General features: G+C 44.2%; 1 protein-coding gene across 3 annotated transcripts; it reads left to right on the forward strand.

Annotated features, from left to right (window-relative positions):
- Positions 1–126,741: 126,741 nt before the first annotated feature.
- SLC11A2 (solute carrier family 11 member 2) lies at positions 126,742–461,221 on the forward strand. 3 transcript variants are annotated; one of them, XM_069230910.1, is made up of 17 exons: positions 126,742–126,888; positions 181,239–181,322; positions 247,553–247,698; positions 250,391–250,516; positions 251,384–251,503; positions 272,172–272,278; positions 299,969–300,039; positions 321,871–321,938; positions 343,969–344,124; positions 378,823–378,981; positions 379,865–379,951; positions 384,635–384,754; positions 415,854–416,003; positions 423,808–423,881; positions 437,215–437,368; positions 438,908–438,961; positions 460,374–461,221. In XM_069230910.1, exons 1-17 carry the CDS (start codon positions 126,870–126,872, stop codon positions 460,452–460,454), a joined length of 1,776 nt encoding a protein of 591 aa, XP_069087011.1. In that variant the 5' UTR covers positions 126,742–126,869; the 3' UTR covers positions 460,455–461,221. The 3 variants fall into 3 exon arrangements, with proteins under 3 accessions (XP_069087011.1, XP_069087012.1, XP_069087013.1); XM_069230911.1 differs by having other exon boundaries at positions 438,908–439,061; positions 460,374–460,463; XM_069230912.1 differs by lacking the exons at positions 126,742–126,888; positions 181,239–181,322 and adding an exon at positions 230,818–231,031.
- The last annotated feature ends 115,495 nt before the right edge of the window (positions 461,222–576,716 follow it).

A 576,716-nucleotide genomic window follows, 5' to 3' on the forward strand; every position in this document is an offset into this window, starting at 1 on the left:
ACTTACATGATCCAATGTACACATAGCAAGTGTTATGTTAGTAACTGATGTGTTTATGGTGAGTTGTACCAACAACCAAACATCCTCCCCAACCCCACCCCTCCCACAAGGGGTCCAGAACCTCCCAGTGTACCCTCTAAGATTTTTTTATAACAACAACCATTGTTAATCAAACTTCTGAAAAAGCATTACTCGTGAGCGGAATTGAAGTTCATCCACATCCCAGTAATGCAAAATTTCTCAGTGCCCTCTTACTTGGGTGCGGTATATCTGTTCTGCCCCCAACTGACTGAATTCCCACTTAGCTGTCAAAAGATCTCCTTGTGTGAGCTTGCCATTCCAGTGGTCATTCAGTATTACTTGCCCAGGTTTGGTTTCTGCCCACCCTTCCTGTAGGTATACCTTGAATAGAATTTGGTTGCTGCGATAGGTGTACAGAAGATATGAACTTTGTCTTCCCGTTGTATGCGTGAATTTGGGCTCCGTTTTTAGATAAAATGTCAATTTCGACGACTGATGTTTTATATACCCCTTCCCTGTCACTTCAAACGACTGGCATCAATCACCGTTGACTAGATCAGCTGAACATTCTAAGAGGAGAGAAACGAGGGAAAAGTTCAGTAGGTGCTGGAACAGGATAAGCATTACAACAGAATGGACTTTGACGTATGTTTCAAAAACCTAGAACACCTCCCAGCAGAGGTGCTCGATGCAATTAACAACCTCCAGTATATCCATGCATGAAACTGCCCCTAATAGAAATAGTGGGTCATAGAGCTGCCATTAGAACTGGTGAGTGATCCTTGAAATCTGTTCAAAAACGGATGGATGGATTCCATGAACACTCATTTGCAAAAGTTGTGGATCCTTGAAAGATCCCCCTGCTGAGACAGTGGGAGCTGTGCAGAACAGCTACCAGCAAAGGCAACAGGTACCTAGGATTGCCACAGCAGAGCTGAGAATTACAAGGAGCAGAAAAGGCGGTGGATGTAGGGGATGTCTTCACACAGAGGTGGTGGTGGTACCCAGAGCTCTCTCCTGCATGGGAGTCGGCTGACAGAACAGCTTCCTAGCAAAAGTAATGCAGTCTGAAATGATTTCAGAATTGTGTGATCTCTGGGTATGCACAACAGAACTGTGGTGTTGTTATACCAGAGGTACATAAACCTATGCTGGTTCTACTCTTACGCATAGAGGGAATCTAACCATGGACGGTGGTGTGTTCTAGTAGCCCTGACTGCTACTATTTTCAAATCGTTTAAGGCACATAGTGGCAATTTTTTTTTTGCGCTACCTCCCTATTTCCTTATAGACGGCTTCCTGGAGTCTGGTTACCTTGGAGGGGAAAAAAAGCGTTTTTTTACAAAGTTATGAGTTGTGCCTGGGTGCATCTGTTTTCTCTAGCAGGATAGATGTAGTTTAGTCACACTTTAGTGTAAACTTGCGTCTTGTATAGATTGCTCCTACTTGCACGTTTGGACACTTAGTATTTATTGATAACCGGTAGACATCATGAGAGCAGGCCATGTCACGTCCCCAGTGTGAGCCAACTAAGGTGCAGTCTGTTCAGAAATGCTGAGACAAAGAGAATTCTTATGGGTCCATGACCTGGACTGGTGTGTTTCTGCTAATAGTGCATAGCCTATCAGTCAACAAACGCCCTGCCAAACTATGACCAACAGTTGTCCTTATCTAGAATTTCTCCTTTCCTTCTGCTTTTATAACCTCAAAGAGTAGAATTCCAATACCTGTCTTTCAGTCAGCTAGCTATGTAAGTTTAACTAAAAAAAAAATATGGTTTGTTGGTTTATTGTTTACTTGATTGATGGGGGGAAAACTAAAGACGACACTTTTATGGAGGCAATGGAAACAAATATTCTGCTTTATTGGTGCAGCTCCCCATAGCATACGTGTCATACTGCACTTTTGCACCACGAAAGAAAGAACAGATACATTTATTGTGGTAAAGAGCGAGTGGGCCTTGTTTATCTATGGTCGGGGGTTGGCGGTCCGGACTTACTCACCCTAGTGGTGGCCGAGGGCACATTGTTCTGCGCTGTGACGGAGAACACCCAACAGTTCACGCTAGAGAAGATACCAAAATTGTTAACACTTTGAAAATGGAGAGAATAATGTAAATAAAAATGTAAAAAACATAATTTTGCAACCAGTAAAGTAACTCGTGAGCATATTAAGTGGTTTGATTATCTCACACACGTTTATCATCAAATTATTCTGGGGCGAAATGACTTTGTAAAATGTTACACAATGTGAAGACTGCATTGCACATTAAAGACTTGCCTCCGTTTTTAAATCTCTCCTTCTAGTCTCTAATGGCACTGGAAGTAAATTAGAATACTGATCATTGCCAGCACAAGTTCCAGGGCAATGGTATATCTCTTGATCGACACTTCTTCCAGTAGATTCGTCGCGTTTTGAATATCCTTAAGTACCAAAGGGTACTCACATAGGCGGTCATTCTGACCGCCCGCCCGCCATGCGGTCACCGCCATTTGACAGCGGAGGCCATTCTGGCTTTCCCGCTGGGCTGGCGGGCGCCCGCCAAAGGAGCGCCCGCCAGCCCAGTGGAAAAGGCCCTGCAACATAGAAGCCGGCTCCGAATGGAGCCGGCGGTGTTGCAGGGGTGCGACGGGTGCAGTTGCACCCGTTGCGATTTTCACTGTCTGCTAAGCAGACAGTGAAAATCATGCTGGGGCCCTGTTAGGGGGCCCCTGCACTGCCCATGCCAGTGGCATGGGCAGTGCAGGGGCCCCCAGGGGCCCCACAACACCCGTTCATGCCATCCGGTTCCTGGCGGTAAAAACCGCCAGAAACAGGGTGGCGGGAAGGGGGTCGGAATCTAGCGCCGCCATGAAGATTCAGACCAGACAGGGGAAATCTGGCGGGAAACCGCCGGATCCCCTTTTCTGACCGTGGCTTTACCGCCGCGGTCAGAATGGGCAGGGAAGCACCGCCAGCCTGTTGGCGGTGCTTCTGTGGTCCTCCAGGGTTGGAATGACCCCCATAGTCTTTGCAGAGCAATAGCTCCTCTTTGCATCTAACTGGCGTTGTGTAGCTCCAGCTGTGATAACATGGACTTATAATGCACCACAGTGCGCACTCACATTTGGTTCTTTCTGCCAGTCTGTTCATTGCAGTTAAAAGGCAGATTGCAAGGAGTAGAGCCTAATATTTCTATTGTATTGCTGCATTTATATAGCGCTTACTACTTTTATGTAGGGCTCTGAAGCGCTTACCTACATGGGCAGCAAGCTACGCAATGTAGGGTGTGTGGTTGAGATGGCGTTGCCTTTGGCGCACTGCAGGTCTGAAATCTTGGCAGTCTAGGTTCTGTTAGACAAGCATGAACCCTACTCTTATTCCAATAGCCTGCCAATAGATACAAGCCAGAGACACAGAGTTACAGGAACCTTGTGAAGTTTGGAACCTGAACCGTGCCTGCCTGCACAAGGTGATTGACTCTCATCCAGCCCCTCCACCCTGCCAGAAGGCAAGCAGTAGCCTGGAGCTGGGATTCATGCTGTGCTAATGGAGTGGGAAGAAGCCTCCACTGGCCACTCGTGAGTACTGCACAGGGATGTATGGACTGTCCACGTGGAATGGGAATGGTACTTCAAAATGCAATAACTTTGTAGTGACTGATCCAATGCTTGTTGTTTGGTGCCTATTTTAATCATAACATACTTTCTGATTTTACTAAACAGGCCTGGGGCATTTCCTGAATGATTTATTGATTCAGGTGTTGTGCTGATACTGCTAGTCCATAACAAACATTCTCCAGTTTAACGTTCCATCTCAAATCTGCATTATTATGAGGTAGACAAAGCTGTCTTAGAAAATCAGTGTTTGCCTAACTATGGACTAGTTTTACACTGAGGCTGGAGATTTTGTCCCACCAAGCAACCGGTTTCCTGGACATCTTATACAGAGTTAAATGTCTTGTATCTGCTCTTTTTTTGCCCTTCATGTCATCAGGAGTCCTGGGGCTAGCACTGTAAAAATGTACTTGAAAAATAACAACCAATGAATTGTGTAGTGAAAACGTTTTTAGAAGATTGAGTAAGATGCACAGAAAGATAATTAGGAGCAGTACAAGCGTTTCACACACATAGAAATTCAAATAACTGGCTCCTGAAAAGAGAATCGGGGAGTTTGTTAAACTACAGCGTCAGAAAATGGGTGTAGAGAGGGTACAGGCTGTTGTCAACATCTGGATCCGTGAACTCCTTACAGAATGCACTTGAATGTGAGTACATTATGAGGCAACATGTTTAACTATTATAGTTAGGGGTACATCGTGTTTACGGGTTACTTATTTCTGCACGCCATGGTTAGACAGAGGAAGTAGCATTTATCCGAGCAATGTGTTTGGCCTCTTAGGCATGCTAGCTGATATGTTTCTCTAGTTGATAGCACTGCCCAAGTGTCAGTCAGTGCCATTGCGCCTTACGCTTCATTGTGTTTCAGTGTGATAAATGTTCTATTGTTGTGCATATTCTGAATTTGTCGCAAGAGGCCTCAATAGAGGAGTACCTCTTCTGATGTTTGGGTTACCTCCCAGCTCCATGATCTAGTTAGTCAACTGGATCTTAACTTGCAGTTAAATCAGTAAACATTATATGAAAGGATTTAGTTTCACACGGAACCTTAGCAATCATACCAATGAGGCACTACAGGACTGAAGCTTTTTGAGAGCAGGAATAACCTTTAGGCAGTATGGCGGTAAAAAAACATTCAGACGCTTCAAGACGCCCTCCTCCCATCCAGTGCTTAATTTGTAAATAGAAACGTGCCTGTGCCCAAAGCTCTTCGCTGAAACACACGGCTGCTGCATTTAAATGTGCGAGCATAGAATACTGAGGCAGCGTAATCCTAAAGCCATCTCGGGCTTCTTCAATCCATTTACAGCCACTCCCTGCCCCTTCAGCTCAGTCTAGAAACGTTCTCCTTTCTCCCTTTGTGACACTATTTCGTTTTTCTCCTTCTCCGTCTTTCCCATGTGTCTTTTGCTAGCAGTAAATGCCTGAAGCAGAGAAATAAGTGCCGGTCCACAAAAATAAGTGCCGATGCTCAGCATCGAAAACCACCGGCTCAAATTAAGCACTGTTTTCATCCACCCAGTCACAAAATTGTCCCGAGAAACGGCAAACATTATTACAGCAGGGTTTGAAGAGAAAAATGAAGATTAATTCTAATGCAGGCATGGCACTAACAACCCAAACCTGCCCGGAAGCTGACGAACAGGGACAACTGATGGTAAGCAGGATAAGCCTAGATACCCTGGGGGGAAGGGGTCAGGAGGGGAGATTCCAAAACATAAAGGAAAAGACATTCACATCAAGCGATTCCAACACTAAGCGATTATTGATCATGGTATTGTCAATGAATATGACTGAAATAAATAGTTTGCTCTACATAATTTGCATCCAATCAACTCCACAATTTACCCCTGCTATTTATGTTGGGTGGTGAAATCGGGTTCATATTCAAGAGTGTCCTGTGTACTCAGATTAAATCAAAGGAGTGGCTCACAAAATGAGCATCAGGGCTGTTGGCCATAACCTGGTTGAAGAACCATGAGCACAGGTGCACCAAATTACCCCTGAATTCTGTTTGATGCAAGAACAAAGGAGCAAAAACGTGCTCAATGAGTAGAGCAAAGCACATCAATAATAGCACTAAAGGTGCAACTGAAGATGGCAGGGGGTTCTGGGTGGCATGCTAGAAGGGCATCCAAAAAGTCATAGCCATATCAATTGGCCAGCCTATAAAGTGGTTGAAATGGGCCTATCAACCCACAACAAAGAATGGAAAATGGCGATTCTTAAAGGTTTACTGTATAAAGAATAGGGATTTTATTAAAGACAAGGAGGCTAGCATTATGCATTAACCCTTTATTCACTTCTTTTGAGCAGCAACCCATTAAAAGTATCCAATAAAACCTTAACAACATCATAATAGAAAAAAACAGAATGTTCAACTCCATATAAACTGTGTGTCCTCCATTTTTATCCTCTTTTGTTTGAAATCTTCTCCTCCAGAATCCACTTAAGTTGAAATTATCCCTTCTTAAGACTCTGCAAAAAAAAGGCCATGAATAAATAACTGTAAATCATAAATCTTTCTCTATTTACTCTTTCCCCCCTTTCCTTTTTTTAAAAACATAAAATACACAGAATTCACTATTCCACCACTCCTAGGGAAGGGAGGGTGGGATAATGCTAGCCTCCTTGTCTTTAATAAAATCCTGATTCTTTATACAGTAAACGCTTAAGAATCGCCGTTTTATGTGACGACAGGAGGCTTGCATTATGCATGTTTAAAGTCAAGCAAAACACATTTCGAAACATGATCTATAGAGTTAAAATAGAATTTTCTAAACGTGTCTGCTGAAAACCAATCAGCAGCCTTCATTATATGAGCCAAACTTCATCCCATCATACAAACCTTACTTGCCATAGCTCCTCTCACCGAATGAGCTGTGAACCTAGACATATCCACACCAGCCTCCTTCATAGCATCTTTCACCCATCTTGCAATAGTAGTGTTTGGTACCCCTTTAAAAGGCTTTACATAGGAAATCAAAAGTTGCTCAACCCCTGCTGCTCTTCTTTCCAACATCCTAGATTTATACTCTTTCAAAAAACGAACCACACAAATCTTTACATATTCATCAAATAATGGATAAAATATTGTACCAGACATCGTCTTTGTGCGCTTATACACTTCAAACAACACCCCAGTTGGCTGAAAAAATTTATGCAAGACTTCCAAAGCCCTCACATCTGAAACCCCTCTAAAAGATATCAGACATAGTAAAGTCCCTAACTTCCAAGAAAGCTCAGTTTCTTTCAAATACTTATTAGTTGGCCACCTCTGAAATAACTCGAGAACCAAATTTACATTCCAAAGGATATGGTATTTCAAAGTAGGTGAACGTTTGAAATGAATTCCTTTCATCACCCTACAAACCAAAGGACTCATACCAAGGGATACTCCCTGTATAAGAACATGACCTGCAGCTATAGCTGATCTATAGCAATTAACTGTTCTATGAGACATAACCTTATCAAACAGTTTTGCTAAAAAAATCGCTACTTGAACAACATCTGCCTCCACAGGATCCAAACTCCTTTGTAAGCACCAACAAGACCAAACTTTCCAAACACTCCTATATCTCTTTTTTGTCCCTGGTGCCCAGGATTCATCCAGTAAACCTGCAGCTGATTCCGAAAGGTCTGTGAATGCTCTTGAATGCCTGATAACCTCCAAACTAGGTTTAGAGAACCCAACACTACTAAGGGATGTTCTTCGTGGTCTGCACCTGACCACAGACCTTTTTAATGCCTTATTAAAATCTGACATTCCACTGCCATCTCCATCACCGTTGGAAACCAGAGCTGAGTTGTCCAAAAAGGAGTCACAAGGACTAATTGACACTGCTGATTTCTCACCTGCAACAACACCCATTGAATCATCAAAAAGGTGAAAAAGCATAACCCCTCATTCTGCTCCAATCCTGCATAAATGCATCCACTGCATAAGCACCCGGATCTGCTCTCCAACTGACATATTTTGGCAACTGAAAGGTTATCCTGGAAGCAAACAGATCTACCTCCAAAGGACCCAGAACCTGAGTCATTTCCTTGAAAAAATCCTCCCTTAATTTCCAATCGCTGAAGTCCCTCATCAACATTTTGTACACCTGGCCAATATTCTGCCCTTAAATTTATTTTGTGTTCCAAACAGAAACCCCACAACTCTTTCACCAATTCTGCCAAATTTCTGGAACGTGCTCCTCCCAATTTGTTCATGTATGTCACCACAGTGACATTGTCCATTTTCAAAAGTACAGATCTCCCCTTCAGGACCTCCTTGAAACTCTGCAAAGCAAACATTCCTGCCTGTAATTCTAAACAATGTATATGTTTCTCTTTTTCTAAAAATGTCCACATTCCACTTTTTTCAATCTCAGACAATGAGCACCCCATCTAATTTTGCTCGCATCTGTTTATAATATGAAATCTGGTTTTGGTCCAAAAATCACTCAACCATTTCATGCATCCAGATTCTCTTTCCACCAAATTAACTCCTCTTGTGCCTCTTGAGATATGGATACCCAATCTCCTTACCATAAACCTTTCCTTAAACCAGTCATCTTCAGATGTTGTAATGCTCTTTAATGTAATGGACCTGGAAAAATAGCCTGAACAGACGAAGACAGAAGCCCAGTCACGCGTGCCAAATCTCTCAAAGTCGCCTGTTGCTTCACCAAGGTCTGTACTTCTTGTTTTATCTTCTTCACTTTCCTTACTGGCAGCTGTAACTGACAGAACTCTGTATCCACTATGAAACCCAAAAATTCCATTCTCCTTATAGGGACCAACACAGATTTCTCCAGATTTATAATGAAACCTATATTTTCCAATAAATCCTTTAAAAGACACAAATGCTCCTTCAAGTCTCCTAATTCTTGATTTAAAATCAATATATCATCCAAATAAATTATCATTCTTACACCTCTTTCTCCAAGAAAGCCAACCACTGGTCTCAATACCTTCGTGAAACACCAAGGTGCCGAGGCTAAACCAAAGGGCAAACTTTTAAATTGAAATAACTGGTTCTTCCACCTGAACTGCAAAAACCTCTGACTGCATTGCGCTGTTGGGATTGTAAAGTAAGCATCTTTGAGATCCAACTTCACCATCTAATCTTGCTCTTGTAAAAGATCTCGTAAAAGATGAATTCCCTCCATTTTGAAATGATTGAAAGACACAAACTGATTCAAATTCCTCAGATTGATCACCGGTCTCCAACCCTTGTCTTTCTTTACCACTAAAAACAAAGTGCTTACGAAACCTTTCTCCTGCTCCTCCAACTTCACAATCACATTCTTTGACAACATCAGAGTTATTTCCACATGAACAATCTGTTGAAATTCCCTGTGAAACTCTAATTCTCTTGGTTCTATTTCCTGCACTGTTTCTCATTCGAACTCTATTACATAACCCTGTATCATTTGCAAAACCCACACATCCTGAGTGATTATTTCCCAATTTTCTTTGAAATACTTCAATCTTCCTCCTACACCTATAGGGATAGAAGTAGAAATATTCTTCATAGTCACCCTGACATTGTACATGTCCAAGGTTACTACCTCTTGCTCTTGTAACACAACCACATCCTCTCCCTCTCTGAGGATAGAACTGCGAACCTTCATGGTTCACTCTGAAGAAGCCTGATCCTTGATTTTGATATTGGGCTCTAAAATGCGCTCGGCTGGTAAGCTGGCCTCTCCTACCAGCCCTCCCATATAAATTACTGTTTGCAAAAACTCTTCATAGAGAAATGCGCCTTATCTAAACTAGTAAACGTGCATATATATTTTGACAATGCCTTGACCACGCCTTCACCAAATAAAAGGCCACGAGCCTCCTCAGAAGATTCTTTATTAGCCAAATCTGATAATTTGGGATTTATACGCATTAAGACCGTTTTCCTTCTCTCTGCCAAAAGTCCTGCATTTGCATTTCCAATAAAACAAATCGCTCTCTGACACCAACCTCATAACAGATGCACATCCACATTCTTCCCCTTCAAGTACGCATCCTCTACTGTGTCAAATATCCTACCCAAAGGACCCAGCACATCAAGCAATTTATCCTGAACCTGTTTCAAAGACTTTTCCAATCCCTTTCTTGTATCTCTACCCAACTTGAATAAACAACTTATCATCATCGGATCCAAATATGGGGCCTCATTCTGACTTTGGCGGGCGGCGGAGGCCGCCCGCCAAAGTACCGCCGTCAGAATACCGCTGCGCGGTCAAAAGACCGCTGCGGTAATTCTGAGTTTCCCGCTGGGCTGGCGGGCGACCACCAGAAGGCCGCCCGCCAGCCCAGCGGAAACCCCCTTCCATGAGGATGCCGGCTCCGAATGGAGCCGGCGGAGTGGAAGGGTTGCGACGGGTGCAGTTGCACCCGTCGCAATTTTCAGTGTCTGCTTGGCAGACACTGAAAATCTTGGTGGGGCCCTGTTAGGGGGCCCCTGCAGTGCCCATGCCTGTGGCATGGGCATTGCAGGGGCCCTCAGGGGCCCCGCGACACTCGTTACCGCCAGCCAGGTTCTGGCGGTCAAAACCGCCAGAGCCAGGCTGGCGGTAAGGGGGTCGGAATCCCCATGGCGGCGCTGCCTGCAGCGCCGCCATGGAGGATTCCCCAGGGCAGCGGGAAACCGGCGGGACACCGCCGGTTTTCCGTACCGCCGCGGTCAGAATGCCCATGGATGCACCGCCAGCCTGTTGGCGGTGCATCCGCGGTCGTTGGCCTGGCGGTAGTCTACCGCCAGGGTCAGAATGACCCCCTGGTGTTAAACACACCTTCTCATCAATGACGGGCCTGGAACACTCCGCCCTCATTGTGTTTCTTTCATCTCTCTCTAGAGGTTTACGTAATCTAGCTTTGATATAACTGGCACTATGGTCCAAAGGCCACCATTCTTTCCCTTGTGGATGCCTAATATCCTTTGGCTCATGTAACTTCTCATCTAATGGATCTATTAAGTCCTCGCTACTCTTAGTTCTAATATTACTTCCCAACTGATCCTCAAGATTATCTTTAAATTCCAGATCCAAAACATATTCGTCAGCTTCATCATCATTATCATATACCTCATTTAAATAATCTTTTTTTAGCGTCAAGCTGACGCTCCATTGTACCGCTTAGGGTACCTCTCTTTTTTGAGCCGCTTTAGACTCCAGGGTTGTTGTGCTTCTCTACTAAATGCTTTCTTCTAATTAAACATTTACCTCCTTGTCCTCTAAAACGATCCTCATCCTCAGATAAATAATAAAATTCTTCCTCTTCAATACCTTTCCTTTTTCCCAAAGCCTGCTTCACTGACTCCTGAACCACTGCCTTTAAATCCTCAGAAACTATTTTTCTAATGAAATCCTCTTGGGTACCTTCTTTAAACTTGTTAACTTCAGACATCCTTCCCAAATTAATAAAAAATATATTTTTTCTCTCAGAAAACAATGTAATAATGTTTGTATCACCTAAATAATAACCCTTGTGTGTATCGATAAACTTTTCCTCGTAATGAACCACCAATGGTGATTCGTTACCTTGGATACACACAACTACAGCACTCAGCTTAAAAAATAATCAGAATTGCTCATAACATGCCCAACCTCCTTTTGAAGCAAGGAAAAAACTGTTTCCTCAAATCAGATCTGACGCGCTGACATGTCAGCGCGTCCTACTGCAGAGGAAAAGAATGTCAAAACGTTCATTCTTCTAACCTCCCTGATCAGCCCTACACGTCTATTCAGAAAGCGTCACGCTGTCAAACAGGACACGAACAAAGACCTTGCCTCGCGCTCTCAGCGTGCTACAAGAAAAACAAGTAAAAGTAAGACAGCCACTTACCTTTTGAATATAAATCACTATATTAAACCGCCTAAAGACACAAAAAAGCGATATCATAACGAAATAAGTTCTACATAAACGACAACTAAATGTTGAAAAAAAACCTACCACTATTTTTTTTTATATTATTCTTAAAACCTGCTATTTTATTTTAACCAGGTTAAACTAATTCTACCCATAAATTGAGTAAAAACATCCATAAAATATAATCGCATATACTAACCAATAAAAAAACATAACTATCAGTTACATATACTTATCTGCTCAGAAGCAGCAAACAAAAGAGGATTAAAATGGAGGACACACAGTTTATATGGAGTTGAATATTCAGTTTTTTTCTATTATGATTTTGTTAAGGTTCTACTGGATACTTTTAATGGGTTGCTGCTCAGAAGAAGTGAATAAAATGGTTAATGCATAATGCTAGCCTCCTGTCTTGACATAACATTACAGAAGAAGGCACCATAGGGCAGACATGAATACTCCTCCTCCTACTCAATGCAGTGGAATTTCCCACCACCCCAACCAAAAAAAAGAAAGGGCATGATCAAGAAGAGACTAAGTTGCAGGAGAGGTGTGTTTCAGAATAAAGATATCCTTAACCGTTCACAGATTGGCTTGAGAGAGGGCATCCATTATCAAAGCAGGCTTTGGGATGCCAAAAGACAGGACCAGCCGGAAAGAAGAAGAATGAGTAACTTCCCAAAGCAGACATGCCACTCGCATTCCACGACTGCCTTGAAACTAACAACCTGATGGTTAGTGAGTTAAGTCTAGGATCCGTGGGTTGGGTGTGGGTAATCGAAAGATAATCAAAGGAAAAGGCACTCACAGTAAGTGGTCCTTAATGAAGGTGATGACTAGTATTTATAAATGTTGCATCCTCTTGATATTGTTATTGAATATGGATTAAAATGAATAACTGCCTGTGAGCGATTACCTGAATTGTTTGCTGTAATAAATCTACAACCACTCAACTTCACAACTTGGCACAGCTATTGTGCTACCTGGTGAAATGGAAGTCATAGCCAACAGTGTCCTGGGTGCTTGGGATATGGGTGCAGCACAGCAGCACAGAACTAGCTTCCGCTACGCACAGACACATACAAAATGTCAGCTGGTATGGTTCTGCAGGGACATTTAAACGTACAGTATTTGCTGCTGCCATTCAAAGCACTCAGATAACAGGTGATGTTTAAAAACAGAAGATGTTTGAATGTCCTGATTTGGAGTACTCTTCTCTGGAAGCCTAATGGGATATCGAGCAAGGTGGAATGGATGTATAGACCTATGTGACTCATTTGCGTAAGTTAGCAGCCGAAACAACCCGGACTGAAACAACTCAGATAATAGTTTTTGAGCAGGTTTTGAAAAAAAAATATTAAAGGTGAATTCATTTGTTCGCACCATCTTATTAATGGTGAATTAGTGTGTTCACAGCATCTTACTTGATTTTGTGAGTTTGTTTTAGTGCTGCTATTGAGCTTAGGTACAGAAGAGAAAAAGAGAAAGGAGGAAGTGCGAGGAGGTCATGTTAATTCCTCTCAAGCTTCTTGATTTCAGTTAACCCATTGCCTCATGAATACGCAATGCAAGTAGGAGCTGTGAGGGATCTTTTTATTGAAAGGCTGGGATGTTTCTGGATAGTGGTTAAACCATGATTCAGACCCATGTTACATGGTCTCAAAATATATCTAGGACTGTCCTCTCTAGAGAAAAATGCATTTGTACAATAGCTTTTTTATATTGAATCTACTATGAATAATGCTGAAAGACATTTGTTTATGCTACTGATGGTAATGATAAAAGGAAGGAAATGTTGCAAATGCTTCTGCACTTTTGGATGTGCAATGGTTATTGATCAAATTGACTATTAAACATAATATTCCTAAGAGAGTTAAAGGACTCATGAAGTGATTTGAACTTTTGATGGCTCACAATTGACGAGGACCAGTACAGGCAATTTGGATATCACACAGAAGGGATATTTTATTACATTATTGCATTTCCTAAATACAGGGTAAATATTAAAATTCATTGGTTGAAGAGGCATACTCCTTATGGTAGTTGGTACCTAAACAATATTTTTGTCATCACAGTTTTCTCTTGGTCACTGCTATGCCTCTGGAACATATTGGTTATCAACTGATGTGATAAAGGATTCCACATCAAATTTGTTGGCGGCTAATCTTTCTCCTGTACCTGTGGAGTACCATGATTTCCCCCCCCATTTTTCCAAGTATAAAGTTTGCTCACTGCCTTCTCATAGGACGTATGCTTGTCCCATACCTATTGAACCTGACACCTTCTTTATGTTTGGGGATATTTATTCCTTAATTGAGTAGGAGATACTAAAACATATTTATGGAGAAGTTACAGAATGTGTTTATTGGACCATCTTTGTCACCTGCTGGAGCACCTTTATGTTTGTACTCAAATAAGACCAAGATCCTCGACTTTGTATGATGCTTAAGTCAGATCACATTTAAAGGTAGACATAATTTGCCTCTTATGAAGGCTATTGTGGGGTTAGTCCGTGGATCACAAATTTATCCTAAACTTGATTTAAGAGGTACTTATCATCTGGTGAAACTAAAGGAAACCAATGAGGTTTGGCATACCATTTGAACATTATAACTATTGTGCAATGCAATTTTGGCTGTGCAGTGCTCCTGCCATTTTTCTAAAGCTTTTTGGATTCAACCTTCTCTGATGTCTTGAATCTATATGCATTGATCTATTTAAATGGCATACTCGTGTTTTGAAAGACCTGTGAAGAAAATCAAGAATATATGAGCTTGGTATTGTCAAGACTACACCACATAATTTGCCTTGCGGACACAAAAATTATGAATTTGAGAAGGACGAAAACCAGTACCTCTGGTTTATATGTTTTCACTATCACCTATAGTCCTTATTCAAAGAGTGTGTTGGTGGATGCTTTAACTCTCTGTTAACCTGAATCATCATTTACTTAAGACCATCCAGTAAATCTTCCTCATTGAGTTGCTGGTACAGTTTAGACTTTTTCATATACAATCAAGATGGCTCAATAAGAGATAGATCAGCAGTTAATGGAAGATCTTCTTTTAAAGACTCCCCTTATTTGATTAAATGAATTGTTTTTTAGTCAACAAGCTATTTTTGTACCAGCAATGCATTTGGAACTGGATGGATAACTCAGCCATTTCTGATTATGGAAGAGTAAACATTTTTATGGTTTTAGTTTGCTATCTTTTTATGGCCATTTGTTCATTCTGACATTCAGGAATGTGTCTTTCTTGCCTGTCCTTTTTGTTTCAGCCTAAATCTTCATGTTCTAAACTGGTCAGATAGTTACGGTTGTCACCAGTAGCTCTTGAAACTTGGCATACTATTTGTACAGATTTTATAACATATCTTCCACTATAGAAGGATATTGTGTGATAGTGGTTACTCTAGACACGTTTTAAAAAATGGCACACGTTTCTTCTTTGCTTGTATTGCCAATAACAGAGGAAATCATACTATTATTTCTAGTAGAGCAACTCAATATCTCTCATGTTTTTGTACAGCTTTGTGTACGCACTGGGAGTTCAGCAAGTTTTATTTTCTAGTTACCTTCCCCAGTCCAATGGTTAGACTAAGCAAACCAACCAAAGCTTGAAGCATTGTTTGTAGTGCTACTGCAATGCAACTCATGACAACTGGTTCTCCTATTTAACAGTCACACTATTATCTTGTGTAATGAAACTCACAGTGCAATCAAGTTTTCACCTTACTGCTGTCTCTATGTGTGTATATGGTATTTCTATAATGTGAATCTAATCAAAAGGGAGCGGAACACTGCATTGTCAAGGACAAGCTTAAAGCCAACAAGTAATAGGAGAGGAAACTGGTTTGTGGACAGTTAATACACTGTGATGTAGTGTTCTTTAAAAAGATGAGTCTTCAACTCCGTCCTGAATTGGAGCAGCGTTGGGGTGGTCATGATAGATATACATAGATTTTGTTCCAAATCCCGTGCATAGACGTTAAAGGCCTTTTGTCTATGTTTTTTTCTTTCTTATACTTCGTCTGCAGTCTGATAGTGTCCTGACTGTGTAGTTATAACAGCAAAGCTGGTCCCTACGGGGGAAGTGTATCTCTTGACTTCCACTGCAGTAGTCAAACAATACCCTCCTCATAGATAAGGTTTGTTATGTAGTTCATACATTTTATTTTAATCAGACAAACAAAACCCTTCTAGAAAATACTTTCTCAATTTCTAAATAAATGATATAGTTGCTCCTAATAGGTGACAGCACAGTGCAGGTGAATAAAGTGGGTAAAGTGCACCAGTGTTATTTACAAGGGAGTATATACATATGTGACTGATAGGGATCCTGTGAACTTATGTACAACTCTCATAATATGAGTGCCGGATATTCCACAATCAACTTAAAAACAGTCCATATTTAGTTCTGTTGATGTTTTGACCCAAAATGCAAGATTAATTAGAAACAGGTCATCATCAGGACAAGATGTTTGTATAGGAAGCACCTAGAATAAAAGAATCATGTATCAGTTCCTTGCATTGTGTTGTATGAACGTATTAATGTGAAGACCAAAGATCCCAGGGCCTACCAAAATAATATAGGCATGAATCTCAATATGTAGGGGTAACATCAAGCTTAAACCAAGTAAAGGCAAGCTGCGAAGACAAATGCAATGTATTATTCTATTATACAGTGGCACAAAATGCCAAACTGAACAAGTCTGGCCTATGGAGGCTTACCGGGTAATAAAATCCCGGTGAATAGAGGAGAACTTTACAAATTTCTAAGGTAAGTCAACTGTGTCTCCAAAGTTGCTGCCAAACACTGGAAAGAAAAGCAAACTATATAACCACTAGTTTGATATCATCTAGTGAGTATAGTGAGTAACCAAACTAGCATGATAAGAACTTACCCCTGTATAAGTTTCTTTGTCATGCAAGCCTATACCACTAATAATTCCTAATGGTGTGCCAATACCTGCAACAACCATAGTGAAATATTGAGTGTTGGCATTATGAACCAAACAAGAAATAATAAATAACAGTGTTTCCTTGAAACATACAGTAGGTGCCTAAGGTCACCCTGAAAACTCAGTGTGTCCTGGGAAGTTAATTGATCCTAATGTAGATATATATTATTTTTAGGTCGTTATTACACAATCAAACCAAGCATTTCCAGTATATTAGTTCTATTTCGTATATAGCAAAACAGCTTTATGACCTGTAAACAACCAGGGCAGACTTTTAAGCAAATATGCTACTAACCCAGTTCCAAGGTTGAATTCCTGTATAGGCCTTGTCATCAAAAAAGGGGCCAACAGCTCACCCTCAGTTACTAATCACCTATCCGAAGTTCAGTATAACTAAAACATAAAAGAAACCAAGGTAAAAGCCCACATTGCGTTATTTGAAACACAATATACTTGGCCGCGAGGGCTAATGACTCACCCTAGGCTTCTCAACACCCGTCAGAAAATGGGTATTACTATGATAAACGTAAGAGAAAATACAGGTTAATTACAGAGCTGAGCATCACATCGGTACTGCATTCGCCTGGGTGGCACCTTGATCTATGTGGAGCATCAGGAGGAGCGCATACTATTATACCTGTGCCAAGAATTTTGTCAAACTCTTACCAAAAGTTTGATGCATTCAAGAAACAAAGCAGAGCTGGTCGTCTGCATGTTCACGCTGCCGAGACATCTCTGGTGTCTCTGTGCTCGCCATCACTTGGTGGGGTGTTCTTTAAGTCACCACTTGACATGAAAGACAGTGGCAGGTTCCTGGAATCCAGAATGGAATGGAGAATGATGAACTTGGGCTTCTTCTTTAATCTCCAAATGAACACCATGACTTTCTGGACAGGGGTTTGGACAAGCCTTATAACCAGCATGTCTCAATATGGAGGACCATAGAACATTATTCAAGATTTCCAAACTAAGATGGAATTTGAGTCTGTTCCTGTGATGTCAGAACCTGTTTAATCATATTTAAGGGAGATAATCACGAGAGGAAGCTACCTTGCAGGACTTTAGTTATTTTTTCATTGCATTCTTCGTCCCGTATTATGATTTTTTCCCCAGATTTTTTCTATCAGTATATTAAACTTCAAAATGTCTTCATCTAGTTGGCTCTTATCTTATCTCCTTAGTTATGTCAGCAGGGGTTTGGTGCCTTTTTGAGTTCTTCAATACTGATCTCCACCTTCAATCAAGAGCTAGAAGATTGCCATGGGGGTTTCCCTTGTACTATTGTATTCTTCTCTGTGTAGGGTGACACTGTGACTACTCTTATGACCCTCCTTTTCTTCTGCAGTCATCATGGGTACTAAACAGACAACAAATTCCAGTCACTGATATCTGTTGTTACAAAAAAACAGTAAAATATATCCACCATTGTATATCTATGATTATGTAGCAATGTCATAACCCATTAACAATTAATGTGGTTACATATACATGAAACGATCTGCCTGTGGGGTTAAAATTCACCAAAGCCGTGTTCTTACCTAGTTATCTGTCTCGAAGGATTAATGCTCACAACATCTACATCTGAGTAGTGTACACAATTTAATTAGAATAATTTTTTATCATATGTAGTGAAAAACAACCAACAAATGTGCGAGTGTGCTGTTATTGACGGGCTTCAGCTGTCCAGAGCCCTTGTACATGGGTCTTCGTCTGGAGTGGCACATTACTATTGAAATTAATAGCCGAAAGAATCGTTCTTTGCTTCCAGCCGAATCAGTTTTTAGAGTTTTTGCTCCATTAGCCCTAATTTCCCCAACAAGTACTATTCCTTTAATTTTTGTTTCCTTTTCTTGACCACGCCTCCACCTCTATTGTCTTTTAGTAAGGTAGCTTTTGTACCAGCATAGCTGCCTATTTAATGATAACTGTCTATGCAGAAAGGAGCATTTTAAACTCTTATGTAAACATGTGAGAGCATTAGCTCTTTTATTTCTCCAAACTCTAGAATTGCTTACCTTTTAGTGGACTAGTTAATTGTACAGCTGGTATAATACATAGATCAGAAACCACCTTACACCCATCGAGGTCTCTGCCCATCAGCACATTATTCAGTAGCTATTTACTAAGATTTGTACTGCAAACTGCGTGCAAACACTTAAATAGTGTTGCCCAAAAATTAAAACTAGAGAAAATCTCCTTCCTTACACTTTATGGGGAGATTAAACACTGAGCTAGAAATCCTGATCAACATTGGGAGTGCCAAACAACTAATGATGGAATCAACCTTCGGATAAATTCTTAAATCTGATAAGGAGTCTTGTTTGTGGTTTTTGTACTGCAGATCACATTGTTGAACAAAGATACTGATTTCACACTGGCAGCAAGTCTTCCCCGCCATCATATAAGCAGAATAGACTCCTTTTTAAAAAGTAGTTAATGCTGTAGAAGTCTCACAGAGGGTGTTTGACACTAAGTATATGCACTACATAACCATGAAAATAAACAAATATGGATTTAGCCATCTTTTCACCAAAATAAAACTGGGCAATTTCCAAGCTCCTCTGATTAAGAAATACCTCTTCAAAAAATACACTAACACAGAGCCCAAAATACCTCTTAAAAAATTAAACTAACCCAGCAGTCAGGCGGCTCCAAGTGGCTTCTCCCCTATAATAGAGTTATTGCCCTCAGAATCACTCTTAAGCACCTCATTGAGGGACTTTATTTAGGGCGGGTTCGATCCCAGTATACATTTCATGCATTGGATGTTATGTGATTTGCCTACTAAACAACATAGGATCCTCCCTTCCTGCTCTGATTTCTGACCTGTAAGCCTTTTTGTTGACAGGTTTCAAAATCAGCTATAATCATCTACAGTAGAGGCTCGAGGGCCGTGGAAGGGGGCGGGACAGGGAGGCACGGAAGGGGGGAAGCGGGATGGAATAAACATTACATTTAATATATAAAAAAAACACTTACCTCCTCTGCTGTGCCTCTGTCCCTCGACGCTCCTCTGCCTCTCCAGGGACAGGCTTCCAGCCTACCCTGCGCCAATCCTGACGCTGCTCAGAGCACTGTCAGGATTGGCTGGGAGCGCCCAGCCAGGGTGCTCGCAGGCAGATTGGGAGCCTGTGCAGGCTCTCTCCAGCCCAGCAACTGTGTTGTAGGGCTGGAGAGAGCCTACAGCGCATGTGTGTTTGGCTGGCCCTAGACAGCCAGCCAAACACACATGCGCTGTGAAGGGGGAGTGCTTCCCCTCGGTGCACGTCACATCCGTGGCCCCGCCCCTTTGAAAGAAAACAATAATAAACATAGTTTATTGTCGTTTTCTTTAAAAGGTTTTGCAGCTGCTGCTGCTGGCAGGAGGGGGGAGCGGCGCTCCTCCGCCCAAACTGTGGAGCCGCCACTGATTCATCTGTAAGAAACTCATAGCCTAAACCTCTTTTAACCACCTGCAACATTAAAAGCTGCTATTGCAAAGATTTGCTGTACTTGGAATGTGCACAAACAACACAACCCACCTATTCAACTTAAAGCATGATGTATCAGCTTTCCATTTCTACTTGTATGATGACTTCCATAGGTGGGGTCAACTATAGTACCATGGTCCATTAAAATAGAGTACATTAAATTAACTTCCTTCCCCACTTCCTATATGCCTTAAAGACCCTTCCCATTCATATCCCACTGCAGACCATCAAACAAATGCAATCTCCTCTTTTTTCACTTCATGTGAACAAGCACACTCTTAAGGGTGCCCAGTTGTATTCTCTCCCAAGCTATCATGCAAGATAGGCTAGTGGTGTCTGATAGAGAGAAATAAGTTCTTACAGCTAATTTGAAAATTTTATTTGCCTGTGCAGTGACATCAGGAAATAATTGTGGAAGGATATATAGCAATTGAACTCAAGGAATCCTTCTGTCAATATGGATCATCCAAAGCATTTTCTAAATGAAGACACCCTCTTGAAAAAATATGTTTACGTGTTGTTGGGCTTCCATAATGTTTTTCAGCCCAAAGGACTGATCCGTTCCAACATGGCACACTGATGGTTTAAGCATGCTTATTCAGCTCTATGACAATGTATCCTCTGTTGTGAATACTATGATAGTTACCATCTTGAGTTATTCATTTTCTAACATTTGCTTAGATTTAAGCTTGAGTAGTATAATCAAGTGTGAGATTCCTTCTCCATGTAAACTGCTGATAAAATGTGGATACCTCCAGTGATGGCAGACATTTTGTGTTATTATACTTCTCTTCACCATAACGCTCTCCATTGTAGCCTCTCATTGTTCTCGAATATGCACATGATTAGGCACCTGCCATCAGTTCCCTTTGGATGTTCAAGGCCAACATGGCTCTGTCCTATAATGTAAGTATTTGGAGTTAAGCTTAAGTACATTAGAGAGCAAGTTCCTGTAAAAGACAGGGTTTTTGACCATTGCGTAGGAGAGTTCTTCTCCCAAGACATTATTGCCAGAGGTCACGCTGATTTGCTGATTCAGGATTCATACTTCGCTCTCAATGGGAGAGATACACTGGGGAAGCCAGCTGCAGAAACAGGAAGCAGCCATGCTGGGACTTCTGTCCTTGGCTGAAGCACAAGTCTTTTGTTCTGTGGCAGAACTCTGATACCAAACCGCTAGACTTGCTGTTTCAAAAGGTGTTTTATGCAAATCATTCCATGTACTGGACAGGCAGAAATAAGATATAGGCTCTCATCATGACATTGGCAGTAAATCCCGCTTATAGCCGTGGAGAAGGCTGCCAACATACCGCCGCAGAGGTAAACATCTGTTCAGCAAATTATGAAACACACACCAGCCCGACAGAATACTGCCATATACACAAATCCGCCAGCCCAAAGGTCAATCTAAAGTGGCGGTACCAACACCCATACCATTACCTCAACAAAACAACGCCCACCACATTATGACCCACGAATCACCACAGCAGACATTCAATGGTGGTAAACCATTGGCGGTGCACACCGGCGCTTTCAAAATGGACACCCAAATACTAAACTACACAACATTGGCCAATACCAAAAACACACACCTGACACTCATACACACACCACACACACACACACCCACAGCACTATAAAACACACAACCACATTATCCACAACCCTGTACGACTACAAATTATTGCCACCAGACTGACATCAAGACCACTGCGACAACTAGACACACACACCACATTCACCCATACATCCCTCACACCCCCCACTTCACACACCCAACCACAGGACCCAACACTCACATATTTACACACACCACACAACACCCATGTCTCCACAAAGGCAACCCCGTTTCACAGATGAGGAGTTGCGGGTCATGGTGGAGGAAATAGTCAGGGTAGAGCCACAGCTGTTTGGAGCACAGGTACAGCAAATGTCCATTGCCAGAAAGATGGAGCTATGGTGGAGAATTGTGGACAGGGTGAACGCCGTGGGACAGCATCCAAGAACAAGGGACAACATCAGAAAGAGGTGGAACGACCTACGGTGGAAGGTACGTTTCGTGGCAGCAAGGCACCAGCTCACCATCCAGAGGACTGACAGTGGACCCCCACCTCCTCCCCAACAGCTCACAGCATGGGAGGAGCAAGTCTTGACAATACTACATTCTGAGGGACTAACTGGATTTGCCAGAGGACTGGACACTGGTGAGTCAACATTTACTACTACATCCTCCATAACTGCATGCCATCACCCCCCCTCACCCTCACTCCCATCACTCCTCTCCACCCCACACAATGCACCTACACATATGACTAACCCCAATGCCAAGCCCTGCATGCTATACCAATGCATGGACAGCCCTCCCAGCACTTCATTAACACCCATCACAAAAGCATGCACAGCATAGGGAAACTAACAATCCCTCAATACATCACCATACACAAACAAAGGTGGCAGGGCAACAGCAACTATAGGGGGGAAGGTAGGGATGTACAATATGTCACAGACATGAAGCATAATATATCACTTACATCCCCACAGGTGCCCCAGCCAATCTCAGCGGAGAGGAGGTGCCAAGACAAACCAGTCCCCCAACAGAAGATGACACCAGTGATGACAGTAACTCTGGACTTCTGGATCTGGATGAACTACCTGGCCCATCAGGGACCACTGGTCAGTCGGTCACCCAAGCCCACTCCCAGTCAACCACAGAGCCTCCCCCATCAGTATCCAACACCACAGCACCCACCCAGTGTCCTCTCACCTCTGTCCCCAGGACATGTCAATCAGCAGTGTGCCCACCTGTAAAGGGACCCCAATCCACACCTTGCCCCCAAGACAATCAGGGACCTGGGGTCAGTGGCAGTGGGCACACCGTTTAGGGGACACAGGCACGGGGCAACAGGGACACTGGGAGGACTGCTGTGTGCCAGGGGGAGGTTAGGCCCAGGGAACCGACTCTTCAGGAGGCACTCACTAATGTCCTGGGGGCCTACCAACAATCCCAGGACACGATGGGCCAGATCCTTACCAACATGCAGGAGAAGAAGCGGCTGCAGAAGGAACACCATCAGGAGATCAGGGAGGACTTGCAGCCTCTCAACACCACCATGATCTCTATAACAGGGGTGCTGGCAGACATGGCCAACATCATGAGGGAATCGACAGCACACCAGCGGGCCCCTACCTCTAGCCAGTCTATTGACCAGCCCTCCACTTCCGCTGCAGCTAGTGGGCAGAAGGCCCCCCCACAGGACCCACCAGCCACAAGCACCCCTCCCCCTGCAGAAGGTGAACCATCCCGCAAACGTTCCCTGCGATCCAGACAGAAGCCAGAGACACTTGCCAAGACCATGTCCCATCCTGTCACCTTGTCCACTGTGAACTGCCCTTGCTTCCCTTCTGATGGCCCCTTGGACACTGGACCTGTACTACAAACAGACTGGAACAATACCCCGGACTTTCCTCTACCATCACCCCATTCCGTTGCAGTTTTCAGTCAATTATTTGCACAACAATAAACACCCTTGAACACAACTTGAGTGACACCGTTTTATGTGTTGAAAATGTGCATTTATGGGAACAATCACATCTAGTGCAAATGATCTGAACACTGTGATAGTATACAAATAATGACCTGTAGCTGTCTGCAGTAAACACATCAGGACACTGTTGTCATATCACCAACATCTGTAAAAGGACAAGCCATAGGTGACACCAAGTTGAGATGCAAAGGAAGTGAATGCCTTCATGCTACAGCCACACAGAAAACATCAATAGTCAGAGTAATGGTCAGTTCCACTGTCTCACCTGTGTGTCATTGGAAGTATTGTCATATAACTGATGTTCTATTGCCCTCATCCTCATCCTCTGCCTCCTCATCCTCACTGTCCTCAGGGTCCACTGCTGCCACAGGGTCATCTCCAGTCCCCGCCGCCTGCAGAAAAGGCACATGTTGTCTGAGGGCCAGGTTGTGCTACATGCAGCATGCCACTACTATCTGGCAAACCTTCTTGGGTGAGTAGCACAGGGATCCACCTGTCAGATGCAGGCATCTGAACCTGTCCTTCAGGAGGCCAAAGATCCTCTTGATTATTCTCCTGGTTCACCCATGTGCATCATTATAACGGTTCTCAGCCCCTGGCCTGGCATTTCTCACAGGGGTCAGGAGACACAATAGGTTTGGGTAGCCAGAGTTACCTGCCAGTATTGAGGGACAAAATTTAGCCTTACACAATGCTATGGGGATAACACTTGAAGGCATACACTGACACACAGTGGGTGGGGACTCTGGCTCACCTATTAGCCACACCCTGTGCCTCTGTAGTTGGGCCATCACATTTGGGATGCTGCTATTCCTCAGAACGAAGGCGTCATGCACTGACCCAGGATACCTAGCAGTGACATGGGAGATGTACTGGTCCACCAGGCACACCATGTGCCCAATGAGTGAGTGGAAACTCTTCCGATTCCTGAACACCTGTTCATTCTGGAAGGGGGGGATAAATTTAATATGTGTACCGTCAATCGCCCCAATAATATTGGGTATATGTCCCATTGCATAGAATCCCACTTTCGCAGTGGCTAAATCTTCCACCTGGGGGCAAGCAATGTAGCTGCACATGTGATTCACCAAGGCAGACAATACCCTTGCCAGCACGATTGAGAACATTGGCTGTGACATTCCTGGAAAGAACCAGTTGCCAGGAAATGGAGCACTGATAGAACCTGCACAAGAGGGGGGATCCCAGTGGGATGACGGATAGCTGATATCAGGACAGGCTCCAATCGGGCACTGTGATTGTGGCCCTGTCCGGTCTATAGGTGAGTATAATGTGCCTGTCCTCCAGAGTAGCCAAGTCCACAAGGGGTGTGTACACTGGGGCTTATCTCCTCCTCCTATTCATCCGCAGTGGTAGGTATCTAAGGGACACAAGAGTGAGTAGGCTGTCACAATTTGAACAATGGAACCACCACCTCAGTGTGCATACAGCATTAATGTGATCGGACAGTGGGAATGGCAATGTATGTGTAATTTTCGGCAATTTTGCAGTAATGGAAGATCTGTATGGAGTCCACTACTATGAAATGGCGACCGCCTGTCCTGTATCTAGGGACAGGTGGAAGCGAGGTAACTCCGCCGACGTTGGACGTCATGGCAGAAGGCAGTCTTGAACCACCGTGCAGTTCCTCATTGGCTAATATGGGGGCTCTATAGAGTACAGTGGCCAATGGGGATCAGCGTCGGCTGTGACGGTGTACACCGCCATGGATGTGACCGCCATTTTCTGTCTAGAACCTCACTTGATTCCTGATTTTCCACAGGACAACACCTACACTGCGTGTGCTACTCTGACATTTGTATGGAACCTACCATGGCCCGTGTGACCGGGGAAAGGGCCCCTGCCTTCACTTCAATGGAGTTGGAGCGCTTGGTGGATGGGGTCTTGCCACAGTATGGATAGCTGTATGGGCCTCCACAGGCGAGTACACCTTGGGCATGATGCGTGTGGGAGGCTTGTATGAAGATGTGTGTGCAGGCATCATGTCATATGTGGGGTGGTATGTCTGGTGGTAGTGTACATGGTGTGCGCTGGGCGATGTGTGTGCCAATGGAGTTGGAAACGCGATTTGTGGGCCATATGTGTGACAGGCTGGATTGTATGTGTAATGCTGTCCTCCTGTCTGTATTACCTCTGCAGGTCAGCGCCCATCAAAGGAAAGTATTGTGGCATGCCATCGTCAATGACGTGCAGACTCTGGGGGTCTACAGCAGGCGGAGCACCCATTGCAGGAAATGGTGGGAGGACCTGAGACACTGGGCATGGAAGACTGCAGAGGCCCAGCTGGGGGATGGCCTCCCAATGAGGAAGGGGTGCCCTTCGGAACCTGCCCCCCCCCCCGATGGCCCGCATACTGGCGGTGGCCTACCCAGAGCTGGATGGGCACTTGAGAGCATCACAGCAGCCACAAGGGGTGAGTACAGAGGGCATTATTACAATAATTGGTAGGTGGCATGGGATCCAGGTGGTGGGTGTGAGTTAGTGGGTGCCCTTATATGCCAGGACATACATTGCAGCGTGATCCAGCAAAAGGGTAATAGGTGTATGGCAAATGCAGATAACCTTGCTCGTTTGCATTCCATGTCAGTCAGGGCTTTGTGGGTCCCAGGCGGTGTGCAGTTGGTGGTGTTTGGCCCTAATATTGCTGTGGCATCTAGCCAATTCAATGCCAGTGCAATGCATAGTGCTCAATCTTGATCCCTGGGTGTGACAGTGCTGTTTATGCCAACTGTGGTGTTGGTGCTGTAATTGACCCAGTGCTCCCTTTCTCTCCCTCCCCTTTTTCTCCTTCTGTCATCCTGTCCATGTCTGCATTAGCATCATCTGGCGGAGGAGCAGGGGCACCGGCGACAGAGGGAGCTGCATCCCACAGGACCCAGGAGGTAGAGTCCACCGACACCGAGGGTGGGACGGAGGGTGAGGGGAGTACCACGGCGGAGACAGGAGGTGACAACACAGACTCTGATTGATCCTCTGATGGAAGCTCCCTGGTGGTGGCAAACACCTCTGGGACCACCCCAGCTCCAGGTACAGCTGCCATCCCCGTACCAGCACCACCCTCTCGGTAGCCCCTCAGTGAGTTGCCCGTGCTTGCTCACCCAGGAGGGTGGACATCTCCTTCGCCCCAGGCACCTAAGGCCCTGCCCCAGTGAGTCCTGCTGCCCTGAGTGAGGAGGCTATTGACCTCCTGAGATCCATCTCTGTAGGGCAGTCAACCATTGTGAATGCCATCCAGCGGCTGGCATCCCAGATGCAGCAATGCAATGCATTCCTGGAGGGCATCCACGGTGGATTGGCGGCCCAACAGAGATCAATTCAGGCTCTGGCCTCCTCTCTGATGGCAGCCATTGTCCCTGTTCCTACCGTCCCCCCTCCAACTACCACTTCCTAGTCCCAGTCTCCTGAACCCCAACCCATCACATGCACACATATAGACGAGCATGCACGACATCACACAAGAGTGGCACAGTCAAACACAAGCACCACACTTCAGTCCACAAGCACTCACACAAACAACAGACAGTTGCACACACATCCACATTCACTACCTCCACTCTCTCACCCCCTCCTCCTCTACCTCTCTCACAGTCATGTCCACACTCACACCTGCATGCACTGCTTCAACAGCAACCACCAGCATCACCACACCAAGCAGCACACACACTTCACTAGCATACACCTCCACAACATCCATCCACGCGTCCCCTGTGTCCTCTCCCACCCTGTCTGTCCCCCCCTCCTAAAGAACACAAACACAGGCACTCAGACACCTAACAGCCATCCACCTCACATCAGCACATTGCCCATACACCTGCAGCCAAGTCCAGCAGACATACACCTCCAACAACCACTCGTTCAACCTCCACTCCCATCCCTCCTCCCTCATCCAGCCCCACCATCCCTAAGAAGCTTTTACTTGCCCAACTTGATCTCTTCCCTCCCCCTCCCTCCCCGTCTTTCCCATAAGAGCAGGGTCCCAACGACCCAGCCCAGCACCTCAGCCAAACAGTCCACAGGGACAGTGGAGGCACTTCCTAGTCATGGAAGCAAGACAGTGAAGGAACCCACTCAACCAGCCAGGAAAGGGAAGGATCCCACTCCACCAGCCAGGAAAGGGAAGGATCCCACTCCACCAGCCAGGAGGGGTAAGGTTCCCACTCAAACACCAATGACAGAAAAGGTTCCCACTCAACCACCATTGACAGAAAAGGTTCCCACTCAACCACCAATGACAGAAGAGGTTCTCACTCAACCACCAATGACAGAAAAGGTTCCCACTCAACCACCAATGACAGACAAGAAGCCCTCACCTCCAGCTGGGACACAGAAGCCCTCACCTCCAGCAGAGGCTGCCCAGTAGACACCTCCCCCAGCTGGGACACAGCAGCCCTCACCTCCAGCAGAGGCTGCCCAGGAGACACCTCCCCCAGCAGAGACAATGGAGCCCTCACCTCCAGCAGAGGCTGCCCAGGAGACACCTCTACCAGCAGAGACAATGCAGCCCTCACTTCCAGCAGAGGGCATGTAGGCCACCCTCCGGGGACTGTTGTACAAGGAGCCCCCTCCAGAAGCAGTGGGCAAGTTCCCCACCTCGGAGACTGTAACCTTGCACTCCCCAGCATTGGGAAATGGCCATAGAGCCCCCTCCAGAAGCAGTCGGCAAGTTCCCCACCTCGGAGACTGTGACCTTGCACTCCCCGGCATTGGGAAATGGGCATGGAGCCCCCTCCAGAAGCAGTGGGCAAGTTCTCCACCTTAGAGACTGTGACCATGCACTCCCCGGCATTGGGAAATGGGCATGGAGCCCCCTCCAGAAGCAGTGGGCAAGCTCCCCACCTTGAAGACTGTGACCTTGCACTCCTCGGCATTGGGAAATGGGCATGGAGCCCCCTCCAGAAGCAGTGGGCAAGTTCCCAACTTCAGCTGAGGCACTCCCCACCCCTCTTCCCCCTGAATTGCCTGTCCACTTCCGAGATGTAGCCCCTGCACAGTTTTGTGCTGAGTTAGTCAGGATCAAGTTGGGGCTTGGACTGTGCCCTGTAGCCATGGGGCCTTATGTACTTTGGACTGGGCTTTGGCCCTTTCTGGACAATTGTTCAAGTATCTTTGTTCTAAAATTGGTTCATATGGTGGCTGTTGCCTTGACATTACAATTTCAGTACTGCCGACCTGTAGTTCTTGTATTATTATGCTGTGTGTCCTGTGCCATTGGTTTACGTCTGCAGCTGGTTGTGTGTATGGTGTGTGTGTGAATGGTGTGTGTCGTGCGTGTGTGTAAATCTCCTTTTCTTCCCTCCCTCCATTGTGCGCTAGGCAGCTGTACTCACCGTCGTCGTCTTCGTTGGTGTTCCAGTTGGAGCATGGCGTAGAAGAGCATCGGGAAGACATGTAGTTCTGGTTCCATGGCGGCGTTGATCTTTTCTGTGTCCCTGTTGGTGAGTCTTTGGTCTTCTGTGCAGTGTTTCCGCCAGGCTTTTGATGATGTTGGTACAGCCCCGGAAATTGTGGTGGTTTGCAGTGTCATAATATGGTGGGCAGTATCTTGTCTTTCGCCTGGCTGTTGATGGCTACCGCCGTGATCAGTGGTGTTAACGCCCTGGCGGATGGAGTGGTATATTGGCTGTCTGTTGGAGTTATCACCGCCATGGTCTTAATTTGGCGGTAATTAGCCCGTTGGCGGTATTACCAACACTTTAACAGTCACCGCCAATGTCCTAATGACCACCATTATGTTTTAGCCTACTAAATTAGTGTTTAGAGATAGCAATAGGGTTTAGGATGCTATTTAATATGTAAAAATGTTTTAAATGTTTCTGTAGGTCTCATTAATAACAACAGTTTAAGTGCAATTTTATTTTCATTCTGTATCATTATTCTACATTTTATCTGCACATGATTAAGGTGGTCATTACAACCCTGGCGGTCGGTGTTAAAGCGGCGGTAAGACTGCCAACAGGCCAGCGGAAAAAAAATGGAATTACGACCGTGGCGGAAACCGCCAACATAGACAGCCACTTTAACACTCCGACCGCCACGGCGGTACAAACAAACACTGCGGCGGTCACCGCCAACAGACAGGCGGAGGACAATGTACCGCCCACAGTATTACAACCCACCAATCCGCCACCTTTTCTGGGGCGGATTCACCGCGAACCAAAACACAGCGGAAACAGGACTTCGAAGGGAAAACGCTCACCTCTGCACACCCCACGAGGAACCAGGACACCATGGAACCAGAGCTCCAGATTTTTCCAGCCTTTATCTTCCTGCTCCTTTACTAGGAGCACGAACTCCGGCGGCGAAGACCACGGTGAGTACTGCACCTATGACACAGGGGAGGGGGGAGGGAAAAAACAGTCACACACACGTAATACGCAACACCCCCACCCCCACCCTCACCCATGACAACACACACACCAATACATATTGATACATCACAGTTACACCCCATAACCCCCGCTGGAAGAATGCAAGGACAAAAGGAAATGAGTCGAATGATTGTAATATATTAAAATTCAGTATTCAAAAAATATATATACACTATTAACAAATATATACACCAATAATATAAGTCCAAGGTATTCCACCATTAAAGTCTGTGGACCACTGGGCCCAAAATGCATGGGCGAGGCTCACACAAGATACCCGAACAAGACGGAGAGAACACTGCAGGGGCATCAGATAGAAATAAAACAGGCACCTCAGGGGGAAGGGAAAGGGTGGGCACCTCAGCCGGTTGAGTGCACGACGCCAAATCCACGAGGGGGCCCCATGCCCACTGTTCAATCCTGGGGAGTGCAAAGCCACAGTCTCTCAAGTCTCCACAGTGGGTGGGTTGCCCACTGTTCAATCCTGGGGAGTGCAAAGCCACAGTCTCTCAAGTCTCTCCAGTGGGTGGTTTGCCCACTGCTATATCCTGGGGAGTGCAAAGCCACAGTCTCTCAAGTCTCTACAGTGGGTGGTTTGCCCACTGTTCAATCCTGGGGAGTGCAAAGCCACAGTCTCTCAAGTCTCTACAGTGGGTGGTTTGCCCACTGCTATATCCTGGGGAGTGCAAAGCCACAGTCTCTCAAGTGGATAACAGTGGGTGGTTTGCCCACTGCTCTATCCTGGGGAGTGCAAAGCCACAGTCTCTCAAGTGGATGTCAATCTCCACTGGTTCTGGAGGGGGCTTTGTGCCCAGAGTGCTTCATCCTGCCAAGGACTGAGGTAGTGGATGTCAATCTCCACTGGTTCTGGAGGTGGCTGTGTGAGTGCTTCATCCTGCCAAGGACTGAGGTAGTGGATGTATCTCTCCACTGGTTCTGGAGGGGGCTTTGTGCCCAGAGTGCTTCATCCTGCCAAGGACTGAGGTAGTGGATGTCAATTTCCACTGGTTCTGGAGGGGGCTTTGTGCCCAGAGTGCTTCATCCTGCCAAGGACTGAGGTAGTGGATGTATCGCTCCACTGGTTCTGGAGGTGGCTGTGTGAGTGCTTCATCCTGCCAAGGACTGAGGTAGTGGATGTATCTCTCCACTGGTTCTGGAGGGGGCTTTGTGCCCAGAGTGCTTCATCCTGCCAAGGACTGAGGTAGTGGATGTCAATCTCCACTGGTTCTGGAGGGGGCTTTGTGCCCAGAGTGCTTCATCCTGCCAAGGACTGAGGTAGTGGATGTCAATTTCCACTGGTTCTGGAGCGGGCTTTGTGCCCAGAGTGCTTCATCCTGCCAAGGACTGAGGTAGTGGATGTATCGCTCCACTGGTTCTGGATGGGGATTTGTGCCCAGAGTGCTTCATCCTGCCAAGGACTGAGGTAGTGGATGTCAATCTCCACTGGTTCTGCAGGGGGCCTTGTGCCCAGAGTGCTTCACCCTGCTCGTGGCGGCCTCAGTAGCATCAGAGCTTTTTGCGCTCATGGGCCTGCGGTGCTTGTGGCGGCGGTGTCCTTTGCAGCGGTGCTTGTGGCGGTGGTGGCGGCAGTGACCTTTGCAGCGGTGCTTGTGGCGGCGGTGTCCTTTGCAGCAGTGCTTGTGGCGGCGGTGTCCTTGGCAGCGGTTCAGCTGCTGGTGGTCCTGCCTGTGGCAGTGGGGCTGCTGGTGGTCACCTCCTGGGCAGCAGGGCTGCTGCTGGCAGTCCTGTCTGGGGCAGTGGGGCTGCTGGCGGTCGCCTCTGGGGCAGTGGGGCTGCTGCTGGCGGTCCTGTCTGTGGCAGTGGGGCTGCTGTCGGTCGCCTCTTGGGCAGCAGGGTTGCTGCTGGCGGTCCTGTCTGTGGCAGTGGGGCTGCTGGCGGTCGCCTCCTGGGCAGCGGGGCTGCTGCTGGCGGTCGCCTCCTGGGCAGTGGGGCTGCTGCTGGCGGTCCTGTCTGTGGCAGTGGGGCTGCTGTCGGTCGCCTCTTGGGCAGCAGGGCTGCTGCTGGCGGTCCTGTCTGTGGCAGTGGGGCTGCTGGCGGTCGCCTCCTGGGCAGCGGGGCTGATGGCGGTCTTCTCCGCCGTGCTGATCTTCCCAGACTTGCCGGTTTTCTTGTGCCCCTTCCCCACCTTGGAAGGTGTCGCAGCTGACTCCACAATCCCAACTGTAGCCCTGGGAGCGGCTTTGGTGGCTGGTGTCTTCCCCCTCTCCCGCCGGGCACTGGCCAACTTTTGATGCTTGACAGGTGGGGGACTGTCCGTGCTGTGGCTCCTTGCCACACTGCCTGCCCTGCTGCCTGGTGCACCCCATAATCCAGTGACTACTGGGCTGAGGTTGGGTCCTGGAGAGTCGGGCCCTAGGAGACTGACGGGGTGGGGGAGGTGAGGTAAAGAGGTCAAGGTTGGACAGGAAAAGTTTCTTAGGAACACTGGGACGGGTAGATGGAGGGGTTTGGAAGTGGAGGAAGAGGTAGTGGTCGTAGGAGGTGTACGTTTGCTGACTTTGGGTGAAGGTGTATGGGCTGGAGGCTGTCGTGAGGTGGATGGCTGTTGGGTGGGTGTGTGGCTGCGTTTGTGTACCTTGAGAGGTGGCCTCACAGACACACTGGGAGAGGACACAGGGGATGTGTGAATGGTAGTGGGGGTGGTGAGTGCACGTGAGCGGGGTGTGGTGGTGGGTGTGCTGGTGATGGACGTAGTGGCTGAAGATGTAGTGCATGCAGGTGTGAGTGGAGACGAGACAGGGAGGGATGAGGGAGACGAGGAGGAGGGGGACACAGTGGAGGCAGTGGATGTTGGTATGTCTGCATGTGTGTGATGCTTGCGTGAGTGCCTGTGGGATGTGTGGTGCTTATGTTTGCCTGAGCTTCCTTTGTGTGTTGAGGTGTGTGCATGCTGGTCTGATGGTGTGCTTGGGATAGGCTGAGGTACAGGGGTGTGGGTCTGGGTGGAGGTAATTGGAGGGGGGAGGCTAGAGACAGGGACAATGGCTGCCATCAGTTCTGAGGCCAGAGTCTGAAAAGCTCGCTGAAGGGCTGCCTGACCAGAATGAATGCCCTCCAGGAATGCATTGGTTTGTTGCAACTGCCTCTCTACACCCTGGATGGCATTCAAAATGGTAGACTGTCCAACAGTGAGGGACCTGAGGAGGTCAATGGCCTCCCCACTGAGGGCAGCAGGGGTGACAGGGGCAGGGGCTGAGGTGCCTGGGCGAAGGTGATGCCCACCCTCCTGGGTAAGGGGGAACGGGGCAAAGGCTGAGGGGCTGCTGGGAGGGCGGTGCTGGAGGGGGGTGGGGTGGCAGCTGTACCTGTAGATGCGGGGGGCACAGATGGGCCCGCCACCGCAAGGGAGCTCCCATCAGAGGAGGAGTCTGTATCGCTGGTGTCAGCTCCTGTCCCCGTCATGGAGCTCCCCTCGCCCTCTGTCCCACTGGTGAATTCGGAGTCCGTAGTCTCGCCCTCCAGGGCCATGTGGGATGCAGCTCCCTCCTGCTCCGGTGCCACTGCTCCTCCGCCTGATGATGCTAATGCACACAAGTACAGGGAGACGACAAAAAGGGTGTGGGGAGACAGAAGAAAGACATGTTGAGTGCATGCAATACCGCTACCGTTGGCGGACACGACAGACACAGAAGCCCCCTGCACTACGCCGCGCACTTGGGGTCCACTATTCAATCCCTGGGACATGGCTTACAAGGCTATGGCCGATTTCTGCACACATGGATGTCACAGAAGCCTGACTAGGTGTAGTTGGCACTGTACCCAGGTGGGGTGGGGTGCCACAGGGTCTGCCTGAAAAAGGGGACTTAACAAGCAAACTCGCCCTGGCCTAGGGGAACCCACAGCCCACCTCCCCCACCCAGACACCTACAATGCTCACTGAATCAGCTGAATGAGAGTGTACTGACCCCCTTGTTGCTGCTGTGATGCCCTCAAGCGCCCATCCAACTCCGGGTACCCCACCGCCAGGATCCTGAACATCAGGGGGGTCATGGTGCGACGGGCACCCCTCCCACGTTGGGAGGCCATCCCCAGCTGGGCTTCCGCCGTCTTCTTGCTCCAGTGGCGAATGTCCTCCCATTTTTTCCGGCAGTGGGCGCTCCGTCTGTGGTAGACCCCCAGGGTCCGGACTTCCTTGGCGATGGCACGCCAAATATCCTTCTTCTGGTGGGCGCTGACCTACAGGAATTGTACAGGGGAAAAAGAGAAGTTATTACCAACTGCACCGTCACAGTCATTGGCCCACATCCCTACCTTTGCCATGTGGCACATGCACTCACCTTCGTTTCATGCACGGCTCATTCTACCTCCCCCCCCTTTCATCCACACCACTCCACACAGGCAATGCCCATACAGCATGCTCACAGTGTACTTACCTGTTTGTCTGGAGGACCATAGAGTAGCGTGTACTGGGGGAGGACCCCATCGACGAGTTTCTCCAACTCCTCCGTGGTGAAGGCAGGGGCCCTTTCCCCAGACGCACGAGCCATTGTCTCTTCCAGACTGAGGTCACAGCAGCACTTGCAGTGTAGGTCCTCTCCTGTCGAAGATCAGGTATCGAGTGATTGAACAGACAGAAAATGGCGGTCACGTCTGCAGCGGTGCGTACCGTCACCGCCGGCGTACATCATCATTGGCTCCTGGGACCCAAACGGTCCAATGTTAACCAATGCAAAATTGAGCCGCGGTCTTCGACCGCCTACAGCGACGGTGCACAACGCCAGCGCAGTTACCTCATATCCCATTGTCCCACTTTACAGGTCAGGCAGCCGCCATTTCAGGGGCCCACATGGCTTTATTTTTAACTGCATCACACATACCTAGGCCTTGGCTCAACACTCATACAGGCAAATTTCGGTTTATGAATAGTTTTGTGAGTAAGCTGTGTTTACGTACCTCAGAGTTGGTTGACTCTGTGCTCGCTGTTCTCCTCCATAGGCACCGTCCGCTGGGGCATGTGAGGAGATGGTGGCATCCTCCGGTGTACAGACTGCTGGTGGACCTGTCGACAATGGAGGAAAGACATGTGATCATCACCTACAGGCTTGATCGTGCCACAATCCTGGAACTGTGTGCCCAGTTGGAGCCAGACCTTATGTCAGCTATCCGCCATCCCACAGGAATCCCCCCTCAAGTGCAGGTGCTGTCAGTACTCCATTTCCTAGCAAGTGGGTCTTTTCAAACTACAGTGGCCATAGCATCAGGGATGTCCCAGCCTATGTTTTCCAACGTGTTGTCCAGAGTGTTGTCTGCCCTGCTGAAACACATGCGGAGCTACATCGTTTTCCCTCAGGTGGAGGATTTGCCTACAGTGAAAGGTGACTTCTATGCCCTAGGACATATCCCCAACATCATAGGTGCCATTGATGGGACACATGTGGCCTTGGTCCCCCCCGCAGGAGTGAACAGGTGTACAGAAACCAGAAGAGTTACCATTCGATGAATGTGCAGATGGTGTGTTTGGCAGACCAGTACATCTCCCATGTTAATGCCAAATTCCCTGGCTCAGTGCATGACGCTTACATCCTGCGGAATAGCAGCATCCCTTATGTGATGGGGCAACTCCAGAGGCACCGTGTGTGGCTATTAGGTGAGCACCTGGAACCAAATCAGTGGGAATAGTTGTCTGGGTCTGGGGATATCCCTAAGAGTTAGTGTGTGTTTAACAGTTGTCCCTCGACATTTGCAGGTGACTCTGGTTACCCCAACCTGTCATGGCTACTGACCCCAGTGAGGAATCCCAGGACAAGGGCAGAGGAACGCTACAATGAGGTCCATTGGCGAACTAGGAGGATTATAGAGCGGACCTTCGGCCTCCTGAAGGCCAGGTTCCGGTGCCTATATATGATAGGTGGTTCCCTATTCTACTCACCAAAGAAGGTGTGCCAGATCATCGTGGCCTGCTGTATGCTTCACAACTTGGCTTTGCGACGACAGGTGCCTTTTCTGCAGGAGGATGGTCCGCATGGAGGTGATGTGGCAGCTGTGGAGCCTGTGGACAGTGAAGACGAGGAAGCAGAAGAAGAGGACATGGACAACAGGAACTCTGTGATCCTGCAATACTTCCAGTGAGACACAGGTAAGAAGACAAACCTGCCTGCTACATGTACTTTAACACTACTACCTCTCTACTGTCTGTCCTTTTCACCCAGTGTATGGTCACTGAGTTTTCACTTTCCCTTACGATTTCACAGATGTGGGTCCTACTGTGTGACATCTGCTTTGTTTCCTCATGGACTAGAGCTGTGTGACATAGGTATTTTGACATTACATTTGAAAGAGCATTTTGTCACTGTAATTGCTAATACACTAATTCGAAATCACAGACAGACTCCAGATTGTTTTGTGCTTTAAGGGTGTTTATTTAAGTGCTCAATATTGGAGGGGGTTGTAAAATGGTGAGGGGTGATGGTGGAGGAATGTCCATGGCAGAGTCCAGTCTATTAGTCTAACAGGTGCATTGTCCAAAGGGGCATAGGAAGTGGAGCTGGGGCAGTTTGAGGATGGACAGGGTGACAAGGTGGGACAAAAGGATGACAATCAGGGTGGTCTCATTTCTTGGCGGGGGTCTTGGCATCGTTCTCTGTCTTTGTCCTGGATCTCAGGGACCGTTTGCGGGGTGGTTCTCCATCTGCAGGGGGTGGAGTACTGGTGTGGTGGTCCTGTGGCGGTGCCTCTTGTCCACTAGCGCCGGCAGAGGTGGTGGGCAGGTTATCGTCCAGGCTAGTGTCAGGGGCCCCTTGTTGTGCCACAGTGTCCCTGCTGGTGTTGAGGACTTCCTTCAGCACCCCTACGATGGTGCCCAGGGTGGAATTGATGGATCTGAGTTCCTCCCTGAAGCCCAAATACTGTTCCTCCTGCAGCCGCTGGGTCTCCTGAAACTTGGCCAGTACCGTTGCCATCGTCTCCTGGGAATGGTGGTAGGCACCCATGATGTTGGAGAGGGCCTCGTGGAGAGTGGGTTCCCTGGGCCTGTCCTCCCCTTGTCGCACAGCAGCCGTCCCAGTTCCCCTGTGTTCCTGGGCCTCTGTCCCTGAACCGTGTGCCCACTGCCACTGCCCCCAGGTCCCTGTTGTTGTTGGGTTGGTGGGTTAGCCTGGGTTCCCTGTAGTGGTGGACACACTGCTGATTGACGTGTCCTGGGGACAGAGGTATGGGCGGGGGGGTGCTGGTGTTTCCAGTGGGGGCAAGCTCTGTAGTGGCCTGTGCCATTGTGAGGGGAACCGACTGTCCCGAGGTCCCAGATGGGCCGGGCTGGTCATCTAGATCCAGTTGGACAAAGCTGCTGTCATCACTATGGGCCTCTTCTGTGGGTGGAGTGGACATATCTGGACCCTCCTGTCCGGTGACGTTGGGTAGGGGTCCTACAGGGGTGTAAAGGCATGATTATTGCATCTGTATGTGCCATGGTGTGCAATGGGTGGGTGACCGTGTACCCCAGTGCTTGCATTCCTGTGTAGGACCTTGTGTGATGATGGTTTAGGGGGGTGTATGGGTATGTGCAGTGGCCATGCATTGGTGATGGGTGTCCATGCTTTGGTGCTGCATGCAGGGCTTGGTGTTGGGATGGGTGGTTTGTGATATTGGGACATGTGTGAGGAGTAGGAGTGATGGGGGTGAGGACGAGGGTGGGGGTATGTGATGGCATGCAGGTAGGGTGGGGGATGTAATAGTAAAGATTAGACTTACCAGAGTCCATTCCTCCAGCTACTCCTGTTAGGCCCTCAGGATGCAGAATAGCCAAGACCTGCTCCTCCCATGTTGTTAGTTGTGGGGGAGGGGGTGGGGGTCCGCCGCCAGTCCTCTGTACCGCAAGGTGGTGTCTTGCGACCACGGAACGCACCTTCCCCCGTAGGTCGTTCCACCTCTTCCTGATGTCATCCCTATTTCTTGGGCGCTGTCCCACTGCGTTGACCCTGTCCACTATTCTTCGCCATAGCTCCATCTTCCTAGCTATGGAGGTGTGCTGCACCTGTGCTCCGAATAGCTGTGGCTCTACCCGGATGATTTCCTCCACCATGACCCTGAGCTCCTCCTCAGAAAACCTGGGGTGTCTTTGCCGTGCCATGGGGTGGTGTGGGTGATGTGTGGGTTGGTGTGTGTTGGGATGTGTGGGGTGATATTTAATGGTGTGTTGTGTGAGGTGCGTGGATGTTATGTGGGTGATGGTATTGAGTGCCTGTGGATGCTTGTTTTTAGATTGTGGTGTCTCTTTCTGGCCTTCTTTCTGAATTTTTGGTAGTAGGGGATTGTGGGTGATGTGGGTGTGTGTTTTATATTGTATTGGGTGTGTGGGAGTGGTGTGTGTATGTGTATCAGGTGTGTGTATTTGGAATTGTCCAATGTGGATGTGTTTTGTAAGAGTGTGTGTATTTTGAGCGGGGCGGTGTGTACCGCCAATGGAATACTGCGGTTGAAAGACCGCCGCGTGGATTCGTGGGTCGTGATAGCATGGGCGTATTCCTGTTGGCATGACGGTGGAGGTTTTGTTTTCGCCAGTTTATCACTGACCTTTGGTGTGGCGGACTTGTGTGGGTGTCTAAATTTTGGCGGTTTCCGAGCTGTGGGTCATAATGACCGTGGCGGAATTCCGCAGCCGCGGCGGTGTGTTGGCGGTCTTCTGCACGGCGGTAAGCGGCTTTTACCGCCAATGTTGTAATGACCCCCTAAGTCTTTTCAAATAAACATTTACAATTATGAGTCTTGATTTCTTAGTGCAACGTTTGAGTGTGTCATCTGCAAGATGTACTAGTTGCTGTGACTACCACTGTGTTTCTGAACTTGTTTAACTGGACTTCTGATAAGTAACTCCAAAGCACTGCCTGTGCAAAGAATAGCTTGGTGGATTTGTGCTAGTGCTGTGGTCCACTGGGCCTCTCTAACTCAGAGTGTGCACTGAACTGAGTACTTGCACTGTGGGTCTAAGGCCCTACCCCTGCCGTTCTGGAGGAAATCTCCAGAATTCGTATTACGTCTTCGTTGACATTGTTGCATGCAAACTAGTGTTTACTCTAAATGAGGCCAAAGAATTTTGTCCTATGAAAATATGCCACTGGATCACTCATCCATTAACCTGACAGATTGTACTACTAAATATCAAGGCTACGAATATTGTGATATCAGATTAACATGGATAATATATATATAGAAGTCTAATATATCAAAAGGTAAGTGCATATAAAGGAATTATAGATTTACTATTCCAAACTTCATTTCTATGTACCTGGAAGATATATCTATATATTCCCTACTGGCGTTCACCAGTAGGTAGTTATAGTTAGGACCCAGTTTTAATAGGAAAATAGTTTTTTGTTTCGCCGATAACTTTGGCACCGTTTTACAAATCTTCACCAAATTTTCAAAACTACTTTGCCACTCACTTAGCTGACTTTCTATAATTTTGGGGTGATTCGTCAAGTGGGGGACCATGAAAAGGGTGGGGGGGGGGGTAAAACATGTTTTCCTCATGCAGTTTCCGATAGGACTTTTAGACACAACGACAGCCCAAAGCGTTGGACGGAATTACACCAAATTTGGTAGAAAGCTAGCTGTTGGTCCTCAACGTGTGCTTTTTGTGATTTGGTGTGTCTCCATTCAGTAGTTTCGGAGATATTTAAAGTAAAAAAATATCGAACAGGTCTGATTGCCTTAAAAAAAGAAGTGTTGGCAGCCATTTTGGAAATCATACTCGGCCGAGTCCTCTGCAGGCTGGCTGAACTTGGCAGACAGTGCCTGGAAAACACATAGGGGTTCCTACACAGCGGCCACGGGGCAGAGGCTAGCTGGGCCACCAACCATGCTCTGCATCGTCCCTGGTGCGTCTCCCTTTTCCATCATTCAGATACATCTGTGTCTCTGTTGGACATATGTGAACAAAACAAGGGTTCACCAAATACACAGACAAACAAAGAGCACGTGTCAGCACACGTCAATCTGCTGATTTCTTACTCTGGATCTCTGTCCCCTTTAATTTATGTGTTCATAGATTTTTTTTTTCTCTCTCTCTGCCTTTCCCCTTTCGTCCTTCACCACCTCTTGGTAGCTTCATTCTGCCTCTTTTTTAGCCACGCTTCCATAATCTCTCCCTCCGTGTCTGATGTCTTCCTCTTTCTCTCTTCCATTTAGTCTCCTTTTTATCTTCACTTTCTGTGTTCTCTCTCAGCCCCTCCCTATCAGTATTATTGTGCCTAGTGCTCTGCATCCCCTCTCCTCCCTCATTACCTCTGAATTTTCTGTATCTTTTAATCTTCTTTATTTGGATTTTCTTTAGTTCCATCCACCACTTTACTTCATTCTCTCTTTCTACATCTGTCTACATTTTCTCCCTATTTATCTGAATTTGCTCTCTTTGCTATCCTTTTCCTTTTCCTCACCGCTCTCGACCCTTCGTTGCCTCCTGTATCGCCCCATCATCCACCCTTCTCTTCACCCCTACCCTTCTCCCTCCTCCAGTGCCTTACCACACTCGTCTCTCTAGTTTATCATTCTCCTCGCCCCACTTTGTCATTCTTTTCCCTTTGAAGCCCTTTCCTGTTTTCATTTGCTCGTTGTTCTTTTCCCTTTCTCTCCCATTGGTCTTCTTGCACTCCTGCCATTGTTTTCCCTTTCTCTTCCTTTGCCCCCCCCATAAGTCACTCCACCCCACCCTCTGTTTCTCGTCTCTATGTTTGCTCCTCCTGTATCAGGATTTGGCCTCTCCATTCCTTGTATTTCTCTCCCTTCCATCATTCTCAACCCTTCCTGTTTTTTTCCCTCCTCGCCCTCTCCTTTTCCTCCTCCCCTCCCCCCTTCTCTGCAAGCATGCCTTTCTCTGTCAACCCTGGACTACATGACCCAGTCCTCTGAAGCCAGCCCAGGGAGGTTCCCGGCTCTTGCTCAATGGTCCTTGCGCTTTCTCTCAAATACTCCATAAAAGGAGAAACTGCAGTTAGGTAGCAGTGCCAAACCTAGTCACCAGAAACAATCGATCGCAATTAATAAAATTTCTCTGGAAAAAAAATTGTAGTCACATTGCAAGATTTATCCTTATCATAGTGCTCTGCGTTGTTTACTTTTAAGTAGGCCTACTAGCCCTTTAGTTATATGCAGGGCCACTGGCAAAAAGGACTATGTGGCAGTGTTGACCAATTAATGTGGCATAAGGAGTCCAATTATAAATTTAAAATGCCAATAGCTCCAACTCAAGTAAATGTGAGACCTATTGCATTGGATTAGGCACAGGCAGATTAATTGACTCGCCCAGAATCACAGGATTTTGAGCCGGCACAGCGGCTTGAATATGGTTCCCCAGCTCCAAAGTGGGCAGCTCCGCCCATAACAACACACGACATTGCGGAGGATGGCACTGCAGTTTGCATACTAAATTACATTATAAGGAAGGACGGTTGCCTTTTTGTTTCAATTTCACTGTGAATGCTTGAAAGAAGACTCATAAATACGTTTTTGATACTGAAACTGCTAAGGTTCCCTCCTGGTGGGCGCATCTGTGTTGAAAGCACGCTTTATACCCTTAAACCACAAGCTATAAAAACCTACATATTATTAAGGTAATCCCTTCACTTTTTCAACCTCATGGGTGTCCAACTTTGCCCCAAAAGGCTAGTAGTCAAAAGCATAATTACATTCACTTAAAAACACATGCATATTAAGCTCATTTAAAAACAAACATATTCTGATTCTTACTTTATTTCACTATATTTTCTACTCACAGCAAAAAACGACTCCCTTTTGCTGCCAAAAGAAAACATTAATTGCTCTTTTACTCACACATACTGTCCAGTTCGTGCAATGACAGTAACTGCCTTCATGCTACTGTCCTTTACATTAAATGTTTTGGTTTGGGCCCCTTTGAGTACAAAGCATTTCTCTTCGTTTTCTTACACAAAGCTTTATTTGTCTGAAAAAATTCCTTGCCACTTTGTGTTATATTTTTGTGGAAGCACTCCTTAGGATGGCATGTGTTTCCAGGTCGTCTCTTTCATATGCTTCTCTGCCTAGCCTCCATGTGGCTCTCTCTTACCCGGTTGCTTTTGCCCCCCTCTGTGTTGTTGCTTGCCAACCTTCCTTCCACTGTCTATGTTGCTGCTTGCCCCCACCATCTGTCCATGTTGTTGCCACTCCCCACACATTGTCAGTGTTGTTGCTTGTTTTCTGTGTTATTATTCTGCTTGTTGTTGATCCATGGCGGATTCATGGCAACCGCCCAACCTAGTTTTAGAAACCAGGTAACAGGCAACATGTCCATATCCGCCATTTTGCAATATAGGAAGAAGGTACATGGAAGTGGTTTAGTTATATCCAGAGATCTTGGAATTATGTGGCAGGAAAAGACCTAATTATGAGGCAGGGTTGACCAATTTATCTGGCAAAAAAGTCCAGTTATAAATTTACAATGCCAGTAGCTTTAACTCAAGCAAATGCAAGATCCACTGCATTGCAAATTCTTGTTTATTTTTGCTGTGAAATCACGGAGGATCCGCAAATCCTGGGATTTTGTTTTTTTAAAAACAAGTGTGGTTTCCCCCTCTTGTATATAGCTGGCCCTCGGCAGAGCTAGGTCCTGGGGGCAAAAACAGTATTTATTATTGGGCAGATCGGAGTGCCGAGTGGGGACGCCGGACGGAGTGTAGTCGGCCTCCCACCCGGGAGGCGGGGCCTGGTGCTTCCCGGCTGCGGGGGCACGGACGGTGAGGAGACAAGGGGACAAGAGGCGCCCCGAGGAGGACTGATAGGGAGCCCGCTTCTCCTGTGCCCCCTGGGGGCCGTACGACTGCGGTGCCGGTGGTCGTTGCCCGGGTGCCCCCTGAATGATGGCGGGGGGGCCCCCTGCGCCCAGGACGGTTCAAGTTGGACACTGATCGCCCGTCGCGGGGTGTGGCGGCGAGGGTCCGCCCCGTGCTGATTGCTGTTATCACCCGAAATTTGAGACTGCGCACCATTGTTGCCCGGGGTGGGGGTCCCTCCTGGCTGCTGGGGACGGCGTGGCCTTGGGGGCCTGCCGCGGCTGCCCCTCCCGCGCAGGGCGACGCGGTCTTGGGGGGGGGCACCCCCCCACCCCTGGCCCGGTCCAAACCACCTTGTTTCCGACTGCGCCGCTGGTGAGGACGCTCGGCGGAGACGAGCTACACGGCGACATCGAGGATCCTGGGCGCACCTGCTTACTGTGGCCCAACGAGCTGGGGATGACTGGCATGGTGTCGGAGACTCCTCCTGGAGCGACCAGAACCTGAGAGCTTGACGGCAACAGATTGGGTGAACGGGCAGGCCAACAGCAGGCAGTATAATTACCTGCACAGCGCGCCGGCCTCGTTGAGACGCCCCCCTCTGCATATTCAATGCCCTCCAAGGGCAGACACAAGAACAAAGCCACGGAACCCATGACACTGATACCAATGGCGGACAACGAGCTGACCACACAGAGCCAGTCACAAACCAAGGTTCAGGACACCCTGGACAAGATACTGGGTGCCATTGAAGACACCAAATCCACTCTACAGCGTGACATTAATCAGGTGGCGATAGAGGTGGGGCTATTGAGAGCCGACCACCACAAATTGGCCGACAGAGTAAAGGAAGCAGAAGCAACACTAGAGGAAATTGTCCCAAAACAAGCAGAAATATCAGCGGAGGTGACCTCTCTGGCAGACAGAGTGGCGAAGCTCGAACGGCGAGCTGAGGACGCAGAGGGCAGAAACAGGAGAAACAATATTCGCGTGGTGGGTCTCCCTGAGGGGGTCGAGGGGACTAACATGGTGGAGTTTCTGGAGAAATGGCTAAGTACGGTTGTGGCACCAGGATGCCTGACCCCCTTTTATTCATTGGAACGTGCACACCGGGTGCCGGCTAGACCGCTTGCTCCTGGCAGACCGCCCCGGGCTGTAATTGCTAAACTCCTGCACTATAGAGACAGAGACATCCTCCTGCAGAAAGCCAGGGAATTGGGTCCGTTTAAAGTGGCCAATGGCGAAGCAACACTGTTCTCTGACTTCACCTTGGAGGTCCAAAACAAGCGTGCCTCCTTCCTGGCCGTTAAAAGAACTTTACGAGAAGAAGGGATACAGTACTCATTGCTCTATCCAGCAAGACTACGAGTGATTGTGGAGGGGAAGACCACTTTCCTCCAGACTCCGGAGGAGGCATGGGAGTGGCTTGAGAGCTCGGGGTCGGGCCCGGCGCGGCCTGCGTCGGGGGGCCGCGGTGGGGGAGGGTCCCGGCGGGCCCTGAGAGGGAGAAGGCCAGGGGGCGGCCGACGGCTAGCACCCACGCAGGCACAAAGGGAGACTGGAAAGAGAGAAGCCCTAAAAGCGGCAGCCAAGATGGGAGTGGAATCGTCTCCGCTGGCGGTCTCTGAAGAGGAATCAGAAGACATAGTGGTGTCCTCGCCCGAGGGCTCTGGGGGATCGACTAGTGCACCGGAGGTAACCCCACAAACGGCTGATGAACTGATCTAAACAGAACCCGCACCGGCGCTGAAAGGCGAGTCAAGATAAGCAGTACGGTGGCCCCTCCGGACCTGGCCGCCCCCCCGGACCTGTTTCTCGCCTGTCAACCCTGACCGGCGAGTATTGACTTGATGTGTTTGTGTGATTTGCAGAGTTGCAGGACTTATTGGGCAGCCTACAGTTTTGGAGGCGCCCTGGGGAAGGGGAGTTGGTTTTTTTTGTTATTAGTTATACCGGCTATATGTGCGATGTGGGCTGATCATAATGAAGGTGCAAGCTCCTGGGGGGCTTGGCCGGGGCCGGGGGCGTGTAGACTCCATGTACAATGGGTTCTAAGAATACGATGGGGGGCTACAACACTATGACCTGGAACGTTAGGGGGATGGGCACTCCGAGTAAGCGACATAGAATTCTTTCCTTTTTAAAAAGAAGAGGGGTGCATATAGCTATGCTACAGGAGACTCACCTCGCGCCCGGAGAGGGAGAGAAATTACGGAGGAGATGGAGGGGTCAGGTATTTGCCACAGAATATTCATCTTACGCAAGAGGAACCCTAATTTGGATTAGAGCGGGAGTTCCATTTGTGCTAGATTCCTCCAACATAGACAGGGAGGGAAGATTTGTCATTCTAGAAGGGAAACTACGGGGGCTCCAGTTGACCCTGAGTTGTATATACGCCCCCAAACAGGAACAAGCATTATTCATGACGGGCCTGTCTGGGCATCTCACTCGTCAATGCACGGGGGAAGTACTAATAGGAGGAGACTTTAACGCAGTGCTTGATACCGACCTAGATAGGTCTAACCCCCCACTGCAGGGAGCAACATCAATTAAAGCAGCAAAAAAACTAGCAGAGTGGCTGGACGCCTGGGGGCTGGTGAATGCTTGGCGGCTACAACACCCTGTTGCCAGGGATTACTCGTTTTACTCGGGCCTCCACCAGGTACATACTAGAATCGACAGAATAGTTTGCACAGCAGGGCTGGCCCGAAATATGACCCACGCGGAGTACCTTGCCCGCACAATATCTGATCATAATCCTCTATTGATGACATTGAATGTATCTCGGGACAGACCTCCTATACCGGCATGGAGAATGCTTCCGTTGGTCTTGGAGGACCAGGCGTACAGGGAGGGGTTACAAAGCTACTTAGAGGAACACATAGAGGATAACCGGGGATCTACTTCCTCCAGAGGCATAGAGTGGGAGACACTCAAGGTGGGGACGCGGGGTCATTGTCTGGGGCAGTCAGTGGGGATAAAACGTACACTTGAGAGAGAATTAAACGCACTGGAGAAGGTCATCCACGAGGGGGAGTTGAGACAGGGCCCCACAAGACAAGCGGATGAAGAGTACGAGAGTGCGCGTAGGGAGCACTCCCGAATAGAAGAGCGTCTTAGATGCCACAGTGTGCAAAGATACTTGGTATCCATGCAATCAGAGGAGGGGAGATCCGGTAGACTTTTGGCATGGCTAGTGCGCCCGAATGGTGATAGTGGTCCTATTGCAAGTGTATTGGACAGGGGTGGGGCACGCAGAATTAGCCCAGAATCCATTAACGACGCATTCAAAGATTATTATACGTACTTGTATAGGAAGCCCACAGACTTGGAGGTGGGGATCCTTGATGGTTTCCTAACTCGGATGTCTTTGCCGGCTTTGAGCCCGGAGGACGGGGCCGGCCTGGGGGGTCCAGTGACTGCAGAAGAGATAAACGAAGCAATCACGCAGCTGGCTCCTGGGAAGACCCCGGGCACAGATGGTCTTCCGATGGATTTTTATAAAAAGTATAAATCCTTATTAACCCCCAGACTGAAGGAAATGTATATGGAGGCGGTAAAGAATGGGGTGCTCCCTTCCACGCTCCGTGAGGCATTGGTTGTGCCGCTCCCAAAAACAAATATTAGTGATCCATCGGTAACAGAATTTAGACCACTATCAATGCTAAATAGCGACTTTAAGATCTTGAGTAAGATACTAGCTAATCGGTTACTGCCCCTTATGCCGACCCTGGTGCACCCTGACCAGAACGGTTTTATTCCCGGCCGCAGCACCTCCTTGAATCTTAGGCGGATTTTCTCTATAATGCATATGCCTGATGAGGCGAAGCCACCAGCCGGGACCTTGCTAGCTGTGGACTTTGAAAAGGCCTTCGACTCGATCAGATGGGATTACTTGAGGGCGACAATGTTAAAAATGGGCCTGGGTGGTGGCTGGGTTGCCTGGGTGGACCTGTTATATTCGTCCCCATTAGCAAGGGTCAAGACGGGTAGGACAGTCTCAGCTGCTTACCCAGTGTATCGGGGAACTAGACAGGGATGCCCCCTGTCTCCATTGTTGTTCGCTTTGGCGATGGAACCCTTAGCGGCGTGGGTGCGAGGTGAAGGAGCGGGCAGAGGGATTCGGTGGGGACCAGTGGATCACATTATCTCGCTATATGCAGACGACATTTTGTTATACCTCAGAGACGGGGCGAGTGGACTCCCCTGGGCCCTGAACGTACTTGAGGAATTTGGTTTAGTATCAGGATTAAGACTTAACCGTAATAAAACATACGTGTTCCCCCTGACGTCTGGATATGGTCGCCCCATAGCGTGCCCGGTGGACCTGAAATGGGCTCCGCGTACATTTAGATACTTGGGGATCCAGATCTACCATGGTATGGCTGACCTAAGAGAGGGTAACCTAGGTGGAGCGCTTCGTTCGCTGAGATCATCAGTAGCGTTCTGGCGCTCTTTAAAATTGTCAGTGATGGCTAGAGTGGCGCTATCCAAAATGATCATGCTCCCCCGACTGCTCTATTACTTTGCCAATTTACCGCTGTTAATACCCCGGGCATGGTTCCGTGATCTGAACACATTGCTTAGAGAACTAATTTGGGATAGTGGGCGAAGACGTACCACTCTCGTGACCACCTGCAGGCCTCCTCAAGCGGGAGGCCTGGGGGCACCTGACTTTGAGGCATATTACCTTGCATCCCAATTGCAGTGGATAGCCGGGTGGCTTACGGGTCGGGGCCAATTGGATTTATATACGGCCCAGGGAGTGATTGATACGGCGTGGATTGCGGCAAACATGGCAAACAGGAAGATAACTCTCCCTGGGAACAACATAATGATAAAAGTGGCAATGGGATGTTGGAAAAGATGCACGAAAAGAGTAGGGGTTGGTCACCCGTATTCTCCAGCTCTGCCGCTGGCAGTACTTGCTATAGAACCCAGGGGGAGGGGGCCGGGAAGTATGGGACTCAGTCACTGGCTAGCAGCGGGAATAGAAGTAGTGGGAGGACTTTTTAAAGAGGGAGTCTTGAGGGGATTTGTTGACTTGATGGAGGAGGGAGTTCCCGGGGGACAGTTTCTACTGTACGGGAGACTGGTACATACCCTTAGGGCTCACTGGTACACGGCAAATGCGGAACCTGACACATACGGGGTCTTGCACTCACTGATGACATTAGGTGAGGAAACACATCTCATCACCAAGATATATCGGGCCCAGGTTGAGGCAGCTTTAGACCCCCTACGTTCACTGAGAGGAAGCTGGGAGGGCACGGTTGGCCGAGAACTCACAGACTCAGAGTGGAAAAAGATACTGGCTTACCCCCGGATGGTGTCACGTAATACACGCTTAAGGTACCTTCAATATAATTACCTGCATAGAACATACCTCACACCTCACAGGCTGTTCCGAATATACGGTGGATCTCCAGCGACCTGCCCGAGGTGCGGGGGGGTGGGGCGAATTTCGACCACATGGTTTGGACTTGCCCGGTGATCCAGACTGGCTGGAAGGAAATGTTGACTACCTTAACTGAATTGCTTGAGATTGAGTTAAGACCCAGCCCCGAGATGTGCTTGCTGGGCCTCGGACCAATGGCACTCCGTGGAAAAGTGAAGGGGCGCTTTTTGGACCTCACCCTGGCACTATATAAGAGACTAATCTCGAGGGGCTGGAAAGCTGCGGGTTGTCCTTTACTGACTGCCTGGGAGAATGATACATTAACGTGGGCTAGAGCTGAATTACAGGTCCTAAAAGCAGAAGAAGCCAGGAGTATCCGCCGGGTTCCCATAGCTCCGGGGTGGGAGAACTTAGTGACGAATTGGGAGAGTATAATTAGGAGATTGGTGAACCCAGCAAGAGAAACCAGCGACTCCCAACCCACGCCGAGGTCGGAGCCAGGCGATTGTAGCACATAGATAGGCGCCCAGAACAAACCCGACCTCCACGTGGCTTTCATTAATTGTAGAGGCCTGAAGGCAGCTGGGCCGTGGACCCCCACCTCGCCATCGAACATGATAGGCAGTGTGCGTGCCCCTCCGTCTACACGGCGCGTCCCTGTGCCCTGGGCCGATATCACCCCCTGCTTAAAATTAAAATTAAAACAAAAAAAAAAAAAAAATGGATCTGGCATAGCACCTTCAGTTCAACAACTATAAAAATTATTTGCACATAGCCGCATGGTTGGCCCTGTGTGGCCTGTTCTTTTTTTTCCCCGCCTCTTCCTCCTTCCTCCCACACCCAATTGGGTGGCACCTAACCCTCTACATCATCATTCCAAGTTACAAGGAAGAAGGGGTTTAAACCTGTTGCTTGACTATTGCTTATGCAGAACAAAGACCTGTAACAAAGAAAAGTGATTGAATAAGTAAAAGAGTAACTGGTTGAATAAAGAGAAATAAAACGACTGTTAATAAAGATCGAGCAATAAGCGAAAAAGTACAAAATAAGAAGCAGATATAAAAGTGCATGTGAAATGAATAAATATGTAACGTTGTAATAGCAAAATGTTAATAAAAATATATTAAAAAAAAAAAAAAAAAAACAGTATTTATTATTGGGAGGGGGGCACACATGGCCCCCCTTCCAATGGCTGCTTTTAGCCCCGGGGACCGCTACCTTCTCTGGGCAGGCCAAAGAAACTAATTCTGGAGGGGGGCCGTGTGCACACGGCACCCCTCTCAAGACTGGTTATGGCCCCGGGGACCACCATCTTCCCGGGGCTAGGCCTATATTGTATTGTATTGTAATAGTATTTATATAGCGCTTACTACCCCTGATGAGGCTTCGAAGCTCTTTTTGGCGAGTAGCGTGCTACTCCGGAACCCAAAAGGAATTAGTGGTGGATTAGTATAAGGAAATATGAGTACAGTTTTAGTATTATTATGAGTTAATTTGAGCCACGGATTTGTGAGTTTGTTAGTTGGATTGACTGGAGTAATGGAGGGGTGGAGGAGGGAAGAATCCAGAAGTGTTAATTGGGAGTTTATGGTAATAGGATTTAGGCTTGGGATGAGTAAAGGGAGGATGGAGGAGGGAAGAGTCTGTGTAAAGGGTTAGGGAGATCATAGTAGCTGGGTAAGATAAATGAGGGAGAATTTAGTAGGGTTGTTTTGGAGATCATGGTAGTAAAGTGAGGTTTTGGGTGAGTTAGATGTGGAAGTGGAGGGAAGAGCTTAGATCTAGGAGGGGGCTGAGCAGACCCCCCTCTTTTGTACATTAGGGCCCTAGGGACCACCCACTCCACGGGGCCAGTGTTATGAATTTAAAGTGGGAGGCCAATAATGGCCTTCAGGACCACCCTGGGCTGGCCCCTATGTCCTGCGGTGCCCACCCTTGGGACATAGTAGTTTGCTGTTGCTTGGCGGGAGCTATGACAGCTCCCGCCAAGCAAGAGCAAACTGTGAGCCTGCTCACAGTGGGGGTGGAGGGCCAGGCAAACTGCTCCCGCCTGCTGAGAGTGGACTTTTCATCTGTTTTCAAACAGATGTCACAATTGCCCCTGCATGCAGGGAGCAGCATTTCCTGCTGCTCCCTGTGTACAGAAGCAATGGGATTGCGGGAAATTGAGAATCACCCTGTGGTCTAATGGACAGCTCTTTTGAAGCGCAATCTCTTCTGTGGTGTCTGTCACGAGAGGGATCTTTCCTGTCCTTTCCTGGTGAGAACAAAGTCCATCCTTCATCCCTTTAATTACAACCAGTATGCAAATGTGCAAAATGACCTTGAAGCTCCGCTTTTTGGCCTGCCCCATATACGTTAGTGGTTTTCAGCTTCATGGACAGCTTTTCAAAAGTCCCACCAAGTGTTCATGATGCAGAGGAATATGAGCACATCTCCACCAAACACAGAAGCACTTACTTCCTATCTTTAAGAGGACGTTTCCTTGTTTGGGAAAGATTCAACTCATGGTTGAATCCTCTATACAAGTATTCATGTTAGCACAGATTTCAGTAGGAAGACGCTTGAAGAACAGTCATATCGGCAAAATGACATGAGGCGTGGTCACTGGAGCCATTACCTCGTGGTCCTTTACATACGGTAGCATAGAATGTGCACTATACATTTACTCAACAAGGTAGTGCTTACTAAATAGCCAATAGAAAGTATTCTAGTTGGGTAGACATTTTGCGCAAAACTATGGACTCTTCTTGGGTATATAAGCAGGTGAGGATCCATTCTGGCACCAATGCTTATTTCACAGAAATTAAACCTCAACAGGAAGTATTTACAAATATAAACATAGCAGATGCGCCAGTTGAAGCTCTGCTTCTGTAAAGGACAAATCCTCCCAAAATCTTGAACTTATCCAAGGCAATGCAAGGGTGTTTTCTCTGCAGTTCCACATTGAAAAACGCTCTGAAATACTCGACGGAGGTGAATGCGTTCTTGCTCACCTCAATGTCTATAAAAGTGCACACTGGGTGCCCTGGGTGGGGGCTGTGCCTGGCCCAGGGTTGGGTGCCTATGTGGTGGGTGGTGGTTGGCTGCAGGGCCTGACCCCCAAGGGACAGATGGAGGGGTCTCTGAAGGACCATTATCACGAACAAATTGCCCAATTGTTTTTTTGGCCAGTAGGTGGATCCACCGCGGTGCTCAGCGCAGCTCCCCTCCTGTTTTCTACTATGCATTTGGCCCCAAGGAGGTGTGGTCCCCAGGGACTTGGGGGATCTGCAGGGTCCCCATTTTAGTATTTATTTAGCCTCAGGTAGGTGGGTCTGCGCGGCTCCCGTCATTTACTACACAAAGCCCCTGTGAAGTGGTGGTCACTGAGGCTAAAAGGAGCCCTTGGTGGAGGGCTCCGTTCGCCTCCCTCCCTTTTTTATATACATGGCCATGCCCTGGGGACCTGGCCCACTCAGGGGCTTTTATGAAAGCAAGCCTGAATTTTGTAAACACATTTTTGCTTCAAATTCACTGCAAAATTGCAGCAATTAAAAAAAAAAATGTGTTTTTTTCCTTGTAGCGGTACCTGGGGGTTCCCAGGACCAAGGCTAGGGGGTCGGGGTATTTATACCCTGGCCCCTTTTCTTTATTATTTTATCTTTTAGTTTGGGACTCAGCTGAGTCTGAGTACCAACATGACTGCCAACACTTACTGGTTGAACTGTTCGCAGCCAATCAGATCTCTGCACAAGATCAGGCATATTAGCAAATTATTTGCTCACCTAGATATACAAATTTGGATTTTCTTTAAAATCTCGAAAACTATGGAATGGATTTATACCAAATAACAAAAAGTGAACTTTCTGCACCAAGACCTACCTTTCTGCCAAAGCTGGTCTTTCTGACTGTCGTTGTCCAAAATCTCAATGGGAATTAACCTGGGAAATGCACTTTTGTGCCCCCCCTTTTTTCTCACCCCCCGCTTGACAGATCACCCTGAAACTTTCCATGCACAACAAGACCCTACTTCACACTTTTTTTGGAAACTTTCATGACGATACGTCAAACAGCACCAATGGAATAGCAAAGTCAAAAAAGCTTTTCCAATGGAAACTAGGCCGTAACTATAACTACCAACTGTATTTTTATATATATATATATACATATACACCTGGGTATACATACCTAGATACATATATATCGCCACAGCAACCTTCATCTGCAGGGGCACACAACCCTGTGGGCGGCTTCAGCGGATGGGGATGGAGCACCCCGGTGTACAAATCCCCAGAAAAGGAGGTGCCAAAGCCCAGTTTCAGATGACAACCAAGCATTTATTCAAAATGAAAAACAGCTGCATGCACATAATCTTCTTAGTCCTGATGCGTTTCGGCTATCATGCCTTGACTCAGGTGCTTACAACGTGCCACGTGGCAACTGCCTGCTGATTGGCTGCCCACACTTCAACGAGGATGTGTTGGCAGCCATCTTGAGCCGAGTCCCAAAAAAACGAATGAAAAAAACAAAAAGGGCCAGGGTAGGGACAGCCTGACCGCTTAGCTCTGGTGCTGGGGTCCCAAACAAAAATGAGGTGCCAAAGCCCAGTTCCAGATAACAACCAAGCACTTGTGCAACATGAAAAATTGCTGCACGCACATAATCCTCTTAGCTCTGATGCGCTTCGGCTAACATGCCTTGATCACAGGTGAGTGGTTTAAAATATACAAGTCTCAGTTGCTTATAAACCAGTTGCCACGTGACTCTATAGCCACATCCTACAACTCAAAAAATGCATCAATAATCAAATTCTTTGTACTGCAGTGCAATGTTAATCATGCTTAATAGCATCAGCCCACCACATTACTTGTTCAAGTGTATATGATTGCATAGGAGTACAGTAGTCATGTGCATTTAAGTGTACACTTTCAAGAGTCTTTAAAACCCTCACTTATCGATGCTGCTGCCATGAGGAGTCCGGATCTGCCAAGAATAGGTAAATACCTCCCTTGTTTCCCTTTCGCACCTCTGTATCAGTAAGTGTGAGGCTAAATCCATTGTCCCATACTGAGGCAAGCGGGTCTTGCCCCCAATCAAAGTTCCACACAGCAGCCTCCATCAGTGGGTGGCTCCACCACAGCCCCAGGGACCACCAGTCCCCAGGGCTTCAATAAAAGAATGAAGAGGGTCCTTTTAGGATCCGCAGGCCCCGGGGCCCACCACCCCTTGGGGCAATTGTGGTTGGAGGGGGGCTGCATGGCCCCTCTCGAGGAGCCATACATGGCCCTGGGGTGCGCCAACTCCCAGGGCCGGCTCCTGCCATGTCCCAGGGTGCCCACCCCCGGGACATAGCTGTTTGCTTTTCCTTGGTGGGAGCAGACAAGCAAAAGTAAACAAAGTCCGCTTTCTGCAAGAGAGAGCTGTTAAACAGCTCTTCCTTGCAGAAAGCAGAGTTTTCATCTGTCTTCCCTACGCGCAAATATGTGTGCAGGGAAGATAGATGAAAACATTGTTCTCACAAGCAGGGGAGCTGCTATTTAAAGCAGCTCTCTGCTTCTGGGAGCAATACCGCTCCCGCAGGACGTGGGAGCCGACTAGGACAGTGGGAGCCTTGAGGCTCCCCGTGGTCCTCTCACTATCTCTCTCTTCCATCCCATAATGGGATGGGAGTGAAAGAGAGAGAGAGTCATTGCAATGGTCTCTCCATGCAATTACTAAAAAGCACAGTAGGGAGTCACCTGTGGCATAATAGTTAAGGTCTCAGACCCTCACACTGAAAGTTGAGGGCTCTAGTACAGATGTGTTTGTGGTAATTTTTCTACTTGAATTTGTTTTCAACTTCAAAAGGTTAAGGTTCATAATGAAAGGTGATCTCAGTCGTTTTAATTGACAAATATATGTTCTTCTCAATTTGTCCAGAAATATCTCATTCTAAGTATATCATTCACCAAAGCCTTAAAAACTCTCTATCGCTCTCCCTCTCTCTCTCTCTCAATTTCTCTTTTTCGTTATTTCTATCCCACTCACACACCCACTCAGACCCTTATGCACCCACTCACAGACCCACACAGACTGGCGCACCCACTCTCAGACGAAATCAGACTCTTGTGCACCCTCTCACAGCCCCACTCAGACCCTCCCACACCCACTCACAGACCCACTCAGCCACTCACACACCTACTCACACTGTCACACACCCACTCACAGACCCACTGAAAGCCACACACCTACTCACAGACCCACACAGACACTGAAGCACTACCTAAGACACTGATGCACCCACTCTCACCCAGACACTCATGCACCTATTCACAGACCCCCTGAAACCCTCACGCACCCAATCACCGACCTAAACAGACTCTGATGCACCCACTAAGACACTGATGCACGTACTCTAACACCCAGACCGATACTCTCACAACCACTTTCACCCACAGATACACCCTCTCACACCTATCACACCTATTCTCACACTCAGAAAAACAGGCTGTAGCCACCTCCTGCGGTGCACAGCCAAAGAGCTGTGTGCAGGTTGGGGTTTGGCGCTTGAGGGGGTTGGCTGCAGGCCAGACCCTTTGGTCAACCTCCGCCGCCCATGGCCGAAGCCATGCGCAGTGGTAGTTGGATTACCTTATAGTAATGAAAATTACTTTACGTTAGAAAACCCATAGAAATTAACTGAAAAAACCATAGGTTACAGGGACGTTATATTTAAGAAATTGAATTTACAAAACATAGAAATTCATACAAAAAACATAGGGTGCAGGGATGTTATAGTTAGACTCACATCTTAAACGTACCAAACCATAGAAATTCACCTGTTATAATTGGAATTATCTCAAGTAACTATAACTTGTGCCCTAAGGTAACTATAACTCATTCCCTCGTTGTGCACTGCTAATTACGCCACTCAGGACATCTTTGATAACATCATTGATAATATCAATGTAATATTTGCAGTTTTGACAAAAAACTTGTGCACGCAGTTTGAGTTATGAATTTCTATGGTTTCGTATGTTTAAAATGTGAGCCTAACTATAACGTCCCTGTAACCTTTGGTTTTTTATATATATATGATTGTATATATATATATATATATATATATATATATATATATATAAGAAGAGGAAATACTTCTCGCACACTCAGGTCTCCAGGAAAAGCAGAATTCCTTTAATCACAAACACAACGCGTTTCGACTGACACAGCAGCCTTGGTCACGTGATAATTACCACCAATAGACATCAACTAAATACTAACATACCATGAACATAAAAATAAGACAAAAGTCACCAAATTCCAAGCAGACAATCCTTGTCATAGTACATATAAAGAGTAAAGGGTTATCCGACCTAAAGTATTTTTATGTACCACCTGTAATTATAATATGGCTATTTATATACACATATTAGATATTAAGGGGGTCATTCCAACTTCAGCGGGCGGCGGAGGCCGCCAGCCAAAGTTCCCCCGCCGAATGACCGCCCGCGGTCAAAAGACCGCGGCGGCCATTCTGGCTTTCCCGCTGGGCCGGCGGGCGACCGCCAAAAGGCCGCCCGCCGGCCCAGCGGGAAAGACCCAGCAACGATAAAGCCGGCTCCGAATGGAGCCGGCGGAGTTGCTGGGGTGCGACGGGTGCAGTGGCACCCGTCGCGATTTTCAGTGTCTGCAAAGCAGACACTGAAAATCTTTGTGGGGCACTGTTAGGCCACAAATCACAAATTAATGATAGGATTATCATTGATACCGGACTGTTCTTAGTTGAAAATCGTGATTGTGAGTGAGTAATTTATATTGATTGATTATTTCTCATTGGGGCCGAAAGTGATGATATTTTATCAGATATATTATGGTCCAATGTAACAAATATTTAGCAATATGATTCTCCTCTCTTTTGTTTTGATAGTATTTAATATCTAATATGTGTATACAAATAGCCGTATTATAATTGCAGGTGGTACATAAAAATACTTTAGGTCAGATAACCCTTTACTCTTTATATGTTCTATGACAAGGATTGTCTGCTTTGAATTTGGTGATTTTTGTCTTATTTTTTATGTTCATGGTATGTTAGTATTTAGTTGATGTCTATTGGTGGTAATTATCACGTGATCAAGGCTGCTGTGTCAGTCGAAACGCGTTGTGTTTGTGATTAAAGGAATTCTGCTTTTCCTGGAGACCTGAGTGTGCGAGAAGTATTTCCTCTTCTTATTTATTTATTTACCGGTCTGCTCGTGCCGGTTTTCGCACCACCCCTCATGGGCCGATGAAGTTCGGTATCGGGTTTTTGGAGGTGATATATATATATATATATATATATATATATATATATATATATATATATATATATATATCCAATACAAACAGTTGTCAAGCAATTGATTCATTGCACTCCAGGAGAGTTTGTTGCTTTTATCCAAAAAAGTGTAAAACAACACCACCAATGTGTTTCAACCTCTCGGTCTTGTTCACAGTTTGTAAAGAACACCTTCCCATGAGTCTCCATTTATAGTTTGTTTTCCTACTACCACCCAAGTGCATTATGGAACATGTGGTCTCAATAAAAATCTGATAATAACCAAAAAGTGTCAACAACCCAGGCCCATCTTTTTAAAACATCCAGTTTAACTTCATGTAAAAAAAATGCCAACAGACATTAATAATAATAGTTATCACATACAGAATAACAGAATATGTGTTTTCAATTGCTGTTAGGATGGTAGTTGTAATGCCTGTTGAGTGTGGAGGATATTGAATAATGGTTACATATAATACATTGTTGGGAGGTACTGTTATTCTAAAGATGATAATATTGACCCGATTTTAAGGAAGCTTTTCTTCCTTATATATGTTAATCTAATATATATAGCTTGTACAATTACCAGGATCCAATCTTGATTGTCATACATGTATCTCTCTACCTATATATATGTGGGAGCCTGTATGAACATGGTTGTATTAATATATTCCATATCTATACCTTTGACATTATTTCACAATCAGGTCTTTTTCCAACGAATTTTCCAATATCAGGATCTTTTCTTATAATATCCCAATACTCATTGGAAAAAGACATATGGTGACATACAAGAAGGTTTCATCCTTACAAGATCTTCTGGTAAACAGTCACTTCCAGCTACAAACTCAGACACCTGGCTTTACATGTTGTGGCAAATGTAAGGCCTGTGGGATAGGCGTGAATACAAGAGAATACCCAGACTGTAAGGGCAATCCAATAAGAATCACAAAGAGAATCACATGTAATACTACCCACGTAGTATATATAGGCCCTCATTCCAACCCTGGCGGTCTATGACCGCCAGGGTGGATGTCGTCGGAAGCACCGCCAACAGGCTGGTGGTGCTGCCGCGGTCGCCCAGTCGGGTCCGGCGGTTTCCCGCCGGATTAGCCCCAGCTGGGAGAATCCTCCATGGCGGCGCTGCAAGCAGCGCGGCCATGGGGATTCCGACCCCCTTCCCGCCAGCCTGTTTCTGGCGGTTTTCACCGCCAGAAACAGGATGGCGGGAATGGGTGTCGTGGGGCCCCTGGGGGCCCCTGCACTGCCCATGCCACTGGCATGGGCAGTGCAGGGGCCCCCTATCAGGGCCCCAGCATGATTTTCACTGTCTGCATAGCAGACAGTGAAAATCGCGACGGGTGCAACTGCACCCGTCGCACCCCTGCAACACCGCCGGCTCCATTCAGAGCCGGCTTCTGTGTTGCAAGGCCTTTCCCGCTGGGCCGGCGGGCGCTCCCTTGGCGGGCGCCCGCCGGCCCAGCGGGAAAGTCTGAATGGCCCTCGGTCTTTTGACCGCAGAGCGGTCATTTGGCGGCGTAAGTTTCGCCGCCCGCCAAACTTAGAATGACCCCCATAGTTGAATGTGACTGTGGGTTATGCTTCGTGGGGAGTACGATCTGTCCCTGAAAGAAAGGTATACTTGAGCACATTAGAGCTGTGCAGAGTAAAGATATAAATTATGCTATGGCAAAACACTTAAATACACCTAAAGATAAAAAATGGACAAATATGAAGTTCTTCTGCATCGTGACTGTTGAGCATAATGAGAAAGGAGAGGACCGGGAGCTCAGGTTGAGACGCTTGGAATCACGATTAATAATACAGCTTAAAACAAAGATCCCGAGGGGTCTCAGTGGTGACGAAGAACTCCATTATCATTTATGAGGAAAATATACTGGGATGTTGGTTGTTGTTATAAAAGTAACAATTACAATCTGAGGGGGTTTGTGGAGGAAAGAGATATAGAGGATGTTAACATGAATGGTGAGCAAGTACTGAGTGGTCATGAGAAATAGGTACAATGGAGATCTGATCGTGAAATAATGTCAAAGGTATAGATATGGAATATATTAATACAACCATGTTCATATAGGCTCTCACATATATATAGGTAGAGAAATACATGTATGCCAATCAAAATTGGATCCTGGTACTTGTACCAACTATATATATTAGATTGACATATATAAGGAAGAAAAGCTTCCTTAAAATCGGGTCAATATTATCATCTTTAGAATAACACTACCTCCCAACTATTCTCGAAATACTCAAGCTTTATTCGGACACATATAACCATCAGAGCATAAAAATCACAACAATCAAAAATGTATATACATAATAAATAAGTGAATAAAAAAAATTAAGAACAACAGTTACTAAAAGATGATTTTTTTTTTAAACGGATATGTATATACCATGCGGCTGCTAGGAACTTGCTAACCGCAAAATTAAAACAGGAGAAGTATCTCTCATCAACATCCTAAGTGCAACTTTACATTGTCTTAAACCCAGGTTCCTACAGACTGGACAAATCCATTTCCGCTGGGCCAAGGTATAGGCTGGGCAAATAAACATAAAATGTACTACAGATTCAAATACACAGTTACAGCTAGGGCATAGATCAAATATTGGTGATAGTCGCCAGTTACCGGGAAAATACTTTAACAGTAAACACCCATATCTAAAACGGGCATACAAACTTTTACATAATGAATCGGGGATTAGGTCCAGGTATGGTTCAAACTGAGGATACCATTTAAAATCAAGAAATTGTGTTGGCAATCGACCATGTGATGTGCATAGGAGATAGTTATTCCTAACGTAGGACCAGTAAACTGATTTCAAATGTTGTTTCTGAGCCCTCCCCAGATTAGGGGGATACTCCCAAAAGTCCCCAAGTCCCAAAGTATAAAACCACTTCGAAACATACTTACGCCAAGGAATAGAAACTGCATTAGGTCTGCCTAGAATATCTAGAAGGGAATCCCTGTAGACAGTGAGCTCTGGAGTAGTCCAAATACGTACCCAATAAAGTAAAGGTCTTAGAGCTATCACATCAGAAATGCGGGAAAACCCAAAGTCCAGAAAAACCGGAATCAATGGTGTACTGCGAGGGCATGCAAGAAGAGTTCTTACAAAATTATTTTCACCTGCAGACAGTTTACTAACATTAGAAGGACCCCACACTACAGTGCCATAGGTCGCTGCACCCTGAGCCTTTGCCAAATAAATCTTGATAGCCGGAGAAACAGCTTTCACAGTGGTGGTATTGTAAAAGTGCAGAATGGCACCTGACCTATGCTGGAGGAGTGAGACACTTTTACCAATCTGGTCCTCCCACTGCATGTTATTTGTAATTCTTACTCCCAAACATTCTATTGAGTGTACCTTACTTAAGGGAGCCCCGTCTAAGGTAATAGTGCATCTCCTATCAGAGCCCATGCTTAATATCATTAATTTAGTTTTGCTGGCATTAAGTTCCAAGCCATGGTCCGCACAAAAAGCACTAAACCTGTGAACCAGGATCTGAAGACCTATAGGGGTTTTAGAAATCAAAAGAGAGCCATCAGCAAATAATAAAATAGGATTTTTTTTGCGCATTCAGCGAGGGGGCATCATTTTGGCAGGAAGACACAGCATGCACCACCTCGTTGATAAACAAAATAAAAAGGGTAGGTGCAAGGAGACATCCCTGACGAACCCCCGCCAAATATCTATACGATCAGTTAGCTCTCCCTGGCTGCCCCATCTCACCTGGGCATAAGTATTCTCATGCAACCGTTGTATTAAGTGTACTATATTCTCAGGAATACCTATTTTATACAAAACCTCCCATAGCTTCCCTCTGGGGACCAAATCAAAAGCGGATCGAAGGTCCACAAAGGCAACATATGAAATTTGTTTTGCCAAAACAACGTATTTCCAAAATAGGAGGGACAACCTAAAAACCTGATCCATCTTAATAATTTTAGGACGAAAGCCAGCCTGAAGTGGAGATAATATCTGATTGACATGAACCCAATCCAAAAGCCTTTCCAGAATCTGCTTTGCAAAAATGTTTTGGAGGTTATCAATAAGGCTGATTGGTCTGTAATTAGGGGGCAAACCCACATCGCCCTTTTTGTGAATGGGACTTATTTCCACCCCTTGCTTCCTGCTGCTATAGCATTTGATAACATATTTATATACCAGGACCAGATAACTGGTTCGGATTTAAAAAGATCCCCGGTATCTTATCTGGCCTGGAACCTTAGCCGATTATAAAGAGTTAATGGCTGCTGTAGTTTCCATCATTGAAAAAACAATTCAATCTACAGAACCATCAATAGATATTCTAGGATCAGCGATCCCGTGGTGCAATTCATCCAGATACGTGAGGTGGAATCCTGTATCAGAGGTGGAGCATAAAGCTGAGAAAAATGATCCACCCATCTTTCAGGCTGAATATGCGTGCGGATGATGCCATTGCCCCCTCTGTATCTATTGGCCAGCAGCTTCCAGAAGGTCTCATTATCTTGAAGTTTAATGGCATCCAACGCATTCTGCCAGGTAGTATCTTTCCAACCTTTCTTTGCCAATTGCAGGGTTTTGTTGTACATAAGTCTAGCAGTTCTGATTGCCCCCTGTGAGTGAGTCTTAGCTGATTTTAAGGTTAGTTTGGCATTGGAACAATCCTTATTAAACCATTCCCTAGCTTTATTGTTGTCAAAGGGGTGCCTAATGGTAGTCTCCCTATAAAAAATATTCTGCAAAATCCTTACCATTTCTTCATGGATGCTCAAAATTGGAATGTCACTGACCTCATACTCCTCATAACCAGACAGACATTTTGAAAAAGACGAATACATTTTCTTAACCATATAAGGATTTGAAATTACTTTTGGCCAGCTAACGCAAGTATGCCTATGATTCAGGAGAGGTCCCGGAACCTCAGAAATCCAAGTATTCTGCACTCTCCTAAACACATTAATATGTAAGCTAAGGAGTAGAGGATTGTGATCGCTCTCCTAGCGAAGGACTACCTTCATATCTATAGAGAGGGATCAAAGCCTGACATCCACTAAAAAATAATCAATAACACTGGAAGACAACCCTAGCTTAAAAGTGGATGCAGTATTCAAATCAGAGCTAGTACGTCCATTGCATGCTCTGAGACCAAATCTAAAGCAAAGGGAAGCCAACTGTGAAGCGACACAAGAGCCAATACACTGGACATTCTCCTTCAATTGCGGGATACCCCAAAGTTCACCCTCCTCAGTCGTCAAATTGCGATTAAGACAATTGGGTTCAAATGTGCAGTTCATATCCCCTGCCACCACTAATTTAGTTAGCGAATGCAGGGTATCCATATATTCGGCTAGCTGGGCAAGTGTTTGAGACTCTGAGCCTCGGGGAACAGACCTTGCATACACATTGAATATAATCATTTTAAAATCAGGATTAAATGAGAGTTGGACACCCAATAGGTCGGGGGAATTAATGCGTAAAACTGAATGGTCACACTTTAAATTCTTATTTAACAGGATCATAAGACCCCCCTTAGCACGACCAAAACCCCCTGATGCAGGTTGGGCCACAGAAAAGTATTTCACGAACCCTTCCATGAATATCAGATCTTCAGCCCAAGTTTCTTGGAATAAACATATGTCCTGCTTATTAATAAAACTAGCCCACTCAGGATCTTCCAACTTTTTGCCTATCCCTGCCAAATTCCAGGACATAATAGAAAGTTCTGTGGAAGGGATCTGGACCCTAGGACTAGGATGCAGAACATTCTCAGAATTACCAATCCACTCTTCAGGACTAGCCCCAGAAACTGCACTAAGAGTTCCTAAAGGAGAAACATTAGGTAGTCATTCTACTTCTGATGGTAAATGGAGAGGATTCTCTAACGTGGTTAGAACACACCTTCTGCCAGAATCATGAACCTCACCTGCTGTGCCATCACATAAAATGGGAAAGCTTGTTACACTACCCAGAGGTGGATGAAGTTGGAGTTTTATACCGGACCGTCTGGGGTCCCTTAGATAACGGGTGCGTAAATCAAAATCAATAAGATTATCCACCAGCAAGTTATCTACAAGGAGAATAGAAATAAAATCAAACACTGATCCTGGTTGACTGTGTCTACCCACCTCAAGAATATCAGCCCGGATGACAGAAAGGCAGTTCCTCTGCATTCATAACCAGTACATTTCCTTATTTATAAGGGAATCCTGTGTTTCTCTGAAACAAGTAGATAACCTAGGCACCCCGCCACATAAATGAATCCACCTTTGCTCCTCCAGCCTCGACCCCCGTTCTTGTCGACAGAGCGATGCGCCCCAACTCTCGATATAAGCCCTCTTCAAATGACCTTAAGAAAACAGTAGGGGGTTTAGATGATCCAACATGCACTTGAGCTCCAATATCTCCCAGAGGACCCTTAGCAGAATCAGTGGTTTGGGTTATATGCCGCTTCCCTGATCCACAAGTATTCCTATCCTTGGGACCTGAATTATACATCCGGCCAGTTATTACTGGCACAGTAGGACAATTCTCTGTACTGTTTACCACCATACTACCAGGGCTAGCAGTAGAAGCCAAGCATATGGGGGGCTTGTCCGCTTGGGCACAAATTTCTATTACAGATGGAGCAATAGACGCCCTGTCTAGGGCAGGCATGAGTTCACCCCAGCTGGACCGCTGACAATTACACACTACCCTCTGTGCCTGTTCTCCCAAGAATTTATTCAGGACTAATAGCACCAAGTTCTTTAAATCGTCCAACTTCTGGGAGATAGAGGCCAAATCAAGTGCCCCACTTAATCGTGCTTGTCCGTCCTGAGACAGAGATGAATAAGATATAGGATTTCCTCCTTTGCGTTCTTCATGGAGTAAGTGCAAATCGCATTCAGATGATTCTCTGAATTTGGTCAGGCTGTCATAGCGATTAGAGCACAGAATGTCAGGTGAAACCAAAACCTCTGCGCTGAGGGAAGGAAGAGATGCTTTTTCCCCAATTGGAGGGCACTCAACGGGCTCAGCACACAGGGGGATACTCATCGTAGAGGGAGGTGTGGGTATCTGAACTGATGGTGCAATATGAAGTTCGGCCTCTGTGGTCAAATTGGGCATCTGTGGCCTTTTCCTGAAAATATCAGGAATCTTTTTAAATGAGATGGTGCCATGGCATATAGGAGGTGGAATAGAAGTGCTTCTCAAAATAGCTTCCACCTCTTCAAATAAGGTGTCTATTTCCTCAAGAGGATTACTACTATTGTTAGGCTGGCCACTCATTTTACTGTTCAACCGTATTTTAGATGTCTTAGTGCCGGAAGAAGGCACAGGTAAGTCCGATGCCTTCTGTTTCCCCATAGCTAATCGATCCAATGTAGAAACAGGAAAAAGAAACCAACAGCTACCTTACCAGGGGAGCTTGCTTCCCAGGGCTTAAAGAATAAGCCCAGCCCAGGCTCAGTCAGGCGATGACGGTCTTCGCCCTGGCACTCGCCAGGGCGCGTCCTGCGCTGCACGCGTCCAAACCCCTTAATGTGGTGCCAAGGGGTGCAGGGAATGCTGGGGGATGTGGTTCCCTCCACAGCCAGCAAGGGTCTCTCCTCACTGGTATCGCGTAGTGTGAAAACTATTATTATTAATGTCTGTTGCCATTTTTTTAACATTAAGTTAAACTGGGTGTTTTAAAAAGATGGGACTGGGTTGTTGATACTTTTTGGTTATTAGCAGATTTTTAGTGAGACCACATGTTCCATATTGCACTTAGGTGGTAGTAGGAAAACAAACTATAAATGGAGACTCATGGGAAGGTGTTCTTTACAAACTGTGAACAAGACCGAGAGGTTGAAACGAGTTAGTGGTGGTGTTTTACACTTTTTTGGATAAAAGCAATAAACTCTCCTGCAGTGCAACAAATCAATTGCTTGACAATTGTTTGTATTGGAGATTGTGGGAGGAATGGTCTTTTCCTCATGTGTGCACCTGTGAACCTGTGCGCCACAAGGTGGACTATTTGATGGAGTATATATATATAGATAAACTTTCAAGACAGCAGCTGAACCGACTGTTGTCCTAACTATAACTATGGGCCTGATTACAACTTTGGAGAAAGTGTTAAACCGTCCCAAATGTGACGGATATACCACCAGCCGTATTACGAGTTCAATAGGATATAATGGACTCGTAATACGGCTGGTGGTATATCCGTCACTTTTGGGACGGATTAACACCTTCCTCCAAAGTTGTAATCAGGCCCTATATCTCATGCCCCCACCGTACACTGTTTTTTAATGATTTTTTTTTACAACAAATTTTACAGTGATATTAATAATGATGTCATAGAAGATGTCATGAGTGCTGTAATATCGGGGGTAATTAGCAATGCATGGCGAAGGTGCGAGTTATAGTTACTTTAGGGCACTAGTTATAGTTACTTGAAATAACTGTAACTATAATAGCAGGTACATTTCTATGTTTTTGTATATTTAAAAGGTGTGCCTAACTTTAACATCCCTGCAACCTTTGTTTTTTTAAGTGAATATTTTTAAATTCTATTTCCTAACTATAATGTCCCTATCACCTTAGGTTTTTTCAGTGATTTTCTATGGTTTCTTTAACATAAAGTAATTTTAAATCCTAGATGTTAATCTAACCACTGCCACGCATTGCCTTTGTCATTTTTCATTGAATTTCTATGTTTTTTTTTTTATTGTAAAGTAATTTTAATTACTGTATGTTAATCCAATCACCGGCGCCCATGGCCTTTGGCTGTGCGCAGCGGGTTTGGCCGCAGGGCCTGGCCTGTGGGCATGTCTTGCGGCCAACCTCCTATAGGCCCTATCCCCACGTCATTTACAATGAGAAATGTTCTGACAAATAGAAAAATATATATATTTGACAAGTAAAAAGAGTGAGATCACCTTTCTGTACGTACCTTAAATTTTTGAAATTGAAAAGAATTTAAAGTTGAGAAATGGCAACCGACATACCTAGACTGGAACCTTCAACTTTTTGTGTGAGGGTCTGAGATTTTAACCACTAGGGCACAGATGACTCCTTAGTGCATAGTGTCCAGACATCTCTATGACATTCAAGCCAAAGATGATGATGGAGAAAAAGGCATAAATGATCCATCACAAGGAAGGTTTAACATTCAACACATGAGTAAATAAACTGAACACTGCCATGAGATAGCAGAATTTGAACCTTCAACCTACTGAGTGACCGTCCAAGAACTTTACCAGTAGGCCAGAGGTGATTCTGTTCTGCTGTGCATCAAATCAAACTATAACATTTCAACTAAACATCTTGCTAGTGTGTCGCTTTTAAGTTATTGTATGGAGAGACCATTGCAATAATAATCCCTCTCCCTCTTTCGTACAATTATGAGATGGAAGACAGAGAGAGAGAGAAAGTAACAGGACGCGGGGGAGCCTCAAGGCCTCCGTGGTACTAGCCATCTCCCTGTGTCCCTGCTTGCATGAGCAATGTCTTCATCTCTTTCCCTGTATGCATGTTTGACAGGGTGGGCACCTCGGGCGGTAGCAGGACCGGGCCCTGGGGGGGTGTCTGTCCCCAGGGGCATGTACGACTCCACAAGGGGAGGTGGTAGTCCTCCAGGGCAAAGGGTCCATGATGGACCCCTTCCTTTAAGTTATTTGAGCCTCAGGGAGGTGGTGGTCTCCGGGGCGTGGGAGGGCCACACACCCTCCCATACGTTATATTGGTTGCCCCGGGGAGGTGGTGGTGCCTGGGACATGGGGGGTTGTGTGGCCGATCCTATACATTATATTGATTTCCCTGGGGAGGTGGCGGTCCCCAGGGCTGCGGAGGGAGGGCCACATGCCCCCCCATATATTATATTCACTGCCCCGGGGAGGTGGCAGTCTCCAGGGTGTAGGGGGTGGGCTGCGTGGGTCCCCACACAGCTTTACATTGAACCACCCCAAGGAGGTGGCAGTACCAAGTGCACAGGGGTGCTGTGTGGCCCACGCATAGTATGATACTCTTGCCCCAGGGAGGACATAGTCCCCAGTGCTTTGATAAGTCCTAGGAGGGGGGCCCCGTGCCCCCTCCTGTATTTTATGAATTCCCCCAGGACCTGGCCCACCCGAGGGCTAAATGAAAAGGGGTTTAGGGTAACAGTACACTGTGCCTTTTTTCCTTTTTTTTTTTTTTTTTTTTTTTTTTTTTTTAGACTCGGCTGAAGCAAAGTCTCAAAACAGCTGCCAACACTTCCTGGTTGAAGTGTTGTCAGCCAGTGAGATCTCTGCACGTGATCAGCAGTATTCACGAATTCGTCGTGACCCTATATACACAAATTTGGATTTCCTTTAATTTCTCCTAAACTACTGAAAGGATTTACACCAAATAAAAAATAAAAGGCTCATCTGCGAACCAAAAGCTACCTTTCTGCCAAATTTGGTGTAATGCCGTCCAGCTATTCGGACTGCAGGCGTGTCTAAAGAGTCTATGGGTTTAACATGGGAAACACACTTTTTTGACCCCCTTTTTTCTCAGCCCCCCCCCCCCCGGCAGATCACCCTGAAACTTTCTGTGCACAACAAGATTCTAGAGGACACTTTTTTTGGGAACATTTTGTGAAGATTCAGTTTACAGTGCCAAAGATATAGGCAAGTCAAAAAACGCTTTTTCTATGGAAACTAGGTCCTAAATATAATTACCTATACTGGTGTGTGTGTGTGTGTGTGTGTGTATATATATATATATCTATATATCTATATATATATATATAGATATATAGATATATATATACATATATTCACTGAAAAAAACAAAGGTTACAGGGACGTTATAGTTAAGCTCTAAATTTACTCGTACAAAACTATAGAAATTCAGCAGGTATAGTTAGAGTTCTTTCAAGTAACTATAACTCGCGCCCTAAGGTAACTATAACTGACGCCCTTGCCATGCACAGTTTTCTTATCAATAATATTATTGCAAACGTTGCAGTGATATCAAAGATGGCATACAAAATCTCATCAATTACATAATATGGGGATTATTTCGTTGTGCATGGCAAAGGCGCAAGTTATAGTTACCTATAGGCGACCTTAAGGGTGACAAGGCCAATACTGTATCACTACAGCACCCTCAGAATGCACACTGTCTGCAAAGCAGACAGGACGCATTCCGAGGCTGCTGGGCAGGGGGGGGCTGCACTGCCCATGACATGGTCGTGGACAGTGCAGGGGTACCCCCCTGTGGCTTCCTGCACTGTGTTTCAGCCAGCCTTATCATGGCGAGGTCCCTGTCATGAAAAGGCTGGTGGAAACTGGACTCATGATGACTGCAGCGGCGCTAAAGTCAGCACTGCCTGGCTGACCACGAGTCTGACCACCGTCAGCCTGCTTTTTCCGTGTTCTTTGTGAAGTGCTCTAATACTTATTGATACTTCAGCCGTGTTGACAAAATATAAATACATAAATACCTGTGCACAATCTGCTATTACATGACATAGCCTGGAGCATAGTTGGGCATATGACAGCCATTACTATCTTATGTAGATGTACCTGACGGCATGATGGCAATGGCTGGCATGCCACAGATATCTGCCATCATGATGGCAAGCACAAGAATATATAAACTTACAGAAAATCAAAGAATGGTATTTCGTGAGACGGTGAATGTATTTTCTCCAAATTGGTAAGGTATTATTTGGGACTATTGCGTAGGAAATTACAGCCTGGGCCTTGTGGATAACATTAATGTTTTTGTTAAAAATTATGGCTGGGATTTGGGGAATGTGGTCCAGCGACAAACTGGGTTAATTTACTGAGACTGAATGCTTAAACTTTGTGACACTATATATTTTCTGTCCCACTCCAGTAAAAACTATCTGCCCTACTCCTATCCCAAGCATTCCGCTCCACTACAGTCTGCCACACTCCAATCTGCCCTTCTACAATCCAAAACAATGTGTCCTAATTCTATGTCAGGACCGGAGGCTCCGATTATGCTTTCTCTTTCTTTACTGACTTAAAACAGCAGCCAATAACAAACAAGTTCAACAAAAAACTAAACATCCCATGATGCTCTACTCAATGTCACATGGTCCAATCACCTATCGCGACCTCTGTCCATATAACACCTGACCCTCACTTCCTCTTTCTTTGCTGCTTTGCAGCAGATAAGTGCACTTTATATTTCTACTCTAAACTGTGTGTTTATTACCTTGTACTTGCTCATTTGGTTATTTTTAAAATAGCTTGGCGTCGCAATTCAGCGCGCCTCTCTGTTTATACAAGCGCACCTCCGCGCTATTGTTTTCGGCCTTTTGCCGAATTTACGGCCCAAAACTGGTGGAGTGGGAGGGGGAGCGATCTGCGTTTTCTCCACGCAGTCTTTCTTCCCGTTCTATGCCTTTTTGCACACGTGCGCGCGCGGCTCGTTCTTGAGCCGATCCTTTGTTCCTGCTGAACGATTGGCTCGTCGAGTTGCGACACGCGTGGGCAAGAGGTTATTTCTGCAAATAATTCCAGACCTACAGTGTAGATCTCATTGCTCCCTGACGCCCCGTTCTTAAATACAGATCGAGGGTTGTAAAATCGATATTAGGCTTCTGCCTAGAGTTCCCGCAGGCAGCTCCCTCCACGTTCTATAGAGGGCACACCCAGTTATTTGCCTGTTTTGGGGGTTTTGCACTCCCCCTTGTATCTGAAAGATTGAAATAATTTTCACTCAATATTGGGTGCAGTCAAACAGAATTTTCACTTTGGCCAAATACTTTCCAATTTAAAATGGCTCAGTGGAATGATCAGGACAGTGAATACTATACAGAGGAATTGGGTAACCAATTAGAAGTGGATTTAGTGGAAGCCCTTGATACCAGGGTCCAGCAATCTGTTAACGATGCTCTTGTTAGAGCTTTAGGTCCCTTTTCAGGGCAACTTTTTGATTATGCACGCTCGCAAGGATGGGTGCAAGGCCAACCCTCTCAACCGGAGGGAAAAAAGGCAAAAGGAAAAGCAAAAAATTTGGAAGAGCCTAACACTGATATTAGTGGCATACATGCAGACGCCTTTGATAAACTTCGTAAGAAGCACAGCGGGGAACATAACTACAGCTCAAAAAAGGATGTTTCCTTTTCCTCTTCTTCCTCAGATAATGATTCCTCTGCCGAGGATTCGGGTGATTCAGAACCTTCAGTACCTAGTAAAAAAGCTAAGAAAGTCGTTCCGCCTTCTCTGGTACTAGATTTCGATCCCTCTGAAATCATACACCCCAGAACCTCCAATTGGGTCCCTCTGCCCGAGGTGGCCCAGTATGTACAGACTAACATCAGGAAAAGCTTTGACAAAGAGGTTCGATCCCGTTTAAAAGCTGAATGTCCCAGACCAGATCTAAAAGGGAGAGTCTCTGACACTCCGGAAATTGACCCAACCATGGTCACATTCATGAAAAAGTTTGCCAAAGATCCCAAAAAAGGAATTGACAGATCGTGGCGTAACTGTCAAGATAAACTGCTGGACCTTTCCGGTCCCCTGACTAAGATTCTCGAAATGGCCTACGTGGCCAAAGAGTCAGGCTCCCCAGTAGACACAGACATCCTTATTGGCTGGGCTCAAAGAACAGTTTGTCAGTTGGGTAACACTAATTTCGCTATATCATCCGAACGTAGGAAGTCTATTTTGATGCGCATTGACTCTAAATTATCTGATCTAGCATCCTCTGAAGCGGGACCCGCAGCTGAAGGCCTTCTTTTTGGCTTGTCTTTTATTAAAGATCTAGCCAAGTTTTGTTCCACATTTTCATCTCTAGACAAGGCCCAGATGTCTCTTAAAAAAGTCTTTAAACAAGGCCTTTTTATCAGGGCCGGTCGTTACGGAGGACGCATGGCCGGCCGAGGATCATATAACAGTCCCCAGAACTATTACCCCAGAGGCAGAGGTGGTTGGTATGGTGTACTCGACAAAGTATACACACAGTTCCAAAATCAGAGAGAAAGATCGAGGGTTATAGTTGTAAAGCCAGGTTTCCAGAAACAAAAATGTGGAAGGAAAATAGGGGGGGAGCAATATGCTCGAAGCAAGAGCCCTCACTCACCATCCGGTGACATGCTTCATCATAGGGCTATGCTCCTCGTCAGGCCGGCACTGCAATGCCTGACGGGCCCCACAGAGGGGCTCTTTGCCAGAGATCTTTAGGCAGTTGGTGTAAAGCCGGTCAGATGATGAAAAAAGAGGATTGGTATGGAAAAGATTAAAAATGCCTAGGGGTAAAAAAACTATTTATTCAGATATTTAAACCCCTGGCATGGTTAAAAACATCGTTTAGGGATATGGTAAAATAATGTATACAATCCCTAGACTCAAAAATTTAAACAATTTTCACTAGAAGTTCAAGTAAAAAAAGGGGTAAAAAAAATCAGAGTACACAGAATCACCGTGATACTCAATCAAGGGGTCAACATGTTTCTCGCTATATTGAGTTGAAATTGATCTCATGCGATTCTTCAGGACCTATTTACGTACCTAATCCTTTATGAAAACTGCTTTGTGCATTAATTTATTCAAAACCTAAAAGGTAAAACAAAGGAAACCAACGTCAAAGGATAACCTATTTAGCAACCGTTATATTAATCACTGTACCTGATAGGTTGTTATATAACCTCGTGAGAACGCCATACAAGAACGATTGTGACTTGTGCCCAAATGTGCCTAAGTGAATACACACAAAAACATCTAAAGTGCTGATAGAAAAATTAAATATTTTGCTCGCCCTCCAAGTATTACTGGTGGGCCCCCTCAGGGAGGTAGCAGGCTCTAAATTCCATTATGAACTGAATATATGCATACACAAAGAGAGAAAGAGCAGTTTAAAAAACCGTATGATAATTGGTAGGATTATTATCTCATCATGGACATGTCACTACTTGCCTCTCACACAAAATATAGCTGGTGAATTGTTATCAAACCGCTAGAAAGAACACATGATAGAGAAAACGCACGATTGCAAAACCGAGGGTAGCTACAAATAATATTCAGTGAAGGGAAGTTCTTAGGTTACAGGGTACCCTCTAGTCGAAAAAACAAAAAACTACAAACTACAACAGCAGTGTCGGCCAGTCGCCAGATCATTCATAGCCGATATCCGTCATATCACTTAATTAGTGAAAACATAACATATATCAAGGGGTTCGGAGTTAGAAAGAATAGGTGAGACGCTTACAGCCTTGTCCCTATTGTGTGTATATTTCAACAAAGGTAGTCAGTAGATAGCCACACTGAGAGGAAAAGCCTGCTGGGCGGGGCGTATCAAATCAGGAACGCGTCCCGCCCGTGTCTGTGAAGGCGCGGAGCTCGCGTATACTGGCTAGCGCTCGAACCAAAATAATGAAGCTTCGTAAACAATTATGTACATGAAGCTCAAGACAGAGGCATGAAAGCGTGCATCAATAACGGCGATCGTAAAACGCCGAAACGGCACTTACTTGACATCGAACCACAAGCGTTGGTTCACCTGTGAGCCGTCTCGTTCCCCGGAATACAAAGTTGTGTTCGAATGGGGTTCGTTTTAAATGTCCGGAGATAATAAAGAGTGAAAGGGGACTGCAAGCCAAGACAGGTACAAAGACAAAAGAAGGACTAAAACCAAGTCAGCCATTTATAAGAGGGAATTGCCATAGGATCAAAATAAATAGGAAAAATGGAGATATCTCGGTATCACAGTTGATGCAAAAATTGCCAACTATAAAAGATAAAGTACGCTCATTGTGCGCACAACATGAATTCTGCAAAAGTTACAAATGTAAAAAATGTTTTTGTAGAAAAATCATATGGAAAGTGTTTCACATAATAATACAAAAGGTTAACAAGTGGTCTGTAGGGACCCGAGGTTCAGCGGGTAAGGCAGGCCCAAGGGATCTCATCGTTGAGCCCAATCTCATGAGTCCTCAGCCTAAAGACCCATTGTTGTTCTTTTTCAAAGAGTCTTCTTGTACACTCATTGTTGTCTTTAATAGTCTCCAATATTAACCATCTGATGTTATCTGCAGTATGTTGTTTTTCCAAATAGTGATTCGTTAGTTTTGTTGCAGACCTCTTACACCTGATAGTGCTTCGGTGCTCATTGATGCGTGTTTTCACCATTCTCGTTGTCATTCCTATATACCTCAAGTCACAAGGACAAGTGATCATATAGACGCAGTTCTTAGTGCGACAATTGGTGTGCGATTTCAGTTGCCATTTCCTAGGTTCACCGAGATCTACTTCATAGGTGCTTCTAGTCATTGAGCATACGTTACAAACCCCACATGGGTGATGGCCTTTGACTTTCAACCACTGATCTTGGTGGACGTCATATGTACAGGTCTGGTGTGGACCACCATATCTTTAATGTTGTAGGTCCTCTTAAAGGCAAACAAAGGACAGTCCAAGGACTCTCCTGCACTGTTGAGGATAGGCCACAGTCTCCGAATGATCTTCTTAATCTGATTACTCAAAGGCGTGTAGGTAGTCACACAAGTAAGTCTAGATTGTGGAGTGCGGATATTGTTAGCCAAAAGGGTCTCTCTTGGAATATTGCTGGCTCTTTTCTTCGCTTGTCTCACACATCTAGCAGGATAATTACGTGCACCCAGTATGCTGCAGAGAGTTTTAGCTTGGAGATGAAAGTCGTCTGAATCTGAACAATTCCGTCGTATCCTGAGGAATTGCCCAAAAGGAAGATTGTCCCTTAATGATTTTGGGTGGTGGCTATTGTAGAGTAATAAACTGTTTCTATCTGTGGGTTTATGGTATACAGAGGAATGCAAATAACCATCTCTGAGTGTTATCCGTAAATCAAGAAATGCCACCTCTTGATCCGAAATGTTAGCACTGAAACGGAGATTGGTATCAAGGGTGTTGACCCATTTTGTGAAATCTAATGCCAATTCATAACTACCCTTCCAAATAACTAGAATGTCGTCAATGTAGCGACGCCATAGTCTTATGTTGTTAAAAAATGGTTGCTCAGGAGTTAGAATGTAGCGTTGTTCAAATGCAAATATATACAGGCATGCCAGGCTTGGTGCGAAGGTACTTCCCATGGAAGTACCTTGTATCTGGTGGAAGAGACGTGTCTCGAACTGGAAAAAATTCTCTTTCAGTGCCACACTTGCGCATTGCATGATGAAACTGACTGGCGTATTGTAGGTCCACGTTTCTGCCAGTAGCAAGTCTTCTACTGCTGTTAAGGTTGCTTCTTGTGGAATATTAGTGTAAAGGGCTTCCACATCCAGGCATATCAATATATCTGTGGGGCCTGCATCGTTAACATCATTAAGTAGGATCAAGGTGTCTTTAGTATCTCTAAGGAAGGTAGACGTGTTACGAACCATTGGTTGTAAAAAGAAATCACAAAATTTAGATAAAGGTTCTAAAAGAGAGCCTATACCGGACACTATAGGGCGGCCAGGAGGTGGGGTGCCCTTGTGAATCTTGGGAAGACAGTAAAAGTAAGGTATTTTGGGATTTTTAGTGTCCAGGAACTCTGCTTCCTGTCGTGTGATCCATCCTGCTGTTTCTGCTTCCATTATCATCCCGCGGATCGTTCGTTGTAGGCGGGGAGTAGGGTCTGTCTGTATGTGTCTGTAGTGAGTGTCATCACTCAAAAGTCTAAGACATTCCTGTCTATAGAAGATAGTATCCATAACTACGATTGCACCCTCTTTATCTGCAGGTTTTATAGTGATTTCAGGGTTATGTGCTAGAGATTGAATAGCCATACGCTCCAAGTTGGACACATTTTGAAAGGTCCGGAGGGGTTCTAGTCGTTGAATCTCATGACGGACCGCCTTCTCGAAAGTCAGCACCTCTATTGGAATTGAGGTAACAGGAGGAGTAAAAGTAGAGGGGTTCCTTAAATCAGTGTCACCTCTAGAGACCTTAGGTGGTTGATCTTTAAAAAAGAAGTGCAGTCTAACCTTACGGAATAGTGCTGACATTTCACAATTCAGTCTAAATTGATCTTCTCTAGGGGTGGGAACAAAACCCAAACCTTTCTCTAAGACCATCATTTCCGTAGGGGTGAGGGTTGAGCAGGAAAGGTTGACCACTAGATTTTCTTTTGTGCTATCACACTCCGGCTCCTGGTCATCATCTGGGGCTCTTCTTGTGCCCAGTGCACATTTCTTCCTCTCCTTCTGTTTCTGCCTCTGCCTCTGCCCCGGCCTCTTCCTAAAAAAGGGTTAAAATTATATTGGGGTTGGGGCTGGAAAAAAGGCATAGTCATAGGTTGTGGATGCCAAGGAGGAATCTGCTGATATGGAAAGGGAGGATTGTAGTGCAGAGGTGGGGTGTAACGATTGCGGTTTATCCTCTGTCCCTCATCACTACTCCAACCATCAGAGCTCGAGCTGTAGTTAGGTACAGAGATCTTGCGTTGTGGAGCCTCTGAATCCTCTGAGGTCTCAGAATTAACCTCACAATGGTAATCGTCTTTTGTGTAGGGGTAAATCTTCTCTTTGCTGAAACGTTTAATATCTTTTTGAAGTTTGTTAATCTTCTGTCTGGTGAGATATTCCTTGGGCTAGTTAAGTTCCAGATTGATTTCTGCCAAGCGGGACTTGAACTGAGCGAGTTGAACTGTGGTTCTCATGGCTGCCTCGGTGTTGGAGATCTGTACCGTGATCGAGTCTGCTAGGCGTTTAGATGTATTGATGATCAAGATCAACCAATCACGAGTGCATTTCCATGATATCTGTGACCAGTCTATTCTGAATTGTAGGTCTTGTAAGAAAATCCTAGGAACATTGGTAACAATGAGACCGTTTGGTGAAATATTGGCCCTTAGGTATTCGGTCATGATAGTGCCGTGTAAGACGGTCTTAAGGAGCTCTTTCTTCAAGGCAGATAGTTTTGTCCAATCTTCTCTTGTGCCTCTAGAGGGACCGCTATTCTCGTCCCCTAGTATGGAAGGAGTCTGCAGGATCTCCTGCACCACACTATCATCAAAGCTGAGACCTTGTAGGTCAGACATATTTACAACCAGGTATAGTCAGCCAGGGTAGTCTTATATGAAAAGCCCCGTAGCCAAAAGGCTACTCTAAATCATCAATTTCAAAAAGGAGGGGCAGAACGGGAGATTTGGAGAAAAAATGAATAACTCCTGGTCCAGTGTGTATGTCTCCCAATTATATACTCAACAAAGTATACACACAGTTCCAAAATCAGAGAGAAAGATCGAGGGTTATAGTTGTAAAGCCAGGTTTCCAGAAACAAAAAGGTGGAAGGAAAAAAGGGGGGGAGCAATATGCTCGAAGCAAGAGCCCTCACTCACCATCCGGTGACATGCTTCATCATAGGGCTATGCTCCTCGTCAGGCCGGCACTGCAATGCCTGACGGGCCCCACAGAGGGGCTCTTTGCCGGAGATCTTTAGGCAGTTGCTGTAAAGCCGGTCAGATGATGAAAAAAGAGGATTGGTATGGAAAAGATTAAAAATGCCTAGGGGTAAAAAAACTATTTATTCAGATATTTAAACCCCTGGCATGGTTAAAAACATCGTTTAGGGATATGGTAAAATAATGTATACAATCCCTAGACTCAAAAATTTGAGATGTCAGATGATGAAAAAAGGTTGGTATGGTGAACAGGACTCCACCTTCTACCCCACTCGCCATAGAGGATGACGCCACCATTTCCGCAGAGGTCCTCGCAGAGGACAGCAAGGTGCCATTCAAGACACTAGTTTCTCAGGTGAGCATTATTCCTTTTTCTCAAGTCACTCTTGGGGGCAGAATGGCATTGTTTTTAAAAAATTGGAGAAAGATTACCGGAGACCCTTGGATTCTCCAATCAGTCACAGGTTTTCACCTAGAGTTTGTCACTACCTCCAAGCAGCTCAATCCTCCGCTTCAGATGTGTTTTTCCCTAGAAAATCAAGCTTTTATAGACAAAGAAGTCCAGGCCTTATTAGAAAAAGGCACAGTACAATTTTCCAACCCTCATCCTTACGGATTTATCAGCCCTATTTTTGTAGTAGACAAAAAAGGGGGAGGACACCGTCTAGTCTTGAATTTAAAGGACTTCAATCAGTGGATCCTATACCGACATTTCAAGATGGAAGGGATACACATGCTAAGAGATCTTCTGTTAGAAGGGGATTGGATGGTCCGACTCGACCTAAAAGATGCCTATCTGTCAATTCCAATTTTTCCCCCACACAGGAGGTTCCTTCAGTTTCTGTGGAAGGGGCAGTGTCTAGAGTTCCTTGCTCTCCCCTTCGGTCTGTCATCAGCACCTTGGTGCTTCACGAAGATAATGAGACCGGTGATGGAATGGTTAAGATCCAAGGGTGTCCGTTTGATCATTTATCTGAACGATATTCTCTTGATGGCTCAATCTCCCCAGACCCTTCTGTCTCATTTGAACTGGACCATCAGTCTTCTGCAAGATTTAGGTTTCCTTATCAATGGGCAGAAATCATTATTGAGTCCGACCCAAGTGATAGACTTCCTGGGTTTCGGATAGACTCTGTCTCATGTCAGCATCTTCTACCCTCTCAGAAGATTCTCAACATCAAGAGGGAATTGAGGTCTCTGCTGACCAGGTCGACAGTTTCCATAAGGAACATAGCCAGGGTAGTGGGGTTATTAGCCTCCTCCATTCAGGCAATTTTCCCTGCTCCCTTACATTACAGAGCTCTACAGAGACTCAAGATCAGACATCTCCAACAGGGTCTGAGTTACTCAGAACAGATCCCTTTGACTGTCGAGGTAAAATCAGAGATTCAATGGTGGCTCCAGCATATGGAGGCCTGGAATGGCAGAGCGATTTTCGGGTCTCACCCGGAAGTGGTGATCAAATCTGATGCCAGTCTTTGGGGTTGGGGAGCACGTTGCAATTCTCTAGTGACTGGAGGCAGATGGTCAGAATGGGAACAGACACTACACCTCAATTGCCTGGAACTTCTGGCGGGTTCCTTCGCAATAAAGAGTCTCTTCCCTCAGAAGACAGATTGTTGCATACTTCTACGGATGGACAATGTCTCGGCTGTGAGGTATGTCAACAAATTGGGGGGAACAAAATCCAGGATTCTGGCAGAGATTGCCAAGGAGTTTTGGCATTACTGTCTAACACAACGTTTAGTAGTCATTGCGGAGTATCTTCCGGGGGACCAGAACCTTGTTGCGGACTGAAACTCCAGGTATCTGACAGATTCCAGCGATTGGAAACTGGATCCAATGATTTTCTCCCAGATAATCAAAGAATGGGGAAGTTGCGAGGTAGACTTGTTTGCCTCCTGCCTCAATTTTCAGATTTCAAAATTCTTCAGTTGGCGTCCAGATCCCTGCGCAATGAAGACGGATGCATTTCTTCAAGACTGGTCTCAGTTTCGAGGTTATGCGTTCCCACCTTTCCTAATGATTGCCAGGGTGTTGTCTCAAGTCCAGAGACAGAAGACAGAAATTGTTTTAGTGACACCCTTCTGGAGAGCACAACCGTGGTTCCCAATAGTCTAAATTTAGCTTTTGCCTATCCTCTTCTCATTCCTCCTCGTCGGAATCTTCTTCTGAATCCGGAGGGCCTTCAACATCCAATGATCTCGTCAGGGAAACTGACTCTGTTGGCATGGTTGATTTCGTGTCAAGATGGAGTTCCTCAGGCCTTTCGCAACAAGCTGAGGACTTCATTAAACAGGCATGGGCAGGTAGTACACATAAAAGATACGACTCAGCCTGGCGTAGATGGAATAATTGGTGTGATGGAAGAGGTGCCAATCCGGTGGAAGCACATATTGAGTTAATCATTAACTTCTGGTTTAGCTTATCGGACGATTAATAATTTTAGATCAGCCATTTCAGTGGGACATGTCCCTATTGAAGGTAAACCTGTAGGAGAACACCCTCTAATTTGTAAATTACTGAGGGGCATTAGACTGTCTAAACCACCTCAGGCAAAATATACAGTATTATGGGATGTTAATGTGGTATTAAAATTCCTACATTCCTGGCCTACTAATAAGGATTTATCTCGCAAACAACTTTCAGCCAAATTAACCATGTTGTTATGACTCATTTGTTGTAAAAGAGTCTCAGATGTCAGAGCGTTAGACTTATCTGGCAGGGTATATTCGTGAAATGGGGTTACCTTCACTATAACCAGAAGGACTAAAACGAATTACAGGTCGGTTTCATATCCATTGTACCCTGACAATTCTAAGTTATGTGTAGTTCATTGTTTAAAAGAATATGAAAATCTCACAGAAGGTTTTAGACAGGATGTTAATGGACAATTATTAATTTCCTTGCAAAAAGCATTTAAACCAGTTACATCAGCTACCCTAGCTAGATGGATGAGATGGTTAATGAATGAAGCTGGTATAGATACCAATTTATTTGGAGCTCATTCTGCTAGAGGAGCTACGGCCTCCAAGTCTTATGCCTTGGGTTCTCGTATAGAGGACATTATGAGGGCTGCAGATTGGTCTTCAGAAAATATGTTTCGTAAATTTTATCACAAGCCTGTGTTGGATGTAGCATCTGTAGTAATGGGACAGCTTTAAACTAGCATAATCGGAGCCTCCGGTCCTGACATAGAATAAACAAATGTCTAGCTTACGCGTCAAGAATTTTCTATTCTATTAAGGACACGGAGGCAAGGATTATCCCACCCATAAGAACTGTTATTATTGAATAAAAATTGTTAACTGTTGAATTTGATGACTATTATTCCCTCCCATTTGTTACCAGTTATATGAATATTAATTTCATGGAAATTTGTTTATTTTGGGAGTATTACCTACCTGTTTTATTGTTATAGGCTCTGATCAGAAGAATTCCTGAGCTCCACAGCTTGTTGTAAGGCTTCATGCGTTCTTGTCCTGGGACTGTTTTCCCCATTCGAGTTGGAGTCTTCAAGCTCATGTTATTTGATAGAGGAGGATTTTCCCGATTCCTGAGTTACAACTGGATGTAAGAAGTTTCGTTTTCAATGTAAACTATATCTGCCTTGACCAAAGAAAGAGGAAGTGACATCGAGGGTCAGGTGTTATATGGACAGAGGTCACGATAGGTGATTGGACCATGTGACATTGAGTAGAGCATCATGGGATGTTTAGTTTTTTGTTGAACTTGTTTGTGATTGGCTGCTGTTTTAAGTCAGTAAAGAAAGAGAAAGCATAATCCTAGCCTCCGTGTCCTTGATAGAATTGAAAATTCTTGACGCGTAAGCTAGATTTTTTTTTATTCCTGTCTGCCCCACTACAATCCCAAACAATCTTCCCCCCTGGGGCATAGCTTCAAGCAGGGTCTGTGGGGTGTTACACCTCCCTAATAAATACATTTTCTGATAAATAGTTGGGTACAGATGCTGTTAGTCAGGTGATGAGATGTGTGCCAGATTTCACCAGGAATGTATGCATACATTCAGACTAAAACGCACATGTTCTCTCCCTCTCAGTTTTCAAAGTCATCAAAGATATCTATAATTGTACAAAATATTGTGCTTTCCCTCACTTAGTACCCCTATTAATCTGCATTCCTCTCTCTTTCTACTGCCCCTGAAGCTCATACTCCTCCACTCTTACTGACCAAGCTACGCCCCTGTCTGCACCACTCCAATCTGCCATAACAATCTGCCCCACTTCAATTAAAACAATCTGCCCCATTCCAGTCTGCCCAGGCCAAATTAAATCAATCTCCCTGTGACAGGTCCAGTAATAATGGAGGCTTTCAGGCTTATTATATGGGTTATTATGCTTTTATTTCTAATTATATATTTTTCCACACATTTGTTTTCCGTCTTTTCTTGTATTTTCTTTTGTACTCTATTGCTTGGAACTCTTCTGGTTCTTGATTCTGTATCTTCTTTCTTTTTTCTCAGGTCAGCATCTCATAGATCATCCGTGGAAGTTACAGGAGAGAAGAAGAAATAAATGGCCATTTAGAAGGTACGTTTTGTTCTCTTTTCTCTTTTTTCTCCTGTCCTTTTTTATATTTTCCTCTCTGTTGTCTCTTCTTGTTTCTCCTGTCCTCCCCTTTTCCTTTTCCTGCCCTGGTTTAAATATTATTCTTCCTTTCCTTTGGTTTTTCTTGCCCCAGATTATTCTATGGCTGGTTATCTCTCTCTCTGTCTTTATATTCTCGGTTGTCTTTTCTTGTTTTTTTTTTTATTTAGACACTTGTCCTTGTCTTTCCCCCTCTGTCCCCGTGCCGTTCTTCCCTTCCTATAATCTTCGCGGTCTTTCTTGCTTCAATGTGCCCGGTGCTCAGTGATTATTAAACAAAATAAGAAACCATTCGTGCTTTCCTGTGCTCAGCCCATTCCCTCCCCCCTTCTATTTTAATGTCTTGAGTATCCCTCCTCCCCGTATCCCGTTGAGGCCAAACCCCGTACCTGCATGGGCCACGTTCTTCCCAGAACGTGGTTGGCCTTTGCGTGTCTTCTCTCTCCGTCTCTGCTAGTGTCCTCTAGACTGCCGTCTTCTTGAGGAGCGTTCTTCCCAGCGGTCTCAGAAGATTCACCCGCGTCTGTTGTTTCCTTGCCGGCACACGCCACGTCCCTTGACATCCTCCTGCTCCTGCCATCTTCTTTATTTGTCCCTCGCGTACGCTGCCATCCCTTGAAATCCTCCTGCTCCTGCCGTCTTCTTCCTGATACCAGTACGCACAGGTTTTAAAACCCCTACCATTTCTGGGTCATCCTGTCAGCTTCCGCTCCAGTGTGGTTCCGCCTCAGCAGAGACAGCGGCTCTGCTTGCCAAGGTGCCCCCGGGGTACTTCCACTCTGGCTCCGGTCTCGGCGCACTGTCACACTCCCACACCCCAGTATGCCCCACTTCAATCCAAAACAATGTGCCCCACTGAATCTGCCCCACTCCAATCCCAAACAATCTGCCCCACTCCAGTCTGCCTCACTCCAATCTTCTCCACTCAATCCAAAACAATCTGCCCCACTCCAAACCAAAACAATCTGCTTCACTCCAATCTGCCCCACTCTAATCCAAAACAATCTGCTCCACCCCAATCTGCCCCATTTCAATCTGCCCCACTCCAATCTGTCCCACCCCAATCCAAACAATATGCCCCACTCCAGTCTGCTCCACTCCAATCCCAATCTGCTGCACTCCAATCCCAAACAATCTGCCTCACTCCAATCTGCCCCACGCCAATCCAAAACAATCTGCTCCACTCCAACCTAAAGCAATCTGCCCACTCCAATCTGCCCGCTCTAATCTATAAAAATCTGCCCCACTCCAGTCCAAAGCAATCTGCTCCACCCCAGTACAAAACAGTCTGTCACACTCCAATTTACCACACTCAATCCAAACAATCTGCCCACCCTAATCTTCCCCACTCCAATACAAACAATCTGCCCTGCTCGAATCCCAAAGAGTCTGCCACACTCCAATCTGTCCCACTTCAATCAGTCCCACTACAGTCTGCCCCACTTCAATCTGGCCCACTCCAGTCTAAAGCAATCTGCCCGACCAAAGTCCACCCCACTCCAATTCACCCCAATCCAATCTACCTCAATCCAAAGCAATTCACCTCACCCCAATCCAATCCACTCCACTCCAATCTGCCCCACTCTAGTTCAGGCACCCCACTCCAATCAAAACACTCTGGTCCACTCCAGTCTGCCCCCACTTCAATCTGCCTCACATCAATCTAAAACGATCTGCCCCACTCCAATCTAAAGCAATCTGCCCCACTCTGGTCCAAACAAAACAATATGCTCCAGTCCAATCCAGAAACATCTGCCCACTCCAACCTGCCCCACTCAGTCTGCCCCACTGCAATCCAAAACAATCTGCCCACTCCACTCTGCCCCACTCCAATCCAAACCAATCTACCACACTCCAACCTGCCCCACTGCAATCCAAAACAATCTGGCCCACCCCCAAGTTTACCCCACTCCAATCCAGAACAACCTGTCCCACTCTAATCCGCCAACTCCAATCAAAAACAATCTGGCCCACTCCAATCCCCCACACTCCATTCTCTCCCACTCCGGTCCACCCACCCCACTCCAATCCAATCTACCTCACCTCACCCCAATCCAGTCCACCCCACTCCATCCCATTTCACCCCACTCCACCACAACCCAGCCTACTCCAATCCACCCTACACAAACCTGATACAGCCCAATTCCATCTAATCCACTCCAGTCCAGGCCACCCCAATCCACCCAACTCCCGTCCAATCCACCCCACTCCAGTCCAATCCACCCCACTAAAACACAATACACTGCAATCCACCTGAATCCAATCCAAAACAATCTGGCCCACGCCAATCCAAAACAATCTGCCACACACCTATCTCAAAAATTCTGCCCTACTCCAATCCAATATAACAAGCCCTACTCCAATTTAAAACAATTCATCCCACTCAAATCTGCCCCAGTCCAATCCAAAACAATCTGCCCCACTCCAATCTGCCCCACTCTAATCTAAAACAATTTACCCCACTCCAATCTTCCCCACTGATATCCAAAGCAATCTGCCCCACTCCAATCTGCCCCACTCTAATCCAAAACATTCAGCTGCACTCCTGTCTGCCCACTCCAATCCAAGACAACCTTCCCCACTCCAATCTGCCCCACTTCAATTCATCCCACTCCAATCCAATCCACCTCACTCCATCCCATTGCACTGCTCTTCAATCCACTCCAATCCACCCCACACCAATCCAATCCAGCCTAATGCAATCTACTTCACTCCAATCTAATCTACTTCACATCAATTCAATCCACTCTACCTCCATCAACCCACCTCCACACTCCAACCCACTCCAGTCCAATACACCTCCTCCAACCAATCCGCCCCACTCAAATCCAGTGCGACCCAGTCCAATCCACTCCACTTCAATCCACCCCACACTGCCCCGCCCCACTCCAGTCCAATCCACTGCACTGTAGTCCACTGCACTCCAGTACACCCCACCCCACCAGTCTAATCCACCCCACTCAATCCAATTCATCCAATTCCAAACAAATTCACCCCACCTCAGTGCATCCTACTCCACTCAAATCCACACCAATCCATTTCACCCTACCCCAATCAATGCCATCCAACACAATCCATCCCACCCCACACCATTCCTCCCCACCCTAATCAAATCCGTTCCACCCCATTTCAATCCACCCCTCCAATCTAATCCACTCCAACCCACTCCACTTCACTCCAGTCCACAACACTCTACCCACATCTTCCCCAATCCACCTCACTCTACTACAATCTACCCCATCCCAGTTCAGTCCACCCCACTCCCTTTGAATCCATCCAGCCGACACCACTCCACTCTACCTCACTACAATCCAGTCCACTCTAATCAACCCCGCTCTATTCCAAATCACCCATACCAAGCCAATAAATCTAATTCACCCTACTCCAAACCACCCACTCCAATCCAAACCACCCCACCCATTTCAATCTAATCCACCCAACTTCAATCCAATTTAATCCACCCCACTCTAATTTACCCTACTCCAAACCACTTTATTCCAATCCAATACACCCCACCCCAAATCAATCCACCCCACCCTAATCCAATCCATCCCACCCCATTCCTATCACTCCAAATTCAATCCACCCACCCCAATACAATCTAATCTACCCCACTCCAGTCCTCCCCAATACAATCCACCTCAACTCATTTCAATCCTTCCCACTCCAGTCCACCCCATCCAGTTTACCCACTCCGCCCAGCCCACTCAACCCTATTCCACCTCACTCCACTCTACACCACTCTATTCTATGACACTGCACTCTATGACACTCTCTACCAGTGAACTCTACTTCCCTCTGCTCAACTCTACAACACTCTACTCCCCCCACTCAACTCTTCAACACTCTTCTCCAACAAATCCACTCTACCACACAACTACCCCACTCCACGACACTCCATGCCACTAACTTTTGCCCATGCTGAACAGCCGCCACACTGGTGAACAACATGGCAAAAACACATTACTAAGCCAACAGCCCTTCTGTAGACGAGACTATTGGTTTTGCCAATACTTGTTTTTATTAATATCACCGATGGCGTCGTATTTTATAATTCTTTCAAATAGGAATGTTTATGGTATATTAGAAGGCAATATTTTGGTAGACTTTTCTTTATAGTCTTTAATTTGCTGCTTTGACATCTTTGTTGAAGGCAGCAAGGAAGCTGTTAGAACTGGAACGAATGCAAACCTAACTAATAGAAGATGGTTACTATAACGGGCCGGTGTTGTCTTTTGTTCATTCTGGGTGAGTGATATGCCGACGAGACAAAGTAAACCAACTGACTGGTGCGCAATGAAGAAAGACCAGTGTATGCAGTTGACTGGAACCAATTCACTTGTGAGGAGACACAATTTAAGAACAATCAAACATTCTGTACCGGGATTTATTTATATTAGTTATGTGAAGTATTGGCTAATTTAACCGCTAATGTTCGGTATGAAAAAATAGCACAGCATGTATTATTTATAAACACATACCATGTAATCGTAATAGCGATCGTGTTATTTAGATCGCTTATAGCCATGTTACGTTGATGAATCTGCACGAACCATACCAGAAAAAGAAAAACTGCACCTTTACTCTTTAAACTTTTTTGTCGGAGCACTGAAGTTTGATCTCTAAAGGTTTGCTTTTTTAACAGATTGATTGCATGTCATAAAAGTTAAAGGGTGTGAGTAAGGTGGTAAAAGTTTAACTTCTGATTCAAATTTCTGAGGGACGTTTTGTGGGGCAAAAAATGTGAAATAATACAGGTGCACTCGAGACTTAATTTCAACAGCCCTGCCATTGCACACCCATAAATTCTTTTAGTTGGTGCAAATGCGTCGGTTTTGTGTAAAAACGAGAGACACAGTTGTATCAATGTCTGCACGAGTTGGCTTGCAGTCTTATTAGGCAATTATAAAGATCATTGGCCCCGGTTAGGTGCACAGACTGTTTTAAAATGGTTCTGATGGTGGAGATTGTCCGCATTCCACCACCGAGGCCTTGGAAAAAAGCAACAATCGCGAAAGCCCGTAGGAATGAGTACGGACATTTTAAGCAACTCCTTTACAATTTGGGCGTGAAGCTAAAGTGCTAACATGTTTACATAAACCAAGCAAAAATAAGGTTTGCTGTGGTTCTTATCATATATCAGAGCCCATTAACAGGAGATCAGATGGCAAGCCATGTCCTCTGGCCCCCCAGCGCTTGGATACTGATTGCAGGGTAGTGGTTCTGGGTATTGGGCACGACCTAAAGTCATTTCCACTCCCAACGCCCTTGGGCAATGCGCGTAGTCCTGCGGGTAAGAGTACTCTCCGGAGATGTGCCCTCTGCCAGATATTCGGTGGGCATCAGGCTGTGCCCTTTACACCCTGACCAAGCTGGTATACTAAGCACACATTTAGGCCATAGGCCATGGCCTGTGTGCAGCGCCGCAGGACTTGGCAATGGGCGTGGGTGTCAATGACAAGGGCACTTTACTTACCGTTAGGAGTCATAACTCAGAAAATAATTTGTAATAAATTGAAGACACATCGAAAAGATCTAGCAGCCCGCACGTACGATTATTTATGAATTATAGTGATGGTTTCCAGCTTTCGCCTACTTTTTGGGGACGTAATACAAAACTGCATTTGTATTGTTTGTGCACTTTATTGAATCTTGCATTAAAAAACGTTAATTGTGCGATAAAATACCCATCTTTCTCTGCTCGGATATAGATGCTACATTTTAAATAGAATATATTTTTAATGTGTGATCGAAATATTCTTTGTTAAATGAAAAATGTATGATATTCCTAGGAAAACCAGAATTTTATTACAAGACCGGAGGCTCATATTTTACAGTCTTTTCTTGCTTTTATTTAACAGCAGCCAAGCAAGATAAAAACATTTCCCAGAAAAAACAAACAACATGAATAGAACAGCCAATGAGATGTTGAGTTAACCCAATAATTATCTTGACTGAGAGCAATAAATCCTCTTTTCTTGCTTTTTGCAGTCAAGATAAGTACAAAAAATTAATCTTCCACTTATTGGTATATATGTTTATGGTGTATTTCATGCATTTGGTCACCTTTAATGTTTATTTTTTAATTCCTTTGGCCTCGCAAGCACGCACACCATTTCCTGGTTCGTTTAAATCGAGCATTCTTTTCCCTTAGCAATGCTCTTTATTCTATGCTCCTCACCTCAGCGCGCACTGTTGCCTCTTCACTCCCGCCTCAGAAGCGCTCCTTTTCTTGGCATTCGTTACTCCCTGCAGGTTCTGACCTTATCGTATTCCCTTTCTGTTTCAGCCCAGCTTACATTCTAGCTTTCCTTCATGCGACTCCTCCTATTGACACGCCTTCTCTATATTGCCTCACCCCCTTAAAGGTTCCTTTACCTTTAAGTCTGCTTTTCATTAACCCTTTCTAATCTAATTTAAACAATATTTAAAAAAATATATATTCTCCCTTGTGGTTTTAGTTTTTAGTGTTTTTTTTGTTGGATAAATACATTTATTATTTTCCCCATATTGTGCCATTATATCTGGGGAAAAGGAAGCTCAGGTTTTCAGAAATAATTTAACATCCTTTATTAAGCATTCAGTTCAACAACTGTTGCTTTTTCCATGTTGGATGTTACAAAAAGAATGAAAACATCCTCATCAAAATTATTTTCTTCCTCTAGGGATGTTCCCTCTAATAAGGGAAAGAAACTTGCAGCAACCCCTGCTCGGTCTTCCAAAGGTGTTTCAATACATTTTGGTCCTCCCACCGAGACGTTTCACTATTGGGGCTTCCCTCGTCCCCTCACCAAATTTTCTAATTAAGAGATACTGACGATGATGATGTCCTGACTGGCACTTATGATTTTGATGCATCTTCTGCTCAAGATACTTATTAGACCTTCAGAGAAAAGGCGTAAAATTTCTCCCATTCATGAAACTATGTTTGATCCTTCCCTTATCCATCATCGCAAATCCTCTGAATGGTTTCCCTCTCAGCATGTGGCCAATTATGTTTCTTTCCACCTTCACCACGCCCTTGATCCACCTAGACGCTTGGAATGGGAGAACAATTTTCTCTGCCGCCCCAGAGCTTGTCTTAGAATCTGATGCAAGTTGGGCAGTGGGGCGCAAGATGTGGAAAGTTCTCGACTGGAGGTACATGGTCTTGATAGGAGTTGTTCTTGTATATCAACAGTTTAGAGATTCTTGCAGGTTCCTTTGCCATCCAGTCCTTTACAAAAGACAAAGCAAAACACACCATTCTGCTACGTATGGAAAACTTTACTGCGGTCAGAAATATAAATCATCTTGAGGTACAAGATCCAAAATTCTAGTGGATCTCACCAAATATCTTTGTGAATATTGTCTTCAACGCAATCTTTCAGTCAGAGCAGTTTAGAGGACTGGTACTCCAGGCACCTTCACAATTTAAGCGATCGGCAGCTGCACCCTTCAGTGTCCAATTGCTTTTCTTCTATCTTTGGCAACATGTCAATAGATCTTTTTGCTTCTCAACTCAATACCCATCTTCCTTCCTATTTCAGTTGGAGACCAGACCCTCAGGCTCTAGTGACAGATGCTTTCCTTCAATCTTGGCCTCAGTCTCTTCTTTACGCCTTTTCCCCATTTCTATTAATTGCACGAGTCCTGGCTAATGCTCGCAGACAATTTGCATCTCTAGTTCTAAAAGCCCCTTTTTGGCAAGCTCAACCTTGATATCCAACTCTGTTGGAAATGGCCTCGGACTTCCCTGTCCAGTTTCCTCACTTTCCAGATCTACTTCTCAACCCTCAGGGTCTTTAACACAACATGGTTCAAGAAGGTTTACTCTATCTGATCGCTTGGAGGATAGACGGTCTTCCTGGAGAACCCCAGGAATTTCAGATGAAGCTTTCAAACTCGTTCAACAATCTTGGGCCCCGGGCACCTCAAAGCTTAACAAATCAGCTTGGTTGGCCTGGTATAGCTGGTGTATTAACAAAAATTCAGATCCCTTTTCAGCAGATGTAACACTGGATGTTAATTTCTTAGCCTTGTTAGCTTCTCTGGGGAAAGCCTACCGTCCAGTCAACACTTACATATATGCTATTTCAACTGAACACCACTGAGTGGATAAAAGACCCACGGGAGAACATCCCTTGGTTTTTCAATTGTTAAAGGGAGTAAGATATTTTAAACCTCCGGTTCTCAAATATAACTCAATATGGGATGTTAATGTGGTGTTAAAAATATTTATTTCATGGCAAGATAATGTTTCCCCTTCCCTCAAACATTTGTCTACGAAATTGACAATGCTATTGTTTTTAATTTCATTAAAACGTGTGTCAGATGTTAAAGTTTTAGATGTGTCTTCTTTTCAATTTTCAGCCCTTGGCATGTTCTTTCAGGTACATAAGTGCACCAAAACTAATTTATCAACAATTCAATATCCCTTTTTCCTTTTCCAAACAAAACTATGGCCCTCATTCTGACCTTGGCGGGCGGCGGAGGCCGCCCGCCAAAGTCCCGCCGTCAGGTTACCGTTCCGCGGTCGAAAGACCGCGGCGGTAATTCTGACATTCCCGCTGGGCTGGCGGGCGGCCGCCTTCAGGCCGCCCGCCAGCCCAGCGGGAAAGAGGCTTCCACGATGAAGCCGGCTCGGAATCGAGCCGGCAGAGTGAAAGCTGTGCGACGGGTGCAGTTGCACCCGTCGCGTATTTCACTGTCTGCGCAGCAGACAGTGAAATACATTTAGGGGCCCTCTTACGGGGGCCCCTGCAGTGCCCATGCCAGTGCACTGCAGGGGCCCCCAGGGGCCCCGCGACCCCCCCTACCGCCATCCGGTTCCCGGCGGGCGGACCGCCGGGAACTGGATGGCGGTAGGGGGGGTCGGAATCCCCTCGGCGGCGCAGCTAGCTGCGCCGCCTTGGAGGATTCCAATGGGCGGCGGTACACTGGCGGGTGACCGCCAGTGTTGCCGGTCCGACCGCGGCTTTACCGCCGCGGTCGGAATGCCCATTGGAGCACCGCCGGCCTGTCGGCGGTGCTCCCGCGGTCCTCCAACCCGGCGGTCATGGACCGCCAGGGTTGGAATGACCACCTATGTGTAGGAGATTGTCTCAAAACGTATGTTTCATGAACTGCACATTTGAGATCTCCCTCCTCCACTCAATTACTCATTTCTTTTCAGAAACCCCACAAATCTGTTTCTTCTCCCACTTTAGTTGCTGGGTTAAATGGATTATGTCCTTAGCTGGTATTGATACTGACATGTTTGGCGCCCTATTCAGCCAGAGGGGCCATGGCGTCTAGGGTTTTCTTGGCCAGTTCGAGTTTGCACGATATTCTTGAATCTGCAGATTGGTGAAATGTTAATAAGTTCAGAATTTTTTATTGCAAACCTATTTCTCATGTCACTTATTCTGTTATTGCAATGCGTTGAACATGCATAATATGAGCCTCTGGTTTTGAAATAAAATTGAGATTTTCCTACCCTTTGTGTCAGAAAGGCTAGATTTTATTAAAGACATGCAGGCGAGTATCATCCCACCGCTTTTAGAACCTTCCCTGGTTGTTTTTTCTGCAGTCCCTACACCTTCTTCCGCCTCTGCTAATTCCACCTAAATTGGATGGAATGTCCTTTTGGATACACAACCCTCTGAACACCTTCATGGAATTATTCTTCTGGATCACGAACAATTTCCTGATCTAATGTTGGATTGTTTTACAGACTTATTTACTATACTGGTTACCGTCTATTCAGTGTTATGGTTTCTTTCTATACCTGTTTGATTTACTTGCTTCAAAGAAAAGTGGATTTGTTGCTCTCAGTCAAGATATTTATTGGGTTTACTCAACGTCTCATTGGCTGTTCTATTGTGATGTTACAGTTGTAGTCATGTTGTTTAGTTTTTCTGGGAAATATAATTTTTATATTGTTTGGATGCTGTTAAATAAAAGCACGACAAGAGTGCATAATACTTGCCTTTGTGCCTTTAATGAAATCTAGCACTTCTGACACTAAAGCGAGGTAAATCTCCCCTGTCTGTGGGCCATTAAGTGTACCCTCTCTATTCTTCCCATTCTACTCAGACTCTACATGATCTCCAGCTTTACCCTTCTTCATACACGTAAAGTACCTCTACTGTCATTTACGTATGCCTTTAAGGGGAAAGAAAAAAGAAGAGAAACAAGCAAAGAAAGAAAGAAGAAAGACATAGAAACTAAAAGGGATTGATTGAGGAGGTAGGAATAGAAGGTGAATATACAGCAGAGGGGAAAAGAGGAAGAAGAGAAGGGGTGGAAGCAAGTGAAGAGGTGAAAGGAAGGAGCAGCAGGGGCAAAGGAGAGAGAGAAAGAACGGAAGATGATAGAGACATAAAACGGGAGGAATTGAGTGAGACTATAAAGTGATCATGGAGATAAGGAGGTAAGAGTGAGAGGAGAGGGAAAGGATGGAAATAGAAATGTGATGCAATATTATAGTTAGAACATGGGAGTAGAAAAAAGGAGGGGCGAGAAGGATAAAAACTGAGAGAAGAAATGGAAGAGCAATGGAAGGAGTGAGGAAAATCAATTGGCAAAAGAAAAGTTCAAGAATGGAAAACTTGATACGAGTAAAATGACTTGAAAGGAGGATGTAAAAACAGTAGCAGGGGAGGGAAGTGCAGTAAGAATTTTCCTTTTCCTGGGAAAGAAGTTGTGTTTGAAAAGCATAAGCAGCCAAGTGAAACTTGTTGATTATGACTAAAAGTACTCAAATTAACGTGGGCCCCCTTGGAAGGTGAGGCCCTGGGCCGGAGCCCACTTTGCCTATCTATGCCTTAATAAGTCTCTGTGGACCAGGCCAATTTACCGTTCGTTAAGAGAATGCCACCATGCCACTGTGTCAGCACCTTTTCAGAGGAATTCCTGTTCGCCTATTCGTCCCCGAGCTTGGAATATGCCCAGTCCAGCAGTTTTCTCAAGAGCCTCTTCCGATATCAAAAGCGTTCGGCTGGCTCCTTATGACAAGAGTACAGCGAGTTCTGTTTTTTCACCCCGCGTTTTTATCACTGGAATGCCACTTAAAATGTCACTTAATGAGTTGATAATTCTGATACAGAGTGCACTTGTTCCAGCCACTGTAAAACGAACTGTGTTTCGACAAATTAGTTCACCATTTACACCTCAGTTCCTGTCATTTTTACGGTGTATGTAGTCATAATAGTCGGAAAAAAGTGCTCACCATGTTTGCTGAATTCCGATTGGCTGTTCAAAGCTGCTGCGAGGAGTAACGGCCAAAGGCAGCCAATAAAGTTAAGCACGAAGTACCCTTATCTGATCCCTGAGGGTTCTAAATAGAGCTGAGGCCTTTGACTGGGCCCCGCACTGTAAGGCAGCAGCGACTCGGAGGCCCCCCCTCAAAGGAGAGCAACAGACATGAAATTCGGTGAGCAGTGCCCTCCTGCCTGTGAGCTAGGTAAGAACCTTGTATTGTATTGGTATATGAATAGTGCCTTCCTACCCCTTGAGATACTCAAAGCGCTTTGTAGGTGGCAGAGTGAGTAGCTACTCCGTTTGTGTGCTTCATATAGCATTTTGCACCCACGGGCAGTTCTTGTAGCGCGCCAGTTTGCTTCAGGATACTTGGCGCTCTTCAGAGTGCATGGTTGGAAGCATTTTGGTTGTAGCATGGCCTGTGTGGCGCGTTAGCTCGGATGCTTGAGGTCTGATACGTGGAATAAGCCTGGGGCAGTGAAATGTTGCTGCTCATATTCGTATGGTACGAGGCGAGAAAGGAGCAGGGACCCAGCATCCAACCGGGGCGTGGGGTTATAGTAGAGGGAGGCGCGCGCTGGCGTGAATGTAGTGATGGGAGTGCCAGAGCTGCAGCTGGGGTGAACAAGGCCTCCCGGCAGGACGTGGAGATTCCCCCGGGGGGTGGGGAGGGGGTGGTGCCGGGTCTTTAGAACAGTTTTGAGTGAGGGGTGCTGACTGTTGGTGTAAGCGCACTTTTTTAGGGAAAAATACATTCGGAACTGGACCAACGAGGGTAGTAATTTAGCCACCCCACCCTCTTTCCTTCTGGGGAACTTAACCATACATTTTGGGAAACACGGATCCCTGTGGTACACGTTGATGCTGGAGCGCTTATTCCTAAATATATCTGCAAAGTAGGATGTATGTGGTTCAGTTGTGGATTCTCATTTGTAGTGTGAACATGCGTCAACAAAATGGCTCCTGGCAGAACATAAACCACCAACCATCGGGCAGCCAGGTCTTAACTGTGCCTCACACTTTATGAGTGTCTGTTTTTAAGACAGATCTAATTATGGACTACATGCATTCCGCTAATACATCACATTTTTTAATAGTGGACAGATATACCTCTGCATTTCTGAAATCTTTTTATGTCCATGAGAAATTTGGTGTGCTCAGCAAGTATCCTGCATTTGCTGCACAGTGTTTAGCAGTGAAACAGTGAAACTGTGACCGTGTAAAATAATGGACCCTCAGCGCAAACTATGTCCATCACAAAACAGTTCAAAAACAAATATTGGGCTTGGTTTAAAAAAAAACACACAGAAGAATTATTGTCCTAGAGGAATATTGCCCTCTAAAACTCTGTGCATCCAGTGAACATAGAGCCCCAAAGGGGTACTTTGCCACAGCAACGACATTACTCTACAACATTTGGGAACATCTGATGCCCACAGGTTATTGGTGTGTAGACGATTAAAGTCATCATCAGAGCTATGTGCAGAAATACAGCACTTGCATCATAAATCTTAGCAGGTAATCCTTGCTACCTCAGAGATGTAGTAATACAGAGGCAGGAATAATAAGGGAAGATTACCATTTTCTAAAAGACCAAATTCTAAGCGAGTTACGATGAATGCATACATATTAGTAAAGGTGTATCTAGTTTTGTGGGCACACTATTGCCTGTTTAAACAAACCCTGAGCATGTAAATAATGTAAGAGACCATTTGTACCAGGGTATGTTGTATTAACATAGATATTTGGGGCCAGATTTACAAGGCTCTAGCGCCTCTTAGCGCCACACTAGCGTCATTTTTGTTATGCTAATGTGGGGTTAACGAGGCCATTCTCCTTCACCATATTAACAAAGTGGCAAAATGTTTGCATTGTACCACTTTGCGCCCCCTTGCGCTACATTATGCCTGCTCCAGGCATAATGTAGGCAAGTGGGGCGTTCGGGCGGTGGGAGGCCCATAAAAATGGCACAATGAAATTTACAGCATTTCACTGCACCATTTGTAACGCCTGCTCAGAGCAGGCGTTAAAAATGACATGTCTATTACTTTCAATGGGTCTCCCTTTACTTTGCAGGATTAGCACCATTATTATTGGTGCTAATCCTGCAAAGTACCACAGTAACGTCATAAATTATGATGCTATTGTCCTAACTTGCACCATGGTGCGCCATATTGTAAATACAGCGCTACCATGGTGTCATTAGGTGCCGGTACGGGATGCAAGAAAAGTGTCGCATCACAACTGATGCACCACTTTGTTGTAAATCTGGCCTTTGGTTTCTAGCTGTGGATGGAGGCACCTGGTGGGAAATGATGTAATTCTTGGTACCTTACTTCACCTCCAATTGTCTTAAATGGGAAAGATGCCTCATGTAAAAAGAGGTGAGCTGCCAACTATTGGTTCAGTTGCAGGTGTCCAGCCACCATCCCAACACACCTTATTTCTGTAATCTGCTTTTAATAAAACCCTCTACACACCACACCGTTCTGTGTAAAGCACTTCTTGGTTGAGATGCTCATGTTGCAATATAAATATTCTTTGCAAAGCTCTTTGCTTCTGCTTGGAACTAGGCTTGTGCAAGGTCAAATATCTAAAATCAATACATAGCACCCTAACAAGGCATGCACTGCAAAGAATGACAAAAGTCAAGAATAATTACACGTATTTGTGACGGTAGTAAACATTGTATATCGGTGCCACATTAGTGTTGCCCTTGATGTCACATAAACCATTGCTTTGTGGGTTTGTATTTGTGTCAGCTCATCTCAAGCAGGGGGCATTTACAAAATTAATGATGACCCACAGCAGCCTTAGCTTTCATTTAATGTTCACTGTTCTTTTTACTTTGCTTTGATTATAAGTTCCACAAGCATATATTTCTTTGATTTGTTGTATGCTGTATAATGTAGAATATTCTGTGTTAATAAATACGAATGGATTGAAACAAAAACACTCAGCATGTAGGTTGACAGTTATAAACAAAAATCTGAATGACAGTGGTATTAACAGAAGTACGCAAAAATAGTTGCCGCCTGTCTCAGTTTAAACAATTTGTGTTTAAACATGTGCCATTCTCTGCAGGAAAAAAACTACACTTTAATGGACCTATTTGTGGCCCATTCTGCTGCTAAACTTCCTGTAGTCTATCAGGTGATGCTTCAGCACCCTCCACACTCCTACTTCTAGCACCTCTGGGTGTGTCTTGACAACATGGGTTTTCACCTCCTTGAGAAAGTGAAGAAGTGATGGAGCAAGGTGACCGTACACTCGGATGCCATCCCATCACACCAAAACCACTTTTTTATGTACACTTCCAGATTGGAAAAAAGGTATAATGTTACAAGGTGTTTATAAAGCACAAAGTCCTGATATTTACATCGTCTTTTTTGTTGACAGCTGTCTCATTATCTCAGTATCATCTACCCATTATGTGTTTCTGTACAGTTTAGGCAACCTGTGGGGGGGTTAGGCGATTCAGTTCTTGTGACATTCCTCATCACTCATATGTCTGTCAGGCCTGGGGGCATGTGCTTAGTCTCAATATCCTTTATTAATGGGAACCAAATAGCCATTTTTCACTGACTAACAATTCAAGCAAAGACAGTATGAGCCTGTGGCACATATGTGTAGTTGTGATTGTATTGTCAGCGGGTAGCATGCTACTCTGAAACCCAAAAAGGGTTAATGGTGGATTAGCATAGAGAAATATGCAGTGGGGCTCCTCCGCTACGGGTGAGGAGCGTTGCCCCCCCGCCAGCAGCAACCACTGCAAATCCTTTCACAAAGAAAGGATAATAAACTTTGTTTATTATCCTTTCCTTGTTAAAGGGGTGGGGCATTGGGGGTGAAGAGCAGACAGGAGTGAACTGTGCACTCCCCTTAGAGCACATGTGTGTTTGGACAGCGGTCTCAGGTCGGCCTGCACAGGCTCCTAGTCTGCCTGGGAGCAACCTTGGTGGGTGCTCCCAGCCAATCCTGATGCTGCTTTGATCAGCGTCAGGGTTGGCCACAGGGTAGGCTGGAAGCCTGTGCCTGCAGTCGAAGGTGGATGAGCAGAGGAGTGGCGCGGGAGCGGAGGTAAGTTTTTAATTTTTAAAAAGTTTTTATTCATTCCCCCCCTCTCGAGCCGCCACACTCCCAGTAATCCCCACAAACCACGACTGAAAATATGAGTTCATTTGAGCGATGGACATACTAGTCTGTTAGTTGGATTGAATAGGATAATGGTGGGATGCAAAGTGTTATTTGGGAGATCATAGAATAAAATGAGGTGTAGATGAGCTAAAGGGGAGATGGAGGAGGGTAGAATCTAGAAAGAGATTAGGGAGTTCATAGAAGTAAAATGAGGTTTGGGATGAGTCAAAGGAAGGATACGTAAGAGAAGACTTTAGAAAGGGTTATTTGGGAGATCATAGTAGTAAATGAGGTTTGGTAGTGAACCAAGAAGGGATAGAGGAAGGAAGATTCTAGAAAGTGTTATTTTGGAGATCATAGTAGTAGAATGAGGTGTGGGATGAGTCAGAGAGTGGAGGTAGAGGATACATTGAGAGAGGTATAGAGTGAGACAGAGTAGTGCACTGAAAAGAGTCAAAGGTTTTTTATTCTATAGTATGAGTAAAGCAATAAATGTGTAGATACATAAATACATAGAAAGGGTATACATGTAAAAGGAAGATATATTGAGACATAAAGTTATATTTTATAAACTCAGACTTTCAAGTGTTGCTGCACTTGAAGCTAATTTATTTGTGTATTTTTTAACGTTTTTTAATATTTTATTTTAATTGTTTAATTTTCTCAATATATCAATAGTGAACAACTTGTAGATATAACAGTTATGACAAGATTTACATAGTGTGATAGATAAATAAAACAGAGACCTATAAGCACCTAATCAATTAATTTATATGAAAACTATGCAGTGACCTATATAAATGTTAGGCATAAAATAATATATATATATATATTTAACCATAAGTGATATATACATTAAGCAGACCTAAAGAATATTTGCATACTTTTACAAACCATATTTAGTATATGAATGTGTACAAAGAAATACACATGGCTATGCTGTACATTAGTGTTTGAGTACGGTGTGTGTGAAAGGAGCTTGGGGCACATGATCAGACAGTGTGAGGAGCTCAGGGGTTAAGGACTACTTCTTTGAGGGGTTTGGACATTTAGAGAGTTTAGGACATCCATACAGGTAGCGTACGAAGCACTGGGCAAATGGACATCCAATGTGAAGAACTTACGGTATGTGGATTCATATGGCAAGAACCCTTGCAGTAAAAGGACAGATGAGGTGAGGAGCCTGGGATAAATGGACATGCAATTTAAGGAGCATTGATAAAGGCTTTAAAGAGCTTTGAGCACAAAGACATCCAGTGTGAGTAATGTGTGGTACATGGACTGACATTGCAAGCACCCTTAAATATAAGGACAGATGGGGTGAGGAGCTTGGGATAAATGGATATACGCTTTAAGTAGCTGTAGGTACATAAAATCACAGAGAGCTTAGAACATCCATAGAGGCAGAGAGTGAATCTTTAGACACATGGACATTCAGTGTGAAGAACCTTTGGTGCATAGACTGATAATTCAAGCACCCTTGCATTACACCCTTGTGTTACAAGAACACATGGGAAGAGCAGGGTGGAATTCATGGAAATGCACTGTATTAAGCTTGGAACACATAGAGAGTGTGAGCAGCTTATTGAATATGGATAACTATACCACAAAGCTTAGGGCAAATAAGACAGTCTGGTGACCCTGGATCACACAGACCCAGGTGAGGGACCGCAGCGATACGAGTCATATCTCAGCCAGACATACAATTACTCACCCTTCATATGGCAAACTATACAAGAAGGACCAATGCAAGCCAATTTCTTGCATTAGAGAATATAACATTTTCCGGCCGTATTTATTATCATTCATAAACACAACAAATGTTTTGTTTTCCACAAAAATACAACAATAAGCATAGTACAGCATAGTGTTCGCATGGGCATAGCTAATACATAAAATCTCCTAGCGAATACTCCATAGCTAATACATGAAATTTCATATCAAATTAAGGAGTCATGATTGACCACCCCTCAGGCCCTTGTGGTGCTGACTGATTCGATTGACCTAATTGACTTGGACCCAGGACAACACCCTGATGGTCTTTCCATAAGTTGTCTTCTACAAGGCAAACTCACTTACCCCCTCAAGACAGAGGGAGCTAGGGCCAGCATAACAGCTGTGCCCTCAAACAACCATGCCAGAGCTACCCAATACAGGGATTCCCCTGGCACCCAGTGGAAGGTGGGCCTTGGCCAACTGGGGCATTCCTTGGTCCCTGTACCAGCCCACCAGCCCCCGCATCCCCAGGGCCGTGTAGTGGAGTACCCCGTCTGGCTATGGACAGTTGCGGTAGTGTGAGTCCCCAGCCTTCTAGTAGTGACCACAGTAACCCTGCCCCGGATTAAGCTAAATGCTTAAAAAATCCAATTCCATCCTGAATTTGAATTCCTCTACACATAGTATTGATGCCAAGGTTGTCTTTAGTGGCCAAACATGACTCTTCCTCCGCCACAGGCCTCTGGTTTCCCGACCATCCAGGCCTCCCCCAGATTCTGTTACTGAGCTCTGTGAGAACTGCTATGCAGCTGATGTCTTTACGGTCTTCATATCAGACCTTTTGCCCCCAGGCTAACCAATGACCCTTATTCCTGTGCAAGAACAACTGTTCCACCTTCAAAACGGCCTGACCCTCTTATTTGAGTCTGCCAAGGACAGGCCCTACCTAGGATGACCTGAGACCATGCAATGGTGGAGCTAGTACACTCTCTAGTTCACACATCAGGAATATCTTATGAACAGTTGCTAAAAAATAATTGCTACACCTGTGGAGGGTGATGACTGCCGGAGGCCATAGCACCCTTTGTGTGAACTCCTTGGCAAGCCGGCATATCTCATTCCAACAAGGACATCCTTTCACCTCCCAGTAGAAGAGAAGGTCTGCTTTTACGGCCTATCTGTGAAACCGGTTCTGGGCAGAAGTTGCCTTCGAATGTCACATGGCGGTGTGACCAAGGATCCATGCACTGGCTGTAGCCATGTGACATAATGATCAGATTTGAAAGGAGATAAGTATCATTAGTCATATAAAAACAGTGCAAGTCCATTGCAGTTACATCATGTTAGGTAGCATTAGGCCCGTCTGACTCAGGCTTTTTCACTCCCCTTTCCTGCCACAGGGTGAAGTTCTGTTCTCCCGGGAATGAGGGGAGGACCCTCTCCCCCTCCTAACGGAGGGTAAAATTAGTGAGTGTTAACAATGATTCTGGGCCAGTTGTCTCTAAGGAGTGGCTTGTGAGCAACTAGCCACTCTTCAGCCTACCAAATCTGAGAAGCGTATGTTTAAATGACACATGTGCACTTGTCCTCATGTGGTCAGTACCAAAATTCTTACAAAAATCCATAGCTTGGGATGATAGTCAGCAACATAAGTAGCTTTTAGTACAAGTGCGGCCGCCACCGGCAGCTGTATCTGCCGGCATTCGTGCATGACGGACCCCTGGGGTTAACTGATCGCCCCTCCTAGATTACTCTGCTGCACTTCTGCCATACCAGCGAATTTATAACACTGCAACTGCTAAACAATACCTGCCACATTGCAACTGTATTTGGCCGACACTTCGAAAAAAAAACAACAGGACCCGAAGTTAAGCAAGGGCTTTGCTGTGACACAGTGAAGTTGGAGAAATGTGGTGTGATCTTTCACCAACAAACACCTTCCCTGTAGTCCCGCTATCCTAATATATATGCCTGTGATATATATAAGAGACTCTTTTGTGTGCCTGTTGAGTACTCCGACCTGAAGTGACCATGCACTCGTTCAAGCTGAGCCTAGGAAGGTAATCATAATAAATATACTAGAGGGGAATTTAAATGCTGGATTCTCCGCCTATTAAAGGAGGTCCACAGTGAGCTGGTGGGACCGAAAAACTGATCCATGCCATAAGGATTCCGCCTTATCAACGCTAGAGCATTGAATTGTATTAAGCCAGTTCATTGAAATTGACATAGGCTTTGTTGAGCTATGGAGGAGCATATAATCATAAGAATGGATGCTCCTGTGACAGAGTCCTGGGGCCCTTGGAGGCTGCGGAAATCACTCCCCAAGGCTCCCCCCCGTTTCAGCAGTCATAATGGTTCTATTATTGACAGCTCTCTGCTCCTGGAAATAGTTAATGAACTGCCCACGAGTTTGAGTAGCAACCCTCCACACCAAAAAAAAAAAAACTGGAATGAGACATACCACTTCATCATAAGGCGCTCACTAACAAAACTCTCAAAAAGTTGAACTCACTCTTTGGCCTCTACGGTTTGAACTGCAGTTTGAACAATGGTTTATCAGTACGGGGACACATGGTACTAGATAGCATTTCTAACAAAAGCCACTTTCATTCTTTTGAACGCTTCATTTTGAGCCCTTTAAATATTAATCAGGAATAATCAACTGACGGAGTCCGTCAGAAGGCACCAGACATGACTGTCTCCACCCCAACGGGGCATCCAGGGCACACCATACTCTATAATGTCAAGGGGGGTTGGTGTGAGGATGCCAATGCCTAACACCAGTAGGCCAGGCATGTGCAGTGAGAGCAGACTTTTTAGTAGTCCAGATCACATGCGCATGAAGTCTGAACACCTTTATGACACACTGACAAGCCTGGTGAGAAATTCACATAGCCTCAGACTCATCTCTATAACACTCACTCATATCCTGTCATGAACACTCACCCACAGCCAGAACTCACCCAGACGTCCAGAAGCGATTTGAAAAGAGTTGTATGCTGCACGACTTAAGTATAGAGACACAACATATGTAAAAAAGGAATACTCATGGAGAATGCAAGACAAAGTTAAAATGTAATGTAAACTAGGACTGTATTGCAGCTATGAATTACTTCAAGGATTTCTGGAGTGTGTGTGGCTCAGATCTTGAAAGGAAGTCAAACAGACTTGATTTCCACAGAGGTATGCCCATGGTGAGTGCAAGCCCTGCTGAAAGTCAACAGGTGAGCGTACCTGCTCAGTGATCTACAAGAGAAAAGATGGCATCAATATAGATTAAACACAGACACACTCAAGGCAAGGGCATATACCGCCAGAAGGGAAACAATACGAGTAACAAACCCACATGCATGAAAAAAGTGCACACCCTGTGAGTGCAAGCATAGCACAGGGTGCACAGAACAAACCCTAAGCATGCCCTCTAGACATAGATGTCCACAACGAAGATGGGTCAAAACCAAAAACACATTTTTTTTTTTAATATGTTTATTGTTATTATGCCAACAATACCAGAAAAAAGAGGTTACAGTGTGTTCAAGTTTGCTTAATTACCCAATTATTTCCGTGTATCGGCATTTATCCCTCTTAGTTTCACGTGTTAACAGTACAGTTACCATTTGTCATGTGGGTGAGGGCTTTAGGAACATTATACACATAATAATCATTATGTAACTCGTAACATATGTAAAAAACAAAGAGAGTACAAAGAGAATGCAAAATCTTAAAGATGAGAAGGGAGAAAAAAGAGGCTGAGGTCAAGAAAGGTCAAAGTCAGTGTACGCGTGGGAAGGGAGGACGGGGGGAGAAAGAAGAGAATGGTGCACTCGCCGTGCTCGAGTAGACCCTTCGTCATCCTCCAAGCTGGGATGATATGTGTTCCTGGAGTGATTTCGGGTCCGGGCACGTAAGGGCGGTCCAGCAATCGTGCAGGCACGAGGGGCCCAGCCAACGAGGCGAGCGTGACTGTGGTCCGAGGTCCCTGTGCCCGGGTCGGAAACGATAGGGAGTGGATTTATGCCCTTCCATCCATGTGCTCTAATATATTGCGAGATGCGCTTGTGTCACATCGCGTCTGCCAGGATGTTACCTGTGATTCCTGCGGTTACAGTTCCTGCGTTCTGTGTGGTTACCACCCTGTATTTGTTATTGTGGTAATTGTGTCGTCATTTCAAGTATATACTATGATTATTAGTTGTTATCTGTTTGTGACATCTATTCAGGGGAGTAATTTATCGTCTTTGCCTTCTAGAAGTGTCACAAAGGAGCTCCATGTCTCTCCACCCTTGAACCGGATCCCCGTGTCCTGAAGTGATTGCAGTGTATGTTCTTCTGCCTTTGCCCAGCGTAACAACTCCGTTTGCCATTGGTGTATGCTAGGCGCGCTGGGTGCTTTCCAATGCATAGCTATCAGGCGTCTGTACATCACTAGTGCTAGTGCTATGCATCTGTATGTCTGCTTCCGTTTTTTAGATCTTGCCCCTATACCCATAAGGCATAGCTCGGAGTTAGGGGACAATGGGATACCAGTCCACTTGGACAGCAAGCTTATTATATTATTCCATGTGCGCTGAATTGGTGGACATTCCCATGTCATATGAAAAAAGGAAGCTTCTACGGCGCCGCACCTAGGGCAACTCTGTGGCATTTGGGGGAACATACGTGCTAGTCGGTCAGGTGACAAATATGCTTGATGTACATAATTGAATTGGATGTAGCGGAATCGGGGATTACGTGACACTTCATGAATCATTTTCATGGCCTGGTTCCATGCTTGTGGCTGGAGCGGCTCCGAGAGTACCTGATCCCACTTGTTTTTTGCTTGCTCCTGCCCGTGTTCAGTGTGCGTTGTCAGGATTTTTATATATTCTGGATACGTTTAATGGGATTGTTGCGCTATCTAACAAATCATGTAGTGTAGGGGCAGTTTTTGGTTCATTTTACCCACAATTCCAGGTTGAGCGAACTGTCGTAATGCACCATATGCTATGAAGCTTCCGTGCCCTAAGTTATGGGCATTGGCCAGTGCATCGTATGTTGAGAGGCGTCCTTCACTGTAGATATCGCCCGCTGTTTGTATGCCCTTCTCAGGCCATGTACACAGGCCTACCTTTCTTGCTATGTTTCCAATGTTTGGGATGGCCAGTAGTGGGATCTTGGGGGAGTATTGTGGTTTTTTGTCCCCAGCTAGTGCGAATCGTCCCCATATCCAGTGGGCGATATCTAGTAGGATGTTTTGTGTGTGCGTTGATCCTTCACGGTTCATCAAATATTGTAGTATACTAGTGTGATCTAGATCCGCGAGTATCATCTGCGTTTCTGCACTTGCGGGGTTTCCAAGCCATTTAAACACCCTTTGTAGCTGGGCAGAGGCATAATATGATTCAAATCTTGGTGCACCTAGCCCTCCCGCTGTTAGTGGTTGATATATTTTCGTTAGTGCCACACGACGGCGGCGGCCCTTAAAACCAAAAACAAATTAACACCAAGAACCGGTTAGCATCCAAGACCCCTCAGCACCACGCATTAATCAATGCATAGCACACCCTACAGCACCGCACCTAAATCAATAAACGGATGGCACAGCCCAGTGGCAGCCAGAGGACATGTTAAGTACAGACAAGAGACAGCGCATGAATGAATGCGCAGCACACCCCGTGCCATCAAGTGCCCGATGTGGAATACACACGACCGACAGCACATGAATCAATGCACGACACACTCTAGTGCCAGCAAGTGGGCCATGCTGAGTACACACAAACAGGCTAATAACTAAGACCCATCAGCAGAGCGCATGAATCCTTTCACGGCACACCCAAGTCCTGGCAAGGGTACCGCACTGTGTTCACACAACAAACAGGTTTGCTACCAAATCAAGCAAAATGCCTGACCTGAGCCAGCCCCAAAAGTGAAGTACGAGTTGAACAAAAGCTCGACACGAGCAGACGACATAGCCAAACAAATATCCAAGCTGAGCACGCCATAGACTAATCCTTGTTAGAAAAAACTCCAGTAGATGTCGGAGAGAGGTGGTAATTGCTAAATGCCCCTTTTCTGAATTGCAAGCCACAGAAATCTCCTTATGGTAAATTCACATAAAACACATACCTACCTACATACACTGACCATCAGCACTGAATTTTCAAAGAATTTAGGGAGGTGATACACTAATGGCAGGTGTGCTTAGAAGAGTGGATGTGTAAGTAGGGTTTAAGGGATTTTGTTTTTTAATATAATGACCCATTCCTGTACAATACCCCACATTTGGTAAAAGGAGGAATAGAGCGCACGGTAGACTGGCGATGACGAAACTGGAAGATGTGACACCTGGATTGGTTACTTTCAAGACCTACCAAAACCAGCCTTCCATTCGCCCTGTTAATTGTTGCATGACACGTGGGTGCCATCTAGTGGTGAAATAGACAAAACATAACCAACAGTCTCAGAACTCAGGCCCACAGAAAAGCAGCATATCAACCACACAAACTACAAAATACATAGCTTCATGGGTATCCTTCTAACCACTTAATTACTCTATCGCACTACCTCTCCAGCTGATCGCTGCACGTCCAGCTTAAGAACAGCGATTTCTCAGAGCAACACCTTTCCCAGTATAGGCGCTAAGGAAATAGCCATTAATTGAAACACTAGTCAAATCCCAACCAAACACTGCCGGGAAGGCTGAATAAAAAGTCATCTTAAGATCTGCTTTTGAAAGGATGAGCAAGACCCACAGCTTGATCACAAGCCATGCAGTAACATCGGTAGAGAGGCGAAGCATCCCATGTGTGTTCACTCTGCAAAGCCAAAAGTCTTTTCGGACGGGTAGCACCTCCAGGCAGAAAGGAGGCAAAAGGTCCTTCACCTATCGCCGTATCCGAAGCCCCGGGAGGCGGCCCTCCGAAAACCCAAGAGCAGATGAGGAAAAGAAGGAAGCACTTCGGTGCTCGAGCAGGCCCTCAGGAGTACCCAGGCAGCGATGTGTTATCCGGGGAACCTTGCCCGGTAGATAACCTGTCCTGCCGCCCCTGCCGACCGCCCAGGCGACCCCGCCACCGGCAGGTTGCTCCCCGTGGAAGAGAGAGATATTCAAAAGGTGGCCGCTGTTGGTCACTGCCCCTGATTGGTCCGATCCGGCCTCTGGTGCCTGCGACCTGGTGGCTTGGCCCCTTGTCCATTCGGAGCAGTATGAGGCACATCGACAGGTGATGTAAGGGATTTAGATAGAACAAATAGTATTGTGTTATTGGAACACACTGGAAGTCAGTGTAAGGAATAGTTTACAATGGCATGCAATATGTGGTACATAGACTTCATGATGATTTTGAACTACGTGGAAAGACGGTGTGAGCGATTAACTGTGAAAAGACAGGCCAACTGGTGATACTTTGACATACAGTGCAAGGATTTAGGGTAGTTGGCCCAAATGTGTGAGTATTTTGGGGTTCAAGAGCTGAAAGGTCTGGCACTTGCATGCCACTTTTAAGGTAAAAAAGTCATGAAAATCATTCAAATATGATATTTTTACTCTGCTGAAGTAAAACCTTAAAGCAACAAATACAAAATAAAAAGGTGTCAAAAGAATTGCTGCCTAGACTTTTCCTAAAAGATTTCTAAAGCAAACAGAGGCAGAGTTGCTATGTTGAAAAGGAATACAGAACATTTCGCACAAACTTAGTCATGTCGAACTTCAGAAACCCAAAACATGAACAAATTGCTGGTATTTTTCTTTGAGAGCGGTGGCAACCTTATTTGAACACTAGCCTCAGCCAGCAGTCAAGGCTAATTCCTGGGGATGATAAACAGACTGCAACGAGATACCGTATCACATAGTCACTGCACCCTCAATAAACCCAATACTCTAACAGATCCACATGTTCGCAGAAACTAGGAGGCAGATTTAAAGCAGGACCTTAGGGATGACACTCCAAAAATATGCTAAGCATCTCACAATCTCCACCACAAATGAAGATACTCTGATGACTCAGTGAGCACAAACTATAGCCATAAGGGCAAAGTGTCTATGAGCAGGCAAGGTCAGAAGTGGTCATGGAAATTTGCCCGACCAACACAAATCTGAGAAAATGGTCACACTGTAAAAATGTAGCCTCAGTCTGTACCTTTGACAGAGCTATCAAGTTTCTCAGCTCAGTGTGTGAGTAAATCATCCAGTCCAGGATTTTGCTTTGCTTTGCATTCTGGGACTTGTAGCCACTGGCAGCTCTCGCTGTGTAGTGCTTGCAAGACATGTTGCACTTATTCAAGAAATGGTGCCTGTTGCAGCGGTAATGCTTGTGATAAACTGGAGCTCCAGGCTGCCCTTGGTTTGCTTCTTTATCTGTGATTCTTTTCAGACAGGTTCAGCCTCTAGTGTGAGGGATTCATCACTGGAGCGGTGACAGCTCTCATTTGTCTTGGCAATTCTGTGCCCCTTTTTTATGATAATGTCTGCCCACAACTAATGAGATGGTGAGATCAGCACTTGAAAGGCTGTTTACAAGCCCTCTCTCACTATTTAACCTTTGACTGCCTCCTCGAAAAAAGGAAAACAATCACAAACTGAATTTTATTTCGCTTTTTACGGAGCTGACAAATAGCTCTGGTTTTCCGCAATATCATTAGCAACTACTAGATTCCTACCCGAGAGCATTTTACATTCTGGAGCGTGTAGTTCTTCTTTTAACATTATTGTCTGCAATAATCCACACATACAAAGTGATATTATCTAAAAAGCTAGGATTGGCCAGAGGCGTCACATGGTACGCAGCCTCATTCTTCCGTGCCTCACACACACTCTTCTCATCCTCCCATACAGGCCATCACACCCTCTTGAAGCGGGAGGCTCGATTTGTTAAGCTAAATCAGCTCTACTTAGCAGTCGCCCGCCTAAAGTTGTGTGCAACTCTGTAAATCCGTTGCGAAAAGAAATGAATCAATTTATTTTTTAATAGTTGTCTAATTCGTGTTTCCAAATGTTGACGTGTATGACTTCTTCGCTTATGCTTTTCATGTGCACCCCCTGTCTTTGGCTATCCTCCGGTATTCTGCGCTCTTCCGCCCTCTCACTTTCCTTTAGCTCACCACACACACAACCCCGGCCCCTCCTCACAACTTCCTTTCACATATCTTGCCTCGCCTTCTCCCAGCCTTCTAAGGCCCTCCATGCCTTCTTCTCAAAGCCTTCAAATGTCATTGTCTTTGTCCCACATGTTCTTTTACCAACTCACTCTCTCTTTTAGTTGTAACATGTTCTAACCGTAAACATCCTCTCACACACTCATAGCATTCTTTCGCGCACACCCCCTTCCCATCGCAAATCACTTGCTTAATCTTCTTACACCTCTTGTTTCCTCCTCTTGCACACCTCAACCTACCTCAACTCTGTCTTTTTTCTTGCAATCCCTCTTTCTCGCTTTTTGTTTGTCAGACACGTTCACTATTTCATTCTTTTAGGCACACACATACACACACACACACAGGGATGAGTTTCTTATATTTTCTATTACCATTGGAAATATTGAATGAGCATGTATCAGAAAGCTGTGTTGCATCCTAAGTGAATATATTCTGACCTGTCATTGCGGTTGCTTTTTGCATTCAGTACTGCACGCCTACAAAACTAAGTTGTCATCCGGCATCGGAAATCAATGCAGTTAAATTATTGCATAAACAGAGGTCTGCTGAACAACAATTTCAAGACGAACAATTTGCTGGATGAGAACACGGCCTGTCTCACAGATTACAGTCTTGTTGGACTAAGAGGGGCACCCAAAGTGCTTTTTGCATAGTGGTGGAAGGCTACTGCCTTCACGAGGAGCTACGAGTGCATTGATGGCAGCATACCTTGTAGTGATCAGTATGGGTGAACCTTTGTCACTAGAGTGAGGTCTACAGGCTCACTTGCCTTTTTAAAAGTTCCACTGCTGTAGGCTTAACTCACCCTTGGCCTCTACCAGGGTGATGTGATGCGCTGCGCAGCACAGGAGTGGCCACTGCACTGGATGTATGTGTGCCTGGAAAGGGTACAGGTCATGGATAGAGCAGTGCTGTGCAGTGCATACCTGGTGGGTTCATGTACTGGGTGTGTGTATACCAGAGAGGAATACAATACATGGGAGATGTAGTGCTGTGCAGTGCATGTGCAATTAAAGCATGTATGTGTGCTTGTAAGAAGTACAATACATGAAGGGTGAAGTGTTGTTCATTTCACGCCTGTTGAGTGTGTGTTCTAGCAGTGGGTTTGTTTGAATATAGCACACCATGGTACAATTCAGAAAGACTACAGTAATAAGCAGTGCATGCAGAGTGTGAGTGCTGATTGTATGTGTGTCTGGTGAACAACAAATTGAGGTAACAGTGCTGAATAGTGTGTGTGCTGTGTACATACACTGAGGGCAAGGGACACGCTGAAGAAGAGAGAGAGAGACTTCCCATGTATAGTTCAAAGGGTGGTCTTTGATTAAGTGAGAGATCACAATGAAATGGCCTGGACACATCTCAGGAACAAGATGAGGCTGATAAGAGAATCCAAAATAGTAGGGCTGGGAGCCTGGTATTAACCTTTTGATGCACATAACACTGTGGCTGACATCCAGGTGTGAACAGTGTTGTGGGACTTTCAGCTTTGGAGTCTCTCCTGCTACGACAGACAGCCTTCAAGTAGAAGAGGAAGAGTGTACAGTTTTAAAGAAGGAGAATCTCTACATAAAACTTCAAATACCCAAACCGTAACTCACATTTGGTGTCTGGAAATGGACTAGAAGAAGTTGAGACCCCAAACTTTGCTATCTGCCAGGCAGCCAGATGGGCTGTATGAGGAGGAGAAGCTCTGAAAGACTTCTGCCTGTGAACAGGACTGGGGCAGAGGCCTGGTAGTCTCCCTGCTGGATGAGAGGACATCACCCGTGACACCAAGTCACCTGCCCTGGGGCTTGGAACACTATCCCCTACCTGCTTGCCAAGACTGATGTGCCCTGTGAGGGAGAGGAGAGTGTTGGAGGAAGCGAGGTCCAGTGGAAGTCCTGCACGAGGGTTCCCTGAGCAAGGTGTGAGGCTGTTCATTGATCGGGTCATTGCCCTGTGCAGTATGGACTCTGCGACTCCTATATGCCAGGAGAGGGCTGCCTTGTTTTGAGCCAATGCCTGAAGTGCTGTGTGGAAAGAACCAAGTCTGCATTGCCATGCCATGGTGTCCCCGTATGTCAGAGGGGGTCAAAAATGAAACGATTTTGAGCCAGAACTGTGAGACTTGTGAGTGACAAAATTTGTGACCCTGTGTGCCAAGAGGGAATCGCATAGGGAGAGTCTGCTTCCAAATCGTAAGTACAGGAGCAACACCATAGGTCAGGAGGGTCTGCTGGTACCACTTTGGTCAAAGGTTCAGGTCATTGTCCAGACCAAAGGAATACTACTGTGACCAGAGGGTCGAGCCCACATGCTGTGATCTGCACCTGATGAATTCCCAGAGGACCACCAGGACGCCGCAGAGGACATTATACCTTTGATGGAGCTCCAGTCAGGAGCTGGAGGATCACACCAACATCTGCCTCCTCTGTCGGGGGAAGACTACTTACATTTGTCTCTGCTGAGCAGGAGCAGCTCCGATCACTGGAACAAACTGTCAGTGCTGCAGGACAGAGAGACCGCACTCCCTGGTGCTGCTGTGTACACCATAAGAAGTCTGACTTTGCCGTACGGGATCCAGACTTGTGAGCGTCCAAGGAGAGGGCATTCTCTGCACTTCTGAAGAGTGCCATACTGCCGGAGCGGGTAAAACTGGAACTGGGCCTTTGGGGCCCCAGTGGACTTGCTGCTAATGGTGCTGTGGCACCATAGACACTTTCAACTAATTCTTAAAAGAGTCAAAGGGAGAATTGTTGAGTACAGCCTAATTGCATTCCTTGGATGTGGCTACAAGTGAATGGGGAATAAGCCCAACAAATGAGGGTGGGACATTGATTTACCTGACAACTACTAGAGCTCAGCCCTCAAGGACAATTATGTTATCGCTTGTGAATGCCATACCTTTGCATGTGTTGATACTTCTTTTTTCAATAAAAGAAAGTATTAGACTGAACATTGATTTAATGTTCGTACTGTTTGCACGTTGAATAATAAGTCATGTTCACTGACCTGTATTTAAATTCCCCAAAGGGAGCCTTGACTGCTTGACTACAACTACCACTAAGAGTCAAGTGTTGAAGGAGTACTTGGCTCAGTTGCTCGGGATCCATAGTAGGACCACCCACAGGAACATCAGGAGTAAAAAGCCTCAACCACCATATTTGGACCCAGTACCCCCTGTTTGCTCCAGTTGAGGTGGCAGCAGGAGTACAGTGCTGGCATCTGGTGAGCATTCTACCTCCTGATGGGGGGCAGATTGAGGCCAAACCTCTAATCTCTCATGAAATGAGGGGCAGAAAGATTGTAATGCCCCCTTTTGGATAGTATACAAAAAAGTGATGGATGGAATGCTTGAATTTTTCAAAGCCACTGGTAATTATTCGGGCCTCTGGACCCAGTCATTTGCAAAACAGTCTTCACCCTGCTCCAGAGAAACAGTCCAGCCCAAACTGCCACACCAGGTCCAACCTCACATGGAACAGAAGCAGCCCCAAACCTGTTTCACTCTGATAGGGGCTTGTCAGTCGGATGCATCTTTCTTCCAGTAGCACAGTGAGCACAGGACCTTTTGAGTAGGGGTATGGCCTTATGGCTTGGTGGTCTTCCCCCACATCTTTTTTTTGTACAAATTTACCTAGTGTCTTGTGGGCTTTCTATCCCTCCAAGAGGCATATTGGGTCAAAACACCACCTAAGAATGTATCACTCCCTTTTGGGGTGGGGACATGGCTCTAGGCCAGAATAGCTACCCTTACCCATTTTTTATAAATAGGTCCTTGACTTATTGAATGCTTTCTAATCCCCTCACAACAACCCAGAGGTGAAGATTAGGGCACACACTAATTTGTTTCTTTTGTGTGGTTTTTAAATACTTTTCGTAGGGTCCAGTGAGCTTTCTGACCCACAGTCGGTCTGATTGGGGGAAACCCTCACAATCTGTCCCTCCCCCCCCCCCCCCCAAAAAAAAATCTTACTGTGATCACCTGGCACTTTGCAGGGTAAGAGAGGTATGTTTGTAAAGCTCAGTTTCACAGCGTCCCATACCTCCCTTGTTGAACAATTCCCTGTGAGCACAGAGAATAGGCTTGTTTTTATCCCCCTCTGTGCTCGCAGGGAAAGCAGCAAGCTCATTCCTGGGTCCTGGTCCTGCAAATTAAATAATCATGCCACTCATGCAGTCGCCTCATTTGCAGACCCCTTACACCTCCCCGGTCCCACTTTGACACAGGGTGGGTGTGACGGGATGTGGGGTTCACTGGAACAGCACACAACAGCTGCTGTTCTGTTGCCAGGTTCTTGGACGTGACTTCCAAACCCATAGCACCCTGTTGTGTGCACTATGAACATGGAGGTTATGTCCATACCGACCAGGTGGTTAATCACTCAAATGTCAGTTTAATTCCCTCAAAGGTTTAAACCACAAACCACTGTAAACCCCCTTCTTCATAGTCCTTCTCAGGCTGTGTTGTGCTTATTGGGTACAAAGCTTCCCTACCTGTTTAATAGATGTGAAGGCTTTTGTTTTCTTGTAGCAACCGTGACTCTCAAGTTTCCCAGGCTGATGCATAAGAGGTCACCAAGTGCAGCTTTTTTCTTTGTGATCCAGCCCTGGGCCCTATTTCTAAATCTGGGGTCCAATGAATTTTTCTTCTCTGTTCCAAAGGGTGAGGAGACAATGCATCAAATTATTCAAATTAATTACAGTGTAACTGTATGGTCACACATTCAATTCCAGAGACCAACTTATAGTTCAAAGGGCTTTATTTAGACTCAGCCTCAAACTTACATATATGAGCCTCAAAATAATAAATGTGCAGAATAACCAAAGGTGAATCAAAACATCGTACAATATGAAATTTAACTAACATGTAAAAGACTAATTCAATAGCGATAAAGCAGAAAATGAGGAAAAACATTTGAAGCATAGAGTTCGAATACAAGGTTTCCTGCCTAACCATTTGATCTAAAATACTAATTATGCTAATAATCTATAGATTCAGGAAAGTAGTCAGCCCGACAGAACTTCTGGAGACATTTCCATCAAGACAGGAATAGTGGCATGAAGCCACATAGAAACTAGAGTTCAAGAGAGGTATCAAAGTATGGTCTGCTCTCAGCAAAGGGCAGAGGGGCTCCGAAACTTACCGGTAACCAACCCACACCTAAATCTTGATTCTTCCAAGGGTAATCTTATAGGCATATACTTTTCCCAGTTCAAAAACATAGTCACAAATTATAATTTGGTAATTGACACTTTAGCCTTCTGAGGTTCTGGTGTCAACCTTGGTACACCCTTGCACTTTGGAATTTCACAAGTGTTACAACTTCCAGCCCAGGATACTCCTCACGTCCTCGATAAGGATTCCGCTGGGCTTTTATCATCATACCAAACAATGAGCTCCCTATTAACCCGGTCTCAGATCCTGACACCTGCAGCTTTAGAAAAACATTAAAAAAGCAAACTTTACATTGAAGGTTAGAACACAGAAAAATATATGGGCCTTCACTCTGGCTAGACTAATTAAGCACAAATGCACTTTCAGGTTAAATAAATTCTATATGTCTCTAATGTCAAATATATGATTATAAAGAATATTTCTAAAGCACTGTAACATAAATATTTTTTCAAAATGATGAAAACATATGGCATTCATGAAACATTGCACTCATCTGTGCACTTTGCTCATATATTTCACTGTTCAAATTAAAAAATGCCTTACATTGAGCAGAAAAACAGCCACCCCTTCATTTCATGTTTGAAGAAACGTATTGGCACAGCCAGGGCACACTCTCTCTTTTGCATTCTAGGATTTGTATTCCTGTGTACTGCAATATAAAAACAAGGCTACAATTCGAACAATATTAAGTAAAAACCAGTGCTGTCTCAGCTACTCCAGTATGGAGCTCAGAAATGTGAACTCTTCAGCCCTATATGAACTGCTAAGAGGGGATTGTCTTCAGTACGCTTTCACTTACAGCTTCACTGGGAGAACCTATAGCTCAGGAGGTGTCCTGAGCAACCCAGTTTCAGGAACATATTCATCTTTTGAGATGCTCATGGGGAAAGTGGGCATCTATGGCTAAATAGCCCTGAATGACTGAACGAAAACTATGCTAGGGCTCCGGCCTGGGAAAATGCCTTTGACGTTTATTTCTTCCATTCAGTATTCTCATATTGTCTGATTAGGAAACATATAGCATATGATTTGCCCAAAGTCAAACATTTTGACCAAGAAGAAGCCTTGAGACTGCAATGCAGTACTAATTACCATATTACATTTTTATGAAATTTAGTGACCATACATTAAAAATGAGTGTTATTTAAACTGTCTCTCCCCCAGGTAAAAAATATGAGAGCAGGGGGGTGAGTTCAATAGTGATATCCCAAGAGCACACATTTTGGCCAAATGTGGAGGTCTGCTGGGGTGGTTTATATCTTTTAAACAGGCTTTTTTTTTAGCAGAGGTAGTTATGAAATGAAACACCAAACTTTAAAGTGAAACTGTATTCATTTTAATACACACCATTGGGCTTTCAACATATATAAATTGTGAAAGAAAGAAATATTGTTTTGGACAAATGGCTCTGACATTCTTTGGTAAGCAGTATATTCTTGTTTTACATTTTCAGTGATAACATTATCACTGTATTGTTCTCAACTCTAATTTGCTTTCTTGATTAGTTGTAGGTTTGCCTTGGCTGCGCAACAGTCAACAGACCATAGATGTTCAACCTAAAAAAGGCTTTCAGGAGTACTGCGGGGAAGGGCATTAGCTTTACCCACATGTGGGTAGCCAGGAGTACATGTTTTGATTAATTCAAATCTGTGTGCATTCACAGAAAAAAAGTGCTTATCCTCCAAGAGCTGTAATTGTTTGCTTATCACATTGCAGAAACCAGAGTTCTTTATCAAATCAATCAATTGGAGCTTGACCTTTAGGTACAACATATGCTACTGCAAAGCTATGTCGCCTAGATAACTATAGAATTATGGTGTTTGTTCTTCTCAGGAAGCAGCACTGATAGGTGGAAGGCAGTGAGGAGGAATGTATTGATTGATTGCTGTTCCAGCCACCTCCCTGCTTCTTTTTCAGTCATCAACTTCAGAGATACCTTTATGTGGCACTCTTTGAGAGAATGGTGTTTAAGGTTTCACCTGCACATGGCTTGCACTGCGAATCTCTTCATTTAAAAAAAAATCTTAAAATAGGCTTAAAACTTGCCCATTACTTACCTTTACTTACCAGTGGCTGGCTTCCACGTGGCTCTCACATCACTTTGCTTACCATTCACTGGTTCCCATATAACTCTTGTTTCCTTGCTTACTATTGGTCAGCACCCACTCCTCGCCTCCATCTTCCACCTAAACTTTGAGTCAGAGTCTTTGTCCTGCCATGGAGGTGGAGCCTGGACCAAGTACTGCTACTGGTGGCCAGTTTCCTTCCACTGCAGGCTCCTACAGCGCAAGTACTCTTTATTTTATTTATTTAACTTTTTCTTCTCTCCGGACACTGATATCCACCCGCTCCTCCCCCGTACCTCTTCTGTGTCATTGCTTGCACACAGCCCCCATCCCATTGTTTCCCCAACCTCTCCTCCCACTCTCTGTTATTCTCCACCCCCAGCTTCTCTACACTGTTTTTTAATAATTGCACTTCAAGAGAAGACACCTCTGTTGCTCTCTTAAGGACACATGGAAAGATTTCCAAAGAAACAAACCTAATTTCAGAGTGCTCTTTAAAAGGAAAACACAAAACCTGTTAAATTCTGTGAACTTGATTTTTCCCCATCAAATTAATCATTAATGTGCACTTCCTCTAAACGGACATCCCCGTTTGTGCTCTTAAACATGTTACAAACATGTCACTCTTACAGTGAAGTGCTGCTTTGTGATTTTACCAGAATATTTGTGTTTGACCGATATACTACACAGTGTATTTCCCTAAAAGACTCAAATATTGGTTTGTAACTGCAGAAAGTGCCTCCCTATTTTGCCCCTTAAATTAGAAATGACACCACTTGTTTTCTATGCTGCTTAACAGCTGTTCCGATCTATGATCAACCCGCAAAACCCTTAAATGATAGACTTGGGGGGAGGGGGAAGATAAATAAGCAAGTACATTGCTTTCTAGGAAAAAGCTTCATTTTTATCAGAAATAAGATTTCTAAAACAAGCATTGGTAAAGCCAGTAGGTTCCACTTAAGCAAGATCCCTTGGCTTTTGTAATGTGTTTTTTACATGTTGCACAGCAGTGCAAGCTGGTATGCAACAAAGCTTAAAGTTTAAAAAAAAAGCGCTATGACACAACCAGCGTTGGTCACATCATATCGCTGTTTTTATGCCATGTTGCTCCCCAGCTCCACTCTGCTGTGCAACATGTAAAAACAGCGCCAATAGTTCTCTTATAGGTGAACCGTTTTGGCTTTGCTAATGCTTGTTTTCTTTCTATTCCAAGTTTTATGATTTATAGGCTGGAGAGACTTTTATAAGCTCCTCTGCTCCCAACAGTTAATTTAGTTATTAATTTAAAAGTACGACTTAATTTTAAAATAAAGTTTTACTAATATATTTAATTTACTCTGAAATTAATTATTTTATATATGAAATTAACAATTTAATATAGTGTAATTTAAAATGACCCTTCTCTGAATCATAAAAAACCCTTACGCCCCTTAAAGCTACCCATCCCTGAACCCTGAAACCCCTTCATAACATTAATGCTTTCTGTCCTTGAAACCTAAAAAACCCATGCCTGTGCCCAAACCCTGAAAACTCCTTACTACCCCTTAGTAGCACCCATCTCTGAACTCTAAAACCCTATTACTAATCCTTAACTCTACCATTCCTTGAGCCCTAAAAAAACATTACTCACCTAACCCCAAAAATGTTTTGCGACCATGTAATGCTGCTCTTTCCTGAACCCTAATTTATTTTACTACCACTTAACAATACCCATTCTGAACCCTACAAAACCTTTACAATCCCTTAACCCTACCCTTCCATGAACCCTAATATTGCTTGCTAATCATTAACTCTACCCTTCCATGACCTCTACAGACCCCTTAACTGTACCTTCTTTGAACCCTAATAATTATTTGCTACCCATACAAACTTCTTACTACTTCTCCAGCTCTTGAAGCTTCTTGTCCCAAACCCTACTAGACACTAACACCCCTTAACTACCCTTCCCTGAACCCTAGAAAACCCTAACTACCACCCTTTACAGCTACCCATCCCTGAAGCCTAAAAATCCCTTGATTCTCTTTAATGTTACCCTTATCTGAACCCCACAAAATGTCACTACTCCTTAAAGCTACGCATCCCTGAGACCTAAAGACCCTTACTATCCATTAACACTACTCATCCCTGAGTTCTAAAAAAATCTTGCCACCCCTTAATGCTACCCTACCCTGAACCCTAACAACCCCATACTATTCCTTAATGCTACCACTCCATGAACTATAAAAACCTCTTGCTACCCTTAATGCTACCCTTCTCTGCATCCCAAAAATCCATCACTACCCCTAATTGCTACCCATCCCTAATCCATAAGAAATACTTGCTCTCCTTTGACTTTACTCTTCCTTGAATCATAAGAACCCCGCGCCCTTAATGATAGCATTCCATGGACACTACAAACCTCTTAATGTTACCCTTCTCTGGACCCTTCAACCATTTTACCACCTCTAATGATACTTATTCCTGAATCTTAAAAACCCTTAGTATTCCTTAACAATACTCTTCGTGAAGAAAAAAATCTTATCTACCCTTCCACGAACCCTAAACAACCCATACTACACTTTAACCCTACCTTTCCCTGAACCATAAAAACTTGCTATCCCTTACTGCTATCTATCCCTGAACCATAAAAATCCCACACTGTTCCTTAATGCTCCCCCTTCCCGAACCTTAAAAGCCCCATGCTACCCATTAACACTGCCTGTCTCTGAACCATAAAACCCTTATAATCCCTTAATGCTACACATCTCTCCTCACAAAATCTACCCCTTAGCGCTGTCCATATGTGAACCCTAAAAACGTCTTAATACCCTTAATGATACCCTTCCATGAATCCTACCAACCTCTTAATGCTACCCTATCCTAAACCATAACTTTAACTACCCCTTAATGCAATCCTACATTGAACCCTAACTCCTTACTACCTCTTAACAATAATCATCCCTGAACCCTTTACTACCACTTAACGTTATCCCTCCCTAAACACTAAAACCCTTGCTCCTGCTTTTTGGACAGTTCCCTAGACCTTAAAAAGCCCTTACTACCCTTTAATAGTATCCTTCCCTGAACTCTAAAAAATGTGAAATACCCCTTAGCCCTACCATTCACTCAACTCTAAAAGCCCCATAGTGCCTTTTAATACTACACTTTGCTGAACGCTACACACTCTCACCCAGAGATTTTACCTGCTGAAAACAATGGTGAAAAACAGAGAAGAATTGGGAATCAAGGGCCATATGTACGAACACTTTTTCCCATAGGCACAGAATGGGTAAAAACCTTTGCTACATCTGGCCCCAAGTTACTGATTCACCTGGTAATTTCTCATTTCAAATGTGACCCTCAGAGTCCCACTTGTGATCCCTATTATTTCTATACCCACCTCCCTCCATGCAGGTATGAATAGCCCCAGTATCAGGAACTGAATGGAGGCATTACTGGGTGATATCACTGCCATCATATAAAGCCCTTAGTACCGGCGAATAAAACAGAAAAGCGTACTTTTTTAAGATTTAGGAGGACGTTTTTAGGGTATGAGTGGAAGCACTTTCCAGGCTTATTCTGCTGTTTATGTACAGTGGAGCTGTGCTAAATTGCCACTGGGAGAAATGAGCCCTGCCTGCCCCACTTATAGCCTTTTAACAGAATGTAGGATGTATTGCTGTTATAACATAATTCGGTAATACCATTACCACAGCCAATTAGCATGATATTACCGCACATTTAGAGATAAATGGCAAGCACTTTGTCTATTTATTTTCAAGGTGAGCGGGATGAAATTAGCACAAGCTTTTTGTATGTGCTCTGGTATTAAGGGGTATGAAATGCAGTACTTTTCTTTTAATGCAAAAATACCATTAAATGTACTGAAAATCACTGTCTGCAGATTCCACCAGATTTTACAGTGTCCTGTATATTCTAAATAACCCCAAGTAGTATGTCCTTGAATGACAAAAAATATACCGAATATTAGTGCATGACTATTCTAAATTTGTCATTATAATGACCTATTTGTGTAAGGTAAACTCTCCATTTTAGGTCTCGCCTGATACAGTGCATGTGCAGTCACTTGTAAGACATTTTGTTTACTTACAGGGGTGTAGAGCCCATCCATTGCCTACCACTGGTTGGTTTCATTGTCACTCTAATGTCTTTGCTTCTTTTTGGCCAGCGGGTGCAGGCGTCACTTCCTCTTCCTGTGCTTGTCCCTCCGCTGGAGCATGGCTCAAGTACTGCTTGCTTGTTCTGTGTCACTCCACTGCTTGGCTTTAGGAGCTATTTTTTCTAGTAGCTGTAGAACTCCATAGAAGTGCATCCATTTTCAAAACACCCATCCTCCCGTCTCACTCCACTTACAGTTTTTTTTTGTTTATATAGCACAAAATCAGCCTGAGGGCATTGAAGCACCAGATTATGAATGAATGAAAAAATGTGGTTATTTATACAGGGCACTGCTAATCCAACAGAGCATCCTGGTGCTTTCGTCACCAGAGTGAGGAGCAAGGATAGAACTGATATCTTAAAAAAGCTGACCAAATGGCTTATTTGACAAGGAGAAAGACAGATTTTAAGGTGTTTTCTGAAGATTTCCTCATTTTCAGCTAATCTCAAAGAGAGAGGGAACTGATTTCAGGCTATAGTTCCTAGCATGGTAAATATTCTCTAGTCTTAAACCTAAAATTGGAGATTCGGAGGAGACTAGTATTGTTTGATCTTAAAATCCTCTGAGTACTGTAGCGTATGAACTGGTCAGAAAGATATTTCGGACCTCTTTGACAAAAGGATCTGAAAACAATAGGGATTCAAATGAAATCCGTTTATGTACCGGTAACTAATGGAGAGTCCTAAGCAACTCGGGTATGGAACTTATGCAAGAGAGCTTGAGCACCAAACTCGCAGCCGCAGTTTATATCACTTGTAGCTTACTGATTAGATATTTTGAAATGTCTAAGTAAAGACTATTACAGTAATCCATCCTAGAAGTAATTGGAGCATTGGCTACCGTTTTCTAGCTTCCAAATGAAGAATTACAAAAAACCTTTTTGAATGATTTAATGAGAAAAAAGTAGACTCTCCAGAATTTCTGAAGGAAAGGATAACGCACTACCAAATGTAACCCATAAATTCCTGGCAACTGTCACTAGGGGGTGGACTTAAAAGATTGTCAAGCCACCAGTCCAGAGCAGAACACACATTATTCTTCCAAACAGAAGAATTTCTGATGTCTCCTTGTTGCTTGTCTGGTGATTACTTTCCATCCAACTAATGATTTGGGTAAAACAATTCATGTAGTTTTGTTCAAAACCAAAAGAATACTTATCCAGAGACAGGGTTCATTTGAGAATCGTCAGCATATGAACTGGTGGAAATTCTAAACGATTAATTGAGAGAAATCAAACATGTAAATGTTAAATAACGTTGGGTTCAGAGATGAGCCCTGCAGCACCCCATTCTTTAGTGATTTTTCACCAGAAGTGAAATGACCAATGGTAAGCACTTGTTTCCTATTTGCGAGGAAGGACTGGAACCAGGACCATGCCTGACCACAAATTCCAATATTGGCAAGATGCTGGAGCAGCACATCATGCAACATAGAGTTGAACGAGGCCAGCAAGTCAAGAAAAATAAGGACAACATTATAACCTTTTATCCAGTGGGATCTTTACTAATCCAGACATTTTAAAGAGGGACGATTCGGTAGAATGTCCCTGACTGCAAAGAATGTAGATGCCTAAACTTTTCTAAATAATCCTTCAATTGTACATTTATTAGGTGCTTAATTTATTTTTAAAAGAAAATTGCCTGGGCCCTTGCCAGGAGGCCACTGCAGCTTGCACAACTCATTGTTCCTGCCAGGGCTACCAATAACAGTACCACAACTACTAACCATTTCACTCCTGCAAGTGTGATAATTCAGACTATTCCAGGCCACTTGAGCTATAAGAATGACTTGGGGCAGGCAGAGGTCACATTCAGTGTGTATTGAATTAATAAACAAGTGTTATTGTGTTCCTCTCAAAAGTTGACAGACAGTGCCACCATGTGGCTGGCTGTCATAAGTGCCGGTGTTGACAATTAAGTGCTGTGCCGAGCACCGAAAACCACCAGCTTAAATTAAGCACTGTATTTACTAGATTTTTAAACATTTTTGCAGGTGCAAGGAAATAGGTTTGAAATCTGATAGAATACTGGGGTCTGCAGACCTCAATTTTGTATCTGCAGTTTCTTGATCAGAGGTTTGACCCTAGGCAATTTCCAAGTCTCCGACACTTAATTAAATTTATAAAACATAATTAAAATTAGATATTAATGAGGCATTTAAAGTAGAATTAATTAAAAAAAAAAATGTTAATGGCCTTCCTAGGAATTGCAGGAGGACAAATATTCATAGGAGAGCCAGATTTACAAAGCTGAGTGGCTTTACATTGCTGAGATAGATTGGTTGAAACTCAGTCATTATGGGATTAGAACTAGGAGGACTTGCAGCAGAAGAACCTTGTAACCCCACCGAATTAGCTTTACTAACCACAAACCTTGATTGGATCAGTTCAATCTTCTGTTCAGAAAATTCAGACAGACTGTCACACAGAGTTTAAGAAGGCTGAATTTTAATCATGGAGACTTCAGGGTGAACAAAACACTTTTCAATCTAAAATATCTTGTTTGAAGCATTATTTGCAGATTCAGTTTGTGAAGTGAAGAATTTTTTGTTGGCTTCCTTTATCAATTTATGATACATTTTTATAGCTAATTTGTAGCTAATCTTATCCTTTGAACAATAACGAGATCTCCACTTTTTTTCAAGCTGTTTACAAGCTAATCTCTCTGTGGCCAAAGAAGCCAAAAATATAATACAATACACTGTTCCAGGTAAGAAAAAGGGAAAGAATACTAGAGAGTCCTAATCAATAGGAGCAAGAGTCCTCACACAACGCATTTGGTGTCAAGAGAGACGCGAAACATGTCGACCGTATAGTGAGGAACGTCTGACAATTACGGACTTCCTCTACATTCTATCATTATTTTCAGTGAGTGTTTTGAGCATTAACTCTATTCCACTCCCTTGTTATTTTTTAATCTTGGCCATCACCCAACATCAAAGAATAAATGAATAGTTAGTGAGGGTCCTGAGCCAATTTTATTCTTGATCTTGGTTTTTCTCCTTTCTCCCCGGACCCAGAGTTGGTTCTGCGGCATCATCGACAAAAAGATCTCTGGCAAAGAGCCCCCCTTCGGGGGGAGCCCGTCAGACATTGCAGCGCCGGTCTGACCCGGAGCTGTCCGATGATGAAGCATGACACCAAATGCGGTGTGTGAGGACCCTTGCTCCTATTGATTAGGACTCCCTAGTATTCTTTCCCTTTTTCTTACCTGGAACAGTGTATTGTATTATATTATTAGATTCCCTGGAGGGTATACATTGGACCATTAAACCTCCGATCCCTCTCCCCTTTTGAAGTACAAAGAAGCCAAAAACCATGTTGCAGATGAGACAAAGTGTTTACGACAACTTAAACATAGTGGGGCTAAATCGTCTATGGCTTCATTGATCCAAACATTAAACAAATTCAGAATCTTCATCAACTTCCCTGTAAAAAGGGGCGGGTGGGACCTGCCGGACAACTACAGAAACTAGAACACAATTTTTTGTCCTACTGGCATGTATCCATGACCTCCATCCCCATTGGTCTACTAGCGATTCTATATGGCTCAACTGTTAGTTTAAAAGGAATGAGAATATCATCCAACCAAGCCTGAGTTTTAGGCAGGCCAGACTGTAAAAAAAGATGATTTGCAAATTTTAAATCCAGAGTGTGATCTGCCACATTGGTAGAGCCTACTACCTGCTGTGAAATATTAAATAATATGTTACACAAGGCTCAAACAACACTGCTCTTGTCATGCTGTTTGTGGTCTGAATTGACACCTAATTTCCACCCCAAAGCTCACTCCTGTTATATATAAGACTCAGCCTTTCATCTGTTTAATGACACTCTAGGACCAACTTGAACTGTGATATAAGATACCCATTCCCATGGTGACAGCATTCTTCTCCACACAATTTCCTCTCCACACAACCCCCCTTCAGACTTTGCGAAAACTCTCAGCGGCCCCCCAACAGACACACACTCACACACATAAGGCAGTGAGACGCCTGCTCACAATACATTAAAGATCCAGGGAATGTTTGGTATGAGGGGCTGGTAGCTCTGGGTGACCTTGGCCAGGACAATTAAAGCTACAAAAATGCATTTAGTCAAACATTGCTGGTGTCCCTTTCTCCAACCTCGGCCTGGTTCAGTGGTTTCCTTGTTTTCTTTCTCTTTAATTAAAAGTTTAAATTTTGCTTCCTAGGAATTAATGACCGCCACAAGGGACTTGTGGGAGTGTCGGCTGGGGGCAGAGGGGTGTGGAATACTTCAATGTCTGGGCAAAGCTCCCTGCTTTCTTCTCATAAAAACCGAGTATCAGGCCCCACCCTTAATTTTATCTGAATCTGCAGCAGGAAGTGTTGTCTTTGTGGTGTACTTTTAGAGAGTGTGTTGCAGAAATGCAAAGCAGGCTTCATAAAAATGGTGACCAAAGTGCTTTCACAAATGGTCAGCAAGCTGTAAATTGTGACCCACATTACCCAAAGTCAAATTAATTTTTCATTGTTTTTGCTGCTTCTCCCTTCTGGCGGATGTTCCGCTTGCCCCCTTCCTACATTCCTGTCCCGCATTGCGTTGCTTGTCCCGTTGTTGCTTGTGCCATTCCACCATTGTTATTGTTTGCATCATCATGTTGGTGCTTTCACCACTCTCATTCTCTCAAAGCCTATATTTCATCCCTACCCATCCTACTGTCTTTGTTCATGTTTTTAGCCATTTTGCACAGCAGTGCAGAAAGTTGTATTTTTTTTTTTTAAAAGAGCTTTATGAAGCTACCAGCGCTGGCTGTGTCTAGCACTTTTCTTATTGCTGACAGGAGGACAGGGTGGGAGGCATCTACTCCATATGTGTTGCACGCCTTCTCTCCAAGAAGTCTCCTACCCCCCATCCCAGAAACAATTTAGAAAAGCACTATGACGCAGCCATTGCTGGCTGAGTTTGTTGTAGAGCCATTTTAGTGATGCCTGTGGGAATGTTATTTTAGCAACTAGGCCGCTGCCTGTGGCCTTTAGTCTAGTAGCATTTCATTGTATTCTTTTAGAATCAGCCACATTCGTGGTAGTGTTTCATTTTCCTTTATCTTGTTGTCCTTTCACCTAAGAAAGCATTACATTTCTTAGCATGACATTCTTTCACTATGTGCTTTCTTCAAAGCTGCAGCGAGAAAGGGTTGTTGGCACAAGTGGTACTCTGCGTCTCTAACATTCACAGAAACACATGTATTTTTGTGTGCGGATAATTTCTCAGAACATCAGTTGTTTTATTATTAAAACATTTCCCCGTAGCATGCACGTTAGAGGGGGGTTCCAGCCAGATGACCTCGACTGCATGCTGTCTGACTTTGTTACAGCTGCTCGCTGAGGTCACTGGTTCCTTGGCCCACTTGGGGATGGTGTCTCTATAGATAACAGGCTTCTCTACTACTGTCGTACTCAGGTATGGGGGATGATGTCTTTACAGGGGGAATCCTGAAGGGTGGATTAGGGCTTATCCTGCTGGGCTCTAACATATCTTAAGTAGAAATTACACATATCGTGCATTGTGACAGTATGGTGGGACTTTTCCTGTGTTTCACTTTTCTTGTCACATTTTGCTTCTAGTAACTGTCATCATTCTAATTATTGCATTTCATGTTATTTTATCTAAGATGCAGCTGATTCAATAAATCTTATTGAACCATTTCCTGCCTCTGTCTTTGCATGTGTGAGACTAATGTAGCTGAGAGAAAAGGAGGAGATGTGATCCACCACAAAGTCACAATGTCACACGCCCGGTTGCCACAAATCATACCTGCTGTTGGGCAGAGATGAGGTGCTGCTAGCTGGCCGGAAACGGATTAAGTGACAGTTGTCATATGGTGTGGGATTGGCCTCAGTTCACCACAATTCAGGTGATGCTGCCATCCAAATCCAGCAGCTTCATTGGTACAATGAGAGCCAACATGACAAGTTAAATTGCTTCTTTTACAAAATGAAATACTTTCAGACATGTTGCACAGCAGCTGCGTGACGCTGATCTGCAGCATGGCTAAAAGATATTCAGTGGGGTAATGCAAAATGATGGGTCCTCGCTGCAGAATGTGATGAGGGTCAAAACCAATACACTCTATGCCACTGCACTCTATGCCAATCTACTCTGCACCACAGCACTCTATGCCACTGCACTCTGTACCACAGCACTCTTTGCCAAAGCACTCTACGCCACTCTACAATACACCACTGTATTCTACTACCCTCTAATCTGAAACATTGCAATCTCCTCCTCTGAACTCCATGCCACTCTACTCTGCACCACTGCACTCAATGCCACTAGACTCTGCCCCACTGCACTCTTTTCTGCACCACTCCACTCTAGGGCACTTCACTCTAGTTTGAACCCATCTACTCTGTGCCACTGCAATCTACGCAACTCCACTCTATGCTATGCCAGTCCTACCCTGCACCACTCCAGTGTACCCTGCACCACTCCAATCTGCTCTGCACAACTCTATGCTACTGCACTCTATATCACTAAGCTCTTCTCTGCAACACTCTACGCTTCACTACTATACTCCACTGTGCAGCAATCTACTCTATGCCACTGCACTCTTTGCCACTTTATTTTACTCTGCACCTCTGTACTCTACACCACTCTTTTCTACCCTGCATCACTCTACGTCACTGCACCCTACACCAATGCATTCTATGCCACTCTACTCTACCCCACTGCCCTTTATGATATTCTACTCTGCAACACTGCACTCTGCCACTGAACTATACTTCTCGCTACTCTGCACCAGTGCACTCTACTCTGCACTGCTCAACTTTATGCCGCTCTACTGCACTCTACACCAATGTTCTCTATGCCACTACACTCTATGTCACTCTACTCTGCATCACTGCACTCCACCACTGCACTCTACACCAGTCTACTCTACCTTGCACTACTCCACTCTACCATGCACTGCATCACTCTACGACACATCACTCTGAACCACTGCAATTTATGTTGTGCCACTCCACTCTGCGCCCCTCTACTCTTCACCACTCTGCGCTACTGTACTCTACTCTAAACCAGTGTACTCTACACCAATGCACTCTGCACCACTTTACTCAAAACCAATGCATTCTACACCACTTCGCTGTACACTAATCTACTTTGCACCTCTATACTCCATGCCACCTCACTCTAGACCACACAACTCCACTCTGACACTTCACTCTGGCATTACACTCTATGATACTAGACTCTAACACTATTCCATTAAACTCTAACTCTTTCTCCACTCTGTAACTCCCCACACAACTCCTTATACACCACTCCATTCCACCTTACTCCACTCTATGCCACTCCAAGCCACTCTATGCCACTTCAATCTACGATACTCTACTCCATTCAACTGCACAACCCTCTATGCCCCTTCACTATATAACAATGTACTATGCTCAACAACACTCTACCCAACTCTCTCTATGCCACTTCATGTTATTTTACTTCACTCTATGCCACTTCACTCTTCTTGATGCTTTTCCACTCTATGACACTCTACCACTCCACTCTACTACACTCTGACACTACTTCACTCTACTACTACTTTATGGCATTGGCGCTTGATTAGAGATTTAGATCTCCATTGATTGCCTTCATGACACTACGCCATACCAATCGATGACACATCATTCTTCTTTACGCCATTAACTATTAGCCATGCTGAATAGTAGTCTTACTAGTGTAAAACGTGGCTAAAACACATTGACAAAGACAATAGATCTTGCGTAGATGAGACCTATTGGCTTTGCCAATGCTTGTTTATGAGGTATGAACTTCGAGGTGACTTGTAATGTCCTTATGTACGCAGGGGGTATTTTACCCCATATAATACATGGTCACACCACCAGCTTTCCCACAAACCACTTAAATCCTTAGTGCAAAGCTTCTGTCATTGCAAGCTATGAAAATAGAGCAGAAGAAAGAAAAGCAGCATTCCATTTGTTGCTTTAAACAGATGCCCTAATTATGTTCTGTGACCTGATCTGCCTTTCACCTTGGCTGCTAGCTCTGGCAGAAGGCATTGTAATGTCAGAGTTTGACTGGAATACCCTTATTATAGTCATTTTCTGATGGCTTTTATTTATAATCAGTAAATGTATTTTCTTTTTATTCAGTGACTTGGTGCGTCACAAATAGCTGATTCTAAAGAAATTAGTGACTGCAGTTTATACAGGGGTTAATGAATCCTTGTTTATATAGCCTGTAACTCCAAGAGCAGCTTCAATTGAAATACTTCCAATTATACCTGATGTGGAGCTGAGCTGCCCAAGATCACACACAAGAAGTGTTATTAGAGCTATAGTTTCTGGGCAAGTTTACAACTGTTGTACCTAATCACTTTTGATATCTCCAGTGCGGTTCCATTTGGCATGAGTGAGGGGCATGATGTGTTTGGGACACAAAGGGTACGTCTTCCATTTTACACTCATACCTTTATTTGCTTGGTTCACTAAGATGCAAGGTTAATTAACATGCTGTTTTCACATTTGAGCTAGTTACTTTGTGAATGTAAATAACAATAAAAGATACTTTCACCCTCTTACAACGAGCCTTCCTTTCTCCCTTTTTCACTTCTAATATATACTATTGTGTACATTTATCGGAGCCTGCAGTTCGCAAACAAAGAGCGATTTGTATAATGGCGGTTGAAAAGTCCCCAAGGCTGCCCCTGTCTCCCCCAGAAACGTATTGTCTCCTACGCCCCTGCTCCTTTGGAAACATTTTAATGATTAGCCGGGTTGCTCTGTTTCAGTGTCCTTGTTATGCACGAGGACACGCACCTTTCAAAGATGGCCGCTACATGTACTTTTTACTCTACTTTTTATGCGAGCTTGCGTTTCAAGGACGTCTCTGCCAATCAATATGTAACATCCAATTAGCAGACCCGGGGGTGTGTCGGAAGGGCGTTGAGTCACATGTTCATTTACCACCGCAACCCTTCGGCAAAAGGGCTAAAAGCGGGTACTCTGCCTGACCTGAGGACTGTCGGAAACCATGACGACGGAGGACGATTGACAGATCCTCACTGCTCCCTACAAACCCCCCCATGGTCATCAGCAAGACAGGTACGAAAGGGCGGAACAGCAGCACGGTACTGCACGTATTGTGCAAGCATGTACTAGCACTTGTACTCTGTTGTATGCTCCGTTGCATGTGAGTTTGGCCTTTGCCCCCCGCCCATCCTTCTCAGAGTGTTGCACTCGCCAAAGAGCCACATTCAATGGTTCCAAATTATTTCTGAGAAGTAACTAAACTTTGGGATATCAGAGGAATCATTCTCAATCTAGTTTATTTCACTTCTGTGTGAAGCACACACAGATGTTCCTTTGGGAACACCGCCCCACCAGGATTGTGACATTCCTAAAATGTCTTTCATGACACTTCCAAAGCGTTTCATCAGTAGTGAAGTCTTTATATCATTTTTGCTGCCCCGCTCGCCGCCAAAACGCATCTCTCCTTTGTAACCTTCTCAAAGCCCAGTGCTTAATTTGTGTTTTCCGGTGCTTATTTTTGAGGGCAGGCACTCATTTTTCTGCCTCAAGCATTTACTGCGTGCAAAAGACACATATGGGAAAGACGGAGGAAGAGAAAAACAAAAGCGTCACAATGGGCGAAAGCCAAAAGCTGCAAGACCGAGCAGAAGGGACAGGGAGTGGCTGTAAACGGATTGGAGAGGCCAGAGAAGGCTTCAGTATTTAGTGCTCGCGCAATTAATTGCACGGGGGCGTGTTTAAGAGCAAGGCTTTGGGCAGCGGCACCTTTTTATTTACAAATGAAGCACTGACAAAGCCTCTCCTTTGTAACTTTCTGATGTCTACTTCGTGGCTTCCTTCATGCTATTTTGTTCCATCTAAATGAATGTTTTGTGAAGTCTCAATACTTAACCTGCAGGGTCTACTAAATTGTCTTCGTTGTGACCCATGAACAAATGCCTCGTTCGTTATCTGCGAATTTTTCTTTATTGGTGTGGCCTACCTCAAAATATGTCACTTTCCTTATCATGCACACCAAACCTCTTTTTGTGACCCCTCCACGTGCTTAGTTCTCCATCAAAATTATCATTTTATCCACGGCCTCACACTTCGGTCCTTTTATATCCTTCTGAATCTTGAGTGTGACACTTCATGTCTTTCTCTGTAAGGTGCCAAACAGATTTCTTTCATCTCTTCCAATACAGCCACGCAAAATGATTGTCAAAGCACCCTTATTCATAAATCATAACAATATACACTTTTTGCGATCTTCAAAACGGACTCTCCGACTTTTTCATACCAATATTATGTAACTTGCCAGAAACAGTTCCGCTCTGTTGCCGTGCATGAAAAATCGTCAGTTGTGACCCAGAATATCCTCCCCCCTGTTTCTTCCACTGTAACATTTTTTGCTCAGATGTATGTGAACCCAAGCCTCAAGCGACCACCTCTATTTGGTAACAAAACAGACTTGATTTAATCCCAAAGTCTTATTTGTTTGTATATGTTTTTGTTTCAGCAAGATTTGTGCTGCTCATTGTGAAAATGCTACTGTTGTATAGGGACTTTTTTTTACTGTTAAATGAGTATACGAGATGAAAGGAAATTTAGCCATCGAGTATACAGATGTAATTGGCTATAATTATCTCCGTGTACGGGTACCTGGACCTGCCGCTCTACATCCGCTGCAGTTATTAAAGTTGTGGTTAGGATTTTCTCAAGCGCAAATTGTATAATTCAAAAATCAAGTTCTGACGCCATTCTGTATAAGCTGTAAAGCCAGCTTGTATCAGGGGAAAGCAACTTCTCCGCAATAACCTATATTAAGTGCTTATAAGGCTTCCATCCAAAAACAGAAGCTTGCCTTTGCAGTCACATGCGTGTTGATACTCGATTTTTTGTGATGGTGCATGTTTGCTTACAGTAACTGATTTGTGAATATTTTACACAATTTAATCCCAGCGGATAGAAGCTAAATGATGTGCGGTGGTGCCCAGGTTTTGCTTTGAGTTATAAGAAAAGTTTGGAACATAGGAGCTCCCAGTACGCGTTTGGGAATTCCAGATAGAGTCCTGCATAGGCCAAGTCCTGTATCATTAAACAGTAACAAGCTACAAACAGCTTTTGGCAGCTGAATTCTGCATCATGATGTACATAAACTGCTCTCCAGTGCATCAATGCAGTTAGGACTAGCTCTTCCTCAATTGACACACATCTTACATTCTGTCAGTGCAATTTCCCTCCATCTTCTAAAGTTTCTCAGTGTAAGAGATGATGATTTAGTTACTGGTGGTCTTCATTAGACCATACTCCGTTGGCATTTCGGGCTGGACTGTTTCCAAGAGAAGTAGAGGTAAGACTGATTAACATATGGCTGGGTCGAAACAGAGATGGCATGAAAGACAATGGATTTGGCTCCAGCCCTGAGCGCTAGACAGTGACTGAGATCAATTCAAGCATTCCCTCTATCACCTTGTTTTTGCATTTGATACTCTGGTGCACCGGGTATGCCCACACATGGCTCCGGGGCTCACTGTGACACTGGAACCCAGCTATTCGTGACTGAAGAACCCTAATAAGGGCGAAACAGGTCATGGTTACTTGTGTTCCAGTTCAAGAAAGGCCTGGCAGTTCTGGCTGGAATGCTCTCATGGGGAGCAGGGTGAAGACTGAGTTGCGTATGGCTGGGTCCAAACTGAGGTGGAATGGATAGTTAAAAACAATGGATTAGAATGCAGTCTGTGCGATTGCCAGAAACTGGCATTATTTCAAGCATTTCCATCCATCACCATGTTTTTGTGTTTTGAATTCCCTACTGCTCGGCACAGTTCTTATTTATGAGGATGATCTGTCGTTGACTGTGTGTGTGTTGACTTTTAACTGCTTCAACCACATTTAACAAGCAAGAGGAAAACTCACACATAATTTATCCCATCCTGTGTTTTTTAAATAGGCCCAATAGCCTTAGAGGAAGCGTAAAAGAGGGGACCTACCTTTTAGTACACCCTTTGTCTTACAATGTGCGCATAACTCTTTTATCAAATTTTAAATACCACTACAAGGTGGGTATGGCAGGACGTAGGATCCTGACAAAGAAGAGTATGTGTTGTGGCAATTGCCTGGAAATAAGCCAGTCATAATCAATTCACTCCTCTTCCTCATATTAATCCTTCTGTATGAGGACATAGGAGTTCATTATAGGCAGCACATGGTAATGCAAAATGCTAAACTTGTGTTTAATTAATGAATCAAAAATTGTGCCAAACTGCTGTCATCAGCACTGTGCACCTACTTCTCAGTTGAGATCCTAGGAGTCTCAGCATGAAGACATTCTCACTTTCTACCCTCTGTCTCAGTTACATTTTCACTTCCTTTGCCTTTTGTATTGTGATCTATATGCCAACGTCACCAGGGACTGTAATACCAATAGGGTGCACTTTCCCTGTTTGCTCTACAGCACACTTTAAATGAGTGCCCCACGCGCTAAGAGGGAAAGTGTGCCCTCTTGTCATCCATTTACTGCCGTCTGGGCAGCCGTGAACCTGCCTGCCCTGGGGACAGCACATTCAAGTGAAATACAGAGCAGCTGTTTAAAAGTTGCTCTGTGTTTTACAGTGTTGCACTTTCAACAGGGGTCAGAAATTCCCATGCAGGGAAGTACACTGCACCCGCCTTCATGGGGATGTCCGAGGGGACTGGGAAACATCCTTTCACTCATCGAGAGTGCTGCCCTCAGGGTGCGTGCTGACAGCGCACCTCCAGATGGCATGTTTGCCTATGTGCCCATGTCAGTACTACGACGGAATGAGGAAATGGCACTGGCGGTACATATGCCAGTGAAATCACTATTACAAAAGGGGCTGCAGAAGCGTCTGCGGTCGCATTGGTAATGCCAAAGTACCTCAGGGGTGCACATGCCCACTGCACCCCAGGGGCTCTTTCTATAATACGGCCCCACATCCTTCTTTATATATATATATATATATATATATATATATATATATATATATATATACACACTCCCCTCCTACAAACCGATAACCCACATATCATGTAGATATCCACTACTTAAGCACCAGCTGCCTTTAACTAAGCTATCTAGTTCTTCACGGTTATTACACCCTGAGCCAGAAAACTGTGTAAAAATCAACACATCTGCGACCAAGGTAACATTCATAACCAACACAGCTACAATAGCCACATTTCAACTGAGACCCGAAAAATATCCTTACACACACCCAAGATACTGATTTCCTCACACATGTTTTTAGCAAGCTTGACTATTTTAAGTCTTCTTGGGGGAACACCTTCATATTTTTTACCCATTAGATGTTTTAAACTTTGCCGCACTAACACTTTAGAACTTTATCCAAGTATATCCTACCTTCAATTACTGTTGCAAAGCTGGCTGACTAAGAATAGAGCTGTCTATGAACCACTGATTCCGAACTGCAGGCTCATAAATGACCTCTCCCCAAATAACTTCTAGTTGGTTCTGTGCATATAAGTCCCAATTCACAATCTACACCATGTGTGTGGTTTCAAATTTTAGGTTGTCTACTTACATGGATCCTTGCTCTGGATCTGTCTGCTGAAATCTGATTTGTTCCCCCATTAACTATTTTTCCAACCAATGCCCATTGCTTGACAGTTGCATGATTCAGTGTGTTCTTGAAGCAATGCACCTAATGATGTGTACATTTGAATGTAGTTGTGCAAGCAAAGTATGCATGATTCAGTTTGAACTCCCCTTTAATGCTGTTGCAGCTTCACCTTCTTGCTCTTTGCTCAGTATTGGTTTTTGTGGCGTGTCTTTCGCCATGTGGGAAATGCTGCGCACCCCAGTGTGCCCATGATTGCGGTTGCTGCAGTCCAATGCACATCCATCCGTTCCTCATTTTTTTCAGATCCTGCTGGCTATATGTAACTGCATGAGGCTCTTCTACATCAGTACATTTTGGAGCCCCCACCAAAGCAGCCCACCCAAGCTAGTCTTACTATAGCCTTATAGCCTGCTGTAGCTGAGCTATACCTACCATTAAAGGCCCGCTCCAGCATTAAAGACCTGAGCCAAAGACGAGGGCCTTTAACCAGTGTGCCGTTAATGGCAGGTATAGCTCAGCTATGGTGGGCAGTAAGGCTATTAGAACTTTCCGAGGTCAGAATGTTCTAATGAATAAAACATGGCAGAATGTTCTAAGGCCTTACGGAGCCCAAGGGGCTTGAATTCCCCTCGGGCTCTGTGAGGCCTTTGCTCACAGCAGTTGCTGTGAAACACACATTTGAATGGGGACTTCTGGGTTTTTACCAGCCATTAGATGCCAGGAGCACTCCATTGTCTTCAGTGGAGCTCCCAACATTCCAATGTTCTACTACAGGTTTATAGCCCAAAGGTCCGCTCGAGTGTTAAAGGTCTGACTTTAACAAGGAAGCAGGCCTTAATGGCCCAGAATGTTCTAATTATGAAATCTGAGTTCTCACTTAGCCCAGGGGGATTGATATACCCTCGGGCTCTGTAAGGCCTTTGTTCACAGCAACTGCTGTGGAAGGCAAACATTAGAAGGTTGATGCTCTGGTCTTTTACCAGCCATTAGAAGCCCAGGACGCTTCATTGTCTTCAGTGGCGCACTCAACATTCCAATGTTCTAAGTAGGAATGAAATGCTGTTTCATAAATGATGTAACTTCATTTTGTTGAGCGTTGTTTTCATTAGTATGGTTGGGCGGACTTGGAGACCAGTTACGAGAACACGACTATGTGAATTGCTTCAGAGTGGCACAGATTCAGGAATCTGAGATAATGTCCCACCTTTGCATGTTAATAGAGCTGAGAAGAAAAAAAACTGTTAGATTTTGTTTTTGTTCGTTCAGCCTGTGCTTTGGGATTATGGTTTGCTTTTGCTTAAATACTTAATTGTAGGTTATTATGCAGTGCCCCCATCGAGTGCTTAAAATAATTCCTAGTAAGTACAGCAAAGTACTTCAGGAGGATTTACAGTGCTTCCTGCCTCCATTTGCACCTGGAAACGCCGGCTCCTTCCACTATAGGTACAAAGCCTTTGTCTGTGTACGTGATCATGTCACATAGAACACTGATGTGTGTTCAAACTCATGTGACTTTGTTTTATCTAGTCATTGGGCAGACAACATAGTCCAAAATGACAGGATACACACTGAAGTTTCCAGATGGACACATCCGAAAATTGCCAATCTAAATAGAGATCCTTTACATTGGTGGCGATAATGAGTCTGCTGTGCAGCTGGATTTATGTTCAAAACCCTCATTTCCCTCCAGGTACACATTTAACTTAATTTGACTGTTTTCCTACCTTTTTATTGCAAAGAGCTGTGCAAGAAGCAGCACCACACCCCCAATGCAGATGGTGTTTGTCTCTACAATTGTATCCTTCAGCGCGTGGCAAATAACGAATGACCTTGACCAAATTATAAAACTGACAACATCCTGTAATATGGTATAGATATGTTGTTAAACCTTTTGTATCTTTTTTTGCCACGTGGAATAAATATCCCGTGATCTGAGACCTTCCAATCAGCCCAATGTATTTCCAGAAAAACGGCGTGAAGCCCAGCTCTTGGGAATGACAACTCTGCTTCATTTGTACAGTGCAGTGAGGGATGAAACAGCCCTCCTCAGTTTTTATGTAATGTGCTGGAACTGCGGCTGAGATTTATTTTGTAATGTGCATGAGACTGTGGAAATCTCTGAGCCTGGTAATCTAGAGCTGTGCCCGGCATCGGATCAGACTCTTGCCCAAATAACCCTACTTTGAAAAGAATAACTTGCTCTATATTTTAAAAATTCAAATGAAAAATGTCCGTTGTTCTACTCTGTGGTCCCTTGACTCAGAGCAGCAAAGAGGTTTAAAAGAGTAAAAAAAAAAAATGTGTTGGTAGAGACCTCACCTTAGCATATGTACAGAACTAGTCACTGAAATGACACAGTAGTGGTGCTGCATCAAGTTTGAAGTTTGATTATTTGCACGATTAATTAAAATAATTGCAAGTCATACATTTTTTTGTGCAATAAGACAGATGGAAAATTAAAAAAAACAAATAACATTTATGATAAAATGTATCACAGCAGAAGTTGTCGACTGGGTCAGATAAAACGACCCCAAAAACATAATCTAACAAACAGTCACTAAAAAAAGAAGTATGCAGCCAACCTAAATCTATACTTGAAGTATTCAGATTCATTCTGTCATCTACAGCAAACGACTGCACGGGCTATGACTCATAAGTGATTGCATATTTGAAGCTGAACATTAATGCCTATAACATATATATATATATATATACACACACACACAAAGGGCTCAGTACTGAGTATCCTTACGAATGTTTGAATTATTGGATGGCTGCATCAAAATCACATTAAAAAAAACAACATCTCACCTCACAAGCAGAGTGCAAAAGAGAAGCGTGTGGCCAACCCAGATCTATAACTGACGAGCAAGTGCTTTTTGCCTTCATATTCCATCTATGTTGACATCTGCTGTGGCTCATAAATTACTGAAGTTTTATAGACGGCCATCAACACCAAAAAAAACAATCGGCATACAAAGGGTGCATGCAGCACTAGGCCTTAAAGAAAAATCATGAGTTTTGGATGGTTGCATCCATGCCGTACTACAAACCTACATCTCCCCTCACAAACAGTTTAAGGTGCAGATGCTAATTAATTTGAAAGCCTGAAGCTACAGGCCAGTGGATCAATTGTTAGAATTGAATGAGACCTATTATTTCATTTCAAGGGCTGCTGGGCAAATTAGCTGCAAGGGGAAACATCTGTAGCCTTTCAAGGACCATAAATAATTCAGTCACAATAAATACAAACATTTCTCTTTACAGTATTAAAAGTGTCAATGCAGCTCAGTGCGTTACATGTCAAGGTCAGACTATAATTTCCAGTGTCGAAAGTAACTGAGTAGTTAACCATAATGTCCAAACAGGCCTCTGTACACTGGTGTACTCGGCACTACACAAATACACATTCAGATGGATTCAAAATGAGTTAATATCATCAGGGGTTTCGGTGTGATGGCCTTCCTTACTTGGGTTGTCGTGGAAGATCAGTATTGAAACCACAGACTAAACAAGTGGTTTTCACTTCTTGAGCCTGTGATAGCAATGTTTGCTGAAATCCTATAGAGCTTTGAGTATAGAAACACCTACAATTGCATCTTTGGAGTTTAGCTAACCTGTGGAGACCCATGTTTTGGGATGTCTGTGTTTGCCCAGGTGGTATTGGTGAATTTGTGCATGAGGATATGCAAGAGTGTTTGTCTGCAGATAATAGATTCTGAAAATTAGTTTTGACCTGTACCGGTAAAACAAACCCAGGGAAGAATATCCTGAAGAGAGGAGTACAAAAGAGTGTTTACCGAGACATAGAAGATTTTAGGCACAGAAAAATGGATAGAAGAGCTAGGTGGAGGAAGAGTGAGAGCAGGACAAAAATAAATGACTGGAGAGGAACAGGAAACTGCTGTCACAGGTCATTTCATGGTAGGGAGGGTTAATTGAAAAATATCCGAATGCAGTATGGGGTCTTGTGCTACAGGAAGTGCAGTGGGGCAAACGAAAGAAGAGGGAGGTGGGGATGCTAAGGAAAGGAGACCGAAGTCTTGGACAGAGAGGCAAGGGTGGTTTATTTACAATGGATGGGATTTTTTTTACCTTGCTTTGTAATCACAGATGGGCGTCCAAAACGGCATTAGCATTTCAGTGGGAAGCTCACCGCTTTAACATAATTTCCAGAGGTGTTTTCTTTTTGAGCTTCGAGATTTTCCAAAGGTTAATTAGAGGTTGTTAAGCCAATGGGGAATCGGACAGAGTTTCGCTATACATTTATTTGGAGAAGTCACACAGCACAGGATCAATATAAATCTCCCTAATGAAGTTATGATGAGAGAATGAAGCACATAGTGCTAAGCTGATCGAGTGACTTTAAGATATTTTTCTTCAATAAAGTCTACGAATCACTTAGTGAGGAGAAGATCTGTCCTGGTTGTGGTTTTGGAATCTTACAAGAGCAATAGCTTTAATGGGAGTTATGATGTTAAAGTGGAATGATATGTAATAGTAGTGACACTTATGGTTTGCTTCCTGTGCATCATTCTTTGTCTAATTTGGTCATTTGGGAACTTGACCTATTGATACTTATGTACGCTCAGTTGAATCAGTACTGTTGCATTTGCGTTGCTATAAGCACTGTTGCCCGTTTTTGTGTTTCACATTTTCTACTTTCACTTACAAGCGATCCTCCTTACGTTAATTCAGCTTTTGATCTACATTCATGGTTATTAAACCGTGAACAACCCATTGAATTCGTTTTTTATCCTTTCCTTGGCCAGATTGCTGAGGCCTTCCTTTCTGCCGTATAGTGGATGGTAATATCCCTTCAGGAAGGACCGAAGATGCCCATTAGTGCCCTGTCCTTTCCCATACCCCATATATGTAGGGGGAATAGCAACTTGCCTGAAGAGAGAAGATCAGACAGAGCAGGCCCTACAGAACCAGCTAGGAATAGTGTCAGGGATCAAAGTAGACCGAGCAGGACAGGAAATAAGACCCCAGGAAGAACAGAGGTCATTCTGTAGGAGAGCCAGGCATGACGAAGAACATCCTGGCTGGGCAGGGAACAGGAGAGGGACTAGATGGCTGTCAAGCATAGACACCAAAGGAGTGGCGCAACAGAGTGCAGTGGCAAGAAGCAGCAGAAAAAGAAAATTGGGAGAAAGAAGAGAGAGAGTCAGATGACCTAGGGAACAACCCATTTGACCCACTTTTTCACTAAAGAAAAACCAGAACCTGGTAGACTGTGTATTTCAATTGGCTGTATTTATTAGTGTGGTTATTGTCTGGCTGTTGTACGCTTGCTGAGTGGTCTGCTCCTTTTTCCTCATTCATTGGTCTGCAACTTGGATAGCAGGCAGTAAACTGTGACCTCATAATGAGTATCTGGGGTTTGGGTTGAGCACTAGGTATTGTGGGAGTCAGTTTCTGATTGGCTACTGGATCATTATAGCATCACTTGACTCACTAGAAAGACTGACAGTTAATGCTCCCTTTCTCAACCATTGTGTTGCCTAACATAATATGTACTTCCAGTTGATGAAGGTTTCTGACTTTCATAGTGCTCTTACTAAATGAAGGTGCCATTTGCTAGTATTTGGCCAGAACATTGGGCGTCGACGGGACACTGGGATACATAAAGGTTGCTAGGTTTCCTCTTGTGAGTATTTAAGATTTAATTATAGAAGAGGTGCTCCTCATTCAGTTTTTGTGAAGTCTAACTTAGAGGCTTTGTTCCTGAAGTGTCTCTTTTTACTGCAGTATTTTGGACGTGGTTATATTTTTATTACATGGATGTAGTTTGGGGCTGCTCTCTGACAGATCAAAATACGTTAGAGAAACCAACATCTGTGGCATCTCAGTTGGTTTTACGCCATTGAAACTAAATCGGGAGAAGCATCAAGGTGGCGACTATGGTAAAGGTAAGACATTGTCCATTAAAATTAACTTTGCTACTATTGTATAAATTCAATGGGGGGAAAAATAGTGAGAAAAAAGGTTTTGTTCGATTTAAGTTTGTAGGAGAAATCTTAGTGTAAAGGAAGCAGCTATCATGGTGGAACTGTTCTGCAAGTTTACTTGTACCCTTTTTTTTTTCCTCTGCCTGTCTAGGGGTTTTGTAGAGAACAACAAATACCCAAGAGTTTGTCCCGCTGCTAAGGATCAGCACGAGTCAGGGGGGGGTGAATTAGAGCAGCTATGTTTTAAGGTGCTTTCTGATGGTAGTGGGGGTTGAAAATTGATTTTTGGGAAGATGGTCAGGGAATCCCAGTGCCTGATGGCAAGATTAGGAAAAGAGCAGCTGCCAGACCTGCAGCTCTTCATTAGAAGGATGGATAGAAACTTCATGTAAGTTGAACAAAAGGATATGGATTGAAGATACAGGGGTCCTGTGTTGTGGATTATATTGTGGCCCCGACTGAGCGAATGATGTAGACCAGAGGCATGTTAGAGATTTTGAAAAAGGTAGGGCTAAAGTGGGAGCCCTCAGGCACCCCATAAGGAAGAGGGATGGGCAAAGAGCACAGAGAAGGAAGGGGGACAGTTTGAATTCTGTCACTCAGGAAAGAGCAGAGCCTCATAATATATGCATACCTTTATTAGGCCTCTACTTAGGGTAGCGTGAAAAAACGTTTTGAATGTGGCCAAGAGGTCCAACACGACCAAAGGTACAGATTTTCAAATATTGAGCAGCATCCTAAGGATATCTATAACTGGCAGCAGTGCGATTTCATTGCTGTGTGCCTCATCGAAGCTGGACTTCAATACACTAGTTCTTCCCAGAAAAAAATCAGAAAGCTGCTTACTAACTAGTTTTTCTAAGACTTTGGATGACAGTGGCAAAAGTGAGATGGGTCAATTTTCTGGTGATCTTGGGATCTGCTGAGGGTTTTGTAAACAGGGGGCTAGCCCAGTACTTCCAGGATGCATGCATTGTACCAGTGCTTAGGGAAACATTGCAAAGGTCATTTAAAATAGTACTTGAGTAAGAAAATATTGGCTGGAGAAGGGTTGAGATGCAAACCAGACCAGTTGGTGGCAATTAAGAATGTCTAGAAGACAAAACTCCTCCAAACATTCACTTTGGGAGCTAGTCTCAGATTTTGGAAGGGAGTCAAGGAAAAAAACAAGATTGAATGGGCATTTGAGGGGCAAGGGTGAAGTAGACGGTGGCATTGGCATTTTTATTCAAGAAGAGACACAAGTTTGAAGCAAAGCTTATTGTTTGAAGGAATCACTTGAGTGCAAGCTTAGCGTCCGAGGTTATTCTTTATAATAGCAAAAATAGAGCAGCAGGAATTAGAGGGTGATTTTCATTCCTTCCATAATGTAGTTGATCCTGGTATTCCTAATTAGATACTGGTAAGTTTTTATGGCTGTTTTCAGGTCATAGCCTACCAGACAGCACAGCTGTCTGGCTTGCTTGCTAAAGACATCTTAGGGACATTAAAAAGAACTGAACAAAGGAATTTATTCCGCCTGTTGCATACCATTAGCCTTGTGGTCTGTAACTCACAGTTTCTGGTCTATTTGCTGGCTTTATTTTATTTAGGCTGTCGAGCTTGGGCTTGTCCTCGGGTTGACTAAACCTTGTTTACTGTATTCTTCCACAAACCTGCTTTCTGTAAACAGGCCTTTAAATCTTGTTTTTATCTTGTCACATGTGCTGTGCATTCAGAGCAACAGGTAAAATATCTCTTCCAGGGACCTTGGTGTTTATTTTACTTTCGCTGTCTTCAAAGTGAGAGAATTTATGTTACAATCCTGCTGAATATCCATGTAAGCAAAGAAGGGATGTTCTTTTTAGGTTGCAGCATGTCTGGTTTGCTAGACTTCTTGGTGACATTCAGAAAGCTGACCTAGGAATGCGTTCTGCCTGGTGCTTGCCATTGGCTTTTTGGTTTGTAACTTATATTTTCTGGCTCTTCGTTTACTGGCCTTATCTGTTTTAGACTGTCCAGCTTGAGTTTGTTCCTTCCAAGTACACCCTTTCTGTAAAGAGGCCTATAAATCTTGTTCTTGTCACGTTTGCTGTGCATTGAAAGACTGAGGTCAAATATCAGGTGCTGTCTGCCGAGAGTGATTAATTATTTACTTTTCTTTCTCAGACTTCAAAGTGAGAGGGTTTATGTGACAATCTTGCTGGATACTCGGCGTAGGAAAGGAACCACATTTAAATGAACTGTAAATATTTCAGAATGTATCAGAATTTGAAACAGATTTTTTTGTTATTTCTGAAGTGTATTGCATGATACTAGGTGATGCAATTTCCACAACCTTCGTCTGTGCACTGTATAGGTTTATTAGTAAGATTTTATGCTTGTGATAATGTAATGGGTATTTCAATTGAAAATGTGTTGTTAGTGTGCAACCCCTTCATGAATACTCCACTCTACACCACTCCACTTTACACTACTCCACACCACTGCACTCTGCACAACTCCACTCTACACCAATGCACTTTACTCTGTAATATTCAACTCTATTCCCCCTTCACTCTACGCCAATCCACTGTACGCCCCTCTAATCTACTCTGCACCACTGCACTCTATGCTGCTGCACTCCACACCACTTTCATCCTACACCATCAAACTCTTGCCACTCAACGCAAATGCAGTAGACCCTGCACCACTGCACTCTGCGACACTTTACTCTGAAACGATCTATGCTACACTACTGCTGTCTATGCCACTACTTCACACCACTACACTCTGTGCCACTGCACTCTACGTTACTCTACTCTTAATCACAGCACTCTATGCCACTTCACCCTAATCTGCATCACTTTACTCTACACTACTGCTCTCTACTTCACTCTACACCACTGCACTCTGACACTCTACTCTGTGCTCTCTGCCACTGAACTCTGCGCTGCACTGTTCCACTCCACTCTACTTCACAGCACTGTACTCTACTCTGCACCAGTCTAAGCTACTCTACTCTGCACCCCTCTATCCCATTGCACTCTATACCACTTAACTCTATTCTGCACTCTACACCACTGCACTTTATGCCACTTCACTCTCCTCTGTGTCACTGCCTTTTGCATCACTCTACTCTACACCACTGAACTCTACTGTGCACCACTCTAATCTGCATATTTAGATTTACGTGTGTCTAGTTGTAGGTCCTCAATATATATCGGGAAGAGGCTTGGTGTCACAATTACAGGGGGCTCTTGAGATGAAAAGAGAATTGACTGCATTGGAGATCTGTTTGTTAAACTGAAGGGTGCCCGTAGTAGTGTATTCAGTTAGTTCAGTAGATTGGCTTGCCTGAAGGTCAACGTCTGTTTTGTACAGAGTGCTTGTGATAGACTTGCTGGGCATATTAATTTGGTAATTGCAAGTGATATAGTTGGGGGGGGCGGTGCATCGTGGTCCGTCCACATAAGAGGAATGCAAGTAGAGACCGAGACACAAGAAGAATTTCTGGACAATTTTTTGAACTGGTACCAGCTATGTGGGTGGGTGTAGAAACTAGCTGAGACAGACCGTGGATATGGAAGATGGTATCGGTGTTAAGATTGGCATCACAATGAAAATTTAGATCTCTTAATAAAGGGAAGTTTCCATATTTCAGGATGAAAGGGACAAGAAAATTGGTTAGTTATCAGGCTAGGAGGGCGATAAAGCAGTGTGCCTTTAAAAGGAGTATGAAGGGTTAAGATTTAGTTTGAAAAGTAAGCATTCCGCATGAGGAAGGACGAGGGAGTCCATTAATGAGCGGGCAGAGAAGTCTTGAAAATGATGACTAGCCTACCACCAGGCTTGTCTCATCTGTCCCTGTGCAAAAAATAGGAACCTGGAGGCCACGGCGGATGCAAAATTTGTAGCCGAAGAGGTTTCAGCTTTAAGTCTTGGTCAGGAAAAAAGCATCTCGATCATAAGCAATGATGATAATTTAGAGATCCAAATGGTGACTAAGCTGAGAAGGGTTGTTTATAAGAAAACATGAAATGGCCTATGTAGGGACGGCAGTTGGTTTTCCAGGGAGCAACTCTGGTATGAGGTGGATTGACTGTTGAGTAGGACATAGACATTCTGCTGTCTCTGCATGAGTAAGGATCTTCAAGGACAGTGGTTCCCAACCTTTTTACTTCTGTGGACCCCCCACTTTATATTTACTGGAACCTGGGTACCCCCAGTGAATCATTATTGGAATCCGAGGACCCCCTCACAAATCTGAGCTGCCCCAGCTATGCAGGGGCATAGATGCGTTTGCTATCCTACCCATAGGGGTGTTTCCAAGTGACGTCCCGTAACACAGAAACAGTGCCCTAACGGACACTAAAACAGGAAGGGGAAATTAAAGATGATACCTGCAGCTCAGCTGCTCCTTGGTTGACCACTGAGCTCCATCAGTGGTGAACCTAGTTAGGAAAGTAAAACTAATTAAACACAAATAAATGAAGTGATAGTGGAGCATTGTCCATGAAGGCAGCAAGGTGGAGCCAGCCACCTCCCCTACTTGATAAAAGGAAAATGAAACACAGGACTGCTGATCCCATAAACCATTGTAAAGTTCTCTCGGAAGGAGGTACTGTGGGTTGATCCAATTAATATTTCTGATATTATTATTATTATTATTATTATTATTATTATTTTATATATATATATATATTGTTTTGCTATACCAGTCTCTCTAAAACAGTCGTCAGAAAATAACTGAATTCCACATATCCTATGTTTCTTCTGTAGATTGATTCGCATTGGGATATGAACAGTGTCTGTTTCTGTAGGTGAAATCTCCAGTGGAAACCTTTGTCTTACTGTGGATTCAAGTTCTTTCCTTGGAAGAGAGCAAGATGTCATTTTCATCACTGTAACTGGCAGTTCAATGAGCTGTATGCTCCTATTGCTTCAGACATGTAAACTTTTTTGATAGTGACTCCATGCCTACCGTAGGGAAATGCCTCCATTGGCATGGTTACCCCCTAACCTTTTGCCTTTTGTTGATGCCAGTTATGATTGAAAGTGTGCTGGGACCCTGCTAACCAGGCCCCAGCACCAATGTTCTTTCCCTAAACTGTACCTTTATTCCCACAATTGGCACAGCCCTGGCACACAGTTAAGTCCCTTGTAAATGGTACCCTGGGTACCAAGGGCCCTGTGGCCAGGGAAGGCCTCTAAGGGCTGCAGCATGTATTATGCCACCCTGGGGACCCCTCGCTCAGCACATGCACACTGCCTCACAGCTTGTGTGTGCTGGTGGGGAGAAAATGACTAAGTCGACTTGGCACTCCCCTCAGGGTGCCATGCCCACATCCCACTACCTGTGGCATAGGTAAGTCACACCTCTAGCAGGCCTTACAGCCCTAACTCAGGGTGTACTATACCACAGGTGAGGGCATAGTTGCATGAGCACTATGCCCCTGCAGTGTCTAAGCCAAATCTTAGACCTTGTAAGTGCAGGGTAGCCATAAAGAGTATATGGTCTGTGAGTTTGTCAATTACGAACTCCACAGTTCCATAATGGCTACACTGAAATCTGGGAAGTTTGGTATCAAATGTCTCAGCACAATATATACACACTGATGCCAGTGTGGGATATATTGTAAAATACACCCAGAGGGCATCTTTAGAGATGCCCCCTGAATACCAGTCCGACTCCTAGTGCTAAGCTAACCAGTTTCTGCCAGCCTGCCACAACTAGATGAGTTTCTGGCCACATGGGGTGAGTGCTTTTGTCACTCTGTGGCCAGGAACAAAGCCTATACTGGGTGGAGGTGCTTCTCACCTCCCCTTGCAGGAACTGTAACACCTGGCGGTGAGCCTCAAAGGCTCCTGCCTGTTACAGCACCCCAGGACATCCCAGCTAGTGGAGATGCCTGCCCCTCCGGACACAGCCCCCACTTTTGGTGGCAAGTCTGAAGAGATAATGAGAAAAACACGGAGTCGCCGCATACCAGTCCGGACAGCCCCTAAGGTGCTCTGAGCTGAGGTGACCCCTGCCTTTAGAAATCCTCCATCTTGAGTTTGGAGGATTTCCCCCAATAGGAATAGGGATGTGCCCCCCTCCCCTCTGGGACGAGGCTCAAGGAGGGTGCAGCCAACCTCCAGGACAGTAGCCATTGGCTACTGCCTCCCTGACCTAAACACACCCCTAAATTCAGTATTTAGGGGCGACCCTGAACCCAGGAAATCAGGTTCCTTCAACTTGAAGAAAGGACGGCTGCACAGCGATGCATCCAGCGGGACCAGCGACCTCTGAGGACTCAGTGGACTGCCCTGCACCTAAAGGACCAAGAAACTCCCCAGAACATCGGCACTGTTCAGAAACTGCAACAAACTTTTAACTTTGAAACAACTTTAAAGAGACTCTCACTTCTGCCAGAAGATTGAGTCTTCACACTCTGCACCCTACGCCCCCGGCTTGAGTCCAGGACAACCAATATCGCAGAGGGGACTCCCAGGCGACTCCAAAGACGTTGACACCCTCAGTCGACCTCCCTGCACCCCCACAGCGACGCCTGCATGGAGGATACAGAGGCTCCCCCTGACCGCGACTGCCTGGTAACAAAGGAACCCGACGCCTGGACCACGTACTGCGCCCGCAGCCCCCAGGACCGAGATGAACCACCTACCTGTGCAGGAGTGACCAGCAGGCAGCCCACATCCTAGCTCAGTCGGTGGCTGGCCCGAGAAGCCCCCCTGTGCCCTCCCTGCATCGCCAGAGAGACCCCCATGTCCCTCCATTGCTTTCTATAGCAAACCCGACGCCTACTTTGCCTATTGCACCCGGCTGCCCCTGTGCCGCTGGGGGTGTGTTTTTGTGGGCTTGTGTCCCCCCACCCCCCTTCCCCAGTGCTCTACAAAACCTCCCTTGTCTGCTCCCTGAGGACACAGGTACTTACCTGTAAGCAGACTAGGACCGGAGCACCCCTGTTCTTCATAGGTGCCTACATGTTTTGGGCCCTCCTTTGACCTCTGCACCTGACCGGCCCTGTGTTGCTGGTGCTGTGGCTTTGGGGTTACCGTGAACTCACAACGGTGGGCTGCTTATACCCAGGAGACTGACTGTGTAAGTGCTTTACTTACCTGCAAAAACACCCAAACTTAACACTTTTGCACAGTGTCCACTTTTAAAATTGCTTATTGCAATTTTAACCAAAACTGTGTGTACTACTGTTTTAAATCAAAGTTCTATACTTACCTGTGTGAAGTACCTTGCATTTTATGTACTTACCTCAAATCTTGAATCTTGTGGTTCTGAAATAAATTAAGAAAATATATTTTTCTATATAAAACCTATTGGCCTTTAGTAAAGTCTTTGAGTGTGTGTTCCTCATTTATTGCCTGTGTGTGTACAACAAATGCTTAACACTACCCTCTGATAAGCCTACTGCTCGACCACACTACCAAAAATAGAGCATTAGTATTATCTGATTTTGCCACTATCAACCTCTAAGGGGAACCCTTGGACTCTGTGCACACTATCTCTCACTTTCAGATAGTATATACAGAGCCAACTTCCTACACCTGTCAACCTCCATACCCTAATGTAGCAGGTACCTGTTTGCTTGATTCCTAAGCGGATGTCTCCTCTTTTTCTGCCTAGTTATTTGGTTTCCCCAATGCAGAAGTAGATGACAGCTTTGAGAAAAGTTCCTTGCCTTTAGTTATCATGTCAATTAGTCCAACAGCTTGCTTCTCTTACTAACACTTGCCCAGCTTCCCACATTTCCTTTGCAGACATTTTAACATTTCTGGTGGCTACCTGTAACTGGAGAGGATTGAGGCTCGTTGAGGACCTGAGAAGGCGCCCCGGACTCACTGTGAGATGGGTCCTTTGAACATTCTCTTAGCTTGTGTGTCTTTGTACGACTGAATTGCAGGCAATGGACGAAAAGTTAGCAATACATAGGACCTTATTCATCACTATTTATTACCTTCAGTTTATTTTTGAATTGCCAACAATATTTGCTCTTCTGAAACCACCTTTAAAGGCCATAGCCTTTAAGATATTTAATTCTAAGCTAGTAATTGTCTCAGTCTTTAGTTGGACACTACTTGGAGTCAATTCAACTATTTCCAAATTGCCAGAAAATAATAAACTGTCTACATGTAGGCGTCCTAAGTTTGGAGTGTAGGAGGCTGGCCTGGTTTGCAGTGAGTACCAAAGGTAGTTAGTTACACCTTATAACAGGTCCAGTTATGCCTTGTTAGTGAAATGTAGTCAGAGTCTAGAAGCCAGGCTGTCTAGAGGTAGCTGTGTGCAGAGCAGCCAAGGAACTAGGAGACATGCAAAGCTCTTGCAGTACCACTGTAGTCACACAGTACTTACACACATGAAAGACAATACTCAGTGTTACAAAAATAAAGGTACTTTATTTTAGTCACACAATGCCAAAAATACTTTATAGGCTATACTCCCTTAGGAGGTAAGTACATCACACAATATATACACTAGTAACCAGAAACAGGTAAGTACACTGTAGGAAAACAGTACAAATAGTAAAAAAATCACAATAGGTTGCAATGGGCCTAGGTGGAGCACAAACCATATACTAAAATAGTGGAATGCAAAGGTCGGTTTCCCACCTAGGCAAGTGTAGTGTGTAGAGGGGCACTGGGAGTGTAAGAAAACACCAAAGGTAAGTAAAATATCCCACCCTAGAGCCCAGAAAAGCAGGAGTAAAACAGACTAGAAGTCGTGATAGAAGATAATGCAAGAACCAGAAGAGACTGCAAGACAACAACAATGGATTCCTGGACCTGAAGACCTGTGGAAGAAGGGGACCAGGTCTAAGAAGGACTGAAGAGTTCAGTAAGGACAGGAGCCCCTGCTAACCCTGAGGAAGGTGCAAAAGTGGAACCCCCGATGAGAAGACAAAGTCAGTATTGCACCAAAAAAGACAGATGCAGGTTCCTGGTTGGTGCAGAAGATGTCCCATGCCAGATGCATGAATGCAGTCTAGTTTGTGTCGCTGGGTTCCACCAGCAAGCCTTGGTAAACGCATAGTTCACGGTTAGCGGAAAATGTTGCTGCCCGGGGCCAGGAGGGACCTGGTGGCCTCTACCCAAGAGGGGAAGACAGGGGGCTCTCAGCAACTCAGAGTCCTTAGAAGACCAGGCAGCGTGCACAGGAGTCCCACAGTACCGGGACAAAGGAGGTGCAAATGGAGGCCCACGCAGCGCCACACAACAGATTCCCATGCTGCGGGAGAACCACTCAGGAAGCTGTATGTCGCAGGATGGAGTGCTGGGGGCCTAAGCTGTGCTGTGCATAATGAACTTTGTTGAAGGTCGCACACAAGCCTTAGCAACCGCAGGTTCTGCTGTGCACGGACACGGAGTACTGTCTTACGTGGGGAGGCAAGCTCTTACCTCCACCAAAGTTGAACAGTGCGACTGTCGGAGTCACTTTAGTCCACCACCCATGTTGCTGGATCCACCCCCGTCATCTGGAGAGGGGGTCCAAGCCACCCGTCGTCACTGTAGAGAGGTGCCTGCTGAAGCAGGGAAGTAATTCTGTCACTCCACTGGAGATTTCTTCGGGTCTTCTGGTGCAGGCTCAAGAAAGGCAGTCCTTGGAGGATGCACGACCTGGAAACTGTTGTAGTTGCTGGGAGGAGTTGAAGATACAATGTTGCAGAAGTCGTCTTTGCTTCTTTGTTGCAGTTTGGTAGAGTTCCTGGAGCAGTTGATCCATTAGTAGAAGATGAAGTAAAGGATGCAGAGGATTCCTGCTGGAGTCTAGCAATCCGAATCTGAAGAAACACTCAGAAGGGAGAGACCCTAAATAACCCTGAGAGGGGGATTGGTCACCTAACCATGTAAGCACCTATCAGGAGGGGTCTGATGCCACCTGCTGGCACTGGCCACTCAGATGCTCCCAGAGTTCCCTGACCATCCTGAAAACAAGATGGCAGACATTGTGAGAACAAGATGGCAGAACCCAGGGACACTCTGGAGGAGCTCTGGGCACCACATTGGGGGGTGATGGACTGGGGAGTTGTCACTCCCCTTTCTTTGTCCAGTTTTGCACCAGAGCAGGGACTGGGGGGGTCCCTGAACTGGTGTAGACTGGATTATCCAAAGAGGGCACCATCTGTGCTCTTCAAAGCATTTCCAGAGGCTCTGGGAGGATACCCCTCCCATGCCTGTAACACCTGTTTCCAAAGGGAGAGGGTTTAACACCCTTCTCGTAAATTAAATGCTTTGTTCTGATGTCCTGGTATTGAACTGCTCAAGCCACAGGAGGGCAGACGCCCATCTGTGAGGTAGCTGCAGCTGGGGCTGCAGTGAAATCATCATGAGACTGGTATGGCAGTACTGGGGGACCATGGAGGAGCCCCCAGAGTGCATGGGATTGGGCAACCAATACTGGAATCAGTATTGGGGTACGATTCCCAATTGTTAGACACCTTACATGGCCATATTTGGAGTTGCCATTGTGAAGCAACATATAGTATTGTGCACTTTTATAATGGCACCCCCACACTCGTGTGGGAAAATGAGCCTGGACGATGTGGGGGCACCTCTGCTAGTGCAGGGTGTGCCCTCACACACACACACACACGGGTACTTTGCACCCAGCCTTCAGGGTTGAAAGACCTGACATATAGGTGACTTATAAGTGACCTGGTGTAGTGAAAATGTCTGTCAAATTGTGCATGCACAATTTCACACAGGCTGCAATGGAGGTCCTGAAGAAACCTTTGTATGGTCTCCTTATGGGTGGCAAAAGAAATGCTGCAGCCCATAAGGATTCCCTGGAACCCCAATGCCCTTGGTACCTATGCTAGGGACTTATAATGGGGTCCATTGCGCCAATTTGGAGTGAAATATGGAGTCACTGAACTGTTGTGACAATTTTAGAAAAAAAGAGCATGAACACTGGAGTTCTGATTAGCAGGACTCCAGTGACAATTTAGAAAACCGTGAAACACTGATAAGCAGCCCTTAAACCATAAGCGCTGGGGTCCTGGCTAGCAAGATCTCAGTTACACAGTCCAAAACACCCTGATATCAGGCAGAAATTGGGGGCAACATGCCAAAAAGAGGGTACTTTCCTACATGAAGGGAAAAAATAAGCCTTCGCCATTGGCCCTGGTAGAGCAGCAACACATATGGAAAAGAGCAACCTTTCTTTTCCCCGTTGTGAATGGGGACCTTAATTGATAGCTTCTCTGTTATTGACAGTTTCACTTGCATTCAGTTTTCGGAATGGAATGATAATTTAAAAAACTGTTTCCTACCGCATTCTTAACCTCTTTCAGATCTTCCCTGTATTCAGTGTCGGGTCCGTCCGAAAGTGAGCAAAATAGCAGAATAATGTTCCTATAATTTCCATAGACAGTAAGGCATCGTCCCGCAGTAAAAATCAGTAGACAGTAGTCTAGCAGCCCTCACGAAATCCAGCCTGTTCCATGGGAACACTGGAAGCCTTGGAGGAACAAATTTGGCTGAACATGCTGCCGCATCCATCAATAAAACCCGAGTACTTGCCACGCACACCTCTTCCCCACTAAATCCTTTAAACTTAAAATGTGAATTAATCTGAATAATACAAAGGTTTTACTGTTCTTTATAGGGTGCTGTCTGGTGTCCGTAAAAACAAGAGGCCTTTGTTACCCAACTCATCCATCTCACCATGAAAGCCTGAGCCGCCACCACTGCATGGATTTGAATTTGTGACACATACTGGAACTATTTTCTTGCCCCAGGTGAATGAGCCCAATAATGGGTTGGTGGGGGGGTTAAGTGGCTTGTATTTTATAATGAGCTCCTCCCTCATGAATGGGCCTCCACGGGCCAGTGCCGCCTCCTGTCGCGATAAAGGCCTCCCTCTGAGAAACATAGAGAGGCTTGTGTGCCGAGGAGGTGCCCGCACCCACCAGAACCAGCTCATGTTCATCTTGTTGGCCGAGATAGGGATGAAGCAACGGTATTCCCGCCCAAAAGGCGGTGTCCTGCACCTTGAGATAAGCAAGGTGGCCCTGGTGCCCGTCACACTGCTGATCATCGCCAGGCGTTTCACGTTCTTCGCTGCGGCTGCACAGTGAGTAGCGTGGTTGTTAATACTCGTGTGGTAGGACTTGTGTTGAAAGAATATTGAGGTATAATCCCGGGGCTGGAAGCAGCCTCCGTGCCCGTTGTCGTTGTTCAGATCTGCAGAGTCATGCACGTGTCCTTCCGAGGCTCGCGCAGTGTCGTGTGTCTCGGAGTTCAGTCGTCAGGTCTGAGGGCAGTCATGCGTTAACCTTGATTAACGTTAAAGAGTGCTCGTTTTGTGGTCGAAGTCCGTCCTGTTACGTTCTTTCGCTAGTTGTATCTTAACGCCTTTCTTTACAGAATATTGTGTGTGTGTTTTTGCACCGAGAGAGCCTTCTCGGTAGTGGTGAAAGTGGGTTTGGGTTGGTACTGTTGAAGCAGTGCTTTTTAAATGGAAATGTAGAAATGCGGGTATTCCCTTTTTTTTTATTACCAGTTTGCGCCTAAGAGGTGTCGGCGATCTCGCATTAGGATGTGTTGCATCACCACCGAGAAGTGCAGGTACTCGCTGCACCTTTCAAAGAAAGAAGTGCAGGTACTAGGTACTGGGCAGTACCGTCCTCTTTATAAGCTCTAGTCGAAAGGTGAGGGTTCTAAGCTCTGGGCACGATGCCATCCTCCTCCAAAGTACTGCTTTAAGATATGGAAGCCAGGTGTTTATACACATATAGCTTTTGCCCTTCACAAAGGCTTTGAACATTGGGAAGCCGTAGCCAACACGGACGCATGCAGTGGTGGCTGATGCAGTTTGAAATGTATGTGTAGCTTTATCATATTGTTCTGTAAGAGTAACTGATTTAATGCCATTCCCTGAGATTGGTCAGCAAATGGTTGTATAGTTTGTTAAAAGTTAAAAATGGAGCTACATTGTGCATCTTTCAGAGCAGTTTGCCAAAGAAAATGGCTGACGAGTCACAGGTTTTGTAGAAAGCTCTGAAGGGGATCTCGTGAGATATTCCCTTGGTTACGATCTGCGGAGCAATGTCATTCCTTACCTAGAGTCCAATACCCATGCCTTAAAAACTTTTTGAATGAAATTAGGAAAACATGCTCCTTTGAGTTCACTAAGAACCTAAAACTATAGATGTCACTGTCAGATCTCACATGGTTTAGGAAAGGGCCACACGAGTCGAACACCTAACTATCCTGCAAAACCAATCCATAACCTTCTTCACCATCACGGTGGTTTCAGCAACAGGTCACAAGTTCAACCTCGAAGCTACTCCCCATACTGAAAAACACTCCAAGGAAATAATTTCACTCCCCAAAAGTCAAACTCCGACCCGAGCGGGTTCACAGGCCCCCACACAAATCCTCAGCTGGTTGACGACGACAACAGATCCCCTCTCTCAACAGGGAGCGGAAAATACCAAGTAACAGATGAACATGCACTGTACAAAAAAGCTACAACACAGAAGTTAAAAAGTCGTGGGTTTCGCAGGCAGTTAAAATTGTCTGGGTGTGCGATTTACTTTCCGTTGCTCACCTAGCCATCCCACTAGACTATCAATTTAAAGTTAATATGATTGAGAATATACACGTAAGAAGTGTGGTGAAATGGAAATTAACGCTGATCTCACAATGTCATGCTTTTGATAGACGAGCTATTTCCTAGGCTTAACAGATCATACATTTGGACAACAGGGCTAGGTGACAACGTCCTTAGACCTCTCAGATAAGTTACACACACACACACACACACACACACACCCTCTCCCTCTCCCTCTCCCTCTCTCTCTCTCTCTCTCTCCCTCTCTCCCCCTCTCTCTCTCTCTCTCCCCCTCTCTCTCTCCCCCTCTCTCTCTCTCGCTCTCTCTCTCCCCCTCTCTCTCCCCCTCTCCCTCATAATAATGTGACAAAAATCTGTCGGGATAGTCCTTGGAATGCCTCTACCTGAGTCAGGAAAAATAGTGACAGCAGCAAGGATTTGATTCCCCAACATCAGCCTTAGCTGTCCCCGAGTCTCTCTGAATAGCCTCTCAAATATCTCATTGAAACATTAGTTGTGTAAATGCGTTAAGTGTGTTCCCCAGTGCCATCTTGTCATTTTCATAACAAAAAAACAATGTCACCCTAGGCACATATGTCACATATCCGATTTGTTGTTCTTCTAATATCAACCTTTACTGTACACAATTTTTTTCCTCCAGAAGGCAAATTACTTTCTCTTATTACACCAATTTTGCTCCTAAACCAGCCTTTCATTTTATTGAACAAAGTAATTTGTTGCCGGGTTTCAGTTTATTCACAGCTATAGTTAAAATAGTCTTCTTTTGACCAAAATACTGGTCTTTAATTTTAGTTTGCAAATGATGCCAGTCGTTGCCATTATGTTCTATGTATCCCCATGCCTGACATTGCCACCCTGTGCTCTGTTACCCGATCATGTGATACTCCTTTCCCTTATATACCGAGGTATCCATCTACATATACCAAGTACTATGCCTTGGAATCACACAACATTTGATAATAACTCTAATAATGCTCCTAGGTATCCCCATCACATTCTAGCCAATACCACGCTGTTCTTGGGCATATCCTGTATGCCAGTGGTGCCACTTGCTGGAAAACCCACATAACACACACTGAGGCAAACACACTGGTTTGTCCTTCTGTCAACATGTGTTTTTTGTCTGAAGGTAATTTCCATTTACTAAACTAGTAGTTTAAATTCAGAGAATCCTTTAGTTTATTGTATATAGTTGCAGATGGCAGAATTGACATAGCTCTGTTGCACATGCTCAAATAAGCTTTTTTGCGAAGCGTTCAGATTGGCATGTATTCAGAATCACATGTTGGTAAATGTTATTGGTTATCACCTGTGAATTAAGCTCCCAATAGGGTTGAAAGAGGCTGTGTTGGGAATTATATGGGTAGGCCAGCTCAATCATTTGCAAGTCACAACCAGCTGAGTAAAATTGATATGTGTAGAACCTTGTGTAGTAACATTGTCAAACTTGGTTTACTAGATAGGGCTGGACTGGCCAGAGTCCAAGGTGTCCTTGACTGTTTGGAGCTTCCATCACTGATGCCACTCCATTGCCCACCCATTCTACCTGGTAGGCTGCTGTGTCTTTTGAGTAGCTCATACAGGTTGCAGGAGCACTGCTCCAGTGGAGGCCCAGTTGGGACCTTGCATACTCCCTTGTATGACTGACAAGGGCCTTTCCACTAGTACCTAGTCTTGACTAATGATAGCCTCCCACTCTGACCTGTGTTGTTGCATATTGTTATACCCGCCAGCTCTTGGCATGGTACCCCCTGTCTTTTTTGCTTCTGACCTCCTGTTTTTGACTCTGTGATGCATTTCATTTTTGTTGACTTTAGCACTCTGGGTACATTACCACTGCTGACCAGTGCTAAAGTGCAAGTGCTTGCTGTGTAAATTGTATTGGTGATTGGTTTCTCTGATTTGCATATTTGATTTACTAGTAAGTCTCTAGTACAGTTCACTGTGTGTCTAGGGCCTGTATATCAAATGCTACCAGTGGGCCTGTAGCACTGATTGTACCACCCACATGAGTAGCCCTGTAAACATGTCTCAGACCTGCCACTGCAGTATCTGTGTGGGCAGTTTTAGACTGCCATTTCGACCATCTTCTTTTTTACTACATGAAAGTCACCCGTAAGGTAGGTCCATGGCAGCTCTATGGGCAGGGTGCAGTGTGTATTTAAAAGGTAGAACATGTACTGACTGGTGTGTGTTACATGTCCTGATAGTGAAATACTGCTAAATTCTTTGCGGTGGAAGAATTGACGTGGCTCCTGTAGGACTGATGCAGCACCTGTTCCACTGCGACTCCATCATCACAGCGCTACTGGATTTTCCATGCATCGTCCCTGTGCATCACTTTTTCATCATCCCGCCTCCCCCCAACAGCACACACAGACGCTGCAGTTACGAAACGAGGCTACATGACCGGAAACCGGCACATCGCCTCTCCTGTGAGAAGAGCACAGAAGCATCACCTTTCCTACCAGTAAGGAACTGATGCATCGTCTCCCCTTCTAGTAAGGAACCATCTCATCGCCTCCCCTGCCAGTAAGGAACCGATGCATCACCTCCAGCAAAGAACCGATGCATAGCTTTGCTTTTCCGGCGACTCATGTCCTCTGTGGCCCGCATTGTATTTGTTTTTGATGCATCCCAGGTACTATGGGTTAAAAGAAACCACCAATGATTCCTATGGATTAAGACTCATTTAAACGTTTATAAAGTGATATCTTTACTTGTGTATGTTGGATTTTTGTTATTTTGGTCTTGTTTTATTCAGATAAGTATTGGCTAGTTTTCTAAACTGGGGTGGAGTCCTTTTTGTAGTGTTTTCACTGTGTTACTGTGTGTGTGCATGTGTGTACAAATACTTTACACATTGCCTCTGAGATAAGCCTGACTGCTTGAGCCTAGCTCTAAAGGGGGTGAGCAGGGGTTATCTGAGCTGTTTGACTCCCTTACCGTGACCAGTGTGAGGGTCCTGACTGGGACAGGGTGCAAACCACTGACAACTAGAGACCCTATTACTAACATACATGAAGGCGGATGCAACATTGCCATCCTTTGTTGGTACCATGAGTAGAGGAGCAGGAATCTGGCTAGTGGAGTGTCACTGTTTAACTACTCTACTCTACAGCTTTTGACTCTACTCTGCAACACTTTACTCCAGTTTATGAAAATTTACTCCACTCTAAGACGCTTGACTCTGTAACATTCACGTTACTTGGCTCCACTGTACAACACTTTACTTCACTCTGTCACTTTACTCTGACAATCTACTTCATTCTACGCAACTCTCTCTATGCCACTCTGGCCCACTTTAACCCACTTTGCCTCTCCGCTCTGCGCTACTCTGCTTCACTTTATGCAACTCCCATGTACTCTGTTCCACTCTACCCAGCTCCCTCTATGCCACTGTACTCTACGCAGTTCCCGCTACACTACTCTACTGTCACTCTACTCCACTCTATGCCCCTCCTCTCTACAATACAGTATGCCACTTCAATCTACTACACTCTACACCACACCACTCCATTCTACTCTGCAACACTCAGTGCTACACCACTCTGACACTTTGCCCCCTCTATGACACTGCTCCACTTTACGCCCTTCAATGACACTCCATTCTATGACACTCGACTCTACTCTGTGACACTCCATTCTGTGATACTCTATTCCACTCTGTCACACCATACTACGCCACTCTACTCCCCTCTGTTCCGCCCTATTATACGCCACTCGACGACGCTCTACACCAGTCTGCTCTACACCACTAACTTTTAGCCACACTGAAAAGCAGTCACGCTGGTGTATAATTTGGCTAAAAACACATTGACAAAACCAATAGCTCTTGTATAGGCGAGACCTACTTGTTCTGTCAGTGCTTGCTGGGCTTGCAGTCCCCTGCCTCTTCCAGACCTGCAGAGATTCCAACCAGCTCCTTATTTCCACCCACCTCTTCCACTCACTTAGATATTTCAGTCCCTTTCTCGATCATGTCACCTTTGGGATGAATGGGAAAACATTCACTTGAAATTGGTATTTTTGATATACTAATTTCACAAAGTACCTTTCATTTTATTTCAAAAGAATTTACAAGCTTCATTAACCTCATAAGTATATATTATGTAATTAGTCCCTACATCTATACCACTACATTGGCTTTACTCCTTTTAACAACGCTAACAATAAATCATAATCATATTCTGAACATAAGTCTAACCTCAAGCATATGCGTAACCCACTTAGTTATGTTTGAACCTACCTTATTTGATATAATTATGTTTTCAGATGTCATGCTCTTTGTAGATGCATGCATCTTTAAAGTATCTAATATAATTGTAGGTCTTAGTATTGTATTCTGAGTGTTAGCATACTCAGAATACAGGATGAGTTAGTGTTGGGACCTTCCTAGCTTATAGGTAGCGTAGCTTCCTTTTACCTTCTACTTTTCCCCAGGCTTTTGCTAATTCATGGTCTTCTGAGATAGACTAAGACGCCTTTTGCCAAGTTTCATAAAAGGGGGTGGGGGTGGCGCAGATCTGCAACCCATAAAGAGTTCACCATTTCTCTTATTTCCAGTGTGGTTCCTATTTCTTTTCTGTACTTAAAATGGCCAATCAACGGTGTTCTGTAGAGCTCTATTAGAGTTGGTCCTCTGCCCAAGTGTTAATATGTAAAGTATATTAGGGAGAAAATTATATACAATTTGCAGTACTCACTGGTGCCTAAATTTTGTTTTGGACTTTAAAAATGATCTACACATATTGTTCCGTTTGGCAGCGCTTGTCCCAGTACCATTTGTGTAATGAAAATGAAGATATTGCTTGAGTTGTATTTATACAGGAAGGTGTTCTGTGAGACAGGTGGTTTCGGGAGGTTGGCCTAAAAACTCAAAATGTTTACCCATCTTTCTGCTCCTTTATATTTTATGTCCGCAACCTTTGCAAGGCATGCGTTGCATGTTGCTAATGTTTTAGGGTTGTCATCACAGAAAAGGCACCTGTTGACTTTGTGGCTTAATCAACCGTTCACACTTGTGGTGAAGGGAGAACCATCATCTCACACAAGAGGTAAAATCTTTGTCCTTCAGCATGACCCAGATGATGGATTCAAGACTGAACATGGAGACTAAGATAGGGACTCTTATCTCGATGGGTTGTTGATGTTAGAGCTATGGCTACACCTGGAAATAGGCCGTGAAGGAATTGTTGTCTTCTTTTGCAGCTTCCTTGGTATAGAAGGGACCTGGACCTATTTCTGTTAATGCACCATTAGGATGCTACTCACAGGTTCACAGATCAATAGGCCCATTTCAGCTTATTAGGCAGGTAAAATTACTTAACAGTTAGATTTTCTTTACAGTTTTACTCCTCTGTAAGGGCTATTGAGTAAAAATCTTGGCGTAACAAACTTCCTAGTAAGTAGGAGACCGCGCTAATTTTGAGTAAAGGGTGCACCTGTTTATATACTTACCGAATTAGACCATGCCTCTGCGGTCTAATGCTGAGATTTCCTTTAACAAACTAATGTATTCAGGACAATGTAGGCATTCTATTAATTTAAAAGAATTGCAGCTAATCATTGTGTTATAATGACCTGTGAAAGGAAAGCAATAATTGGAGCTATGGTGTCCATGATTGGATGAAGCCACTGGAGAACGGGGAGATAAGGCCATTGGGGGGCAACATGACACGACCACAGTGGGTAGAGAGACAAGCCCACAGGGACAGGGATCCGCCTCCACCTAGCATTGGAGTATGTGATTGACGAGGATACCGGGTCATGGATCTTTGAATTTTCTCCGGGCCTAAGCCCACTATTAGTTTGTAATCTTGGTAATTCTGGATTTGACTCTATAAAAAATCTCCCCAGGATACAGATAGCTATAGCTTTCTGTCCTTAAAGTCTGATACATTACATTAAGACGTTGCCTGATGGAACTATCCTGGACAAATATTGCCTTTTCTTATCTTGTTGCTTGTTTGCCTTTTGAGATAAAATTGCGAGCGCTGAGAAACAGGCTTCTGTTAAAATCCACCAGTTAGGGTTTTGAACTGTGTGGTCCTCTCAAGAAAGAAGTGTAAAGTTGGTGTTCATGGAAATATAAATAATTGTGATTGAATATTTTCAAAAATATGCTCTGTTGCATAGTTTTTTGTGTGTTTTTTTTCTTTTTAAATAAGATCTTGTTATTTGATACAAGGCTATTGCATGAAAAACACCGAATGTACATACCATTAGTGATTGTACAGGCATCAATAAAATACTTACAATATTACTCCGCAGGCGTGTGGCGCCCAACCTTCACCCTCGCCCCCCGCACTATCTACTACAGCAGTCGGGCTTAGCTCATCAGAAGTCAACCTGGTGTGATAGTTCGATGTGAGGGAGGTAGGACTCCACCCCCATGGACATCCCACTGTCCCAAAATGTTTATCCATTCTCGTGGGCAACCCCGGCTTTCATAAATCACCCTCCCTGCCAACATGCACTAGTCCATGTTGCGTTTCCAGTCTCTCAGCTGCAGTGCTTGTGTCAACCCCCCCCCCTCCCCACCCCCCCCCCCCCCAACAGCCTTTCTATGTTGCATTTGGCCACAGCCACTTCGAGGGTCATTCAGGTTTTCTCCATTCTCTTAAGGTCTGTTGCATCCCATATATTCAACGAACACCATTTCGCTGAGGTCTCCATCCCACTCCCACACACTTGGCTCATTCACACAACCACTGATGCTGCACCACCGGGAAGTCCCATTTTATATGTAAGGAGGGCCCCTCGTGGCCACAACTCCTAGGGCACCACCCTCTGTGGGAATGCAAGCCATTCATTGTCCTCAAAATCTCTTAAATCTCGCTCCCTTTGTGCCCTCAAGTGTTTCAGTGTGTCTGGTGAGTTGTTGATTAATTTCTAATAGGTAAGGCATGTTGCTTTCTATTGCAAATATTCCTCCAATAGCCTAATGTCTAAGGGACAGGATTCAGGAAGGCCTGTCGCTCTCGGAAGTGCTGTCTGAAGTGTGTGTCGCACTTGGAGATAGCAATAGCATTTGGTGGGCACTAGGTGAAGTTCCCCTTGTAAGTCAGCAAAGGTTAGTCGCTGACCCTGTGACCAAGGATTTCCCCTGCCCCCCCACCCCTTGGAAAGGCCAATAAGGTCCCATTAGGCGAACCCATGCTCTGTCCCTGATACCCCCAGTTTCTCTTTGTCCCAGAGGGGAGTAGCCTGTGTTGTCTCCCCACCCCCCCATGCCCCCCCAGTGCGCAAAGCGCTGTGTGCCAGTGGCTAACCATTCACTGCAGTTGGTCCCCTAAGGATATTCTGTTGGGGATTAGTGGAAATGGCTCTATGATACCCTCCTAGGTGCATGATAAGTCTATCCATGTGATAAGCTGATTCGTCTGGAGGAGAGTGTAGTTAGTAGTCATGAGTTGCGCTGCCCAATATTTTTGAATGTTGGGCAAGGCAATCCCCGTCATACCATCCTGTGGTCAATTTAGCAACTCCTATCCTCGCCCTACCACATTTCCAGAGCAAGGTTCTGAGTTTGCTTTCTATTGCTTTGAAATAAGTCATTGGGATGGGGGTAAGACGTGTTGTGTAGGGCATAAAGAAAGCAGGGCAGGACTATCATCTTGCAGTGTGCCACCCTGCCCAGGAGCGATAATGACAAGGATCTCCAATAATGAGCATCACTTTTTAGCCGTGCCAATAAGGAGAGTATATTTCTGGAGTAGCATCGAGCAGGATCAGTGGTGATGTGTGTGCCCAGATATCGGAAGTCATTGCTACCTATCTTAGTTTTGCATCCCCGAGGCAAATGAGATGCTTGTCCCTGAAGGATGTAAATCCTGGATTTCGTCCAATTTATGGTACTGCCAGAATATTGTCCAAACGGAGTCAAAATGTGAATGATTCCATCAAGGGTGGTGGAGGGTCTGCCATATAGATCAAAATGTTGTCATTGTAGAGTGATAGTCTGTCCTTCCACTGCTCTGTCCATCTCAGACCCCAGACCAGCGGATCCATTCTGATCCATGCTGCGAGGGGTTGTAATACAAGAACAAAAAGTAAGGGGAAAAACAGGCATCCCTGACAGGTGCCACACTGGAGGTCGAAGACCCAGGATGACTCATTAGCTGTGTTGCATTGTTAAGAACTGAAGGCCTAAAGCTTTGACATGTAGTGTATTTCACCCCACAAACTATTTAATTTTCTTTTCAGGAGGTTTAAACTTAAAACCGTGCAGGTTTAACTTGATTGTGTTGGTTCTTGTCCGGTCTTGCGGTTGACTCAGGGGAAGTAACATTTTAAGAGTGGTTGTTCATATTTGAGCTACTCCTAACAATCTAAAATCTTGTTTGTTTCATGTATAGTATTTAAGTCTTTCAAGCTTGGTTCTACCTCTTAGGGCCAAATGTAAAAACAAAAAATAACAAAACCTTGCGATTCTCAAAACCACTTGGCTTCAGACCACAAATTCCATTTTGTGATGTACAAAGCCCTTTATGTGAGTCGAAAATGTTTGTCCCACTCGTAAAATTGGTTCTGCAACTCATACCAAATAATTTTGGAAAGGTCATGGAAGCAACGTTCCTTCTAAATTGTGATATGTAGCCTGTGTATCAATGGTTATTGCACACCATTGACCAGTAACAGTCGCCTCAAAGGAGGAGGTAACTTACTCACAAAGTTATAAACAAATGGGGTCACTTTGGCAACCTGAGTGGTAGCCACAGGGGTAAAGTTTCCAAAATGTGATTAATATGTGTGTGTGTGTGTGTGTGTGTGTGTGTGTGTGTGTGTGTGTGTGTGTGTAAATTACTCCTTAGCCACAAGGATAAGGAGCCTCCGGGTTCTGCAGGAACTTCCAAAAATGTATTTTCATAGACATTAACACATGCAACGCATTTTGTCCAAATGGCCTTACTCCCGCTTTGTGCGCTAGGCCTTTTAGCTGATAGGTGTCGCATGTGTTGGTGCTTGTGAAAATAAGTCTTTGCAAGTTCCTGCAGAACCCTGAGTCCGCGTGTCCTTGTGGTTAAGGAGTAATTTTGGTGAAGTGAATTATCCGGTCAGCTCCTGATCTAATGCAGCACTGTCATGAGGAGGCAGCGTGAGTTAGTGCTACTGTTGTTATGGAGCTATATATAGTAGCTAGTGGTGGTTGCCACTAGGTAGTTATAGTTAGGTCTTAGTTACTATAGAAAAAGCATTTTTTTACTTGCCTATATTTTTTGCGCCGGTTGAATCTTCATGAAATTTTACAAAAAAATATGATGCTCATGTCAGCTGTTGTCTATAAAGTTTTTTTGTGGTGATCTGTCAGGCAGGGGTCAAGAAAAAGGTGGGGGTCCCAAAATGTGTTTTCACCATGTTAATTTCCATAGGGATTTTGAACAGGAATAGAGGTCGAACCTCTGGATGGAATTACACCATATGTGGCAGAAAGTTAGCTCTTGGTCCAGAAAGAGGCCTTTTTGTTATTTGGTGTAAATCTGTTCAGTAGTTTTTGACATATTAAAGAAAATTCTAATTTGTATACATAGGGACGCGGATCCTCCTTGGATTTGTGAATCTACACGCCAACAGCAATGTCCTGATTGGCTGGCTGCAACCTGAGAAGAAAGTTGTGCCTGTTTTTGTTTTCTTTTTTTTTCTTTTTTCTTTTTCTTCTTTTAGTGTGCACGGTCACTCCCAGGGGAGCCTCCTGGCCCTGGGCGGAGACTTTCATGACTTCATGCCACAGAAATGCCAAAATCCTGCAGATTACATCATAAGTGAATAGCAGCGAGCATCCGGAAAACCGAAGATCCATGTTTTAAGCTGCCTTCTGAATATTGCTTTGGATTCTAAGAATCCCAGGTGTTTAGGAAGGTTGGTTCCATGCCCTTGTTCCCAAAACTGAAACCTATTTTCTTCCAGAGTTTTGAGTCTGAACGGGGGGATCGTGAGTCATTTGGCATTACAGGACCTCCGAGAATGGATTGTTGTACGATGAATAACTGGTGATTCGATTTCTTTTTTTTTTTTTTTTTTTTTTGTCCTAGCACTCTACAGGCTCTGAACACCAATGGAAGAATTTAGAACAACACCCTTGTCTGTACTGGGAACCAGTGGAACATTCTAGGTGACGTTGATGCCAAAGAGCGACAAGGCAGTTTCAAAACCAATCTGTTAGCAGAGTGTTGGACCACCTGTAACTTCTGGATGGTTATCTTGGAGGAGCCGGCATACAGACTTTTCCAGTAATCCAATCTCTAGGTTATTAAAGCCACAGCAACTGATTTTCTGGCCACCAGTGGGAGAAGGTCCAAAAACTTTTTTCAGAGATTTAATGATGCCGAAACACGCTCTTGTCACTGTGATCGCTTGTGTCCGGAAGGACAAGGCCGTATCACATTTTAAACCAGGATTTCTAACATCCTTGTAGCTAGCCGGAGTTGTTGGAGTGGAGTGAGTCCACCATAGCATAGGCTCAAATGGATTAGACTTTCAGAGAAGCATAATCTGTCTCTTCAGTGTTAAACTTGAGGTGATTAGCTTGCATCCATCGAATAACCTCAGTCAGGCAGGTTTTGAAGTTGAGCTCTGGGCCAAGAAATTCTTTGTCCAGTGACGACATCAATTGTGTTAAGAGGTAATCTCAATGTAAAACAAGGCAATCAAAGTAATTAGGGGAGTCGTGTGGATATTATATAATGCTGGGCTAAGTGAGGAGCCCTGGGGAACCCCCGATTAACAAGCCTTTTGGGTGAGAAGAAAGGACCTGGCATCACTGTTTATCTGTGGTCAGAAAGGAAGGATTTAATCCAGGCTCAAGCGAAGTGAGAAATACTGCAATCCTTTACAGGTTGCAGCAGCATATCACGTGAAATGGTACTGAATGCCGTGGATAGGTCCAGTAGAATCAATACTGCATTTTTTTTCTTTCATCCAGTGTCATTTTTAACATATCTGCAATCCGCAGCGCTGTTTCTGTAGAAAATTTTAGACGAAAACCTGATTGTTTAGGATGTAAGGTATTGGCCTCTTCCAAAAATGTCATTAGTTGTGTATTAACCAGTTTTTCCATAATTTTGCTTATCAGGACTCGGTTCCCCGGTGAAAAGTATAGATAAAAAGTGATAGGAGTTATGGTAGATGTGCCCTGACCCCATGGGACTAATTGGAGGGGGCGGGTTGTCTGTGAGGGACCTCTCATGGGCAAGACATTGTCCAACTTTTCTTTTTATATTACCACGCACGGTGCCGTGGATCATCCCTGATTTGTGGATCCAGACCCCAATAAAAAAATATATTTTTTTAAAAAAAAACACCCAACACTCACTCCACATGCCCATGTACACATTCACGCAACCACTGACACATCCACAACCATACAGAAACTCACAGACCCACTCACAGACCCACAAAACCACTTGCACACCCACTCAATACCCATACAACCACACACGCACCTACTCACACAACCATGCAGCCATTTACACCTAGTCACAGGCCCTCAAACCCACTCACAGCCACCCACTCACTCACAATCCCACTCACACAGCCACTCACAGACCCTAAAAAACACTTGCACACTCACACAGCCACACAGCTTTCTCACACCCACTTACATACCCACACAAACACTCACAGACCCCCAAAACCACTCACACACCGACAAAGCCAGTCACACACACCCCCTCACACGACCAGGCTGCAGGGACGTTATAGTTAAGAAATAGGATTAAAAACCATAGACATGCACTGAAAAAAAACCAAAGGTTACAGGGGCATTGTAATTGGGAAATAAAATTTAAAAAAATCCTAGAAATTCACTGGAAAAAAACAAATGTTACAGGGACGTTCTAGTTAGGCTCAGATTTCACTTGTTCAAAATCATTGAAATTCAGCGACCTAAGGTAGCTACAGTTTATCTTCAATTTTCTATTGTCGTTATAAAAGTTGTCATGAGGGCTGTAATATTTGGGTTAATTAGCAGTGCATGGCGAGGGCGTGAGTTATAGTTACCTTAGGCCCGAATTATATTTACTTGAAATAACTAACTATAACTGCTGAATTTCATTGGTTTTGTACAAGTGAAATTTGACCCTAACTAGAACGACCCTGTAACCTTTGTATTTATCAGTGATATATACATTTTTAGTTTCTCTGCTGATGAGGGGATCAACCCCGAAACACGTGTCCAGAGATGTTTTTTCGATATAGGCCTGAATTTTGAAAAGACTGAAAGGAATTCGCTGTGAGTTGCTGAATTTCGATTTTCCCAAATTAACCTGGTGGGAGTGCGCTTTCGCTGAGAGGACGCTTTTGTTTAAAATAAATCACCGGCTGGTCCAGCCGGGAAAGCAGCACCACTGTGTTCTGAGCAGGTCGGTGTGACTAAAATGGATTGTCACACTTCGAGCAGCAGGTTGGAATATATGCAGCTAATTTGAAAACTCACGTCGAATTCGCCTACTAAGGAATTGTATTCTTTTCATGATTTTGTCTGGCTCCAGCAACCCACCCTGGGTGCAATTACAAATGCGCAGGACTACCGTAACCAGCATGCACTTGGGCTGGTACTTGAATATATTAATCAGGTGCTTGCAATTGAATTTGCTGAACGAGCCAGGTATGTGGTCTTTAAAAGGAATGAGAGTCTGGAACACATCCAGCAATGGCTGCACCTACGAGGGTGATATATTTTTTAGTTTCTCTGCTGATGAGGGGATCAACCCCGAAACACGTGTCCAGAGATGTTTTTTCGATTATAGGCCTGAATTTTGAAAAGACTGAAAGGAATTCGCTGTGAGTTGCTGAATTTCGATTTTCCCAAATTAACCTGGTGGGAGTGCGCTTTCGCTGAGAGGACGCTTTTGTTTAAAATGATATATAAATATATATATCTCCACACTCCCTCCTCACTGTAAAAAGAAGATAGGCACTGCATGTGCATTAAACAGTGTTTAATGTGCCTTTATGAAAACAGAATGCGTTTCAGCAACTGGTGTGTTTCTCAACCAGGTTACAGTGAGGGGAGATTGTGGATTTGAAGATGTTCAGGCGAGGCGTTGTGACAGGCACTGCCGAAAATCAGGTGCGGAACGACATCGCTGATACTTAAAGTGGGGATGTCCAAGGGTCTGTCTGTCTGATATATTCATCCTACTGGCGGTTGCCAGTAGGTAGTCATAGTTAGGACCTAGTTTTCATAGGAAAAGCGTTTTTTTTACTTGTTTACTTGGCTAAATCTTTGGCAGAGTTTGATGAATCTTCATGAAATTTTCCCCAAAAAGTGTCCCCTAGGGTCTTGTTGTGCATGGAAAGTTTCGGGGTGATCCTTCAAATGGGGGCTGAGAAAAAGGGGAGGAGGCGGGTTAAAAAAAAAAGTGCATTTCCCATTTTAATTCCCATAAAGATTTTAGACACAACTACAGCCAGAACCACTGGACGAAAATACACCAAAATTAGCAGAAGGCTAGCTCTTGGTCCTGAAAGCGTGCTTTTTGCTATTTGGTGTAAATCCGTTCAGTAGTTTTTGAGATATTTAAAGAAAACCAAATTTGAATATCTGGGTGGAGCCTAAACACAGATCTCGTAGTGAGATCTGATTGGCTGCCAGCACTTCAACCAAGAAGTGCTGGCAGCCATCTTGGGACCAATATACATGATAGCATCGAAAAGCATTGTAGTGAATGGAAGGTTTTGAGGGGTCACAAAAAGGAGAACATATAAAGGGTGATAACAGATTTCAGTTACAATATAAATCACTTGTTGATCGTGCCATAATAATTTTAGGAATTGTGGTGTGTTCTAAGGTCATTTAACACTGTGAAAAAGCCTTGTGCTGGGATTTCATGAAACATGTTTGAGAACTTTTTTCTCATAGTTTTCTTATAGGAGGTATGTAGGGTGTTCCAGAAGCTAAAATGAGAGCATGTTTTCTGTAAATTCACACTATCTTTCGCAGCCATGGGAGAATGAAGTCTGACATGCTCAGGATACGCACTTCCTGCAAGAGCAGCCTGTCTGTTGATTTCCTTTTTAGGTCCGACCTGGTGCCTCTCTGTTTGGCTTTTAACCATGCCTGTGTCACCGCCCATCACTTTCATTGCTTTGTGTGCTTGCCTTTTTAAAATTCCCTTGATGTAATTTGTGAAAGGCATGCCTAAGTCATGCCTTTTCGGTGTTCAGCTTTCCTCGAAGCACACCGGCCAATTACTGAAAACAAATGAGGCTCCATGTTTTCCGCATGGTTTCTGGACCCAGAGTTTGTGGATTTTTCCCGGAAGGAGACCAAGAAATTAGCCAAAATACAGCTAAAATTAAATTTTTTCAGAAAAATGGGAAAAATTACTGCAGAAGAAAGCAAGTGTTTTTTTCCCCTGAAAATGGCATCAAGAAAAGGTTCATGGTGCTAAAATCACCATCTTTCATCTTTCAGGAACAGGCAGACTTGAATCAGAAAACCACATTTTTCAATACAATTTTTGGCATTTTACTGAGACCTAACCCATTTTTTTTTTTTTTTTTTTTTAAATTTTTTTAAAAACTATTTTTGATGCTTTCAGCCTCCTTCCAGATAGTGCCCGAAATTGGTGTGAAACCAATGCTGGGTCCCAGACAGCTAAACATTTCTGAAAAGTAGACCAAATCCTGAATTCAGCAGGGGAACATTTGTGTAGATCTTTCAAGGTTTTCCTACAGAAACAGCTGAAATAAAAAATATTGAAATAGAGGTGAAAAAAGAGCCATTTCTGTCCACATTTTCTTCTATAACTTTTGACAGCTATAGTAGATTTTTTAAAAACAATATACTGTTACGTATGCTGGACTCTTCTGGTTGCGGGGATATATAGGGCTTGTAGGTTCATTAAGAACCCAAGGTACCCAGAGCCAATTAATGAGCTGCACCTTGCAATGGGTTTTCATTGTATACCGGTTATACAGCAATTAATTTGGTGAAATATAAATAGTGAAAAATAGGTATCAAGGAAGCCTTTGAATTTCCAAAATGGGCACACAATAAGGTGTTGAGAAGCGGTGGTTATTTGCACATCTCTGAATTCAGGGGTCCCCATACTAGCATGCGAATTGCAGGTAATTTCTCAAAGACTTCTTTTTTACACACTGTCTTACATTTGGAAGGAAGAATGTAGAGAGAGACAAGGGGCAATAACACTTGTTCTTTTATTCTGGGTTCCCCCAAGTCTCCTGATAAAAATGGTGCCTCACTTGTCTGGGTAGGCCTTGTGCCCCACGACAGGAAACTCAACATAGGTACACCACATTTTTACATTGAAATATGATGTGTTTTTTGGAAAGTGCCTAGTTGTGGATTTTGGCCTCTAGCACAGCCGGCACCTAGGGAAATGTAGGAAACCTATACATTTTTTTAAAAATAGACACCTAGGGGAATTCAGAATGGAGTGACTTGTGGGGCTCTCACCAGGTTCTGTTACCTAGAATCCTATGCAAACCTCAAAATTTGGCAAATTTGGGGGGGAAGGGGAATGGGAGGAAGGGTGGGGGGGCGCGCCACCCCCAGGAGTAAACAAATAATTGATAAAATATGCCCCTGGGTGTGGCCAGCCATTTTTCAGAAGAGCCGACCCCCTACTCAAGAACCCCCCCCCCCCCAAAGTGAAATCCCTTAGCACTTAGCACAACATGCACCGGTTGTCTTCAGGCACCAGCAGTGACCCTCAACGGCTTCAGTGCAACCACTCTGTTGGTTGTAAATCAAAACCAACACACTTTCCGAGAATCAACACAAGGGCACTGGAATTGAGATTGTTCCCTAAATCATAGCTCCTGCTCACTGCCACTGTAGAGTTGGGGGTAATTTCTAACTTTAGGAAACAAATTGCTAATGTTTCATTGACCCTTTTAGAATATTTCTCCTCTGTGGCTGCTTTGTGACCTTTTTGGGGGGACTCTTGTTAGCCAGCCAGCAACTCTGACGGTGGAAATTAGGATGCTAAATAGCAACAGTTTCAATTGTTTTGCTGTAGACAGAGGAAGAAGGTAAATGGAAGTGCTTTAGTTATGTGCAGAGCCGCTGGAATTTATGTGGCAAGAAAAGTCCTGTTTGAATTTACAGTGCCAATAGCTCTATCTCATGAAAATGTGAGACGCATTGCATTGCAAATGCTTGTTTTCTACTGCAGCCTCCAAGTGCTGCACACCTGAAGCCATTTTGATTAAATCAAACTGGTAAAACTTAAAACATTTAATTTAGAAAGGAACAAAATGAGGGCTTCATTTTGTGATAGAAAAATATGCTTAGTGATGTAGAAAGAAAAATTAGGACATGTTTTAAGTGAGTTCTCAAATATCTTTCTCTTGTATTTAATTAAAACATTCTGACATAAGGACTGAAACGTGCACTTTCAACACCAGCAGCAGACTGCCAGTTAACTCCCTTGTGATCAGCAGCTTACAGTGTTCTAATGAACAGCTTGAGTGCTAACATTCTGAATTTATGCCAAAAATGTGGCACATCTAACACCACCTTGATAGAATTGAAGTGGAAAAAGGGAAGCATTTTCTACTGGGGGTACTGCAGTAATTAAGGAAATCTGGGAACTTCATAACAAATAAGTCTCCCAAGATGGCCACCAGAGATAAGAGTCCAAATGTCATACACACATCACCCAAATGTAGCCCAAGTATAGCCAGTGATGGAAGTGTACAAAACACTTAGTTCAGTTATTTGCAGTTTCATATTGCGCAGACTTGACCCACAAGTATTGGAGTGCTTTACATGAGCATCAGTTACATTACTCAAGGACACATTCATTTTGGTTTTAGGCATGCAGAGATTGTGGTTTGCCCAGAATCACAGGATAGTGAGCTGACATTGAAACTCGAACTTGGTTCTCTAGTTGCAAAGTCTGCAGCTCTGGTCGCAACGCCAAATCCTCTCCCCTAAGTGCAACTTTTAATTAAGTGATCAACTGGATCAAAAAACCTAAAGATAGCAAATAGCTTAAAAGTGCTTTTTCACTATTTGAGAACTCAGAAAATATGTCCTAATTTTAGTTTTTTAAAGCACTAACCATCATGCTTTAGGTGTTATAGAATGTTAGTAATCGAGCTGTTTATTAGAATACTCTAGGGAGGCAGAGGTCAGGGGTACGGACTCAGATAAATGAGGACAGGGAGGAGGGTGCAAAAGCAAAAGTTGGCCATGCTGGGAAGGCGGGAGGGCATTGGCAGTACAATGGACCATGGAGGGCAAGGGAAAAGGGGCAGGGGCAACAAACCAACCATGCAAGACAGGCAAGGGAGGCTGTGGCAATATAACAGACCATTGAGGGCTTAAGGAAGAGGCAGTGGCAGTACAACCATACATGCCAACAGACCCAATTCAGGCAGGGGACTTACGATATTATTGAGCCCAAAACGGCTTGATTTTATCTGCCTCCTGCATACAATCTCCTCTTTTTTTCAATGTGAGTCAGTGAGGAAAATCAATTTCCCAGGTTTTTTACCTAGTTGTAAATGTTGGCAAGTATGGTACATTGGATCCCTGAGGGCAGGAGAAATGGGGTAGGGACATGGACTAGGATAACAGAAGGCAAGAGGGGGGATGGGAAGGGGCACCAAACTGACCTTACTGGGCAAGTGTCAGGGGTTGCAGCAGCACAATACACCACACAGGGCAAGCAGGACGGCAATGCAGCACAACAGACCATAGACAGGGGACAGGGCCATGCACATGGACAGCAGAGAGGAAAGAGTCCAGGGCAGCAAGCTGACCTTACCAGACAGACAGGACAGATAGTTGCAGGATAACTGACCATGATGGGCAGGAGGGAGGGGATGGTGGCAGCACATTGGACCATGCAGGGCAGGAGGGAGGGGGCTAGTGTATGGACTTGGACAACAGAGGGTAGGGAGGAGGTGGATGGGGGCAGCCAGCTAACTGTTCAGGGCAGGCGGGAAGGGTAGTGGCAGAACAACAGTTAAACAGTGCTGTAATGAGGAAGCAGGGCATGGACTTGGACAATGGATGGCAAGGAGGAGGGGGACAGTAATAGCAATCTTGGGTGGGGCAGCACAATGCCAGGCCAAGCCCTGCGTCCATCCCCACCTCCTTCCACCATGCATTGCGATGGGCATCTTTCTTAATGTTAAAACACTAGAAATTCACTGGAAAAAAATAATATTAAAGGGACGTTATAGTTAGGAAATAGATTTTTTTTTAAATACCTTAGAAATTCACAAAAAAACACAAAGGTTGCAGGGACACTATGGATGGGTTCAGATTCTACACGCTCAAAACCATAGAACTTGGGCTGTTAAAGTTATTTCAGGTAACTATAGCTTGTGCTGTACAGAAACTATAACTCGCACCCTCGCCTTGCACTGCTGATTACCCCAATTATTACATCACTCATGACATCTCCTTTGATATCATTGATAATTTCACTGTTACATTTGCAGTAAAATTATAGATGATAAAACTGTGCTTGGCGAGGGCACGAGCTATCACCTTCTCAGGTCAATAAAATAATAACCATTAATATTATTGCAGCCCTTCTATGTTTCGATGTTGGGTCCTGCAAACTACACACAAATGCCTAAAGAGGACATGCAAACACATTGAGCTTTCTTATCAGCATCACACTGAAAATTAATTATTGCATCATTTTCGTGCAAAGGAACCCTCCCTGCACATACATTTCACATGACCTGTTGTAAGTCGTTGACCTGAATTTGGCGACAATAAGATGGATTTGTAATGTACCATCTCTTGTGAAAAAAATACGCCTTCCCTGAGGTGACTTCCAACCAGCATAATGGGAACGGAATGTGTTTCTGTAATAGTGTTCTGAAGTGGTGTGCGATGCACAAAATGAACAAATGCCAGAAAGATGTGGACTTGCTACTGGAAATGTCTAACCATAGGAAATGCAGATAGCATTTCTTGAGAAATCCAACATTGGCCCAGATGTGCCTGATGCTTTTTGGAGATTTTTTTGCGAGCCTTAGTTCTGTGCAACAAGATAAATGCAGCAGTATTACTTAGTGACTAGTCTGAAAATATGACATAACCCTGTCTCCTGGGCCAGTTTTGGAAACTCATGGAATAATTTGTTTCAGTGCTGAATTACCAATATTGCCCCCTTGTATCTTTGTTGAATTAGGAGTTGTTCACAGTCATGACTTGAAGTGTGACAACCTATTTTAGTCCTTGAAAATCCAGGAATATTAACAAAACATAAGACGTATTGGATATGCAGATAGTCACCCACTGCTCCCCTCACTCTGTCTATCTCAAAACAGTGTCAGAGACTGGTCTGAAAAGGGCTCTCATTATTTCTTAAATCTTTATTATAGATTGAATAACATGGCCATGGTACACAGTACACAACATAGAAAGGATAATGAAGCCTGGCAATGCATATATACATGTGACCAGAACAGTCTAATAAGGTAACCCATAAAGATCAGCAAACGTCCAGGCTCAAATCCGGTATCCTGGACTAGAAGTGGTCAGGTAGAAGTGGCCAATTAAAGATATTTGGGTCTCATTATACTGGTGAAAGCGAGCCCAGTTATCGATCTTTATCATGGTAGTAGACTCACTTTAGATGGAAGATGTGGAGGCATGTGCATACCTGGATAATAACAATGTAGGGTTTTGTCCAGAAAAGGTGGATGGAGAATATAGGAACAGATGAGCATAGAAGAAAGAGAGAGTGAAAGGGGTGAGAGTTGTGCCATCTCATAAGTAGCCTACCAGGACTTTGAAATTAATAATATTCTGAATTGACAGAGTAATTTGTAGCAGGTTATTTATCGGTAGGTAAAAAACTAAAGGTGCCATATAGTTTCTTGGAGGTAAGAAGAGTGTATGTGTTTCGGTAGAATGTGTTCTCTGCTTCTAATGAAGCAAAGCCACGCACTCCATGTGTGGCAAGACTGGTTTGATGAGACTTTACACTCTGATAGAATTAGTTTTATGTAGCCTACACATCACATCTACAGTGCTTTTAATTACATGAGTAGTCCTTTAGTTTGATTAGTATGGATGATTGAAAAAAGCTGCATTTTGAGGGAGAGAGAATAGTAAGTCGGATTTATTTGGAAGCCAAATTGGTTTGTCAAGTGCATTGGGTGTGAAACACCAACCTCCCTGTTGCACCAGTACCTGGTATTTTTAGAAGTGAGATTCTTGTTAAGCCTAGCGGGGTCATTACGAGTTTGGTAGTCCAAACGGGGGGGGGGACGCCAACACCATGGCGGTGTAGTTTAGCGCTGCCATGGCTGATTACAAGCCCAACTGTTGTCATGTTATCAGGAACCATGTTCCCAGTGGGGACAAGGGGTCCTTTGGCCGTCCGACGCCACCGATGGTCATGAGGACCTAAGTTTGTTTTATGAAAGTCTTCTTTTTTTTTTCTTTTTTTCTCCACAGACATTTTATTGTATTGTAAGTCATTGATAGAGCACGTTACGGCGGTTGCATCAAATCGCTAATAAATACCAGTGAGTCATAAGAGCACAGGACAGTACGCGGTCCGACACCAAGGCCATTCCATCAAACCCCATCCTAATGGGAGAACAGCCAAGTTTTCAGTTTCTTTCTAAAGACAAAATATGTCTCTGTGTGCCTGATCACAAGGGGGAGTGAATTCCAGAGTCTGGCTGCCCCCACCGAGAATACTTTGTCCCCCCACCTAACCCTATGACAATGGGGTACCGAAATAAGCTGTCTGACTGAAGATCTGAGCAACCGAGCCGGCAGGTAGGGTTGTAGAACTGATCTAAGATAATCGCAACCCTCTTGGTGGTGGGCCTTTATAAGTTAAGCATAGGGACTTAAACTTAATCCGTTTTTCCACCGGAAGCCAGTGGAGTTGTTTGAGGCTGCTGCTAGCAGATGCCGAATGCGGTAGGTCTAAAATCAAATGGGCTGCCATGTTCTGGATAAGTTGAAGTGCGGATTTGCTAATATTCAACATTGCAATAGTCCAATCTAGACATTACCAACGCCAATACCACCACAATTTTCAGATTGTCCTTGAAGAAAGGGAAGGATTTTCTTAAGGGTCCGTAAAGCCCAATAGCAGCCTTTAACTGTCTGGTTAACTCAAATGAGAGACGACTATCAAATACAATGCCCAGATTTCTAGCCAAGTAGCACTGAACAGGGCACTCGCTGCAAGACTCCAGCCACCAGCAAGGACTCCATAACTTACTGTCTAATCCCCAAAAAAATTATTTCTGTCTTTTCCCCATTAAGTTTGAGCCAATTACTGCTCATCCAGCTATTGATCTCTCTCATACATTGCTGAAATCTATTGGCGGTCTCATCCCAGTTGCGAGAGACTGGAATAATCACCGGAGTATCATCTGCATATGACACGATTTTGAAAAACGGATATGCGCACTAAACTGGCCAATGATGCTACATAAAGATTAAATAGAGTGGGGCTAAGTGAAGGCCCCTGTGGGACACCACATGGTAATTGAAAGGGGGTAGCCCTATAATCCCCACAGGACACCTTGATAGATCTGTTGGTAAGGAAAGACTTGAGGATATTGAGTGCTCTGTATCTAACTTCTACCTGATGCAGTCACTGAATAAGGCGTTGCGGGGATATAGTATTGAAAGCCACGGAAAGATCGAGTAAGACAAGGATGGCGCCTTCCCCCGATCTACTCTTCTGCTAATAATATCCGCTGAAGAAATCAGCGCCGATTCCGTGCTATGAGCTTGTCATAACCCATGTTGAGACGGATGGAGTCCACCATTCGCTTGAAGAAAATCAGCCAGTTCTGTGTTCAGATGTCTTTCCAGGATCTTGGCCGTGGAGGGTAAGAGGGAGGTCGCAGATTTTTTAAATCATTAGATTCCTTGCCTGGCTTCTTAATTAACGGGATCACAATAGATTCTTTCCAAGCATCCGGAAAGCACCCTGCCCTCAAAATGTCTGCATATACTGGTTCCATGTAGAGATCAGGTCAGGTACTAACTTTAAGATCCGCGGGGGCAAGGATCATTCGGAGAACCAGATTTGACTGCAGCCAATAGTTCGGAGATCCTTTCAGCCGGTAAGGGAGGAAAGATATTCAACCTGGGAGTGGAGTCTGAGAGTAAAGAATCCTCCCACAAGCCCCCCCTCTCTTTCTGGGGTGGCTTGTGCAAAATTTGCCTGCAGTTGGATCATTTTATTCTTAAAATCCGCAACTTCTTGGAGGAACGTGTGGGAATTCTCTAGACCGGGAGGAGGGGATGGAAGGGTCAGAGTTTGGACCACTTTAAAAAGTTACCCTGGTACGCTCTGTGCTTCTCTGATAATACGGGAGAAGTATTCTATTTTTGCAGTTTTAATGGCTAGTTTGTATTTATCAAGGGAAGCCCTAAGTTTGCCTCTCTCCGTCATGGTTTTGTTAAACTGCCATCTACGTTCTTGACGGTGATAAACTCTCTGCAGATTTGTAAGTTCCTCTGAATACTAAGGAGCTGAAGAAGAGCGCCCCTATTTAGGTTCAAGTATGGCAAGAGGAGCCAATGTGTCAACGGCCGCTCTAATTCACGTTTCAAAAACCTCTGGTCTAGAGATACCCTGTACTTTCTCCTGTTCCCAACCTGACTTAAGCCCTGGCCAGGTTAGTCTCCTGCACCGTGTGCCATGGTCTACTAGATCTGGGTGCAAGGGGTGTTTTGATAGTTACTTCCGTACCAGCCCTGTTGTCTAGCCTAGTACCATTACCATGCCGAATGAAAATACCATCAAGCGTGTGCCCCGGGCGATGTGAAGGGGCCCAAATCAGAAATATCCCAATCCAGACTCGTCATCAGGCCCAAAAACTCACAAGTAACTGAGTCCGACTTATCTTCCAAATGGAGATTAAGGTCACCCAAGACAATTGCCTTGGGAGATAGGGCCATCGGTTCGATTATAGTGGGCCAAGCCAAAATGAAATCCTTCTTTGGGCCAGGAGGTCTATATATTAATAGGCCCTCAAAAAGGATGGTATACTGAAGGCGTAACTTAACAAAAGCTCCTTCACAAATAGCCTGGCTCGTGTAGAGCTCCTCCAATGAGCAGTAAAAATTGCTCCTAAAGATCACCGCAAGCCCACCTCTTCTCTTCTCCAGCCTATCTAGTCTGGAAAAAGAGTTACCTGGAGGGGAGGCCAACAAGAAATATGGGTTGGAGTCTTCTTTAGCCCAGGTTTCTGTGATGAAGAGGGAATCAAGATGAGCCGCTTCAATCAGTTCCCTAATTTCAAGTGTGTGCTTGCCCAGGGAGCGAGCATTAATTAATCCACAAATTATGTGTGGCTGAGTGATGCCTGCCTCATTATTGCTTTGAGATTTAATTTGTGTATTGGATATAGGGCAATGCTTGTCGGATGTTGTTTTGGTGTGCCAAGTGCTCCTCCCACAATTCCATTTGCTAAAATGGTCAAGATCAGCAGGCATACAGTGCCTGTGTGTAATCTCATGTTTAAGAGCTAAAACCTCCTGTGTAGAATATGTCTTGAGGAGGGTGGTGCAAGCCCCTTGGGCAGAGTAACTGACCCTAGGCCCCGTTCAGGCGTGAACGGGCGTTGACTGGCTTGACTTAGGTACACCTGCTGCGCGTCCGCATCCCCATCCACTTAAATGCGGAAATGGGAGCCCAACGGTCTAGCCTGCCCAAGAAAAGCTAGACCGCTGACTGATTGCTCCCTCCAAGTTGATATACCTTTCTCCATCGTCTTAAAGAAGGTCTGTGAGAATATGATGAATAGAAATCCAACAGCAAAATTGACAAAGGAAGTAAACAGCATCTTAAGTGTTTCGACTAAGCCTCACCAGGTTATAAATATAGGTGACTGTTCTGCTGGCATATCTTTGATATTTATTGTTTTGTTTTCATTGAGGAGTATGGTTCCTTTAAGATCTCTTCCAAACCGGATACCCAAATAGTTTAAGACATTGTTTTGCCGACTTAAACCTGCAGTGTGTACGAGGGAAGGGGAACAATAACTGATTAGAGGAAATGCTTCAGCCATCTTTTGTTGAGGTAATATCCATAAACAGCTGCATAAAATAAGCTCCCATCCATAATGCTCGGTCTGTCTCTTCTTTGATCAGCAACAAGCCGCTGCCGATGGGAAGATAATTCCTTTTTATTTGATTATTGTTAAAGTTCTTGGAGTGTTTCAATGATTAAAAGTTACGAGAGGAGATAGCAGACATCCCTGTCTAGTGCCTAATTTAAGATCAAAGGAATTGGACAATGTCTGAACAGTTTTTATTTTTTTATTTTTATATATATATCTTGAACCAAGTGAAAGAAAGAGATCACCGGACTGCTGCACAATGTCCCAGGGATCGTGTTCGGTTGGGAGAAAAGTATCCAAAAAAGAAGAATCTCTCAAATATAAATCCACAGTCAGCAATTTATAATGAAAAAATCATCAATAGTAGTAAAATTAGAGCAAATTCACCATCATGCTGTCCTGGCCAAATGTCTACACATTTCGGCAAACGCCTTCAACTGGACATTGGCTGACATTTTTGCACACATCTATTTAACCAATATAGTCCTTCTTTAATTTCAATGCCCCACTGCACATTTGCAACAGCGGCGGCCATCTTAAAACATGATTAATTGTTACTATGATACAATAAACAATATTATAAATGTCAATAAAGCTTCCTCGTATTGTGGCATGATGGAACGAGACTGTCTAATATATGTAATTCTATTATAAAAAGACTTTCTAATATCTAGTTTTCACAATCTAGATATTTATAAATATCCAAACAAAACCAATTAAATATATGGATAATGAGTTATGTTGGTAGTAAAGATATTTTTCAACATATCTTTCCACATCAATTCCAATTCAATTTATAACCAGAAGCAAAATAATAATGTTGCTTATAATCTAAATATAATAAATATCCAGATAAAATGGATTAAATAAATACATGTGTATAGGAGTCTAATGATCACAAAATGGAAACATTTCCAATATAGATATCTACAGCAATTCTAATAAAATTCCAACCAGGATAAAACATGTAAAATACATAGTATGTGCAAGAACATTAAATCCATTATGATCTAAATCATCACCATACTGACGATCTAAAATTACTAATATAAGAAGTGATGATATAAAAATTTGAATAGATACTGTAAGATCTCATAAACCATTTTGATAAATTAATTCTCAACCCATCATTAATAGTGGTTCATTAAAAAAATCAGACAAATACCTCATGTAAAGCTTCATAGGAATATGTGGAGAAATATATCAATCCATATATTAGTTTATCCACGAGGAAGCAATTCTATGACCCTATATCAATAAAGTAGTAAAATCGCTATTAGCAACAGTGCTCAGTGTCCTAACATACAACCCAACTAATCTACAAAGTGATAAAAAGAAAGTGCAAAAAATAAACAATTAAAACTCCTATTTGTAAATCCAAAATTCTGAAACTAAGTATACTGGTACTAACCAAAATATTACATCTAGAGCAGACATAATATTGCAACCGATTCTGAATACTTTCTATCTGCTGCTGTGTCTGAGAATTATTATGCTAGTAGGATAACTCCTAATTACAAAAACTAAGATGTTTAAAATTCGGAGAAGTTAAAAGATCAAAAACGTATATCATAGATGAACATAAAGCTCTGCATCCAAATTATGCTCCCATGGGTTTTCTGTGCCAAGTAGCAGAATTTATTTTAGATTCCATCTGCCGGAGCTCTAATGTTCTAGCTCCTCCTCTTTAATTGATTTTTAATACTTTTGACCCCATAGAATAACAATGAAATGCAGTCCCCGTCATGGACTTCCCGAAAATGCTTGGCTAAAGGATATGACCTATCCTGATTCTTTATAGCCATGAAATGTTGTAAAAATCTAACTTTGAGTTTGTGAATGGTGCTGCCAATATATTTTTTTTTATGGCAGCCACATTCAATAACATAAACAACATATTCAGTATCACAAGTTATGCAATCAGTTATCTTACAAACCTTGCCATCAAATGTTTGATAGTTATTCGTGTTCGGTACAAATTTACAAGATTTGCAACAACCGCATTTCCAAAAAGCCAAACTCTTTTTAGATAGCAGTGACCAATGTTCCCTCAAATTTTTTTCCACTGTGTGCGGCAGTGTGTGGTCTCTGTGCGCTGCAGCCAAGGATACGTGCGCCAAGAAATTGACCATTCACGTGCGCATAACTAGCCAAGATCTTTGGCATTAGCCTCTCCATACCACTAAAGAAAAAAAGGGAAATCCTTGCTCCATGCAATAGGGCATCAAGGCAGTTTTGTGACCTGGTTGCGCACCCCAAGGACATGACCTGTTAAGTGCCACCTACACCCCAGTTAGAGAAAACCGAGGAACATTACCCGCGGCCTTTAAACGCTGTTTTCATTGACTTCAATCCAGATTCAAATATGAGCATTTTCTACAATAGGAGAGCACGACTATCGCTCTAAAAGGCTTATTTGAGCTGAGAAATTGATAATGCATATAAACAACTATGAAGTATGACAATGATGGAAAAGTTGATAACCGCACATTTCCTACTGTTCTGAAGCATTTCCTAGCTCATTAACCATTAATTTTCAACATAAATATCACTTGCTCGCTTGTATGCTAAACTACGCCAAATGATGTTTAAAACACTCCCCGCGGCATTTAAACGCTGTTTTCATTCACTTCAATCCAGATTCAAATATGAGCATTATCTGCCTTAGGGGAGCACGTATATCGCTCTAAAAGGCTTATTTATTAACGTGCGCGCTTGCCGAAGGGGCCTGCACGATGGGGGAAGGAAAGGTGCGCGCTCGCGCCTTACAGGGAACATTGGCCGTGACGGATTGTCCTTGGAACTAAACCAACTCCTCGTTAAATGATCTCCCAGTGATGGTGTTTTGCGATATGTAATCTGAGGATGTTTCCCAATATCTTCTTTAATGTGAGGATCATGTCGTAAGACATGCCTGTTCTTCTGTATAATATTTTTAAGTTTTGTATGTTGAATTCAAAGAACAATCTGCGTGGTTGTCTATGTTCTTGAGAATTTTCTTCTGTGACTGCAGTTTTAAAGAGCAATTTGTCCCTAGACATATTAATTACTCTATTCTGAGCATCATCTAGAATCTTCAACGGATATCCTCTATTCAAAAACCTCTCAAACATAGTGGCAGTTTCTGTTTTAAAGGTGGTAGTATCTGAACCAATCCTGTGAGTCCGTAGGAATTGACTATAAGGAATGCTCCATTTCAAGGCTTTAGGGTGACCACTATTCCCATGTAATATAGAATTACAGGCAGTTGACTTGCGATAAATAAAATAAATATATATATATATAAAAAAATGTATGTGAATTTCTGTCTACAAAGAAAGTATGGCTAACAACAAAAACACCCACTTTTTAAAAACAAAATATTTTTACTTGCTCGAAAAGCAGCCTATATGGAGTAAACTTTACTTTTATTCCCAAAAGACATATTTTACATCCGAACATAGGGTATCAAATACTCCCACCTCTATTTGATATCCTCAGTCATTGACCAACGTACCCACGACCAACCATTGCCTGCATCAGAGGGATATGGCTTGTGAACTCTGAAGCCCCAAAAGCAGAAGTGGAATGGTTTGCTCTGGGTATCGAATCAGTGGAATTTGATCCTGAAGCACAGCAAAAGGCTGGAAGAGTTCTTCACCAGGGCCAGTAAACTTAGACCTATTGGTTAGGTCCTCGCAAAATCTTACTGAATTAAGGAAGGAAATGGAGAACAATATGGACTGGTAAGGATTTCTAAACTCTGTGTTCCCACTGTCCTTCCTTGAGCTCTTTAGTTTCTCTGCCAGATAAGTAGACCACCTACGGAAAACGTCTTGTGATGCAGCAAACCTTGAACAGTGTAGTGAAAGTGAATCAAGATGGGAATGATGGGTTTCAATTATTGGGTGCTAGTGATCAGTTGAACTGCTGAGTATGACTTAAACGAACAGCCTGTAATATGCCTCACAGATAAATCATGAATGCATTCCTACTGTTTACCCTGGATTAGACAATGGATTGAAAGTCTTAAGGTTGATGTTTACATTTTTTTCAGGAAACAGTTGTGAGAACCAGATTTGAAACATCACAGAGCTACAAAACTTGAAATTCAGGTTTTAGGCTTAAACAGAATCTTTGTGGTTTTGCATTAGACCAATTTATTGGTATTTATACAGCACAGAACTAGCTAGAAAACAATGGAACACTATACATTACTTTGAGAAGAAGCTACAGTATTGTGTACATCAAAATAGGATTAGCCAAATACATATAACATTTTTGAGCATAGGGAGGTTGAGATTCGCTCAAAATTGCATGATGATGAGTGAAGCACTGAGGCCTAGACTGAAATCTGGGTCCCCAGGAGCCAAAGTCTCAACTCCAGCCACTCTGATAAATCCGAAACGGGGAAGTGCAGAAGGAATCTGAAGAAATGCTTTGAGTTTAGTTTTAATAAGTAGAAATTATTCTGAATCTCCTCCATATTAGACAGCTCTCATGTAAAAGCCATGCTCCTACCAGATACGTACTTGAGCCAGTGACTGCTTGGGGCCCCACAAGCGGTGGCACTCATTTTTAGGGACCAGCACTTAATCTTTTACAAATTAGGCACTGGTTTCAGTAATGACTTTTCTGAGATGCAGTGAAGAGCGATCTTACTGGTGGTGGTTCAAGATGCTTGAGTCAGTCACTAAGTCTTCAAGCAGCTCCATGTAGTTCATTCTTAATGGGGTAGAGGGCCACTTTTGGCTCACTCCGCATGCCTTCCATATTAAACGGGCTCGAATAGGAAGAGACACTCTGGGCAAAGTGTTACTGCAAAGCGGAAAACATCCACTCCAGGAACGACTCATCTCTGTCATAATGGCAGATCAGATTTTAATAACTGCCGACGGTCCACCATGTCAAAGGACACCAAAATACCATCTGGGAGGTGGCCACCATCCATCCCAGTGTAAATTGTTCATCATCGTCCACTACTCGAACGGTAGCATTATCAGCATCATCAGTGTTGCATGGAAGACAGTACCCAGATCAGTTTATGAAAATGGTCAGAAATATATATAGACCGCTGGATAAATGCCTCTACCGAGGATTACCCAGTCTATGTAGGGGCCGAAAAATGGCTAAGTCGGAAGCACGTTTTGCAGATTGGCATTCTTTAGGAGGGACAAACTCTGACATCTGTGCCAACCACGGTTTTGTTTTTTAAACACCACAGGTGAGCTTCACGGATACTTTTTCTCACTGTAGCAGGGAAAAAGATGAAATATTGGCATGTCTTTCCTAGATTTCAAAAGTCTGATAAAATCGTGATGAAATGGTGTCTACACAGGAATATCATACAAAAAAAGTGAAAAACCTCTTGTTTTTTTTTCCCCTACAGTGCTGGCAAAAAAATAAAGGGAAGGGAAGTAGGTGAGCTGTGATAGCTCGCCTGAAGTCAAATTATGCACAATACGATCCTAGCCGTCCCATTCCTTTAGCTTTACTCCACTCCTGGCCGCTCTCAATCATATCTCTTCCTACGAATTGTTCATTTCAGTGGGTCTCCTTACCACTCCAACTCCAGATTTACCCTTAATCTCTCTGTGTTGGATGATTTGTGGGATGCAAATGGAATGGTACAGCTCGAAGACTTCCGGGCGGAGTATGCTGTGACCACAAGTACTTGCAACTGCAACATGCCTCACAATCGAGAATCCCAAGAGGAGAGGACACAAAGGAGATTTCCCCCATGAGTCCCGACTTTTAGATGGATATGTGACATCCAAAGCCATGTCCCTTATATATGCCACATTAATGAGGAATTCACAGGGAGAACTGTATAGACTATGGGCCTATTGGCAGAGAGAGATTGGCGAGTTGACTGATGACCGGAAGGTCGTCCAGCAGTTCCCGAGGGAGGTGGCCAAAAGGCAAACCTTCGACTTACCCAGTATAAAATCCTTCATTGAGTTTATTCTACCCAAATACTCTTACACAAAATAGGTAGACCCCCCCCATGAAGAATTACGTATTAGATGCTGTGGACAGAGAGGCACCTTCACGCACACAATGTGAGAGAGCGCCAAGCTTGCCTTATTTGGCAGCCGTATGCACATTGTTGCACAGCTCTTTTATAAACACTGCAGATGTTTTTAATGTTTGCTCGATCTGTGCGCGGTATGTTTTTTTCCTGTGATTCTAGAATGGATTTTTCTCTATGGTCCGTAGTCTGGCAAAATCATTTCGAGGGCACGACTGTTGTGTGGTTTATAACAAGTATATGTTGCCTTAAAATGTTTTTTTTTTCTTCTTTTCTAGTGGATGTGGCGTACTCTAAAGAGCGCGAGACTTCTCTGTCCACTTACACCATGGGGCCAGACAAGCAGTGGGAGCAGCTGGATGGTAAAACGAAGCAAACACGTTATTTTATTGTTAAAGCCGATAGTTCCAGGATAATTGCAGATTTGTCTTGAATGGAAAGCCATTTTGGCACATTGGCTGGGAACCTGTAGATTTATCTACCTCGTAAACAGGGGTGGGAATTAGGCTCGTCCATCACAATATGATAACTTTCTTGGTCTTTGTATTCTGTGTAATGCCAGGGTTTCTTTTCCTTTAATTGATTCAAAAGGGGTGTCGTTGGAGCTGTCATTTTGAACCTGGACATTTTTCCAAAGTGGGCGACACCAAATTTTAGCGACCTTACTACTTAGCTCTCTGCGTCCAAACTCTTTCTTCCCTCTGAAAAATATAATATTGTCTTTGCCTCTGTTCCCCTTCTTGCGAGCTCTCCGTACAAGTCTCATTTTCAAGGTTTCGTTTCTGAAATGCCCGTGGCCGGCGCTATGAAATGTCAGTACGCTGAATGCCAGCGCCTCTTGAATCCGCTGCCAAATGCTGCCTGTCCCTTTACACTCTTGTGTATTTATGCTTTCTAATTTTGTGTCGGTTTTTCTGTCTTTCTCCCGTTTGTGTGTGTCTGTCTATCTATCTATCTATCTATCTATCTATCTATCTATCTATCTATCTATCTATCTATCTATCTATCTATCTATCTATCTATCTATCTATCTATCTATCTATCTATCTATCTATCTATCTATCTATCTATCTATCTATCTATCTATCTATCTATCTATCTATCTATCTATCTATCTATCTATCTATCTATCTATCTATCACTGGCTATCGCCAGTAGGTAGCTCTAGTTCGGACCATGTTTCCAGAGGAAAAAAGCATTTTTGGACTTGCCTATATCGTTGGCACTGCTTGATGAATCCTCACAAAATATTCCACCAAAAAGTGTGCTGTGATTCTTGTTGCCAGGTTGGGAAGTTTTGGGGCGATCCGTCAAGCGGGGGCAGAGGAAAAAGGGGGCGGAGGTCAAAAAGTTTCTTTACCCAGGTTACGCCTTTTCATATTTGGTGTAAATCATTCAGAAGTTTATGAGAAATTAAAGAAAATCCGAATTTGTATATCTGAGGTCGCGAATAGAAGCGCTGTAATTGGCTGGACAAAACAGGAACAGAAAGTTGCGGCCGCCATTTTTAGGTCCCCGAACATGGTCCCCGGGGAAGCAAAACAAAATGAAAAGTAGCGTGAGGGGTCAGGTTGGAGGTACCCTGACCCAAGATTATGATGTAGGGATATTGAGGGTCAAGTTATCGGTTTGAAGAGATTTTTCTTCACCACGAGCGATCTTCACGAATAATGTGAATTTAATTGCGAATAAGTAAAAATGTAAAAAATGCACTCATTCATACACTAATTCATTCACTCACGCACCCGGCCACAGACCAACTCACTCACCTTCTCAAACCCTCAAGCACCCACTCACACACCCACCCACTCAGACTCCCACACCCACTTTCAGACCAACTCACACGCCCACTCCCAAACCCAGTCAGACCCTCAAGCGCCCACTCAGATACTAACACACACACTCACACACCCACTCAGATACTGACACACCCACTCACAGACCCACTGAGACTCTCAAGCACCCACTCACAGAACTACTCAGACCCTCACGCACCCACTTTCACACCCAGACACTTGCACACCCAGAGACTCCCTCTCACACTTATTCTCACATAAAGAGAGAGAGACTGTTCGGCTGCGCATGGTGCGGGGTTGGGTGGTTATGGAGGTTGGCTGCAGACCCTGTGGCCAACACTTGCCAAAGGCTGTGTGCGGCGTGGGTTTCAGGGATTATCAGGGATTGGGCGCAGGCCAGGCCCTGTGGCCAGTCCCTGCTGCGCATGGCTGAAGGCTGTGTGCAACATGGGGTTGGGTGGCTCATGCCCTAGGGTAACTGTAACTTGCTCCCTTGCGATGTCATGAGTGATGTAATATGTGACGTCATAAGCTGTGCATTGTTGGGTCGTTAGTTATTGTTAGCTCAGGTAGCTATAACTGTTAAATTTCTACGGTTTTGTATGAGTGAAATGTGAGCCTAACATCCCTGTAACCTTTGTTTTTTTACTTCAGGGAATTTCTAAGGTTTTAAAAAAATTCTATTTCCCAACTATAATGTCCCTGCAACCTTTGTTTTTTTGCCAGTGATTTAAAAAAAAAAGTTTTTTTTTAACCCCTCGGGTGCCCTGGACGAGGTGGTTACATCTGCTGCCATTGCGCTCAGGCGCCAGGGACGTAACCACCTCGTCCAAGTGTAGGCCTGAGGGAAGCGCGAGCAAGGGCAAGGCTTGCTCCCATGGGGCGGGGGGGGATTTATTTTAGGCCATATCTGCCTCCTTTCATTAGGCTGATCTGCCCCAAGGCAGGCAGAAACCACTAGACACCAGAGATCTTTATTTTTTTTTATGACAATTTCATGCAAGGGAACAAACCCCTTTGGCAAGGATTGTTCCCTTGGGGGGGCAAATGTTATTTGAGGCCATTTCTGTTCCCCTTGGGGACAGATCAGGCTATTTCTACTTGGCCGATCTGCCCCCGGGGGGGGGGGGGCAGAAACCACTTAGGCACAGGGGGCTGGGGGGGGGTTGTTTTGTTTAGGGGGCACCCCCTTGGGCAAGGGTCGCTCCCCATAGGGGCACGTTACTATTGGCCATTGGGGACAGATCAGCCTATTTTTGTAAGGCCCACCAGAGACCAGGGAAGTTTTTTTTTAGTTTTTTTTTTTTTCTTTTCTCAAAAAAAGGGGGTGGTGTATGGCCATACGACCACCCCAAATAAATGGGCAGATGGGGCAATTACCCCCAATCCACTACCAGGGGGTGGTGGCAGAAAGCCTACTAGATACCAGTTAATAAAAAAAATAGTGGGGTGGTGGCTACCAGCCAGTATGGGGGGCATGGTTATACCCCTCACCACAGCTGAGTGGGGTAACAGTCTTTCAGCTCTCCCCCACACACTAAATCATCTTATCCCACGGCAAGCAAGAGGACATTTGATTATTTTGGGTTTTGGTTTTACATTTGGGACATAAGAGCTTGTCTTACTCTCAAAATCGTCCCACTTGGAATGGTGAGGGCTGTACTTTTTGGACTGTGGGATGCTGCCATGTAGAAAAATCTACGAGACCTAGACACATCTGAAAAATAAACATCTGGATGAGTCCAGGGTGGTGTGCTTCACATGCACCCCGCATCATTTTCTTACCCACAATGCCCCGCAAAACTCCAACTTTGCTGGAAATTACACATTTTTCCCACATTTTTTAGATGGAACCTTCCTGAATCTGCAGGAATCCACAAAATTCCTACCACCCAGCATTGTCCCATCTATACCGATAAAAATTCTGCCCCCCTTGTCAGCCCAAAAACTTTTTTTCCCAAACTGCCCTTTTGGACCTGCTTTGGTTCCCCCTCTTTTTTGACCTGTTTTTGGCTCTTCCCTGTCACATACCACAAATGAGGTATCATTTTTACCAGGAGACTGAGGGGAACGTTTGGTGGTATGAAATGTGTGCCGCTGCGATGATCCCACACATAAATGCGGGAAAAATGTGATAAAAAAAATATATATATATTTTTTAGCTAAATTTGAGGTTTGCAGAGGATTCTGGGTTGGAAAACATTGGTGAATCCACACAAATCACACCTCCGTGGACTCCCTCAGGTGTTTAGTTTTCAGAAAAGTTTGGAGTTTGGTATGATTCCCTAGATGGCTGCTGGGCCCAGGACCAAAAATGCAGGTGCCCCTCCCCATACCCCCTCCCCTGCAAAAACAGATAGTTTTGTATTTGATAATTTTGATGTGTCCACATAGTGTTTTGGGGCATTTCCTGTCGTGGGCACTAGGCCTACCCACACAAGTGAGGTACCATTTTTATCGGAAGACTTGAGGGAATACAAGTGTTATTGCCCCTTGTCTTTGTCTCTTTCTCTATATTTTTTCCTTCCAAATGTAAGACCGTGTGTAAAAAAAGACATCTATTTGAGAAGTGCCCTGTAATTCACATGCTAGTATAGGGACCCCAGAATTCAGAGATGTGGAAATAACCACTACTTCTCGACACCTTATCTTATGCCCATTTTGGAAATACAAAGGTTTCCTTGATACCTATTTTTCACTCTTTATATTCCACCAAATGAATTGCTCTATACCCGGTATACAATGAAAACCCATTGCAAGGTGCAGCTCCTTTATTGGCTCTGGGTACCCAAGAGTTCTTGATGAAACTACAAGCCCTACATATATCCCCGCAACCAGAAGAGTCCAGCAAATGTAACAGTATATTGCTTTTGAAAATCTTACATTGCAGGAAAAAGTTACAGAGTAAAACGTGAAGAAAAATGGCTGTTTTGTTTCACCTCAATTTCAATACGTTTTTATTTTAGCTGTTACTTTCTGTAGGAAAACCTTGAAGGACAAATTACCCCTTGCTGAATTCAGAATTTTGTCTACTTTTCAGAAATATTTAGCTGTCTGGGATCCAGCATTGGTTTCACACTCATTTCTGTCACTAACTGGAAGGAGGCTAAAAGCACAAAAAATAGTAAAAATGGGGTATGTCCCAGTAAAATGCCAAAATTGTGTTGAAAAATTTGATTTTCCTATTCAAGTCTGCCTGTTCCTGAAATCTGGGAAGAGGGTGATTTTAGCACATCAAACTTTGTTGATGCCATTTTCAGGAAAAAACTACAAGCTTTCTTCTGAAGCCCTTTTCCCGTTGTTTTTTTTTTTCTTTAAAAAAAAAAAAAAAAAAAAAGGACCCCTGTATTTTGGCTAATTTCTTGGTCTCCTCCAGAGTAATCAACAAACTCTTGGTACCTCTAGAATCCCTAGGATGTTGGAAACAAAAGGATGCAAATTTGGCGGGGGTAGCTTCTGTGGACAAAAGGTTATGAGGGCCTAAGCGCGAACTGCCCTAAATAGCCAAAAAATGGCCTGGCACCTGAAGGGGGAAAGGTTTGGTAGCGAAGGGGTTAAAGTGTAATTTTACTAACTGTAACATCCCTGTAACCTTTGATAGTGGGTGTATGAGTGATTGAATAAGTTGGTGAGTTGGTGTTTGCGTGGCTATATGGCTGTGTGAGTGGCTGCGTGGGTGGTGCTATACATTTTGGGCATTTCTATAATTAGGGTATTTAAAAGGGAGAATCACTGGGTTCTCCTCTCTCCAGGAGACGAAGAAAAAGAAATCACATATTAGTCACCTCAGATCACATTGCACTTCAATAGATCAACCATGCAGTTGCAACCATTACATGTGTCACATACTTTTTTAACATGAAATACAAGACAAAACAAGCTTTGCTTTCGACATCCAGAAGAAGTTCTGATTGTTTGGGGTTTAGTGAACTGGAGTTTCCGTTGTTGCACTTGCTATGTTTATATTTGTAACATGGCTGACAGTGTTTCAGTGTGCTTACGTGTTTGTTACATTTCATTCCTTTTCAGGAACACTGTAGAAACCAGCAGTTATGCCTTGTGCCATTCTGCACACATACCGATTATAGCCTGTTTAGAAATAGATGTGCATGATCGCATTTGTTTACTTGGAAGTTAGGAGTTGCATCACACTGCTTAAGAAACACTTTTACCTTCTTTGTCGTTAATGACTCGTCTTGCATTAGTCTGTCCTTATGACACTGTGGCCTGTGTTGAGCAGCAGCATGGCTACTTTTAGTTGCCTATGTGCTTCTGCAAGGAGAGCGCCAGGTTTATCAATAATATATTTAGGCGTGTGGGGCAGACGACGGCTCCCCTGGTTGTGGAGGGACCTTGGAGAGCCCCGAACAGGTGATGTCGACGTTACTGCTCTTCATGAATCCATCAGTGACTCCAACACTGACACCTTTGCTGAGTGATTACAATTGTAAAATGGATCGGTCTGTCAATTTCTCATTAGTGTTCTGCTCACAGTATTATTTCCCGAAGATTTTACAACACGGCGCACAATGACAAAAATGCACATGCGTAAATCCAGGCGTGGCAGTTTTTTAAATACTTTTTTAAAAGACCTATTGTCGTACGTGCTGGCACATGTTTCAGGATTCGGTCTGGGCACATGACTACGGCCTCCCCTTTTTTTTTTTTCTCATTAGTAAAACACACATATATCGACAATTTTAAAGTTTACTTTAAGGAAAGAGGTTTACTAATACACTAATAAAACTACTATATTTACAGAGAAATACATTAAAAATATTATTTTATTGTATTTTCCGAAGTCACTATGGAGCCGCCTTGAGCTGCGTCGGTATCGCACATCCCATATGTGACATAGAAATAAAGGCATTTAATAAGTTAAACGCCTTTCTGTCATATTTGTAGGAAGTTTTCATCCCCTTTCATGCTGTTTTAGGGAGTGGCTGTGATTTTTTTTTTCTGTTCCGCATGAGTATTCTGACATAAATTACATGTCACTTTTCTGATATTAACTTTTTTTTTCACTAGTCGGCACTGAAAAAACTGCCAAACTATACTGTCTTTCTTTTTTGGCTGGAATTCCTCTTCTTCCTCAAAAGAAATCTCAATCTGTTTTCCATGTTCTTCTGGAGCACATGCCATCTTCATTAAGTGGAAAATAAAATGAAAAATACCACATAAAAACACAGAATACACAGTGGCTATAAACAAGTGTGAAAAATCACAGCCACTCCCTAAAACAGCATGAAAGGGGATGGAAACTTCCAGGCAGACTTTTGGCATGTCTGCTTCGTAGGGAGAAGGTGTCACCCCTTTTTAGTTCTTCGTAGTGGGTGGGGACAGCTCCTGTCCCAGCGGTGTGACATTTTACTGGCGCTGCAGAAATACTTTGGGACATTGTATGAAGGAGGACCGCAGGTTGATGAGGCTCAACTCAATTAGAGGGATTTCTGGCACGGGTGAAACTGCCTCGTCTGAATGGGGAAGAGGCTCAAGGCCTTAAGGGGGACATATTTCTGGAAGAGGTGACCGACTCCATAAAAGCGCTCGCCGCTTCCACAGCAGTGGGAGGCGACAGCTTTCTGACTGAGTTCTACAAGGCCTTCGTGACCACTTTGTGAGACAAACTGCTGGAGGTCTGGCGCGAGGCACGCCAGATAGGGGTCCTCCCGCAGACCATGAGGGAAGGGTTGATCTGCCTGATGCCGAAGCTACGGGGGAGGGCAATGGGGGGGGGGGGGATTTACTGGATCCTGCTGCATATAGGCCTCTCACCATGTTAAACATGCTCTGGTCTCTCTGGACCTTGAAAAGGCAATTGATATGGTTGAGTGGGCCTTCTTAAAGACGGTGCTGCGAGGTGTGGGGGCTTGGTCCCATTTTCTGCTCCTGGATTAGCCTCTTATACATGGACCCGTCGGTTCGCATTAAAGTGGTGGGAGACCTCGGATGCCTGGTGGGTGGGGAAAGGAATTAGACAGGGGTGCCCCCTATTGCCCTTGCTGTTTGTCTTGGCGATGGAGCCACTTGTACAGTTGCTGAGGGTGGAATTGGTGCCGTGGGGTATTGAAATGGGAGGTATGACCCATATCAACTCGCTCCGTGCTGATGACGTACAGGTCTACTTGCGGGCACCCGAGGCATTGATGCCTATTCTGGCACAGTTATTGGAAGACTTTGGCGAGGTTTCGGGTCCCTGAATTAACACACATAAGTCACTGCTTTTCCCTTTAAGAGACCGGGTGGGGAGACCAAGACTGCAACTGCTGAATGTGGGGCTTCGATGGGAAATGGACAGCTTTTGATATTTGGGGATCAGTGTAACACACAATGTAGATCACCATAGGCTACAAAATGTGGAAATGGTGTTGCAGGGACTAGAAAACTCTGTTAAATTCTGGAATAGTCTCCGGCTTTCAGTTATAGAGGGTGGCGCTAGCTAAGATAGTCTTCCTCCTCGTTGCCTCTATTTAGTCCAGAACTCCTTATTTCCCCTGGAAGAGTGTGTCTTTTGCAAATTGAACGGTATATTAATTGCATTGATTTGGGCGGGCAAACGTTGCCAGGTATCACTGGCAATCTTGCAGAGGGACATGGAGGAGGGGGGACTGGCAGTCCTGGATGTATACTTCTATTACAGCGTGGCGCACCTGCAGCATGCTGCTAGATGGCTGGCACCAACGGATAACTGGGAGAAGCTGGTAATTGATGGTACCTTTATATAGCCTGACCTCAGTACAATCCATGTGAAAATATTGTATGCGAAGTTGCTGATGTGCACTGTATGTATGTATGAGATTTATATTACATAACCAATAAAAACTGTTTGTAGCAGTGTGAATGTACCTTGTAATGTCTATTGGTATTTTACTGAGTGTTTAAATGAGTATATCATTGGATAAGTGATTGAATATGTGAGCAAGTGCATATACTAGTGACTATTTAAGTAAATGGGTGGTTGTATTAGTCTTTATGATGAGTGACTGGTTGTGCTGGTAGGTGTCTAATCTAATACAAGCGTGTGTCAGTAGACTATAGGTGTAAGTGTCTGTACTGACTTATTTACTCCCTGATAAACCAGTGACAACCTAAGTCTATCAGTGTTGTAAGGGTGATTGAATGAGTCCATAAGTACGTGTATGGATCAGTGACTGAGTGTATGAGTAGCATATGGGTGAGTAAATGAGTGCGTATATGGGTGACTAAGTTTGAGTGCTGTATGGATGGTTAAGTAAGTGCATGAGTGGTGTATGGGTGATTGAGTGTGTATGTGAGGTGGTGTATTGGTGCTTGAGTGCATGTATGGGGTACTGAGTGCATGAGTGCGTGTATGGGGGTGTGAATGCATGAGTGGTGTATAAGTGAGTGCATAAGTGGTGAGTGAGCGCATGAGTGGTGTATGGTTGTTCAAGTGAGTGCGCGAGTAGGGTGTGAGTGGGTCTGAGTGGGTTTGAGTGGTTTGTGTCTCAGTGGGTGCGTGAGTTGGTGAGTGAGTCTGTAAGTAGGTGTATGAATTTCTGTGTTTGTCAGAGTGCTTGGGTCTGTGTGGGATTGTGAGTGGGTGTGTGAGTCTGAGTGGGTCTGTGAGTGAGTGGTGGGTGTTAGCGTGTCTGCGAGCCTGAGTGGGCATCTCAGTGGGTGCATGAGTGAGTGCATCTGAGTGTGTGTTGGTGTGAGTGGGTGCGTGAGTTGCTGAGTGGGTCTCGGGTGTGTGAGTGTCAGAGGGTCTGTGAGTGGGTGTATGAGTATGTGGGTCTGAGTGGTTGTATGAGTATCTGTGATTGGTGGTGTGTTTCTGAGCGGGTGTCTGAATGGAAGCAGGAGTGTCTGAGTGGGTGCATGAGTTACTGAGTGTGCATTAGTGTGTGTGAATCTATATATATATATATATATATATATATATATATATATATATATATATATATATATATATATATATATATATATTTTTTTTTTTTTAATAGTCACCACTCCACGCAGGTGGTGGTGGTGTATGGATGACTAAGTGCATGAGTGCAACTATGTGCGAGTGAGTGGTGTATGAATGATTCACTGAGTGTATGAGTGTGTGTGTGTGTGTGTGTGTGCATGAGTCCTATATGGGCGATTGACTGGGTACATGAGTGCATCCATAGATGAGTGAGTGCATGAGTGGTATACAGGGCATTGACTAAGTGTATGAGTGCGTGTATGGGAGAGTGAGTGCATGACTGGTGTATGGTTGAGTGAATGCATAAGTGGTGTATGGAGGAGTGAGTTAGTGCATGAGTAGTGTATGGGTGGTTGACTGTGTGTGTATGGGTGGGTGAATGATTCAATGAGTGGTGTATATGTGATTGACTGAGCACTTGAGTACCTGCATGGCTGAGTATGTGTGCGAGTGGTGTATGGGTGACTGAGTGTATCAGTGTGTGTATGGATGACTGACTGAGGGCATGACTGCATGTGTGGGTGAGTGAGTTTACCAGTGGTGTACAGGTGATTGAATGACTGCATGAGTGTTGTATGGGTTAGTGAGTGAGGGCATGAGTGAGTGAATGTATAAATGGTGTATGTACGGCTGAGACAGTGCTTACATGGGAGAGTGACTGAGTATGTGTGTGTGAGGGCGTGTATGGGTGAGTGACAAGAAAACAAACTGGTGGCAACACATATCAAAGACTTTCTATGCATAAAGACTGTCTCCATAAGTATCTCAAAGAGATATTTAGCTGCCAGTAGTATCTTGACACATTTGACGACGTATCTCTCAAACACTGTTGAGAAACGAAAAAGAACATTATTATAAGTTAGTATTATGTTTAGAAGAGTGCTGAGATAAAAGTATACATTGCCTATACTGTAACAGTGACATTATGGTAAAGCATTTTATTTTCCCACTTTATGTTCTCAGCCTTTACTCTACTACATATAAATGGAGTACTGTATAGTGATCATTAAAAAATAATTTACATTTTAGAAAAAAATACATAACGCCACAGTATTTCACTACAAATAAGTGATGACGTGAATTGCACTCACTACAATTCGTAAATTATTTATTTAAGCTACACTAACCAAAAGACCATATGTTAAAAACATTTTGCTTATTATACTTGGCACAAAACTACGAACTGATATAATCCGTTCTTGAATTTTGCACATCTTTTTGTAGTCATCACCCCTGATAGGCCGTTGATAGGCCAAATGATGTCTTCAACAGTAGTGATCCACATAGACAGAAGACTGTATACCACTTTTTTTCTCAAATCCTCCTTAGAACTGTGGCTGAAGAAAAAATAGGATGGAATTTTAAAGTTTGAAAGGTAGGTTTTTTATTTTTTTATTTTTATTTCAGACTGCTGTCATTGCATTCCGTCCAACCAGTTTGCGTCTTTAAATATACAGTACAATGTCTAGGTGTTATATTAAGGCCTTTGTAGAAGATGATACCTAAAGTACATTATGTTCTCCCAGAGATTGATATTTGCCCAGCTTTGAAGTTTGTAATTTCGGTGTCCAATTTCAATCCATCAGCTCTCCATCATTGAAACATTACTATAATGTATTTACCACCTCTCTGTATAAGCAATATAGATAATACATTTGATTTGATATTTGGACAGGTCATATTTTGGTCACTTTTGTTTTATTGATTTATCATAAAACTCACTTTTTGAATCCTGCAGAGTTAATTAGAGAAATTGCTCAGAATGGAATTCGGTGGTAGGTGAAAAAGAGCAATCTTCACACTCATGGTAACTCAGTCTAAATATGTCATCAATATTTACCTATCCTTGTTCTAAAATTCCAAGGATCACCATAATAAATTCCGGTGCATCTTGTTGAGGGTTGAGAGTAAACACTACAGATCCAGTACATAGGTTTACTGGTTCTCAAATGCCTAAAGCAGAATGTATTGCAGTCCTATTACAAGGTAATCGTTGAAGGGAATGAGAGAGTGCTGTACACAATGTGTTCATTGTTTTTTCTTGCATTGCATTTACAACTTGTGGTAAGTGGAATAGTACTTTGAGAACAACATTATCATAGTAGTTTAAACCTGTCATAGGGTTGTTTTTATCAAGTACACAAGCACATTATTTTATCTATTTTAACTTAGGCCAGCAGCTTGTGCCCTTTTACCTAGATACATGGCATTTTATTCATTTTGTTATTTTAGAAAAAGCTTTGTTTTAGTGGAGCTGTTTTTATTCTTTTATCAGTTGCCTTTTTGTGCAGGCTTTTGTTATTCTTTTTCTTTCCTGACATATGCATTCTCTGCTTTCTCCAAGGCTGACTATGATAAGCTTATTAGTTATTGCCGACACAAAGCGTACATTATGTCCCAGCAACATACACAGAAATATGTGTTGTCAGGACAGTTTCTCAGAACTTCTGATGTTTTATTATATAACACCTCACCTTTACGTTAGAGGATCCAGGGATTCCTTTGGATCTGTATTTACGATGGCAGCACTACCCACCAGTGTCTTTCAGTATGACACATGTCACATACCGTTCTATGAAAGACAGTACAGACTCATCACTGTCTGCTCCAAATTTTGGTGCGTCGTTTATTCATAACAGCATGTGAATAGGAGAAGCACCTCTTCCTTGATACTCTAAGTGCCAAAAGAAATCAGTTACTTCTCTAAGAGGGGGGTGTTTTGTTGCAGATAAAAGCCAGCATAGCTTGGAGCCTGTGGTAATATCTACAAACAGCAGCATCTAATGAGCAAAGTTCTACAGCTGTCTTCAAATTGATGTCCTTTATGTTTGAATTTGCCTCGCTCAAAAATTCAAGCAGGTCATCCCACGCATACTCAGTGCAACTGTGTGTCAGAAACCAGGTAGGTGCACCCAGGTTTCTCAGCATACATTTGAGTCCACCATTACAACGATACCAATACTCAATGATGCCGTGTTAGAATATAACTTGATTAATTTAATGGCGTTCTAAGTTTTCATCATTTCTATGTACATTGTCAACAAGTTCTCTTGCAGAGAAATCTTTAAGATTACCTCCTGGCTTTAGAATGTGGTTTACAGCATACGAAAGACCAGACAAGTCACTCTCAAACTGAAGATAAAATATGAATGCAACCCACTGGAGAAATCTTGGATCCTCTGAATATAATCGTGTTGATCGGTATTCAGCTGCTGATATTTGGAAGGGCCAATCATCATAGCGACCACCTTCTCCAAAGAGAAACAGTTGGCGAAAACAGTGAGCCTCTAAAAAGTTTTCCCCACACACTCATAGAAGCTCCTTTGCTTGTTTTATTTAAAAGAGCTCAATAGAGTCACCAATGACTTATTTAGAATGTAAGGGATGGATGCTGTAGTGCTCTTACATTTCTTGCCTGTTTTACTTTATTACTCTTAACTGACTCTTGTCAGATTTCTTTTTCTTGGTTAGCACACCATTTACTAGAATGATAAGTGGCTCATCAATGCTTTTGTCTAACCCTAGAGTTTCAATATCCTGTTTAAAGTCTAATGGCAAATACACTACTCTTCATTTGAGGCCTTTCTGTTGAAGGTCATTTACCTGTTTTTGGTTCCAACTGTATAATAGCTTGAAATGGATGTAGAGAGTGAACAGGGATTGATTCATAATCATTTAAATCTCACAATTGTTCTGGAATAGTCACTAGTTCTAAGTTATGTACTGCTATAGCTGACATTTTGTTATCCTCTAACTTACCATAGCAGAACTTACATATAACTGGCTGCGTGGACAAGTCAAAGCGTCCCTCTACAAATAAATAAGCAGCAAATACTTGCCACTTATCTCTGTTTTCCTCTAGTTTTGGAGAATACATTTACATTGCAAGTTTGGCTTTTCTAGTGAGTGTGTCGACTTCAAATACAAACACAGTTTCATTTCTCAGAACACACTGTGACTTGCGCAAGTGGGAAAAATTATTTTGCCCATTTTAAAACTCATAAGGGGGGTCCCTCAGACACCCCTGAAATGACCCCATGGGGTCAGGATAATCCTACCCTGTCCCCTTCTGTTCTTTCTAAGCTTTATTTCTATCCCCTGGGACCGGGTACCGCTTCATGAAATGGTGGCCCACCCCAATTTTATGCACTGGTTGCGGCTACGCAATCACAGCACTGCTCCTGGGAAATGGTGCAGCAATACTCCGTGCAGGAATCGTGACAGATCTGTGTCTCTATACATACAAATTTGTTTTTCATTTAATAACTAGAAAACTACTGAACGTATTTGCACCAAATCACAAAAAGGGTGCGATTCGGACCAAGAGTTAGCTTTTTGAAAAATCGGTGTAAAGTCATCCAGCTGTTCGGGCTGTAGTCGTGTTCAAAGTTAACATGGGGGGGAACACATGTTTTTTGACCCCCTTCCCCCTTTTTTTTAACCCCCGCTTGACGGATCACCCCAAAACTTTCCAGGCAGCAGCTGACGTAAATGTAGATTTTATTTTATTTTTATTTTTTTGGGGACAATTTCGTGAAGATTCATCAACAGATAGAGGCAATACATGACCTGTTTTTCCTATGGAAACTAGGTCCTAACTATAACTAATTAGTGGCGAGTGCCAGTTGCCCCCACAGGTCAAATAAAGCACCATCCACATTCTTCTCTGTTCCCTCCCTTCTGTATGCCCCTTTTGCTTACCACTGGCATGTCTTGTTTTCTGTGTGTCTGGTGTCTTGTAACCCCTTACATTTCTCATTTTGTGTACTCCTGTATATGTGCCTCATTTCTTGTCAAGTCTCCTTGTGTATCTAGTCTCTGTGACTTTGCCCTTTTTCCATTTACTTCTTCCTCTGTATCAAATTTCCTTTCCATCTACCTACGTTGACCAGATTACTGATCTTTCTTTTGTAGTCTTCATCTTGATAGCAGATGAAGTGAGCCCCACCAATATAGTAAAGTCATTAATTTAAAGTCTAGGTTAGGAAATATGATGTCCTAGTGAAATGAAGTCATCTGGTCACTGTATGAGGAGCCCACTTTCCTATTCTTTTGTTTGCAGCCAGTGTCCTGTGGCGGCTTCTTCTCTGCTCACTTTTGTGTGCATTTTAATTTATCGAACTGCTTTTTTGGTGACTATTAAGGTACATTTCCATAAGTGTGCCATATGACGTGATTGTTGTTTTCCGTACCTGCTTCCCCTCTCTCCTACAATTTTACTAGCCTATTTAATGGCATGCATGGGGACCTGGCAGTGCCAAGATTGTACCTCTTAATTTTTGCAAGGCAAGCAAATGAGCAATCCCAGCAGTGTGGAATTCCTATAGCCCAATGACCAGGACATATTGTTTGGGGTCATGGACAACAAGTTTTCATGTTTTTGTTCTTGAGACCATGCAGCACAATCCTGGGTGTCACATTATGGATCAGGGAAGGGCATTTTGCGGAGGTTAAGATAATAATATTTATGTCCGTATGTTAATGATGTTCAAACTTGTATTCATGGTTCATTAATGCAAAGCCTTTATTACTTTAAGCAGTCCAAGGAAATGTTATAAGCTTGGACTGCACTGCTGACTGACGTGTCAGTATAAATATTTGTACACAACCCTCGAAAGTTGTTTCCTACTTGCATTTTTGCTTGCATGGCATAAGTAACAGGACCACATCTGGCATACATTAACAGCACTCCATGATGGAGGAATGAAGTCAGATACATTTCAATCATATTTGTTAAGAATACTGCCAGATACCATGTACTGGGATGCTCATCCTCCCTCTAAAACCATATATCTTGGGGGGGCTGAAGTATTCGACCAGGAATGCCAACAACAAAAAGATAAAACATCTGTACACCAAAAAAAAAAACAGTTGCAACAAGTGCAGTTGCATCGCAATCTGAACATCACAAAACAGAATAATACATAATGAACTCCCCAAAAACCGTGTGAGTGAGTGTCTGTCTGTCTCAGTTCATCCTACCTAAACAAACTTGTGTCTCCTGTGTGGCTCATGTATTTCCCACCAAGGACTGGAGCATCTCAGTCAGGGTCATGCAAGCATTTCTGCAGGGCAGGCCAGTGTGCGCTTCTATTTGCTCCCTGAGCTATCCAGGATATCAAGGACATCATGATTGGCCTGGGGCCTCACATATCCGTGCCCGCATGGGGTTAAAAACAGTGTCCTCAATGGAGGGTGATCATCTGCATTTACTTCAAACTTTTCTAGGTTAGTGTCCCAGCATCCCCGAGGATCTACTCCATCCCCTCATGCGTAGCAGTCTATGGACTGCCAGCACCCATCTATGCATGTCAGCACGCCAAAGCTGCATGCTGGGCATTGTGATCGACTTGCAACTCATACTAATGTATTGTTTAGCTAAAATCAAAACCAGGTTTTGAAAACTTAACAAGCCCTTAGTTTTTATTAGTGATGTGCCCGACATGAAGCATACATCGAACAGGTTAGAGTGGGAACAGACCGATCATCACGTCCTACACTGTTTGTGTAACTTTCACCCAGGAGATTTGTATCACCACGCATGACCACACAATGTGAAGATAATCTGAGTCTTCCGTCCCACACCTGGGCAAGTGCTGGTCGCACCTAGGAACATCCTACCAGTCTTCAGTGGAGTGAGATATGTGTGATGGAGATATTGGAACTGAATAAGGCGAAACCGCCCATTAAGTGTCCCCTACCTAACGGACTGGAATCACTGGATCCACGGTTTGTCTGACATGCCAGTTCCAAGTGAAAGTTTCCACCAATCTTGCAGCTTCACAATCTCCCCTGAGGGGGTCCTCTCTGCAGTGTGGAGTAGAGGTGTGTGACAGCCGTACTCACCTCCGGTCAGGGCAGTTTCTGTTGACACCCCTATGTGAGGTTGCTCCCGGTCAGTCCCCCACGTCTTCCGTACCACATCCCGAAGGGCTGAGTATGGCAAGAACTACTCCGGTCCCACCCCGTGTTCTAATGCTAAGGTATCAAAGGAGCAGGATTCCCTCCTCCGACATCATGTCTGTCCAGTACTCGATCCCTTCATCTTCCCAGTCTCGAACACGATATACTATCTTCAAGCCTCCGTATTCTGGTGTAGCCCAAATTGGGAGACGGGTCGTGGGGCACGCTCCGCTTACCTTGCAGGTATACTGTATCCAGACATATAAAGCTGTACGCAGTAATACACTGTCCGTGTCCTGGGAAGGACAGTGTCCAAGGGCATGTGCAGAAGGGGCCGCCCCGCTAGTTCATCTAAGTGTCCCGCACATTTAAGCGGTGGCACTCCAGCTAGCCATCGCATCCGCCACTGCATCAGGGTTGCAGCGTATTGCTCATAATTAGGGGCAGTGAGACCCCCTTCGTCCAAGGTGGCAAACAACTTAGAGCCACCCGTTGCGACCATCCCTCTAGATCAAGCTCATCAAAACTCTCTGTAAATCATTCGAGAGGTTTCTGTATAATCAACGATAGGACTGCAAAGAAATATAATAACCTGGGCAGTACCAACATTTTGGCGATGGCGATCCTAACCATGGGCGCCAGAGACGGCGCAGTCCACAAGGGAAATGAACGGCAGGCGGAGGTCATTACCTTCCCCAGGTTCTCCTCCAGAAAGGCCTGTGCTTCATAGTATACCTTAACTCCCAAATATTTCATGGAGTTATACCAAGCCATTTTGGTGCGTGGCAACATATCTCTTCGATCATCATCAGAGATGTGCGTCAGAGGAAATAAGCAGGACATATCCCATTAATATGAAGTCCCGACATTGACCCCAAGGTGTTTAACACCTGCATAATCCCCAGCAACACAGTATGATCTGCCCCTAAATAAATCAGTGCGTCATCTGCATATAGGGACACGATCTGGAGGTGTGCAGCACCACAAGACCCCACTGTGGTGCCTGGGCCCACAGCATGCATGCCAGTGGTCCCATCACCAGGGCAAACAACAAAGGTGACAGAGGGCAGCTCTTCAATGTGCCTCTAGAAACCAGAAATGTGTCTGATATCCTGTCCCCCCCGTGTGCACCCGAGCAACTGGATTAGTATACAACAACGCCACCCATCTGAGGAAAGGTGGACCAAAGTCCATGTGTGTTAAAAGCGCCATAAGATAAGACCATCCCAAGGTGTCAAGCGCCTTTTCAATATCCAGGAGGCAGCCCGACCCTCTGTTTCAGTGCGCCTCGCCCAATCCATGATGTGGAATAGTAGCCACAAAAAAATGAATGTGTGGCCAGGGATGAACCTTGTTGTCAAGGTTTAAGAAGGACCGAGGACGATAGGAAGTCACGTTCAGTGGGTCATGTCTGGGTTTGGGAAGGACAACAGTCACTGCTTCCCTCATGGAAGCTGTCAAAGTCCTGCTATCCACTGCCCTCTTATACACCTTTAGCAGTCGATAGGCCAACTGGGCACGGTAATGTGTGAAGAATTCAACCGGAAACCCATCAGTGCTTGGTACCTTCTTGCAGGCCATCTGTGCTGTCGCCTGTTTTACCTTCTCTAAAGTAACCGGGCTATCCGACTCCTGCACTCCTAGTTGTGGGGATGGCTACATGTGCCAATTATGCGGAGAACTCATCCAATCCCACCACTGTGGATTCCTCTGTAATAGTCCTCAAACACTCCATTAATCTCTACTTGAGTATTAACCACCTTTCCTGTCTGGAGTCGGAATGCAGCAATCTTGCATCTGGGGGAGTCTCCAAACGCAACAACCATGCTAATAATTGGCTGCTTAGTCCTCAGGTTCATGTTATTGCTGCTGATAGATCTTACGATCAAAGTTGGATAACCTCACAACTATCTGTTTTCCTTATGCAGGGCTGCAAGTCTACTGTGGTCTATCAGGCACTCTCTCTAGTCCTCCAAGGTGATCCTCTACATCATTCACTTCTGCATTCAAGCCCCCTCTGCACACCATATACTGTTCATGGGCAACCCCCATAAACCACTTTGAATGCATCCCATTTAACCATGGTAACCGAAGCTGTCCCTTCATTGTCTAGGAAGTAGTGGTCTATGGCTTCACAGATGTGGGAACTGAACCCTGCATCATATAAGGCAGTGGTGGGTATGCACCAAGTGAGAATCTTCTCCCTGGTCCTGCCCCACCCAAGTGAAATTAGCAGGGGATTGCGATCCAAGTTGGTATGTCCCAGGTATTCTTATTGTGTAAACTGTGACCAGTGGCAGTGGTGCTAAGACCATAGCCAGTCTGAGTGTAGTGCATGTACTGCCATCTAATTAAGTACTCCCTAGTAGCCGGATGTAAGGGGTGACAGAGTCCTCCCAGCCTTTCATGTGTTGCGAGACAGTAAAGGACTCCGGCTAAATCTAGGACCCCATTGTAGTGCCCACACCAAAATGTGTAATCCTCTGGGTTCACCAACATGGCAGGCACCAAAGTCATAAATAATGCCACCTGCTCTGTGGTTGGGGCGTATGCCACCACCAAAGTTAACCGCAACCTATCCAGTGCCCTGTCCACCGCTGAAAAGTGACCCTCTGGATCAGTCTTAGTAAGAGAAACTTTGAAGGGCATCTCAGGGGACAGTCACACCAGCACTCCCCTTGTGTAACTCCAGTACGTTGTACCATACACTGCCAGCGTCTACTCAGCCTAGTGAGTTCCAGGCTGTGAGGTACGTCCCCTGGAGGCACACAAAATGGACCTCGTACCTCCGTAAGTAAGCATTAATCCTGTACTGCTTAACATATGAGCCCATGCCTCTCATGTTCCATGTAGGGAGCCTATATTCTTGCTTTACCATGGGCAAATAAACTTACATCTGCAAATTGGCCCCAGGTGTTGAAGCAAAGGAGAGGCGCCAACACACACAACCACACATATGCATACCCAAACATAAACAGCACATCAAACTCCCTTCCACAGGCTGCAATTCAACAGTGCAGCATCCAATTAATCACAGCCTCCTTTGGAGCAGCCCATCGGAGACGGGGCGGTTTGCCACACCCATCACGCCCACAAGGTGCATCTCTGGCTAACCTCTGCAGTCACCATGATGGAGCGCGCTCCGTTAATCACAGCCTCCCTGGAGCAGCCCTTAGTGAGGCACCATTAAGGTTAACAATTGCACTAGAATGAAGTGTCTCCAGTCCCTGGGAAAGCCAAGATGATTGCGGCCCAGGACGAAGCTTGCATCTAAGCGACTGCCTCTGCCGCTATCTTTGCTATCTTCAGAAAATTGAACAGTATGATTAGATGCAGATATTTGCAGAGGCTTGAAATCAAGATTGAGGATTCTTTGCTTTCAAAATTAAAATGTTCACAAAAAATGCTACTTGGAAAAAAAGTTTTGTTAAATACTTTGAAATTTTAGGTACCATTTCTTTGAAGCCTTATTTAGTAAAATGTGTTGATGCATGCTAGTTCCAAAAAATATTTATAATGAAAAATCTGTAACTACTCTGATATGATTATTAGGAAACATTAAAATAAACAAGCTTTGGCAAAGCTAATAGGTCTAACATTGGTGGCCAGCCTTTTGGTTTTGACAATGTGTGCTTTGTTTTGACATGTTTTTGTAAAACTTTATTGTTATTGGAGCAGCTGGGCCCTCACCATTATAACTAACATTGGCAAAAATAGTTTTTGGTCCCAAAAAGCACATTATTGTCACTGTAGTTCCTGGCACTGAACAAAACTACTTTGTGTGTAGGTATCCTCCGTGTGAGAGCAGAATGCCGTCCCTCACAGTGAAGTCAGCCGATAGATATATTGATTAATGCCAAACCTGGCCTAGTTCTTAAAGAAAATCTCAAAAACTGCACCCATGGCATATGTCCTGGAATTAGTGCAGATTTGCGACTTCCATGAATTTACAGAAGTAGGCCAGGAAATTGTACTCCTAGAAAATACTTGTGAATTGCATTTTAGCACAAGCAAATATACACGTGTAGATTTGTTCATGCGAAAATCTGTTGAGCATGTACAAGTTCACTTTCCCTCCAACCACTTTTTTCAATACCAGGGAAAAGGTTTCCTTCTGTATTTGTCAGGATTAAATTTTCTACCTTTTGCAATATGGTAAAAGATTAGAGAAGTACTGGGGAAAACCCCTAAAAAATGCAAGTTAGTAGTTGAGTAGAACTCAAAAGGGCATTTCAACCCCAGAACTATTGCTTACTGCAACTCCAGCCCCGGTGTGTAGATCTGCAGATTGCTAGTATTAGAACCCTACTATATCATGAGCACTGCCATAATCAGAGAGGCTATTATCCGAGATGTCATAATGAGATTGCTGCCATAGTTTGTTGCCATACCACATGGCACCAAAGGGACAAGTGGATTTCCTTATAGGACAAGTAGATTTATGAAACAACCTGTTTCATGGCCAAGTAGATATTTTATTAAGTTCACCCCTGAATTCCCAGGTACACACACTTTATCACTGATTCCACTTGAACAAAGTTCCATGTGATTCCCATTGCAGGCCTTCAGGGAGGCGGGCACTGGGGAATTCTTTCTTGCCTCCAAAAAAGAGAGCTGCTATTATTTCCCTCACCTACAGTTATTGCCTGATTGGAACGAGTTAACTGAGAATCGCAGAATGGAAGATCAATAGTCACCAGAGGTCTTGGGCTGATCTGACTCTCAAAAGGGAAAAAACCTATTACGAGACAGGGAAGTAAGATTTTAGGAGGCAGGTCACACTTGTATGCAGGAAGTTTGGATTCTGACTTAACAAATCAGAAAGAAATGGCACAGGGCTGTGTTTTGCCAGACGTCCTGAAGAGGGATAAGGAAGCAGATGGGGATTGCAAAAGGACTCTGTCGCAATGAACAGGGCAGGGAAACGTTGCAAGTCAGTCACAAGAAGCAAGCGAGAATGCTTTTGTTTAAATAACAGATTATCTCATCCTTCATCCAGCAATAATTTAAAGTGAAAGGGCCTTGGGATGTGGCTAAACATGTTAACACCCCCACTTCACTCCATTCTAAGAAATTACTAAGCTTACCCTTGCAGGAGAAAGAAATGTTGTCAGGGTACCGTTTCCTTTATCTATGACTAACTCTGAGCTGCCTGACTAGCTTTTTTTTTTTTTTTTTTTTAAAGCTAGTACCCCTACTACTCCATCATCTTCCCTTCACTGTTCTTTATAGGGCAGGAAGTGTGCTGGAGCAGTCCTCAGTGGAGGATTCCCGATAAAAATGTCAGTCCTGTACCTTATACAAGATGAATCTCATATTTTGTCTTCTCTAATTCCACACATTAGAGACCTCTTCTGGGACCTTAGTCTTCGATAAATGAATTATTGTGAGAGTCGGTCATACAGCCATGTTAAGGCAGGTGCACTCAGACCCATCAGAATTCGGGACCAACAGTAATAATAGCTCTCTGGTGCCTGGAACATGGCCTGAGATAGTATACTTTCATGGTACAGGCTGGCAAATTAATCTCGCAACTTTGATTTACACAGTCAAGAGCGTCCGTGTTGCCATGACCATCACCATGGGTTCTCCTCCCCTGTACAGTTGAATAGAATGTGTTTACGCCTTTTAGAAGTGAGGATGGTAAGGGTTACAAACATAATCGGTGCTCTTAAAGTTAAGGAAGGCAGCATGAAATGAGCAATGTCAGTAGGCACAAGGGCTCAATAAAGGCAACAGGGTTAATTAGCAATCTGTGGTTGGTAGTGAGAGCACCACATGAAGCAGCATTGCCGGTGGCACAGGATACCAGGTGGTGGCCTGTGAGAGTACTAGCACAGAACGTACTGTTCCTGATAGAATGTAAGAGCTGGTACTCAGTGAGGGATTCAAGAATGTGGCCAGCCGACTTGCCACAGAGGTTTTAGAGCCACCAGATAGCTGTAGTTCTGAAGGTACTATGCATGGCCATGGCAGGGATTCACCTATCCTGGCAAGCAAGCAACTGTGAGGTAGTTGTTTAGGTATATAAGGCTTGAGGACTTTTCTGCTTTTGTAGGTATTCTGCCGCCACTACTTGCCAGGGCACAGGTGCTAGCGAGGCTGCAGGATAACAATCCCTGATATACGGTCAAGCCCACACTGGTTTATAGGGCCCATGCTGAGACCTCATGTTGAAGCATGATATCGATAGTGTGCGTGAGGGTCACAAAACGTCCACTAGGGATTTGGGAACCGATGTCAGTAGGAAGTAACATGGGTTTTTATCCAGAACTAAGGGTACTGGGTACTCGGTGGTTATGTAGTCTCAGCATTGTTCCAGTGCCCACTGAGAGCCTGTTCTTCTTTCCCTGCATGCTGACTCCTCCGCATAACACTGGCACTGCTCATTCCGAGGTGACCTTTGTGATTATCTCCACATCAAGGCATTCTGGGATGGGCCTTGTGATCATCTTGACCGCGGTGAATTCTGGGACGAGCTTTATTGTAATCATATACACAAAGCAGGAGTGCTTTAGCAGATTGCGAAGAGCCTTTACCTGCGCTGCATTTATTTGTTAAACATTGAGGCATTTTGAAGTTATTTCACTCGTCTTCAGGTGAGTCATTTTAGCTTTCTTCAGTTAATTTGTGGAAATAATTAGTATTGAAATAAATGGCATCAACTCATATGTTTAAATTGAACCAAGTTGTTTCTCGCAAATGCATGGAAAACCAAATGTTAAATGGCAATAGTGGTTTAGAACATTTCTAAACTATATTTTCACAATTGATGGAAAATACTTTTCTCCTGAAAGAAAAAAAACACTTTTATTTAGCAGGCTTGGAGACTTTGATGTTTGACAGTCTCCCTGAAATAGACCCACCAGCTGGGAAGTTTATTCCATGGGATGTTTATACAGAGGCTACTAAGCGTTTTGGGGGAAAAGGTTTATTGAGAAACTTAGCATAAAGTTAGAAAGACATAGCTTCTTTCGTAGGGAGCATTTTGCTGATGAAAGCATTGAGAAGTAAATTTCTAATTTGCGTACACTAACATCTAAGTGCAAGTTTGGTGAAAGCATTGATACCTTAGAGGCCAATTTGCCTTCATCTGTTTTTGCAAATAAATTAGAGAACATTTATTGGCTTGCAGGAATCCATCTCTCAATGAGGTTTTAGACAATGCTAAAACCATTGAATGTTCTTCTTTGTCTGCTTAAGCTATTTCTGGAGGTGAAACCAGTTAAGATGATGTGTGTCGTTTCAGATGGTGGAAAATATGGGGTCTGATAAATTGACACAATACTCCTATGCGGAGTTAGAAGCTTGTGTATTTTACAGGTCTAGATCACATATTGGAAATAATCCTAAGTGTCCTGCAGTAGGATCGAGGTGCAATAAATGCAAAAAATAGGCCTTTTTTTTAAAGATGTTTGTAAGTCATACAAAAGCAATTCCTCTATACGGCTTAATACGGTGGAAGAGTTGGAAAATGTGTTTGTCAACAACAACTTGGTGCTTACTGTTGAAAGTGAGTGTGGAGTTACTGACTATTTTTTAAGGTGCCATTAGTTACAGTTCACTTTGGTGAAATTGATTTGGAAATTATGGCAGTTTCTGGCTCTCCCATAGCTTCGTGGTTGACATTGAGATGTTGAGATACTTCCTCGACACCTTCAATTACATTAGGCGCACAGTTTTTACCAAAATTATGTAGCTCTCAAAAGACATGATATTGTAGGATGGTGTGATTTCGGCAGATTGGGAATAATTTTGAAACCTGGTAGTGAAAATCCTATTATATTGGGTCATAAATGCCTATTGCTACTGTCGAAATGTCAGACGACAACACCGGAAAAGACCTTGGGATCATTCTGAATATGTTTTCTGAAATTTTCAAACCTAATATTGGTTGTGCCAAGCGTGCTGAACACGAATTCAAGTTGAAATCGTGTGACATTCTTGTGAAACAAAGTCACGCCTGTAACACTCAGTGTTGCTAATGAGTTGAAACAGTTACTGAATGAGATATGCAAGGATGGCATTATTGAACCAACTGATTCATCGGAGTGGGTTGTGGCTGTGGTCTTAACTGAAAAGAAATCTGGTAGTTTACGCCTATGTGGTGACTTTTGTCCCCAAACAATAATATTATAGTAGACTGTCATCCTTTACCTAGTATCCAAGAAGTGTTGATGGCTGTGGGTGGATCTATGTGTTTTTCTATAATAGCTCTCAAATGGGCCTACTGTCAATTGTCATTGTCCAAATGCTCACAGGACTTGACTTCCTATGTTACACCCTTTGGCGCATTTAAACATCTGCTATTTATCCTTTGTATTGGCATTTGCTGCTGGGGTTTTTCAAAAGCTTATGGATACTTTATTTAAAGATGTTTAAGGGGTTCAAACATTCCAAGATGGTATTTTGCTAACAATGTTGAAGAACATAATCTTATTCTGGAAAATGTTCGTAGCATTCTTTGTCAGAGAGGTCTGACAGTTTCTAGGGAAAAGTATTCAGAGCCGAGCTCCAGAACGGACCCTGCATGAGCTGTCTCACCTTTCTGAAATGGGATAATTTTGGAAGATTGTTGAAAACATTTCTCTTTGGTTAGGTTCCTTTGTTTTAGAATAGTGTTTTTGGAGCCCTGGCACCCTGTTGCCTTAGAAACAAATAAATAATTAATTTCCCTGTCTTACATCTTTCACTGCTCTGTATAGACCAGAACACCAAACTCAATTAGGGACGTTCAGTAATCTTCTTTGTTAAATATATTAACATGTAACTTATTGATATACTGCTTCCTGATTAATTTTCGAAAAAAAGGAGAGAATGCCGTATGTAACTCTATAAAAATAAAGCTTGGCAGGAAGGAGTTTTTTTCAGTGGGATAATCACAGGTTACAATTCACTCTGAGCACATACACATCAATATATAATTTTGTTCGTGCAATAATCAGTTACTTTGTTGAGTCAGATAAACCTTAAATTAAATTTGTTTTTCAAGTGTTGACTCACTACACAGAACTTCGTAGGCTGGGTAATGTTTGTAAATAAAAAATATGAAGAAGGTAATGTCCTGTTTCACTGTCATCTGAGGCGGTGTGCTGGGTTAGAAAACTAGAAATACTAGATGCGACAATAGGCAGGTGCAATCTACCCTCTTTAGTCTTAGCAGTGTCCTGCATTTGCACAATCTCTGACCCACTATGGCCTCTGCCTTTTGATCCAAAGTAAAATGACTGCAAAAAGTGAACCGAGCCCCTTGGATTGTTGTAACCCCTTGGACTTTGAGCTCTTTATGGCACCTCACAGAAGACATTGCTGGCACGTAGTTACACCCAAGTTTTCTTCCCTAAAAATCCTGTGTCCGCTTCAACGTAACCTAAATCGAGCTTTAAAGCTTTACCCGTGCATCTGCCTTCCTGTAAACAAAATCGGGTTTTCGAGCATCTTTTCATTGGTCTGCCCCACTTCTGCCTCAGGTTCTGGAGCTATTGACACATAAAGATACATGACTGGCCTGGAGAGGCTATACCAAAGGACAATTGAATGCCCTTAGCATGCCCTCTCTTTCATCCTTAATATTTAAATTTTTATGATTTAAATCTATTATATTATTGAGTTTACAAGGTAAAAATATTACAAACGTTATGCTTTAGTTGGAGACCAAAAACCAACAGGGCAGCCTGGCGTTGTAGAGTGTTTGAGTGACAAAACAGCAAGAACAAACTGATCCCAAAGTCCCCCCCCCCCCCCTTCTCATAACTGCCCCCCACATACTCACTCTGTAGTGTACCCCAGTCAGCCCCTTCCATATTCAAGTCACTGGCCCTCGTCGGTGAGGGACCATTTTTTGTGTGCGTCAGGCGCAACAGTCTGAGATGTTTGGGGCAGGTTAGTTCACAGGACTCTGCTGAAAGCAGTGCTGTGTATGAGGCCCACGGCTCTTGGTCTTCATCTTAGTGATGGGTCATAGAGAGGGTCCTCTTTATTCCCTGCTTAGTACGTGCCGTAATCTATGCTACCAGTTCACTTGCTTAGGTACTTTTAATCTGAGCCGCATGGTGAGAGAATCACCTGTAATACTGCGCTGAGTGCCATGCTGGCGTGCCGGCTTTGTGTTGATCTCGGGGGAAAGGTCAGGGCAATGAGGAGCCCTGAGATAGTGTAGACAGGTAAGCGTGGGTGCAGCTTATCAAAGTATGTGCCTTTGCCACTTCACACCATGTGGCAATATGGTATCAGCTTTGGTCATGCCCAGAGTAGGGTGGGAGTGTTACCAGCACTATGCAGCCCCTCCAGCATTCTTCGCTGTCGGTAGGATTACCCCATGTGGTTTGGAGGGTGTAAGATACTAATATGTTGCTGTCTTGGTGGTGGTGTCTATACGTGATGTATTACAAAGTGTGGCATGCCCAGAAGTATGTCGCCCTATTTCTTATGTGTGAATGATCATGCCAATTCCTCTTCCCAACACTTCTGGCCCGCAGTTTTCTTCTCTATATGGGGGGGGGGCATGAGGGAGTATAGTTTGGTGATAATACGCTTGTTGCCATCTTTGAATAAGAGCCATTTCTCAAAGATAGTGAGCAGCCTCTGTGCCCGCTCTCAAACCTCTGGATGAGTAACTGAGTGACTAATCTCAGGGTAGTGGAGGTGTTCTGTTTCGGAAATACTGTAATCGGTTTTCAGTTGCTCTTAGAGTATAGGCTCATGGCGTTAAAAAAAAAAAAAAAAAAAAAAAAAAAAATGTACGATGAACCTACCACTTGCATGTCGCCGTGCTGAAAAAACTGTGGGGTGAAGGCCTGGGCAAAAACCAGGTTGCCCAAAATGGGCATGAGCAGAAGGACAAGTTTCTTTTGGTTGGCCCTTCTGTCCCAGACCACAAATGTGACAATGGTAATTGACGAAGACCCACGCCCTGTGTTTCCGGTGTAACCAAGGTACCTTCCACATGTGCTTTCTTGATGTGGTTCATGAAAGGCCATTGCTTTTCAGTCTCCAGGCGGCTCCATTCCACCCAGAAGTGAAGTTGTGCCACTTGATAATAGAGGAGGAGATTGGAGACCCTCAGACCCCCCCACAACCCACCATGGGACAATATTGGCTCTCCCATACAAAGTGGCTTACTTAGCACATTCATGAATTTGAGCATTCCTGCTGATAAAGTCACTGGGAGGGCTTGAAATAGAAATTAGGCTCTGCGGAGTATTCCCATTTTTAAGGCTCCTGTGTGTCTGAGCTAGGTGAGGCAGTAGTGCCTCCATTGGGTGAGGTCTGTCCTCATCTGGTGGAGGAAATTGCTATAGTTGTGGCGGACCACGTCCCAGATTGTAGAGGCAATCTGAATATCGAGATAGGAGCAAGGGTGTGGAATTCCTATACCCTGATGCCCAGGACATATTGTTTGGGGTCAAGAACAACAAGTTATCATGTTTATTTTGTCCTTGGGACAAATAGACCCAACCACCTACAGCACAAACCCTTTGGCTGCCAGTTTAGAGTAACACATTATATCTCAGGGAAGGGCATTGTTTTCAGCTTAGGTAATATTTGTGTCCATATGCTAACGCTGTTCAAACTTTTATTTGTGGTTCAATAATGCAAAAATTTAATACTAGTGTGAACACTCTAAGAAAGGTTTTGTAGGCTCGGACTGCTCTACTAGCAGTAGTTCTGGTATAAGAATTTGTACGCACATATGCAAAGTTTAACAATATGAGGCTACGTATAGTGCTCCCAGAATACTCTCGAGTTAGATGCAGAAGTTTGAAAGCAAGATTGATCATTCTTAAAATAAAGTGTTCACAAAAAAAAAAAGAACTAGGGAAGAAAAACGTTTGGCTAAACTACTGGGAAATCTTGAGTACCATTTATTTGATGCATCATTTAGTAAAATGTGTTGATGCACACTAGTATTGCCCAAAAAGTATTCATAATGGAAAAATAAGTGTAACCAGTTTCAACAAGGTTACAAGTAACATGAAAATAAACCAGCACTGGCAAAGACTTTAGGTCTGAAATTGGTGGTCAGCCTTCAGGTTTTGTCTAGTGTTTGAAATGTAAAAATAGAAGTGCAGGTACTCTGAACCAGAGTACCTGCTTGTTTCTGAGAGGTGCCGGTACTCTCTAATTTAAAGTATTACCTTTTTCCTGAGAAGTGCAGGTTCTTAGATTAGAGACAAACTAATAAAAAGCCCTAAATAATGCAATTTAGTAGGTTCGCACAGACTCAAAAGGGCTTTCTAACACTCTAACTATTGCATACCTCGGTCTCCAACCTCACTATGTAGATTGGCTGAAAGGTGGCAAAATAAGGGAATTACTAGTATTCAAACTCTACAATAGTATGAGCCCTGATATAATCAGGGGCTATTATCAGAGTTCTTGTATGAGATTGCGGCCATAATTTGTTGCTGCACTATATGGCACCAAAGGGAGCTGTGGATTCTTTGTACAGGACAAGTAGATTTATGACGCAACCAGTCCCATGGACAAGTTGATACTTTATAAAATTCCACACCTTGTAGGAGACCGAGGATGTAGCCCACACCAGAGAGTAGCTGGCGGCCAGCTCCTCTTGCGGGGAAGATGGTACCAATAGATTTGTTTTAGAAGTCACAGGCCCTCAGACACCTTCTCGAACTGCTCTAGAAAGGCCAATAAGGAATGTAGTGGCTCATCTAGCGCTACTAGGAAGTCGTTCGCTTAGAGACTTAAGGTGGCACCCCAGTAATCTGGGGGTTGTCTCTGACTCTCAGCGATATTGGTTCAATGTACAAGGCAAATAGGAGAGGGGATAGTGGACATCCCCGGTGCGCCCCGCTGCACATACAGAAGGTGGTGGACAGCGTCTCATTGACTCGAATCACCACTGTGGAATTGCTGTAGCAACTGAGAATCCGGTTGCAGAACTTGTTGCCAATGCTGAAGTGGGTTCGGGTGGCCTCTCAGTAGGCTCGGTGACCTCTGTCAAATGGCTTTTCAGTGTCTACAGCCAAATGCTTCACCTCCCATTGGAAGTGTTTGGCCTTGTCGAACGGGTGCAGGATCCTTTTAGTATTGTCCTTGAACTGTCAGTGGGTGATAAACCCAGATTGGTCTGGGTCCACTAGGCCCGGCGTAAGGTGGTTGAGATGTCTTGCCAAGATGCTAGTGAAGATTTTGCCATCTACATTTATTAGCAAGATTGAGCAATAGAAGCTGCACATGTCCTTCCTGGGTTTAAGGATGACCATGATGTAGGCTTCCAGCATATTTCTAGGAAGGGTCTCAGTGTGTGTGAAGAACTTGAAGAGCATGGTAAGAATCGGTGAAAGAACGTGGTAGATAGTTTTGTAGAAGAGTGTAGAGAAACTATCTTTGGCAGGGTATTTGAGCGGTTGTAGTTGAGAAATAGCAGAGATCACCTCTTCAATTAGTGTGAGTTCTTCAAAGGATTCGGCCGGTTGCGAAGTCAGCCAGTAAGTGCTGCACTCTCAGAGGTATTTGTGGGTGTCAGCCAGCTGCATGTCCTGGGCTGTGTAATGAGAGGTGTAGAATTCTTTGATGGTTGAAGGTATACCAGCGTCCAAATGTTTACCTTTTTTTAGTATAGTCTTAGTTTTCTTTTTAGTATTTCTCCACAAAAAGCATAAACGTAAGTCTCTGTGTTCAGACCCACACTAGGCGTCTTCTTAGCTGGTTGTTACTTGGTAACGTGGCAGCAACTTACTATTTGTTTTTTTCATATTTCACTTGAAAATAAATGCATTACTTTAAGCAGACGCTCTCACACTATTGCCCTGTTTATATTTCTAACAAAGAACTTGAAGTTTCTATATTAAGTGCCATTTGTTTCCGATCAGTGAAGTGTCTATATTGGGCAACTAGTCACTTTAGAGGAGATACTTTTACTTTATGGATCTGCTTAGTTTATAGTTAAACTGCACTGTTGTGAATTTATGAATGACTTGTCCCAGTGAGATGATGCTTAACGAAATGTTTAAGTAATTTTATAGTTGGGGTGAAAATTTCAGTGACAAAGTAACGTTTTAAACTCCAAAAAACATTGAACTTCACCATTTATATTTATACCAAGTAACTATAGCTGTGCACAATCTTGTCATCAGTTATCCCATTTCAGATGTTGCAGGGATGATATCAGTGATGATCATGTAATGTGTGGGATAAATAGCAGTGCATGACGAAGGTTTTAAGCTATAGTTTTAAAGATTACCACAAATATAATCAAACGTATGTTTCATTAATTCACACAATGTAATATGTACCTTTAAACATGATTGGTGGTGCCAAAGCCCCTTTTTGGGGCACCATCAGGACCCAAAAATAAGTTTGAAAAGACCTTGCAGAACATTATGGGGGGCTACCCCAGCAGAAGCAATGAATATGAATTGAGCGACTGCTCCACTTATGTCATATTCACTGCTATGCTCTTGTGCTGACTTTTTTAAAACATTATTCTGTAGGCAGCACAAGAAGGCCACTCTTGCTCTGTCTTTTTTTTTTTTCTCCAATTTCATGGGCCGCGCTGTCCAGCCGCTTTATTTTTTTATAGGGAGTGCAGGTAGCCCAAACCTGCGCAGCTCCACCCTTTTTTTTTTTTTTTTTTTCTTTTTTTTTTTTTTTCTTTTTTATGGGGTGAGATCCTCACGCTGCCCAACCAACCTTGTTCATTTTTTTGGAGCAGCACAGGATGCCAACTCCTCCGCTGCCTTCTTGGTGCTGGGGAAAGCCGGCAGCATTTATTTGCCCGCAGTCAGGAACAGCTTTTGTTTTTGCTCCCCACAGGGGAGCATACCTATTCCCTTGCCACAGAGCGGGAACAGTGCATTCTCTCTGGTGGACAGGGAGCAAAGAGTGCCCCAGCAGCATGCTCCCCGGGACACTGAATTAAGTTACTGGCCGAGGGGGGTGGGGTCAACGAGGCCCAACAAGGACAGGAGGAGGAGAACAGCAAGCACCCTCTGCTCTAATAAAAACAGGAGACCTTGGGGGGGATAAGGTCTCTGAGGCGGTATTCAGCATGAGGAGGGAGTTGCACACCCTCATCCTCTACTTTTCTTTTTTTTCTTTCTTTTTTTTAATAAAGGTGCCTAAGGGGATGGTGATAACTGAAGCAGTACTCAGTTCTGAAAAAGGGGTCCTATGCATGCCCTCATCCCCAAATGTTGAATATTTTTTTACCCCACCGTTCCCCTCCCTTAAAGTCTACTCCTGGGGGTAATTTTTTAACATTAAAAAAAGCCAATTTTTTGTACTGCAGAATCGTGGATTTTGTTTGTTTTTTCTTTTGAATTTTGGTCGCATCTCCCATCCCTCCCCCTTGTATCATTTTTGCACTTTTTTTATTTTAAGTTGAGCTTGTGGGACTCTGTTGTGAGTCTCTGAAATCCATCTTATATTTTTCTACCTTATTTTATTCTAAACAGCTTAACGGATTTACACTAAATAATGAAAAGCATGCTTTCTAGGACAAGATCTAGCTTCCTACCAAATTTTAGGTAATTCCATTCAATTGTTTTGGTCCTAGCCCTTTAAAAAAAAATCTCTATGGAAATTGCCTGGGGATTTTGTTTTCTCAACCCCCGCATGATGGATCACCTTGAAACTTTCCATTAAAAACACCAAACAAAAAAGAGCAAATTTTTTACAATTTTTCGTGAACATTCATAATACACACCAAAGTTATTAGAAAACCAAATAAGCATTGGCAAAGACAATACGTCTCACCTATGCAAGAGCTATTGGCTTTGCCAATGTGTGTTACCTTGTTTTACACACGCATTGCTGCTATTGACATATATGTGGCTTAGAGGCCAGGGTTGTGGAGGGGAATGCAGTAGAATGGCCTAGAGTGGTGTGAAGTGGAGGATCGTAGACAAAAGAGTAGCATAGCATAGAGTGGAGTGTGGTAGGGTCATGAAGTGGACTGTTGTAGAGTGGAGTGGCATAGATGAGGGTAGAGTGGCATGGCGTAGCGTAGAGGGGTGTAGGGTGTTGTGGAGTACGCATAACTTGGTAACACACTGCCATTACAGACAACACATTTTCAAATGAAATGACCATTACATTCACACAGACGTACAGTTTTACAGATAAAGTTATACAGCACACAAACGATAATGTGTGGAAAAGGAATCATCAATTGTATGGAAAAACACATGCTGGACAGGCTAAAATAAATAAATAAATCCAGCAAACCGAAAGCAAGCAAATGTGAGTTGCAAACCCCAAAGCCTACAAAAAGCAATGGATGGAATGCATTCTTAGGTCAGCTTTCAGAATCTCTCTAAGAAGTCTTTGCAAATCAGAATCTCCACAAAACTTTCCGAAGTGAGGGCCGAGAAAAAAGGGGGGGAAGATGGTGGAAACGCAAAATCCCAGTGCACTTTCAACAGACTACTTTAAATCTGAATACAGCAAACCTGCTGAACGATGGAATTACACCAAATGTGGCAGGAAGCATGATCTTGGTACAAATTTTGTGATTTGGTGTAAATCTGTTCAGTAGCATTTTTTTTTTTTTAGAAATTAATGTTAAAAAAAAAAAAAAATACAGATGTCTGGACAGTTGGGTCCGCAAGAGGCAGGCAGGAGCACAGATTAGAAAATGGAGCCCTGTGATTGTTTTAGATGCCTCTTTTTCCCCTTAAGCCTTTTCGCTCTCGCTGGAGTGAGATAATCCAGCAGGAGCAAATGCTCCGTCTGCCTGGCTTTTGGAGGCTGAGAAATGAAATTGCTACCATTACTGTTGACTATCAATAATTGCAGAAGTTATGGAAAGGAGGTAAAAATGAAATATAAGGTGCCAGGAGAAAGGCATCCTACACCCTCCCCTCCCCTCCCCCCCCCAACCCCGGTTATTGAGAGGAGATCTGTAAGGCATAACTGCAGTGATGGAAATAAGTGTATAGTCTTTTTTTTTTTTAAACGAAAAAAAATACGATCCTAAAGGACTTTCGCAGGATCATAAAGTAAAAAAATAACAGGTGAGTTTGCAATACACTCTACTAAGCAAAATTCATCTTGACACCCTAGTTATTGAGAGGAGGTGTGTAAGGTATAAGTAGGGCTCCCTATTTTCCATCTTTACAGAAAAATACAGTCAGTAAACATTATGTTTGCAGTCTGTATTTGTTTTTTAAAGAGGAAAAAGGCAGATGATTTGGCTTCTTTTGCGAGAGACTGTCAGTGCTGAGATTAATGATTTTCAGGCCAATAGCTGTACATATTGGCAGCATGAAGAGTTACAAAACTAATCAGATTAGCTTAAATTACTGCATATAACATGTATTTGTTTTATTGTGCTATTTTTTTATGTGGGTTTATTAGTTTATTATTTTTGACTGTGTAATGTGATAGAACCTGACAGACATCAAAGAGTGCACATTTATCTGTTATATAAATGTGGAAATATACAAGTTAACAAAAGTGCACAAAGTAAATATGGATAAATACAGATAAACTGGCCAAACAAATATGGATAAATACAGACGGAAATGTTAAACAAATAAATACTATAAAACCCGGAGCCCTAGGTATAAGTACTGTCATGAATAAAATGTTAATTTAAAATATATATATATATATTTTATAATATATATTATAATTGTGAAATTACTCGTAGGATTGTGAAAACTGGATAGCAGTAGGCGATCCCGGAGTATACTCTAGTATGCACACTTACCCACTGTATAAAGAAGTCTTAGTGGAGATGGTAGTTGTTTATGAAAGCTTAGTTTTCATGGCTATAACCTTGGAAAGAGTTGTGAGCAACATTCTTCTAGATACAGTTGATGCTCGGGATAGCTGTCAGTGGGGAACAAAATTCCTAGCCATAGCCTATTACGGCCACCCGGCATTCCAGAGAGAAGTCTCGGGAGAGGCTTGTTTTTCCACACAGTCTATTATGCACACCTGTCCTCTTGGAGAAAGGTGTTAGTGGAGAGGCCAGTACCTCTCTTCAGCCTAGTATCCTCAGCTGTCATCGAAAGACCATTCTCAATGGAGAGGCTAGTTCCTCCCCAAACATTACTGTACACACTTATGACTCAAGAGAAGGGTCTTGGTGGAGAAGGCAGTCTCTTCCCACATCCTATCATAAGCACCTATCATCAAAGAGAGGGTTGTCAGCAGTGAGTTCAGTTCCTCCACACACCCTACTATGCATACCCCTCATCTGAGAGAGAGGTCTCAGTGGAGAGGCCAGTCTGTCCCCACACCCTGCTATGCACACCCATCATCAGAGACTAGGGTCTTAGCAGAGAGGCTAGTAGCTCCCCATAACCTACTACACACACCTTATTGTACCAGAGAGAGGTCCCAGCGGAGACACTAGTCTCTTTGCACTAAGTATTGCGCACACCCGTCATCCAAGAGATGTCTGAAGCGAGAGGCCACTCCCTACCCATATCCTACTAAGCACACTTGTCATCTGAGAGAGAGAACTAGGCAGAGAGTCCAGTCTCACCCCACACCAAACTATGCACACCCATCATCTGAGAGAGTGGTTTGCGCAGAGAGGCCTGTCCCTCCCTATCCCATACCATACCATACCGTACACATTTCTTATTTAAGAGAGCGATCTTAGTGGAGAGGTTAGTCCCTCTATACACCCTACTACCCACATCTGTGATCCAGTAGCAGGGTCTTAGTGGTGAGGCTATTCCCTCCTCACATACTACTACGCATGCTTATCACTCTGTGGAGGTATGTTGGTGGACAGGTTAGTCCCTCCATACACCCTAGTAAGTACATACAACAGGGGTCCGTGGAGAGGGCAGTCACTCTCCACACCCCACTATGTACACTCATCCAAGAGAGTTCTCAGCAGAGAGGCCAGTCCTTCCAAAACCCTAGTACGAACACCTGTCATCTGAGAAAGGGGTCTCCGCAGAGAGGTCAGTCCCAACCCACAACATTCTACATACACCTGTCATCCATTGAGAGGTCTCAGTGTAGAGGCTGGTTTCTCCCCACACCCCACCTCTCATCTAAGAGAGACATCTCAGTGGATAGGCCAGTCCCTTCTGACACCAAACTATGCACACTCCCTCATCTGAGAAAGGGGTCTGAGCAGAGAGGCCTGTCCATCTATATATCATACTATGCACATCTATGATCCAGGAGCAAGGTGTTGTGAGGCTATTTCCTCTCATCATTACACTATGCATGCTTATCACTCTCTGGAGGGGTGTTTGTGGAATGTTAGATCCTCCCCACACCCTTCTTCGTACACCAGATGCCCTGGGGAAAGCTGTCAGCAGAGCGGCTAGTCCCTCCCCAAACCACACTGTGCACTTCTGTTATCCAAGGGCAAGATCTCAGTGTAGAGGCTAGTCCCAACAATCTACAATGAACTCCAGTCACTCAAGAGAGAAGTCTTCGTGGAGAGGCCAGTCTCCAAACTCCCTACTGTGCACACCTGTCATCCGCGAAAGAGGTCTCCGGGTGTAGGAAGGGTCAGCCCTCTCCACTACTGCACACACCCGTCATCCAAGAGAGGTCTCAGCGGAGAGGCTAGTTTCTTCCCGCACACTACTACGTATGCTTATCACCCTGTGTAGTGTGTTACGGGAGAGGCTAGTTCCTCCCCACTCCCTACTATGTACACCAGATGCCCTAGGGAAAGCTGTCAGCAGTGAGGCCAGTCCCTCCATACACCCTATAACACAGGTCCCTCCCCACAAACTAGTACGCATTCTTATCACTGTTACAATACAACGCAATTCCCTTTCTTTACTGTCTGCACCCATCATTTTCACTCTTCAGCATTCCTACCATATTTACATGAAAAAAAACTTTATTTAAAAAAAATAAAAAAACCAGGATTAAAGTAATGTTGTAGTTAGATGAATGTCAGTGACAACATACCGTATTGAACAAAAAAAAAAACACAGAAATTCACCCGCAGATGTAACTGGAACTTGCGCCCACCAAGAACTGCTTATGCCCTCACATATTACATCACTTATGTCATGGTCTATGACATCATTTGACATCACAAATTACACCACTGATGACATCATCCAAGTTTCTTTTGTACACATTGCTCTATAAAAGGGTATAGCATTAAAGGTATGAAAAGTAAGTGCAAAATAGCTCAGAATAATAAGTATCATTACTGCTATCATACATACAACTCCCATAGGTAAAACAAGCTTGTCTGTGCAGCAATGACCCCGCACCCTACACTTCATGGGTAGCTGAGCTCATGATGACTATGAACCACAGATGAAAAGGTAAACCTTTCCTGCACAGAGCGTTAAATCTGAATACAATTGTTCTGGGAAACCAAAGTTCATCCAGATACCTAAGGCCTCTTAAATAACTAGTGCCTTACTACAGACAGTCTTTTCCTGTATCAAACCCTTGACAGTTACTGTACCTACATTGAGAAGTGAAATGGATATAAGCAGAAAGGTGCGTACTGTTGGCACTGTTCACTCTATGGTGAGAGTTTACTCTGTACCACACTATTTACAGACAGTGTGACTCCGGAGAAATACACCACAGTGTATTAAAAGGTACCTACTAAGAGCAGTGTACACTTTAGTCAAAACATGTCCAAAGAGTGACTGTTCACTTAAAATAACCAAGGTCTGAAATTGCTAAAGATTACTACATGCAGCCTTCATACTGTGGTGAAAACTTTACAGATAGCACATCTTCTGAAGCAAAACAAGCACATGTACCTAGGTTAGTAACAGGTACACAGAGTCTTCTATGTTAAGTGGAAATTGTTATGCTAAGTTGACTCTGTCTAATAACTCAAGGCTGTTTACGATACTTAGTATCTACTACGTAGAATCTTTGCCCTGTTGGAACCTTTTTCTGCAGTTCCAAAAAACTTGAGTGGAACATAACTAACACAAGCAGTCAGTTGTCATCTGCACATAGTTACTCTTCTGTACGAAGATTTAGAATGTGTTAAATACCTTGTCGCACCTAAAATGTATTAGGAGCACATGTACTTTGTAAACACACCCATTTGCCTGACACATGCTGTACAAAATTAGGTAGTTAACTGCCACGGTGTAAACTATGAAACAAACTAACACACTCATTGGATGATGTTCTCAATGATGTCATTTGAGATGTCATTAGTGATGTCATAGATGATGCCGTAGAACATGTCATGAGTGATGTAATATGTGATGTCATAAGCAGTGCATGGCGGGGGTGCAAGTTGGTGAATTCTGTGCTTCTTCTTTTTTTTTTTTTTTTTTTTTTTTAGTTCAAAATGTTAATGTTGTAACTGGCACATTCACCTTACTATAATGTTACTTTAACCTTTTGGTTTTTTTTTAAGTGTGTTTGTGTGTCTCTCTCTCTCTCTCTCTCTCTCTCTCTCTCTCTCTCTCTCTCTCTCTCTCTCTCTCTCAGAAGTGACTCAAACTGATGATCTCACTAAAGAACAAAAATATATTTCTACTACAACGTTTCAGCTTCCGCCTTCCTCAGGTAGTACACGATTGTTTGCTCAGTGGCTGCACAGCTGACACTAGTGGATTTTCAAAAAGCATCATGAGTGAAGATTCCAAGGCCACAGACCTTCACACTGAGCTTGGAGGTTTCCAGTTCATCCAGACTCATTTCCCCTCCTTTTTGTATTTTTTTTTTTTTAAGTGCAATTGTTTAAGCCTCATACTGAAAGGTGATCTTACTCTATTTAAATGATAAATACATTTTTCTTTTCATTTGGTCTAGACATCTCATTCTAAGTATATATCCAAGCCTAAAAAAACCATCCATCTCCCCCCTCGCTTTCAATCTTTCTCCCACCCACTTGCATGCCCACACTCTGAACCACTCAGACCCTCGTGCACCCACTCACAGCCCCATTCAGACCCTCACACACCCACTCTTAGACTTACTCTGATAGGTATGCACCCACTCACAGACCCATTCAACTTACACACCCAGCCACCCAGACCCACTGACTCCCTCATGCACCCACTCACAGACCAGCGCACACACTGATACACCCACTAAAACACTGATTATGCCCTGTCACACCCAGACAGACACTCGCACATCCACTCTCACCCCCAGATACACCCTCTCACACCTATTCTCACACCCATAGAAACAGCGGCCAACTCCATACTTTGATATATTTGGAAGACTCTGCCTCTACCTAGGCTGCCCATCAAAACCTTTGCCTCTGCTAGACTAAACTCAGGGAGGACCGTGCTAGCCTGGATACGTGTGTGCAATGCATGCCGGAGCTGTAGGTATTTATGGAACTGGGTCTTATAGAGTGAGTAACGTTGTTCCATTTCCTGAAAGGAGAGCATGTTATTACCCGCCCAGACATCTCCCGGGACAGAGATACCTATTGTGTCCCAGTTCTCTCCTGAGCGGAGACCTCTCGGAGCCATGTCCCCTGCTGCAGTGGAGGTTACTGGTTAAGGTGTGTCCACCACCCTGTTTCTCGTTGTACTGATCTCCACCCCACAAGTATCAAACTGTCACATCGGGAATCTCTTTAGACAGGGGGGGCTTTATACAGTAACCCAATGAGTTTCGGGAAGCCCATTGTCAGTAGTTCGAGCTTATATGCTGGGTCTGACCCCCCCCCCCCCACCCCCCCCCACCAACCATTAATTACCAACAGCTGCGTGGTTAAATAGTAAAGGTACAGGTTAGACATTCCGAGCCCTCCTTCGTGAACTCCCCGCTGGCATTTTTGTAGTGCAAGTCGTGGGCGAGTCTGATACCACAGAAATTGCCGTGCTACAGCCTCCACATCCCGAAACCACCACTTGGGAAGCTGATAGGGAAAGTTCTGCAGAAGGTAAAGGAAGCGGACAGTATCATCATTTTGCAAAAGGGCATTTCTGCCCTTAACATGTAGGGGTAGGGTCTGCCACCTCCTGAGATCTTCCTTCACCTTTCTGGGTGAGCAGCAAGATGTTAAGAGACCATGCCAGCTCAGCAATAAAGCAACTATAATACCCAGATACCGGAAGCTGTTTCGTCAGATAGGTATATTGTCCTGCCAATCGTAGCAATCTCTCGCCGGGTGCAACAGGACCAGTATAGATTTATCAGGGTTCAGCATGAGGCCTGAGGCTTCAGAGAACAATGTCAGTAATTACAGACACCAGGGCTCGCTCTTAGCTAGATATGTTAGATAGACAACTACGTCATCGGCGTACAAGGCAATGCGGTCCTCTCGCCCGGTGGGCTGAGCAAATCCGCTAAGTAGAGGGTCTTCTCGAATGATTTTCGCCAGCTGTTCAATCGCTAGTGTGAAGAGGAGTGGGGATAAGGGGCACCCCTGGCGGGTTCCTCAGCAAATAAGCAAAGGATCTGAGATCACTCCATTCACCTGTACTCGGACAGTTGGATTGGAGTAGAGGAGCTGCACCATCCTTTGACATCTAGGGCCGATCCCTGTTTTTGCAAGCACTTGAAAGAGATACGACCATTCAACAGTATCTAAAGCTTTTTTTAAATCTGAGTAGTAGCGCCAACTGTGGGGGTAGAGATTGACGGCAAGCAAACGCTGCGTGAAGCTGCAGAAGGCAGTGGCGAGTGCTTCTGGTTGGCATGAACCCACATTGATCTGGGTGGACCAGGGAGGGCAGTACTCTTTTCAGTCTGGTAGCAAGTATGGTAGAGAGTATTTTAATTTCAATGTTTAAAAGGAAAATGGGACGGTAGGCAGAGCATTCAGTGGAGGCCAGGTGGGACTTCGGGTGCAGGGCTAAGAGGTCTCCACACTTGCTGTAATGCTCCGCTGGGAACCAGTCTGGTCCCGGAGTCTTACCATGGGCCAGCATTGAAATGGCCTCCTTAATTTCCTATACTGTGAGGGGTTCATCTATTATCAGTGATGTTATCAAAGATATCATGGGTTCTGTAATTTATGGGGTCCTTAGCAGTGCATGACGACGGTGCGAGTTATAGCTGTCTTGGGGCCCGAGTTATAGTTACTTGAGATAACTCTAACTTGAACCGGTGAATTTCTATGGTTTTGTGCATTTAAAATGTGAGCCTAACTATTTTTAAGTGAATTTCTTTGTTCTTTTTAATTCCCATTCCTAACTAGATCGTCCCTGTAACCTTTATTTTTTTTCCAGTGAATCCCCCCTCCTGCCCAACAACTACTGAATTGGCATCAAACTGACGAAAAACAAGTCACTTTCACTGGTTATGATTCTTTAAGACAGACCGGGAGAACCATGGTATATTCACACGAGTGGCACCTGTGATACAAGAGCTTCCACTAGCAAGCATAAACATGATTGATCCATATAGACATGTGAAACAGCTGGTATCATGCTGACTAGTGAAATATTTGTGCTTGGCATATTTAGGTATTTGTGCACCTAATCACAAAACATCCTCATTTTGGAAAATGACTTCTTAGTGCCTCAAAGAAGAGCTCTACCTTGTTATCCTTCCAATGGTGGAATCCTTTCATTTCTAATTCTAGTTGTGGAAAAAATGAAGGTGTGAGGCATCAACGTTTTTTGCCACTGTGATTTTAGAAGTTATTTGCCTACTTATTTCACAGAAGTAATTCTTAGTCCTCATTACAAGACCCCTCTCCAGCATGTACAAAACTCACCAAATGAGAAGAAAACAGAAGAGTAACTTCAAGAAATCATCCAAAAAATCAGAATTTCCAACAATGCCTTGATGCATTGGCACCTTCAAAACACATTTACAATAGAAATATTTTCTGCCCAATGTGTTTCTTTTCTGAACTTGTTTAATTTAGAAACTCAAAACCACAAAATGAATACTCTGTCATGAGAAGGGGAATAAGACAGCCCAGTATACGACACAGTCTATTGAGCCAAGATTGAGCTTAAAAATACTGTCAGTGTTTGGTACCAACTAAGCAGATTTTCCCTACCTAACTTTGCCAAATTGCTCCATGTCGACAGGGCTCCATGATTCCGGTTACTTGCAACGTGTTTGTCAGGTGTGTTAGTCCACATGTTTTTACTAAAAGTAAATGAAAATACAACTCAAATAATGCACCTTGGATTTTAAAGTTAAGTCCAGGGCTACAAACAGTGTGCCCTACTGATATTAGTCACAGTCGTGGCTCGCCGGAGTTACAGGGGGTGGGGCTTGGGGAGGCAAGGATTTTTTTAATAAACTAAAAAAAAAAAACGTATCCCAGCTCCGCTTCTCGCCCCGCCGCCGCCCCTCCATCTTGCAGTGCAGGTACAGGCTCCGAGCCTGCCCTGTGGCCAATGCTGACACTGCTCAGAGCAGCATTAGGACTTGTTTTTTAAAATAAAAATAAAACAATAAATGTTGCCAGTATAAACACATCTTGGGCCTCTTTATTGTTTGCACTGCATTTTAATTCATTCAAGGTTCTTTGAAGGGGGTGGGGCGTGAAACATCCTTTGTTAAAACGCCACTGAGCCAGATTACATGCATATTATATGTGTTGGGCATAACTCACAGCAAGTCTATATATATATATATATATATATATATATATATATATATATATATATATATATATATATATACTATTTTGCAACACTGTTGCACATTTCAACATAATAAAGACAATTCACTGTATCTGAGTTCCTATCCCACACCACCACCCAGGAGTAAGCCTTATGTATTCATTTGAACTTTTTGTAGGTAGGTCAAACCATAAGTTCCAATGTAGGAGCACAGGGACGGGAGAAAAAATGGAACTCAACAATGGAATTATATTACAAGAGATGCAATTACAAGAAGGCAGCAGTAGGGGGTATAATTACTCGTTAGGTCAAGCGTGAGCGTACAACCTCTTGTATACTTCTGTGGGTGTCGAGCTATTTCATTTGGTAGTTTGTGTCATTTAAAAATCCTTACTTGCTAGTGGTCAGTCATGCCTCTTTGTCCCTCCTTCATCTGTGTGGGAGCGGGGACCCAACAACTGTATATTTACCCTTTGTCCTGTTTATCTGGTCTGAAGAGGGCTTTTTTAGGGTCGAGCGCAAAGCGCTCTGTCCCTGGTGTAATCTCTCTGTGGACTTTTAACCACGTCCATGTCAAGCCCATCAGTTTGGTTGGTTTGTGGGCTTGCCTTTAAAAATTCAATTGATTTAATTAGTGAAAGGCATGCATATGTCCTGCCTTTTCCGGTGTTTAGCTCACCTCGAGCGCACCGGCCATCTACTAAAAACATACAATGCTCCATGTTTTCTGTATGGTTTCTGGACTGCTTTTTCTCTTTATTTTGTAGGCAGCGCGAACTTGTTGGGCAGTAGTAGAGCGCTTTCCATGACATTGACCCTCTTACATGGATATTTGCACTTTTGCCCGTTACATGGATAATTCCACTTTTGCCGATACATTTCACTGCAAGCGAACTTCTGTATACTTTTAGTGTGTTTGCTTTGCGCTCATGGTGGCCGTCGGCTCGCTTAAGTGAATCTGTTTTACTTTTCAGTTTATTTTGCAAGAAAAGTCCGGTTAGGAGTTTACAACGCTAATAGCTTAAACTCAAGTAAACGTGAGACCCTTTGCATTGCAAATGCTTGTTTTAATTTGTTTCCTGCTCCTGTCCAGTGAAGCTTCCCTTTTTATTTGCAGAGAGTTCTTGCTCTAAGCTTAGCTGTAAACAAGGCTATAAATCAGGCTGTTATCTTGGTCACATTTGGTCTTTGTGGGCTCTCTGCACCCTCTCTCAGCTGCCTCTCTCAGCTGCCTGGCTCCTGCCCTTCCTTGGCTTGGATTTTCTTTACCAAGTGTGCCTACATGTGGTCCCTAGTGTGGAGGATCACTTGTAATTTTGTATAGCCTTGGACCCAGCCCTACTAGGGCTCTGCAATCCTTAGAGACAGTGCACAGTTCTGCTCCATACTGGGAACCCACTCACAGCTCCGTCAGTACACCTCAGTTCACACACCAAGCCCACGAGCTGTGCCAGAACACCACACACGCTGTCTGCCAAAGCACCTCAGTTCTTAGTACACAGTGCTGTTCCAGTACTGGGACCTCGGGTACAGCTGCTTCAGTGCTCCTCAGTTCTACCCTAACAAGGTTACCTCCTTTCCTGTACTGGTACCCCCGCTCACATAAACTTCTGTTACATCACCTCAGTTCTAATACTCATTTCCAATGCCAAGCCAATACTGGACCCAGAGGAGCAAAACACAGCTCAACCAGTGCACCTCAAGTCTAACATCCAACACTGTTGATTGGAGCCACCAAAGCACTGCCAGAATCCATCAATTCTAACATTCAGTGCATGTTTCTTCTCAGTATTAAGGCTCACACATGCCCCTTGTCGCTTCTGTGGTTCAGAGAAAAGCCAATCCTGCTGTACCCCACTTGCAGTTTCACCAGGGCACCTCAGGCTAACATTGGGCAACACTAGCAAACCAATACTAGGTTCCACCCACGGCTTCATTAAAATGCCTTACTTCTGACCTTGTGTGCATGTTACTATTCCAGCACTGCAGCCCACATAAAACTGTCAGTGCACCTCAACCCTAACCTGCAGTATACCATTATTCCAATACCAGGAATTACACAGTGCTCAGTTGCTCATTCCTTACCCGCTGCATTTCTGTTATTCCAGCACTGGGCCGGGACACAGCTCTGATTATACCCCTAATCCTAATCTGAAGCGCCCCAATATTGCTGTATTGGGTTCACATACAACTCTGCTAATGCACCTCCTGGTGTTCTGCAGTGCCTCCCTGCTGGTCCACACTCTGACGTCTGTTTGAGGACATGGGGAAGCCAATTAAATCTATTCTTAGCTGCCATCTTAATTTGGGAGGGGTTTTTTTTACCTATCTCCCTCCGTTCTTTACTTTCTTTGCTCTGTTTACTCTCAATGTTTTCTTTCTCCCCCACTTTTCTCTATATCCAGCTCTTAAAAATCCACATGTTAATTCTTGCTCTTTCTTTCAACTGTGTATTTCTACTCCTCTCCCTTTTTTTATTTTGCTCTTCCTACCGCCTCTTTCAAACTTGCAAAAACTTGGTTCTTTCTTTCCTTGTTTCGTTCCACTCATTTCTTCATCAGGCGTTCATTCTTTCATTATTTTTTCTCTTCCATTCATTCTTTCTTTGTCTTTTTCATTTGCTCTTTCCTTTGACTCAGTATGCGTCCTTTTACTTTTTTTTTGTTTTATCTTCCTTCCTTTCTAAGGTGTTTTTCTTATCTTTATCTGTCAATTCATGTTTTTACTATAAATCCCTCTCTTAGCCATCTGTATGTGGAAGCCACAAGTTACTTTTCAGGACCTGAAATGTCAAAGTGGTTTTTCCATTCTATGTCTGTGGAATATGTGTCAGTACATACATGCCCTGGTTCTTTTGCTGCTTGTTTCTATTGCCATCTCTTTGTTTTCTCTAATGCTAATTTTTCTCTTTCTTTTCACACTTATTTCATTATTTTTTCCTCTTTATCTTTAGTTCGTTAGCCTCCTTCCCTTTTGCTTTTGTCTCACGTTTGCTTCATTTCGTCTTAGTTGTGTTTTCATTTTCTCGTTCTTTCTTTCCCTTCTTTCTTTTATTTCATTCTCTTTCTTCCTTTTGTCTGTTGTATTTATTTTGCTTCCTTTATCTGCCCCATCCTCTTTCTCTCCTGAGGTCTATTTATCAATGGAGCAACAGGCGCAGTGGCACTGGGGCCCAGAGACCTACAGACCTCATGTAACTCTTTTTACTGCTGTACTTTCCTAACAAAATTCCAGTCAATCATTTTTCTTTCTTACTCCAGGGACCATGACACTTACTACGCCACTTGCCCTCTCCATCTTTACTCCGGACTCACTCTTTCCTTTCACCCTCCGGTCCGTCCAAAATTATATTTTTGTTATGGTGTTTGAGCATTACACTCTAATGCCAAAGGGGTATTTCTGATAAAGGTTTATATCATGATTGTATATGTTTTAAGGTGGAGGAAGAAGATAAAATGGAAGTGTTTTAGCTAAATGCTGGGCTACGGAAATTATATAGCATGAAAAGACGACATTGAGGCTGGGTTGACCAGTTTATGTGGCAACAAAAGTACAGTTATGTATTTACAATGCCTATAGCCTTAACTCAAGAAACCGCAAGACCTATTGCATTGCAAGTGCTTGTTTTTAAGTGTTACCTTTTTAGGTCGCAGCCTACCAGACAGCACAGCTGTGTGGTATGCCAAAGACATATTGGGGAATTTCCGAAAGTTGACCTGGGAATGCATTCTTCCCCTTGCTTGCCATTGCTTTGTGGTTTGTAACTCATGTTGTCCCGCTTTCCATTTGTTGGCTTTATTTGCTTTAGGCTCCCCAGCTCGAGTCACTACCTCACTGTGCCAAAGCCATCTTTACAGTATTTTTTCACAAACTCATTTTCTGTAATAGACAGGCCTGAAAATCTTGTTCCTATCTAATAATATTTGATGGGCATTCAAAGACAGTTCAGATGTCAACCTTTGTCTTTGAGGGAGAGTGGTGTTTACATTGCTTTTGCCTAACTTCAAAGTGAAAGCGTTTACAGTAAAGAGGAACGCAGCATAGTTTCTCCGTGGAGCCTGCTTGTGACCTTCTTCTTTTTTTTTTATTTTTTTTTTTATTTATTTTTTTATTTGAGACATACCTTTTGAAATAGCTATCTCGATCTTCAGCTGCACAAAACATTTGCATTTTATTCATGGAGCATGAATTTCACTATTGGCATTGTCAGGGTGAGTGGAAGATTAAAAGTTTCTAAAATATTTTTTGAAAACTATTAGAAAAAAAACTGCACTGATTTAGGCTGATGTACTAGTACAACTAAGATGAAACCTTTCTGATTGTCGAGGAAATACATTTTTGGAATTTTTGCAGAAACTTTGTTTATATATATAATATAATATGTTTTTGCTAAAATTTAAGCTTTTTTGGGGAGTCCATTTATCCTGTGAACTGCCTTTTTAGGAACAAATTACAAAACCGCATTTGTCACAGCTTGTCTAACAAATGGTGATCTTGGGCACATTACAATGTTTGTGGCTCATTCACTGTCAAGCACAGTGTAAAATCTTTTCACAGGAATGAGCCAGCCACATTGTAAAACAATTTAACAATGCTTGGTTTTTACTTTCAAGTGTAAAGCATATGCTTTATTTATTAAATCTGTGGCTACTCATTTTGGAGATCTAGATAAGTTTAGGGGCACTTTTTATGAGAGCTTTTGTGTTTGTTCAGCTATACAACATTTATGTATTCCATCTGCAACTACGCCTTTTTGATTCACATATATTACTGGATATAAACAATTTCCTCATTTCTCCCTGCAGGCACTAGGGTCATGATTTGAATGGTACCACAGGTACAATGCCACAGGTGCCAAAAGGTCTAGAAAACCCACTGAACACAGATTACTGTGATATTTTACTACTAAAGAAGCAGCCACAAGTGCAGTTACCTTGCAGGCACTAGGGCCATGATTCGAATGGTGCAGTAGGTGACATGGCATGGGGTCAAAACCTCTAGGAAACCCTCTGAACACCTATTATTGCTATATTTTATTACTACCCCAACTCAAAATCAGCTATGACCAATATCTCCCCGCTCCCTAGCCACGTTCCTCCGTCCCACTGCTCCTTGTGCCGCAGTGCGAGTGCCGTCTCCTCCACCGCCACGCTTCCTGGCCCTTTCTCTCTCCTCTCACGGGCCTGCTACCTCACAGGCTTCCTCTTATCACCTAGGACACTGGCACACCTGACTGATCACCATTTTCACGGTAAGGGAAGCTTTTATTTAAAAAAAAAAAAAAAAAAAAAAAAGCCCTTAAAAGTTCTATAAACTATTTCAGCGCTTTAGAAGAGAACCAGTTATATTTCACAAAGACGCCTTTTTTGTAATCGTGCTGAGGAGATTCCATGATTTGGCAAGGATCACAGGATGTTGAGTTGACGCCTAGACTTGAACCCAGTTCCCCAAGTTTGCAGCTCTTTCTGTTACTTTACATCTTTATTATAGTCATCTGCAACATGTACAAAAAACATTTACAAAGACAATGGCTTTTGCATAAGCAAAACTATTGGCTTTGCCAATGCTAGTTCTTTATTATTACATATAACACGATCTTGAAATACATACCTTCACGATGTGCGCTGTATGAAAATTTCTCAAACATTTGATTTTACTAAAATGTGCATGCAGAATAGCAACCCAGGTCACCCAAAGGGTGCACATAACTGACTTCCCTTAGTTCACTATTGGCATTGTCAAGGTAGGTGAAAGCATCAACATTTTAACATTCATGATTGAAAACTATTCCTTATAAAGATATACTTTTACTGATTTAGTCTGATGTGCTACTACTACTAAGATGAAACAATTCTGCCTGGGAATAAAGTGCATTTTTTGAATTTTTAAAAAGACTTTCATATTTTACACATTTTTTGCAGATTATACATCAGCACTTGCTTCAGTGCAGCATAGCTGCAAGTTAAGGAAATAAAATTATATAACGCAGTCAATGTTGGCTGTGTCATAAAGCTTTTTATTTTTACTTTCAGCTATTTGCAACATGGCTAAAAAACATTAACCAAGCCAATAGATCTTGCATAGGCAAGACCTGTTGGCTTTGTCAATGCTTGTTCTTTTTGTTTAAGCACTCTACGAGGGTGCATGTGTATTCCAGCTGTCTCCCTTGTCTACTTCTTCTTCTGAGTTCCTCTTTCTCACTCTCCCTCAGTTGCCTTTCTTGCTTCCTCCTTGCCCACCTTCCTGTCCATTCTTGCTTCCCCGCCACCCCTTGGCCATCCTGCCCTCTCTTTGTTTCCCCAACCAGCTCTCCTGCCCTTCATTTGCCTCCCTAATCTCGCCCTCCCACCCACCATTTGCTTGTTTACCCAATCTTGCCTTCCCACCCACCGTTTGTGTCCCAATGCACCCTTTGCTTCTCCAGCGCCACCTTTCCACCCTTAGTGTGCTTTCCCAACCGTGCCCTCCCCCATTCGTTTGCTTCCCCAACCCTTCCCTCGACTCTCCGTTCACTTCCCCAGCCCTGCCTTTCTACTCACGGTTGTCCCAGTTTACCCCACCTGCCCTCTGTTGTCAGCTTGCTGTCCCTGCCCTCTCACCCACCCGCTTCCCCCGGCCCTCCCTCCCCCCCACCTGCTGCTGCTGCTGGCTGCCCCAGGGCCTTCCACCCAACTGCTGCCGTCCTGTCAACCTTCTGCACCAACGCCCCCCCCCCCCCCCGTCGATCTTTTGTTGTCAGCTTGCTGCCCCATCTAATTTCTCCTGCGCACCCATTGTTGTCCGTGTGCTTTCCCATCCCCTCCTTCCATTGTCGGCATGCCGCTCCAGTTCCTTCCACCCACCCTCCGTTTGCAGATTGCTTCCACTTCCCCGTCCACCCTCCGATATGTATGCCATACACAGCCACTCGCTATCCCCCCCCCCCCCCCCACACACACACACACACACACACACCAATGGCCAATGTGTTCCCTCATTGTATCCCGCGTGTCTTCTCACCCTGCATGCATCTTTTCTCTCCCCCAACCCCCCTCACTAAGTTTTGGCTCACTCCCTAACCTGCTCCCCTGTTTGTTTTTGTTTTTTATTTAATTTTTAAAAAGCATGTAGCGCTCGTGTCATAGATTTAAATGATTTTTCGCCGTTCGGCACAGCAGCCGCCCTGCTGTACAGCCTGGCTAAAAATCGCCGCCAAAGCCAATAGTTCTCTTAGGAGCAACCTGTTACTTTTGTCTGTGCTTGATTAAAAATTACTGAGGAGTTTCAGAAACATTGTATGGGCAGGGAAACAGATATCTTGTGGCCCTAGGCCTCGGTGACGTTGCTGGAAGTATTATTATACGCTGTCTTTAACAAAACAAACATACATGGCGGTATAGCATCTTAGTAAGCAATCTTTATTGAATACATGTGGGTGTCGCATGTTCATAATCAGTAAGTGATAAAGTCAGAGCCAGCTACCGAGAGTGGCAAAATCTAAAGCTATGTTTATTTTTTAAAAGTTCACAGTTACCGCTAAATGGGCGCATGCTGCAGACGTGTCTTCTTTCTTAGCGCCATTGTAAACCTATTTAACGTGGGTCACGGTAGAGTCCTGTTTCCTGCTTCTGTTGTACGTTCTGCATCAGCTCTGTGTGGCGTTTAGCAGCTCCCGACAGACGCGTCCCAGACCCTGGCCTCCTTTGAGTTTGTTGTGCAAGCTGTGCCGCGCCGTGCCTCCTCCGGTGTCAGCTGACCCCGGCTCACCGTGCTCCCTGACTCAGGACTTCAGGAGATGACGCGACTCTCTGAGAGGTGTTGTGATCCGGGGGTTCGTGCAGACGTGCCTTGGTCGCGCTCCGGTGCGGGCATGCCGCGGCGCGCCCGGTTCTTTCCATAGGTTGTGGGAAAAGGCGATCTCCGCGTTGTAGTCGCTGGAAGAGCCCTGCAGCCGCAGACCTATGCTGCCGACCACAGACCAAGGCAACTTTATTCACCCGCAATGGCCGAGTCGGATCGTCTGAGTAAGTACCAGCTACGATCTCAAAATTTCCGCGGCCAATAGACTGGGCTTGTACCAACACAAAATAGTTTTTGGGTGTAAACTTCAGATTATTGATTGAAATAGAAGTTTAGTACCACCCGCTGTGACTTGCAGAAAGCCGTTCAGCTCGCCAACCTTAAAACGTAACGTAAACTCAAGTTTAAGGGTTTAGAATCCCTTGATAGGTCAAAGACGGTCTAGTTGCGAAAGACTCGGGGGCAGATCGATAGCTGATCTGAACAGAAACTTTTTGTAACTTTTTATTTTGGTTATTATTCTGTGGCTTGACCTTTTTAACCAGTCCATCTAGTCTGTCCCACCCATGGAGCATAGCATGTTTACCATCTCTCTGATTAGCTCGGTTTATCTTCCTGTAAGTGCCTGTTTTATGGGAGTCTTATTTATTCCTATCTTTTAAGTACTTTGTGATAGTTTGTGGTTTTCCCGTACTGTGTGTTTCCCTACTTCTTCCAGCACATTTCTTTTCATAACATAAAAGTTCTACGTTCAACACCTTTGCCATTCGAGCTGCTCTCAGTGTATTTACTTTCATACGTATTCGCCATTCCGCTTGCCCTCCGGTGTACTATTGTTTGAAACCATTTCAAGGAGGGTCTTCCCTATACTTCTGCATGCTAATTTAAATCTCCTACAGTTAACACTATTACAAGTTTAAAAATAAAATAAAAAATAAATAAAAAAAAGCATGTGTTTCTTAAGAATTCCATGAAGGTGCTTGTATTTTTACCATCAATGTTTTGCCTACTTCCCTCAGCACTTTTTTCATTACATTATACAAATGTCATTTTCCACAACGTTGTCCCACTTTCTTGTGAGCTGTCACTTGAATACAGCTTTGCCATTCAAACCACTCTCCCATTCATTTTGACTTTGTGCTCTCTATTGTTTGTCCACTAGCCCCCCATTCCATGTTGCTTTGCCTTCAACTGCTTCCCTTTTCACGTCATTCTTGTTGCTCCCCCACCACTGTACTCAGTGTTGCTTCCCCCATGTGCACACAGTGTTGCCTCCAAATATCTTCTGTGTTACTTCCTCCCCCCTCCATGATTCCACTTTCTGTGTTGCTTCCCCACATGTATTATTTGAAGGTGAATTTACCTTGAAAAAACAAAAAGAAGAAACATTTGGCAAAATAGAAATTAAACATTACGGCTGAGGGAACAGTTACAGAAACAGGGTCTTAGGACTGTCTCCATGTGAATCTATCTGAGTGGTGTTTTATACATTTCTCTCGGCATCCTAAAGCAATTTTGGCATTTCTTTTTAGGTAAGGAATGTGGGCTGTTGTCTTTGAGTTGTAAATAAGGTCCCTGATAACACATGCAGATGGGCCTCGACCTTGCGTGGACACAATGAGGGCCAGTGGGTATGTACCCAGATGTCCGGCATGAGGGGAGCGTGATAGCTTTGTGTTACTGTGCGTGCTGTGCTCTTATTGGCGGAGTGTTCCGAACTTCATGTGGCATCTGACTTTATGGTGTTTTGGGAATGCGCGCACCCCTCCAGCCATATGTGCTTTACTTAGGTCAGTCTCCTGGGACCATTGTGGTGTCGCTGCACCTATCTGTGCGATTGATCTGAGTTTCAAGTTCTCTCCATTTTCTGCTGGCTACTTGTCACCTCACCTTTGCCCTGTCAATTAGTAACCTCAGGCCTTGGTCTCAGAGCCGACCTGACCACGTATTTGAGTCTGGGTGGATCGAAAGTTCATGATGGGTGAATTTGATAATAGTGATGCGATTTTCTTTTTTTCAATATTAACGTTACCCCCTGTAGTTGAATTTTCAACTATATTATCTAACTCCGAGTTCATGACAGACACGTTATTGGAGGCTTGTTGTTCTTCAGTTTTGACTACTACTACTACTACTACTACTTCGCTAGTTACATGCATTATACCCAATTTGAAGACTGCGTTTTTACAGCAGGAACTCCCCACTTGTAGGAAATCACACAAAAACGATAATAATGTGAAAATGGGCAACAGTGATGTGCACAGACCGGACAGCCACTGGGGAAGCCAGGAGAACCAGTCCGTGAACCACTCCTGCTCAGGGCCACCTCCCTCCTCACACACGTCTCTTTGTAAGCAATGCAATGCTTGGCTTGCAAGAGTCCGAGTCCCATTGTCTGTGTCATTGCCTGGTATAAATGTGCAGCAGAATTCACCGATCTTGATACACACCCCTCCCTCCCTCCCTTGCAGTCATAAAGTCCAACACATACCAATGTTGTACCACCATGAGGCAGATAGGTCTCAGTTCTTCCTTGATCGAATTAAGGCCGAGCCCAGTGCTGTTCATCATCCTGAGCATTTACCACCTGGTTATTAGTAAGCAGCGGGCGTTCTCTTTTGTCTGCATGGTGAAGAAGGGCATGAGAGCCTCCTGCTGATTTGTGCTTCAGAGAACAGTCTGAATTGTTCTGGAATGTCTTTTTACTGAGCCCAGTAAAAATAATCATCAGTTCTTTTTCCTCGAGCCCGATGCAACAAAGTTGTCTTCTTCTTTAGCAGGTATTGGTACAACTCTGGCAGTTCTCCTCCGGGAATAACCAGGGTTGGTGTGTGTCTGATGACGAGTGGAGGCCACGCCATCTGGGGATGAGCTGAATGTAGGCAAACTCGCAGCATTTCCAGTAAGTGTCCATCAGCGTGGCGGTGCCCCACTGCATTTCTGGAATGTGCAGGATTGTGCCAAAGTTTACATTTGTTCCATGTGGAATTGTTCCTTTACCTCTGAAACGCAAGGAATGCAGATTAAGTTTCCATACCATTTGGGGGTTGCCCCCTCCCTTCTAGCCACGTTTATCTCAGTATCCCAGATATCTGGACATGGGGGTCCCTTATGAGGCTCATTTGCCTTTGTATCATAGAGGTGGATGGCTGTAAACTGGAACTCAATGTCTGGCGTTTGTTTGTTATTGAAGAAGACAGCCCCTGATCTGCTAAGGGCCACCCTGGGACCACAGATGGAAGCAGGAGCAGACATATTTGTGCAGTGGTTTGGTGGTTTTGCGACCTCTTGGAATTTCTTAGTCTCTGGGCCAAACAGTAACTTCCCCTATGGTGCCCTTCCTGCATATCCTATCTAGCTGAGGTTGAATATCGTTGGTCTTGGTGAAAAGGTACAGTGCTGTGGGATGGTCTCATAGCAGGTCAGATTCTCTACTATTCTATGGGGTTCTACTGTGTTGGGTTGTATCTTGCCCCTAAATAGATATAGGTAGGGAAGGAAGTTTGCTTTTTTGGGGGCTACCTCTTGGGGCTCGTATAAGCCTGTCTGCGCCTACTGCATTCGGTATCAGCGAACAGACGTAACATGCCTTGGCTGATGTCTTGGAATCCACGGCGGTGATGTGCTGTAATACCATGTGTTGTGTAAGAGGGTGCTGTATAGCGCGTATAGAATGCTGATGTTGGGTTCAGTGTAATTATAAGTGACGTGAGAAAGGTTCCTACACAAGCGTTGTGACAATTTCTGGGTGTCCTTTGTTTTATTAGGCAATTTTTTGGCAATGAATGGACACGGCAGCACCCATAAGAAAAAGGGTATACAAATGTGCAACAATAAATAAATTATTGAACATTGCTGGTCTTGGGATGAATCCAGTGGAGATGTCTAATTCCCTGGTGATGGGGGTTTCTTTGTTTTGACAGTTCAAAAAGTTTGCGGTGCAGTTCGTAGTTCTTGATCTAGTGGGGGTTATTGATGTGGGACAGTTCGATACAAAAGGTCACAATATGGTTTGCAGTAAATGTGGCCCTGAAAAGGTGATGGTCCGCTGTGAAGGTGGTGGGCATGGAGGCTTGACTGCAGACCTGTGGGATTGGGGCTAAGTTTGGTTTATTATTTTAGAAAACATCACATACTTGAATGTGTTGTCACTAATCATTTCTTAGGGGTTCCTATACTTTTCTTGGGGTGTGTGTTTCTTCAACACTTTATTTGCACACTTAAGTGTGGCACTGAAATGTAGCCTCACTTGGGGTATCTATTTTGGAAAAAGTGGGTTACTGTTCATGGACGCATGGATTTTTATGGGTTGTTGGGCCTCCCCCGCCCCCTCTCTGTGACTGACTTGGGTGTACGGCGCTAGAGCATTTTTTTATACGGTGATCTTGTGAGCATGTGGGTGATTTCAGTCATTAACTAGTGCTCTGTGGGTGTCGCTTGTCCTCCAGACCTATCCCTTCTATGGTGTGCATAGGGGTGGAGGGTGACGTTGGCGCTGACCGTGTCTTTCAACCTACACGCGTGTGGGGCGATTTCTAAAGAAGAGGCACGTCGCAACTGAACGTTGTTTGGAGATTGCAACGTGGCCTGTGATCATGTGATTACCCCTCAAGTCCCTGCATGTGGCGTACAACGTGCCAGGTGTCTTGACTACTCCCTTGTTCTAGAGACTTCTTTTGGGCTAGCTTTGAGCTTCTTTTTATTGGTCTTTGTGAGCTTCCCTCGATCTTCAGATAAAGTGTTATCTCAATTGTCATGAACTGGAGGGGGTCAGAGTTGCTCTGCCGCCCCCATGTGCTTCTGATATTGCGATGTCCAAGATTTGGGATTATTATTCCCTGCAGATGGTGTGTTAAGGTTTTATGCGTTGCCTGTTTGCTAGGCCTGACCCAGAGGTGAGCATATTTCTGCACTGTATTCTCGTTGGGAGCTGTGATGGATCTTTTCGGACTCCCTTTTCCCCTGCTCCCCCCTCACATCCCCCCCCTTTTGGACCACATCTTTAAAACTTTGAGGGAAAGGAGGATGCAAAATATTGCTGCATGGAGAGTCTGGTGCAAAACCAAGAACTCATCGAAATTTGCCCAAATGATGGTAATGGACTGGGGTGGCTGGTTGTTCTGGTCAACCCCTCCCCAAACAACACAACCACTGGCTCTGCGCCATGCGGTGCTTCGCGATCTGTCAGATTTCATGCGTGTGGTGTGGAGGTTATGGGGTCCTCACTATCCCAAGTGTACGGGAAACTGGCTTCCTACACTGGACAGGACAGATTCGCTTGGGAATTAAAACAGGGCCTCCACTTGAAGGCATTACTTCCCCAAACAGTTATCCCTCCCTGCCGTGGTTGTGGCCTCAGTCTTTGTTAGGCTGGGTTCCTGGTCTGTGGTTGCTGTTGCTACGTGTTTGTCCAACTACCTGACCCCTGTTGCGGTGGTGCAGCAGTGGACTGACTTCCCCACAGCTGAGTGTAAGGTACATTTGGGTTTCCCTGGGCTTGGTTTTGTGGATGATGATTTTGCAGGGACTATACCTGGCAAACCAGTCTCTGTTCGTGATATGCCTTTAGCCGGCATCTGTTGACCGTGTGGCCTATTTTGTGGCAATAGTAACACTCTCCAAGTTCTGGTTGCTGCCAGCCTCCCTGTCTTATGCTGTTGTAGCTAGGTTGAAACCCTCTGGGGTTTTGTGGTGGAACTCCCTTCAGAACTGGTGCCATTTGCACACTTGCGGCCTCCTCGAAGGCGGTTATTTTCAATTCGTTTTGGATCAACTTATCGGTGTCTCTTGGGCTTGCTCCTGTCTTTCCCTGTCCTTATCTTGTTTATTTTTGTGATAGTGCAATATGGGAGCTTGTATCACCTGCCAGGGCTTGGTGTCTAGATCCACTGTGCTGTTTAATCCACTTTGTATTTCGGTGGGCAGCCCCTTCTTGAGGATCTTGTAAAAGAATGCGACTTGGGGACCTGTATCGGTCCATGGCTGTCCTGTCTCTTGCCCCCATTGTTCCCTTATCCTGTCTAGAAAATCAGTTATGGTCTCTCCAGGTTTCATAGTTTCTGCTATTATCCCTCCTACATCTGGCAAGTGAGGGAATGTTTTCCTCACGGCAGTCCTTCATACTTGGTGCTTGTGCGAATTGAAAGTGGCCCTGTTATGCTCAGTGTTCGTCAGCGTGATTGCTGGGATGCAGACTTGGGTGAAAACTGTGTTAGTCTGCTCTCTGATAAGACTACTTAGACTTTTGACGTTGCCTATTGCTAGGTTTATTCCTGTGGTATTCTCAAAATATGAGATCCATCCCCCTTGCCCCCCCCCCCCCATCCAGCAGTGGTGGCAGTTTGGTCTTTAGCCCTTCTTTATCCATCTGAACCTATGGTACATAGATGGTCCCTGATGTACCCTTCTGCAGCAGTAGTTACTTGTTGGCTTTGGGTAGCTCCACCGGTTTCTCCTCAACATAGCGTTCCTATCTTCTTAGACAATCCTGCATGTAGAGGAAGTTGCACTTGGGATCTCCCCCTCTGTGCCGGATGCATCCTTCTGCAACAGCCATAACCTCTGGTTTGAAGGATCCCTCCTCTGACCAGGGTCTCTCATCTTGGTCTCTTCCCTTGGTCCAGTGGGCTAGCAGGTGACCAAACAGACGAGTAAAGATCTAGTCTTCCTCTCGGGCCACTATCTCTCTTGGTCAGTTTGTCACTCCTTCGCGTTCGGGATGAGAAGCAGACATCTTCGTCTCTGTTCCCCTCGTGTGCACGCAAAGGTGTCATCTTGGTTCTCCTGGTCAGAGTAGAGTTTGCACCAGGCTACCTTTATCTTTTATTTATTGGTCAGCCCTCTCCTATGCTGGTGCTGTGGTGAGGCTTGGATTCCAGCCAAAGGCCTCTTCTCTAGTTCTCCCTCAGACTCTTTCCCGAATGGTGCTCTGTACCTACCCCAGCCCTCCTCAGGTGGAGGGCGTCCTACTCTTTTTCATTGTGCTTCCAGTGTGCGCTGTCTCTCACCCTCCTTAGTTAGCGTCTTTCCCTCTCTCCCTCCTTAGTTCGTGCCTTTCCTCTAAATCCCACCTAGGTTGCCTCCTTCGTTCTGAGCTATGCGCTGTTCTTTTTAGTTGGGACTTGTCCTCAAATTGGCTTTCTGTTTCATCAGCTACCTGAGCAAACTCTGTGCCTCCCTCCTTGTAGTTAGATCCAGGAGGACTGGGACCCCCTTCATCACCCAGCTAGTTGTCACTGTCCAGTACCGCAATGAGTCTCCCTGTCACTCGAGCATGTTTACCAGAACCAATGGGCGTGCATGTTCTTTGTGCTGTGGGGGTTCGATGGGCTGAACGCGAGGTACTGGGGGTCGAACTTCTGGGAGCTCTAGCATTGGACTGGGGTGGTGCTGGGATCGCCTAGGCCTGCTGGCCTGTTAGTCTGTCATGCTGGGACCTAACAGTTGTTGTTCGATATGGGCCCATTCGGTCCCCTCAGCCTGCTGATTGGTGTTACATAATGCGGGAACAGCAGGAATCTGGGAAAGCAGCTCCATTCCTGCGGGTGAGGTCCGAATGCCTTGCTTGCTGACTGTGGGATTGGATTATCAGTCTGGGCTTCTGCCCATAATTCTGATGGTGCTTCTCTCCGGTCCTTTTTTCCTTCTGTATTTGATCCGTATATGTGCCTCAGGTGTTCATTTTAAAAGGTCCCTTCCTTTTGGCTGTGGGGGTGAAGAGAGCGAGAGAGCATGCGCCATTTATATATATACCTCGAGCTTTTCTGGTTTAGGGTGCCTTAAATTCTACTCTGGTTGTGGGGAAATATATACACAAAGATTGCTAGTTCTAGCTACTTTACTATGTGCTCAGCGTTATTTACAGAGGCATCAACATAAATATTTCACAAACACAAATAGCTCTATATAGGAAGAAGGGTCACAACCTGGAAAAAAGTGCAGTTGTTAATTCATACATCGTGAAATTTGGCATCAAATTGCAAACTTTACTTTGGCAATTAGATAGTGATTGTGAGAAATAGCAACACCTTCATAGAGCACATTGAGACACCGACAAAACACGATACTCAAGACAAAATACAGTTGCATTCATTTACCAGCACCACAATGTAAAATATACTTACATTTTCAAATATAACAAAGAAAACAAATTGACAAAGAAAAAATGCTGACTTTCTAAAAAAATACCTTAGCCCTCTTCTAGTGTATGCTAGCCTGTGAACAGGGGAAGCTCTGTGCAGAACACAGGACTAAGTGAGCCTGATGGTCTGTCAGTATTGGCTCTGTGAAAAGATAATTTATGAAGAGAAAAAGGAATTTACTCAACCACAGGCCCTTCCTGTCCAAACAGAAGCTACACATAATCTTCCTGATCCAGTTGTTTTCCCTAAAGTCCGAATCACACACAGGGGCCATGCGTACCACATGTGTCATGCCCAGCAGTCCAAGTGAACAACATCTCTCACTTCTTTTAGATACCAACAGTGGTAAGAAGCCAGTAACACAGAGAAAATCCTTAAATAAATAAATAAATATATATAGATATATATAAGATTGAGGTGCCGGCCATATATATCGCACCCAGGGACCCATGCATACCATCTTTGTCACACCCAGCAGTCTAGGTGGGGAGGCCCAACACCGTGTATCGCACCGAAGCAACAAGCGTACCATCTGTGTCACACCCAGAGGTCCAAGTGACGAAACATCATTCACCTTTCCTAGCGTGCTGACTATCGAAAAAAGCTGAACTCCACGGAAACGTCTCTGAGGGTGCCTTGCGACTACTTTGTTACCACACATAAAATACGTAACATGTCGGATTTCTGTCAGTGGAATGGTACACAGGCTAAATATTAAGTTTCCTCCTAGTTTTTTCATACGCCAAACTCTGGGGCTAAGCCTCTGATGGAGTCTCTTACCCTTCTGACGACGGCTTCAGGACGGGCCGCCTCCCCCCTGTGGATTCAGCAGAATGTCCAATCAATTGTCGCTTCTGCTCACCTTCCTTTTTGCACAAATTTTAAACTGTCCAGACGGGATTCCTTTCCCTCTGTCACATTTGGGCCCGTATCTGGCTCTAAAAAATGTTGATTGAATGTGAATTTACCTTGGAAAAAACAAAAAGACAAGATGCACAGGAACAGTTGGTTTAAAACACTACAACTGGGAGAACAGTTGCAGAAATGGAGTTTAAGGACTGTCTCTCAAAGTACAGTCGATCTGAGCGGTATTTAATACATTCCTGTAGGCATCATAAAACAATTTCGGCGTTCCTTTTTAGGTAAGGTACGTGGGCTGTGGTCTTGGAGCCATAAATAAAGCCCCTGATAGCAAATGCAGGTGAGCCTCGACCTTGCATGGACACAATGAGGGCCAGTGGGTATGTGTCCAGATGTCCACCACAAGAGGAATGTGATCACTGTTTGTTACTGTGTGTGCTGTGTTCTGATTAGCAGAGTGTTCCTAACTTCATGTGCCATCTGATTTTATGGGGTTTTGGGGAATGCGCGCGCCCTACTGGCCATGTATGCTTTATTGGCGTCAGTCTTCTGGGACCATTGTGTGGTTGCTTTGCCTATCTGTGGGATTGATAGGAGTTTCCTGTTCATGGGTTTGTCTGCCGGCTATGCGTCACCCCACATGTGACCTCAATTAGTAACTTCAGGCCTATGTTTTAGAGCCTGCCTAACCACGTATTTCTGAGTCTGGATGGATGGAGAGTTCATGATGGGTGACTTCAATAATAGTGATACGATTTCGTTTTTATACGTAAACATACCATTGCCACATCAACAGTGACTTTTTCAATATTAACACATTGTTTTCCTCCAAATTCCTCCTGTTACTTTTTTTAACTGATCAAACTCTAATAATACAAAAAAGAAACGTTTCTGTGCATGTTATGTATTAGTTATATTGCATAGCACCAGAGATGCAGTGTAGCATAGCTAAAACCATCAGCAAAGTCAATAGATCCCAAAGGCAAGATCTTGGGCACAAGGAGGTACGTGACTCACCCAGAATCCCACTATGTTGAGTTAGGTGCTGAGGCCAGGATCAAACCTGGGTCCCCAACTTTCTAAGTCAGTAGCTGTAGGAGCTCGGCTACATCTCCTCAATGTATGTGTATATGTGCACATAGGCATCTACTAAGGCAACTGTGCAGACATCTACGTGCATTCAGCCAGTGCACCATGCAGCCAGGCAGACAAAACTGTCTGCTGCTAAGCAGTCATCTTTGCAGGCCACCAGGCAGGCACTATATGGACAGATATAAAAAAGAGAGCCATGCTGGCTGACATGGAGTCAGTCCTGCATGACTACGCATCTTTTGGGAGTTTTCACCGTTAGAAGTGTCTGATTCCAGAGCTACAAGGGGAAAAAAGATAGCCTTCAAGGTTCTGCTTAATCCTCACTGCAGACACGTCCAGAGAAAGTGGTGTAACCTATAGGCCAGTGGTTCCCAATTTTTTTTACTTCTGTGGACCCCCACTTTATCAATAGTGGAACCGAATCATTACTGGAATCCGGGGATCCCCCCACTGAGTCATTACTGAAATCTGGGGACCTTATCTGTTGTTATTTAATTTTCTCAGCAGTCACGGACCCCCTGAGGAGGCTTTGCAGATCCCCAGGGGTCCCTGGACCACAGTTTGGGAACCACTGCTCTAGGCTCTTGCTTAAAACGACAAAATTGGGGGCAGTGGTAAGCAGGAATCTAATGATACATTGTGGATCACACCATTGGGATGTCATTAGGAGTTGCCTGTTGCCTGTGGCAGAGCGTTCATCTTCTGGAATTACTATTTATGGGGTTCCTGGGTAATGCTTGTATAAAAGAAATAGCTGGGTTGCACGTTTTCTGTCTGTAACCTGAAAGAATTAGATTTACTGTGCCAATTTCTGCATGTTTTCCCCCATTATTTCTCCTGAATACTTTGCCTGCTGGCATGATACCTACTCTCCACGGAAAACTCCATGGAGATGCAGTATTCCTGCAAAACTTGTAGTTTTGATGGGTCTGTTACCACTGCATTAGAATTATTAGTTAACTCTTAATTAGACTTAAGCATGTGCTTTCATTTGCAGCACCTCCAGGGGATAGTGGGCCTCTGCTCTGTAAACATCCCCTCACTAGTGCAGCACTCTGTTGTGCCAAGTACACATCAGTTAACTGGAACGGTGGTTATGCCATATGGTATGCACATCCAAATATAGCTCAAGGACAGAGTGAGTATATTACGGCCAAGCAATGAGTAAGTCCAAGCAGAGGAAGACCGTCCTTGAATGTGGTGCTCACACAGTTACAACACCCAACCACCTAAGGTAAAACGATCTGTTCTGCAGGAATAGTCCTGTAAACTTCCAGTCAGAACTGGAGCAAAATTCTTCTGAGCATAACAACCATTTGGACATTGGTGACTGGGTCTTATCACAGTCCCGCAATAGTGGGGAACTCCTTTCACACTACATTACTGTCAGAGACTTGGGCTTATTTTGTGACGATTGGTGCACTGGTTCATTGAGTACTTATTAGTAATTGGTCACTTTACGGTGTCTTGTTTGGCGACACATCCCGGACATACTATAGAAATTAGCCTTGGAAAAAGTCCTTTGGACGAAACACGTGTTGGCTGCCTCTTGAAGGAAGTAAACTGCTTTATACTTTGAAGAATTTTGGATGAATAAACAGGTAAGAAGCAACTTGAACCATTGATTGACGTCTGTTTGCTTATCATGGCAGTTATATAAACATGTTTGTGTGCGCGCCGGTTCTGACTTCACACGTCAATTATCTAACCTCTTCAGCAAATGAGGCTTGAACTACCCTTCTTGACCACTGCAGCACAAAGAACACACACAAGGTTTGATTGATGTTGCTGCCTGCTGTGGCATTGTACCAAGAAAAAATCGGGTAAGAAGGATTTCACATTTGAGAATTTTTGTTTCTTCTTGCTTTGGTCAGGTGACCTGTTCACTGGCCAATAGTGACCACTAGAGGTCACAGCTGATGTCACTGGATTCCTATGACTAGAAAAATGTCCAACTGGTCTCTTGAGTAAAAGTTGGGAACAGGTACCCTATTACCTTTTCTGCAGGGTCATCCCCAGACTTTTTGCCTTCCTCCGCCTCGTTTTTCTGACTCAGTTTGTTGGCTTTTAGGATTCTGTGCACTTTACCACTGCTGACCAGTGCTAAAGTGCAGGTGATCTGTACCCATGGTAACATTGGCTTATCCACAATTGGCATTTTTATGTTGCTTGTACATTCTTAGTAAAGTGCACTTGGCCTGCCCAGGGCCTGGGAATTAAATGCCACTAGTGGGCCTGCAACATTGATTGTGCCACCCACTAAAGTAGCCCTCCAAACATGTTTCCGGCGTGCCACTGCAGGGCCTTTGTGTGCTGCTTTTGACTGCCATTTCGATCTGGGCTGTTTACCCACTTGCCAGGCCCAAACCTTCTTTTTTATTAATTAGAAGTCACCCTTAAGGTGGGCCCTGGTTAGCCTCAATGGCAGGGTGCAGTGTACTTAAAAAGATGGACATGTGCATTTTAGGTTAACATGACCAAGTAGTGAAAACTTCTTATATTTGTTTTTCACTATTGCAAGGACTGTCTCTTCCATAGGAAAGCATTGAAATTACCTTAGTACATCTTTTAAGTGTACTTTCCATTTGGGTAGAGAGCTAGAGATGTGAAGTTTGGTGTCTTTGGGCTCACATTTTAAAATCACAACTTAAGGTAAAGTTGGATTTTAAATTGTAAGAAAGTTGACTACGACTCCAGATGGCAATATTCCTGGAACCCGTGGGGCTAGAAGAGTGGTTCTGGCATTTCCCGATTAGGACAGATCCTTTCATCAGAACAGCTGCTGTAGCCTAGAAAATGGAACTTCATGCTGGTGGGGAAAGACCAACTGCTTCTGTTCACCCTGAAATGAAAGAGGAGGTAGGTATAGAACAGAGGTCTCCAACGTTTTCTGTAATAAGAGCTGCTTATGATCAATGAAAATCATCCAGCACTACTAATATTAGTGTTGTAATCTGGACCGCAACAGACAGGATTAACAAGATTATATTAGTAGTTTACCCCATTCAAGATTACTAGCCATGATCGCCTCGATGCAGCAGGCAGGGTGGTCAGCAGTAATGTAAAAAAAAAAAAAAAAAAAAGCGTGGTCAGTTTGAAAGTCCCTGGTACCAAGGCAAATAGCGAATTCAAGCATTTGTCTCTAAACATCAGTTTTAAGTGGACACTTTAAAATGTTGGTATACATTTACATTAAATAATTCAGCCAAACAAAAGCTTCTGGGCTGGACACAGGAGAGCCACGTAAAGATAGCTGGAGAGCTACCAGTAGCCTGCGAGCTACTCATTGGAGAAGCCTGGTATGGACATGCTCCTGGAGAATCTGGGACGATGCAGTGTCGCCCTTGAAATGTGAATGTGTTGAAGCTGATCCTCCACTTTAATTTCTTTCTTGTGTGGCTGGGCTGGGGTGACCGTTTGGCTTTTGGGCAGTTTTGATGCCTTGTGCTAGCCTTATGACAATACTGGCAGTCAACTGACTCTTAGTCTATCTTCCCTTTCATGCAGTCATTCAGGATACTACCCACGCTCATCCACATTCTGGAGGAAGAATGAGAGGCACAAAGAGGTTCCATGTCTGGCTTTTCGGAGCCATTCTCGTGCACTGGCCTGACAAGCACAACTCAGTAGTTTGGACAAGATACTGACTTAGTGGGCCAATGTTTACTTCTCTGCTGGCCACAGGCTAACCAATCAGGCAATCACAGGAACTGTTCAAAAGTTTCAAGGCTCCTCGAATTCTGGGAAAAGCCCCATTCTTTGTGTTGGCAACGGAATTCCTGACAGTTCGGCCCTGCTCTCCTCACTCGGACCAAGTTGGGCTGGCCCAGGTCATGAAGTGAATTTGCCTTTTCTGATGGAAAATCTGTGCTACAATAGATGGCCTCAAAGGAGGAATGGAAAGCGGCGAGTTTCGCACTACTGAGGGGAAACTGCTTTATACAAATGTTCAGATCTGGCTACTTCTGTCACCGAGGTACAGCAGTTTCATGGAGGATGGACAGAATAGTGTGTGAATGCAGCTTGAAATGTAGGACATGGACATTACCATCTTAGCACGATAGAGACCACCTTCTTGTGCGGCACATGCAGTGCAATCGATTCCATCACTGTCTATGGACGCACAGGCAAACTCCCACACACCTCAACCATGTGACGGGCATCTTTCATACACATTCCCTATCATAGGGAACATGAACTACAAGGTTTCACTGGACTGTCCTATTGGAGCAGAACCAAAGTAAATGTGCATTAGGTTGTTTTCCGCTTCTTGTGGCATAAAGAGTAAAAACAGCAAAAAGGAATGTGGCCCTGTCTAACTACAGAGCTGCATTTCTTTCTACTTTTGAGAATAATTCAAGTATTCAACCTGTCACTTTATTGTCCTCCCATCCTTCATACATGTCCCACAAAAGGTGAAGGTCAAGGACCCCAACTGTCAAAGGGACTGAACAGCTCTTTTACAGCGCAGCGCAGTTAGGCACTCTGCCCACATTGGTAGGGGTAAATAAAACTGTACTTCTGACTGAAAAAGAGCCAGCAGTGTCAGGCACTGCATAGCCTGGGTTGAGAGGCGGTGGCCACACACTACCCACAGAAAAAAATAGTTTGCACATTGTGCGTCAGAGCCCAGTTGTGATGTGATCATAAACAGTGAAAGGGAGAACCGCCCGCGGGCTGGCATGATTTGCAAGCTCACTAGTCAAAATTGTACAGACCTGTCAAAAAACATTCGTGCCCATGATGGCTTACCTTCAGTTGTTTAAATCTTTTTATTGTGGCTTTCACATTACAGTTGATTCAGGTACAGGCGTAATAACAACGTTCTATGTGATAGCGGTTACATACAAATCCCAATCCTCTGTATATGCTCGCTAGGGCACATTTCTAAGGAGATTGGTTAATCCTCAAGTGTGACATCAACCAGTAGCGAGTTCAGCTATGTAACACTATGCTTTAGAACTACAAGCAATCGTGATCTCCAGTGTGGATAAACAGAAGTGTATGAATCAAAATGCTCAATTCCAGACATAAACTGTGGAGTTGCCCGGCTACATGGCAACTAGTGAGCTAAACAAAACATAACAGTAAAACTTACCAGCCCGTTATTCCTGGTATCATCATCCAGCCCACCACTTCTAACCCTGGGCACACGGCCTATAGGTGGGTTGCGTAGTGCTCACGACATCAACATCTTCCTGTAGTGTTGCACTCAGTGTTCTGTGGGGGGGAAAGTTCTATAGTGTGCGCAGTCTGGGACATAGGGGTAGGTTGTGTTACATGCACGGAGTTGCACGTGTCATCATCCCTGGGTGCATGGAAGGCCTCCAGCATATCAGTATGGAGGTCCGCCATAATCACATCCCAGTTATTAGCTTTGGGGGGTTTTCGGTGTTCCAATATGTCTTCCCTGTGAAGAGCAGTATTCTCCGCCTGTACCCAAGTGGTGAGCGACTTCACCCGGGACGTGTGGTGCGACGGTTCAGTCGCTTTCCATCTGCGTGATGATGGCTTCCCTTCAAAAAGCCATTCAGATAACCTTTGTGCCAATAATGGCTCAAAACATGACTTTGGTATTGAAATTTGCAGTTACCCCCATCAGGCAGTAATAGATCTTACATAGTAGGGGGGATTAATATTGTTGAGACGATAAACGTTTCTTTGATTTGAGACATATGTGGTGATTTTGGGAAATATAAAACAAGCTTTCTTTGTGAACCTTATGGCTATTTTGATCCACCAAACAGGAAAGATTAATTTGTCCTGATTGCAATTGCCTTACATAAGCCCATTATACAGCTTAATAAATATTATCAAAACATTGCAGCTCTGTATTCGGAAGCTTGGGCATCATTTTATGAGATGGTGGAGTCTTTGAGCCATAAATTGATGACAAACTTTAGTGATAAAGCAGTGTTCCTTTTTTCTTAATTTTTTTTATTAGAATGTATTCATATGCATGCAAAGGGCAAGTTTTAGTGCCTTGAATACACCCTCTTGCCAATTGGTTATCAAAAGTGCTCTGAATCCGTTTTTGGATTATTTGTAGAACATGCTGACTGGGCTTTGTCAATTGTCCTTGAAATACCACCACTTGAATCATCCCTGCAGGTGATTTTTAGTTTTTTTGCTTGTGTTTGTTTTTCTGGAAAATGAGTGTCCACCACTCTATGCACTGCAATCTCTACCACAATGTGATGGGCAGTTGGTTTGAAAAAGTTTAAATATCTGAACATCTTCTGTCAACTCCCCGTTGGCAATGAACTGCATGCTCCTTAGACAGTTGACACTCATGTTAACAGCCATTACTGCTAACCTGACCATTGCATCTTCTGGGAGCCGCTGCAAAACCTGAAATCTCGTGCTTCCAATAAACATTCCTTTCTGAGCCCACCTATCTGTTGCTTACTCAGTTTTCACTAAGCTTGCGGCCCTCTGTTCCTGAATCTATACAGTTATTCAGAAACTCATTCCATCTTTATCATCATGCCATTGCCAAAAACATACGCTGAGCCCTATTTTCCCCAGATCCACTCTTCTGCTGCAAGTCTGCATGTAAATGCTTAGAATTGAATCTTTGCACAGGCCTGTCATCACTCGGTGAATGCCTGATAGATCAGCTGCTAATCCTGTAATTTTTGTTTATCTTAGAAAGCGTGTCTGGAGACTGTGCCCGAAATGGAGACATTAACACCTCCCCCTGTGACTACAGTACCATTCCTGCCTCGCCAGAGTCTCAAGAGGAACCGTTCGCCACCTACTTTGACGAGAAGATCCCCATTCCTGAAGATGAAAGGGTGAGTGCTGACAGTGCATGATTGCAGATGCTTGATGTGGTTTTAAAGGTATCACTGCACCAATGATAACATGATTTGCAGTCAGATCCGTTGGAACTTTATTCACGTCCTTATCTATCCATATACTGGGGTTAGAAGGTAGCTTATTTCTCCATGACAGACATAGAAGTGCGGTTTACAAGCCGTGTGTGGAGCCTGAGATATTTAAAACCGATATCTGGGGTTCCCAGGCAGCGTATGGTTTCCATTTGAAATAAAGTCCTCACTCAATATTCAGGGTCTACAACTTCGGTTCTTTTGAGTCACATGCTCTGCAGACCACCTTACATCATCAGAGAATTGTTCAGCATTGCTGGGAAGTCTTCATTTTTAGCTCATTTTGACAGCCATTTAATGGCTTGATCCTAATGACAAAAATGTGTTGTGATGGTAGTGTCTGCCCCTGGAGATGTTTAAGTTCTTTTTTATTACTTAATGCCACAGGTGATGCACAACTGTTAACGACTTTGCCGGGGTAAAATAAAATTAAATCTTTGGTGCAAGTAAGTAACTTTTTCTGTGCTTTCAAGATGCACGTTGTGGGATTTCAGAATGTAAGTAAATGTTAGCATGATTGTTAATCATTTAATTCTGCATTTGAGTCTACCCTAAAAAGCTGTATTGGGACCATCCTCGTTTGATGGTGCAGAGGGCACCAGCATAATGCTACAACAACCCATGATGAGAGAGTGTTGATGAGTCTGCCTTCCCTTTGCTCCCTATTAATAGTAAGTGGCATCTATATAGAAAGCTGGTGGTTAAGGCCAATAACTCTGCAATACTCTCCCAGCTCCAGCAAATGTAGAGGCTAGGAGAGCAGTCTCTTGCAATAAACATTTTACTATGAAATCTTAATGCTCAACCGAGTGCTCAAAATTGTGCCCCATTCAGTGGTACAGAGTACTTCACAATCTGGATCACTCCCTGCTCCAGCTGCAAAGTTTGATACAGAAGCCAGCTCCCCAGTTGGCTGAGGGAGCCCTTGTTGATACCAGGTGAGTTACTGCAATAATCTAATATGCAGGAGGATGGAAGGGTCAAAACTAGTAAATAGTAGCAGGCAAAGCTGTCCCAACCTGAATAGCCAACTAGGCAACCTGGAATTCCCATTTGACTTCTAACATATCACCTTGAAATTAAGAGAAACCCACAAATCCTTAAGGAAAGAAAATTGTGCTAGCAAGGAATAGGCTGAACAGTGGTCGGAGTATATAAACTTACTCACAACGCATGAATCGAACCCTTTATGCGTCTTCATTGGTGAACATCCTTAGGACCTGAGGCGACCAGCTCTGCTCTTTTTTCTCAGATCCATGGAGTACCCTTTTGATCCTTCCTTGCCGACAATACTCTTAAATCTTCCTTTTTTCAGAAGAAGCTGTGTTCTTTCTGGTGGTGGTGTTAAACCAGCCAGTAGCACGTGAAGAAGTTTTTGGTATCCCTACAGCATATTGCCACTGTCTGGTACATCTGTGTGTGTCGTAAGCCTTGGCAGGAACAACTGCCTCTTCTCCATTTCCCCTCCCTGCAAATTATGTCAACATGCTATTCTATATGTCTAGGAGAAAAACATCGCACAGAAATCTTTTAATTACTGTGAGAAGTAAGAAATCTGCATGCTTTTCCGAACAACAGCTTTGTGTTTATTTTGGCCAAGAGCCTCGTGTTTATTTTAAGCAGTATAACTCTTCTAGTGCAGATTATGGATCAGCAGTCATGCATGTTTCAGAGGCAGAAACCTTGTGCATTTTTGGATGTGTGAGTGAGTACCTTGTAATTTGATTTTTATTGGAGTGACATCCTACTATACATTGGTAACACCTATGTTTCACCTGAAGCCAATTGTGCTAGCTCTAGGACAGTCATCGTTATAGTGAATTGTGCATATGCGTTTCGGTGCACCCTAGTGATTACACTGCCTGCAGCCTCTCAAACTCATGCTTAAGTTGCATACATTGTTCCTGTTGTGTGTTTTATTAGCACTTTCTTGGTAATAATTTATTGATTGATCTTGAAACTCTTACGCTAACAAAGAAGCAATATCACGTTGATCATCAAATTAACTTGATTCTTTCACTTGGATGGGCCAGGTCTTTTTTATTTTATAGTCACCGGCTCACTGTTGAGAGATGTTTTGTAGCTTATTTATAACAGTTAATACATTGTATTAGGTATGGTTTTTGGCCAGTTTCCAAAATAAACTTTGAATAACTTCTGGCCCTCCTACTTGCACAACTGTCTCTCTAATATATACCTTGGAACAAGCTCAAGTATGCGCACTCACATTGTGAAGACATATATTTGCAACCTGGCTTGTTGCTATTGCCTGGAGACTTTTGTAATAAAATCTAAGCTTATTGTCTGAAGACTGCACTAGTAAGTAGTAGCTTGTTATGTTGCGTGCTGTGGTGGAAGCTTGTACATATGTTCGGCTGACATGGAGGAACCCACTGCAATCTTTCTGATACCCACTAATGATCTGAAAAGAAGGGTTCTGACTTGTTTATTGCAATTGATCGCAGATGTTCATTTCCTTTACAGTCTATGGTCATCTTCTGTTCAGTAACACTGGGAAAGGGAACTGCTTTAAATGTAGTAAAACACAAAATAACACCTGCGTTTTTCTTCTGGTTTGATCTACTTTTATTTTTAGCATTCATGGTTCAGTTTTCGCAAGCTTTGGGCCTTCACAGGACCAGGATTTCTCATGAGCATTGCCTACTTGGACCCAGGCAACATCGAGTCGGACTTGCAGTCTGGAGCAGTAGCTGGATTCAAGGTACTGCTTCGTTGTTGTGCATGATGATATAGCCTCCCCTGTAGCTTTGTTCTCTAGCTGTAGTTTTTGTGTTTAAGCTAGTTTTCTTTGATTTTTTTTTTTTTTGATTTTTTTTTTTGTATGTCCCTTAGGTTTAGATGTCTACATGCACATTTTTATTACTTGATTTTATGTCCCTGGGATGTCCCCCCCCCCATTCCCCCCTCCTCCTCCAAACGCCCCCAGTGGGAGAGTGTTTGCTGCCTCAAACAGGATTACAAGTCCAGCAGAGGTAGCTGGTAACTAAGTCATTTATGGTCTGGCATGGTATGTGACGCTACTGAATTTACTTTGCACACCAACAGCAGGTTATTGTGGTCTGTTATCTGCATGACAAGCTGAAATACCTCAAATTCATAATGGCAATTAAGGAGGAGGGGATGAAGGTTTACATTTTTTTGGGATAAATGAGAAGGGGCCTAGAGAAAAATGTAGGGTTGTTTTCACTCATGTAACTTATTCACTGCTCACACTGGGCATTATTCACAAAGAGGCTTTTTTGAGTAGCTCTGACTCACCCCACAAATTCCCAGGAATAAAACACACATTCTCTTAGAGAAAAGCTTTGAGAATGTGACCCATTTCTAACAACTACCGGTGAATCTCAGGTCTGTGAGTACTACATCATATGAAGCATTCAGCATTAATGGAGGCATCTTGTATGTAAAGCTTTTGCTTCTTTTCTTTCTTAATGTTAAGGAAACAGAAGTCCTTACTACAAGTTAAAATTGCATTGAGGCTCTGCGAGCATCCCCTGTGTTTTTTTAAAACTATCTCTCAGTGTGTACTTTTGTTTCCTGTTCACAGTCTTGTTTTTTCCTTTTCCAGCTTCTGTGGGTCCTGCTCACTGCGACAATCATTGGCCTTCTCTTACAACGACTAGCAGCACGACTGGGTGTGGTCACAGGGCTTCATCTTGCTGAAGTGTGTAACCGACAGTATCCTAAGGTAGATCACAGCTCCAACCAGTCCAACCTTCAAAGTCTGCATCGCTCTTGAAATATTTGTTGTTGTTTTTAGACTGCTTATTGTCGGAACGTCTCAAGCTATTGACGGTCCGAGCCAGTCCAGTTTTGAAAGTTATCCATTTGGTGTATGTATTGGTACATTTATTCTGAATGGGAATCATTTACTCAATCTATGGTTGTTAACCTGAGCATCTTGTCTTGCTCTGGCTCTCTGACCAACTTTGTCCACACCATATTTGTAGGAAGTTGGTTTTGTATATACTATCTCAAAGTGAGAGATAGTGTGCACAGAGTCCAGGGGTTTCCGTTAGAGGTTGATAGTGGCAATGATAGATCATACTAATGCTGTATTTGTGGTAGTGTGGTCGAGCAGTTAGGTTCATCAGAGGGTAGTGTTATGCATTTGTTGCACACACAGGCAATAAATGGGAACACACGCTCAAACTTAACTCCTGGCCAATAGGCTTTATATAGAAAGATATTAATTTCTTTATTTTAGAACCACAAGATTCAGATTTCAAGTAAGTACATACATCGTAAGGTACTTGGCATAGGTAAATATAGAACTTTGAATGAAAACAGTAATGTACACAGTTTGGCATAAAATGGCAATAAGCTATTTTAAAAGTGGACACTGCAAAATTCAACAGTTCCTGGGGGAGGTAAGTAAAGGTTAGTTTGTCAGATAAGTAAAGCACTTACTAGTTCAGTCTCCTATGCATAGGTATCCCGCCGTTGGGGGTTCAAGTCAACCCCAAACACCCAGCATCACAAGGCCGGTCAGGTGCAGAGGTCAAAGAGGGGCCCAAAAAGCATAGGCATCTATGGAGACTAGGGATGCTCCGGTTCCTGTCTGCTAGCAGGTAAGTACCTGCGTCCTCTGGGAGCAGACTACAGGGAGTTTTGTACAGCACGGGGGGTCCCTAACAGGCACACAAAATACACCCTCAGCAGCACAGGGGCAGCCGGGTGCAGTGTGCTAACAAGGTGTCGGGGTTTTGCGTTAAAATCAAAGGAAGGACCTGGGGATCACTCTGGCGATGCAGGCAGGGTACAGAGGGGCTTCTCGGGCCAGCTACCGACTGGGCAGAAAGGAGGGTCGCCTGCTGGTCACTCCTGCACCAGTTTTTGGTTCCTCTTGGGCCAGGGTCCTGCGGGTGCAGTGCTTCTTCTAGGCGTTGGGTTCTTTGTTACTGAGCAGTCGCGGTCAGGGGGATACTCTGGATTCTCTCTGCAGGCATCACCGTGGGGGTGCAGGGAGGTCGTCTCAAGGTGGACACATTGTGGGAGCCGCCTGAGGGTCCTCGCTGCAGTGTTGGTTTCTCTGGACACGGGTAGGGGTGGTCAGGTGCAGAGTGTTGGGGACTCACGCTTCAGGAGTGAGGTGGGAGTCCCTTTAAAGATGGTTTCTTCTTGGTTGCTTTGGACAGAACCGCTGTCCACTGGAGTTTCTTGGTCCTTAGGGTGCAGGGCAGTCCTCTGAGTCGGCAGAAGTCGCGGGTCCCGCTGGATGCATCGCTGTTGCAGCTGTTTTGAATCTGGAGACAGGCCAGTAGGGCTGGGGCCAAAGCAGTTGTCGTCTCCTTCTTCTCTGAGGGGTTTTCAGGTCAGCAGTCCTTCTTAGTAGGTCGTCATGAATCTAAAATCCTGGGTTCAGGGACGCTCCTAAATACTAGATTTAGGGGTGTGTTTAGGGATGGAGGGCAGTAGCCAATGGCTACACCCTCCTTGTGCCTCCTCCCTTTGGGGAGCGGGGGCACATCCCTAATCCTAGTGGGCTAAATCCTCCATGCCAATATGGAGGATTTTCTAAGGAAGGGGTCACCTCGGCTCTGGACACTTTAGGAGCTATCCTAGCTGGAGGGTGACTCCCCCTTGTTTTTCTCATTATCTCCTCCGGGCTTGCCGCCTAAAGTGGGGTCTGTGTCAGGGGGCGGGCATCTCCACTATCTGTAGTGCCCTGGGGCATTGTAGCACCAGGCTTGAGACTTTGAGGCTCACCGCCAGGTGTTACAGTTCCTGCAGGGGGAGGTGTGAAGCACCTCCACCCAGGACCAGCTTTGTTCCTGGTCACAGAGTGCACAGTGGCACTCACCCCATGTGGCCAGTAACTAGTCTGGAAGTGGCAGGCTGTCAGAGACCGGTCAGCCTAGCACCATCAGTTGGGCTGGCACGCATGGGGCATCTCTAAGATGATTATAAATAGCAATATTAACCTGAAGAGTGATATAGATTCTACCACTTCATATCCTCCTCTACCAGCCTCTCCTCCACCCCTTATACCACCTTCACCCTCCTCTCGTTCTCACAGTGATCTGCTTGATACCCCCCCTTCAGGGGTCCTCTCACTCTTTCTCTTGGGATCAGAGGCCAAGGGAGGACTTCTTCGACTTACCACAACCCTTTGACCCATGATCAGCTTATGATGTTGATCCACAACCTGACACTGACCCAGACCAATTCCCGGCTAGGCCATCTCCTCCAGACGATACCACCTCTTTCCAAGAGCTAGGGCAACCACTTACCAGGTACCCTTAGATAAAGAGCTCACAGAAGATGACTTCTTATTTGAGACCATCTCTACTTCACATAGGGCAACACAGTACCTCCCCATGCTAAAAGGAATGTTGAGGCACTGATGACATTTTCAAAGATCCTGTTAAGGCACGCTTTATCACACCAAGGGTGGAGAAAAAATATAAAGCCTCACCCTCTGAACCTGTTTTTATCAGACAGAAAATCCCACTTGATTCACTAGTGGTATTCACTGCCCATAAGAGGGTGAGTTCCCAAGTTGCCAGCGATGCTTCTCCTCCTGACAAGGAGAGGAAGCTCAGCGATGCCTCTGCAAGCGTGGTGCAGCCTAAGCCACCAAGCTGCGGCTAGTCTGATGGTAGGCTGCTCTGTCCGTTATTTTCAGCATTTTTAATATTCTTAAAAAACCTGATTCATTTATGCTTTGCTTTGATAATATTTTTAACAAGTTTGATTTGTGACAATATAATTACACTCTGCTTTAGTAGTTTTACTTTTTTTTTCTTAATTGCCTCCTTCCCCGTTCCGCCACAGCTCTTGTCTGCCGATTGAGTGGTAGGAAGGCAAGCTTTTTGATACGCTTTCTGTTTTGGCTTCAAGTTTCATTTGCCTACAACTAGCTCCTTTACTGGCATTCTGGCTCATAGAGCTCCTGGGTTTAGCAGTTTCTTTCCAACTGAGCTACTCAATCTTGTAGAATAATTTATGATGAAGAGTGGGCTGACTGTGTTGATGATTTTTAACTTTCACCTTGAAGAGAGTGCTAAGAGACTCTGAAGCGCTAATTGAGACCCTCTCTGGTATGGAGCTCTACCAGTTGGTCCTGATACCCACTCATGTTGCAGGACATACCCTTGATGGGATTTTTTTAAAATGATCTACGAGTGTAGTTCCAGTCCATTTTTCCTATCAGTTGTTCCTATCTGGAGCACTTGCTTTTTCAATTGGGCTTCCTCCGCCAGGTGGGAGATAATGCTAAAGTCTGCAGGAGGAACTGGAAGTGGATATCTGCAGATGCTTTGATGACTGCCTTAGCTAGTATGCCTGTTCAGAAATGCGGGACGTTGTGGATAATGGGTCAGACAATTTTGCAGCCTGGCTGGGTGCGGCAGCTGATAAGTTAACCCCTACATGGGAAGTCACCCTGAGGAGGACTTCCCCTTTGCCTCCCTAGTTTAATGAGACGTTGAGAGCTCCAAAGTGGGTTTGTCATAGTCAAGAGCGAGAATGGAGGATGAACTATGAGGAACATGAACAAGCTGCTCATCAGAGCAGGATTAGTGATTATAAATTAGCCCTCAAAAAGGAGAAATTATTATATTTCACCACTAAAATCGAATCTGCTGCATCCAATAAAGAACTGTTCAAGGTGGTGCAGCAGCTTTCGTCTCTTTCACCGGATGGGGAGTTTTATGGTTCACTAGATTTCGGTAATCAGTTGGCTTATTTCTTCCAGCTCAAAAATCACTAATGTTTATGATGAGCTTGAACTATCTGAACAAAAAATTGCATGCGCCAGCCCCCAGGTAGTGAGCTGCAGATGGAACCTCTTTTTACTCCAGAGTCTATAGACCAAGAGTCTAACTTATTCATGGTTTTTCCATCTTTCCACCCTGAAAAGGTGGAACGTTTTCTGAATACCAAACCGGGCTCAACCCTTGAACCGTGTGGACCTGCAGCTTTGCATATGGCAGCCTGTTCGGTTGTGTGCCCTCTTGTGTCCTTAATGAATAAAGCTATCTTTTCTGGGTGCTATCTGCGTCTTTGGAAGGAGGTGGTCAAGCCTCTTCTAAAAAAAAAAAAAGAAAAAAAAAGCAGCCCAATCTTGATAATAAAGATCTTAAAAACTACCGCCCGATCCCACTACTCCCGCTTCCAGACAGAATTCTTGAGAGACACCTAAATGGCCATTTGATGAAGTTTTTGGACGAGCGAGGACGGTTGGATATACCTCAGCTCACCTTCCGGAAACTTCATAGAACCAAACCCGCATTGGTTGAAGCCACAGACTGCATCAGGTGGCTAGTGAATGAAGGGCAAGGTGCAGCTCTGATCCTGTTAGACTTGTCTCGCTCCCTTTGATACCATCTTCCTTCCCTACTGATTGAACGCATACAAGAAATGGGCATTACAGATAAGGCTCTTGCATTATTTTCCTCCTTCCTTAAGGATCGCTCTCAGAGAGTGATGCTAAATCAATATTACTCTGATGTCTTTTCTTTGCCATGTGGAGCACAGCAGGGCTCATCTTTGAGCCCTATGTTTTTTATTAATCTTTACGTTTCCCCACTTGCTACCATTATTCATTCTTATGGGCTGTATGCGATATTATACGCTTACGAGACACAGATCATTGTGTCGATCCCTAAGAACTCGTCAGCTACCGCAGATAACTTTTCCCATTGTATGTGTGTGGTCTCAGATTGGATGGAAAGGCATTTTCTCAAACTCACTGGGGGGAGACCGAGGTGTTGCGCTTTAGGATGCACGCCTCTATTTTGAATGACAGATGCTTGCCATGCATTTTAGGTACTCCTTTTTTTTTTTCCATTGGAGAAGGCCTAACATCTTGGGGTGATCCGAAATAAAGCAATTTCACTCAGTGGACAGGCCACTTGTGCAGTAGCGTCCTGTTTGGGGCTCATAAGGAAGCTAAAGAAAAACATTCCCTTTTATTCTTTTTTCAGCGCAGAGACAGGTGGCTGTGGCATTGGTCATGTCCAGAGTGGACTATTGTAATGCTCTATATTTGGACTCAAATATTGGTACCCTGGCAACACTGCAGATAGCACACAATGCTCTTGCTAGGGCAATTCTTGACATTCCAAAGCGTCCTTCAGTTGCTGCAGGACTACATGAGCTGCAAGGGCTCCCCATCCGTAAGCTGATTTAAGTTTAAGGATATCTGCATTGTACACAATACTCTCCATTAAGAGAGTCCAGCTGGCATCAGGAAGATGTTCCACAGGTACATCCCAGGTAGAAATCTTCGTTCAGTCCATCATAATCTGGTTATCCTGCCTAGAGTCTGCAAGAAGAGATGGGGAAGGCCTGAGCCTTTTCAGATGCTACTGTTAGACCCTAGAACTCCCTCCTCCAGTCTTTAGCTGCTGTCAGTGGACACTTGCCTTCTAACATATATAGCTGATTTGCCATTGGCTTGTAGCAGACTGCTGTGACTATAGCACCTTGATGCCAATGGGTAATTGCCATGCTTTATTATTTAAATCAAATCACTGGCGTATAGCCAACACTATGGTATTGTTAGCTAGGTGTTGCCGCGCCCACTAGAGAGGCCAGGAGACAGATACTGAGTGGCAACTCATCTCTAATAATTTTATAAGATGTGCCTTAGATTCTGCATACACATCTGCCAGAGAAATCGTTGTGCGTGGTTACACATATCAGGCTTTAAACCAGAGGTACAGCAAACCATCTTGAATGTTCCTTTTGATAAGGAACACCTTTTTGGCCCTCGAGTTGATCAGGCACTTGAAAAGATGAAGAAGGACACAGATATAGTGAGCTCCACGGGAGCACTGCTAACCCCTAGTACTCGTGGTTTCTTTCGCTATCCATCTTGTAAACCAGGCTCCAAGCCAATATCAACAGACGCCTCGTTATCTTATCACAGAGGACAAAGTGATCAGTCCTCTCTCATAGGCTTCTACAGTGGCACATACAAGGGAAACAATACGAAAGGGAGGGGCAAAAGAGCTTCACCACGTGGCACAACCTCTGCCACAAAACAATGGCTCTCTCCTGCCCCAGCCCCCCAAACCACTCCAGACCTTTTTGGGGATGATTGCAAAAATTCCTCTCTAGCTGACAAATAGCACATAGAATCAGTAGGTGTTGGATATTATCCAACATGGTTACTGTCTGGAGCTCATTTCTGCACCTCCAAACATTCCACCTCTCACTCTCAAAATCTCCATAGAACGTCTAACCCTGCTCAAACAGAGCATTGGGGATTTTTTTTACTCCTGGAGCTATAGAACCCATCCCTACACAACTTCAAGGGTCCGGAGTATACTCCCTATACTTCCTAATCACAAAAAAGGATAGATCTTTACAGCCAATACTAGGTCTTTGGCCATTAAGTTATTGCATCCTGTCAGAGCATTTTCACATGGTCCCGCTCCAGGACGTGATGCCACTTCTTCAACAGGACAATGTCCTCTCCGCATTAGACTTAAAGGACCCCTATTTTCACATCCCCATACACCTAGCACTTCGCAAATACCTCAGATTTGTGACAGCAGGCAACTACTACCAGTTCAAAGTTCTGCCTTTCAGTGCAACTACAGTACCTTGCTTATTCTCAAAATGTCTAGTGGTAGTAGCAGCACATTTGTGCGGACAAACATTCATATCTTTCCATATCTGGAGTACTGGCTCATGAAAGCCAACACTCTCTCACTTTGTCTCCCTCACACCCATACTCCCATAGACTTACTACATCAAGTAGGCTTCACTATCAATTCCCAAAAATCTAATCTTCAGCCTCTGCAGAGCCAACCCTATCTCAGAGCTGTTACAAACACGCAGCTGGGAGTAGCTTCTCCCAACGCAGCACGAATACAGAACTTCCAAACACAAATATATTGTTTACACCCCAAACAGCAAGTCACAGTCGTGTGTCATCAGACTGCTAGGTATAATGGCCTCATACATTGCCATAGCGCCGAACGCAAGACTACACATGCATCCATTGCAGGAATGCCTGGCATGACAGTAATCTCAGTCACAGGGTCAGCTGGAGGATCTAGTGTTGGTAGACAGCTGCACATATGGCTCTCAACAGTGGTGGAACAAAAACAACCCTTTAAAAGGGCGGCCTTTCCTCAACCCTGTTCCTCGGACCATGTTGACAACGGACGCATCACTGACTGGGTGGGATAGCAAACACTGTATTCTATAGATCAATTACCTAGAACTTCTAGCTGTTCAACAAACACTGAAAGCGTTCACTCGTCACCTGATGGGCAAGGTTATCCTAGTAATCACAGACATCGTAATAGTTTTATTTGCAGAAATGGGGAGGACACATTATCTACAGCTGCCTTGCCTATCGCAGACAATCTGGCGTTGGGCTATTGGTCACAACACTCACCTAGTAGCGGAACATCTCCCGGGGAGACACAACAGTTTTGCCGACCTCCTCAGCAGGATGTGGCAAGAAGTCCACGAGCGGGAACTTAACCCACTAGTCCTTCTCCCCTACTCTGTTTTTCAGCGCCAAAATACCTTTCTGGGTGAGCGTGCGCGTTACAAATACACATTATGTTATGCTACTTCCAGAAGTGGGAATGTCCAGGCATAGATCTGTTTGCAACCACAGAAAATGCAAAATGCTCGCCTCCAGGTTTCCTCAGCCTCAATCCAAGGACAATGCTGTATTTATATGCTGGTGAGGGATGTTTACGTTTTTTTTTTTCCTCTTCTTCCATTACTGGTTCAGAAGCTCAGGCAACCATCCCTCACATTAATACTAGTAACTCTCGCAAATGGGCTCCACAGCTCTGGTTCACCACCCTCCTAGAACTATCAGTAGTTGCTCACGAGAAGCTTGTCCTCAACCCGGACCTTCTCTTTCAGAACTGTGGACAGATCAGACACCCAAATCCCAAGGAACTAAATATTGTGATATGGCTCCGGAAGTCGTAGAATTTGGTTACCTTAACTTGCCTCAAGAATGCAAGGACATTCTTAAAGAAGTACGCACACCTACCACTAGAACATGCTACGCAGCAAAATGGAACTGTTTTGTTTGATATTGCCATTAAAAACAGCTGGATCCTTTCAAAGTCACAGTGCAGGACATTCTCTCCTATCTTCTTCATTTGCAGAATACAAACTTGGCTTACACTTCCATAAGATTGCATCTTGCTGCAATAGACTCTTATCTTCAGAACAGGCAGCATCCTTTACTTTTGAAAAATCCAGTCGTCAAAGCTTTCATGGAAGGGTTTAAACAAGTGTCTCCACCACAAACTCTTCAGTGCATTCTTGGAATCTTAATATAGTACTTACAAGACTCATGGGTCTGCCGCCATTTGAACTTCTACATTCACGCTCTCTGCAGTTCTTAACGTGGACAGGGGCAATCTCAGTTGCTATCACTTAACTTAGGCTTGTGTAGTGAGCTCCAGGCTTTAATCTTAGAAGAACCTTTGTTTTCAAATACACTAAGGTGGTTCTTCGCACCAACCCTAAATCCTTACCAAAGGTGATATCTCAATTCCACCTTACCCAATCAATTGAATTGCCAGTTTGTTTTCCTCAACCAAAGTCTGTTGCAGAAAGAGCTTTTCACACACTAGATGTTAAGAAAGCGCTTATGTTCTACATTAATAGAAATAAAACTTTTAGAAAAACTAAACAACTTTTTTTGCTTTTTCACCACTACACAAAGGCATCCCTATATTTAAATCCAGCTTAAACAGATGGGTTGTATAATGTATCCAAACTTGTTATGTAAAGGCCAAAAGACTACCTGTTCCTCCTAGATTACACTCCACTCTTTAAAATAAAAAAAAGAACAATGATGGCCTTTTTAGGAAATGTTCCTATAGCGGGCATGTGTAAGGCAGCTCTATGGTCCACACCACACACCTTCACTAAGCATTATTGAGTGGCTGTTTTAGCACCCCAACAAGCTAATGCAGGACAGGCAGTGCTACGTATACCTTTCCAAATAACTGCAACACCCACATTATCCACCACTTTTGGAAGGCACTGCTTCACAGTCTATGCAGAGCATGTTTATCTACAGCCACACATCCCATCAAATGGAAAATGTTACTTACCCTGTAAGTATCTGTTTGTGGCATGTAGTGCTGTAGATTTCCATGCTCCTGTCCTTCTCCCCGGAGACCCATGGCTGTTGAAGTTTATTTCCCTTACAGGTACGTTTGCCTGGACATCTCTTTACTTGCTCTTACACTACACTCTATTCACACCAGTCTGTGGAAAAGCAATCTAACAATGAAGTCTATGACCATGTGAATTACCAGCAAGAGGCAGAGTCACTACACCTTGTGACTCAATAAGCTTTTCAAAGATTAACAACTTGAAAACTTCCAGATCCAACAACAAATGGCAGAAGGGACAAGAGAGAGGAATTTTACCGATTGTTGTCCCTTTATAACTTTGCACCCGTTTGATGAATATAAATGAAACTTTGCAGGTCTGCTGCCCCCATTTCATTTTCGGAGAATTGAAAGGTTTACAGTGTTTGGTCATGGGGTTAAAAGATAAAAGAGGAGTCCCAAAACTGGTTTCAGGTCCAATTCATTTTCCATAGACTTTTGTATTTTGCATAGTGCAAAAACCATCAGATGGATTTGTATGAGATTTGGCAGTATTGCATATTAGGGGGTGCACCTGATTCTAAGTAAATGTTAAGTTGTAAGGTTTTTCAAGTTAATGATATCTTGTAGCAAAGTACTACTAAAATGAGCAAGGAAGTCCAAAAAATAAACTAGACTGCGTGGCCACATGCTAATGGAAACCTATAAACAAATACATAACGAATAGAATACATCCTAATCTGCATAATATTTATTTGCATGCTTGCTGGCTCACAAAATAAAAGTGGCCCAACAAAGCAAGCCAAAAAAACCCATCTTTCTTGTACACCCCTGTGCAATATAATGAAAAATTTACTTAGCCACACAAACTACTATTTGGAGGGCAAGATAATTGTCCATTAAGAAGAAAACTATTAATCTTATTTTTTGTAACCATGATTGGCTTTCATTTACTTTTGGCTTCCTATGTAGCACAATCCTACAAAGGTTAGCAAAGAAGCCAAAAAATAAACTAGACTGCATAGGTACAATTTCTAATTTACCACATGAACAACTAACAGACACACTTATGGTCACATGATTATGTAAACCAATAAAGAAATACATAACAAGTACATTCTATGAAAAATAAATCACATTAAATCTGATTGCCACTCTTTAGTTATAGTTTGTATGCCTAAAGATATTAATTCCTTGGATATCAGCTCCCTAATAACTTTCCGCCTCTTTGACAAATCACCACAAAACTTTCCAGACCTATAGCATTTTCTGCCATTTGAGATGATGTAAAATTTTGTGATAAATCGTTAGGGGGGTGCAAAGATAAAAGGGGGTCCGAAAAGGTCTTTACTCTCCAGTGCATTTTCTATAGACTTTTCTATTTGACATAGCGCAAAAACAGCTGAATGGATTTATATGAAATTTGGCACGATTATACATTATGGTGTAGAGAGGATACTTTTGTGGGTACAGCAGGTAAGTAGGGTCAGTATTTTTTAAGTTATTAGGCATTTAAATTTATTGATATCTGTCACTGCTGTACTGTCACAGAATTTCTTTTGTGCAACTGCTGCGTTACATGACTGTACATTTATTTAAAATTACCCCAAAAATATAAATATATTTCCCTACCCAGTATCACTTTATTAAAGTGGTAATGGGTCAGGACCTACTCCGTGCCAACACTCAAATATCCTACTGCACTGTGACAGTCTACAACATCCTAATCTATTGTTGTACACAACAATCCACCATACAGATTGCAGCACTTGACTCCACTATTTGAGACACTATGCGACTACACTATACAACACTTTACTATTCTGTATGATACACTACTATGCTCTTCTCCACTCAATTCCAAACTACAATACTTCAGTCTATAAGAATGGGCTTTACAATACTCTCCTCCACTGTACTGTACAGCACTCCACATAATACTCCAATTGAGACATGGGATGCTACGACTTGAAAAACATATATATTTAAAAGAAAAAAAAACGAAATTCAATGGAAAACAAAGGTTAACACTTTTTTTATAGTTGAAGTAGTGTGTCTTATAGTTCAGTTTGTCAAGTGTACTGTCGTGCAGCAGAATGGCAGACAATCTCATACAGTGTAGTGTTGTAAGGGCAGAGTATCATTATTTGTGAGAGCACAGTGCATGATAGAGTGGCGAGTTATAGTTAGGGTTGTCTGGTTAGTGATCTGGTCAGCAATAGTGCAAAATCTACTGGATGGAATTACACCAATTTTGGCAGGTAGGTAGGTCCTGGTCTAGAAAGCGACCTTTTTGTTGTGATGTAATTCCGTTCAGTAGTTTTTGAGAAAAAAAGGGGAAAACAAATTTGTATATCTAGGGATGCAAAGGATTTGTGATCCTTCCCGATTTCGTGTAGGGATCTAATTGGATGATAACACTTCAACAACAGAAGCTGTTGAAGAGTTGTCAGCCATCTTGGGACTTGACTGACAAAAAAAAAAGTACAAAATAAAGAAAAGAGGCAAGGGTATGAACACCCTGACTCCTTTGCTCATAAAATATTTAAAAAATGCTGACTCCCATCACCAGACCTGAGTCGTGGTGGAGCCGTTGTAAAAATGAAGCACACTCTCCCATGCTTCAGTAATCTAATGCTTCCGGGTGTAAAAACAAAAAAAGAAAGTGTGTGGGTGGGGTTCTTCCAGCCCTCTCCTGCTGCCACAGGGACTGCCACCTCGCTGGGGCTTATGATTTGAATGGTGTAGGGGGGGGAAGGGGCCTGTGGCACCTCGCTGCCCTTGGGACTGCCACCCCCCAGGACTTTGTACTCATATCAATAAAAATAAAAATATATAGGGACCTTGAGGGCTCCCTCGCAGAAACAGAAAGCCCATAAAGGGCTGAAAAAAACAAACAAGCAAACACAACCCCCATAGCTCAGTGTGAAGGTGTGCAGACTCATTTCCCTTAATTTTTTTATTTAAATAACTATATATATATTTAAAATAATTAAAAATGTTATTTTAAATTGTACACAAATATCTCATTCTGGGATTTTAAAGCCTAAAAGACTTTCCCTCTCACTTTTTTCCCTTTCTCTCTCTCTCTCTCTCTCTCTCTCTCAATCAATCAATTTCTCCCATTCAGACACTTATGCACCCACTAAGATGCTCACGCACCCTCTCACAGACCCACTTAGACACTCAAGCACTCACTTAGACCCACTGATACTCCCATGCACGCACCCACAGACCTGTGCACACACACTGATCCCGTAAAACACTAGTGTATGCACTCTCACACCCAGACAGACAATCTGACCGCTTCTCTCACCCTCTGATAAATCCTCTCAAACCTATTCTCACCCCCCCAGAGAAGCCGCGGCCAAATCCTGCTGCGCACAGCCAAAATGATGTGCACATCGTGATTTTAGGTGGTTAGGGGGTGTTGGCTGCAGGGTCTTGCTGTAGGTCAGATCTTGCGGGCAACCTCCCCTGCACACAGGTGAAGGCTGTGCACAGTGCAAGGTTGGGTGCTTATAGGGGGTTGGCCTTCGGCCAACCGCCACCAAGCACGGCAAAAGGCCGTGGGCGGCAGGGGTTGGAATAATGTATAGTAATTAAAATTACTATACATTAAAAACTAACATAGAAATTCACTGAGAAAGATAAAGGTTACAGGGCTGTTATAGTTAGGAAATAGAATTAAAAAAACACATAGAAATTCACTTAAATAAGCAAAGGTTACAGGGATGTTATAGTTTAGTAAAAGTTTTGACGAAAAAACTGTGCATGGTGACGGCATTAGTTAGATACTTTAGGGTACGAGTTCTAGTTACTTGAGGTAACTATAACTGGTACATTTATATGGTTTGGTATGTTTAAAATGTGAGCTTTATAATATCGTTCCATTAACCTTTGTTTTTAGTTTCCATAGACCGTGTTTTTTTTGTTGTTTTTTTTGCTAATAACTTTGGCACCATATGACACAATTTTCAAAACTAGTATGCCACTCACTTCAGCTGTAGTCTGGAAAGTTTCTGTATGATACGTCAAGTGGGTGCCCAGAAAAGGATAGGGTCCCAAAATGTGTTTTCCCCATGCAATTTCCCATAGAGCTTTTGAACATGACCACAGCCCGAAATGCTGAATGGAATTACACTAAATTTGGCAGAAAGCTAGATCATTATCCAGAAAGATCTTTTTGTGATTTGATTTAAATCCGTTGAGTAGCTTTTGGAGTTATTAATCAAAATAATAATTTGTAGATCTAGGGACACGGAGGGTCTGGGGTTACAAGAGATCTCAAAAGGAGATCTGATTGGCTGTCACCACTTCAACTAGGAACTGATGGCAGCCGAGTTCCAAAAAAAGTAGAATACCCTGACACCCTAGGCCTGGTGGTGGGGTGCCACAGGGACTCTGCCGGGGCCCAAAATCTTTTTTTTTTTTAATTTGTTTTTTTTTCTTCCTGCGAATTCGTTGAGGATCTGCAAATCCATTGCAAAAATTAAATTTAGAAAAAAAGCAGTCTCCCATGCTTGTTTTTTTATTTACCCCCCTGGGTGGGGCAGGTCCTCAACGGGAAGCACTTACAAATATAAACATAGCAGGTGCCCCAGATGAAGCTAAAAGGACACATCTTCTCAACTTCTTGAAATTATCCAAGGCAAAGCAAGTGTGTTTTCTCTGCAATTCCACCTTGAAAAACCATCTCCAAAAACTTGATGGAGGTGAAGGCATCCTTGCTCTATTGGACCACAATCTCACCTGTATTGACTGTAGGATCTTTCCTGTCATCTCCTGGTGAGAGCAGAGTCTATCCTTCATTCTTTTACTGTGAGTATGCAAATGGACTAAATGACCTCAAAGCATTTCCTGTTTGCTCCCGCCCTGTATAAGTCAGTGGTATGCAACAGTCTTCCTGCCTTTTTTTTTCAGCTTGATTCCTAGCTTACCCCAAAGCCCACTGAGTGTTTGTGATGCAGAGTAATAGGAGCACATCTCCACCAAACCAAGAAGCAATTACTTCCTTTAATTAAGAGGAGGTATCCTTGTTTGGTGGAGATTCAACTCCTTGTAGTGTCACAGTTTTCCAGATGTGAGGACTTATGTTGGCACAGATTTCAATATGAAGACGCTCCAGGAACAATCACATTGCCAAAATTACACCACACAAGGTCACTGGACACATTACATTGTGGTCTTTTATGCTGGTGTAATGTAGAATATGCACTTTACATTTACCCAACGAGGTAGCACTTACCAATTAGCCAGTAGAAAAGTACTATGGTTGGGTAGACATTTTGTGCAAAACTGTGGACTATTCTTGGATAAAAAAGCAGGTGAGGATCCATTCTAGCACTGATGTGCATTTCGCAGAAGTTAAACCTCAATGTGAAACACTTACAAATATAAACTTAGCAGGCCCCCAGTTAAAGCTCTGCTTCTGTAAAGGACAAATCTTCCCAACTTATTGAACTTATCCAAGGCAAAGCAAGCATGCCCCCTCTCCCACTCATAAATATGGCTGGGCCCGGGCCAGAAATTGGGCCGTGAAGGGAGGCTACATGCCCTCTTTCCCCATTTACAATAAAGTCAGGCCCCAGGAGATGGAGTCACTGGGGACCATCATAGGGCCTTGGGGGGGGCACATGTTCCCCTCCACCATCTAAATAAGGCTGGGAGATGGGGTCCCCAGGAGCAGGTCTCTGCTCAGGGAAGGGGGGGGCTTTGTGCCCCCTTCCCCATTTACGATATGGCCGCGGGCTGGGAGATGGGGCCTCAGTGACTGAAATATGGACCTGGGAGGGGTGCATTTACCCTCTTCTCTATTAAAATAAAAAATGTGGGTCCCGGAGCCTGCATTGTGCCTAGGGAGGTGGGGGGGGGGGGGGGGGTGCCTGCCTTCCTCCAGGTTGGCTGCCTTTGGGGGCCACATTGCAGGCCCTGCAGCCAAACTAGGTCATGCGCGGCATGTGGTTAGCTGCATGCAGGGTGTTTGCAGTAGTGCCTGGCTGTAAGCCAGGCCTTGCGGCCAACCCCCCACTTTAACCAATCGTGGCGTGAGGTTGGCTGCATGTGGGGGGCCAACCCCGACTGCGTCCTCACCATACACCGCTAACTACCCCACATATTACAACACTCTTAACATCTTCTATGACATCATTGATAATATAGCTGCAACATTTGCTTTAAAATTATTGCTGACAAAACTGCATTGCGGGGGTGTTATAGGTACCTTAGGGTACAAGTTAGCTACTTGAGATAACTCAGAACTATAAGTGCTGAATTTCTATAGTTTTGTGTAAGTAAAATGTGAACCTAACTATAACGTCCCTATAACCTTTACTTTTTAGTAAATATATTTGTATGTAGGTACACACACACACACACATAAAGAATGGGGAACGGCTAGCTTTTAAACCAAAAGAGTACTGAGTGGTGTTAAGTGTAAACTATCACTTTCACTTTCTATACCTACCTGATCGCGCAGAAGCTCCAGAAAATATATCCGTAAAGATAGTTTGCCTTTCCAAGGTGTGATGAGAAAGGGCTCTCCTTCACACATGTGACTTGGTCCTGTAGAATGACAGAGAGGTTTTGTGTGAGGATGAAAGGATGACTGCACCCCATAACTTAGCATCATCTTGGTGCCTTTATTTTAAGCACTACTTACTTTTTTAATATATATTAGAGATGAGATACAGGTGAGGAGACTTGCCATTGGCCCTGGCAAAAAAAGGTAAATAGCCATTCACTGGCTGTATCCCAAGGTCTGATGGAAAAAGCCTGGGAAAGGGACTTGATAGAAACTGCCGTGGCAGAGGACATTAGGGCGTTAGGGCTACTGAAGAATGGTCGAGCCACATCTGTGGTGGTATTTGTAAAATGTCAGGTCCACTAAACCCCCATAGAGTCCAGGTAACAGATATAACAGAACCGTTGAGGGTGTTGCGGTTGAGAACTCCAAGGCTGTGTATCCCCATGCCACCAAATACTATGTAACAATGCACAAATGTGAACACTAATGAGGAGTAACATGATCTATAACTGGAATTAGGCAACTAAGAACACATTGTAGTGAATTATATCAATAATATAAGAAATGTTTGAACCATCATTCATCTCTTGCCTTCCAGACCATGTGTGCAAGGTTGTCTAATGTATGTTCTATGTTTATATAGGAATGCAGAGTTTTTTGTAATTCCAGAAAAGCTATAAATAACATTACTAAGTAAAGGAGATCAAAGAATAAGAAAATAGAGCAACAGGTCACCGTATGCCACCAGCCCCCTTTTTAAATGAAAATTGAGAATCCACTCCTCCCATATGACTGACTTAATCGAGCAAGTTTTTACAATGATGCTTCAAAACCACTGCATTGAAAGAAGCTGTGTTGTCTGTTAGAGGCCTTGACCTTCTTGTAATCACTCCCAGACCAACTAAGACCAAATACATACAGGCCCCACAAAGAAGGCTCTGAAACAAAAAATATATATATGGCTATTCAGAAAGGCGCATATACTGAGACTGCCTGGTACTGTACACTGCACCCCTTACTAATGGCCCAATGCAGAATCTTGATCTGCCGGATTTGGGCGAGGTAGAGTTGCACAAAATGTAAATTGTTTTTTTTTAAACAAAGGGCGAAACGGAGCAAAACAGGATCAAGGTGATATATACACAATGCAGTAAAGATCAACACACTGCTATGAGAATGATGCTAAGATGGCAAAAAGTGTATTTTTTAATTTAGTCTGACTTTGCTGAGGGCAGTTGTATAAAGGCAGCTGAAGGATGTGTTGTTCAGTTAGGTATTACTATGGTCCTGTTTGCTGTCTTTCTTTTGCCTGCATTGTCAACGTGTTACCCGACCACATTGAGCAGTTACCATTCCCTGCTCTCCCTCTTGCTGCCGGCCCCGATCAGCCACATTCTTGCCCTCCTTGTGCTTCATTATTTATTTTTTCTGTTTTTTGCCTTTTGTGCTTTCTTCTTTTGCCTTAGTGCCTTTCCCTTTTGTGCCTGTCTATGCCTCGTTTTCCCATGCTTGTTTTTCCACCTCCTGTTTCCAGTCTTCCACACACTGCCACCTAGCGCTGCTCCTTCCTCACAGGACCTTATTAATAGAGGCCGCAGCGTGATCCAGTTGAGCAGGTCCCAGATGTAGCTCTCTCTCGCTGCTGGCCTCCGATCAGCCAGATTCATGCCCTCCTTGTGCTTCATTTTTTCCTTCTTCTGGTCTTTGCCTTTTGTGCCTTTTTCCTTTGACTTTGTGCCTTTTCCTTTTGTGCCTAACTGTGCTTCGTTTTCCCCTCCTAATTTCCCTTCCTCTTTCTCCTTCTTGTTTTGCTGCAGTCAGTTTCCTGCCTCACACTAGGCCCCGCCACCGCCATCCATCTCCCCTCCCTCCTCCCAGGCCCTACACAATGGAGGCCACTGAGTGGCCTCGCACTGGTGTGCCTAAGACAAGTCCATCTGAACTGCGCCCAGAGCCTGGTTCTCCTACACCCCACATCTACAATGCCGCCGAACTCTGACCCTGAGCAACAGATAGTCTGACAAACCGCTGCTGCTGCATCTCTCCTCAATGTATGGTAGGACCTTTCTCCTGCATCCACTGCTCCTTCTCTTGCATCATCAGATTGCCCACCAGCACACCATGTACAAGCATATGAAACACCCAAGCCAACATACCTACTTGACAACAATTTGCCTGCCTCCTCCTCAACACACGCTCGCTTTGCAAACATGCCACCAAGATCTGAGAACTCATATCTACCCTCATCCCTGATTTGGTTTTCCTCACTGAGACCTAGCCCACACTCGCTTCCACTCCTGACATCGCCACAGCAACACTCGACGGATACAAGACCACACCAAATAACCCAGAGGAGGGATTTCCATCATCTACAAAGAAAACATCCACTGCACCACCGACCGAGAATACATCATCCACACCACAAAACATGTCCACTTCAAATTGTAAATAGTTGGAAAAACCACCATCGGAGGCCCCTTCACCTGCAGACCACCTGGACCCCGCCCCACCTCTTCACCTCGTCCCTGACTTCATCTCCCCTCTCATCATTGACTCCAAAGGCTACATCTTCCTCAAGGGTATGAATTTCCACCTCCACGACACTAACACCGCCAGCCTCCTCGACAGTATGAATAACATCAGACTAGCCCAACTCATCACTGGCCCCACCGACAACGCATGTCTGTGCCTCGTTTTTCCCTCCATTTTCCCCTGCTTGTTTTGCCTCCACCTGTTTTCCCCATCTTCACCTCCAGCAACAGGGTCAGGTACTGCCATGTCACTTAACTCACCTGGACTGACCACTTCATTCTACACTTTAACATCTCCAGCACCCACACCTCCATCGCTGAGCCACCCAGCAACCCCCACCACAGCTAAAGCAAAGTATCATAGTGCCACTAGGCCGACATGCTCAGCACATCATGCCCTAACACTGCATCAAACCTAGACCACACTGTTCAAAAACTCAACTCCTGGATCACCAACTGTTCCGACTACATCACTTCCATCAAGACCAGCAGACAGAGGAGATTCACCAAGCAGGCAACATCGTACACGAAGGAAGTGAGAACAGCAAAACGCCATTTCAAGCAACTGGAAATAATATGGTGCCCAAGCAAGGACACCTCAGACACAACAACGTTCAAGACCTCCTTCCTCACAGGAAGAATGCAGAAGGTCTGCTTACCTCTATTCACTTCCAAACCCAAGGACATCAGCCCCACTGTCTTCAACACCTACATGACCCTCCTTTGCCAACATCGTCCGATCCCACGGACTAAACATCATATCCTACACAGATGACACCCAGCTCATCCTCTCGCTCTCAGAAGATCCAGCCTTCACAAGAACCAACTACCACAGGTGCATGACGAGTGTAGCCAAATGGATGAAGGACAAATGCCTGAAGCTGAACACAGACAAAACAGAAACGGTGATGTTTGGCAACAATACCACCCCTTGGAATGACTCCTGGTGGCCCTCGGAATTAGGACCATCACCAAACCGACCGAGCACACCAGAAACCTCTGCATAATTCTGAACAGCAAACTGACCATGAAGTCCCAGATCAACACAGTTGCCTCTCTCTACTTTCGCACCCTTTGCATGTTATGTATGAAAAGTCTTCAAACGGCTCCCCCTGAACACCAGTCACCCCATCACTCTGGCCCTTAACACCAGCCGATTTAGACTGTGGCAAAGCACTCTACGCTGGGATTACCACACATCTTCTGCAGAGATTCCAGACCATACAGAACTCCTCTTCCAGACTTATTCTCGAACTCCCTAGACTGACACATATGACACCCCCTCCCCGACCCACCTCCCAACAACTCCCTCCCTCACCTCAGAAACCTGCAGTGGCTCTCCATGCAGAAGAGATGCCAATTTAAGCTGATGATCAACACCTACAAAGCACTGCATCACCAAGGACTAGCCTATATAAGCTGTCACCTGAACTTCCACAACCCTGCCAGACAGCTATGCTCCACCTCTCTCACTCGCTGTCAGCCACTGAAGTAACAGCAAATGTACCTTCTTCTGTGTCGTGGAAAAATGCTGGGACTTCCACCTCTCCACTGGAATTCCTGAGAGCACGCAAGACCCTGCTGTTCGACTGAGTTACCTGGACCATCATGACGCTCTTGAGTGATTAGTCGCCCTATATAAATAAACTTGACTGACTGATTGATAGGATACACCTCTTCCCCCTAGTTTCTCATGGCCCCTCTTTCTAGGCCCACAGTCACGCTGACATGTCCATCTATTTGACTGCATTTATAATTTGAAGGAGGGAGTGAATACTCTCTGGTACTCCTTCTGTCGTCCCTCTAGAATGAATACTTCTTTCCAGTTTAGACACTATTTCGAGTCCTGTTTTTTTAAATGGCAATTTAGTGCATTCTGGATATTGTGGTTTTGGTTTAGTTCACTTCAGCTATTTAAAATAACACACCCCATGGCAGTGATTTGTAAGTCAAAAGCCTAACATTGTCATCACTAATGTCCCTGGTGACATGGATTGAAATATCCACTCTGTTTTCCCCACATCATGTGCATTATAATACATTGCACCACACGTTACAAGAATAGTAAACAGACGTTTGCACTGAATGATAACTCTTGTCTGGAGTCTGTAGTATTTCTGTACTTTTTTTGGACGTCTCTGAACTGTAAAGTGCAGTTTGTGAAAAACAGTCTGTGTGTTGTCATTTGTGCATTTGCCTTTAATGAAGTCTGATAACAATTTTTTCTGGTACTTGCTACAGGTTCCTCGCATTCTGCTGTGGTTGATGGTTGAACTGGCAATCATTGGATCAGACATGCAAGAAGTTATTGGCTCAGCCATTGCCATCAGCCTACTTTCTGCAGGGTGGTAAGCTGACTCTCTCTAATTCTGTGCTTATAGTTTATTGTGGCTCAAGGCGGTATGCTTGTTCTCAGAAAGCTCTCCCAAAACCCTACCTCTCAGCACTTGAGTATTTGTACCGCAGCATCCGTGGCAATCAAAAAGCTGGCTGAGAAACATAGCCTTTCCATCAAGCTAAATATTTGTGTTTGTCTTTCCTTCACAATACTCTTGAATTATTGAGCGGGATTTAGCTTCTTTGCTCTTCAACATATCACCATGCTTGGAGAAGCAGCATGACCTTGATCTTTTTGTACAAAATATTTGCACCATCCTGTTTCCGTTATATTATGTCTGTCATTAGCATGGCCTTGGAAAACAGTGATATCAGAGAGGAACGTATAAAAACAAAAAACATGCACACACACATATATATATATATATTCGATGGCATGTGTCACTGCAGAGTCACATACTGTGCATTATCCTGCCATCTAGTGTTGGGCTTGGAGTGTTACAAGTTGTTTTTCTTCGAAGAAGTGTTTTCGAGTCACGAGATCGAGTGACTCCTCCTCTTCGGTTCCATTGTGCATGGGCATCGACTCCATTATTAGATTGTTTAATTACCGCCTTCGGGTTCGGACGTGTTTCCTCCCGCTCTGAGATTTCGATTTGGAAAACTCTGTAAAACTCTTTTCTTCAGTACAGTATTATCTCGATCTGGTTATATCTTCCATCGACACAGCAGTACCATTGGGAAAACAACTTTGTTCGGCTAATCGGGCCGACCGCATGGAAGCCTCATGGATCGGACTCCATTCTGAATCTGTCCTCGGTGCCACGCGAAATACCCGTACACAGACCAGCATTTGGTTTGCAACCTTTGCCTTTCCCCGGATCATCGGGAAGAAAATTGTGAGGCCTGTCGATCCCTCCGATCAAAAAAGACTCTTCGAGACAGAAGGGCAGGAAGACTCAAATTGGTGTCGAGAAGCAGTGAACATCTCGACGTAGAGGAAGAAGAACTGATGCAAACAGCGGTCTCGGTTCGAGATTCCGAATCTGAACAGGAATCAGAAGAAGACAGACCGGTCACGGCAGGACAACATGTGAGTATGCCTGCCCCTGTACCCTCACAAAAGAAAACACACAAGACCTTTGGTACACCACTGCTGGAAGGCCATGGCCCGGCCCGAAAAAAGACTAGCTGTGACCATCTTACCAGTTCAGCACCGAAAAAGGCCACTCCTCTGAAAACATCTTGAGGTAACAAAAAGCTTCATGTCCTACTCGAGTAAACACCATTTTTCAGATTCAAAAATTAGAAAACCACTTTCGGAGCCAAAACCTTTGTCCACATCTTTTTCAATCCCGAAAAAGCATGCTTCGGAGCCGAAAAGGCCAGCTTATTCAGAGGAACATGGACTTTCAAAAAGACTTAAAGAAAGCCACAAAACCTCTGAAGAGGAGTCTCAAGTACAACCAATACTTGACGTTATGGATGAAAGGCAGTCCAGGATCCACATCCATAAGGAAACTGGGAGAATTCAAACAGCACCTCCTTTGAAAACAAAAAGGAAGCTAGCCTTTCAGGAGGAATTGGACACTATGCAGCCTCTAGCAAAAGTGCCAAAGCAGAAGGAGAAACCACCACCTCATCAATCTCCTCCTCATTCTCCTCACTCTCCACATCTACCTACCTACTCTAATGACTTACAACAAGACAATGTGGATCCATGGGATCTTTATGATCCAGATCCCATTCTTAGTAATGATTGACAGCTATCCCTCTAAACCATCACCACCTTAGGATAGCACTGTGTATAACCAAGTTATAGCTAAGGCTGCAGCATATCATGGTGCCACCATGCATACGGAACCCCTAGAAGAGGATTTCTTATTAAACACCCTATCCTGAACAAACTCTAAATATCAATGCCTTCCCATGCTCCCAGGCATGGTAAAACACACGGATCAGATATTTAGTGAACCTGTTAAGGCACGTATTATAACACCTAGGATAGAGAAAAAATATACACCTGCACCCTCCAACCCTGATTATATCACCCATCAGGTACCTCCAGATTCTGTGGTAGTTAGCGCTGCCAAGAAAAGAGCAGTCAATCAGTCATCTGGAGATACGCCCCCACCTGATACGGAGATCAGGAAATTCCATGCTGCAGGGAAAAGAGTTGCATCCCAGGCAGCAAATCAGTGGAGGATAGCCAACTCACAAGCACCATTAGCTCGCTATGACAGAGCCCATTGGGACGAGATGCAAGACATAATCCAGCATCTCCCCAAAGAACACCAAAAAAGGGCACAACAGTTAGTGGAAGAAGGGCAAGCCATTACTACCAATCAAATACGATCTGCCCTAAATACAGCAGATACTGCTGCTAGAAGTGTCAATACTGCAGTCACAATACGCAGGCATGCATGGCTCAGATCTTCTGGATTCAAACCAGAAATACAGCAGGCTGTGTTAAATATGCAGTGTGATAAAAAAACATCTTTTTGGGCAAGAAGTTGACACAGCCATAGAAAAATTGAGAAAGGATTATGACACAGCAAAAGCAATGGGGGCACTCTACTCTGCACCATACAGGGGGTCCTTTCGAAAACCTTAGGTTCGAGGTGGGTTCAGACCACAGAGAGGCATCCACATTACAGGCAAAGCTAACCTACCAACCGCAATACCAACGGGGTAGTTTTAGGGGCACATATAGAGGACAGTACCCCAGAAATAGAGGAAAATGTCAGGCCTTTAAGCAACTTCCACAGCACCCAAAACAGTGACATCTCTCATTCCTGTCCGCTCCACACCTCTCCTGTGGGGGGGAAGACTACAACATTTCCACACAAATTGGCAAAATATTACCACAGACAATTGGGTGCTATCAATTATCCGCAATGGCTATTGCCTAGAATTGATACATACTCCTCCAAATATTCCACCAAGGTCACACAAACTATACACAGAACACATCAGTCTGTTGCAAGAAGAGGTCCAATCTCTACTACTCAAACAAGCAATAGAATTGGTGCCACAATCTCAAATAGGGACAGGAGTTTACTCACTATATTTTCTAATTCCCCCAAAAATGGCACCCTCAGGCCAATATTAGACCTCAGGACCCTCAATCTTTACATCCTGTCAGAACATTTTCACATGGTAACTTTACAGGATGTATCCCACTACTACAAAAACAAGACTTCATGACAGCATTAGACCTCGAAGATGAGTATTTCCATATACCCATCCATCCTGTGCACAGAAAAAATCTCAGGTTTGTCAATCAAGGAAAGCACGAACAACAATGGTCACAGGCACACAGTCATCTTCAAGATCTAGTGTTGGTAGACCGCCAGTCACACATGTCCCTTCAGTGGTGGAATCACAGCAACTTAATCAAGGGGCGGTCATTTCAAGACCCTGTGCCTCAGACTATAATTACAACAGATGCATCAATGATTGGTTGGGGAGCTCACCTAAACAATCACAATATTCAAGGGCAATAAGATGTCAAACAAACAGCTACACATAAACCACTTGGAGTTATTAGTTGTGTTCCTTGCCCTCAAAGCATTTCAAGCTCTTCCCAAACAGAAGAATGTTCTTCCAAAGTCAGACAACATGACAACCATGTATTATCTCAACAAGCAGGGAGGGACACATTCATCTCAACTGTCCCTTCTAGCCCAAACAATTTGGAAATGGGCAATTCACAATCAATCTATTAGCACAGTACATTCCAGGGATAGACAATCAGTTGGCAGATGTCCTCAGCAGAAATCACCAACAAACACACAAATGGGAGATTCACCCTCAAGTACTTCAAAAGTACTTTAAAAAGTGGGGAACACCAAACCTAGATCTATTCGCAACAAGCGAAAATACAAAATCCCCAAACTTCGCATCCAGACACCCATATCCCCTATCCAAGGGCAATGCTCTATGGATCAATTGGACGCTTTTCCCCCTCTCCCACTCCTTCCATTTCTGGTCAACAAGTTGCGTCAAACTTTACTCAACATGATACTCATAACACCAACATGGGCACGTCAGCCATGGTACACAACACTACTAGATCTGTCTGTGGTACCGCACTCCAAACTCCCATGCAGACCAGATTTGATAACATAAAACAAAGGTCAAATCAGACATCCAGACCTCAGTGCTCTCAATCTAGCGATTTGGCTCCTGAAGTCATAGAATTTGGATATTTAAAACTCCCATCAGAATGTATGGAAGTTATTAAACCAGCATGAAAACCCACTACTGGACAGTGCTATGCAAACAAATGTAAACAATTGGTCTATTATTGTCAATCAAAAACCATAGATCCTTTTACAGCATCAATACATTTACATTGTATGTTATTTACTTCATTTGTAAAAATCAAATTTATCTTTTTCCTCCATAAAAATACACCTTACTGCAATATAACCTTTTACTCTTGAAGAACCTTTTTTCCAAGTACACAAACAAAGTTGTACTAAGAACAAATCCAAAAGTAGTTTCACCATTTCACATCAATCAAACAGTGGAACTGCCAGTCTTCCTCCCACAGCCAGATTCTGTGGCAGAAAGAGCTGTACATACATTAGATCCCAAAAGAGCTCTAATGTACTACATAGACAGAAATAAAAAATGTAGGAAAACAAAACAACTGTTTGTAGCTTTTCAACAACCACATACAGGCAATCCTATATCAAAACAAGGTTTAGCAAGATGGATTGTTAGGTGTATACAAACATGCTATATCGAAGCAAAAAGACAACTTGTACTCACTCCTAAAGCACATTCTACAAGAAAGAAAGGTGCAACAATGGCTTTTTTAGGAAACATACCAGTGGCTGATATATGTAAAGCAGCTACATGGTCAACACCTCATACATTTACTAAACACTACTGTGTGGATGTTTTCTCACAACAAGCCACGGTAGGACAAGCTGTCCTGAGAACATTATTTCAAACAACTTTAATTCCTACAGGCTAGCCACCGCTATTTTGGGAGGACAAGCTGCTTTGTAGTCTATGCATAGCATGTGTATCTGCAGCTACATATGCCATCAAACGGAAAATGTCACTTACCCAGTGTACATCTGTTTGTGGCATATTGTGCTGCAGATTCACATGCACCCTCCCTCCTCCCCAAAAGCCTGTAGTTGTTTAAGTTAACACATTTGTACATATGCATATACATTTGCATGGACATCTCTTTTTTCGCTTATATACTTTATCACTCCTTTCTTCACCCTCTGCGGGAAAACAATCTAACAATGGAGTCGATGACCATGCGCAATGGAACCAAGAGGAGGAGTCACTTGATCCTGTGACTCTAAAAGACTTCTTCAAAGAAAAACAACTTGTAAACCTCCGAGGCCAACACTAGATGTCGGAATGGATATGCATAGCATGTGAATCTGCAGCACTACATGCCACACCCAGATGTACACTGGGTAAGTGACATTTTCCATATGTGTGTATATATATGTTCGATGGCATGTGTAGCTGCAGATACACATGCTGTGCACAGTCCGCCGTCTGGTGTTGGGCTCGGAGTGTTACAAGTTGTTTTTCTTCGAAGAAGTCTTCGAGTCACGAGACCGAGGGACTCCTCCCACTTTGATTCCATTGCGCATGGGCGTCGACTCCATCTTAGATTGTTTTTTTCCCGCCATCGGGTCGGACGTGTTCCTTTTCGCTCCGTGTTTCGGGTCGGAAAGTTAGTTAGAATCTCGGAAAAAAACGTCGGTATTGTTTGCGTTCGGTATCGGGTTAGTTAGAACAAATCGACACCGAATTTTGAAGAGCTCCGGTGGCCCTTTGGGGTTTTTTCGATTCCCCCGTCGGGGCCTGGTCGGCCCGGCCACGTGCGACTTCAAGGCTCATGGAACGGACCCCATTCCGTTTCTGCCCAAAATGCCATCACAAGTATCCGTATACGGATCACCATCTGGTCTGTAACTTGTTATTGTCCCCCGAGCACAAGGAGGATACTTGTGAAGACTGTCGAGCGTTTCGGTCGAGGAAGACGCTGAGAGACCGAAGAGCCAGGAGACTACAAATGGCGTCCACGCCGACGGGTCAAGATCGCTTCGAGGAGGAAGAAGAAGCTTTCTCCGTCCGCGAGTCTGATTCGGAAGAACTCGACGCCGAAGAAACAACCAAAACCGTGAGTAAGACGTTGAAAATCAAGACTCACGAGAAGTCTACAAAAGCCCAGGGGACGCCACCGCCAACAGGTCATGGCTTAACCCGAAAAATAGGTGACCCATCCAAGGCACCGAAAAAGGGCATGCTGGTGTCGAAGTCATCCGACTCCGGTCGAGATACCGCCACATAGCAACCTCGGAGCCGAGACGGCGGCTCCAAGAAACTTCGGCACAGAGACAGCGGCACTGAAGAATTTCGGCACCGAGACACGCCGAAAACAAAGAAGGTTTCTTCGGAGCCTAAAAAGACTTCCGAAAAGGTTTCGGTTCCGAAACAGCCAGCCTCGGAGCCGAAAACTAGTTCCTATACAGAGGAACAAGGACTAACCTCCCAATTACATCGATTTGGAGAGGAGCTTCAATCTGCAGAGCCTGACTACACACAAAGAAGGCTTCATATTCATGAGGACACTGGGAAGATAACCACTCTTCCCCCAATCAAAATAAAAAGGAATCTTGCCTTTCAACAAAAGGACAAGCAACCACAGGCAAAGGTGGCAAAGAAAACAACCCCACCACCGTCTCCACCACCATCAATACATGCATCACCAGCAACAACTCCACCACTGATGCACTCACCAGCTCATACCACAATGAGTCAGGATGATCCCGATGCATGGGACCTCTACGATGCTCCAGTGTCTGACAATAGCCCAGACTCTTATCCTACAAAACCGTCACCACCTGAGGACAGTACATCCTATACACAGGTGGTCGCAAGGGCAGCCGAGTTTCACAATGTGTCCTTCCATTCGGAACCAATTGAGGATGACTTTCTCTTTAACACCCTATCCTCCACCCATAGCCAATATCAAAGCCTTCCCATGCTCCCAGGAATGCTAAGACATTCAAAACAAATATTTCAGGATCCAGTTAAAGGCAGAGCCGTAACTCCAAGGGTGGAGAAAAAATATAAGCCACCGCCCACTGATCCAATATATATTACAACACAACTAACACCAGACTTAGTAGTTGTGGGGGCAGCTCGTAAGAGAGCCAACTCTCATACCTCAGGCGACGCACCACCTCCAGACAAGGAGAGACGCAAATTTGATGCTGCGGGAAAAAGGGTTGCAGCACAAGCAGCAAATCAGTGGCGTATCGCCAATTCACAAGCACTTTTGGCAAGATACGACAGGGCTCATTGGGATGAAATGCAACATTTCATCGAACACTTACCCAAGGAGTTCCAAAAAAGAGCGCAACAGGTGGTGGAAGAGGGACAAAGTATCTCAAATAATCAGATACGGTCTTCCATGGATGCAGCAGACACAGCTGCAAGGACAATAAACACTGCAGTCACAATACGAAGGCCCGCATGGCTGCGCACTTCTGGGTTCAAACCGGAAATCCAGCAGGCTGTGCTCAATATGCCGTTTAATGAACAGCAATTGTTTGGGCCGGAGGTAGACACTGCCATCGAAAAACTCAAGAAAGACACCGATACAGCCAAAGCCATGGGCGCACTCTACTCCCCGCAGAGCAGAGGCACATTTCGGAAAACACCTTTTAGGGGAGGGTTTCGAGGTCAACCCACAGAAACCACAACCTCACAGACAAGGCCTACCTACCAGGGTCAATACCAAAGGGGAGGTTTTCGAGGGCAATTTAGAGGGGGCCAATTCCCAAAAAATCGAGGGAAATTCCAAGGCCCCAAAACCCCTCAAAATAAACAGTGACTCACCAGTCACACACCCCCCATTACATAACACCTGTGGGGGGAAGACTAAGCCAATTTTACAAACTTTGGGAAGAAATAACAACAGACACTTGGGTCTTAGCAATTATCCAGCATGGTTATTGCATAGAATTTCGCCAATTCCCTCCAAACGTCCCACCGAAAACACACAATATGTCAAAAGAACATATAGATCTTCTAGGACTAGAAGTTCAAGCATTGCTACAAAAGGACGCAATAGAATTAGTACCAACTCACCAAAAAAACACAGGAGTTTACTCACTGTACTTTCTAATACCCAAAAAGGACAAAACTCTGAGACCAATACTAGATCTCAGAACACTGAATACCTACATAAAATCAGACCACTTTCACATGGTCACGTTACAAGACGTGATACCACTGCTCAAACAGCAAGACTACATGACAACATTAGATCTAAAAGATGCGTATTTCCATATACCAATACATCCTTCACACAGGAAATACCTAAGGTTCGTATTCCAAGGAATACATTACCAATTCAAAGTGTTGCCATTCGGAATAACAACTGCGCCAAGAGTTTTTACAAAATGCCTGGCAGTAGTAGCTGCACATATCAGAAGGCAGCAAATACATGTGTTCCCGTACTTAGACGACTGGCTAATCAAAACCAACACGCTAAAACAGTGTTCACAGCACACAAAATATGTCATACAAACCCTTCACAGGCTAGGTTTCTCCATCAACTACGCGAAGTCACACCTTCAGCCGTGTCAAACGCAGCAATTCTTAGGAGCGACAATCAACACAGCAAAAGGGATTGCCACTCCAAGTCCACAACGGGTTCAAACATTTCACAAAGTAATACAGGCCATGTATCCAACACAAAAGATACAAGTCAGAATGGTAATGAAACTACTAGGCATGATGGCCATTGTCCCAAACGCAAGATTGCACATGCGGCCCTTACAACAGTGCCTAGCATCACAATGGTCACAAGCACAGGGTCAACTTCTAGATCTGGTGTTGATAGACCGCCAAACATACATCTCTCTTCTATGGTGGAACAGTACAAATTTAAACCGAGGGCGGCCTTTCCAAGACCCAGTGCCACAATACGTTCTAACAACAGATGCTTCCATGACGGGGTGGGGAGCACACCTCAATCAACACAGCATCCAAGGACAATGGGACATACATCAGAGACAGTTTCACATAAATCACTTGGAAATGTTAGCAGTATTTCTAGCGCTGAAAGCATTTCAACCCATAATAACCCAAAAATACATTCTTGTCAAAACAGACAACATGACAACAGTGTATTATCTAAACAAACAAGGAGGGACACACTCGACACAGTTGTGCCTCCTAACACAGAAAATATGGCATTGGGCGATTCACAACCACATTCGCCTAATAGCACAATTTATTCCAAGGATTCAGAACCAGTTGGCAGACAATCTCTCTCGAGATCACCAACAAACCCACAAATGGGAAATTCACCCCCAAATACTAAACAATTACTTTCAAATTTGGGGAACACCTCAAATAGATCTATTTGCAACAAAGGAAAACTCAAAATGCCAAAACTTCGCATCCAGATACCCACAAGATCAATCCCAAGGCAATGCTCTATGGATGAACTGGTCAGGGATCTTTGCATACGCTTTTCCCCCCTCCCTCTCCTTCCATATGTAGTAAACAGGTTGAGTCAAAACAAACTCAAACTCATACTAATTGCACCAACATGGGCAAGGCAACCTTGATACACAACACTACTAGACCTGTCAGTAGTACCTCATGTCAAACTACCCAACAAACCAGATCTGTTAACACAACACAAACAACAGATCAGACATCCAAATCCAGCATCTTTGAATCTAGCAATTTGGCTCCTGAAATCCTAGAATTTGGACACTTGCACCTCACACAAGAATGTATGGAGGTCATAAAACAAGCTAGGAAGCCTACCACTAGACACTGCTACGCAAACAAGTGGAAAAGATTTGTGTATTACTGCCAGAATAATCAAATTCAGCCATTAAGCCCATCTCCAAAAGATATAGTTGGATATTTACTACATTTGCAAAAATCAAATCTATCTTTCTCTTCCATAAAAATACATCTCACCGCAATATCAGCTTACCTACAAATTACTCATTCAACTTCACTATTTAGAATACCAGTCATTAAAGCGTTTATGGAAGGCTCAAAGAGAATCATACCACCAAGGACACCACCTGTTCCTTCATGGAACCTCAACATTGTCTTAACAAGACTCATGGGTCCACCTTTCGAGCCCATGCATTCTTGTGAAATGCAATACTTAACGTGGAAAGTTGCATTTTTGATTGCCATCACATCCCTAAGAAGAGTGAGCGAGATTCAAGCATTTACCATACAAGAACCATTTATTCAGATACATAAAAATAAAGTAGTTCTAAGAACAAATCCAAAATTTTTACCAAAGGTTATCTCACCGTTCCACTTAAATCAAACAGTAGAATTACCAGTGTTCTTCCCACAACCAGATTCTGTAGCTGAAAGAGCACTACATACATTAGACATCAAAAGAGCACTAATGTACTACATTGACAGAACGAAACTAATTAGAAAAACAAAACAACTATTTATTGCGTTTCAAAAACCTCATACAGGAAATCCAATTTCAAAACAAGGCATTGCTAGGTGGATAGTTAAGTGTATTCAAACCTGCTATCTTAAAGCGAAAAGAGAGCTGCCTATTACACCAAAGGCACACTCAACCAGAAAAAAAGGGGCTACCATGGCCTTTCTAGGAAATATTCCAATGAACGAAATATGTAAGGCAGCAACATGGTCTACGCCTCATACATTTACCAAGCACTACTGTGTAGATGTGTTAACTGCACAACAAGCCACAGTAGGTCAGGCTGTACTAAGAACATTATTTCAAACTACTTCAACTTCTACAGGCTGAACCACCGCTTTTGGGGAGATAACTGCTTACTAGTCCGTGCACAGCATGTGTATCTGCAGCTACACATGCCATTGAACGGAAAATGTCACTTAACCCAGTGTACATCTGTTCATGGCATGAGTCGCTGCAGATTCACATGCGCCCACCCGCCTCCCCGGGAGCCTGTAGCCGTTTAGAAGTGGATCTTGAACATTTGTACATTTGTAAATATATTACTTTAACCTTTATTATGTACATACGTATTCATTCCATTGCATGGGCACTATTACTAATATACACAACTCCTACCTCACCCTCTGCGGGGAAAACAATCTAAGATGGAGTCGACGCCCATGCGCAATGGAATCGAAGTGGGAGGAGTCCCTCGGTCTCGTGACTCGAAAAGACTTCTTTGAAGAAAAACAACTTGTAACACTCCGAGCCCAACACCAGACCGCGGACTGTGCACAGCATGTGAATCTGCAGCGACTCATGCCACGAACAGATGTACACTGGGTAAGTGACATTTTCCATATATTTTTTTTTTCCATGATTTCCACCGTGCTGTAGCTATTGACACCTACTATTAAACCAACACGGAGTCCAAGCAATGTGTATGTCACATAGGAGAGAATATCAATTCGTAAAGTAAAGGACCCCTGCTCTTTTTAAGGTTCCAATGGCAGGGCAAGAACTATGAATATCATACACATTTCCTGGTAACCTCTATATTTATCTCACTCATGTGTATCATATAAAAAATATATGTTCGGCTCAGAGGATCATGTGAAAAATAGTTTTCCTTTTTATTACAGTAGTTGCCTTCTTCTATATGTAACAGTGTTTTTCAACATGTTTGTCTTGTTTTTCAAATACAAACCCTATTATTCAGAACATTTACAATGATTTTATAGCCAACAAGTTATGGAGTGAAGAAACTAATATTCATCAAACACAAGATGAATATCAGTGTGGTCACTCCCTCATACAAAACCACAGGGATCCTCCTCACCATTCCTCATTCATCCCTGACTCCATCTACACTCTAGTATTCCCAGAAATCAAAAGCAGAGTGATTGATCAGAGAACGTTGTTACATATAGAAGAATGCAACTACTTTAATAAAATGAAAACTATTTTTCACATGATCCTCTGATCCATTCATATACTTTTAGAGGGTACATGTATGAGTGAGATAAATATAAAGGTTGCCAGGTAACGTGTAGAATCCACATAGGAAAGAATGCCAGCATGGCAAATTAAGGATTGCAGGCAGTTCAAAATGCAGCTGCTTGCTTGATGTTTTGTAATGCCAAAATGGAGCCAGAAGTGCCATTATTAAACAATTTGCACTGTCTCCAACTAAAGAAGCAGATGGACATTAAATTGTTGTGTCTGACTTTCAAGGATTTACAGGTCCGCCCTGGTACATAGTTATTTGAAGGAAAAGATTATACCTTACAAACCTGGAATGACCAACAGCATGACTGGTCATCCTTTATTGCAAGTGTCCAGAGGCTAAACCAGAGGAAACCTGAGGTTTGTTATATTACATATGCACACCTTTGGATGGCAGCACCATTGGAAATTGGAGCTTCAACTTTGTTGCGGCTGCAGAAGGCATTAGGTACCTATATCACTTTTGATTTATCTTTGGTCTATCCTTACTTGGAGTTGACGATTTTGGCCATTCTTTGTGAGCTGCACACAGACTCCTTGCTTAAAAGCATAACCCTCAGCTCATTTGCTAACATCTGAAGTAAATACAGCTTATGCTGGTTAACCCTTGTCTTTGAGAAAATCAAACTTGGATTTACCCCAACTCTGTCACTACATTAATATCCCCAGGATTCACATTTGAACCCAAGAATAAAACTAACCTGCAAGGGAGGGGCAGGTAATACATTGTTGTCATTACTACCTGCCTCTTCTGTGGCATACTATTTCATTCAGAGAAGTAAAATGTGCTCTGTCTGAAAGGTTCAGTCTGCAAGTTTCACATCTTTGTGCACTGGAAATTTCAGAAGCATTATCTCCTCCCATGAGAAATGTAAAATAAAGATGTTAGGGAGGTTGTGTGTGTTGTGAAAAGGAATGTGTAAACAGTGTTGTTTTTCATCTAGTTTTAGGTATGACTACTGCAAATATATTTGCATTAAAACAATATGTTAAATGGCATGTGAGGCTGTAGATATGCAACGCATGTGTAAGTCCACTATCTAGTGTTAGGACCGGAGTGTTGCAAGTTGTTTTTGTTCGAAGAATCTTTTTCGCATCACAGGAATCGAGTGACTACTCCTCTGATACTGTGCATGGGCATCGATTTGTTTGTTAGATTGTTTTTTCTCCGGCGTCTGGTTCGAACGAGTGTTACCTCTCGCTCTGGTATTTCCTCAGCTTGGTCTATTCAGAACTGTTCTCTTCTATCTTTCTTTCACTATAGTATTGTACTTAGATCTGGGTTTTCTATATATTTCAAGGTTGGTCCGGATTTCCACGCCGATAGCCAGCTCACTGCCCTTCAGGGCATCAGCACCCGTCTCGGGCCTACTTATCCACATGAGGTTAGACTATGCAGGGTTAATGGAACGTACTCCATTCCGATTCTCCCTCTAAGCCACTGTAAATTTCCACATGCCGACCAACATCTGGTAAACTGTAAACTTCGTACTTGTATAGCGCACTACTCACCCGTTAGCGTCTCAAGGCGCTGTACGCATACCGCTGTGGAACCCTTCCTGGCTTTTCCCTGTGAGATTCCCACTCCTGGGCAACCTCCAAGGTGAAGCCAGGCATCCCAGTGCTGTTGGGGCCGTTGTGGAGATTAAGCAAGCTATTGCCCAGAGTTACAGAGTGGGACCCATGAATTTGATTAGGGACCGATGCGAGAATTATCAGGTCCGAGGAAATTGAGCCCAAGACCCGGCGAGGGGTGAATTGAACCCTGGTCCCAGGACAGATTTCTGCATCAGGGTCTGCCGCTCTAACCATTGAGCCACACTTCTTCTGGTGTGTAATTTGTGTCTTTCCCCGGACCACGACGAACAGAGTTGTGATGCCTCCCATCCCTTTCGATCCAGGAAGACGCTGCAGGACTGAAGAGCTCGTCGGTTGGCGATGGCGTCGAAAACACCAGACGACTTTCTGGATTTCTTCAGGGAAGAGCACACACAGGGGGAGCTAGAGCATGAGGTGGCCTTCTCCATCGAAGACTGGGTCGGATGTGCAATGCGAAATTGAGAGCCAACCAGTCACCTCCACAACCTGTGAGTAGAACAACCCATACTCCCCATACAAAGACTCTTTTAAAAAAAAAAAAAAAAAAAAAAAAAGTCCCAGAAACAGGTCGCCGGACCACCTCTATCTTTGGGCCATGGTCGGATCTGGAAATCTCCTTCAGATGCCCCGCCCTCTGGCTCGGCACCGAAAAAAACCAAGACCACTTCTGCATCGACCTTTGGCTCAGCAACATCACAGGCACATTTGAGATCGAGCAGATCCATCAAACCGTGCTTCGACACAGAGCAAAAAAGCCTCCACGGCCACCTCGAAGCTGACAGCTTTGACCTGACCGAAGACTTTGGTACCAGAAATTTCAGAACATAAGTCTGTGCCCTATAAAGACTCCTCCTAAACAGCTTCACCAGAGTAGCCAATTTTAGAGATTATGGGCACTCGTCGGCGCCAGCTCCATATTCAGAAAGGAACAGGGAGAATCATTGCTTCCCCCTCTTCAAATTAAAAGGAAGCTAACCTTTGAAGAGGCCTTGGACACTGCTGCTCCCCCTAAGAAGCCCTCCAATGAAAAGGCTCTAGTTAAATCTCAGATTTCTATTGATTCCTTCCACCATCTCCTCGATCTCCTACACCACTTATTGCACCACAATTTTCACCACAGGGCACATCAGCACCACAGGAAGATTATTTGGTGACAAAGCACATTAGTTAGATCTATGGGATTCCTATGATCCAGATCATGTCCTTCCAAATGACCCAGATTTATATCCTGCATGGCCATCACCACCTGAAGAGACAACATCTTATCAGCAGGTGAAAGCAAGGGCAGCCGCATACCACAATGTCCAGCTGGACACTGACCCTATTGAACAGTATTTCCTCTTTGACACCACCCTTACTACAACACACAGTGTCAATTCCTCCTCATGCTACCCGGCAGGCTTAACCATGCTAATGATATTTTTAAAGAACCCGTAAGTTCTCGAGTTAGGGCCCCTAGGTTGGGTAAAAAGTACAAAGCGGCACAAACAGACCCTCTATTTATACAGGCTCAAACCCCTACAGACTCAATAGTGGTCAGTGCAGCACATAAAAGTGCTAATAGTCCATCCACAGGATTTTCGCCTCCTTGTGACAAGGAAAGCAAAAAATTAAATGCAGCAGGAAAAAAGTAGCTGCACAAGCTGCCAATCATTGGCGTATCGCCAGTTCACAGGTACTTTTGACTCTGTACGACCGGGCCCACTGGGACGAAATGGAGGATCTCCTTCAATACCTCCTAGACAGGCATCGCAAATGGTCGCACGAAGTAGTATCAGAGGGCCAAACTATCTTCAGGAACTCCATTTGGTGTGCTAGTGATGCTGCAAATACCGCAGCATGCAGTAATAATACAAGTATCATTAAACGCAGGCATGCTTATCTTAGGTGTTCAGGCTTCAAGATAGAAATACAGCAGGCAGCCCTCAACATGCCATTTGATAAAGAACACTGATTAAGCCAACAAGTGGATGCCATAATAGAAAAACTTAAAGACTCAGAAACCCCAAAAGCAATGGGGGCATTACTCACCACCACACAACATGGTAATTTTCGTCGCCTACAATTCAGGAGAGGCTTCAAACCATTCTCTACCGAACCTTAGACCTCTCAGAACAGACGGGGCTCTCATTTCTACAATGGAGGTTCCTTTAGGGGATCCTACAGAGACTCAAACAACAGAAGCAGAGGGAAGGCATCCACCTCCAGAGGTTGTGCCTCCACTGCACTCCAGTGACTAAATACACCTTCCACCACCTCACACCTCTCCAGTAGGGTAAAGACTCAAAAAATCTTTACCCACAATGGTCCGATATCACCACAGACCAGTGGGTTCTCTTAATTGTCCAACATAGTTGTTGTCTGGAGCTCACTTCCACTCCATCAAACATTCCCCCTGGCATTCACAAATTCTCACAGGAACCTCTTACTCTTCTCAAGGAAGAGGTACACTCCCTTCTTCTAAAGGAACTATAGGACCAGTCCCTTTCTCACAGCAAAGGTCAGGAGTATACTCCCTTTACTTCCTTATACCCAAGAAGGATGGGTCACTCAGTCCAATTCTAGATCTCGGGCCACTAAATCGCTACATTCTCTCAGAGCATTTCCATATGATCACTCTCCATGATGTCATTCCACTGTTACAGCAAGGCAACTTTATGTCCACTTCAGATCTAAAGGACGCTTACTTTCTTATTCCCTTTCACTCAGCACACTACAAGTATCTCAGATTCATTATTTAAAGAAAACATTATCTGTTCAAGGTTTTACCTTTTGGGGTTACAACCACTCCTAGGCTCTTCACAAAATGTCTAGCAGTAGTTGCTGCATATCTGATGTCAACACATTCATGTCTTTCCTTACTTGGATGATTGGCTCATCAAAGCCAGTACGTTACAACACTTTCGGCGGCGGCGCACTCAGATCAGTGGATCTTTCACATTCTGGGATTCACAGTCTACTTTCTCAAACCGCATCTCCAACCTTTGCAGATACAGCCTTATTTAGGAGCAGTGCTCAATGCGCAGATAGTTAGCATATACAAGTCCAGTTCGAATTCAAACTTTTCATACTTTAATTTCCCAGTTACAGGAAGACCATACTTACACAGTGAAGACAGAGATGCAGCTGTTGGGGATGATGGTGTCTTGCATTATCATACCTCATGCCAGACTGCACATGCGTACAGCAATGTCTGTCTCATCAGTGGTCTCAGTCACAGGGGCATCTCCAAGATCTAGTTTTATTGGACAGCCAGACTCATCGCTCTCTGCAGTGGTGGAACCCCACCAACATCTCCAAGGAGTGGTCCTTTCTGGACCCTGTACCTCAGATCACTCTGACTTCAGATGCAACAGAGGCAGGTTGGGGAGCTCACCTCAACAACTTCACAATTTAAGGTCTATAGGATCCCATTCAACAAGCTTCACATATTAATTACCTGGAGTTTCAAGTAGTTTTCCTAGAAATGAAGGTTTTTCTTCCACAACTCTCCCAGAGAGTGGTTCTAGTCCATACAGACAACATGTTAACCATGTATTGTCTGCAAAAACATTAGGGGGAGGGGACACTTTCTTCTCAGTTGTTCCACCTTGCTCAGACAGTATGGAAATGGGCAATTCACCACCACATTCACTTAGTGGCAGAGAATCTCCCAGGCATGGACAACCAATATGCAGGCCTCCTCAGTAGGATGCAGCAATAAGTCCACAAATGGGAACTCCACCCACAAGTCCTTCAACTGTACTTTGGGGAACACCCCAAATAGACCTCTTCGGCACTGCAGAAAATACAAAATGCCAAACCTTTGCGTCCAGATACCCACACCCTCAGTCCAAGGGCCATACTCGATGGGTGAATTGGTCAGGGATACATGCTTACGCTTTTACACCTGGCACTCATTCTGTCTTTAGTTCGCAAATTGAGGCAGACCTCTCTCACAGTGAGCCTTGTAGCTCCCACTTGGGCACATCCAGCTTAGTTCTCAACACTTCTGGATCTATCAGTAGTTCCACACAAGAAGTTCCCCAACATGCCAGACCTTCTCACTCAAAATCAAGGACAGATAAGGTATCCAGACCCAAAATCTCTCAACCTTGCGATATGGCTCCTGAAGTCGGAGTTCGGTTACTTAATTAAATCTACAACCAGAATTTATGGACATTCTAAAAGAGGTACATAAACCTACAACCTAACAGTGTTAAGCTGCAAAATTGAAACGTTTTGTATGCTACTATCAACCTAAACACATTGCTCCACTCAAAGCTTCAATCCAAGACATTGTTTTGGTTACATTTGCAGAAAGCAAACAACATACTAGTCTATTTGTCTTCATTTAGCAGCTAAAGCTGCTCACCTCCAAAACAGATCCCACATCTCTTTATTCAGAATTCCAGTTATTTAAGCCTTCATGGAAGGTCTCAAGAGTCCTTTCACCCATGGTACCTCCAGCACCATTCTGGCACCTTAATGTTGTTCTTACTAGGCTCATGGGTCCACCTTTTGAGCCAATGCATACATGCCCTTTCATTGAAAGTGGCCTTTTTAGTAGCTATCACTTCCATAGGATGTGCAAGTGATCTCCAGGTTCTAACCTTAAAAGAACCATTCTTCCAAATACACAGAGAGAGAGTAGTTCTTCGAACAAACCTTAAATTCCTTCTAAAAGTATTTTCACAATTCCATATCAACCAATCAATTGAATTATTAGTCTTTCCTCAACCAGACTTGGTTGCAGAATGAGCTTTTCACATACTAGATGCTAAAAGGGCTCTCATGTATTATATTATCTGATAGAGACTACTAGTTGCAGATTCCTTACCTTAGAATTTCCCCCGGGCATCCGACTGGATCCGGAGATTTTTCTTCGAGCAATACCCTTGCATGTCGGTAGGTGGCGTCGGTCGACTCCGTGGGTGGTGTTGGTATCGTAGTCGCCGTGATGATGTCAGGAGTAGTATATAGACACTGCCTTCGCGCAGTGACATCAGTTCTTTTCTTGCCACGCCACGCACTGATCCGAAGAAGAGCTACCCTGGTCTCTTTCTGACCTACTTCGACCGGTTTGTCGAGTTTTTGTGAGAATCTTTGGTGCGTCGAGGATGTCCCAGAAGACCGGTTTCAAACCGTGCGATGCCTGTCACCGCACTATGTCCGTGACAGATCCTCATCGGGTTTGTCTGTGGTGTCTCGAGCGAGACCACATCCCGAAGTCGTGCTCAGAGTGCCGGGCCATGCACCCGAAGGCTTTGAGGGAGCGGTCTCTTAAGCTAATGGCGGCCCGGCACTCGACTCCGTGTAAGTCCCAGTCTCGATCGAGAGAAATGTCTTGAGACTGTTTGCAGAGCCATCACCACTCATCTTCTTCTAAATCTTCGTGTGCAGGTAAGAAGAAAAAGAAGTTGAAGAGCTTCCATCGCTCTCCGACTTCACCCCGTCGCTTGGCTGACGTGACGTGGGAAAAGCATTGACGCTCAAGGCTTCTGTCCTCGAAGCCTGTGTCTGGGTCCGCTCCGCGCCTCCCTGAGTTCCCAGGAGCTGGGGCGACCCCTCCCCAATTAAAGGAGTTTTATAAGGCCACGCGCCTCATCTTTGGGTGGACCTACCCCGATTATTGCACCCTTGGGCCCAAAAGGTTCGGTTGAGGGGCCTTCGGGTTCCGCACCAGCTGCTTTGGCTCCGCCCACCGAGGTCCCCTCCGGATCCGCTCGCGGATCCACACTGGCGCCGGTCGCACTCTTGAGACCCTCCCTGGCACCGGGTCGATTGTTGACGCTCTCGACGTCAGTAGTGCCCACTATCGACGTCTACCTGATCCTTATCCCAGGCGACTCTGAGTCGGAGCAGCGTTAGCCGACGCCGCTTTCGTCTTCGATGGGGCCTATTCGCCCCACGTAGGATTCGGACCCTTTTTCCTATGGGTACGAATTCGTGGAGGGATTGGAGGGGGTCCCTGGACCCTTAGGAATACCAGGATGACCCATCTTTGGACTGGGCTCAGGAATTGTGCGACGCCAGTGGTCTGGATACTTCTGACGCTGGCATGCTGTATCCTCCTACCGTGGCTACAGTGGAGAGAGCAACTTATGGTATGGTGGTCAGTAGTGCAGCTGAGGTCCTTGGCCTTAAGCTTCCTACTGTAAAGGTCAGGTCCAATTTCCTGACTGAGGTGCTTCAGCCTAAGGCTTCCACACCAGAACCCCTTTTGCCATTCAATGAAGCCCTCACCGATGTCCTTTCGGGTACTTGGTCAGAACCCAACACAGGGGCTCCTGTGAATAGGACTATCGCACTCCGCCATCGGCCCGCTCTGAACCACCCTAAATTCCTGTCCCTACACCCCATGCCTGAGAGTCTTGTCATCCAGGCTTCCTCTTCTTCAGGCACTTTCCCTTCCGCACCCCTGGACAGGGAATCAAAAAGGCTGGAACAGTTTGGTAAGAAGTTGTTTTCTTCCTCCAGTCTCGCGCTGCGGTCTGTGAACACCGCATGGGGCCGCTATACCCACTCTTTGTGGGATACGCTTGCGCAAGTCCTACCACAGATACCGGAGGAAGTCCATGCTATCGTCTCCCAAACTATGAACGATGGGAGAGATGCGGCAAAGTTCACAATCCTTTGTGGGCTGGACACGACGGACACTCTGGGCAGATCGGTTGATATGGCGGTGGCCTTGAGATGCCACACCTGGTTGCGTACTTCTGGTTTTTCTGGGGATGTCCAACAGTCCCTCATGGACATGCCCTGTGATGGCTCCCGTCTCTTTGGAGACAAAGCAGACTTTGCCTTGGAGAGATTCAAGGACTCCCGGGCTACGGCATGGGCCCTTGGTCTTTCCTCTGCCCCTCACAGTCCACTTTTGGCCCCTTTTGTGGCCAAGGAAGGGGCTCCCTGTCGCATCCTCCACCCAGCCACCGTGCCACCCATGCTGTCCACCCTCTGCTTGGCCAGGGACGCGGAATCCCACGTGGGCATGGGACAGGGAACCAGAGGTCTGCCCAGTCCCCCTCTGCCCCCGCTGTAACCTCCAAACCCTCCTAGTCCGTCCCCTCACTCCCATCCAGTTGGCGGCAGAATTCGCCTTCACCTGCCTCACTGGGAATCCATCACTACGGACAGGTGGGTTTTGCAGATCGTTCGAAAGGGCTACTCCCTCCCTTTCGAATCTGCTCCACCAGTCATGCCTGCATCCTTCAGTCACCTTCCATAGGATCATTTGGCACTTCTCCGCCAGGAAGTTGCAGCTCTCTTGGCCAAGGGAGCTATAGAAAAGGTCCCTGTACCCAAAGTAAGTCGTAGTTGTTATTCCCGCTACTTTCTGGTGCCGAAAAAGGACAAGGGCTTAGGTCCTATCCTAGACCTTCAGGACCTGAACTACTTCCTAAAGAAGGAGAAATTCAAAATGCTCACCCTGGCTCAGGTTCTGTCTGCCTTGGACCCAGGAGACTGGATGGTAGCGTTGGACTTGAAGGACGCTTACTTCCACATCCCATCCTGTCTTCCCACAGACGTTACCTCTGATTCGTGGTAGGTCACAAGCACTTTCAGTTTACTGTGCTCCCCTTCGGCCTTACCAGCGCCCCGTGGGTGTTCACAAAAGTGATGGCGGTGATTGCAGCTCATCTGCGCAAGTTAGGGGTGTCAGTCTTCCCCTACCTCGACGACTGGCTGTTGAAGGTGGACTCACCCCAGAAAGTCGCCTCCCACCTTCAGACTACGGCGAACCTCCTGCACACGCTGGGGTTCACTATAAATGTGCCGAAGTCACACCTGACTCCCTCTCAGACGGACTCCTTCATGGGAGCTGTTCTGGGCACAGTGCAGTTTTGGGCTTATCCTCCCAAAAAGTGAGTCCAAGATGTTCAGGCTATGTTTCCGATCCTTCGGCCTCAGTCTTGGGTTTTGGTGAGTCTGACTCTGAGGCTGCTGGGCCTCATGGCCTCCTGCATCCTACTAGTAACACATACCAGATGGCATATGCGGGTTCTGAAGTGGTACTTGAAGTTCCAGTGGGCGCAGCATCAGGGGAATCTCTCCGACATGGTCCAGATCTCGGATGAGACTGCAAAAGACCTGCAATGGTGGCTTTCAAATCCGCATTGGGTCCACGGCAGATCCCTCTCCCTTCCCCAACCGGATTTATCTATAGTGACAGATGCATCATTTCTCGGTTGGGGCGGCCACGTGGGAGAGGCGGAGATCAGAGGCCTCTGGACTGCGGCAGAGTCTAGGTTCCATATCAATCTTTTTGAGCTCCGGGTGATCAGGCTTGCGTTGAAAGCATTTCTTCCCTCTCTCAAAGGGAAAGTTGTGCTGGTGTTCACGGACAATACTACTGCCATGTGGTATCTGCAACAAACGGGGCGGAGTAGGGTCCTGGACCCTTTGTCAGGAGGCACGCCTTTGGACATGGCTGGAACATCAGGGCATTACCCTGGTGGTTCAACATCTGGCGGGTTCTCTCAAAGTCAGAGCGGACAAACTCAGCCGTCGATGCACAGCCGATCACGAATGGTGTGTCCATCCAGAGGTGACGCAAGGTCTCTTTCTGCAGTGGGGAGAGCTTTCGTTAGATCTGCTCGCCTCCCCAGAGAACGCGCAATGTCCACTGTTTTGCACGTTGGAGTTTCCACGGTGGCACTCGCTTGGAGACGCTTTTCGTCTCGAGTGGAACTCTGGCCTCCTTTATGCCTTTCCGCCTATACCTCTTCTGCCCAGAGTTCTCAAAATAGGGAGTGACCGGGTCCAAGTCATCTTGGTGGCTCGGGACTGGGCACGAAGAGTCTGGTATCCAGAGCTATTGAACATGTCCATCGATCCTCCACTCAGACTGCCTCTTCTGTCGCAACAACAGGGGATGTTCCTTCACCCGAACCTGTCCAACCTCTGCCTTCATGCGTGGAGATTGTGCGGCACCAGTTGATAACTTTTGATTTTCCGCCCAAAATCTGCAATGTTATCTTGGCAGCCAGGCATCCCTCCAACAAATCTGTATACGCCTGTCTTTGGAATACATTTGTGGTGTGGTGTACCAGCAAATCTGTTGATCCCCTGTCTGCCTCTCTATCCGAGGTTCTTCTGTTCATTCTTTCTTTGCCCCAGCAGGGCTCTGCTCTGGGCACCCTTAAAGGGTATTTATCTGCCATTTCGGCCTTCCATAGATTACCTGATCAGCCCTCACTTTTTAAATCTCCTATTGTGAGTAGATTCCTAAAAGGCCTCACCCATTTATTTCCTCCCACTCCATTCATCATTCCTCAGTGGGACCTCAATCTTGTCCTTACTTATTTAATGCGTACTCCCTTTGAGCTGATGCACAATTGTCCCTTGCGGCTCCTTACCTGCAAAACTGCCTTTCTTGTTGCCGTCATCTATGCTGGCTGGGTGAGTGAGCTTCAAGCCCTTTCGTCCAAACCTCCATACTTATCTGTGCACCCTGACAAAGTGGTGTTGCGCGCTAAGGCTTCCTTCCTTCCAAAGGTGGTTATGCCTTTTCATGTAGGCCAGTCCATCACCCTACCTACTTTCTAAGCAACCCGACATCCTTCTCATGAGGAGGAGAGACTCTACCGTCTGGACCCAAAAAGAGCATTGGCGTTCTATCTTAATCGTACTAAAGATTTCCGGGTGGACGATCAACTCTTTGTTGAATATGTGGGTGCGAAGAAAAGGAAGGCGCTGCAAAAGGGTGCTTCTTTGCATCAAAATGTGCTACGCTTTGCCAAAAAGCAACGCTCTAAGGGCTTGTGTGCTCATTCCACCAGAACAACTGCTGCTTCCACTGCGTTAGCATACGGAGTTCCTGTCCTGGATATTGGTCAGGCAGCTACGTGGGCGTCCCTGCACTCGTTTGCTAAACAGTACTGCCTGGATAGTCGGCTCCATCGGGATGGCTACTTTGGTCGTTCGGTCCTGCAGGACTTCCTAGTATGATCTTGGTTCGCAGCCCTCCTCCGAGGATGGCATTGCTTGGGTATCTATTCTAGGGTAAGGAATCTGCAGCTATAAGTCTCTATCAGATGTACAAGTTACTTACCTGCGGTAACGAAATATCTGGTAGAGACATATTCTAGTTGCAAATTCCTTACTGCCCACCCATCCTCCCGCTTGCGAACTGATTACTAGGTACCGGGGTTCCCCTTTCAGGTCCTTAGCTCTTGCACACCAATCTCAGTATTCTTAGCGGCTCTGTGCTTTGGCGTGGAAAGTCGTTCAAAGAAACTGACGTCACTGCCTGTAGGCGCTGTCTATAGACTACTCCTGACGTCATCACGGTGACTACAACGCCCGCTGAGTCGACCAACGCCGCTTACCGACGCGCAAGGGTATTGCTCTGAGAAAAATCTCCGGATCCAGTCTGACGCCTGGGGGAAATTCTAAGGTAAGGAACATGCAACTAGAATATGTCTCTACCAGATATTTTGTTACTGAAGGTAAGTAACTTGTATGACATAACCAAACAGTTTAGGAAACCTAAGCAACTTTGTAGCATTATGAATGTCTCATAAAGGCAACCAAATAACAAAAAGTGGTCTAGTCAGATGGATAATCAAATGTATTTAAACTTGCCATGATAAAGCCAAACATCAGTTACCTGCTACCCCAGAGCACACTCCAATAGGAAAAAGGGTGCTTCTATGGCTTTTCTAGGTAACATCCCAATAGCAAACATATGTAAAGCTGATACTTGGTCTACACCACATACATTTACTAAACACTATTGTGTGAATGTTTTAGCACAATAACAAGCCAGTGTTGGCCAAGCAGTGCTCAGAACACTTTTTCAAGCAATTCCAGCTCCTGCAGGCTCGCCACCACTTCTTTGGAGGGACTGCTTTACAGTCTGTGCAAAGCATGTGTATCCACAGTCACACATGCCATTGAATGGAAAATGTTACTTAACCAGTAGACATCTGTTTGTAGCATGTAGTAGTGTGGATTCACATGCTCCCTCCCTTCACCTCGGATGCCTGTAGCCGTTGTAGTTGCATTAGCATATAAATATTGTACATATGTAAATACATTGCATGGCCATCTCTTTTCCTTACTCTCAATACACTCCTTACCTCTCCCGCCTGTGGGAAAACAATTAACAAAGGACTTGATGCCCATGTGCATTATCACAGAGTGGAGGAGTCACTCCATCCCGTGACTTGAAAAGATTCTTCAAACAAAAACAACGAATAATACTCTGGACCCAACACTAGATGGTGGACTTATGCAAAGCATGAAATCTACAGCACTGCATGCCACGAACTGATGTCTACTGGGTAACATTTTCCTTCTCATTTTAGTGTTGAAAATATATTCTTAAGTCGTTCCCATTTAAACATCTGTGCTTCCATAGGATAACAGGAGGCATATTTGTGTACAAACTGTATGGCCTTCTGTAACTTTCGTGTCCTAATTCCTTAAGGCTTTTCAGTATGGTGAAGTTACTAATCAGTCAGAAATTCCTTAGTCATGTTTGTTGTAGGCTTACGCTCTCGTTACGAGATTGTCAAAATAGTGTGGGGTATTTACCACAGGTGATAAATACAATTACCCCCAGAGTGAGGAATTTATCACACTTGGTAAATAACCCCTAGTCTGAGTTTTTATAAGGAAAATGGAGCATAATATGCGTAATCGGTTTTGGAGAATCTGAAACCCACATGTTTTGCCTTTTTCCGGACATTTTACACTGGTATATTTCAGCAGATTTGATCTCCCAGAATATATAAAGGGAAACTGTGAGAGTGTGCTAATTATCACACAACTAGTAATTCAGATCCCTGTGCAAACACACATGGCAATCCTAATTTATCCCTTTGCACAGGTACCGTAGTTTCTCCCCTTAACTTGTAATGAGGTTCTTTATGTCTCTTTTGTAGTAGTTAAAATCAGAGCCCATACATGAGCATCTTATGATTTTTGGTCCTCTTAATATACATGCCTTTCTTAGAACACCCTGAAAAGTAACACTTAGGGGGTCATTCCGACCCTGCGGTCCAAGACCGCTAGGGCCGGGGACCACGGAAGCACCACCAACAGGCTGGCGGTGCTTCCCAGCCCATTCTGACCGCGGCAGTAAAGCCGCTGTCAGAAAAGGGAATCCGGCGGTTTCCCGCCAGATTTCCCCTGCATGGGCTGAATCTCCATGGCGGCGCTGCAAGCAGCGCCGGCATGGAAATTCCGACCCCCTTCCCGCCACCCTGTTTCGGGCGGTTTTTACCGCCAGGAACAGGATGGCGGGAACGGGTGTCGTGGGGCCCCCTAACAGGGCCCCATAAAGATTTTCACTGTCTGCATTGCAGACAGTGAAAATCGCAACGGGTACAACTGCACCCGTCGCACCCCTGCAACTCCGCCGGCTCCATTCGGAGCCGGCTTCATTGTTGCAGGGCCTTTCCCGCTGGGCCGGCGGGCGCTCCTTTGGCGGGTGCCCGCCAGCCCAGCGGGAAAGCCAGAATGGCCGCCGCGGTCTTTTGACCGCGGAGCGGTCTTTCGGCGGCCTGATTTTGGTGGGCGGCAACCGCTGCCCGCCAAAGTCAGAATGAGGGCCTTAATGTTTTGGAATAATTTATAGTTGTACAGGGAAAGGTAACTACCTACTAATAAGTGCGCGCAAGCTGTACCTATCACAAAAAGCAAAGCCAAGTGAATTAAACAAGTACTATTAGAAAGGGGATCTCTAGTCGGCAGTCGGTTTACTCCCTGTCCATGTAGGGACCCTCCCTCTAGTCAAGGTAAGTGAGATACCTATCTCAGATAACCCCTGCTCACCCCCTTGGTTGCTTGGGTCGAGCAGTCAGGCTTATCTGTGAAGCAATGTGTAATGCATTTGCACAGAACACACAGTAATACATTGAAAAGACTGCAAAAGGACACCACACCAGTGTTCGAAAAATAGCCCATACATATCTATGTAAAACAAGACCAAAGCGAGAAAACTGGTTAGCATTGGTAAAGTGTGCAGAGACAATAAACTAGCATAACACATCTGAAACAATAGGAGGAAGAAGGCAAAAGGTTTGGGGATAACCCTGCAAAAAGGACCATTTTCAACAAGTGTAAACAGGGTGTAAATATAATCATACTCTGTCAAGTGATACAAATTCGGTCAGATACATGTGCATAGAAACCACTGTAGCAATGGACACTGTGGCTTGAAGGTCTGTCCACTTTAAAGTTGGAAGTGGTAGCCAAAGTAAAAAAGCATGTATACTCACTTGTAATAGTGTATTCATTCTGATTTGTGATGATTGAGACTACCAGGTTTGTGGCCTATCGAAAATTCCACCTACAGTGTACCTTGTGGCTGCAGCACCCACACCAAGTGTCATATCAACCTGCTGCTAAATCCAGCATTACACACTGTGATTTCTTGAAAAAAAAAAAATGTTAGTGTTTGATGCAAAAAGCTGAGAACTTAGGAAGAGTAGTAAGAAAATGCCCAAAGCGGGTAAGAATCTCTATACAAGAACTAGAAGGTGATATTTAGAGAAAAGCGTCTCCCGTGTGATTTTCCCATTGGGGTGAGATTATTCAAGAGGAGGTAGTTTCAGAAGTATACCACCACAGCAGATATATGTATATTTACTGTAATAAGGCTGCCGGTTTCTCTGTCTGCACTGTACGTGGCAGTCCCTGCTTGGTCTTTCTTTGAGTTGTACAATTTATTTATTATCATAAAGATGTTATCTTGCCATGATGAAGACAACCCTCTGGTGGGCTGGAAACAGTGTTTATAGCGTACATGTGTCTAATCTTCGTGTAGAAACGTCTTAACCAACTCCGTTACGATTCAACATTTAGATTGATTTTAGATGTCGATTTTTCCAATCAGTACCTCCTTCTTCATCATAGCATTTCTTTATCGACTTGCATTCTTACATGTTCAGCAACCTGGTCCACAGATTGTGAGACAAAGCAATAACACTGTTGACAAGAAATGTCTTAAAAGTTCTTAAGGTCACTTTAACTGAACACCAGTACTCATCTTGTTGTGTTTATTCACTTTGAAAATCGGTGCAGAGCAAATCCAACTGAACCTCTCCTTATCCATAATATGCATTGTATGTTTTATGTCATTTAAGGATTCTCTAATTCTGGTTTATGTTTTTGTATTTTATTGTTTTAGGGTTCCTTTGTGGGGTGGTGTCCTCATCACCATTGCAGACACTTTTGTGTTTCTGTTTCTGGATAAATATGGTGAGTGACACTAAAAGAGAACTTTCAATTTAAATGTAGATGTTTTTTTAATTCTGTATTCACCATCCAAAATGACATTATTGTCATCAACAGCTAGGAATCAATTCAACAAAAACACCTATCCTTTAGGATGGGCTGCAGAGTCCCGATGTTCCTTTGTATTTTGTAAATTCTGTATACTGAACAGTAATATTGTGTTTGAGCATCTTCTATGAAGGAGGTTCTCTTTATATTTGTGTACTACTTACCTCACTTGTCATACCTAGAAACCTTTCAAATTAAACTGCCATCAAGAAACTAATTTGGAACTTACCTAAGAAAACATGTCCTAGTGTAGTCACCCATGGAGTTTCAATCGTGGTAATGGATGGGGCCTTTTGACTTTTTTATCTATTTTATTTTTAAAGTCTGATATTTTAGATCAGTTATGTTCTTGCATACATTCTGTAATGGCTATTGTGAATTAAGGGAGATAGACCTCAGTCCGCCTGCTTCCATGTTGACCTTGACACTCATCCATGAGTATTGCATTCATCTTGAACTGGTGTCTGGAGAGGGCAAAGTGACTAGTGAGAGGACTACCTGAGCATGATAGCCTCTTCACCCAACTGACACCTCTCTGTGACCCTTCTCTTGGTTTTCCAAATGTTGTTGCAGACGTACATGATTGATAACGGTACAGTGGGATAAATAGAGGTATGAGACACGCAGACTTCTTGTGTTATCTTCTTGTTGGTGCCTCTCCCTCCTGCTTGTACTTTGACCCTGTAAAAGTTTCAAAATATTGCCTGAGCCCCCAAGTCTCATATCTAGAATTATCTAATCAACCTTAGGCTAGTAAATGTGATCCGTGAGGTATGCACAATAAGCTGATTTCTAGAATTACTCTTTTCTACACACTTGCAAATATTAGGTAATGATTATTATACAAGAAGAGCTAGGATTCAGTCTTGTGGTCAGTAGATATATTAGGTCTGTTGAGAATATTTAACTCGCTAAGCCAACTTCTTGAATTGTTTACACTATGTTGGATGCAGGAATAGAACTAAGTGTGAAAATGTATTATGTGAGTGACAGCTGTACTTGCTTTACTGCTTGCCTATATTTATAATAATGCTATTGGTGTAATGAGAAAATGTATAGGCACCACATGAATGAAGATTTGCAGTCCACTGTATTAGTGGTTGCCGAAATTGACAGATGTGCTCTCACTGCACCTCCATCATGATACTGAACCTTTTTGTGTGAACTGTGGAGGCATCTGAGCTCAGACCTACACCATCTCTCACTATGGGAAACTTGTTGGCTGTGGTTTTTGTTGGCAGTCGTGTCTCTGGGCTCTCTTTATGCTGATCAGCTACTTCTCTGCACCAAATATGTCAAAGTGGCTAGTTCAGGCCTTTCTGCTTCTAACCACTCCCAAAGCACACAACAATCACCAGATGGGAACAAGGCAGATCCTGCAAGCTGGGTTCCTCTTCCATGTTCTTCCACTGCCTTACTAGTCCTCCAAAGAAACCCTCACCATGTATGGGCATGCAGCACCCAGTGCTTATGCTAAACCAATACATAGGCATAAACATGGTTACTACCTCGACATCCTGCTACAGACAGTCACTGCCACATCGATTAACTGAGAACTAGCCGACCCTTCTACCAGAAGAGGTCCCAAACAAAATAGCAGTATAAAGGTGACCACATGCTAGTAACCCTGTAACGGAATCAGGTACAGCACCTGTCAGAAGGCTTCTCATACGTTATGCATTGCGCAGAATACGGATTTTAGCGTTTATTATATGCAGCATGTTCAAGGTACTGGAGGCAGCTATGCTCATTTACTGGTTGTGGCCTTGGCTTTCATTGTGTGATAAATGTGGAGGCTGAGGTCATGAGGCCAGATGTACGTAGCTATTTTCTGCTTGCTAATGTCCTGATTCACATAATATTATCCAACATGGTTATTGCCTGAAGCTCATAAACACACCTCCAAACATACCACCTCGCAACCACAAACTAGCTGTAGAACACCTACCATTACTAAATCAGTAAGTGCAGGCTCCCCTTCAAAAAAGGGGCAATAGAAATAGTCCCATTTTATCAGAGAGGAACAGAAGTATATTCATTATCATCCTTTTTGGGAATAAGGGAGTAATCACTTCGACCAATACTGGATCTCAGACTGTTAAATCAGTACATTCTATCAGAACATTTCCATAAGGTAACTTTCCACTATGTAATTCCTCTGTTACAACAAGGAGACTTAATGTCCACACTGGATTTAAAGGATGCATATTTCCACATCCAGCCCACAGAGAATATCTCAGATTTGTAATACAGGGAAAACATTACCAATTTAAAGTACTCCCGTTTGGATTAACAACTGCACCTTGTCTATCTCCGAAATGGCTGGTGGTAGTTGCAGCACACCCACGCAGACAGAGCATTCATGTCTTTCCGTATCTGGTTGTGTGGCTATTCAAGTCCAGTTCACTTCCCTCTGCATTCAGCACACTCAAACAACACTTCATCTTCTTCGCCAGCTAGGTTTTACCATCAACATACAAAAATCCCATCTTCAGCCGTTTCAGATACAGCCATACCTATGGGCTGTTCTCAACACACACCAAGGATTGGTCTACCCAAATGCACTCAGGATTCAAAATATAGTAACCCTCTTGCAGCAGTTACACCCCAACCGACAGATAACAGTGAGAACAATTCAGAGAATTCTAGAGATGATGGCGTCCAGTACCACATGGAAGACTACACATGCGGCCACTGCAAGAGAGCCTGGCGAGTTACTGGACTCAATCACAGGGTCAACTCCAAGATCTAGTGTTGGTAAACAGCCGCACACATCATTCTCTGCAATGGTGGAACACACAAAATCTGTTAAAAGGGTGGCAGTTTCTAGACCCTGTACCCCAGATCACGTTCACAGCGGATGCATCTCACAGGCTGGGGTGCTCACTTACACAACCTGTCAATACAAGAACTTTGGGAATCCACACACAAAGCCCTACACATCAGCTACTTAGAACTCCAAGCCATCTAGCATTGAAAGCTGTTGTGGTTCACCTTCAAGGCAAAGTTGTCTTGTTCCGGATGTACAACACAACAGTGTGTTTTATTTGCAGAAACAGGTGGGGGGACACACTCTACAATGGTCATGCCTATCTCAGAATATCTGGCATTGGGCAGTTCAACATCAGATTCACTTGTTAGTGGAACACCTGCCAGGGATGGACAATGACTTGGCGGACCTGCTCAGCAGAATGTGCAACAAGTCTGCAAATGGGAACCCCACACTGGAGTCCTCCAACCATACATCCAATGATGGGGATTTTCACAAATAGACCTGTTTGCAACCACAAACAACGCAAAATGGCCAAACATTGCCTCCAGGCTCTCTCACCCACTATCCAAGGGCAGTGCTCTATGGATGAACTAGTCAGGGATATTTGCCTATGCTTTACCACATCCCCTCTGTTTCCGTTTGTGGTTTGGAAGCTCAGGCAAATGTCTCTCACCCTCATCTGATAGCTCCCACTTGGGCTTGACAACCATGGTCACCACACTACTCGAGCTTTCCGTAGTGCCCCATGAAAAGCTTCCCCTCAACGCAGATTCTTCTTACTCGGAACCATGGAGAAAGCAGGCGTCTAAATCCAAAGGAACTCATCCTTGCATTTTGGCTTCTGCTGTCCTAGAATTTAGTTACCTTAATCTCTCCCCTGAATGTATGACCGTTCACAAGCTCATAGACCCACAACTAGTGTGTGTTACCCTGCTAAGTGGAAACCATCTATTTTCTACTGCTGCAGTAAGCACATTGATCCATTTGATTCAACTGTTCAAAACATTGTCTGCTATCTTCTCTATTTGCAGACCTCTGGTTTAGCTTACACTTCAATACTCCTACATTTAGCTGCAGTGGCTCCCTATCTATAAAACAGGCAACACTTATCCTTGTTCAAGGTACTAGTTATTAAGGCATTCATGGAAGGCATTCAAAGAGTAATTTAACTTAGAGTTCCTCCTGCACCTGCATGGAATCTCAACATTGTACTCACTAGACTTATGGGCCCACCGATCAAACCGTTGCATAACTGCACCCAACAATTTCTATCTTGGAAGGTCTCATTTTTGGTAGCCATCACTTCACTTAGGCATCTCAGTGAGCTCCAGGTATCAATCCTGGAAGAACTATTCTTCCTGCTACACATAAACAGGGTCGTCCTTCGAACTGACCCAAAATTACTTCCCAAGATGATTTGCACTTTCCTCCTCAGTCGGTCGGTTGAATTACCCGTTTTCTTTCCATAGCCTGATTCAGTTGTGGAAAGAGCCCTTATTACACTAGATGTAAAAAGCCTTAATGTATTACATCAACAGAACCTAAGGAGTTTCGTAAAACCAAGCAACTCTGTTGCCTTTTTGCCTCCTCACAAAGGCAAGCCCATACCCAAATTAGACATTTCCAGGTGAATAACTAAATGCATTCAGACATGTTAAGCCAAAGATAAAAGAATGTTGCCCTCACCTCTTAGAGCACACTCTACCCATAAGATAGGCTTTCCTGGGCAACATACCAATAGCTGAACTTTGTAACACATCTACATGGTCTGTACCACACACTTTCACTAAACATTATTGTGCAAATGAGTTATTATGCCATCAAGCAAAGGTAGGACAGGCAGTGCTACATTCCCTTTTTCAAACAACTTCTACACTTACAGATTAGCCACAGCTTCCTGGAGGGCACCGCTTTACAAACCTTGCTGTGCATGTGTATCTACAGCCACACATGTCATCGAACAGATTAGGCTGCTACCCTGTAAGCATCAGTTTGTGGCATGTAGTGCTGTAGATTCATGTGTTACCACCCTCCTCACCGGACACCTGTGGCTGTTGCAGATCCTTGTGATCTCTTATGCATGGACATCTCTTACTAATACTTACTCACACTCCTTCTCACCCAACTGCGGGAAAGCAATCTAACAATGGAGTCGATGCTCATGCGTATTATCACTGAGAGGAGGTGTCACTTTGCCTCTTGACGCAAAATACCTCTTTGAAGAAAAACAACTTGTACACATCTGGACCCAACACTAGATGGCAGGTGAGCATGTGAATCTACAGCACTACATGCCATGAACAGATGCTTCCAGGGTAAGTAACCTAATTCTTCCACACATTGTTTGTTGGTGTTTATACACTATAAGGTTTTATCAGTAAAACTGCATGTTAGTGGTAATGTTTGTGGCCATTCTAATGGGAAATGTGCTGTCTGTAAATGACTTGCGCTACCACATCATGCTTTAGTAATATAACAGTAATATAACAGTGAGTTTTTAAACGTGAACTGAGAAACATTGCTGTCCCTGTCCTGATGACATGCTACTAGTGAAATAAGAGGCCAGTCAAGGGTCATATGTATCCTACGTGTGGACTATATTTTTATTATACATGTAGATAACGTTTAGTCTATTAAATCAAACAAAGAGTTTTTTGTAAAGGAGAAATGCTGAACTCCTATTTGAAGGTGCTCTCACATGTGCTAATAAAGAAAAAGGTGACTGTAAAATAATTTGTCTGGGATTACACAATCTGAGACCATTTCATAGGTCAAGAACTTTCTAGCTAGGTAAAGTAGATTATTCTAGTCATTAGACTAGCAAGTCTGGTAACAGTTATGTGATTTTTTTAGTCCTGACACGTTATGTAGCTGCTAGACGCATGTCCACTAATGTGTCACTTGTTTATATCCTGGTGCTTATAGATGACTTGAGAAATAGAGAAAACAAGCTCCTCTCATCGTGGATTGACTGTCTTTCATGGTCCCAGATAATTACATTGGTAGTTGTATCTAGAAAACTGGGATTGGTGATTAAATTAACGCAGCTCTTGAGATATGGCACTTTATTGACATATATAATTACTTTTAAGGTTTGGTTTAATTGTGATGCCACCATTACAGTATGGCACACATTTGAATGTGCTATGGTACTCTGCTACTTAGTCCTTCTTCGAGCAAGGACGCCTTAAAGAAGACATCTGTGTTGAACGCCTCTCGCACAGAATCTTAAAACAGAGTATCTCAGAAAAAGTGGCTCAAGCAAATTGATTTTGATCGAATTAGTTACCTCTTATGGCTATGCTTCAGATCTCTGATACATATATTGATTGAAGAATTTACAGCCATACTTGGCAAAATTAGCGAACGGTTGTATGAGAGACGACAAGGAAGTCAAACTAGTGCATGCAGTATATACATACAGATTGATTACTACGGATTCTGATTGGTAATGCTCTTTGTTACCTTGCAGCATCGGTATAAAGCTTAGTTTACATCACTCGCACATTAGACTTGCATGGCGTATTCAAGTGAGCTTGGTGTAACTCTTGGATCCTGTTGCGCTGGGTAGCTTAATAATAATCTGTTCCTGACTAGCGGCGGTAACATGGTTTGATACCCACCAGTACGATATTGAGGGTGCATGATTTTGACAATATATATATGCATGGCATGCTTGAAGGACCCTGATTGCAAGACTTCGTTTGCACGTGTGGTGTTAATATTAAAGATTTAATTAATATGAATATTGGTGGAATCTTTTGCCACATGTGCAAAATTTGCCTTCTCTCTATATTTTGAAGTTTGACCTGAAACTGGGCCCTGATTCTGTACCTGTTGATCACTTTTTTTTGGCTAATCTTGATCTGTGGGCTCCAATACTAAACAAATGTGTTGGGTCCTGCAGGCGCCACAGGCCCACCTAAGTCCTGGTCCAGCGCTATTATAGTGCCTATATTTAAAAAAGGTGACAGGGCCGGCCCTCGTTGCTATTGTCACATTTCATTAATTGATTCAGCGAGTAAAATCCTGGGAAGGGTCCTGTTGTGCCGGTTGGAATCTTGGGTGGCAGCGAAACGTTGTTTCGCTGAAGTACAATATGTGTTCAGGAAAGGCCTTGGCACTATTGATCAGTGCCTCAATCTCTATTTGATTACAAACAAATATACTTTGGGCAAGAAGGACTGTCTTCACCTTGCCTTCATGGATCTTACCTCAGCTTTTGACTGGGTAACCAAGTGTAAGCTTTGGAATTAATTGCTAGCCACGGGGATACACAAGGCTTTGGTTTGCTATCTGGCAAAGTTACATGAGGGTTTAACTGGCCGTGTTAGATATGGTACAAAAGGGAAGTGTACTGACCCTGTCAAGATGAAATGTGGTGTAAGGCAAGGGTTTGTGCTGACAGCATTCTTATTCTGTCTTTATATTAATGTCCTAGGTTGCTGGTTGAAAGATGGAGAAGCAGAAATTTCCAGGGTGGGTACAAAGAAATTACCTGCTCTGCTTTACGCAGATGACTGTGTTTTAATGTCAAGGACAAGAGTTGGCCTTCAAAAATTAAGTAAATTTGTCTCCTTTATGGATGACATAAGTTTAAGGACCAATTTGGCCAAGACCAATGTGATGGTTATGGGAAACGCATGTCTTAGTTTGAGTACGTATTACATCCGTGAGATAAAACGTACCAAAGTCCACACCTTCATGTATTTAGGCCTTCCTTTTGATTGCAGAAGGAATTGGTCCCTTTTTATAAAGGCTAGGCGTTTATGGTTTGAACAAGTTACTGAGGCCATTTTTAGATTTTTGGGGAAGATGGGGTTTCAAACCTTTGGATGCCATGATTGCTATTTATGAGGCGTGTTGTCGGCCCACTGTAACCTATGAGGCTGATGTCTGGGTCTATGGGGAAATTTCAAATTTATGTCAGATGACATTAGGCCTTTACCACTGGAAGATTGTGTTAGGTTTGCTCCAATCATGCGTGGCACTCTGGTCCAAACAAGAGACCTCATTAATCATTAGATAATACAATTGTTTGTCCCAAGATCATGTACGAAAAATTCCAAGGCTCTGTTTTGTGAAGGACCACCTTGTCATACTGGTAAGAACAGATTTTTTTGACATACCCCAATAACATGGCATCTGTTCTTAGATAACAGTTGGAAAAAAATCTACTTGACTTATTAGTATTGCGCAGAGAGACCGCCATGAAAGGAATGAGGAGGATGGAGGGGGTATTTCCCTTTAATGACTTTGGACGGCATCAAACCATATCTGCGGTTCCCAATTGAGTCCCGTCAAAGGTTTTATCTGGTGAGATTGAGGTTTAACTTAGCTCATTTTTTAGTATCCTATCCAAGAAATGTTTAGTCTGACTCTGCACTTGACAGCCCCTGTGATTCGTGTACTGCACAGTCTATACTACACTTTGTATTCTTTTTTGCACTTTCTACACAGTACCTAGAAGGAAGTTTTTAATAGCAGGGCTGAAAAGTTAGAATGTTAGGAGGTGCAGACCTGCCTTGTTCAAACTCCAGCTTTTACAGTCTGAATATGTGTGCTTGCTGGTTTATGAATGTATTTTGGCAGCAGTTAGACTAAGAGGCTTGGTAGGAAAATAGCTGTGATTTTATCCTTTGTATGTCGCCATATGGAATTTCGGAGCTGCGAGGGTTAGCGCGTACATGCTTATTGCATTATGATGCAGTCCTGCAGCTGGGGCTTTTAATATTTTTAACATGTACTTGCATTTTTGCACATTTTGGATTTTACCGATTACGCTTTATTATTATGTTTTTAATGCTGTATGTCTTTTATGGTTTTTATACTGTATAAAGATGTTTTGATGATGATGTCCTGGTAACTGAAATAACAGCTGGACTGCGAAATACTTAATAAACGTTTCAAAAGAATTGAGTGAGACATAATGCAGACTCATTAGGTTATTTGTGTATATACCCATAGTGTGATAATGGCATGGTGTATGCTGTTATGAAGTCTAAGGAAGGGTTCATATGAATTACACTGGGATACCAATAGCATTATATCCTATTGTTTTTATTATATGGAATCATATCCTTTTTATTGTGTCACATTACAATCTGTAGAACAAGGTGCAAGAATATGGGGGATTTATGAATTAAGGTCTCCACAGTGATGCATTCATTTGCTGATTATTTATGTAAGTTTTGTTTTGGTTAATCACTTCCCACATCTACTCCCCATGTACAATTGGTGGTTACACTATGGAGTAGGAGAATACTATATAGTGTATACTAGTAGAATAATGGGAGATTGCATGTTATTTCTAGCCCTGAAGACGTCCGTTACTGATGAAACATGGGTTGGCCAGAACTGAAGATTGATATGTTTGTATTTATAGTCTTCTTTATCAATCACATTTGGACATTGAATGTATTAATTTGAGTGCTTGCTTGCGGAAGGTCACATTGTACGGGTAGTTTGTGGTCACTAATATCCCCTTGAGGCATATGGGACTCTTGGAGTTAGCAAAAATTGACTAGATTTAAAGAAATAAGGAAAGTGTGCAGCAGTGATTTCCTTTCCTCCATCTTGTGACTTTATTTGTAGAGCTAATCTAGTGTGACTGTCCTTATCTATTCTATTTACCTTCTTTCGTCAATACGATTGTTTAGATTGTTAATAAGTTCTCAGATTGTTAATATGTTCTTCTGTTGTGTCCAGCTATTGACTTAATATTGTTTGCATGCTGTGCACATAATGAGACTTCATTCTCTCTTCTTAGTGCCTCTCAGGTGGAATGATGGAGAGGTTTATAACTTCTATACTTCCACCCTCCCCAACCCACTGAAAACATCAGAACAACTGCAAAAAGATGGCAAGGGGTCAAAGGCTTCACTTGTGGACACAGTAAATCATGTCTGACTCTACACAAAACAGTGGGCAGCCTGCCTTTAGTTAAAATGGACTAACTTATGCTACGTTCTTCAGGGTGATTGATGGCCTCCATAAAAGAAGAAAGATGCAAAAAAAAACACCGGTTCTGCTCCCACTCTAAGCCACTGGCCTCTGATAATGCATGCACACAGTGTATATGCAGTGTTAGAGGCCAGGGCTTACGGTGGCAGGTTTCAGTACTCTCTGAAGTTTGATCTGGTGGATGTCAATTGTCATTAGCATGATTCACTTCGCTCAACAAAACAGGTTGAGTAGCTCAACAGGTTGTCCTTTCTGTCTACCTACTTCTAGGTAGACTAAATTCATTCCAGATGTTTGCTTGTTCCTTTCCAGCTCCTGGGCAGCATGCATAAAATACTGAGAAGTTTGCATCACTTGCGCATAGAAGAACTTTATTTAACTGTTTACCGGACTACTGCTTCCAAAAGTTCCGATTCATTCTAGACCAAGGAACACATCAGTATATAGCTCTTCTCACAATACATACATTGGTATTGTTGAAACAGCGATGTATATAAATTAACTTCTCAGATCAAGGAAGAAATTCAACTTGGTTTTATTTCTGTCAAACCCATAGACAGGAACCACTGGAAACTGTGAAGACAGTCAGCCTTTCACACCTATGGGTGTCTGAGACTTTTGACATGTTGGTTTCTAAAGCTTCAAAAGATACAACGAATACCATCAGGAGTCGTATTTTCTCTGTTCGGATGTAACATGAATAAGCAGCCTCAGCTACAGCACAGAATGCATATGACTGCTATTAAGAATGGCAAGACTTCCCGCAGGACGTTTCAAATACATCATCATGTCCCTTGCCGTTCAGGCTGAATCATTAAACCTCCTCCCCAGAAAAACTGTTCACCCAATCAGAGCATGTTAAAAGTGTTTTTCATAAAAGGAACCAATAAACAAATCAAGGCTATCTTTGTTATTGGGGCATCTCTTGACCTCTGCCTGCCAGATTCGTTCAGAAATATCTTTCCAGCTTCACCTGATGCCATTCCCATCTGAGCAATCATTTAATCAGACATCTCACTGGTCTGCTCCCCAATAAGCTAGAAATATACTTTAAATCAATCCCAAAGAGGCAAGGACTTGATCTGCCAAGTCTGGCAGGCCAGTATCAATGTCAAAGTTGTTTTTAAAACTCAATATAAATCCATCTCAGGTTTACAACAAATCTGCTTAAATATAATTTATTAGCAAAGCAAACTTTAAAAAAACACTCATGCCATTGTAAAGTTGGCTTCTCTCAATGCAGAGTCTAAAACGTTTGTTAAAACCAACCATAGAGGTTTTAATTTCACACATTCAGTTTGCTAAACAACTAATATTGCATCAAAAAACGTAACCAATTTCCATGACAAATTGGGGTTTTTACCATTGTTGTAGACCAATACCAAATCAACCTTTTTTGGGGAGTCTCATTAAATAATCCTCTTTTATTCAGATCTGTTTTTTCCTAACAAAACTTGTCTCAGACAAGGAATACGTTTCTGTTCCAGAAGGGGCCCGAAATCTGTACTGATTACTGTTTGCTAGTGAGAACGTACTCCGGATAACAGATCATAACCTTCTCCAGCTTGACATGCTATCAGCGTTTGACACTGCCATTCTTCAACCACTATGAAGACTTAGGCTCTCGTTGCCAGTTATTGTAATCTCTGAAGGGCCCTGTAATATTAGTTACTGCACCCATCATGATTAAGAGTTATGTGGAAACACCACGGTCCAGCGCAGTTTCTCCTGTGACCTCCAGGTGCTCATAGTATACATTATCTCTGGGTCAAAATATGGGCAGAAAGGAAAAATAAAGAGAGGAATTGGATGTGGTAAACCAGAGGCGTGGTTATTCCAAATTCCTAGTTGAACTCTCAGCATTCTACTCCTATTAGGCTGGTGTTTCTGGAGATACTGTTTTGACTGATAACAGCATTTCTTCGGTCTAGAATTATCTGAGCGAAAATGGACCCCTAATAAGGAGGCTTCAGTTACTCAGGAATTTAAGGCAAGGTTATTTATTGAATTAATGCCTACCTCACTTACAGAGTCCAAATCTTTATGGTTCCTCCTTTCTGCTGACAACCATCCACTCATTGGGTAGGTGTTCTAAAGGCTCTGCAATCACCACACTGCTTTTCAAGCATTCCTGCAAGTACGCTGTGATACCCAGATGATTATAAAGATAGAAAAGCATTAAAAGTTGGATCCTATAGAACCTCTTGAAACTCAGTTACTCATAGGCAAAGATCCTCACTTGTGGGTTGTGCCAAAAATATGACCCGTCCCTTGATTGGCCTAAGTAAACTGGACGTCCTCCAAACACCACCACAGTGATAAAAAAACAAGGGAATTACCTTGGACTCAAAACTATCACTCCATCCTCAGGTTAACCATCGATCATCAGTGCCTTTTTCACAGTGCAAATCCTCCACTGGATCTACCCTTTTCTGGGGCTTTCCCTTTGCTTACAGGCCTCAAGCTCTAGTCCTATCACATCTTCACTGTGCAGTGGCTCTATATTGGGCAACTTAGACCCTAACTGCAATGAATCTAAAATTCTGCAACTAAGAAAGTTCTGCCTCGGACTTTAGGCTCTGCACTGACAAGGAAAACCCAATCAGAAAGCCTAATTACTCACTGGGTAGTGCATGGGACAGGCCCTTTTTTTGTATAAACCAAGCTCAGTTTTTACAGTCAAAGGATTAACATCTAATCCAGACTAGCCCCACCTTTGATCATCCTTGTTTTAAAAGATACGAGTTGGCATGCAATACTTTTCTGTAAAAACATTCTTCAGAAGAAAATAATAATCATAGGTAACCTTGGCCAGCATACTTCAAACAACTTGTTACAGTCAGCAGACACTTATAGATCCACCTCAAAATCTCTTTGGACTTATTAGAAATAGAAAAGTGCTGTTTAAATGCCGTTACTACAAAACACAATTTGGCAGTTAGGACCAACTCTGGTTGTTTATACATCTGTAATCAGAATAAGTGTTGCATGCTGTTCTAAAGATTTGTTTTTTAAGTGGAATGAAGTTTCTTTGTTTTGTTTAGTTATCTTTTTAGGCTGAAGCCTACCAAACAGCATGGCTGTCTGGTTGCTAAAGACTTCTTGGGGACTTTCTGAAAGCTGACATAAGAATGCATTCCTCTCATTGCTTACCATTGTGTTTGTGGCTTGTAACTCTCATTTGCCTTATTTTTATGTGCTGGCTTTATTTGTTTTAGGCTGCTGGGCATATATTTGTTGCACCAGTGGAGCATATCCTGTTTATTGTATTCTTCCATGAGTGGTCACTTTCTGTAAACAGACCTTTAATTTTTGTTTTTATCTTGCCACATTTGCTGTGCATTCAAGCATTCATAGAACACTTCAGAAGTGAGTCTGTCTTCTGAGGGACCTTGGTGTTTACATTTCTCTCTCTCTCCTACTGAGAGGATTTATCTGACAATCTGGGGATGTGAAAGGAAAGTTTTTTTTTGTTGTTTTTTTTAATTTTATTTTTGTTGCACACACCACAATTTAAATGTCTGTAAATTAACCCTGCAAATATTTCAGTGTATATCAGAATTAGGAAAGCACAGATGAAGCACATTTTGTAACTCTGAATTGTGGTGGAAACATATTTTAATACAATCAAAACAATTCAATACACTAGGTGGTGCCATTTCCACACCATCATTTGTGTGCTGTAAAGTTGTCAGTAAAACTGTATGTCTGAGCAAACCTAATGTAATTTCAATTGAAAATGTTTTGTCTGTAACAGTGCTGCTCTGCCACACCATGCAAACTCAACTCTACCTTACACTATGCCATTCCACTCCACTCCATTCCACTCTACACAACTCCATTCTGTGGCACAGTACTCCAGTCTAGGACGCTCCACTCTGGGGCACTCCACTCGACCACACTTCATGCCACTTCACTCTAAGACTCTACTACATTCTGTGCCCCTCCACTCGTCTCTACTCCTATCTACTGTATGACCCTCTACTCTGTGCCACTCTACCACACTGCTCCACACTACTATGCCTTCCCACTGTATGATATTCTATGCCATTCCACTATGACACTCTACTCCACTCTGCGTCACTTCAGTCTATGCCACTCTGGCACTCCAAAACATTCAGTGCTCTCTATGACACATTGTGCCACCCCAAACTATATTTTACTCCACTCTACGACCTTCCACTCTACGCCACTCCATTCTATGACACTTTATTCCACTCTACGACATTCCACTCTGTGCCTGTTCTGCTTTCCCACTTAACTCCTATCGGAGCTTACAGAACCTCTCTGGAATGCACTTCTGAGTTCAAAGAAGACATTTATTGTTGATAATTCTCCCCCACCCCCAAGTTCCTGAGAGTCGAAATTAGTAGATTTCAAGTGCACGTTTAAAAGTAGTTGCAGCAATGAAAGCAAAATATATCACAGTACTTCTCAGTTGCAATGTACACAGCAAATATATAACATAACTGCAAAGCATAAAAGTCAAATTCATCACCGTATGGGCAAGGCGGAAGGGCCTAACTCAGCTTCATCTTTCTGGGGTCTGCAAGTTGATGACTCCGGTCAACTGCGAGAAAGAGATTTTCTACCCAAACGGGAGACTGGCAACTGACATCTAGCTCCAGCCTGAAGTCAAGCAGATTTGAATCGAACTCATTGTAGCCCAGAGTCATCCTTAAAAGCAAACTCAGTGTGAGATCTGAATAGACTTGGAGAGTGGCCAATTCTCCTGAGCCATTCCGCTCTCAGACTGGTTTGCGATGTAAACACAAAATCTACGTGCTCTTATCAGCTAAGGTCTGGTGTGAAGAAAACCGCTTGGTTCTTCTTGTGGAAAAACACAGCTTGGAAAAACACAGACATCTGTAATGTCTCAACTGCAATGTCTAACCATACGTCAAAGCCAATAGGCAGCTAACCTAAGTATCAAATGTAATGTCTAATGTCATGTCAAAGCCAATAGACAGCTGAACTGAATACAAAATGAAATGGCTAATGCCATGTCAAAGCCAATAGGCGGCTAAACTGAATACAGAATGTAATGGCTAACTCCATGTTAAAGCCAATAGGCAGCTAAACTGAGCAAAACATATAATGTGCTACTAGTGAGCATTGAGCAACTAATATGCGCAGTGGTGAAACAAAGTCATTGGTCAAACACAATTAATAGCATCACAGTGCCCCTGTTTCATTCTACTCTGACACGCCACTCTATGCCGCTCTGCTCCACTCTCCTCCTCACTCTGCACTCTCCTTCACTCTACAGCACACAACTTTACGACACACTTCTGTACTCCGCTCCACTCTGTGCCTCTCCGCTCCACTCTATACCTCTGCGCTCCACTCCACACTACTGTACAATGTTCTGGTCTACTCCACTCCTAGACACTCTGCTCCACGACACAACATTCTACGACACTCTACTCCACCCTTCTCCACTCTGACTCTCCACTGTGCCACTAAACTTTACTCCATTCTATGAAGTAATTCAACTCTGACATTCCTCTCTACTCCACTTTACACCACTCCACGACGCTCTACACCACTCCACTCTGTGACCTTCTACTCCACTCCACGACATTCTACTTTAGGTCATGACACTCTACTCCTATCCATGACATTTTAGTCAACGGCTCCCTACTCTGATACTCTACACCACACCACTCCATTCTACACCACTCTACTCTATGCCACTTAAATTTACTCCACTCTACTCTGCTCTATGCCACCTAGCTCAACTGCGCTCTACAGCTCTGTGCACTCTACCACACTCCACTTTATGCCACTGTGCACTGTACTCCATGACTCTACTCTGTGCCAATTAACTCTACTCCACTCTGACTCTCTACACTGCCACTTAACTCTACTGCAGGCCACTCCATGCCTCTCTGTTGTATCCACTCTACTCTGCAACACTCGGTGGCACTGTACTCCAAAGCACCCCATTCCACAACACTCTGCTCCACTCTACAACACTGTACTTCATGACACTGTACTCCATGACACTACACAGCATACTACTCCACTCTGACATTGTACTCTTCTCTATGACACACTACTCCACTCTCTGATGTAATCCACTCAATAATACTACTCTGTTGCACTCCACTTTGACATACTCCTCCACTCCAGGCCACTCCATGCCACTCTGTTCTACTCCACTCTACAACACTCTGTGCCACTCTACTCCACAACACTCCACTCTGCTCCACTCTACACCATGACACTACTCTACACCACTACACTCTGCAACATTCTACTCCTCTCTTTGACACACTATTTTACGACACTACTCCACTCTGGCATTCTACTTCACTCAACTCAGTGACACTGTACTCTGACACTCCACTCCAGGCCACTCCACACCACTCTCTTTACTCACCTCTACAGCACTCTGTGCCACTCTACTGTACGACACTCCACTCTACCCCAGTGTACATCACTCCACAACACTGACACACTGACAGTCTACTCCACAACACTTTGCTCCACTATCGGACACACCACTCCACTGTAATCTACTCCATATTACAGCACTCCATGACACAGTACTCCACTCTGCGACACTCTACTCCATTCTGCACCATTCTACTCCACTCTTCTCAATAATACTCTGCTTTGACATTCTACGTCACTCCAGTCTACACCATTCTACTCTATGCCACTTAACAGTACTCCACTCTACTCCATGACTCTTCTCCACACTATGCCACTTAACTACTCCACTCTGAACTTAACTCTTCTCCACAACACTCCGCTCTAAGCTACGCCACTCTGCAACTCATCTCCACTGTGCCACTCATCTCCACTCTGCCATTTAACTCTACCACTCGACTCAACAACAATTCACGCCAATCTGTTCTGCACCTCTCTACTCTACTGCACTCTGTGCCTCTCTATCCAGCGTAACTGTATTCCAGTCTGTGCCACTCTGCTGTGTCAATTTTCTACTCCACAACTGTAGGAAGTTGGCTCTGTATGTGCTATTTCAAAGTAAGGAATAGCATGCACAGAGTCCAAGGGTTCCCCTTAGAGGTAAAATAGTGGTAAAAATAGATAATACTAATGCTCTATTTTGTGGTAGTGTGGTCGAGCAGTAGGCTTATCCAAGGAGTAGTGTTAAGCATTTGTTGTACATACACAAGACAATAAATGAGGTACACACACTCAGAGACAAATCCAGCCAATAGGTTTTTATATAGAAAAATATCTTTTCTTAGTTTATTTTAAGAACCACAGGTTCAAATTCTACATGTAATATCTCATTCGAAAGGTATTGCAGGTAAGTACTTTAGGAACTTCAAATCATCAAAATTGCATGTATACTTTTCAAGTTATTGACAAATAGCTGTTTTAAAAGTGGACACTTAGTGCAATTTTCACAGTTCCTAGGGGAGGTAAGTATTTGTTAGATTAACCAGGTAAGTAAGACACTTACAGGGCTCAGTTCTTGGTCCAAGGTAGCCCACCGTTGGGGGTTCAGAGCAACCCCAAAGTCACCACACCAGCAGCTCAGGGCCGGTCAGGTGCAGAGTCCAAAGTGGTGCCCAAAACACATAGGCTAGAATGGAGAGAAGGGGGTGCCCCGGTTCCGGTCTGCTTGCAGGTAAGTACCCGCGTCTTCGGAGGGCAGACCAGGGGGGTTTTGTAGGGCACCGGGGGGGACACAAGTCCACACAGAAATTTCACCCTCAGCGGCGCGGGGGCGGCCGGGTGCAGTGTAGAAACAAGCGTCGGGTTCGCAATGTTAGTCTATGAGAGATCTCGGGATCTCTTCAGCGCTGCAGGCAGGCAAGGGGGGGATTCCTCGGGGAAACCTCCACTTGGGCAAGGGAGAGGGACTCCTGGGGGTCACTTCTCCAGTGAAAGTCCGGTCCTTCAGGTCCTGGGGGCTGCGGGTGCAGGGTCTCTCCCAGGTGTCGGGACTTTAGGTTCAAAAGAGTCGCGGTCAGGGGAAGCCTCGGGATTCCCTCTGCAGGCGGCGCTGTGGGGGCTCAGGGGGGACAGGTTTTGGTACTCACAGTATCAGAGTAGTCCTGGGGTCCCTCCTGAGGTGTTGGATCGCCACCAGTCGAGTCGGGGTCGCCGGGTGCAGTGTTGCAAGTCTCACGCTTCTTGCGGGGAGCTTGCAGGGATCTTTAAAGTTGCTGGAAACAAAGTTGCAGCTTTTCTTGGAGCAGGTCCGCTGTCCTCGGGAGTTTCTTGTCTTTTCGAAGCAGGGGCAGTCCTCAGAGGATGTCGAGGTCGCTGGTCCCTTCGGAAGGCGTCGCTGGAGCAGGATCTTTGGAAGGCAGGAGACAGGCCGGTGAGTTTCTGGAGCCAAGGCAGTTGTCGTCTTCTGGTCTTCCGCTGCAGGGGTTTTCAGCTGGGCAGTCCTTCTTCTTGTTGCAGGAATCTAATTTTCTAGGGTTCAGGGTAGCCCTTAAATACTAAATTTAAGGGCGTGTTTAGGTCTGGGGGGTTAGTAGCCAATGGCTACTAGCCCTGAGGGTGGGTACACCCTCTTTGTGCCTCCTCCCAAGGGGAGGGGGTCACAATCCTAACCCTATTGGGGGAATCCTCCATCTGCAAGATGGAGGATTTCTAAAAGTTAGTCACTTCAGCTCAGGACACCTTAGGGGCTGTCCTGACTGGCCAGTGACTCCTCCTTGTTGCTTTCTTTGTTCCCTCCAGCCTTGCCGCCAAAAGTGGGGGCCGTGGCCGGAGGGGGCGGGCAACTCCACTAAGCTGGAGTGCCCTGCTGGGCTGGGACAAAGGGGTGAGCCTTTGAGGCTCACCGCCAGGTGTCACAGCTCCTGCCTGGGGGAGGTGTTAGCATCTCCACCCAGTGCAGGCTTTGTTACTGGCCTCAGAGTGACAAAGGCACTCTCCCCATGGGGCCAGCAACATGTCTCTGGTGTGGCAGGCTGCTGGAACTAGTCAGCCTACACAGACAGTCGGTTAAGTTTCAGGGGGCACCTCTAAGGTGCCCTCTGGGGTGTGTTTTGCAATAAAATGTACACTGGCATCAGTGTGCATTTATTGTGCTGAGAAGTTTGATACCAAACTTCCCAGTTTTCAGTGTAGCCATTATGGTGCTGTGGAGTTCGTGTAAAACAGACTCCCAGACCATATACTCTTATGGCTACCCTGCACTTACAATGTCTAAGGTTTTGTTTAGACACTGTAGGGGCACAGTGCTCATGCACTGGTACCCTCACCTATGGTATAGTGCACCCTGCCTTAGGGCTGTAAGGCCTGCTAGAGGGGTGTCTTACCTATACTGCATAGGCAGTGAGAGGCTGGCATGGCACCCTGAGGGGAGTGCCATGTCGACTTACTCATTTTGTTCTCACTAGCACACACAGGCTTGTAAGCAGTGTGTCTGTGCTGAGTGAGGGGTCTCTAGGGTGGCATAAGACATGCTGCAGCCCTTAGAGACCTTCCTTGGCATCAGGGCCCTTGGTACTAGAAGTACCAGTTACAAGGGACTTATCTGAATGCCAGGGTGTGCCAATTGTGGATACAATGGTACATTTTAGGTGAAGGAACACTGGTGCTGGGGCCTGGTTAGCAGGGTCCCAGCACTCTTCTCAGTCAAGTCAGCATCAGTATTAGGCAAAAAGTGGGGGGTAACTGCAACAGGGAGCCATTTCTTTACAACAACTCTACTCCACTCATGACACTTAACTCTACTCCACGATTTTTCTCAGCTCTACGACGCTACTCTACTACTTGACATAAATCTACTACTATACTCAACTACACTAGTTCACTCTGTGCACTTAATTCTACTCCACTCTGTGCACTTAATTCTGCTTCACTCTGTGTACTTAAATCTACTCCACTGCACTCTGGCACTCTATTCTACGCCTTTCTACTCTGACACTCTGTGCCACTCTATTCCACTGACACTCCACTGTACACCACTCCACGACTCTACTCCACTCTACTCTGACACTCTGTACCACTGTACTCTGGCACTCTATACCACTGTACTCTATTGTACACCCTTTCATGACACTCTGACCCTCTGCTTACTCTCCAGCACTCTACTGTACAACTCTACTCCAGTCTTACACTCCACTCTGTCACTTAACTCTACTCTGATTCTAGTCTGTGCCACTTAACTCTACTCCACTCTATGCCACTTAACTGCTCCACTCTACAACACCCTATGCCATTCTACTCCACAAGACTTTATGCTACTCGACTCTACGACGCTCTTCTTCACTCTTCCACTGAACTCTACTCCAGTCTATGCATCTACTCTGCCACTTAACTCTGCTCTTCTCTATGACTCTACTCCACAACACTACACTGTATGCCACTTAACTCTACCCCACTGTACAACTGGACTCCACTTTACGACACACCACTCTAAGCTTCTTTACTCTGACACCCTACTCTACTGCACTTTACAACATTCCACTGTATGCCACTCACTTTTAGTCATGCTGAACAGTAGCCACACTGGTATACAACGTGGCTAAAACACATTGGCAAATCCAGTAACTGTTGCATAGACTAGACAAATTGGCTTTGCCAAGGTTTGTTTAGAGGAAATCGGATGTATAGGGAGCAAATTGCAGCACACAGCCATGGGAGTTGGTTATTAAGTGCTTGTGAGGACAGTTGCATATCAAAGGCAGATCATAATTAAGGTTTCATTAACATCTTGGCAGGGATGAGGTTCAGGTTCCATTGTGGAGAGGGGTAAATGAAGCCGAATGAGTTAGTGGGTGGCAGTGGGATGGTAAATATAAGAGCTTTTAGTATTTTATTGAAACATTACTGGGATGTGAAGTGTCTGATCTGACTTTGCATTGATAATTATAAATTGAATAAACCAAACTTCGCATCTGATTTTGGTGTTGGTGGGCAGCCAGCTTCTCCATCTGGGATAAGGAGCATATTACTCAGTTGTCCTGATGGAAGTGCCACCTGCCAAATTGAGAAGTGACAGTCACACAGACAATCATTTTTAAAGCATTGACAGGAACCACAGTCAGGGCAGTTCCTGTAAATGCTTCGTGAAATTTGGTGTGGCTGATGGAGCTGTGCACCAAAACGTTTCTTTTGTATTTTTACAAAAAAAAATCCTGAAGCAGGATTTTCTTTTTGAAAATACAAAGGTAAATGCTCCCTCATGGCAATGGAAGCATTTAGCAGTTTTTACTGCCCCTTACCACCAGGGTTTTCTTGGCAGTAACAGGCAGTGAAAAATGACCTTTAAATCCGCCCATCCGAATCGGGGGGGGCAGAATTGCAGGTTTATTTACCCTTACTCCACAGGGCCCTCATAGGAGTTTAATCACGGCAGGGGCAGAGTAGTCTCCGTGGTGCATAAACCAAAAGTCCTCCCGCATCTAAATTCAGCAAGCAGACCACATTCTTGGCGCAAAGGATGTGATGATGGAATATCCTTACCACCAAGAATTAAAACAGGCCGTAAGTATCTTATGATTTCCACGCTACTAGTGTGGCATCTTTCTTGGTATTGGCAGTAGTTCGGCATGGTGCGTCACCAGACCTAGGTAGGCAGGGGAAACTAATTTCACTATCCGTTTAGTAACTTTTAAATCCCATGTCCCTATAGCATTTACAGCATTCCAAAGCACATTGTTTTATTGTTTTACATAAAACCCACAAAAGGTGTTGGGAGGAAAGCTTGCTGTTTGTCTAACCACTGACAATCGCTCGAGTAGTAGCCCAATTTATCATTCTTTAGCTCACTGTGCCCCTTTCGTTTGGACCATATGCAAATCAGTCCAAACCCTGCTTCTCATGGGAACATAGTTATTGCTTCGCTAAAAAGAAGAGCTTTTTGTCTGGTCTCATTCAGCTAGTAAATGAATCCTAATGATGCCCTTTAGTATCTCATGTGTACATCACTTCTTGCTTGTGTGTTATCCATGGAATCTCCTTTGTTATGTCACAGTTAATTCTTTGCCTTATGTTCATTTGCAGAATTATTTATATGGTAATGTTCATTGACAATGTTAACTAATTCTTATTTTTTGAAATAGGTTTACGGAAGTTGGAGGCGTTTTTTGGTGTTCTCATAACAATTATGGCAGTCACATTTGGATATGAGGTAATATTGTTTGTGGTTCCCGTGGCATACTAGTTCCCTCTCTGTTACTTGTCTTAAAGCATGTTAGGCGAAGGGAGTAGTGAACGAGGTATAATCTCATGTATAGGTTGTATTATGATCTAACACCATGATAAACGGGCATATAAAATTCTAAGAAATTGCATAAATAAATAAGGAGCTAGACATTGTTTTATTTTCCTTAATGAGATCGTGTTTGTTTCTGTGTCCTTGCTCATACTGTGATGCTCCTGTGAGGTGTCTGCATTTATGTGTGCAAATATTTTTCAAACGTGGCATCGTAGCAAGAGAGCCTTTGTGAAGGCTGTTATTTTTTATGAGTTAATGCTCTCAGTTACAAGGTTTTCAAGAGGTTTCGTTGCTATTTGGAGGAACATGTTATTCGTTGTTGCTAATACAAGTAAATCAGTGGTTCCCAACCTGTGGTCCAGGGGCCCCTGAGGGTCTGCAAAGCCTCCTCAGGGGGGGTCCGTGACTGCTTAGGAAATGTAATAATATTAACAGGTTAGGTCCCCAGATTTCAGTAATGACATGGATTCCAATAATGATCCATTGGGGGTCCCCGGGTTCTAGTACTGATAAATGGGTGTCCACAGAAGACAAAAGGTTGGAAACCACTGATGTAAATAAATACTCCGACAAATGCAAGAATAAATGAATTCAACAAAAACATCAAACAGTACATGCAATAATATCTAGTTAAATGGAAATTAAAAACAGATAGAGGCATTGAGCCATCTTAGTTTCCCTTGTTCACTGCCTACCTTAGCACCAGGTATCATTTGCAGTCTCCAGCTCTCCTCTCTACTGTCACCTAAATGCGCCCTGTATGTGTTTCAGGCCGTGCACAAAGATCTTGAATTCAAGTCCTGTGGTATTGTTCACATCCACAAATTAGAGCTTGGCTGGAGGAGGTAGTTCAAACCGGGGTTATTAACAGGTGTTGGTCAAGAGTAGGAGAAATTACATAAAAGGCTTTTGGAGAGATGGAAAGTTACACTACTGTTTTTGAGGGTTGTTCATATGTAGAGCATCCAGAATGTTTACATCAGTTTGGGCACTGAGATGTTTGTTTACTGTGCTGGGGCAGAAAATCTGCTTCTTCGCCCTTGAAAGCCCTATGGAAATGAGGCAGGTAAGCCCTTAACTTCATTTTGATCACCTTCTGAAGGTGTGTCTGAAAAATGTGAAACCAGTTAAAATATTATGCTTAATTATATCAAAATTGTAAGAGCCTTACTTAGAGTTTGGTAGGCTCTGTGTTGGGCCACAAGCTGTGTGAAGTAACTTATCCGACAAACTCTTGGTCCGTATTCTATATTTAGGGTCGAGTGAACTGTCACATTGGCGCCGGTGCAAACCTCAGACCAGTGGTCCTTTAGGATCAGGCAGTCACTTGGAGAACCTCCGACCATGAGCACTTTTTAGGGCAGACATTCTGAAATTTTTTAAAATATATTTCTTTATTGGTATTTCAAATTGTATTACAGGGTACACTGCAATATACGTTTTTAAAGACATCCCTGGACATCAAGTTTGGGCATTCACCCGTACCATAGGTTAGTAGAGTAGGAGAACAGGTTGCTATTCAACAGAAATCCACTATCAGTAATATTTAAGGTCAGCAATATCTTCCTGCATAATAGTGAGAAGTTACTGTTACTTGCTTCAACAACGAAACATAATAGTATTGCGATCTACAACGGAACGAATCTTAGTTTGCATTACCATTAAATGAAACACCTCATACCTCTCCCATAGCCTGCCTCCTTTGCTTTCAGTCGGTTATCCTGTCACACCATGAGTTTTTTCCTCAGTTTTGCCTACAGCTTCTAGAGCCAACATTTTTCAATGTGGGGTATTTACTCATTCATGGGTATGCATGCCTTTTCTCCTAAGACAGCTTCACCTTCCCGTTGCAGTCAGTCACCCTTTTTTTGACTGATCTCCCTCGGAGGGCCCCAGTAATGCTTTTGTCATTGCGCAAGCCAACATTCTTTATTTTTTTGGTCGGGGTTGCCAGGAAAGGCTGGTGGTTCTGAAAACTGAGAAAACCGCTCCCATATACTGGGAGAAAACTGCTAGGGTGTTAAGCACAATTCGTTTTTTGTTTGTCAAGCACACACTCCTATTTGCTGAGCGAAGAGCACCAATTACACGTTTTTACACTGTGTATCAAACAGACATAGAAACATAAAATAAAAACAATTTCAAAAGCCATTTTTATTAAATCTACTAACACTAAATGTTTATTTTACGCATTGTGTGAAATATGCACCGTTAGGTTTTGGAAAAAAAGACTAAGGACAGTGTTCTTACACAGAGCAGTGACTTACACCTGTTTCTTCTTGCGTGTAGAAGTTGAGACTGCAGAATAATGGTAGTATAGTTAATAGGGAAAATGGGAATAGCTTACTCTTCCGTGAAGACTTTAGCTCCTTCATTGGGTTATTTAAAATCTTTTTAAGTTATGTCCTGCATATTTAATGTCACTTGTGGCAATAAACAAACTGACCCTCTCTTTGTGCGAGATTCACAAAGGTAAATTTGGTCGTACTCGTAAGTTACTGATTACATTTTCTTTTTTTTCCTGGCAGGAATCAACAAAATGATTTATGGTAGGAGTGTTATTAAAAATGTGGACATCTCCCTCATGTGTGCCGATAAATCAGCACTCGTAAATCATACTCAGGTAGTGGGAAATGTGTGTCAAGGCATGGTTTCCCCTGGGAGATGGGGAACAGCCACAAACAAGGTAATTTGTGGGCATTCCCAAACCTTAATCTAGCTCATTTTAACCATGGAAATGGCTGTAGATTTATTCCTGCACCAGAATGTGAAGGGCAGAATGTGATTTGATGCAACCTTGAGTGAATGGCTTTCGACTTTGATACATGTCCACCTGGCACAGCTTCCCAGGCACACCATAGGAATTATTGCTAAATAGTCTAAATAAATAAATATACACCCTCCTATATAATAAATCTGCACCTAAAAGTGAAGGTCTAATACTTTGTTCCTGCATTATTTACAGTTTTACCCCTTGTATTGCATTTCATTATTACACTAATTGGACTATATAGAAATAAATATTATATTGAATCTTTTCAAAGTTGCATAATTCAAGAATAGAGAAGCTCTAATTTTCTAATATTTTGTTTTTTTAAATTTTTTATGAGAAGAGATGTTACTTATTAGTTTACCTAATATCCACCTTCTACTAAGAAGTGACTATTGTCTTATTAAGAGAAGCCACCCTGTTTGGAAGTGATTATGCTGTCAATTCATTAATCTTTATTTAGTTTAAGCCATTAAATTGGTTATACTGTCCAAAAGAGTACAATAGCCTCCTCAGAAGTGTTGGGACTAGCAATAAAATATTTTAGCAGTCCCGTTGAAAAATCGTAGTACAATATATGAACTTATAGCAGCCCTCTGCAGATGTGTTGGTACTGTTGATGAAAGGTATATCAGTCCTGATAAATTGTAACATCTGGTATGATATAAAATTGGATACCATAAACTGGGTTTTCTGATGGATACTTGTAACCACAGGTTACTCACCGTGTGACTATTTCCCAAGTGTTAGGCTGCATCTGGAAACTTGAAGCAGTGCTCTTGTGTGCAGTCGGTGGCGTGGTGTATCGCTGCTCCGATATCATTCCACTTCAGAAGTGATGAGTGGAGCAAAAAGTAAACTACCTATGCATGCTGCTGTCACGTGTTTTGTTTCCGGGCCTTCAGATCTGGAGCTTCTTGTTGGTCTTCAAAACCAGATTTGCATCAAACGTTTACCAGTTGTGCAAGAGAAAATGTCACTCCCACAAGACAATAGGGTACTAACCCGGTACGAATTGTCACAAGCAGAAGTCTGTGATGGACCCTTACAAAGTGTGACTTTGGTGCCTGGGTTGGAGCACGACTCCAAGACCTTTGATTACTGCGCCCAGATGAATCTGAAGACCATACATGATCATGAGGCCAAATAATAACTTTCTCACAAAAAGACTGCATAAAGTGACTGGCCAAGAGTAGGAATGGGGTCTTCCTTTCGACTTCAAAGTCATTCTGAAGCAGATCATTGTTGCAGTCAATCTTCGGGTCAGACCAAGAAAAAAACATAAGTCGAAGCAGTGTTCAGCCTCTTTCTGCCACTCTCAGACGCCAGACAGGCACAAGGGTGTTAGCATGCCTCCCGGTCTCGCTCCTGAAGTTAATGCACCTATGTTTCCAGGTCCATCTGTGATGTTGCAGCCTGTTGGGGCCTTCAGAGAGGCTGTGCTTAACATTTTAGACACTTTACCAGCTCCCTTTGGCTTGCCATTGGGCCTCAAGGATCTGAAAGGTCTTCTAGGTGGACTTCCACTGGCAGGTCTGTACTCTCACTGTCTGTGCCCTTTGAACCTGCATCAGATTAAGCAAGGTGGTGCTGACTTTTTGGGCCCAGCACCATCCCCTGCACCCATTCCCTTTTTACTGATGCCGATGCTAGAGGCGGATTTACAACCCATCAGGTTAACTGACTCCAAGCAGATTTAGCCACAACAGAATCTGCGCCTGGCTGTGACCAGCATGCAGCCAACAGGCAATTACTACAATTCTTACTCTTTGTCCTTACCACGTGGTAGTGCTCACATTTTACACAATCTTTTTGGCACTGACTTGGACAATGACAATGATGGAGATGATTACATTACTCAGTGTGATGAGGAAAACTAATATAAAGACCTTCAAGATGCAAGTGGCCTAGATTCTTCCTCAGATACTGTACTTGGATATTATCCTGGTCCTTCTATGGAGGAAAGTGCCTCGCTCAGTCGTTAGGCAAAGGTTGGGAAAAGTCTAAAAATGTACACTCTACACTAAGGAGGTAAAAAAAATTAACCGAGATACTTCAGACAAGATGGTCCCTACAAAGCTTCTGCTGCCATTTAATGAGGCCCTCATAGATACTCTTTTTGGAATGTTGGTGAAACCATGTTCAGGTCCACCTGTTAAAAGGCAGGTCTCTTGTCACCATTGTGCTGCACCGGGCTATCCAGCCTTTCTTGCACAACATCCAATGCCAGATAGTTTGGTGGTATAGGCATTAACCAGCAAACGTCTTCCCTGCACCTGATCTTCAGTCAAAACGAATAAAGACATTTAGCAAGTGCATAGCCTCCTCTAAGAGCCTTGCTCTGAGGTTAGTGAACACCAGCAGTTTATTGGCTGTGATTCCTATGCCCTTTAGATCATAGTGACACAAGTTTTACCTTGTGTTCTGGACAACCTTTGAGCGTCCCGTACTCTGCATATTTGGGATGGTTGCGATGAAGCAAAATTTGTAATATGATCTGGTTTGGACAGGAGAATCTGCTTGGGTTGAGCAATGGACGCCAGTGTGGCACTTCGCTATCACAGCTGGATGAGTTCTACTTGCTTCTCTGGGGATGCCCAAGTATCCCTAATGGGCAGGCCATTTGGTGGCTTCTGCCTTTTTGTTGAAAAAGCTTATTCATCCTTAAAACTGTTTAAGCAGAGTCAAGCCACGGCACATTCCTTGGACCTCTCTCCTCTGACCAGACAAATCCACCAACAGTATCTCCCTCTACGTTGCTATGGCCAGAGTTTCCACTTCGCCAAAGCTAGACCCCTCTGCCACCACTGCAGGCCTTTCAGCCTTTTTGTGGCCGAGGCTACTGTTCTCGGAGATGATGCACAAGTCAGCAGGGGCACTGCAGTTCAGTCCCCCTCCTCTCCAGCATCTGCAGCCTCCGATCTACTTAGTGAGTCTGTGCTGTCACACAGCCACCCATTGGGAGGCAGGATCCAGAATTTCCTCCAGGGGCGGCAGACCAGCACTTCAGACAAGTGGGTGCTCCAAATTGTACATCATGGCTCCACCATCTCATTTCTTTCTACCCCACCTCACCTTCCACTGCCTTCCTGATGGCTGACGGAGGCCCGCCTGTCTGTCCTGCAGCAGGAAGTGCAGACCCTTTTGGCCGAAGGGACCTTTAAAGGTTCTGGCCTCAGAAGTAGGAAGTTGGTGTTACACCGACTATTTCCTTGTGATGAAAAAAATGGAGCATTTGGCCTGTTTTGGATCTTCGGTTTTCCAGTGCCTTTCTGTGAAAAGACAAATTCAGAATGCTCAGGTCCGGTCTGCACTAGACCCCAGAGATTAGATGGTGGCGTTGGGCCTGCAGGACACTTATTTCCATATCCCTGTCTGTAGACCTACAGGTATTGGCTGCGGTTCATCGCAGGCCAGGAGCTTTTTCAGTCTGCAGTGCTCCTTTTGGCTTCACCAGGACCCCTCAGATGTTCACAGAAGTGATGGATGTAGTTAAAACACACCTTCAAAGGTCAGGGTTTCCAGGCTTTCCCGACCTCAGTGATTGGCTGCTCCAGATCACGTTAAACCTCCTAACATCGTTGGGACTCGCAGTCAAAGTGCTGAATTCATGCCTGACCCCCATGCAGATGCTCCCATTTATTGAAGCGATTTGGGATGTAGTACAGTTTTGTGTCTTCTCCTGGAGTGGAGAGTCCAGGACACTGTCTATGATCCAGATTTTTCAGTCTCTGGTTGGGATCTCAGTGTGGATGACTCAGAAGCCTCTAGGGTTGATAACTCCATCCATCGTGCTGGAGACAAAATACCAGATGGCACTTGAGGGCTCTGGAGTGGGACTTCAAATGACAGTGGCCACAGCATCAGGGACATGTGTTGGATTCTATCCAGATTTTGGAGGAGAGTGTCCAATAGCCACAACTACAGATCTTTTGTAGAGATCTATGTAGTGGCAGGCCCCTCTACACAACTCACACAGAGCTGTCGGGGGTTACAAGTGCATTTCTACTGGGTTGTGGAGGCCATCATGGATAGGTGGCGATCAGAGGCCTCCGGTCTCTGGTGGAAATTCTATTCCACATCAGATTTTTGGAGTTGAGGGTGATTCTCTTATTATTGAAGGCCTTCTTGCCCACCATCAGAAGAAGGCTTATGCAGGTGCTCACAGACAACACCACCACTATGTGATACTGCAACAAGCAAGGTGGGGTAGGCTCTTGGGCCCTTTATCAGGAGGCTGTACATGGATCCCTAAATGCATAGGTGTATGACCTAGGCTACCTATGCTTAGTGGATCATGAATGGCGGTTGCACCTGGAGGTAACAAAAGGCAGCTTTCTCTTTCGGAGATGCCTTGTGTCTAGAGCAGTGCTTGGGACTCTTGTATGCCTTCCTACTGCTGCCTCTCCTGCCCCAAGTTCTGAAGACGATGAGGAACCACTGGGCCAAGTCATCCTAGCATTACCGGATTGGTCCAGGAAAATGGGGTACCCAGAAATCCTGAACATGAACATCTGTCCTCCAATCATCCTGATGCATCTGGAGGATCTTTTTTCACAGAAGCAGGGCAGAGATCTGCACCTGCACAATGTGCATGTCTATGTTTGGAGATTAAACAGTGGCAGTTGACCTCCTTAAACTTTTTTCCTGAGGCCGTTGATGTTATTTTGTCAGGTAGGTGTCACACAGCTAAATAGGCATACGTTGGTCAGTGAGACAAATTTGTGGCTGAATGCAGAACCCAACGCATTGACTCCGTACAAGCCGAGTTTTCTGAAGTGTTGCTGGTTGTTTTATTCCTGGCCCAGCAAGGACCTGCCTTTGGCTCTGTTAAAGGATGTCTGTTGGCTCTTTCATTTGTTTGTAGTTGTTGGCTCAGGCTTCCTTATTTAAATCACCCATTGTGATGTTATTTTGGAAAAGGTTGCAACATTTGTTTTCACCTAAACCCACTGTGATACCATGCCACAATGGGACTTGAAATTATTTTACACATTTTTCTTCACTACAGCCACTGCACATTTGTTACTTGAGGCTTTTGACATTGAAAGCTGTCTTTCTCCTGCCTGTAACATCGGCTAGGCTTGTGAGGGAGCTGGAAGCTCTTCTGTCAATGCACCTTTAACGGTATTCTTTCCAGATAAGTTGGTGTTAAAGACCAGAGCTTCCTTTCTATCGAAAGTGGTCACTCAATTTCATGTCAGGCATTCAGCCATCTAACATTCTTTGCCCAACCTCCCCCCTCTAAGGAGGAAGAGAGGCTTCATAGTTTGGACCCAAAGAGGCCACTAAGTTTTTATATTTTTATATTGATTGCATCAAATAACATCGGGTAGAGGATCAACTTTTTGTGTGTTTCTCCAGGGCAAAGAAAGGCAAGGAAGTGCAAAGCTGGACCATCGCCCAACTAACGGTTCTTTGCATAAGGATCTGCTATGCACTGGTGAAGTGGCCTTCCACAGGCCAACTGGCTCATTCCACCAGGGCTAAAGCTGCTACTATTGTACTAGTACACAGGGTACCTGTCCTGGGGATTTGTCAGGCAGCTACATGGGGGCCCATGCATAATTCATGAAGCAAGTCAGGTAGGTGGAGAGGGACCTTTTAGTTTCAGCCAGTTCACAGGCTACCACTTGGGGAAGTACTGCTACAGTATCTATTCACAAGAGGAATCTGTGTTCAGAAGTCTCTATCAGAAGAACAAGTTAATTACCTTCAGTAATGCCTTTTTCCTGTAGCGACACTATCTACCTGCAGATTCTTCACCAACCCTTCCATCCCCTTTCAGCCCAATCATAAGATCCCAAATGTGGAAGTCTTCTTACTGCTATATTCTGATTTCAATGGCTCCACATAACACAAGTTGAGGAATTTGTGGTTAGATAGATCCATTAGAAGAACAAGTTACTTAGCTTTGGTAGTTATCTTTCTGGTAGATACCCTGTCTAATTACAGATTCCTCATCGGCCCTCCCAACTCCCTGTTTGTGAACTGGATTCTTTTTTTCATCTATATGAGGTCTCAGTCTGGAGATCTACACCCTGGTTATGCCAATCTGCTGATAGACAGTGTCCTAGGGTGGGGACAGCCTAAAAAAGCAATTGACAGCAGCATGCTGGGTGGAGTGGGGGGGGCGGTTATATGCAGCTGCGGTGCAGTGGGGTGGGGTGGGATGGCTGAATAAATGCATTGACATAAAACCTCACGACACCACCTAACAGCATGCAGGAGTACTGCTGAAAAGTTTCTAGATCCAGTGTAATAAACCTACAGTAAATTGTTTGTGATGATATGGTGGTGGCATGTTGGATGCCAGAAGTGCATCTCACCCAGGAGGTATATTGAGCACCTGGTGTTGTGAAGCTGCAGTCATACCCTTTCCAATCCCCAAAACACTGCCCTCAACATAGTTAGTTCTTGGAGTACATTTTACATTTCCAGCACTGCAGGACCTATACTGTCTACAGTCAGTAATTTTTACATCACTTGGTTGGAGAAGAATATCTCCATACAATTATACTTGTATCACATTTCATCAACTTTACTGACTTAATATACTTTAAAACACACTATTTTGAGAATTTGTTTTTTTAAACTACTTCGAAGTGCCAACAAACATTGTTTTAAAAATTCCTTTGGGTTATGACCAAATTTATATGTCCAGTATGCTGTAAACGTCACAATATACAACTTATTTTGCCCAAATTTTTTTGATATGCAAACTTCAAATCTCCTTGTTAAATTTGTATTAATTTTGTATTCAGCATTTGTCTGTGTTGCTGTTCTAATGTGCTTCAAACAGACCGTTTGATCATCTTGTTTCAAAGACTTCTTTGGTGAAGTTCCCAATACTCCCATAAAGTTTCTTGTATTTACATAAGAAATGCTGTAGCAGCAACCTCACTTCAGTACCCGGAGCATCACAGTGTAACATAAAGGAGGACACAGATTTAATGTTGAAATAAGTAGTTAATTGATGGCAGTGAGAAGAGTTTAAAATAGATGTGCTTTAGGACTGTTCTAAAAGAGAACAGGTTAGGGCCCAGTGTAAGATTCATGTAAATATAATATAAAAGGTTTTTTTGTAGAAAATTTGGAGATACCTTGATGCTGTTTACAGAAAACAGAATAAGTAACATTTAGTTGGGGAACAAATATCTGTCAGTCTAAGAATGATGAAAGGCACAGCAGACCCACCAGTATTCAGAGGTTGGGTGCCATACACGCATTTGTAGAGTGGATACTTTACTCCACTGAGCCATATGATTAATCAAAAGTGTTAGATAGACTAGTAACATGACAGTAGAGAGCTTGTTTTGATATTTTTGCTTTCACTTTTTTAATTCCAGTAGAGCCCGTGATTTGATCACGTTTGAGAGCCTCATGAGATGGCAGTTGAATGCATATTCATTTTGCATCCATTTGTGACCAACATTACTTAGATAATTGTCATTAGAAGGCAAAATTTGTCACACATTTTGCAGGATTTCAATAGAGGGAGAATGAAAAGTTTTCTAGCATTCGTGAAGGACAGAGAGGCGAGGATTATCCTCTACTTTCATTATTTCCATCCTCCAGCACTTCAAAGAACACCAACAAAATCTACCTTTCCAATCGAACCACGGCAAAGAAAATACAAACAAACTTGCCCAATCATCAGTCTCCCATGTCCTCATAAGGTTCATCCTCTCAAGTAAGTTCTTCTTGATTTCATGTGACAGGAGATGATGCCAACCATTTCTTTATTCCCCATTTGTGGACTCGGAAACTGGAATATAACAAGCACACATGCTGAGTCTGATTCCCACGGCATCTTCCATCAAATAGTGCCAATACTACATTACTCAACACCAGCCTGTAATCGTGAACTATTAAACTTGACACAGCAAGAAAAATTATTCAATCCAGTAGACATAAAAAGAATCCTCCTTATATTTTACGTTGGTGGAAACTGTTAGAGAATGTCCCAAAGGCTGAAATATTCACCAGGGGAGGGAGGGAAGTGTTCCCTGGAACCTTGGGTAGGAATAATCCTCGTCTCCGTGTCCTTAATAGAATTGAAACTTTCCTTCACAAATGCTAAGAATTGTTTCACTCTATGTCAGAACCATTAAAAGCTTGTCCACTTCCAAGGACACCATATCCAAAACAGGTTTAAAATAGAATTTCTTGAACACAGAGTCCGACATCCAGTCGGCTGCATTAAGGGTGTCTTCCAAACTGGCACCCAGATTAAATGCTTTTGAAGCATCGCCCCCCTGACAGAGTGAGGAGAAAAACTGGACAAATTAATGATGCTTACTGCATGACGCAGTAAACCCACCTGACAATTGTTGGAGAAGAGACAGCTTTGAAAGGTTTCTTAAGGGAGATTAACAGTTGTTGTTCACTTGGCAGGCAAACTTCCTCTACCATTCTTTCATAGGCTTTTAAACATCGCACAACACACAGCTTAGGGGATTTATCAAATACTGGATAAGAAACCATCCTGGAGTTAGACTTCCTTCTGTGGGAAATATGGAATGTTACTCAGTCTGGGGTAAAAACCCTGCCCGTGATGTCAAGAGCCTGGAAATTCAAGACTCTACGTCACTGTATAAAAAAAAAAAGCAGCATAGTTAATTTCCCACAGGTTCCTTTCAGGATAAAAATTCATTTCTTTGCCAGGACTTGAAATGGTTGAGGACTTGATTCACATCCCATAAAATGGAGTTCATGGGTTCCGTAGGTAAAGCCAAGCGAAACCGCACTCATGAGTTTGCATACCAAAGGATGCTTACCTACCCGTAACCCTGTACCGGAACGTGTCCTGGTGAAAAAGCCAACCTGAAGGTATTCACTGCTCTATAGGCGAAGCCCTGAGAGGTCAAAGAGGCCAGAAAGTTAATGATTTGGACAATGTTAGCCCCCCAAAGGATCGCTACCTGTTTGTACACACCAACAAACCCACCTTGACCATGCTGATTTGTATTGTTAGATGTTGCTGTCTGCCCATGCTGTGGCCAGCATGCATCTTTTCGCCTCTGCTGAAAGTCTAGGGACTCTGCCTTTCCCTGTAATCTTCCACGCCATGAGGGCGTGAGGGGTAGCCGGGCTTGGAGAATCAATGAGTGATGATTCACAAAGAGATCCCTGAGGAGATCCGGAGCGTGGGGTAGAAGAATTGGAGAATCCCAAGAAATTTTCAGAAGAACTGGAAACCACATGGTGACCTCCAGTAAGGGTTCATGAGGGACTATCTTTGCTTGTCCCCTCCGCACCTGAGTTGACAATCGCATTATCATCACAAATGGGGGAGAAAGGCTTACCCCTGTTCCCTGACCAATCCTGCAGGAAGGCATCCCGTTGCCCTTGTCCAAGGGTGTGGTTTCCAATTGAAGTATCAGGCCACCTGGTGGTTGAGACGTGAACAGATCCACCGAGAGCAGGCCCCATCGGTTGTCGAGCAGATTGAACACCTGCGGATCCATTTGCTACAGACTCTAATTCTACCATTCTCTGGAACACCAGTCCGCCACTCCATTGGCTGCTCCCGGAAGATAATTTGCTGTCACCGATAAGTTGTGGGAGAGGCTGAAGGTGCAAAATTCCTTGACCAGTTCTGCCAAGATCCTCGATCTGGGGCGGCCCAGGAGATAGATGAATCTGACTGCCGACACGTTGTGCATCTTCAGTAGGACACAACAATTCACACTTTCCTTGCTCCAACACTGGACTGAAACGGAGCCTGCCATTAGTTGCAGACAGTTTGTGTAGCTGTTCCGCTAGTGACCGCTTTCCACTTGTGAAGGATTCTCACCATCTTGCTCTCCAACCAGACTTGCTAGCATCAGGCTTTATTACGATGTCCTCGTAAGAGCCGGACATGGCCCTGCCATTCCACTCCTCCATGTGTGCCAGCCACCACTGCATCTCCTCTCTGGCCTCCTTCGTCAGAGAAATCTGCTCTGAGTACTGCAGACCCCTGTGGAGATGAAACATTCGAAGTCTCTGAAAGGCCCTGTAGTGCAACTGCCTGGAAAAATAGCTTGGATGGAGGTGGAGAGAAGGCGTGCCACCCGGACAATATGGCAAAGAGACATAGTCTGTTTGGAAAGAGTACGCCTCAGTTCCCTGCAAATCTTTATCTTCTGGGAAGGCAAGCAGGTTTTTTTTTTTCTGAAAAGTTTGACGAAATCCTGAAAGGTCGTCTGCTTGGATGGGTCAGGAGGGATTTCTTCCGATTTGATGAACCCCAAGCCCTCCAACAATTGAATTATCACCAGAAATTGTTCTTGCAGGCTGTTGGGACACTGTTTCGGAAGATGATGATTGTCCAGGTAGATGATCAGGCGGAAGCCCTGGGCATGAAGAGATTTGATTGCTGACTTGAGCACCTTGGTGAAGCATCAAGGGGCCCAAGAGTGACCGAAAGGCAAGGTTGTGAATTTGTAGACCAGCTTCCACCATCAGAACTGCAGGAATCTGCAGTGGGTCTCGAATAAGGGACCTGTGAGGTACATGTCTTTGAGTTCGACACAGATCATCCAGTCCTCTGGTTGCAAATCTCACAGCAGGTGGGTACCCTCAATCTTGAAATGGTGGTAAAGTAACCACTCATTGAAGCTCTTGAGATTGATCACGGATTTCTTACCTCAGTCAGTTTGTCCACGGGGAAGATGTTGCTGAGAAAACCCCTTGAGTAAAACTGTAAACTTCGCACTTGTATAGCGCACTACTCACCCGTTAGGGTCTCAAGGTACTGAACGCATACTGCTGTGGAACCCTCCTGGCTTTCCCCTGTGAGGCGCCCACTCCTGGACAGCCCCAGGGTGAAGCCAGGCATCCAAGCACTGTGAGGGCCGTTGTGGAGATTAAGTAAGCTATTGCCCAGAGTTACAGAGTGGGACCCATTAATTAGATTAGGCACCGAGGCGAGAATTATTTGGTCCAAGGGAATTGAGCCCAAGACTTGCCGAGGTGGGAATTGAACCCTGGTCCCAGGCCAGATCTCTGCATCAGGGTCTTCCGCTCTAACCATTGTGCCACACTTCTCCGGACTTAGACGGGGCAATAGCATGTTTGTATAACAAATCTGTCACTTCCTGAGCCATCAGGGCATTTTGCGCCTCTGAAAAGACTTCGTCTTGGGGAAATGACCCCACCGACTTCTTCAGGGCTGTAATTTCACCAAACAAAGCACTTGAGTTGAGAAACAAAATTATGAAATGACAATGTGAACAAAGACTCAACAGAGGAGTAAGAAAGAAACAGAAAAAGTACAAATAGTACAACCAATGAAATGCCTGGACTCTAAAATAGAGAAAACACCACTGCATAGTGAAAGCGACCACAGCACAACCACAAAAGTAGTAACTTCTCCAACCTGTTTCTACAGAAACATTATCCTTGTAGCAAAAACCCTCTTCTAACATCAAATGTGACATATCCATTATTAACTTAGTGATTCAACCCACATAACAGAAAGGTGCAAATTGTAAGGTAAAGTCACCCATGAGTAATGTCCATCCCCATGTGAAAAGAAATCATGTAGTGAGAACCGTTATGTGCATCAAATAAACATGTCTAGACACAAGCTTGTGAAAAATCAAAGTAATCCATAGGTACATTATTCAAGGATAAATAGAGAAACCTAACAATCGTTAACTATTGTATATGGTACCAATCTTCCTGTACCAATCTACCAAGCTCTGTAGCTTAGACAGCAAGGCCCTTGAGGCGCTAGAATTAGGAAATAGAAATAAAGTATATCGTAATGCATTACTACAAAATCACTGTGTGCACCAACTTAAAGCATGTCCACCTCCCCGTGTGCATAAAGTACAATGATCAACCATACCTTGCTCAGAAATCGAATACAAAGAAATCCAGAGATCCAAACATCACCAACAGCTGTGAATGTCAAACTGTTTTCTCCGTAACTATGTAAATCGGAGCACACAAGTATCTAGGGTCCTCTGGGTCACCCGGTGAGGGCTCGGTATTGGCATTGGGGGGGTGGACACCATGGATTGGATGGGCCTTTGCCATTGTTAGTCATCTTGGGAGGAGTCATCCCCTCTGTACAGACAGGAAGGGATAAACAGCCCTACATCTTGCGCCGGATCAAGTAGCAGCGCCACACACTTATCTAGGCTAGAAGGTCTGGCGAGAAAAGCATTTTCAAGGCACCCAAACATGCTTAAATCCACTCTCGTGTCCACCTTGCACTTAGGACATTGCGTGGCTTGGGTAGCCTGCATAAGGGCACCTCTGGGGCGAGGAATGTCCATACTCGTATTAAGGGGAGTAGGGCAGGAGTAAGCAATTTGGATAAGGTGCCTCTCCAGTGGCGCAGTTGCTGTGGCTACAGCCTGCTGAATAGAGGCGACTACTGCCTCTCAGAATTTGTCATCAATAGGGAGTGTAGAGATAACTCCTATTCTGTGTACTATCCCTCGATTTATATGGACCACATGTCTCCAGTCTACAATTAAAGCACCTCATAGGGCTACAAATTTGGTACTGGGCAATGCCAGTGAGTATGGGTGCCCTAAATAATTTGCAAATGGGGGGATTACCCTGGGGCTGAGCACACTATTAGGCTTTCAAAGTGTAAATGAACGCTTGGACCGAGCCCCTAGCAGCAGTTGGCAGTGCGATACATGTGCAGGCAGTTGCTATCAGCAATAAGAAAATTATATATAGACCCATTTGTGTTGTGCTGCTACAGCTGTTATTAGCTGTACTGACCCCGCAGGGTGTAATTTGCTACCAGGCGTCCCAGGGAGCTGAATTATGGCGAGACAAAAGCTCCGCAGGGCAGGTAATGCGACTGAAAAAACGTCTGAGTGCAAGTTTGCCACCCATGGAGCAGCAAGGCGCATGGAGTGTAGCAGCCTTTAAATGAATGCCCTCTAGTGTGCCTGATCAGCTACCGCACTCTGCGGTCCCCAGGAAGTCAGTCTGCCATGAATGGAGTGATGACGTGTGTTCCCATGGCCACAGAAACACAGAGATAAAGCGAAAGAAACACAAGTAATCACTAACCACATGCAATAAAGGATAATGAAAAAGGCACTCCTCTATATCAGTGCTGGAGCATGAAAGAAAGAGGAACTCACTTGAGAGGATGAGCCTTATGAGGACTTGGGAGACGGCTGATTGGACAAGTTCCTTTGTATTTCTTTTCCTGTGGTTTGATGGGAAAGATAGTTTGTTGATGTTCTTTGAAGTGCTGGAGGATGGAAATAAAGAAAGTAGAGCTTAATCCTCGCCTGTGTCCCGACATAAAATCGCAAACTCATCAGTTATTTTCAACAGTCCTAGGGCACTGTGATCTGTGTTTACCATTTGTTATAAATTAACAAAAGAAGTGGTGAGAGTAAAATTGCTTACAAAAATGTAGAAAATGACTTTATAATATTGAAGTAGTGTGCTGTGTCTACCAAAAATGCTTGAATGAATGGCTTTTCTACTGAACTCCATCCATCCCTCAGGTGATGCTTTGAGGGTCAAGACCATCAAAACATACAGAATTGGCTTCTGGCCTGAGTGCATCTTGTCATAGATCTTTCCAGCCACACTGCTACATGTTTCTCTAACTTAGCCAACTTAATTTGGTCACTGTTGGGGCTTGAGGCTTTTTCTCTCGATTTCTTTCCTGATTCCACAATGGTGACATTTTTTGGTGAGGTTGTGCTTTAGTGGTTGGAAGGCAGGCTTTTTTGATGACCTAACCGGGAGATGCCACGGACGCTCAGCAGGTGCCCCACTTTCGTACCAAAGGCACACCTTAGGCAAGCCTTTCTGCGCCTTTTCGCGCCTGGATTGCATCCAGCGCCAGCCATGCTGCAGGTGAAGCTAGGCTTTTAAGTTAGCCTAGTCCAAGGAAAAGCTATTTGCAATAAACGTTCAATCCCCCCTTCTGCTCATTGTGAGAAATGTAAGCTTAAGACTATTTTAAATTTGGTTGGGCCAAATGTACTTGTCCAACTTGTGGATTTGTCCTTAACTCACTTATGGAGCACCACATGCCTCTTTTCATCCCCGCTTCTAGGCAGCCGCCTTCACCGTGTAATCCCTTAAAAGAGTGGCCTCTCTCTCTGCTGGGCTAATTAATTGTCAGTCTCTTCCCAAACACTATTTTGAAATCAGTGAGTTGTTGTCCGGAAACAACTATGATATGCTTTCCCTGGCAGAGACATGGCTCTCTGCCTCCTCTGGGCCTGATATTGCGCTTTCCATTCCTGCTGACTTTCAAATAAAGCATGTTGACAAACAGGAGAGGCACGGGGCTGGGCTGGCCATAGTGCACAGGGACACCTATCAATATGTGTTTCTAAACCCCCTAACCTAGGGGTCATGGAGGACCTCTCTTTTACAGTCACTCTTTGTTGGTCCACACAGCCTTAGGGTGGTCGTACCCCAACTTTTTACCTGCCTCTCAACATTTTTCTGATCTCCTTTTTGCTGGTTTTAGGACTATGCGCACTTTACCACTGCTGACTGGTGCTAAAGTGCTTGTGATCTCTTCCCTAACCATGGTAACATTGGCTTACACACAATAGGCATATTTAATTTAATTGTAAGTCCTTAGTAAAGTGCTCAAGATGTGCCCAGGGCTTGTAAATTAAATGCTACTAGTGGGCCTACAGCACTGAATGTGGCACCCACATAAGTAGCTCCTTAACCATGTCTCGGGTCTGCCATTTCTAGGTCTGTGAGCAGTTTCACTGCTACTTCGACTTGGCATTTAAAACTACTTGACAAGACTTAAATTCCCCTTTGCTTCCATATAACTCACCCTTAAGGTAGTCCCTAGAAACCCCTAAGGCAATGTGCTATGTAAGTAAAAGGCAGGACATGTACTTATAAGTTTCACATGTCCTGGTAGTGAAAAAAACCCAAAGTCGTATTTCACTACTGTGAAGCCTGCTCCGCTACTAGGACAGCATTAGAGATTCCCTTATATGCTTTTAAGTGGTAATTTCTGATCTGAGTGAATAGACTTATCATATTTGGTATGGTTGGAATGGTAGTAGGAAGTCCTCCTTACTGGTGAAGTTGGTTTCTCATTATTATTTCAGAAATGCCACTTTTAGAAAGTAGGCATTTCTCTGCACTTACTGGCATCTGTGCCTTACAGCCTGTCTCCAGTCCACATCTGGTCCATGCTGGTTGACAGCTATCCTTGTGCATTCTACCCAAACAGCCATAAACACAGGACACTCTGCTGCATCTTCATCCATTTGCATGCAGATGTTTTTCCCTGAGCAGGTAGTGTGGAGCTCTCTCTTACACTTCAACAAAGGACTGATAACCCCCACAGTGCTCCTGGCAGACAGGGCTGGGTTGAAAGGGGGACTTGTGCACTTCAGAACCACTCTTTGAAGTTTCCTCCACTTTGGGGTATGTCTACTGGGTCTGTGACACCACCAAATCAGACATTTCTGGACCTACAAATGGACTGTGTCAGAGCGACTGCCTGGCTGCCCAAAGGTCTCATCTGGACTGCTTTGCTGAAAGGACTGCTGGTCTGCTTGTTGCCCTGCTGCTTTCTGACCCCTGGCCCTTCTGGAAAAATGTCCGTGCATCGCAGTGAGGAACCAAGGTTGCCCTCCTGGAAACTGACGCATCGCCTTGGAAATAAATGACTCCTCACCTGTCATGCCGGAATAATCAATGCATCACTGTACTTTTCGACTCCACGCCTCCTCTGTATCAGAATTTTTGACGGCATCCACATACTGTGTTAAAAGGATACAACCACTGATTTTTAAGGATTGAGACTCATTTAAACCCTTGGAAAGTAATATCTTGACTTGCGCGTATTGAATTTTTGTCGTTTTGGTCTTATTTTATTCAGTTACATATCTCTTTTCTTAAAATAGTGTGGGGTATTGTTTGTGGTGTTTTCATTGTTACTGTATGAGTTATTGCACAAATACTTTACACATTGCCTTCTTAGTTAAGCTTGCCTGCTCTGTGTGAAGCTACCGGAGGGTGAGCACAGGATAATTTAGGTTGTAATTTGGCTTACTCTAACTAGGATTGTGGTCCCAAGTTGGACAGGGTGCATACCTCTGCCAACTAGAGACCAAATTTTTAGCACCCTTGATCACTCCTCGGTTACTGGACTATTAGTGTATAGAACTCCCAAGTGCACGTCTGACTCTCTAAACTTTTTAATGGATTTAATTGGTCAGTTGTCTATCCTGCGGCCTAAGTTTGTACTTTTAGGTGACTTTAACCTTCATATTGATGACCCTAACTGCCTGGGGGTAAGCATTTTCTGGACACCTTAGAGGGTTTCAACCTGACCCAACATGTGGCTGGGCCAGCGCACTATGTGGGGCACACCCTGTGCCTGATTTTTTTTTTCTCATGCTTTGCTTATCCAGTTGGTTTCTATTCTTGAAGTTTTGTGGTCTGACCAATCTCTTGTGTTTTTTAAACTTGTTATTCCCTGTTTGGGGACCCTGCAGCCCGCGAGTCAGAAAATCTTCAGATCCCGGAAAAACGTGTGTGAGCCCTTGTTTTCAGAGGTCCTTCTGGAAAGGCCACCTGAACTCACTGGGGCAGTCTTTGGGGATTTTAGCCAGGGTTGATAGGTGGATTACTTCTGTGCTCGACCGCATTGCGTCTTTCAAACCAGTTTTTAATGGCGAGCCAGGCCAGCAGCTATGTAGTTTGCAGGTGCACTGAAGGCAGAAAGATCTTACTGCAAAACTCTTGAGCGTAGGTGGAGGAAGGCTTATGACCCTGTTGCAGGGACTGTGTATTAAAATGCCTAATGTAATCTGCTCAGGGCAGTGTGTAAAGCTTGTAAGGAGTTTATTGCATCTTCCATTATACCTGTGGCTAATAAACCTTTGGGAATTGTTCAGAGTGGTGAACTCCTTTATGTGCCCGGTCGCTTCGCAAAATGCTTTGTCATTTGACACATTGTATGAAGAACTATCTGATTTTCTTTTTCATAGGAAAATCCTAGACATTTATAAGAAATTTCCCCCGCAAAGAGTTCCAGTGGTGTGCTTGGATAGGTTGCCTCATTCACGTCCTTTGCTAACCAATTGCGACCTATTCACTCTCAAGGATGTAGCCTCTTTATTGGCTAGCTGCAAATCCGGATCGCCTTTGGATCCATGTCCCCCCGGTATTTTATGTTGGGTCGCTCCAATAATTACACCCTTCCTGCTTGATGAATGCATCACTTGAGGCAACTGCAATGCCTCAGAGTTGGAAGCTGGATATGCTGCTTCCATTATGGTAGAACCCCAAAACGGACCCTAAGGTTCTTAGTAACTTTCGCCCCATTTCCCTGCTCCCAGCCAGCATTAAAATGCTGGAGAAATGGGTGAACCGCCAAATCTTTGGTTTCTTGTAAGTCAACGACCTTCTCCATGATATCCTGTCGGGTTTTCGCATGGGCTTCAGCACTGAAACTGCTCTTCTTGAGGTCACTGTCTTTATCAAAGATAATGTGGATAAGGGCTCAATAGCCATGGTGGTCCTGCTTGATTTGTCAGCTGCCCTTACATCATTTTCCACTCCATTCTTTTAGACAGATTAGGTGAAGTGGGCATTCAGGATCTGGCCTAGTCTTGATTGAAATCGTATTTGGAGGACTGTACTGAAAGGGTTTTTCTTCCAATCTTCACTTTTTTAGCTAAACCATTGGAGTGTTGGGTTCCTCAGGGCTCTGCTTTGTAGCCCAACACTCTTTAATATGTATCTTGCCCCCTCTGGTGAACCTGGTTGATGCTAGGAGTATTAGAATGATTTCTTACGTGGATGACACGCAGCTGGTGCTCTTGTTCCAGGAAAAGGAGTTTGGGACAATGTCTGCATTTATGGACTGTTTGAGAGAGGTTGAGGCTTGGATGGGTGCGAACTGCCTCAAATTAAACTTGGCTAAAACTGACCCTGTTTTCTTTGCCACGAATTCTTGCCCATTGCTTCCAATTGGTGGCCTCCAGAGTTAGGGTGACCCCCCCCCCCCCTCCGGAGTCAGTGGAACATAATTTGGGAGTAAAATGTGATGCAAATTTATCTTTTGAACCCCAAGTTAGAGCCGTCTCAGCCAGTTGTTTTCTGATGCTGAAATTGATCAGGAAAATGAATCATTTGATCCCTGAGTATTGCCGTAAATCTGTCATCCATGCCTTGATAACTTCGACATTGGACTATGTTAATAGTCTATATCTGGGTCTTCCAGCCTATCTGCTTCATAGGCTACAGATAATTCAGAATGCGGAAGCTGGGCTGGTACTGAAGCTTCCAGCTCGCGTGTCGACCATGCCCTCTCTGCACAGGTTGCATTGGCTGCCCATCAATTGCTGCATTAAATTTAAAGCCCTTACCTTTGCATATAGAGCGTGTGCTCTGAAAGGTCCTGGTTATTTGAGGAAAAGACTATTTGCCCTTTCGGCAGGAGAGAACGCCTATGTCCAGTGGGCAAAACTTGCTTTTGGTGCCTGGGATTAATAGGGCAAGGTGAGGCGGTTGATCGTTTTTTTATTTGACTGCTAAACTTTGGAGTGCCATGCCTGCCTACCTCAGTGTGGCTCCCTCTGAATCTGTTTTTCGGACACTATTGAAGACCCATTTGTTTGATAAGTACATGGGGCATATTAGTAGTTGTACTGCAGTCCTTGCATCCTGAGGCAGCAAGTGCCGGGACGCCTTTTCAGAGGTAGCTGCGCGCTTTAGAAATGTTTTGTACCATATTATTACACCCACCTGAAAACAAAACTACTTTGATATAAGAGGTGTGTTCTTTGTTTAGATCTAGCCTTAATTTGTGTGTTGAATGTAACAGTCAACATTTGATTTCAGTTAGGTGTGAATATGGAATAATGAGAGTTTGTAACTTGATAACTGCCTAATCGGGAACTTGATTTGTAATCTGCTTCACATTTGACCAAATTGTATAATCCTGAGCAAATAATCTCTCTCTCTCTCTCTCTCTCTTCTCTCTCTCTCTCTTCTCTCTCTCTTCTCACTCTCTGGTTTGGTTCCTGTATGTGCATGAAATTTGTGTTGAATTTGACTTAAAACCCCAATGCTGAGCACTATATAAGAACTGAATGTTCTCATAACTTGACATTACAATAAAATAAATGAATACGTTGTCCACAGATGTTCATAAACAGTTTTACATTTAACTTGATTTTTTATTTTCTTTAACAGTATATAACTGTGAAACCTGATCAGGGTCAGCTGCTGAAAGGCATGTTCTTTCCTTACTGTGATAACTGTAAGACTCCTCAGCTTGAGCAGGCAGTGGGCATAATAGGAGCAGTCATCATGCCGCACAACATGTATCTGCATTCTGCATTGGTCAAGGTGAGGGACATGGTTTGGACCTTGTTTGATTTGAAACTGTCTTTTGATAGGACGCTGAATATTCCTCCAGTACCTTGTCTTAGTGTCCCCATTCTATTTATAGAGTGAAAGATGGTTTTGGAAAGGTGTATGTCTTTTCATAACTTGTTAACCAATGTTTTCAGGATGAGCTACAGATGTCACATTTCTTTTTATCATTCATCCCCCAGTCGGCATCCTAGATTTGCTCCTTCACTGAATTTCCTATTCACGTGACCTCAATCCCTGCATTTCATTTTTAGTTTGTCTTTATAAAGCCTCTGCTTCATAATTTCCTAGGTCCTATTGCTGTGCCCCCCCTACCACCACCACCATGTTTAGGTGCCACACCTGAGAAAATATTCTGAGCCCCTTGAGGTCTTGGCTTCTGTGGACAAAAGGAAAATGGACTGGTACTTCCCACATACTCCTTTGGGCTAGACTCTATGGACGATGTTTTGAATATGACAGACCTGCAAGATCATCTCTTGCAGTGTATAAACGAGGTACCATACACAGGACCCTTTGTATTTTATAAAAGTATACATTATGTGCATATCATATGAATAAGAATTATAACAAGAATAATAATTAAGTCTACCATAATGTATATTATGAGACTAAGTAAATTATACAGACCAAAGATTCTTTATGTCACTTCCCCAGTAGATGAATCTGTTCTCTGTATTTGCTGTGCTGCACTATGTAACTGTGCTGCCTTGCTGCCAAACCTGCTTATACCCCTGCATACGAGCTGCAGACCTCATGGTCATCAGTATTGTTTCCCTTCAGGTAGCATGCCACCCAGCATTCCAGGACACTAGTCCTCCTCACTGATTGAGGTGTAGATGCCCTATATCTTTTAGCTTCTTTATGGGGCTAGTGTGGGCAGATTTCATGCATATCACAAAGAGCTACATTTGCCAGACACAATGCTTTGATATAAAGCATTGGAAGCATTAGCATAGGTTGCATTTGAAATCCAGTAGTGTTGATACTAGAGACCTTGTTGTTAATAAAATATGGAAGTGGAAATGTTCCTTTCAAGCTGCAGTTAATAATGTGCAGTGTGAAACATTATTCATTTGACACTGCACACACAATTCAACAGATTATCGTGCAATTTCTGCACAAAGAAAATCTCATATCAACTTAGTCACATTATGCCCCATGCAGACTTGCGCTAACTGACAGCACTCATGTTAAGGATGTAGTGGTTATCTGAATGTTTACGAACACATAGGGGTGTTAAAAGCTGCCACTCTATACATCTTTTGTGTTGCTGTACTTATGCTAGATTTCTTTCTGCTCATGTTCCCAACATGTTTATTTTCAATTGTTGTTTACATTTTTGTCCAATTCTCTGAAATGTTGATTTGATCCTCCACTGTACTGTCTACGTGCTAGAGCATTTGTACAGTTTGTTGCATAAAATCATGGAGAGGGAGTGCTAAATGTCACACGTTTTGGAGATTTAGATGTTAAAAAATTTATGTACAGGTGATCTAAATAGAACTGCTTTACATTGTTGGTTTTCGTCCTGAAAATCTGTTCTGTCATGTTGTAAAAGCTTTATTTAAGTGCCTAGATATATATAACAGATATGTACATAGCGTATACATATATGTACAAGTTACACTTTTTTTTTTTAATGCCCATCCTGTTGTTTTGCATGACGCTATGCTAAATTCACATACTGTGTGTTACTCCTCAATCGAATAGTTTGGTCTGGAAACATACTTCAAAATAACTAAAGATTTTTGTTTCAGTACTCTTGTGAGTAAATGCCTCCTTAGCATTTTTGCCCTAACTTTTTGCCTTTGCTGATGCTAAGTTTTGATTGAAAGTGTGCTGGGACCCTGCTAACCAGGCCCCAGTACCAGTGTTCTTTCCCTAAACTGTACGTTTGTCTCCACAATTGGCACAACCCTGGCACTCAGATAAGTCCCTTGTAACTGGTACCCCTGGTACCAAAGGCCCTGATGCCAGGGAAGGTCTCTAAGGGCTGCAGCATGTCTAATGCCACCCTGGGGACCCCTCACTCAGCACATGCACACTGCCTCACAGCTTGTGTGTGCTGGCTCAGAGTGCCATGCCAACCTCACACTGCCTGTGTCATAGGTAAGTCACCCCTCTAGCAGGCCTTACAGCCCTAAGGCAGGGTGCACTATACCACAGGTGAGGGCAAATGGGCATGAGCACTATGCCCCAACACTGTCTAAGCAAAACCTTAGACATTGTAAATGCAGGGTAGCCATAAGAGTATATGGTCTGGGAGTTTGTCAAACACGAACTCCACAGTTCCATAATGGCTACACTGAAAACTGGGAAGTTTGGTATCCAACTTCTCAGCGCAATAAATGCACACTGATGCCAGTGTGTAATTTATTGTAACATGAACCCAGAGGGCATCTTAGAGATGCCCCCTGAATACCAATCCGACTTCTAGTGTAGGCTGACCAGTTTCTGCCAGCCTGCCACACACCAGACATGTTGCTGGCCACATGGGGAGAGTGCCTTTGTCACTGTGTGTCCAGGAACAAAGCTGTACTGGGTGGAGGTGCTTCTCACCTCCCCCTGCAGGAACTGTAACACCTGGTGGTGAGCCTCAAAGGCTCACCCCTTTTGTAACAGTGCCCAGGGCATCCCAGCTAGTGGAGATGCCCGCCCCTCCAGGCACTGCCCCCACTTTTGGCGGCAAGGCTGGAGGAGATAATGAGAAAAACAAGGAGGAGTCATCCACCACACAGGACAGCCCCTAAGGTGTCCTGAGCTGAGGTGACCCCTGCCTTTAGAAATCCTCCATCTTGAGGTTGGAGGATTCCCCCAGTAGGATTAGGGATGTGCCCCCCCCCTCCCCACAGGGAGGAGGCACAAAGAGGGTGTAGCCACCTGTAACCGGGCGTCCGTCAACGCGATACACGCGTGACCACAGAGGCTGTGTTTACATACCCCCGGGGCACTCGAGAGAGTCCCAGGGGAATGACGTCAGACGGCGTCTCATGGAGCATGAAAAAGGAAGACGGACGATTCAGACGTCGTCAGGAAGAAGAGAAGGAGACCGGAGAAACGCGCACGGAAAGGAGAGAAACGCTGGAGCGGCAGAACGTGGATACGGAGCACAACGCAACAGGGGGAACGCCAGAGAACGAAGGAGACCTTAGGGCGCCTCCTGCCCCTACCGGAGAGAAGTCGGGAGACCAAAAAGGGGCCAGCCACGTCCCCGGAGGGGCGTGGCACCCACAGGTACGTTCGTACCTAAACTGGGCCTTCTGGCCGAGGTGGTTAAGGGTAAAAGAAGCAAGGGAGGGGAAGACGGGGAGTAAGGAGGGGAGGTCCTGTAAGGAAGGGAAAACCCTGTAAAAAGGGGAAACCAGACTGACTCTCCCTCCCTAACCTCACTGTGAGGGGAAATCCGTTGAGGGAAACTGTGAAGAAACTAGAATATTCACGGGAAGGTGAAAGTCGCTATTGAATAGAAGTGTCCCACCACATACCCCCACACGTACCTCCCCTCCCATCACCCTACCAACCCTAATTAAAACCCACCTTACCTCCACACTTACCTATTTTTCCTCTCTTCTTTTATTCTGGGGGAAACCTGGGCTGCCGCCTCGAGGGAAAGACCAGACCTCCTTCCATTTGGGAACAAGCCAGATCGGAAAGCAATTAAAATCCTGACAAGAGAAAAAGGACCCGGATGAATAACAGGAAGCAGACCTGAGACATAAGAAAAAAAAAGGACAACCTTAATTAATACTAAATAAACCACTTATCCACTGAAGCCTGCGCGTTTAGTTATTCCAATATCTCTCCCACCTGGAGATAAAGAACCCCATTACACCACCCTCAAGGACAGTAGCCATTGGCTACTGCCCTCCCAGACCTAAACACAGCCTTAAATTGAGTATTTAGGGGCACCCCAGATCCCAGGAAATCAGATTCCTGCAACCTGAAGAAACCCGAAGGACTGCTGACCTAAAAGCCTGCAGAGAAGGAGGAAGACGACAACTGCTTTGGCCCCAGCCCTACCGGCCTGTCTCCAACTTCAAAAACCTGCAACCAGCGACGCATCCGACAGGGACCAGCGACCTCTGAAGCCTCCGAGGACTGCCCTGGGCTAAAGGACCAAGGAACTCCTGTGGGCAGCGGCCCTGCTCAAAGCCAGCTACTTCTTTGCAACAAAGAAGCAACTTCCAAAGACTGCACCTTTCCCGCCGGAAGCGTGAGACTACTCACTCTGCACCAGACTCCCCTGGCTCGAAATTCAGAGAACCAACACCTCATGGAGGACTCCCCGGCGACTGCGAGCCCGTGAATAACCAGAGATGACCCCCCCCCGAGCCCCCACAGCGACGCCTGCAGAGAGAATCCAGAGGCTCCCCCTGACCGCGACTGCCTGTAACAAGGGACCCGACGCCTCGAACCAACACTGCACCCGCAGCCCCCAGGACCTGTAGGAACCGAACCTCAACGCAGGAGTGACCCCCAGGCGACTCCCTCTGCCTAGCCCAGGTGGTGGCTGTCCCGAGAAGCCCCCCTGTGCCTGCCTGCACCTCTAGAGTGACCTCTGGGTCCCTCCATTGTTTTCTACCTGAAACCCGCTTTGCACACTGCACTCGGCCGCCCCTGTGCCACTGAGGGTGTGTTTTGTGTGCCTACTTGTGTTCCCCCCCCCCCCCACCAGTGCTCTACAAAAACCCCTGATTTGCCCCCCGAGGACGCAGGTACTTACCTGCTGGCAGACTGGAACCGGAGAACCCCTGTTCTCCATAGGCACCTATGTGTTTTGGGCACCTCTTTGACCTCTGAACCTGACCGGCCCTGAGCTGCTGGTGTGGTAAATTTGGGGTTGCCTCGAACCTCCAACGGTGGGCTGCCTATGCCCCAGAACTGAGACTTGTAAGTGTTTTACTTACCTCCTAATCTAACCTTTACTTACTTCCCCCAGGAACTGTTGATTTTTGTACTAAGTGTCCAGCTTATTGCCATTTTTAGAAAGAATGTATTTGATATTGCTTTTATTCAAAGTTCCTAAAGTATCTAAGTGAAGTACCTTGCATTTAAAGTGTTTACTGCAAATCTTGAACCTGTGGTTCTTAAACTAAGAAAATATATTTTTCTATATAAAATACTGGCCTGGAGTAAAGTCTTTGAGTGTGTTTTCCTCATTTATTGCCTGTGTGTGTACAACAAATGCTTAACACTACCCTCTGATAAGCCTACTACTCGACCACACTACCACAAAATAGAGCATTAGAATTATCTCATTTTGCCACTATCTTACCTCTAAGGGAAACCCTTGGACTCTGTGCACACTATTTCTTACTTTGAAATAGTATGTTCGATGGCATCTGTCGCTGTAGATACACATGTTGTGCATAGCCCGCCATCTGGTGTTGGGTCTGAGTGTTACAAGTTGTTTTTCTTCGAAGAAGTCTTTCGAGTCACGGGACCGAGGGACTCCTCCTCTTTGTCTCCATTGCGCATGGGCGTCGACTCCATCTTCGATTGTTTTCTTTCCACCATCGGGTTCGGACGTGTTCCTTTCGCTCCGGGTTTCGGAACGGAAAGTTAGCTAAAATATCGGAAAATTACGTCGGTATTGTTGCGTTCGGGATCGGCTTAGTTAGAATCAACACCGACTCGAAGAGTGAAGAGCTCCGGTACCCTTCGGGGTAGTTTTCGATCCCCCGTCGGGGCCGGGTCGGCCCGACCGCGTGTGAAACAACGCTGATGGAACGGACCCCGTTCCGTTTCTGTCCTAAATGCCACAACAAATACCCGTATACAGACCAACATTTGGTCTGTAACCTGTGCCTGTCGCCTGAGCACAGTGAAGAGACTTGCGAGGCCTGTCGTGCGTTCCGGTCCCGAAAGACACTGCGTGACCGTCGAGCCAGAAGACTGCAGATGGCGTCCACGCCGACAGCTCACCGAGAGTTCGAGGAACAAGAGGAAGAAGGAACCTTCTCGATCCATGACTCGGACTCCGAGGAATTCGACGAACAAAGAACTGTGAGTAAGACGTCGAAGCCAGCAAACAAGAAAAGTGACAAGGCCCAGGGGACGCCACTGCCACCAGGCCATGGCTCAACCCACAAATTCGGTGACCGACCATCGGCACCGAAAAAGGCCGAAATGGTGCCGAGATCGTCCGACTCCGGTCGAGACACCGGCACGCAGCCTTCTCGGGACCGAGAAAGTGCTGCTGAAAAACGTCGACGCCGAGATAGCGGAGCCGAAACTGCTCGACGCAGAGACAGCGGCACCGAGGAAGATCGACGCCGAGAGGGTTCGACTCCGAAAAAGAAAAAGGTCACCTCGGAGCCGAAAAAGAGTACTGACAGGGTTTCGGTGCCAAAACGACCCGCAACCGACCCAACTACCGGTTCCTATTCAGAGGAGCAATCACTGTCCTCTCAGCTGCGAAAGCATAGATTTGAGGAAGAGTTGCAATCCACCGAAGTGGACCACACTCAAACTTATTTTTATACAGGAAGGAACAGGGAAAATAAGCACCCTTCCCCCTATTAGGAGAAAAAGGAGACTGGAGTTTCAGTCAGACCAAGCACCACAAACAAAATTGGTGAAAAAGGTAGCTCCGCCACCCTCTCCTCCACCTGTAACTAACGTTTCACCGGCACAAACTCCATCACATTCCCCGGCTCACACCACCATGAGCCAAGGTGACCAGGACCAAGACGCTTGGGACTTATACGATGCCCCAGTGTCGGACAACAGTCCAGAGGCGTATCCTACAAAGCCCTCACCACCAGAAGATAGCACAGCATACTCACAAGTGGTGGCTAGAGCAGCAGAGTTCCACAACGTGTCCCTACACTCGGAACCAGTCGAGGATGATTTCTTATTCAACACCCTCTCCTCCACCCATAGCTCCTACCAAAGCCTGCCTATGCTCCCAGGAATGCTTCGGCACGCAAAGGAAATCTTCAAGGAGCCGGTCAAGGGTAGAGCAATAACACCAAGAGTGGATAAGAAATATAAAGCACCTCCCACAGACCCTGTTTTCATCACCTCACAGCTGCCACCAGATTCCGTCGTAGTAGGAGCAGCTTGCAAGAGAGCCAACTCCCACACATCTGGGGATGCACCACCCCCAGATAAAGAGAGCCGCAAGTTCGATGCAGCCGGAAAGAGAGTCGCAGTACAAGCTGCAAACCAGTGGCGCATCGCTAACTCTCAAGCACTACTTGCGCGCTATGACAGAGCCCATTGGGACGAGATGCAACACCTCATTGAGCATCTACCCAAAGAGCTACAAAAAAGGGCGAAACAAGTGGTTGAGGAAGGACAGAACATATCTAATAATCAGATACGCTCCTCTATGGATGCAGCGGACACAGCTGCAAGAACAATTAACACATCTGTGACTATAAGAAGGCACGCATGGCTACGAAAGTCTGGTTTTAAACCAGAGATACAGCAGGCAGTGCTCAATATGCCATTCAATGAGAAACAACTGTTCGGACCAGAAGTGGACACGGCAATTGAGAAACTCAAAAAGGACACTGACACTGCTAAAGCCATGGGCGCACTCTACTCCCCGCAGAGCAGAGGCACTTACAGCACCTTCCGCAAAACAACCTTTAGAGGGGGGTTTCGGGGTCAGGCCACACAAGCCAGCACCTCACAGGCAACACCGTCCAGCTACCAGGGACAGTACCAAAGGGGAGGCTTTCGGGGCCAATACAGAGGACAATTCCCTAGGAATAGGGGAAAATTTCAAAGCCCCAAAACCCCTACAACCAAACAGTGACTCACATGTCACTCATCCCCTCCACACAACACCAGTGGGGGGAAGAATAGGTCAGTATTACCAAGCATGGGAGGAAATAACTACAGACGCTTGGGTCTTAGCAATTATCCAACATGGTTATTGCATAGAATTTCTACAAATCCCTCCAAACATACCACCAAAAGCACAGAATTTATCAAAACAACATTCAGACCTTCTGGAAATAGAAGTTCAAGCATTATTGCAAAAAAACGCAATAGAACTAGTACCAAAGACACAAATAAACACAGGAGTTTATTCACTGTACTTCCTAATACCAAAAAAGGACAAAACACTGAGACCAATCCTAGACCTCAGAACACTAAACACCTACATCAAATCGGAACACTTTCACATGGTCACGCTACAAGAAGTGTTACCATTGCTAAAGCAACAGGACTACATGACAACCTTAGATCTCAAAGACGCGTATTTCCACATACCAATACATCCGTCGCACAGAAAATACCTAAGGTTCGTATTCAAAGGAATACATTACCAATTCAAAGTATTGCCCTTCGGTTTAACAACTGCACCAAGAGTCTTCACAAAGTGCCTAGCAGTAGTGGCTGCACACATCAGAAGGCAGCAAATACACGTATTCCCGTATCTAGACGACTGGCTAATCAAGACCGACTCACTGACAAGGTGCTCACACCACACAGATCAGGTCATTCAAACCCTCTACAAACTCGGTTTCACCATCAACTATGCAAAATAACACATTCTGCCGTGCAAGGTACAACAATACCTAGGAGCCACAATAGATACAACAAAAGGAATAGCCACTCCAAGTCCACAAAGGGTTCAAAATTTCCAAAAGATTATACAACGCATGTATCCAACACAAAGAATACAGGCGAAGATGATATTACAACTACTAGGCATGATGTCCTCATGCATAGCCATTGTCCCACACGCACGGTTACACATGCGGCCCTTACAACAGTGCCTAGCATCACAATGGTCTCAAGCACAGGGTCAGCTTCTAGATCTGGTGTTGATAGACCGCCTAACATACCTCTCGCTTCTATGGTGGAACAACATAAATTTAAACAAAGGGCGGCCTTTCCAAGACCCAGTGCCACAATACGTGATAACAGATGCTTCCATGACAAGGTGGGGAGCACACCTCAATCACCACAGCATACAAGGACAATGGGACGTACATCAAAGAAAGCTGCATATAAATCACCTCGAACTACTAGCAGTTTTCCAAGCATTAAAAGCATTTCAACCAATCATAACTCACAAATACATTCTCGTCAAAACAGACAACATGACAACAATGTATTATCTAAACAAACAGGGGGGGACACACTCGACACAGCTGTGCCTGCTGGCACAACAAATATGGCAATGGGCAATTCACAACCACATTCGCCTAATAGCACAGTTTATTCCAGGGATCCAGAATCAACTTGCAGACAATCTCTCTCGAGATCACCAACAGGTCCACGAGTGGGAAATTCACCCCCAAATTCTAAACACTTACTTCGAACGTTGGGGAACACCTCAAATAGACTTATTTGCAACAAAGGAGAACGCAAAATGCCAAAACTTCGCATCCAGAAACCCACACAGGCAGTCTCAAGGCAATGCCCTATGGATGAACTGGTCAGGGATATTTGCGTACACTTTTCCCCCTCTCCCTCTCCTTCCATATCTAGTAAACAAATGGAGTCAAAACAAACTCAGACTCATACTGATAGCACCAACGTGGGCAAGGCAACCATGGTACACAACACTGCTAGACCTATCAGTAGTACCCCACGTCAAGTTGCCCAACAGGCCAGATCTGTTAACACAACACAAACAACAGATCAGGCATCCAAACCCAGCATCGCTGAATCTAGCAATCTGGCTCCTGAAATCCTAGAATTCGGACACTTAAACCTCACACAAGAATGTATGGAAGTCATAAAGCAAGCCAGAAGACCATCCACTAGACACTGCTATGCAAGCAAATGGAAAAGATTTGTTTGCTACTGCCATCATAATCAAATTCAACCGTTACACGCATCTCCAAAAGATGTGGTGGGTTACTTACTACACTTACAAAAATCAAACCTGGCCTTCTCTTCCATTAAGATACACCTAGCAGCAATATCTGCATACCTGCAGATTACCCATTCAACTTCACTATTTAGGATACCTGTCATTAAAGCGTTTATGGAAGGCCTCAAAAGAATTATACCACCAAGAACACCACCCGTTCCTTCATGGAACCTCAACATCGTCTTAACAAGACTCATGGGTCCACCCTTTGTACCTATGCACTCTTGCGAAATACAATTCCTAACATGGAAAGTTGCATTTCTCATCGCCATCACCTCTCTAAGAAGAGTAAGTGAAATTCAGGCGTTTACAATATAAGAACCTTTTATCCAACTACACAAAAATAAAGTAGTCCTAAGGACCAATCCTAAATTTTTGCCAAAGGTTATTTCACCGTTCCACCTAAATCAAACGGTAGAGCTCCCAGTGTTCTTCCCACAGCCAGATTCCATAGCTGAAAGGGCACTACATACATTAGACGTCAAAAGAGCACTAATGTACTACATCGACAGAACTAAAAATATCAGGAAAACTAAACAACTGTTTATTGCATTTCAAAAACCTCACGCAGGAAACCCAATATCGAAACAGGGTATAGCCAGATGGATAGTTAAGTGCATCCAAATCTGCTACCTTAAAGCAAAAAGACAACTGCCCATTACACCAAGGGCACACTCAACCAGAAAGAAAGGCGCTACCATGGCCTTCCTAGGGAATATTCCAATGCACGAAATATGTAAGGCAGCCACATGGTCTACGCCTCATACATTTACCAAGCACTACTGTGTAGACGTGTTATCCGCACAACAAGCCACAGTAGGTCAAGCCATACTAAGAACCTTATTTCAGACTACTTCCACTCCTACAGGCTGAGCCACCGCTTTTGGGGAGATAACTGCTTACTAGTCTATGCACAACATGTGTATCTACAGCGACAGATGCCATCGAACTGAAAATGTCACTTACCCAGTGTACATCTGTTCGTGGCATCAGTCGCTGAAGATTCACATGTGCCCACCCACCTCCCCGGGAGCCTGTAGCCGTTTGGAAGTTAGCTTCAACTTTGTACATTTGTAAATATATTAAATCTTAGATACGTACATACTTATTCACTCCATTGCATGGGCACTATTACTAACAACTCCTACCTCACCGTCTGCGGGGAAAACAATCGAAGATGGAGTCGACGCCCATGTGCAATGGAGACAAAGAGGAGGAGTCCCTCGGTCCTGTGACTCGAAAGACTTCTTCGAAGAAAAACAACTTGTAACACTCCGACCCAACACCAGATGGCGGGCTATGCACAACATGTGAATCTTCAGCGACTGATGCCACGAACAGATGTACACTGGGTAAGTGACATTTTCAATACAGAGCCAGCTTCCTACAACTCTCCATTGGAGGGGTCGATATCCGTCACAAGACGTGTAATCCCACAGTGCCACTGTATGTGGTCACTATCGTCTGATTCTTTGTTCTGACTATGGGTTCAGAAGCGAAGAATGGTGCTCTGGATCAGTGGTTGAAATCTGAGAATCCGAAGAATTCAAACGCAACGTAGGATACTAAAGATTAGTGACAGTTATTGACAGAATTCCATCATGACCCTGGTTGTATCGAGTACCTGCGCAACATTGAACAGTTTGGTTAGTTGTTAAGACCACTGGTACGTGTTTTGAGGGATGTTAACATATTGTATCCCCTCAGTATCTTTCTAACCTAAATGCTTATGCAAAAAAAGCATTCCTTATTGAGACTTGCAAACCCAGATTCCTCACCTTGTGAATTTCCCCAGGTGTCAGACTGTATCCCAAAATGTTTTGTTAGCAATTCCCTTGGGTGTTGGCAGGTGGAATTGTGTAGCTCAGCATGGGAACCTTCCTGCCCAGGATTTAATGTCTAGACCCCATATATGCGCCATCTCTGCTTGCTGACATCCGTTCCTTTCTTTTCACAAATTCTGAAATAGAGCTGAAGCTTTGAAGTTCCACTCTAAAACTTGTCATTGTGCAGTATGTCTTTATCCTAAAGCAACAGGATTTAAGCTGAGTTATGATTGTCATTGTCTAATGTCTGTGTCTGATGCAACATGTTGGGTCGGTGCTTCGGCTCCAAACACGATTCTGCCTAGTGCAACTGCCAAAATGAACTGTAAGGATATCCACGGACACAAAATGAAACTTGCGGTCGCTGAACTTTGCAAGTGCAAGAAACAGTCCCGGTTGAAGTTGAGGGCGCAACATTTTCTGGCTTCCAAGGCCGCTCCTATGACTGATCATCATTGAGGTCATGGCATTCACACAAGTTGAAAAACGCCATGGAACATGAGACCAGGCATGTATCACCATCATCACACCACTTGAGTTGCACGACACCATGGGCACCTCTAGGCCACAGAGTTGGTCCTCCATGTCTGAATAGATTCCAGTGCTGATCCCAATGCTCTCTGAATTTCCCAGGCCATCGGCGATGACACAACAGCTCAGGGAGCTGAAACAAGCCCTCAGCGCCTTTTTGGTGACTTGGTGACCCACTGGGTCCCTCTACTGTGTTTTTGGGCCAAAAGATTCAAGGTCGCCTCCAGTCCGTTTACTGATAGTGGGTCTGTCCTTGACACAGACTATGCCCCTTGACCTCGATTCTAGACCAGCCCCTTCCTCAAGGTCTATTCGACTGTCTATTGTGCCACACCAGACACCATCCACGGTCTCACGACCAAAGCCACCGGTTCAGGCATTGACACCGGAACTGACACTACCAATGTCTGAAACAAGTTGATTGCCTGACTCAAAAATCCATCCCCTTCCACCCAGAACTCTCCAATATGCCCAGTCAGAACCATACACATATGTGCCCCACTATAAAGATGGGAACAGTGAGGATGACCAAGACCAACATGAGGAAGGAAATATATTTAAAGGATACAGTGGTCTGGTTACATACCTGGCTACTGGCCTCTAATCCTCAACCCAGGATATGGCAACTGAAGAATCTGCTTCTTTTGCCATGGTAATCAGAAGGGCGGCAGATGTTTTGGACCTCACTTTGTTTTTACCTCAGAGGTAAAAACAAACATACTTATTTTGAGGTCCTCAACCCTGGAAAAACTAGCCAAGAACCTGTATCACCTTTTAAATAGATCTTAACTGATGCCTTGATGGGTCTCTGGGTGAAACTAAGATCTTGTCACCACAGTGAAAATGCAAGTGGTGAGGCGACACAGACCCACCCTTGGACATCTGGACTTTCAGCATCCCACTCTGGAGAGCTTGGTGGTACAGGTGTCCACCATCTGTCTGAACCCCATTTCGTTTTGCAAGACTCCACCTGACAAATTCTAAATGGATGGAGATTCAGCGAACAAATGTTCTCCTCCCCCAGCCTTGCCTTCTGGTCCATCAATACCTCTTACTTCCTGGGCTGCTACTCACACTTGTTGTGGGACAGAGTGGTAGCCATCTGTAGGAAGCTGGCCCGTGTGTGGTGGGTACCTAAGGTACTTACACCCTATACCAGGCCAAGGATCCCTTCTTGGTGAAGTGTGTGCAGTGTCTAGAAGCCAGGGTCTCTAGAGGTAGCTGTGGATGAGCAGCCAAGGCTTATCAAGGAGACATGCAAAGCCACTGTAGTCACATGGCACTTACACACATGAAAGAAAACCTCAGTTGTACAAAAATAAAGGTACTTTATTTTTGGTCACACAATACCACAAAATACTAGAAGGGCAACCCTCCAATAGGAGGTAAGTAATACACTAATTATATACACTAGAAAACTGTAGTAGGCATAAAAAAGGTTAGAAAACAGTGCAAATGTAAATAATCAATAGTGACCCTAGGGGGAGCACAAACCATATACTAAAAAAAATGAAATGAGAACACAGGACTCCCACCTAGGTAATTGGAATGTGTGGAGGGGAGCTGGGAGTACTAGAAAACCACAGAGGTAAGTAACACAGTACCCCCCAGTGACCACGAAAGCAGGAATAAATCAATGGATTTTCCCAAACCACCCGAAAGACAAGAAGAAAAGAAAACACCCAGACAAAACTGCAAGAAACCAGCGGTAGATTCCTGAAGAGAAAGACCTGTGAAGAGAGGGGACCAAGTCCAAGAGTCACAGTGGAGTCCAGGAGGAGTAGAAGTTACTACCCACCCTGTTTTACTTGCAGGAGATGGTCGGTGATGAAGAACAGGTCAGCACTGCAGCCCTGGAGCCAGAGAAGAGTTCCTGATGGATGCAGAAGATGTCCCATGCTGGTGTGAAGATTGCAGATGGGTGTCGGTGCAGGAATTCCATGAACAAGTCTTGGCAAAGGCATATTTGTTGTTAGTGGAAAAGTGGAGCTGCCGGGGACCAGCAAGGCCCAGGAGGATTCAGCCAGGAGGGGAAGTCAGAGGAGGCCCTCAGCAACAGGGAGCGCCCACAGGAGTCCCACAAGATGGGGACACAGAAGCCTCTGAAGCAGCCCATGCAGCACTACAGAAAGGGGTCCCATTCTGCAGGAGAAACACACAGTGAGCTGCGTGTCGCAGGAAGGAGAGCTGTGGGCTAGAGCTACACGTAGCCTGAGCATCCCTTGGAAAAGATGCAAACTAGCCTTGGCAGCTGCAAGAGACATGTGCACTGGGTACTATCCTGCGAGGGAAAGCAAGGGCTTACCTCCACCAAAGTTGGACAGCTGGCAGAGAGGACCAAGAGGACTACTCTGGACCACCACCCATGATGCAGGATCCACCCAGCTCAGGATGAGAGGAGATCCACGCAGCCAGTCGTCGTTGCAGTAGGTGTCTGCGGATGCAGGGGCGTGACTCCTTGCTTCTTGGTGCAGTCTCTGAAGACTTGCCGTCCTCAGAGGATGTGCAGCCGGGGAAATGTTGCAGTTGTTGGAAGGAGCCGGAGAAACAATGTTGCAGAGCAGTCTCGTTGCTGTAGCTGAAGATTGTAGGTTCCTGTGAAGTCCAGTTGCAGTGGCCAGAAGATGAAGTAAACGTTGCAGAGGAGTCCTGCTGAAGTCTTGTGTGTCGAATCTGAGGACCCACCCAAGAGAGAGACCCTAAATAGCCCTGAAAGGGGGATTGGTTACCTAGCCAGGTGACTACATATCAAGAGGGGGCTCTGACGTCACCTGCCTGGCCACTCAGATGCTCTGAGGGCCCTGCCAACCATGGATTCAAGATGGAAGAACCCAGGGATCCTCTGGAGGAGTTCTGAGCACCACCTCTGGGGTGGTGATGGATAGAGAAGTGGTCACTCCCCTTTCCTTTGCCCAGTTTCACACCAAAGCAGGGACTGGGGTTCCCTGAACCAGTGTGGACGGGTTTATGCACAGAGGGCACCAAATGTGTCCTTCAAAGCATACCAGTGGCTTGGGTAGGCTAAACCCTCCCAAGCCAGTCACAACTATTTCCAAAGGGAGAGGGTGTTAGCTCCCTCTCCCAAAGGAAATCCTTTGTTCTGCCTTCCTGGCCTTGATTAGCTCAAGCAACAGGAGGGCCGAAACCTGTCTGAGAGGTGGCAGCAGCTTCTGCTGCCCGAAAACCATTTAAGACTGATGGTAGCAATGCTGGGGGTCCTCTAAGGAGTGCATGGAATCATACTTCCAATACTCGCCACAGTATGGGGTATGATTCTGACCTGTTTGATACCAAACATGCATATGTATGGAGTTACTATTATGTAGCCGGACATAGGTAGTTACCTATGTCCGGTACCCACATAAAATGGCATCCCTGCACTCATGTGCAGTGGTGCCCTCACACACAGGTACTTGCACCCTGCTCTCTGGGCTAGGAGGGCCTGCCATAGGAGTGACTTATAGCGACCTGGTGCAGTGACCTGTAGTAAACGGGTGCATGCACCCGTTTCACTCAGACTACAATGGCAGGCCTGTAGAACCCTTTGGATGGGCTCCCTATGGGTGCCAGAATAACTGCTGCAGCCCATAGGGATCCCCTGGTGTCCCAATGCCCTGGGTACCTTATACTAGGGACTTAAATGGGGGGACCAGTATGCCAAATGTGGGAAGAAAAAGGTACAGTTACCACAATTTACAGGAGACAGCATAACCACTGGGGTCCTGGTTAGCAGGTTCCCAGTGGACACAGTCAATCACTGACAACAGGCAGAAAATGGGGGTTACCATGCCATGAAAGAGGGCCCTTTCCTACACCATCTTTATGGCTCTTCCAGACAAAATCCGTTCATTGTTACTAAGTTTGATTTTGTATGGTCCGGACAAAGCAAAGTACTCGATTTTGCCTGGACACCACTTATTATCTGGATAGGGCAGTAAGGACCAGCATTGTGCTTCATCCCCATGCCTGGATTCACTCCACTAGCTTTTCCCCAATGTGTCCAACAATTCTTTATGGCCACACCCTTTAACTACTCTAAACTGTGTGAACTGAAGGCTGACTCACCTTTTAAAAAGGTTTAAAGAGAGCAATGCCACTTCGTCTGTGGGTTTAGCCCACCTTGCTCAGCTATTCCTCCAGTAATTTTGCCTCTTTTTTTGGCTTCGGCAGGGGATACCAGCGGAGGCAGTGCCAATACATACCTCAGCAGGAGCAGTTCTCCCAATCCATTCAGGGAACAGATTGACAGTGTCCAGGCCCCCCTGGGGCAAAGCTTCATCCCCCTTCCTGCAGCTGCTGCAAAACTACTTTAGATTGCATGTAGCTGCTTGCGTTCACCCTTGGCAGGATCTGCCACCTTCTACTTCCCCAGGTGGTGGAGCTTCACATCTGACCAGTGGGTGTTCCAGATCATCAAACACTTTCCCTTTCCTGTCCCAACCACTGGATATGTCATGCACCCTGCAACACCTCTGGGAGCACCACTTGTCCATTCTCCTCAGAGACATTCAATCTCTCTTAGACAATAGAGTGGGAGCTGGCATCAGAGATTGGTATTGGTAGATATACCTTAGATTTTCTGGTACCGAAAAGGTATGGAGGCCTTTCTCTCATCCTCTACCTCCACCCTCTGAACTTTTTGTTTGGAAGGACAAGTTCAAAATGCTTACCATGATCCCATGTTTTGTCTGCCATAGATCCAAGATATTGATGGTAGCGTTGGATTTGCAGGACACCTATTTTCACATCCTGTTAACACACAGGTGGTCCCTGCTGTTTCAGGTAGGCTAAAAGCACTTTCAGTTCTTGATGCTCCCCTTTGGCATTACCAGTGCAGCTCGGGTGTAGGTGAAGGTGATGGTGGTTGTCGCAGCCCATATGCAGAGTTTAGAATGCCAGTCTTCCGATGCCTTGATGATTGGCTCCCGAAGGTGGGCTTGCTTCAAGCAGTCGTAAGCCACCTCCAGACAATTATTGCAAAAATATGTGCAAGTTTTGTGTACAGTGCAGATATATGCAAATGACGGGTAGATGTATGAGTAAAATATACCACATTCATTCATAATAATGTTGTTTTCCAATAGTTTTGTTTTTGAAAAGCAGTCCAATGTATCAAGTAGTCGACGTTTCAACCCATAGAGGAATTCACAAAGGGTCATCATAGTCTGAGGCTTCTGGCATCAGCAATTTAGAGAGTAACACCTTTTATAACAGCGCACGGGCTCAGGTTCAACTAAACAATTATAAAAAAATTTCCCCTGGACTTATTGTTGGAATCTAACATTTCACCATGTGGATGCTTAATTATCAACACATGAACAACAGCTATAACTTTGATCTCAAACAATAACCAATCATGCTCCAACCACAATATTTAGAATCTCATAAATATTTAATAAAGTCCAGATAAGATACTAGTTACATTTATTACTATAGTTCATCATCCATTGGACCAGATGTATCATCAAACATTTGGTCCAAAAATAACATAGAAAACAACTGTATACAATCAAAACCCTTGACCTTTAGTAGGCCTTTTTCAGGACCAATAATTGAATTAAAACCAATATTTAAGCTTTGCAGCTCAGGATTCGTGTGGGTAAACCAACTATGGCAAGTCTGCTGTTCCATTCCTGCCCCGAGCAAGGCTGTCATAATAATAATGCAGATCTGAGCAGTCAGGATATTTAAAAACCAGGAATATGACATATATTGTTTTATGACACTCATTAGACCCAAGGATTAGGCGTGAATGGAAGTTTTGATCAGGATGGCAATAACCTTCGTCAGATTATTGAAACCTTTTGACTTCAGGATGAGATCTATTCATAGTCATCCAAGCTATTTCAACCTGGTTATTTGTAAGTATACCACACAATGATTAAACAAGTAGCCTAGACATATGATTTCTGAATAAAAGAAGTCTTAGAAACTCTTAACCCTGTACAAGGAAGGAAACATTTTGTTCGATGGCATGTGTGGCTGTAGATACACATGCTTTGCATATTCCGCCATCTAGTGTTACAAGTTGTTTTTCTTCGAAGATTATTTTTGAGTCACAAGATCGAGTGACTCCTTCTCTCGGTGAACTGCGCATGGGCTTAGAGTCCATTGTTAGATTGTTTTCTCTCCGCCGTCGGGCTGGGACATGAGTTGCTCTCGCTCTGCTATTCCTCAGCTTGGTCTATTCAGAACTGTTCTTTTCCGTCTTTCTTTCAGCGACGGTATGGTAATTCAGTTGTTGTTTCTCTACCTAACCTAGTTGATCCAAATCTCTGCGCCAGGAGTCTGCTCATCGCCCTTCATCTTGGGCCTACTCCTCCACGTGATGTCAAGCTATACGGGGCTGATGGAATAAACTCCATTGCGGTTTTGCCCTCAATGGCATTCAAAATTCCCACTCACCGATCAACACCTTTTGTGTAACTTGTGTCTCTCCCCGGACCATAAAGAAAAAAGCTGTGATGTCTGCCGGTCCTTTCGATCCAAGAAGATTCTCTGGGACCAAAGAGCACATCAACTAGAGATGGAGTCGAAGACACCTGATGACACTCAAGATATTTCGGGGAAGGACACAATCAGGAGGAGCTCGGACAGGAGGAGGCCTTCTCCATGGAAGATTCGCAGTTGGGTGTCCAATCTGACATTCAAAGCCAGCCTTTTATCTCCACACAACCTATACAAAGACTTTAAAAAAGCCCCAAAATCAGGTCGCCGGACCGCCACTGCCTTCGGGCCATGATCCGATTCAAAAGATACCTTCGGATGCCCCACCTTCTGGCTTGGCATGCGCTTTTTTTTGTTTTTTTTAAGCACAACACCGTAACACTCATTTTTTGTCCAGGAGAGGGACATTCAGGACCAGGCTCAGGAACCAGCAATGAGAGGGATATCAAAATGCAGACAACTCCCAACATGTACTCCAAACCAGGAGACAGCAGTACAGGAGGAATTGAATTCCATCCCGGTATTTAACCTGAGTCCCTCTCAAATGGACTTCCATACCAAATCTTTACTTAAGAAAGGACTTTCCTTCATTCCTAGTGTTCTGTTAAATATATTTGGACTTATGAGGGATTTTTCGAAGGTAGGTGGAGTAATAGTAAAATGGATCTATCCGGATTAAAACCGGTATCCACTTTTCCTCCTAGTTTGGACATGGTGGGACCTGAGATAAGAATTTTTGAGAATGTGGTTCTAGAGAAAATACACACCATGCTAAAATCCATACCAAAACCGCCATACAATTTTTCTTGGGACAAACATGAGGCATTGTGTAGATTACAGAAAGACGAACAGATCACTGTTAAACCTAGTGACAAAGGGGGAGGTATTGTTGTCCTGGATACTAATAAATATAAAGAATAGATGCAATGTATGTTGTCCATCCCTGAACATTATAGCAAAGGCAAAGCCAACTGGGAAACACTTACTAGATGTGAAATTCAGCAAATCTGTCATGAGACACGGATCAAGGGCCTCATTTGTGACCAAGTATATGAATACTTGAACCCTCAAAGAACCAGGACTCCTGTTCTCTACGCGGTACCCAAGATTCACAAAAATTAGGTCGATCCTCCTTTTCTCCCAATAGTTTCGACAGTGGGTTCAATTATAGAACCGTTATCTAAGTATGTGGAAAAGTTTCTCAAACAGAGAGTTGTTTGTCTCCCAGCATATGTCAGGGACACAGGTCATATCATTTCTAAGCTTGAAGGTATACCTTTTGATCCAGAAACTCAAATCCTAGTCACTGGATATCGAGGCGCTTTACACTAAACTCCTTCAAACCCAAGCTTTGGAAGCAGTGGCTCAGGAATTTGAGATCGAAGGCATGACAGACCATCTAGGCTTTGTCTTGCATTGTCTCAAGATAGTCCTCGATCAGAACTATTTTATGTTTGGTCGGGGACATCTACCAACAGAAGAAAGGAGTCGGCATGGGAGCTGCCTGTGCCCAGAGTGTAGCTAATATCTATATGGGCTGCTTCGAGGAAAAACACATATATATTGAGATGGCACCATTTTATGAAAATGTCCTCTTATGGTCCAGATACATAGATGATATCTTTTTTATTTGGTCAGGACATGAAGAACAGCTCAATGAATTTTATCATTGGAATAATGCTTGTGACCCTAATCCTAAATTTACCATCCATTCGAGTAGGGACAAAGTTGAATTTCTGGATATTTGGATAGGGCATAGAAATCAAACCCTAGAGGTATCCTTATACACCAAGCCTACTGCCAAAAATACCATACTACATTTTGACAGCTTTCATCCTAGAAGCCAAAAGCAAGGTATACCGTTCAGCCAATTCTGCGTATTCGTAGGAATTGTACTAATCTGACTGATTTTGACAGACATGCTGAGCTGTTTCAACATAAACTATTGATTAGAGGTTACCCCAAACGACTTATACAGGGATCTTACAAAAGAGCCAAATATTTCAATAGGGACAGCATGTTTGAAGAAAGAAGTAAGAACTCGACAGAACAAGTGGTATGTCTTGTGCAGCACTCTAATTTGAATGAGAAAATCAGAAAAATTATCTGCACCAACTGGCATATCCTCAATTCCAATCGGGAGTTGCCTCCCCTCGAAAAACCATTACTTGCATTCAGGAAGAATCAAAGTATCCGTAGGCGGGTGGTTAGATCAGCCATACCTAAGGATTCCGCTTTCGGTCAAAAATCGATCTCATTGCAACAACCTATTAAAGCCAACCATAAATGTCGGACCTGCAAGGCCTGTTCAGGCGCCACTGTAACAGATACCCTGATATGGAGAAATAAGGAATTTAAACTTAATGATATGACCAATTGTAGAACATCCAATTGTGTGTACCTCATCTGTTGCCCCTGCATACTAGGATATGTGGGAGAAACGGGACGCAAATTAAGAGTTAGAATATCAGGACACAAATCCAACTTTCAGAATAAAACGGAGGGAGCTCCCCTGGTCCAACACTGGTTAGCCAAGGGACACCACATTGATGACCTTATGTGGACAATTTTGGAAAAAATAAAAAACACCTGTGAAAATGATAAAATTAGGAGAAAATGAGGTATACTGGATCTCTACTTTAGACACATATCATAATGGCCTCAATGAATACATACCATGGGATGATGTAAATGTAAAATGTAATGTAAATGTGTACTTGTAAAGCGCACTCCGACCCGGAGGTATCGAGGCGCTGAACACATACCGCTGTGGAACCCCTCCTGGCTTTCCCTGTAAGATGCCCAGTCCTGGGCAACCCCCAAGGTGAAGCCAGGCATCCCAGCGCTGTTGGGGCCGTTGTGGAGATTAAGCAAGCTATTGCCCAGAGTTGCAGAGTGAGACCCATGAGTTAGTTTAGGCACCGAGGCGAGAAATATCCTGTCCAGGGAAATTGAGCCCAAGAACCGCTGAGGCGGGAATTGAACCCTGGTCCCAGGCCAGATCTCTGCATCAGGGTCTGCCTCTCTAACCATTGTGCCACACTTCTCCACTACTATGATGCTATCATTTGAACACTATCCATGAAGCAGACAATTCTAGTGCTATCCCACTGTAAAGGCTGGCTTGACCGTATATATGGAGCTCTAGATTTAGACGGACTATACGCCTAGTCGGGCCCTATGGTCACATACAGTTGTAACTGTCTCTACTTTTTATGACTTTATCTAGGGGCCCTCATTCATTTCATCCTCCTTCTCCATTTGAGATTGCCTATATTTTTTGATGCACCACACTGGACCTAGTAACAGTATACAGGAGAATTAATTCACCTTAGTTTTTGCCTTAATCTTATTTTGTAGGCCGAGCGTAGACATTAGATAGTTCCACCCCTTTTATATGTGCAGGGTAGCTGGACTCTCTTCCTCCTAGATGGGCGATGTCATTGCAGTTGTGTCATGCATTATCCATCATAGGGTCCCTGCCCACCATGTATCCCCTTCCATCTAAAATTATTTTTTTGCCTTAGTACTAGTATCATTGAAGTAGTCCCCATCTTAAGATGGCAACCTCATTCTATCGATATTGAAAACCTTTTATACTTCTGTGTCATGCAGTACGTCAAACAGGAAGGGGCGGGTATTATCCTACCACAAAGGCTCATACGCGGCCCTTGCCGCGAAGAGAGGACAACAAAAACATGTAGGTGTTGTAACTAAGCGCAGTTACTGCCTGTGGGGTGTAGTCTGCTTCTAATTGTGCCACCATTAGTATACTGGTCCATCTCTATTGGAACCAGTATATTCAATTGTCTACCATTTAAGTCTATGTACCACTTATAAGAGGGAATCTCTGGCCGGACTGTAGAAACATTTTAGAATATGTACAACATATTTCCGACCCCTTACCAGCCCGGTATTCTGTTTTATCATATTTGGACTGGAGTGTGAGAACTAACGTTCTACTCTCTTAATTCTTAATTTTCCTTTTTTTATGCTCCATAGATCTTTGGCACTTGCTGTGGTTCACCATATCAGGCGTCAAGAGGTCGGGCGCACATATATGGGGATCTATAAAATTAGGGGGAAAAAACAAACCCCCCATATTTGAGGTAGCTATACTTTTATGTGTAGTTTTTCATATGGAAGGCAGTAAGCATCGCTAACTGCACTTAACACATCATCCATGAGTAGATTTTCTATTCTATTTAGCTTCTCAATATTCTGTACTACCTCCCTGGGCCCGCACCTACCTTAGAGGCTTTTATATATTGCCATACACATGTGCTTGGAAATCTACATGAACCAGAGAGTGCCTAGGAAATCGATCCATAAGGTAAACCTAACCAACTAGTAACCCTTATGCACTCTAGTGTATGAAATTAACTCCTTGAAGAAAATTTGGGTAGTTAAGGTAGCACCCACTGAAGGTTTGGTGCACCTGGGCATATCACTATCATTTATGTAAACCATCTGGTGATGGATTCTATTCTGATACTGGTCTCACTGTCGGGTGTTTTAAAAAAAACAAAATGTAATTTTTTTTTTTTCTTATGTGTTGCTTATTTTCTGGATTCCTGTCTTGTGAACCCTATAGACATTGTAATTTTATCTTTTTGAACCGTTTCAGATGTGGCCCTGTCCGCATTGAAAGGTGATGTAGGAAATTGACTCATAGGAAGTGACTGTATCCATACAACATGGTGTTTTCAACAATGTTCTCCTACTCGATCTACTGCGGATTTGAAACTGCCCTGATGACGGTGGTCTAATAAGAGTAACACCGAAACGCGCGTAGGCACTGTCTTCCATTTTTTTTGCCCTGTCTGGCACAGAGCTTGGAGAATTTATGGACTTTTTTGCTACTTTTTTTTATATATACGTGACTCTTTACACTATTATCAAATTTTAAGAATCTTATCAATTTATTTTGGTTGTATTTGATTTTGTACATCTCATGTATAATATTTATATGGCTCTTGTTGGAACACACTGGAGTTTAAAACATTTTTTTGTTAATCATTGTGTACAATAGTTTGGTTGAGTCTGTGTTTGAGAGGGTGTGAATGAGGTATTGATGAGATCAGTTCAGCTGTCATTTTATGTTGTTTTGTATTTGAGGTTTGGGGGAACATTGCTTCTTTCTTTCCTTTTATTTGTGTGGGTATCGCCTAGTACTGTTTCTTATGTTCATATTTTGTAATATACAATAAATACGAACTATATACATAAAATTGGAAATAAGAGCTATGTCTGTTTAATGAATTTGCATCTATTTATGTGAAAATTGATTAATGAATAAGGCTGAGTTCAGGTAGACTTGTATACAAATACAAATTTTAGGCTCATAAGACATTTTTCTTCTATGTGCATTTGGAATACATTTATTGCCATTGTTGTTATTTGTAGATAATTACAGATAGAATCAGCTGTAGCTATATGTAAATTTTCAATAAGCGATCGGCATAGAAAATAGCCAAGACCAAAACGTCTTTGGCGTCAACCTCCAGCTCTGGAACATCCCACACAGTCTCAGGATTGAGTACATCCCTTAATCAAAGCGATTCAGCACTTAGCAAAAAAAAAAAAAAAAAAACGCACGGGCTTCTGAGCAGATGGCCTCGGCTCAGAACAACATTTCAACACCGAGAACTTCAGAACCTAAGACTGTATCTTCTGAAGACTTAAGTCACACCTTGAAAGCAGCCTTACCAGTTGAGGCCATCCTAGAGATAATGAAGGCTTGTCAGTGCCAGCCCCATATTCAAAAGAACAGGAAGAATAAATTGCTCGCCCGCCTCCCCCTTGTTTCAATTAAGAGGAAGCTTACCTTTCAAGAGGCCTTAGACACTGTTGTTCCACCTAAAAAGGCCTCCAAGGACAAGGCTCCACTTCGACCCCAGCCTTTTCCACCACGCTTCCTTTTACATCTCCATTACCTCCCCAATTACCTACACCTATTACTGAGCCACAATTATCTACACAAGGTTCACCACCACCTCATGGAGATGATCTAGGGGACATGCCCCAGGGCATTGACCCATAGGATTCATGCGATCCAGATCCCATTTTACCAAATGACCCTGATCTATATCCAGCACGCCCATCACCTCCTCAAGACTCAACATCATATCAGCAGGTCATAACATGGACAGCTGCATACTACCATGTCCAAATGGATTTCCTCTTTGATACACCGACTACCACCTATAAAGAAAATCAGTTTTTACCCATGCCACTGGCAAGCTTAGACATGCCTCTGATATTTTTAAAGAACCTGTTAGGTATAGAATTATCACCCCAAGGGTAGATAAAAAATATAAGGCAGCACCTACAGACCCTCATACGCTCACAAATCCCTCCTGACTCCATAGTAGTCAGCACAGCACGAAACGTGTTAACAGCCAATCAACAGGAGACCTGCCTCCCCCTGATAAGGAGAGCAAAAAACTAGATGCAGCAGTGAAAAGGGTGGCTGCACAAGCTGCCAATCATTGTCATATTGCCAATTTTCAGGCACTTGAAGCACGGTATGACAGGGCCCACTGGGACAAAATGGAGGATCTTCTCCAGTACCTCTCAGAGGAACATGGAAAAAGGCACAGGGGATAGTTTGAGGGTCAGACCTTCTCAGACAACTCCATCAGGTGTGCAATCTATGCCACAGCCACCACAGCACATGGTATTAATACCAGGATTACCAACAGGAAACCTGCTTGGCTTAGATGTTCAGGTCTGAAGCCAGAAATTCAGTAGGCAGTTCTCAACGTGCCTTTCAATAAGAAACACTTGTTTGGTCAAAAGGTTGACAAGACCATAGCGAAGCTAAAAAGAGACTGACACAGCAAAGGCTATGTGGGCATTTCTTACCACACCACCACAAGTTAAGTTTCATTGCCCACAATTCAGGGGAGGCTATAAACCATCCTCTACTGAGCCTTCCACCTCTCAAAGCACCCATTTCTATACTAGAGGTTCCTTCAGAGGTTCATAGAGAGGTGCAAACAAAAGCAGAGGAAAGGAATCCACCTCTAGAGGATCTGCCTCTACTGCGCGCCAGTGACTACCTACACCTTCCACCGGCTCACACCTCTCCAGTAGGGGGAAGATTAAAACATTTCTACCCACAGTGGTCCAATATCAACACAGATCAGTGGGTTCTCTCAATTATCTAATATGGTTACTGGCTCAGGCTTATTTCCACTCCAGCAAACATTCCCCCTTGCACTCACAAACTCTTACAACACCATCTTTCTCTTCTAAAAGAAGAGGTATAATCCCTTCTACTCAAAGGGGCTATAGAACCGTTCCCCTCTCGCAGCAAGGGTTAGTAGTATACTCCCTATACTTCCTCATACCAAAGAAGGACCAGTCACTCAGGCCTATTCTATATATCGTGCCTCTCAACCTCTACATTCTACCAGAGCATTTCCATATGGTCAATCTCCAAGATGTCATTCCATTGTTCAACAAGGCGACTTCATGAGAGCTTTAGATCTAATCAATCAGTGAATTTTATAAAGCGCGCTATGTACCCGTCAGGGTTTCGAGGCGCTGGGGAGGGAGGGGGGGCGGGGTGGAGTGGTGCTAGCGTTCGAAGAGCCATGTCTTGAGGAGTCTCCTGAAGGTGAGGAGGTCCTGGGTCTGGCGTAGTGAGGTGGGGAGAGAGTTCCAGGTCTTGGCGGCGAGGAAGAAGAAGGATCTGCCGCCAGAGGTCTTGCGCTGGATTCGGGGGACGATGGCGAGGGCGAGGTTGGCAGAGCGGAGTTGACGTGTGGGGACGTAGAAGTTGAGTCTGGTGTTCAGGTAGGTGGGTCCGGTGTTGTGTAGAGCCTTGTGTGCGTGGGTGAGGAGTTTGAAGGTGATCCTTTTTTCCACAGGGAGCCAGTGGAGGTCCTTCAGGTGGGGGGAGATGTGACATCGGCGGGGTATGTCGAGGATCAGGCGGGCGGATGCGTTCTGGATGCGTTGGAGTCGTTTGATGTCTTTCGTTGGGATGCCGGTGTAGAGTGCGTTGCCGTAGTCAAGTCTGCTACTGACGAGGGCTTGCGTCACCGTCTTCCTGGTTCCTGTTGGAATCCACTTGAAGATCCTGCGGAGCATGCGGAGGGTGTTGAAACAAGAAGAGGAGACGACGTTGATCTGTTTGGACATGGTGAGAGCAGAGTCGAGGACGAAGCCGAGGTTTTGTGCGTGGCTGGCTGGGGTGGGTGGGGGTCCGAGGGCGGTGGGCCACCAGGAGTCGTTCCAGGCCGAGGGGGTGCGTCCGAGGATGAGGACTTCCGTCTTGTCGGAGTTCAGCTTCAGGCGGCTGTTGCTCATCCACTCGGCGATGGATTTTAGTCCCTCGTGGAGGTTGGTTTTGGCGGTGAGCGGATCTTTGGTCAGGGAGAGGACGAGCTGGGTGTCGTCGGCGTAGGAGATGATGCTAAGGTTGTGTTGACGGGCCAGTTGTGCGAGGGGGGCCATGTAGACGTTGAACAACGTTGGGCTAAGAGAGGAGCCTTGGGGGACGCCGCAGATGAGGTTGGTGGCTTTGGAGCGGAAGGGTGAGAGTCGGACTCTCTGGGTTCTGTCGGAGAGGAAGGATGAGATCCAGTTGAGGGCTTTGTCTTGGATGCCGGCTTCGTGGAGACGTGTTAGCAGGGTGCGGTGGCAGACTGTGTCGAAAGCGGCTGATAGGTCGAGGAGGATGAGGGCTGAGGTTTCTAAAAGATGCATACTTTCATATCCCCATTCATCCAGCACACCGCAAGTACCTCAGATTTCTCATCGCGGGGAAACACTGTCAATTCAAGGTTTTACCGTTCTGGGTGACAACCGCCACCAGGATCTTCACAAAAGGTCTAGCAGTAGTTGCAGCATACCTCAGACAACAACACATTCATGTCTTCCCCTACTTGGAAACTGGCTCATCAAAGCCACTACATACCAACTATGTCAGCGTCTCACTCAAAGCACAATACACCTCCTTCATACTCTGGGATTTCTGATCAACTTTCTCAAATCCCATATTCAACCTTTACAAATAGAGCCTTACCTAGGGGCAATTCTCAATGCCTAGTCAGTGCTAGCATATCCAACTCCAGCTCGAATTCAAGGTTTTCAAACTCATTTCCCAACTACAGGAAAACCACACTTACACAGTCAGTACAGTGATGGAACTACTAGGGATGATGGCCTCCTGCATTGCCAACTTTCCTCATGCCAGACTACACATGCATCTCTTACAGCAGTGTCTGTTTTATCAGTGGTCTCACTCACAGGGTCATCTCCAAGGTCTAGTGTTGCTGGTCTGCCTGACTTACCACTCTGCAAAGGTGGAATCCCACCAACCTCTCCAAAGGGCAGCCCTTTCAGGACACAGTGCCTCAGATCACTCTCACAACAGATGCATCACAGACAGGTTGGGCAGGTTGGGGAGCTCATTTCAACAACCTCACTATGCAAGGTACGTGCGATCCCATTCAACAAGCATCCCACATCAATTACTTTGAGTTGCAGGCAGTTGTCCTAGCAATCAAAGCCTTTCTACCACAACTCTCCCCCAAAGTGGTTCTAGTCCATACAGACAACATGACAGCCATGTATTATCTGCAGAAATCGGGAGACCCTTTCTTCTCAATTGTCCCACCTCGCTTAGACAGTATGGAAATGGGCAATTCACCATCACATTCACCTAGTGGCAGAATATCTCCCACAAATGGACAACCAGTTTGCAGACATCCTCAGCAGGAGGCAGCAACAAGTCCACAAATGAAAACTCCATCCACAAGTCCTTCACCAGTACTTTCAAAGGTGGGTATGTCCACAAATAGATCTCTTTGCCACCTCAGAAAATTCAAAATGACAGAGCTTTGCGTCCAGATACCCACTGTCTCAGTCAAAGGGCAATGATCTATGGATGAACTAGTCAGGGATATTTGTTTACGCTTTCCCACCTCTCTCACTCATTCCGTCTCTAGTTTGCAAACTGAAACAAACTTCACTCTGATCCTTGTAGCTTCCACATGAGCACTTCAACCTTGGTTCAAAACACTTCTGAATCTGTCTGTGGTTCCTCATGAGAAAATCCCCAACAGACTGGAACTTCTTAAGCAAAGTCAAGGTCCAATCAGACACCCAGATCCCAAGACGTCAACCTTGCGATATTGCTCTGGAAGTCATAGAGTACAGTTACTTAAATCTTTCACCAGAATGCATGAACATTCTTAGAGGCATGTAAACCTACAACTAGGCTGTTATCCTGCAAAACGGAAATGTTTTATATGCTAATGTCGACTTAAACACATTGACCTTCTGAAAGCTTCAGTCCAAGGAATTGTTAATTTGCTGCATTTGCAGAACTCTAGCTTGGCATACTCATCGATTCATCTTCATTTAGCAGCTATAGCTGCTTTCCTACAAAACAAACAACAAGTCTCTTTATTTAGAATTCTGGTTATCAAAGCCTTCATGGAAATCTTAAGAGTCATGCCACCCAGTGTTCCCCCAGCACCCTCCTGGATCCTTAATGTTGTATTTACTGGGCTTATGGATCCTCCTTTTGAGCCTATACATGCATGCCTGTTACAATTCCTTCTATGGAAGGTAGCTTTTTTATAGCTATTACTTCCCTAAGATATTAAGATGTATAAGTGAAATCCAGGCGCTACCTTTAGAAGAACCTTTCTCCCAGTTAACACAGAGACAGTAGTTTTCGAACAAACCCCAAATTCCTTCCAAATGTAGTTTCACAATTCCACATCAATCAGTCAATTGAGTTACCAGTCTTTTTCACACTCTAGATGTTAAAAGGGCTCTTATGCACTATATTGAGAGGACAAAACAGTTTAGGAAATCCAAACAACTTTTTGTAGCATTTTCAACGCCTCATAAAGGTTTCCCAATATCAAAAAATAGTATAGCTAGATGGATAGTCAAGTGTATTCAAAATTTTATGCCAAAGCCAAAAGTCAGTTGCCTATTATTCCCAAAGCCCATTCCACCAGAAAGAAGGGTGCTTTTATGGCCTTTGTAGGTAACATCTCAGTAGCCGAGCTATATAAAGCTGCTACTTGGTCTATACCACATACATTTACTAAACATTATTGTGTAGATGTTTTAGCACGTCAACACGCCAATTTTTGGCCAAGCAGTGCTCAGAAATATTTTTCAAGCAACTCCATCTCCTACAGGCTAGCCACCGCTTACTTGGAGGGACTGCTTTACAGTCTATATAAAGCATGTGTATCTACAGCCACACATGCCATTGAACGGAAAATGTTACTTACCCAGTAGACATCTGGTTGTGCATGTAGTCTTGTAGATTCACATGCGCCCTCCCGGCTTCCCGGGCACCTGCGGCTGTTGTAGTTGCATTCTTATATAAATATTGTATATATGTAAATACATTGCATGGACATCTCTTTTCCTATTACTCGCTATACACTCCTTACCTCACCCGCCTGCGGGAAAACAATCTAACAGAGGACTCTATGTCCATGGGCAGTATCACCGAGAGGAGGAGTCACTCGATCTCAAGACTCAAAAAGCTTATTAGAAGAAAAACAACTTGTAGCACTCCGGACCCAACACTAGATGGCGGACCTATGCAAAGCATGCAAATCTACAGCACTACATGCCACAAACCGATGTCTACTGGGTAAATAACATTTTCTTTTTCAGTGGTGCCATGTATCTTACACCAGCTCAAGGAGCTACTCAAGAATTCAGTCTTTCCAAGGACAGGTGCACCAACAGTTGAGAAATAACTCCGACCTTTCACAAAGGATCCCTCATGTAGTAAGACAAATGTGGAGGCAAATTCCATAATTGTGGCAACTGCAGTGAAGAAGGCAGTAAAACTGCATCTTCAGTTAACACCTCAAAACAAAGATAGCAAGCTTTTTGATTAATAGGGGGAAACATTAGAGCTGCAAGTACTTGGTGGATAATTTCTAATTCTAATGCTTTACTAAACAGACATGGACATTAATAGTGGAAAAAGACTGAGTATGTTAATCCAACCCTACTGACGATAAATGTTGTGCTAAGCATAGAATCCATGAGAGCAACACCACTGTATTTCCATGCCCAAACTAGTCGCTTTTCTTGGCAGACAGGGCCATAGACTGCTTTGTACTGGACCTATATTGTGCAGGCAGTCATGCCTGGAAAATTCATTGTTCAAAACAAAGGTATAAAATGTTGCCATTGACCTACCTTTCACAGGAGAATGTCTTTTTTTTTAGATCTTCTGTTGATTCCTAGGAAAATATGAACAAGGCAAATATGAGTAGTTAGAATCAGCCACTGGTCAACAAATGGAACACTCAGCACCACAGCCAAACAGTCCTTTTGAGGAAAAGAAATAGGATAGAATTAAAGAAGTCATGACATTTCAAGTTATTTAATACATACCTAAAAACACTCAGCACCTGCTGGTGACAGACTGGGAGGTTTACTTCCCTTAGTGGTCAAGAATACCCAACTTCATCATTACTAACAATAATAACATAAGAAAACAAAAATAGTATACAGAAGTAGGAAAGAATAACTTACAGTAGGTCCAAAGCACAAAAGCTAAAAAAAAGAATAACCAGCAACTAGAGCTCAAGGGAGCAACGGAAAGCGTACCTCACAAAGAATGAAAGATACGAAAAGAAAATCTGTTCGTATGACCCGTTTGGATGTGCCCGTTCAAAACTCCCATACTTGGCGTACTGCCTATTATGAAAAGAAAACCTGTTAATACCACCCGTTTAAAATGTGTCCATCCTAAACGGATTTGTAAAGTTGAAAACAAAAATCCGATTATTGTGGATGTAGATTTACCATTAGGAGAAGTTGTTTAATTGGTGACCATAGGCTTTTGATGAATCATGAACGCCGGTATTACCTCAGGTAAGTGAAGAATGGCACTTATTTAAGGTTTTACCATTTGAAATTATGTCCTCACAGGAGTATTTACATAATGTCTATCAGTTGTGAGTGCTTTTTCAAGGTAGCAATTCTTTCATGTTTACTCCATCTAGATGATTGGCTGACCAGAAGGAGCTCATTTCAAGGATGTCTGTCCTTGCAATGTAAATCGATCCTTAAAAGTACTATTTCAGTTGGTGTTTATAATCAACATGAAAAAAATCTACCTTTATACAGTCTCAAGAGTGTTCTTGGGGCAGATCTGGATATGAGAAAAGGAATGACAATTCCAATACAAATGGGAATACAGGTTTTTCAGGATCAAGTTTGCTTTACAAACACCTGCATCCTGGAAAGTGAAACTGGTGATAATGTTGAGAGTGCTGGCATTGTGTAGTCAAACGATATCAGAGGAAAGCCCATATATGACACCAATCCAAGAATGGCGTACAAAAGGAGCACAGTTGTTGGACACAGGTCACTACAACAAAGAGCAAAAGGTTAGAATTGCTAATCCCTTCTATGGCCGTAACAGAGGCATTACTCTGGATGGGGTACTTATCTGAACAACGTACAAATCAGGGCAATGGACACCAGAGGAAGAGTTCAAACATCAGTTGTTCCAATCCCTTTTGAAAATCAGTTGAAGGGGAAATGATGCAAATACCAGCAGACAAAGAAAATACATTTTCTACACATAAGAGCAATAGGAAACAAAAACTTACTGCAAACGGTGCACAAGACATTGGGCAATGTGCTATTTAAAATCGCATTACACTAGTGGAGCATCATACAACATGAGATAAAAATGTAGAGGGAGACAAGCTAAGCCGAAAATCGGCAATGTCTTGCAAATGAAGACAAATCAAGGGCTTATCAAAAGCAGATTCTGGGCTTGCGGAAATCAAGACATCATTCTGGTCACCACTACAAACCTTTGCTTCCAGGTATTCAAATTTCCAGTGTAAGGGAAATAGTCGCTGAATTTTTTTAATATATCTGCTTATTCTTTTCCCTCAGTAGCACTAGTGTCCCTATGCATCAACAGGCATGCGGCTGCCCCTGAGACTTTCATATTGGCCACTCCACAGTTAGCCAGATAACCAGGGTAGTGTTGCTTCATGACAGTGGTGCAACGTTAAATCAGTAGACTTGTTTTTTTTTTTCCCACAGATGCTAACTGGGAAAGGAGGAACATTTATCAACAAGAGCCAAACACCTTAAACTTGGTAGCTTGGTTCCAAAAGTCATTACGTTCACACAATTACACATACAACAAACATATATGGAGGTAACTAAGGAGGCAAGGAAGCTGCAACAAACATATAGAGAGGTAACTAAGTAGGCAAGAAAGCTGCAACACAAAGGTCTTATGTAGCAAAGTTACAGTGCCACCTTACTAGTGGAATAAAGGAAATACTACAACGAATACATTAAAAATGAGACCAGCAACATTAAATACTTAATCCATGTAGTAGCGAAAAACTTTTCTTGTGCTGCCTCATGGCACATTTGTCTGCAGTAGCAGCTTTCAGAACGGCTGTCAGTAGTCAATAACTATTTGACAACCCAGTGATAAAAAAAATATTTTTAGAAAGGAAGAGGAGATAAAACCCTCAGCCAGCACTACCTTTGCCAATGTGGAATATAAACATGGTATTAGCTCGTGTCATGGAGAAACTCTTTGAAAATATGCAAAAAGGCAAGTTGCCCATAAATGAAGAGGACCAACCATGGACTGTAGAGTGACCTTTGGTCCGCACAATGCCTGTTAGAAACAAGGAATGACAAAATAAAGGCCTGACTGATTGCAATGCAGGAGATATGGACAGTTCCTGTGCCAAAGGACTGATGGCATTTAACATAGTGCACCTATGTTAACTGGCAAGTTTCAGGGGATGCGATAGGTAGTCTTTATTGCCTTATCACTTGAACTGTTATTTCACAATAATTAAAGGAATTTATACTGAAAAGTTGGCATTTGACTGTTTCTAAAACACACTTACTATCCCTTAACAAAAGTTTTTCCATTAATTATGTATAGCTTGACAGATACTTGCATTTCATGTTTAGCAGTGGTTTAGAATCCTGTAGTTCCTAGGAAAAAAAATCATTCTAGCGAATCCCAGATAGTTCCACCCTTAAGAACATGTAGAACACCCAAAAATCATACTTGATTCTAAGTAAACATCACTCGCTCTCGCTTGCAGTTAGAATATCATTTAAAACGTTCTTTAACACCCACGAAGCATTGCAAATTGCATCATCTGACTACTTGAAGAAGACGTATGAGCAGCAAATCCCAACTTTTCCTACAAATCCTCAAAATGAGAAAAAGTTAAACCCTCAACAAATCTTTCTAGCACCAAACCTTTGGAATTTTCTCTGACACTATTTCCTAATTTACACTTCTTCCAGAGAGAGCTAAAGACTCACTTCTTAAAGTCTATTTTAAAGATTGAAAGAATCATTTAGGGTTTGATGCTGTAGGAGCTCCTGATATGTGCCCCATTTGGCGGCAGGGGTACTGTCCGGCTTTCACAAGAGTAGCACGAGCTGGCTATGCCACAGAAAGCATTGACTTGCTGCCGATCTACCCACAGGACAAATGATTTCAAGTGGTGGAGGCCACTGTGATCCACTGGCACTATAGGAAAAAAGTGATAGATCATCTGCTACTGATTTTTACTGTGTTGGATGCCTGGGCTGGTAAACCATAAACTTATTTTGCATCAGGGATGTTTTGTTTTTGCTGTTCAGAAACACATCACTTTGTATTTTGTTTCTGTCATTATGGTAGAAGTACTCTGAGTACACGTCATGGAGATGGGAATCCCTACATATAGGGTGTCCTATGCTCCATTGTGAGGTTGAGAGAGATGAGGCTCTGCTGATGCTTTAAATAAGCCACTGACCTTTTCTTCTTTTACTTCTATACTACATTTCCCCTATCTCATATCAAGTGTTAATTCTTGTGAAGAATTCCGCTACCATGTGGCCCGATCCATGCTATGTTATAAAGTAAATTTACCTATTATATATCCAATGGTGATAAAAGTGTGAATTCAATTTTTTCAACCTTTTAAATCACTCCACATTAAAACATTGTTTCTTTTGCAGTCAAGAGATGTGAATCGAGCAAGTAAGAAGGATGTCACAGAAGCCAACAAATATTACTTTATTGAGTCGACTATTGCTCTATTTATATCTTTCCTTATCAACGTCTTTGTTGTCTCGGTGTTTGCTGAAGCATTTTATGGCAAGACCAATGACCAAGTGGTATGTTTTCCCATTGTTCTTTAAATGCATTCTTGCCTAGAATTATGGAAAAAAATCAAGTTAAAAAAAATTGTGCGCACATTGTTCTAGTTTTGGACACAAGGCCTTGTTATGCCTCTTATCCATCTCCCTTACCCATTGTAGTGTCCAATTATCTTGCGCTGAATGTTTAAACATGTTCCACTTTGAGGTCTTCCTGTGGATATGCATTTGGTGTGTTTTTAAACCCTTTTTAGGTCTAGCATAGCAGCACGTAGGTGCTGCTTTTCCAACGTGTTTGTATGTATCTGGGCTTGTAACCACGCCCACTGCACGCCCATAACTATCACTCGTTCTTGCCCTTCAAAAATCCTTTATTTTCTGTGGTAAATGCTTTGTTTGTCCCTCCTTGGAGCAGTTTAGTTACTGCCTTGGACATCGCCCCCGTTATATGGTTAATTGCACTTTTGATGATACTTTGACTGCAAGCAAACTTCTTTTTCCTTTTGTGTGCTCCTTCACGCTGATGCCGTGGCACTTTATATTGGCTTGCTTATGTGAAACTGTATTACTTTTAATTTTCAATTTATGTGGCAAGAAAAGTCAGGTTAGGAATTGCATTGCAGATGCTTGTTTTTAAAAGGGATTGTTGCTGCATGCTTATATATATATATATATATATATATCATTGAGGGTCTGAATGAATGGCTTTTAGAATGAATGCCACTATCTTTGGTTTTTCTGCATGATAGAAAGATAAAATATGCATCATCTCGCAATGGTTCGGGGATATAGTAGTACATATGTAATACATTTACTAGGGCCTTCTTGTTGTGGTTTGTGCAGGACTTCGTTTGGATTTTCTATTTACACTCCTGCTCTTTTTCGTATTTCTTTTCTCTAGTATGAGGTTTGTTATAATGCCAGCAGTCCCTATGCAGATTTGTTTTTAAACAAAACCGGTCAGCTGGAAGTTGATATTTATAAAGGGGTAAGTGTCCTGTTCCTAAAGTTTGTAATTGCAACTTTGCTCCATATGTTTTCAAATCGGTTCACAAGGCTATTGGATTCACCTATCCACTGGCAAGGATGCACAATTCGTGCATCTGATGCTGCTGCTCTTGCTTAAAAATTGTGTTTTGAGTGATATTTCGATCATAGTAGTGGGGAAAGTTGTTAATGTTTCCAGATATCTGCAAGCTTTGGTCTGTGATGAGACACATCTGTTTCTCAAAGTTTAAAAAAAATAAACAACCAGTCAAGTTTCCATATAATGACAGCATCGATTTCATGAGGAAGATCATTTGTTGCATATACTTGCAGCTTTTATTTTATTTACTTTCACGTTATTATAAAGTGTTTGTTCAAAATTACCCGGACAGCGGCATTCTGGACTAAATGCAGTTTCCAAGAAATTTCTTCAGAAGGCCTTGGTATAGTGTAATGGAATAGTCTGATCCGGCAGAGCTAAACACATCCACAATTTGAATTTTTGGGGGGAAGATTAAATAAAATGTTTTTAAAGATATGTAGGTGGTAAAAACAGGTTTCTCCCATTGCCCCAATTTGTAAATATCACTGAAGTTTTGAACCTAGAATTGCTTCTAGGTTTTTTTTTTTTACCTGTTGCACTGGAACAGGTTGCGCTACCATTGACACTGGCTAAAAGCCTGCTCTTAGATGTCAGTTTGTCTACCAGGTAACACTATCTCTCTATCACCATTTAATTTTATACTTTTGTGAGCCATACAGCATTGAACATTCATAAAGCAGGGTTTCAGTTTTTAAGATAATTTGTTTCTTTGCATCATTGTATCCTTAACCACAATTAAATGATTGAGTTGAAGTGCTATTCCCTATGTAATCAGACATCCGTCCTTCTGCATAATTTTATGAACATTTTCCAACAAAATCTTAATGGACTTTGTTTTTGTGAAATTCTGTGTACTTTAATTACAGGAAAATGACATGTTTATGTAGAAATATGTTTTTTTTTTTTTTTTTTTTTTGCAGTGCTAGTGAAAATAAATGTGGCCCAATACTGTTATTTGGAACAATTGAACTAATAAACAGATTCTCAGGTTTATTATCATAGTTGTGTAAATTATGTTGGAAAACAATGTGTATTGCCTTACATCCCAGCAGTATTTGACACTGTAATGTCAAAAGAGACCCACTATGATTATAGCCTGCCTGGCTGGGGTGGAGGAGGGCCCTGCCCAGGTGTCAGCTAACATTTGCCTGTGACATGGGAGACCTCAATAAAGTTAATCCAGCATTTATTTATGGTTTTACCATTTGAAATCATGTCCTCACCAGGAGTATATACATAATATTTAGCAGTAGTAACTGCTTTTTCAAAGTAGCAGTTCTTTCACGTTTAGTCGATCTGAATGATTGACTGATCAGAAGGAGCTCATTCCAAGGATGTCTGTCCTTGTAGTGTAAATCGATCCTTAAAAGTACCTATATCCAAGCCTTTGTTCTCTGTTCTGGAAGCAGTTTCACACCTCTTCAAATGCCAGTTACTGTCAGGCGGAAGTGGGAGAATAAATGCAAATGGGCCCCCAGAAGCTTGCTGTAGGGAAAAGATAATCTTTTAAAAATACTGTTCGCTTAATATTTTTCAAAACTCGCCCTTCAGCACTGAAATGGATTGTTAATGCCAGTTCACAAAAGTAGTTTTATTATTTTTCTAGCTCCTTCTTAATCAAAATTAGCATTATTAAATAAATAATGCGACCTATTTTGTCCCTGTGGTACAGCCAGCCTTGCTACAGTGAAAATAGCTTTTGAAGCCTTTTTACTGTAAGGACATGTTTAACATTAGTTTCCTACATAACCTACTTTTACATATCATGCACCTTCCTTATGGGCAATAAGGCATACATAGGAGTGACGTATAAGTATTTAAAAAGAAAGTGTTAGCCCATCAAAAGGGGTTATTTTGACACATCCAATTTGCAGTTCAAAACTGCAACTGCCAGGCTACAAATGGTAGGCATGCAGTCATGTTTGCACTGTGACTGTAGTGGATGGCACAGCGGGTGCCTCAGACCACTAGTGACATTTAACTTAGAGGTTCTATGTACTCTTTGTACCATTTAACAGGGGCTTACAGGCAAGTTAATCATGCCAAACAGGGTATGCCCATTTCACCATATTGAGAGGGGGAGTACAGGCACCTCATCTCTAGTTAGGGGTAAAGTGCACAGAGTTCTACAACAGGCACACCCACATCACACCGCACATCAAGAAGCTTTGCTGACTCCCCATTCACAAGCGTAGCCAATTCAAACGTCTCATGCACACATACAAAGTCCTACACAACACAGGGCCAGAATACCTGAACAGGCGCATACACTTTCACCTACCCACCAGACACTTACACTCAGCCTCCCTCTCACTTGCACACATTCCCTGCATCTGCAAAAGCAGAACTGGAGGTCGCGCATTCTCCTACATCGCACCCAAGACATGGACCAACCTCCCTCAACACATAAAAGCCTCCTCCTCACTTGAGTTCCACAAGAAGCTGAAGACCCGGCTCTTTGTATAAGAACCTTATACCTGCCCAAGCGCCTGGATACCCACTAAGGTGATTAGTGCGCTATACAATCAACACAACAAAACATAACATATGGTCCAGCAAAAGGTGAAAAATACAAACTGAGCTTACAGAAAGGGCAAATGTCTTACAATCTCTTTAAAGGAAGCTTCAAATCATGACAGTAGATAAAATACCCCATACATGTAAATAAATGTAACTAATGTTAGTTTTCAGGAACTTTCCGAAGTAGTTAACTTTGATTTTGTTGATCTTTATTTGTGTGTGTTTATAAATATATTACAACTGCAAAGTCTTTTAGGTTTGCCACCACTGGAAAACGATGAGCGTTTACCTTAGTAGAAAACAAAATTAAAATTATCATTCCAAGTGATAAGTCCCTGGACAGCTATTGAATGTGAAAATGTCAGTAGTGTCTAGTTTATTAACAAATTTTATTTTGATACTCCTACAAGTGGGGCTCTAGTGGTTGTCTTTGGGCAGAACATTCTCATCCTTTTGGGTCAAATTTGTAACAAAGATCAGTTGCCCTAAAACCTGTGTCACAAAGCATGTGACTTTACCATTACAGTGGTGTTTCAGTGATCAGTTTGATTAATTATTATGGGTGAAGGGGACCAAAAACGCCCTAGTTATTGCATCAAACATCACATAGTTAAGTATAATAGAAATGTACAGCACCATCATCATGCTAAAAATGTTTATTTTTTGTGTTAATCCAAATTCCAGTAAATACTTAGGGTTAGCCCAGGTATACAGCAGCAGCTGCTCTAGACCAACACATTTCAACTTTTTGCAATTGGCACCAGTGACTTTTTCAAGTCTTTCAAGACAAGGTATGTGTCCAAAGACCATCGTAGTCTGATATGTCATGGAAAACATCATTAAATGTGATCTTTGTACAGTCTGTCACTAAAGCGGACTAATTACTAAAATCTTGGTTTCATCCACGAAAACGGTGCACAGCACTGCCATCAATCTGTCTTACCGCATCCTTCAAGGCACCTGCATGCTTGATATTGTGATTCATTAAGCACTAAGCACTATTTTTGTAGGTTATCTCTACTCTGCGTGGCTCATAACCTGATATCCTGGATGTCTCTTTTGCAGCTGTAGTCTTAGTAACTGGTAAATTGGGTATTGAAATAATATTCTCTGGTAGAGAGAGCTCCATCTGAGAAACAAGGAGACTGGAATTGTCATTTGTTGTTCATCGGTGATATATTAATAAAATACCTTTGTTTTTAATAGCTATTCTTGCCATTTGGCACTTCTAAGCACTGCAAACAGCAGGTGTTGCTGTTCTTTAATTCTTAAGGTACTGTGTTTAGCAATGGCAGAAGTAATAAGAGGCAGAGTTGTACTTACCGAGATTCAAACTCGTTATCAGCAGATCATAATAGACGTCAACGAACTTTTAATTCACAGAGCGATTTTGCTAAGATTCGGGTGGGTGTGAAGTTTAGGGTGAAAACCAAGGTACTGAATGCATGGGGACTGTGCCTGCCACCTGTCTTTTTATTCAAAACACCGCTTAATATTATCCAATGAATGCAGTTTATAAATTCAATTTTCAATAAAAACAAACCCTTCCAGGTTGTAAACGAACATTAAATCCTGTGGGGCGAACAGTAATTAGTCTCTTCCACATACATATTCCAACTAAATACCGCAATTGGGAAATACCAGTACCTGCGTGTTAGGTCCATATGCATTGAAAAGTCTGGTGAGTTGTTGGTTTCTCTCCTTACATAATACGATTGGAAAACCTCAGGGTCTTTTTTTAGAGGGCGAATCTTGGCCTTTGCAAAAAAGACTAGTGTAAAGCTCCCAGTGTTACAATCTCAAACAAGGTTGAAATCTCTTCCTAGATGTGTTGTTAAAAGTATTTTACCCAAACCCAGTTGAGTTTCAGGGAAGGGTTCTTTATCTCTTCCCCTCCCTAATACGCGCCCCCTGTAAAAGAGAACAACTAGTGGAGATTTAATTAAACCCCTGAAAACATCTTGTTGACCCCTGAGGTTGCTCCACTGCAGTGAATACAGCGCGGTTATTGTGTGAAGCCTTACTAATATATGACTTTTTTTTTTTATTGATTGTCATCAGGGTGCAGTTCTTGGATGTTACTTTGGCCCTGCAGCTCTCTACATTTGGGCGGTTGGTATACTTGCAGCCGGACAAAGCTCAACAATGACTGGAACTTATTCTGGCCAATTTGTCATGGAGGTATGTCGTTCGTTGTCAAGGTTCCTTCAGGCCCACTTTACTTTACCCACCTTTGTTTTACTTCAGAATTGGGAGACATCAAACGGACAGTGAAGCGTTTAATATGGTTCAAAGGAGAAGACCAATCATGTTTGCTATTTGTGTTTGGCTTTGAGGAACGAGAGACCGTGCTAAAACTAGAGTCTTGCAGACTATTTTCCAAATAGGTCCAGAATTCATGCTACTGGTTGACCTTTTCACTTATTGTGCCCTTTTTGGGCGTTCTCTTGTCATTTTCCAAAAGAAAAGGTGGATAGCAAAAGTGCCTTATTCTGTGATGATACCTTAACTACAGACAGTACTTGGGAGAATTATGCAAAGCTTGAGAATCTATAATGGTGAGAATCATCAGAACATTTGTTACAAGTAAGCAACATTTTTTTATACTTGTTGAGAGTAGCAGTTGGGGCTGTTTTGGAATCTTGGGGCCAGATGTACCAAAGGATTTTACCCATTCTGTGTCTATGGGGAAAAAGCTTTCGTACATATGGCACCTGGTTTCAGCTCAAGACAATAGGTCTGTGTTGTAAATCTAAAAATACCCTCTGGATATGCTTTTGATTTGCACCACCACACCCCTGTTTGGTAACTAAATCTGGAAAGATACAGATAAAATTTCTTGGACCACAGGCTTGAAATCGCAAGTCTCACAGTCTTAAAGAGTAGCTTTAGTGCCTGGAGAGGGGTTGGACCCTTTAGTTGCATACCTTTTTTAAGTCGGGTAGGTTAAAGTAGTCAGTTAAAGTATTACTGACTGTCACACCATGTCGTGGTGGTGATAAGTTGTACATGGTTTTATGGATTCAGTGGAAGTGCTTTTTGCAAAACTGAAATAACAGCTGGCCTGCCTGTGATTTTGGCAGTTTGGCATTTTGTGTTTTGTTTTGAAAACAAAGAACACAGAGTAGCAATTTATTTCTGCAACCTTTTCTCCCTGTGCATTAAGAGTTATCCCTCTGCTTGGAGACATTGAGGCATCTGTATAAGGGACTGCCAAACCAGCAGCAGAAAAATCTGTGCATGTGTCCTGCCCTAAGTAGGCTGACTGCCAAGGGTGTACACTTAGCAGTCTGCTACCTTCTAGGTCTCTGATGCCTGAATCTGCTGAGGCTCCACTGTTGAAATTTAGCATTTCTAAAACTTCAGAATGATGCAAAGGAATACCATCCATTTGGTGCGCACAGAGCTGTGATGATTTATAGGGCTCTCGCTTCACTATACTCTAAATGATCCCCTAAATTTGAATGAAACATTTTAACTCTGTATGGTACAGATGATGGTACATATAACTTGGTTATGATTTCCTAATTCTATCTTGTACACACAGTCTTCCAGAATACACTTAAAGTCTTCTATCTTTGTTTAGTCTTTGAGTCCGTGGTTAAAGCTTAGTCTCTACTGCTTGTTCACGGTTTCTAGTCTGTTGCCTATGCTGGGTTCCATTCATCCTGAACAGGAGTGCACAAACTTCCTGTCAGTCCCTGGTCCTCTCCTTGACTAACGGGGTGAGACGTTTTATACAGGGAGCTACCTAGAAAAAGATCCTCCCCTTAACCTTTACTTTTTTCCTGATAGGTCCCTTAGTGTCAATTGATGGCCTTGTTTTGCTGTGGCCTTTCTGGATGGCTAGCTTAAGGAAAATGGGCTGTAAGCCTTTAATCCTTTATGGTGAGTCGCTATCCCTGTATAGGGTATCCCTGCTTTATTTTCTAGCCTGTGATACCAAAAATAAGCATGGAGTACATGACAGCTCGCTCTGTCTCAGTGGCATTTTGGGTTTTCTTTGGGTCTTGTTGAGGCATGACTTATGAATCTTCGAAGTTTTCAGTATTAATGAATCTGCATCCCGGTAGGTGGCTTCCCACCCCACTTGTAATCACCACCACGCCTCCTAACTTCGATAGTCTGGAGAAGATGCAGTCTCACTGTGAGTCAGCTATCTGCTTTTCTCCAATGCAGCAGCTGGGTCTAGAATCATCCCAGTGATGCCACAATGTTACAGCTATCACTGTAGATCTCTGGGCACACCCCTGTGTAGAGGTGGCATCAGTGAACTTGGTTACATTGTGGACTTTGAGAAACCTGTGACAAAGATTCATTCAGACTGTTGTGAACTCCATCTTTTCATGGATCACACCCGATGGATTTCATTAGCCTCAGAGGCATGCACAAAGCCTTGACTTCTGCGGCAGGAAAAAAAAACAAGCGGGTAATTCCCACCTCTTCCTATTGGAGTTACTGTTAGGATTATAGGAATCAGAGCCACAGAAGCTCATGCATTGTTTAATTAGAAACTGTGCTCTGGACCACCCAAATCAGTACACAACCAAACCCTTTGTATTTTTTTTTTTATATTTATGTGCTAGTCTAATTAACTTAAGATGTATTGGAATATCATCATTTTAGTAGAACATTCAGCAATCATTATTATTATAACCTAAAATAGAATACAAAGCCCACACATATTTAATCACTTATGTATAATCATGTATAATCTTTTATTGTAAAGCTCTCTGTCTAACTTCCTGTATTATGTTGCTATGCTGCTTCATTGCCACACCATGGTATAACTGCCACCTATCTGCTGCAGGCTTGATGACCTTCAGTTTACTGTCTTGTAAAGCAGTATGTCCTACACCATCTGGTTTCATTCCCTTCCCCCCCCTCCCCCCCCCCCCCCCCCCCAATTGATGGGAGTTTGTATAATGTTGTTGAAGTACATTGTAGCTCAAGTTGTGTACCCTATCATGTCATGTAAGGATGTGTGTGGAATATTGTAAGTTGCTTACTTCAGTATTTACGTTTTGATTTTAAAAATGACTAATGATCATATATACTTGAAATCCAGATACATAAGCATGTTCAAGAATTCACCTTCAGTTATTTTTTTTCTGCCATCGGATTTGCAGGTAAAGCTGGATGCTCTGACTTTGAAAGTGTGTTGCATCCAGAAATACTTTTATGCGCTGCAGCAAAGAACAGATTGTCTCAAACAACATAAACAACAGTGGCTCTGACATAGCAAAACACAAATCCACACATCATTGACCGTTTAATTCTGCACGCTCACCTTCCACACCATAAGAGAAGAATCCTTGGGAGCGGTTTCTAAAATACACTATTTGGATTCTGGCCTCTGTGTCATACGATGTCTGTGCAATCTTGAGATCACAATGTAGAAAGCTTTTTGCATTTCAAGTCTAAGGTGGGCTTTCTATACCTTCAGGAAATAAAATGTCATGGTAAGTTTTCTTCGAGATGACAATCGGTCTAAATGAGTTGATATTGAGAGTGGAAATAAAAAAAGCACAGAGGTCCTGAAATGTGACCTCAGGTTAGAAATTGAGAACTTTTGAAAGAGTGTGTGGAACGCTGCCACAATCAAAAGGGGCAATCTCACTCAAAGCAAGGTTCAACTGTGGTCACCTGATGGTGCCAAAAAGCCTGTACCGAAACATGAAGTTCTGCCTAAAAAAAAAACGTAGATACCAAAGGACGATAAGCTTGGAAAGGCCATATGTGAAGGCACACCTTCTTAATGTGCTGCTTTGGATCCAACAGAGCCTCAACACCCTTAAAAGACCAAGAATAAAAATAACAATACTCTGAAGTCAGAATGTGAGTATACAGCTGGTAGCCAGGGCTCAAAAATGTATATTGACCCCGGCACAAGCAATATTGTAGAAGGACCTAAAAAGGATCTGTTTCTGCTTACAAACATGGCCAAACCAACCAGTCTTTCATCACAAAGTCTACCATCACCACCTAGTATGATATGTAAAAAAAACAGTTGAAGAGGCAGTTTCACCCATGCTACATGTTCTAAGGTCACTCGTCTAGACCGGAAGCAGCCCTGGAAACACGTGTACCAAAGGACACTACTACACATTCTTAATCTATGCCATTACCTCAGAAGTATGGAGAGTAGGATTGAACCAGCCCTTTGAAGAGTTTACCCCATATTCACAGGAAGCATGAAACAAATCATTCTGCTTTTTCACAAGGGTCTGAATTATGAGTTGTGTGATAATTATCATACCCTCGCAGTATTCCCCTGATAGATTCTGGCAGATCAAATCTCCAAAAATTCATAGGGGCAAAAGGCCAAAAAATGGCAAAACAATGCGGATCTTGGAGTGTAAAATGCCCATTCTGCATGTTATGCCTCATTTTGAAGTTGAAAACTCAGAATACGAGTTACCACATGTGGTAAATACTTCACCCTAGGCTAATGGGAATTACCATGTGTGGTAAATATCTCGCCCTATTCTGCTTAACTGGTGAGGGTCTATGTGGAGTCATATAACGAAGAAACTTTAAAGCATTACCCCATTACGGCATCACACCCAGATGAAACTTCTGCATGTCAAGCAATAATGTAATTACCTGCTTTGTAGCACTGTTACAAAGCCATAGAACACGACAAAAACAGTTGCCTCGTTGAAACATCTATACCTGGGAGAACAGTTCAGAATGTACCTATTTAGGTAGTCCTTAAGAACTAGATAGAAAACTTAAAAAAAATACATGAAGACAATCCATAACTCCTAAAGTGGAGCATAAATATAAAGCTGCACCACAAAATAGGCATTGTAGTAGAGGTCACGTTTCCCCGTACTGTGTGGTTACCAAATAGCTAAAAAAAAAAAAACATTTTTAAAAGTCACATTAACCAGGGTGGCACTGAAGGGCCAACCCCAGACAAAGAAAGCAAACACTTTTATGCAGTATTGAAAAAAAGGTTGCAGTGGGTGCTGCAACATTGTGGTGCATTCTAAACTCCAGATTCTCTTCAGTCTATATGATAGTTGCAAGTGGAAATAAATGGAAAAGTTCCTCCAACATCATTCTTAAAAACATCAGAAGAGGGGAAAAAAACATTGTAATTCTGGAAGAATCATTTAAAAGCCTGTCATTCACTGCTCTTTAGATGCTGCAGATATGACATGCTGCCAGTTAAACATCAACTCCATTTTAAGTGACCACAACTGACTTCATATTTCTATGTTTTGCCCTGAGGTACAATAGTAGCTGTTAGTTATACATATGATGAGGGTCTGTTTATTTAGTCCAAATGTTAATAAGGTCGTAAAAAACATTAAGAAGGGCACCAAAACTGCCTGGTTCATGGGTGCTCTTCAACAACTAAAGCCACCACCAGGCAAAAGAAGGACCCCCCCCCCCCCCCCAATGACATAGCTACCAAGGGTCTCCGTGTTTTCAGCTGCGCAAAATGGAAATCCGAACTACACCAAGATAAACCTTTCAGAGATGATGGTTCTGATAAACCAAAGCGTTACACCAGTGGCTCCATTTCACAAGAAGCTTCACTTGCATCCTCCCAGTGCCTCTGGGCCATTTCCCATAATCGCTAGGTACCTGTGCGTGAAGGCTGAGCGAGTATCCTCATGATTGCAGGCAGGAAGCATCAGAGAAGTGGATATTTTTAATGGTGCATCACTGCTACTCCATAGAGTTCATACACCTACTCCCAGATATACCTCCTAGAAGTGTTAAATTAACAGAGTTGAATTTTATATTGCTCTTTCGGTTGCCTGAGCCTTTTAAGTAAAAGATAAATACAAATTAAGTACAAGGAGCATAAATGTAGTACTTCAATACAAGGCTGGTCTTAAAAGTGTGTTCAAATTTTAGAAAATACACTGACCGAAACAGTTGGAAAGAATTTTGCAGTGAAGACTGGTTCCATATTTTCTGAATATAGAACGGAAGCGAAAAGGACATTGATAGTCTAATCATCTTATTTTTGTGAGGCTCGCCATTAATGATTGTGAATGGACAGGCGAATGCATAGGAGTAGGTTTAATAATGAGTTTCAGTGAAGAGAATCTTCTTTCCAAGTTTCTGCTTCTCCATAGATATTTTGGTAAATTCCCTCTTCTGCATCCAATAATGATACAATTGTTTATGGACCTTTTTGGAATGTGAACTCATCGTAAGGTCTTCAGGTCTTGACTCCATACTGCCTCTGGCCCAGACTTGTCTTTCCCACCCAAATATCATGTGCCGAAGAACATTCCTGGGTTACACGCCTAAAGTTTTAGAGACATTAATAAGTAGGATATTTTGTTAATCACCGATTATAGCCCTAAGATTTTGATTAGCTGGAATAGATATATTTCTGTAAATTTCATAAAGTTTTAATCCTTTTGCATAGGACAAAAGGTTAGTGCTATACATAAAGAGGCTACATGTCCCAGGAAGTCTGCTGTGACCTGTAGGGGTGGGAGGAGAAGCCCCATGACATCTGAGCACTGTGTAGCACATTGTGAGCCCCTGCAATGTGGGACACCAAGCACTACATGTAAAGGGACTACGTGTCGCAGGAAGCCATCTGTGACCTGTAGGGGTGGAAAGAAAAGCCCTGAGAAGTCTGAGCACTATATATTGCATTGTGAACTCCTGAGGCGCAGAGCGCCAAGTGCTGCAAGCTTTTGGTACACAGCTGTCTCTTATTACAGCCTTTGTTCATCTCTTTCCATTCCCACAGCATCTTTTTTTTTTTTTTTTTTTTTTGCTGCATATTGCTGGAGGAGGCGCGTTGCCATTCATTGCACTGCTTTGAAGAGTGAGCATTCTCTTATCGGTCAATTGTAGTCCTTCTAATAAATATTTTATTTGGCCACAAACTGAACTGCCGATCACCCTTTTCAATGGGCAAGCGAAAAGCAACCCTGCTAAGGAAGAGAAAGAAGAGCTCCAAGTTAGCTGCTAGTGACCCGTCAAATGGTCAGCATCCAAATACAATGCTAGAGGACATTGACTGTCTGAATTAGGAGGTTGAAACGCTCCTGGGGGCCACCAAAAGAGAAAGCCTGACTCTGGAAGGCAGGTGATAAAATTGCTCCTATATTTACAAGCAAAGGGAAGATTATACCATCTAGTTCTAGCAAGGGCCCAGCTGGGTCAAAGGATTTATTGCCTGAGGTGCCGTCTGAGCCTATTAGAGATACTCACGCCGATCCTAATCCTTAGGGAACTGTGATTACATTAGTGGAACAAGCTATCACATGCATAAATAGATATGCTGTCCTTGCAGGTCAACACCTGTGTGCTGACTCAGACGATGGAAAAGGTACTGAGCAGCTTAACTTGATGAACTACTTTGCTGTGGACCATGGCCCAGGACTTCTGATAATGTGGACATCAGTGATATTGGCACGTTGATTAAAAGATTACAAAAAGAGTTATTTCATCTAAAACAGCAGATGGTAGCCCTGTCGGATGAAGTTGGAAACTAAAGCAACAGGGAACTGCTCCCGCGATTTAAGAACTCCCCCAACTTACCCACTAGCACGTATACTACCTTAATTGACAGTCAGAATAAGCGGAAAAGTATTACCTATAAAACTGAGCCCCCATATGCCTCTGGATTGCAGCGTGGGCATTCCCCAGCCTTAAATCTCCTCCCCTCTAAAATCCAGTAAAGTGTAGAAACACCCCCCCCCCCCCCCCCCCTTCCCCACCATCATCATCACCACCACCACTGTCCAAAATAACCCTATCAGGTTAGGGGCTGCATTCAGTGACATAGTTGAAGCAGATAAAAGTTGTAGAATATAGTGGGTCTGTTATTAAGGACACGCTGTCCCAGTTGGGCCTAGAGGATCGCTGGTGTGACAGTGAGAGTTGTTTTCCTCTTTCTAACCAGACCCTAAAGGACATTTACTGGGCTCATGTGTGGGGCCTTGAGGTGAACAGTAGGAATCATGGATTGCTCACAACTGAATTTTTAGATTTTAAACCATATATTCACCCCGCATGTCATAAGGGCATCCTATGCTAGTCATAGTACCCTGTTTGCGTAGGGTTTATGAGATGTATAGTATTCTGGTGCTAGCCTGAGGAGCCATATAGCCGCCTTTATTATTTACTGAGAATTTTGCAATGTGTTGTACGTGTTGCACATTGCTATTTTTATTGATTTTAACTGGATTGAGTATCTGAACTTGTTACACAAATATTGTGCTGCTATGCTTGCTTTGTGCACTTTTATGTTTTTTTTTAACCTAATAATTTATTTTAACTGACTGACATTGGATTCTGACTCATTACTCCTCATAATATTGTAACAAAGTCTTATTATTTCTTTCTTTTGCTTTTCTGCCAGATTTACCAGATCATTTGTCCACCCATATTAGTAAGGCAGGTGTGATGAGCTTGGTTGTTAAGGCTCTCTGTTTAAGGTAAAAATAACCAGTGACTTTGCCTTGTAATTGTGCTCCTCCTTGAGGAATGGATACTGTTACTAGCAGGAACGCAGACTGCCTGTCAGGTAGGCAAAGACTCCGCCAGTGGGAGCTAAAGGTTGAACAGCTGGATCCATTTCTGGCTAAATTTGAGAATCATTTGTGGCACAAAATTTAAGCAGCTACAACACCTTATCACCTATAACAGAATAAATCTAATCAGTGGGATTACGAGGTGACATTAAACCCACTACTGTTCTTGCCCTTTTCCTCTCATCTTAATTTTCATTTTCCAATCTCCTCCTCCTTTCCTGGCTTCTGTCGCGGATTGCTAAAACCGACTGCAGATGTTTGGCATCAGTGTAGTAGACACTTCAGCTGACCTTCAGCTTTCCCCGTTTTGCTCTGTATTTGACTGTGAGAAGGGCTTGGACGTTGAGCTTACTTTTTGTGAGGCAGGGGTTCCTATCGTCTCATGCTGTGACCCCAGAAGCATATCTTATATTTGGGTTTGTTTCGTCTTCAGCGTTACTTGGCATTGATAGGCAGGTTTATAGACTGGCTGGTCTGTTGGTGAATGAAAATAATATGGATTATTCATCCATATTTATTTAGTGCATTGATGCTTCCAAGTGGTCTGGTCTTCTGGGTGCCCTTCTGTAGGCCTAAAAAGGGAGAAATGCAGGTAAACCTTGCTTCTCTCTAGTACACAGAAGTCAAACATTCAGAAGTCAATATAAAAATTAGTAAAATAGATAATTCTCTTCCCCGTCATTATTCTTAGGACTAAACTACCTAAAACGCAGAGTGAAGACCTACAGTTAAACTTGTAATAACATATAATCTACAAATGAATTACTGATCGCCCTTAATTACTTACATGCCAAAATGCTATGATAAGCTGAGCTGGGGAGACCAAACCAGCTGCATAGTGTTCAGGACGGTGTAAATAAACCATGGCTATCCAAAGACTCCTTGTATTGGGTCTGTGGGTGTCCGGGTGCTTACCATCTTATCTCCAACACTGTTCTCTTCTTTGTGAATTGGAAGAGTTCAAAAGGAAGTCCACAATCCAAAGTGATGATGGTAGAATGAAATGAGGTGGGGGTGCTCTAGAAGAAAGACAACAAAGCTGACAAACTACTCTGTGCACATGCACACCTGCAGGAACATGTGCACTCCGGAACCGAGTCACCTCAATCAGCCAGAGTGCCCCCCATCTTTTGAAAAATGAACATATGATAATTGCTGGAAGAGATTTGCTCGCTATCAAGCAAAGGAGCAGTGGAAGAAGTCTCATACATAAGAGGGGTATATCCTACCTAATATCAAAGAAGTATAGTACACTGCATCCTAAATCAGATTTGTGGTTCTTGAATACCTACCTGCAAACCATACATTTCGAGATGGCAATATTGCAGTACATGTTTCCGTTCTGCACGAATGTGACTTTATAGAGGCCCTCACTCTCGAAGATGCATACTTTGAAATCCTGATGCATTCAAGTTATTACAAACATCTTCCCTTCTTACCCTTAATTGAATGATTGACTAGTAAAGGAAAAGTAAGCATGCCAATGTCTGTTCCATACACAGACTACAAAAATCCATCACCAATAAGGGTTTGCCACTAAAAACAAGAACTCCCAACTGCAACTATTGCAGACCCAAAATTGTATGGAAGCACCAGATGAGGAGAAGGAGGTCCTCCATTACCTCCCATCTCCACCATGTACTAGAGTGATTTGAGAACATAGTGCAACGTCTCTGTGGCATCAGGTACCACTGAAATATGGCCTTGTGGTAGTTTTCTCCAAGTCTCAAAATGTCTGCGTCATCCCAGTCTTTTTCGGCATAAGCTGCCTGCTGAGGCATGTCTCCCAGTGGTTTCGAGAAGCTCCCTCTGTTCAGCAGTTGGTATGGAAATATAACCAGACCCCTAGTGCCAGTACTTAACTTTCTCTACTTCTCCTATGTTCTCAGAACCCATGACATCAGCTTGCTTGTAGGGTGGGGGCATGACACAGTGGGGGATTTCAAAGTATCTGTTTAAGTCATTTGGAACGCTGAAAGTTTCAGGTTTGGATTTGGCAGTTTACTGATCTCTGAATGCCCACTAGATGCAGACTTGGCGTAAACTAAGCATTGGAGTGAATAGGGGTTGGAAGTGAGGGGTGCGTTTACTCTTGGTGTTTCTGTCAATTGGTTCCATGTTTTGAATATGGAATTTGTGAAATTTCAAAGTTAGAGATTGTGCAGCCTCTCCCTCTTTGGCAGCCGCTGGAGGTCCTGTAGAACTCGAACTGTCACAGTTTTCCTGATTGCCGACTGGTCCACTGAACTAGAATCTGTTACCCAATAGTACTCCATTATATGCAAAGGAGACGTTTTAGGTCGCAGCCTACCAGACAGTGTAGCTGTCTAATTTACTGAAGACATCTTGGAGACTTTCAGAAAGTTGACCTATGAATGCATTCCGCCCATTGATTACCATTGGCTTTGTGGTTTGCAGCTCACATTTTCTAGCTTTTTATTTTCTGGCTTCATTTGCTTAGTCTCTCCAGGTTCAGTTCGACCATTCCCTTGCCTAAACCGAATTTACTGTGTTATTTTGGAGCCCCCATTTTGTAAACAGGCCTTTAAATCTTGTTTTTGTCTTAGAACATTCTGTGCATTCAAAGAACGAAGTCAGATGTCAGGCATTGTCTTTTAAGGGTGCTTTTTTACTTTTACTTTTCTGACTTCAAAGTGAGAAGATTTACGTGGCAATCTTGCTAGATACTGGGGCTAACAAATTGTTTTTTAGCACATGACAATATGTAAATGATCTGTGTAAGTATTTCAGAATATGTCAGAATTAGGGACACAAAAGAAGCACATTTTTGGTATTTCTGAAGTGTGTTGGAAACAGATACTTTAATATGATCAAAACAAATCATTACACTAGGTGATGCAATTTCCACACATTTTCGTTTATGCACTGTATAGTTTTTTTTAGTAAAACTGTATGGGGGTTATTCTAACTTTGGAGGAGGTGTTAATCCGTCCCAAAAGTGACGGAAAAGTGACGGATTTACCACCAGCCGTATTACGAGTCCATTATATCCTATGGAACTCGTAATACGGCTGGTGGTATATCCGTCACTTTACCGTCACTTTTGGGACGGATTAACACTCCTCCAAAGTTAGAATAACCCCCTATGTCTGTGGATATGTAATGGTCATTTTATTTGAAAATGTGTTGTCAGTAATTGCAGTGCACTCCCACAGTATGCATACTTTGCTGTACTCCACTGCACTCTGCATCACTCTGTCACTGCACTTTACACCTCTCTACTCTACCCTGTACCACTCTGTGTAAATGCACTTTCCACCACTGCACTATTCGCCACCCGACTACACCACTCCAGTTGACACTAATATACTTTGCACAACTCCACTGTACGCCACTATACTCTTCGCCACTCTACAACACTGCACTCTACGTCACTGCACTCTATGCAGGTACACTCTACGCCAATGCACTTTACTCTGTAGCACTCAACTCTATGCCTCTGCACTCTGCCAGCCTACTTTACACCACTGTAATCTATTCTGTTTTCTATGCCACAACACTCTGCACCACTTTACTCTGTCTCATTACACTTTGGCACTCTATGCAAAAGCACTCTACACTGCACCACTCTACTCAATGCCACTTTACATTGAGACAATCTTCTCTACGCCACTGCACTCTATGCCACTCTACTCTTCACCACTGCACTCTACATCACTGTACTCTACACCACTACTCCTCTCTATTCCACTCTATACCACTGCAGTCTCTGCCACTGCACTCTCCGCCCTTCTACTCTGCACTACTTCATTCTGCGCTGCTCCACTCTACACTAATCCCCTCTACACCACTGCACTCTAAGGCACTGTACTTTGCAGCACTCTATGATCCTTTACACCACTCCGTGCCACTGCACTCCATGCCAGTAGACTCTACTCTGCACTCTACACCAATGCACTCTGTGCTACTTGAATCTACTCGGTGCCACTGCCCTCTGCACCACTCCACTCTGTACCATTCTACTCTGCGCCACTCCATTGCACTCTGCTATGCACCACTCTAATCTAGGTCACTGCATTCTACAGCGCCGCATTGTATGCCGCTGAATTCAGTGGCACTCTACTCTACACCACTGTACTCTGCAATACTTTATGCCAAATGTAATCTACACCAGTCCACTATGCCACTCCAGTGTATGCCACTCAACGCAACCCCACACTTTACCATTCCAATACACAACACTCTCTGCCACTCCACTATACAACACTTTACTCAATTTTTTGCCATTCCTCTCTACGACACTCCACACAACTCTTCTGTGCGCCGCTAACTTTAAGCCATGCTGAATAGAATCCACACTATTTACAACATGGCCAAAATTCATTGGTAAAGACAATAGCTCTTGCATAGGTGAGACCTGTTGGCTTTGAAAATGTTTGTTTCATTGGTGTGCTGAGTGCCCACATCGAACTTAATGCTGTGTGGTCGTAAAAGGAAATTCTTCCCTTGTGTACTTTCTGAATTGCAAACAAGTATCTCCCGGAGGCGAGGATATCATCTATTCTTGTGTACATGTGGAAAGAGAGTAAACTCCACGTTCGATGGCATCTGTCGCTGTAGATACGCATGTTTTGCAATAGCTCGCCATCTGGTGTTGGGCCGGAGTGTTACAAGTTGTTTTTCTTCGAAGAAGTCTTTCGAGTCACGGGACCGAGTGACTCCTCCCTTTGTGTCCATTGCGCATGGGCGTCGACTCTATCCTCGATTGTTTTTTTTCCGCCATCGGGTTCGGACGTGTTCCTGTCGCTCCGAGTTTCGGAACGGAAAGATAGCTAAATTCAGAAGATTTTCGTCGGTATTGTTGCGTTCGGGATCGGCGTAGTTAGATTCAACACCGCATCGAAGATCGAAGAGCTCCGGTGCCCTTCGGGGTAGTTTTTCGATCCCCCGTCGGGGCCTGGTCGGCCCGACCGCGTGCTGAAGAACGCCGATGGAACGGACCCCGTTCCGTTTCTGTCCCAAATGCCACAACAAGTACCCCTATACAGACCAACACTTGGTCTGTAACCTGTGCCTGTCACCTGAGCACAGTGAAGACACCTGCGAGGCCTGTCGTGCGTTCCGGTCCCGAAAAACACTCCGAGACCGTCGAGCCAGAAGACTTCAAATGGCGTCCGCGCCGACAGCCCACCGAGAGTTCGAGGAACAAGAAGAGGAAGGTACCTTCTCGATCCACGAATCGGACTCCGAGGAATTCGATGACCCACAAACCGTGAGTAAGACGTCGAAAACAACACATAAGAAGATTGACAAGGCCCAGGGGACGCCACTGCCACCAGGCCATGGCTCGACCCATAAATTCGGTGACCGACCGTGGGCACCGAAAAAGGCCCAAACAGTGCCGAGACAGTCCGACTCCGGTCGAGACACCGGTACGCAGCCTTCTCGGGACCGAGAAAGTGCTGGAGACAAGCATTGACACCGAGATAGCGGTGTAGACACGGCTTGACGCCGAGACAGCGGCACCGACGAAGATCGACGCCGAGAGGTTTCGGCCCCGAAAAAAAGAAAAGTCAGCTCGGAGCCGAAAAAAGATGCAGACAGGGTTTCGGTGCCAAAACAACCTGCAACCGACTCAGTTTCAGGCTCTTATACAGAGGAGCATTCACTAACCTCCCAAATGCGAAAGCATAGGTTCGAGGAAGAGCTGCAATCTACCGATGTAGACCATACGCAAAAGCATATCTTCATACAGGAGGGAACAGGGAAAATAAGCACCCTTCCCCCTATTAGAAGAAAGAGAAGACTGGAGTTCCAAACTGAACAAACACCACAAACAAAGGTGGTGAAAAAGGTTACTCCACCACCCTCTCCTCCACCTGTAATTCACGTCTCACCAGCACAAACTCCATCACATTCCCCAGCTCACACCACCATGAGCCAGGGTGACCAGGATCAGGACGCATGGGACTTATACGATGCCCCAGTGTCAGATAACAGCCCGGAGGCATACCCTACGACGCCATCTCCACCAGAAGACAGCACTGCGTATTCTCAAGTGGTGGCTAGAGCAGCACAATTTCACAATGTAAGCCTCCACTCAGAACAGGTCGAGGATGACTTTTTATTCAACACCCTCTCCTCCACCCACAGCTCCTACCAAAGCCTGCCTATGCTCCCTGGTATGCTCCGGCACGCAAAAGAAATTTTTAAGGAGCCGGTCAAAAGTAGGGCAATCACACCAAGAGTGGAAAAAAAGTATAAGGCGCCCCCTACAGACCCTGTTTTCATCACTGCACAGCTGCCACCAGATTCCGTCGTTGTAGGAGCAGCTAGGAAAAGGGCCAACTCCCACACATCTGGGGATGCACCACCCCCGGATAAGGAAAGCCGCAAGTTCGATGCAGCTGGAAAGAGAGTCGCAGCACAGGCTGCAAACCAGTGGCGCATCGCCAACTCTCAAGCACTACTTGCGCGCTATGACAGAGCCCATTGGGATGAGATGCAACACCTCATTGAACATCTACCCAAAGACCTACAAAAAAGGGCAAAGCAAGTGGTTGAGGAAGGTCAAAACATTTCAAACAACCAGATACGCTCCTCCATGGACGCAGCAGACACAGCTGCAAGGACAATTAATACATCCGTGACCATCAGAAGGCATGCATGGCTACGAACGTCTGGGTTTAAACCAGAGATACAGCAGGCAGTTCTCAATATGCCTTTCAATGAAAAAGAACTGTTCGGTCCAGAAGTGGACACAGCGATAGAAAAACTTAAAAAGGACACGGACACTGCTAAAGCAATGGGCGCACTCTACTCCCCGCAGAGCAGAGGAAACTACGGCACCTTCCGCAAGACACCCTTTAGAGGGGGGTTTCGGGGTCAGGCCACACAAGCCAGCACCTCACAGGCAACACCGTCCAGTTACCAGGGGAGGCTTTCGGGGCCAATACAGAGGAGGGCAATTCCCTAGGAATAGGGGAAAATTTCAAAGCCCCAAAACCCCTGCAACTAAGCAGTGACTCACATGTCACTCATCCCCTCCACACAACACCAGTGGGGGGAAGAATAGGTCATTATTACAAAGCATGGCAGGAAATCACTACAGACACTTGGGTTTTAGCAATTATCCAACATGGTTATTGCATAGAATTTCTACAATTCCCTCCAAACATACCACCAAGAGCACAAAATTTATCACAACATCATTCCGAGCTCCTGGAGACAGAAGTTCAAGCACTGTTGCAAAAGAATGCAATCGAATTAGTACCAAACACACAAATAAACACAGGAGTTTATTCACTGTACTTCTTAATACCAAAGAAGGACAAGACGCTAAGACCAATCCTAGACCTCAGGATAGTAAACACATACATCAAATCAGACCACTTTCACATGGTCACACTACAAGAAGTGCTACCATTGCTCAAACTACACGACCACATGACAACCTTAGACCTCAAAGATGCGTATTTCCATATACCAATACATCCATCGCACAGGAAATACCTAAAGTTTGTATTCAAAGGAATACATTACCAATTCAAAGTATTGCCTTTCGGTTTAACAACAGCACCAAGAGTCTTTACAAAATGTCTAGCAGTAGTCGCTGCACACATCAGAAGGCAGCAAATACATGTATTCCCGTATCTAGACGACTGGCTAATCAAGACCCATTCGTTATCAAAGTGCTCACACCACACAAATCAAATCATACAAACCCTCTACAAACTGGGGTTCACCGTCAACTTCGCAAAATCAAACATCCTGCCGTGCAAAGTACAACAGTACCTAGGAGCCATAATAAACACAACAAAAGGAGTAGCCACTCCAAGTCCACAAAGAATTCAAAACTTCAACAACATCATACAACGCATGTATCCAACACAAAAGATACAAGCAAAGATGATATTACAACTCCTAGGCATGATGTCTTCATGCATAGCCATTGTCCCGAACGCAAGACTGCACATGAGGCCCTTACAACAGTGCCTAGCATCACAATGGTCACAAGCACAGGGTCACCTTCTAGATCTGGTGTTAATAGACCTTCAAACTTACCTCTCGCTTCTATGGTGGGACAATATAAATTTAAACAAAGGGCGGCCTTTCCAAGACCCAGTGCCACAATACGTAATAACAGATGCTTCCATGACAGGGTGGGGAGCACACCTCGATCAACACAGCATACAAGGACAATGGAACGTACATCAAACATAACTGCATATAAATCACCTAGAACTGCTAGCAGTTTTTCAAGCACTAAAGGCTTTCCAACCAATAATAGTTCACAAATACATTCTCGTCAAAACAGACAACATGACAACAATGTATTATCTAAACAAGCAAGGGGGGACACACTCAACGCAGTTGAGCCGGTTAGCACAAAAGATATGGCATTGGGCAATTCACAACCAAATTCGCCTAATAGCGCAGTTTATCCCAGGGATTCAGAATCAACTCGCAGACAATCTCTCTCGAGATCACCAACAGGTCCACGAATGGGAAATTCACCCCCAAACTCTGAACACTTACTTCAAGCTCTGGGGAACACCTCAGGTAGACTTGTTTGCGACAAAAGAGAACGCAAAATGCCAAAACTTCGCATCCAGATACCCACACAGGCAGTCCCAGGGCAATGCCCTATGGATGAACTGGTCAGGGATATTTGCCTACGCTTTTCCTCCTCTCCCTCTCCTTCCTTATCTGGTAAACAAACTCAGTCAAAACAAACTCAAACTCATATTAATAGCACCAACTTGCGCAAGGCAACCCTGGTACACAACGCTGCTAGACCTATCAGTAGTACCACACATCAAACTGCCCAACAGACCGGATCTGTTAACTCAACACAACCAACAGATCAGGCACCCAGATCCAGCATCGCTGAATCTAGCAATCTGGCTCCTGAAATCCTACAATTCGGACACTTACAACTTACACAAGAGTGTATGGAAGTCATAAAGCAAGCCAGAAGGCCATCCACCAGGCACTGCTATGCAAGTAAATGGAAGAGGTTTGTTTGCTACTGCCATATTAATCAAATCCAACCATTACACGCAACTCCAAAAGATGTAGTGGGTTACTTGCTTCACTTACAAAAATCTAACCTAGCTTTCTCTTCCATTAAAATACACCTTGCAGCAATATCTGCATACCTGCAGACTACCTATTCAACTTCCCTTTATAGGATACCAGTCATTAAAGCATTCATGGAGGGCCTTAAAATAATTATTCCACCAAGAACACCACCTGTTCCTTCATGGAACCTAAATGTTGTCCTAACTAGACTTATGGGTCCACCTTTTGAACCCATGCACTCCTGCGAAATACAGTTCCTAACCTGGAAGGTTGCATTCCTCATCGCCATTACTTCCCTAAGAAGAGTAAGCGAGATTCAGGCGTTTACAATACAAGAACCTTTTATACAACTACACAAGAATAAGGTCGTCCTAAGGACTAATCCTAAATTTTTACCAAAGGTTATTTCACCGTTCCATCTAAATCAAACAGTGGAACTTCCAGTGTTCTTCCCACAGCCAGATTCCGTAGCTGAGAGGGCACTACATACATTAGATGTCAAAAGAGCATTAATGTATTACATTGACAGAACTAAAAACATCAGAAAGACTAAACAACTATTTATTGCATTCCAAAAACCTCATGCAGGAAACCCAATATCAAAACAAGGTATAGCCAGATGGATAGTTAAATGCATCCAAATCTGCTACCTTAAAGCTAAACGACCGCTGCCCATTACACCAAGGGCACACTCAACCAGAAAGAAAGGTGCTACCATGGCCTTTCTAGGAAACATCCCAATGCAAGAAATATGTAAGGCAGCCACATGGTCTACGCCTCACACATTCACCAAGCACTACTGTGTAGACGTGTTATCCGCACAACAAGCCACAGTAGGGCAAGCCGTATTAAGAACATTGTTAAAGACTACTTCCACTCCTACAGGCTGAGCCACCGCTTTTGGGGAGATAACTGCTTACTAGTCTATGCAAAACATGCGTATCTACAGCGACAGATGCCATCGAACTGAAAATGTCACTTACCCAGTGTACATCTGTTCGTGGCATCAGTCGCTGTAGATTCGCATGTGCCCACCCGCCTCCCCGGGAGCCTGTAGCAGTTCGGAAGTTACCTTCAACTGTTTGTATATATATCATTTCAACCTTGTATAGGTACATACTTAGTCACTCCATTGCATGGGCACTATTACTTCAATAAAACTCCTACCTCACCCTCTGCGGGGAAAAACAATCGAGGATAGAGTCGACGCCCATGCGCAATGGACACAAAGGGAGGAGTCACTCGGTCCCGTGACTCGAAAGACTTCTTCGAAGAAAAACAACTTGTAACACTCCGGCCCAACACCAGATGGCGAGCTATTGCAAAACATGCGAATCTACAGCGACTGATGCCACGAACAGATGTACACTGGGTAAGTGACATTTTCATTAACCATCATTAAAGGATCTCTTTGATATGTAAATCACACTGATCTCCATTAAGGTCCTTACTGAGCTATGCTGCAATCAAAACATCAGTCTGAGATTCCCCTAGCTTATTAAAACCACCTTCTGTTAGAGACTTTTAGCTGCAGATTCCTTGCCGTTGGAATATTCCCCAGGAATCAGACGGGATCCAGCAACTTTTTAACAGTACCTCTGCATGCTGGTAGGTGGAGTTGCATGGTTCCCCACTGATGCTGTTCCGCTCCCAAAATGACATACGGAGCATGTATAGGCACCACTCCAGTGCCCTAACGTCACCATACCTGGATCCAGAGTCCCCAGATGTGGAGCTAGAGCTACGTATTGTCTCTTTGAGCCCCTTACCTCAGCCAGAGTTCAGGTTTTCAGTATGGAGTGGACATCTCACCTCCTAAAATAACGTGTTTAAGCACCATAAAGGCCATTGCAAACAATGTCTTTGACAGATCCTCACCATAGTTGCCTGTGGTTGAACTATGACTCTTAAGGCCCGCAGAGACTGCGTGTCAATGAACGTGAAGGCCATAAAAGACTAGGAGGCAAAACTTTACATCGCCAAGCACCCAAAGACTCCGTGCCGAGAACGGTCCAAGTCAAAAGTTCGATCTCAGTCCCATTTGAGATCCATAAGTCTCCAAAATTGTTCCAAAGATTGTTTTTTGTTTTAAGCGGAATCCTTGTTTAAGTCAAAGAAAAAACACTAGCAATCTAAGCTGTACTCTGCCCCTTTCTGCTGCTCGCATTCCCCTGAGAATGGGGGCGACACCGTACGTTTCAGTTTTGCTCCCAAAATAGTTTGACTTTAGAGCCAGTCCCGCAGCTTGCTCCAGCACAACCAGAGCTTCCTGTGCCATCTTCGAAACATATTGAAGAGGGTTCTGTAAGGGCATGATCAGGCTCTTTGGATTCTTGCCAGCTCCTTCTGGCGCTATTGCAGGCCCCAGTTTCTGGCACCTCGATGCAGATGCCCATTCAATTGACACAGAAAGGTGAGGCCCCGATTGCCATCTCGGACTCTGTGCTTGTTTGACCTCAACAAAGACGGTACCCGATTGCCGTCCAGGTTCTCCTTCCTCCACTTGATCTGCCTCCACATCGACAAAAGCATTCCTTGCATTCCCTGTTCAGCACTGATTTGGACAGTTACTATGATGCGGGTGATGAGACTGACCAACTATATTGGGCAAAACATTGGTATGATGACCTGCAGTAGGCTAGTGGCCTTGATATCTCTCCTGAGATAGGGGTTCTCTCACCTCCTGGTCCTGCATCTGAGGGGAGTGCTTCCTACACCATGGTAATGCGTAGGGCAGCCAAAGTCCTTAACCTCCAGCTCCACACCTTGGATGTCAAAACCAATGTTCTTATGGAATTTCTTCAGTCTGGGCAAACAAATATAGAGCTCATCTTATCTTTTATTGACACCCCCCATAGATACCTTGGTGGGTGCATGGGCAAAACATTGCTATGGCCCCACTGCCAACCTCCAGACTGCACAACGCCACCACCCTGCCCAGGATGATTCTACGTTTGTCTGAGCACCCCTTGCCTGAAAGCATGGTGTTGCAGGCAAACTCAGACATATTATGGACTACTTCCCCCCCTCCAATATGGAATCGAAAAGGGTGGAGATAATCAGGAAGAGAGCCTTCTCATCCACCAGCTTGGCTCTTCAGTCACTAAATGCCAGCTGGGGCTATCTCTCTGCCCTTTGGGATTTGCTGGTTCAAGTCCTCCCAGGTATCCGTGAAGATCTCCGACCTGTCCTCGTCCAGGCCATACATGATGGTTCCGATCTGTCCACAATTCGAGGAGAGTTGGAAATCACCAACTCCATCAGATGGTCCATTGGCACCAGTGTCGCCATTCGCGGTCACGCTTGGCAGTGGTTGTGCAGGAGATATCCACTTGTCCCTTTTGGACCTGCTGTTTGGCGGAACTTCCCTATTTGGGACAAGGCAGACTCTTCTCTCGAGCAGTTCAAGGTCAGGAGGCCCACAACACACTCCATGGGCTTTTTTTGCCCCACCTCACCAACTACATCAGTCCTACCAACTCCTTTTGTGGCTTTGGTGCAGGTACCTACAAGCCAATTCAATTCCCACAAGGCATCCTGCAGTTTTGCGGTTGAGGCCGTGGTGCCTAAAGCCCTCCCAGTCAAGGTCAACTGGCTACCAAGTCCACTACCCCTCTGTCTACCTACAGCCCCACCTGCAAAACCCTTTTAGCATGCCTTTAGTGAAGCATGGCAACCCAGTGGGAGGCAGGATCCGACAATTTGTGCCAGGTTGGAAAGCCATAAGATCAGACAGGTGGGTCCTGTAAACTGTTCACTATGTCCTTCCCTTCCTTTTCACACTGCCGCACCATCCACCATTCCATCCCAGCGAATGACGGAGGACCATCCATCTGTTCTGTGGCAAGAAGTGCAAGCCCTGTTGGCCTAAGGGGCTATTGAGAGGGAGCCCACGCCAGAAGTAGGACGTGATTGTTGTTCCCACAGCTTTCAGTCAGTCAATCAGTCGGGATTTGCAAAGCATGGCTAATCACCTAGTAGGGTATCCAGCTGCTTGCAGGTCCCAGAGGATTATTCGAACAGCTAGGTCTTGAGGGCCATTCAGAATTCCAGAAGTGAGGTGATGGTCCGTGGTGAGGCGGCTCCAGGCTTTTGCTGCAGTGTGAGAGGAGCATCCTCCACTTCAGGATTATGGGCAAGTGAAAGGGAGGCAGAGTGCAGTCTCTTTGACGGTGGGTGGAAGTTCAGACGATGCTTAATGTATGCGTGTCCTTGGTTGTGTAGAACCTTGTGTGCTTGGGTCAGCAGTTTCAGTTGGCATCCCTTCTGCACGGGGAGCCAGTGTGGTTGCCTGAGGTGGGGTGTGATGTGGGTTCGTCAGGGAAGGCTGCGGATGAGTCTGACTGCAACGTTCTGTATGGTCTGAAGTCTCTGTAGGAGGTGTGCAATGATTCTTACGTAAAGGGTGTTGCCAGTTGGCTGGCGATGAGGGCTTGTGTCACACTGCAATACGTGAGTAGGGGTAACCACTTTCTGGTGCCCAAGAAGGACTGAGGCTTTCTTCTTATTTTGTACCTGCGCCCTCTCAACGCTTTACCTTAGAAGGAAAAATTCAGAATGCTCACATTAGCTCTGATTTTTGTCTGCACTCTACCCTGGAGACTGTGTGATGGCATTGGACCTGACCTGCAGAATGCCTATCTCCAAGCATTTTCAGCTTTCTGTGTCCTTTTTGGTCTCACCAGTACCCCTCTGTTGTACACAAAAGTGATGGCGGTGGCTCATCTTTGGAGGTCAAGGTTGCCAGTCTTCCCCTACCTGGTATGCTGGCTGTTGAAGACTGGCTTACTCCAGGCAGTCGTCAATCAACCAATAACGACAGAAAACCTACTATCATCTTTGGGGTTCATTACCAATGTGCTGAAGTCACACCTAACTCCTTCTCAGGTGTCCTCCTGCATCTGAGGCATTCTGGGCATGGTTCAGTTTTGTACCTTTCCCCCAGAAAAGAGAGTCCAGGATATTCAGGTTATGATCCTGATCTTTCAGCCTCGGTTCTAGGTTACATTGAGTTCAACTGTTAGGTTGCTGAGACTGATGGCCTCCTGCATCCTGTTGGTTAAGCACACCAGGTGGCATATGTGGTCTCTTTAGTGGGATCTGAAGTCTCTGTAGGCCCAACATCAAGAGGAGACCTCTCTGACCATATTTAGATTTTGGAGGAGACTGCTAAAGGTCTGCCGTGGTGGTACTAGACTGTGACTGGGTCAGCGGCAAAACCCTCTATCTTTCCTATTCAAAGATCATAGTGGTGACCAGTGCATCGCTTTGGGTTTGTGGTGGCCACCTGGGAGCAGTGGAGATTAGAAGCCTCTGGTCTCTGGAGAAGTTCTTGCTCCATATCAGCCTTCTGGAGCTGAAGGCCATCTGCTTGATGTTGAGGACCTTCATTGCATCCAACAAGAGGAGGCTAGTACAGGTGCTCCCGGACAACAACACCACCATGTGATGCTGCAGCAAGTAGGGCAGGTTGGGGGTCACAGATCCTGTGCCAGGAGGTCTTGCACCTCTGGAAATAGCTGCACCACCAAGGGATCGTCCTGGTGGTGAACTACCTAGCAGGGTTTTTGAATGCCTGGGTGGACAAGCCCAACCGAACTTGCAGATCGTGGGTGAGGGTTACACCCGGAGTTGACTCAAGGTCTCTTCTTCGAATAGGAAGAACCTTGGCTCTGTCTCTTTGCCACTGCCGAGAACTGCAGTGCCAGCAGTTTTGCACATAGCTGTTTCCAAAGGATCTCTCTCTTGGAGGCGTGTTCTGCCTCAAGTGAAACTGGGTGTTCCTGTATACCTTTCCGCGATGCCCCTCCTGATCTGAGTTCTCAAGATCATCAGGACCAACAGGGCCCAAGTCATCCTAGTGGACCCAGACTAGGCACAGAGAATATGGTATCTGAACTACTGGGCTTGAGCATCTGTCTTTTGAGTAGGCTGCCCCTCCAGGAGGATCTACTGCTGCAGCAGCAGTTCTGCACCCAGGCCTTCACAATCTTCACTTTCATGCTTGGAGATTGAGCTGGGGCAGCTGAATACCTTTGACCGTCCTCTAGAGGTGGTTGATGTCATCTTGGCAGCCTTTATCTAAAACTCTTTGGAAAAATATGTGGCTTGTTGCGGTACTCAGCAGATAAATTCCCTCCAGGCAAAATTATCTGACATTTTGTTGTTTATTTTATCCCTAGTCTGGTAAGATCTTTCTTTGGGCACAGATAAGGAGTGCCTTTCAGCTGTTTCAGCCTTTTTGTGGTTGCTAGATCAGCTCTCCAGTTGGTATTTGTTTTTTGAAAGATTTACATCATTTGTTTCTTCCCTCTACCTTTGTCATGCCTCAGTAGTACCTACATTTGGTCCCCGCATTTCTGATGTGCACTGTATTTTAGCTACTTCACAGTTGTTTCTTTCCACTCCTCACGCTAAAGTCCGAGTTTTTCATTGCCCTAACACTGACATGAGTTTCAAGCAGTGTCTCAACCCATTGTACATCACCACCTTCTTAGATAAACTTGTTTTGTGGACATTGCCATTTTTCTTGCGTACACTCGTTACACTGTTCCACATCAGCTAGAACATCACTTTGTTGGTGTTCTGTTCTGTGCTCCACTTCACCCCTCTGAGGAGGAGAGACTCCATTGCTTGAACCACAAAAGAGCACTGAGATTTTAGATCAGTCGTACCAAAGACCATTGGGTGGACAAACAGTTTTTTGGTTAGTTCTCTGGAGTAACAAAAGGCTCAGGCGGCCCGTATTAAACACCAGGGAGTTCAAAAGGGCACCAAAAAAAGGAGGGTGCGGTCTACTCTGGCATCATGCCATACCCTATACCCCTGGCAGTGGTAGGGCTCGATGCCAGGGTAGGCTGCAACCTCCTTTTGTTTGTTTTGCCTCTGTTTTGAAATGCTTGGGGTTTAGTGTTCTTTTGCCAGCCCCCACCTCTGTTTCCCCTCGGGGGGCGGATAGGGAGTAATCACCTCCATCTATCCTCCAAAAGGGGACCAGAAGACTGTCGCCACTTTTTTTGGTGGAGGAGTGGGGGCATTGCCATGCCCATAGTGGGTAGGTCCCACCCCATGTTTATTTGTATAATTAGACCCTAGTGTCTAGTGGGCTTTCTGCCCTCCCCCCCAGGTAATTACCCCCATCAGCCCTCCGAGAAAGTGCAGAAAGGATGACTTATTGTTGGCATGGCCATGATGGACATCCCCAACCCCTATATTTTTAAAACAAAAACACATTCCCTTGTGTCTAGTGGGCTTTCTGGACCCCCCCCCCCCCCCTCCTGCCGATTCGGGGGGGGGGGGGAAGACTGTCACCTGATGTTTTGGGTGGGAGGGTGGGTGTTTGCATGGCAATGACCATAGTGGGCAGCCCCTACCCCTATATTTATTATTATATTAGTTCCTGGTGTTAGAGGGTTTCCTGTCCCCTGAGTAATTACCCACACCTATCCCTCAGGAAGGGCAGAAGTACTGTCTGGCTTCTTGTTTGGATGGGGCCTTAGCCAGCCCCTACCCCTATACTTGTTTAAAAAAAAAAAAAACATTCCTTCGTGTCTATTGGGCTTTTGGGTGTCGGGGGCAGAAAGACTGTCACCAGGTTTTTGGTGGAGTTGGGGGCATGGCTGTGCTCACAATGGGCAGCCCCATCCAAGTTTTTATGTTTATATTTAGTTAAACTTAGACACTGGTGTCTAATGGCATTCTGCTAATCCTAACCCCCCCCCCCTTCCCCCCGGTGCAGTTTGGGGATAATTACCCCCATCTGCTCCAGGGGGCTGGGGGCGCAGAAAAGCAACAATCGGAAGCACAAGCCCTTGCCCAAGAGGCAGCTCCCCCAATATCCCTGGTGTCGAGTGGGTGGATCCCTGTTTTGGGATTGCTCTCCTGTACGATCTCCAAGCAGGGATCCCTGTGAGTAGAGGCATAATTTCCCTTTCCAACGATACCTCTCTCAAGTAATCAGTGCTCGGTGGGCTGAGTTATTATCCTGGGCACTGATTAAAGTGAAAGTAAAACAAGCTAATTGGCTCCTTATACGTTTTCTTTCCTGTAATAATAGCGCGCACAGTTCACTAATTGTCAGTACTGAACAAAAACATACTCACCTTGCCTAGCAGTCTGAGGCAAAAAAAATAAAAGAACTGCCTCTGGTACAGAGCATGAAAGGGCCCTTTAAATACCTCCCCATTGTCGGTCAACAGCACACTGTGCTGGGGAGGTAGTGCGTCCATCAGTCAGGGTTGAATAACGCACTCTTTTTGGTAGAGACTTTGTCAAGTTGCAGAGTCCTTCCCAAACTTAACTTCTTCCCTTTTCTGTGATTAATTATACTAATTTGCTTTTGTGGGCGCTGCGTCTGGGGATATGGACAGTCTCAAAAGCAACCAGTATCAGCATGTTGGAGAGAAACCTACATAGAGTCCACACATCATTTCTGGAGTGGAACGATGTCGATGTGGAGTTGCACAGACCAACTACCGGCATGTATAGTACTGCTGAAAAGTTTCTGTATTCAGTTTGACACCTGGGGAATATTCAAAAGGTAAAAAACCGGAGCCAAATAGAGTCTTTACCAGAAGGAGTGTTACCAAATGTAAGAAACTTGTTTGCCAAGCATTCTATCTTGCTCTGCAAATTTTCAGAGTGTCCCCAAAAATCCAGCCTGAAAATGTTCTTGAAGTGGAATTGGAGACATATTGATTCATCTAGGTAACTGTATGACCACTCACATTGCCCTGACAGGTGTGTACTTTCCTAAGGGATTGTTTTTCTCTTGTACATTAGTTAAGGTTATCTTATTGCTAATCAGGATTACTAGCCCTTACACTTTGGAGAGTGGTAACAAATTGTTGCTGCAAATGCTAGTGGCATAACCTAAAAAAGTGTTTTCTTAATATGTGCGTATCTTTAATGAAGGCTCTGTCAGTCTGTTGGCATTTGCAGTAATGCCCAATTTCATGCACTTCTTGTGAGTTTAAACCCCATCTCCGAGAATCACATAGTGAGAATTAGATTGCAGACTTTATCGTTTGTTTGAATAATGCCTGGGGTTTAGTGTTCTTTCGCTCACCTAACAGCCACATAAACTGAGAAGCATATATGTGAACCTATCCCCACCAGTAAGAAAGTTGGTATCTACAGCCATCCCACGGGACTATCTGGGAAGAGGTATTGGGAATAAGAGGTATTACAGGAATCAAACTTGGGCACATCTGTATTTGTCTGTGAATAAATGATCATTAAGGAATAAATGATCATTAAGAGTACATAAACACTACTCTTCCATTCATACTTTCATCCCTACCTAGATGATGAGCAGTCAACACCCAGAATAGAAACTTGACAATATGCTAATCCTTATGTTATCATCTTCTTGAGCCACCCCCGGCAGTGCTCTCCCACCTCCTTATATTGTCTCCTTAGTAGCACCATTGTACATCTACCTTGTACACACCAGGCCCTTGTACCACGACTGAATACAGATTACTTTGGTTTCCTATTCTCCTGTCTCCTTAATGCCTGTGGCTGTTCACTTCATCACCACTTCACATCTCTTGCAGTGTTTCATCTTCATCTTTCTGATCCATGATGCCTTTCTATTTGGCCACTCTGAACAAGATGAGTGTTTTACGGGCCTACTAGAATTGTAGGCACATGGGTAATCTTCAGCAATACCTGAGCTTCCTGGAATTCAGTTGTGCAATTATTGAACAGAGCAAATGACTCCTAATTAGCTCAGAAATAAATTGTTAAAGAGAATCCATGCTGTCCTGACAATAGATTTAACCTATTGATCTTGCCTTCATGATTACTCTCTCTTTTAAAGGGCAAGTTACAACTTAACAAGTATCTCATGTAGTCTTTCAGCATTCTTTGCACATCTTCTTCCAACTGAATTTATCAATTCAAAGTTCATTGGAAAGTTTAACATTAACCCAAAGACAGTGGTGCACTTTTGCTAGTCATCCTTCTTGCTTACCTCCTTTGAGTTCAAGCTTTGCACATTATCCGTACAGGACTTGTTTATTGTGTGTTCTATTTTTTACTATTGTTCCTGTGTTTGTAGTTCTAATGTGGCTATAGAAGTCTTAGCATGATGCTCTGAGTCGACTATGGTTTGGATGAGCTGTTCATTTGCCTCTACCCTCGCTTTCAGATTTGTAGGACAGTTTTGAGCTCTTTGATGTCCTTGCTGATGTTAGAGTGCAGTTCCTCCATAATATCTGACAGGATCTTTTTGAAGTTTTTCTTTATGTCAGTGAAGTGGTGCATGAGATACTGTCTTTTTTGACGCTTAGTGCTCTGCTTATAGAGTCTGTATGCCCAAAGATTGATTGTCCTGCCGTGTGGAGTGGAGTGCGGCTGCAAAAATGTGTTTTCTTGGCCTGATATGTTGTGAAACCTATACAGTCATTGACCCTCACCACTGGGAAGGCCATTTACATCAAGTAGACTGCAGCTTCTTTCAAGGCCCACAGTCATGGCTGTTTCTCTCTACATCCAGAGACCACTTGTGGCAGCTCCCTCTGTCTCATTGCTTCGTGTGCCCTCTTGCCTATAACACAAAAGTAAATAGAGAAGAGATGATATGCTGCAACAGTGGCCATTGCTGTTCCACAGCAACAGCTCTCAAGGCTGCATCATCCTTGTGATCTTTCAGCTGAAGGTTCCCCCAGTCTGGCATGAGAAGTGGGCCTGTCTCTTGTGTGGAAGTAGCTGAGGAGACTCCCTAAACCTCTGACATTTTAACAGAAAGCTCCCCCTCCATTTCGTCCAGTCCCATCTCGTCCTTTTTTTAGTATTTGTTTCTTTTCGGTCATTAAATATTGACATGAAGACTGCTTCTGTGGTAATCACCAGCCTATGGTATATTTTTAACTAGAAAACACATATGATTTATTTTGTGTTTGGTCATGAATATTATAACCTTTTTGAAACTTATGTTAAAAAATAACTTGAACCCAGATACGCCAGGTTTGCCTTGGAAGCAGCTCATTATATATTCTGATCCACCTTTTTCTTTTAAGAGTATTAACAGTGGCCATTGGGTTGATCCGGCAAACTGTTTGCTTGGAATGAAGAAGTAAAATAAACATTTAAAACTAACTTTGAGTGTCTGGGTCTTTCCTCATTTGTTGCCCTCTTCAGCATCATACCTTAAACATCATGAAAATATTATTGGATTAAAGACTCATGTAGTATTAATTCAATTTAGAATGAAGACACATAAACTATGATGCAAAAAGCCCTAAAAACGAATAGTTCCTTCCACAACCACAGCAAACTATTTCTTAAACATGGCAAGTCATTTATGAATCATACACCCAAATTGGAAAATGTTGTGTTTCCTCTTTGGACACATGGAGGATCTTTAGGAGTACTTTTTAGTGAACACATTGAACATATGGGCATAGCAGTGATTGCCTTTGGTGTTTGTTGACATAACTTTAAGGAGGATCTGATAAAACGTACCGGTATTTAAATTGCTACAATTAATTCAGATCATACCTTCCCTAATGTGTCATAGCCTGCTTGGTATACCCTAAAGATTACTTTCGCTTAATGGGCAGTAAGTTAGGGCCCATATTTTCTATTTACTGCGACTTTTCATTGTTGAACTATTATGGCTCATTGTGAAATATATAAAACACTTGGCAGCACTAAATTCGATTCAAAAGCTGACAGCATTGTTTTCTGGGGCACGGTATGCTTTGCTTTCCCAAAAGGGGTTTATCTGTGTTGTCTATTATTCTGGGACATTCTTTAAGCAATTCAAACATTACAGCTTTAAGAACAAAGCTAGTGTTTAGCAGAAATATTTATTTTTTCTTCTTTTTAGTAATGTTTTATAGTGAAGCCTGAGTCCCAAGAAGAATTACCATATATGTTAAGGCATGCATTTTGATATAATTATGTAACCATTCCTGCCCCATGATTACTGAAAGTGTATTTTGTGGGGAAAAGGTTGATGTGTCAGTCATGCAGAAATACAATATGGTTTGTCAGAACTTTAAATCTTGTGACACTGTGTGCTTAAGTCAGAGGGAGTGTTTGCATTGCTACTGCACTTATGCAAAGACGGAACTGGAGACTAAGATTCTGCGGCTACAGCATGCAAGCAGATAGACTGGCCAAATTTACCTGCTAGCCCTTGTCTGCCATGAGCACATGTATAGGTATATTTCTTCTCCATAGACACATGACCGCTTGAGCTGAAGTCACAAGCTCTATGAAAGTATAGTGAACAGTTGTACATAACCATTGGAATAGGATCACAGACCATTCAGTGAGACTGGGTCTGTTTTCCAGCCAAAGCTAAGACACAGGCTTTGATAAGTCATTTATAAATGGACATGTGTAAACAATGGAAGCAATACTATCCGAAATATTTGTTGAAGCTTTAAGCAATAGACGAGTCGACTGCTATGTGAGACACTTGTTTTTGTAGCACGTCTTCCACCATCTTAAATAGGGGCTAGACTCCTATGGATGATAGTAACCTAGTGGTGAGTGCATTCTTGCACGTATAAGAGTTTAATAATTTCGCATAATATGAAGACATTAACAAATGTACATATCTGTTAAGCTAATAATCTAAATTAGGAAATGCAGAGACTGTGTTGGGAACCTATACAGTCTTATAACATACCATTTATATTTCATACACATATAATGTAAATAATTTTTTTGTGGTACATTTAAAAACAAAAATGGTACATATGATCATGCCTAAGAGAGAGCAAATGGTACACTTACCTTGTACACTGTATAGATAAAAATATATTAGTGTCCTTAAATGAGCTCCTGAATGCATGATCCCTGTATGAAAAACAAAAGGTTCGGTAGACACTTCTGGGGAGAATGCTAGGGGACACCAAGGACTTTACATGCAAGTGTATTGAAATAGGCCCCATATGTCTGTGCTGGCAGGCATATGAACATAAGGGCTGGACCCACTAGAAAATACCTCCCTTCCCTTTGAAATTAGTTTTCTGTAGCTGTGAGGGAACCTGTTTTGTTTTTTGACAGTTCAAAGCACGAAAGTGCTACTCGCTCCATTGAAAACATTGGCAACTCTTTAAGCAATGTGTACCCACTATGACCGTTCACTTAAATAAATAAGATGTTGCGATGGGGTAAAAACTCTGTGATGCAAATGTAGGTGAGTACAGTGCTTAATTTGAGCCGGTGGTTTCCAGCGTGGGGTACCGCCACTTATTTTTGAGGGCTGGCACTTATTTTTCTGCCTCAAGCATTTACTGCGAGCAAAAGAGAGACATGGGAAACACAGAGGAAGAGAAAAACGAAAGTGTCACAAAGGGAGGAAGCAGAATGCTGCAAGAGTGAACTCAAGGGGCAAGGAGTGGCTGTAAATGGATTAAAGAGACCCAAGATGGCTTCAGGATTACGCTGCCTCAGTATTCAGTGCTCGCACATTTAATTGCAGATGCCGCGTGTTTCAGAGGAGAGCTTTGGGTATTGTCACGTTTTTATTGACAAATTAGGCACTGGGTGAGTGTGCACATTGGTTCCATAACAGACAGCTCTGATGTTGAAACACAGTTGACCGATGTCTGTAGGTCTCATATGGTCTATTACAACTATGAACTGGGCTAATGGAAACGGGAAATTTGGTCCATGTCTTTTATTCAAAATGACATACAGCTTATTCATGTTTTTTCATTTGTATACTTAATTTTATTTTATCTTTCAAGGGATTCTTGAACCTGAAATGGTCCCGCTTTGCTCGAGTGATCCTTACCCGTTCTATTGCTATCACACCAACCCTACTGGTGGCTGTTTTTCAAGACGTCCACCGCCTGACAGGGATGAACGACTTCCTTAATGTTCTCCAGAGTCTGCAGGTGAGGAGCTCTAGTAGAAGCTTTTCTCTAGGAGCCATGAATGCTGTTTTTTTACCATCTTTTTTGATAGTCACAGGCAATTTTGTAATATTGGTGGTTTTGTAATTGAATGTTTCGTATGAAATACATCAAAGGGACTTGAAGCCTGCAAAGAAGTGATCCTCAAAGTACGGCCCGGAGGCCGCATGCGGCCCTCCTGACCTTGACATTTAGCTTCGAGCAGAGCGACTGCACTGGTCTGCTGTTTACTTGATGGAGCTGAAACATTCATAAACATGTTAAATAGTGATTACTTAAACCATCTGAAGTAGAAGCGAAGAGACAAATAAGGTGCCCTGCACCACTTAACTGTAGCAATGCATTGTTTAAGACATCCTACAACAAAACTGGAAAAATAAGATTGTCTATTAAATATTCAAAAGAGTGTATTTCGTTAACTTGCAGATGTGTTTCACCCTAGTATACCATATTATATAAGTACATTCAGAAGTATTTTAAGACTGATCGTTTTAAAAGTGAACTTAGAAACATTGATGCCTCTGCCCATCTTGACAGACATGGCATTAGTGAAGTCACTTGTCGCATAGAACCTTCTGGGCGGTCTGGGTTGTTATTATATATGGACAATATTATAATTAAGGAGAAGGTTTTATACATCGCATATCCTGAACTTGTGTATTTCAAGGTGCTCTTATATGTCCTAATGAACAGAAAGGAGGCAAAGAGAAATTAGACAATTGTCTGGGATACACAATTTGGCTAAGTGGGGAAGCCAGGATTTATCCACCGTTTTCTCATTTCACATTGTGTGATTCTATTTCATTCTAATTCATTAATCACATTAATTCCTTTTTACACTTGAAACTCCCAAACTAATGATAGCACCAACCCTAACTCCTCCCCTCACAAACCCCTCTCCCATCATGCTTGCATCAGTGTGGCCCTTGGGCACACCGCAGACCACACTTTGTGGCCCCTATGAAAATGTTTGCGAGTACCCATTCTGTAAGGTATCTTTACAGACTTAAAGCATTACATCACCCTCTAAATTTTCCCATTTTTGTTGGCTAATAGAATGAAAATGTCATCTAGCAGTTTATTTAGTCACTCTTTTGTGGGCCAGTGTGGGTGTGTGAGAGACCCGGAACAGGTGACGGATACATAGAATCCCCGTAACACCCTGAGCGATTTCCAGCTCAGCAGTACTCCTTTTAGCAACCATTGCCCAATAAAATATTTCTTTGCCCTTTCCAGCATTCAAACTTGTGTTATGCAGGTTAGACCAGGACCTCTGCATCAAATGCTCAACTACCTTGAAAAGCTATAGAGCCCTTGTATCGAATGAGAATGCAGTATGGCCAATCCTAATGTAGTATAGAGCTTGCCTATTCATTGCACGTATAAACGTTTATCTGTATAAATTATCAAGAGCTGTGAGTAAAGGTCTTGCAGACATGTACAAATGGTTACTCTTAACCTTCTTTTATGTGTTGTATGTTGCAGGTGTTTTTATTGTAACATTGAAAGGTATAAAAAAATGGTATAGTACACTAGCTTTTGGAAATTAATCCTGTTTGTTCTGCATATAGTTGAAATCATGTGTAGAAGGAGCTTTTTTGCATATGTGGACATGTGTAGAAGGGGCTTCTGTGTTCCTAAAATAGCACATTCAAAGTAGTCTTTGTATTTTTGTTAATCAAATCAAAAGCATTATCCATTCCACGACTATATATATATATATATATATATATATATATATATATGTATTTTTTTTTTTCGATGGCATGTGTAGCTGCAGATACACATGCTATGCATAGGTCCTGCCATCTAGTGTTGGGCTTGTAGTGTTACAAGTTGTTTTTCTTCGAAGGAGTCTTTTCGAGTCACGGGATTGAGTGACTCCTCCTCTTCGGCTCCATTGCACATGGGCATCGACTCCATCCTAGATTGTTTTCTTTCCGCCATCGGGTTCGGACTTGTTTCTTTTCTCTCCGGTAGTTCGAGTTGGAAAAATCCAAAAAAACTACCTAATTGGTCTGTATTGTTTCGATCGCGTATCATCTCTCATTGACACTTCGGTACCTGCGGATCCAACTTCTTTACTCGCCTTTCGGGGGCACCTGTGCCCAACTCAGGCCTGGTCGGGCCGACCGCGTGGAAGCCTCATGGACCGGACCCCATTTCGCTTTTGTCCTTGGTGGCACGCTAAGTTCCCATATACAGACCAACATCTTGTCTGTAACCTTTGTCTATCTCCAGACCATCGAGAGGATACTTGTGAGGCCTGCAGATCCTTCCGCTCGAAGAAGACTCCTCGAGACAGAAGAGCGTGAAGGTTGGAAATGGTGTCCAGAAGCACTGAACGTCTCGACATGGAGGAAGAGGAGATTATGCACACCGCAGTCTCCGTCCGAGGGTCCGATTCCGAGCAGGAGTCCAAGGAGGACAGACCGGTTACGGCAGGACAGCACAATGAGTACGTCTGCCCCTGTCCAATCTAAGCCCAAACACAAGGCCTCGGGAACGCCACTGCCAGAAGGCCATGGCTCCACCCGCAAAAAGGCTTCTGGTGACCAAGCAACAGCTTTGGCACCGAGAAAGGCCATGCCACTGAAGCCTTCGGACTCTAGCCGAACCACAGGCTCCGAAACAGGCAAACACCCGACCCATTGAGTCGAAGCCTCGAAAATCCCTTTCGGAGCCGTGGCCAACATCCACTACCGGCCTTTCGATCCAGAGAAAACCGGCTTCCGAGCCAAAAAGACCCATCTTCACAGAGGAGCATGGATTTTTAAAACAACTTAAAGAAAGCCATATGTTTTCTGGGAAGGAACTCGCACAAATGGAGGAAATTGATGAAAGGCAGGCCAGAATTCATATTCATAAAGACACTGGCAAGATTCTAACTGCACCTCCTCTGAAGACTAAGAGGAAGCTAGCCTTTCAAGGAAAATTGGACACTGATCAGCCACCAGCTAAAGTGCCAAGACTTAAGCAATAAACTCCACCTCCACAGTTTTCACCACATTAATCTCCTCCTCATTCTCCTCACCTGACTGTCTCTCCACCTACTACTCCTACACCTGCACAGTCTCCAGTACACTCTGCAGATTCACAACATGACAATGTCGACCCATGGGATCTCTATGATCCAGATCCCATTTCCGATAATAGCCCAGACTGCTTTCCTTCCAAACCATCACCACCAGAAGATAGCATTGTATACACCCAGGTTCTGGCTAGGGCGGCATCATACCACAATGTAGCCATGCACATCGAGCCTTTTGAGGATGATTTTCTCTTTAATACATTAGCCTCCACTCACACTACTTACCAGTCCCTTCCCATGCTTCCAGGCATGTTGAAACAAGCACATCAAATTTTTCAAGAGCCAGTCAAAGCCAGGATCAACACTCCCAGACTGGATAAAAAATATAAACCACCTCCCTCTGACCTGGCATTAATTACCCAACAACTACCTCCTGATTCTGTAGTTGTCAGTGCGGCAAGGAAAAGGGCCAACTCCCAGTCATCTGGTGATGCACCACCACCAGACAAGGAGAGCAGGAAATTTGATGCTGCTGGCAAAAGAGTAGCATCACAAGCAGCTAATCAATGGAGAATAGCCAACCCCCAAGCACTACTGGCTAGGTATGATAGGGCCCACTGGGACGAGATGAAAGATACCATCCAGCATCTCCCCAAAGATCAACTAAAGAGGGCACAGCAAATAGTCGAGGAAGGGCAGGCTATTACGAACAACCAAATTAGGTCAGCTCTAGACTCAGCAGACACAGCAGCTAGGACAATCAATACTGCTGTTACCATTAGGAGACACGCATGGCTTCGGTCGTCAGGGTTTAAACCAGAAATCCAGCAGGCTGTCCTTAACATGTCATTCAATGAGAAACAGCTTTTTGGCCCTCAAGTTGATACGACCATTGAAAAAAATGAAGAAAGACTCGGACACCGCTAAAGCCATGGGTGCTCTGTATACTACACAATACAGAGGTTCATTTCGAAAGCCTCAATACAGGGGTGTTTTTTAGAGCACAAACGTCCTGAGGCATCCACCTCACAATCCAAACCATCTTACCAGCCTCAGTACCAACGAGGTGGGTTTAGAGGAACTTATAAAGGCCAATTCCCCAGAGGTAGGGGAAAATATCAGCCAACACAACAAACAACACACACAAAACAGTGACTCGCTCCACATCTTCCCTCATCACACTTCACCTGTGGGAAGAAGACTGCAAACATTCCACAAAAATTGGTTACCCATTACAACAGACAATTGGGTATTATCCATTATCCGCAATGGTTACTGCATAGAATTGGCACAAATTCCTCCAGATATACCTCCAAAACCACCAACACATCTCCATGTTGCAAGAAGAAGTACAGTCACTATTACTCAAACAAGCCATAGAGCTTGTACCACAACATCAAATAGGAACAGGGGTATACTCCCTGTACTTCCTTATTCCCCAAAAAGATGGAACCTTGAGACCAATACTAGATCTCAGAACTCTCAATCTTTACATCCTATCAAAACACTTTCACATGGTAACACTACAGGATGTAGTCCCACTGCTACAACAACAAGATTTCATGGCAACATTAGACCTCAAGGATGCGTATTTTCATATACCCATCCATTCAGCGCACAGAAAATATCTCAGGTTTGTAATACAAGGAAAACATTATCAGTTCAAAGTGTTACCCATCGGGATAACAACAGCTCCCAGAGTATTTACAAAATGCCTTACGGTAGTTGCAGTCTACCTAAGAAGGCAACACATCCATGTCTTTCCATATCTCGACAACTGGCTAATAAAATCCAACAGTCCTACAGTGTCAAAACCACATACATTATGTAATAAAAAACCTACACACTCTAGGGTTCTCTGTAAACTACCAAAAATCCCACTTGTAACCGGCGCAAATTCAACAGTATTTAGGAGCCACACTAAATACGCAAACAGCACTTGCAAGCCCAAGTCCACAAAAGATACAAACATTCCACAATGTCTTGGCACAAATTCAGTCAGACCAACAATACACAGTCCAATTTGTCATGAAACTGTTGGGCATGATGGCATCATGCATCTCCATGGTCCCAAATGCAAGATTAAGCATGCGGCCCTTACAACAGTGCCTTGCAAAACAATGGTCACAAGCACACGGTCAACTTCAAGATCTAGTGTTGATAGACCTCCAAACACGCATATCGGTTCAGTTGTGGAATTCCACAAATTTAAACAAAGGGTGGCCATTTCAAGACCCTGTGCCTCAAACCACACTTACAACAGATGCATCAATGATTGGATGGGGAGCACACCTCAACAATCACAACATTCAAGGACAATGGGACAACAAACACAAACAACTTCACATAGATCACCTAGAATTGCTAGCCGTATTCCTAGCACTCAAAGCCTTTCAACCTCTTCTCGCTCACAAACACATTCCGATCAAAACTGACAACATGACTACAATGTATTACCTAAACAAACAAGGAGGGACCCACTCCTCGCAACTGTCCCTTCTAGCACAAAAGATTTGGCATTGGGCAATACACAACAACATTCACCTTGTAGCACAATACATTCCAGGGATACACAACCAATTAGCAGATGTTCTCAGCCGAGATCATCAACAAACACACGAGTGGGAAATTCATCCCCAGGTGCTTCAAACGTAATTTCATCACTGGGGAACACCAGACATAGACCTATTCGCCACCAGCGAAAATGCAAAATTCCAAAACTTCGCATCCAGGTTCCCACACCCTCTATCCAGGGGCAATGCTCCATGGATCAACTGGTCAGGGATATTTGCTTACACTTTTCCCCCTCTCCCGCTCATTCCAATTCTAGTCAACAAACTGCATCAAAACAAACTCAAACTCATACTTATAGCACCAACGTGGGCACGTCAACCATGGTACATGACACTGTTAGATCTTTCAGTAGTACCACACATCAACCTGCCCAACAGACCAGATCTCTTAACACAAAACAGACAACTTATCAGGCATCCAAATCCAACAATACTCAGTCTAGCGATTTGGCTCCTGAAGTCTTAGAGTTTGGATACCTACATCTTTCATCAGAATGTATGGAAGTATTTAAACAAGCTAGAAAACCCACTACCAGGCAGTGTTGTGTAAACAAATGGAAAAGGTTTTACTGTCAATTTAAACAGATTGCCCCTCTTTCAGCATCAATACAAGACATTGTAAGTTACTTGCTTTATCTGCAAAAAGCAAATTTAGCCTTTTCGTCCATCAAAATACATCTCACTGCTATTTCAGCGTATTTGCAAAATATACAACACACCTCTCTATTTAGAGTCCCTGTTATCAAAGCCTTCATGGAAGGACTAAAACGTATCATACTACCAAGAACACCCCCAGTGCCTTCATGGAATCTAAATATTGTACTCGCATGACTCTTGGGTCCACCATTTGAACCTATGCATTCATGTCCGATTCAATACCTAACATGGAAAGTAGCATTTCTAGTTCCAAATACTTCATTAAGAAGAGTTAGTGAAATACAAGCTTTCACTATTGCGCAACCCTTCATACAAGTACACAAACATAAAGTAGTACTTCGGACAAACCCAAAATTTCTACCTAAGGTGATTTCACCGTTTCATATCAATCAAACAGTGGAACTCCCAGTCTTCTTCCCACAGCTAGACTCTGTAGCAGAAAGAGCGCTGCATATATAAGACATTAAAAGAGCTATAATGTATTACATTGATAGAACTAAGTCATTTAGGAAAACCAAACCGTTATTTGTGACGTTCCAAAAACCACATACCGGTAATCCTATATCAAAACAAGGACTAGCTAGATGGATAGTAAAATGCATTGAACGTGTTACCTAAAAGCCAAAAGACAGCTATTAGTAACACCAAAAGCACATTCCACCAGGAAAAAAGGAGCAACAGTGGCATTTTTAGGAAATATACCAATGACAGAAATCTGTAAAGCAGCCACTAAGTCAACTCCCCATACATTTACCAAGCATTACTGTGTAGATGTGTTAGCAACACAACAAGCCACAGTAGGACAGGCTGTACTAAGAACACTATTTCCAACAACTTCAACTCCTACAAGCTGACCACCGCTTATGGGAGGAAAACTGCTTTGTAGTCTGTGCATAGCTTGTGTATCTGCAGCTACACATGCCATCGAACGGAAAATGTCACTTACCCAGTGTACATCTGTTTGTGGCATGTTCTGCTGCAGATTCACATGCGCTCTCCTGCCTCCCCGGGAGCCTGTAGCCGTTTAAGTTAAAACATTCATTTCTACATATGTATATATATATCTCTGTTCCATTTGCATGGACATCTCTTTTCTTTACACTCTATCACTCCTACCTTACCCTCTGTGGGAAAACAATCTAAGATGGAGTCGATGCCCATGCGCAATGGAGCCGAAGAGGAGGAGTCACTCGATGCCGTGACTCGAAAAGACTTCTTAGAAGAAAAACAACTTGTAACACTCAGAGCCCAACACTAAATGGCAGGACCTATGCATAGCATGTGAATCTGCAGCGGAACATGCCACGAACAGATGTACACTGGGTAAGTGACATTTTCCATATATATATATCTATCTCTGAAAATGGCGTGGCCGCAACAATTTTAAATACATAGCGTAATTCAACAAGAAATATAAATACACCACTTAAGTAGCAGAACTACCTTGTCCATTCCTTGATTTTACTTAATGTAATCCTTTTATATTTTGATGAATACATTCTTTCCCTATTTCTGTATTTTACAGCTTCCCTTTGCTCTGATCCCTATTCTCACCTTCACCAGCCTACGGCCTGTGATGAATGATTTTGCAAATGGACTGTAAGTATAAGAGTGCATTGGTCTTCTTGCAGTTGAATATTATATACTTGGTAGTAAGATTCTTTTTTAAGGAGATGGATGCAGATATTGAAAAGACACATACATGTCTGTTGTCTTGGTTCTTCATAGGTCAGGCTGCTATTATTGACCTACAATAACCAGTTTTAAAGAAGGGTGTATGATTTGTTCAACGGGTATGAGGCAGGTATGTACATGGTCTGGTTGAATGAATGTGATAGAGGAAGGAGTGTGGTACAGGAAGAGGGCTTTGTGCTGAGAAAGATGTGTATGTTTAGCATCTTTTGCATCATTGTTCAGGTTGTGGTCTGAGGTAAAACATTGGGGTGTTACTGAACGTATGTTGTACGTACAGACACATTGTCGAAAAACACCCAATACTAATATCTTGCCGACCAAAATGTTCTCAGTCCTGAGGAAATAGTACCAAGGCTGTTATTGTCCTAGAAGAATTTGATTTAAGACTGGCTAGTGTTAAATGTCATTAAGGGTCTATGCCTAGAAAATGTGAGCTGCAATACATATGCCTGTGTATGGAGGCAATGATCATTTGTGTTGCCCTAGGTACATCAGTCCTTCTCACATCTTACATCAGTATTATAAGATATTGCTAAGGGATAAACCACTTTCAGCACTGAAAGTCTATGGTATTGTTTATCATCTGAAAACAGGAAGTGACTGTGTTATCTTGCTGAGAAATTATTCTGTTGCCTCATATTTCTTTTCTTCCAGTTTGAGGCAGGACAGTAAAGGGGTAGCATGAATCCCTCTCTCAGTTTGTAGGCGAGAGAAGCAGACACAGGGGTGTGGAATTTAGCAGAATATCTACTTGCCCATGGGACAGGTTGCTTTATAAATCTACTTGCCCTGTAAAAAAAAAAAATCTACTTTTTCCTTTGGTGCCATGTAATGAGGCGACTTATTATGGCAGCCATCTCATTATGTAAGAGCTCTCTCTAATTATGCCAGGTCAAATCTATAGTAGGACTTGAATACTAGCAATTTCAAGCCCTTCTATAGCAATTTCCATATGATGCCAACTTTCCGCAGATCTACTTACTGCGGCTGGAGGAAGCAGTAAGCAATAGTTCCAGGGCTGGAATGACTGAGTCTGTGCAAACCTACAACTTCGCATCTTTTAAGGATTTTCACCAGCTCTTCTCTAATCTTTTCCCATACTGAGAAAGCTTGGTAATTTACTCCTGACAAGAGCAGAAGTAGACGTTCTTCCAGGGTTGGGAAAAAAAAGTGATTGAAAGAAAAGTTAACTTGTTTTCGCTGAATAAGTTTTTCTCATGAGCAAATCTACACATGCCTATTTGCTCATGCTTAAATACAGTTCACAAATATTTTCTTGGAGTACTATTTCCTGGTCTACGTTTGTAAATTGTTGTGAATTCATGAAAGCCACTAGTGCAAAGATACACCATGGGTGCATTTTTGTGACTTTCTTTAAGAATTTGCCCCCTTATTAGTTCTGGCGTTAACCAAGACATTTTGTTTTTATTAAAATTATATTTCTCGTTCTATCCCTTTATTGGCTGGCTTTACTGTAAGTGATAGCATTCTGCTCTTCCACAAGGAGCATAGTGGAGCTCAAAGTAGTTTTGTTCGGTGCCAGGAACTACTGTGGCAATATGTGCTTTTAGAGACCACATTTTTTTTTTTGCTTTTTGCCATGTTTTGTTACAGTGGCAAAGGCTTGGCAGCTCCCACAACAATAGTGTAACAAACGGCATGTCAAAACAAGACACACATTGACAAAACCAAAAGACTGACCACCAATGTCTGATCAGTTGTTTTTACCAGTGCTTATTTATTTTCATGTTCCCCATAACCTTGTTGAACATGGATTTTTCTTTATGAATATTTTAAAAATACTAGCTTGCATCAACACATTTAACTAAATTATGGGTCAAAGAAATAGTATCTAAAATGTCACATTAATTTAGCAAAAGCTTTTTTCATACTTGCATTTGTTTTTGTGATCATTTTATTTTGAAGGCAGAGATCTTCAATCTTGCTTATAGGCTTTTCTAAACATTTACATCTAAACAGAGAGCATTCTGAGGGCATTATACGTATTCTCATATTGTTAAACCTTTCAAACGCGTGTATGCATTTTTTTTTTTACTGGAACCACTGTAAGTAGTGCAATGTGACTTTGAAATGATTATTTAGAGAGCTCATCCTAATAATAAAGGCTTTGCATTAATGAACCATAAATACACATTTGAACAGCATTAACACATGGACACAAATATTACCTCAACTGCAGATAGTTTCCTTCCATGTAAACTGGCAGCCAAAGAGTTTGTTTTGCAGAGCGTTGGGCCTAGTTGTCCCAAGGACAAAATAAACATGAAACTTGTTGTCCTTGACCCCAAACAATATGTCCGGGGCTCCAGGCTATAGGAATTCCACCCCCCAGCCGAGACATGAGGAAAACATGCTTATGCAACATCCCATTGGCCGTCACTGATCTTTTAGGCCATACTGAGGCTGTTTCCTGTCCCTCCTTCTATATTAATTCATACACTTGGAGCCTAACCTTGGACACCCATTTGTCTTCTATAACATTGTATGTTGGGGTGCAAACCTTGGAAGTTGTTTTGTATCTGGAAAGGGTGTCTGTTGATGACTACAATTTGTCCTGTTGTGCTAGGAGTTTTCCTTATCAATCCAGACAGCAATTATCTGTTCAGGGATGCAGGGGCATTTGCCTTTTATACTTATACTTTGCTTGAATGGTCCTCTTCTCCCTGGCAACAGGTTTGATGCTTATCTCCTTAGTTTCCATCACTTAAAATGATGGTTTATGGGCTGGGACCAGAGGTTTCTTTGGGAAGAGATGTCATAGGACTGCAGATGGTCACTCCGGATTTCAACGCATGCACCCTTCTGGTTTTGGTGGAGAGCAAGGCTTCTGCTCTCATTCTTACAGAAACCGAGCAGTGTTATCTGTTGGTGGAGCTTCACTCAGGAATTCACACTGTATTCCCTTTGCAACATATTCAGCTGGAGTTCTGGACTTTAAACTGCAGATTTGGAGCTCAGGAACTCTACACTTTCAGATGGTTTATTCTGCTAACTGTGGCTTGGTTCTGGAAAAATATTGTATGCACTGTCAAGTTCATTTTATTGTTGACTATGGGCAGATTCATCATCACTTAAGATATATTTACCCCCAAACTCTTAAATGCCACTCTGTGAACATCGTTTTCTGAAGGATTTTTTCTGGTACATGCATGTCATCAGGACCATCATTTAAGAGATGCTGCTTCTTGGTCAGTGGAGACATTCAGGAACTCGGCACTAGAGGTCTTGTTCTTCAGAATTCTCTGAACTTTGTATGGAGCGTATGAGACAGAAAAAAATTGAAATCATGACTTGTCAGATATTGTGGATTTTCAGCCACTCTGTGAAAAGCAATTTTAATCCTTAGTTATTTGTGGAGTTCAAGTCATAAAAACTCCGGTATTTGTAAATGTTTGGGCTTTTAGCTTTCAAAGTCTGACAAAGAGAATGTCTGCAGTGCCTATGTCTATAGTGCAGCTTTTACAAAGTGTTTAATTTGTGTTTCTATTCTGATCAAAGCAACTTAGTGTTAGGCTTGTGTGATTTTGCAGCATAAGGTTTAGAAAAATGTGTGAAGATTAACATTGGTTATTTCAAGTGGTTACTGTCCCCCATCTCCCTAGCAAAGAGGAGTACTAGTATTCATTGTCTGTTGCACTTACACATAAACCTTGCACGTTCGACCCGGGGGAGCGAGGGCCCAAGGAGCTGCTATGGTTTACAGCTGCAGTAGTAGTACTGCTAACGGAGGAAATTGTTTGCTAGGGGGCAAAGGAAGGAACGTGGGGTGGCAATGGAGTGCAGGCGGTGTGTGCAGAGGCGGGAAGCGTTGGGCGGTGCAGCTTATGTCTGTAATGGTGAGTCATCTCCCTGATCGTTTTTCGCTCACTACGGTTTGCCACCAACTTCATACTCTCCTTTCAACTACCTGCAGCTCTCTGAAACATTGGCCTTCTTCTTTCTTGCCTTGAGGGAACTTGCATACCAGTGGAGTCATTGGCCAGTAGAGTTGGTTTTTACCCCAGATTTTACCTCTGCCATCTTCGAGTGTGGGCTGGTGGTTCAGAAAACCTCAGAGCCTCCGCCTGAGGACCATTGTTCATTGTGTATTGTGCAACGAAGCATATTTTCCAAGAGAACTGAGGAGTGTGGCTCTCTTGGAGTGGTTATTGTGCTTAGTTTTACTGCCTCCTGGCTCTGCCTCTTATACTCCCTTTCGGATCCTTGTTGCCGTATTTGTCGGTGACTAGATTATTTGCTCATTCCCTGTTAGTCGTCGCTTTGCCCTGCCTCACCTCGCCTTGGTGTGCCACAACAAACCCTCCTCCAAGGGCACCCCCTCTTCTGGCGGCAGTGACTGTGCCTTGAGAAGTATGGCAATTGATGGATGCTGGCCTCTGTTGCCATTGGTGGGATTAATCTTGTATTTTGTGGTTCCATATGGATTTTCCTCTGCCCTACTCTTTCCCTAAACTCCTGCAAAGGCCCTAGTTACTTTGTTAATCAGCTTTATACCCAGGCTACTTTGGAGCTCGAAGGTTGTCTTAGTGCCTGGAGCATAAAGGACACAGGAGTTTCTTTTTCGAAACATCCAAGGAAGTTGTTAAATTGCATCAAACAAAAAATTATGACAACCAGAAAGGTCCACTGTGGATGGATGGTGCTTATAAGAGCATGTAAGAAAACTAAATAAAATCCTTTGAGAAACAAGACTCTGCATTTGAATTCCCTGAAGGACTTTTCACACCATCCCCACCGTTTTTCAGAAATTTGAGATTGGAACCAAGGGTGTGCCTTCTCAGGAACTTAATCAGGAAAACCAGCATGTAAAATAATCAGTTGAATCTGCTGTATTGACTAGTGGTTATTCTGGCATGTGCTGGGAGAGTGGTTCATCCATTTTGGATAATGGAGTAGTCCCGAATATACAGCCTTGCAGAGAGGACTTCCCCTTATCAGGTATTTACATTGTGTTAATAAAGCCAATGTCAGCTGTTTTCCCCCCTCAACATGATTGTTACCCCCTCATTGTAACTCCTTAAAAAAACAGTGTGAAACTTTTTAGTTGCCCCCTAGTGATAAAATCTTTGACTTCCAGGATCTCAGTCTCTCCAGAGCTGAAATTCAGTCTACACTCTTCATGTAACCTTCCTGCTAACTATGTCCAGTATTCTGAGTCATTGCAATGTTTGGAAATACTTTTATCTTCTATTTTGTCTCTCTTAGATAAATCTGTGAATAACTTGGACCATATCCTTAACTATTTCACTATTCTTAAAAATGTAGTCCCTGCAAAGGAGACGTCCTGTAATAGTAAAGTGAGTCCTCATCTGGCAACAAGAGGAGGCAGCCATCATCATTATTTACCTGCCTCAACATTAGGTTATCAGCAGATAGTCCTGCCGGCTGGTTTCTCTACTAGTTACAGGGAATTTAGATCACAAGCTGGCTTTCTAAAATGCTGCAAAACTAAAGAAGTTAGTGTCAACTTGAATGAGAGCATCCAGACTGTATCTCTGGAAAATTTATTTGATCCTCCTTTTTCAGAATCTTGTCCTGCGACTCCTCCCTTTTTCAGATAATGGACACATATGTAATCTGTTTGCTACTTCTCATGATAAAGAGGCTGCGGTAGCATCAAAGGTGGAGTGCAAGAAAACATTGCTGGCTAAAGGGGGCAAGATCAAAAACTCCTGAGAGAGAAAAATAAGGCTGGATCACAGAAAAAAGTGCAAAAAGATGCGTTTTGCAACAGTGGATGTATTGATCTTGCAAGAGGAAAAAGTCTCATCTGGGATTTTAGCCAGAGAGGCCACTGTGCAACAGGGTTCTGAGGAAGCTTCACCCAACACAGCTAAAAATGAGATAGACCATTCGAACGGTGGTTCTCTTCCTGTTTGTTCCATCAAGCCCTTAATCCCTATGCCAAGATTTTTTTCCTCACAACTAATCAACAATATTATTTACAGTAGGAAAACATGAGGTTGAATGGATCTTGTTATGTGACGAATGTGCCAGCTATTCTGGAATTTATTGCAATATTTGCTCAAGAAATATCTCTTAACTCAGTCATTTTTGTCCGCTTGCTTTGCAGATATTGAATGAACAGAGGTTTGTTCTAATTAGTTATAGTTAATTGGTGCAAATTGGGAATTCCTGTGGGCGTAATTTGGCTAGAGTTTATTCAGCTCTAAGTGGTGTCAAATTTAACTTTGCAAAACTGTGAGCATTTACTTACGCGTGGTATCTATGTCTTTCCTATTCAGCAGGGGATGGACAAAAAAGCTCTCTGTTCTGAAATATTGGGTGAGGTTGTTGGTTCCCCAGATATATGGGCCCTCTTCCGAATAGATGAAAGACACAGGAAAAATAACAAAAATGAATTGGTATCTGTGGGTGAAGGGGACAGGAGAGTCTTTCTGTCAGTTTTAGAGGAGTTGAGGCACTCCTCTCTTAAACAGGATGAGTTGGAAAGGTGGAATTGGTTAGCGTGTGCTCTCAACTCTAAGCGGTTTTTGGGGACCAAGGGCAGCAGTTGCAGTTAACAATGGCTTAAAAGTGGTTTCCTGGGTTGCAGCAGTCTTCAAAGCAATGGTAATAAACTAGCATTTTTAGGTTGAGCATAGTAGCGCGCATGCGCTGCTTTTCCGACAGTAGTATGTATCTGGGCCTTTAACAACGCCCACTTCACACCCATCACTATCACTCATTCGTGGGCTTGCCCTTCAAAAATCCTTTGACATTGGTAAATGGTTTACTTTGTCAGTCATTGGGGAGGTTTTGTTACTGCCTTGGGTATTGCCCCTGTTACATGGCAGATTGCACTTTTGCCAATAAGTTTGACTGCGAACTAACTTCTTTTTCCTTTTGTGTCCCTCCTTATCGCTGATGCTCATGGCGGCCATGGTGCTGTGAATCAGCTTGCTTATGTGAAACTGTTTTACTTTTGATTTTCAAGTTATGTTACGAGAAAAGTACGGTTAGGAGTTAACGCTAATAGCTCTAACTTGAGCAAATGTGTGACCCATTACATTGCAAATGCTTGTTTAAGTTTTGCAGCCAATATCATTTGCATCCAGGAATCCCGGCAAACAATTGAGTTTGAACTGGAATTAAAAAAAATATTTTGCCAGTAACAGTAGTGCATCTCTCCCTAGGAGTGGGCATGGTAGGAGGGCATAGCAATTCTCTTGAGTAGCAATTATAGCTGGTTCTAAAGATACTTAAGTCTTTTTTCCAATCTAATCCAGGCTATAAAAATACATTTGAAGAAGAGTTCAACTTCAAGAGTGTCACTTCTACCTCTGAATGCAAATATCCTCCCAAATTCCTCCTATGTGCAGTTGATTACTGAAATATTCTCTTTTCTAATCAAGATCTTGAAACAGGAAGACCGTAAATTTCATTTTAGTTGGTGACTTGAATGCCAGAGTATCAAGCCATGCTTTAAGGGTATTTGCTAATTTAGAAGCAGTGTTAAAAATATCCCCCTCTTTTCTTTTCCCCGACAAATATCTGAAAAGATTAAACAGGTTTTATTTTTGGACCTTGTAGGAAAAGGGCCCATGTTGCAGTTACCCCCCCACATTTGGCCTGATATTGATGCTGACTTGACTGAGTGTGCTGGGAACCTGCTAACCAGGCCCCAGCACCAGTGTTCTTTCACTACAAATGTACCATTGTTTCCACAATTGGCACACCCCTGGCACACAGATAAGTCCCTTGTAATAGGTACCAGTGGTACCAAGGCCCTCTTACCAGGAAACGTCCCTAAGGGCTGCAACGTGTGTTGTGCCACCCTAAGGGAACCCTCACCTAACACTTGCACACTGCTATTGCAGATTGTGTGTGTTGGTGGGAAGAGTCGACATGGCATCCCCCTCAAGGTGCCATGCACACAAAACACTGCCTGTGGCATAGGTAAGTCACCCCTCTAGCAGGCCTTAAAGCCCTAAGGCAGGGTGCACTATTCCACAGGTGAGGGCATAGCTGCATGAGCAATATTCCCCTACAGTATCCAAGTCCATTCTTAGACATTGTAAGTACAGTGTGGCTATATTAAGTATATGGTCTGGGAGTTTGTCCAAACGAACTCCACGGTTCCATAATGGCTACACTGAATATTGGGAAGTTTGGTATCAAACTTCAGAATAATAAACCCACACTGATGCCAGTGTTGGATTTATTAAACAATGCACACAGAGGGCATCTTAGAGATGCCCCCCCTGTATTTTACCCAATCCTCTAGTGTAGGACTGACTGGTCTGCCAGCCTGCCACTAGCAGACGCGTTTCTGACCCCGTGGGGTGAGAGCCTTTGTGCTCTCTGAGGCCAGAAACAAAGCCTGCACTGGGTGGAGGTGCTTCACACCTCCCCCCTGCAGGAACTGTAACATCTAGCGGTGAGCCTCAAAGGCTCAGGCTTTGTGTTACAATGCCCCAGGGCACTCCAGCTAGTGGAGATGCCCAGCCCTCGGACAAAGCCCCACTTTTGGCGGCAAACCCAGAGGGATAATTAGGAAAAACAAGGAGTCACCACCTTAGCCAGGACCACCCCTAAGGTGTCCAGAGCTGAAGTGACCCCCTCCTTGCAGGATCCTACATCTTGGTTTGGACGACAGGGACCAATAGGGATAGGAATGTGCTCCCCTCCTGAAAGGGAGTGAGCACAAGGAGGGTGTAGCCACCCCCAGGGACAGTAGCCATTGTCTACTGCCCTCTGACCCCTAAAAACGCCCCTAAATCTTATATTTAAGGGCTCCATGAACCCAGCTAGTCAGATTCCTGGCAACCTCACAAGAAGAAGAACTGCTTAGCTGAAACCCCAGCAGAGAAGGAAAGGAGACAACTGACTTTGCCCCAGCCCTGCTGGCCTGTTTCCTGCTTCAAAGAACCTGCAGAAGAAAAGTGACGTGTCATGCAGGCCCATCAACCTCTGAAAAACCTCCAGAGGACTGCCTGCATCACAGAGGATCAAGAACTCCTGTTGACAGTGGCCCTGTCCAAAGAAGAACAGAAGAAGAAACGTTTCTGAAAGACCCCCACCTCACTCCAGAAGCGTGAGTCCTAACCACTCTGCACCCGATGCCCACGGCCCGAGTCCAGGTGGCCCAACCGACCAGAGGCAACCCCAGGTGGAGGCAACAAAGTGCCCAGCCTGGGTTGACCTCTCCACGACAAACGCCTGCAGAGGGAATCCCGAGGACCCCCATGACTGCAACTGCCCTGGACGAAGATAACAGATGCCAAAGGACCCACTGCACCCGCAGCCCCCCCTGCCTTGGAGGAATCGACAGCTGGTGCAGCGTCGATCAACAGGCAGCCCTCTTCCCTGTCTGACCTGTGGTGTACCCGAGACACCCCCCCACCCCTGGGACTACCAGCCTTTTCATAGCAGTTTTACCACCATGAAAAGGCTGGTGGAGAACAAGTATAAGGGGCCACAGAGGGCCCCCTGCACTGTCCACTGGCCTGGGTAGTGCAGGGGTCCCTCTGACCAGCACCCTTGAAATGTGCACTGTCTGCTTTGCAGAACGTGCTTTTTCAAGGGTGCTGATGCACCCTGAGTGCTACAGCATTGCCGTTGGGTCAATTATGAGCTGGGAACAATGCTGTTGCACCTTTCCCACAAGACCAGCCAACGGAAACCTTGGTTTTTGCCAGTCAGCCCAGTGGGAAAGTTGTAATGGGGCCGGTGGAAAGAGCGCCAGCACCTCAACAGTCTCCTCGCCGGAGTTTGACAGGCGGGTGTTTCCATCTCTTAATGACCCCTAAATATCCTGAATTCAGCAAGGAGGTTTGCATGTTACATTCATAGTCTTACCTTAAATGGAGCGTATCGGTCACCCATTGCTTACCACTGGTTGGCTTCATTGCAACTCTCGTTTGCCTGCTTCTTCTTCAGCTTCCGTAGGCTTCCCTCCTCTGCGTGTGTTTGTCCCGTGTCTGGGGCAGGCAGACATTACTTGTGTCCTTACACTGCTCTTTTTTGGTTGCTAATATTTAATTCCTGTTCAAGCTCAGTAATCAAAAGTGTGTGCGTTTTTCAGCTGTTCACATGTGTTTTTCTCCCTTATTCATATTCCACCCTTAGTCCTATCAGTTGTACGTGTCCTTGCCCCCAGCACCTCACGCCTACTCTCCATTGTCTGTCGGCTTGCCTCCATTCCCTTTTAACCACCTTCCATTGTCCAGGCGGTTGCCGCCACCACTCCCACTCACTTCCAATGCATGCAATTTAGGAGCATTTTGTGACACTAAACTCTCATTCGAAGTTCAAAGTAATACAATTTCTGCTACCTGTTTCTTCATGATTGAAGCTGTTATGAAAATTAGCCTCTTCTGCCTAACTCGTCCAAAAAAAAAAAAAAAAAAAACTTTAGTTTCGTGTCATGACATCAGCTGGTTTGACATTCTGCTACTATTGTTATTAGATTACAGCTCATACAGAATGTAGCTGCCAGATTTAACTTTAGACGTCTGTAATACATCAGGTTTTCTTCCCACCTCTCCACACTTCATTTGCTTCCTCTACTGATATAATATATTTTTAAAACTCTCTTTTGGTCGTAAGCTATGTATACGTATGCCAAGCAGCTGAATGACCTCCCTCTTCTTCCGATGCCTTCCTTCTTTCTAGGTTTGTACGTGTTGTAAATATTCAGACATTTAGCTAAAGAATATAGGTGACCGTGCCTTTTCTGTACTGACAGCTCAAGCCTGGAACACTCTTCTGCTAGACATTCGTGCAGCATGAAATTGTCTAAATTTCCATAAGTTGTTAACAACGTATTTATTCCAGATATATTAAGTGCTTTCTTTTACCTTTCTATCACCAGGACACCCTTGGGTAATTGGCATGCTATATAAAAAATAAAATCATCAAATGGTGTAGTTGCCCCATCGTCGCTTACCTGTCCTCTCCCTCCCCATCAGTGTTATTCCCTCTCTCCCTCCGTGTTGCAATTAAAACAAAAAAAGGCAAGACGACCAGCACTAATGTGCTTTAAAAAAAAAATAATAAGGCTGGCTGCTTCATTGCACTTTAAACATGTTTTTTAGCCAAGCTATAAAGCAAACATGGTGCTGTACGGCATGGATACAAAGTATTGTCAAAGCCAATAACTCTTGTAGGTGACAATTCCTAGCTTTGTCAAGGCTTGTTTGTCTTTCTGTTAAAATGGTTGCTAGATGTTACGCTAATGTGGGAAAAATAGCATTGATAAAAACTACTCAAAAACGCCATCATGATTGCCAAATTTTTCAACTGGGAACCCTGCAATCACTGTACTAACATCTATGTGGAAAACTTCAGCTACATCTTGTGACAAACCAACTGTACAGAATTAAATGCATCTATCCTTAAGTGTAAAAATTCCATCTCCTACCTCTGTGTTGTAACCAGAGTTTTGTCATTTACCACAAATTCCGATTCCTACAAAATTTGGGCTGTCAGCTGCTGACATTCGCATGGCTTTGAGTGCTCCTGTTCTTTCTTTCTTTTGTTTTTGTTTGAGGTCTTGTCTACGGACCACTTTAGCTGCCTGTTGGTGATCAGACATATTGTAGCCAATATAGACGCAGAGTAGGCTTTGAGTTCACCCATTGCTCCTGATTCAATGCTTTTCCTTGATGTTTATGTGAATGTCCCACCATTTCGGTCTCAGTGTTTTGATTCGATGAAAGTAAATTTCCACTGCTGACGCACAAGACCTTGCAGTGCATGAAGAACTGTTTTCCCTCCCTCTTTTGTGTCTTTTTGACACTATTTTGTTTCTTCCCCCTCTTTGTTTATTAAATAATGAGGCTTCTCCAATATGTGCTATAACCCCAGCACCTCTCACTCCTCTCCCCACCTGCCACTTTGTTTGCTGACAGCCACCTTGAAATGATTTTTAAAACATTCCAAGATGATAGGCACCTGGTGATATGTACAGCGGCCATATCAATCATTTTCCATAAACTAGAAGAAAAAAAGATTTCAAGATGTCTGTGATAAGTGTGCACACATGCCCAGGGGCCACCTTGTAATGGCTTATCAATAAATGTATTTTTTTTTTTTTAAACAAAGTTGTTACAGTATGTTGCTGTATATATATATATATGCACACCCAGCGGCCAGCTTTTAGTTCAAGAAATTTCGTTATTTTAGTTGAAGAAAACTCTTTACAGGGTGGATGCTGCATAGGTCTTCTTTATCATGTTAATAATCTAGTAATTCCCTCAATTTATTGCCATATAATCCTGAGTTGTAACATTTGCATTGGAGAAACATAGGAAAAGTAAAGGAAGCAAAATCTTCACTCGATGAACCGGATTTATGAGAGGGTCAAGTCGACAGCTACGGCTGTCCACTGCACCTTGACACTCATCCACTGGAGCTGAATCCTCTGGTCCACCAGCTCTGTGGTGCTATCAGACCTTTCGCCCCATTTAGAATAACATAGATGTGGGATCTTTTCTGTCTGACTTGACTTTCGAACTTTAATAGTCACGTTTTACTTTCTAAAGTCTCAGTTAAGGTGTACTTGTGTCTGCTACATTCAAAGTTTATGGAACGTACTTGAAGCCAAGGTTCATGTTTTTTAAAAATATCTTAATGGTATCCTACTGCATTGGGACATAATGAACAGAAATAATAGAACTATTTGTTTTATACTGATTAAAATATAGTATATTGTTAGTAGATTTCAGTGCTTACATTTATGAAACATACATCTTATTTAGAACATGCTGAGATTGATTTTCATTTTGAACGTTTTTTAATATTTCAAGACTTATTTAATTGTTCTTCAGTTACACTTTCATAAGGAGTGCTTTGACACTGGTATCCCATCAAAAGCAGAGCAAGAAATAATTTGGAGGTCACTTTCTCCCTCTTTGTACAGATGTCCTCCTCGTTTAGCAAGAGCACCCAATAAGTGCGTCCTAATGCCAGGTCAGCCTCCCACTCAGCTCATGAATCTGATTCGTTGTCAAAGCTCAGTGAACAGATGGGAGGAGGGACCATTTTAAGTGTTACATGGGATCAAAATATGTCATCATGTAATGCTGTTTCATCTCTAACGGTACTTCTCTTTACAAAGCATTGTTTGCTTCTAGCATATCTGACAAAATCAAAGTTTCAAAAGTTTGTGTTTGAATCACCTTGCTGCGCATATTTCAACCCCCCCCCCCCCCCCCCACCACACCCACCCAGCCGCTTTGCTTATTTGTTTGTGTCTTCTTCCTTATCACAGTGGCTGGAAGATCGCCGGCGGAGTCCTTATCCTCATTGTCTGCTCCATAAACATGTACTTTGTGTACGCCTATGTCTCTGCTCTGCAGAACATACCACTATATGTAGTGGCATCTCTCCTTTCTGTGATGTACCTCTGCTTTGTAGCATATCTGGTAAGTGTGTCCTATATCAAAGTTTTCACTTGAGCACTTGAACTGGTCTCCTGCTTCTCATTATTTTTGGTAGATGTTGTAACACCAACTTTCACAGTGATGTGCACTCAAGGGAGCAGATTGATACGTACTACATCATAAGAAATGTATTGTTTTTTTGTGTTCTTTTTTTATCAAACTTGCTTTTCATTCCCTTTACGACATGTTTTACTCTGCTCTTCTGTCCTATTTAGACCTGTTTCTTGGAGCTGATTAACGCATTTTGGTTCAGCAGCATCAGTTCTGTGTTTGATGTTTCTAGATATTTAGTAACAAGAGCTACAACGTTGCTTGTAAATGAGAATAGTGGAAAATGAGACTGATTTAACATATTCATTTCTTATGTGGTTCTCTCTCCAACCACATGTCCTTCATGCGAGTGTCTCTTATGACTTCGTCACCCACTGAGTCAGCATTAAATGGCCTAAATGCGCTAGTGTGGGTTGCTGGATATGGTGCATGTGAATCCCCATGGGTAAATGATTAACTAGATAATTGGAAGAGTATTTTCAGAACTAAGCTGCACCTATAAAACCTCTAAGTCTAAGGAATCCCCACGGATGCACACTACTCATGGCTTGTGCACTAGTAAAATATAATAGGATAAATGCATTGAGAAAGGCACAGTATTTTAACTCAACATGCATTTGAGAAATCTCCTCTAGAGTATACTTGAAAATATAAAGGTGAGCATTGTGTTCTCTGGAGTCTTGGTATTTTAATTCTTGATATAGAATCTCAGGACCTTAGGAACATGGGGACAGCTTTAGAATATGGTGTACTAATACACAAATACAGGTGATAATATGTCAGTTTAAATTGCAGCAGGATTTACAAAATAAATGTGAGATGTGTTCAGCATGCATCTGTAATTGGGCAATGGGTCCAGCTTAGATAAGTTGCCTAAGAAACTGTAGTTTTACATCCTGTGGAAGACTGAGATTGATGTGCCTGTGGTAAGAGAGCATTCCATATCTAGCTCACGTATCCATAGAATGATGATTGAGGTAGAAAAGCTTTCTAAATCTCAGTGTCCAGGGTGATCAGAGCTTGATTTCTTATGATTCTGTTTTTGCCAAAGGTATGGAGCATTCAAGGTAAAGTTAGAATATCCAGTAGTGTGCTAACTAAATTAGATAGTGATGTGTTCAGTGTAGCAAAAGTAACATATACCATGATACCAGCGCCTGAAATATTAAGTTGCGCTTTTTAGCCAGTACAATCAAGAGAAGAATAGTCTTCTCTATTCAGTGGTGCGCTTTATAGCCTATAGTAATCTCATCTTTATGGAAATGTGATGTAGCCTTAATGTATGACTCTGTCTCATCTTTTACCCACTTTGCTATTCTCACTCGTGCTCTTTGTTGCTCATTCTGTCTGTCTCCTATGCTGATTCACTTGTCTTCAGTTTCTTGATCTCACTTTGTCTCTATCTCTATTTTTCACTCATCTGTGTTTTTTGGCCATGAAGTAACCATGCGATTGTTCTTCTCGTTGCAGAGCTGGCAGTGTTTGGTGGCGCTTGGAATTTCATACCTCGATTGTGGTCAGAGGGTAAGCATCCATCAGATTATGCTGACCGAAGAGAGACCAGATTCTCCAAGTATCTAACAGCTCCAAGTATCTCAAAGCTCAGTCTATCTGTGCAGAGCAGGTAGCCATCAGAGCCAGTGTGTTTCTATGGTTTACTGTGTGAACATATCCAAATGTATGTGTGCTATGCACAGAAGACACCTAGGCGTAGGGACAAAACCTACTTTCTGTAATTTTACTGCATTGAGTTGACATTTACTTTGTATTCCTGAGAGAACTTTCTCCCCACCAACCACAAGGATTGTTCTTTCCTTTGCTGACCACCTTGATACGAGCTAGTGATCGAAAGAGGGTTTTTATACTTTGGCTCTGTATCATAACTGCAACATGTTCAGTATAGAGTGGTCAGTGATAACCGTATTTTTAAAATAGGTAATATTAGTATCCAATTTCTGAAAATCCAGCTTAGTAGTAGATACATTGAGATAGATGATTACTTTGATTTGCTTGAGATCAAGCAGAGTGTGTTTGACTGGAAACCAGGCCATTACATATCAACAATTGAAACCAAACCCCTTCTCTCTCCTCGCTCCCACCCACCCCCCAAAAAAAACAGAGTAGCAGATGAAATGAAAAGATACACATGGCCTCACTGAACAATTCCACCGTTTTTCATGTCCGTTATTAACATGCACCAATCCAAAGTAAAGTTGTAGGAAGCCAACATTGGGTGGGACAGTTTGCTTGATTTCTCTTCGAAGCCTATAGGATTAGTATGCCAGAAGATTAAGCAAAGGTCTTCCAATGTGTGTACCACCTGGTCTGATTTTGCATGCCGCTCTTTTGGCAGTATGGGAGGGTGAGAGATTGTCTGTGCACAGTGGCTGCATACCTACACTAGTTTATCAACTTTCTCCTCCATGTCTGGCATCCTGTGATCACTGCAGAGAGGGCCCTTTTGTCACCAGAATACAAGCCTTGCTTTGAAATGCAAAAAGGGCTTTCTTTCTGGCCCAGATAAGTAAAGATTAAAGTGGCTGCATCTGAAGCACTTAAGCTGTAAAAAAAATAATGTAATATTACACTATATTCAAAGTGCCAACTGGAGTACTTAACCTAATTCTGTAGACCCATATCCCACTGACATCCACACCACTAGTGTGCTATATGTGAAAAAGTCACACTTTCTTTTTACTGATTGATAGGTAACACACCACAGCAGTGTGTTTGCTTCATTCGTCCACCACTGGCTTTGGCTAGTAGACAGTCATGCACTCACATAAAATAGGAAGTAAACAGCGTTTTTAAAAACATCTGCTTCTTAAAATTAGCCTTCTCATTTTGAAAATGTTTTATGATTTGGCTAAACATAATCTTTGTTGAAATATTAAACCTTGCCACCCAAAGTGTCTTTCTACCTCCCAAAAACAAAATGGCCCCATTGGGTTAGTGTCTAAACTAATAATGGTTTTTGCAGTTTCAAACAGTCAACTTTTACTAATTTCTTCAGAATTGATGATCTATTGTAAATTTGTTCAATGCTCTACAGGTAATGTGTACAGGACAGGACTATCTGATTCATTCAGCTTTATTAAAACTAGTATGAGACCTATCAGCACAGAAAAGCGTACAGCTACAGAACCTGAATACAACTTCTCAGTATCGGTTCCATTAAGATTGTTCAAAGAAAGGGGAATTACAATGAAAGTGCAGTGCACTTCCTAGATTTGTTTCTTGATGGTCAGCAAAGTGAAAATACATCTGTGGGCTTTTCTGTGCCCCCCCTCCCCTCCCCCCCTTATGATTCAGTATTTGCTTCCTTCAAAATATTCAAGTATTAATTGTTCATACCGTATGAACATATAGCTTAAAGAAGAACCTGTGTGCATTTTTCATCATACTATACTGCTCATTTGGCACAAATATACTGGTGTGAAACCAGGATTCTTCACAACCTAAACTAGTGTAACCTAGTACATTGCCCCTTACTATTTGAATCAGAATGTATAAACAATTTAGTGTAGATGCACAGAAGCCAATGCATGAAGACAAGTGGTTTTACCTTTTAGCAGTCTGCTATATATTGGGTCTTCTATTAGTGATGGCTTTGTTCAGGCTAACGCTGCATTTCGCCAGAGGATTAAAAGGAAGTGGACACAAAAAAAGTATTTGAAAAAAAAAGACTGCCTCTGGAAAACATCACTCATTGCTAGTGATACTATGCGAGTAATAGTGGCATAAGCTATCATCAACAATTATAATATGGATCTTCGAAAAAGCGATCATGATTTAACAATGTTTAGCACTCATTGCTTTTAAAAATTATAATACAGCATTGTATCATGCAGTTTCAAAGTCACAATATTGTGGAATAGGAATAAAACACCCATTTGCAGTGCTACAACAAAACAAGTATGCTGCGCTTCCTCCGCTCAAGCAGGTAATCTGATGTGCTTCACACAAGCAGCACATACAAAAACATGCCAAATGCATAGATAGTTTAACTGTGAGCTTGTCACCTGTTTTTATTTTTAAAGCATGATGATTGCAATCTTTCATCTTTTTCTGAGCTTCAACTCCCAGTGGAAGGTTGAAAAATCTCTGTTTGTGTTTCCATGTGCCAATGTCATCTAAGCAGCCACTTCCTGGATAGCTTGAGCAGGTTCTGAATGCTGCGATGATCCTTCCCAGAGTACTTCAAACGTAAAATGAGTGGTGGGGAATCAAATGAGGCTTTTAAGAAACCTGCTGTCACATTATCCTGTCCTCTTGTGTTTGTTTGAACTATGGGGTCATCTTTATCATGGAGAGCAACGCTGCCATTATTGAGAAAGTGCCGCGTATTAGGGACAACTGTGTCTAAAATCAGGTATTGAATTTTTTAAAGCCCCTTAAAAAGACATTCTGCCAACTCACAAATGCAGGATAAAGCTTACTTTCAAACATTATTTAACTTGCTTCTGTAAAGATAACATCTTTTCAGATGTTTTATGGCAGAAACTGCTGTTGAATAAAACACATCTTTCAACAACCTCCTCAGAATTCTAAGCACACCGTGACTTAAGGGCACTAGTTACTTTCTCAATCTGACATAATAAGCCTTGTTTAAGGGTCAGATGAGTGTGATCAGTATGCTGATTACAGTTTGCAAATCACGTAACCATATAAATGGCTTATGTGCCAATGGATGTACATTTTCAGGAAATAAAAGAAAATAAATGGTCAGAATATTTTAAATTAGTCAGGCACAGATTGTGATGGGAATGCTCTGGTCTTTTAGCACCTTTTCTGTAAGGTCTGTGTCTCCACTATCGTTTTATCTATATTATTTACCACCTTCCTTTGCCATGCTTTGCTAGTGCATATTTGTGTGTCCTTTCTTTAAAAAACAGTCCCCTTGTGGAATATTCCACTCTGCTACGGGTTACAAGGATGGTGTATGTAATGTTGATGCAGCAGGGCTTAGTATAGAGCTCCCTGCCCAGGTGGAACTGGGCTGTGTCATGCTGCAGCTACCATCTGTCACCAGGTGAGACATGCGTAAAGCTGATCCTAAATCTGACGATGATGGTGAGCCATTGTTCGCTCTGTATACCAACTGAGGTCTTTATCTGAGGTTTTAAAAAAAAGCCCATTTACACTTTTGCACAAATCGTAGGGATTGCTGGCAGTAGCACTCTGCTGTGGCCAACTGTCCCTGCTGCCTATTCTTCCAGGGCACCATAAAACAAGTTTTATATTTGTTTTCGAAATTCAGTATTCCATCTTAATTTGTCTTCCTAAGCATAGGAATTCAGAGGCCATGTAATCCTTGTCTGTTTGGCAAGAAATGCAGTGAGTTGTAAGGGTTCATCTGTTTGCCTTCTCCCCATTCCCTTTTTTGGTCACCCCAAAATGGGAGAGTGTTAGTTGATGGTGCTACATATCATGTCTCCATAGGCATTTATGTAGTGTGCTAACCTTTATTAATATATTTTGGAAATAATTTAAATTAACACTTTAAATGAATCCTTTAGGTGCGCTTTACTTACATGTGCAGCTGGACTCTGAGCCTTTAAGGTGAAATTGCATGGTATTATTGTGCTATGCCCACAACCATAAATAGCACTACCCCTCATATTAGATAAATGATATTTGTTGTCTTGCTTTGACTTCAGTGCATCTGAAACATTTGCTAATATTATTGGCATACCAACAGGGATTCTTAGTCAGGAGGGTTTGGTGTGAGGGAAATATCATTTTTAAGAGGTTGAATGATTCCCAACATAAAAATAGATTTCTACATGCTAGAAGAAAAATACACAGTGGTTCTTCTTTCAAAATTATCAATAAATAATGTGAAAGATGTCCTTATGTCCTTTCTCATGATTTTGAAATACTTCTGAAATATCAGTATTGGAAACAATAACCGATAACCTTGTTTAACACAAAATGTAAACGCCATGTGGTTTCAATTCAGAAGCAGTGCTCATTGCACAAAATCAAATTGCAATAACATTTCTAAGATTAAATATGTTTGCAGTTGCTGCAAAGCAAATGGAATGCAGATTGTAATATGGTAATTTCTATAAAATCCCTTTGTGACTAGTGTTAGGCTTTTGAAATAAGTGAACATTCTTTTGATTTCTACTTTTAGAAGGTGATGCTACTTGACTCACTTTCCTGTGTGAATTTTCTTGTCCTTTATCTATGCGTAGGATTTCAACCCTCAGCTGTGCCAGTTTCCCTTTTCTGTGCCGTCAGTAATTTCATTTTTGTGGCAGGATATGAGCTCTAACCAAGCCATATTTCTTATGTGTGATTCATATTTATGGTCGTCTGTAGGCCAGACCAAAAAGGTAAAATATCTTTAGTTGATTTTCAAAATGCATAAATCGTCAGAATTTAGATGACTATGGAGGTTCGAGTCACTATATATATATATATATATATATATATATATATATATATATATATATATATATATATATATATATATAATAATTGAAATGGCGTTTTCTGCTGCATTGTTTGAAAACAAAAAAACTTGTATAACATGGCATATATATATATATATATATATATATATATTTCAGAAAACAAACCTAAGTAGGTGTTGAATATGTTTAGTTAAACTCCAAATACATGTGGCATGAATTTACCCTGGTTACTTCCCAACCCCAGACCTTCTGTGACAAGGGGTCCTTCTAATTCTTTGGGTGGGCAAATGGCGGGAAGTATGCTTTTTAGGGAAATCACTTGCAGGAATGTGTTCATTCTGCACATTTTCCTTGGTATTTAACCCTGAGATTTAGTCTTCTTCCCGCATATAAAACCTCAGACAAAGCACCACTAACTCAGCAGTGTCCTTGGTAAGCATATAATTTTCATACTATCTGTGTCTGTCCTCCATCGTAATTGCAACCCAGCAAACACCACACGTTTTCCTTTATTATCTTTTAAAACTGTTCATCAAATGGCAGAACACTATATTTGCCACTGTACTTCTGTCATATGGCTTTCTATTGTATTGAATACAGCTGCACCTTCCGTTAATGTGAGGGAATACTCTGTAAATAAACATGATTGCTAGGCATTGTCAGTTGCAAGTTTGTAGTTGAAACTGCAACAAATTAAAAGCAGTTTTGAAAGCTAACCAAGGCAGAAAACTATTTCAAAGGCACTCTGCATTCCAGTGGCTTTTCCTTAACTGCATTCCTTTCCTAGATTTAATTACAACTAAAATGTGATGGTATTTTTGTTTGGCTTGTGGATGTATACATGTTGAACAAGTGTTTGCTTAACAGTCTGCATTGTATAATCAACTAACAGCTTCTGTATTAAAAATAAATGTCCTCACCTGATGGCGCATGTCACTTAACAAAATTATTTTCCAACTAATACAGTTACTGCTTGTCTCCATTTTTATGTCCTGTACTGTAGGTGAATGTGCATTAATCCACAATTTTACAGAGCTGTTTGAAGATGGTGTTCTGCACCAATGTAAAGTTTGTCTTTATTGCATTTGCCTAGGTAGTTAAATAGAGGGTTTGTATTTCTAAGCCTATTTTTTGTACTCTCTTAAGAGACCTTATTATGTCTTTTTACAATGTGCCAGTTTGTTTCAAAGAATGCACAAACAATATATCTTACAACTGGCGTGTCGGGGTAGTTGCTAATTTAAATGAAAGTCTTCTGTTATTAGTTCATTGTGAATTGAAGTTATTTGATTAGGTACACGCATCTGATCATGACAGTTCCCTGTATTTTGTAGCAAAGGGTTTCTGTTTTAACAAAGATAAACATCTGACCTGGATGCACTTGTTGAACTGAGATTTTGAGGATCATTGTGTGTATGTGTGTGTGTAGGATACATTGTTAGTACCTTAAGCCTTAAAATGAAAATCCAGCCTTACCCTTGCATGTAGTTTAATCTTTGAAAATGGTTGTACTCTATGTTGAATTGTCTTACGACAAGTGTTCCCTGATTTCACATCTACACATTAGTAATTTGGCATCCAAACTGTGAAGTATCTGTCCTTTTCAACTTAACCATGGCACTCACCCAGCCAAGAAATCATTGCACAAGCATAACAGATTTCAGTAGCTTGAAAAACACTGGATTAGGGCATGTCATATGTTCACTTTTGTGGGTCAATCTTTAAGTAATGCTGTAGTCTGGATAAAAATGTTCTTCTTGAAATGGAAGGTGACTTTACAGGAGCACAAAGACTTCCTATGTATATTGATGCTAGACTGCTATTTGTGCTTAATTAAAATTGTAGATGTAAATATGATTATTATGACACGTAAACTCTATGGTGGGAAACCCCTGCACATTCACCTTTTTGCTTACCAGCAGAATTTGTTTTCAAGATGTTGAATCCATTCCAAAGTCTGTGAGATATTATTATTTAACTATCCAAGCTGCACTTTCAACAGAGAAAGTGTTGCCTTTGTGTTGGGGTTTGCTGTCCACACTGCTAGCAAGTCCCGAGAAATGTAGCAGGAAATAGGCTGTCTGAAGTTTACTTGTGCTAAAGTCACAGACTGACATAGCTGTAGTGTGCTTGCTATACATCCTAAAACCTCTGGAAAGCAGGGAGATGTTTAATAATTGAATTGGCGTTTGCTGCTGTATTGTTTGAAAACAAAAAAACTTGTATAACATGGCTTTGCAAAAGTATAATTATTTAGACTTGTGGTTTGTTAATATCTTTTGAGTATGTTTTTTAATTAATATGATTTGGCACACTGACATTCCCTTCTAAGCAATTGATAGCTGCTAAGTTCAACAAGAAATACATAATTGATATATTAACAATGGTAATTCTTAAACCTCTGCTTTAACTGGAAGAGCTGATCTAGTGATGTGAACATGTAGTGTTAACCTACTTCCTGTCCTGTTGAGAAATGGTGGATGTTTAGTACATTTTATCAAATCAAGTGACAACACTATCGTTAAGATAAAGTGTCATTTTGTAATTTATTTTCTAAATAAGTCGTATATTATTCATGCTAGGCACTTTATTATATAGATGAGTTTCAAACTGTACTGTAGGCAGAAAGCAATAACATTAACTAGTGTACATTTTTTGAAGTTTTGTTGGTCCTGAAACTGTAGTTCTGTGGATACTTAGTATCAGATTGAGAGGTACATAAATTTGTAATAGTGAATACTATTTTTTAAAGCCAAGCAAAAAATAGCAAAAGGTCACTTCTGTGCTGTTTTGGCGTGTCTGCCCCACAGGACAGATAATGCAAGTGCACTGAGCATGGGAAAGGGAAATATAGTGGTTGCCCAACAAATGACCCCCAAAAAATTGCACATTGTTGAAGTTTAATTCACAGTAAATCATATGGCCACCCCTACATTGGTCTGCTTGTAAGAATAATAACTTGCAGACAAAATTAGCACATTTGTGCTTAAAAACTTTGTGATGTGCTTTTGTTTTAGTTTTAAATGCTAGACAGCTGTAAAGTAACTCATTTTAGGGTAAGAATAAAAAAGTAATTAGCTTGTTTTTTAAGCTTAATAAACTCTTACATTTTGAAAGTTACTTTTATGGCATCCAGTATATTTGTAATTTAACAAATTCAAATTACATTTGTTCTGCTAATGGATTTTTGTTTAAATGGCGATTTACTTTATATTTTAAATTTTGTTTTGGTAGAGCTGTTGAACAACTTTATGCTAATTTGTGATTACATTGACAAAAAAGTATGATGTTCAAGGAGAGGCATTTTTAAATAGCTGTGTATTTCTGGTTATAAGCTTGTGCTCATGTGCCTTCTTGCTGATTGTGAATTGACTATAGCCATAAATAAATAGGCACACAAATCTAAACACTATCATTAACAGTAACTATATATACAGATGGATTTCCGTCGCAATCAGTGTCCTTGAAGTGCACTATGTTTTAACTGTAGGAATTACAACCTGTCCAAAGTGTCCTGAATGCAGTGCCATTCTTAAGACGTCTGCTGTTTCAACTGCTTTGAGCAGAAACTGGAAAATCAGCTTCACCCTTTTGACATAAACACCCACTCACACCTCCCTTTTCCCCAGAATTCGAATTATGCCCTTATGGTCAGAGTGACTTAGGTTGTATGGTCAGGGATTGTTGTTTATCAGGGATATAATTGCTTTACCTTTGCCTTGATTAACGTGCATATTTAGAGTTTGTGCTCTTTGCTTTAGTTAGGCTTTTGTTTGATTTTACCTTATTTTTATTGAAATAAAGGTACGAAGTATAAGAACGAGGTGCATGTAGATCGATGATTTTGTTGAACACTAGGCAGACTGTAATTATGTTTGTCATGAGGAAACGCCACATCTTTTAATTTACTTGTTGATCTCCTCCTCTTTCCTTTATCAGAAGGCAGAGCAGTGTAGTGCTTTAATGTGCAGGTCCCCGTATACGTTTAGAATACAAATGAAGTACAAATCCAATAGACACCTTGTACTGCTAACAGTATATTCAGAACAGTTCAGCCAGTCCTGCAGTTAAAACACAGTGATTCCTACTTAGTGTTGGTTTTCTTCTTGTTGAGACTGTGTGAAAATTGTAACTTCATAATGTCCATTGTTTCTTCGAATAAGAACCCTCACCAATATAGATGTATCTATAACTGTTGCTATTCTGTCTCATAAAGCCAATGTTTACATAATGTTATGAACTATACCACTGCCTGGAATCCAGTCTGGCTATCTGTTGTAGGTAATGTAAAGTAAGAAATAAATATGACTTGATTGTGCACAATGAGAAAGTATGATTGACAGTTTGCCAATAACTGTGAATATATCTGTCCTTTTATTGCCGGTTAAAAACTGTTAATAAAAAGCTGTGGATATTTCTTTCAAGAAGGTTTCTTGTGTTGTTATTTTAGTGTTACATTAAGTGATTTTATGTTTAAAATATATTTTAAAGTCAGTGTGTTTTGACTCCCCATTGGTAGTTGTAACTTTTTTTTTAATTACCAATTGTGTGGCTTACATCTGTATTTTATACATTCCAGTACCTCCTCATTGTTCTCATTTTAAGACATCACAATACATGCAAACTCAACCTTTTGGCATGCTATTGTCTTCATTAAGTGAGTGTTAGAGACAGACATACAGAACACTAAGCATTTAATGTAAACATATGTGCAAAATCGGTATAAACCAGGTTATATAAATGATGCATTTGATAATTTTGCACTAATAGTACTTAGTTTACATGCACTCTTGTGCAGAGAGGAGTCATTTCTGTGTTTTTTAATATTTAATCAAAAGAAATGTTGCCCAAGTATCAGTCCTGCTAGTTGTGAAAGGAACGTTTTATTACATCACACTTGTGTTCTCATCTGGAAACGTTAAAGAGGCCAATTTACCAGACAGCCCATACATACATCGAACTATATACAAGTAATGGAAATGTGCCATGTTCTTAAAAGCAAGTCCTTTGGACAGCCCACCCACCCCAATGTACCTGTTAATATTGAGGGGAAAATGGGAGTCAACAAATATTCTAGACATGTTGATATTGTTGAAGAGTATAAATGCAGTGCAAGAGACTATAGTTTTTCATCATAAGAGGGCTGCCTATGTTGAGGAGGAGGTGCAAAGACACAATGAATTGCATTGAATAACATCCAAGCACAGCTTGTGAGGACAAAAACAATAAATTGATATGAAAACAACTTGGACAGACATGGGTGAGAAAAGTTTCAAAAAAGAAAAGGTAACACTGGAGATTGAGTCCATGTATTAAAAATAAGTATTGCAATTTAGGTGAGGCTAGAAGTCCTGGTCTGCAGCCTATATGTGTTCACATTATTTACTCGCTGGTGGAAACGGTAATGTGATTCCCTTTTTCTTGGTCTGCATGAATCTTAAGAAATACCTTTCTTATAATTTCTTTTTTAAATGGAAATGTGCTATTTTAACAGTTTTTCTTATTAAATGCAGTGGGAATCCCTGGGCTTCTTTTGCACCTTCATTTTTTAAGCATTGGTGGAAAAAGGTGATCATAACTCTCACCTCCTTATTTTTTATAAGCAATTGCCTCACTTACAGATAATTTACAAACAGAGCACAACAACTGGTTCCCCTGCTCTGTGCCAACTTCCTCTCCAGAATTTAATAGGAACTTTAAAAATGGGCACTTCAAGCTCATTTGTTCTCTCCTTTTAAATTAGGGTATTATACTTCCAAACATTATTTCATCCACTTGTTTTTAGTAAAAATATTTTAGATTTAAAGGAATTCTTTTTAGGTATTGAGTTCATGATGTACTATTTTAAAAATGATCCTAGGCAGGGATTCAGTATGGGGACAGTCTAGATTGACTGGCCTGGAAAGAGCTATGTGAACAGAGACGTTGTAAAATATTTGCAATAAGTTAAAGAAGTTAGGAAGGTAAAGAAATTGAAGTAATAAGAGTACATCATGGATGATACTATTGATTATCATACTCCTTTTGAGATTAACCTTTACAGAGAAGGTTTAACTATAGTGCTTAGAAGATGGATAACATTAAGTCATAGTATAACGCACTACTTTTGCAAGTTGGAAACCTACCCTTACAACAAAGACAAAATTGTTTATCCCAGTGATTGATGGGTATCCCAGCTTGTTCCTTTATTTTGTTGTGCTTCAATCTTGGGTCTGTTGCTAGACTGCTGACGCAGTGTGATCCTTGAGCTGTTATTTCAAAGAGGGAACTTCTCCAATCCTTTAAAACATTGGCTGATTTAATTGGCAGCTGTAATATCAGAATTGGTGCAGTGTAGCCAAGTTTGGGGCCAGAACTAACAAATTAGTGCCACATAAGCAATTGGGTGGGGGGGTTACTTTCTTCATGAGGACTAGGCAGCAATAAACCACCATTTTGTTATTTTGGGGATTACCCACTGGTCTGTGGAGCAGATATGTCAGCTTTTGCTGTTGCTTTGTCGACCTCCAAACGGCATTGTTTGTCCAATGAAAGAAACAGATTGAAAGATATTGTCAGAACACACTAAACTTGTAGCTGGGATTCAATTGGAGAGATGCTTTTACACTTCCCTGAACCCACTGCCAACCATACACAGAATGATGTGTTTGTTAGTATTAGACCTGGAGGACATGAGAACGGGATAAGAGTGAAAACCGAGACACTGGATATCACTACTCTGCTTGGTCCCAAAGCTGGACATTGTCTTTATCAAAAAGACAAGAGGAAGTTTATAATGATTGTTACAGCACCCGATGATTCATAATATGATGTCTGATACATTTCAACAATCTCTATATTTCAAATTCTCTAGGGGTTGTTGGAACATATTGTCTTACTAGAGCTGGAACAAAAAAAGTATCTTTGAAATTAATTCGAAGAATATGGAGGTCTGTAAAGCATTTTTCATTATGGACAGTTAGCTTCAGTATTATATGATTACTCTCCATGATTCAGTTTAGTTTAAAGCTATGAATTCATAAACTGAAATATAATAGTACACTGGTATTAAAATAGTCTACCTGACAAACCTGCAGTCACTTTTCTAACTAACGTCTTTACCTTAATAGCAAACAAATGTCAAAGAAAGATTAGCAGTACCATGCCATTATGACCCTCCTTCTTGCTCCTCACTTTAAAACAGTTAAATGCACAATGGCTGAGTCCATAATCCTTGATGGATACATCCTGAATTAATGTTTGCCAAAATATGTACAGATCCCTGTTTCCTAGACTACCTACAAATCCAGTTCAGTTGTTCTTGTGTTACATGTATAACAATACTGCAAAGTTTTTGAACTTCACAAAAATATGCAGGAACCAGTTACCTTGATTTCCTAATAAGTATGCTCTGGACAGTGAGAAACTTATCATTTGTGTTCAGAGTTATATTAAATCTTGTTGTACTTTATTCACAAGATGTTTTGGGTTATGGCCCTGATGTTAAACTCCTGGAACACACCAAGATGATGCTGAGTAGGATCCATTTAATAATACAGAGCACTATATTTATATACAAAGGACAGTGGTATTGTCAACTTTTTGGAACCGCTATGTGCTCCAGATTTGCCCCCTCGTACGAAAACCTGTTTGTGGGTTGATTCGAGGAGAAGCAGCCAAGGGGTCCTAAAGATTCCAATTGGATAGAATATATCCAGTACTGGGATAGATTTCACATATTTGAATACAAATGCTTATAATGTTCACTTTGCTTTGGAATACAGCTATGAGAAAATTACTTTTTTGAACGTTGAATTGTAAATTAGTGACATGACAGTACACAATAGGATGCTTCCTAAGGAAAAGTGTAATTCATGATTACACGCAGTTTACACCTAGGAGTCAATTAATGGCAATCCTGTTTGGAGAAATGGTTTGAGCCAAAGGAAATTGTAGCAGGGGTTGTGAATCTCTAAATCTCATGGACATTGAACAAAGATTCCTTCTGAGAGGATATGACAGGCAGATAAATAGATCTGTGATCCTGAGGGCAAAGAATCTTGATAGAAGTATTACACTGCAAGAGAAAACACATAACAAGCATGGTAATAAGGAAAGAATCACACTTGTTACAACATATGGCTCCGATACTAGTAAACTTAGTAAACGTCTTAAACACTGCCACTTATTGCGAAGAGGATACAGTAGTCGGAGAACTTGTTACAATGCACCCTAATATTATGTAAGGAAAATGACATATTATTAGGAATATCATTATTCCAAGCAATCCATTTCCTGCATTACCTTGGTGGTCTACTATAACCAGGGGTTTCTTCAAATGTGGGTATTGTAGCATGTGCATATTATTAGTCGATAAGGTAAAAATGCTCTGTTATAATGAAAGTCGAGTCTGTAAGATGAATAGTAACATAATTGCGGGACAAATGTTTTGGTATAGATTCTGATCTGTAAATGCTAGATGGTATATCTTGGCAGAACTATTAGACCGCTGCGGGAAAGAATTTCTGAGCTTTTTAGCTCAGTTAAACATGATGCTTTGAAATTCCCCATTGCAGTACATATATGACACAGTGAACATCACAACGGGTGTTGGTGCACCCTGCGCACTACAGCATTGCTGCTGGTTCTATTATGAGCCAGCGTCAATGGTTTCGGACATTTCCACCCATTGACCCAGCGGGAAACATAATCGGTCCTGCAGGATGGTGGCCGCACTAGCAGCAACCTAACTGTTGGGATTTGGCAGATTACCTTTTCCGTTCACCGAAGTCATAATCGACCACGAATTTAAAAATTTCTCAATATGGTTATTATGATTACTGCCGGTTTATTCACATCAATATATTAGGTTATTTTTACTTTGTTTCCTGAGAAATATTTGGGTATTTTCAACGAGAATAAAAACCACGTACTAGTTTTTTTTAATAGGGTGATGATCCAGTTATTACCTTCAGTTAGTATGTTTATACACTTTAAAGTTTTAGATTGAAGGATTTTACTTAATATTGGTTTACTTTAGCTGTTCACTATACACATTGATGGTGATTACAACTTGATGTTTTGACTTGTGAGCGTATATATACTCAAATGGCAGTCACTGCGTGGTAGATTGTTAATTCCACATTTTGTCACATGATGCCAGTTTGATTAATTTGGAACATTGCACTTGTTATTTTTGGTAACATTGCTGATAAATTTATATTGTTTTCTGAGCATTTCCTCATTTAGTGGTGTTATTTTTTTTCTGTCAGTGAGGATATTGGTCATGTAAACTTCTGAAGGCTTGTATGTTGGCTATTGGAAGTCGGAACAGGTGAGCTCTTAGTGGACCTCCTTTACGTCTTGTATCTGTACCACTTAGCATCCATGCTTGGAGATTTCTCTTTTGAAACATTTCTTCACCTTGGATTTGTGTGCTAACATCTCTGGTGTGTCACACTAGGTGGACCAATGTACATGAGCGTGGATATTAAGATCTTTGTCTATGTAAACATGGATTAATATAATTTTCACAGTATTCAGTTCCTCTCTTTTTGATACTTTACCAATTTCATTGAGCTTGGATGATGTAACATTAGTGGTGGACCTCATTTGTGGAACTATTTATTTATTTTATTTATTTATTCAATCCCTCAGGAATCTGATGGGAAATCAGACTAGCAATAAAACGTGATGGCTAGAGCTGGGACGCATTTGTGTATCAAGGACATAATCCCATTAAATCCAATGAATAAAGTACAAGAAGATAGAACTGTTGAATTCCGGAAGGCCCTAGTTGACACTTTTGAATAATTCCTAAACAATTGGTTTGTGTGCACTATAAATCTACCCCGCCAACCATCTTTTGTTGTGTGACTCTGAGATGGCTGCCACCACTTCCAAGTCTTGTGAAATTCCTTTGATTTCACTGGACATCTAGTTTACTTGACTTGAACATCTGTGCCTTTGTGTAGTGCACCCAGCGAAGATATGAAGTCTCTGTCTAAGGAAGGCTCTGTCCAGTTGGCACCAGCACTATGCACAGTGCCAGCCTTTTCTGCCTCTGAATACTTTCGCTGTTAATCAGTCCACAGTATTGTGCCTCTGCGCAGTGAAGCTAAATGTGGTACGCACCAGCAACAGATAATGAAAAATTCCTAAGGGGTCTGTTTAGTCACACTGACAATTGTGACAAAATGGAGATTGATTCGGTGATGGTTGGTAATGGTTTGGAAGAGGGATGACCCTTGATCCAGCTTTGTTTGGACAATATTAGGTGGATATCTTGCAGTACACGATTGATTACAAAAGCCATAAAGAAAAAATCTATCAAATTGGATAACCATTTGGGCAGTCTTTCAGTTGGCTCAATGTTGGAGGCATTGCAGATTAAAGTGACTGTATCTTTTTTTTGAGCAATAGGTAATGTCTCTGGATGGTCAGATCGACATGAGCTCTGTTGTAAGAAAACGTTTGAAACCCCTTCTTCACTTGAAATCAAATTGAGGATGACAACTTGGTCGGTTTTTTGGGCAAGTCTTAGTTGCTCAGGTTTCTTCATTGGTTATGTTTAACAAATGCTATTAAATTGTCTGCTAGCATCCCCACACGCTCTTAGAGAGGTGTTAGCTTGAAGCCTTTTTTGGTGATTTGATCATGTTCAGTGTAAATTATCTCTAAAATCAATTCTACTAACAGCCTCTGCAAGCAAACAGAATATTTAATTTGAAGTGATATGAGAATGCAGTTTGTATATGTTTGATTCTGATACCTCATTTTTTTCAGTTCAGAAATGTAAGTTTTAAGGTGCAAGTTCTTATAAAGATGCACTTGTTGTTCATTATTCTTAAATGGTATTTTCTTTTATAATGTGTTGTACATATTTAAAGGCAAATGTCTGAGCAACCTAGAAATTATCAAGATATTTTAAAATCCATCCACACCAACTTTTGGCCATTTCGGAGGATCAAGTACCACCCTTAGAAAAGTAGTACCGGAAATAAAGTTGATAATTTTTATTGCTTGGATGCTGGAAGGTGATCATGGGTAATTTAATCAGTATATTGTGTTTTTGGTAGCAGGCTGTTGGTTGTGGGCATACGCTTGTTAGCACTTGATCGGAGAGTGTCTTGCTTACAACACTTGCCACATTCTGGCAAAATTGTATGTGTCTCATTTGTGCTTTGAGGCTTAGGTGTTGATAATGTTTAGACAATGGGCCTTTATTTTCTTCAGCACTGCATGTAATCTTAGCAGTTGCACCATAACACTTCTCGAGTTTATCCCACACAAGAGTAGCCCAATAGAATGCTTCAGTTAGACTGCGGTGAAAGAGAAAAAGACCCAATTATAGTGAACTACATCTCCCGTACTAACCTCTTCCTTAACAAACCTATTGTCAAGGAGTTTTTGTGTGTTTACCTTATGTCCAGAACATATATTCACTGTGCCACAAGGCACATCCTGTGTTCAGAGCAGTGCAATGTGTACAACTGTTGGAAATGGCCCTTTTTGCAGGGTCAACCCCAGTCTTTTGTCCTCCTTCCTCCTATTGTTTCTGACCTGTGTTTGTTGGCTTTAGGACTCTGGGCACTTTACCACTGCTAACCAGCGCTAAAGTGCATTTGCTCTGTGTGAAGTGTACTGTTGATTGGTTTATCCATGATTGGCATATTTGATTTTACTGGTAAGTCCCTAGTAAAGTGCACTAGAGGTGCCCAGTGCCTGTACATCAAAGGCTACTAGTGAGCCTGCAGCACTGGTTGTGCCACCCACATTAGTAGCCCTATAAACATGGCTCAGACCTGCCACTGCAGTGTCTGTGTGTGCAGTTTTAAACTGCCAATTCGACTTGGAAAGCATACCCAGTTGCCAGGCCTAAACCTTCCCTTTTACTACATGTAAGGCACCCCTAAGGTAGGCCCTAAGTAGCCCCATGGGCAGGGTGCAGTGTATGTTAAAGGTAGCACATATACTAGTGTGTTTTATATGTCCTAACAGTGAAATACTGCCAAATTCGTTTTTCACCGTGTAAGGCCCCTCTCTCTCATATGTTAACATGGGGGCTGCCTTTAAATATCCTTAAAGCTTAGATTCCCTTTGAGAGCAGATAAAATGTGGAGTTTAGGGACTCTGAACTCACAATTGAAAATGCCACTTTTAGAAAGTAGGCATTTTCTTGCTCATACCATTCTGTGACTCTGCCTGCTTGTGGATTGTCTGTCTGGGTCAGTTTGACAGTTGGGCTGTTTTGCCCCTCTCTAGACAGTGACACAAAAGGGGGCGGGGTATAGCCTGCATATCCTGATGAGCCATCTGGGCTAGAGAGGAGGGAGGAGTGGTCATTCACACCTGAAAGGACTGTGCCTGCCCTCACACAATGCAGTCTCCGACCCTGTGGTGTGCGTCTGGGGCCTGGCCTGGACAAGGAAGGATCTTGCAAACACTTGAGACTTTGCTTTGAAGTTTGCCAACTTCAAAGGCAGAAGTGGGTATAAGAAGAAGACCCAAAACCCCAGACTTCTAGAATCTTTCTCGAATCAAAAGGAACCTCTGCCAAGGAGAAGAGCTGAAGAGATGAAGGTCGAATATTGTCCCTTTGCTGTGCTGCTTTGCTGGACTGGCCTGCAGTTGCTGCTTCTGCCTGAAAAGAGTGCAAAGGGTGAACTTTGCTGTGTGTCCTGCTTGAGAAAGTTCTCCAAGGGCTTGGAGTCGAGCTTGCTTCCTGTTCGAAGTCTCAGGGACACCAAAGACTTCAGTTTCCTCGACCTGCAGCACTGGGAACTGTGTGTTTTGTGTTGCTGAGAGGAGAAACCACCGGCTACGACGCCGCTGGCCTGCTGACGCCACATGCAGTCGCATTGCCCCGCTTCGCACCTTGACCCTGGTCTCCCTGACGCTGTCATCGGACGACTTCACTGAGCCGCTGCTTTGCACCGTGACCTGTGGGCCCCTCACTCCGACATCGTCTACTCCCACCGCAGCCTGGGCATCCCAGACGACGCCACACCTACTTACACAGTTGCCGCTGCCTGCACAGTGGCCTGTGGACACTGCTCGTGAGGTACATGAAGCACTGTCCCGCATCGCAGCCCCGGTCCACTGACGCCAGCACCATCGACTCCTGTGTCATCACCAGGCAACCTGCCTTCACCGTGGCCTGTGGACACCGCGCTTGAGGGTCACAAAGCACTGTCCCGTCCCGCACCGCTGACTTGGGCTTACCGACGACAGCGCTTCAGCAACAACAACGACGGTGCCTGCACCGTGACCTGTGGACACTGCACGTCGCACCGCCCCGCTTCATACCCCAGCCCTGGTCTCACGGACGCCATCACCGAACCGCTGCCTGCGCCGTGACCTCTGGGCACCGTGCGTTGCAGCGTCCCACTTCACACCGCAACCCCGACGCCATCCACACCAGCACACCTGACTTCATCAGCCTGGAGTTTGATCCGCAACGCGTGTGACCTGAAGGGCCCGACGACTCCTGCACCGACTCCGGAACCGACACTGCGACGTCAGTGACGCCACTCTCCGGAGCTCACTGCGAGGATCACAACACCCTGCAAATCCAAGGTACTGTTTGTGGGTCTTCTTGACACCGTAGCTGGCACCCAACTCAGTAGCCGGCCTGAACTGTTGGTTTTGTTGATCACTAAGCCGTGAAAGCCCCAGTGGAGCTCTCCACTTCAAGGAACTGTATTTTTGAGTAAATCTTGCAGAATTCATATTTTTATTACTGTATGTTGGATTTTTATCGGATTTGGTCTTCTTTTATATAGATAAATATTGGCCATTTTTCTAAAACTGGTGTGGTGTCCGTTTGTAGTGTTTTCACTTATTACTGACTGCTCGTGCCAAGCTGCCAAGGGGGTGAGCAGGGGTTATCTAAGCGGGTATCTCCCTTATCCCGACTAAAGTGAGGGTCCCTACTTGGACAGGGTGCAAACCGACTGCCAACTAGATACCCCATTTCTAACAACAACTGAAATTATTCTCACTTCAGATTTCATTACTCAATAATTTTACTCTCAGGAAGGGGGGCGGGCATTTGTACGAATAGCTACGTTTTCTGTGACCAAATAAAAAAAAAAAAAAAAAAAATTCAAGGCCTGTATTGTCACAATAAAGGTATCAAGTGTTCTTATGGAAATGTAGATTGTCAAATTCTGCTGTCTTTTTTTCTGATCCCTACATTTTGTTTTGCAAGCTTTCACTGCCAGAATTTGTAAGTAACTTGTTTTTCTCCAAAGTATGAATTTTGCATGGTTGAACAAGGGTCTCTAATCACTATCCTCATGTAAATTAACCTTTTATCTGCAAATTGTATTTCCAGACAATTGTCATTCAATATGAAACTTTATACACTTAAATTTGATCATAAAACCATAATCTCCCACTATTTTCTGTTTGTTTCCACCATTTGTTTGCACTATTCAAATAACTACCACTTTTCTCCAAGTTATTAAATCCACCTTCAACAGATCCAGACTTTTTAACCATAGCATGGTGATTTTATTGGATTTGTAATTTTAGGTTTCTGTTTTAAGTATAGGCTGCTGGTTGAAAACAATAAGGTGGCAGAATGTGGCAGTTTTAAAACAAACACTCTAGTCACTGAGCATCAATTTCCACTTTACAAGGGCTAAAATTACACTCCTTCCTCTTCCAGCAGCCAGAGTTACACCCCTTGACCTTTTGCGGCTTTTGATACTGTTGCTAGGCAAAAGATTAACTTTCCATCTTTGGTGCCATCCAACCAATTTAGTATCAACAATGTCATGTACAACTCCTAATCCCCGTCATTAGAAAAATCCCCAATTAATGGACATTTTACGAACCTTTGTTATATTCCGACTGCAACTTGTCATCTTATTACCCCCTCTGTGATTATAGTGTAGTCAGAAGGTCATGTGGGACAAGTAATCCCTACACTGTAATGGAGGTATAAGCGGACTCTGAACAGGCATGCAAACACTCAGCAGCCACTTGTTGATGTTTAATACAGGTGCAAGTCCTTCAACAGTCTCACTGCAGATTTTGCAGGTTCCAGTAGGCAAAACTACAATCTTCAGCATCTGCCACATCTTTTTGATATCTCGTGGAGACCAAACCCATTCAGTTGCCTGAACAAAGTCATTTACTGTTGGCTGTCCAGACATTCATGGTCTCCTGGATTATTTCCATCCACTGTGTAAGAAATCAATGAAAGAGAATGTGTTACACTAATTATCAGACATTTAGTGATCACAGATGTAAAGCAGCGTCTAGTCTTCCAATCTCAAGCTGTCTCCCTCTGCTTTTCTAGTTTAGTCCCTCAGTTTAGTGACTCTTAGTTCAGCAAGCCCTGGAAAGGTTGATTATTTTTTTTTTTTTTAACAGAGTGAGTTTCCTACCATCTCCTATTAATCAGGTGCATGTGGTGTTATGTTCACTGAGTACTCTCCTTTATGATTATGTAAAAATGATTGCTCTCCTTTAAACAATGAAAAATAAGAATTAACTCTCTAATATGTTCTCTTCCATTGTTGATTAAGGTTAGAACTTCCAGAATCTCATTTACACCAAATAAAAACACATAAAGCACTTTTAGATTTACTTTTGGAAGGCTTTTGGTTTGTTTCAAATGAAGACTGCAAGTTGATAGAATGAAATACGAATTCAGGAATTGGCCTCATACCATTATTGTGTGCCATTATCGTATGCCAGAATATAGAAAAGAAATTGATGAAACAGATATTGTCTTGATAAACTTTGTGTTTCCTATATTTGTAGGCAGTTACCAACCAAACTCTGTAACATAAAATCTTCTCTTCACACTGACATACAGCAGATCCAACTGAGATCACATTTCAGATACTTACAAGATTAGCGAACATTGAGTTTGTCAGGCTTGCGGTCTTGCCAGTTTTGACAACTCTGCAGATCTGGAAAGTTTTTGAGGTTTTTGTGAGGATGACAATTGCCTATGAGAATAACATTTTGAGGTGGGCAAAGATTAAAACTTAAATTAATTTGAAAGTTTTCTCATTTAACCAACTTTGCCCAATTTTCACTTCCAAAAGGCTTTTTTGCACGCATTAGTTTTTGGAGAGAGCTGTCTTGGAAAAACAAATTTGTAACTATTTCCTGGAAAGTGTTTTTTTTTTTTTTTTTTTTTTTTAAAGTGCCTCTCTGCCTCCATCCAAAGCTACCTTTAACAGAAATAACGTGCAAACTTAAGTTGAAGAGTGTAAAATTAATAAAAGTCATACTTTAAAAAGTTGTAATGGAAAACCTTTGCAACTTCTCACATACTTAAAAGGAAAGATCTTTTAGACTTTTGTAGTTCTAACCCTTTCACTGGACACAGTACATTTGACCACAAAAGGTTAGTTATCAGCATTTTGTCTTCATACTTCACTAAGCTAATCTCCCATGTGCCTAGCGTTCTGTACCTGATTAATCTCACCCCCCCCCCCCCCTTGATTAATGTTCAGTTCTACTGAGGTCACATTTTTGCTGGACTGATTTTGTTTTTCTTTCTCTGTCAGTATAATATAGGCATAGGCACTCATCAAGAAATCCTTCTTCTCAACGATATTGATGCAGATGATACGACCCTGAAACAATGATTTGAAGAGACTGCACAGCAAGACCCCTCTATTGTGTATCGGTAGGGCATGGACCACGGCTTACATCTGTTGTCTGATTTCCACCCTAGAGGGATGAAAGGCAAAAAGGGCAAGAAATGAGGAGAGGAATCTTCCACATTCCAAAGGAAATATTGTTTTGCAAATAGGCCTATTAAAAATTATACTTTTAATACATTGCTGCCGTGGGGCCAGAATTGAATGGTACTGGGAAAATTGAGCTACAGTACCGCTAAGATGGCATTCTGCGTAAAACCTGTTTTTCTTCTGCAATTACATGTTAATGCCTGGATCTTGCTAGGAAAGCAACTGCAGCAGCAATGCTGTATTTCACAGGCTGGATGCAGTTTGTGAATTTAGGATTCCGTGAAGTTGCAACTGAATTGAGGTGAGGGGATATTTATTACATTTTACTGTTAGCTGAAAATGAAAGAAAGCTGGCAATATCAAGGCTGTGGTTATACCCAGGGATATTGTAGACCCATACACATTTGTCTCTCATATCTATAACTTTAGTTTGTGTGAATGAATGACACATGGAGTTTACCCACATCAACCTTCTCATGGTTTTCAAGTCCTGATTAATCTAATTTTGTAGAAGTTGCTCATTTTCTATCTCCAGATATGGCGCTGCCACTTTTATCTTGGAGCTACTAAGTGGCCTGAAACTCTAAGCAATAACCAAAGTGAAAGCACCTTTTAAAATGAAGCGAGTTCCTCTGAGCACTGTTGTCCAGGAGACTTTTTTTTTTTTTTTAAATAATTTGTTCTCACGTGGAACACTCAACACCTTTTTCTTACAAAACCCATACGCCTTTTGATTTGGAATGCCAAACTGAGACTTCACAAATATTGGGAGGTTGACTGCTCTGTATCAAATGTACAAATTACATTGAATCAAGTTCTTTTTTAATGTGAGTAATTCAGTATATCACTTGGACAGTTTGTGAAATTTCTAGAGTCACTGTACTGTTTCTTGTTGATAGAGTAGCTTCTTTTTCTTCAAAACTATTCTTTGGAAGCCAGGCAATTCCAAATCAAAAATTGGTTAGTGTACATTAGAAGTACAGATTTATTCTGCTACCCTGACCTAACCCTTGCCTCCCCTCCACCCCCCCAAAAGCTTATTATTGGTTCTGCACTTGAGTATTTGTAGTCATGGGCACACATAGTTCACAGTAGGTGCTAATTTGTGGAGGGGTGGAGTTGTGTTTCTAACTTTTAGTCAGTGTGTGGATGGTGCACCCTTGTGGCTTTTCTTTACATGTTTCTGTAGATCCACTAGTTATTTGTTTTTTGTACAAAATGCTCTGTGCAGTTACTGGTTGATTGAATGAGGACTGATGAGGCTAAAAACTAACTTAATAATACACACAGGAAAATTGTTTTCACTTCTCAGCAATGCTTATTGACCAATTATCATTAGCTTTGCAGTCCATTGAATAATAGGAGGTATTTTTCCCACGTGCTCTAGCTTGGTTCTTGAGCTTTTCAATGACCTCCCCATTTGACATCAAAATGGTAAAATGTAGAAATTTGCTTCTTTCTTATACGTCGTCAGTTCTTTCACACTGTGTACTTTCAGGCATGGTGGTTTGTGGAAAGGTAGGCGAGCACGAGACGAGGCGCAGAGCGAGGAGTGGCAGCTGCGGGCAAGTGCCGCAGGTGTTGCCTCGGGTGCTGCTGCTGCCGCCGGGGTGCAGTAGCATTCCAAGGGGCCGTGTGGCGAGTGGTGAGCGACCCACTGACCCCATGACACACAAGAAAGAGGAGCCAGAGAAGTGCCATTGCTGCAGCCGTTGCACAGGGGGTGCGGTGCACCCGTTTGAAAAAAACAAAATGGGGAAATAAAGGAGCTGCAGCTAGAAAGAGACTGCGAGACCCGGCCCCCCAGAAGTCACTGGCTTGTGGCACATCGAGGAAGGTGAGAGGAAACTGAAAAGTATTGAGAGGCACAGAGGTATGGAGGCACGGACATGCGCTGAGACTTAACGAGACGCCCCACTCCACCTTACAGGCACCCCCTTAGGTCGAAGCAGGTGGGTGAACCTGAAACGTGCCTGGTCGGAACCTCTTGGTGTTGGTTTCAGCTGGTCCTCAAGAGGAGGAAGAAGGCAGGCCAAGGAGTTGGAACAGAGGAGACCAGGAGACTGCCAGTTAAAAGTGGCCTTGTGGAGCACCCATGGTACAATAGAACACTGCGCAAATTTTAAAAAAACAAAAAAAGTCTCTAATGAAACAAAAAAGTGGCAAAGGATATTCGATGGGGAAAGAACGCCGAAAAAACAGGGCTTCTTGAATTAAGAGCTAAATACAAGAAAAAGTGTTGGATGGAAAAACACAGATATTATGAAGATTTGTGGACCAAACGCCTTATGTCTAACAAACAGAAGAGTAATAAAAGGTTTTGGCAATTGGTGAATGGGCTAAGCCAGGGTAATCGACATGTGAATGCAGGTATAGTCGCAGCCACATGGGAAGCCCACGTATCAACAACGTATTCACTTTCCGAGCATCACGGGAAGGAGGTGGCCTCTCGGGCCGTAAGTCATCATAATCCAAGTACGTCAAACTTTGGCTTTAGAGTGAAGTTGAAAACAGATTCCTCTCCATCTGATATTGAACAAGAACACACCCTAATGAACATACACATTGAACATCTGACAGGCCTTATCAAGAATCTAAAATTGGGAGGGGCAGCCGGTCAGAGTGGGATCCCGAATGCCCTTTTCAGAGGAGATACTAAATACTGAGTTTACTATTTGGTGCTGCTTTTTAATGACCTCCAGGGTATTAAGCGGCTTCCAGACGCATGGAAAGGCAGCATCTTCCACCCAATATATAAGACAGGAAATCCTGCATCTCCCTCAAATTATAGGCTAATGGTCTTGATTGATGTGGAAGCTATTGCAACAACTAACGGTATGGATATATACGAAAGACAGCTATTACCACTAAGTCAGACCAGCTTCAGAGCTGGCATGGGAGCATCAACCAGTCTGGCAGCACTGGCTCTGTTGGGTACTAAAGCCAGACTCAAGGACAGTTGGTTATTTCCGTGTTTTATTGATCTGAAGTCTGCCTTTGACCATGTGCCAAGAACTCACTTATGGGAAAAATTGAAAGGTTGAGGCCTTCCCTGTGGTCTAATGAACGCAATGATGGACTTCTAGTCGGGTACTTGGGCGCAAGTAAAAATTGGAGAGGGTGGCCAAGTCACCAATAGAATTCAAACTGCAAATGGATTAAAACAAGGATGTGTACTAGCTCCTATACGGTTTAATTTATACCTTTCAGACTTGCCCGGCGCCCTTACACCCATTAATAATCACCTGCCGGTTTTGGCCAGGGAAGGAATAGCATGGATACAGTATGCAGACGACATGGTTATACTCAGACTACAGCACAGCATTGACACACTTACTACATATATCATTAAGCAAGGTCTGGCATTGAACTTGAGTACAACTAACGTTGTCCGTATGGTTGATACAAAGTTCAAATCTTTTGAGTGGTTCATTAATGGAACACAGGTGGAGGTTGTCCCTATATACAAATACCTGGGTTTCACCATGGATCATCGTTGACCTTTAAAAAACCGCAGCGAACTGCCATTCAAGCAAAGGCCTACTCCTTGACCTACGGATTCAAATTAGTAAAACAAAAATTTAGTTGTCCGTCATATAATCATCTGCTTTCTGTAATGGCAATTTGGCTAATGCCTACTGTTAACTTATGGGACCGAAATAATGCTGGGTAAGGAAGCAGCTTTCTATAACTAAGTTCAAATGAAGACTTACAAATCAGTAATTCAGATCCCACATTCAGTATCCCCTGCTCAGGTACACTTAGAATTTGGTCTGAAAAATTATGAACATCAGAGTAAATGTGCCTATATTCAATTTTGTTGGAGATTGCGAGCAGCAGAGACATGTACCATCTACAACCTATGCTGGATTGAAATTGAGGCGCAACAGCATTGTAACGATAAACACACATGGGGTCATCACTTAAACAACTCTATTAAGGAACTAGGCTTGCAAGAAGCATGGACCATAAGCCTGGGTAAAGTGGATTTTTACCGGAAGGCAAATGCTGCCACTAGGCTGCTGTCCTCAATCACTGACAAACACACGCTCTCTAGAAGATGACATGCCGGGACCATAATGACATCATGCAAATCTCCACCGGCTCAGGATTATCTAGCAGTACCCTTTACCCAGACATTGAAACATCAATTTATGCTTTTGCGATTTGCTATGATGGAAAGCAAAGACATGGTCCCTTCATGAAGACAGCAAGCACAGTCACATTCTTGTAGACTTTGCGGGTACAAACAAGAGTCACTTGTACAGGTTTTTTGTGTGTGCCTGGCATTGTCATAATATAGGAGAATGTACTTGAAAAATATTTTTAGGTCACTGAACATACGCTCATGGAGGCTGGCTGTTATTAGTTGGTTAAGTGGTATTTTAATCCCGTTTTCTTGTCGGAGGACTAAATTCATGGTTCAGGCCCATAAAGAAATGGAGAAAATAGCTGAGTAGGTAGTGAGTGCCCATCATGGTCTACATGTCTCCATGCCGATGAGTACCTAAATGGTAAATCTTAGTTATTAGTAAATTAGTTTAAATTATGTGTCATCTGTCTTTAAGAATCTGACTGTTTTTATTTTAGTAACTAGGATGCATTGTCACTTTTTCATGGATGTAAGCGAGTGCTTGAACTTAAGACCAGCGAAGAAAAGATGAAATCAGTTGATTAGGTCTATTTATGCCCGTAAGCGTTTTCAAGCCTAATATTTTAAGAAATGATTCAGTATTGGGACAAACCAAATTTTTGATGTGTACTCAAATTTTAACTCAAGCATGTTTGAGTGTTTATAATGTACGAATATGTGATTAGCGTTGGTTTTAATTAACTTTTCTAATAAATTATTTACGACATCAAAATTATCTCTAAAGCGCCACTTTCAGTTTTTTTTTTTTTTTTTTTTTTTTTTTTTTTTTGACTAAGTTAATCTCCCATGCCCTTTGATGGAAATCCAGTCTTGTAGGTTCTAAACAGTCTGAAGTTGATAGTGTACTTTTGTAGTTTGCAAAAACTGTCTCTTAAAAAATGGCCCAAGTATAGGGTTTTCTCAGCGGACTTGAGAAGAATGGTGTGTTCGATGGCATTTGTGGCTGTAGTAGATACACATCTGCATACTTCTGCCATCTAGAGTTAGGTCTGGTGTGTTGCAAGTTTGTTTTTTCGTCAAAGAAGCATTTTCGAGTCATGGGATCGAGTGACTTCTCCTTCTCGGTGATACTGCACATGGACATCGACTCCTTTGTTAGATTGTTTTCTCTCTGCCGTTGGGTTCAGATGTGTGTCTTCTCTCCGTCTTTCGACTTGCTACAGTTCGAAATGTTTCCTTCCGTCTTCTCTTTATCAACAGTATTGTTTCTCGATCGCGTATTTCTATCTTTGCGTTCGTCTCCACTCGTCGGTCCTGGCACCAACTACATGCACTACGAGGTGACCTCGCCCGTTTTGTGCCCACCTCCCCATGCAGCACTGAAGAGTATGCAGAGCTGATGGAACAGATGACATTTTGTTTCTCTCCTCGGTGCCACTTGAAATTCCCCAATATCTGGTGTATAACCTGTGCCTTTCCCCCGATAACTAAGAAGCTACCTGTGGTGCCTGCAGGTCCTTTTGGTCCAAGAAGACCCTTCGGGACCAAAGAAGTCGTCAGTTGGATATGGCGCATAAAACTCTGGATGGCCAGGAGGAGTCGGAACAAGAGGAGGCCTTCCCCATCCAGGACTAGAAGTCCAGTTGGATATCGAAAGCCACATGGTAATATCCACACACCCTGTGAGTACCATGGCCCCTCCTGCTCACCCCAACACTGTTGAAAATTCCGTTGTTGAGGCCACTGGACCTCCACTGGCTACCGGGCCATGGTCGGATCTAAAAAAACATTTTTGGCTGCCCCGCCCTCCGGCTTGGCTCCAAAAATAACCAAGACCAAAACACTGTCTTCGGCTTTTACCTCCGGTACCTCGGTCCGAGACACTTTGGTCCGAACTCTGGCTCAGAGTACTTCGGTATCGACCTGAACAGCTACCACCGCCACCTTGGTGCCCAGCAAATTGCACTGACTGAAAACTTAGGTGCCGAAAACCTCAGAGGCAAAATCTTCGAAGCAGAAGGACTCTAGCTAGTTTTCAGCTACGCCTTCACCTGTGGAACCCATTTTGGAGGCCATGGACGCTCAACAGCGCTGCCTCCTAATCCAAGGGGATACAGGGCGCATTATTGCTTCTCCCTCCTGTACTTTTCAAGAGGAAATTATCCTTCCACGAGGCTTTGGACACTTACCTCCAAAGAAGGTTACCAAGGACAAGGCTTCCGCCATACCTACCAAGCCTACTCCGCCTCTCTCTCCTCCACCCCCTGCTTCTCCTCCACCTCCCACCCCTCCTCAAGCGCCTCCCTCACCTACTGCAGGAGATTTTACACCTCAGAGATGCCCTGTATAGACTGGGGAAGATTTGGGTGGGGCACAACAGGACCCAGATCAATGGGACACATGTGACCCTGATCCCATGTTGACCAGCGACCTAGATTTGTATCCTGCATGACCCTCCTCACCAGAGGATAGCACATCCTATCAACAGATAGTAGCTTCTGCAGCCACCCACCATAATGTTGAGCTGCACAGGAACCCAATCGAACTGGACTTGCTGTTCGATACCCATACAACTGCACACAGGGATAATCTGTTTCACCCCATGCTCCCTGGCATGATTCGTCACGCATACGAAATTTTTAAAGAACCTATCCGGGTTATCACCCTTAGAGTGGTTAAGAAATATGTCTGCTCCCACTGACCCGATATATATCCGGTCCCTCCAGACTCCATAGTGGCCACCACTACACTGAAAAGGGCCAGTAGTCAGGCCACAGGGGAATCTCCTCCTCCAGATGAGGAGAGGAAAAGTTTGATGCTGCAGGCAAAAGGGTGGCTGCCTTGGCAGCCAATCATTGGTGTATCACCAATTCACAGGCCTTGTTAGCGAGATATGACTGGGCTTACTGGGATGAGATGAAGGAGCTCCTCCAATTTCTCCATGATGAGCACTGCAAAAGAGGACAGCAGATTGTTGCAGAAGGGCAAACAATCACAAGTAATTCCATCCGCTGTGCCCTACATGCTGCTGACACAGCTGCACATGGTATTGACACTATAGTGTTAATAAGGAGGCATACGTGGCTTTGATGCTCTGGGTTCAAGCCAGAGGTCCAGCAGGCGGTGCTCAATATGCCCTTCGACAAGGAGAACCTTTTCGGCCCTCAAGTGGACTCCACCCTTGAGAAGCTGAAGAAAGATACTGACCACAAAAATCATGGTTGCTCTTCAGTCCCCCTCACAAAGAGGCACTTTTCGTCACCCCACATTCAGAGGTGGTTACAAATCAACAACCTGAGAGGCATCTACTTCCCAGCCCAAACAGCCTTAAGCCTCCTATTCTAGGGGTTTCTTCAGGGGAATCTATGGAGGCTATAATAACCGAGGAAGAAGTAAGCGCACAGCCACCTGAGGCTCTTCCTCCACTACAAAGTAGTGACTACCTAACTCTTTCCCCCACCCACTCCTTACCCGTCGGGAGATGATTTCAACCAGAATGGGTCAACATCACCATGGATCAAAGGGTCGATTCCATTATCCTACTTCGTTATTGTCTGGAGCTCACTACCACTCCAAACATTCCCCCTTGCACTCACAGGCTATCCCAGGAGCATATCGCACTTCTCAAACAAGAAGTGCAGTCCCTTCTCAAAGGGGCCATCGATCCTGTCCCCTTAGAACAGGGATCAGGAGTTTATTTCCTATACTTTCTCATTCCCAAAAAAGACAGCTCTTTCAGCCTATTCTGGACCTCAGACCATTAAACCACTGCATTCTTTCAGAACACTTTCACATGGTTACTCTAGACATTAATTCCGCTTCTACAACAAGGTGACTTTATGAAAGCCTATATCTAAAGGATGCCTACTTCCGTATCCCCATCCACCCTTCACACCGAAAATACATAAGATTTGTGGGTGCAGGCAAACATTACCAATTCAAAGTTCTGCCTTTCGGAGCCACAACTGCTCCCATAGTCAAAGTGCTTAGCAGTAGTCGCTGCACAACTCAAAAGGCAAAGCATACATGTGTTCCCTTATCTAGATGATTTGCTCATCAAAGTCATCACACTACGACAGTGCCAATATCACACTCTTGATAGTGGACCTGGTTTACACACTGGTATTCACAATCAACTTTTTCAAATCCCATCTAAAACCTCTTCAGATACAGCCCGATCTAGGAGAGCTTCTTAATGCAGAGTTGGGGCTAGCAAACCCCAACCTGGCATGCGTTAAGAGTTTTCAGTCTTTTCTCCCCAGTTTCAGGAGAATTACACATACAGAGCCATGACTCTTGTGCACTTGTTAAGGATGATGCTGTCCTGCATTGCCTTTGTTTCCCAAGCCAGAGTCCACATGTATCCCCTACAGCAATGTCTTTCATGTCATTAGTTTCAGTCACAGAGTCACGTAGAGGATCTAGTGTTGTTAGACTGGCATACTCGCCACACTCTGCAATGGGTGGAACACCACCAACCTTTTGACAGAGCGGCCTTTTCAGGACCCTGTGCCTCAGGTTATTCTAACCATAGACACATCACTGACGGGTTGAGGCGTTCACCTTCAAGACATCACAGTACAGGGCCTCTGGGATCTCAGTCACCAATCCCTACATATCAGATACCTCGATCTTCAGGCAGTCTTTTTGGCCCTGAAAGCATTTCTTCACCCTCTTTCTCACAGAGATGTCTTACTCCACACGGACAACATGACAGCCATGTATTATTTACAGAAGCGCAAGGGGGACAGTCGTCCAATAGTCACAACTCTCTCAGACAATATGGAAGTGGGCTCTCAACCACCACATTCACCTGTTAGCACACTATATCCCAGGAATGGGCAACTGTTTTGCAGACCTGCTCAGCAGGATGCAACAACAAGTCCACAAATGGGAACTCAACCCGCAGGTCCTTCAAAATATACTTCCTAAGGTGGGAAACTCCTCAGATAGACCTTTTCGCCACACCAGAAAACACAAAATGCCCAAGCTTCACCTCCAGGTATCCACTCCCTCTATCCAAGGTCAACGCTCTATTGATGAACTGGTCAGGGATATTTGTTTATGCTTTTCCATCTCTCTTTCTCATTCCATTTCTGGTTTGGAAGATCAGGCAGACATCTTTCACCATGATCCTTATAGCTCCCACTTAAATGAGTCAACCATGGTTCATCTCACTTCAGGATCGCTCCCCGACAGGTGGGACCTTCTCACTCAAAATCAAGGACAGATCAGACGTCCAGCCCCCAGGTCACTCAACCTTGCAATATGGCTCCTGAAGTCATAGGGATTGGTTGCTTAGGATTGCCTGCGGAATGTGTGGATATTCTCAGGGAAGCTTGTTGACCACAACCAGAGCATGTTATGCTGCCAAATGGAGACGTTTTGTATGCTATTCCTAACCCAAACGTATTAATTCCAGTAAAGCTACTGTCCAAGACATTGTTTAGTTGCTAGATTTACAGAAAGCAAATTTAGCTTGCACTTCCATTCATTTACATCTTGCAGTTATAACTGCATATCTACAGAACAGTCAACATACTTCCTTGTTCAGAATACCAGTTATTAAAGCGTTAATGGCAGGCCTTAAAAGGGTTATTCCACCCAGAGTGCCTCCTGTACCATCCTGGAACCTCAATATTGTATTTACCAGGTTCATGGGCCCTCCTTTTGAGACACTTCATTCTTGCCGTCTTCACTATCTTTCTTGGAAAGTGGCGTTCCTAGTCTCTATCATATCACACAGACGTATTAGTGAGCTCCAGGCCCTAGCCTTGGAAGAACATTTCTTCAAGGTCCATACAGACAAGGTGGTCGTTCGCACAAACCTGAGGTTCCTTTCTAAATTTCTTTCCCAATTCCATATCATCCAAACTATCGAACTACCAGTCTTCTTTCAGCAGCCTGACTCAGTTGTGGAAAGAGCTCTTCACACTTTAGATGTTAATGTTTCATATTGACTGAATCAAAGATTTTAGGAAAATGAAACCGCCCTTTGTAGCTTTTTCACTACCTCACAAATGCAGTACAGTAGCCATAAATAGATGGATAGTTAAGTGTAAACAAACTTGATAAGCTACAGCCGACAGTTACCTGTTACTCCTAGAGCACATTCTACTAGATAAAAAGGAGCCAGTATGGCTGTCCTTGGAAACATAACTATAGCTGACATTTGTAAGGCAGCTACATGGTCTACACTACATAAATTTACAAACCATTATGGCATTACTGTGTGGGCCTACCAGCACGTCAGCAAGCCAATGCTGGTCAAGCTGTACTCCAAACACTTTTCCATTCAACTGCAGCTCCCACAGGCTAGCCACTGCTTTTATGGAGGGACTGCTTTACAGTTTACACAGAGCATGTGTATTTACAGTACCACATACCGTCAAATGGAAAAATATACTTACCCAGTAAGCATCGGTTTGTGGCATGTAGTGCTGTATATCCACTTTTGCCAACTTGCTTGGAGTCCGATAGTCCCTGAGGATAGTAAAAAGATGGTTTCTCTTAAGTGGCACAGATTTAACTACAGAATACACTGTATTTAGGGATACTTGCCACTGTTTCCTTATGTCTCCCTCAGTTAGTTGAGGACGGTTCAGGATTTTTGTTTTCAGCCTTAAGAAGGTCTCAATACCACAGTGCCACTTCATTTTTTAAACTCTCTATGCAATCCTCCCGCTCACCCTCACATTCCTCGAACCACTCCAGTGATGCTCCTCATGAAGCGCTACCAGTTCTTGCCCACCAACTAATGCGATCCCATCTTTCAAGTCTGCCCAGTAGTTCAATCCTGCTTACCCTATGGGATGGCTTAGCCTATCGTTTCAAGCATTTTGGGGTACCAGGTGAGTGCCAGATTAGAGCTGTGGATGTATAGCAGGGGTTATTAAAGCTTTTCCTAAAACAAACCCTTGTTCTTACTGCGGCAGTAAGGACCTTCAGCTTTACTTTTTTTTGTAAGTATTTGGAGTCTCTCTATACAGAAATGTCTACTTCCAAGGCCCGTTAACATTGAAGCATAAAGTCTGCCCGTGGTGAATTTGGTTCATTAGTTAGCGCCGGAAAGTTTTTTTTTTTTTTTTTTAACTAAAATGCATGGCAGTAAATCAGAAAATCAAAGCACCCACTGTCAGCTTCCTCCTGAGCTTTTTCCATGCAAGTCTGACCCCTTTGCAAGCCTATAGAAAACTACTAACTTTTCCCTGAAGTGTACTCATAGGCTCTTTTAGAAATGTAAGAGGTATGCAGTTAAGGAAGGAAGTGACTTTAGTGAGGATCGCCATTTTGACCAGATGTGCTCTACTATAGATTGTTAATGGCAAGATATTCCATTTCCCCAAGAGCTTTTCTATTTCATGGTTGACTTTTTTCATATTGACCAGAAGAATATCTTCTAATTTATGTACCATTTGGACTTCCAAATACCTCATATGCAGCTTACCACCCTGGATATCACTCTTCATATTCCATGACATGAGCTCTGATTAATCTTTGTTAACCTGATATATTAACTCCTCAGCCAACTCAACTAGCCCAGGTATTTCATAAATTGATTGCTTGTATACAACATCAAGTCGTCTGCATACAATGCTAATTTAACCTCCAGCACAGCAACACTAAATGGGATGGTGGTAGGGTCTGATCTAATCCAATAAGCTTCTATACTGAGGTTAAATAGAAGGGGTGACAGGCACACCTTTGTCCAGTACCCCTTGTTACCTGGAAGCAGTCTGATAGCTCATCATTTACAAGGACTCTAGCAGTTGGTACCTCATTTAAATTCTTTATTATTCTGATCATATTTTGTTTGAATGCAAAGCTCCTGAGGAATTCCCAGAGATAAGTCCATTTGACTCTGTTTGAAGGCTTTTGCAGCGTTTAGTGTCACGACTGTCAAAGGAGATTTCTGGCACCCACTAGATCTATGGTTCCAATCAAAAGTAAGTTCACTCAGTTCCCATCCTGGTACAGAGGCCCTTTGGCCAGGATGCACCACACTCTTTATTACACCTGCCATTCTGTTGGCCAATATCCCTGCAAATATCTTGTGATCAGTGCTTAGCAGCAATATTGGTCTATATGACTCTGCTTTAATTGGATCTTTGTGTTCACAACTAAATCAATGGAGGACTCCAACCAAGAGAGGGTTGGTCTTCTCTCCTTTAAGATAGATTGCATTGAACAGTGTCTTCGGTGCTTGTATTAAGTCATCTAAGATTACCTTATAGAGCTCGGCTGGGGGTCCATCTGGACCCGCAGGGTTACCTCTTTTTATTTTCTTAACCTGGCCCCTTCTTTCCTCCTCTGCTTTGGTTACCATTGGCAAGTCTCAATCCGATAGTCAGACCTTGATATTCTCCATCTCTGGATTTGTATCTTCTTTATATAGCCTACTCATATATTTCCATATCGCCCCTTTGATCTCCTGGTTAGTAATGAGAGACTGCCCTGTATCTGAGTCAGCTAATACACATATCATATTCGTGGTTCTGTAGGATCTTGTTCATGCTAGAAGAGACTGCAGTGTTCATCGTATGCAAAATGCTGCATCTTGCTAGCCCTCCATATATCCTGAATTTTGCAGGATACGCAGTCTTCATACGCATCCTGCATTCGCTCAAGTTGTAGCCGCAAAGTGTGGTGCCTAGATGGCTCCTTTATCGAAGCGCCTTCTAACTCTAGCTCTTTCATTGCAATTTTGACTTGAAGGTTCTCTTCTTGATTTTGCATTTCCCGCTGTCTCCTTATCACTACACTGCTAATAGTCCCCCTTAAGTAGGCCTTATAAGCATCCCTAGATCCCATTCTCACAATAATATAACCCTAATTATTGTCCATCTCCTCCCGCACTGCCTTTACTTAAGATCCTGTTTTAAACACACCGGAGAATGGTCTAATAATCTGGCTGGGAGATGGGCTACTGACTTGGCGAAATCATTCATGGTTCAATCCAAAAGGAAATAGTCAGTCTTGGAGTGATGGCCGTATTTTTTACCATAAAAAGTAAACCTTTTCCTGACCTTTAGCGCCATATGTCTACCAGGTTCAAATCCCTCATTATATCTCTTAGCTTGCACAATGTTTTATGGGAGTTTATATACTAAATTCTTGACGTTCTATCCAAGTGCCTATTTAAGACAATGTCAGAGTTGCTTCCAAGAAGCATAGAGGTGGGTGCTTCCAACAAGTGCTGCTGTAGCCTCTACACTGATGCTGGATCATCACAGTTTGTACCATAGAATGCTTGTCACTGACTCACAAAATTGCTACTAACCATCTGCCAGTGTTGTCTCTTTCATATTTTACCAGCTATATCCCTGAATTCTTTTTGACAGTGGTGGCCACCCCTCTCATGTCTCCCTCCCCCCCCACCCCACCCTTGCTCAGAGCGCACCACCTCTGGTACCTACCTAAATTTGTTAAATTAGGTTCTACACTCCTGTCCTCAAAGAGGGTTTTTTGTAGAATTATACCATGAGCCAAGCTGTCCCTAAAATAATCTGCAACTAGACCCTGCTTCCTCTTGCACCTTAGCCCAGCTCCCACTGCTGCTGCGCTGTCCTCTTGCCTGTGTTCGACCTCATTTGGTTAGGTATATTCTGCATAGTTCAAAACCTTATTCTTCAATGTGCAGGTTAATACCAACTCTTAGCAGCATAAGTGAGAATTAACAAAAAATTTCCTGGGGGTCTTCCAATTAGTGATCGGCTTAAAGGGGACTCTACGTACACTTTAGATCTTTTTTTCTACATCTGTATCTGCAGGATCCCTTTTTTTCAAAATCGTCATTACATAGGTTTTACATCTCCAGCTTCTGATCCTTCCGGAATATTAAACAGCCCCAGATTACTGTCTCTTGAGTGATTCTCCAGCCTTTCGCAATCGTCCATTAGTTTTTTATTCTGATGCTTCAGCCACTCTGTCTCCTGGGCGTTAGAGTGTACGTTCACCCTCATCTTCTCCATGTTTTCTTCTAAGGTTGTGTTTCATTCCCCTAAATCAAGTTATTTCTCAAGTGTGGAGCATTTCCCTTGGATCCCTTTCTGATTAGTCTCCGAGAGCTCAAATCTTTTCATTATATCAGATCTTAGGCTCAACAGAATGCCTTCAAAAGACTCCTGCAGGCTGCCTCTTGTATCCTAGCAGGCCTGCTGGCTTGCTTCATGTCCTTTCACATCCAATACTTATGTGTTGCCCCAATAGAGATTGGAAATACCGGGGGGAATGAATGCAGATATGCCATCATTGCTGCCCGCTGTCTACCACTCCTGCAGCCATCTCTAGCCCTCCGGCTGGGCACTTCCACTGCGACAGTAGGACCCAGAAATAGATTTGGGCCGCAGCAGCACAAGTGCGCTGCAGTGAAGCCAACGCCTCATACAACCGTGAATCCGTGCACCATTCTGTGTTTTCGGCAACTCAAGGGGTGGCCCAAACTGGTATTATGTTTTTTCCCCCCAAACTTGCAATGTTTGCGTGAATAACTTTGCATGTTTTGGGGGTCTTGCTGCTAACTTTATCTTGCCACTGGAGAGAACGCTGTTTTACCTTGTGCTTTTCATGCTGCCATCCCTGAGTGCAGAGCTCCCAGGACCGTCATCAGCCCGCCGCCATTTTCCGCATCATGCAATTTCCATGTTGTGGATCTGGAGCTGATGATGATCTAATTGCAGTGTAACCGATTGGTTAAGGATAATATCAGGAGTGGTATCAAAACCAGATGTGATGGTAACTATTTCAGCTAGGGGGACATTTGGAAACGTGTGTAAAATGTTGCCAATTTGTTTTGTCCATTTGTTTTCTCTAGCTGTTTGTCATAGATTCCATTCTTTCAAGTGTTCATTGCAAGGGGAAAGCGGCTGGCATTTTTTGGCTATTGTTCTAGAAGTTTTTAAAATATAATTGGAGGCTATTTTAAAACGTTGGGCCATCCTCCAAATTTCACAGACAAGCCTGAACCATGTTGTGCAGTCTAATTCAAGATGGTCTCCTGCATCAGAAATGTACCATACCTATTGTGCAGTTTCCTTTCCTTGAGCATTAGGGATTTCAAGCCACCAACATATGCTTAAACTATTCATAACTTGTAAATTGTTTCCTGTCTTTTGTACTCTTACACAAGTACATCCGCTGCTCTACATTTTCATCCTAACTTCATACCTCTTCACTCCATTTTTTGTGCCTCAGTGTTTGTCCAGAATTGCTATTACTCCTAATTTTACTGCCCTCCTGAGTTGTCCTGTAATTCCTAGCTCTGCCCAAACTTCAGTCAGTGGTTCTCGTACTAGCGATTAACCCTGATATGTACTTGCTACTCAGTTTACGTTTCCAGCATTATGGAGTACCTCGTGTACAGAGCTCTGGGGCCCAACTGGTCCAGCTTCACGCTTTATAAAACCACAAACAGAAAATAAATAAGACCTTTCATGATGTCATACTGTGGCCATTTCCGTACCCCCTCCTCATTGGACTTTTCTGACTATCCTGAGGAACCATTGAAAATCATGTATTTCTCCTGCTTTAGGATTATACAAAGTGTAATTTATTCCAGGGTCTGACCCGCTGTGTTTATCCACAGCCCAATTCAGCCAGGGTTAAATCCATTCTAGATTTTGTCCAAGAATACATTTCTTCAGTTTTTCCGTTGATTCAGTCCAATTTGGATTTTCGTAGGGTCAGTTACAACATGAGTTTTATCCAGGGATTAGTCTGGCTTCGTTCTATTCAGGGGCCAGATCAGCATGGGATTACCCACGGAGAACTCTTCCCTGGGTTTTGTGCAAGGTTTAATTCAGCCTGATTATGTTCAGTCCAGTTAACCTGGGTTTCATCCAAGAGTCAGTCCATCCTCGCTATTCTTCAAAAGATTTCTTCTATTTTTCATCTATCTCTCTTACCCTCTTGTAGACCATGATCTCAATATCATGTAAGAGTTTATAGGCTATTTTTGGTGCAGCCACCTGTACTCCCAGAATGGTGGCTCTGTGATGGATTCTCTGATCTAGTTTCTGGACACCCTCTCAAATTGCCCCGATGTTAGCGCACAGTACTGAACCTTATGTTGGAAATCTTGACAAGGTAGGGAGGCCAGTGCACATCATTGGAGGAAGCAAGCTTGTCCTGCAGTAGGATTCAGAATCCAGCCAGAGAGACAAGAGAGAAACATTCTGGGTTCAGTCAGTTAGGTACTAATGGAGTGCTGCTGTACAGTCAGTGGCATTACAGATTGGCATGTATCTACCACTTGGTATTATGTTGATTCCAGCAGATGCACAGTGAACTAGTAACCTGTAGCATGTGTGGCTCTAGAAACACATCTTTTCACTTCTAGTGTTGGGTGCGGACACTAGAAGTTGTTTTTCTTCAAAGAAGCTTGATGTCACTAGATATTGCAGGGCTCCTCCCTTAGTGTGACAGTCTGCATGGGCTATGACTCTCCCTTTAGAATGTTTTTTTGTTTTCTGTCGTCGGCTTCAGACACGTTCTGTAACAGTTCAGAAGGGCTCCTAGGGTCTTTTTCAGGCTTAGCCATTTGCAACTTTCGACACCCACGACTTAAGAACAATCTGTGTGGTTCCTTGATGGAGAATGATCAGAATTGAGGGCTCTGTTGAGACCTTCTTCCTCTGGACATAACACCTTGGAGAATGTTGGCAAGTACAGGGTGATGGACCGAACTCTGTTCTGAATGCTCTTCTGTTTTTGTCATTAGTGCAATGCCAAGTATCCTTGGAATGACGTCATGGCGTCTGCAACCTTTTCCTCTCCCCAGAGCACAGAAAGGCCTTGTGAGCCCTGCACCACGCTATGTTACGAAACAGAGAGATGTTGAGCACATCTTAAGATAGATCAGCAGTCAGCCACTGAAACACCAGATGTTTTCAGTGAATGAGATCTCCTAAATGTAGAGACAGAAGAGGAACAGCCCACTGTGGTCCCAGCATACCAGCTAACCGCTAGCCCGTGGACTGTCTTCCAGCGCCTCTGAGGTGGAGGGAGAACCTTCTATGCCAATGTCTGCTCCAAGGCTGGCTGTGAGTACTACCCTGGAGCCGAGTGCAGTTTCGAAGCCCCACACAGAGAAATGCCACAGTATAAGGTAGAGTACTGCTCCTGAGGCATCCAACCTGGAACAGTCAAGGCAAACACCCTCTGCGTCTAGTGCAGCGCAAGCTTTAGGCTACGGTCAACACTCCAAGAAAACCTGAGCACCTGGCAGGCCACCAAGGAAAGGAGCTGGATAGCACCATGCCTCCGTGCCACTGAAAGCACATGGCAAACCACCTTTGGGGCCTGTGTTGGTGCAGAAACAACACTCGAGGCCCATGGCTAGGTATTCAACAATGAGACTGGACGTTTCCAAGTCACCCATCCTCGAAAGGCTGGTGGAGTAACTGAATGTAAGGCTTTTCTTATCTGCTTATATTGTGAACATTTCCACAGTGCCTCAGTTGAAAATCTGCAGCACATTACTGGAGTAGCCAGAAAGCAAAGGCAAAGACTCACATTTGAAGAAGAAATCGTTTTCCACAATTATCAGCCCCCAGCACCAAAAAGGCACAAGGACAAGGCTATAAACCCTAGGCCATTGCCACCTTCATCTAGCCACTCACCTCCACCACCTCTTCCTTCGCACCAATACTCTCTACCAGCCACACTTCCTCCTTAATTTCCAGATGGATCAGTCTACTCTTACTCTGACTCCAGCAGCTGTTATGGGGAGAAAGACCCATATGACCAACCTGCAGGGAAATGGGTGAGTAGGATGACTAAATCGACCCACCAGACCTTGAGAATTATCCCAGCTAGCCATCACACCCCAACGACACTACAGTGTTTCATGCACTTTTTCAGAGGGTGGCTTGTAAACAGATAGTGGAGTTGCACATCATTGTAGAGGAGAAAAGCCTTCTTGTGAAAATCTTTTCACTGACTGAACGCATAGTCCAATTTCTACCGGTGCTCAAGAGTATTCTTAAAATGGCTCATGAGAACTTTAAGGCTCCTCCTAAGGCAAAGGAGGTAGCTATGCCTAGGATAAAGAAGAAATTTGAGGTGTCTCTCAGCAACCCTCTGTACATTAAAGGGTAAGTTCCTCCTGACTCCCTGTTTGTTTACATGGCAAGGAAGCGCATGTCCATCTAGGCAACTGGAAATATCCTTCCTGCTCCATCCCCTCAGGAGGAAAGCAAAGGTCTTGACGGTGGAGGGAAGAGGATCATGGTAGGGGCAACTACTCAATATAGACTCGCCAACTCTGTAGGTTTGCTGTCACAGTGTGACTGTTATCACTGGAAGAAATGGATGCCCTCATGCAACACCTTTCTGGGGCTTATAGAAAAAGGGATGGATAAATAGTTGTACAGTGGAAAACTATCTCTTAACACAAAACCAGGTGTGCTCTGGATGCTACTGGTTATACATTCCGTAATGTCAATTCTCCTCTGCTGGCATGCCTTGCTTAGTGTCTCAGGCTTTAAGACAGAGATGCTACAGCATCTTCTTAACATCTTGTTCAGTGGGGAATACCTCTTTGGACCCCAAGTGGATGAGATGTTAGAGAAGATCAAGAAAGACACTTGAGAACGTCAAGTCCATGGTGTAGGAAAGTACCCTCTTTATGACATGGTTGCCCCCATTTTTTCACCAGGTCACTGTAAGTCACCCCTGTGGTAGGCCCTCCTAGCCCAGAGGGCAGGATGCAGGTACTTGTGTGTGAGGGCACCCCTGCATGAGCAGAGGTGCCCCCTACGAACTCCAGCTCCATTACACTGAACTTCGTAAGTGCAGGGAAGCCATTTTACCAGTGCACTGAACACAGGTCACCTGTGTCCAGCTGCATAATGGTAACTCTGAATCTGGGCATGTTTGGTATCAAGCATGTCGGAAGCATACCCCAATACTGTTGCCAGTATTGGTTGTATGATTCCAGGCACTCTATGGGCTCCTTAGAGGACACCGGCATTGCTCATACTAGTCTTCTGGGGTTTTCCGGACAACCCGTGCCACTGCCACCCATCAGTCAGTTTCTACCCTCCTGTTGCTTGACCAGCTCAGGCAGAGGAAGAAACAAAGGATTTCCTCTGGGAGAGGGATGTAACACCCTCTCCCTTGGAAATTGGTGTTACATGATGTGGGAGGGGTAGCCTCGCCAACCCACTGGTATGCTTTGAAGGGCACATTTGAGGCTCTCCTTGCACAAATCGTTTTGCACCAGTCCAGGGACCCCCAGTCCCTGCCCTGTTGTGAAACTCGAGAACGGAAAGGGGAGTGGCTCCCCTGTCCATCACAACCCCAGGGGTGGTGCCCAGAGCTCCTCTAGGTGGCCACTGGATTCTGCCATCTTGAACCCAAGGTGGGCAGAGGCCCTTGGGAGCATCTGAGTGGCCAAGTCAGGCAGGTGACGTCACAGCCTCTCCTGATAGGTGGTCACCCTGCCAGATGACCAATCCCCCTTCCTGGGCTATTTAGGGTCTCCATCCCGGGTGGTTCCTCAGATTCGAGTTGCAAGATTCCAGCAGGGCTCCCATGCATCGTTTACTTCATCTTCTGGCCCCCGGGACTGCAACTGGACCCTCCAGGAAATGACAGTCTGCGACAACTCTGCTTTGCAACATTGTTTCTCCAGCTCTTTCCAGCAGCTGCAACATTTCCCTGGTGGTGCATCCTCTGAGGGCAACGAGTCTTCGGCCTGTACAAGAAGCAAGAAGGAATCTCCCTTGGAGTGAAGGAGTCTCTCCCCTGCATCCGCAGGTACCAACTGCAATGATGACTGGCTGCGTGGATCCTCTCTCCTCGGGACTGCGTGGATCCTGCATCACAGGTGGTGGCTGGAGTGGTCACCTTGGTCCTCTCTACCAGCTGTCCAACTTGGGAGACAGTAAGCCCTTGCCTCTCCTTGCAGGACAGTACCCCTGTGCACGGTGACTCTTGCAGCTGCCAAGGCTTGTTTGTTCTTCTTCCAAGGGATCTTCAGGCTCCTTGTAGCTCCGGCCCCCAGCACTCCCTCCTGCAAAGCACATTCACCTGCCAGCGACGTGCGATTCCTCTTCAGGTGTGCTGAGTGGGCCTCACTGCGACTCCTGTTCCTGCTGCCTGTGGGTCACCTGTGGGGGCTGCCTCCTCTTCTTGTGATTCTCCCAGCTGCTGAGGGTCATCTCTGACTTCCCTCCTTGGGTCGAGTCCCTGGGCCTTGCTAGTCCTCTTTAGCCTTGCAAAACCTTGATCCCCTGTGGCCCCCAGCACACCCTTACCACCAGCACTTCAATGGTAGTAAGGGGGGCCTACATTTGCCAAGGCTTGTTGGTGGTTTTCCTGTACCACTGACTGCCTCACGACCGTCGATGTGGGACATCACTTGCATCCCTTCTGGAACTCCTCTTCTGCTCCTGTGCTGCACTTCTGACTTTCTTCATTCACCGTCAACCTGGTCCTGCATCCACAGAAGGCTGGGTATTGGCTCCTGCCACAGGCGGACACTCCAACTCGAAATGGACTTGGTCCCCTTCTTTTGAGGGTCCTCTGCTGTCTGAGTCCACCTTTGGTTTCTTCCAGTCTTGTCTTGGTCTTGCACAGTCCTTCTCCAAAGTCCTCCTGTTGGTTTTGGTAAAAAACTGGTACTTGGCTCTTCTCTCTTGGTCGCTGGTGGGCTCCCTGGTACTTACTTTTGGGTTCCTAGTTCCTCCAGCTCCCCTCTACTGATTCCAGTTCCTTGGGCGGTGGACTGCCTTTCACATTCCACTTTCTTAGTATATGGTTTGGCCCTCCCCAGGGCCCTCACTTTTTGCAATTGCTTTTACCAGTGCCTATTGCTTTCTATGCTATTGCCTGATTGCTAAAGTGTATATAATAGTGTGTTTACTTACCTCCAGTTGGGGTATTATACAGTATTTTAGTATTTGTGTTACCATAATAAAGTACCTTTATTTTTGTAACACTGTGGTTCTTTCATGTGTGTAAGTGCTGTGTGACTATAGTGGTATTGCATAAGCTTTGCATGTCTCCTAGAAAAGTCTCGGCTATTCATCCACAGCTACCTCTAGAGAGCCCTGGCTTCCTAAACACTGCATACACTTCACTAAAAGGGGATGCCTGGACCTGGTAGAAGGTGATAACACTATAGGTGCTCACCACACACCAGGCCAGCTTCCTACGGATGGGTCCATTATGGTCCTCAAGGGGATCCTTTCATAGGCAATAGATGAGAAGGAACTATAAGGCAATACCACCAGCCCAGCATCAATCATACCAAGCCAGCAGCAGTCATTTCACGACTCTCGCACAAGGAGGGGTTTCTCACTGGGAAGAAATAGGGGGAACGACCCTAAGGGCAGGGCAGGGTGTGGGAAGCCGGGCTTTTGCAGGTTGTCTTCCTCCAAACCCCCCCGCCCCCCTTTTTGCCCCCATTTTAACTACTAGATGTTGGTTTTCGACTCTGACAGTGCACTGAAGCCTGCTAATCATACTCCAGTGTCCTTACCACTAAAAAACGAAATGCCCAATTGCAATTCATTTGGCAAGAACTTTAGCATCAATTAAGTCCCTAGTAAATCGTACTTGTGGTACCTAGGGCATGGGTACTAAAGAGGGTCCCTAACAGCTGCAGCATGTATTGTGCCACTTGTAATCCAGTATTGGATTTATTATGACCTGCACCCAGGGAGCACCGTAGACGTACCCCCTCAAAACCTACTACTTCTCTAATCTGCTGGCTGACTGGTATCAATGAGTCTGACCCCACAGATGAGTTTCTGACCCCCTGTAGGTGAGAGCCCGCATTCTCACAGGTCAGAAATAATGCCTTCTCCAGGGAAGCAGTTATCACCTCCTACAGCAGTATGACTAGTAAATCAGAAAATCTGGGCTGGAGGCTTCAAAGCCTCTGCTGCGGCGACCCTGGCTTCCCCCTGGCCTGAGGAATGTAATCCCCTACCAAGCGGTCCATTAGGCACCAGGACAAGCAGTAAATTAGCTATGCAAGTTGGCGTGTTGCACTACCAGGCTAGTCACACGCCTAAGGTTGGCTGTCTGATGTGCTCCACGAAGGAAGGGTTCCAGCATCTTGTTTTTGGTGGAATTAGGGATTCTGGGACAGGGTTCTGCCGTCTTTACAGAGGAAGTGGTCACCCCAGGAGTGTGTAGACCATTGGCTACTACCATAAGCTCCTCTGATCTGAATATTTAGGTGCCCCCCTGACACTAGGACTTCAGATTTTCTTGACTACAAAGAGAAGAAGGACAAAGAAGAGCCAAAAATGGAAGCACTACGGAGCAGCTGAGGACTTGGTGCAAAACCCTGCCTGCCTGCTCCTGTCCAGACAATTGCAGAGACCTGACTCATCCTGCAGCTGTTCATCCACCTAGAGCCTTGGTGGACTGCCAGCACTTCACCACTAGTCAGCATCTCCCTTGGAATGGAGGAGCCATACCTTGCACATGCAGTCACCAACCACAAGAATGGTTGTGTTGATGTCCATCAGGTCCACAGAGAGAGCATGTCGCTAGGAAGAGGATCCCGAGTGTCCAGGAGTGCAGCCCCATCGACCATTGGCTGTCTTTGAGATGCTGAGCCTGCCCAGAGCCTCTCTGCACCAATACCCGGTGTACCCCAGCCAGTTGCATCACCAAGACTTGTTTAGTGTCCAGGCCAGACACCAATGCTGCCAAGACTGACCTACTGACAAGGGTTGTCAGCATCACCGAGGCCAGCACCGAGTGGCCCTAATGTCTTGCACCCACCCCCACAACCAAGAACTGAGAGCCTATAACACTAGTGACCCGCTGGGCAAAACACCTCCGCACCCGAGCCCCACAGCACAAATGCGAGCCAATTGATGGTGCCACCTGGCCCCAGAGACCCTCAAGAACTGAGCCCTCCTTTGGGTTCAGCCGGACTTGTCACTCAGTCCCCACTTGCAGCCCTTTTCTTCCAGGAACTGCTCCCATTGACTTGAACGCATAGCGCCCGAGGCTACCACCGCTAGGAGCACCTGTGCAAATTGACACAGCAAAGGGGGTAACCCAAATCTGCTGTTTGTTCTAGAGACCTTGGCCCCTACTTACCTTAAGACCAGAAGGAGAGTCCTGTAAGTCGATTGCAAGTGACCCTGTGTAGTATGTTTTCTCCATAGGATAATGTTACCGTGTTCGAGGCTCATGCCTCAAATCTGACAGCTGTATATTGAACTATCACTATCTCTCAAAGTACTTACTTGATCTTGAAGATCTTGTTGTCTAGATAAAAATCTGTTATTTTTTTTCTAAATTGGTCTCGAGTTTCTTCTTGAGTGTGTTTCATTTATTGACTCTGTGTTCAACAAATGCTTAACACTACCCTCTGATCAGCCTAAACTGCTCGCCCACACTACCACAAAAGAGCATTTAGAGTTATTATTTTTACTCCAGTCAACCAATAAGGATTGCCTGTACTATCTGAATAGTGTACCCTTACATTTTGTACCCTGCTTAGATAGCCAGCTTACTACTCTAGGGAACACCTGTCGGAGGGGGTGGTACTTCCTCCACCGCTGGGAGGTACACCCCTTAGATCATTGGGTCTTAGCTGTTGTCCAGTAGGGCTGCTACCTTGAGTTCCATACCACACGACTCAGCATTCCATCTGGAGTCCACAGCATCAGTTGAGACCGTCTCACCTTCTTACAGGAAGAGGTCTCAGCCCTCTTCCAGAAGAGTGCCGTATAACCAGTGGCCCTACATCACTGAGGAGAGGGAGTTTACTCACAGTACTTCCTCATTGCAAAGAATGGTTTACTATGCCCCATACTAGATCTGAGCAATTAATAGATCCATCTTGTCTGAACATTTTCCTATAATAACTCTCCAGAATGTCATTCCATTACTTGGGCAGGGGAACTTCATGACCGTGTTAGATCTCAGACTTATTGCCACATCTCCACCCACCCTACTCATCACACATACCTAAGGTTTGTGATAAGTGGACAGCATTACCAGTTCACAGTGTTACCTTTTGGGGGTCACCAGAGCCTAAGGATTTTTGGCAGTGGTGAATGCTCATCTATACAGAGTAGGTATCTACAAACTTCGTACCTCAAGGACTGGTTGATTAAGAGCAGCATTAGACAACAATGTCTCACACAGCTCTGCACCTGCTATACAGACTGAGGTTCACAGGAAATACCACGAAGTCCTGTCTTCAACCTCAGCAAAATCTGCTCTTTCTGGGATCAGTTCTCAGTGCTGTCCTATGGAGAGCATTCCTAATCAGCAGAGGCTGATGATATCTCAGCAGCTATTTCCTCTTTCTCACCACTCGTCCCATAACTGTAAGGTCGGTAATGAAGCTCCTTGATATGATGGCATTATTTATAGTGAATTTCCAAAATACCGGGCTGCATATGCACTTTTTTGGCAGTGTCTCACTAGTCAGTGGGCAGAAGCAGAGGGTAAATGGGAGAATCTAGTGATGATGAAGTCCTGAACACGCTGCAATGGCGCAACAGCAATAGTCTGGCGTGCAGGCCTTTTGTCGACCTTTTTACGCAGGTGACCATTACTTCAGATGTGTCACTAAACAGTTGGGGTGTACATCTGAACAGTATGACACTCTAGGGCTCTTGGACACGCTTCACAATGGGAGGCATGTGAATTACCTGGAATACATGGCTATTTTCCTGGCTCTCAAAAGCTTTCTCTCCATAGTGTGAGACAAGGTAGTACTTGTGCACGCAGACAAAATACAGCCATTTTCTACAAACAGAAGCAGGGAGAACACACTCACCCCCCCCATCCCCCCACCCTCCTTTTAGCATTAATGTGACCCTCCTTTTAGCATTAATGTGAAAGACTTGCCATTGGACAAGTCACAATCAGATACATTTTCTGGCACAACACCTTCAGGAATAGACAGAGACTTAGGAACCTCCTAAGCAGGATCCATGAATAAGTCCAAGAGTGGTAACTCCATCTGCAAGTCCTCCATAGGTACCCCCCTAATGGTGGATCCTACTCGTCGTCCTGGCTGCCACCCCACTAGATGCAAAATGCCAAAGCTTCGCCTACAGGTGCCCACAGTTCATGGTCAATACACTATGAATGAATTGGTCAGGGATATTTGTATATGCTTTTCCACTTCTTGCATTCATTCCATACAGGGTCAGGAAAATAAGGCAGGAATCTGCCAACCTCCTAATCGTAGCCTGAACTTGGGCTAGACAACCGTGCTATTTGATGCTTCTAGAGATGTTTATCAGCCCACAGCAAAAATTCCCAATTAGGTAGAACCTTCTTCATACAGGTAGAGTGGCCCCTAGGACAAACCCCAAGTTTTACCTAATGTACCTTGTGATGTCAATCAGAACATTGAGCTGCACGTTTTGTTTACTCAACCTGGCACAATAGCAGAATGAGTGTTACACACCTTGCATGTAAAGCAAGTACTTGTGTTAATATATTATTGAGACCAAAGCCTTTCGCGGACCAGTCAACTTTTTGTTACCTTGCTAAACCTTATAATGGCCTTTAACAATACCGGCATTGCAAGGTGGATTGTTAAATGTATTTGAACCGCTTATACAAAGGCAAAACTTGTGCTCTGTATACCCCCTAGGGCTCACTCTCTACCTTAAAAGGGAGCTATTATGACTTTCTTGGCAACAGTCATTTAGCAGATATCTGTAAAGCTTCCACTTGGTAAACCCCACCCACACACATTCACAAATCATTATTGTGTGGCCATATAGGCTTGTCAGCAAGCTATTGTTGACCAGTCTGTATTAAGAACATTGTTTGAAACATCTGTCCATTAGCCCCGTGAGGTGGAAACTGCTTTATTGTTGATGCAAAGTATGTGGCTCTACAGTCACATGCTACCAATGGAAAATGTTATTTGCCCTGTGAGCAACTATTCCAAGCGTGTAGTACTGTAGATTCACATGCACCTAACCTCCTCCCCGGACGCTGCCAATTATATCATATATATTTCTTATTATAAATTCACACGTTAAAAAAAAAAACACTAAAAAAACAGGCCACTTACTTCTGTTCTATACACTCCAGTTTTGCCTTCCACCTGATGAGCGAAAAACAAAGGGTGAAGCTTGTGTGCATGCACATCGTAGACTAAACAGCTTATAATGCCCAAGCCAAATTGTAGATGGCACGAGTATATGTAAAACATGTGAATCTACAGCACTACATCCTACAAATACATGATTACAGGGTAAGAAACTTTCTTTCCAAAAGGTATAACTTTCTGTTTGGGAGTGTGTTCACATATATTTATAGCCGTCCATTTTTAGGAGTTAATGCTTTCTAATTTTGTACTTGCATATTACTTAATTGTTCTGTGAACTTAAGATAGTTAAGAATGCTACTGTGGACACTGCAAGGGGTCTTTACCAGCTCTTCAATTTGGAGTTTTATTTTTCTTAGCCGAAGTTTGGGCTCAGCTGTTTCTGTGTGCCTTTGTTGGATACACGATGTAGGAAAATGTGAACAATAGTAAAAAATTGTCCACCACTTTACCTTTGCAATAAACACTTGAAAGAGTGGAAACTATAACAAACAGCTAGAGAAAACAGGTGGAAAACGTGATAAGTGGCGGTTTCAAACGCTACAGTTTCATGACGAGAGACACATACCCGAAAGAAGCATCATGCTAGTCATCTGAAGGAGTGTTTAAATGCATAAATGTTGACAAACAAATATTTTGTATGTAATAAAAACTCACCAATCCTGACCTCGCTTCTGATTTCCATCTATTCAGACCCTTTGCCACATGCAGCTCCATCAGCTCCATGATGTTCTTTCTCATCAGCATCCAGGAACAGTTTGCTCAGTATGTGCTACTGAAATACAATATATGGTTATATTTTTGTACACGTACAAAGTATTGCATAGCTCATGATCTGTGAGTTCACATCAAGGTCCTGCAATTTCATTGTAGTCCACACTTTTACTTAACATGGAGTATAGGCATTGCTATGAAACACAACAGGTGTAGATTGTATTGTATGGGCATATAGCTTTACTGCAATTTGCAGAAGTGCCTTTCCCTTTTCTTTTTAACCCATAAAGGTTTTTATCTTGATCTGGATTCATATTTTGTCGGTGGTGTCCTTTTGGTCAGGAACATTCTGATCTTTGTTTTAATTCGTTGAGCTCTGTTATGTAATGTGCCTACATCGTATTCACCTGATAGTCATGTTCCTATTAAAAATAGGTAGCAAAGAGTAGTCGTTGTAGTTGAATTAAGATTCAAGCAAAAACTAAATCAGTATTGGTTCCTGCACCCCAAGAAGCCCATCTTTTGAGGGAGGGCAAGAGCCCCCTACACTCCCAGAAACTGAATAGGACAGGGTTGACTTTGACTGAGCGTCTACCCTGAAGAGGCTGATAACTGTATATGAGAAAGGGGATCCTGACCTTACTAAAATATGTCAGCACACCAGGGAGACTGCAGTGTGGCAATGTAGCAAAATGCACTACTAAATAAATAAATGTTATAGCGGACTTGCTCAATTTTGCCTTGGGAATAACATTTACTGCTCAACATAGAACTTAAAAAAAAGGTGTTATCCGTCCCCTAAATCGTTCTCCTATTTTGTAACTTTGGGGATTAACTGATGTTTGGATTGCGATAAATTACCTCATTATATGTGCTAGATGGTGGTGGGTACCAACACTTTTAAATACTGTATTTTAAACCTAATATAGAGCTTTTTTTTTTTTTTTTTTAAAGTGAGTTGTAAACCCAGAGCGTTGTAGCTTAAAGTAACAGCCTGCATGTGATTTTTACCCTAAAACATTAGTTAAAATATGGCACGTGCACTGAAGGTTAATGTAGGTTCTGTTAACATCTGTGACTAAATCTTGCATTGTCAACGTAAACAAGTAGTTAATGTAACCCATGGGTTTGTTTAAAGACATTTTTACATGGTAGAATATAATTAAAAGTTGTGAAAGCACTACAGCTAAAGTTGCTGGTAGTTTTTATTTTGTACATAAGTGTTTTACTTTTGACTTGATAGTACTGTCTGGGACAGACATGGCTAAGTACGTACATACTTTGATATGTATTTTGACAATAATTGTATTGGAAATGTTTCCAGGAATTAGCCACTTCACTGGTATGTGTGGCTCATGTTACCTATTCAGATTGTCTGTGTTAATACCAAGGTGCTACCCAGAAAAATGTCACATTTTTTCTTAATGATCCACATAACTCAAAATCTTGAATATTAAACTGTGTGTCGCTAAGCAGCATTTGTGTGTTTTTGCTATTTTATTCCTCATTTAAATGTTAGGGACTGCCAGTTTACCTCGTTGACCAGACAGGGATTAGAGCAAGTGCGGTATGAAATTCTTCAAGATGGCTGCAGTTTGCTTTATGATTGAGTATTGTAAAGGGGGTGATATCATGAACAATGGTAATACCCAAATAAATCAATAAAATTTAATGAAGGAATTGTGTCCAAAGCTGGTTAATGAGGACATGACCCATTTCTTATTCAGAGAATAACCACTTATGTAAATGATTCTCATTTATATTTAGTAAATACAAAATCATCTAATTTGGATAAACTGAATACCCGAGATTGCTGTCAGATCTAATTGTAATACCCCCTTTGCAGATGCATAGGCATTATCCTGATTAATTTATACTGCTTCCACATGGCTTACCTCCAGTGGGCATAACCATAATGTACCATGTCTTGAGAGTGTCCTTTGACACAACCTGCTTTTACAGCTAGCTGCATTAATCATGCTGGGACTTGAAGGCCCATGATTCAAATATGATAATATAACACCTGTGAATATGTATTCTGAGCTAGCCCGGATCTGGTAGTTGTCATGTTCGAAAGGCATTGCTGACTCATTCTATAGTTGATGCTATAAATGTTGTTCCTGTGGTACTGAGGCTCTGGTTGTCCATATATCCTGAGAAACATCCCTATCTTTCATCTGTTTTCTCGCCAATAGGGAGATTGGTTGTGAGTGACATGGAGTGATACTGTCTACTCTTTTTTTTTTTTTTTTTTGTCCTCCTCAATCAATCTCTGCTTCTCTGAACGAAACCAGTGCAAGCACTTATTCGATGGTATTGATCATTAAACTGGAACCAATGCGGCACTGGAAGCTATGGGAAGCATTTAATAGAGATCCAAGGCCTTGTCAAAGAGAACATGATCAAATCCAGACACTACACGTGAAAATGCAAGACATTTAAAAGTGTCCGACTGTGTAATTACTGACTGGGGGACATCTAGTAATAGGTACGGAATGAGGCGGATTATATGGGACGGTCATCTTTTTTTGTATTTATAGATAAATATATACAACATGCTTTCAATAAAACTTTGATCCTATAACAGAAAATACAATATGGAGTTCAGGGTTGGTGCAGAAATGTAAAAATTAATCCTGTATTAGATTGCAGCATGTGAATTTACAGAATTATGTTGTTCTTGCTCTGATCAAGGAGAAAGTTGTTCAATTTTGAAAGCATATGTAGACTCTGCAGTTTCAAAATTGATCCAACAAAATGTAGAACAGGCCCAATTGATTGTATCCATATTAGCCCAAATCTTGTTGCACAGTTTGTATTTGTTAAGAGCACTTTGCAGACAAGTTTCAAAGAGGAGATTTTTACACCTCAGTGCTGTTTGATACTCAGTGTAAAGGTCTGAAATTAGCAAACGCTGAGGCAACATTTGTGAAATTTTAACCTGTAAAAATGAAGTAGCATCAGTTGCCTTACAATTCAATGAAGCCATCTAAAATGTGTTCATTTCGAAACTGATCACCCCTTACGTGTGATATTCAGTGTGCATATTGTACATTGTCATACCTGGATGGTATGTCAAATAAAGAAAATGTTTAAATTGTGTTTGGTGTCCGAGTGTTCTTTTGAGAGGCGGTACACTGGGGATACATGACGGAGAAAAAGGTTTTACAGGCAGGATCTTTTCAAAAATGTTTTTTCCATTATAGCCCATCAGTAGTAGTTTTTGTGGAATTCACAATCTTACTACATTCCAAGGCGTCGCACTCTTGGATGATACTGGTTTCAAAAGCAGGCCTACAGTTCGTAAGTCCTCTGTAGGCTCCATACTTGGGGACAAGCACGTATTGAGGCAAAGGAGAAAGAAAGGGCATAGGACATCAGAAATTGTCAATGAGAAGCAAGATGCTAATGTATTATGAAGTGTGACTGCCTTTTGTAGTCCTCAGTCAACCTTTTCCCGAGAAAGAGGCAGAAGATAATTTCTTGGTGATTGGTGTACTCTCAGGAATAAGAATAGTTTGCTTTTTTCCTATTTTGACTGCATGCTCATCTACATAATAAAGATATATCTTTCAGTTTCATGCATCTAATCATTGAGATTGCAAGATCCAGAATAATATTGCCAACTGTGCCACTACGCCCTGCTACTTTTAATACCACACGTCTTTAGTAAAATCAAACTGAAAGCAAAGCAAGCAGAAGCACAGAACAATTTACAGAAACAAGCTTTAGGATTCTTGCATCAGTGGTCATTGTACTCCAATCACTACCTGTATGGCACTCAATTGATAAGTATGCTCCCTCAAAGTTTTAGGTGTGACACCCCAACATTGGCCTGGTTGAAATCATGACATGGTGGTGCTCTTTTTTTTTAGATCTCACCTAAGACAGTGTAGGCTTGTAGGTACTTTTGTTATCTTTCAAGGGGCTCCGAGGTTGCTCTTTGCTTTACATTGGTTGCTTTGACACTCTTATTTGCTTCTTCGTGATCAGCTTCTATAGGCTTCCTGCCTCCACCTGTGTTTGAACCTCCCCTGGAGCATGAAGTGGATGCATTACGTGTGTCCTTTCATGGCCCATTTTATCAGGTGCTACTTTTTATGCCATGGTATACTTCTTATAGTTTAAAGCAATTTCATTTGTTGGTTACAGTGTCCTTGTGACGGGCTAGAACCTGTTCGCCCGCACTCGGACTTCACTTGGGCTGACACTTAGTTTTATATGCCATCCGTACACATGTACAGGCATCCTTAGGTCACAGCCCATTCGAATTACTGTTCGGCCGGCAACCTCGTACATTGTTGGATATGTTAGCCAAACAATGGGAGGATACGGAGGAAGAAGTGAAAGATTTGTTAACCTATACCCGGGAGTTAAGAGAGAATTTACATACAGTATGGGAAGAAGCCCATAGTGCTTTACTTGAAGCTCAGCATAAACAGAAGCGGTTATATGATACCCGAAGCACAGTGCGGACTTTGACAGTAGGAGATAAAGCACTGGTGTTACTCCCTAGCACAGATAATAAATTGTTGGCCCGATGGCAAGGACCATTTGAAGTGACAGCACAGATTAACCCCACCACCTACAGATTAGCAATACCACAAGGAAGTGGCAGGGAACAGATTTATCACATCAACCTGCTTAAAAAATGGTTAGACCCTACAGAGGACCATAATATTCGGTATATCAATACTGATGTTAATGAAGACATCCCATATCCTACACTAACCAAGCCTGAACAGTCTAACCGGGCATTACCATGGATCAATCCTGAACTTACTGGTTCCTATCATAACCAACTAATTTACCTGGTACATCACAATCATGATGTCTTCTCCAAATATCCAGGGAGAACCCCCCTAGTCCAACATCCCATTCACCTTAAAACAAATACTGTTCACCGCCAGAGACCATACCGCATCCCTGAAGCCAAACAGACGATTATCGAAAAAGAAGTCCAAGCCATGTTAACCGCAGGAATTATAGAACCTTCCACCAGTCCTTGGTGCTCACCTGTCGTATTGGTACCTAAGCCAGACGGCAGTACCAGGTTTTGCGTAGACTATAGGGGAGTCAATAATGTAACCTATTTTGATGCCTATCCAATGCTGAGAATTGATGAGCTCATTGAGAGATTGGGCCAGGCCAAATACTTATCCACCTTAGATCTCACGAAGGGGTATTGGCAGATACCCTTAAGAAAAGAAGATAAAGAGAAAACCGCGTTTGCTACCCCTTCAGGGTTGTATCACTTTACTGTCCTTCCTTTTGGGCTCCACAGGGCTCCCGCCACCTTCCAAAGACTCATGGACGAAATCTTACGACCCTTCAGACAATATGCCGCTGCCTATCTGGATGACATTGTTATCTATAGCAATACTTGGGAAGACCACATGACCCATCTAAATACCGTTTTACAAGCTTTACGAAACGCCCAGTTAACTGCCAATCCTGAGAAGTGTCGACTAGGTCAGACTAGCATCCGTTACCTCGGTTACGTTGTAGGGGGTGGTAAGATTTATCCCCAAGTCGAAAAGGTAGAAGCTATCTCCAATATGACGTTCCCTAAAAGGAAGAAGGACGTTAGGGCTTTTCTAGGATTAGTGGGTTATTATAGACGCTTCATTCCCCACTTCTCCACAGTGGCAGAACCCCTTACTGAATTGCTAAAAAAATCATATCCCAACACCCTAGGTTCCCCTTAAGTGACAGCGCTACGTAGCTTTAACAGTCTCAAAACCGCTCTCATTTCTGAACCTGTGTTATGTTGTCCAGATTTCAAAAAGCCCTTTGTGTTATTAACTGATGCCTCCGACGTGGGTCTTGGGTCTGTGTTGTCCCAACCTCAGGATGATGGGACAACCCATCCCATTCTTTATCCGATTATTGAGAAAGAGTGTCTGGCGATTAAGTGGACTATTGAATCGCTTCGATACTATCTATCTGGCAGAACCTTTACCCTCATCACTGATCACGCTCCTCTTACTTGGCTCGCCCATAATAAGGACACTAACTCCCACGTTCTCCGGTGGTTTCTTTCCCTACAGCCTTTCTCGTTTTCAAATTCAACATCTTCCTGGAAAACAAATGGTGACTGCTGATTTTCTTTCTCGCTATCCGGTATCTGAGCGTCTCGACAGGCCGCTCTCTAGGGGGAGTGTATGTGACGGGCTGGAACCTGTTCGCCCGCACTCGGACTTCACTTGTGCTGACACTGCCACTGGTGGACCCCGGCAGCCCAGTTTTCCTACACGTGATTGGCTCGGTGCCTTAGAGCGGCGGGATGTCAGAAAGTTAAAATCGCCGCTACCGAAGGTTTCGGCGTCCGGGTTTTGTAAGGAAGGAGTTGGAGGCGATCGAGGAACCGTGACCTATGATCCATAAGAGGAGTCGGAAGGAAACAGTGCGGACGCCGAGAGCAGAGGACGGAGCCAAAGGACTGCCCAGAGGCAGATGAAGCACTCGTATCCTGGAGGAGACGGCTGGAGACAAGCATCGGATGCCCCGAAGTCCAGGGACCGGGAGGACGAGCTGCTGCATCCCGCCACGCTTCCGGAGAAGCGTGGCAGTACAGGTGCTTGGGACCACGACCCTGAATCTGAGTGAAAGAGGAGAGAGAGAGAGCGCAAGAGAATCAAATAAGGGCACAAGCACAACACAAACAAGGGAAAAGGGAGGGAAAGGAAGGGAGGGGGAGGGCTGGAAACACTTACCACTGAATATTGTAGAAGACAACAGTAGCCTAGATCACTGAAACCATCGCGCACAGGATAACGAGCACTGAAATGGGGGGGGGGGGGCATAGAAAGCATAGACGTTAAGCATACAAAGCACTTATAGGACTAGTATCTTGACAAGAATAGTGAGGATAAGACGAAACAAAAGAAATACTTACCGTATGGCATAAGAGCCTAGTCCACTTACCGCTACTGTTCTCTTCTTTCTGCATGTACCTCCCGGGGAACCCTATGGAAGAGGAACAGAAAAGAGGCGGGTGAAGACCAGACCACCCAGCAGTTAAAGACAATAAACACGTACCTGCACTGGTTCATCTATCTTATTCCAATAAAACTTCTTTATTGTCACACTTGGAACTCTGTCATAGTAGTTCATCCCTACCAGCCGGTCACAGTCCTTTAAAACGTCTTGCTTGCTAGTGGTCAGTTCTGCCTTTTTCTCCCTCCTTTTTCTGTTTCAGAGCAGTGACCAGCTACAGTGTTATTCCACTTCGGTTTCTTTATCTGTTGCTGTGACTGACTATTTTTGTTATTTCTTTGGTGCTCCCCTTTTACTGTGGGTGTTTTAGGATGGTAGCTGCCTCTGTTTTATTGCAGCATTCCGTTCCTCCCATCTCTTCCCATGTAGCTGACATATGTTTTGGCTTTATTCCAGTGCTGTCCTCATTTACCTCTGGCTCCTACAAAAAAAATCGTATTTTATAAAAGAAACACCCAGTTGTTTAGCTCACTGCTCACGAAATGTACTAAACCTAGAAGCAATGACTTAGCCCTGTATCACACCAGGAGTCTCTCTGTCTATAGGGCCCCTCTCTGCCAGCACTCAGGACACTGCACACAGGACATTGCTTATCTCCTTAATGGGGGCCATAAATCTTGTCAGGCTGCTCTGCTTGTAGAAATAGGAGGCAAGAATGCTTGCAAGACTTTTCATTCTGTTAAAATAAAATAAAAAAACTTTTCCAGGCTTATTTTATATTTTCTGTTCAGACATTTACACAACGTGAGGTAGTGCAGTCATCTTCTCAAGAGCTTGTTATTTATAATGTCAGTAGCCACCAGTGCCCACCAAAACATGGCAGGAAAAGACACAATTATGAGACCGGGTTGACCAATTCATGTGGCACCCACTGCACATGCATAACAGAACTTTTCAGAGGGCCCTCATTCAGCCCAAGGGTAATGAATATCTGTGAGATATGGGAGTCTCATGGGCCCTTCATGACATTCTGCAGGGAGACCTCATAATTTTGTACTATGCCACTTCAACTCAGTCGTCCGTGTGGTTGCCCCCAGGTCCTCCCAACCAATTCCTTTGTCAGACTGCTTACACCAGCCCCTCCAAACTCCTGTTGTCTGTGTGCATGTCCCCAGCCCCTCTGTTGTCATCTGCTTGCCCTCAGACACATCGGTTGTCTAGGTCTCTCTTACACATATCCTCGTCTCCCTCTGTCATAGTACTTCCTACCCTCTGTGGTGCCTCCCTCCATCTATGTTGCTTCCCGCCCTCCCTCAGTGTTGCTTCCCGCTTTTCCTCCATGTGTGTTGCTCCCCGCCCTCCCTACAACTGTGTTGCTTCCTGCCATCCTTTCCTCCATCTGTTTTGCTTCCCCATCATTTTGTACTATACCACCTCATCTGTTTGCTGCCCCTGATACTCCTACACATCATCCGTTGTCCAGGTCTCTCTTATGCACATACTTGTCTCCCAGGATAAAAAGTACTTCCTGCCCTATGTGGTGCCTCCCTCCCTCTGCGTTGCTTCCTGACCTCCACCTGTGTTTCTTCCCATCCCCCCTCCATCTGTGTTGCTTGCACCCTCTCCACCTGTGTGGCTTGTCCCCCCTCCACCTGTGTTGCTTCCCGCCCTCCCTCCCTCCACCTGTGTTGCTTCCGCCCTCCCTCCCTCCACCTGTGTTGCTTCCCGCCCTCCCTCCCTCCACCTGTGTTGCTTCCCGCCCTCCCTCCATCCACCTGTGTTGCTTCCCGCCCTCCCTCCATCCACCTGTTGCTTCCCACCCTCCCTCCATCCACCTGTGTTGCTTCCCGCCCTCCCTCCCTCCACCTGTTGCTTCCCGCCCTCCCTCCCTCCACCTGTTGCTTCCCGCCCTCCCTCCCTCCACCTGTTGCTTCCCGCCCTCCCTCTACCTGTGTTGCTTCCCGCCCTCCCTCCCTCCACCTGTGTTGCTTCCCGCCCTGACTCCCTCCACCTGTGTTGCTTCCCTCCCTCCCTCCACCTGTGTTGCTTCCCGCCCTCCCTCCATCTGTGTTGCTTCCCGCCCTCCTTCCCTCCATCTGTGTTGCTTCCCGCCCTCCTTCCCTCCATCTGTGTTGCTTCCCGCCCTCCGTCCCTCCACCTGTGTTGCTTCCCACCCGCCCTCCCTCCACCTGTGTTGCTTCCCACCCGCCCTCCCTCCACCTGTGTTGCTTCCCACCCGCCCTCCCTCCACCTGTGTTGCTTCCCACCCGCCCTCCCTCCACCTGTGTTGCTTCCCACCCGCCCTCCCTCCACCTGTGTTGCTTCCCACCCGCCCTCCCTCCACCTGTGTTGCTTCCCACCCGCCCTCCCTCCACCTCTGTTGCTTCCCAAAACCTGTGTTGATTACCGCCCTCCCTCCACTTGTGTTGATTACCACCCTCCCACAGTGTTGATTACCGCCCTCCCTCCATCTGTGTTGCTCCACGCGCTCCCTCCTGCCGTCTGTTGATTATTGTCCTCTCCCCATCTGTTAATTTGCATCCTCCATCTGTGTTGATTGCTGCTCTCTGTCGGTGTTGGTTCCCCCCCTTCCTTCCTCCATCTGTGTTGATTCCCGCCTCCTTCCATCTGTGCTGATTCCCGCCCTCCCTCCATCTGTGCTGATTCCCGCCCTCCCTCCATCTGTGCTGATTCCCGCCCTCCCTCCATCTGTGCTGATTCCCGCCCTCCCTCCATCTGTGCTGATTCCCGCCCTCCCTCCATCTTTGTTGATTCCCGCCCTCCCTCCATCTTTGTTGATTCCCGCCCTCCCTCCATCTGTGTTGATTCCCAGCGCTCCCTCCTGCCGTCTGTGTTGATTATTGTCCTCTCCCCATCTGTTGATTCGCATCCTCCATCTGCGTTGATTCTTGCTCTCTGTCTGTGTTGGTTCCCCCCTTCCCTCCACTGTGTTGATTCCTGCCTTCCCTCCATCTGTGCTGATTCCCGCCCTCCCTCCATCTGTGCTGATTCCCGCCCTCCCTCCATCTGTGCTGATTCTCGCCCTCCCTCCATCTGTGCTGATTCCCGCCCTCCCTCCATCTGTGCTGATTCCCGCCCTCCCTCCATCTGTGCTGATTCCCGCCCTCCCTCCATCTGTGCTGATTCCCGCCCTCCCTCCATCTGTGCTGATTCCCGCCCTCCCTCCATCTGTGCTGATTCCCGCCCTCCCTCCATCTGTGCTGATTCCCGTCCTCCCTCCATCTGTGCTGATTGTCGCCCTCCCTCCATCTGTGCTGATTCCCGCCCTCCCTCCATCTGTGCTGATTCCCGCCCTCCCTCCATCTGTGCTGATTCCCGCCCTCCCTCCATCTGTGCTGATTCCCGCCCTCCCTCCATCTGTGTTGATTCCCGCCCCCTTCATCTGTGTTGATTCCCGCCCCCTTCATCTGTTGATTCCCGCCCCCTTCATCTGTTGATTCCCGCCCCCTTCATCTGTGTTGATTCCCGCCCCCTTCATCTGTGTTGATTCCCGCCCCCTTCATCTGTGTTGATTCCCGCCCCCTTCATCTGTGTTGATTCCCGCCCCCTTCATCTGTGTTGATTCCCGCCCCCTTCATCTGTGTTGATTCCCGCCCCCTTCATCTGTGTTTCTTTCCGCCCTCCCTTCATTTGGTAGCTTTGTGCTGTCTATCCGTGTTACCTCCCAACATCCATCCATCCATGTTGCCTCCCTCCATCTGTGTTGCCTTCCACCCTCCTTACCTCCATCCATGTTGCTTCCCACCTGTGTTGCTCAATGTACTGCCTTCCACCCTCACTCTCTCTGTGTTGCCTCCCTCCCACCCTCGCTCCCTCTGTTTTGCCTTCCACCCACCCTCACTCCCTCTGTGTTGCCTTCCGCCCACCCTTGCTCCCTCTGTGTTGCCTCCGCCCACCCTCTCTCCCTCCATGGTGCCTTCGGCCACCCTCCCTCTGTGTTATCTTTCCCACCGTGTTTCTCCCTCAATCCATGTTGCCTTATGCCCTCCCTCCATCTGTGTTGCCTCCCCGTCCCTTCATCCTTTGCCTCACCTCCCTTCCTCTGTTTTGACTCCAGCCCTACTTCACTTCAATTGTGTTGCCTCCCCATCCGCCTTCCCTCCATCCGTGTTGCCTGCCATCCACCCTTCCTTCATCATGTTGCCTGTCACCCGGCTTCCCTTCATCCGTGTTGACTTTGCCCACTCTATTTTCATCTGTGATGGCTCTAACCGATCTCCCCCCCCCCCCCTCGTTTTGGCTCCATCCCTCCCTCCATGTTGCTGCCATCCTTCTCTGCCACCGACTTACCTCTATCCCTCTCTTCCTACCTGTTTCCTCCTCCCCTTCCACCGTGTTGTCTCCCTGCCTCCCTTGTTTTCTGTTGCCTCGCACCATTCGTCCCTTGCTCCGTGTTGCCTCATGCCCTCTTTCCCTCTGTTTTGGCTCACACCCTCCCTTTTTTTCTCCCTCACACTTTGCCCCTCTCTCCGTGTTGCCTCCCTCTCGCTGTCTCTGTGTGTTGCTGCTGGGAAGCATCTCTGTGTCTGTACACAAGGGACCCATAAGCAAATATATTGTGTCCCAACCAAACGGAACCTACAGCATATAATAAAAAGCATACAATCTAAATATTAAGAAAGGTTTCTAAATAACATCCATGTATGACTCAGACTTAGTATTGTCCATCTCAATAATATGGAGTTTCATCAGTACAAGACTCCTTTAAGGGGACACAAAAAAAAAAACACATTCAAATTTTCCTAGCTTTAGTGAAGAAAAGGCAAAATTTATTAAAGACACAGAGGTGAGTATTATGCTTCCTTTTCTTGCTTTAATTTCAATAGCATCTAAGAAAGAAAAAAAAGAGAGAGAACTACATATCCCATGAACCATTGAAAGAAAAGTGTTCTATATGAAGTCACAAAAGAACGACCAATAGAAAGACTGTAAGCATAATAACTGTCTTAACTGCGAGCAACAAGCCCTCTTTTCTTGCGAGAGCACATCAAGGGGAACGGAACAATGGGATAGCAACCAACACAATATACAATACAAACCGCCAGCAATAACGTAAAAAAAGTATTTTGCAAAGTCCAGAACTGAAGGGGAAACCAAGTTCAGCTGTTCCATATGACAACAAGAAGGCAAAGGACGGCATCCATGTAGGGGTATAGATGCAGAGGAGTCTTGGGGAAAGAGCTTGGTGGTGGAACGGACGTCCTTATGATGAATTAAGTGGTGCAGGGGAAACCGGCACTGAAATAGAAAAAAGGGAGGGTTAGTGGGATAATATTTGCCTCCGTGTCTTTAATAAAATCTAGACTTTCCTTCACTAAAGCTAGGAAAATCTGAGTTTTATTACAAGACTGGAGGCTCCTGTTATGCTTGTTTAAAGCATATTAATAACAGAATCAGCAACACTTGAAATTGGTTTACAATAAAAAGTTCCAAAAGTGGAAACATTAGGCCAGTCTGCTGATCTAAGTATACCCTCCAAACGAGCACCCGCCCAGAGGGCCTTAGAAGCCATAGCACCACTGGCGGAATGTGCCCCAAACAAACTGGTGTCAATACCTGCGAGGGCCATAACCCACTTAACCCAACGAGCGAGGGTAGGAGAAGAGACATTGTAAAAGGTTTCAAAAAGGAAAACAACAACTGGGGAGAGGAGGACGTTCTTAAATCCGCAGTTTTTGCCATATAAACTTTCAAACGGTTTCTCACACAGAGTTTGGGATGTGAAGGAAAGTACGGATAGTGAACCAGGGAGAGATTTACACACCAGTAGGAGAGAACTGGACAGAGGATACATCTAAGTCCTTACCATCAGATGCACGTTTTGAAAAAACTAAACATAGCAACGTTGTTAACTTTGCTGAAAGGCATTTAAGAGAAAGAAATTAGTTATCTTGCCAAGAATTAAACAAATTGAAAATTAAATGGACATCCCACAAAAGATTATATTTAGAAGCAGGAGGATTGGAAAATCTTACTCCCTTCAAAAGACGACATACCAAAGGATGTTCACCAACAGGTTTTCCACTCACTTGAATATGCTCATCAGAAATAGCAGACCTTTAAGTATCTACTGTTCTGTATGCCTTACCTTGGGAAGCTAGAGAAGCTAAAAAATGAATGACTAAAGTCACATCCGCTGAAAAAGGATTTGAATTCCTGTCCAAACACCAGCTACACCAGACCAGCCAGGCGGACTTATAAGCTTTAGTTGTTCCCGGGGCCCAAGAGTGGCGGCTGTACTGGGCAGCTTCTTCTGAAATTCCAGGGGTTCTCCAGGCCGTCCTGAAATTTTCCATGCCACCAAAGTTAGTGTATGATTGAGAATCATGTCGTGAGGACGACCCTCCGGGTTGGGAAGAAGATTGGGAAAGGTTGGAATTAAAACTGGGAAGTCGATTGACAACTCCCGAACCGAAGGGAACCAAGGCTCAGTTTGCCAAAAGGGAGTTACTAGAACCGGGGAAGCTCAATGACGACGAACCTGGGCCAAGACCCTGGCTATCATCATGAAAGGAGGAAAAGCATAGTTGAGATGAAGAGACCAATCTTGGAGGAAAGTGTCTGTAGCAAGAGCTTGAGGATCTGGTCTCCAACTGTAAAACTTGGGAAGGTGAGAATTCAGTCGAGAGGCGAATAGATCCGCTGTCATGATACCAAATTTCAAAGAAAGTTTGTTGAATACTGAAGGGTGAAGATGCCAGTCGCTGGAGTCCTTTAGATGACGGGAGCACCAATCCGCTATGGTGTTCAGTTTGCCTGGAAGATATTGTGCTCTAACCAACAGTTTCAGAAGAAGGCAAAACTCCCAAAAACTTTTGGCTATATCCGCAAGAGGTTTTGATTTCGTTCCTCCAAGATGATTGATGTATCTTATCGTGGAAATACTGTCCATCTTTAGAAGAATAGAACAACTTACCATGTCCCTTGCGAAAGTCTGCAGTGCAAAGGAGCCTGCTAGCATCTCTAAACAGTTGATGTGCTTTGCGGACTCCTTCTCTGACCATACGCCCCCAGTCAAGACGTTGCCACATCTTGCGCCCCAACCTGTCCGATTTGTATCGGATTCTAATACTAGTTCTGGGGCCGAAGCGAAAATTGCTCTTCCGTTCCAGGCTTCCAAATGATCGAGCCACCACTGTAGCTCTGCCCGAAACTCCCAGTCTAGCTGGATTATATCCCAATAACGAAGACCTTTGCGAAGATGTTGAATCTTTAACCTCTGAAGGGCCCTGTAATGTAATGGACCTGGAAATATGGCCTGGATAGAAGAGGCCAAGAGACCAACAATTCTTGCAAGGCACTGGATCAAAAGAACAGAAAGATTGAGGACTTGCTGAAGTTCGTATTTTATTCGATTCACTTTTTGCTGAGAGAGAGAGACAGACATTGTTTTGGTATCTATAAGAAACCCCAGAAATTCTATTTGAGTTGAGGGAACGAGAGGACTTCTCCATGTTGACTAGAAAGCCTAGGGAATGCAAAAGATGAAGCCATGCAAATGACCCAATAGGGTATCCTTGTTCTGGGCCATAATGAGAAAATCATCTAGATAAATGATCAGTCTTATTCCTTGAGCTCTTAGATTAGCTACGACCGGTTTCATTACCTTCGTGAAACACCAAGGTGCGGAAGCGAGCCCGAATGGAAGAGCTGTGAATTGGAAGATTGAACCTTCCCATTGAAATTGTAGGAATCTTCTGTAGAAAGGATGGACAGGAATAGCGAAATAAGCATCCTGGAGATCTAAGCAAACCAACCAATCGCCTTCCAGCAGAATGTCTCGGAGATGGAGAATGGTTTCCATTTTGAGATGATTGTAAACTACATAATTGTTGAACATTTTCAGATTTATCACTGGACAAAGCTTTTGTTTTTTCTTTTGGACCAGAAAGATGGTACTGAGAAATCCTGATGGATGAAAACGTGTTTTCTCCATCACATTCTTTGAAATCAAAGAGAGAATCTCCAGGTTGATTAAGCAGGTTTGTTCTTGGGAAAACCTAAAAGTGGATGGAGGATGAGTTTGGCGAGGAATCTGATAAAGGTCTATGCAATACCCCTGAATGGTTTGAAGAACCCATGGATCTGCAGTAATTTGGCACCAACTTGGAAGAAAATGTGCCAAACGCGCTCCCACAGGAAGAGGGCCAAAATTGAAACTTCTTACCTGAGACCTGTCCTCCTCTTTGACGGAAACCTCTGCTCCTGAACCCTCTCCCTCTTTGAAGGGAGGACCGAGGTTTTGTATTCAAGGGAGTAGGAAGAGGAACCTCTGAAGTAGCTGTCACCATGGGAGGCAAAACTGCCATTCAAGCGGCTCCTCCTTTTACCCGCCCTGCCAAAAAACTCTGGAATTGAAGATCTTCTTTATGGAGAACTGAGCCTTGTCCAGAGTAGCAAAAGTACATACGTATTTGCTCAGCTCTTTTATAAAAGAGTCCCCAAAAAGAAGACCATTGGCTTGCTGACCTTCCTCCCTGGTAGCCAAACTGCCCAACTTAGGGTCCATCTGTAACAGAAGACTTTTACGCCTCTCTTGAGAAATAGGGGTGTTCGCATTGCCCAAAATACATATCGCCCTTTGGGCCCAGTTAGAAAAGACTTCTGGGTCAATTTGTGAGCCTTCCAGCCTAGCTTCCTCTGCTAAATCAAGGATTCTAGTCAGAGGACCCACTAAATCCAAACGCCTGTCCTGACAAACAGAGCAGGCCCTATCAACCCCTTTTTTAGGGTCCTTACCATTCTTGGAGAAAAATAGCACCATATGAGGGTCAATGGCGGGAGTGGAAGTAATTTTGTGAGGAAGGGAGGGACGCGGACACAAAGTTTGTTCCTAGTGGATTTATCAAACAAATGTCTCAGATGGAGAGAAACGTAATCCGCCACATGTTCAGACGGGAACCATTCTGTAGAGTTTGGATGGTATATTAAAGTGGGGTCAAACATAGTTCCCCCATTCCATCAAGAACAGTAAAATTGGCGTTATTGGCTGAATGATCCAAATCAGATAGAGAAATTGTACGCCTTTTCTCTAAAGGCCCTTGCCAGAGATTGTCAAAATCCTGGACATCGTCATCCACATCATCAAACTCCATATGATGTGGACAACTGAGTAATGTTAAGATGCGAGGGACCCCTTTCCACCGTATTAACTTCCTCACGGGGGAAGGACCCTCAGCGCCAGAAATAGATTGAGCCTTAGAAAGGGTACGCTTCTTCCCTTTATTTAAATCATAAACATTCGAATTTTGGGAAGCCAATTATTTTAAAGAAATTTCCAATTTTTTTGACACCTGTAGCATGGAAGCTGTAACCGCTTGTTGGACTGAATCCTGAATAAAAGTGTTCAAATTAGCATGAAAATCCTGTATCTCCTCATCATTAATCACCTCAGAGTTATCCTTAGACATCCTTCTAAATATTTTAAATAATCAAAAAGGGGACGGAAAACTCACAAATAAAAATCTCCAAAATCAGCTTAATAATAACGAATCAACAAATAGGGAAAAAATAAATAAAACTACTCTAAAACCAGACAGTAGTCAAGAAGAGGTTAAAAAATATAATCTGGGCAAGGGGAGTGGGCAAGGGGAGTGTACAAATCTCTCAGACACTTCCAAACTACCAAAAGAGGCTGAACTGGGCGGGACACACCAGGCTGACTCTGCCCGGAGGAAGAAACAGACAAAAACACGGGGAAACTGGTGAAAGACGTGCTGATGGTCTGCGTCGTTAAGAAACAGACTCCGAGGGGCGTGGCTTCGGGCGTCAAGATGGCGGTCGCACTCTGAGAGTGCTCTGGACCCCTCCGTCATCCGCCCGTAGTTAGAGTGGCCTGACCGAGTTGAGGACGTCGTCTTGACGATCCTTGCGACCCCTGGGAATCTCCGGCGGCGAGTAACTTCATGAGAGCGGCCCCGTTCCCGAGCCGCGCCCGATCCGTCCGATCCGTCCCTGGAAACAAAATGGCGGCCGGGGCTGATTTCCGCGGCTGAGTCGGGGCCGAACCAACGATCCCTCCCGATGCGGTCGAACTGGAACGGAGGTGTGGCGGGGTGAGGAAAGAACCCTGGAGGGAGCTGAGGCTGCGCTCCAAACGTGGTCCCCGCGGCATGCAGGAGCAGTGCTGCTGCATCTAGGGGGAGAGAGCGCTGTGTGGGTGGCGCTGCGGCCGTGCGCCGGCTCGAGGACATCGGCCGAGGAGAGCTGAGAGGCTGCGCTGCACCCAGGGGAGACCCCGCGGGCCGGGGCTGGAGCGGCGGAGGGGCGTCTGCGGAGAGGGACTTCCTGGTGTCGTGAGTGATGACAGAGGTGTGCTGAGGGTCCGCGGAATGTGGCGGAGACACCGGGATGGGACGAGGCCTCTCTGAGGATACTGACACGTCCGAATAACCAAAATTGAACGGAAAGACTTGGGGCCACCCTCTCCGGGTGCCGCGCCGAGAAACACACCGTGATCCGGCCCAACGAAGGGCATAGGCCTTGAGTGACTTCATGGCGCCGCGGGTGCAGTGTGATCAGCCCTGGGGCCGGTCGAGGCCCTACTGAAGGTAACGGCACGAAGTGACAACAGGGTGGGGGAGGGGAGAGGAGTTAGGGAAGAGGATGCCCTACCCCCCCCTTACCATTTAATACCTAATAGCGGTTAGCGGCTGGGTCGGGATGGGCCTGAACACCTCTCCCCACGCCCTCTTTATAACTGTGGTAACTACAAACGCGCAGGGGACCTAGGCTGGACTTGAAAGACCGCAAGAAGTGAGCTACCTGACTCCTGTTTCCGATATTGCGATGGGGAGAGACAAGGCGAACAAACAACCCCCACCCTCCCAGCAAAAGATTGACCAGTTCACGACGCCGGCGGGCCAGCGAGGAGAGGGAGACACAGCCAGCGGAGGCCCCGCACCAGACGGAGTGAGTGCCATCCTTCAAGCCATTCAATCATCACAGTCTGCGGTAGAGACTAAGATCGGGGAAGTGCGAGAAGACGTGGGTCTTGTCCGACAGGACCTCAGAAACGCAGTGAACCGGATCACTGAGGTTGAAACTAGAGTCTCCCAGACTGAAAACGACCTAGCCGATCTCAGAAGTAAAGTGGCCCAGCTGCAGACCCGAACCGGCGAGCTTCACCGCCGTGCGGAAGATGCAGAAAACCGGTCAAGACGCAATAACCTGCGTTTCATCGGACTCCCAGAGGGCATAGAAGATGGTGGTGCATCTGCGTTCCTAGAGAAGTGGATTAAAACCTGGATGCCAGAGCAGTCCCTTTCGCCCTGGTTCGCGATCGAAAGAGCACACAGGGCATTGGCTCCTCGCCCCCCTCCAGGCGGCCCAAAACGTCCAATGATTGCGCGCTTCTTCAACTTCAAAGATAGAGACAATATCCTTAAAGAGGCTAGGAGGTTGGAAGATCTTCAATGGGAGAACCATAAAATCCTAATTTTTCCAGACTATACCCGTGAGGTCCAGACCCGCCGCCGGTCGTACGAACACGTTAAGCAGAAACTTAGAGCGATGCAACTTTCATACATGCTCCTCTTCCCCGCGCGGCTCAAGGTCCTCCTGGCCGGGCGAGCGCACTTTTTTGAAACACCTGAAGAGGCTTGGGACTGGCTGACGGAGGAGGGTGTCGGAGCCCGAGGGGGGCCCTCGGGACACTCGGAGAGGGCCCCTCAGGTTGGTCCCCTCACCCCGGGAGGTCCCCGGAGGAGCCGGAGGCGCACCAGATCCCGGAGAGGGAGACCGAAAGACACAAACACCTTGGAAAATAATGAGGAAATCCGAGACTTTGGCTCACAAACAGAGAGGGAACCCGCGGAACCCTCGGGGCCTCAGACCCCAAAACAATCAATAGATGACAACAACTCGAGCCAGTCCCCGGCCCTTGGATAATATGACGCATTTGACACCCACTGATGGGAGTCCAAAAGACTTGGGATGTCAGACTTTCCTATGCAGACCTTACAAGGGTCACTATAGAAGGCGCCAAGCCTCCCTAATATATGACACCCGAGACTTGGCAGGCTTTCTCTAATTGTAATTGATCCGACTATATGGAGGGGTCCACCACTCCACCCCAAGGACAGTCCTGCTGGCTGTCTGGTTTTGGTTGGGTATTTGGGCGACAGATGCTTCCGGGGTGGGAGTATGGGGAGGGGGGTGGTTGGGGGGTGGGGTTTTTGAAGTTAGTTTAGATAGGAATAGGAATAAGTTGGTTAGGTCTCTTATTATTTCATTGTTATGTTTGGAATGGTCGCCCCTGGGTCCACAGCCTGACACTCAGCCCTATGTAACACCTACGCAACTCATGCCTGGCACTCATCAACCCAGGTCCTTTCCTGGAACGTAAATGGCCTGTTGGACAAGATCAAGAGGTCAGCAGTATTTAACACTCTCCGCAGGTACTCCCCCTCAGTGGTCCTCTTGCAGGAAACTCACCTCCTTGGGACTAGGTGCCCCATGCTCATGCGGGGAGGATATGACAGAGTATACCACGCGGGCTTCTCCAGGGGCTCTAGAGGGGTAGCCATTTTACTTCATCGCTCTCTGCCTGTGGTGATCACAGCCACGCAGGTCGACCCACAGGGCAGATTTGTTGTGGCCACGGGGACTCTTCATGGAACACCGATAAACTTTATATCTGCATATGCCCCCCCGACGAGACTTGATGCCTTCTTGCACTCGCTCCGCCGAGTGGTTGTGGGACTGCCCCAGGGGACCACCCTGTTGGGAGGGGACTTCAACGCGGTTCTTGATCCCGATTTGGATGTATCCGGCGAGATCACGGCCAGTAGATTAGCCAGGGCTTCGGCTCTGACTGGTTGGACCGAGAGCCTTGGCCTTTGCGAGGTATGGAGAACCTGGCACCCTAGGGATCGTCGGTACACCCACACGTCGGCCGCCCACCAGACGCAATCCAGAATAGATCTGGTATTCATGTCCGCTCTGGACCTCTCAAGCGTCACAGGGACAGAGATACTTCCCCGGGGAGTTTCAGACCACGCACCGGTGCGGGTCCGCCTAGGTGGAGCAGATCCCTCCAGACGCCCGGTATGGCGCCTAAACGCATTGTACCTTCAAGACAAAGACTACACCCAGGAGATCAGAAATCAACTAACCCAATATTTTGATCTGAACCTGGGGTCGGTCCGGTCCCCGGGAACATTATGGGCCGCCTGTAAAGCTACCCTTAGAGGGCATGCCAAGCACCTTCTCCGCTCCCGCGAGCGAGACAGGAACTCCCAGATCTCTGACCTGGAGGCTAGGGCCCTGAGACTGGAACGCCAACAAACGACCTCTTCATCTGCCACTGCCCTGAGGCAGCTGACTATGGTCAGAGAAGAAATTAAACACATAATGCTAGACTCTGCTAGGTGCATGTGGAGAGCTTCGGTAGCCCGTATATATGGCTGGGGGGATAAAAATGGGAAGCTCCTGCACTGGCTGGCGGCTCGCCCTCTGGCCGGCAGGGTTATACCTGAGATTTTAGAACCCTCGGGCTCCCTCTCCAGGACACCTGCTGAAATTGCACAGAGCTTTGCCTCGTACTATGCCCGCCTCTATGCAATGCACCCCCGCCCTGCCATTGAGAAAGAGACCCCTCTTTTGAATGACGTCACTCTCCCCAGGATCTCCCTGGAGGCAAGAGATAGACTGGATGAAACTATTAGCCTCGCAGAGATAACCAGTGCAATTTCCGGCTTGGCATCGGGCAAAACTCCAGGCCCTGACGGACTCCCGGCAGAGCTATATAACATGGTTCTGAGCTCTGGCACATCGCAGGACTCTGTCACACACACCCTTGGCATTACTCTTATTGGACTTTGAAAAAGCCTTTGATACAGTGGATTGGTCCTACCTTGAATTGGTCCTGCAGAAAAATGGACTCGGCCCCAAATTCCGAGGCCTAGTGAGACTCCTGTATTCTAAACCGACAGCTCGAGTCCGGGTGAATGGAGTGGTCTCCGACCTGTTCCCTATTGGCCGCGGAACCTGGCAGGGTTGCCCGCTATCCCCATTGCTCTTCGCATTAATGATAGAGCCTCTTGCGATACTGCTGCGAGGAGATCCCCTGATCGAAGGCTGGTCCTGGCCCGCTTGCGCAGAGGACCGTGTGGCGCTATACGCAGATGATGTCCTCCTATATCTCTCCAACCCGGCTAAAAGTGGCCCCCGCGTGCTAGAGATCCTGAGCCTTTTCGCAGAAGCCTCGGGGTTGATCCTGAATCCCGCCAATTCCCTGTTGGTCCCCCTACACCGCTCCGGAGACTGTGTGGACTGGCAGCGGAATATTCCAGTGCGAAGAAACAGCTTTAAATACCTGGGAATATTTATTTCACTTCTCCCTGAGTTGACATGGGAACTTAATGTTACACCGTTAACCAGGAAAATTAGAAGCGATCTCCTACACTGGAGGACACTCCCTCTTAACCTGTTTGGTAGAATAGCGCTCTACAAGATGATTATCCTCCCTAGGCTCCTCTATCTCCTGCAAAATTTTCCCCATCCCATTCCTAGGAAATGGTTTGGGGAAATGGACTCATTGGCACGCCAATTTATATGGAGCGGAGCTCGCTCACGGTTAGCACTCAAAACCTGCCAGAGAGATGTGTATGATGGAGGTTTGGGCATGTCTAATATCCATTTCTACCACCTCGCGTCACAAATACTTGTAATTAATGACTGGATGGGGGGTGGGTGGACAGATCCGGCATACCGACTGGAGCTCCAAACGATGGGATACCCACGGATTTGGGACACCCTTTATGGAGGTCCGATCTCTCGAGACACCCCGGACGTGACCAAGGTGGTTCTGCAGGGATGGCGGACGGCTCAAAAATCGACAGGGTGGTGGGGCCGTCTTACCCAACAGACCCCATTGTGGCAGGGGAGGCAATTGGTGGAGGTGGCGGGCCTGGAGGGGTTTCAGAATTGGGATAACATTGGCATCTCCACACTAGGCGATGTCTGGAATGGGTCACACATACAATCCTTCGAAGATCTCCAGAAAAACTTTTCATTAAATAAGACACAGTTCCACAGATACCTCCAGCTCCGACATGCCTTATCAGTACATATCCGAGTGGGAGAAACCATACCCGAGTGCAGCCCCATGGAGGCCAAGGCACTGATGGGGAGCTTGGGCAAGGGAGGTGTTTCCCAGATATATCGCACCCAGGTCTCCGGCACCTCGGGTTCCCTGGGGGTGCTTCGCCAGAGATGGGAGGGGTGGGTGGGCCCCATGGAAGAGGTGGAATGGAGTGAGGCGCTAATGGCCCCGCGTGCCCTGGCGATTGCTACCCGTCTTAGACTGATACAAACGTATTTTTTGCACACAGCATAACTCACACCCGACAAACTACACAGAGCGGGCCTCCGCCCCACTGCGGAGTGCCCCCGCTGCAGAAATCCCACAGCCGACTTCTTTCACATGGTATGGACCTGCCCGGCCATGGTAGCCTATTGGGGAGCTGTCTTGGGGGAGGTTTCTGAGGTGTTGCAGGAGAATATAGAAAGAGAGCCTTTGCCCCTCCTTCTTGGGATCATGGGTGACACCGAACTAAGGAGACCGGATCGAATCTTCCTCGGGGTGGCGTGCTTAGTGGCTAAGAGGGATATAGTGGCAAACTGGAAGGCCAAGAGTGCCCCATCACTGGCTAAATGGAGACGGGGAGTGGATTGGTGCGCACAGAGTGAAAAACTTGTATATGAGGCTAGAGGATGTCCGGATAAATACAATAGGATATGGGGGAAATGGGAGACCGCAATAGGCACCTGAATAACATGTCATCTCTAATATTAGTGCTGTCTGGGATCACAGATTCGACCAATGTTGGGTGCCCGTTGGCATCGTGTTTTGATGTTTGTATCATGGTTTTCTTTCTTTTGCAAAAATCAATAAAAGTTCTTTATAAAAAAAGAAACAAAGACTCCAGACGAAAGATGCGGGGAAAAACTGAATAAAGACGCGCTGCTGATCAGCGTCGTCAAAACAAAGGCTCCAGGCGGTAAGCGGCAGAGTGAGGTGCGTACCTTAGACCGTGAGGAAAAAAGAGAGAGAGACAAATGTTCAGGAAGAACGTTCGCCTCCCGAAATTACAGAAGAAGGAAATGCTTGTGCGTCCAACGGACAGCACGTTATATAGAAGTTTTCACCAAACCATTAAGCCAACGTTAACACACATACAACAACATAATTGATATAGAAATAAACGCATGAAAAAATATATAATTTATCTTGACTGCGAGCAGCAAGAAAAGAGGGCTTGTTGCCTGCAGTTAAGACAGTTATGCTTACGATCTTTCTATTGGTCGTTCCTTTGTGACTTCATATATGACATTTTTCTTTCAGTGGTTCATGGGATATGTAGTTCTTGTTTTTTTTTGTTTTTGTTTTGGCTGCTATTGAAATTAAAGCAAGAAAAGGAAGCATAATAGGAGCCTCCGGTCTTGTAATAAAATCTGAAAAGGATTAAACCAAATACAGAGAATTGTTTTAAATAGGTATACCTACCTTATAGTCCAAAGCCAAAAAACAAAAGTCCTTCACCGAGTGCACACACCCAAGTGCATAAAAGTAAGGACTGTATAGTCTCTGGCCTAAAGAAAACATAATAGATAAGAGTCAATCACAATGGAGCAATCTTTTCATCAATATCACACCACACATAGCTATGATGGAAAACTGGAAGCAGTGCTTACCCCCTTGCTGAACTGAAATAGTGGTCAGTAGATAACACAATTTACCTAAATGGCACAAGAAAATACATAAACGGGAGAAACACTAATGATGAAAAATTGAAAAAATTAAGGAGAGGGGGTTTTAACTGACCTGTATGTGTATGGTTAGTTTTGTATAAAGCACACCCAAGGTTCGTAAATAAAAAGATCCACGCAGTCTCAATACCTTAAAAATGTCCTTCATTCCATACATGATGAACAATTAACACCCAATAGCGTGGAAATGTGGATGCTTCACTGGGTATGAGCTCACGCTCTAAGGGACGATCGTCACAAAACCGGATGGTTTTTAACGATCCAGTATCAGCGGGTGACTCAAGCGAGGCTTGGACCGCTGACATCAGATGCAACGTCTATCCATTGTCTATCATACGCTGCTCTGTATCCAGAGGGCGGAGCTATGGGGAGTGACCAGTTGCTATGGTGCATGGGGACGACTAGACTGCACTGCCCTGGGTTAAGAAAGAAATATAAAACCAGTCCGCAGAAAGCAATGAAAAAGCACTATGACATGGCTATCGCTAGCTGCATCATAGCTTTTTAAAAAAAAAATTGTATTACTTTTAGCCATGCTGCACAGCTAGTGCGCTGCAGTAGAACATGGCTACAAAATATTGACAAAGCCAAGAGCTCACAGAGGCAAGACCTTTTGGATTAGCCAATGCTTGTTTTCACTGTGACCATTTCTTGGTTGTCCCTACAGCACAAGACGTCAGTCAGCCTGGGGTCTATGAATTTATCCATCAGTCACTGTATTGAAGTTGAGCTTTGTATCTTAATGGTTGCTTGGGAACTGACACACCAATAAAGAAAGCCTTACTCTTGGAGTTGCTTTTTTGTGGGTAAATAAACTGATAACTGTAACATCCCACCCCTGTTTTGCCTGCCTCACTTTAATTTCATCACCCAGTGGCCACTGATTGCCAATTTCAAACCCTGGCGGCCAGTCAGCAGTCAACACCTTTTGCATGCCAATCTCTTGCTTCTGTTCTTTTGTAAGGGCTAGTTATCAGTCTCTTACCTATTGATAAGGAAGTTCTGCATGCAGGTCTCCTTCAGCTGGGACAGCTTTTTGCACCCCCTCCTCCCAAGATTACCAGTTATGGGGTTGGGTTTCTATTTTTAGTCAGCCAATCGAATAAATGAGATGTTCAGCAGTATTGGGGCAAAGTGTGCTCTTAGAAGATTGGATGCTGACCCCAGTAGCACCAACTGGCTGGCGATTGTTGCCATTGCCTTTTTAATGACAGACACTTAGGATCTTTTTTTTTACAGGCTGACATCCGATTATTCAGGCTGGTTAAAAGGTCTCTAAATGATTACATTAAAGCATAATACACAGTTGAACCTTGTTGTTAAATCTCTTGCTTCCTGTAGGGACAATCAATAGGGTAGCAGGTTAAATGTATCCAAACAAGCAAACAGTAGTTTGCCCTTCACACATTATGTGCACAAGTTCGAGGCTTGCTTGTTTACCTCCATGGGGCCTATTAGCAAAGGATTTTGGGGGCAAATGAAGTAATTCTTCTTTAATACACTTTTACGTTTTGTTAAACACCTTTGTGAATTGGCCCCAAAACATCCAAAACGGGAATAAAATATGAATAATTATCTTCAGTTTCTACAAAAAGAAGGGATTGTGCCGTCTTTGCACTTTTATTAATAGGAAGTTGAACATTTCAGGACTGATTCACAAAGGAATGCAAGAATATGTAAAATTATGTTTGAGGCATGTATGACTGTAGATAAACATGTTTTGCATACTACTGCCATTTAGTGTGTGCAAGTTGTTTTTTTCTCTTCGAAGAAGTCTTTTGAGTTACGAGGTAGTCACTCTTCCTCTTGGTGATAATATGCATGGGCTCCATTGTTGGATTGCTTTATTTCTACCATGTGTGTCTTCACTCCATTTCAACTTCATCACAGTTCCCCTTTTAGTTTGCATAACCCCTTCCCTTTGTCATTATTGTTTCAATCGCATTTCCCATCTGCAAATGAGTTACATCTCCATCAGTTCAGTTGCTTTGACCGCGGCCCCTGAAGGGCCACACCCTTTGGGGTCCTTCTTCAGACTCCATCTCAGTCTTCTGAGAATGCCCAGCCGGTGATTGAACAGATGCCCTTCCTATACTGCCCACGTTGCCACGCGAAGTATCTCCACACCAACCAATGCTTGGTCTGTAACCTGTTTGTCACCAGAACCCAGGGAAGCGTATGTGATGCCTGCAAATCCTCCAGCACAAAGAAAACTCTCCTGGACCGTTGAGTTCGTCGCCTGAAAATGTTGCTTAAACTATTCAACGGCACTCTGGACATCTTTGGTGAGGAATATGCCGAAGGAGAGGAAAAACACCCTCAACTATCGGCAGCTCAGTTCACCCCATTAGTACGGTAGCCCCTTCCCTTTACATCCTGTAGATCCCTCAAAGAGGCTTTTGGCCCTTCTGGATCCACACTCGGAGGTGCTAGCCTTCCGGCCATGGCGACATTGAGCAACCGGTTCGGATGCCTCACCTTCTGGCTCGGCGAAGAAACCTCCATTGAAGCCTATGTCATTAAGTATTTCTGTCCCAGAACAACAGCTGATGCCTACTCAACCTTTGGTGCTGAGCCGACCATTGGTGTCGATGTCGACTTCCTCAATGCCAAGCGGAGCTTCGGTGCCTAAGACAACATTTTCGCCAATTAAACCTTCTATTCCGAGCACTAAGTCCAGTTCCGATACAACTGTGGAGCCAACCCTTCATAAACTCCAGAAACACCTCCAGCCCCACCACCACCTAAAAGGAGGCTAACGTTTCAAGAGGCTGGGAATTTGCTGGTTCCTCCTAACAGCAGAAGAGAGTGAACAAGTTGTCCAGCCTTTTGCCCTATCCACACCACCTCAACCACCAGATTAATCTTCTCCACCACAGTCTGTGGGAAATCCATTGGACATCTCACCTTAAGTGTCTGCTGGGTATGGTTGTGCACAAGCTACATTTTGGCCACCACCACAAGATGACCCCCTGGGATACCTATGACACTGAACCCCCCCCCAGGCAGACACAGATCCGGACTTATATCGCACCCATCCCTCTCCTCCTGATGACGCTACCTCTTATCAGGAGGTCATAGCCAGAGCTGCTGCATTCCACAACATGGAATTACATAAAGAGCCACTAGAGGAGTATTTCCTCTTCAATAAAGTCTCAAGCACACAGAGCTACACAAAATCTCACCATTTAAAGGGCATTCTACAATACAGAGCAGATATATTTAAGGATCCTATTAGGGCTAGAGTCATAATGCCCAGAGTTGATTTAAAAAAAAACAAAAAAAACAAGCCCTCCTCATTTGATCCCGTATACATTAGTGGGCAGTTACCACCAGACTCCCTCATTATTACCACTGCTCGCAAACGCACCACTCACAGGCAAGTGGGGATATCCCGTCTCCTAACAACAGGAGTAAGGGTACTAATGCTGTAGGCGATGATGGTTGCAGCACAAGCAACTAATTACTGGCGCATCGCCAATGCTCGGGGCCTTCCAGTGCAATACCACTAGGATGAAATAGAGGATCTCCTCCTATATCTCCCCGATGAGCGCTAAAAACGTGGACAAGAACTTGTTGCAGAGGGCAAACTCATATCCAACACCTCTGTACAATGTCCATTAGATGCCGCTGACACCGTAGCTAGGGGGATTTATATCAGCATCTTACTAAGGCACTATGCATGTCCTCAAGTTTCTGGTTATAAACCAGAAGTACAACAAATCATACTCAATATGCCCTTTAACAGGGAACATCTCTTTGGGCCTCAGGTAGACAAGATAAAAAAAATACGGAGATGGCGAAAACAATGGGGGCACTTCAGACACCTTCTTCTCGGCACTTTTTGCCATCCCTGTTATCGTGGGAACTATGAGGCGAGCTCCTCCGACACCTATCAGCAGGGCCAAAGTACCTCACAAAACACCTGTTGGGTGCCGATTACAGGATTTTCTACCCACTTGGCAAACAGTTACATCAGACCAGTGGGTGTTATCCATTAACCAGCATGGCTATTGTCTGGAGCTCACTATTACACCTCCCATCATTCCACCTCGCACTCACAGGCTAACACTGAAAAATCAACCATTCCTCAAACAAGAAGTTCAAGCTCCTTTTCTCAAAGAAGCCATAGAAAATGTCCCTCTTCAACAACAGGGCTCAGGGGTATACTCTATACTTCCTAATCCCCAAAAAAGACAGGTTTTCATGGTCATTCCTAGCTCTCAGACCACTAAACGAGTACATCCTATCACAGCACTTCCACATAGTCACCTTGAAAGATGTGATTCCACTTCAACAGGGTGACTTTATGGCTGCACTAGACCTAAAGGAGCCCTACTTTTACATACCAATACACCCAGCTCGTTGCAAATATCTGAGGTTTGTCATGAGGGGCAAACATTATCAGTTCAAAGTCCTTCCTTTCAGGCTGACTACTGCACCACGAGTATTCAGTAAGTGTCTAGCTGTGGTTGCAGCCCATCTACGCAGACAAAAAGTACATTCGTTTTTATATCCGGGCGCTTGGTTTATCAAACAGGGTCTCCACGTCAACTACCTAGAGCTTCAAGCTGTTCACCTAGCATTGAAAGCATTCTGACCTCATCTCGTTCACAAAGGCGTCCTAGTCCAGTTGGACAATATGATAGCCATGTACTACCTACAAAAGGAGGCCCCGGGGGAGGGGGTACACCGTATCAACAGTTATCTTGTCTATTACGACCATTTGGAGATGGTATCTACAACGCAACATTCACCTATTTGTGGAATATCTCCCAGGCACAAAGAACAATTTTGCAGACTTTCTCAGCAGGATGCAGCAACAAGTCCACAAGTGGGAACTCCACCACAAGTCCTCCAACACTTCCACAGATGGGGGTTCCCTCTAAAAGACCTTTTCCTAACCGGAGAAAACACAAAATGGCCAAACTTCGCCTCCAGGTTCCTACACCCACTATTCGAGGGCAACACACTATGGATGATTTGGTCAGGGATATTTGCCTAGGCTTTTCCTCTCCTTCCATTTCTGGTGAAGAAGCTAAAGCAAATATCTTTCACCACAATACTAGTGGCTCCTACTTGGGCCCATCAGCCTTGTTCACAACCTTACTGGACCTCTCTGTAGTTCCCCACAAGAAGCTCCTCAACTGGCCGGACCTTCTCTCTCAGAACCAATGAGAAATCAGACACCCAGATCTGCAAGTTCTCAACTTGGGAAGCTGACTGCTGACGTCATAGAGTTTAGTTACCTCAGTCTCACCTGAGTGTATGACCATCCTTAAAGAAGCCCATAGGCTCATAGGCTTAGAACCCAAGAATGCTACATGGCAAAATGGATTTCTTTGTCTGTTACTGTCATTCAAAACATATGGTTCCTTTCAAAACCAATGTACAAGACATTTTCTGCAGCTTGCTTTGCTTACAAAAATCTGGACTAGAATTCACATCTATAAGACTACATCTCGGTGCAGTGTCTACCAATCTACAGAATAGACAATGTATCTCTAGTTACAATACCATCATTAAAGCTTTTGTAGAGGGGCTCAAAAGAGTTATTCCTCCATGGGTCCCACCTGCACCCTAATGGAACCTTAACATTGTTCTTACACAATTTTTGGGCCTTCCATTTGAGCCCCTCCATACATGCCTTCTTCAGTACCTCTCTTGGGATGTGGCATTTTTAATTGCTATTAACTCACTTAGACGTTTTAGTGGGCCCCAGGCTTAAATCTTAGAACCTTTCTTCTAGCTTCATTAGGACAGGGTGGTTCTCCGTACCAATCCCAAATTCCTCCCTAAAGTTGCCTTTCTTTTTCACTTTAACCAATCATTTGAGCTACTGTTTTTTCCACCACAACCAGATTCACTTGTGGAGAGGCCTCTCTATACGTAAGATGTTAAAGGGGTCCTTATGTTCTACTTTAATAGAACAAAAACTTGCAGAAAAAGTAAACAACTATTTGTTGCTTTTTCCCTCCTTCCCATAAAGAAAAGCCTATATCTAAATCAGGCATAGCCAGATGGATAGTTAAGTGTGTTCAAACGTGGTATTCAAAAGCCAACTGAACTCTACCTACACCTCCTAGAACACACTGTACTAGGAAGAAAGGAGCATCCATAACTTTCCTAGGAAACATTCCAGTAGCTGACTTTTGTAAAGTAGCTACATGGCTTCAACACACACCTTCAATAAACAATATTGTATGGATGTTTTAGCATGCCAACAAGCCAGTGTAAGTCAGGCAGTCCTACGTGAACTTTTCCAGCCAACTGCAGCACCTCCAGGTTAGCCAAAGCTTCTGAGGGAGACTGTTTTACAGTGCAGTAAGAAAAAGTGATAGACAGAATGCTGAACGATGTCAAACATTCACCCTCCGAGATCTCAGCCTAAATCCATTGTTTTTTTTTTCCTGCCCAAGCCATTCCACTTTGGACCCAGCCATACGCAAATTAGGGGAACAGTCCAGCCCGAACTGCCAGGCCAGGTCTTCCCTGGACTGGAAACAATCATCCTGGGACCAGTTTCGGGATATCCCCCCTCATCAGCCAGGCTATCTTGAATCCAGCAGCATGGGGAGCATGGGACTTACATCTGGGCATACCCGTCCCACTTAGGGCGACTAATGCTAATAGAACAAGTGATGGACGGAATACTGAACAATGTCAAACATTAAGTGGAGTTGATGCCAATGCGCATTATCAGAGAGAGGAGGAGTCACTCTACCTTGTGACTCGAAAGACTTCTTTGAAGAAAAACAACTTGCACACATCCGGACCCAACACTAGATGGCAGGAGTATGAAAAGCATGTGAATCTACAGCACTGCATGCCACAAACAGATGCTTAAAGGGTAAGTAACATATTCCATTCCTTTAGTACTATTTCCTGTACTCATAAATGCTTTTCTGAAATTAACCCTATATTTACAGTCAATGGCCTTTCTGGTGCAAACCATTGTTTTATGCTACCCTAGTTAGTCAGTGGAATCAAACCAAGACATTAGGTTGTCAAGGGATAGCCCCAGGTGGGAAACGGGATATCTGGCACCTCAAACAAGTTGCCAATGCTTTGGAGACCCCCATTGGCGGTGCTATTCAATGGCTGGCATGACTCATTTTACTTATGGTGGGGTATATTTACTCCTGTTAAACTGCAAACACAATGTTCTGTTTCTACACGGTAAATCTCATTCAAAGAAGCTTTGTATTTTGACTGGTTTTAAAAATGTTTTTGACCATTTTTTGGTTTACTACATTTTGACATTTGGGGCCTTATTTAGAGTTGGTTGGATGTGCAATATCTGCCATAAAGTGACAGACTGCCATATTAAGGGTGTATTTATCTCAATGGCAGTCTAATTAAGACGTAGGGGACATCACCACTTTTTACCAGCTGATGTTTTATGTGTATAGCACACGACAAGGAAGATGAACGGAAAAATAGTTTTCTAAAGCGCTCAAATGCCCAGGGGCGTCTTGATGCTGCTGCAAACTAAGGGAGGTGTACTGAAGAACTTGATGTCAAAAATATTTTTTAAAGTGTTACTAGGATAAGAAATAAAATGTTAGTAGTTTTTGGTACTTTTGGAAAATGCTTATACGTAAGAAAACAACAATTTGCAGAGATTTTATCAGTAACTTTCTTGCACAATAAATCATTTACTGGTACGAAGAAAGCAGTGCATAGCTGCTTTGGGCTGCTTGAGCATTACTTAAATTAACGGATTCTTAGTCTAAGTCGCTAAAATTCAACAAGAGGAGCCAAATGATTATTGTTTGACAATATACATGTTTTTTCCAGTGTATTTTTTTCTCTTTTTAAAAAAAAACAAAAAACAAAAAAAAAACACAATTTAGCCATGGTAGCTACTAAGATGGTAGTTTTGTTTCTCTGACTTACCAAGGATAAATCTTAATATTGTAGATAAACAATTAGAAATTTAGTATGATAGGTGGTGGTGCAGGAATAAAGTGCTCCAAGCAAGGTATAATAGTAAACTGAATCAAGCGTGTAATTGTAAGTAATCACTGTGGACATATTACAATTTTAACTTAAAGGCAAAAATGTCACACTTTACAAATGTAAATTCACATTTGCAGTCCACAAATTGAATTTACTCCATTAGTTTACTCACAAGTAGAATTACACTTGCATGATGGAAGTACATTTGCTTTATCGGATGGGGAGCTTTTAAGGTGTGAATATGATGCTGAGTTGTTGAGTACCCACAAACCTGTGAGGGCGGTGTTAGGGTATTTCCTGGAGTGAGGGGAGTGGCTTTGCCAAGGAGAAAATTTTAAAAATAGCTTTTGCAGTGATATCTTTGTTTTAGACAGAGGTATTCAAACTGTGGGGTGCACCCCTCTGGTTGGCAATGGCTGTGTCCCCAGAGGGGCACAAATGCCTCTAAGGACTTGAAGATGGCATGTAAGGCATACATTTATCATTTATCACCTTTACAGGCTATCTTCATTTACATCCAGCATTTCAACTGTATAAAAAAAGCATGGCAATTGTAATCCTGAACTCTGTGGTGGCAGGGTCAAAGAGGTGGCTAAAATTAACAAAATATTCTAAGGTATTGTGTTGTTTTTTCACCTTTAGACGACAGCATATAAAAAAAATCATACCTGTTTAAGTGAAAAATAAATGCAAATTAAAGTAATTCCCGGAGAGGCACTCTTTTACGTAATGAAACCTCAGTTGGTTAATGTGATCACTACAAATGTCTGTCTGTGAGACCATATAGTCACAGAATTGAATCCTAGTTGGCGCAGATCGGAAGAGTGACCTGTGTATATATAGTGCTAGGAAACCACAGCCAATAACAGCAAGCACTGTGAATATATGTCATTGCTTAAAACTGTATTAAGCACAGTATAAGCAGGGCCACTGGAATTATGTGGCAGTGGAGGACCAAATTATGCAGCAGGGCTGAATTAATTAAACAGGAAGAAAAGGCAAATTATGCTACATATTGCAGCATATTTTGTGATAGTACTTATTTACTATTTCATCATTTTTACACATTGTTGCACTGCCTGGGAAAAGATTTTACCTGATTAGTACCAATTGAATACCCAATTACAATTGAAAGATGACCAGTCCACCTTTGGGAAGGGCTTTCCACTGTGCGGGAGAAGCATGTTGCCATGTTTTTAGTAACGTCTGTTCTATTTGAACTTCAAACAATTTTTTTTATTGTTAAAATCTGCAGATTAGGCATTAGATGGCGGATTATGTGGTCATATGAGGAATACGCTGCGGCCATTGAATCACATAATCATAAATTCTGTGGCCCAGAGCATAAGATAGTCTGCCACAAAATGATTTATTGTGTAAGATAAAACAAGTGCTTTCAAAGAATACATTTTAATAATAGGTAATCAAACTGTGCCAGGAGCAAACATTTTTATAAATCGATTAAACTGACAATTTCTCATTAGTGAAGCAGGCACAGTGGCACTCTCAACTCAGAAGTGTGAGGGGCCCACTGCATCACAATTATGGCTGTTTCACTTTACAAAAGAGGCATGGTAGCTCATTTTTTTTGCTGTTATTAGGCCTGACGCCACCCATGCTGCAAAGAGGTGAGCAACCCATGGAAGTTCCTTTTTCCCGGAAGGTAAAGCGAGTCTGCTTCAAGATTGGAGTAATGGTCAGGCATAGTGGACGAGCAGTGAAAGAGGCAGAGGAGACAGCCTGTTATTCATGGCCATGGCTTTATTAGTGCAGCAATTGCATTAGGGCCTAGAAGTGTGAGGAGCTGACAACACCCCAATAATAGGGAGTAGTTGTGTTTTAGTCATCTTCTGTTTGGTGTATTTGTTCTTTTGGAAGTTTCACGTTTAGAGTGGATTATGAAAATGAAGCCCGCAAAATGACCTCATAATCCCCACCCTCTCTGATCAGCCTTGCTCCCCTGCTCCTTCAAATCTTTCTATAAAGTTTTGGAGTGGGGCACGACATCAAAACATTTCGCTTGGGGGGCGAGTACAAGCAAAGACAGTTTGAAGACCTCTGTTTTAGAGTTAAACATACTTAAATGTGCATCGTCTGCAATTACGTATGCACGTACTCCTGGAATGTTGGGATTATGGCAGCTTCCCAGAAATACTCCCTAAATTTGATGAGAATCCAAAAAAATGCAAATCTAACACAAATGTAAGCAGAATTGTAAAGGTGTTTATTTACATTTGTTTGTGAGATTTTTTCCTGTCTTGTTTGATACTCTGCAGCTAACAATAGCGTGGTTAGTTTCAGTTCTCGGGTTTAATAAGGAGACTCACACTCAAAGTAAGGTTAACCACACTGGATACTGGAACAGAAATGTTGAGACATGCTTTGAATTTTTGAAGCGCCTTATTATGAACGAATACATCATGTATACGCTTGAGAGTATTGCTTATCCAAACATAAAGGCAGTGCTGCCAGAAACAATAGCGAGGACCAAAGCAAACGCAAATAAATCATGTGGTCCTGGAAGCAATGTGGTGGTGTTAAGAAGTCTTATGTGCAGAATGGTGCGTCTGTTTTTTTCAGTTTTAGTTAGTTTTCTTCTTTTCTTAGATTCAAGAGGAGGTTTAATAAAATATTCTGAATTTCATTGGCTACCCACCAGACTTTTCCATCTCGAAGCTAGGAGTTTTCTATTATGAGGTTTAGCTCAACGCCTGCAAGAGCTAATATCAGACAACTGAGCATTGAAGGACTCCAGGTGAGGTATGTGGTCAAGTATCTGTGCCTTTCACCCACAGCTAGTGAAGTTGTGCCAAGAGGGCGTTGGAGGCATAGAAATCTCTCTCTGGTTGATTTTAAGTATGCTCTTTCTTCCGTGTCCTCTACCTCCAGAGCTTCTCAGCAGCTCATAGGTTTGTATAAATAAATAAGGGCAAATCAGTGTAAGTAGGACAGTAGATTGTCTCTATCTGGCGAGGCGGCAGCTTCGGCTGATTACTGGCTAATATAGATCGTGCACCAGTTTTCTTCAGGCCAGAGACTTTCAGACTACAGTATCTGATATTTTTTCATTTGTCATTAAAAGAAAGACTGTCATCAGTCTCTCTGGCAATCTGAACTAACAGAGATAACCGAGCAGCCACACACACATTTCCCCATTCAGGACCCGTTTATTCATATCTAGGCAGTTGCGTTTATTAGGCCATCTTGGAACCGTAACAGGGTTAAGACTGATTTGCATATGGCTGGGTCCAAACTGAGGTGGCATGGTAGGAAAAAAATGATGGATCAGGATGTGGCCTGAGTTTTGATTTGGCATTTGATGCCTTAAGTGTGCCGGATACGCCCAGATGACAATCCCGGGTTCACTGTGCTACTGGAACCAAGCTATACCAGGCTAAAGAGCCCAAAACAAGGGCAAAACTGGTCCTGTGTTGCTTGTGTTCCGGTTCAGGAAGGACCTTGTCTGGCAGTTTAGGCAGGACTGTTCCCATGAGGAAGAGGATCGAGGTTGATTTGCATATGGCTCAATCCAAACTGAAGTGGCCTAGTGGGTGAAAAACAATGGATTGGGATGCGGGCTGAATGCTTGTAAGTAGCTGAGATTATTTCCAGCATTCCATCCATCACCTTGTTGTTTTTGCATTTGATGTCCTAATAGCGCCAGGTATGCTCAGACAAGTGCCCCAGACTGACTGTGCCAGTGGAACCAAACTATACCCCACTGAAGAGCCCATAACATGGGCAAAACCCGTACTGGGTTGCTTGTGTCTGGTTCAGGGAGGACCTGTCCTGGTAGTTCTGGCTTGACTGTTTTCATGAGGAACAGGGTTACAACTGATTTGGATCTGGCCTGGTCCAAACTGAAGTGGCAAGTTGGGTGAAAAACGATGGATTGGGATGCGGCCCAGGGTGATTGCCAGTGACTGAGATTAATTCAAGCCTTCCATTCATTACCTCCTTCTCTTTTTTCATTTGATGCCCTAAGTGCACCGGGTATGCCTAGACATGACTCCCAGACTGACTGCGCTACTGGAAGCAAGCTATACCCAGCTAAAGAGCCCATAACAAGGCGAAACCGGCCCTGTGTTGCTTGTGCTCCCAGTTCAGGGAGGACCTGGCCTAGCAGTTTAGGCTGGACTATTCCCATGAGGAACAGGGCCAAGACTGATCTGCATATGGCTGGGTCCAAACTGAGGCGCCATTGTAGGTGAAAAACAATAGATTGGGATGCAGCCCAAGCAATTGCCAGTGGCCAAGATTAATTCAAGCAATTCCATCTATCGCCTTGTTGTTTTTGCATGTGATGTCCTAAGTGCACCAGGTATGCCTAGACCTGGACCCCGAGGTGACTGTGTGACTGGAGCCAAGCTATACTGGGCTGAAGAGCCCAGAACAAGGGCAAAACCGGTCCTGGATTGTTTGTGTCTGGTTCATGGAGGACCTGGCCCGACAGTTAGGGCAGGAATGTTCCCATCGGGAACTCTGATTTCTATATAGCTAGGTCCAAACTGAGGTGTCATGGTGGGCAATAAACGATGGATTCAATGCAGCCCCTAGCGAGTGGCAGAGATTAATTCAAGCATTTAATTCATAGCCTTGTTGTTTTTGTTCTAGAAGATCACCTGGGCATGTTATGGAAGCCAGTGAGAGGACTGCAGAAACTAGGCTGGCCCAAACATTTGAGCATACCAAAAGAGGCATGCAGCCACATTCTGGATGACTCAAAGGCAGGCAAAAGGTTTCTTAGGAAGACCACTATGTAGATCATTTTCAAAAACAGTTCTTGATCTAATCGGACAGTGATAGTTTTGATATTACTGAAAGCTGGCTGATACGACAGCATTTTTCTCAGAACATTATTATAACAAGCATTTGAAGTGCACTAGATCTCGAATTTACTTGAGTTGGAGCTATTGGCATTGTAAATGCATAACTGGACTTTTTTTGCCACAATGATTGATCAACCCTGCAGCATATGTTGGTTCTTTCTAAAACATAATTCCAGTGGCTGTGCATATAATTAAGGGGCTAGTATGCGTACTGGAATTTTTTTCAAACAAAACCCTTAAAAAAACACAAATTAATCCCAGGTGCAAAACAAAAGTTCCAGCCATAAGAGAGCTTAAAACACAGTAAATGGTGGGATGGGTTATTATTTTGGGGTCCCCACTAACCTAGTGTGGGGACCTAGAGATGATCTAGACAGAGAGACTGTTGGGTTTTTAAAGTGGTCCCATTGTCCTAGGACCACCACAGGCTGAGTTATGTGCAAAAATGCTTTGTAAAAGGAATGTGAGTTTCTGAGTGCTGCAAATATTGTAGTATGTTTACTGTAATGCTCAAAACAGCCCCTAGAGAACACCACAATAAAAATAGCATTTCTAACAAACAAAGTCATGTAACCATATAGTTAGCCCCTAGAGGGCATAACCACATGAAAACGAAATGGCAGAAGGTAATGCAATGGAACCATAAACTTAGTCTCTGAAGGGTATAGCGCATTACATATTTTCAGAACTAGCCGACCCCCTACAATGATATTACAAACAATGCCCTTAAAGCACAAACTACTCCCACCTGCAAAACAAAAGTACCAAGCATGAGAGAGCTTAAACAGACTAGTTGGGAGGGGTTAATACTTTGGGGTCCCCACTAACCTACTGTGGGGTTCCAGAGATGAATTAGACAGAAAGAGCACATTGTGGTGAAGTGGTGAACATTTTGAAGGTGGTCCCATTTGTGGAAAAAAATTCTATAGAGAACACCACAATAAAAATAGCATTTGTTAGAAACATGGTCATGTAATCATACAGTTAGCCCCTAGATGGCTTAACCACAAGAAAACAGAATGGCAAAAAAGTAATGTAATGCAGCCATATATTTAGCCCCTAGAAGCTGTAGGGCCTTACATATTTTCAGGGCTAGCAGGCCTACTGCAATTATATTAAAAACAAGTCACTTAAAACACAAACTGCTCCAAGCTATAAAAGTTCAAGCCATGAGAAAGGTTAAAAAGACACTGAATGGTGGGAGGGGTTATTATTTTGGTGTCCCCCACTAACCTAGTGATGGGAACTAGAGATGACCTAGACAGAAAGAATGTGTTGTGCTGAATGTTTTGCTGGTGGGCCCATTGTCCTAGGACCACCACAGGCTGAGTTATGGGCAACAATGTTTTACAAAAGAATGCTTGCAAAGCATTAAAGCCATGGAGCGCAAGTACAAACGCAAAATTGAAATGACTCCAATTAGGTAACAGTGTGATCAATGGGAGCAGTGTTTCAATACCGCCGATGGAGTTCGTGCTGTTCTGCTCTGTGAGTGCCATGGCCGCTGTGTAGAGCAAAAAAACGTTTTTGAAAGAAGAGCCTCAAGCTATCATCCCCTAGGTCTGTATCTTCTAATGCATCAACAATTCATCTTCTCTAGTCTATGCCTTCTCCAACTCCACACAACAAACAAACTTGAATGGTGAGCGGAAAATGTTAGACTCCCAGGTGACAAACAACAAAAAAGATGAGACAAACAAGAGGTTCGACAAAGATAATAAAGGAGTGGGTGGGTAGAAGTAATGTGAAACTGCAAAGGTTAACTGCTTGGACTGAATATAAAAAAAAGCACAGTACTGTCTGACCCTGTTTGTTATGAAAGGATGAAATTAATTTAGGGCAGTATTTTTCAAGCCAGATATCCTGATAGAGACTGCCTAAGACTAATAAAACAGACTCTGTCCTATACGATACAATCATGAACCAGAACAAATCCTGAATTGGTAACCAAAAGCCTCATTAAAAACATTTAACAAGTAGGACAAGGAAAGTTAGGCCTGAAGGTATGAATGAATTAACAATATTTGTTAGTTGTATATCACCTTAACATCTCTTGGCATTGGTCTTAGATGGGAGACTTAAAAGGTTTTCAACACTGTTCTAATTGTTTCAAGTGTGGGTGATAATTTAATGGAAGAGTTCTGCAAACTTGGTCTGATTAGCATTCATGTGATCAAAGGTTTTTAATAAGATTTTTTTTTAGTAGATGCACAAACCTGGTATGCTAAAAATGGTTTGGGACCATAACTGAGGCGAAAGTGATTCTGCCTCCAAGCCACTTTAGCTTGCCTTTAGATGTGCACCGCTATCTTGTGAGAGGCAGGATCACACATTTTTGTCCATGGTGGCAGGCAATCAAATTCGACAAAAGGATTCTCCAGATCATCCTGCAGAGCTTTGCCCTACCAATTAATTTCAAACCGCTGCACCTTACTCCGATATCAGAGTGGTTTTCAGAGGAGCGCCTGTCTTGCTGCAAGTGGTGCAGGCTGTATTGGCAAAAGGGCCATTAAGAGATTGCTGGCCTTGGTAGTAGGAACCGGTTGCTACTCTTGTTATTTCCTCATACCAAAAGAGGATATAGCCTTTTGTGTATTTTAGACCTTCACTCACTGTATGCCTCTCTATGGCGTTACAAATTCAAAATGTCTACTCTGGCCCAAGTTCTTTCAGACCTGAATCCAGGCAACTCAGTGGTTGCCTTGAACCTGCAGGGATTGTACCTGCACTTCTTAGTAGGGGTCCAATACTTTTAATAGGAGAGTACCTGCACTTCTTAGTAGCAAACAGCTACTCTGGAATATTGAGTACCTAGACTTTTATATTTCCATTTTAACCTTTGTCTCAGGAGCTGCTCGCAGAGTAGCAATACTCTTCATCATTGCCAAGAGTACTCAGGCTTCTGGATACTGCCTCTGCCTGCCACTGAGGCACCAGCTCGGTTTTAGTCCTATGCTTCCTTGACTCTCCCTCTGTCAACCATGACCGGTAAACTCATTTACTTTACCGTAGATGGCAGAACTGAGCCCTATCAACTGTCTGGCTCAGGACTTCCCTGGTGAGTGCTAGCAGAGAGTAGAGCCCATTAGAATGTGATGAGGGCAAGACCGGACTGATGTGGAGGGACTTAACCAGCCTCCTAGTAAACAGGAAAGATTATGGCCCTCATTATGACTCTGGCAGTCTCTAGACCACCAGGGCCACGGTGGGACCGCCGCCAAAGAGGCGGTCCAACCGCAACTTTACGACTGTGGAATTCCTGCCAAGGTCGGACTGCCGGCATGCCACTTTTTGGCCACCCGACCGCCTGGTGATGCCAGCGGTCCCAATCTGCCAGGACAAAGCCTGGGTATTACGGCCCCTCTCTCCACAGGTGTTTGCATGGTGGTTTCACTGCCAGGCAAAGGCTGGAGGGGACTGGAGCCCCAGGGGGACCCCGCAATGCCCATGCACTTGGCATGGGCAGTGCGCGGGCCCCGCTGGCCAGCCCCGTCATGCAAATCACTATCTGATGCCCAATAGCATTGCCGCCAGCTCTATTCTGAACCGGCATTAATATTATGCGTTTCCCGCTGGGGCAGCGGGAAACTCATAATAGGGCCGGCCAGAAGGAGACCGCATTGGCGGTCTCCTGATGGCAGGAGTTTGTCAGGCGGCCTTTTCCGCTCGCCAAACTCGTAATTAGGGCCTATGTGTTAATATGTCTGGCAGCCGGATGAATAGACTTCCATTAGAGGGTGAACAGAAACAACTGATAGTGTTGAGGTGGTGGTGGAGCTACAGAGCCTTGTAGCCGGTCCTCCCCATCCAAAAAGAGTGGTGCTCAAGTGGATCCCAGCAACGTCTTGTGGTGCAGTATGGAGCTGTGTGGGAGGGCTTCTCTGGAGGGTACGTACCCATCACTCTGTTCTTAAACATACTGAATGATGCTGTGGCTTAAAACCTGCTGGTGCACAGGTAGAAGTGGTCAGCCTAGGTTCACAAGCCTTTAGTCTAGACTGAGAACAAGTTTACCTTTTCCACAAATTACAATTTATCAACTAAACCTCTTCTCCTGACCAGAGTCCCATTTCCACACCGGTCCCCTTTTCATTCTGGTTTTTGCACTTTAAGGTGTGCAGAAAAATGCCTACCTTTATTTCACTTTGGAACAAGAGCAAACGTGACACATTTGCGAACCACAGCGATTTGGCGTGCTCTGTTGTCATGTGCATTATAGAATATGGTGTTCTCTTTTCAACCTAGAGTTTTTGTGTATAGCACACGCGGTAAGCAATTCATCGTTTTGCCCTTGGGAAAAAAACACAAAGTTACCAATTTGACCAAAAAAATATTAAATACTTGCTATTTCCACAGAAATGGAACATTGCTGTTAGTCTGGCCAGCCTTAGGGTAGTCTTCCCCAAAGCTTTTTGCATTCCTTCCCCTGTTTTCACTGAAATTTGTTTCTGTTGGCCTTAAGGCTCGACTCTGCACACTTTACCACTGCTAACCAGTGCTAAAGTGCTTGTGCCCTCTCCTTTTAGCATGGTGAAATTGGCTTACACACAATTGGTATATTTCAATTACTTGTAAGTCCCAAGTAAAGTTGTACTACATGTACTCTGGTTTGTGAATTAAATGCTTCTAGTGGGCCTGCAGCACTCATTGTGCCATCCTCTAAAAATGCCTTTTAAAACAGGTGTTGTCAAATGGGCCATCTCTGTCAGGATGAGGGGCAGTAGCTGTCACTTACCACATGTATACATCACAAGGACACAGCCTCAGCACACTCACAAAGGGTTTCACATTAGTCTTTTCTGCTTCCAGACAAGGTAGGGAAGGACAGTGAGGCAGAAAATTCCAGACACATCTGTAGGGGGGGAGGATTTTAGAACTTCTCCCACTTCATAGTGGGAACCAGGTGTAGGAAGTTGGCTCTGTATGTGCTATTTCAAAGTAAGGAATAGCATGCACAGAGTCCAAGGGTTCCCCTTAGAGGTAAAATAGTGGTAAAAATAGATAATACTAATGCTCTATTTTGTGGTAGTGTGGTCGAGCAGTAGGCTTATCCAAGGAGTAGTGTTAAGCATTTGTTGTACATACACACAGACAATAAATGAGGTACACACACTCAGAGACAAATCCAGCCAATAGGTTTTGTTATAGAAAAATATCTTTTCTTAGTTTATTTTAAGAACCACAGGTTCAAATTTAACATGTAATATCTTGTTTGAAAGGTATTGCAGGTAAGTACATTAGGAACTTTGAATCATTTCAATTGCATGTATACTTTTCAAGTTATTCACAAATAGCTACTTTAAAAGTGGACACAGTGCAATTTTCACAGTTCCTGGGGGAGGTAAGTTTTTGTTAGTTTTACCAGGTAAGTAAGACACTTACAGGGTTCAGTTCTTGGTCCAAGGTAGCCCACCGTTGGGGGTTCAGAGCAACCCCAAAGTCACCACACCAGCAGCTCAGGGCCGGTCAGGTGCAGAGTTCAAAGTGGTGCCCAAAACGCATAGGCTAGAATGGAGAGAAGGGGGTGCCCCGGTTCCGGTCTGCTTGCAGGTAAGTACCCGCGTCTTCGGAGGGCAGACCAGGGGGGTTTTGTAGGGCACCGGGGGGACACAAGCCTACACAGAAATTTCACCCTCAGCAGCGCGGGGGCGGCCGGGTGCAGTGTAGCAACAAGCGTCGGGTTCGCAATGTTAGTCTATGAGAGATCAAGGGATCTCTTCAGCGCTGCAGGCAGGCAAGGGGGGGCTTCCTCGGGGAAACCTCCACTTGGGCAAGGGAGAGGGACTCCTGGGGGTCACTTCTCCAGTGAAAGTCCGGTCCTTCAGGTCCTGGGGGCTGCGGGTGCAGGGTCTTTTCCAGGCGTCGGGACTTAGGTTTCAGAGAGTCGCGGTCAGGGGAAGCCTCGGGATTCCCTCTGCAGGCGGCGCTGTGGGGGCTCAGGGGGGACGGGTTTTGGTACTCACAGTCGGAGAGTAGTCCGGGGGTCCTCCCTGAGGTGTTGGTTCTCCACCAGCCGAGTCGGGGTCGCCGGGTGCAGTGTTGCAAGTCTCACGCTTCTTGCGGGGAGTTGCAGGGTTCTTTAAAGCTGCTTCTGGAAACAAAGTTGCAGTCTTTTTGGAGCAGGTCCGCTGTCCTCGGGAGTTTCTTGTCTTTTTCGAAGCAGGGCAGTCCTCAGAGGATTCAGAGGTCGCTGGTCCCTTGGAAGGTGTCGCTGGAGCAGAGTTCTTTGGAAGGCAGGAGACAGGCCGGTGAGTTTCTGGAGCCAAGGCAGTTGTCGTCTTCTGGTCTTCCTCTGCAGGGGTTTTCAGCTAGGCAGTCCTTCTTCTTGTAGTTTGCAGGAATCTAAATTCTTAGGTTCCGGGGAGCCCTTAAATACTAAATTTAAGGGCGTGTTTAGGTCTGGGGGGTTAGTAGCCAATGGCTACTAGCCCTGAGGGTGGGTACACCCTCTTTGTGCCTCCTCCCAAGGGGAGGGGGTCACAATCCTAACCCTATTGGGGGAATCCTCCATCTGCAAGATGGAGGATTTCTAAAAGTTAGAGTCACCTCAGCTCAGGACACCTTAGGGACTGTCCTGACTGGCCAGTGACTCCTCCTTGTTGCTTTCTTTGTTCCCTCCAGCCTTGCCGCCAAAAGTGGGGGCCGTGGCCGGAGGGGGCGGGCAACTCCACTAAGCTGGAGTGCCCTGCTGGGCTGTGACAAAGGGGTGAGCCTTTGAGGCTCACCGCCAGGTGTCACAGCTCCTGCCTGGGGGAGGTGTTAGCATCTCCACCCAGTGCAGGCTTTGTTACTGGCCTCAGAGTGACAAAGGCACTCTCCCCATGGGGCCAGCAACATGTCTCTAGTGTGGCAGGCTGCTGGAACTAGTCAGCCTACACAGACAGTCGGTTAAGTTTCAGGGGGCACCTCTAAGGTGCCCTCTGGGGTGTATTTTGCAATAAAATGTACACTGGCATCAGTGTGCATTTATTGTGCTGAGAAGTTTGATACCAAACTTCCCAGTTTTCAGTGTAGCCATTATGGTGCTGTGGAGTTCGTGTTTGACAGACTCCCAGACCATATACTCTTATGGCTACCCTGCACTTACAATGTCTAAGGTTTTGTTTAGACACTGTAGGGGTACCATGCTCATGCACTGGTACCCTCACCTATGGTATAGTGCACCCTGCCTTAGGGCTGTAAGGCCTGCTAGAGGGGTGTCTTACCTATACTGCATAGGCAGTGAGAGGCTGGCATGGCACCCTGAGGGGAGTGCCATGTCGACTTACTCGTTTTGTCCTCACTAGCACACACAAGCTGGCAAGCAGTGTGTCTGTGCTGAGTGAGAGGTCTCCAGGGTGGCATAAGACATGCTTCAGCCCTTAGAGACCTTCCTTGGCATCAGGGCCCTTGGTACTAGAAGTACCAGTTACAAGGGACTTATCTGGATGCCAGGGTCTGCCAATTGTGGATACAAAAGTACAGGTTAGGGAAAGAACACTGGTGCTGGGGCCTGGTTAGCAGGCCTCAGCACACTTTCAATTGTAAACATAGCATCAGCAAAGGCAAAAAGTCAGGGGGCAACCATGCCAAGGAGGCATTTCCTTACACAACCCCCCCCCCAAACGAAAGAGGATGAGACTAACCTTTCCCAAGAGAGTCTTCATTTTCTAAGTGGAAGAACCTGGAAAGGCCATCTGCATTGGCATGGGCAGTCCCAGGTCTGTGTTCCACTATAAAGTCCATTCCCTGTAGGGAGATGGACCACCTCAACAGTTTAGGATTTTCACCTTTCATTTGCATCAGCCATTTGAGAGTTCTGTGGTCAGTTTGAACTAGGAAGTGAGTCCCAAAGAGGTATGGTCTCAGCTTCTTCAGGGACCAAACCACAGCAAAGGCCTCCCTCTCAATGGCACTCCAACGCTGCTCCCTGGGGAGTAACCTCCTGCTAATGAAAGCAACAGGCTGGTCAAGGCCATCATCATTTGTTTGGGACAAAACTGCCCCTATCCCATGTTCAGAGGCATCTGTCTGCACAATGAACTGCTTAGAATAATCTGGAGCTTTTAGAACTGGTGCTGAGCACATTGCTTGTTTCAGGGTGTCAAAGGCCTGTTGGCATTCCACAGTCCAGTTCACTTTCTTGGGCATTTTCTTGGAGGTGAGTTCCGTGAGGGCTGTCACAATGGATCCATATCCCTTCACAAACCTCCTGTAATACCCAGTCAAGCCAAGGAATGCCCTGACTTGAGTCTGGGTTTTTGGAGCTACCCAGTCCAGAATAGTCTGGATCTTGGGTTGGAGTGGCTGAACTTGGCCTCCACCTACAAGGTGTCCCAAGTAAACCACAGTTCCCTGCCCTATCTGGCATTTGGATGCCTTGATAGAGAGGCCTGCAGATTGCAGAGCCTTCAAAACCTTCTTCAGGTGGACCAGGTGATCCTGCCAGGTGGAGCTAAAGACAGCAATATCATCAAGATAAGCTGTGCTAAAGGACTCCAAGCCAGCAAGGACTTGATTCACCAACCTTTGGAAGGTGGCAGGGGCATTCTTTAAACCAAAGGGCATAACAGTAAACTGATAATGCCCATCAGGTGTGGAGAATGCTGTTTTCTCTTTTGCTCCAGGTGCCATTTTTATTTGCCAGTACCCTGCTGTCAAGTCAAAGGTACTTAAGAATTTGGCAGCACCTAATTTATCTATGAGCTCATCAGCTCTGGGAATTGGATGAGCATCTGTCTTGGTGACAGAATTGAGCCCTCTGTAATCCACACAAAACCTCATCTCTTTCTTTCCATCTTTGGTGTGAGGTTTGGGGACTAAGACCACTGGGCTAGCCCAGGGGCTGTCAGAGCGCTCAATTACTCCCAATTCTAGCATCTTGTGGACTTCCACCTTGATGCTTTCCTTAACATGGTCAGACTGTCTAAAGATTTTGTTTTTGACAGGCATGCTGTCTCCTGTGTCCACATCATGGGTACACAGGTGTGTCTGACCAGGGGTTAAGGAGAAGAGTTCAGGAAACTGTTGTAGGACTCTCCTACAATCAGCTTGCTGTTGGCCAGAGAGGGTGTCTGAGTAGATCACTCCATCTACTGAGCCATCTTTTGGGTCTGATGACAGAAGATCAGGGAGAGGTTCACTCTCTGCCTCCTGATCCTCATCTGTTACCATCAACAGATTCACATCAGCCCTGTCATGGAAGAGCTTAAGGCGGTTCACATGGATCACCCTCTTGGGGCTCCTGCTTGTGCCCAGGTCCACCAGGTAGGTGACCTGACTCTTCCTTTCTAGCACTGGGTAAGGGCCACTCCATTTGTCCTGGAGTGCCCTGGGAGCCACAGGCTCCAGAACCCAGACTTTCTGCCCTGGTTGGAACTCAACCAGTGCAGCCTTTTGGTCATACCAAAACTTCTGGAGCTGTTGGCTGGCCTCAAGGTTTTTGGTTGCCTTTTCCATGTACTCTGCCATTCTAGAGCGAAGGCCAAGTACATAGTCCACTATGTCTTGTTTAGGCTCATGAAGAGGTCTCTCCCAGCCTTCTTTAACAAGAGCAAGTGGTCCCCTTACAGGGTGACCAAACAGAAGTTCAAAGGGTGAGAATCCTACTCCCTTCTGTGGCACCTCTCTGTAAGCGAAAAGCAGACATGGCAAGAGGACATCCCATCTCCTTTTGAGTTTTTCTGGGAGCCCCATGATCATGCCTTTTAATGTCTTGTTGAATCTCTCAACTAAGCCATTAGTTTGTGGATGGTATGGTGTAGTGAATTTGTAAGTCACTCCACACTCATTCCACATGTGTTTTAGGTATGCTGACATGAAGTTGGTACCTCTGTCAGACACCACCTCCTTAGGGAAACCCACTCTGGTAAAGATACCAATGAGGGCCTTGGCTACTGCAGGGGCAGTAGTCGACCTAAGGGGAATAGCTTCAGGATACCTAGTAGCATGATCCACTACTACTAGGATGTACATATTTCCTGAGGCTGTGGGAGGTTCTAGTGGACCAACTATGTCCACACCCACTCTTTCAAAGGGGACCCCCACCACTGGAAGTGGAATGAGGGGTGCCTTTGGGTGCCCACCTGTCTTACCACTGGATTGACAGGTGGGGCAGGAGAGGCAAAACTCCTTAACCTTCTGGGACATATTGGGCCAGTAGAAGTGGTTGACTAACCTCTCCCACGTCTTGGTTTGTCCCAAATGCCCAGCAAGGGGAATATCATGGGCCAAGGTCAGAATAAACTCTCTGAACGACTGAGGCACTACCACTCTCCTAGTGGCACCAGGTTTGGGGTCTCTGGCCTCAGTGTACAGGAGTCCATCTTCCCAATAGACCCTATGTGTTCCATTTTTCTTGCCCTTGGACTCTTCAGCAGCTTGCTGCCTAAGGCCTTCAAGAGAGGGACAGGTTTCTTGTCCCTTACACAGCTCCTCCCTTGAGGGTCCCCCTGGGCCTAAGAGCTCAACCTGATAAGGTTCAAGCTCCAAAGGCTCAGTTCCCTCAGAGGGCAGAACTTCTTCCTGAGAAGAGAGGTTCTCTTTTTCTGACTGTGTTGCAGTTGGTTTCCCAACTGACTTTCCTTTTCTCTTGGTAGGCTGGGCCATTTTTCCAGACTCCAGCTCTACTTTTTCACCCTGTGCCTTGCATTGTGCTCTTGTTTTTACACACACCAGTTCAGGGATACCCAGCATGGCTGCATGGGTCTTTAGCTCTACCTCAGCCCATGCTGAGGACTCCAGGTCATTTCCAAGCAGACAGTCTACTGGGATGTTTGAGGAGACCACCACCTGTTTCAGGCCATTGACCCCTCCCCATTCTAAAGTTACCATTGCCATGGGATGTGCTTTAGTTTGATTGTCAGCATTGGTGACTGTATAAGTTTTTCCAGTCAGGTATTGGCCAGGGGAAACCAGTTTCTCTGTCACCATGGTGACACTGGCACCTGTATCCCTCAGGCCCTCTACACTTGTCCCATTAATAAAGAGCTGCTGCCTGTATTTTTGCATGTTAGGAGGCCAGGCAGCTAGTGTGGCTAAATCCACCCCACCCTCAGAGACTAGAGTAGCTTCAGTGTGGACCCTGATTTGCTCTGGGCACACTGTTGATCCCACTTGGAGACTAGCCATTCCAGTGTTACCTGGATTGGAGTTTGGAGTGGAACTTTTCTTGGGACAGGCCTTGTCTCCAGTTTGGTGTCCAGACTGACTACAGTTTCGACACCAGGCCTTTTTGGGATCAAAGTTTTTACCCTTGTACCCAAGATTGTTTTGTGAAGAGGCTCTGGGCCCACCCTCCTGTGCAGGTTTTTGGGGGCCTTTAGAAGACTCTTGACTATTTTTATTTTTGGCTGTCTCATCACCTTTCCCCCGGGGAGGTTTTGTGACCCCTTTCTTTTGGTCACCCCCTGTGGAAGTTTTGGACACCCTTGTCTTGACCCAATGGTCCGCCTTCTTTCCCAATTCTTGGGGAGAAATTGGTCCTAGGTCTACCAGATGCTGATGCAGTTTATCATTGAAACAATTACTTAACAGGTGTTCTTTCACAAATAAATTGTACAGCCCATCATAATTACTTACACCACTGCCTTGAATCCAACCATCTAGTGTTTTTACTGAGTAGTCTACAAAGTCAACCCAGGTCTGGCTCGAGGATTTTTGAGCCCCCCTGAATCTAATCCTATACTCCTCAGTGGAGAATCCAAAGCCCTCAATCAGGGTACCCTTCATGAGGTCATAAGATTCTGCATCTTGTCCAGAGAGTGTGAGGAGTCTATCCCTACACTTTCCTGTGAACATTTCCCAAAGGAGAGCACCCCAGTGAGATCTGTTCACTTTTCTGGTTACACAAGCCCTCTCAAAAGCTGTGAACCATTTGGTGATGTCATCACCATCTTCATATTTAGTTACAATCCCTTTAGGGATTTTCAACATGTCGGGAGAATCTCTGACCCTATTTATGTTGCTGCCACCATTGATGGGTCCTAGGCCCATCTCTTGTCTTTCCCTCTCTATGGCTAGGATCTGTCTTTCCAAAGCCAATCTTTTGGCCATCCTGGCTAACTGGATGTCCTCTTCACTGGAGTTATCCTCAGTGATTTCAGAGGTGTTGGTCTCTCCTGTGAGGGAACCAGCATCTCTGACTATTATTTTTGGAGTCAGGGTTTGAGAGACCCTGTTCTCCCTAGATAGGACTGGTAGGGGGGAATTTTCCTCCAAGTCACTATCCTCTTCCTCTGAGTTGCCACCCTCAGAGGGGTTGGCCTTTTCAAACTCTGCCAAAAGCTCCTGGAGCTGTATTTTGGTAGGTTTGGGGCCCATTGTTATTTTCTTTATTTTACAGAGTGACCTTAGCTCCCTCATCTTAAGATGGAGGTAAGGTGTGGTGTCGAGTTCCACCACAGTCACATCTGTGCTAGACATTTTGCTTCTAAAAGTTGGAATACTTTTTAAGAATCTAAAACTGGTTCTAGAATCTAATTCAAACTTTTACAAACTTTTAAACTCTAAAAGAAATGCTATACAGGATCTAACACAAGGCCCTAGCAGGTCTTTTAAGAATTTAGAAAACTTTTCAAATTGCAAAAATCAATTTCTAATGACAATTTTGGAATTTGTCGTGTGATCAGGTATTGGCTGAGTAGTCCAGCAAATGCAAAGTCTTGTACCCCACCGCTGATCCACCAATGTAGGAAGTTGGCTCTGTATGTGCTATTTCAAAGTAAGGAATAGCATGCACAGAGTCCAAGGGTTCCCCTTAGAGGTAAAATAGTGGTAAAAATAGATAATACTAATGCTCTATTTTGTGGTAGTGTGGTCGAGCAGTAGGCTTATCCAATGAGTAGTGTTAAGCATTTGTTGTACATACACACAGACAATAAATGAGGTACACACACTCAGAGACAAATCCAGCCAATAGGTTTTGTTATAGAAAAATATCTTTTCTTAGTTTATTTTAAGAACCACAGGTTCAAATTTAACATGTAAAATCTTGTTTGAAAGGTATTGCAGGTAAGTACATTAGGAACTTTGAATCATTTCAATTGCATGTATACTTATCAAGTTATTCACAAATAGCTACTTTAAAAGTGGACACAGTGCAATTTTCACAGTTCCTGGGGGAGGTAAGTTTTTGTTAGTTTTACCAGGTAAGTAAGACACTTACAGGGTTCAGTTCTTGGTCCAAGGTAGCCCACCGTTGGGGGTTCAGAGCAACCCCAAAGTCACCACACCAGCAGCTCAGGGCCGGTCAGGTGCAGAGTTCAAAGTGGTGCCCAAAACGCATAGGCTAGAATGGAGAGAAGGGGGTGCCCCGGTTCCGGTCTGCTTGCAGGTAAGTACCCGCGTCTTCGGAGGGCAGACCAGGGGGGTTTTGTAGGGCACCGGGGGGGACACAAGCCCACACAGAAATTTCACCCTCAGCAGCGCGGGGGCGGCCGGGTGCAGTGTAGCAACAAGCGTCGGGTTCGCAATGTTAGTCTATGAGAGATCAAGGGATCTCTTCAGCGCTGCAGGCAGGCAAGGGGGGGCTTCCTCGGGGAAACCTCCACTTGGGCAAGGGAGAGGGACTCCTGGGGGTCACTTCTCCAGTGAAAGTCCGGTCCTTCAGGTCCTGGGGGCTGCGGGTGCAGGGTCTTTTCCAGGCGTCGGGACTTAGGTTTCAGAGAGTCGCGGTCAGGGGAAGCCTCGGGATTCCCTCTGCAGGCGGCGCTGTGGGGGCTCAGGGGGGACGGGTTTTGGTACTCACAGTCGGAGAGTAGTCCGGGGGTCCTCCCTGAGGTGTTGGTTCTCCACCAGCCGAGTCGGGGTCGCCGGGTGCAGTGTTGCAAGTCTCACGCTTCTTGCGGGGAGTTGCAGGGTTCTTTAAAGCTGCTTCTGGAAACAAAGTTGCAGTCTTTTTGGAGCAGGTCCACTGTCCTCGGGAGTTTCTTGTCTTTTTCGAAGCAGGGCAGTCCTCAGAGGATTCAGAGGTCGCTGGTCCCTTGGAAGGCGTCGCTGGAGCAGAGTTCTTTGGAAGGCAGGAGACAGGCCGGTGAGTTTCTGGAGCCAAGGCAGTTGTCGTCTTCTGGTCTTCCTCTGCAGGGGTTTTCAGCTAGGCAGTCCTTCTTCTTGTAGTTTGCAGGAATCTAAATTCTTAGGTTCCGGGGAGCCCTTAAATACTAAATTTAAGGGCGTGTTTAGGTCTGGGGGGTTAGTAGCCAATGGCTACTAGCCCTGAGGGTGGGTACACCCTCTTTGTGCCTCCTCCCAAGGGGAGGGGGTCACAATCCTAACCCTATTGGGGGAATCCTCCATCTGCAAGATGGAGGATTTCTAAAAGTTAGAGTCACCTCAGCTCAGGACACCTTAGGGGCTGTCCTGACTGGCCAGTGACTCCTCCTTGTTGCTTTCTTTGTTCCCTCCAGCCTTGCCGCCAAAAGTGGGGGCCGTGGCCGGAGGGGGCGGGCAACTCCACTAAGCTGGAGTGCCCTGCTGGGCTGTGACAAAGGGGTGAGCCTTTGAGGCTCACCGCCAGGTGTCACAGCTCCTGCCTGGGGGAGGTGTTAGCATCTCCACCCAGTGCAGGCTTTGTTACTGGCCTCAGAGTGACAAAGGCACTCTCCCCATGGGGCCAGCAACATGTCTCTAGTGTGGCAGGCTGCTGGAACTAGTCAGCCTACACAGACAGTCGGTTAAGTTTCAGGGGGCACCTCTAAGGTGCCCTCTGGGGTGTATTTTGCAATAAAATGTACACTGGCATCAGTGTGCATTTATTGTGCTGAGAAGTTTGATACCAAACTTCCCAGGTTTCAGTGTAGCCATTATGGTGCTGTGGAGTTCATGTTTGACAGACTCCCAGACCATATACTCTTATGGCTACCCTGCACTTACAATGTCTAAGGTTTTGTTTAGACACTGTAGGGGTACCATGCTCATGCACTGGTACCCTCACCTATGGTATAGTGCACCCTGCCTTAGGGCTGTAAGGCCTGCTAGAGGGGTGTCTTACCTATACTGCATAGGCAGTGAGATGCTGGCATGGCACCCTGAGGGGAGTGCCATGTCGACTTACTCGTTTTGTCCTCACTAGCACACACAAGCTGGCAAGCAGTGTGTCTGTGCTGAGTGAGAGGTCTCCAGGGTGGCATAAGACATGCTTCAGCCCTTAGAGACCTTCCTTGGCATCAGGGCCCTTGGTACTAGAAGTACCAGTTACAAGGGACTTATCTGGATGCCAGGGTCTGCCAATTGTGGATACAAAAGTACAGGTTAGGGAAAGAACACTGGTGCTGGGGCCTGGTTAGCAGGCCTCAGCACACTTTCAATTGTAAACATAGCATCAGCAAAGGCAAACAGTCAGGGGGCAACCATGCCAAGGAGGCATTTCCTTACACCAGGTATAAACAGTGGACCCTCAGACCGAACTCTTCAGTACAATTCTGGGCCTGTGGAAGACTCAGACGAAGGTACTGTGCTGCTCTTCTGCACGATGGACTGCTCTGCTGCCTAAGTGAGACCTGCACTTTGAACCAAGGACCACCAGAGGGACTCCAAAGGGTAGTTGGCTGACCTCCTATTAAGAGACTCAGGGACAGAAAAGACTCCAACCACCTTAATCCTGCACTTAGACTCTGCCTGTTGTGAATCCTAACCCCTATCTCTCCCCCATGTGATGCCCCTCTAGTCCTGGACCCTTGGAAGTGGGGCTGTAGGTGCTCTGCTAGCCCAGTTGTGGTCTCATCAGAACTGACGCAGTGCGATGCAAACCCAAGGCTGCTCTCTGCAGCACCTCATCGGAAACGGTGCAGTCTCTATTCTAGCCTATATCACAGCCTGCATAGCTCATCAGAACCATAGCTGCATGACACAGCCTTGACACGTACTTCACAGCTTCTCATCAGAACAAAAGCAACTTCAAAGCAAGCCTGCATTGCAGCCCTTGCAGCTCATTGGAACTGCCCTGCATGACTCATCCTCAGTTCAAGCCTCTGTCACAGTCCTCACTGCTCATCGGAACTACAGCGGCGCGAGGCATCTCTGACAAAGACCTCACATTACTTTTTGGGACCACCTCTGCCCAACACAACAGTTCACAACCAGCATTTAACATACATTTCTCAGCAGGACTGACTAAGTCCCTGTGTCCAGCCCGTGCTCCATTGTGGTCGGCCTGAATTTGTGACTTTGTCCAATTCCAGTGCGACCAGATGACCACAGTTGGTGCCTTGTGCTTTTAAGCACTGTTTTTACCTAAATCTGTAAAATTGCATATCTCCAGTTCTACTAACTGAATTGTAATTGTTTCGGTGTGAAATAATGTATTAAATTCTACTCTATTTTTCTAAATTAATGCAGGATTTTTCTTGTGTTGTGCACTGCATAAATACTTTACACAGTGCCTCTAAGTTAACACTGACTGCTTTTGTGCCAGGCTACCAGAGAGTTAAGCACAAGTTAATTTGTGTTTCACCTTAACAAGAATTGTGGCTGCTGCTTGAGTAGGGTTTCACCCCCTCAATCAGTAGCCCAATTTCTTACAGTTGGCGAGAGCGTAATATCGAACACATCATATTATACTTTTCAACTCTCAGTGCAGCCTCTTCTTTAATTTGTCACACCCTCTTTAGTCTCTATTGGGTGCAGTGTAAGCAAATACATTATAGTCAAACCACTAAGTCGATAGAGTAAAACACTCATTTAGAGTCTGAGGGTGATAGAGACAGTGGGCACACTGAAGCCCTGGGGGTAGATGATCCAAAGTAGTGTGGTACTGTCCAGATTAGCATCATTAGCAGCACTGTATTGTGTATTCAGAGCCTTTAGTAAACTATATTCAGGCAAAGTTTACAATCGAGAATAGCATGTGGTAAAGGGGATGCACAGTTTATTATGTTTTATAGAGCCCACTTGTCACATTCGGCCACTTCCAGGCGCTCTATCCTTTCTCTGTTTTGGTTCAGTGAGGTTAGAGTCTGAAAGTTGCCTCGGTTGAAGGGTGACTGGTCCAATCCCTCAAGTAAGTGGTTCTGGGTAGAGAGCCGGCCCTCGATATGGGCATGGCAGGAAGGGTTTGTTCGGGCTCGATTTACAGTTTTCAGGCTGGAATCGCTATCTCCAGAATTTTCTGGTGGTTTGGCGAGTCCCAAAGTAAAGTGGTTTGTATTTCAACAGACCTGCCCCGGACGTGCCATGGTGAGCTTAAAGGATACTTTTAAGAATCTTTCAAGACATCTGTTTTTGTTTTATTATTATTACTATAATCATCATTATTAATTTGCTTTTCAACTAAGAGAGGGTAAGGGATAAAGAATCATCCCGTACCATTGCAAGAAAGATACCAGTGATGAAATGTAACTACTGTTTTTCTAAATACTGTAAAATTGTGTTCATAAATAGTGAAACTTGACAGGCTGCAGCATAAAAGAAGTGTGGAGTCCATAAATTGCCTTCTAGAAGAGTTACAGCTAGAACTGCCTTGAAACACATAAAAAAATGCCTCAGAAATCTGCAGGCAGGAGAACTAATTTGGGATGGCTCCCTTCTCAAGTGCCTCTATGCAGTTGCAGACACAGCCTTTGTGTGGGGAGATATGCCTCACAGCAGGGTAGTCTCCAGCTTTGAGCTCTCACAACAGCGGCATAAAGAGGTCAGCTCCTAACTGTGAACCAAAACCCACAAAGGCGGTGACCAGGGAAAAAGACAAAAGAGTGATTTTACTTAAAATACCATTCTCACTCTGGACAACAGAGATTGCAGCTCCTTTCTTCACACCATCTACCATGTGGCAGTGCTACAGGAAGGACCCCATAAAATTTGTACAGGAGCTTTGTCCCCTTTATCCCCACTTCACTTCTAGGTCTCCTCCATCCTGCATTTCTCGTGATACACTTCCACTATTTGGGAAAACAATCTCGTCCCCATCTTGTGCACAGGGTCAGGCCCAGGACTTACAAGAAGAAACCCACAGGCCTCCATCACTCTTATTTTTAATACATACAATGCATAAACTACAATGGCCACATACACAAACACACTAAATATACTTGGATGGGATTAGGTGACAAAAGTGGGTATAAATCTGACTGCATTGACAAGACACTCTCAGCCAGTGCCACATAACCTATTTTTACTGAGTGAGTGAAATAACCTTTAATTACAGTATAGTGAAGGAAGATCTTTAAATTAGACTTTTTATTTTTTCTGCACCAACTTCCCTTGTGCAGCGTATAGACCCTGTACCAAGGTTGGAAAACTCCAGGCCATATTTAAAAGAGTTCCCCCATCTTGGCACACAGCAGGCCCAAGCTTTTAATGTTTAAATGATGTGTACACTGAGACTCACTTGTTTAAGCTGTCTGCCCAGATATGGAGCACTATGTATAATGCTGATATTTTTTACAGCTCATTTCATCGATCACTACTTCTTCTTTTTATACCCCCTATCCCTGTAAACTAACAATATCTAATTTAACCCAAACTATCTACCACACCAGTGTTTCACCTCAAACCACATAGCCCTCAATAATGATCACACCGAACTGATATTAATTTAATATATCTGATAGAGACTTCTACTTGCAGATTCCTTACCTTAGAATTCACCCCAGGAGTCAGACTGGATCCCGAGATTTTTCTTCGAGCAGTACTCCGCTTCCATCGTAGGTGTTATGGTTGCTATGATGACGTTCCGGTCATACTTAAGCGCCACCCCGTGCGGTGACACCAGTTATTTTCTTTCCACGCCACACGCAGTTCCGGAGAAGAGCAACCCTGGTTAATTTATGACCGAATTTAACCTTTTTGTTTTTTGGACTTCTTGGTGTGTTGAGGGATGTCTCATAAGACCGGCTTCAAGCCTTGCAACACCTGTCACCGCATGATGTTGGTGACGGACCCACACTTGGTGTTTTTGTGGTGTCTGGAGTGCAACCAAGGCCTGAAGTCGTGCTCCAAGCGTTGGGCCATGAACCCGAAGGCTTTGAGGGAGTGGTTCCTAAAGTTTATGATAGACCAGTGCTGGACTCCGTGCCGATCTCGAGCGAGAGGCAGGTCTCGAAACCGCTCGCAGAGTCACCGCTCCTCCTCGTCCCATACAAAATCGTCAGGACATTCGGGCCACAAGAAGAAGTCCAAGAAGGCTAAAGATTCTTCAACTTCACCCCGTTGCTCAGACGATGCAATGCGGGAACAGCATCGCGCTCAAGGTCTCCGTCCTCGGAGCCTTCTTCTAAATCCGCTCCCCACCTTCCTGAGTTTCCAGGAGTCCGAGCTACCGCTGCCCAATTCAACGAATTTTATGAGGCCATCTGCCTGATCTTTGGGCAAACCGAATCCCCTGCGGCGCCCTTAGGGCCCAGGTGGGGGTCCTTCGGGTTCTACGCCAGCAGCTCCAGCCCCGGCCTCCGAAAGCCTCTCCGGATCTGTTCTCAGATCCATGCCGACACCGGTCGTACCATTGCGACCTTCCCAGGCGCTGCCTAAGATGTCGACACTCCCGACGTTGGCTGAGCCCATAATCGACTTCGACCCAATCCTGATCCCTGACGACCTGCAGCTGGAACAGCATTGATAGACACCGCTTCAGACTTCGACTCGGCCTACTCACCCCATGTCGGATTCTGTCCCTTTTTATTATGGGTAGGAATATTAGGATTGGAGGGGATGCTGGAGCCTTTAGAATACCAGCTTGACAACTCAGACATGGAGTTGGCACAGGAATTGGGCGAGGCTGGTGGTCTGGGTACTTCTACAGATGCTGGTATGCTTTTTCCTCTTACCGTTGCTATGGCGGAGGGAGCCTGTTACTCAGTAGGGCAGCTGAAGTCCTTGGCCTTAAGCTTCCCTCTGTAGTGGTCAGGACTAACCTCCTGAAAGAGGTGCTTCAGCTTAGGGCTTCCACTCCGGAGCCTATCCTTCCATTTAATGAAACCCTCACCAGTGTCCTTTTGGGTACTTGGTCCAGACCCAGCACAGGAGCTCCTGTGAATAGGATGATCGCCCACTGCCATAAGCCCACCCTGAATGACCCTAAATTCCAGTCCCAAAACCCCACGTCTGAGAGCCTTGTCATTCAGGCTTCTTCCTCATCTGGTGCATTCCCATCCACTGCCCCGGATAGGGAATCAAAGAGACTGGATCAATTTCGGAAGAAGACTTTTTCTTCCTCCAGTCTGGCATTGTGGTCCGTGAACACCGCATGCATTTTGGTCGCGACACCTATTCATTAAGGGATATGGTTACGCAGCTATTGCTGCAGGTCCCAGAGGAGGCCCGGGTCAACATCTCCCCAGCCGTTGCTGATAGAAGGGATATGGCTAAATTCACAATTTGTTGAGGGCTGGACACGACCGACTCACTGGGCAGATCGGTTGCATCAACGGTGGTCTTGAGGTGTCACACATGGTTGAGGACATCTGTTTTTTAGGGGAATGTCCAACAGTCTCTCATGGACATGCTCTTCGATGGCACCCTTCTCTTTGTAGACAAAGCGGACTCAGCCCTCAAGAGTTCGTAGGAGTCCTGGGCTACGGCTCGGTCTCTTGGCCTAGCAACTACCCCTCACCCACTTCAGTCCACTTTTTGGTGTTTTTGTGGCCAGGGAAGGGGCTCCCTGTCACGTCTTTACCCTGCAAGCCACAGAGCTGCACATGCTAACCAACCACTGCACGGCCATGGGCGTGGAATCCCACAGGCTCTTGGGACAGGAAACCAGAGGTCTGCCCAGCCCACTCCCGCCGCATTCTTCAAGCCTTCCTAGTCCGTCCCCCCATCTCAGACCAGTTGGAGACAGGATTCGCCATCACCTGCCCCACCGGGAATCCATAACAACGGACAGGTGGATTTTGCAGATCGTCCAAAGTGGCTAATCTCTCCTCTTCAAAACTGCCCCTCCACCATGCTACCATCCTACACCCGCTTACAGGACAATCATCTGGCACTTCACCACGAGAAAGTCGAACGTCTCTTGGCCAAGGGAGCCATAGAGATGGTCTCGGTGCCAGAAGTAGATTGATGTTGTTATTCCTGCTATTTTCTGGTGCCCCAAAAGGACAAGGGCCTATGTCCTACGGTAGTACTTTGGGCCCTCATTCTCTTCCTCAAGAAGGAGAAGTTCAAAATGCTCACTCTTGCTCAGGTCTTGTTTGCCTTGGACCCAGGAGACTGGATGGTAGCATTGGACTTAGAGAGACTTAGGGGCATATTTATACTCTGTTTGCGCCGGAATTGCGTGTTTTTTTTTTGACGCAATTCCGACGCAAAACTAACTCCATATTTATACTTTGGCGTTTGACGCGTCTAGCGCCAAAGTCCATGGAGTTTGCGTCATTTTTTAGCGTGGACACCTACTTTGCGTTAATGAGATGCAAGGTAGGCGTTCCCGTCTAAAAAATTGACTCCGAGGCATGTGCACCGTATTTACACTCCCGGGAGTGGGCGGGTCAAAAAAAATGACGTCCAGCCGCTTTTGCGCCGTTTTTTGCGCCTGGACAAGGCAGGCGTTAAGGGACCTGTGGGCTCGGAAGGAGCCCAGAGGTGCCCTCCCATGCCCCCAGGGACACCCCCTGCCACCCTTGCCCACCCCAGGAGGACACCCAAGGATGGAGGGACCCATCCCAGGGACATTAAGGTAAGTTCAGGTAAGTATTTTTTTTTTTTTTTTTTTTGTGGCATAGGGGGGCCTGATTTGTGCCCCCCTACATGCCGCTATGCCCAATGACCATGCCCAGGGGACAGAAGTCCCCTGGGCATGGCCATTGGGCAAGGGGGCATGTCTCCTGTCTGTGCTAAGACAGGAGTCATTTCAATGGGGGTTGGGAGTCGAAAAAAATGGCGCAAATCGGGTTGAGGCGAAAAATTTGCCTCAGCCTGACTTGCCCCATTTTTTGGCGCCCAAGCTCCATATTCCCCTACGCCGGCGCTGCCTGGTGTACGTCATTTTTTTTCACGCACACCAGGCAGCGCCGGCGGCTAACGCCTGCTAACGTCATTGAATAAATACGGCGCCCGCATGGTGCTTCAGAATGGCGTTAGCCGGCGCAAATTTTTTTGACGCAAAACTGCGTTAGTGCAGTTTTGCGTCAAAAAGTATAAATATGGCCCTTACTTCCTATCCGTCTTGCCTGAGCACAGGCGCTGCTTGCGATTCGTGGTAGTTCACAAGCACTTTCAATTTACTGTGCTCCTCTTCTGCCTTACCAGTACCTCTTGGGTGTTCACGAAAGTGATGGTGGTGGTTGCAGCCCATCTGCGCAGGTTAGGGGTTTCAGTCTTCCCCGACCTCAACAACTGGCTGTTGAAGGCGAACATGCCTCAGAAAGTCGTCTCCCACCTTCAGACTACGGTGAACCTTCTACATTCTCTAGGGTTCGCTATAAACGTGCCAAAGTCACACCTTACTCCTTCTCAGATGCTCCCTTTCATCTGAGCTGTTCTGGACACAGTGCAGTTTCGGGCCTAACCTCCCGAAAAGCGAGTCCAGGATATTCAGGCTATGATTGTGATGTTTCAGCCTCTATCCTGGATTTTGATGAGAATGACTGTGAGGCTGCTGGGCCTCATGGCCTCCTGCATCCTACTGGTAACACATGACAGATGGCATATGCGGGCTCTGCAGTGGGGTCTGATGTTCCAGTGGGCACAGCATCAGGGGAATCTCTCCGACATGATCTCGGATGGAACTGCGAAAGACCTGCAGGGGTGGCTTTCGAATCTTGATTGGGTCAGCGTCAGATCCCTCTCCCAACCAGATACCACAGTAGTGACAGATGTGTCACTCCTGGGATGGGGCAGCCACATGGGAGAGGCCGAGATCAGAGGTCTCTAGTTTCCGGTGGAATCCGGACTCCACCACAGAATTTTGGGAGTTCCAGGCGATCAGGCTTGCATTGAAAGCATTCCTTCCCTCTCAGAAAGGGAAAGTGGTGCAGGTGTTCACGGCAACACCACTGCCATGTGGTACCGCAACAAGCAAAGCAGAGTGGGGTCGTGGACTCTTTGTCAAGAAGCTCTATGTCTTTGGACGTGGCTGGAACATCAGGGCATCACCCTGGTGGTTCAACATCTGGCTGGCTCTCTGAACCCCAGAGCAGACAAACTCAGCCATCGATGCATAGTTATCATGAATGGCATCTCCATCCGTAGGAGACGCAAGGTCTTTTTCAGCAGTGTGGAGAGCCTTGGTTAGATCTGTTCACCTCCACAGATAACACACAATGTCAACTGTTTTGCGCGTTGGAGTTTCCAAGGCGGCACTCGCTCTGTGACACTTTTCGTCTCAAGTGGAACTCAGGCCTCCTTTATGCCTACCTGCCAACACCACTTCTGTCCAGAGTTCTGAAGAAGATCAAGTACAACCAGGCCCAAGTAATTTGTGTGGCTCTGGACTGGGTACGAAGAGTCTGGTATCCAGAGCTTCTGAGCATGGCAATGAATCCTCTGATCAGACTGCCCCTTTGGGAGGATCTTCTGTCTCAACAGCAGGGGACGGTTCTCCACCCCGTACGTGTCCAATCTTCGCCTTCATGCGTGGAAAATGAGAGACAACAGTTGACAGCTTTCGACCCTCCGCCCGAAGTCTGTGATATTATCTTGGCAGCCAGGCTCCCTCCACTAAGAGGGTGTACGTCTGTTGTTGGCATAAATTTGTGGCATGGTGTACCAACAAGTCTGTTGATCCCCTTTCTGCACCTCTCTGAGGTTCTCTTTTTCATCCTACTTTGTCCCAGCAGGGCTCTGCTTTGGTCACCCCTAAAGATTACTTATTGGCCATCTCAGCCTTTCTTAGACTGCCAGACTAACCTTCCTTATTCCAATCTCCCACTGTTGGAAGGTTTCTTAGAGGACTTACCCAGTTGTTCCCTCCTATCCCATTCACTACGCCCCAGTGGGCCTTGAACCTGGTTCTAACTTACCTTATGTGTTTCCCTTTTGAGCCGATGCACAATTGCCCCTTGCGGCTCTTAACCATCAAAACTGATTTCCTTATTGACATCACCTCTGCTCCTAGAGTGAGAGAGCTTCAAGTTCTTTCTTCCAAGCCACCATTTTTATCTGTCCACCCTGACAAAGTGGTGCTTCATACAAGGGCCTCCTTCCTTCCTAAGGTTGTTACCCCTTTTCATGTAGGCCAATCTATCACTTTGCTTACTTTTTACACACACCCCACATTCCTCTCATGAAGAGGGAGACTCCACCGTCTGGATCCAAAAATAGAGTTGGTGATCTACCTTAATCGTACAAAAGATTTCCGGGTGCACGATCAACTCTTTGTTGTATATGTGGGTGCAAAGAAAGGAAAGGTGGTGCAGAAGTGTACCATCTCACAATGGGTATTGCTCTGCATCAAAATGTGCTACTCTCTGGCAGGCCTGAGGGCTTGCGTGCTCACTCAACTAGAATGACTGCTGCTACCACAGCATTATCACGCAGAGTTCCTGTCCTGGATATCTGCCAGGTAGCAACATGGGCATCTTTGCACACGTTCACAAAACGCTACTGGGCAGTCAGGTCCGCAGAGATGGCTACTTTGGTTATTCAGCCCTGCAGGACTTTTTAGTTTGCAGCCCAGTTGGAATGACTGACTAAGTGTACAAGTCTCTTGCTATCAGCCATGCCCAGAGGTCTAGAATGTGTTCCTCCTTGCATGTTCACATTCTTTTTGTGTTGTCCATGTGAACAAGAATGGACTTTGTTTTGAAAATACTAAACTAAAGAAATGTCTGATGGGCTGCTCCCCATTCCAACAGGTTAACATGTATTTTCATTCTCTGAACATAACCCATGGGCTTGGAGATGAATTCATGTGACTGCCCCCTCCTTAATAGGAAGCATCTGTAATGAGTGTTTGTGTTGGGAGAACGTGATAAAAGGGAACTCCCCTCAGCAGATTCTTCGACTGGCACCACCATGGGAATGACTGGATTGATGACTAGGCAGTGTGGGGAATTTTATAGTTTGGGACAGATGCACACAAGCTTACTCCGTTGGTCCGGTAGGCACTGTTACAGAGGTCTCATGAAGCCTGGACATGAGGAACCAGAAAAATACAGGAAAGATGATAATTGGTGTGCCATGGATGAGGTGTTTGCAAAAGACTGCGGACAGATAGAGGACGGTCTCTCCTCCAAAGGATACACTTTTGCGACTGGAGTATCCAAGATGGCACCCAGATAATATATCTTTTGGACTGCAGTGGCAGTTGATTTTTTTAGGTTGACTTGAAAACCTAGTCAACAAAGGGTGTCTAAACATATCAGGAAGTGTTTCAGAGCTTCTTCAGATGTTGGGATTCTTGTCAGCCAGTCAACTAAGTAGGGATAGATGAAGATTTTGCCACTTTAGATGTGCTGCAGTGTACTTTGAGAAAGTTTGTGGAGATGCTTTCAGTCGAAGTGGAGGACTTTGAACTGAAAGTAATTGTTGCCTACTACAACCCTCCGGAATTGCTTATGTCTTTGTTATAGAAATATTCAAGTAGGCATCTTAAACTTCTCTTCTTCATATGTATATATTTATATATGTCTGAGGTCAAGATTGGGTCTGTATTCTTGTTTTGGACTCTTTTTAAAAAAAAAATTACCAAAAAGTAACAGGATTAATCTGATTTTTATTTTTGGTGGTGACGGACTTCTTCCGCTGTATGCTTCTGTAGCAAGATGTTCACTTATATCCAAGGCAGCTCTCAGTAAAGAGAGGGTTTCTTGGTAGAATTGATGGTGGAGGCGATTTGAATAGCAGAAAGTATTTTGAACAGTTCAAAATCCATTTCTCTTTTTTTTTTTTTTTTCTCATTCACTTGCCCAGCCTCTTAATGATAGGAGTTCAGTCAAAATAGCCACTAACCTCCCCCTAGAGACTCTTGTCCAGGACAACCCATAACTCTGATTGGCAGGGCCTCACCAGCCCACCTTCAGAACCACTGGGCACCTGTTTTAACGTAATCATAGGACAATACCTAATTGTTATGATTCTAGCCAATTTCTCACTGGATCCCAAAATGTATGCTTCTTATCTAATTCTTTATCGTTTGTATCCAAAATTAGATAATATATTAGCGAGTCCTTCCATTCCATCACCGTCGGGGGAGAAGGACTTATCCATTTCTTACATATCTCCCGCCTTGCTAAGAGCATCATAAAGAAGAGCAATTTAGCATCCTTTTTTGTGTCCTTCCTGGAGCCCACTTGACAGCCAAATATAACTAAAGAGGGGCTTACCTGAAACACTTGGGGTAAAAAAAAAATTCACTACCTCCCCAACCTCTTTCCAGAACAGACTGAGCTGGGGACATTCCCAAAACATGTGGATGTCACTTGCCCGATACTTGCCGCACTTTTTGCAGGTTACCAAGTTGCCTTCCGTCAGCTTAGACAGCTTCTCGGGGGACCAGAAGGCTCTGTGGATGGAGAACAAATGATTTCGTCTTAAACAGGCAGATTTAACTGTAGCATACAAAAGAGCAATAGATACTTGCCATATTTCACTTATCTGTACTCCAGGCAAGGATCCTCCCCAGAAAATCCATTTCTCTTTAGTTGTTTTCAAATTCTTTCCCCCTTGACCTGCCCCACTCCTCCCAATACGACCGGAGTAACTAACAGAGGGGTGTGAAGAGAGAGAAGTCCCTGTTTAAGAGGTAGCTTTCTGCTGCCAGAGAAGGCTACTGGCCTACTCTTTGAGGGCTTACATGGATGGTAGGACGGTTTCTGCTGGTTTGACCATAGAAGGGTTTGAACCCACTAAGGGAAGTAGCACTTGCCGTGTTGCTTGTAACATTATTTTTCTCTCTAGGCCCACCACTCTCAGCCTCCATCTCCAGATTCATATGCCTCATTTTATCAGCTGTGCAAGAGCTAAAAAAGGATTTTCCTGAGAATATGAAACTCAAAATTCATTGTTGCAACTCAAGTTTGATCCAAGTTAGTCTTAGCCATGAACTGCCTCGAAGACAAACCCCATGACAATACTTTAGGTCTGCCAAGTCTGAGGCATCTGCTGGTGCACTGATGACGTGACTGAAGACCAGCAATGCTTCCTGTAAGATCTCTTGGAAAGCCTGCGTGCCTTTCCTTGGCAGCTTCTTTGCGTAGCTTTGAAGTGAATTCCAGAGTTATCTATTGTAGCTCTCTAATAATGCTGGAGAACTGGTAGTCTTCATTGCCATTGCTGAGGTGCTGCACAACTTCCTTTGACCTGAATCCATCTACTTGCTCTCTTTCCCTGGAGAAATAGTGGAATAAGGGGCTACAGCTTCATGCAGCTGCTACAGTAACCAACTCTGGCTATAGATCTTTCTGAGGGTCAGGGGATCTTGTGTCTATATTTCTTTTGGAGTCCAAATTGAGCATATTTCCCTGATGCTGGATCTAAGAATAATTACAATGCAGGCTCTAGTAATCCTGGGACCAAATTCAAAAGAGGCCTGGAAGTTGTTTTGTGATACAGGGTTCTAAAAACCAAAGAGGTGGTTGTTGGATTTTGCATCAAGATGTTCTTCGTAGCTGCCCCTCTAAATAAAACCTAAATAAAAACAAATATTGCCTACTGGATGGATGTTAGCAGGAGGAGAATCTGTCTAGGTTGGTGAATATTCCCTGATGGAAGAATGTACTGTTAAACCAGGTGATCAGGAGATGAAATGCCTTCATCTGTACTAATGTCCTCAAGCCAGACCTTCTGATGGAATTTCTTGATAGTCTTAAACGTGATCTGGACATTCTTCTAGAATAGAATGTGATCTTGGCAGCCTTTGTGGACTTTTTCTGCTTTGATGTTTTAGCAATAGCAGGATGAGGCAATGGCTGAGAGACCACTAGGGCACCTGGCTGAAGTTGGGAAGCCAATGGCACTGGAGAAGCAGGGGTGGCTAATAAAATGTGCGGAGAGACTGATCTCCTTGGTGGAGGAGAGAGCAACTACATTACTTCTAGAGTTAATTCCGTAGTTGGAGAGAAAGTTCTGGAGTACTCAATCCAAAGTGTAGGAACCCTTCCCTTCAGTTGGCAAAGTCAGTTTTAAGACAGTGGCAATTACATCTTCAGAGTCAAATTTGTATCCATGGGTGGTATACCTCTTTGTCTTGACAACAAAGATGGAGTTGATGTAAAAAAAACAGGTTTCTTAGGAGTGGTGCCTTTGAATGTCGATGACGAGTCTGTCACTGAAGGTTTTCATGGTGAATGTCTCCTGCCCCTCGATGCTATCTTCATACGCAGTGTGTACCCATCAATGGCATGTCATAGAACTCAACGTCAATAGGGACAGTTCCTCTTCCTTTGATACCTCTACCTGGATCTACTTCTTCAGATATCCTTGGAGAGTGAAACAAGAGTTTTGTTAGGACAACCACCTTCTTCTCGCCACTCAGATGTTGAAGCTGCCTCATGGAGCCTTTCTTGCAGGCTAAGCACCCTGAACCTCGAACTGTCCTTTAGGCTCCTACTTGACATCTTCTGGCAGTGGGTGTAGCCTTTGACATGATTACCTTCAGAAAGGCATACTATACAAACATTTGGGGGTCTGGCTGGGCCTTTTTTATTTAATATAAATTATGACAGAATGCACAACAATTATCAACATACATTAATCAACCTTCACTTTATACTAACATAAACAAAATCCTTAGTGTGCAGCACTGGTGAGTGCTCTGTCCAGCGCACACATATTGAACAACTGCTAAAGCTGGTGACTGATTGGGCAACTAGGCCATGGAGTGCACAACCCACCATCCTGCAGGCTTCCAAAATATTTGTGAGATACACAATAGTACAAGTTAGTCAAAACAAAAGTAGCACTTTTCGTTGCTCCAATTTCTTTATTGAAGACGAAAAGAGGCCAGTATTCAAAACTTATACAGGATGCTGCTTCAGACTTGTGACAGAAGAATTTGACAATTCAAAGTTATCGCAGTTTTGCAGTTGTATCAGAAAACCCAGTGCATTTCAGGACAAACACTTCATCAGGGGTAGGTGTAATATGAAACAAAAGAACTATTCAGAACAGTCTGCAGGGAGCTACATGAGATCAGTGCTTGGCAATCTCTCATACAAATCCCAGTACTAGACAATGTCCAACGTGCTTAATAACATTTCGCTGAAATAGATTTGTGCCTAGTAACTCAGTATTGGTGCTTCATGTGTCACATAGAACCCGACGGTGGTAGGTAGGTAGGTAGATACATTTATTGCATGATTACTTAAAATCGTTGCACAAGTATATAATAAAACACATATAAAACGCATATAAAATACATCTATAACTCATGATTATATATATGTTGCTCACTATAGGGCAGAGAGAGGTTTATGCAAAGAATGGAATCACCCAGTAGCATCCTGCCCATGTGCAATTGGAAAAGAATGTCCCAGGTGTATCCATGATGAAGGGACTCAAGGTATGGTGTAAACAATAATGTTTAAAACCGTTATTAACTGACCACAAATAAGGTACAGGCCTCTTATCGGGCCCATCACCTCAAGATATTAAAACAAGGCGGCTTGTCATGTGTTATAAAATTCTAAAATCAATAAAAGTGAAAGTTCAAATGCATAAACAGATATCACCTCCTGTGATGAGTCAAAATAAATACATAGATTATTTCCTTCAACTCATTTCCCGTAAATAGCGGCTTATCATATGCTATCCTAAGAGTCTGTGATCGCTTAAAAATAAAGTGCAGATGCGTGAGCATTTCTTTTCATTTATCGTCCAGCCTCTAAGTAGGACAAATACTGCAAAATATATCATATCTATCCCCCCACTGGCCTTAAATGAAGTGGAGCTATGCCAACATCGTACAATTATCATATTGCACATTGACATGTACATCTAAAAAAAAAAACACCTTAAAATTGCATGTCATAGCATAAAATGAACGACATTAAAATTCATTAATATTGCATATATTATCCTAAGCAAGATAAAACAGAATATGAAGGAGAGGGTGGTAGAATTTAAAAGTTGAAACCCGAGATGTGTCTGCAGAGCCAGAGCGTTGAAAACACAGAGACCAGTACCATCATAGGTAAAATAAAAGCTAGCGTGAAGGTAGGAGCAAGATAAGACAAAATATGAAGAAGGTGGTAGAATTTAAAGGTTGAAGTCCCGTGACTTGTCTGCAGTGCCAGAGCCTTGAAAACAAAGAGACCAGTGCCATCATAGGTAAGATAACAATTAGCGTGGAGGTAGGAGCCATTTCAACAGTAAAGTTTCTTTTTGGGCCAAACCACCCCTGTTGGTTCCCACCTTTTGCTGGCCATGTGCAAGTTGAAAAGCCTTTCCCACTCTGGTGAAGACTTTTCCAAGGCAGGTCAGTTCCATATGGGCCACTGCAGTAAATTTGTATTTTAAAGCTTCTTTGCATGTTCTCAGGCCATATTTCAAAAAGAAGGGTTTTAATAGCTGACGTCTTTCTCTGAGGCCAAGCATGGACAGCAACATCCAAGATGTATTATTGATTCAGTATGGTATTTACGCAGGGTACATTCTTGCAAATTGCCCTGCGAGGACTTCCAATTGCGTCTGTAGACCCAGGCAGGGAGAGTTAAGAGAAGCATTCGCAAGATGCTCTGGAACGCGTGAGCACCCAATGCTGCTTTCATATACGGTTGGCCATATGTGGTTGCGTAAGACTCAGCTACACCCTCAGCTTCGCTAATGTTCTGGATTAGGGTAATGTCTCTTTCCCTTGAAGCTCACACTCCCAGCTCTTTCAAGGTCTTTTTAGCAGAGCCATCATTGTAAGAGGATCTGATATGTAGGAGGAAGCCAAGTTAAGGGATTCCTCAGCACTCCTAAGATAGATGGACCAACTACTGGATTCATCTTTAAAAATTACTTTCAAGGAGCCCCCCCTCAAACTGTTGGTGTTGTCCCTACAAACACAATGGAAGAGCTTAATTATATCCATTTTATATCCTTTCTTGCTATGTCAAATTCCAGGCGTATCCCTGCATGCCTGGTTGATCAGGGAATCTGAAATATCCTTTTATAGGCTCTTACCTGACAGTTAGCAAGCAGCGTTATAAGCCTGCTGGGATATGCAAGGTGTCCATAGGAGATTGCTGGTAGTAATTTTGCCTTAATGACTCTCCGAATTGCCTCTGATGTCGGTGATTTGAGCAGATGGTAGAGTTTTGTTAAAGCTTAAGTAGTTCTCTCAATATCAATAATAAACTTTATTTCGGCTGTAAGCCATATAAAAGTATACAATAAAACACCATATCATAATTATAAAGTGAATCAATTGTAAAAAGAGATGAAGGAAGAGCACCACATTATACATTAAAAAACCCTGAATAAATGATAAAATCACATGCTTATTTAAGCAGCTCAAACCAAGCATTGATCTTAAAATCTTAAAATTATAAAATATTGAATATTAAGATATAAAAATATAATAGGCAGTTAATCTTAGCTCCAATCCATTATCAGCTGCTACATTAAATAATTCAAGTCTAAAATCTACTTGTTAAAATACACACGACTGAGAAAACTACCTTGTCGGTTGTATCGGTTGTCAAGAGGCGTAATGGTGTATTACATTCCCTTATCCCCATTGAACTACATAACGGAACAATCCACTTCTTCCTAGGGGCCAGATATCTAGGGCAAAAAAACATAAAATGTGCGAGTGACTCTGGTATCTCTTGACAATGATGACAGGAAGTCTGATTACGATCCTCCACTCTCCATCTCGCAGTAAATGTCTTGAGCGGAAGGATCCCTAGTCTAAACTTAATGAAGAGGGTTTTGGTGTAGGGAGGATTTACATTGTCCATGTAGGCCTCAAAGTTAGGGCTACATTTGTGGTCGAAAAACTGTAGGGTCCGTCTGCCTTGATTTTTAGACCAGATTTGCACCAGAATATTCTCCCAATAGCACCTGTTTATACGCTCTTTTACTTCCTTAGTCAAGTTATGGGGGTCTATCCACACCTCCTCCATTTTAAGGATTTTACACATGTCTCTAATGTATCTGAGCCAGGGGATTTTTGATACACAGTCACCCACAAGAAACTCATCTATTGCCATTTGGAAGGTGGACAAGTGCTCAGAAGTCCAGAGACGGACCCAGTACATAAGTGGTCTTAGAGCAATTTCATTATGAATCGCATTTAAGGCTAGGTCTAGTCTGAGGGGTATGAGGATGGTACTCGTCGGCAGCCGCAAAAAATTACGTAGAAAGCGGTTTTCTACCGTCGTCAAGCACCTTGAGTCAGTGTGCCCCCAAAGCTCAGCACCATAAATTGAAGCTGCCACTGCCGCTGCTTTGTAGACGGTGATGGCGGGTGAGATCTCCCCTTCCGAAATATTAGCAATTTCCCTCCCTATTACTGTTGACCTCTGTCTGAGAGCTGACAAACTCTTCCCAATCTGTGCCGACCACTACTGATCATCTCTTAGCCTAAGCCCTAAGTAATCAAATTGACTAACTCTTTCTACTGGGTGGCCTGCTATGGTCATTGCCATTAACTTTTATTTAGTTGTATTTATTTCAAGTCCTCTACTGGAGCAAAAATTGTAAAAAGCGTCCAGTACGTTTTGTAGGCCCATTGGCATTCTCAAAATTAATAAAGTGTCATCAGCGAACATTAAAATGGGGACAGAGGCTCCAGCTAACTATGGAGCATCATGGTTGCAATGTAACAGCTGGTCCGCCGCACCGTTGATGAAGGGATTGAACAGTGTTGGGGCCAGAACGCACCCCTGCCTGACCCCCCTGTTAACAGGTATAGCTTCTGTTAAATCACCACCATGAGACCAACGTACTCGAGCGAAAGTCCCCTCGTGTAAATACCTAATCAGTCTTAATAACTCTCCATCTAGCTGGTAGCTCTCCAGAACATTCCACAATACATCTCGTGGTACCCTATCGAAGGCAGCTTTTAGATCAATGAAAGCCACGTACAGGTGGCTCTTATTAAGTAACAGGTATTTCCAGCAGAGAAGATTGAACCTGAACACCTGATCTATTGTACTCAATCCTTTCCTAAATCCTGCCTGGAAGTCGGAAAGGATATGAGAATCCTCTATCCATGCCTGTAATCTGTTCAATACCTGCTTGCAAAATATTTTTGGGCTGACATCAATTAGGCTTATTGACCTATAATTTGTAGGTTCTTCCCTTTCCCCTTTCTTGAAGATGGGGACTATAATTGCTCCTTGCCACGTGGGGGGGAAGTCCTCCACCCCTCAGTATCTCATTGCTGAGCGCATTTAAATATAGGGACCAAGTTGTCGGTCGGGACAGATATAGATCACCTGGGATACCATCTAACCCAGGGGCCTTCCCTTTACCTACTGACTGGAGAGCCAAGGTTGTTTCTTTTAGAGTGAAAAGATCCAGACCAAATTTAGGTAGTGTAACTGTCCCAGCAGTTGGTGTATTGGCGATAAGTGGTTCATTGGGTTTTAATGAAGGGGCAGTATTATAGTTAATTTGAGGCTCTCTATATACATTTTTAAAATGTGACACCCAAATTTCTGGCTGGATTACGGGATAGTTCTCCACGGTTTGGGAGCTGCCTTTGCCTGACACTAGTTTCCAAAACAGTTTAAGATCCTTCTCATGGAGTGCATCCACCAGCCCATTCCAATATTTAGTTTCCCACTCTTTTTTTGCATTTTTTTAGTGTTGCTTTGTATGCACCCCTGGATACTCTTATCTCTCGACAAATTCCTGCCTTCAGTGCTCCCAATAACTGTATTTTGCCTGACGACAGAAGTTAGAAAACCACCTTGATGTTCTAGCCCCAGTCTCTGTCCGCCTCCTTACTACCTGAAAGTATGGTTTTAGACGATTGGTCAAGATGCTATGCAAATTAATCAAATCCACCAATGCAAAATCAGTGTGTTTCAAAGGTGAGAGCGTTGATGTAACTATTTTATAAATTGATAATTGGAAATTTTCATCATCTTCCACCAATTCCCATTTCACATTTTTATGATTATTCGTCATGGCTAGAGCATTGCCTTTGACCCACTTTGTCAATGTTTTGCAGCTAAATAAAGTAGTGGAAAAGGAGGTACTCAGAGCTTGATGATCACTATCGTTACGAGGAAGAACAACCATATCGATGAGAGATTTCCAGAGGGTGTCATCTACTAAGACATAGTCTAAGCGACTTGGGTATGGGCCTCTCCTATATGTGGGCAACGCCGGGGTATCTGACTTTGTGTTCCCATTTACTATACTTAACCCCTTTGCTTTTTATTATGTCTTCTAGTAGATCTAATGCTCCCCCTACTTTCTTAGTTGTGACCCGGACCGGCCCCGATCTGTCCCATGGATCTGCAAGTTGAGTTCCTTTTTGCTGGTTGTCGTCTCTGCAATTCAGTACCATATTCAGATCTCCTGCAACGATTAAACCCTGTCCCCCCGGTAAACAGTTCAAGAGGTCTGTTAGCATACCTTTAAAAGCAGTCTGGGACCTTTGGGTGCCAGGTCTAACATATATGTTTGCAATTACTATACGGACGGGCCCCCTTGGGCTGCTAAGTTCGACCTCGACAGCTAATATGTCCCTCGTGGGGGTTGTTAACTCCTTCACCTTTGGGAACAAATCATGTTTTAGCCAGATTATCAAGCCCCCGATGCCCTGCCAGATGATAATGGAAGCGCGATCTTCTGGAAGGTCCAATAGCCTACTCTATTAATCGCAGAGGAAGCCCATGTCTCCTGCAATAAGATAATATGATGTTGGTCTATGAGGCTGCACCAATCAGGGTTAGCTATTTTCTGAAGCAAACCTGCCACATTCCAGGATAGAAACTTAATCAATGAGTCAGATCCATCCCCCATGTCTTGCAGCTTCTCTCTGTTTCCACTTAGGTAAGCTGTTGCTCCACAATCCATCTCCTCTACTTGGTCACTGCAATGTGCTCTTGACTCTGCCCCCAGAATGCACAGTATCTGGTTACTTGGTATAGAGGGGTCCAAAGCCATTTTACTAGGTGTGCCGTCTCTCCCAGCCTTCACTATAGGGGCTTCATGTCAATCTATAGTTGAGGTTGGGCTGCTCCTATAATCCCTTCTTAGAATGCATGTGCTCAGAGGCGTTGGGGTGTTATCTCTCTCTTTAAAAAACAGATTAGCCAATGATTGAGGGATTTTTTGGGCAAGCGACACTTGGGATGAAGTCCCGGGTCTCAATCTTTGATCGAGTGCCAAAAGGCCCTTTACTAGGGTCTGGCTGCTCAGCTTCAGGCCTATAAGGTCTGTTGCTGAGCATTCTCTTGAATGTCTCTGGACAGTGACTGTCATCCCTTATAATGGACCTGCACTTCTTGACCCCCCTTATCCAATGGATTACTTTGTTCTTAAGGGAATCCCCTTGCTCTTTCTGACCATAGCTTAGCTTGGGGACATTTGTCATATATATATCATAGTGGCTGTGCTTGATCTGGCTTAGTGGGGCACTTCGCAGAGGGCCGGTGGAGCTTTTATCTAAAGATTTGTTTCTTTGCACCTCGCAATTTGCCCTTTTGTTCCGAATTATATCGTGTTTGTTTAAGCCAGCCGCAACAGGAAGTATACTTTTTACCCCATGGTGGATCTGTATTGCCACTTCGTCCCTCTTTCCCCTGTATACTCCTGCCGTAGATGTTTCGACTTGTTGGGTTTGCCTGGATGCAGGGCTAGGCTCGGGTGAGGATTTCCTTATGTCCCCAATTACGATGGATATGCTGTCCAGCTTCTTTTGTATCATATGGCTAATGGATGTGAGATACTCCCTGAGGCTCCAAATTTCAGCTCTTATTTGTACTAGCTGTGCCTCAACAGGGTGGTCCCTCTGAGTAGCAGTGGGTGTTAATAGCTCCTCTGTCACTCTTGGCACACTCCTCTCTGAATCAGAGGGCGCCAAGTGGGCAAGAGGTGAAAAGCGATTATCGCAATTTATCAGGGGGAACACACTACCCGGCTGGCTAGGCAGGCTCAGTTTAGAGCTCTCTATTGAGTTGGTTGAGGTTTCTAGTGCAACAGGTTCTGAATTAGATCCTTGTGTTTGTGTTATGGGTAACGGGAGTTCTCTATTCACTAGGGCAAAAAAGGATTTTATATCATTAGTGACAGCAGTAATCCCTTTCTTAAGGGGCTTAGATGGCTTAGAAGTAGTTCTCTCTGTTTTAGTTGTCAATGCCGCTGCCTGATATGAAATTTTCTCCGTGTTTGATATCCAGACTACGAGATAATGATAATTGTCTTCCACCTCTATTTTTAACAGGCTGAGTTTCCAATCTCTTTGATGTTTTTTGGCTTGGCAACCAAAAACCAAAACCTTGGTTTTGGCTGCATTTGCCCATAATGCGTTTTTTTTCCATTATAGCTGTGTTATATGTCCAGGCCCCTTTGCAACCCTAGCCGGGTCTGGGCAAGCAACACCAGAGCATCAGCAAACTGAATTATGGGGAGCACAGTCTGACCCAGTTGTGGGGGGAGATGTGTTTCCTTTGAGCAACTCCGCGCCCAGATCAGCCGTATAAAGATTAAAGAGAGTGGGGGCAATGACACAGCCTTCCTTTAAGCCTTTATTAGTACAGATTTTCTTGGTTACATGTGTGTCTGTGATCTTGATTCGCACCCAGGTGTCCGAGTATAGTGCAATTATAGATGCTAGCAACTTTCTTGGTATCCTCCAGGTGGCCAATTTCTTCCAGAGAATGTGGCACACAACACCATCAAAAACCGTACTATAGTCAATGAAACAAGCAAAAAGCTGCTGAGCTGATGATTTCAGAACTTTCTGACCAAGGTACGAAAGAGCAGGAACATTATCTAGGGTGGAAGAGCAAGGTCTGAAGCCAGTGTGGTATCTGGGTATGATGTTATTTTCAGTAATCAAGGTTTCAAGCTCTTGGAGCAATGCCCTTGCAAAGGCCTTGCCATCCATGTCTCATAGGGCAATTAGCCTGTAATTTTCAGGTAGAGTGATGTCTCCTTTTTTTATAGTTTGGGTGCAATATTGACCCTTTCCAGGCCTCTGGGGCGGCAGAGTGGTGTCAACAATCATTAAATAGAATGGTCAAAGGTTGAACCCAAAAATCTTGGTCATCTCTGAAAATACTCCCCGGAAGGCCATTCGGTTGTGGAGCCCTGTCGCACCTAATGCTGCCTAGCACAATTAACGTTGTGTTATCTAGGCCTTCTAAATCATGTTGCAATTCTGTGTTGCCATGGGCATCTATGTACTCTGGATCCACATAAAGATTTCCTACTTGGCTTTCCCAATCACATGCAGAAATCACACTGTCCTTATTTTACAGATGCATGTAGCAAAGAGTTGACATAGTCCCAAAATTCTCTGCTTTTTGCTTGGTGGCATCAATGCATGTATTTGGTTCCAGCATTCGGTGTCCTTTAGCTTCAATTTCCATATTATTTCCCTATACTCTTTCCTTACCTGCCTTCTAAGAACTTCTGCTTCAAGGGTTGTATTCCTCCCGTATCGCATTTCTGCTTGCCTGCATTTCCTTTTGCTATGTAAATATTCCCTGGATGCTAAACGCTTGCCATCTTTTTGCCTTTTGCACCCTGTTGCACTGGGCTGCAAAGAGAAACATGTAGGTTCTTGATCATGTTTTCCAACTGGTCGGTGATCCGACTTGCCCCGGTTTTGAGATTTAATGGGCCATTGGCCTGCTTCCATGGATCATATTTTGCGTGCAAGCCATGACCCATTTGATCAGTTTGGTCAAGGGGCATAATCTGGATAATGATTGCTTTCCACTAGCCTTGTAGGACTGATGTCTCACTGCTCCATGATCAGTTTATATTGCCACAGGATTATGGTCACTTTCAGATCTATTGGTGGCCTTATGACTTAGACATCTGCACATCAGTACTAAACTTAGAAAGATGTAATCTAATATGGAGATATTTCTGAATGTCAGAATAAGTGTGCCCACTACTGTGTCACTGCAATTAGTCGTTCTCAGTTCAAATTCCTAAAAGAAGGTTTCTAAGGCTAATCTTATGGAGTCTCCTTGGAGTCCCGCCTCCTGACTGAGGTAGCGGATGTTGAAATCTCCTGCAATCATATATTCATGATCGGGGTGATCGTAAAAAAAAAATATTTTGTAAGTTTGCGCCACTTTTGCGTTAAAAAGCGGCACAAATGCAGCGCTAAAAAAGTATAAATATGGGCCATAATATCTACATTGTTTACGAAGCCCTCAATGCTGGCACTAGTGATGAGGGTAGCCAGACCAGCCACATTCCAACTAATTATCTTGATCACATTCTTTGGATTGTTAAGTGAAAGACCTTTGCAGTTAAAGATGCATTTTCCCTTTGGTGGTCAGAGCTGTGGGAAGCCAATCCCAGTCCCACCCGCCTGACTCACTGTGATCGGTTCTTGCGTCAGCAAGTTAAATATCTCCTGTGTTCCATGCCAACTGTATAGTGATTTTTTTTATGCATCATCAACGGTTTTATCCCGGGGGTTCCTCTCAAGGCACTGAATGTTTTTTTGACTGGGCATATTAATTGATTTCCCATAGACAGAACTCTAGGGTATCAGAATATTTCTGGTTTGCTGATTTTTATGTCCCAGCTTTCCACTAGCCCCTCATATTCAGATATTCTATCTACAACGCGTTCACCAGTCCATGTTGTCCATGTAGTTTCTCTCTGGTTGATCCATGCGTAAGTGTTAAAGCTTACTGTTGGGAGGTCCCTTGTTGTAAGATGCGCAAGTGATGGTATATGGTGCAGCAGCCACAGAATATTTGACCTGTTAAGTATATCCCATGACCTTTGTGATGTGTATAGAGGGGTGAATATTATCACCGGCTGTTCAGTGTTTTCCTAAAGGTTTACAATATTTATGTTTAGTCTCCCATTGTGCTCCTGCTCATGCTCTGGACCGTGTGTGACAGGATATTCTAGAGTAGTTGTATAAACGGGTGATCAGTAGTTTCATTTTCTACACAGGGCGTACTCCTGGCCCATCAATGTACCTCTGTGTGTGGAATAACTTCTTGCGTGGGTTTCTGTTCCTGATAGTCAAATTTTTGCTTGGGCTGCAGTGATATAGGGAGACTTGCAGTAGTCGCCTCCCGCAATCCTTTAAATTGTGGCACCAGTAAGCAGTTAGTGCATTCGAGTGTGGTTTCTTCCTGGATTGGTCGCCGATTAGGGGGGATCGTCATACTCTCTCAATTGCATTTTTTATGTAGTTTTAGGCCTTTTTATGTTAGTATGGAAGTTATTTTGGGGCACCCCTACGGAGTTGTCCCCTATGGAGCTCATCTTCCTCTCCAGACCCAGCTGGTGTGTCGAGGATTTCCTCTTAAGGGTAGCACCTTCCGTAAGCCCATCACCCTCATTAGCCTCTGCAAGCGGCTGTTGGCGAAACACAATCTCTGTCTCACTGGTCTGTGAGGGTGCTTGTTTTGTCGTTAGAATTAAATCATCAGTTTCCTTATCGCATCAGGTGTTTGCTGTAGGTCCTTCTGAGCATTATGGCCACTTTCCACATTATTGACAGTGGGAGATTTGTGATCTCCTTTGCCGGTCGGATCTTCCCCAATTGAAGGGGCAGGAAAAACAGAAGACAATCTCTGCTGGAAAATTGGGTAGGTCTCAAGCTGTACTGGCATATTACCAGATGCATTTGCGACTTTCCCACTGTGAATCAGTCTGTTATTTTTTTTGGTAACTGAGTGGTTTTTTCAGCTTTTTATTCTGTCATCTTTTTAGTTGTAACTGTTATTACCAATATCAGGCTCATGCGGCGGCTAGGAAGTTACTTCTAGAGCTTGCTCTTTTGTGCTTTTTTTGGCAGCGATAGTGCCTGGAGAGATTGACAGCATGAAATGTGCAATAGATGACTGTTATTTGATTCGGTCTCCTTACCTCCTTTCTTATCCTCTATAAATGTAGAAATTCCCCCTTTACAGATTGGTTCGGTAGGTACTATGTCCTGCTGCTTTTTTTCGGGCGTCCAACAGCTAGGATTTTTATTAGTTTCATCAGCTATTTTGCAATGATGGATGAGGCTTGTTAACAGATATGGCAGGGTCAATAGTTTGTCTATTATTTCATCATTTCACCTCCCCTCCACCAAGCTGCCATCTTTCCATCTGTTGCCCCACCAATCTAGCTTTCCGTTTAGTGAATTCAATTTGTTATCTAACGTGAGTACACTTTGAGCCAGCATGAGAGTTAGTTCCAGATGGATCTCCATTTTGTGTGACTGCCAAGTAAGTGCTTTAACAGGAGCTAGAAGAGAGGCATTTATGGTATTTATAATGCAGTCTGGTCGATCCTCTTCCTCCATCCCCTCACTGGGTGAATTTTCCCCCCCAGAGGTCCCCATGGACTCTGCTTCTCGGCCCTGCTCTTCCAAGCTTGTTTCTTGTAATGACCAGCCTCCATGTGCTATTGCAGTAAGCATGACCTGGGACCTTCCTCTACACTTTGTAGGTGGGTAGAGCAAGACTGACTGTTGCCAAAGGTCTCTTGTACGTAAGTTTCCACTTATTGAGATTGCGCTATCCGATAGATCTCTGCCTCTGTTATCAGTTTGTTCTTACTTCAGGATGCCACCTGCCCCCTGTTCAACCTCCGATATGTCGCCCCCATGGGAGCACATCTGGTTGCCTCGGTTCCGCATCTATTTCCGTTGGGCTGGTGTTGATGCCAGATCTGTTATAATTGTTGTGGTGACTGCTCCTGCTTTCTCCTAATGCAGTATCTGCCAGCTCTATCAATTCCCCAATTGTTGAAGCATCCAGGCTGGAGCCTGTAGCACCGCTAGCAGAACCTTGTGCTTGATCAGCTTGTGTTGGCATAATTGATAGGTTAAATTCCTAGATCGTAGTGGGAGGAGCGGTCCTTGTGACTTGATTGCCCATGAGTTTGGTGTACTCCGCTACCCCACTCCTCACTCTTTTAAAGTAGTTATGTATATAATCTGTGCTGGCATTCGGAACCTTTCGCTTAGAACCCGACTTGTGATCCCTCTGGACCTTCAGCCCATCTGCCGGCAGCTGACCTGCCTCTACATCCAGCTTGCAGTCATCCCTGTTGTGCCTATTAAGTTCTGTGAGTTCTGTGGAGCCAGCCAAGGCCCTCGTGGAGCTTGCGGGGTGTCTACTCTCTTGGGGGCTATCTTCGTCTTTCACCCTCCTTCCTAGCTCCCATATTGAGCATGTTAGACCAGTCGGATGACCTCCGTCCCTGGGCCCCGAGCTGAGGCTGTTGTATTGCTGTGAGTTGCCTCTTCAATTTACTTTGAACCCTACGGAAAAATTCTGTGAGCTGGTTTCCAGTTGCCCCCGAATATTTTGAGAGCCCTTTGTTCTTTCCAATTTTTAACATTTTTCTGTGCCCTTTATGTCTCAAATACCAACCTCTGGGATATCAAGACTCCAAGTAGACTTAATGTTGATGATTGAAGTGTTGTTATCGTTGTTACTCTCGGCCTCAGCTCCTACTCTGGGGAAGGCATAAACCAACTTTTGCCCAGGGCTTTTACTCAAGAGCTTTGCCCAGGAACTATGCCTGGAAGCCCAGGGGGAAGTCTTGAGCGGTGTGTTACTTGGTGTTGCTTACTTGCTTAGATGTTGCTTGCTTTCTTAGATGTTTGCGTGGCTTTGCGATCATTCTTTGGATTAGGAAAATATTGAACAATTTGTCCGCTTGCCTGTTTGTGACGTGCCACTACCACCAATAACGCGCCTCCTCAGCCCCTGCCACTCTGATTCACTGCTTTACCTCAGGTGGGGGGGCATGAGCACGCTTGGGGCAATGATTTATGCTATTGACTGCTTGCAATACTGCTGTCCCAAAGGGTGCTTGCGGAATCAACAGGTATCCTGTGGCTCCTGCGGTCCCTGTGGCTTATGCAAACACAGTGTCTATCCACTGCACTCTGCTCCCTGCGCCCCTCTGTGCTCCTGCCAGCCAGCCGGCCTGCTGAGGACACACGTGCAGAAGTGGGCTTCAACTGGCCTCAATAGGCCTTCCCAGGTCTCAGCAGGCCTCAAAAGCCTTGCCCGGGTTGGTGGGGGTCAGCACAGCAAAGCTGTGTAGTGCAGGCTTGGTCGCCGGGGTCAGTGCAGTACAGCGAGGCTGCGTAGCACGGCGTGCTCGGGACTCAGAGCAGGACTCACTGGGGGAGGTGGGGGGGTCAGAGCAGGACTCACCGGCTCGATGGACTCGTCTGGGCTCGCCCCCTCTCTGTGCTGTCACCTCTACCAGACCATGGGGAGACAAAGGACAGCTGAAGAAAAACCACCAAACCACAGATAAGCTCCGCTCTGCTCCTCTGCCGTAAGCACCTGTGGGTGTTACCGTGTACAGGTTATGGTAAAAACGTGTCCCGCCGAACAAAGATGAACCATGCATATGCCGCATGCAAGGGTGTTTGTGAAACACCAATGCTATTGGTCCAACCACCACTGTGACCCGAACGCCAATGGGCCCTTTTGTGATGACGCAGAGCGTTGTTTACTCATGTATGCGATAACAGATGAGGGACCATAAATGTGTTATCAATGGGTCTATGAGTGAACACAATGAGCGAGAACACATGAGCCTCTGTGATTATTCAAGGTATATTGAATAACGTATGAGCTTTCACAAAACAGATACAAATAAATAATTTTGTACCTCCCTGCGCACATTGAAAGCCAGTGTGCTGAAAAGACGTGCGTACCAACCCCTTTACGTCCTAAAATGCCAAACCGCCACTGGAGGAAATACATTCTAGAAAGTGTAAAAAGCAGTAGTGAGACTACTAAGTGATGGATGTACATGCAAAACGGTGAAACCAAAGAGAAAGTGTGACTTTTACCATACGTAGGTGACGGGGAAAAACCTCTACCTTGGGTGACACAATTGCTTACTGCGCTACTGGATTCAAGCTAGCCTGGCTGATGAGGGGTGATACCTCAAAACTGCTTACAGGATGCTTGTTCCCGGTCTGGGGAGGACCTGGCTTGGCAGTTTGGGTTGGACTGTTCCCAAGGGGAGCAAGACCAAGACTGATTTGCATATTGCTGGGTCAAACTTGGGTGAGGTGCCATGCAAAATAACAATGGTTTAAACCCAAATATGTGACTGGGGGTCCATGTTTAAAAAGCTTCAACATAGTGCATGCTCGTTTCCAAATTCCAGAGGCCATCAGGCCTAATCCAGAGATTAACTCTAGCGCAACGAGAAATTTACTGGATCACGAAAATCGATCCCCTCTTACCCCAGGGGTTAAATAACAACATTGAGATGCTTTGCTTCTTATAATGGCATTTTGACTACAGGTACCTACTTACTGTACTGCACAATGCATATTACATCATCTACATTCAGTGATTTGCCGAATTGTGCGCACACAGATTTTATCATGTAATACCACAAAGCTATTGGATTCTTCAGAATCTTGAATAATACTGCTGCACTTGGTACTCAGTGGTTACATTGTAATTTGGCATATGCAGATTTTTCCATGCAATATCATAACATATTGTTCTTTGAAATCCTAAACAATACTGTTACACACTACATAGGATATTTTTAAGTCCACGTTATTATATGTTTGACTAACACATGAAATGCACATTGATATGTCTGTTTCTGGTGTAATTACCATTTTTCAATGCAACTGTAATGTTATTTAAATTTGTTACACATTGTCATTATTGATGTATCCGCTCTAGTGGCTGTTTGGCATTTTAGAAGGTAAAGGGATTGGAACTCACATCTTTTCAGCGCACTGGCTTTTATTGTGCGCAGGGAGGTAAAGATGTATTTATTTGGATCTGTTTTGCGAAAGCTCATATGTTATTCAATATACCTCGAATAATCAGAGGTTCATGTGTTCTCACTCATTGTTTTCATTCATAGACCCATTGACAATCAACGCATTTACCATCTCTCATCCATTATCGCACATGTGAGTTAAGCACCGCTTAGTGTTGTTTCAAGCATAAAGCACTGCATCATCACAAAAAGGCATGTTGGCAATCAGATCAATGTGGTGGTTGGACCAATAGCATTGGCGTTTCACAAACACCCCTACATGCAGCATTTGCATGTTTCATCTTTGTTCGGCGGGACACGTTTTTACCATAGCCTTTAACCTGAATCACCCACAAGTTGTATTCGCCGCATGAGGCACAATACTGAGCTACCAGGCCACAAATCTATTTCAGTGAAATGTTTTTAAGCACGTTGGACACTGTCTAGCAGTGGGATTTGCATGAGGGATTGTCAAGCACTAATCTCAGGTAGTTCCGTACAGACCGTTCTGAGTAGATCTTTCATGTTTCATATTACCCCCACCCGAATGAAGGATTTTTTTCAAAATGCATTGGGTTTTCTGATACAACTGTAAAACTGAGATGAACTTTGAGTTGTCAGATTCTGCTGTCGCGAGCTGAAGCAGCATCCTTTATATGTTTCGAATACTGGCATCACTACGTCATCAATAAACTGGAGCATTGATGGGTACTACTTTTGTTCTGACTAGTTGTTGTACTATTGTGTATCTCGCAAATATTGTGGAAGCCTGCAGGACGGTGGGTTGAGCACTCTGGGTCGGCTTGACCATTCAGTCACCAGCTTTAGCAGCTGGGCCGCCTTTTTGGCACAAATAGGTCTGTTCATGAAAAGTGAAGGCATTCTGAAGTTAAAAAAAAAGAGTTATTTCTGCTAGAAATGGTTCTGACACACTGATTGTTCTAAAGGACACTGAGTGAGGTAGGTGTAAACAGCTTTGGAAAAAATTCCAAAGAGAAAAGAATCAAAAACAATCATTTGCAATGCAAACGGTCTCGCGTTTGCTTGAGCTTGAGCAATTAGCATTGTAAACTCCTAACCGGACTTTTTTTGCCACATAAATTGAAAATGAAAATAAAACAGTTTCACATAACTAACCGAACTTTTCTTGCCATATAAACTGAAAAGTAAAAGTTTCACATAAGCAAGCTGACGGCCGCCATCAGTGCAAAGCAGACACACAAATGGAAATAACAGTTCACTCGTAGTGAAACCTATCTGCAAAAGTGCAAATATCTACGTAACCGGCAAAAGTGCAATTAACTATGTAACAGGGTCGATGTCATGCAAAGCGCTTGACTTCTGCCAAGCGAGATCGTGCTGCGAAAAAAGATAAAAAGTAGTCCACAAACCGGACGGAAAACAGCGAGTCTCGTATGTTTTCAGTACTTGGTCGCTGCGCTCGAGGAGGGCTAACCACTTGAAAAGGCATGACGTATGCATGCCTTCCACTAATGAAAGCAAGCAGGTTTTAAAAGGCAAGCCCATGAACCAATTAAAGACACTGATGTGACATGGGTGTGGTTTGAAGCCCAAAGAGAGATAACAACACAGAATTGAGTGCTTTGCTCTCGCCCGTAAAGACAGAGCTCACAGCTCCAAGATCCTGTTACCAGAAGGCAAAAAAAAATAACTGGCTTAAAAGACACCTGTGGAGCATGATGAGACACAGCAGAAATGGTGTCTTACTGCCAGTTTTTACTCTCATTCTATGACAGCCTGTCTGCTAAAAATTCTCTTCAATTCCTTACTTATTCTTTTTTAGAAAGGTTTGTGAAATAGGTTTCTAGTCACCTTTTAATGATATAGGTGGTCATTCTGACCCTGGCGGTCTTTGACCGCCAGGGCGGAGGACCGCGGGAGCACCGCCGACAGGCCGGCGGTGCTCCAATGGGGATTCCGACCGCGGCGGTAAAGCCGCGGTCGGACCGGCACCACTGGCGGGGTCCCGCCAGTGTACCGCCGCCCCATTGAATCCTCCGCGGCGGCGCAGCTTGCTGCACCGCCGCGGGGATTCCGACCCCCCCTACCGCCATCCAGATCCCGGCGGTCGGACCGCCGAGATCCGGATGGCGGTAGGGGGGGGTCGCGGGGCCCCTGGGGGCCCCTGCAGTGCCCATGCCACTGGCATGGGCATTGCAGGGGCCCCCGTAAGAGGGCCCCTACATGTATTTCACTGTCTGCTGCGCAGACAGTGAAATACGCGACGGGTGCAACTGCACCCGTCGCACAGCTTCCACTCCGCCGGCTCGATTCCGAGCCGGCTTCATCGTGGAAGCCTCTTTCCCGCTGGGCTGGCTGGCAGTCTGAAGGCGACCGCCCGCCAGCCCAGCGGGAAAGTCAGAATTACCGCCGCGGTCTTTCGACCGTGGAACGGTAACCTGACAGCGGGACTTTGGCGGGCGGCCTCCGCCGCCCGCCAAGGTCAGAATGAGGGCCATAGTGACTTATTTGCTTTGTTCTAATAAACAAAATTGAAATTTGTTCAACTTGTAGCCTGCTGATATGCTGCAAATATTTTTTTTCTAAAACACGTGGGCACACATTTTCTCTCTCTCTCTCTCTCTCTCTCTCTCTCTCTCTCTCTCTCTCTCTCTCTCTCTCTCTCTATATATATATATATATATATATATTATTCTGCATGTAGGTGGGAACATTCAGTACCTATTACTATTGATGGGTATCCTCTTGGAAAGAATATAACTTTTTTGTAGATTTGAACAAACAGAAACTAAACCTTGTAAACAAAGAAAAGAGCTGCTAGTAAATCCGAAGGGTACTGAGTCTAGTAGCCTTGGTGAAGTTAAAACCTCCTAACATTTAGTGGTTAAACTGGTTTAAACTAGTGAATTCATTATTATTCCATGTTCACATAGTTATAAACCACTTGAGTCATTAGAGAAAGTTGAATCCGCCCCTAACTGTGCACTACACAGGAGTTTCCTCAATAGTAAAAGATCTTCTCCCTGGAAATGAACTAAGGTGGAAGAAGACCAGATTACACTATGTTCCTCTGGGTTTCACAAACAATCGAGAAGAGAAAGTCGAGGAAGAAACATGACTGGAGAGTTTGAAGGGCTGGTTAGAGGCAGCTGGGGCACAGAGGGATCAGGTGAGACTAACACAAGAATCAATCTGAGCAAGGCCCTGATGAAAGATATGGATTCCAGGGGGATTTAAGAACAGGCAAAAGTAGTGGTCAGTTGCTCACAAACTGCTTAGTTGTATGGTTCCTCAATCATGGTTCAACTACTGTTGTTTACCTGTCCTGCAGTTTAGTTGTTTTTCCCAATTCCCTCCTTGCTTCCTTCTCCCTGCAGTACTGTGGTGTGATGTTCACATTCAGTTTTGTACTTAGAGAGTTCTTCGATTTTATTCCACTGCTGAACACTTACTGGTCTCTTCATGTGGGAGTGCTTTAGGCTTATGAATTTCTTCTACACATCTGAAAAGCATCTACACCAGCCACCAGGTTCTCCGATTTGCAAGAGGTATTCCCGACATCCCATGGCTTGTTACAACCAAAACTGCTTAGACCTGATAAGAGGCAAGGTTGGAGTGCTCTGTTTGAAATAGTGTAATGTGTGGCTCTCACTACTATCTCTTGTCAGTGATCCATTTAAGCCTTACGTGTCCTTTTGGTGATGTGTCCAAGTTGGTATCCTTTGATCTGACAGGACATACCTAACTCAGGTGCATTACATCTATCAACAAGAAGTGTGTACACTCTCTCTCTCAAACCCTCTCCCATATTTTCCCCAACAGACACCATGGTCATCAGAGTTCAATACAATTTCATGGCCACACATATCTCTAAGTGTAGAAGCTTAGGGCTAGCATGGTAATCAAGGGCTTGTTCCATTACAACCAGATCCTAACAACTAGCTCTATAAGTGAATAATTGTAGCTTTGACCTTGAAAATGCAGAACGGGCTGCCGGTATTTTAAGAGAAATATATTAAAAGGTGTTAACCATTTTCAACTGATATTGGTCCATAGTTTAAAGAGAAAGGCATTCTCTCCTGTGATGGCTGGATCCGAATTATGGGGTAAGTAAACGTGCAACAATTGGCAAAAGGGAATGTATTGTTAACCCTCAATTGGTGTGTGCGCGCTCAAGGGCATGCAACTTGTACAGTATGAATTGGGTTGCCTGGCACTGTATGTGAGGTAACTTTCAGGCAGTGTCTCTTTCTCTGGGTACTTGAGCTCTAGATGCATTAAAAATTCTAGGTTGGCCCTCAATACTGTGCTCTATCAACCTGGAGTCTTCATGTAGCCTTGGTTTAACCATGTAAAGAAAACGGATGTGTATCAGCCATGGCAAGGCTTGCCTGATTATTTACTCTCGTATTGCTCTGAAATGCGTTTTTGTCTTGTCTGGTTTCAAAGTGCAAATATTTAAGTAAAAATTAAAGTGTTGCTTTATACATATCATATAAGTGTAGAGAATATAATGATTAAATACGTACCTTAAATATGATTCTTAAAAATATTACTACACACCTATCCCAAACCCTAAACTTAACTCCCAGCCTGAACTTAACTCTAGCTTTGAACTTAATTCTAACCGAGACCCTAACACATACCTACATACATTGGTAAACCTTACCCTAAACCTAATTAGCCAAACCCTTACTTTATATTTACTTTAATGCTTACCTGATGATAATATTACAAATTATATTAAGACTCCTGATATTTTGGCCTTAATGTTATTTACTCAAAATACTTCCGTTCAGCGATATTGAAAAAATAATATTTTGGTGGTACACTTGTTTTCACATACAATGATGTTCAGCCTATATCTGACAGAAGAAAGATAATTATAAAACATGAGGTGTCAAGCATCAAAAACTTTTGTTTTACAACCCTAAGACCAATATGAATTTTGAATGTTTCAATCTTTCTTGTAAGACATTTTTTCAAATGGCTATTGGAAGTAGAAGAAATTGAAAAACAGGACGATTGCTCATAGTTTTTTCCTCATTCTTAATCAAACAAAACTCAATCAAGTAACTGCAGAGGTTTTTATTCATGTATTTGTGCAGATAAATTGAAGGTCAAACACTACTCCTACATAGATACTACTCAAAACTTTTTAGATATGGAGAAACGTTTATGCAGCGCTAACAGACATAAACCACAGCGTTACACCAAGATTGGGGATAGTTCTTCCTCTCACAGAAGCACAGGAATGACATATACTGGGTCCTCAACTTCTCATTGTTGTCAAGCTCCCTGGTGTATGCAGGATTGGATACCATATGTGGGGCATATCAAGAAGTACTTTTTGCACCCACTAGCTCTTACAGTTATGGTGCGGGATGAAATTCTGCAGATATCTCACCCTAACCTCATTCTGGAATGAGTAGGGAGATATCTAGTCCCTAATTCTGTCTGTCCTTAAATTTAGGGGCATATTTAACTGACAAACCCATAAAAAATATATCAGATGTGTGTGGTATCTTTAATAGGCTCACTTGCTACAGATACTTAAATTTACAAGACAAATTGTGACCAATTAGGGCAGGGCAACATGTTTTATTGATATATATATCTTAGGTAATTTTTTCAGGACACTAGATGAGTGTTGCCTAGTAAGTGCACCTTGACCTAAAGCAACTGCCTTTGAATTCTGGGGATGACCCTTAACTAAAGTGGTAGCAGAAGTAGTACACAACCTCAGAATGTGACTGCAGAGTAATAAGGAGAAGGAGGTTCTACACTGTGGGGAAAATAGTGTAATGTTGGACCAAACTAGATGGGAAGTCTGTACCCTTCATACATAAAGGTTGAAGGTAAGGACATATATTTTAAAGTCCATGTGGAAGAAATACTGGGAGAATCATTAGCTACTAGCTTCTTTGCAAAGAATAATATATGCATAAATGCAATACTAAAAGGCTAGCTTTTGGAAAAGGACACATCCTTGCTGTGCATGTAGACGGCTGTTTGAGATCAACGAACGAGTTACTTACCTTCGGTAACGACTTTTCTGGTGGATACATTAGCTACCTGTGGATTCCTCACCTCATGAATACTCCCATGGCGCCAGCATTCGACGGAAATCTTCTTACTAGTCTCTGCACGTCGACGAGGACGTCACTGTCGCCCACGCGACGCCGTCTGACGTCATACAGGCAATAAGAGGTCCTCGACGACGTGCGGACGTCAGTACCAATCATTTTTTACGTGCATGAGAACAACCAGGCAATGCAATGAAAGAGCAAGGCAACATCCATTATATTGTAAAAATACACCACATTGTATGAATAACTGTAAATCTTTTTATGTACATATATATATATATATATATATATATATATAAAACTCTCTCTTTTAAAATATATACACACACCAAGTATATACACAAAGATATATACATATATATATATAAATATATTATATATACATCTATTGCACCCTCAAAGACCAAGAGGAGCGCACTCAAGGATTACTTGGTAAGACCAGAAAGGCAACGGGGAGGCAGGTGGGACCGTGAGGAATCCACAGGTAGCTAATGTATCCACCAGAAAAGTCGTTACCGAAGGTAAGTAACTCGTTCTTCTGATGGATACAACTACCTGTGGATTCCTCACCTCATGAATAGAGTCCCAAAGCAGTATCACGCCCGGCAGTGGGTGCCTAAATGGTCAAACCAAGAAATCCTGCAGCACTGACCGTGCAAAATGGCCGTCCCTTCTAACCTCAGAATCCAAACAGTAATGTTTTGCAAAAGTGTGAAGGGACGACCAAGTTGCGGCCTTGCAGATGTCGACCACAGGAACACCTCTGGCCAAGGCCGAAGTGGCCGACTTAGCTCTGGTGGAATGAGCTCTAATGCCCTCAGGAGGATCCTTCTTTGCCAAAGAGTAACATATTTTAATGCAAAGAACAACCCACCTGGATAGTGTTCTCTTGTGGACTGCCTTTCCTCTCCTCTTGCCCACGTATCCAATAAACAGCTGATCCTCCAGCCTGAAATCCTTTGTTCTATCGATAAAGAAGCTCAACGCTCTCTTTGGGTCCAGACGGTGCAGTCTTTCTTCCTCTTTGGAAGGATGAGGCGGAGGATAGAACGTGGACAAAGTAATTGCCTGAGCCAAATGGAAGGGTGAAACAACCTTCGGGAGGAAAGCAGCCTTGGTCCTCAACACCACCTTATCCCCATAAAAAGTTGTATAAGGGGGTTTTACTGATAAGGCCTGCAACTCACTCACTCTCCTTGCTGATGTTATAGCTATCAGGAAGACTGTTTTTAAAACCAAATACCTCAAGGGGCAAGAATGCATAGGTTCAAAAGGGGACCCCATAAGGAAAGCCAGGACTAAGGACAAATCCCATTGCGGCATAACGAATGGCTTTGGAGGATATTGATTTAGAAGACCTTTCAAGAATCTGATAACAATAGGGGATTTAAATAAAGATGGTTGGTCTGGAAGACATAAGAAGGCTGACAAGGCCGATAAATAACCTTTAATGGTAGCCACTGCACAACCTTTCTGCGCCAGAGATAGAGCAAAAGACAAAACGTCCGATAGATGAGCATGCAAAGGATCAATCTGCCTCTCTCCACACCACGCAACAAATTTAGACCACCTATTAGCGTAGATAGATTTAGTGGAGTGTCGCCTGGCCGCTAATATAACATCCACTACCTCAGGCGGGAGAGAGAAGGAACTCAGGTTGCCCCGTTCAATCTCCAGGCATGTAGGTGCAGACTCTGGAGGTTGGGGTGTAGAACCTGCCCCTGCGACTGCGAGAGGAGGTCTGCCCTGAAAGGGAGACGGAGCGGCGGGCACATTGAGAGTTGGAGAAGGTCGGAGTACCACACCCTCCTTGGCCAATCCGGAGCTATTAAGATTACTAGAGCCCGGTCTTGGCGAATCTTCCTCAATACTCGAGGAATCAAGGGTATGGGAGGAAACGCGTAAAGCAACTGGCCGCACCAGGTCATTTGAAACGCGTCCCCCAACGCTTCCTGCATCGGATATTGAAGGCTGCAGAACAACGGACAATGCGCGTTCTCTCGAGTGGCGAACAGATCTACCCGAGGAAACCCCCACCTCTGGAAGATTAAACGGACTTGATCTGGATGGAGACGCCATTCGTGGTCTGCCGAGAAGTGGCGACTGAGACTGTCCGCACGCACGTTCAAAACTCCGGCCAGATGGTTTGCTATCAAGCAAATCCGATGGTCCTTTGCCCAGGACCATAGTCGAAGAGCTTCTCTGCAGAGAAGGTACGACCCCACTCCTCCCTGCTTGTTTATGTACCACATCGTGGTAGTATTGTCCGTTAGGACCTGTACCGACTGACCACGAAGGGAAGGGAGGAAGGCCTTGAGAGCCAGACGTACAGCCCGTAATTCTAACAGATTGATGTGAAAAATCTGTTCCTCTGGAGACCAAAGACCTTTGATCTCCAGATCCCCCAGATGAGCTCCCCACCCTAGAGTGGAAGCATCCGTTATGACTGTGGCCACTGGTGGCGACTGCTGGAACGGCTTTCCTTGCGAAAGATTGTTGCTTACAATCCACCACTTCAAATCCACAGCAGCATCTCTGGAGATCTTGACAGTACCCTCTAGATCCCCTCTGTGTTGAGACCACTGCCTTCGGAGGCACCACTGAAGCGAGCATGCGTGACCAACAGAATGCAGGAGGCAAAAAGACCGAGCAGACGAAGGACCTTGAGGACTGGAACTACCGCTCCATTTCGAAACATTGGAACCAAATCCTGAATATCTTGAATCCGCTGAGGCGGAGGAAAGGCCCGACCCAATGTTGTATCCAGTACTTTCCCTATGAACAGGAGGCGCTGAGAGGGCTCTAGGTGAGATTTGGGCTCGTTCACCGAAAAACCCAGGTCGAACAACAACTGGGTTGTTGACTGCAGATGACGCAACACAAGCTCCGGGGACTTGGCTTTGATCAACCAGTCGCCCAAGTAAGGGAATACTGCTATCCCCTTCCTTCTGAGCTCTGCCGCAACCACCGACATCACCTTCGTGAAGACTCGAGGTGCTG

Source organism: Pleurodeles waltl, chromosome 4_2 (assembly GCF_031143425.1).
Source record: "Pleurodeles waltl isolate 20211129_DDA chromosome 4_2, aPleWal1.hap1.20221129, whole genome shotgun sequence".
Lineage (NCBI taxonomy): Eukaryota > Metazoa > Chordata > Amphibia > Caudata > Salamandridae > Pleurodeles > Pleurodeles waltl.

What these genes read in the sequence shown, in the direction of transcription:
- SLC11A2 (XM_069230910.1), top strand. An exon ending in GAGCAGTAGCTGGATTCAAG is followed by an intron (nt 250,517 to 251,383) that starts GTACTGCTTCGT and finishes TTCCTTTTCCAG; the next exon opens with CTTCTGTGGGTCCTGCTCAC. An exon ending in TCTGCTTTGTAGCATATCTG is followed by an intron (nt 437,369 to 438,907) that starts GTAAGTGTGTCC and finishes TTCTCGTTGCAG; the next exon opens with AGCTGGCAGTGTTTGGTGGC.